The sequence below is a fragment of the Schistocerca gregaria genome, chromosome 4 (genome assembly GCF_023897955.1).
Source record: "Schistocerca gregaria isolate iqSchGreg1 chromosome 4, iqSchGreg1.2, whole genome shotgun sequence".
In the NCBI taxonomy this organism is placed as follows: Eukaryota; Metazoa; Arthropoda; class Insecta; order Orthoptera; family Acrididae; genus Schistocerca; species Schistocerca gregaria.
Genome location: NC_064923.1, coordinates 555,329,823 through 555,879,189, shown reverse-complemented (window position 1 = coordinate 555,879,189; position 549,367 = coordinate 555,329,823). Strand labels below are relative to the sequence as shown.

Here is a 549,367-nt window from a genome sequence, read left to right as displayed (position 1 = left end):
CACTGCGGTCGATATTGCTCTTCTTCAGGAAGTTACCGCTACCGCTATTGCTGTTGCAAGTTATACTGCCATTTTTAATGTAAGTAGTGAAGCAATCCTGATACATGACGGCATTTCTTCGCCTACGGCCATCGTCTGTTTAATAGTCGGGGCTTCTCATATACTGCCAACTGAACACAGGTAATAAACTCTGTGCTCCGCCAAGCTCAGCCCAACGACACGAGCGTTTCCTGTTTATAAAATAAGTCTTATCGGCACCAACTGTGGTCCGTTACACATCGCTGGAGGCTACAACTGCATCCTCCATGCTAAGGATCCGTCGCTCATCGCCCATCTTCAGTAAGCGTCACGGACTGGAAACTCTGGTCACCGGTCTTCAACTCGTTGACTCTTGGGAACAGTTACACAGCCCCCATGTCGCGTTTACCTGTCTGTCCCAACCTGCAGCAACCGGTCTGGAGAGGATATAAGTCTCTTCCGTTCTGCATGGATATCACCTCAGCAGTGGCGTCTCTCTCGATACAGAATAAGGTAAAACTATCAGAGAGGAAAAGGAGAGTATGGACGGGAACTTGACCGTTGTGAAAAGAAAATTACGACATTGCTTACTGGGAACACGGAATAATAAGCATGCAGACTACATCGATAGGGGAACTTGCTACAAGATGGTTAAAAGAACACAGTGACATTCCAGTCCACAATTTTACGTAACCTTAGAGAAAATTCTTCGCACGATTCTCGGGTCACTGGCGAGCAAAATTATTTCTATATTGCGAACACAGATATTTAACAGTTAATTACACTATACGAACAAATTATCCACTCGCCACGCGGTCAAGATCACGCACAGAGTAACAAAATTCTATCTTCCAGAAAAAATTGCTTACTCGGAAATATTCATTTAACACACGAATTAGGGAACAGGGGGAAAATCACTAGAGACAAAACTGTTCGAAATAAGCGCAAGACATGTTACTTTAGCTTGGGCACCAAGTGGGTCCATATTTATGAAAACTGAATAAGGGACAAAGTACGATCACGAAGTTCAAGTAGCTGATATGTAAGTGAATCTCACACACAATAAGTAGAAAAATACGAAAATAGTTTACAGGGGAACAACAAAACCCTGATGCTTTCAAGTTTATTGATTTCCTAACTCTTATTGTAATTTAGTGTCCACTAGGAACACACATGGTTACCGACCAATGGCTGGAAAACGACTCCTCGACATAAAGACAACCTCCGACCTTTCATCAGAGCGGAAGCCGAATATGTTTAGGAGACGGACGTGGTGCCCTCCGCTGGGCAGAAAAGACATTAGAACTATTTGCTGTTTCAGCAGACGACTAGGAGGAAAGACCTATAGTTCAAGAAAACCGCTATACGACACCAAAAAGACATCAAAAACAAAATTCTAAAGATTGTTACTGCAACTTGAAAGAATAAGTAATGGAACTTCTTTGGCTTTCAAACTAAACTGTCAAGGCGGGAAATGGAAATTAATTTTACTTCATGAGAGAGGCTACTGTTTCCATCCTCCTTCAAATATCAGTGTCATTTTGATGAAGCAAATTAAGAGAAACAAGATTATGCAATCGAAATATTAAAAAATTAAATAAGTTATGAAAGGAGTGCGACACAAGCGCAAGTCTTTCACCTGTACATCGAAGAAGCAATGACAGAAGTAATAGGTTAAGGAGTGGGACTGAAATTCATGGTGAAAAGATATCACTGTAAAGATTCTCTGATGTCATTTTCATCCTCAACGAAGGTGTGGAAAAATTACAGGGGCTGTCCAACAGAATGAACAGACTAACAAAAACAGAATATGGCCTCTGATTAAACTAAAGAAAAAGGGAATACTGAGCAGCAAAAATGAGATTAGCGATAAACCAAGCATTTTAGAGGACACGAAACAGACGAAGGAATTGTGCAATCTAGGATGCACAATTACGTACGACGAACGAAAAAGGAGGATATGAGAAGTAGAACTGCACAGGTAAAGAGGACTTTCGTCACCAAAAATAGTCTGCTGACATGAAACAAAGGCGTATGTATGAGGAAGAAGTTTCTGTGGATGTTCGTTCGGAGTGCACGAATCACTACCTGTCGATAAACTGTAAGAGAAAACAATCGAAGCGACTGAGATATCATAGAAGGAGGCTGAAAATCCATTTTGCATAGGAACGTCTTCTAGCATCAGTGAAAGACGGTCTGTTAGGAGGCTGCGATACTTCAGTGTTCCGTCAATAAAACAGGGGCCTATGAGCTGATGGTTCACTATCCCACATAACACGTTTACGCTCCAAGGGCGCTATGTGCCACTTGACGAAGCCAGCAGGGATTGTCCACAGACCAACAGTGCGTGTTTCGGCGCCTGGCCATGACTTCAGCTTCATCACGAAACAAAATACTGTATATGATACACCTGGAGTATCCTGTCTTAATGCCCATATGCAGAAGTTAACACGGTTCTCACAATCGTTTCCATGAAGCTCCTGATGGAGAGAGATGTGACAGGAATGGAACCTATGCCGATGAAGATTGAGAAGGACACTTGCCTGACTCATGTTACTTCCTCGTGCGATTGCGCGAGTGGATCAACTGAGAAAGCAGCAAGAACATTAATTTCCCCCTCTCCTATCGTCATTTGTGTCCTTCTGTTACGTTGTCTAGGTGTTACACTACCACCTTCACGTAACTGATCGAAGAAGTTGGTAAATAATTGAGGAGATAGTTGACGTATAATCGCATATTTGCCACTTACACCGTACAAGAACGAACTGCATTTCCTACACGCTCCATAGACCATGAGCATGTCGAATTTTTCTGCCAAGTGGCAATGCACTAAAGTAACACACAAGCACACTGTAAGGAAACATAACAGAATCGTACCTAACAACTAGGCAGACTTAATGGCACAATACGACATCTCGTAAACGACTCACACTAGACTGCTGTAACAAAAATCACTGACATTCCCATTTAAACTACATTTACTTTTTTAATGTAAACAGGCTTTGTACCAGTTAAAAGTGTATATTTGCAGAAAAAGTAAACTTTCTAAATATTACTAAAATACGTCAATTGCGTAACAGTACGAGGCCTCACCTACCAATACATTCTATGAAAGCCGCAGATCAGCATCACTTTCCAGTTCCGCAATATTTGCGTTGCACGATTTAGGGGATTCACCCTACTATACACACGTCAAAAAAAGTGTTGCTTCACCCCGGTTCCCAGAACTCCTGAAGATAGACGTTGACTGTGGATATTGTATCAAGGACAGTCTCTTTGACTGTTGAGAGATGTCACCAAACCCCTAAAGATGTAAACATCCACACATGAGCAGCGCCTATTAGACGGAGGGGTCCCACAGCCGATCAATTCCAGTGATTCCACCAGGAAGGAGGTACACGGCTCATGCTGTCTGTAGTTCAACCGTGTCTAGACGATCACCTCCGCATTGTTACTTTATGCAGGAAGGGCTCGCAACAAGGGAAGTGTCCAGGCCTCTCAAAAAGAACTAAAGCGATTTTGTTCGGACATGGAGGAGATAGAGAGAGAGACAGGAACTGTCGTTGACATGCCTCGCTCAGGCTGCCCACGGGCTACTACTGCAGTGGATGACCGCTACGTACGGATTATGGCTCGGAGGAACCCTGACGGCAACGCCACCATGTTGAATAATGCTTTTCGTGCAGCCACAGGACGTCGTATTACTATTCAAACTGTTAGCAATAGGCTGCAAGTTGCGCAACATCACTCCCAACGTCCATAGCGGGATCCATCTTTGCTATCACGACAATATGCAGCGTGCTACAGATGGGCCCAAAAACATGCCGAATGAACCGCTCAGGATTGTCATCACGTTCTCTTCACCGATTAGTGTCGCATATGCCTTCAAGCAGACAATCGTCGGAGACCTATTTGGAGGCAACCCGGTTCCCTGCTGTTTTGGGGAGCTTCATGTGGGCCGACGTACGCCGCTGGTGGTCATGGATGGCGCCGTAACAGCTGTGCGATACGTGAATGCCATCCTCCGACCGACAGGGCAACCATGTTGGCGAGACAATCATCTTCATGGACGACAATTCGCACCCCGATGGTGCACACCTTGTGAACGGCTTCCCTCAAGATAACGACATCGCTCGACTCGAGTGGCCAGCATGTTCTCCAGACATGAACCCTATCGATCATGCCGGGGAGAGACTGAAAAAGGCTGTTTATGGACGACGTGAACCACTAACCACTGTGAAGGATCTACGCCGAATCGCCGTTAAGGAGTGGGCAATCTAGACCAACACTCCCTTGATGAACTCGTGGATAGTATGTTACGACAAATACAGGCATGCATCAATGCAAGAGGACGTGCTATTGGGCATTAGAGGTACCAGTGGACCACCACCACTGAAGGTCTCGCAGTATGGTGGTACAACATGCAATGTGTGGTTTTCATGAGCAATAAAAAGGGCGGAAATGATGTTTATGTTGAACTCTGTTCCAGTCTCCTCTACAGGTTCCGGAACTCTCGGAACAGACATACCGGGATAAACCCGTCAACAACTGTTAGTTCGCCTACAGAAAGTCTTTTTAAAATTGTGTCGACTCTGAAAGCCTTTTTTGTAGCTAGGACATTGTTTACTTAAAGCAAGTGCTCCAACTGGCGACCCTCTGACGCGACACAAGCTTGGTAACGTCAAACAGTGTTTTGACGAACTCTTTCAAAGATTCCTGGCATTGCCCTGATGTGATTGGAGGCATGGTGAATGCGATCCATTATTTTCTCTTCGTTTCTAGGTAGTTCGCGTACAGGTGGGTATTCTAGAACTTTAGACAATCCCGACAGATTGAAGTCTGAGTGCGTGAGTTCTGGCTATCACGGGGGCCATGTTGTTGTTGTGGTCTTTAGTCCTGAGACTGGTTTGATGCAGCTCTCCATGCTACTCTATCCTGTGCAAGCTTCTTCATCTCCCAGTACCTACTGCAACCTATATCCTTCTGAATCTGCTTAGAGTATTCATCTCTTGGTCTCCCTTTATGATTTTTACCCTCCACGCTGCCCTCCAGTACTAAACTGGTGATCTCTTGATGCCTCAAGTCATGTCCTACCAACCGGTCCCTTCTTCTAGACAAGTTGTGCCACAAACTTCTCTTCTCCCCAGTCCTATTCATACCACCTCATTTGTTATGTGATCTAACCATCTAATCTTCAGCATTCTTCTGTAGCACCACATTTCAAGAGCTTCTATTCTCTTCTTGTCCAAACTATTTATCGTCCATGTTTCACTTCCATACATCCATACACGGCTACACTCCATACAAATACTTTCATAAATGACTTCCTGACACCTAAATCTATACTCGATCTTCAGAAACGCTTTCCTTGCCATTGCTACTCTACATTTTATATCCTCTCTACTTCGACCAGCGTCAGTTATTTTGCTTCCCAAATAGCAAACCACCTTTACTACTTTAAGTGTGTCATTTCCTAATCTAATTCCCTCTGCATCACCCGACTTAATTCGGTTACATGCCATTATCCTCGTTTTGCTTTTGTTGATGTTCATCTTATATCCTCGTTTCAAGACACTCTCCATTCCGTTCAACTGCTCTTCCAAGTCCTTTGCTGTCTCTGACAGAATTACAATATCATCGGCGAACCTCAAAGTTTTTATTTCTTCTCCATGGATTTTACTACCTACTTCGAATTTTTCTTTTGTTTCCTTCACTGATAGCTCAATATACAGATTGAATATCATTGTGGAGAGGCTACAACCCTGTCTCACTCCCTTCCCAACCACTGCTTCCCTTTCATGTCCCTCGACCCTTATAACTGCCACCTTGTTTCTGTACAAATTGTAAATAGCCTTTCGATTCCTGTATTTTACCCCTGCCACCTTCAGAATTTGAAAGCGAGTATTCCAGTCAACATTGTCAAAAGCTTCCTCTAAGTCTACGAATGCTAGAAACGTAGGTTTGCCTTTCCTTAATCTAGCTGCTAAGATAAGTCGTAGGGTCAGTATTGCCTCACGTGTTCCGATATTTCTGCGGAATCCAAACTGATCTTCCCCGAGGTCGGCTTCTACAAGTTTTTCCATTCGCCTGTAAAAAATTCGCATTAGTATTTTGCACCCGTGACTTATTGAACTGATAGTTCGGTAATTTTCACATCTGTCAGCACCTGCTTTCTTTGGGATGGGAATTATTATATTCTTCTTGAAGTCTGAGGGTATTTCGCTTGTCTCATACATCTTGCTCACCAGGTGGTAGAGTTTTGTCAGGACTGGCTCTCCCAAGGCTGTCAGCAGTTCTAATGGAATGTTGTCTACTCCCGGGGCCTTGTTTCGACTCAGGTCTTTCAGTGCTCTGTTAAACCACGCAGTATCATATCTCCCTTCTCATCTTCATCTACATCCTCTTCCATTTCCATAATATTGTCCTCAAGTACATCGCCCTACGAGTACGTCTGCCAATTATCTAGCCATCGAAGAGTTCATCTGAATATCCGTGCACAGAACGACTGTTATATGTTGGCGCCCCATCATGCTGCAACCACATGAGTAGCCGTATGTTCAGGGGAACACCTTAGAGCAGCATGTTGGCAGGCGTTGTCGGTGGATCACAATAGCAAATATCCTTCAGCTTTCCCCACAAAAAGAAATCCGGAGACGTCAGATCCGATGAACGTGCGGACCATGGTATGGTGCTTCGCCGACCAATCCACCTGTCATGAAATATGCTATTCAATATCGCTTCAACAGCACGCGAGCTACTCGTATGTGCCGAACATCCATCATGTTGGAAGTGCATCGCCATTCTGTGGAGCAGTGAAATATCTTGTAGGAACATCGGTAGAACATTACGTAGAATATCAGCATATAATGCACCATTTAGATTGTCATCGAGAAAATGGGGTCCAATTATCCTTCCTCCCATAACGCCGCATCATACTTTAACCCGCCAAGGTAGCTGATGTTCCACTTGTCGCAGCCATCGTGGATTTTCCGTTGCCCAGTAGTGCATATTATGCCGGTTTACGTTACCGCTGTTGGTGAATGACGCTTAGTCGGTAAGTAAAACGCGTGCAAAAAATCTGTCATCGTCCCGTAATTTCTCTTGTGCCCAGTGGCAAAACTGTACACGACGTTCAAAGTCGTCGCCATTCCTGGTGCATAGAAATACGGTAAGGGTGCAATCGATGTTGATGTAGCATTCTCAACACCGACGTTTTTGAGATTCCCGATTCTCGCGCAATTTGTCTGCTACTGATGTGCGGATTAGCAGCGACAGTAGCTAAAACACCTACTTGGGCATCATCATTTGTTGCAGGTCGTGTTTGACGTTTCACACGCGGCTAACACTTCCTGTTTCCTTAAATAACGTAACTATCCGGCGAACGCTCCGGACACTTGGATGATGTCGTCCAGGATACCGAGCAGCATACATAGCAAAAGCCCGTTGGGCATTTTGATCACAAGAGCTATACATCAACACGATATCGATCTTTTCCGCGATTGGTAAACGGTTGATTTTAACACGAGTAATGTATCACGAAGCAAATACCGTCCGCACTGGAGGAATGTCACGTCGGATCACGTACTTATACGTTTGTCACTATTACAGCGCCATCTATCACAAAGCGAAAAATGGGGTGCAACTAAAACATTCATATTTCTTTACGTACTACACGAATATGTAATAAAATATGGGGGTTCCTATTTTAAAAAAATCAGTTGATATCCGTTTGACCTATGACAGCGCCATCTAGCGGGCCAACCATAGAACCATCTGATTTCCCCCTTCAAGCTAGACGAGTTTCGTTCTTTGTAGTTTTTCCGTTTGGTTCTTATTTCGTGAGGATATATTTAAAAAAAATTATCCTGTGTTCGTGCAATCTTTTATGGGGGTATTGTGTAAAAAATGAAATAATTGTGTGATGAACTTTTCGAGATTTTTGGTAACAACGTTAAGCAGCAATGTTGGAAATTGGAAATTTGTGGTAAGTTCTGTGGGGCCAAACAGCTGAGGTCATCGATCCCTAAGGTTACACACTACTTAGGCTAACTTATGCTACGGACAACACACACAGCCATGCCCGAGGGAGGACTCGAAGCTCCGACGGGGGAAGCAGTGCGAACCGTGACAAGGCGCCGAAGACCGCGCGGCTATCCCGTGCGGCAAACAGCGATTTCTCCTCGTAAAGTAGTTTAGATTTTATACATATATTTATGTACCACATACAGTAAAAAATATGTAGCCTATGTCCGTGCGAACGTTTATTAGAGTATCTTGTCAAATGCTGAAGTAAATCGGTCGGAAACTTTTCGAGAGTTTTGCTAAAAACGTTTTCCTATTTACCACATACACTTAAAAAATATGTAGCCTGTTCCCAGCCGAACGTTTATTAGAATGTGGCGTATAAATCTGAAGTAAATTGGTCAAGAATCTTTCTAGAATTTTGGTAACAGCGTTAAACAACGGGTTTTCATTATATTATAGTATAGCGGCACTATTTACCTACACCGAACTTGGTTGCCAATTTTTTGATTTCCACATTTCTGTGAAAATAAGTAGAAGTTTTCTCGAGTCACTTCCATACTGAGCAGTTCTTGCAAATGTCGGAAACTGCTGTCATTTCCTTTTTAAATAGGTAGTATTCCGATTACTTTGATTCCCTCTTTCTTCGCACCGAGCTAGGTGGCGTAGTGGATAGCACACTAGACACGCGTTCGGGACGACGACCGTTCAAATCCCTGTCTGGCCATCCAAATTTAGGTTTTCCGTAATTTCCCTACAACGCTCCAGACGACCGCATGGATGATTTCTTTGAAAAGGGCATGGCCAATTTGCTTCCCAGTCCTTTCGTAATCCGTCTCTAATAACAGAGCTGTCGAAATGACCTTGCTCTCTAATCTTCTTCACTCCTTTTGCTTTCTTCTTCTTCTTTGTGTTAGTCTTTTCTTCTCTGCGCATCCATCTCACGCAGAACCCTCAATAATCGACTGAAATATTCTTATCGTCCTCTACCCCTACCATTCATCTGAGCGTTCCTACTTCAAGTTACAAAATACCGAGCGAGGTGGCGCAGTGGTAAGGCACTGGACTCGCATTCGGGAGGACGACGGCTCAATCCCGCGTCCGGCCATCCTGATTTAGGTTTTCCGTGATTTACCTAAATCACTGCAGGCAAATGCCGGGATGGTTCCTCTGAAAGGGCACGGCCGACTTCCTTCCCCATCCTTCCGTACACCGATGAGACCGATGGCCACGCTGTCTGGTCTCCTTCCCCAAACAACCAACCAAAAGTTACAAAATCCCGTTTTGTATTTCTTTGCACATTTATTACTAACTTTTCTTGTTAGGATAGGCATTTCATTTCCTTACAACAGTTTTTATTTCCTTACAACAAAAATTCTCTAACTGTGTCTACATTTAATAACAACTGACCGTTTTGGTGACGAAAACATTCTTTCTCTGAGTCAATCGGTCTTTGCCGTCTTCCTTACTTGTGTCGTCTTGTATAACGTTCCTTCCTTTCACTTCTGAGCCTTCCTCAACTTCAAGCTGCAGAAATTTATTGATTCTCCTTGACTACTCATCATTACTTTCATTTTCGCTTTGTTGATCGGTAAGCCAACTACCATGCTAATAGGGCTCCTCCATTCAACAGTGCTTCTAACTTTTTCTCCTTTTTCCCACATCTACGTCGTCTTCAGACCGTAGCAGTGATATGTGGTCCATTTTGACTTTTGTTCCTTCTATGAAATTTTCGTTCAGCACCTCCAACGCCTCTTCGTTATACAACAACTGAACTATAATGTTATCCGGTATTACACACTTTTAGATAAAACCTACATTTGTTATATAAATTTCATGATCAACGTCATTTACATCGAAATTCCAAGAGTCACTACATCCTGTTGCATATTCCTCTACTAGCGAATGAGGTGTGGGAAGGAGGAGTGCCGATAAACCTCCATACGACCTCTGATTTTTCTCATTTTTTCTTTCTTATCACTCCGTGTGACATATGTATACAGCAGTAATACACTTTCCCACTCTTCTTGGACATCCGTTCTCCGTATTTCAACAGTAAACCTGTCCGTAATGCGTAACGCACCTATTGTAGCGTCTGCCACTGCAGTTCGTTGGGCAGCTCCGTATCGCTCTCGCTAATGAGACGTGCCGCTCTTCGTTGGACATTCTCTATCTTTTCTGATAATCCACCATGGTAAGGGTCATATACTGAATAACAAAACTCGAGAACTGTTCGAACAAATGTTTTCTAAGGAATTTGTTTCCTTAGTGAACTACCGTATCCGAAACGAAAGATGACAGAGAGAAGGCCGAAATACTGAATACGGACTTCCTAAATTGTTTCACGGCGGATGATCGTAACGCGGTCCCTCCTTTCAGTCACCGTACGAACGTCTAAATGGCTGATACTGAGATAAAAGATCGCGGAACAGAAAAATAACTACCATCGCTTAGTAGTGGAAAGGTATCAGGACCAGATGAGATACGTATAAGATTCTACAAAGATTATACGAAAGAACTTGCTCCCCCTACAGCAGTAATTTATCGTAGATCGCTCGAGCAACGAGGAGTACCTACTGACTGAAAGAGACCGCAGGTCATTCCCTCTTTAAGAAGGGCCATAGGATAGATGCACACAATTATAGACCTCTATCGTTGACTTAAATCTGTTATAGAATTATTGAACATGTTTTACGCTGAAGAATTATGACGTTCTTGGAGAAGGAAAATCTGCTCTATAAAAATCAACACGGATTCCGCAAACAGAGATCCTGCGAAACTCGGCACGCTCTGTTCCTCAATGAGATCCACAGTGCCGTAGAGAATTGCTCTGAGGTTGCCGTGTTCCTTGACTTCAGGAAAGCATTTGACACCGTCCTGTACTGCCATTTAGTGAAAAAAGCACAAGGTTGTCGAGTATTGGAGCAGATCTGTGACTAAGTTCAAGACTTCCTTGCAGACAGAACTCAACACGAAGCCCTTAACGGAACGAAAATAATTTCTGGTGTACCCCAAGGAAGTGTGATACAACCGTTACCGTTTATAAAATAAAAACATATAAAAAAATTGCATCACCTCGGTTACGAGAGTTCCGGAAACTGGACAGAAAATTGGAATGAGATCAACATAAACATCATATCCGCCCTTTTTATTGTTCATGAGAACCACACATTGCATGTTGTACCACCACACTGCGAGACCTGTACACGCCGGTTCCTCTAATACCCAGTAGCACGTCCTCTTGCAATGATGCAAGCCTTTATTTGCCGTAACATACTCTCCCCAAGTTCATCAAGGCATGGGCGATTGTCCCACTGCACAACGGCGATTCGGCGGAGACCCCTCATAGTGGTTAGTGGTTCACGTCGTCCATAAACAGCCCTTTTTAATCTATCGCAGGCATGTTCGATAGGATTCATGTCTGGGGAACATGCTGGCCACTCTAGTCGAGCGATGTCGTTATCCTGAAGCAAGTCATTAACAATGTATGCACGATGGGGGCGCAAATTGTTGTCCGTGAAGACGAATGCCTCGCCAATATGGTTGCACTATAGGTCGGAGGATGACATTCACGTATCGCACAGCCGTTACGGCGCCTTCCTTGATCACCAGCGGCGTACGTCGGCCCCGCATAAAGCCACCCCAAAACAGCAGGGAACCTCCACCTTGCTGCACTCGCTGAACAGTGTGTCTGAGGCGTTCAGCCTGACCGAGTTGCCTCCAAACACGTTTCCGACGTTTGTCTGGTTGAAGGCATATGTGACACTAATCGGTGAAGAGAACGTGATGTCAATCCTGAGCGGTCTATTCCGCATGTTCTTGGGCCCATCTTTACCGCACTGTATGGCGTCGTGGTTGCAAAGATGGACCTCGCCATGGGCGTTGGGAGTGAAGTTGCGCATCATGCAGCCTATTCCGCACAGTTTGAGTTGTAACACGACGTCCTGTGGCTGAAAAGCATCATTCAACATGGTGGCGTTGCTGTCAGGGTATTGACCGTCTGGGCATGTTTGAACTACAGACAAATTGTTGGTGGAATGAATAGAACTGATCGGCTGTCGTACCCCCTCCGTGTAATACTCGCTGCTCATGCGTGGTTGTTTACTTCTTTGGGCTGGTTTAGTGACATCTCTGAACAGTCTGTGATAGAATATCGACAGTCAACGTCTATCTTCAGAAGTTCTGAGAACCAGTGTGATGCAAATCTTTTTTTGATGCATGTATGTAAATGATCTAGTAGTTAGCGGCGGATGCTCTTTAGGGCTGTTCGCAATTTGGCAGTACTCTATAACAAAGTAGCAATGCCATAAGACAGTAACGATTTGCGGAGTCTCTGGCAGTTTGCTCTGAACTTAACTAAATGTAACGATGCGCATACTTAGGAAAAAGCAGTCCACTACCTTATAACTATACTATTGATGACAAACAGCTGGAAACAGTGTCTGCCGTAAAATATCTAGGAGTAACAATCAAGAGCGATCTTTAGTGGAATGACAATTAAAAGCAAATATTTGGATAAGCTCATCCCGGACTCAGATCCATAGGAAGAATTTCAAGGAAATGTAACTCGTCCACGAAGGAAGTGGCTTATAATGAGCTTGTTCGACCCATTCTTGAGTATTGTTCATCTATCTGGGATCCCTAACAGATAGGACTTATCGAAGAGTTAGAGAAGATCGTACGAAGAGTGGGACGTTTCGTCACAGGACCGTTAGTCGGCACGAGAACGATAGGGAGATGCTCAACAAACCCCATTGGCATACGTTACAAGAGAGGAGTTGCGTACCACGGAGAGACATACTGTTGAAATTTCGAGAGAGCACTTTCTGGGAAGAGTCGGACAACATATTACTTCCTCCTACATACGCCTCGCGTAATGACCGTGAGGAGAAAATTCGAGAAATTAGAGCCAACACAGAGGCGTACCTACAATAATTCTTCCCACTACTATTTGCGACTGGAACAGTGTTGGAGGCCTCAGTTAGTAGTACAGAAAGTACCCTCCGCCACACACCAGTAGGTGCTAGCGGAGTATGATACGGATGTAGATGTAAATTTTACGGACTATAAAACGCTATTGACTATAAAACCCACCTTAAATTTTTTAGATCGCATCTTTACCATTTTATTACTATATTGCAAATTTAGACGAAAGAAAAATTCTTAGTTTATGCAGACGACCTTTAAAATTCCTGAAAAGCGTCATCTGAACTGTCTTCTCCTTCTTTTTCTTCATCCTCCTCGTCGTCTTCACTGTCCTCGAGAGCGTTACTTATGCCGTCCTTCTTGAAAGATTTAACAATAATGTCTTCTCTCACTCTAGACAAGAAATGGTTCAAATGGCTCTGAGCACTATGGCCCTTAACTTCTGAGGTCATCAGTCCCCTAGAACGTAGAACTACTTAAACCTAACTAACCTAAGGACATCACACACACCCATGCCAAAGGCAGGACTCGAACCTGCAACAGTAGCGTCAGTCTAGACCTCGACTGTTTTATCCACTAACTAGTCTGATTGTTTGAAGCTCCCTTCGGAGTGAATACATGTTGGATTTCATCCTTCATCCGTTTGTTCTATCCTCTCTCGTATGCACTTTAAATGGTTTATATATCGAGACACCAAGGGGTTGCAGTTGTGAAGTAAGTCCTCCAGGAATAACAGGAAGCTCTTTATTTCCCTGTCTCAACTTCTCTTTCATAGAGTTTTTCACATGACTACCAAATTGATCTACCACAAAAAGAGACAACTCTGCTTCAATAAAGCACCTTTCCTTCCATCCCACACACTGTTAATCCATATTTTCATACCAGCCTCATCCATCCAACCCTTGTCATGTCGTGGACAACACCTTACGATATTTCAGAATGTTTTGGCATTTTTTTGTGCTTGAAAATGATCATTGGATTAAGTTTAGTATCGTCAGCACAACACGGAAGGACAACAGTGTGCTGCATTTTTTCATGTCCTCTTCTTGTAATAGTTACACTTTTAGCATCTTTCGTGGCAACAGTTCTTTTATTCGGCACATAAAATATCAGAGGAGTTTCGCCCATATTCGCTATTTGGCTTAGCTGCACACTGGTTTTCTTTCAACGTTGACTAATAGAACGTGGAAAGATAATATTTTCTCTTCATACTCTTGTAGTATTTTATGAGATAGCTAACGAGTTTTTGAGTTTTTTGTATTAATTCCTATGCCATTTTTATGATGTCCTTGAATCCATTTCAATACGTCGTCTTCTAGTTTTGGCCATTTTGCATTCAGTCTTCTATTTGCACATTTGGTCTTCCTCATTTTTTTCTGTTTTTCTTTGCTAGCCTGCCAATCGTCAATGGTTTTTCCTGATGCTGGAGGGCCGAAATGCCGCTCAGCTGTTTTGTTTCCAAGTTCTTCTGCGTACGCCATTATTTCAGTTTACAGCCCGCATCTGCAGCTATTTACGCCAAATACGTCACATTTGTTTACCTTTACCACTCCCTCCACCAATCATCGGTTCTCGGCAGGTCCTCCTGCATTTCACTATTGCCAACTGACGTTGCAACCACAGTACAGACAACTCCATAGTGCGCGAAACAGTTTCGCGCATCCTCAGACATAATGCACTGTATCATTTGTACAAAGTGTAAACAGTGACAGCCCTATAACACTCTCCTCGGACACTCAGTTACGTTCCTCGATTTTTCGTTGCGTTATGACCAACGTGTTGATTTCTGTCTGCAAAGAAGTCCGATATTCGGTAAGCTTGTTCACTAAATGAGAGTGCAGAACAGCACTAAATACCCTCAGGAAATCGACGAGTACGGCAGCAGGCTGGGCACTATGATTTTCATGGACAAACAGGATGAGCTGAGTAAAACATGCTCTATACCTCTTAAACAGATTTACGTTAGCGTTATAGCCCTATAATTTTGTGCCTTCTAGAAAAAGGGGAACTAGTTGCCCATTTCTCCACTTGCTTCGTAGAAAGACCTGCGATAACCTAGGACGACATGCTCCTAGAAATAGAGCACATTCTCTTACATATTGTTGTAGTATCTCTCATTCGGCCCAGATGTCTTTCAACAGTTGAGGGATTTTAATTGACTTTGTGACACACAGAATACATGTTGTTCCTGCAGAAAACATTCGCAAAATCTCAAGTAACATAATTCATATAGCCAAGATTGCATAAATACTTCTTTATTTTCGCTCCTAGTTGGCGTTGAAAACTAGTTACAGAATTTTAAATTCTGTTTGCAACCGGTTGGCTGGAAGTTTGTAACACTGTAATTAATTACGGTTGCTGAGCTAAGCCACGTTCAAGGCATTAAGATTTTTATCTACCCAAGTATCCAAGGCCGTATCTAAATATAAAGATGTAAGGAAAACGTTCATCAACACAGATAAGGTAACAGTTTCTTCTGAAGAAGACGCCCCTAGTTGGCGTTGAAGACTACCATTTCGATAGATTCACTGTCATCTTCTGGTTTTCAAAAATTATTGTTACAGAACGTTTTTATTGTGAGCTAGAACCACATACCACTTTGTTGTATTACTGGATAAAATGTAACACGTTATTCAAAGGTCTGTCAGAAATAAAACGTTTTTTATGCTCAAAAAGCACCTTGTGCACATGGTCATGTCCATATATGTGCCGACCGCAGATGATTGTTAAGTCTTAAAAACCACAATATACAGCAAGATGCACACTAGCACATCTGTTTACCACCTTAGGTGGCGTATATGATACAAAATAGATCAACAATGAATGGAAGTCGGCCTACCGTAATCAGGTGTATTAAAGTGCATTTCACTGTATATAGTGATTTTTTAGGCTTCAGAATCATCTGTCAGTGCTACATATACGGACATGGCCATGTGCATAAGGTGCTTTTTGAGTGCAAATGTTTTATTTCTGACAAACCTTCCTATATTGTGTTTCATTTTATACAGTAATATGACAACTTGTCATAACGTTCTAATTCACAGTGAACACGTTTAGTAACAAAACTCTTTGCGAGACCAGAAGATGACAGCGTAGAACGTCGAAACCGATTGTCGAAACTAAAGACAGTTTTTGTACGAGCTTTGTAAGTAGGCTGTTTAGGTTTCTATATCGCAAACGCCACGTAGCGCTCTGTATGAAAATCACTGACTGTGCTGTGTGCAGTCTGTGGCTGGTTGGCATTGTTGTAATATTCGCTATTGTAGTGTTGGGCAGTTGGATGTGAACAGCGCGTAGCGTTGCGCAGTTGGAGGTGAGCCGCCAGCAGTGATGGATGTGGGGGGAGAGATGGCGGAGTTTTGAGAGCGGATGATCTGGACGGGTGTCCATCAGAGAGAGTAAATTTGTAAGACTGGATGTCATGAACTGATATATGACTTTTGAACACTATTAAGGTAAACACATTGTTTGTTCTCTATCAAAATCTTTCATTTGCTAACTATGCCTATTAGTAGTTAGTGCCTTCAATAGTTTGGTGTGAATTGTAAGCCAAGACACTTTTAATTATTTTCCAATTCAATTCAATTCAATTTATAAAACATTGTGTACAAAACTGTAACAATTAAGCTTTTTATTCTTGTAAATATGCATTTCTGTATTTGTTTATTCAATTATGTGTACATTGTTGCCGGTGGCTAAATTGAGTACACACTCAAAGGCCAAATAAACAAAAAAACAAAAAAATCTTTTATTTAGCTAGCATTATTGGCGCTCGCTGTATTGCAGTAGTTCGAGTAACGAAAATTTTTGTGAGGTAAGTGATTCATGAAAGTTATAGGTTATTGTTAGCCAGGGCCATTCTTTTGTAGGGATTATTGAAAGTCAGATTGCGTTGCGCTAAAAATATTGTGTGTCAGTTTAGTGTTGATCAGGATAAGTAAAGAGCGAAATGTCTGAGTACGTTCAGTTCTGCTCAGCTCTTTGAAAATCAAATAACGTAAGGGGCTTATCAGCACAGTAATTCGCTAATTTTTCAAAGGGGAGGTTTCAACTTGGCTGCAGAAAGATTTTTTTATTTATTTTACTATTAAAACAGATAGCTCCTTTTAGTTTCTCAATATGATGTGGCGGTTTTTGTGTATTGTCAACATCGACAAGTGTAATGAATATGGATGATACGATACTCTATGGTATTCTGCAGTTTGACTTCACTCTTTTTTTTTTTAGCAGTTGCCTAGATTTGTTTTTGTAAATGATACTGACAATATTATACACATGTATAATGCATTATTCAAACTACAACTTCTTCCGGATAATTATTTTGTTCAAATTGCACAAGAATTCCACCTGATGTAGTGTAATGATGTTGACTGTAAGCTGTGTTCATATCACTAAAATTACATATCGTACATCAGAGCTTTTATAATTTTTGACTTCGATGGATTTAATCATTCCTAGCAAATTGATCATAAAAGGGAACCACAGAATACCACCCGCACACAACACTGACGTATGCTACCAAAAAATATTTTTCTCCGTGATTCATGCGTAGTTTAATTTTGGCCACGTACATCAGCAATGAAATCTTGTTCAACAATAAATACCATCAGCACTGTTCTTAGAAAATGCAGTCTGATTCGATTAATTTTTTCTTTTATAAATAGAGTTCAGTACCACCGGTGCACATTTATTTCTTACACATCGGAATATTGAAAGTTTGTAGTTTCAAGTAATATAAATTTGCCACTGTAATAAAAGTTAAGATGGCGGCCAACAAAAGATAGAGGATTTCTTTTTTAATTAAGATTTTCCTTTTCCCAAGAAATCATTTAAATTGATGCTACCAATAAGAAAAATGATTAAATTGTTTTTCAAATTAGTTTAACACAAACCCATGCTATTTTCAACTAGAAGTACAGACGAAGTTGCAATATAATCGCAACTGACAATGGCCGCGCTTCTTGCAGCTATGATAAAACAATTAATACAAAATTATAATTAAAACAGGAAGTGAATTTTCAATAATTAATCATAAATAGTTTTAACGTATTTGGCTCTATTTGTTGTTTCAGCAAATGAACATTAAAGTACAATAATTTTACATTAAATGATTTTCATTTAATAGACCTCAAATCGATTCGCGTCTTGTGATGTACATCAGAAGAAGGCGAAAAAAGGGTACAAAACAAAAGAAAAGAATGACATAGATTAACAAAGAATGTGAGACAAATATTGTCTCTGTTTTACAGAATTATGATCTTTTTAAGAAATAATTTCATAATTGAATGAATATTATCCACACGTTCATATTCCACTCGTAATAAAAAAAATATATATATCGTGGATGTTATAATGAGAATGAGAAAACTGTTGTGGGGATTTTTTGGGGGGTTAGGAAGATGTTACGGTTCATGGTGCTACTGGAATGACAGTCTTTCCATTCCGTCTTTTAAGCCAGGCAGCCGCGGACGTTGCTGATGGAGTGTGCAGGCAGCAGCGTGCCTTTGTCCAGCCACGGCACAGCCCGCCATCTGCGGCCGCTTCGACTGACCGCCGGCTGACATTGGGGTCAACGCTGAATGCCGCAGGCGTCAAATTCACGCCCCGCCATCCATCACGCGCGCGTTCCTGTGGTCCAGGCCGGCACCTCCACCTGCGTCCCCTGTCGCCGGCGAGCCGGGCGCCACACTGTCTCTCGGGCGGTCCTGTACGCAGTTAACTGACCAACGGGAGACACCGGACGAGGAGCGATTGTCGAAGATAATGGGAAGAGGAGGAGGAGGAGGAGGAGGAGGAGGAGGGACATACGCTTTATGCTCCTCTTCTCTTTACGGAGCTACGCCACCTGCCCTCCTCACACAATGGCTTGCCGTGACACTGACACTGACAAGTAGACGCCGCGTGGCTATGATTGAACTGAAGGTGTTCCGAGTGCTGTAGTGCGGGATATATACATCTCAGGATCTGGAACATCGTAGATATGTTCATTAACCAGTGCGCTCACGAAATCTCGTGAAAACATACTAGTTCCACTTTCTGCCACCAGCCGAAAATATGGCGCTGTAAGTGGTCACAATATGAAGTGTTTCCTGTTTTGAAGCCAGTATGCTGTTTGTCGCTTGGCGATGTGTATTGATATGATCTCTCGTTCATACGGGACCATCATCAAGCAGAATTTTTTAAAATAACTGTTCGAATATTTTACGAAATCACGATTTCGGCTTTATAGCCATTCTCAAGTGCATGCTGAAATGTTAAAATACATCTGACCAGTCCGTGACATGTCATCGTCGAAAAAATACATTTCTGTAGCTTTCTTTTGCGAAGCGACTTTTAGTGTGTAGGGCTAAGAAGGTTGAAGTTTCTTGTACGAAATTCAATGGCTGTAGAGAAGAGAGACCGTACACCACTGGTAAAATTGTTTATCAAAACGGCAGCAATAGCAGCTCGAGGTGGGGTGGTTGTGGTTGTAGTGTGCATACCCATGAGATGCAAATTAAAGTCCCCATGTTGAGAAAATGGATTGAAGCTCCAAATTCATTTTTAAAAGGTAAAGAAACAATTCGGGCAATAGATAACATCTTATGAAGTCTGAATTTAACACAGGTTCGCTCACCTTTAACTGTTGATAGTCATGCATCAAATAGACTGGTCAACCATCACACTAGAGCACATTTTAGTTAAGTGAGGCATCTAACCATTGAATGAAAATGCACACTTATAAAAGATGCAATTTATTTTTATTAATGTCCGGCACCGGTAGCTGAATGGTCCGCGTGCCGGAGTGTCAATCGTCTGGGCCCTGGTTCGAATCCCGGCTGGGTCGGGGAATTTTCTCCGCCTAGGGACCGAGTGTTGTGCTGTCCTCATCATCATCCTATCATCCTCATCGACTACAGGTCGCCGAAGTGGCGTCAGATTGAAAGACCGGCACCCGAAGGACAGTCTGCCCGACGGGGAACCCTACCCATATGATAAACTAAATAAAAAAATTCCCTTAATGAGTATTCAAATGAGAAAACCTTCAACAAGATAGCAATAAATGCATAGCTGGAGAACAGTTATGTTTAACTCCGATATTGATACCAGTTTTGAGATCAAGTGATGACTATCCTCCATGGACAAGTTAAGAGCATGTCAGGAAGTGCCAATGAAAAGTGGTCTCGGTAGACCAAACACCGTTCTTAGATGCTAAGTGCATCCTGCAAATCAAACAACTAAGTGCGGTCATCAATTAGCTAAAGGAGCATCGTCGGAAACTTAACAGATACCGCACTCTGTGAACATCTAAACATTCATGGTGGTGTCTGATTGTACTATATCGTGTCTCCCTACCACTTTCGCGCAACGACGCTCTGAGTGTGTTTTTTTAGGGAATTGACTATTTTGAAAGTGGGACCTGTTGCTGGTAAGGAGACGCCAGACCACACATGACATGTAGAATTCAGAAGAGTTCAGTGAGACTAGCGATGATATAACCAAATACTAAATGATCTCAGCGTCAGCTCCACTGCACTCCCTGTAAAAGAATCTTAATACAAACTAAATTTAGAGGAAAGGGTTCAAGGCTTTCCTATTTTTAGTTAGCTGGTAAAATAACGTCGAAAAAGCAGTTAAGTTTACCATTGGAAATTTTATTCTACTCACAAAACATCGTTTATAAATTGCACTATTGATAAAAGGAAATGTTTTAATACAGGATGGTAAAAACCAACTGCGTTCAACAAAAACGTGAACGAATATTCCCTGAATGGGTTTCCAAGTTCTACAATCGATCGAAGGTTGACCTATGCCATATCACATCTATAATCTAGGTTAAATTTAAGTTTCACAAAAGAGAAAACTATCAAAATGGTCTACAGTGACCCTCAATTATCTTTAATTACTTATCTAACTTGTCGTAAATTACAGTGGCTGATGTGGCTTCTCAATAACTATATAAAAGAAAAATCATCGCGTTTCAGATCTGTTCTTCAAGTGGCAAATGTGAACACCATGAGTTTTAATTAACGATCGACACTAATATTACGCAAAAAAGGCGTGTAACAGATGAGTCTTCTGCAGTTCTGAGTGAAGCCTTTTGCGCTCAAAAATGCGGCATCGCGTGCGTTCATTACCTTGTCGGTGTTTAGGCAGCGTCAGGGCGACAGCGGCCGGCGGAGCAGCCATCCAGCTCGACGTCTCGGAACTAACTCTTTTCTTTACTACAATTTACCGAAGTTGGTTTAAAAAAAACTATCGGGCTGTCTTTTCATCTGACCAATTAGGGTCTCAATGTTAACCTTAAGCTCTGCCTACAAAAATTCTGTCTATCCAGTGAGAAACGTGATACTTTTCGTGGTGGGGCAATGTTTTTTAAAGTTTGCAACGTAACAGAGACGCTAGAAAGTCTCACGCTAAAACCTGCAGCTGGTGTGGTCCTTTTAGCGTTATTGTGAGATCTATACTGTTCTTCTGGAGGGCTCTATCTTTTAACATGGGCTGGAGGATTGTCCTAATGTAACAGACACGCGAAAAAGTCTCACCCTAAAACTTGCGGGTGGTAGTGGCCCTTTTTTGTGTTATCGTAAGATCTATACTGCTTTTCTGGAGGGCTCTAGCTTTTAACATGGGCTGGGGGGTGGTCCTTGACGTACCTGAGACGCAAAAAAAGCCTCACGCTAAACCGTGCGGGTTGTGTAGTGGTACAGGTACTCTTGCGGCGTGGGTGTCCAGCCCCTCCTTAATCGTAGGGCCTTCTAGCTTAACATGGTTCTGCTCTCGGCTTCTGTCCTCGTTTCTCACCTCGGAACTGCGTCTGCCGCACGGTGGGAAGGTACGACATGCATTTAGGCATTCTTGTGTTAGTCTGTGGTATTCCATTTGCTCACTCGTTACTCGTATTACTTTGGTTAATTTAATGTCACGATTTATTCAGAACTATGTGACATACTACTGGATTTGCTTATCATGTCAGGGTTTTCATGGAAGGTGTTGGATTTACCTGACACCTTACATATCACCACCCTTCGAACTTAATTTTTGCACTGAATTTAGGCAATGATTGAATCGTTGTCTGAGTCAGTCAAAAATTTTCTAATTTATCTAAATTTTGTTGCGCACTGTCAGCCACATTATTCTGTTCTATGCTAGTTTGTGTTACTAATTTATATTTTTATATTGTTCCACATTATAATTAAAAATGACAAGACAAGAATATTTTTATGCTATTATTAATTTTTTAATTATTTTCTTTCTTTATTTAAGTGTGAAGTTTGTTTTTTTAAGAAGTTTGTTTTCGAAAGTGAGGAGTCTTTCACATCGATTTTCTTAGAAATATTGTTTTTTTATAAATTTAGTAATTAAGTAAAATCTATTCCTAACACATTTTCTAAATACCACGTACAAGTAAAAAATGTTTTTGTTTCTAGACACTCATTTCAACATTGTTACACTAACAAATAAGAATTATTTCCAAGAATTGCTTTGACAAAGAAATATACATACACAAGTATTATTGAGATATTATCCAAACAAATTTTACAAATGCTAAAAAAATTGCTTTGACAAAGAAATATACAAACACACGTATTGAGGTATTATCCTAATAAATGGTACAAATGTTAAAGAAAGGGAAAACATCCAACAAGATAATTTTTTATTCTTTGTTTTTACAAGGAGAAAATAAGTAAAATATAGTTGTTCTTCTATTTTTATGAGGAGAAAATAAGTGGCGTATTGTTTCTGTATATACTGTCCATTTCAGAACTAATGACTTATTTTTATCGATAGTCTATTCTTTATTTTAGTCCATAGTCAATGACTGTTATTTTGTAGTTTATTAGCTGTCTGGTGTGCTTTACTTATTTAGTTTTTCACACGTTTCTTTTGCGCAATTCCTACATCACATAATTTGATTTCACGCATTCACACAATCCTATGAATGTTCAAGCATGAGGTTGGCGAATGTTTTTGCACGAAGGTGATGGACTTGAGCGAGATGGATGTGGGCAAGCATTCGATGTACAGCTTCATACGTCGTTCCTTGTTGGCTTTGCAAGTGTGTGTTGCTGTTGTGGAGGTCCCATAATGGAATAGAGCTGTGAGTGCAGAATCTCGTGGTTTACTGGGTTTGTATGCGTGAAAGTCATCGTTATGTGTCGCTGAATGCGGTCGTTTTTCGTTGTAATACTTCGCAGACGACTAGTTTACAATAGGATAGGGATTTGAGAAGGTATGTCGTCTATTCTTCACCCATCTTCTTTCTTGGTCTCAATCTTGCGAATCTTCAACTTCTGTTCTTCCTGCTTTTTCTCTGCTTCTTACTTGCTTCTTGGTTCTTCTCTGGGCAGGATATGGAAATATTTATTGACAACTAGTCGCTTTGAAGTCCTCGTCCTAGTAACAGTTTGATAAATTGTTTGGGCGCGTCATTTTTACTTTGTGGAAGTTCTTCTTCAGTTTCGTGCATCAGCGTGCTGTTTAATAGCAGTAGTGTGACTTTTACACATATTTTTTGCCAGCGGGGGCTTGCCCAAGCGGTCTTCTCGACGGGCCGTTTTTTGCTCACTACGTTCATTCGGGGCTCGGAGACCCTTCCGGCGTTCGCCGTCCCAACGCCGTCCCGCCGCGTCTCTGCAGGGGTCTGTCACTGTGCGGCTCGGTGTTCCATCCCAGCAGGATTCCTCCTAGCGGGCAAATTTATTGCCCACTTTCGCTACAAGGGCATTCTGTTAGTTTCGCTGTCTCTTCCCTTCTCAGGACCCTCCTGCTATGTAGGAATCGTGTCTTGCTAATTACGTCCTTTTCTTTCTTGATACATCTCGCGTTGCAACTTGTGGGTCGCTGCATCTCTTCCTTGCTGGAGTTTTTACAATGGTTCTTACAAAAAGTTTTACTTATAATCATCTAACATATGTCTAGTATCTACTTGTTTTACGCCTTCTTAAAAAGCTTTACAAATTTCGGCGCCCTTTCCATGTTACAATTCTAAGATATTTGGAGTCTTAACGTCTACTCAAGAATCCTCAAATTCGTTTTTTATTTTTGTGTAGTGTCGTGGTGTATAGCATTTTAGTATTTCATGCTGTTAGACTACCTATGCTTTATCCCTTCACCTTAATCTATGGTACTATTGGTGTTATTATTGAAACTACTTTCTTTTTCCCACCTTCCTCTCTCTTCATTCTTCTTTCTCCTGACGATCTTATCTGCAACATAATCTTGAAATATTGTGCTGATTATTTACCAGTAATAAAATTAATCTTCAAGCTTTTACTGAAAGTGTTTAATACTGCCAGTCTTAAGTAAACATACCTCTACTTTATCTCGTCAAATACCCTCTAATTCTCTTTTACTGTGTTCCGAAATACCTTGAACTACTTGCAGTTTTTCGTCGATTTCTTTATGGACTTCTAACATGAGTTGAGGCGATTCCCCCTTTTGTGCATACCATTCTAATTCTTCATCCTCTTTATCTCGCGTCATTCTTAATTGTTTGTTTATAACTGGTATCTCTTCTAATTTTAGCTCTTGCTCAAAGAGAAGTGTGACATTCCCGAATGTTACGCTACCTTTCCCCGTATCTATTATCGCTCGTCTCTCATTTAAAAAATCTGCACCTATAATCAAATCTACAGATAGTTTGGTATAATCACGAAGTTGGCTTCGATCTTTTGACCTTGGCACGAAAGAGTTAACCTTGTTTGTCTCGTAACTTCCGCAGCATTGTTTCTAATAGGACCTCTTACTTTAATCTTACGTGTTTTCAGAACTGGCAATTCCTCATTGGCATTACACTGCATGAATAAATTTTCTGAGATCGCAGTCAGTTCACTTCCGCTATCAATTACAATATTGACTGGGATATGCTTTACCATGGCCTTCACAATTGGTTGAATTTGAAATGATTGGTTCTGTTCTTCTTCTTCTTGCATCAACGAATCCTCCACTGAATCATACATGAGTCTTTTTGGGAATTTCCCTTGTGAATTCGAATTTTCTGTAGGATAAGCTTCGACTGCTACTTCTCTCTCTTTTATTTCCTCTTCTCTATTTCTTCCTTCATTTACGCTTTCTTCTGCATCCTCTACTTTTTCCTCATCCTCGTCTATCTTCTCCTTCTTCGTCGCTACTTCTACATAATCGCATCTAAATGCACTAATTATCGCTTCATAACTTCCTTCATTATATACATTGGGTTCTGTGCCCACTCGTAACTTATTTTCAACTATTGTCGATTGCGCATTATCCTCATTGAATTCGCTTTCCCTGGTTTCCCTCTCAAATAGCTCTGCAATACTCATTACTTCGTTCTTTCTTCCTACATTCGTTGTGCATGCCTCTGGTAATTCATCCTCCTAGTCAGTATTCTCCCAATTAATTTCGTCCCAACACGATATTGTTATTTTCTTCTCTTCGTTTTCATCTGGTCCCTGCGGATTTGTTTCTTCCTTCTTCTCTTCTCGTGATAAGATTTTTACGTCTCTGTTCAAGGTGCTGCAATTCTGGGTCGGTGTGTTTTTCTCTTTGGCATGGGCGCTTAGCTGTCAATCCGAACGTTTATCCGGTTTTGCTGGTCTTAACTTCAAGTCTTCTATCTGTATTCACTTTTCTTGTTCAGCTTGTTGATCGTGGTTTCTCTGTTGATAATTTGTTGGTCTATTGGCTCTCCAGTACCCGTTCCGGTTGTCGTTATTCCCTCTGTAATAGTTGTTGCCGTTCCTGGGTGAATTTTAGTTATTGCCATATTCTCTTCTAAATCTATAAACGATTCTTTGTTGAAATATATTGTCGTTTCTTGGTGCGAAGTTATCACGTGGTTCGTAATTATTATTTCTTCGTACTGTGTCTTGTGGATTCCACTGCTTTTTGCTTTCGTTTTCACGTGCGCTTCGTCTTTTTCTTGCATCATCTTCCGAGAATATGAACTCTAGTTCCCTTAGAATACCTTTAAATGCTTCGACGTCATTGCCTCCGCGACCTACTAATGATTGCTGGTATTTCAATGGTAGCTTCATCGCGCATAATTTAATCAACTCTCCGTCACTGTATGGTACATCTAAGCATTGATTTTTGTTTGCCATTACTTCAAAAAATTTCACGGGACTCTTCTCTCCTGAATTTTCAAAATATGGGTTCTGTAATAATTCGTACTTCACTCTGTTCTGTGCTTCGCTGGACCAATATCGTGAGAGAAACTTCTCTCTGAAATCTTTGTACGATCGGCAAGTTGCTGCAACGTTCTGCATGGTTTCTGCGACTGTTCCTGACATGTGTGCACATATAAAGTCTAATTTGTGTGCTAGCGTCCAGTGTCCTGGTAATCCTACTCGGAATTGATCAATAAAAGTTCGTGGATGTAATGAGTTTCCTTCTCGAAAGTGTTGAAATTTTCTGACTGTGAGGAAATGATCGTTGTCGTACTTCGTCATAGTTCCATATGAAATTCGCGATTCTTCGCCACTTTTGTTTCTGATCATTTCTTCCGTCGTTCTTCCCTGTTGTGGTAGAACCATTGGATATTGTCCACTGTAACTTTCGCGTACCCACGGTGCAGGCTGTCTGATTTCACGTATGTTACTTTCCGCCTGTGATTGGAATCGCAAATGCATAATGTCTTCGTTAATTGCTTGTTTTTCCGGAGCTGTTACAGATACGGACCCGGTTGCAGACTCTGTGCTTGTTCGATCCTGTTCACTACGCTCTTCAATGGTTTGCAACAACTCTGTTCGCAATTTCTGAAATTCTCGCTTAGTTTGCGCTTCTATTTTGACTATGCGGTTATCATATCTTTTCAGCGCTGCTTTGGTGATACGTTTGTGTAACACACTGTTTTCAGCAATTTCACGCGCTGTACCTGCTGCTTGTCTAGTAATTTCGTTTATCTGTTTCTTTAGTTTCTTGACTTCTGCCTGGGTGTTGTTACGTAATGTTTTGATCTCGTCCTCAGTGTCATTACGCAATGTTTGTACGTCCGCTTGTACCTTGTCAATGTCTGTTCTCAATTGATTGTGACCTATTATTGAGTTTCCTATCACTTCTCGAGATTCTTTTGCCTCGTCTTCAATATGACTTAGGTGTAACTGAATTTTTTTGTTTTGTTCTTTAATCTCACGCATTTGTCTCGTGGTTTCCGCATTCTGAATTTTAATTTATTTCGCAATTTCTTTATTTTGCCTTGTCATGGTTTCGGTAATTTGTTGTAATAATTCTGCCAGATTGGTGGGTCCTATTGTGTTTTCGTCCGACATCCTACGCTCTGTGTTTCGCCCAAGTGTTGGTTCGCAACCGATTGCATTGAACTCTGCTGTGACACGTTTCTGCTCGCATTCCTTGTACTCTGTGGTGAGGGAGCTCTGATTACTTGTACTGTGGGTTCTACGTATTCAAGACGCAAGTTAGAATCCTCATCGACTGCCTCTCTACTTTCCTGCTCTGTCGTATGCTGACCTAGGTTTTCTGTGCCTTGGCGTACATTATCCTCGTTATGGTGCGATATCTGTCCTATTTCTCGCGATACTGCATCGTCTGTTGTACTGTCCTCTATTCTCTGTCGATTTTCATGCTGGGTCTCTACCTCAATTCGGTCAAGGTCTCTATATGCCATTGCTAATCTTTCCGAATCCCTTATTTTCTGTTTTAAAAGTACTTCATGCGCCCTACTTCACGTCAACATGCGCTCATACGATCTCACGCGTTTCATAAACTTTTTGTTCACACGACTTGACACTACCAAGACTGACAATCCATTCACTTACTTGTTGGGTCAGAACCAACTTGTCAACGATGTATCCGCCAGCTGCGCGCTTGCATTGGAGAGAAAACTTAATTCTAACAATTTTCAAAATTCATAACTTAATTATGCTATTGCCACTGCCAGAATTCTCACTTTTTCTTGAATACTATTACTATCTATCGCTGCAGCTACGGTTTTCGACTATGTATAACTTTAAGAAAAAAAAATTTTTTTTTCACTACGAAAATTTTTCAGCAGGATATTTTTCTGACCTAGTTAGGCATGTGGTCGACCTTCAATCATGGTATTTTACCATCCTGGCAGGGTCGCCATTTTGTAAACATTCATGGTGGTGTCTGATTGTACTATATCGTGTCTCCCTACCACTTTCGCGCAACGACGCTCTGAGTGTGTTTTTTTAGGGAATTGACTATTTTGAAAGTGGGACCTGTTGCTGGTAAGGAGACGCCAGACCACACATGACATGTAGAATTCAGAAGAGTTCAGTGAGACTAGCGATGATATAACCAAATACTAAATGATCTCAGCGTCAGCTCCACTGCACTCCCTGTAAAAGAATCTTAATACTAACTAATTTAGAGGAAAGGGTTCAAGGCTTTCCTATTTTTAGTTAGCTGGTAAAATAACGTCGAAAAAGCAGTTAAGTTTGCCATTGGAAATTTTATTCTACTCACAAAACATCGTTTATAAATTGCACTATTGATAAAAGGAAATGTTTTAATACAGGATGGTAAAAACCAACTGCGTTCAACAAAAATGTGAACGAATATTCCCTGAATGGGGAATGACCTATGCCATATCACATCTATAATCTAGGTTAAATTTAAGTCTCACAAAAGAGAAAACTATCAAAATGGTCTACAGTAACCCTCAATTATCTTTAATTACTTATCTAACTTGTCGTAAATTACAGTGGCTGATGTGGCTTCTCAATAACTATATAAAAGAAAAATCATCGCGTTTCAGATCTGTTCTTCAAGTGGCAAATGTGAACACCATGAGTTTTAATTAACGATCGACACTAGTATTACGCAAAAAAGGGGTGTAACAGATGAGTCTTCTGCAGTTCTGAGTGAAGCCTTATGCGCTCAAAAATGCGGCATCGCGTGCGTTCATTACCTTGTCGGTGTTTAGGCAGCGTCAGGGCGACAGCGGCCGGCGGAGCAGCCATCCAGCTCGACGTCTCGGAACTAACTCTTTTCTTTACTACAATTTACCGAAGTTGGTTTAAAAAAAACTATCGGGCTGTCTTTTCATCTGACCAATTAGGGTCTCAATGTTAACCTTAAGCTCTGCCTACAAAAATTCTGTCTATCCAGTGAGAAACGTGATACTTTTCGTGGTGGGGCAATGTTTTTTAAAGTTTGCAACGTAACAGAGACGCTAGAAAGTCTCACGCTAAAACCTGCAGCTGGTGTGGTCCTTTTAGCGTTATTGTGAGATCTATACTGTTCTTCTGGAGGGCTCTATCTTTTAACATGGGCTGGAGGATTGTCCTAATGTAACAGACACGCGAAAAAGTCTCACCCTAAAACTTGCGGGTGGTAGTGGCCCTTTTTTGTGTTATCGTAAGATCTATACTGCTTTTCTGGAGGGCTCTAGCTTTTAACATGGGCTGGGGGGTGGTCCTTGACGTACCTGAGACGCGAAAAAAGCCTCACGCTAAAACGTGCGGGTTGTGTAGTGGTACAGGTACTCTTGCGGCGTGGGTGTCCAGCCCCTCCTTAATCGTAGGGCCTTCTAGCTTAACATGGTTCTGCTCTCGGCTTCTGTCCTCGTTTCTCACCTCGGAACTGCGTCTGCCGCACGGTGGGAAGGTACGACATGCATTTAGGCATTCTTGTGTTAGTCTGTGGTATTCCATTTGCTCACTCGTTACTCGTATTACTTTGGTTAATTTAATGTCACGATTTATTCGGAGCTATGTGACATACTACTGGATTTGCTTATCATGTCAGGGTTTTCATGGAAGGTGTTGAATTTACCTGACACCTTACAAACATTATCAGAGAAAATTATTGTTGGCTAAATCTCCCCAAATAAACTTCCAAGGGAAACTCCCTATAACACCACCCCTCAGCTTTAGTGTAAGTTGGCGCATTGGACAGCTCGCCAAAAGCTGACTACAGATCAGGTTTGAAAATAGGAAGAAGGTGTACTGAACAGTGAAAAAAAGTAAAATAGAAACATTGAACGGTCCAACCTAAACCAGTGCAATATTGAGCGAAGGTGTACAGCCGTGGCGTCGTGTTGAAGTGGTTACAGTATTGGAGTGTAACTGGGACGAACCGTGTTCAAAACTCTCGTGCTTTTATTTTTATGTATTTATTTATGTATTTTTTCACAACATTATGAACTGCCGTCCGGTCATTGAAATGTTTGTTCCCTTTCTGTAGTCATGACAGTTGTCATACTTTACACTGGTCATAAATTATAAGTCACAAGGCAAGAATACGTTGCCGTCGCAAGTAAATGTGATGAATAGTGACGGCAGGTGAGATATCACATAGAAGTCTCTCATAAATGAAAACAGCAAATGAAAGGATTTGAACTATTTTACAACAAAAGAATTCAAGAGATGAACTTCCAAAACGGAACACAACTGCAAAAGCATAAGAAATATACGTTTTACAGAGCACGGAGTAACTTTGTGATTGTGAAACTGTTGCGTTCATTTGTTGCAGCTTAAATGATAAACTATTGTGTTTTCATCATTTCCTTGGGAATGATCACATTCATACGAACACCTAAGTTGGGCAAGGATGCATATTCACTCACTTACGAGCCGTACAAATTCGGTGCGTCGATAAGAGATTCCTGTCTTATGACACACGTACTACCACTAATGCTATGTATGACACACCAGACGTGTTCTCCGGTGGACGATTCGGTTGACTTGTCGCCTTCTCATCGAACGTTTCTGCTTCCTGTTCGAAAGCCACTTCCTTCCGACTGCTAACAGAGTAGTTGTGCGGAATCAACAGTCATTATGGGTCCCTTCCTTACGAGGTTGAAAACGGATATTACACTATGACACAGACACAAATTTGAATATATTGCACTTCTTGTCCTTGGAGCGTTCACTGTTTCTATTTTGCCTTTTTCCCACAGCTCAGTGAGCCGTGCTGCGGCTCGCGCTGGTGCCGTTTCTAGGTTGACATCGTTTAGTTGGTATAGTGACGGTTGTCGTCTTCTTCTTGTATTCATTGGCGCCACTCCATTTGCAAGCGTTGTCTGTCCGCTAGTGGCAGCAGTGGCAGTTATCGATATCTAATAACGATGGTACTATCTTTGGGGCGACGTTGTGGTGTTTCTGGGTGGTGTGAGTCGACAGTTGGGTTGGGGACAGACGAGCAGCCAGGTCCGCGGAGCGTGAGAACACGCCGGGACCACTGGCGGCATGTTGCACAGCAGGATGGAAGAGCTATAGTCGCGAGGAGTACAACCTCGTTGTTAACTGGACCCAGGAAGTTAAAGATGACTGGACCTTAATTCAAGTAGTGAACCCTCCATCATTGTGAGATCTCGTCATTTGCTTGTGTGTTGCTGCTCGCAGTGTCGCCGAGATGAAGAGCAGTGAGTGGAGCGTTTGGGGAAGGCAAACCTAATTATCCTTCCTCCACTTCTTATTATTAATTGTTGCATCTTATATGCTATTATTTGTGAAGTTCAACCAGTGCCATTTTTCCTGACTAGTGGCCGCTAACGCCGCAGTTATCTCCCCTGGAGCTTAGTGTATGTTACGGCAGTGTACTTTTCCTCGCCTTGCCGCTGGGTGGTGTGTTGTTTTTCCTACTCTGGTAGTAGTAGTAGTAGTAGTAGTAGTAGTAATAGTAGTAGTGGTCCTTTCTGTTTCCAGAGGCTCTAAAAACCAGAGTCTGAAAAGGTAGTGCTGACCGCCAGTTCCAGCTTGAGTGTGTTATTCCATCACTGCATTAGTCATCTGATGTTAGGTAGATTTGGCAAATGATTATTAAGCATGTGTTTAAACTGCCACTAGTCTGAGTTACCATCTCGTGAAGTGAATGCAACTCTTGGCTGCCTGTCTTACCACTTGCCAAGTTTTGAGGTACTTTCCCAGATGAATCCTTGGAGCAACGTCTGCGCCCCCCCCCCCTTCCCCTATTCCCCCACTCGTTGGTTTGGTCAGATTTGATGATTTTTCTTTTTAGTTAATAAGTGTAATATAAAATTTGAAGATGCTTAACTGGTTCTTAAAGGGTTGCTAGTCAGGCCTTCAGCTGTGAAACAGTTTTTAAATTATTACTATTGGAGCCTTTAGCCGAGAAGTTGTTTGAATTTGTTGTCATTAAGGCCTTAAGCCGTGAGTGTTACTTGTCTTAAAATTTTAATTAGAGTATTGTATTCTAGAAGTGACATTTCGATGATTGTTCTTTTATAAATATTTTAATAACTGTAATTGCAAGTTGAAGTAGGTGAACTGGTTCTTTAGATTTGCTATTCAGGCCTTCATCCATGAAACATTTTTAAATTATCACTATTGGGGCCTTCGGCCGAGAAATAATTTTGAATTTGTTCTCATTTAGATCTTCAGCCGTGGTACACTTCTTAATTTATTGTCACCTTTTATTTGTTGTTGTTTCCAAATAAAGTGTACGTAATTGAAAAAAATAACTAATCAACAGCAATTGATTACAGCCCTGTCCACAACGGTAAGCCAATCCTGCCTTCTTTGGTACCAGATCTCGCTCAGTACATCTTTCTTCTATTTTCATGCTTGATCTGTGTTCAGCTTTTGACGGACTGTCCACTGAACCCTCTAACGACAAAATCTGGGGGCGGGGGTGGTTGTAGGGGGGTGGGGGTGCTATGGGGAGTTTCCCCTGTTAGTAACGTGCGCACCGGCTGTGAGCAGCAGTCAATAGTGTACTCGACATATCTTTGCATATACTGCCCACGGGGTGCTGCAAAGCCGTCATTCTTGGAGGTAGGTGACAGAGTGTGTCTAAACTGAAGTTCTGACTCTCGCTCAAATTTTGGAAAAACTCCAAGTCATCCACCAACGAGGGTAATGACTCCTAGCGCCGTCCAATCTCTAGCCAAGTTTTGCCGAGGTTGCGACCACAGCCTCAATGAAATTTCAAAATTTCTACAGAGCGCCACCAAGAGTGAGGTGTTTCCTTATTTTGTGGGTGGGGACGAACTTAGTAGCTAACCGTCTTTCTAGAAGCCGTTCCTAAGCAGTCATTGAGATGCTGTGTCTTAAAGTTTCCATGGAAAACTTCTGACCGTCGCTTTCTTCAGGTAAAGGAGACTTGCTCCACGTAGGCATCGCGTCTTCGGATGAACGCTTTCAAGCCCCCTGGCGCTTCACCTCTCGCCGTGTTGACCTGTCCAGCCCTGGGTCAAGGGAAGCGCGAGGATGGAGGCTGCATCGGTCCTGAAGACCACTTTAAGCTACGTGTTTATGGCTTTGCCGAAGGTCGAATGCTTGCGTCCCTCTGCTGCCTCTCTCTGCTAGGCAACTGTGCTACTCGCAAACTGAAGTGGACAGCTAAAACAATTCCTAGCTTAATCGTAGAAAACATGTGGAATTACGTATTCATTTTGCAAGTAGTAATACGAATTATGAAAACAACACTTCTGTTACCAACAGAAGTTGGAAGTACTATTACAGCATACAAAATATGAATAAAATACGTAGGGTTGCGCCACATGAATAATTAAGCCACCTTACACAGCTCTGCATTGCGGGAATTTTGCCGAAATAACAGCTGCAAGTAGGCCCCACGTCAATAAATGGGTTAAAAAATATGATCAAGATATGTGAAGAAACATATGAATTAGGTGGTGCAACAGGAAGAGGGAGGCAGCCCATTCCCATGCAGTGAAGTTGCTGCAGTTACAGCGATTGTGCAGCACATGCCTTTAACTCCGCAGCCAGTGCTCGAGCAGTGTCCTGGGATTTCTCTCTCCCATGGCCAACGGTTCAAAGGATTTTGCGGAACATTTTACACCGGTGTCCCTACAAAATTCAGGAAGTGCGCCAAATGATACCACAAGATGGGCCACAACGCCATGACTTTGTCTGTCGTTTTTTGGCACATATGGATGTGGATGACTTGTGGCTGGAGAACATTCTTTGGACATCTTGCTCTGCACCATGCCATGAATGCAAAGGGCTGTAGCGTATTGAGTTCTACTACGCCACATGTTGTGCAGGAACATCCACTGCATGCAGCTCAGCTTATCTGACTGTGTGGTGTGGTTTCACAAACTCCTTCATTCTCGGTCCATTTCTCTTCGAGGAGACGCCACATCGTTGGCCTGTTAAGTGTACAATGACATCTTGTGTCAGCATGTTATGCTAGTGTTATCTGAGCGTACTCAATTCACAAATTATAAGACCAGAACCACCAGTTCCCAGTTCTGATGTCACTCGAGTGCAGACCATACTATGACGTCATTATTTCATATGGTTAAAGTCACTTACATCATCAGACACTACAGAACATATTGTCTAGAAACTGTGGAGTCTCAATAGCCACAGTGCATGATTTATCCATAATTCAAAACAGCTCTCATGGAGAGCATACAAAGTAGGCAGATACACACACATCAACACAAAGCATTCAATTTTTCGCTAACCTATCAAATTGTCAGTTTCAAATCCATTAAAAAATGTCACAGTTACAAGATGCTACTGCTGTAAGTTTAACTGTGTGTTTTATTAAACGATAGGAAGATTTTATAGGATATATAATTATTTACCAGTATATGCACATTGTAAACCTCTCCAGCTATTACTTCTTTCCTTCTCTTTGCAGCCCCAACCATGCGCATTGGCGTCAATCACTTGTCAGTTGGCCCTGATTCCTGCATAATGTGCATTTTATTCGAGCACCCAGTAAGATAAAGCATCTCCTAAATTTGTATGTTGCGACTCCAGAAGTAGTGTATCCCCATTTGGCAGAGCTGCTAGTGTTGAATCGGAAACCCCTTGGGCAGCAGATGCTTGCTTTTACTGCGATGGTTCATGCACTGCTATCCTATGGAATACATAATGTCCTGATCCAGCAGTCCTGCTAGCACTGTATGTGTGGCTGCTTGGGTTGTATAGTTTGCTGCTGATCTCATAGCTCAAAAAATAATCGGTCATAAAATACCTAATATCCTGCTCTAGTCTGGATTTGCACTTCACTGGCTAACAGCACACAAATTAAAATTGCATGCAATTCGCTGAATGGAGACAAGGGGTAACACAGGATGGGGGCGTGTCTGACGTATGGGGGCGCTCGGGGTGAAGGACGGACGTGGAGAGGGTTGCCTTGATGATAAGAAAAAGCTGATGCTGATGTCAGGATTCCAATTATGGCCGCGATGCATGTGGCTAGATGCAATGATGGTATAATTCTGGGAATAGTTTTTATAACAACAAAGTGCTGATGTTGTTGTCAGCGAAATGTAACAAGAACAATGGCCGGAGTAATGACCACAAAGAGAAGAAAGTGCTGACGCTGATGTCTGCCAAATTCTTGCTTGTATGCCCTGTGACCCACTATCCCTAGCGACCTGTAGGCAATCAGTCACAGCAAGTCCACCACGCTGCAACCATCTGCATGTGACATCAGACTGCAGAAGGAGGTCAGTGCCATTCTGTTCCCCCATCATGTCACCCCCAGTACTATCATGGTCATTTCAGGTCGATGTGCTGATTAAAAAAGGGAGGTATTTTGTATTGTTATCATGTGAGTCTGACAGTGACTCTGATGCCAAAAAAGAAATATTAGCGGTATCATAGATGATGTCTTTCGAAACCTCTGAGTGAAGCCTGCTAGGTGAGGTCACATTCATGCTCTCTGATAAACAGCCCATTTGTGTTCAGGTGCAGATCACTGACATTTACAGCAGCATATTGAATAAAACCTCTAGTAATGAGACATTCCACTGCCAGTTTAATGATCTGGCTTTCCCTTCCTGCTTACGTTCACGAGCTTGCATATTACTGCTGTGGGTTCTGTTTATGATGAAGTGACTGCACCTTGGTTTCTGATTTTATTTTCCGTTCGTGAATCTCTACGCCAATTTAACGTCCAACCACATTTGTCGGCGGTTCTGAAACATCCTCGCTACAACAAATAGTGACTTACGCATTTTCTCGCGAGCAACAGAGATCACGTGTTGGACAGTTCTGCTACTCCACCCAGATTTAATATTGTATCGTGCCCAGCTCTCTGAAGGAGAACACCTTCCTCTTCATTGTTGCCTAAAAACTCAATAAGACCTAACATGAAACGATCAATGACAGTCCATACGTAACAACGCACATGGACCACTCTAACTGACTGCTGTGCTAGTAGACAGACATACACAGACTCATGGCGGATCTTGTCTGACTTACCTGCACATTAGCAGTGCAGTCCGCCTCCGCACGTGCTTGACCTGTAACCCACCCACCCTTACCTAAAGTGCATCTGCTCTTGCATTTTATTCCATTCTGTGAATTCTGTAACTCTCCCTGTCTTCCAATACACCGAAAAACAAATACCATCTGTGTGTTGACATCAAGCAAATTACCTATGCAAGTATCGCTCCACTGCAGCATTTTGTCAGTGACCGAAAACGTTTTCACAGACCTGTCTACAGTTTTGTTGCCTATATTGGATGAAGCCCATATGCAACAGACAATCAATCACAAGAGAGGGTTTATGCATCATTCCTTCATAAACAGTTTAATACATTTATTTCTGCTGCAGCACTTCCAAACAGTGTATGACTACAGCTCTGTACAGCGCAGTACACTTTCTTTATCTACCATGATTTCGAGGTCCACGTCAAGTGCAAAACCGACATTAACACATTTCGGTCCTTGGCTCTCACATGGTGTAAACTATGCAGCTCCCACAACACATTGGCTGGTATAAATAAAATGCAGAGGCGATGTTTCTCATGAGGAATACATTGCAACATATGGAAACTGGAAGAGTTTATGGCATTGTAGAGCGTTTCCAGCTGCTATCCAAATAGGGACGGGGTTGTGGATGTCTCAATGTTTTGTTTCAAAGTGCACTGTTTCCTCATTTTGCAGTCATGTATATGATTACTGTTCCAGTGTTTACCATCGCTGGAAGGTGCTGTTCACGATGTGCAGGAGGCTATAGAAATAAAAAGAGTTACTCTTACCTTATTGGTGAAAAGAGAAAAGACATGGAGAGTATCGCAGTATATGGAAACAGGACGAGTCTGCAGCATTGAGAAACGTTTCCAAACACCTGCCTGAAAGTGATGAAATCTACATTTAACACCATGCTCCACAGAGACAAATAGCAGATATCCAGTGTTTCGCCAAGGCTATCACCATTTCAGCCAAGTGATTTCAGTCAATCACTATGTGTTAATCAACAGAGTACCAACTGACAGGCAAGATGGGAAAGACACAGTTGATATAGGACAATGTAGTGTAATGTGAATCACAATTAATAGCAGCTATTTTACCAGTTTCTGTAATTTCAAAGCCAGCCAATGACATGGTAGAATGCTTCCCAATTTCTGCATCATCGCTAAATCTCACATCCACTACGCTGCACGTACCATATACTAGATTGCGAATGCAGATAGATGGCTATGCAGTATGTCTATTCGGTCATATACATTAAAATATACCAGTTGTTCCATAATTTCGACGGCAGCCATTGCCACCATACAAAGCTTCCCAGTTTTTGCATCATCACTACGTAACCCCTCCATTGCTCTGAAAGTAGCATATATTAGATGGCGATGCAATTACATGACTATGCAGTATGTCAATTTGGCCATATTCACAGAAGTATGCCAGACAGCATCCGATGTCTATGGAGTTAGGTTACCTACAGGATACTTTGCGACATCAGATTTACCCATGGCACCCATCCAGAAGCACATGATCTCACAGATGATTGCATGTTCCGGAGAGTAGCACCTCTTGCTGGTGTATAATAGACATGAGAGCGTTGTGATGATGCAACAGACAGTTAAGAAGAAATGTATGGTTTATACATGATGGAACTCCAGCCAGATAGAGTTTGTAACATTTCATGTAAATCAAGCGTGCAGTCCACTCTGAAGCATTATTCCACTCTCTGGAGTCAGTACCAGGAAGGTACCAGCATGAGAGAAATGATGGTCGAGCATAAACAAACATTCCAATGGTTCTGCACTTAAAAATTCTCTATTGTTAAAGCCATACTGTTTCTGAAGAATTAGTCATGCAGACTGCAATGTTCTTGATACTCTAATGCAGGATATATTTTTTCCAACATCAGTCATACAACCACCCTACAACTTTCCTACCCTAATCACTACAGTGCCAAACTTTAAAATGATACAGCTTCTTCCTTATACACCATTCTAGTGCCCTAGGAGGGCATCATCAGTGTATGTCAGCCGCTTGAGCTGCTTGTAAACCAAGTGGAATGAAATCTGGAGATTGCTGTTCTGTATCTTAGAAAATTAATGTATTTTATACGTCTTTTTAAGTCGAAACCGTATGTACACTAAATGACACTTCACACGTAAGTCATGCCTATCATTAGTATTAGTAGTATTGGTTTTGATGGATGCGGCTATGTCTCACTAGGAAATAGAGCGAAGAAACACCGAGATGAATATTTTTGATAGCTGATAGATTGAGGTACCACGCACACCCTGCTACACTAAAATACACACGGAGAAGCAGCAACTTCTACCAAGGGAGTAAGTACCATGACAAATAGCATAACGAGATGTAACAATCTTATTGCTGACATGTGGAATAATCGGGTCTACTGCCGGAAATTTGCGTCGCTCTGGCACAATATTTCGGCCACGTAACTCGTTGCCTTATTCAGGTGCTACCTGAGACTGCCGTATTTGAGGATCTTGTCCATTATTTATGCCCAGAGGGCGCTGGGTGCTCTCTCTGCCGTCCGCGCCCGCCTGGCGCTGCTTGTAATATGTTGTCTTTTCCCCAGTGCTCCCTCGGACGTCTTGAAGTTATGCGTCACAATTTTGGTGTTGTTGTAGTCCATCGAGTGGCCGAGCTCCAGACAGTGTTCCGCTACGGCAGATTTGATTGCCAGTCCGAGTCTGGTGTGCCTCTGGTGTTCTTTGCACCTGGCGCCCACGGTCCTGGTTGTCTGGCCAATGTATGATTTTCCACACTAGCACGGGATGTTGTAAATGCCGGGTTTACGTAGCCCCAGGTCGTCCTTCACACTCCCTAGCATTGTCCCATTTTTAGAGGATGGCCAGAAGATACTCTTTATACCATATTTTGAAAGAATTCGGCTGATCTTTGCAGAAATAGGTCCAGTGTATGGCAGGTATGCCACCTTCTTCGCCTCCTCTCCTACAGAAGTTTTGCGTGGAGTTTTTGCTATTTATGGGGCTATAGCACTGTCGAAAATAACGAACAAACGGTTGAAGTCGTGATTTCATGACTGGTAATATGCATTCGTAGTCTCTATATGTATGTGTGTAGAGCTCTCAGCAGTCGACAGTTGCAGTTTGAATGCATACACGATGCGATCAAAAGTATCAGGACACCCCCAAAAATATACGTTTTTCAAATTAGGAGCATTCTGCTGCCACCTACTGCTAGGTACTCCATTTCAGCGACCTCAGTAGTCATTAGACATCGCGAGAGAGCAGAATGGGATACCCCATGGAACTCACGGACTTCGCCGGCCGGAGTGGCCGAGCGGTTCTAGGCCCTTCAGTCTGGAAACGCGCAACCGCTACGATCGCAGATTCGAATCCTGCCTAGGGCATGGATGTGTGTGATGTCCTTAGGTTAGTTAGGTTTAAGTAGTTCTAAGTTGTAGGGGACTGATGACCTCAACTGTTAAGTCCCATAGTGCTCAGAGCCAACCCACAGACTTCGATCATGGTCAGGTGATTGGGTGTCACTTGTGTCTTGCACCTGTACACGACATTTCCACATTCCTAAACATTCCTAGGTCCATTGTTCCCAATGTGATAGTGAAGTGGAAACGTGAATGGATATGTACAGGACAAAAGTACAGACCGACCTCGTCTGTTGTCTGACAGAAACCGCTGACAGTTGAAGAGGGTCATAATGTGTAATAGGCAGACTTCTGTCCAGACCGTACCACAGGAATTCCACACTGCATCAGGATCCACTGCAAGTATTATGTCAGTTAGGTGGGAGGTGACAAAACTTGGATTGCATGGTCGAGCGGATGCTCATAAGCCACACATTACGTCGATAAACGCCAAAAGACGCCTCGCTTGGTGTAAGGAGCATCAATATTGGACGAATGAACAGTGGAAAAATCTTGTGTGGAGTGACGAATGACGGTACAAAATGTAGCGATCCAGTGGCAGGGTATGGGTAGGGCGAATGCCCCTTGAACGTCTGTGCCAGCGTGTGTGGTGCCCACAGCAAAATTAAGAGGCGGTGGTATTAGATGTGGTCGTGTTTTTCATGGAGGGGGCTTGCACCCCTTGTTGTTTTGTGTACCAGTATCACAGCACAGGCCTACATTGTTGTTTTAAGCACCTTCTTGCTTCCCACTGTTGAAGAGTGACTCGGCTATGGCGATTGTACCTTTCAACACGATCGAGCACCTATTTATAGTGCACGGCCTGTGGCGGAGTGGTTACAGGACAATAACATCCCAGTAATGGACTGCCCAGCACAGAGTCATGACCTGAATCCTACAGAACACCTCTGCGATGTTTGGAACGCAGACTTCGTGCCAGGCCTCACCGCTCAACATCGATACCTCTCCTCAGTGCAGCTCTCAGTGAAGAATGGGCTGCCATTCCCCAAGAAGACCCCCAGAACCTGATTGAACGTATGCCTGCGAGAGTGTAAGCTGTCATCAAGGCTAAGGGTGAGCCAACCCCATACTGAATTCCAGCACTACCGATGGAGGGCGCCACGAATTGGTAAGTCATTCTCAGCCAGATGTCCAGATACTTTTTATTACAATGTGTAACTTCCTAACTGTTATCAGTAAATTACTTTGCCCAGGTTGCGCACTCTGTAGTTTGGGGAGAGGAAACTCTCACTCTCCAGGATGCTAAGTGCAGCCGACACATCGTCAACTAATGAATATCTTATTACTAGGTTAAAAAAATAGCCGAAATCTACAGTTTGTAGATTCGTGGTATTGTTGTGGGGAGGTATCAAAGTTGGAAGGTGTAAACAAAAGTAGCGAAATTCATCTGGGAAACAATAAGAATATAGACGTTTGGGAAAATACACTCCTCGAAATGGAAAAAAGAACACATTGACACCGCTGTGTCAGACCCACCATACTTGCTCCGGACACTGCGAGAGGGCTGTACAAGCAATGATCACACGCACGGCACAGCGGACACACCAGGAACCGCGGTGTTGGCCGTCGAATGCCGCTAGCTGCGCAGCATTTGTGCACCGCCGCCGTCAGTGTCAGCCAGTTTGCCGTGGCATACAGAGCTCCATCGCAATCTTTAACACTGGTAGCATGCCGCGACAGCGTGGACGTGAACAGTATGTGCAGTTGACGGACTTTGAGCGAGGGCGTATAGTGGGCATGCGGGAGGCCGGGTGGACGTACCGCCGAATTGCTCAACACGTGGGGCGTGAGGTCTCCACAGTACATCAATGTTGTCGCCAGTGGTCGGCGGAAGGTGCACATGCCCGTCGACTTGGGACCGGACCGTAGCGACGCACGGATGCACGCCAAGACCGTAGGATCCTACGCAGTGCCGTAGGGGACCGCACAACCACTTCCCAGCAAATTAGGGACACTGTTGCTCCTGGGGTATCGGCGAGGACCATTCGCAACCGTCTCCATGAAGCTGGGCTACGGTCCCGCACACCGTTAGGCCGTCTTCCGCTCACGCCCCAACATCGTGCAGCCCGCCTCCAGCGGTGTCGCGACAGGCGTGAATGGAGGGACGAATGGAGACGTGTCGTCTTCAGCGATGAGAGTCGCTTCTGCCTTGGTGCCAATGATGGTCGTATGCGTGTTTGGCGCCGTGCAGGTGAGCGCCACAATCAGGACTGCATACGACCGAGGCACACAGGGTCAACACCCGGCATCATGGTGTGGGGAGCGATCTCCTACACTGGCCGTACACGTCTGGTGATCGTCGAGGGGACACTGAATAGTGCACGGTACATCCAAACCGTCATCGAACCCATCGTTCTACCATTCCTAGACCGGCAAGGGAACTTGCTGTTCTAACAGGACAATGCACGTCCGCATGTATCCTGTCCCACCCAACGTGCTCTAGAAGGTGTAATTCAACTACCCTGGCCAGCAAGATATCCGGATCTGTCCCCCATTGAGCATGTTTGGGACTGGATGAAGCGTCGTCTCACGCGGTGTGCACGTCCAGCACGAACGCTGGTCCAACTGAGGCGCCAGGTGGAAATGGCATGGCAAGCCGTTCCACAGGACTACATCCAGCATCTCTACGATCGTCTCCATGGGAGAATAGCAGCCTGCATTGCTGCGAAAGGTGGATATACACTGTACTAGTGCCGACATTGTGCATGCTCTGTTGCCTGTGTCTATGTGCCTGTGGTTCTGTCAGTGTGATCATGTGATGTATCTGACCCCAGGAATGTGTCAATAAAGTTTCCCCTTCCTGGGACAATGAATTCACGGTGTTCTTATTTCAGATTCCAGGAATGTATACCAGAGCAGCAGCAGAAGTGAACTCTGTACACATGTCAGCTCCCTGTGAATCTATCCCTGCACGGTACAATAGGAGTCAGATGAACATGTAACAGGGTGCCAGACTTTGAGTTTCCATCAAGTTTGTTGCTACTTGAGTCTGCAGACAAGCTCACTGATGTGCTGTAGCAGTACACAGATTTGTTTCCAACTACATGTTTCCAATCTGTGCCACCCGCTGAGTTTCATCTAGGTACTAGGCGAGTGTTACTACTTTTCATCATCTGCCTATCCAAAATGCATGCTTGTAGATCACTGGGAAGAGGGTAATTCTTAGGACTTTTTAGTAGGCTGTTGTATAGGATACGCAAATATCCTCATATAAAATCAAATAACGCATGTGTATGCCGACAATATGACCATATACACAAGGAAAATATGAAAATACGAAACGAATGAGAAAAAATTGATAAAAATCGAGGAAAACCTGGTACAATTACGACAAATTGATGGTAAATACGTAACATTGAGGGAAATATGACAAAATATGTATATTCGTGGAAAAAACTTGCAAAAAATTCCTTAAATTGACTGAGATTAGAGAAAAATTACCACAAAATGCTGGGAATTGAGGTGGTTTGGCTGTACCCAGACACTCAACAGCAAGAACAGCTTAAAAATTATGCTCTGACTGCATTCACTTTCAATCCTCTCCTTCCCGTGTGAACTACGTACATGTGCGTAAGACATACTCTAACAAGGTGCCAAAAGTATTAAAGATAGAGGCCTTATTGAAGCAGACAAAACATATGAATCCCAATCCATTATTGTGCTCTAACACATGCTGTCGAATGTAGATATTACCAAATTACGTGTGGTTCTCCTAATCAATGTTACTACTTAAGCATTAAGGAGACGAATCAATACATTTATCAGACTTAAGGCATTCCCTCGAATGTTCTGTAGGAGAGTGGAACTTTTTTGCGCAAGCGTAATGCTACCAGAGCTCTGGTAATGCTACTGCAAACAGATATAAGATTGTTAAACCTCCTTTGGCTTTTGATTATGGTGCTTACTCCCTTGTAAGAAGTTGCATCTTCTTCATGTGCATTTTAGTGCAGCAAAGTGTGAGTGGTATCTCAATCTATCAGCTATCGAAAATATTCATATAGGTTTTTCCTCGCTCTATTTCCAAGTGAGTCATAGTCGCATCCGTCAAAACTGATACTACTAATACTAATGATAAGCATGACTGCGACGGCCGGGGTGGCCGGCGGTTCTAGGCGCTACAGTCTGAAACCTCGTGACCGCTACGGTCGCAGGTTCGAATCCTGCCTCGGGCATGGATGTGTGTGATGTCCTTAGGTTAGGTTAGGTTTAAGTAGTTCTAAGTTCTAGGGGACTGATGACCTCAGATGTTAAGTCCCATAGTGCTCACAGCCATTTGAACCACTTTTGAAGCATGACTGCCGCGAAAAGTGTAATTGAGGGTACATACGTTTCCGAGTTAAAGAGACATATAAAATCCATTAATTTTCTAAGATACAGAAAATCAGTCTCCAGACTTTGTTCTAGTTGGTTTACAAGAGGCTCAGGCGATAGATATAACTGGTGATAGAATACCAGAATAGTGTATAAGGAAGTAGCCGTGTCATTTTAAAATTTGTCACCGTGATGACTGGGGTAGGAAAGTTGCAGAGTGGTTGTATATCTAATGTTGGAAAAATATATCCTGCATTAGAGTAGGCGTTAATAGCGTTGCAATCTGCATGACTAATACTTCAGAAACTGTATGGCTTTAACAATATACACTCCTGGCCATTAAAATTGCTACACCAAGAAGAAATGCAGATGATAAAAGGGTCTTCATTGGACAAAATTATGATGCTAGAGCTAACATATGGTTACATTTTCACGCAATTTGGGTGCATAGATCCTGAGAAATCAGTACCCAGAACAACCACCTCTGGCCCTAATAACGGCCTTGATACGCCTTGGCATTGAGTCAGAGCGTAGATGGCGTGTACAGGTACAGTTGCCCATGCAGCTTCAACACGATACCACAGTTCATCAAGAGTAGTGACTGGCGTATAGCGACGAGCCAGTTGTTCGGCGACCATTGACCGGACGTTTTCAATTGGTGAGGGGTCTGGAGGATGTGCTGGAAAGGGCAGCAGTCGAACATTTTCTGTATCCAGAAAGACCCGTACAGGACCTGAACATACGGTCGTGCATTATCCTGCTGAAATGTAGGATTTCGCAGGGATCGAATGAAGGGTAGAGCCACGGCTCGGAACACATCTGAAATGCTAACAAGAGGTTACCGAGACGTGTAACCAATGACATCCCATACCATCACGCCGGGTGATATGGCAGTATGGCGATGACGAATACACGCTTCTAATATGCATTCACCGCGATGTCGCCAAGCACGGATGTGACCATCCAGATGCTGTAAACAGAACCTGGATTCATCCGAAAAAATGATGTTTTGCCATTCGTGCACCCAGGTTCGTCCTTGAGTACACCATCACAGGCGCTCCTGTCTGTGATGCAGCGTCAAGGGTAACCGCAGCCATGGTCTCCGAGCTGATAGTCCATGCTGCTACAAACGTCGTCGAACTGTTCGTGCATATGGTTGTTGTCTTGCAAACGTCCCCATCCGTTGACTCAGGGATCGAGACGTGGCTACACGATCCGTTACAGCCATGCGGATAAGAAGCCTGTTATCTCCACTGCTAGTGATACGAGGCCGTTGGTATCCAGCACGGCGTTCCGTATTACCTTCCTGAGCCCACCGATTCCATATTCTGCTAGCAGTCATTGGATCTCGACCAACGCGATCCAGCAGTGTCGCGATACGATAAACCGCAATCGCGATAGGCTACAATCCGACCTTTATCACAGTCGGAAACGTGATGGTACGCATTTCTCCTCCTTACACGAGGCATGACAACAACGTTTCACCAGGCAACGCCGGTCAACTGCTGTTTATGTATGAGAAATCGGTTGGAAACTTTCCTCATGTCAGCACGTTGTAGGAGTCGGCAACGGCGCCAACCTTGTGTGAATGCTCTAAAAAGCTAATCGTTTGCATATCACAGCATCTTCTTCACGTCGGTTAAATTTCGCGTCTGTAGCATGTCATCTTCGATGTGCAGCAATTTTAATGGCCAGTAGTGTAGTTTTTTAAGATGCAGAACTGTGTAACCATTGGACTGTGTGTTCATACTCTACGATCATTTCTCTCATGCTGGTACCTTCCTGTTACTGACTCCAGTTTCAAACTTCATGCGTCTGGAGCTCCTTCATGTGTATAAACCAAACGTTTCTTCTTAACCATCTGTTATATCACCGAAACACTCTCATATCATATACACCAATAAGAGGCGCTACCTTCCTCATCATGAACGCATCTGGAGAGATCTTGTGTTCTTGGACGAGTGCCATGGGTAAGACTGCTGTCACAGGGAGACTTAGTCTAGGACAGTGTGGGAGGGTATGGTCGATCTCTGACTTTATCCTACAAGTGCGAGAAAACTCTGTGATGGCCATCCACACAAGGAACGATGGCCAGTCATAATCGTAAATGGTACAATATGATAGATGCTCTGGAAGTATGTAGTTAACCTACGGGCAGCGGTATAGGATGCTGTCTGGTATACTTTGGTGCGCATGGATGAATGGATATACTGCACAGTTATCTATCTACTTCGCAATGCAGTACATGGTACTTGCAGAGTAGTGGAGGGGTTATTTAGCATTGATGCGGAAATTGTGAAGCATTCTACCATGTCACTGGCTGGCACTGAAACTGTGAAACAACTGGTAAAATTACCAAAACTGTTGAAGCTATCAACTACGGTGTGCATCACAGTACATTGCCCCATATCAACAGTGTCTTTCCTATCTTGTCTGTCCACTGGTAGGCTGTTGATTACCACAAAATGACTGAGTGAAACCGCTTCGTTGAGATGGAGATAGCCTTGGCGAAACACTGGATATCTGCTACTTGTCGCTGGGTAGCATGGTATTAAATGTAAAGGTTATCACTTTTAGGAAGGTGTTTGGAAACGTTCCTCTATACTGCAGACTTATCCAATTTTCATATGCTGCGATACCCTCCACGTATTTCCTCTTTTCACCAATAAGATAAGATTACCTCTTTTTTATTTCTACTACCTCATATGTGTTATGAACAGCACCTTCCGGCGATGGTCAGCTCTGGAACAGTAATCATGCACATATTGCAAAATGTGGAAATAATGAAAACGGAACACCGAGACATCTGCTACCCCATTGCTTCGGAAGATATTTAGACAGCTGTTGAAAACGCTCTATAATGCTGCAAAATTTTCCAGTTTCGTATGTTGCCATGTCTTCCACATTCTTGTCAATGAGAAACATCGCCTCGGTGTTTTGTTTCTACCAACCTGCGTCTTGGTGGGAGCTGCATAGTTTACACCATGTAATGTTCAGCTTTCTGTGAGAGCCAAAGGATCTAAACACGTCAATGTCGGTTTAGCAGCTGACACAGACCCTGAAGCCATGGTAAGAAAACCAACAGTATGGCAGTGTACAAAGCCGTAGTTGTACACTGACTGGGTGTGTTACAGCCGAAAAAAAAAAACAATGTATTAAACCGTTTATGAAGGAACAATAGAGGAACCCTCTCTTGTCATTTATAGTCTGTTCGACATGGTCTTCATCCAGTACCGTCAACAAAAGTTTACACAGGTCTGTGCAAGCTACTTCGACCTTTGGGCACCCGCTCCAATGGAGTGGTACTTGTATATATAATATGCTTGATATCAGCACGCAGAAGGTATTTGTTTTTTCGATATATTGGAAGAGAGAGACAGGGTAAAATCTTATAACAGGTGGTATCACAAGTAGTGGTGTGACTGGTTTAAGTTTTAAAACAGATAGTTCTCTGAAAACTACATCGATTTTGCTCATAAAACTTATAGAAATCGCCTTTACCTATTCTCATGGAATCATGACTGTTTTTGTCTGCCTCGATAGCTGAGTGGTCAGCGCGACGGACTATTATGCCAAGGGGCCCGGGTTCGATTCACAGCTAGGTCGGAGATTTTCTCCTCTCAGAGACTGGGTGTTGTGTTGTCTTTCTCATCGTTATCTCGCCCCTATCGACGCGCAAGTTGCCGAAGTGGCGTCAAATAAATAGACTTACACCAGGCGCTTAGTCTACTTGACGAGAGACCCTAGCGACACGACATTTCATTTCATTTCATGACTGTTTTTATTATTATTGTCATGACTGCATGTTTAAAAATAGATGTTACCGCAAGTCCTGTGTCATTTCATACTTCATAACCTCTCATTACAAAGTAGACATCATCTTAAATCTAGCTTGTTGTGGAACCTAGAAATTATAGGGTTTTTTCCTGGCATGTCAGTAGAGTGTGCGAAACAGCCTGATCAAATTTATTTCAAAACTAGAATGAAAGAATCTGCTGTATGATAGAAACTTTACAAACATGTCGGTAGAGGTTATTGATCAGAAATGTCAAATGTAAGCTTGCAGAAGGTAATTGGTTTTGATGTAATGGAAGAGAGAAAGATTTGGTGAATCTTATAGAAGGTTATGTTACTAGACATGCTCTCGCGTTTTGTATCAAGTGTGATATAACATCGCATTGGTAACACAGGACTTTCATAGTGCGCAAAACCCACAATGTCAAAATGTTCAAATGTGTGTGAATTCCTAAGGGACGAAACTGCTGATGTCATCGGTCCCTAGACTTACACACTACTTAAACTAACTTATGCTAAGAATAACACAGACATCCATGCCCGAGGGAGGACTTTGAACTCCGTCGGAGGGGCCGCGCAATCCGTGACATGGCGCCTCAAACCACGTGGCCCCACGAGTCCTATTGAATTAAAACTTCTTGTTGTCGAACGTAAAATGATTGTGTTTCTTCCCGAGATGTGAGCTAATGGTGTGAAAGGTTGTATTCTCTATTGTTACTTCACGTGTCTGAAATGTTTGTAATACAAATGTGCATGACAGTTTATTTCCAGGCACTGATCTGAATGCGAGAGACGTTCTCAGATCATGTAAATTTTTCCAACAAGGTGAAAAAATATTTCACATAGATGTTTTTTCTCCAGAGTTTAAGTTCTCACCTTTTCTTTACTCTGATGACGGTTTTGGAATAATGAGGACATTCCATGGTGACTGGAAGTTTTTCAGCAAAATATTGGAAGTTATTTCTCAATTTTACGCAGTGTGAACGGGCATATGGGCTGTATAGCCTGATCATTTGTAATCGGCGGTGGTGCACTTCATCGGATGTCCCAAAACAGTGAGATGCGAATTGTATCCTGCAGTTCGAAAGTAAAGACCATTTTACTCATAAACTAACAGAAAATGGACTATGCCTATTTTCATGGAAAGAGGACATTTACTATCGTTGCGACTGTGTTCTCCTTCCTAAAAGGTGAGATGCGTTAACATTAAACAATAGTGTTCTCCATCACGGAATGGCGGTCGCTTGCAGCAAGATCGTTGACGCAGGTGTGAGACCAGGGGGGCGGCGTGTAGGGTAGGGCGGAGACGCCAAATTTCCCTTTTGTGTCACCGAAGAACGCCAAATTGAGCATCTGTCCGTGTGCCCCGCCCTGGAGGCTGCTCCAACCATAGCTGGGGAAGACCTAACTCTCAGTATGGGGGACTGTAGCCGGCAGAGGTGGCAGAAGTAGTCTGCCTGTTCCCCAAGCAGTGGACGTTTGAAAAAGCGATCTGGAGGGTTCTCCGGAATTTCGTAGTTGTTTCAGTCTTTCTGATAAATACGTTTAATAGGTTGCGAGAACCGTCCCCTTCTTATCTTTTGTCTGTCTGATTTCCACAGACTAGAGACAGCATATCAATGGAACCGGAAGAATCTCTTTGTGGACCACCAGTGGCAAGAAAGAATGGCCTATATCCCTACCTATAGTGAGAACAGGTAGGGAGTGGGAGGGTGGGTAAGACTGACTCCAAGTTGGATAGTTCATGATCGCCCATCGATGAAAACACATGTTCAACTAACCCCCCCCCCCCCCCCTTGCAGTCTCTTTGGACACAGATTTTCCTCAACACATGTGCTGCATTGTGACCCATTCATAAAGAGTGTTGGCTTTTTCATTAAAATTAGGGCAGTGATGCATTTTCCAACAGTTGTGGTAGCATATATTGGCTTTAATTACCTGGGCTGTAAGATGATTGTCGATCAGTCATCTGGCGCAAACTCTGACGTCAAACAGCGATAGATATAGTTCTCGGCTGTTACTTACATTTATTGAACCCCTCTCTGTCACCAGCATCTTGGCAGTTCAATATATTTCACACCAAAAAAATAAAGATGGTACCTAACATCCCTGCCTTTTTCCCACTAGCTTGTAGATGAAGGTTAGAGTTTGAATGCATCTGTCACTAGTTTCGAGTAGTATTGTGGATTGTTTTCCTAGCAGGATAACGTCAGTTGTGCAGCATCGTCAGTTTTTGTGCTGTATTCTGATTCTTATTGTAGCGATTCTTCATGTGGCGCTATGCGTATAGTTGTGTAATTAGGACCTGTCTTTCTGATTAATTATGTAATTAGGAGCGATCTTTACTTTGGCTTCCCAACCAAAATATATAAAGTAAACTAACCTAACCTTTCTCTCCTGTACCTGGGCAGCTTCTATGTGTTTGGGAGGGGGGGGGGGAGGGGGTTCCTCTTGAGCTTACTGTCCAGAAAACGAGGGCTTGAACCAGGAAAGGACACCGCCATTTTTGATTTCCTGCCAAATCCTGGATTGGGGGGGGGGGGGGGTGCACTGGGACGGCAGCACAGCCTTGGGACAAAGAAATTCCCGCCAAAATTCGAAATTTGTGTATCAGTTTGATATCACAAGTGTCCTAGCACCGCCATTTCGCTACTACTGGTAGCAGTTGATCGAGACTTGTACTTAACCTTAACAGAATCAATAAGAAGAGCATAAGAGAATCATTAACTTCGATTGAAACTAATGATTACATTCTGAGTGACTTTTAAAGGACGCATAAAAATCCTTCCCAAAATCAAGGTGAAATTACTGTCGGTCATGTTTAAAGAGTGGATTAAACAATAACGAATTTTATCTTGAGGCGCCTCTGAAAGTGAATTAAAATCTGCTTCTCAAGTTTAAGCAACTTTCTTGGGAAACTTACACATTTAAATAAATGTATATAGTTGAAGATTGTGCGATTGCACAAAGAGGATTCGAACCTGCAACCATAGCGGTCACGCGGTTTCAGACTGTAGCGCCTAGAACCGCTCGGCCACTCCGGCCGACCTTGAAAAAAATAGTAATATTACACTGACTCACTCTGAAACGGGGAACGCTTTATCTTCTAGATCCCACCATTAACCTGGGAAAGAAGTACCAGGATTATAATATAAACAAGCAATTAGAAAGATGCATATTCCGTAGAACATGAGTCGCTGGAGGGGCTTAGGAGGCGGGCTCAACCAAGCCAAGTCCAATAACAACGACGAATGGTGTAGAAACACAGTACGCTACAGGTACAGCACGTTATACAGTAACCACTAAGGGTGAAAATCTAAGAACTTCCAAACAGTAACATTCAAATAAAGTGGCTCCTCTAGAAGGTTAGTGGCCAGCAGAGCAACTCGCACAGCCTCAATGTTGCCAGCAATTCCTCGAGACAACACATATTACGCCATCGAAACTCAGTTCCGCCCGGGCGCACCCTTGCCGAGGCCTACTCATCTTTCGATTCGCCGATACCTCCCATTTAAGACGTCAGCCAAACCAAAGAGGCCACTGCTAGCAGTATGCCTGTGAAGTAAACCCTCTTGCCAAGGACACGGACACTATGTACTCGGAACCCACGTTTCATTTACCAACACCTGCAGTGTTTGAATGCGGCTGCATTTAGAGTCTCCATTTGGCCGGCTGATCCAATCGTGCAATATCAAGATTTGCGGAGCATTCGTATGTGACAGTGGCTTGATAGTGGACTGCATGCGAGCATGAGAGCAGGCATAGCCGTTGTCAAGGTTCCAGTAGGCCACATCTGACCAACATAATGGAGGAGCGCCATATTGTTTACCTAACACATGGTAACTCCTTCACAACTTCGCCTCTCTTCCTGGAACAAGTGATGGACACCCTGCATAATTCTGTGTCATCCCGTACCATTGGCCACTGCTTTGTGCAATTAGTTTTCCACGCGTAGCTGCCGTCAACATCTACATCTACATGAGTAAACTGCTGTTCACAACTAAATGCCTGGCATGGGGCTCACCGAAACACCTTCAAGGTAATTTTCTACCGTTCCGCTCATGAACAACACGGGGAAAAACCGAATACTTGAATCTTTCCCTGTGAGCTCTGATTTCTCTTATTTGACTGCGATGATCACTTCCCCTTTGTAGCTAGGTGCCAACAAAATATAATTTGTTTATTGAAATGTCTTTAAATGAATCAGCAGCAACGAGAAATAACTTTGTTTCAATGGCTGGCACCCCAACTCACGTATCATCTCTGTGACACTTTCTTCCGCATTTTGCGATAATACAAAGCGAACCGCCCTTCTTAGAATTTTTTCGATGTCCTTCTTCAATCCTGTCTGATGCAAATCCCATATCGTGCAGCAATATCGAGAAGAGGAGGGACAAGAATAACATAGAAGTCTCTTCAGCGGATTTGTTACATCTTCTAAGTGCTCTGCCAAGAAAACGCCGTCTTCGCTTATCTTTCCTCACAACATTGTCTATGTGATCGTTGCAGAAATAATCTCTAAGTAGGTAGTTCAATACTCAGGCTTTAGAATTATGATTAATCGTTTCACCGAGATTTAGCGGATTTCTATTAGTACTCGTCTGAATGGCTTTACACTTTTCACTATTTATAGTCAGTTGCCACTTTTCAGTCCATAGAGATATCTTGTCTAAATAATTTTGTGATTGGTTTTAATCTTCTGAAGACTTTACGAGACGGACAATGACATCACCTGCAAACAGTCTAAGGGAGCTGTCCATATTGACTCATAAATCTTTTATATAGCTTAGGAACTGCGGAGGAAACGCCAGATATCACTTCCGATTTTCTCGATGACTTTCCACAATTACTGTGAACTGTGACCTATCTGACAAGAAATCACGTACACAGTCACACAACTGCGTCGACTTGTCCTGCGACCTTATGTGCTGCTTCTCATGCGACAGTGCCGTAGTGCGGTTTTACAACGTGACAGGTCTCGTCCATACATGAATTGTGTGTTTGACGACGAGCTACTTCCGTGGCCAGTAAGATCCCTGGTTCTGTCCCCAATACAACATGTTTGGCACCAGCTCTGAAATCAACCTCGTCCTAGTACTTGTATCCACTATATCAAGGACCAATTAAACATTTGTGAACCAGTCTGCCTCAAGAGAGGATACAAAGGCCTTATGTCACGGCCGGGTGGCCGGGTGGCCGGGCGGTTCTAGGCGCTACAGTCTGGAACCGCGCGATCGCTACGGTCGCAGGTTCGAATCCTGCCTCGGGCATGGATGTGTGTGATGTCCTTAGATTAGTTAGGTTTAAGTAGTTTTAAGTTCTGGGGGAATGATGGCCTCAGAAGTTAAATCACATAGTGCTAAGAGCCATTTTAACTATTTTGAACCTTATGACACCCTTTCCACCACAATCATAGCATGCATTCGGGCCAGAGAGGGTGCTTATACCACCACCTTGCTTTAAATTTATCTCCTACCCTCTCAACCTCCCCCGACGCCCTCCCCACTCCCTCCAGTGTGCTTCACTTTTCCGTCGGGCAGCGCATATGAAATGTTGATAGATATTGGAGGAGTCACTTCTATCAACGTGTAGCTCACAGTCGTTTAATCTATTCCCTAGCGTGACCTAAGCGTTTCTTCTTCCTCTTCCCTCTTTTTTCACTTCGCCAACTCAGCCAGTTCATGTCTCTCTCTCTCTCTCGCGAGATTTTACACTTTCCACACACTACACATTCAAATTTCTAGCATAACTGCCCCCCTCCCAAATCAAAGGAATCGACGCCTAGAAGTTTGCTTAAGAGTTGCAGTTGTAAACGGTTAAATTTCCTTGAACTTTGGTGAAATGTTACTGCTTACACGAAATGTCATCACAGTGCTACTGATGGCAGCATGATGACAGATTCATTCACTTCCTTCCTCTAACAGCGACTCGTTCACCCGTATCTCCCCAATCGTCTCAAATAATAACGCAGGCACAAAAGGACATCTGATTTCAAAATCTCATAAGGTTTAGCGTGTGCAACACATTTTGTAATTTGAGGCAGCAGTAAAATGCCTCTTTATACTGTACATTAAATATCAGCATAAATATTATTTGTATGTTTTCTCCTACTTAGTACTATTTAGGAAAAAGTTCGTATTGTTTCTGTAAACTTATATCAGAAACTGAGTTTTAAAATTTTTTGCTAATTTTGTAAAGAATTAGTGGCGAAATGGAAGACGCCTCAGTAATAGATATCATACGAAGTACTAAAACGTAGTTACGTGACAGTCAGCTACCGATTAACTCTACGATGTGTGGAATTTTAACGTTCCATGGAAGGTCCTTGGGTTGCATGAAAAAGACAAGAACCAAACATTTGAAATGAATTACATTAATGATATTCGAGTAAAATACTAACCGTAACTAGAAAATACTTTGTCAAGATTCAAAGTATGTTTTCTGTATTGGTGTACTTCCAGTCTACCATGATTCCGAAGCCCTTTCTATTAAACTGTAGGATGTAGTTAATGTTTCGTGTCGCAGGGGCCGTTTCCCATGAGCACCACAGCAGGAAAATATTTGGAGCCACTTCCCTTCGCCACATTTTTTGTTGCGACTGCCGGAGGACACGCAGCCGGTGAAACATGTCCCACATAAATGTGAACTGCGAGTCATAATGTGTCTCATTTCATCTCACCGTCTGGGCAGAAAATCTTCTGGGTGAAACGCAAAAACGCTACAGTATAATACACTGTATGTGTTCCCACTCTTCAGACAACACATGGTATTGTCACTGTGTTCCAAATGCGTGTACACTGATAAGAAAAAACATTATGACAACCTGCTTAATAGTTTGTTTGTTCATCATTGGAACCAAATACATCATTGATTTCGCGCATTAGGGACCCGACAGTTTGTTGGCAGGCTTTTGGAGGTATGGGGCATTAGATGTCTACTCACAGGTGATGCTATTCGCGTAAATAACGGGCCGCTGGTTTGCGTAGGCAGTGATGGCGCCCGATAACTATCTATGGGGTGATCAAAAAGTCAGTATAAATTTGAAAACTGAATAAATCACGGAATAATGTAGATAGAGAAGTACAAACTGACACACATGCTTGGAATGACGTGGAGTTTTATTAGAACCAAAAAGAAAAAAGTTCAAAAAATGTCCGACAGATGGCGTTTCATCTGATCAGAGTAGCAAAAATTAGCATAACAAAGTAAGACAAAGCAAAGATGATGTTCTTTCCAAAATGCTCAATATGTCCACAATCATTCCTCAATAATAGCTTTAGTCGATGAATAATGTTGTGAACAGCACTGTAAAGCATGTCCGGAGTTATGGTGAGGCATTGGCGTCAGATGTTGTCTTTCAGCATACCTAGACATGTCGGTCGATCACGATACACTTGCGATTTCAGGTAACCCCAAAGCCAATAATCGCACGGACTGAGGTCTGGGAACCTGGGAGGCCAAGCATGACGAAAGTGGCGGCTGAGCACACGATCATCACCAAACGACACGAGCAAGAGATCTTTCACGCGTCTAGCAATATGGGGTGGTTCTAATAAAACCCCATGTCATTCCAAGCATGTGTGTCAATTTTTATTTCTCTATCTACATTATTCCGTGGTTTATTAAGTTTTCAAATTTATACTGACTTTTTCATCAGCCGGTACATAGGGGTTCCATCGAATTCACATCAGGCGAATTTCTTAGCCAAGACGCCAACACGATTTCACCGTCATGCTCTTTAAATCACAGTAGCATTGTTCTGTCTCCGAGGCAAGACAATGTACATCGCCATCGGGAAAGACATCAAGCACGAAGGAATACAAGTGGTTCACATCTGTCAGCGTGTCTTCTATTACCATCGCAGGTCCCATGCAAGCGCAAGACAATGTCTCCCATAGTATAATACTGCTCCCAACTGCATGCGTATGTGGCGCGCTGCGCGTTTCGAGCCACCGTTCACCTCGATGACGGCGTTTGTGGCGACTCTACCTTCTATATCAAAAAATGTGATTCGTCCGAATTGCACGATTACGACTGCAGTGAGCACTAGACAATTGGAATCCGACCGTCGATCAATGGAATATGTCGTATTACGACTGCAGCGGGCACGGGACAATCGGAATTCGACCTCGATCAGTGGAACTTGTCGTACAGTAGAGGACCGGAGCACCATTCCCCCTTTCAATTATCGAACAAACGCAAGGATGGCTGACACTGTGTTTAGTGTACCTGGAATTGTAAAAAAATGGCTTACGGCCTTTCCGATAGCATATGCGGTTGGATAGACAGTTTTCTAACAGACAGGGTGCAGTATGTGGTCCTGGTGACATCAATAGAAACAAGTATAACTTCAGGTGTGCCCCAGGGCAGTGTAATAGGTCTACATCTACGTGATTACTGCTTTTTACGATTTACATAAACTGTAAGTAGGCTGTTTAGGTTATTTTATTGGTAACGCCGCCGCCACGTAGCGCTCTGTATAAAAATCACTGGCTGTGCCGTGTGCAGTCTGTGGCTGGTTTGCATTGTTGTCTGCCATTGTAGTGTTGGGCAGCGGCAGCTGGATGCTAACAGCGCGTAGCGTTGTGCAGTTGGAGGTGAGCCGCCAGCAGTGGTGGACGTGGGGAGAGAGATGGCGGAGTTTTGAAATTTGTAAGAATTGGTGTCATGAACTGATATATATATTATGACTATAAAGGTAAATACATTGTTTGTTCTCTATTAAAGTCTTTCATTTGCTGACTCTGCTTATCAGTAGTTGATGCCTTCAGTAGTTTGAATCTTTTATTTAGCTGGCAGTAGTGGCGCTCGCTGTATTGCAGTAGTTCGAGTAACCAAGATTTTTGTGAGGTAAGTGATTTGTGAAAGGTATATGTTAATGTTAGTCACGGCCATTCTTTTGTAGGGATTTTTGAAAGTCAGATTGCGTTGCGCTAAAAATATTGTGCGTCAGTTTAAGCACAGTCGTGTATAATTTTTCAAAGGGGACGTTTCAAAACGATCTGGTTGATGGTATTGATAGCGGCATTAGACTGTTTACTGATGATGCTCTAGTCTACAGGAAAATAGTATCACACTAAAATTGTGAACAAATCGATGAGGATTTGCAGAAAATAAATGCATGGTGTATTGACTGGCAGTTACAAGGAAATAGTTTACAATACGTTCGTCCAGTCTTAGCGTACTGTTGGTATGTATGGGACCCTTACCAGTTGGGTCTGATTCAAGAGATTGAGAAGGTCCAAAGAAGAGCGGCTAGATTCGTGACTGGTACATTTATCCTTCGCGAGAGCGTTATAAATCTCATAGAAAGTTTGAAGTGGGACACTCTTGCAGATAGACGGCGCGCTAAGCGGAGGGGGCTACTCACTAAATACCGAGATCCGATATTCACCGAGGATGTAGAGCATATATTGTTCACACCAACTAAGAAATCGCGCAATGATCACCATTCAAAGACAAGGGAAATTAGAGCTCGTACTGAGGCGTTCAGCCGTTTTTCCCTCGCGCGATCCGCGAGTGGAGCAGACGGGGGGAAATGTGACTTTTGCGCGTATTGTGCCCTCCGCCACACACCGCTTGGTGGCTAGCATAGTATTCATGTACATATAGATATGTAGATGTAGATGCAGTGGGCACGGGACAATCGGAATCCGGCCGTTGATCAATGGAACGTATCGGCTATTCGGATGAAATCCATGTCGTTCGGTCAACACTTAGGAGTGATCTACTGCAGAGCTCCATGTCCAACCATTTACGATGAACGACGTGATCCGAAATACTTGTAGGTCCACCAACATTGTGCTCTTTCGGCAGATACGTCACAGATCAGCATCTATCCTACTTTACAGAGGAGACAAACCTCTGAACCTCACATTCTGTGAAGTCGTGGGCGTCCAACCACTTAGCGCCTACTGGTTCTTTCACTCTCTTTCTACCTCTTTCCTTAGATGTTAACAACAGTAGCCGGAGAACATTCGACGAACTCCGCCGTTTTCGAGATACTCTTTCACAGGTTCTGCGTAATAATAACCTGCCTTTTGTCAAAGTCTGTCATCTCAATGGATCTCACCATTCGCAGTGCTTATCTTCACTAGGATGATCCCCCTTCCGTGTCTGCTCTTCTTACATATTTTTGTTATCCCGCATCACGTTCCCGCAACGCCACCAGATGGCATCCAACGTCGCCATGGGCATGGTCAAAATGTTTTTCCTCGTCAGTGTACAGTTGTTCCGGAAGAAACGTAAAAGAGTAGGAATGAAATAACACGAAAGAGGTGCATTGGTTATGCTAATGCTTAGAAGTAAAGAGTTAGTGTTCTTATTTTGTACGACCAAGAATATGGTTCAAATGGCTCTGAGCACTATGCGACTTAACATCTATGGTCATCAGTCCCCTAGAACTTAGAACTACTTAAACCGAACTAACCTAAGGACATCACACAACACCCAGTCATCACGAGGCAGAGAAAATCCCTGACCCCGCCGGGAATCGAACCCGGGAACCCGGGCGTGGGAAGCGAGAACGCTACCGCACAACCACGAGCTGCGGACGACCAAGAATAGCCTACTCAGATGGGAACCATTACGTTATTTGATGTGACATTGTTTCTTCATCTAAAAAACTTGTCTTTCCGAGGTTCACCTCAGAAAATTGGATGATACGTGGGGAGGCACCGGCGCCAGTTGCTTTCTCCGTTCGATTCACCCGGATCGATTGTTTCCCTCTGGCGTTGCTTATCCTTGCCTCGTTGGCCGGTGGTGGTGCTGGTGGGCTGGCGGACAGACTGGGTTTTGGCTGCGGAACGGCCGGTAACTGTCACTGCTCAGAGGGTGAAATTTGTTTTTGCGTGGAGTTGGCTGGATTTGACCGATGTATGTCGCTCGGAGCGCAGAAGCGGGCCTGTTATTGCAAGTTCTTGAGGCGTGACCATGGGTCTTCTATACAGGACGCTGAGCAATGTGTTATTCATTTTGGCTAGTGGAGAATTTTGCAGAATTTTATCTTACTATATTCTGGGGCTGTTAACATTGTTTCTTTTGGCTGTGGCTGTGTGTTGGTGCTTTTCTGTTGCAGCACTGCAGAGGGCACCTAGTCCATGTCTAAATCGATGTCCGGAGTACGACGCCTTGGCCGACCAGTACCAGAGGGAACGGAGGTTCTTTTGGCCGCAGGGAAAATGGCAACCCATACGGCGGCCACTGAGTTCTACGGGTTGCTGTGGGTGGGGATCTTGCATCAAGTTAAGTTTCCTCTACATTGGGACGCCAAGGCGTCTGTTCCGTTTCCTATACTGCTTATATATTTACCTTCAAAACCATAAAGGAAGGAGACTACTGTTCTGAATTATACCTTACGTGCAGCGGAAGTTGAACTTATGTACATGTTAAAGAGAAATACTTGATAGGTAGCGAAAAATGGAAATTATGTGAATTGTCCTATTGCGATTTCCCCTTTAAAAGAAACTTATTTCACCTTTAATATTCAAGTGCCCTTTTTTAAATGATACTGATTTTACCTTTTATTATTGAAGTGGTTACAGTTAGTATAGAAGTTATAAGAAGCTCTTGTTTGCAAGTAATTCGATCAGATAAGGTTTTGTGTAAGGAATTTTTTGACTTCTGTATCCTGCTCAAAAACGACTTATTTCATCTTTATTATTCAAGTTCCCTTGTTGAATGAAACTGATTTTACCTATTATTATTGAAGCGCTTACAAAAAAATGGTTCAAATGGCTCTGAGCACTATGGGACTTAACATCTATGGTCATCAGTCCTCTAGAACTTAGAACAACTTAATCCTAAGTAACCTAAGGACAACATACAACACCCAGCCATCACGAGGCAGAGAAAATCCCTGACCCCGCCGGGAATCGAACCTGGGAACCCAGCCGCGGGAAGCGAGAACGCTACCACATGACCACGAGATGCGGACTGAAGCTCTTACAGTTAGTAGGGAAGATATAAGAAGTTCTTGTTTACTCCTAATTCAATTAGAAAGGTACTGTGTAATGTGTTTTTCTAACTTGTGAATAAGAGACACTTGTACAAATTTTTTGGGTAAACACTGTGCCCTTTGTGTTAAACTGTTGATCAGTAATAAATTTGTTGTATCTTGCAAGTCATCTGTACTTATTATTTCACTTGTCACCGGTTTGCACGTAAACACCACGTTGCATTGGAGTTACAAGTAATGGACAATTCTTCGGAATGTTAGAGTTTGCCGGCAGCTGTGGTCGAGAGGTTCTAGGCGCTTCAGTCCGAAATCACGCGGCTGCTACGGTCGCAGGATCGAATCCTGCCTCGGGCATGGATGTGTGTGACGTACTCAGGCTAGTTAGGTTTACGTAGTTCTAAGTCTAGGAGACTCATGACCTCAGATATTAAGTCCCATAGTGCTTAGAGCCATTTGAACCATTTATTAGAGCTTCTGAGGCACTACGATCCAGCGCTTGCAAAACACATATGCAAGGTCAGAAACGGACAAGAAGCTGGACGCGTTTTATAAGTGCATTATCTGTCAAGTGATATTCAGAATTAATCTCTTTATAGTTGTGCGCATCATGTCAGGATTGTCATCTCGTAACAGATAGAAAATAAGAAATATTACTCAATTCTTGCTGATGCAATTCCTGATGCAAAATTTGTTGAAGAGCCAACATTCGTTTTGCGTTACATTTACTTCAAAAAAGGAAAGTGATAAACAACAAATAAAAGAATGGATTTGGAATTCGTAGACTTTAAAATAGGAGTTGCTATTGCACATTTAAGCCGATCAATATCTGTGAATCACTCAGTTGCTACCAGCGTGTGTCGCGGATAATGTTATGTTAACGTAAGTGATATGAGACGGTGTTACAAAGGACCTCAGACGTATTGTCTCTAGTGGAATCCTCGCGTAAAACATCTGTGTTTTGTCATAGCGTTTGGTGAACTATATGAATCTGAAAATTGTCATGAAGAATATACAGTTTTTTTAATGATTCAGCTTCCTTATACCCTGTTCAGTTGCATTTCACAACTATGGGAGATTCTTAAACAATGTTTTGGAAATTCTTTATATTCCACGTCTGGGACTCGTTGAAATGCTCAGTTAGACGCTGTAAAAACAACTGCAGCTCACTTGGATAAGATTGTCACAAATTTTGTCGTACGGTTTTTTTTTATATTTTGTGAGATCTTTCAAGAGTTTAATCATGGCGTGTATTTGACTAAAGTTGTTACTACCAACTGACTAGAAAATCTAATCGCTACAAGCTCGAAATGCTTAGATTACATTAGTTTTCGTTCCATAGATCCGTGTTGAGGAGATCCTCGAGGATGTGGAACATGTCACCATTTCTTTATTTTTTATTTATTTTTTTAAGCTGAAATAACAGTACTAAAGTATAAATATATACAACACATCATTTGTTTCTATTAAAAAATTCGTGAATGGAGTAGAAGGAGTTGGCCACTAGTAAGTCTTTCAGGCTCCTTTTAAACTAATCTCTATTTGTAACTAAATTTTTTTATGTTTGCTGGCAAATTATTAAAGATGAGTGTTCCTGAGTAGTGGACCCCTTTTTGAACTAAAGTAAGTGCTTTTAAGCCACATTTTTGTTCTGGTATTGTATGTATGAACTGAGCTGTTTGTTGGAAAAAGAGATATATTATTTAGGACAAATTTCATTAAGGAGTAAATATTCTGAGAGGCTGTAGTTAGTATGCCCAGTTCTTTGAAGAGGTTTCTACAAGACGTCCGTGCGTTTACTCCACAAATAATACGTATTACACGCTTTTGGACTCTGAAAACTTTTGGTGACTTGAAGAGTTACCCCAAAATATTATACCATATGACATTATGGAATGAAAGTAGGCAAAGTATGCAAGCTTTTTCGCTTTTATGTCGCCTATGTCTGCATACACTCGAACTGCAAATACACATTTGTTAAGGGGTTTCTGCAGTTCTGTGGTGTGCTCCTCCCAACTGAATTTATTATCAAGTTGTAATCCCAGGAATTTAAGACTGTCAACCTCTTCTATCTGTGCTTCTTCGTACTTTATGCATATGCTGGGTGGAAAGCTCTTACAGGTTCTGAATTGCATATAGCGAGTCTTTTCGAATGTCAGTCAGTTGGCTTTGAACCATTTATTTATATCCATGAAAATATCATTAGCAGATCTTTCTAGAACTACACTCAACATACTATTTATTGCAATACTTGTGTCATCTTCAAACAAAACGAACTCTGCTTCTGGCAGTGTAACTGATGATAGATCATTAATGTACACAAGAAAAAGCAATGGCCCTAAGATGGATCCTTGTGGGACACCACATGTAATTTCTTCCCATTCTGATGATGACTGATGACTTAATTCACTAGTCCCTTGCACTGACACCCTTTGTTTCCTGTTAGCGAGGTATGACTTGAACCATTTTGCAGCACTGCCCGTGACACCATAGAATTCTAATTTATTTAAAAGGATGTTGTGGTTTACACAATCGAATGCCTTTGACAAATCACAGAAAATACCTGCTGCTTGTAACTTGTTATTTAATGAATTAAGTATATTTTCACTATTGGTGTAAATAGCCTTTTCGATATCAGAACCCTTCAGAAATCCAAACTGTGTTCTTGATAATATGTTATTTGTGGTCAGATGGTTAAGAAGCTGCCTGTAGATTACTTTTTCTAAAATTTTTGAGAATGCTGGCAAAAGTTAAATCGGGCTGTAGTTTGATGGCATCTCTTTATCCCCTTTCTTGAATAGGGGCTTAACATCTGCATATTTCAGCCAGTCAGGAAATGTCCCAGTTATAATTGACTGGTTGCACAAGTAACTTAGAATTGTACTAAACTCACAAGAACATGCCTTAATTAACTTTGTTGATATTTCATCCTAACCACTAGAATGCTTTGTTTTTAAAGATTTTATTATGGAAGTTATTTCTTTTGGTGATGTGAGTGACATATTCATGTTCCTAAAGCTATTTGTAAAGGCTAGTTTCAGATATTCAAGAGCATTATTTACTGATCCTGACAATCCCATTCTATCAGTAATGGATATAAAGTACTTGTTAAATAGATTTGCCACACTATGCCCATCGGTTACTAATGTGTCATCTACCCTTAGTGCTATTTGCTCCTGTTCCTTTCTGGTTCTACCAGTCTCCTCTGTCACTATATCCCATATTGTTTTTATTTTGTTCCCTGACATTGCTATCTTCTTCTCGTAGTGTATTTGTTTAGATGCCTGAATTACTTTTTTTAATATTTTACAGTATTCCTTGTATTTAGCTAAATCATCAGCATTGGAGCTATTCTTGGTCGACAGATACATTTTCCTTTTTGTCTTACAGGAAATCTTTATTCCTTGTGTGATCCATGGTTTTATTATAGTCTTCTGTTTAATTTGAGTAACTTTTAGAGGAAAACAGTTTTCAAACATGGTACTGACATTGTTCATGAGTGTGTTATATTTTTCATTCATGTCATGAGCACTATAAACATCTTTCCAGTTCATATCTTTGAGCAGTTTTCTAAAACACTCAATTTTTGGTTGATTGAATACTCTCCTGTACTCAGATTTAGCAGTCTTGATAATCTGCTTACAATTTACATCTAAATCAAGGAGCTGCATGTCATGATCTGATAGTCCATTTATTACAAGTTTTATGATATGATTTCGTTCCTTTGATTAGTCTATAAAAATGTTATAATGGCTGTCCTTGAGGATATAGTGATCCTAGTTGGAAAGTTTACAGTGTGAGTTAGATTGAAAGACAACATTACTAACTGCAGTAAATGTTTACTGGTAGATTGAATTAGAAAATCTGTATTAAAGTCACCAACAATCAAAATTTCTTTGTTAAATAACCCAAAAGAGCTTCTAGATGATTTATGAATAGATTACAATTTCCTGCAGGTGCTCAGTAAATAGTTACTATTATATAGGATCTGTTATGGAACTCTACTTCTGTTGCACATGCTTCTAGATGCTGCTTTAAACAGAATTTATTAATGTCAATGTTCTTGAATTTATGGCAGTTTTTAATAAATGTGGCAACTCCTCCTCCCACCATATCTACTCTGCAGAAATAGGAAGCGAGCTTAAATCCTGAAATGTCTAACATATCTATACCAGTGGTCACTTGATGTTCAGAGAGGCAGATTATGTCAATTTCGTTAGATGAATTCATTTTATCTATACAAATGAGTAGTTCATCAACTTTATTTCTGAGTCCCGGAATGTTCTGGTGTAATAAAGATAACTGATACTGCATACTAATGCGATTATAACTGCTTTGGTGAAGATGAACTGGCAGTTTCTGATTACTTTCTGTTAAACATTGTTTAAATGGAGGTTGTATGCTAAAATCTGACTTCTGTTCATCTATTTTGTCAAACTGAGTCTGTCTGCCAATCTCCCTTAAAACTCGTTTTCTATCCCCCTTCCCTATCCTAAAAAAGGCATCCCTCTGACACCTGTGACCACTAGTATTTTACCACTTGTGACAATGTCCCCCCTTAAGTTTTCTGCAATCAAGCCAGGCAGTTTTCCCTTCTCCTTCCTATTGAGGTGAAGGCCATGCCTAGTGTAGTCCCTCCTATGAATAGCATCCACAGGAATCAAACCAATATGGGACCCTATATCCGTCCTAAGCAGCCACTCCAAGTTCACCCTCCCTACAGAAGAGTTCAAATGAGGCCGATCATGGCGTCTCAACACAGACACAAATCACACACTCGTATGCTTTGTTGCTGATGCTATCTTCACCAGGTCACTCTCTATGGAATATTCAGAGTCTCTGTCAATGCTGTTTCCTGGACCACCCACTATAACCACGGCATCCTCCTTCGTGAAATCCTTGCATAAAGAACCTATATCCTCTGTTACATGACCCAGATCTGCACTAGGCTTGAAAAAGTTTGTGACCTGGTACTCCGGACCTAGATTTTCCTGCAGTAGTTGGCCAACACCTCTACCATGGGAACTACCTAACAACAGAACTTTCTTTCTCTTTACAAATTTTACTACCTTTTTCAAGTCCTTGAAAGCTTTTTGTGCCCTTTCTACAGCTTCAGCTACATGAGGCTCATCCGATTCTGACTGAGGCAACAGGTCAAATCTATTTTCAAGATTTATCACAAAGCTGTCTGATGCTCTCCTTTGCCTGTTCCCCCTATTACCTGTTGCCACTTCCCACCTCTGTTCACCCTTCTCCCTCTTTAAACTGTCCAGATCCTCCCTTGCCTTGTCTAGGTCAGCTTGAAGAGCTGCAATTTTCCCTTCCTGTTCCAGTATTTTCCTATCTCTACTGCAGATTCTACAATACCACTGGTGAGCCTCATTTATGTCCCCATTTCCCACGCCACTACATTCGCCCCAATGAAAGAAACTGCAACACCCATTACACCATACCCCGGAACTAACGATCCTACGGCATGTCACACACTTCTCACTCATGGCAAAAACAGAAATCGTATAAACTGATTTAAGTACTGGCTAATACGTAAACAAAGGATCCTAGAAACTATTCAGGCAGATATAAATAAGTTGAAAGCTTAATGAATGAAAAACACTGGAGATTACATATATGTTTAAGTCACTATTTACTTACGATACACGCGCGTGAAATTAAGCCTAAAGTCTGTGCTATAGGCGCGAGAAGGAAATTAAACTTCTTACCCAGTTTAATCTTATTTAACACTTCACCAGCACTTCCACTAATGTAACAACACTTATATTTATACCAACTGGAAACGTTTATCTATAAGTTTAATTCACTGCTTACTTACGATTCGCTCGCGTGAAATTAAGCCTCGGATTCGAGCTACAGGCGCGAGAAGAAAAATACGCTTCTTACCCACTAATTCAACAACACTTATATTATATTTATAACACCTGTAGACGTTTAAAAGTAGCTTAATAACTACGCTTTTTATAACTATTTAGTGCAGCAAATACTCGAAGAGTCCGCGTCGGCGCAGTGTTGGCAACTGTTATTGACGTAAGACACTTTTAAAGCTTATAAAATAATTTAAAATGTCTTTGCGAAAATTAGGAAACCGTTCTCCCAGAATCTAAGGTTGTCGCCAGTGCAATTAATACCGATCCCGAATTACCGGGTCCACGTATAGAGAAGAGGAAATCATTCCAAGATGAAACCAGATATGAAGTGACAGGTGTGAAGTCAGAAGATTAATTCGAGATAAATGTTTTTATGCTACCACTGACAATCTAGTGTCAAACTTGAAAACCTGATACGAATCAGAGAAGATTATAGACGAAACATAAGAGTTTTTATAGAAATACTCAAATATGACCGAAGATTAGGTCGGTGAGGCATCTGAGTTATTAATGAATGGATACCATAAGGAGCCACAACAGATTTGTAAGAAGAAATTAAATATTTGGAACTATTAATACTTAAACTTTGAATACATTGCTTTGGAACAATTAGACCTCTTGAAAAAGATGCACGATCTTAAAATTTCAAGTTTTTTCCGAACGTATATGTAGCTGTGCGCATCGTTTACACACTTCTGTGGTTGTAGCTGAAGCAGAAAGGTGATTCATAACTCTTATTAGGGTTAAAAACTGTCTCAGATCAACTGTACATCAACAACGTTTTTCAGATTCGGGGACCTTGGCAACTGGATATAAGTTGACAAGGCAACAACACTTCGATGGTGTGATTCAAAAATTTCTTGAACGAAAGGCTCTCAAAGCGCCATTTTTAAGTTATATGTAAGTAAGTTACAGTGTGCTACCTGTTACTCGATTCGTTGCGGTTTGAAAACGAGTGCGCTGACGTCATCACGAGTACCACAGGGAAGCGTTATAGGACCAATGTTGATCTCTATACACATAAATGATTTGGCTGACAGAGTAGGCAGCAATCTGAGGTTGTTTGCTGATAATCCCGTGGTGTACGATAAAGTGTCGAAGTTGAGTGATTGTAGGAAGATACATGACGACTCAGATAAAATTTCCAATTGGTGTAATGAATGGTAGCTAGTCCTAAATGTGGAAAGATACATGTTAAAGCGGATGAGTAGGAAAATCAAACCTGTAATGTTCGGATACAGTGTTACTAGTGTCCTGTTTGACACAGTCAATTCGTTTAAATATCTAAGTATAACGTTGCAAAGTGATATGAAGTGGAAGAGCAGGTGAGAACTACGGTAGGGAAGGCGAATGGTCGACTTCGGTATTTTGGGACAATTTTAGGAAAGAATGGTAGACCTGTAAACGAGACCGCATATTGGACGCTGGTGCGACCTTTTCTTCAGTACTGCTCGTGTGCCTGGGATCCGTGCCAGATTGGATTGTAGGAACATAGATGCAACTCAGGCTGCTAGATTTGTTACCGATGGTTTCAAATAACACGTAAGTGTTACATTGATGCGAATCCCTGGAGGGAAGGTGGCGGTTTTCCTTTTTCGAGAAACACTATTGATAAAATTTAGAGAACCGGCATTTGAAGCTGGATGACGAATGATTCTATTGCCACCAACATACACTGCGCGTACGGACCACAAAGATTAGATACGAGAAATCAGGGCTCATACGGAGGCATACAGACAGTCGTTTTTCCTCGCAAATGGAACAGCACAGGAATAGACAAGTAGTGGTACAGGGTAACACTATGTAGATGTCTTTGTACTGAAATGTGTAGGCATCCCAGACAACGAGCGGAGACAGAACACTGTATATCGCAGTGTTCCTAACACCAGACGCTCGTCAGTGTACAAAACAGTATAGTAATTATCCTTTTGTTTCAATGTAAAGTGAAAGTAAATTAAACCAATGTTTAAAATAAAATTAAATTGAATGTAGCGTACACACATCTTACAATAATTCATTGCTGAGAGGCATCAGAAATCAAACTTGTGAGTTCATTAGAGGTATCAGTTTCCTCTCTTTGCCATGCACATCTCGGTCAGGCTATTATCCAGTCCTATGGCTGTGGTGGTCCTTCGTTCTTCATCAACGCAGTGACATGTCACAGTTTGTACAGTTTCCCTCTGTAATACAGGTTAACACTGCATTCATCGTGCAATCGAACTTAATGGGTTAATAGTTTATCGCTGGTACACGTGGTTACAACACCGCAAGCTCTGATTCCATTAATTCCGCTATGAACAACATTTAGTTTGCTCGAATTTTACCGGAAATATCTCGCGCAGTGTATAATGTCATTGTATACATTGCATTTGTGAACATACGTTCAGTTATTTTAATAAATACAGCAACCAGCGACTTTATTACTTATTTTTATTTAAGCTAACACGCGTTTCGGTCCTGCACCCATCTCCATTTATCGTCATACATACACTACTGCCCATTAAAATTACTACACCATGAAGATGACGTGTTACAGATGCGGAATTTACCGACAGGAAGAAGATGCTGTGATATGCAAATGATTAACTTTTCAAAGCATTCACACAAGGTTGGCGCCGGTGGCGTCACCTACAACGTGCTGACATGAGGAAAGTTTCCAACCGATTTCTCAAACACAAACAGCAGTTGACCGGCGTTGCCTGGTGAAACGTTGTTGTGATGCCTCGAGTAAGGAGGAGAATGCGTACCATCACATTTCCGACTTTGATAAAGGTCGGATTGTAGCCTATCGCGATTGCGGTTTGTCGTGTCGCGACATTGCTGCTCGCGTTGGTCGAGATCCAATGACTGTTAGCAGAATATGGAATCGGTGGGTTCAGGAAGGTAATACGGAACGCCGTGCTGGATCCCAACGGCCTCGTACCACTAGCAGTCGAGAGGACAGGCATCTTATACGCATGGCTGTAACGGGTCGTGCGGCCACGTCTCTATTCCTGAGTCAACGGATGGGGACGTTTGCAAGACAACAACCATCTGCACGAACAGTTCTACGACGTTTGCAGCAGCATGGACTATCAGCTCAGAGACCATGGCTGCGGTTACCCTTGACGCTACATCACAGACAGGAGAGCCTGCGTTGGTGTACTCAACGACGAACCTGGGTGCACGAATGACAAAACGTCATTTTTTCGGATGAATCCAGGTTCTGTTTACAGCATCTGGATGGTCGCATCCGTGTTTGGCGACATCGCGGTGAACGCATGTATTCGTCATCGCCATACTTGCGTATTCACTCGGTGTGATGCTATGGGGTGCCATTGGTTACAAGTCTCGGTCACCTCTTGCTCGCATTGACGGCACTTTGAACAGTGGACGTTACATTTCAGATGTGTTACGACCCGTGGCAGTACCCTCCATTCGATCCCTGCGAAACCCTACATTCCAGCAGAATAATGCACGACCGCATGTTCAGGTTTCTGGATACAGAAAATGCTCGACTGCTGCCTCGGCCAGCACATTCTCCAGATCTCTCATCAACTGAAAACGTCTGTTCAATGGTGGCCGAGTAACTGGCTCGTCACAATACACCAGTCACTACTCTTGATGAACTGTGGTATCCTGTTGAAGCTGCTTGGGCAGTTGTACCTGTACACGCTATCCAAGCTCTGTTTGACTCGATGCCCAGGCGTATCAAGGCCGTTATTACGGCCAGAGGTGGTTGTTCTGGGTACTGATTTCTCAGGATCTATGCACCCAAATTGCGTGAAAATGTAATCACATGTCACTTCTTGTAGAATATATTTGTCCAATGAACATCCGTTTGTTATCAGCATTTCTTTTTGGTGTAGCAATTTTAATGGCCAATAGTGTATTTGAGTCTTCAATCAGTAGATAGTTACAACACCGACAGCAAACCGGATGCTGCTGCTGTCCTTGTGCAAGATAATAATCTTGTATAGCTACTACACTTGGGGAGTTGTGTAATTACGATACGTTGCATTTCAGCTGTACTCGCTTTCTACTCTGCTTGAAGTAACCTAAAAAGCAGTAAATTGTAAATATATGGCTCGCGATATGTAGTAGCTAAACAGAATTGTTATTTTGCACTAGGACAGTGGCAGAATCGTATTTTCTGTCGATGCTGTAAATACGTACTGACTGAAGATTCAAATATGTACTACGCTAACTGAAGATGGGTGAAGCCCTAAACGCGTATTAGCTTAAATAAAAATACAAAACTAAGTGGCTGTTTGCTGTATTTACTAAAATAATATAAACCACAACCACGGAGCTCAGCATCCCGTAAAATGGATACATTGTTGTAATATGTTTATTGAATTATTGAATTTACGCTGTAGTTCATCCCTGTGAGTACTTTTTGTGTTTTTTTTAATATGCCCAAACTTTGTTAGGGTTTACAACATTTCAAACATTCCTTAAAATAACAATAAAATTGGATTGCTATATTTGGACGTGGAGCCCAACTACGTATCCTGCCCCGGTCGCAGGACGACTGGCCTGTTTCAAAGTCTTGTGCGGAAGTGCAAATTAATTCCTGGTATGTGCACCATTCAGGAGTCGTATGTGACGCGCCACGCTGTTAGTACTTGGTGTGAGGCGCCCTCTAAAGCCGTCGGCACAGGGACCGTGCAACCGAACGTTGAGCGTTGAACGTGCCACATTTCTGACGTCATAGCGTGGAAAAGCACGTTCTTTCCGAACTTGCAGGGCAATATCTGGCATGTCAGATATTCTGAGCGTGCGTGTGAGCGTTGACCAATGAGATGGCACAGCGCCACGTACGTCACATGCACGCCATCTCGCTTCAGCACAAAGTTAGGAGGCGTCATATTGGCATTCATTTCAAGCATATACGTATATATGCCGTTTCTGAGCACCAGCAAATTGAGAATCACTCGAAACCCCGTTATTAACTGTGTGATTCGTTGCAATAAAATAATGAGAAACATCTTATTCGTGGCAAAAGTATTATTGTAACTTGCGTGTTATGAGAGTATGCTATCTGAAGGCAACGACACGCTGAATCCACCAAAAACGCATTGTTCTTGGTAAAATTTGTTATAATTAAATTTCAATTAGTAACATAGCCACGATTAAAGAGTTTGGCAAGTGTCAACATTGTAGGACTGGGTAAATAACAAATGTTGTCGGTTTAGCGTTGTGAGGAGCGTTACCGATTCCTGTCAAATTGAATGAAATGACGGTGGTTTGCGTCTCGCCATGTCTAAATCATTTTCCAAACATTCGCGTGATGGGTTCTGATGCTTTATTACTAGTCTAATATAAGTACATACTATAGTATTTGATGTTATGTAATATAAGTTCACCTTTTTGTGAGGAGTGAATTTGTTCGATTGGTTTAATCTACAGGACAGCTTGCGCTACTTGTATAATTCTTTTATGTTTCGTAATTCACACGTTGCAAAGATTCGGCTACTGGGTAGGAACAGTGATCAAGTAAGAATGACCTTGGGTTTTTACTAAAATGTGGGAATGATGAAATAATGCTTATCTTATGCGGAAATGTATTGCAAATTCGTATCGTAGTGTTTGTAATATAGCTGTGGCCTTATTGATTGGACATGGTACTTTCCTTTTCGTCTTAAAACATGTACATGGATATTGAAGTTTTTATTTGTGTATATTACATATAAAACAACGTTACTCGCGTATGGACAATGGAGGAAGTGTGCGCTATAATAGAGTTAACGAGGAAATTTTACGCGCACCCGTTTAGTAAACAGTGTGGTTCAAATGGCTCTGAGCACTATGGGACTCAACTTCTTTGGTCATTAGTCCCCTAGAACTACTTAAACCTAACTAACCTAAGGACGTCACACACATCCATGCCCGAGGCAGGATTCGAACCTGAAACCGTAGCAGTCGCACGGTTCCCGACTGCGGGCCTAGAACCGCGAGACCACCGCGGCCGGCAGTAAACAGTGTGATTTACGAGCTAGAAACATCCCGCAACAGCCGCTGGAGTGCGTCGTGATCGCGTATAAAACGTTGGGGCCCACGTACCGTATGCACAAGTCGCATCGTTCCTGAGCGTTCGACAGCAGGTTGAACTCAGCACGCTCAACGTTGACGTTCGACAGCACGGTCCATGTGCCGACGGCTTAAAGATCCCACTGTGTACCGCGTCAGACGCACACAGAGTAGGTATGGTTAACTGCAACCGTTCATTGGCAAACGACTAACCGAGTAAGAGGAAGGTTGTCGGTCTCCTGAATGTACCAAATGCTAATTACGCCGTAGGCCATGTCATCGTTTTGGGAGTAACAGATCAAACTAGGAAACGATTACTCTCTTACCCGATTCAACGACGAATAAACGTGTTGCGTGAGTCGACATCACATTATGTCTTGTCAGTGCAAAACTTATAAGTACTGACTTATTGAGAGAGCTCATTCCCAGCAAACCGTTTCCACCTCTAGAAGGCGGGATCATTCTCGCTGCTTCGCACGTTTTTCTGGGCATGTAAGTCGGCACTGCTTTGGTGGAATTAACATTAGTGACGATCAAGAGCACGGACTAGCGTAAGGCCGGCCGGAAGGGCCGTTCGGTTGTAGGCGCTACAGTCTGGAACCGAGCGACCGCTACGGTCGCAGGTTCGAATCCTGCCTCGGGCATGGATGTATGTGATGTCCTTAGGTCAGTTAGGTTTAATTAGTTCTAAGTTCTAGGCGACTGATGACCTCAGAAGTTAAGTCACATAGTGCTCAGAGCCATTTGAACCATTTGACTAGCGTAAGTACGTCTTACGTTTGTCATCCGATTAAATAACATCTTCTTTCCTTAGCGCTTCATTATTCGTAAAGATTTTATTTCATACATTAACTGTTTCAATGAAGCACTAGAAATATGTGCGAAAAATAGCAACGTCAGTATTATCTTCTACTCCTCGCTTTCACGATCGCATATTCCATCGTTCGGAAATTCCCGTTACAAACTTCTAGAACTTACAGAGGTAAGTGAGTACATAATATTTTGAATAGGAATCCATGTCTGGAAATGTCATCCAACGACGCTACAGAGTGTCGAATTATAGGTTTCAGTGCCTGTAAATGTATGTACGTACAGGGTGATTCCGTGCTGATGTTACAAACTTTTAAGGATGATGGAGGATAAACGTATCAATTTCAGGTAAGGATTCCTGTACCGGAAACGAACAAGTCGGAAGTTATAAAGTAAGCCGTTCTGATACCTCTACCAGTGGAATACATGTACTGGTACTGTTGTTGCTCAGATTGTAGGGTAGGCAACTTTCGAGATGGTGGCGTGGACCACACTACAACGCTTACCTTAAAAGGTTCGACAGACGAGATGTGTTTCACGCTAGCGAAGATCAACATGCGCGCATAGCTCCTTAGGTATGCATTTTATAGCTCATGTTTACTACGATTTTTTTCTTTTTCTGGTCTACACTACCACCTCTGAAAGTTGCATACCCTAAATTCTTTACAACAATAGTACCGATACATGTGTTCCACTGTCAGAGGTAACATAATGATTTTTGCTTGTAAGTTTCGACTCGTTCGTTTCCGGGTATAGGAATCTTTACCTCAGACTGACACATTTATCCTTCTCCAACATCCTTGAAAGCTTGTAACATCATCATGGAATCACCCTGTATATACACACACCTGACATGATGAACTCTAACAATTACATTTTCTGGAAGTGCAAAACAAGGTTCATGAAATGAAAGATATTCGTGGAATAAAATCTACTTTACACTCTTATTGTCTGTTAACGTAATACCTTCAGTCGAAAAAGACAGCGCCTTTCTTGTCTACACCTCAACTCCGGTACAAAGTTTATCGGATCAAGATTCCGTACTGAAATAATTATAGAGCCCACTGTAAATGAAACATAATGATGTCTGAGTTCAAGATTTCGCATTGAAATAATTATAGAGCCAGCAATAAGTGAATGATGAAGCAATTCAGAGGCGGGCTGCTAGGTTTGTTACTGGTAAGTTTGATCATCACGCGAGTGTTACGGAAATGCTGCAGGAACTCGGGTGGGAGAGTCTGGAGGAAAGGAGGCGTTCTTTTCGTGAATCGCTACTGAGGAAATTCAGAGAACCAGCATTTGAGGCTGAATGCAGTACAATTTTACTGCCGCCAACTTATATTTCGCGGAAAGACCACAAAGATAAGATAAGAGAGATTAAGGCTCGTACAGAGGCATACAGGCAGTCATTTTTCCCTCGTTCTGTTTGGGAGTGGAACAGGGACAGAAGATATTAGCTGTGGTACGAGGTACCCTCCGCCACGCACCGTATGGTGGTTTGCGGAGTATTTATGTAGATGTAGATGTAGATGTCAGAATCTAACTGGATTACATTTGAGTGGAAACTGATGTGAAAATGATTTGCTGGCAGTTGAATTCGGTTCTGCGATATTCTAAGGACTACGTACCATCAGGACGGCCACCAGTTAGCCTAACGACTTTACAAACCAAGGATATAGCACTAACATCAGCCGTAGGAGAACGTGGTGACAGCTCACTCATGGCGGTAACGCGTACTTCAACTCCTGTAAAATGAAACACCACGTTATAGTGAGGATTACTTCAGTTTTTGGTTTATCATCCAGAGCGTTCTGCATTTTATTTTATTTATTAATTTTTTCATTATTCGCTGTCATACATTTGTTAAATATAAGCGCTCGCTAAAAGCAGCCGTTCAGATACCCCTGCCGCGGTATTTACGCGGCTTACATTTCTCTCCCCCTCACTCACTCTCTAGCGAAAGCTGATTTTGTCAGATATATGGATTTTTCCAGTTGGACTGTGGACCAATAACTTTGGCACTTTGAAACGTCGTCCCCCTCTTGTTACCTGGGTTCTATAACAAACAGCTGGTGCTACTTTTGATACGAGTTACATAAGCGTGTCATGTCGCATGCACCATGGTTTGCGAATCAGTTGCTTTTGAAACAATGTGACAGTACCTACTTTTGCCATACAAACGTATCATTTCAGAAAACAACGATTCTCTCTTCTCCATCTCCATGATAATAGTAGGGGTCTTACACTAGGAATAGTGGAACGTATTCATTGTATATATAAGCAGACACACACACGAAGAGGAGGATGGGGTAAGTGCAAGTGGCCCCGAGAACATAGTTCCAGGAAACAAAGAGAACACAGCAGAGGAAAGGAAATGCAGTACGAACCTAACTTTGGCAAATGCTGAAAGTGAACATCATTATTCATCTCCTGGCATTTTTGGGCCCTAGCCAGCAAGTCTCTCAAGGCAGATCGAAGCTGGACTGCTGGAATTGCTGCAATGTCATCTGAAATGTTCCGATGCAGTTTTTGAAGATTCTGAGGAATGATATGATACATCTTAGAAATGAGGGCTCTTTGCACAGTGACAAATCAGGTGACCAAGGTACCCAGATAGGGCCGCGACCAGACCGACCTCTGTAAGATTGTGTAAATATGCCCCAAGGTTCGGCTGGTTGTATAGGCATTTCCTCCATCAGGTTGGCCATAACAGTAGATTTTTTCACCTCAGTTATATGCAAAAATTCACTTTCCATCGTATCCTCCCGTTTGGGCCACTTTTATTAGAAATACTTCAGTTGATTGATGAAAGGAGGAAGTACAAACATGTTCCGGGAAAATCAGGAATACAGAAATACAAGTCGCTGAGGAATGAAATAAATAGGAAGTGCAGGGAAGCTAAGACGAAATGGCTGCAGGAAAAATGTGAAGACATCGAAAATGATATGATTGTCGGAAGGACAGACTCAGCATACAGGAAAGTCAAAACAACCTTTGGTGACATTAAAAGCAACGGTGGTAACATTAAGAGTGCAACGGGAATTCCACTATTAAATGCAGAGGAGAGAGCAGATAGGTGGAAAGAATACATTGAGGGTGAAGATTTGTCTGATTTGATAGAAGAAGAAACAAGAGTCGATTTAGAAGAGATAGGGGATCCAGTATTAGAATCGGAATTTAAAAGAGCTTTGGAGGACTTACGGTCAAATAAGGCAGAAGGGATAGATAACATTCCATCAGAGTTTCTAAAATCATCAGGGGAAGTGGCAACAAAACGACTATTCACGTAGGTTAGAATATATGAGTCTGGCTACATACCATCTGACTTTCGGAAAAGCATCATCCACACAATTCCGAAGACAGCAAGAGCTGACAAGTGCGAGAATTATCGCACAATCAGGTTAACAGCTCATGCATCGAAGCTGCTTACAAGAATAATATACAGAAGAATGGAAAAGAAAATTGAGAACGCGCTAGGTGACGATCAGTTTGGCTTTAGGAAAAGTAAAGGCACGAGAGAGGCAATTATGACGTTAAGACTAATAATGGAAGCAAGGCAGAAGAAAAATCAAGACACGTTCATAGGATTTGTCGACCTGGAGAAAGCGTTCGACAATATAATATGGTGCAAGCTGTTCGAGATTCTGAAAATAGTAGGGGTAAGCTATAGGGAGAGACGGGTCATATACAATATGTACAACAACCAAGAGGGAATAATAAGAGTGGACGATCAAGAACGAAGTGCTCGTATTAAGAAGGGTGTAAGACAAGGCTGTAGCCTTTCGCCCCTACTCTTCAATCTGTACATAGAGGAAGCAATGATGGAAATTAAAGAAAGGTTCACGAGTGGAATTAATATACATGGTGAAAGGATATCAATGATACGATTCGCTGATGCCATTGCTATCCTGAGTGAAAGTGAAGAAGAATTAAATGATCTGCTGAACGGAATGAACAGTCTAATGAGTACACAGTATGGTTTGAGAGTAAATCGGAGAAAGACGAAGGTTATGAGAAGTAGTAGAAATGAGAACAGCGAGAAACTTAACATCAGGATTGATGGTCACGAAAATGAAGTTAAGGAATTCTGCTACCTAGGCAGTAAAATAACCAATGACAGACGGAGCAAGGAGGACATCAAAAGCAGACTCACTATGGCAAAAAAGGCATTTCTGGCCAAGAGAAGTCTACTAATATCAAACACCGGCCTTAATTTGAGGAAGATTTTTCTGAGGACGTACGTCTGGAGTACAGCATTGTATGGTAATGAAACATGGACTGTGGGAAAACCGGAACAGAAGAGAATCGAAGCATTTGGGATGTGGTGCTATAAACGAATGTTGAAAATTAGGTGGACTGATAAGGTAAGGAATGAGGAGGTTCTACGCAGAATCGGAGAGGATAGGAATATGTGGAAAAACCTGGTAAGGAGAAGGGACAGGATGATAGGACATCTGCTAAGACATGAGGGAATTACTTCCATGGTACTAGAGGGCAAAAATTGTAGAGGAAGACAGAGATTGGAATACGTCAAGCAAATAATTGAGGACGTAGGTTGCAAGTGCTACTCTGAGATGAAGAGGTTAGCACAGGGGAGGAATTCGTGGCGGCCGCATCAAACCAGTCAGTAGACTGATGACCCAAAAAAAAAAAAAAAAACTTTTTCTATCTCTGCCCAATGCACACAAATATGTACAAAAATACTTAGATGTAGTCATGACCACCCAAGTTAGCTATTCTTTGCGAGCCACCATGCTTCCAAAAATATCTCATGTACTCTGAAAAATGCGGTAGTTTGTGCCGTTTTCCCTTTTTTCAACGGCGTTGATCATTCACAGTTTTCGTGTAATGTATATCCTAATTACTTCAATTGTCAGTTTTCTTCTTACATTGCAAATAGGTAAGGAATTCATCTGACTTGTTTTCCAGATTTAAAATTCTGTCAATAGTAAACGACGACACCTTTTACTATTGATCACTGATCAGTGTTTGTAGTTCTGTGTTCTATCATTTGCAGTTGAATATCTACAAGAATTCGTGTAGATCGTGCGCATACAGCACAATTAAAGAGATAAATTGTCTCCATTGAGGACATCACCTTCACACAGCGTCAACTCCGCAATTTGGTCGAGAGTTCTCAATAATTCAGTATTTTCCCTATCGGTTTGCAGACTAACCGCCATACATAATGATTCACGAGAAGAGTTAAATTTCAATACAGTAGTGTGCGGTAGAAATTCATAACACATTCATATATCTAAAATGAAGTCGCCTGTTTCCTTTGAGACCTATAGCTCAACAAAAAACTCTCAGCATTATATTCGCATATCTTAATGCAGTGACATCTTTTGTCAGATTTTTCTCTCATTACTACTGCTAGTCTGGAGTACCTTGATTAGTGTCGAGGTCCAGTGTGCCTGCCAGTCTGTGGATACTTTTTAAGGCGGATTTCCATCTGCCTCGGTGAATGCGGGCTGGTTCCCCTTATTCCGCCTCAGTTACACTATGTCTGATATTGCTGGGCAAACACTGTCTCCACCTGCGTGTACACCATAATTATTCTACCACGCAAACATTTGGGGTTACACTCGTCTGGTGTGTGACGTTCGCGGGGGGAGGGGGGTGTAGGTGAGGGGAGGAGGAAGATGGGGGGTGGCCACAGGGGAGGGGGGGGGGGGGGCAACCGTCGTTTCTAGGTCCCCAGTTCAATACAATACAATACCTTGAAACTTGAACATGTTCAACGTAAGTCAAACCATATATCAGTCTAATCTAGAATGAATTAAGAATTTTCTGCGCGACATTGAAAATTGCTGCATTTTGTATAGGAAAGATGATCTACTTTCGTCATCTTAACTTGTTTTCAGACCTTTTAACTTCGCGGAATTGTATCCTCCTGTCATTTGAACATAACGTATTTTTTTCTAAATTTATCTGATAAAATAATAGTTTTTCTCCACTTTTACACGAGAAACGTGACCTATTTTCCAAAGAGTTACGTCGCCCATCCTTCATTCTTTTCCCATAAGTCATATGACAGTGCTGCAGGGAGAGAAAAGAGGACCTAAATTGATTGGAATACCTGGCAATATTGCAGAGTACATCAGAACCCATGCGTAACATTTAATGACTACTTGTGGATGCACTAAAAACAGCAAAATATAATACCAGGTTAACAACCAACCAGCTGGCCGCTGTGGTCGAGCGGTTCTAGGCGCTTCAGTCCGGAACCGCGCTGCTGCTAGGGTCGCAGGTTCGAATCCTGCCTCGGGCATGGATGTGTGTGATGTCCTTAGGTTAGTTAGGTTTAAGTAGTTGTAAGTCTAGGGGACTGATGACCTCAGATGTTAAGTCGCATAGTACTTAGAGACATTTGACCACTTGATCCTCAACCGAGAAATCTGGCACAGCCGGCCATGGCACAGGAGACAGAATGGCTCATGGCTCTATATTCCTGTGGGTACCTTCCTCACTGATGTTCTTACTACACATTTCGCAACGATCCGTACCGCCAAAAGTGGCCATTTGAATCATTTTTAACAAAGAACCATAGAATTACTGTGATCATAATTTCGACTTCCAGGTCATTATCGTACCACTCTGTAATAAAATCTTACCTAATCTAAGCATACTGAACAAATATTTACCGAGCGAAGTGGCGCAGTGGCTAGCACACTGGACTAGCATTCTGGACGACCACGGTCCAAACCCGAGTCCAGCCATCGTGGTTTAGGTTTTCTGTGATTTCCATAAATCGCTTCAGGCAAGTGTCGGGATGGTTACTTTGAAAGGGCACGGCCTACTGCCTTCCCCTCCTTCCCTAATCCTATGCGACCGATGACCTCGCTGTTTGGTCCCCTCCCCCAAATCTATCAACCAACCAATGAACGTTTGTAAGTAGGCTGTTTAGGTTTTTTTATTGGTAACGCCACATAGCGCTCTGTATGAAAAATCACTGGCTGTGCTGTGTGCAGTCTGTGGCTGGTTGGCATTGTTGTAATATTCGCCATAGTAGTGTTGGGCAGCTGGATGTTAACAGCGCGTAGCGTTGCGCAGTTGGAGGTAGGTGAGCCGCCAGCAGTGGTGGACGTGGGGAGAGAGATGGTGGTTTTGAAATTTGTAAGAATGGATGTCAAGAACTGCTATATATATTATGACTATTAAGGTAAATACATTGTTTGTTCTCTATCAAAATCTTTCATTTGCTAACTATACCTATCAGTAGTTAGTGCCTTCAGTAGTTTGAATCTTTTATTTAGTTGGCAGTAGTGGCGCTCGCTGTATTGCAGTAGTTCGAGTAACGAAGATTTTTGGTGAGGTAAGTGATTTGTGAAATGTATAGCTTAATGTTAGTCAGGGCCATTCTTTTGTAGGGATTTTTGAAAGTCAGATTGCGTTGCGCTAAAAATATTGTGTGTCAGTTTAAGCACAGTCACGTATAATTTTTCAAAGGGGACGTTTGACGTTTACATTTAATATTGTTTTTAAAAATTTCCTTTTCTTATAAAGCACGCAATACGCTTAACACCTAATTTGTTTTTACATACTAAAATGCTTTAACAGCAGCCTTACTTGTGTTGCTAGAAAATGAGCTTACTATCTTGTTCTTCCAAAAATAAAAGTTTGGTAAGTAGTTACATAGAAAAGTTGTTTTAATGCAATAATTGATGTTTGGCCAAGTACCGAAAGTTAATACAGTTGAAACAATAGTAATTTTCTACGAAGTAAAAGTTTTAACAACTAATTAAAAATCGTACAAATTTGAAGCTTATACTTATCTTCGACGAAGGGTGCATATATATTACAACACGATCGTACAATTAATGCTAACCTGAATCACGGGTTGGTGTAACTTCAAGTACGACTAAGTTCGTTCGGAGACTGCACGCAGTTGTGAACTACCGCACCTGTCCGGCAGTTTCACATCGTAAAAGTAGCACTAAAGTAACTTACTGTGGCACTGCAATTTAGTACTGATTACTTGGAAAAGGAGTAATTAAAACATCACGTGCAGGCTCTCGAGTTAAAGGTTCACAAAATTTTCGGCAATTTTCGACGAAATGCGGAACATTACGTACCACTTTTTGCCAACATACGGCGACTCTGACGGGTTCGCAGCCCTCGCCGGCAGGTTAGCGCGTCTGCGAGACTGGAGACCCTCTTATCTGTAATAACGGCTGCAGTGTGAACTGGCGCAACCGGCACCAACTTGCTTGTGTCTGCCCTGGCGGGGCGGGGCTAGCCAGCTCGAACTGCTGCGTCCGCTGTTGCTGTCTCGTTGCCGCCGCAGAGTCGGGCGGAGACGCTAACTTTATTGAGGAAGTTATTGCAATAAGACACCAAACGGCAGCCAGTCTGCTTTGTTTCCCCTTTTGTAGTTTCCTCTGTACTACGAGAGGAAACGACGAACATCTGGCGTCTACTTCATATTTCTATTCTATATGGATATACAAACTTCCCCGTCTGTAAAAAGCGAGAAAAAGCGCAATGTCATCATCATCATCATCTTCAGCGATTAGATCGGCTCCCCCTCAGTATCGTTCACGCCATCTCTTCAACGGACATCCAACGTTCCTCCCACCGGTTGGGTTATACTGCACTGCCGCTTCAGTTATTCTATAACTAGACATTCACTGGACACGGCCTTTCCAGTTCAGTCAATATTTTTCAAGCATGTTTGCAATATGACTCTTCAAGCTTTCTTCAGTCTATTTGTAATAGATTAAACATTTAGTTCTTTTCTATATTGGTATTCGTGGACGGTAAATAGTTTAGACAAGAAGAGAATAGAAGCTTTCGAAATGTGGTTACTGAAGAATGCTGAAGATTAGATGGGTAGATCACATAACTAATGAGGAGGTATTGAATAGAAGTGGGGAGAAGAGAAGCTTGTGGCACAACTTGACTAGAAGAAGGGATCGGTTGGTAGGACATGTTCTGAGACATCGAGGGATCACCAATTTAGTATTGGAGGGCAGCGTGGAGGGTAAAAATCGTAGAGGGAGACCAAGAGATGAATACACTAAGCAGATTCAAAAGGATGTAGGCTGCAGTAAGTACTGGGAGATGAAGAAGCTTGCACAGGATAGAGTAGCATGAAGAGCTGCATCAAACCAGTCTCAGGACTGAAGACCAGAACAACAACAACAACATATTGGTATTCCTCTTATGGTCCCGCAATGAATATCCTGCGGACGCTACCATACAGCAGGAAAAGTAACGCCATTACTTCGTAGAATTTAATTAATGTTTCTTCCCGTATTCTATGTTTAAACTATAATAGCCCCATAGTTCTAAACCTGGCCAATTTTAGATCTCCATCATCTGACCTAGGAAATATAAAATTGCACGCGAAATATTTATACTCTTTTATTTGTTCAATTATTTGTCCATCTACAACAACTTTGGCTCCAGTCCTTAAAATGCCAACATTTTTGTTTTATTTCTTGATATCCTCATTCCGCATTTAGCAGCAATTTTACTCAATCTGTGTACTGAAATTTGAAACTTTTCTTCAGATCCTCCCATTATGATCTTATCAGCAGATTGCCTCATCATAAATTTAAAGTTATCTCTTCTTAATGCGTCATTTAAGAAAGCGGACACGGCTCGGGCCGCTGGGCAAGCCGTGGCTTGTTTGTAACCGCATGACGCCGCACAATGACCAGACCACGTGGTCCAACCGCCGCGTGGCTGGGAATTCCATAGTGACACTATGTCGGTGAAGGAGACACGCCGGGAGTGCCAAAGATGGCGCACTTTGTGAAACCATAATAGCAAACATTTCACAGTGCGCATAGAAATTAATAGTAGCCAGATGAATCATGACACCTCAAAAAGAAGCATGTACATTACTATTATTTGGCCGGTTGAGGTGGCCGAGCGCTTCTAGGTGCTACAGTCTGGAACTGCGCGACCGCTACGGTCGCAGGTTCGAATCCTGCCTCGGGCATGGCTGTGTGTGATGTCCGTAGGTTAGTTATGTTGAAGTAGTTCTAAGTTCTAGGGGACTGATGGTCTCAGCAGTTGAGTCTCATAGTGCTCAGAGCCATTTTTTGAACTATTGTTTGCACGACGATTCTGATGGTGTAATCAGATTTTCAATATCTTTATTAGTTTAAAGTTTAATATCTGACTGTAAATTAGACAAGTAACACCCAGCAACGAATTTCCAAAATGTAAACTCTTCATCCGATTTCGTCGATCGACGTGTCTAAGGAAGCTATTAGTGTAAACCTAAGTTGGTATAAATTACAGGCATGTAACTCGAATAGTACATGAGATATGGGAGGTCAAAGTTGCCGATTACTGTCGATCGCTTCGGGCCATAAGTACTCCACAGTTACACGAAAAAACGGTAGCAGCATGCTTATAAATATATTCATTCATCTATACCTTTGTTTACATCCCATATATGCTATTCACGAAGAAATTGGTTAAATGTTCACTGTGTTTTAGAAAGCACAGAGACATTAGGCTACTGGCCTACCTCTTGTTCTATTCCTTTGATATATGTTTATGTAATTTGTTTATGTACCCAATAATGTGTGTTAGAGCCTGTTTATGGTCCAGCCGTAAGAATATTTAATTAATTTCAAGTTGTTGTTGTTGTTGTTGTTGTCTTCAGTCCTGAGACTGGTTTGATGCAGCTCTCCATGCTACTCTATCCTGTGCAAGCTGCTTCATCTCCCAGTACCTACTGCAACCTACATCCTTCTGAATCTGCTTAGTGTACTCATCTCTCGGTCTCCCTCTACGATTTTTACCCTCCACGCTGCCCTCCAATGCTAAATTTGTGATCCCTTGATGCCTCAAAACATGTCCTACCAACCGATCCCTTCTTCTAGTCAAGTTGTGCCACAAACTTCTCTTCTCCCCAATCCTATTCAATACCTCCTCATTAGTTACGTGATCTATCCACCTTATCTTCAGTATTCTTCTGTAGCACCACATTTCGAAAGCTTCTATTCTCTTCTTGTCCAAACTAGTAATCGTCCATGTTTCACCTCCATACATGGCTACACTCCAAACAAATACTTTCAGAAACGACTTCCTGATACATAAATCTATATTCGATGTTAACAAATTTCTATTCTTCAGAAACGCTTTCCTTGCCATTGCCAGTCTACATTTTATATCCTCTCTACTTCGACCATCATCAGTTATTTTACTTCCTAAATAGCAAAACTGCTTTAGTACTTTAAGTGTCTCATTTCCTAATCTAATTCCCTCAGCATCACCCGATTTAATTTGACTACATTCCATTATCCTCGTTTTGCTTTTGTTAATGTTCATCTTATATCCTCCTTTCAAGACACTGTCCATTCCGTTCAACTGCTCTTCCAAGTCCTTTGCCGTCTCTGACAGAATTACAATGTCATCGGCGAACCTCAAAGTTTTTACTTCGTCTCCATGAATTTTAATACCTACTCCAGATTTTTCTTTTGTTTTAAATGTAAATCCAGTATTTAGAAAGTTCAAAATGGTTCCAATGGCTCTGAGCACTATGGGATTTAACTTCTGAGGTCATCAGTCCCCCAGTAACTTAGAGCTACTTAAACCTAACTAGCCTAAGGACATCACACACATCCACGCCCGAGGCAGGATTCGAACCTGCGACCGTAGGAGTCACGCGGTTCCGGACTGAAGCGCCTAGAACCGCTCGGCCACCGCGGCCGGCGCATTTAGAAAGTGTTTCATTATGTTTGTGAATGTGCGTTCGCTTGAAGATACGGCGGTAGCGCTCTAACCAATCACAGCGCTCGTGAATGGGGAGACTGGACGGAAGAGGGAGGAGAGCATGGTTTCCGGAGAGGACACGGGAGTGCGGGACAGTACGGCTCAGAACACGGGAAGTGGTGGACGCGAGGGCGCGACGGACGCGGAGTCGTCGGAGGGAGACTTGGAGTGCGGAGCGGTTTTCGCATGGTCGCCAGGGATAGAAATACCACGGAGTGCCGACCTGTGCTCTTGTGTGACTTCCGTGGCTTCTGCAGTGAAGTCGTAGTGTGCTTTTAGAAGTGAATATCTCAGGAGCTATGTTGTTGTTCATGACTAACTACGTGCAGTAGGTATCAATTTTTTCCCTGTTATTTAACTTATGTTTTATTTAATTGCTGGACTATCGACACCAATAACTTTTTTGCAGAAATATACCGCATTCTCAATAGCACTTCTGCTATCACACTCATCATTTAAAGTCGTTAAGATAGTACCTGCTGATTTTATTTAATTGTATTCTTTCATTTATAAATTTATATGTTACATTCATAATTCGCAATTGCCGAGTGATAGAAACTTTCGACCATTCAGTTCATGTGTGTATTCTTATTGCACACTGTAGACTCAACAGTATTTGGCCTGTAATGCGGCAACTACGTATCCCAGCCCCTAGACAACGAAACCAGCCAAAACTTTTAATATTTCACCGCTCAGTCGGAGGGTGCGTAGTTATTTTGAAAGCCCGCACGCTATTTCTGTTAACCTTTCGTTTATAATTTTAGCATATGGTTTATAGGAGGAATATAATACACTTATTCCACGGTATTTTGCGAATTGTGATTAATTGTCTTTATTGTAAACAGGGCAAAGCTACATTCCATTCGTCTGGTATATGTCCGCTCAGACAGCAAACATTCATAAAATTCAAGAGTCTATGTTTTAATTGATTAGATGCATTTTTAATCAGATCCATGTTTATATCTTAGTGCCAGGAATCTTTTAATTCTTGTGCCTTTTATCACATGTTGTAGATCTTCCACTGCTATCAGGTGTACAGAGTCAATGATGTTGGTACTTACTTCTGGTTCTTCTTCATTACCAGTCCACAGACATTAGAAGTATTTATCCATTTTTTCAGGTATTACATTCAATTGTTAAGTCTCTCGTTGTTGTTTATTCAAGTGCTTCAAGATCTTGTATGCTTTGTTTTGTCTTTCATGAATATCATGTTCTACTTCACTCGTATTGGCTCCAACTTCCCCGTTCAATTTTTCATATTTCTTCCTTTACTAAGGCTGTAATTCACATTATTATGGGATAACAAAGTTTTTAGATACGCTTTACTTTCCTCTTTTATTAACTTGCTAATACGGTCATTCCAAATTGGTAACCCTCAATGCTAATTCTTCAGAGGCTGCGGACATTATCATTGCTTTAATAGTATTCCAACCTCTATTAAAATTGTGTAATACCATTAAAGAAATTATAACGCAAGCATTAGGAATGAGCAAAAAGAAATATTCTAAAAGGGGATCAACGATTTGGAATGATTGTATAAGCAAGTTAATAAAAGACAATGTTTTGTTGTTATTTGACAGTGTCAAACAGGGAGACAAGGGATCTGTTGCGCTAAAATGTATGGATTAAAAATCCTACGTCAAGATAGCAAAAATACCTGTATTGATAACTAGTTTCAACTCACTGACGAGCCATCAAGAATACAGAAAATTCCTTAAAAGTAGTGAACAATAACAAGATACATTTAGTATTGGGCTTCCCAATGTGAAATTATCATTTAGTTCAGTATGTATCAACCACCATCCACTACACGTCGTCGTTATTTGTTGAGGTGAATCAATTTTATTAAAGGGAAGGATCGTCTATGCATGTACCTACTGGAAAATATTACATAATGACTAAAATAAAGACATACAAAATTATGTTGGGTAAGTGATATCAGATTGTTATCTTACCTGAAGTAAAAGGTTGCCATTGTTTAGAAACAATTTTTACCAGTTTTTCTATATATACTGATAAGCCAAAACATTTTGACCATTGCCCACCGCGACGTTGGATGCCTCATGGTGGCGTGCGGGCACGTGACGTGGTAGCAAAGGTACGTAAGCGGAGTAGACTCGTAGGGTGGATCACCCTAGCGAAGATGTGAGCTCCAAACGAGGAAATCCACTAAGATAAGCGACTTTCACAAAGGGGCGATTATTTTTAGCAGAGCCTGTGGACAAGTGTCTCGAGAATGTTTACGTGCTTCTGTCGTGCAACGGAAAGAGACAGTACAGTGAAATCACCACCAGGCACTAATTGGTTGGACGTCCACGACTCTTCACAGAACCTAGTGTTAGGACACTTGTTTGTTCTGCTCTGTAAAGTAGGATAGATGGTGATCTGTGGCATATCTGCCGAACGAACACTATACTGGTGCACACACGTTTCGTGCGCCACCGTTCATTGCACATTGTTGCGCATTTAGCTCCTCAGCAGACCACACCTACATGTTCACATGTTGACCCAGCGGCATCGTCAGTTACCATTGCAGTGGGCACAGGACCATCGGGATTCGAACTTCGATCAATGGAAGCATGTCGGCTAATCGGGTTAATCACAGTTTTGCTGAACTAGATAGACGGTCGTCTCCACAAAAGCCGTCCCCGAGGTGAATGGCTGCTCGAAACGTGCAGCGTGCCACGGACGCAGGCTTATGGGAGCAGCATTACGATATGGGAGGTAATCTCCCGCGCTTGAATGGCACCTGTGGTAATAATCGAAGTCACGCTGACAGCTTTGAACCACCTGCATTCTTATGCCTTCCGCGATGAAGATGTCATCTTCCAGCAGTATACTTGTACTTGTCTCGGAGCCAAAATCATGCTACAGTGGTTCGAGGAGCATTATAGTGAACTCACGTTGACGTCTCGGCAATCAAATTCGCCTGATGTAAATCCTATGGGACCCATCTTGCTCGCTATCGGGGGCCATCACCACGTACACAAATCAGCGGACCTTTATTTATGCGAATTACATGACCTGCATAGACATCTAATGCCACATACCTCCTCACACCTAGCAACAAACCGTCGGATCCACGATATGCAAGTGATGTATTTCGTTCCAAAGACGGACAAACAAGCTATCAAGCAGGTGAATATAATGTTTTAGCTCATCAGTGTAGATCCAGTGTTGATATTGCCACACTTGTGTGACAGTACAAAGTGACTGATAGCGGTAACAATTACTTTGTCTATATGCGGATGTAAACAAGATGTATCATTCGCAAGTGACTGCACTCGGCTGTCAGAGAACTGACCATCACTCCACGAAAACACTCTCTGCCAGGTCCCGATATCAACCGATTATTTTCATCAAGTCATAAATGTATAATAAGACAAAGAATGGCAAATAACGAAACTTCTAGTAAGAAACTTCCTGGCAGATTAAAACAGTGTGCCGGACCGAGACTCGGACTCGGGATCTTTGTCTTTCACGAGCAAGTACTCTACCAGTTGAGCTACCAAAGCACGACTCACGACCTGTCCTCACAGCTCTACTTCCGCCAGTATCTCGTCTCCTACCTTCCACACTTTACAGAAGATCCCCTGCGAACCTAGCAGAACTAGCACACGTGAAAGAAAGGATGTTGCGGAGACATGGCTTAGCCACAGCCTGGGGGATGTTTCCAGAATGAGATTTTCACTCTGTAGCGTCCTGCTAGGTTCGCAGGAGAGCTTCTGTAAAGTTTGGAAGGTAGGAGACGAGGTACTGACGGAAGTAGAGCTGAGAGGAGGGTCGTGAGTTGTGCTTGGGTAGCTCAGTTGGTACAGCAATTGCCCGCGAAAGGCAAAGGTCCCGAGTTCGAATCTCGGTTCGGCACACAGTTTTAATCTGCCAGGAAGTTTCATATCAGCGCACACTCCGCTGCAGAGTGAAAATCTCATTCTGGAAACTTCTAGTAGAATTACATTACATAAGATGCAGGAAGCTACGTTCAAATTCACTAGGTCTATAGTAAACACATACCGAACGTTAGGTGTTCGTTAAGTAGTACAAGACCAGGAAATACTGAAGGAGAAGAAATGTAACACAAAGTTCCCATTCAAAAAGAATAATATTTTTGGATGCAGAAAAGTATGAATATCATCAACGATCAACAAACATATAGCTAAGACGATGTAATACCTCGCTATTGGCGTGCAAATTCCAGCCTTCATCGCCGACGAGCAGTAGTCACCATGGGTGCATTGACCATGCGCCTGCTGCAGAGGCCCATTTGCAGCATCATCCACTGGTGACGTCCAGGTGCCAAATATAACCAGCACTGTATGTGGCTATGGTTGTAAATTGAATAACATCTAAAGGCGTTCTGTGTTACATCATATCAGGTTACAAAAATCGAAATTCATGAATATATTCATAGTACCTTTTGCCTAAGTATTTTCTACAGAATATAGCACCCTGATAGCGGAAACGATACATGTCAAGACACAAGCTAACTGATTACTAATAAGCACAAAATTCCGTACTTTGCAATACATATTCGTGAAGTCAGTCATATCCGAAGACCAGAATCCAGAAGATGTAGAAAAATACACAGAGTCCAGTCACATTAATGTGATCACCACCGATATCCGATGTTGTCGTCGTTGTCGTAATGCGGAGACGGGACGATTTGTCTTACATCGGAAAGGGCATGTTCATTGGCTTTCTGGCCAAAAGTAGAAGCATTTCCGAAACGGCTACGTTTCTAAATTGTTCCCATTCCCCGTGGTTAAGTGTACCGTTCATGTCAAAGCGACTCCATCCGAAACTGGCACCGAGGCAACTGTGGTGCTACTGCAGAACATAAACCACAGGGGTGAGCAATGGCTGCAGGGTATATGCGGGCTAATAGACCCCGCAATTGTTGAGCAACTGACCTCCCTAATGAACCAAGAGGCTACCAACATTGTATCCTCAATTACCGTTCAGCAAACGTTGCTGCATATGGACCTCCGCAGCGGGGGCCTGATTAATGTATCCATACTGAAGGCTATTCATCGGCGCCGAAGGCCAGAATTTATACTGCAGTACCGCAGATCGATGACAACTGAATGCCGATAGCTGGCCTTTACAGACGAATCAGGTTTTATGCGCCATTGGACATATGGCCGTTGGCATACATAGTATAAGGCGTGAAACGTCTGAAAGCAGGCACCCCACAACAGTCGTCGGAAGCCTCTAGGCCGGAGACGCTAGAGTTATGGTCTAGAGACAACTACACGTCTATCGATACCTAAATGCAGTGTGTTTTCCTCTGCTCGATGGCAACGCGTCTCTCAGCTTGCAATGTAAATGCGTTGTTCTAAGAGTACCACGATGAGTTCACCGTACTCTTCTGACCATCAAACTTCCTGGATAAAAACCCAATCGAGAATCTGTGAGGCCACCTCAATACAGCTGTTCATGCTATGGATCCTCAACCGTGAAACCTACCGCAGCTGGCCACGGCAATATAGCCGGCATGGCTGCTCGCCTCTGTCGGTACCTTTCAGAACCTCACTGATTCTCGTCCTGCTGCACGTCTAGCACCGATCCGCGCCCCAAAATGTCGTTATTCAGTTGTTTTTTTTCTTTGTTGACAAGTGGTAACTTTAATGCGACTGGACAGTGTATAATCCAAATGTAGCTTAAGGTGTAGGTGTTACATACATAATGGCATGTCAAGTAAGCTAATATTAATAAGTGCTTCTCGCATATAAAGCACTTAACGTGTTAGATACCTTACTCGATGCTCCATTGCGTATGTAGCGCCTCGATCTTGGCCTAACTTGGATTGCATTTGTTCTGTGTACCTTGCATCTCCCGGATCTTTGTCGTCGAATCATTTGACGTGTATTAGGCAATCTGTATCTTTACACATACGATCGTATGTATAGCGCTTACAAATTCATAAAATGTATGATCTATAAAAATAACTAGCCATTTATATGTGATTAAAGACAAACGGACATACAGAACACTGTACAGAAATCGTGCATTACCATTTACACTTCGTTACATGTGGACTGGTATTTGATGTGCTGGGGGTATCAAAAACAGTGATCCGATTTTTAAAAAATCGTAACTATTATGTTATTTGAGATACCTGCGTGGACAACGTACTGTTTGGAAGAGCAAACGCTCGAGTTTGTCATGGTTTCCACTAGGTAACAGAAGTGCGCGCCCGTTTCAGTTCTAGTAAAAATGACGTCGGGACAACACAAAGCTTTTTGTGGTCTACGTTTTGCGCGGTGCGGTTAAGTAATAATTGTTCAGCGTGACTTTCGCACTAGATATGGTGTTGATCTTCCTACAGCATAGAGCATTAGACGATGGAATGAACAATTCCGAGAATGCATTATTGTACAGTGCTGTACGATACTCTCTGACCAGAAAAATAGTGTGTTTGCGCTACGTGTTAACAACTGTACTACATTTAGAAGCAATTTTATAATACGTGGTGAGAAGTGATGTCATTATTGCAAGGGCAGAAGTGACATAAAATTTATAAAATTATGAAAATTTATGGAAAAGATGTATAAATTGAGGGAAAATGTGGGGACATTGAGGGAGTACTTGCATGTCTTCTGCTTGATGCAGAACAGTTCTTCTACATGGGAATGAGTATGTGACAGCAAGAGAAATACGAGAAAAAGTTGACATGTAAGTATTGGGAACCAGGGAAACAGCCATTTATCGTCGATAGCGATAAGACGGCTGCAATAGAATAATTAATTTGGATGACCACCAAATGTAGAGTAATAAATTTATTTGTGCTGGATGACAAGCCCAGTTGTGACCCTAAAGTTATCGACAACCACCTTATAGATTTTTATAAAGTGTCCTTAGCTAAGGAGCGTTGTATTACCAGCTGGGGGACTGTATTATACAATTACAGAATGGATCATTTGTTAGACACTGTGCAGGACTGTTTACATGTTTTAAACCCTCACAAACAGTATTTACAATGTGCTTCACTGTACTCTCTACCAATCACAGCCATGCGGTGTCAGCTACTAAGCACCTTACAGAACAATTGCTGCATTTTTTAACAACTTTCTACAGTATGCCTATTGAGGTAATAGTGACAGATGCAAGTTGATTGCTGTCTTTGATGGTTTCCTGGAAAACAGAATCATCTGCCTTTAAAGTGAACTGATCGGTTGAGAGGGGTTGTGACGAGGTATTATACACTCCTGGAAATTGAAATAAGAACACCGTGAATTCATTGTCCCAGGAAGGGGAAACTTTATTGACACATTCCTAAGGTCAGATACATCACATGATCACACTACAGAACCACAGGTACATAGACACAGGCAACAGAGCATGCACAATGTCGGCACTAGTACAGTGTATATCCACCTTTCGCAGCAATGCATGCTGCTATTCTCCCATGGAGACGATCGTAGAGATGCTGGATGTAGTCCTGTGGAACGGCTTGCCATGCCATTTCCACCTGGCGCCTCAGTTGGACCAGCGTTCGTGCTGGACGTGCAGACCGCGTGAGACGACGCTTCATCCAGTCCCAAACATGCTCAATGGGGGACAGATCCGGAGATCTTGCTGGCCAGGGTAGTTGACTTACACCTTCTAGAGCACGTTGGGTGGCACGAGATACATGCGGACGTGCATTGTCCTGTTGGAAAAGCAAGTTCCCTTGCCGGTCTAGGAATGGTAGAACGATGGGTTCGATGACGGTTTAGATGTACCGTGCACTATTCAATGTCTCCTCGACGATCACCAAAGGTGTACGGCCAGTGTAGGAGATCGCTCCCCACACCATGATGCCGGGTGTTGGCCCTGTGTGCCTCGGTCGTATGCAGTCCTGATTGTGGCGCTCACCTGCACGGCGCCAAACACGCATACGACCATCATTGGCACCAAGGCAGAAGCGACTCTCATCGCTGAAGACGACACGTCTCCATTCGTCCCTCCATTCACGCCTGTCGCGACACCACTGGAGGCGGGCTGCACGATGTTGGGGCGTGAGCGGAAGACGGCCTAACGGTGTGCGGGACCGTAGCCCAGCTTCATGGAGACGGTTGCGAATGGTCCTCGCCGATACCCCAGGAGCAACAGTGTCCCTAATTTGCTGGGAAGTGGCGGTGCGGTCCCCTACGGCACTGCGTAGGATCCTACGGTCTTGGCGTGCATCCGTGCGTCGCTGCGGTCCGGTCCCAGGTCGACGGGCACGTGCACCTTCCGCCGACCACTGGCGACAACATCGATGCACTGTGGAGACCTCACGCCCCACGTGTTGAGCAATTCGGCGGTACGTCCACCCGGCCTCCCGCATGCCCACTATACGCCCTCGCTCAAAGTCCGGCAACTGCACATACGGTTCACGTCCACGCTGTCGCGGCATGCTACCAGTGTTAAAGACTGCGATGGAGCTCCGTATGCCACGGCAAACTGGCTGACACTGCACTGACGTCGGCGGTGCACAAATGCTGCGCAGCTAGCGCCATTCGACGGCCAACACCGCGGTTCCTGGTGTGTCCGCTGTGCCGTGCGTGTGATCATTGCTTGTACAGCCCTCTCGCAGTGTCCGGAGCAAGTATGGTGGGTCTGACACACCGGTGTCAATGTGTTCTTTTTTCCATTTCCAGGAGTGTATAATGGTAGACTGATGATGCATTCTAGAGGGAGGAAGATATTGCTACAGGTCATTTGTTGTTGTTGTTGTTGTGGTCTTCAGTCCTGAGACTGGTTTGATGCAGCTCTCCATGCTACTCTATCTTGTGCAAGCTTCTTCATCTCCCAGTACCTACTGCAACCTACATCCTTCTGAATCTGCTTAGGTCATTTATCATGCGTTTAAACATTTTTTCCGTTGTTAGGAGCGCGTCAGTTGTGTGGTGTAGCTCATGAGCGACTTGTATACAATTGCATGTTACAAGTGTGAGTTAGAGCGCCATCTACCTGCAGTTGTTAACAGCAAACCTCCCCATACAATAGTCAGCAGAGGACTTCCAATGCTTATGTGATGAATCATGTCCATCGATGGGAAACCTATTGCAACACCACCCTCTACACGAAAGAAGGTGTGTGCAAAATACCCCATTTCTCTGCCACATCTTGCTCATAAATCGATTCTCCAATTTCATAACTGCAGCGTTTCTAAGTTAGTGACAGGTGTTTGTGAGGTACTGCGAACCCTCTGCATACATTTGCTTAACAGTTGGTCCTTTTTTAGGAGTTCTTGTAGCATAGTGTGTAATTTTACACATCAAACACCACTGCTATGCATTTGTATGTTGCTTTGTAAGAGGCATTTTCCGTTGCTGACGATCTCTCATAGGACTGATGTGAGAACATCACAATTACTGAACCGTAGTTGGATGTGAGCATGGGTACTGTACATCTCCAGAAAGTTATATTGTGCTTGTGTCATACGGAATTTGTGTATTTCCTTGCCATGAACAGAGATGGTTTAAAAGTTTGTCACTATATTGAGTGGGATAGAAAACTTCAGGGGTGGATACATGTCAGCTGCTGGCCACATATGTCCTGCATTACACTATTACAACCATTGCATTGTGCAAGATTTATATTTCAGAAACAACATGTCTTTAACATTATAGCATGGTTAAGTGCAGAACTCTGTAGCCTTAGGAGTGCTTGTATTTATGTTCTATAATCATTTCTCTCTTGCCAATACCTTCTTGGTACTGTCCCCAGACTCCATAACAGTGCTTTAGAATTGATAGCACAGTCGATTTATGTAAAATGCTTCAGACTCTGTCCATCTGGAATTGCATCATGCATAGTTCAACATTTCTTTTTAGCCATCTGTTATATCATCACTGCACTCCAGTATCTGCTACACAACGCTTAGCGGTGCTAACCTCCTCGACATGTGTATATCTGGAGAGGTCTTACGCATGTGGTGTTGTAAGTAAGACTGGTGTGGAACAGGCTTTACCGAACAGTAGTTATGGACTCAGCTTGCTCTGTTCCTTCACTAGATGTGGAATGTATCAGGTATAGTACTCTCCTTCTTGAGGTCAGCTGTAAATTAAATTGGCAACAGTTTTCAGGGAGGGTTGGTCAAAGGCAATGCAGGGAGATCATTCAATCTACAACTTTATCCTATGAATGTTAGAATAATTTGTGACTTCCATGCATGGAAGGAAAACATAATCGTAAATTATGCACTTATGATCGAAGTGCTAGAAGTACATACATAATCTAACTGTGTCGATACAGGACATTGTCTGGTATACTTTGTTGCATATCTCCATGAATTAATCATGAATGGATGTACTGCACAGTCATATACCCACATTTGCAGTCTAGTACATGGTACATGCAAAGTAGTGTAGGGGTGGTTTAGCAATGACACAGAAACTGGAAAGCTTGCTGTCATGTCACTGGTTAGTGTTGAAATTACAGAAAAACTGGTAAAATAGCTAAAATTGATTGAACCGTCAAGTATAGTGCTTATTACAGTACATTGCCCCATATCGACGGTGTCTTTTCCATCTAATCCATCCAAAGGTATACTGTTGATTACCACATAATGATTGACTAACACCACTTGTCTGAGCTGGAGAGATTATTGGTGGGAGCAACACCTTCTGGGGATGGCCAGCACCAAAACAATTATTGTGTGCATGGTTGCAGTATGAGGAATGAATGCTCTTGGTCTTTTCAAAACGGAACATCGAGACATCTGTACCTTGTCAGTGTGGAAGATGAGATTAAATGAAAAGGTCTTCAGCTTTGGACAGCTGTTTGGAAATTCTCCACTATGCCACAAACTCTTCCAGTTTCCACACGTTGTGGTGCCATCCACATTTTTGTCAATACAAAATTCCACCTCTGTCTTTTATTTCAACCATCCTGTGTGTAGTGGGAGCAGCATAATTTACACCACGTGAAATACAGCTTTCTGTGAGAGCCAATGTATCAAAACATGTTAATGTTAGTATAACACCTAGCACAAACCTTGAAGATGTGCTGGAGAAACAAAATGTGTTGTGATGTGTATAGCTGGTGTCATACACTGCTTGGATGTGTTACAGCAGAAAACTAATGTATCAAACTGCTTATGGTACAACAACATGGCGACCCTCTCTTGCGCTTGATAATCTGTGGGACAAGGTTCTCCTACAGTAAAGGTGACATAACTTTACACTGGTCTGTGAAAGCGACTTCAATCAGTGGATACCTGCTTCAGTGGACCAATATCTGTATATTTAATACGATGGCTATGTATGCTTAATCTCAGCACATAGATGGTATTTGTTTTCGATATATCAGAAGAGAGAGATGCAGTAATATATTATTGAGTATCAGGAGACATTAGAGCAGTTATTATAGTTTATAGTTCATAGTTTTTGTCTGTTGGATGGCACGGGAAATATCCAGTAGTAGCATGAGGGAGCTGCAATTACCAGCTTAATATCGAGTTCCTTAGCTGAATCAGTTTCTAAATTCGGTGAGAAGGGTGATTTTACTACCATCTTAGACCAGTGGCAAAGTACACCCACTCTATTGGTCTGTTAATACGTATCCCACAGTCACCATCTAGCTTCATTGACGCAGTATTTGTATGGAAGACGACTACACTCGGAAGCAATACCACACCTTGATTTATAAAGCACATATACTTTTTAACATGGATCTCGTTAGCGATACATTTGTGGGCCTGTGGAACCAATACTGCTTTTTATCCAGGGTGATAGTAATGTAGTCATAGCGAACGTACTTTTAATAGAGGGTCGCTTATAAGACGATTACGTATCTCTTCCTGAGACACACTGGTACCACTCACAAGAAAAGCAAATGAAACAAATCATTCCATCGCGAAATTTAGATCAATATTGTTTGGGGCCATCAGTATACAGTTATTTGTGAAGTGTTATACACTGGCGTCCAAAATTAAAGAAACATACAGAGATTTTGCAAGGCTGAATTTAGTTTGCTACAAATAGTATAATCAGATGAAAGGTGGCTACACTGAGTTACAGCGCCAGAGATAGCGCCAAAGATTATTATTCCGCCGCCTCCACTGATGTAGCGGTAGTTCAGAAGATGTCGAGGGCAGTTGTTGTTCTGTTGGGCGAGAGAGTAGATGCTGTTCGGTTGGTGTAATGTATAGATGGAAAATGTTGCAATTATCACAGTGTATTTTTCGTCAGTATATACTGTATTGAGATAAAAAAAAAAGTATTACAGATTTCTTTAATGACAATGTCTCTTGGTCACAGGTACAGTCAACAAAGCATCTGGCTCGTGTTCATGTATTAGACTTGTAATTCTGGTGTCTATGTTCAATTATAGTATTCCTGGTTTTTAAATTAGTTCATTGTAAATGGTGTTTAAAATATCTTGTCATATTGAGCAAGAACCGAGCCAGATACATGTACGTTGAGTCACACTACCACACAGAGAACAGTTACACTTGTGCTTTGTTGTTTCGTAGTTTTTATAGTTGCAGTGTACTTAATTAATCAATTGTGTTAATGGAAACTACTTGTCATTCTTTATTTTTATTTTATGCAGTCAGATTGCGTGCTAATACTAGTCAGGGCCAACCGGTTACGAGACTTCGTAACCGGTCACACAGCTACTAAAATTATTGCATCTTATTCTTTTAATTAAGCCCCCATGCACGTGGCGACCGCTGCTTCGGATCGTCCCTTGGAATTCTTTTGACAGTAAAAATAGCAGACAGTAGTATTGTTGTAGTAATTTGTAGTTTAGTAGTTGTAGTCTATATTGCACGTATAGATTTTGTAATTGAACATTTGTAGTTGTCTTGCCATTCTCCTGATGGTATTTTTGTAGAATTTAATTTTTGATGAGTCGTATTCGGGTTTGACAATTTTGTGTATTTGTGAAGGTTTTAATTGTTCGTTAATCGTGTTTTTGTCGGGGAGAATTTCGTATGGACGGTATTGCTGGTGATAAAGTGTTATATTGTGTGTAATTTGCGTATAGTGACGAGTTTTGTATGTTTTATAAATGATTACGCGATCGATGAAAAAGGCAAAAATGATGGATAGTCAGAATAACGAAATTGTTAACATGGTGAACTCGCCAACACAGGAGAACCAGTTCAATATTTTTCACAATCTAAAAATTCACAGAATACGAGATTAACGACAGAAGATTCTGGAATAGTATCGAACACAGATAGCTTTACAGCTACGACGAAGGTAGTTAGTTTCACGGAAAATTTCGGGAATTTCGTACCAGTTAATATGGAGCAGTTGATAAGTGCAATATTAAATTTGGGATCACAAATAGGAACAATTAAAACTGATATGGGAACAATGGAAACACGGTTAGACTCACGAATACGGACATATTTTAAAAACATGAAAGATGAATTAAATAAAGAAATAAAGAATGCTCACAATAATAGATTAACTTCAATAGAAATTAGACAAAAGGAACAGGATAAAAACAGGAAGAAAGAGATCGCGTGATAGTACAGAAATTTTCAGAGTTAAATGTACAATGAGCACACGATAAGGAAGAAACATTTGAAAGAATCGAGGAAATCGTATCAAATGACAGAATAAATAACCTAGCACAACAATATGAACAGTTAACAACTAAATGTGTCAATACTGAAACCCGAGTCGCGACACATACGGAAGACGTAAATAAACAGAAAGAACAACTAGATGACTTATCGGAAAGAGTTGAGGAGATTTTAGATAAACTGACAAGTCTTAGTTTAAATGGGGATAGAGATTCAGGTGATACAGCTCCATTCCCGTTTGCAGAAACAGAAAGGTACCATAATATAAATAAACATGTTGAAAATTAGGGAAAATTTAATGAACTCTTTAAAAGGGAATTTGAGCTGTTGCGGAAGCAAGTTAAACAAATTGGAAGCGAAATCGTAGGTAAAGACAGTAGAAGAAATTTAGAATCACCGATAGCAGCGGGTTTTGAACAAAATAATTTATTTCATTTACGAGAAGAAACAAGAGAGCGCCAGGCGTGAGAACTTGACAATAATTGACATTCGGACTGAGACAGACGCGGCAGGCATTTGTCGCCACGAAGCGTAAACTTTTACTATATACACTTTTTAACTGTTCGGAAATTTAAGATCTTTCGCAATTCTAACAATGACATACACCCATGTTCATGGTTAGATCAATTTATGTACGCACTTCCGCCAAACTGGGATTTATGTGTGGCTATTTAGGTCCTCAGGGGATTCACTACACTAAGTGAATATGTGCCGTAGCGTGCACAGGGCCCCGAGCTGTAGTGTTGCTATTTCCCTTTTAGTTTTCTGCACTGCTGCCTACTCTTTTACTATTCTTTGTATCTATCAATACAACTCTTAAACTATCAATCTGTCTAGAAAAGGAGTCAGTACAGAATAACCAGATATGACTATTTTACCCAAAAATGACAGTTTTCAGGATATTGATGAACAACGAACAGGCGACGCGCATACGCGCACTTATTAGAGGTTGTAATAATTTAAATTATTTTTATCATGCATTTCTATCGGCATTTTTGTCCGAAAACACGCAGGACAGAGTCAAACATAGTTTACTATGCACCGTAATTTTAAACAGTCTGAGTTCCGCACACCGGCAGAATACTTCGAAGACATGATTCGAAAGAATCAATTCCCTTCCAACCCTTATAGCCCGACTGAATTAATTCGCATTTGTTTAACTAAGCTGCCACAATCGGTAAGACACATTGCTTTAGCCGGAAGATGTAGAGACGACATTGAAACTTTTAAGATTTTGCTGCAAGAACTCGAGTGTGACAACGACGGCGGAACTTCTTGTAATTTTTTCAGTAACGGTACCAACTCAGTTCCGAAGCACGACTCACACAGTTTTAATCTGCCAGGAAGTTTCATATCAGCGCACACTCCGCTGCAGAGTGAAAATCTCATTCTGGAAACATCCCCCAGGCTGTGGCTAAGCCATGTCTCCGCTATATCCTTTCTTTCAGGAGTGCTAGTTATGCAAGGTTCGCAGGAGACCTTCTGTAAAGTTTGGAAGGTAGGAGACGAGATACTGGCAGATGTAAAGCTGTGAGTACCGGCCGTGAGTCGTGCTTGCCTGAAGATATAGTCGACGCGTTCCAGTTGGACTTTGTGCAGTACTCGTTATTTATCAAATTTATTTCGAGTGACACTTATGAGAAATTCGTTGAGGAGCATGTTGGTGTGAGACCATTCCGTCATAATGATGGCAGTATTAGTAATGTCCAAATCGTGCCTTCGGGATACGGAGTAAGAACCGTCAGGGTATTTAATGTGCCACCTGAGTGCCCTAATGATCGGATTGCACGTTCTCTGTCACTGTATGGCTCTGTTTTGTCAGTTACAAATGAAAAATAGTCGAGTGCCTATCGTTACCAAGTTAACAGCGGGGTGCGAAGTGTACGTGTAGACTTGAAAAAGCATATACCTTCGTATGTTGCCATTGGCGGCTATCGTGCACAGGTAACTTACATTGGACAACCCCCTACCTGTTCGATCTGCCATTCAACAGAACATCTGCGGATGAACTGTACACGTCGACGTCCATTTCAACTTCCACGGGAACGTCCTACAGACGATAGTGAAAAGCTTGTGCCACTATTGAGTGAGGTGGTCACGGGGACTGTACCACCACCCCGGCAATTGTGTGTGCATTCAAACTGTTATTCGCGCTTACACCTATTATCAGTGATGGGTGCCACTTGGAAATGTTTAATTTCTGCTGATGAACTGTATAATTATTGTTCGTAAATATTATGGATTGTTACATGCACCTGTTCAACATTGCTGGTTGCCACTTTTGGAACTGCTCAACCACTGATGAGATGTCACTTGTTGGTGTTTGCACCTGCTCGCCATAACTGGGTGCCACTGTTGGAACTGGTGCTACTGAAATGATGTCACTTGTTGCTGTCTGCACCTGTTCAACATAGCTGGGTGCCACTGTTGGAACTGTCAACTACTCTGAGGAGTGCTACTTGTTTATTGAAAAGATTTTATGTGAATATTTGTATAAACTGATTTATTGTGTACATACTGTTTATGAAATGTTATGAGACTCTTACCTGCACCTATTCGTCATTGCTGGTGCCATTGATTGAAATGTTTAACTACTCTGAGAAATGATACTTGCGTAAACTATAATGTAAAATCACCTGTATGCAAGCATTTGTATTCCTTACTGTATTTTTATTTATTAGGTATTGAAGGGTCAGTGCAAAGCCAAAATTTATTTAGTTATGTGATACTTACTTATTAATATCATCTTTCATTTTTCTCTGTGTTTTTTGAACGAATTTGGTGGTATTTTCACCACCAATGCTTGCAAAAATATCACCAAATTCTAGCCTGTGGAGGAGAGGCATATGGAAGGTAGCTACACTGAGTCACAGCGCCAGAGATTGGGTCAAAGATTATTATTCCGCCGCCTCCACTGATGTAGTAGTAGTTCAGAGGATGTCGAGGGCAGTTGTTGTTCTGTTGGGCGAGAGAGTAGATGCTGTTCGGTTGGTGTAATGTATAGATGGAAAATGTTGCAATTATCACAGTGTATTTTTCGTCAGTATATACTGTATTGAGATAAAAAAAAAAGTATTACAGATTTCTTTAATGACAATGTCTCTTGGTCACAGGTACAGTCAACAAAGCATCTGGCTCGTGTTCATGTATTAGACTTGTAATTCTGGTGTCTATGTTCAATTATAGTATTCCTGGTTTTTAAATTAGTTCATTGTAAATGGTGTTTAAAATATCTTGTCATATTGAGCAAGAACCGAGCCAGATACATGTACGTTGAGTCACACTACCACACAGAGAACAGTTACACTTGTGCTTTGTTGTTTCGTAGTTTTTATAGTTACAGGGTACTTAATTAATCAATTGTGTTAATGGAACTTCCTTGTCATTCTTTATTTTTATTTTATGCAGTCAGATTGCGTGCTAATACTAGTCAGGGCCAACCGCAATGCGTGTAGTATCTTCCGTTTCCCGGAAAACATCAACAACACGTACTCTGTGAGGTCGAGCATTAAGCCCCCACGCACAGGTGATAGTAAAGTAGAAACAATATACAGAATAAATAATATAAGCAACTGCAACATGTATAACACTAGATAAAAATGTTCTCCGTTTTCTCCATCTTAACGGATTTACATACACATTCTGACAACTGGTTAATGTGCTCAGTATGGTGTCTGACTACCTCTGACAGCAATACGGGCCTGAAAACAATGGGGCACGCTGGAATGACGCCATAAATCTCATGTTGAGGCAATAACGCCCATACTGCCTGCAGTACTGCTTGCAAGTGTTGGAGAGTGGTTGGTGGATGCTGACGTGATGCAACCCGTGTGCCTAGTGCATCTCAGTTGTGCTCTATGGGGTTCATATCGGGAGAGCAAGCAGGCAACGCAATTCGTGTAATATCTTCCGTTTCCCAGAAAACATCAACAACACGTACTCTGTGAGGTCGAGCATTATCGTCCAGCAATACAAAGTCTGGTCCCAACGCATCTCACAACAACCGTACATAATGTCCCAATATCTGACAGCAGTTAAACCTTGCCAGTTTAACCATGCAGTTTCATGAAGAAGTATTCAAGCAGTCAACATAACTCCTGATCTCACCATCAGGGATCATCCTCGATACCATTCTCTTTCCGCAGTGGTTGGGTATTGAAATAGTGTCCCACGTTCCCTCCAGATGCGAAACCATCGAGAATCACTCTCCAGACCAAATCAGGACTCATCTGAGAAGAGAACATTGGCCCACTGGCATGTTGACAACTCCACTCTAGACGTTCCCTTCTGTGAAGATGCGTCAGAGGTACACCTACAGCAGGTCTCCAACAATTCCACTCTAGACGTTTCCTTCTGTGAAGATGCCTCAGAGATACACATACAGCAGGTCTGCAACAATACAAACCAATCTGCTGAAGTCTTCTGCACACTGTTTGCCTCGCTACAACATGTCGAGTGCTGCGAGATGGGATGTCAGTCGCCGTACAGTACAAAGGCAGTACCACCGTGCCCTTACAGCCAAATAATGGTCCTCTCTTTCTGATGTTGCACTTGGCGAACCCTGTCCTGGTCTTGAGGATACAGTTTAGATCTCTATAAACTGTCTGCGCATCCGAAAAACAATAGAGCGATTCACATTAAGCCATCGGTCCACATCTGCTTGCGATTGTCCTACTTCCATTCTTCTCTTGGCAATCCACCACAGAGAGCTTGGTATGCATCTTCTCTGGGCCATAGTGCACCGATTGTGATTGTGTAAACAGCGATTGTGGATGTGGAACTGCCCAGAAAACACTATCCCATTTGTCAGGTGCCCTGATGTCATCGTCGGCTTGGTTGTCCATTGACCATAATGCCATCTTCCATGCAGAACAGGGCCATACGGATATCCGTTGACACTTTGTATGATTATATTGTGAATTAGATACAGGCTGAGGAAATAGTGGTTTGTTGCTTTAATTTTGGCAGAGGATGTGTTAGATTCAATGTGTTCGGCAGTCTTATAAAGTTTGTATTGGGGTGTAAAGTTACCGTGGTCATCGTTCCGAGATGTGCAAAGAAAATGATCACACCCAGTCTTAAGAGAGGTATGGATTTGACATGGGAAACTGCGATTTCAAAGCACCAATACCCATAAGGAGGATAAAAGATTTTATTTTAAAATTATGTCCATTCATAAGAAGGATATACAGATAGGTATTGGTATTCCCAAGGCCATAGAAATGAGGAGGAGCCATTTCTGATACTTCACTTAGTCTTGAATGTAATCAGATTCATTGTACAATCGTAATATTTAATTTTGATTACAGTGATAAATATGTGGCTGGTTTCCTCGAACGAAACCATTTGGCATGCAGTGGGTGTGGCGGAGTCAGTTGGTGGCTAGAACGAATTGACATTTCTGGCTTAAAGCTTTCGTAAGCAGTGGACGCAAGGTTCCGGCCGGCCAGCTAGTAGATTCTTGGTTACGGCAGCGGTGTCAAGTCCCAGTGGCGGCCCTCGCTATGCTCGCTGGATAACTGAGTCAATCTTCTGATCGATTTGATGTGGCTCGCCACGAATTCCTCTCTTGTGCCAACCTCTTCACCTTAGGGTCTGTTGTTTGTTGGATGTATTCCATTCTCTGTCTTCCTCTACAGTTTTCATCCTCTACAGCTTCCTGTTATACCATGGAATTCATCTCCTAATGTCTTAACAGATGTCCCTTCCCCTTATCAATGTTACAAAAATACTCCTTTCCCCTACGATTCTGTGCACAACCTCCTCATTTCTTACCTCATCATCCCACCTAATTTTCATCATTCATCTGTAGTACAACATCCCAAATGCTTGGATTTTGTTCTGTTCCAGTTCTTCCACAGTGCATGTTTCACTACAGTACAATGTCTTATTCCAGACATATATTCTCAGAAATTTATTCCTCAAATTAAGGCCTATGTTTGATATTAGTAGACTTCTCTTGGACATGAATGGCCTGTTTCGCATTGCTAGTCTGCTTTTGATGTCCTCCTTGCTCTGTCTGTCATCAGTTATTTTACTGCGTAGTTCACAGACTTCCTTAACTTCGTCTACTTCATGACCATCTATCCTGATGTTAAGTTCCTCGCTGTTCTCATTTCTTCTGCTTCTCATTACTTTCGTCATTCTTCGATTTACTCTCAATCCAAATTCTGTTCTCATTAGATAGTTCATTCCATTCAGCAGATAATATATTTCTTCTTCACTTCCACTAAGGATAGCAATGTCATCAGCGAATTGTATCGCTGATATCTTTTCACCTTGAATTTTAATTCCATTCCTGAACCTTTCTTTTATTTCCATTATTTCTTCTTTGATGTACAGATTGAACAGCAGGGGTGAAAGACTACATCCCTGTCTTACACCATTTTTAATCCGAGCACTACGTTCTTGGTAAATCGCTCTTAACTATTCCCTCCTGGCTCTTGTATATATTGTCTCTCCCTCTAGCTTACCCCTACTCTTCTCAGAATTTCGAACATCTTGCACTATTTGACATTGTCGAACGCTTTTTCCAGGTCGACAAAGCCTATGAACTTGTCTTGATTTTTCTTTAGTCTTGCTTCCATTATCAACCGCAACGTCAGATTTGCCTCTCTCGTGGCTTTACCTTTTCTAAAGCCAAACTGATCGGTATCTAGCACACCCTCAGTTTTCTTTTCCATCCTTCTGTAAATTGTTCTTGTCAGCAACATGGATGCATGAGCCGATAAGCTGATTGTGCGCTAAATCTCGCACCTGTAAACTCGTGTAGTCTTCGGAATTGTGTGGATGATAATATGTGAAAGTCAGATCGTACATCGCCAGACTCATACATCCTACACAGCAACGTGAATAGTCGTTTTGTTGCCATTTCCCCCAATGATTTTAGAAATTATGATGGAATGTTATATATCCCTCCTGCCTTATTTTATCTTAAGTCCTCCAAAGCTGTTTTAGATTCTAATACAGGATGCCGTATTTCTTCTAAATCGACTCCTGTTCCTTCTTCTAGCACAGCGGACAAATCTTCCTCTTCATAAAGGCTTTCAATGTATTCTTTCCATCTATTCGTTCTCTACTCTGCATCTAACAATGGAAACCCCGTAGCAGTCTTAATGTTACCACTATAACACCCCAAATATAGAACCCCTAATGACATCCCCTTTGACAGCAAAAGATATAAAAAGTAGTTATCCTGACCTTGACGGTAGCTACTGGCAACAAAATAATAACACTATTGAAAGTTTGACCAACAGAAATACAAGGGAACTAACAACATCTATTACACGGAAAGAACTAAATGAAAGACTATCAGATGATCGCTTAATCTACGAAGCACGAAACTCTAAATAAAGAATTCAAAATATATACTTTACGTAGGTTAAAACCCAGACGAGATAAAGTGATCAGAGATAACATTCATCCACGAAAAGAGTTGTAGCCGCATCGAGCTGTAAGTTCGCTGTGACTACAATGAAAAACTTCAGTGGAGATGTTAATTCGCTCTCTCGTAGACGTCGCGATAGAAGCACGCTTATTGACCGATATTAGATTGTTTCAGAACGATCTGGAAATTTAAATTTTTGCAAGTACCGTCTAGACGTATTAGTCAAAATTCTGACGAAAGGTGATAGAACATTTACCATTTAGCCACACGACGGAACAGATACTCTTTTCGAGGGAAAAGTAATTCGTGTGATACTTAATCAGTTCTGGGACTTAGTCGTCGTGATCTGTGATTGTCAGGAACATTGAAGGACACAGCAATATACCACACACCGTCATAAACTCTACAAATAGACTTGAGTAGAAAACATACACACGCAATCATGAAGAATTCACAGGTACGCCGTGTTGTCGGAAGCTGTAGTCAATGTCAGAATTGCTGATGTAAATCCTAGCTTCAATTCCCTGAATGACAAATGGTCTGAGCACTATGGGACCTAACTGCTGAGGTCATCAGTCCCCTAGACCTTAGAACTACTTAAACCTAACTAACCTAAGGACGTCCCACACATCCATGCCCGAGGTAGGATTCGAACCTGCGACTGTAGTGGTCGCGCGGTTCCAGACTGTAGCGCCTAGAACCGCTCGGCCACCACGGCCGGCCCCTGAATGACAGAACGGTGTACTGTCCACTGTAGTGGTTAGATAATTCAGAAGTTCAATAAACTGAGTTATAAATTTAATACTACGTGTCGTCTACATCATTTAATTGAACTTTTTTGTGTAATTGTGAATAATTATTTTTTTGATGTAACGCAGAAGCTAAAGGTGACTAAGTGGCATTATTAATAGTGAACAGTAATTGAACATTGTTTTACGACGCTTTCTGTACGTTAATTAGAGAATACATTATCTCTGGATTTACGACGTAGGAAATGTTGAATTCGCACCGCAGCGATGCATTAACGACGCTATAATACTTCGCAAATCAACATCCTCGCAATACTATAATGTGGCATCGGCTTGAGTGGTCGAACTTATAATTCGAGACATCATATTATCTACGTTTGAACATTCATTTGCAAACCGGGCATAAAAACTACTGTTATCAAGTTTTGCTCCAGCTTATAAGCCCATCGCGAACATGAGAAGGATATTTGGTTTATTGTTTCAGATAAAGGAAGTGGTGCAGTCGCTGTGTGTAGCAGTAAAGAAGACAGACATTCTTCCAACAGGACCGCTTATGTATTTTGGCATACTGTTCCATCTATACGCGGATATCTGTTAAAGGGAGATAGTATCTGAAACAAACAAAACAAGGCGAGGAGTTTGTTTTAACAGTTGCAGATCGGAGTCGTCGCGCCTGACGGACGTCGACCTGTGTCAACCAGACTTGAACATCCATTTTCATCGAGCCGTCACACACACACACACACACTCGCCACAATACCCTCTAAATCGACTCCTGATCCATCTTCTAGCATATCGGACAAATCTTCCACTTCACAGAGGATTTCAATGTATCCTTTCTACCTGTTCGTTCTCTCCTTTGCATTTAACAGTGGAATTTAACAGTGGAAATCCCGTTGCACTCTTGATGTTACCATCCTTGCTTTTAATATCAGCAAAGGTTGTTTTGGCATTCCTATATGCTGAGTCTGTTCTTCTGACAATCATTTCTTGTTCGATTTCTTCAGATTTTTCATGCCGCCATTTTGTCTTACCTTGCCTGCACTTCTTACTTATTTCATTCCTCAGCGACTTGTATTTCTGTATTTCTGAATTTCCCGGAACATTTTTGTACTTCCTCATTTCATTGATCAACTGAAGTATTTCTTATGTTACTCATGGTTTCTTCGCAGTTACCTTCTTCGTGTCTATGTTTTTCTTTCTAACTTCTGTGATGAGCCTTTTTTGAGATCCTCTTCAGGTGTACTGCCTTCAGAGCTATTCCTAATTGCTGTATTGTGAGCCTGAGAGAACTGCAAACGTATCTCGTCATTCCCTAGTACTTCTGCATCCCATTTCTTTGCGTGTTCATTCTGCCCGGCTACTGTCTTAAACTTCAGCGTACTCTTTATAACTACTATGTTGTGATCTAAGTGTATATCAGCTCCTGGGTACGACTAACTGAAATCTTCCCGTATCCCCTGGCCTTTTCCACGTATATCTCCTCCTCTTGTGATTATTAAAACATGCATATTATTACATCAGCTATTACTAGCTGAAATTTAGTCTGTCTCCTCTCTCATTCCTTGTCCCAAGTCCACATTCTCCTGTAAGCTTTTCTTCTACTCCTTCCCCTACAACTGCATTCCAGTCCCTCATGACTATTAGGTTTCAATCTACATTTACGTACTGTAATACCCCTTCAGTATCCTCATATACTTTCCCTGTCTCTTCCTCTTCAGCTTGCGACGCGGCATATATACCTGAACTATCGTGTTCGGTGTTGGTTTGCTGTCGATTCTGGTAAGAACAACCCTATCACTGAACTGTTCACAATACCACACTCTCTGCCCTAACTTTCTATTCATGACGAATCCTACTCCTGTTATATCATTTTCTGCTCTATTAATGTTACTCTACACTCATGTGACCTGGAATCCTTGTTTGCTTTCCATTTCACTTCTCTGACCCTTACTACACTCCTGGAAATTGAAATAACAACACCGTGAATTCATTGTCCCAGGAAGGGGAAACTTTATTGACACATTCCTGGGGTCAGATACATCACATGATCACACTGACAGAACCACAGGCACATAGACACAGGCAACAGAGCATGCACAATGTCGCCACTAGTACAGTGTATATCCACCTTTCGCAGCAATGCAGGCTGCTATTCTCCCATGAAGACGATCGTAGAGATGCTGGATGTAGTCCTGTGGAACGGCTTGCCATGCCATTTCCACCTGGCGCCTCAGTTGGACCAACGTTCGTGTTGGACGGGCAGACCGCGTGAGACGACGCTTCATCCAGTCCCAAACATGCTCAATGGGGGACAGATCCGGAGATCTTGCTGGCCAGGGTAGTTGACTTACACCTTCTACAGCACGTTGGGTGGCACGAGATACATGTGGACGTGAATTGTCCTGATGGAACAGCAAGTTCCCTTGCCGGTCTAGGAATGGTAGAACAATGGGTTCGATGATGGTTTGGATGTACCGTGCACTATTCAGTGTCCCCTCGACGATCACCAGAGGTGTACGGCCAGTGTAGGAGATCGCTCCCCACACCATGATGCCGGGTGTTGGCCCTGTGTGCCTCGGTCGTATGCAGTCCTGATTGTGGCGCTCACCTGCACGGCGCCAAACACGCATACGACCATCATTGGCACCAAGGCAGAAGCGACTCTCATCGCTGAAGACGACACGTCTCCATTCGTCCCTCCATTCACGCCTGTCGCGACACCACTGGAGGCGGGCTGCACGATGTTGGGGCGTGAGCGGAAGACGGCCTAACAGTGTGCGGGACCGTAGCCCAGCTTCATGGAGACGGTTGCGAATGATCCTCGCCGATACCCCAGGAGCAACAGTGTCCCTAATTTGCTGGGAAGTGGCGGTGCGGTCCCCTACGGCACTGCGTAGGATCCTACGGTCTTGGCGTGCATCCGTGCGTCGCTGCGGTCCGGTCCCAGGTCGACGGGCACGTGCACCTTCCGCCGACTACTGGCGACAACATCGATGTACTGTGGAGACCTCACGCCCCACGTGTTGAGCAAATCGGCGGTACGTCCACCCGGCATCCCGCATGCCCACTATACGCCCTCGCTCAAAGTCCGTCAACTGCACATACGGTTCACGTCCACGCTATCGCGGCATGCTACCAGTGTTAAAGACTGCGATGGAGCTCCGTATGCCACGGCAAACTGGCTGACACTGACGGCGGCGGTGCACAAATGCTGCGCAGCTAGCGCCATTCGACGGCCAACACCGCGGTTCCTGGTGTGTCCGCTGTGCCGTGCGTGTGATCATTGCTTGTACAGCTCTCTCGCAGTGTCCGGAGCAAGTATGGTGGGTCTGACACACCGGTGTCAATGTGTTCTTTTTTCCATTTCCAGGAGTGTATATCTAGGTTTACCCTTTGAATTTTCCTTTTCAGATTTTCTACTTTCCCTAACACGTTCAAGCTTCTGACATTCCACGCCGTAACTCATAGAACGCTATCCTTTCGTTGAGTATACAATCTTTTTCTCATGGTCACCTCCCCCTTGGCAGTCCCCTCCCAGAGGTCCGAGTGAAGGACTTTTACGGAATCTTTTGCAAATGGAGAGATTATCACGACACTTTTTCAATTACAGGCCAAATGTCCTGTGGATACACGTTACATGTCATAATGCAGTGGTTTCCATTGCCTTCTGCATCCTCACAGTATTGATTATTGCTGATTCTTCGGCCTGCAGGGGCAGTTTCCTACCCGTACAAGAAAGAGACGTGAACCTCTGTCCAAAAAAAAATTGTTCAAATGGCTCAGAGCACTATGGGACTGGACATCTGAGGTCATCAGTCCCCTAGAACTTAGAACTACTTAATCCTAACTAACCTAAGGACACCACACACATCCATGCCCGAGAGAGGATTCGAACCGGCGACCGTAGCTGTCGCGCGGTTCCAGACTGAAGCGCCTAGAACCGCTCGGCGAACCTCTGTCCACTCCTCCGCCCTCTTAGACAAGGCCGTCGGCAGAATGAGGGTGACTTCTTACAAATGGTTCAAATGGCTCTGAGCACTATGGGACAACATCTACGGTCATCAGTGCCCCAGAACTTAGAACTTCTTAAACCTAACTACCCTAAAGTCATCACACAACACCCTGTCAGCACGAGGCAGAGAAAATCCCTGACCCCGCCGGGAATCGAACCCGGGAACCCGTGCGTGGGAAGCGAGAACGCTACCGCACGACCACGAGCTGCGGACTGACTTCTTACACCGGAGGTCTGATTATTAATCAACATTTAAACAATGGCGGGATTCGAAACCATAGCGAGGACATTTCGATTACTAATCAAAGGTGCTACTCCTAGACGACAGGTGCAATTCAGTATTGTTCACTGATGTGAGTGCTGGAGGTAGTGATAGCATCTGAATCCCTCCCCCTCCAATCATCCTGGACACGCTACACAGCCGGACAGTCCTCTCTGGCAGGCCGAGTCTGGCTGCAGACCTGGCACGATTTCTAAGATGCATGTCTCACAGTGGCAACTAGCGGTGCGCAATCTCTGGCTTGGGGAACTTTTTGGGGACAACAGGACATGAGCACGTGTTTGTGCCAGTGTTTCAGTGATTTCCAACACATAGCCATGATTACTGCTTCCACTACTACAACTATGAATTAGATCACAGTTTAAGTGTCTAATGTTTAATGCTTCCTTACACAACAGTGGAGTCTATCCTGCAGTGGTTGTTGTTGTTGTTGTTGTTGTTGTTGTTGTTGTGTCGTCTATCCTATCACACAGCAGACCCTTCCTCATCCTTCTAAATTCAGTGGAAAGAACCACTTTAGGAATTCTGTAGTGCTTTATAAACCTAACTGCAATTTCAAATTCCCGATTGATCAATTTATTGTTTCCATAATAGCATTGAGAGGGGACATCTCTGCAGCCCCTCCAAGAAATTGTTTAAGGACATATCATGCAAAGGAACTGAAATTTGAAATTTTTCAGGTATCTCCAACGTAATGGACTTCCTACCAACTGACCTAACCGTGCCAGTATCCACGACTAGGAGGCAAGGGAAAACAAAATCCGGAAGGAGGAAGAGTAGAGTTTGGAAACTGGGCAGTTCAAGATCGAATCCCACCAAATGTACCAGTTCTAGTATTCACGAAAAGGACGCAGGAAAAAGTTGGCCACGCACAAAGGGTATCCATTTCATTAATTAGTCAATCTGTTTCATAGAGTGAAAGAATATTTCCAAGACAACTACAGCTGGGGGGGAGGGGGGGGGGGGGGGTTACCAGGTATCCACTACTTTTTTCAGGACAAAGTTGGAGTCAGTGAGGCTCATGACTACTTCTTCTTGAATGTTTTTGTTCCTTTTGCTACAGATTTCCATAGCTGTGGAAGTGTGAGGACAAAGCGATATTCTGACTACCAACACAAGCTTTGTGCATGAGCAGTGAGGGTGGGGAGAGGGGGATGAAAGGGTTGAGGGGATAGGGGGACATCTTGGTCTTTACATGTTTACATATGTCAGTTCATAAACAGGAAGCATCCACTTGTTAGAGGCAGAAGTAGAGACAGAGGGAACAGCATATGTTGTGATAGGAATTTCTCAGGTGTTAATAAAAAAGGATGCCACCACCTGAAACTTTTGTTCATAGCAGTAGCACAGCCACCGACAGCGTTTGCAGGGCCTGCACATGCAGGAATACGCAAGGCGGGTGCACCAGCTGTGGCCCAACAGACTGCGTCTGCTTCTCGATCAAAAGATTTTTAACAGTGTAATTATTTGTGCTGAGTTATGTTGACAATATTCCTTGCACGTTCCGAACAGCAATTGTTTAAATAGTCCATACTGCCTTGTGACCCTCAAAATGTTTAAATAAACAGTGTTCCATACACTGCAGTCAATTTCCCAACAAACCCTTAAAATAATTGACTTAACTGTATTCCAAACACTGCTTTGTATCCCACAAATTGTTTAAAGAAACAATATTCCACACATTGCCTCATCTGCCAGAAATTGTTTAAAAAATATTCCACACACTACAATCGATTCCCCACCACGTAACCAATCATCTGAGTCTTTTTCCCGTCAATTTAAAGGTGGGGGAGGGAGGGGGAAATGCAGAGTGAGTAGGAGTTGAACGATTAATTAATTGACCAATTATATTAATTAGTCATCAGATTTATATGGTGGAAGTGGGCTATTTGAATAACTCAGGCCTGACAGCGTACTTGCATTGTTGAGGGGAGGGGAGAGGGGCGGAGGAGTAATAGGGGGAGGAAGAGGGGTGGGGAGTTTTCTCGAAAGGATGGATTATCCTCAAGGGGTCACAAATCACTTAGCAGAACAATAGGTTAAGGGGGTAGGGGATAACAAATCAAACAAGTTTGCCCCAGAACGTATGCAACCCACACTAACCAAATGCGCTGGCGCAGGTGTTAACACTTACTGGCGTAAAATAACCAACGATGAGAAACTAGTCCTATATTACAATATACTGTAGCCACTACTGTTACCTCACGCAAAATTCTAATTTCCCACACAAATCATTGACACTTTTGGTCCCACAAGGTGAGATCAAAATTATCACATATCCGCATCAATATCTTTCAAACAAGCTGATAAGAACCGCACAGGATTCTCATAAACAACTGTAGCGTTTGAGTCAAACATTCCTAACCCCAGTTCGGATTTATCTTAGTCCAGCTACCAACCAACAATTAACTGTCTTTCGCATGGGAACCAAGAACAATTTACATGAACAAACACAGCATGCTAATTCGCTCATTTAACAATAGTATTTTTTTGTGGCTGTCGCTGTAGTCTTGCCGTAGATGTTACCTCTGTTGCAAGCCGCAACTCTGCAGTCGCTGACGTTGACCGGATTCTGGTCCTCAGATATTATCAGGCGACAGTCTCTGCAACATTTTACAAAAATAATACAAGAACAGTGTCTAAAAACTCATTACACCCTCGTTTCTTTCCATAACAGCAAATTTTGATAATAAAATGAGGCTATACCTGCTACAAACGCCGATGTAACACAAGTTTTGGCGCATTACAAATTCCTCAACGATTTCCAAAATGGAATGTCCCATGCATGTAGCTCCGTCTACCATTCCACATTGAAAGTCTGTTAATTCCTGTTGTGGGGCCAAAATCACGTTGTAAACCTTCTCACATTAGACACGCGAGTGCAACTAATAGCTCCATCAGTGAACTGCCCTTTAATATCCGGTGTTGCCATACTACCGCCAAACATACATGAGCATATCGTTATACCATAACTTTTGTCACTTCAGGGGATGTATTTACCTTAGCAGCAGTTTCTTGCGTCCTATAAAAGAGATGTGTTAAGTTCTGATCTAAACGGATTATTACTAGATACATGTTATACAGGGTGATTTTGCTAAATGGGGACAAACAGCAGGAAATGACTCCTGAAAAGACAGGAAGCAAAAGAAGGTCAAATGGAATTACGGCCGAAAATGGGGGTGGTGTCTGTGCTACAGGGTATTTATTGGTTCATCATGCCTGTAGATAACTTTTCCAAAGTGTCTCCCACAGCCAGTAAGCATGTGCAATCACGACGCAACATTCAGATGTGCCATCTTCCAACTAAGTGACGTGACAGGCAACGTGAATGCGTTGTTCTGGTGTCTGCACGTCCGTGATGGGCTCCACATACATTACTTTTACGTGCTCCCACTGGTAGAAATCTAAAGAGTGACAGGGTGAGCCATGTGATTATACAACTTCGTCCAGTCCATCACCTGGGCTAGATGTAGTGATGCCTCTGCACAAAAATGCAAAAGTGAGCTGTAGCGTCATTATATGGTAGCTAAACTACCCATCACGCCACCAAAGGCACAACTTTCAGCAGCGCAGAAGGGGGGTGGCAGGGTCACCTCAGAAAGTGCAGATAAGCGTCATATGTGAGGTGTTGTAGAGGGATGACTGGTTCTATGAGGCAATCGCCAATCTGCGTCCACATATTGAGACTGAACTATTGGTGATGGTTTGCTGCCTCCATACCATAAGGATTTCCTGTAGCCCATCCCTCGTAAGGATAGCCTCATCTGTGAATAGGATGGATGACAGAAATCCCAGCATTCTGGCGGCCTGTGCGATGAACTAACAACAAACCTGTCACCACCAGAGGCAAGTGCATGGGTAAATAAGCCTGCATGACCTGTAAGTGATATGGATAGTGGCAGTTGTTGTGGAGAATGTTCCATATAGTTGCCTAGTTTACTCCACGCTGCAGGGCACTTCCCTGATCTTGATACTACAGCGTTCAACACCTGTTCCTCCAAGGCCTGTGCAATTACTGGGCACAGTCGCCATTCATGGATATCCACTGCCGTAAATGAACCTGTCTGTCACGAACGATTAAACACCGTTGCAAACAGATTACGGTGCGATTGTTGTCCTTAGGGATAGTTTTCGGAGTCATTTTCCCTACCTCCGACCCATTTCGATTTGACTGTCTGTATGTAAACACCTCATTGCTATACCAGGACATCGCCTCTCAGCACTGTACTACACAACAGATGTCCACACTATAGTGAGGAGATAGAACACTAGCGGGGCCGTCACGAGATTAGACTCCTCAAGGTCACATACGCTCCCTTCATTCCACCAGCATTAAGCGTTCCGATTCGCCTGCCTCATAGCTTTGTTGCCACGTGTTCACTTGACAGAGCAGTAGCTCAGCGCCATGTGAATGTTTTGTGTTAACGTTTGATATCGTGTGCTCACATGTGATTTCAGTCCTCTGCGCAACTAAGCATTGATGTGTGTTTCGTAGTGAATGGAATGCAGGAACAAGGGCGTACTTATCGTCCTACTTCATCGGTATACAGAAACGGTAAAATGACATTCGAAGACGAACTAAAATTGTCGTATCGTACGTCCTCAAGAATTCTTTTTTCTTTCTTATCTGGCAAACAGTGAAGAAAATAACATAAATTTTTCGCAATTTCACAGAATGACAACGGAACTTTGTGGTATTTTCGAATCGACTGTACTCAGTATTAACAGTGCAGAAACATCGGAAGAAGCTCTAAATGTGAGCACATGTTTCGATTCCCCAAGAAAAGATATACACTAAAGAGCCAACTGGTACACCTGCCTATCGTGTAGGGCCCCATGAGCATGCAGAAGTGCTGCAACAAGACTTGGCATGGACTCGACAAATGTCTGAAGTAGCGCTGGAGGGGACTGACACCATGAATCCTGCAGGGCTGTCCATATAAATCCCCAAGGGTACGAGTGGAGGGGGGGGGGGGGGGGTTGAGGTGGAGATCTCTTCCTAACAGCACGTTGCAAGGCATCCCAGATATGCTCAATAATGGTCATGTCAGGAGGGGAGTTTGGAGGCCAGTGGAATTGTTCCTGGGACCACTCTGTGGCACTGGTTGTGTCATTGTCCTGCTGGAATTACCCAAGTCCATCGGAATGGATGCAGGCGATCAGACAGGATGCTTATGTACGTGTCACCTGTCAAAGTAGTATCTAGACGTATCAGGGGTCCCATATCACACAACTGCACACGCCCCACACCATTACAGAGCATCCACCAGTTCGAACAGTCCTCTGCTAACATGCAGAGTCCCCGGATTTATGAGGTTGTCTCCATACCTGCACACGTCCATCCACTCGATATAATTTGAAACCAGACAGGAAACAGGTTTCCGGTCATCAACAGTCCAATGTCAGTGTTGTTGGGCACAGGCGAGGTGTAAAGGTTTGTGTCGTATAGTCATCAAGGATACACGAGTAGGTCTTCGGGTCCGAAAGCCCATGCCGATAATGTTTCGTCGAATTGTTCGCGCGTTGTCACTTGTTGATGACCCAGCATTGAATTCTGCAATAATTTGCTGAAGGGTTGCATTTCTGTCACGTTGAACGATTCTCTTCAGCCGTTGGCCCAGTTCTTGTAAGATCTTTTTTCGGCCACAGCGATGTCGGAGACTTGATGTTTTGCCGGATTCCTGGTATTCGCGGTACGCTCTTGAAATGGTCGTACGGAAAAACCCCCACTTCATCGCTATCTCGGGGATGCCGTGCCCCATCGCTTTCTGGATGTAGGGAATATTCTAGGTCGTATTAAGGAACTAAAATTCTGTCGCCAGCTTACAAGTAATTGTGTGCTGCCGCACGCGGAGTCTCTCGTAAATAAAAATTGTTCATACAATCACAATACAATACTGATGTCTCAGATGTTACCAGAATTAATTTCACAGTTTTCTTAACAACTTTCTCGCCGGAAGCTTCTACAAGATCCAACAGAACGTAAATTCATCAGCGACGTCATTTTTCGTTACACAGGAGGAACTATTTCGCACCTGTTATGGTATTTTATTTTTTATCTCGGAATACTTTTATGTTTTCACGACAAAATCTGTATCACGTGCAACTATGAAGTTTGAGAATGTGTGTATGTTATTTTCACTCCAAATATGTCAGTGGTTCTGTTTTCTACCCAAGCTGAAATATAAAAAGATATTTTGCTTCAAAATTTCTTGTAATGTTAACTTATTTTGTAGCAGCTGTAAGAAGTTTCTTTCGCAAGATACTCCATCATATTCTAGGCTAAAAGTAAAGATTTCTAATATCTTTTTCAGAATTTTTAAGAACACTTGAAATTATCGCTAACTGTCAACGTGTGAGATCACTTTCAAGTGCCTATTTTCAAGATGGCCGCTATGGTATAGAAAGAGCATTCCACTTGCCTGGTGTGTTCTTTCAGTTATTGAAACCTACGCTGTCAAACATCTTTTACCTCTGATGTTGCACCGCTTGTGTTATTCCAAAGTAAGATGCAATGTAGCTTGAGATACGCATACGAGTTCAAAGGAAAAGGCATTACGCCAACTACAGTCGTTATGAAATGCAGTAAGTGTATTCGCAACTACGAGTATGGACAACCATCAGTTGTAGAATGGTATGACGAAAATGAAAATTATAGGACTCGAAAACGGATTTCCTGCTTATCGCGAAGTCGCCTTACCATTTGGCTATCCGTGCACGACTCACGGCCAGACCCAAACTTCCATATCTAATCAACGCTGTGCCTACAACCTGTACTCGTACATCTGTGATGTACACTCATCCTCATAAATTAAGGATAATTGTAGAATATGGTGCCACACAACGTCGCCACGGTATTGGCGATAAGTTGGAAAGACCGTACCGAAACACATGTGCTACAAAATGCCACTGTTACCTGCGCATGTACCCCGACGTCAATATGGGACATGATCACCATTGACATGTACACAGGCAGCACAATGGGTTGGCATACTCTGGATCAGGTGGTCGAGCAGCTGCTGGGGTATAGCCTCCCATTCTTGCACCAGTGACTGTCGGAGCTCCTGGAGTGTCCTAGGGCTGTGAAGACGTGCAGCGATACGTCGACCGAGAGCATCCCAGACGTGATCGATGGGGTTTAGGTCTGGAGAACAGGCAGGCCACTCCATTTGCCTGATATCTTCTGTTTCAAGGTACTCCTCCACGTTGGCAGCTCGGTGGGGTCGTGCGTTATCACCCATCAGGAGGAAGTTGGGGCCCACTGTACCCCTGAAAAGGCGGACATACTGGTGCAAAATGACGTCCCGATACACCTGACCTGTTACAATTCCTCTGTCAAAGACGTGCAAGGGTGTACGTGCACCAATCACAATCCCACCCCACACCACGACCTCCATCATACAGGTTCCTTTCAATGACATTAAGGGGTTGGTATCTGGTTCCTGGTTCTTGCCAGATGAAAACCCGGCGAGAATCACTGTTCAGACTATACCTGGACTCGTCTGTGAACATAATCTGAGACCTCCGTTCCAATGACCATGTACTGTGGTCTTGATACCAGACTTGACGGGCTCTTCTGTGACCAGGGGTCAGTGTAATGCACCTTGCAGGTCTCTGGGCGAATAAACTATGTGTGTTCAGTCGTCTGTAGGCTATGTGTCCGGAGACAACTGTTCCAGTGGCTGCAGTAAGGTCCCGAGAAAGACTACCTGCAGTACTCCGTGGCCGTCTGCGGGCACTGATGCTGAGATATCGGTCTTTTTGTGGTGTTGTACACTGTGGACGTCCCGTACTGTAGCGCCTGGACACGTTTCCTGTCTGCTTTCCATAATCTTGAGACCACACTTTGTGGCACACGGAGGTCTCGTGCTAAGGCCTGCTGTGTTTGACCAGCCTCCTGTCGCCCTAATATTCTACCCCTCATAACGTCATCAATATGTGTTCTTAGAGCCATTTTCAACGCACAGTCACCAATAGCACGTCTGAAAACGTCTGCACACTTATTCGCCGCACCGTACTCTGACATGCACCAACACAGCTCTGCGTATGTGGACTGCTGCAAGCGCCACCGTGCGACGACCGCAGGTCTAAAGCACCACTTGGTCATACCCCGAGGTGACTTAAACCCGCGAACCGCCCACCATACCGTTGTTTCACCATATATCAGCATTATCCTTAATTTATGAGCATGACTGTATATTCCCGAAGATATGAGATATTTTACTTGAAAGTAGCTTGCCAGTGTCGGCGGATAAGTATGATGTTCCAAAGGTACACTGCATCTTATTTCGGAGTAACACAGGTACTGCAGCATCATATTTACCAGACACCACCGAGAAAGCGACTTTCAAGTAAAATGTTTCCCAGTTAGTGTGGCTTCAGCGGCCGCCCGGAGAGGACGCACCGTATTTCCGTCTGCAGAGCGCGTGAACTTGTATTTGTTTACATTCGTAACTTAGCCTGCGCGCGGGCAGAAATACGTTCAGAAATGCGACACTAGGTTTCAACTTCTGTGCAGAATATGCTCAACCGAAAGCTTTTAATGAGGAACGTTTCCGCCATGACAAGGCGAAGATCCCACCATCGGAACTTCTGGGTATCCATCTCTCGAATCTCAGTAACGCCGTTTACGTATCGAACGCGACCAAACAGGGTCTCTGCTTCCGTCACGCTGACGCTAACCTCGGCTTAGTCAAGGTCGAAAGTGTGGGATTAGGCATTATAACTATTCTCCTGCTCAAACTGCCATTCGAGGTACGTACAGAGGACATCATAGCGGCTTTCGGGCCATACGGTGCTGTACATGACCATTAGGCAGAACGCTGGGCACACTCTGCACATGTCTTGTTCTTAATGGGGAGCGTCAGATCACACTTGATATGCACAGCCATGATCCGTCTTATCTGACCATCAGCGGATGTCGAGCTGTGCTCATGTACGATGGACAACGGCGTACTTTTTCTGGGTGTGGAACAGGGAACAGTGGGCCACATCAGATTTGTATGTCTGCAGCGAAGGATGTTACAACTACCATCTGGAGGAGTGTTACCTCCCTCGTCGTCTACGACGCTCCCTATCGCACATGCGACTGCGCGTAGGTCGCCACCGGCCTCCCGGAAGCTCTCGGAATCACATGAACAACTGATGGACAGTTTTCCGACCCTTTCTGAGCCGATTGTGGACGAGGTGATTGCCGATGTGACTTTAGCCAAGATTCCAGTTCTGGTCGTTGCTCCGGCTCCACCCGCAACCGTCGCTTACGTCGGCTCTGCCGGCCGGTGTGGCCAAGCGGTTCTAGGCGCTTCAGTCTGGAACTGCGCTGCTCCTACGGTCACAGGTTCGAATCGTGCTTTGGGCATGGATGTGTGTGATGTCCTTAGGTTTAAGTAGTTCTAGGGGACTGATGACCTCAGATGTTAAGTCCCATAGTGCTCAGAGCCATTTGAACCATGTCGACTCTCAGGTTGTACCGACGGTGGCCTTTATGCCTGATCGGCGACGAGACTCCCACCCCCCCCACCCCACCCCCTAGTCTTCGGACACGGAAGGACGACAGTGTAAACAGTGCTCTGCTATTTCTCTGCCTCGTGATGACTGGGTGTTGTGTGCTGTCCTTAGGTTAGTTAGGTTTAAGTAGTTCTAAGTTCTAGGGGACTGATGACCATAGATGTTGAGTCCCATAGTGCTCAGAGCCATTTAGCCAGCCAATGCTCTCCTAAACGACGCTAAAGGAAGCACCGTACGACGTCTGAATGGGACTCTTCTTTCTGTCCAGAGATACATTACTTGTTGAGCATTTGTTTCTGGATGGGAGACCGAGGACGACGGCGTCGTCAGTGAGTGTGAAGAATGGCGGCCCTCAGTGGTTCTCGCATCGACAAAACGGAATGTTCCCGCCTCCCTCCGAAGAAGGAACGATAGCCGATTTGGCTGAGTTGGCAGGCGTTGCACATATGGATACTACGGCGGCGGAGTCACCGTCGATTTTGGAGGAACAGCAGATCCCGTGCAGGTCTCGGCCGTTAGGGAAGGCGACCTGCAGCCCCCCAACCCAGTGGGGCGCAGCTCCACACATACCATATAGCTACACAGAATGTCAATGGCGTTCCCGCGCCCGTCAAGATGCATCTCCTGAAAGAAATATTATGGACTTCAGAACTAGACATTGCAGTGCTACAGGAAGAGCATTTAGCAGCGCTACCATGGGTACAAGGATAAGCCTCTCATGGCGTTCACCTTTGTCGTGGAGTGGCGGTTTATGTTCAAAAATGTATGTGAAATCTTATGGGACTTAATTGCTAAGGTCACCAGTCCCTTAGCTTACACACTACTTAACCTAAATTATCCTAAGGACAAACACACACATCCATGCCCGAGGGAGGACTCGAACCTCCGAGGTTTATGCACATGAAGACGTTTAAGATTCACTCCACGCACACGTCATTGATATCTGTCACCTTCTGGTACAGGGACTTTCGCACTTGTGACATTTTTGCACCTTATCCTCTCAAGGATCGTTTCCTGCAGTTTGTTCCTATATATTTACTGTTATTTTTATTAAAGTCATAGAAATTTGTAATGTGCTAAAAGTGAGGATAACAGCAAATTAAATTTAAAATGTGTAGGTGGAGGGCAACGAGCAACAAATCGTGAAATTCGGCACTTTCTATCATGTTCCTACACTGTCTGTCACATTAACATGGCTATCTGTTAAAAGCCTGAATAGCCACCTTTTGCAGCACGGATCGTTGCGAAATGTGCAGGAAGAACATCAGTGAGGAAGGTACCCACAGGAATATAGAGCCATGAGCCATTCCGTCTCCTGTGCCGTGGCCGGCTGTGCCAGGTTTCTCGGTTGAGGATCCATGACGCGAACAGCCCGGTCGAGGTTGTCCCAAAGATTCTCGGTTGGCTTTAAATGCAGCGAGTACACTGCGAGCTGTGTGACTCGTTGCATTGTCCTGCTGGTAGATGCCATCATACCGATAAAAAATGAACTGCATGTGGGGGTGGACATGGTCCCCAAGGACAGATGTATACTTATGGCGATCCAATGTGCCTTCCAGAATAACGAGATCACCCAGGCAGTACCACGAAAACATTCCCCAGACTATGACGCTCCCTCTTCCAGCCTGGACCCTTCTGACGATTATTGTACGGTATTTGCCTTCAGTCCGACGGAGCATAAAAGGTGTTTCCTCTGAAAAGGCCACTTGTCACCACTCAGTGGACGTTCTTTACGACAAGTCGGTGCAAATTCCAGCATTCGTCGACGATGAACGATGCATGGATGCATGAACCAGGAGCCTGCTACGGAGGGCCCATACGCAGCAATGTTGGTGCCTCTTGGTTCATCTAGGCCATCATCTGCCCAACAGTTGCTTGTCTATTTGCTTGTGCACATCTCCGCATATTGTTCACCCCTGCCACCTATGGCCGGAGGTGCACCAGCTACTTCGACGCTGGTTTTGGATAGAGATATTTTGCCATCCATGGTAGCTTTAACCATCGATGCAAGCGAACTGCTTACAGACCTAGCCGTTTCGGAAACCCTTCCACCCTTGGTCCAAAAGCCAATGATCATGCCCTCTTAGACGTCAGATAAATCGCTCCGTTTCCGCAATACGACACTATCTGCTCCGTTTCCCGCGTCCCCTCGACAAGCTTTATATACCCTCCACTTTAGTGCAACCATCTGCCGTCTTTTTAATTGTTATTGCACTTTGAAGTCGATATAGACGGTGGTCGCACTAATGTAACTAGATCGTGTGTTATCCTTTGCTTTAAACTCGTCTCTTCTCTTTAACATCTGCCCTGTTTCATTGGAAACTTTTTTTTTCTTTTGTTTCCTTTCCACGTCCAACGTCTTTCACCTTTTGCGTAATCACCAATGTTAAATAATTCTACTCTTTCGTATGTGTATAATGCACGAGAAATGCTGCAATTCTTGAGCAGTTTGATACAGAATACTTCCCTATTCTGTAACAAACTCTCGCGATCATTTCTGACTTCCTGTCTGATGCATCTGTTTCATGCTAGTATTGTATCTATTTTTAGTCTGCATCTTCCGAGCTTAAGATCACTTGAAACTGTTAAATGATTAAGGACTGCCCAAATCTTTTCTTTGCTGTTGTATAAAGCATAATCTGCTTCCTTTCAGTTCGATGCCCGTCGATAGGAAAGCATTTCTGAGAGAAAAAAATGAAAACCATTTAAGTTCGCTAAATCTCGCGATTACCGTACGTTCCTAAAACACCAGAGAGCACGAATTAGGGCGCATTTCACGGGCTAACTTCGACCTACAGGCCGCAATTCTTAGTGAAAGATAATTTCTGGTAAATGCCTAGTCTCAGAAGCGAGGAGCTTTTCAATTCTATATTTCATGTACCTGCACTTTAATTACCTAAACATGTAATCATGAGGTTCAGAAATGTTCAATTACATAAGCGGCTCTTAAAGAAACTAAGCATTTCAGTTACACAATTCACAATTTGTTCGATTGTTTTATTTGTTTTACTATTGTTTAATTTGTTTTTATTTCAAGAAGTTATTCATCGCAAAATGGACGTATTACACACCACACATTGTCTGATCGAAAATCTGGTTTTCTTTTGCTGTGCATAATAGATTCTTTTGCTGTGAGTAATACAAATTGTCGAGAAAAAAACACGATCTGAATATATTTGTCGGTCTATATCTGGTTGAATACGAACTGGTGTTGCCGATGCAGAACTACCCAGAGCTCCAAGAATATAAGGATTGATCAAGCATAATATAATTAATAATGATATTATTAATACAAACGTAACTGAGTCCTAAAATATAAAACAAGAATTTTTGAGTTTGTTGTAAACTAAAAACAGCATATCGATGGTATATTTTTGAAGACCATTTGTTGGGACTTAGAGTTTTCATTTAGGACAAAGTTGCTTTCACTATTTGAAAGTGGCATGTTGGTACAACTGTTAGTAGCAACATAGTGGTGTTTCAGTGGAGCGACTTTGTGTGGCTGCTAACTAGCCTGTTTTGTTCGTTTGCGATGGTAATATGTTGTCATAAGCCTCAAAACAAGTGGAAACGATAATACGACGCATATTAAATTCTGAGACTGTTAAACGAGGGCGACGAACTCCCAAGCAAATTTTGTAATTTTTAAAGCTTCGCCTTCGACAACATCAATGTCAATTTCGCGAATACAACAGTTTGATTACCGCGAATTTCCGCACACTGCAGAGTTTTGTGTTGAGTGCCGGCTTTCGCATCCCGCACACACGGCGGTCCGAGATTCGATTATCGACTGAGGTATCAATTATCGGCGTTAATCCAACGTCGCCAGAACAATTGCAGAGGTAGCAGCTCGATTAATAGCGAAACGAGATTATGTGCGTACGAGATCCCGTGGGATGAACACACGTTACGCACTGAAAGCCATCTGCTCTGAATGGTCGGGACGGCCTAATCACTCAGTAGCAATTTGTCTTCGCCGTCTCTGTCTCTACCCTTGTATGCTGATACGTTCCGTGGCGCTCATGCTATACACATATCATACTTCCTGCTCCGTATATAATACCACAATATTCTGGAAGGAGAGAGGATAATGCAACTAACATGTAAATTGACGATGCACATTCCGGCTTCCGTGTTAAAGGGAGTAGTACATGACTCTGCCATTGCAGCAGCGAGCGAAATCCCGGTGAGGGGGCGGAGGGGCGGGGGGGGGGGGGGGGGGAGGGACGGAGGGAGGGAGGAGAGGGGAGGGTAGGATTTTCCCCCCCACCACCACCACCAATGATTTTATCACATTAATTTCCCTCCTCTAAAATATCCTGGGAGCGGGGGCGGTTAATTGTAACGAGACAAATAGCAAAACATACGCTACTACCATATCTCCATTTCAAGAATAAATTTTCGTTAGATATCTAATAATAATGCACCGTACTTTATTAGTATCAATAAATTTTTTTAAATATCAGCAACCATCGTATGGAGCTAGTGAATTCGCTCTGTTAATCTTATACAGATGGCAGCTGAGATTATACATTTGACAACTGCGCATTGTGGGGCGTAAAAATTGTAAATGATTGCTGTCGATCTATTTATTGAAACAAAGGAACGAACACTGAAAACTGACGCAATGAAACTAACAAAAAATGGATTAACTACCCAGTTCTTTAAACGTGATAATGTTAATACTCACATTAATATAAATAGAGTCGGTGATCGCACAAAATTTAGTAAGTGGAAATGTGAGGGAAAACATAAATTAAATACCTAGAAGTGATGACGCAATCACAGAGTTGGAGTATTTATCTTTTAATGAAGAGAGAGACAAAATCTTAAGCCACAATGATGCTGAACCTACATCATCGAAAAGTGATAGTGCGATAGAAAATAACTTTGCAATGTCTTGGCAGAAAAATCAAAATTGGTTAATGTTTACTACTAGTAATGAAAAAGACGGACTATAGTTCTGTTACTTCGCGTGTTGTAGCTGGTTTCCTCCAATCAGAGCGCTCATCATCGTGCTAAAACCGTTCGCCATGCCAAACTACCACAACAGTTAGTTTACTTCTAATTCCTTGTCCGGCTTTCTTTCCTGATATTCTTTGATCGCGAATCCTGGGTCTGGCCCTTCTGCTTTGTATTTCATCAATCATGATAACCTTATCTAAAAAAAAAAAAAAATACATAGACCGACGCAAACAAAATACAGTACAAATGTTTGATACACAGCACTAACCAAACACTACCGGATCCTTCCGGAGAAGATACGATTCGGTATGACATATACAGCTATTACAATCACAGAATCTGGCTTACATTACATAAGCTTCACACGATAGAGCGTGAAGCCGAATTTTTGAAAGCTGCAATTAATCGTTGCGACTGTGTCACCAAGATCAATAATAAACAACATATTGCAATGTATTAGTGTAGGGCAATGCGGAGCATTTAAATGCGCATCAGGAACATCTTGGAACTATTTTTTTCTGTTTCCTATGTTAAATAATAGGGTTTTCTGTTATTCTTTGCACACTGTATAGCTAAAAACAAGTGACGGATGGAAGGTGGTAGGTTCGGATAGTTTCAGGTAATCAATGACAGCTTTTACCGCTTAAACTGAAAGTTCTCTGTCTCGAGTTTGCTCAGAAAGGTTAACCTTAAACACCGTAAACAGACTATCGTTTTTTTAGTTCCGCCGCAAATTGTTGATCTCCCTATTCAGTAGGTGGCAGAATATGTGGCAACACTGTAGCGGTAAGTGACAGACGTCAGCTAGCAATTTTAAATGGACTATAGTGACGTTGTGCAGTGGTTGCGTTAAACATCCTTTTACGTATCCCGGTGAACTTTGATTTTATATACAGTTTGATTGAATGTAAAATAATGTTATTCATTTGCTTGGTAGTAATAAAATCATGGATTGAACTTTATGATCTTTGGCTGTAATACAGTTTATATTGCATAGGACTTTAAGTAAACCAAATGTTGATTATCGTTGCAAACACAAAAGATAAAATGCAGTTCTCACTACTGGTTTCTGTAGTTGAAAAATTTTGTGCACTCTGATCTATTATGTGGGGATACGCACAACACTAAAAGATTTCCTGCTGTGAATGTATAGTCGTTAATTTGCAAAACTATTTTCTCATAACTATGATCTGATTTGTTGGAAATGACACTGTATCATTACAGTAACTGATTACGAAATTAAACATGTCTTTCTCTACTTTAGTCTCTGAAATGCACTGAAATTTACTCTTATTACACGCACAGAAGTATGCAATGCTTTCCAGACATAAACGCTGCAGTGGATTTTTTAAATATTTGAACACTATTGATTGCCACGGCTAACAAATGAGCATGAAACTAAAAATGAAATGATTTTAATATCATTAGCTTGACCAGATTTCCACACAGCAGTCTTTGATCTCACACAAGTAAAGTTTTAACTCTCCGATTTGCGTAAATTATTTACGTCACTAATATTGCACTAGCAATTACCCTTGTCCATCTGAAAATGACATACTAAAACCTGCAATTTCCTCTGTGGTCTCCGGGAGACTGAAAGAAATAATTTTACTATACAATTACCTGCCCGCTTAATTGCGGAAAAACTGCTTTCATTCAATTATAGTTTGAATTTGCCGCGGCAGCGGCTTCCGCGATCGTGGCGCAGCACTTCGTCACAAGAAATGCTAAATTCGCAGAAAAGGGCTAAAAATGTGGGATGAAATACTGGTCAAGCGAGCTACAAATTATGACAAGTACTTTAACAGTTTCTATATTCAGAATTAAAATAAAATTCAAAGAACATACCTTTTTTATACATGCTGTCTTTCTCTATCAAAAAACAAATGAAAGCGAACTGGCTCTTAGAACATTCACGGCTACGAGAATGTCTAAGCCTCCACCATTTATAAGCAATTAAATGTGTTAATATATATCTTTGTTATATTTTTAATTATCATTGTCTGCGTCGGTTTCTACATGCATCAACCACCGACGTTATTTGCAAAATTGACATACACGATATTATACAAATATAAAATTGCAAAATTATTATTTATTTTATACAGAAGCCACATAATCGATAACTGTTAAACAGAAATGAAATATAAGAACACAGATAAATGTTTTTCGCATATATCACACAGATTTTACAAATGTATGGCCCGGAGACGTCACAATGCTCACGAAGTGTGAGACGGTGCAGCAAGGAAGAATGAGAAAAAGGACCTTGACGCCGTATATAAAGACGAAAAATTGTTATTCATTCGGACTGTGAGCTGCAGGAAAAATATGCAAAATCAGACACTAGGAACATGTACAGTACTAAATGCTCGTGAGCATGTTATGGTCAGTTTATGTGGTCGCAAAAAGAAAGTGGAGTTCTCGAGACTATGCTGAACTTATACGGCTACAAACTGCGAATGATGCAGGTATGGGAACACATCTCCATTCGGATAAGACCGCAGCAGCAATGGCTAATTTTATTGTGAAACAATTACGTTTAAAATTAGTTAACTTTTTAAAATTGAGTGACTTTTTGCCACTTCTGTGAATGAGACAACCGATGTGTTTTCTGAGAAACACTTGATTTTTTATGTCAAGTATGTGAACTAACAAAATAACACATGCTGCTATTTCTACAAGTTAATGCCACTGGAAAATAATGACGCAACTTCCCTCGAAGAAGAAAATTACTCAAGCCCTCTCAGAAGACGGCACTGGTGTGGAAATACTCAAAGAAAAGCTTGTAGCGTTTGGTTCATATGGAGCGGCAGAAAAGAAGGTGTTGCAGCAAGAATTAGTACACCTGATTAGTATACACCGTACAGCTCACAGGATGGCCCTTGTTTCAGAACAGGTCTTTAATGATATAAATGCTGTTCGTAACTTTTATGTTTGTTAGAGGTACGCTACAAAATTCTCAGTAAACTATGTACAGCTGCAAAACTTAAAAACACATCACCGGCTACAGGCATCATGCATTGTCTGAAAGTTAAAAAGGTGTTTCATATTCGTTGGATTTCTAGTGAGAAGGATGCTTTTGGTAGCATTCAAAGATTTTCGTTGTTATCGTGTAGTTCCTAAGCTTAGAATCTGAAAGCTGTGCATTATTAAGAAGAGATAGTTGTAAATTGGCAAGGCTTTCTAATAAGCTTTCACTGAGGAAAAAATGTTCTGTTAATGTGTTGCTTATTAGCTATACCATGTGTTCTGTCTCTAAATACTACAACAAAGCAAAAATAGTGTGCTTCTTACAGTGAAATAGAAAATAAAATTAATTCAACCACACAATATCTTAAAAAATATGTTACTAATGATCTCTATTTGAGTCTTTGCAAAGAAAATTACTTAATATACTGTGACTTCGACCTGAAGAGGAAGAGGAAAATGGAGAGTTGACAAAATGAGACGACACGTAATTCAAGGTTTAATAAATGATCTTGAAAGAATATTTCCGTCGACTGAAGTGATAAAGTCTTTCTCAGTTTTTGAAGAAAATAAAATTACCGGTAACAGTGGATTGTGCGGCTATTCTGATATATGTACAGCAACTGAGTTGCTTGGTTTGGATGGTGACTCAGCTTTATCACAAAGGAGAGGGTAGAAGCGAGGTTCTCTAACCTTAAACGCTTCGCCTATTGTGGAAAAATTAATATAGAAAATCCGTTCAGCGCTTCTGTCAACTGCCGAGTGTGAGCAACGTTTCAGTGCTGCTTAAATTTAACCTAATGTGTCGTCATTGAATTTGTGGGTTACCTTTACCGTCGCAGTCAGATGAGTCACCTCCGTACATCATTAGGCAGATCAGTGTTACTCGCTGAAGGAAAGGAGAAAGAAACAGAAGAGGTAACATCTCCAAATTTTAGGTAAAGTAAGACATGTTTTAATATAAACATTTCTTTTAAATTAACAGCATTTTCATTGCATACATTTGAAAAAAATGTATTATAATGTCCCAAACCACATTATACGCAATAATGTATAGGTAAAAATCCCCATCCCCCCCCTCACACACACACACACACACACACACACACACACACCCTGCCGCAAACTGTTTCTCAACCAGCATTGCAGTAAATACTTCACTGAATGATTTCTCTTTGATGTTTCTGAATTCCATTTAGGAACTGCTACAGTATTTAGATGGTAGCTTGGAATAGGAACCCCTGCCCAGATAAATACTCTTTTTGAGATGCAGAACCACATCCACAAAATAGAATTTCTTTCTTTGATATCAGCTGGATGAAACACAAATAATAAACTGGTCTGATACTGGTAATTAGCTGTTATTTTTAGCTGTTCGTGCCGTCCCCCAGCCTGCTCCATGTCTTTCACGTGAGGGCCATTCCATGTCAAATCAACACAGAAAAGACCATTTTCTACCTAACCTTCTCAGATGTTCCTGAAATTTGACACAGGTGTACTGTTGGTATAGACTCAGAAAAATATGAAATTTTACTGAGATATGTCAACTCGTTTCTGAATTACTTGTTGTTGCTGTGGCCTTCAGTCCAGAGACTGGTTTGATGCAGCTTTCCATGCTACTATAACCTGCGCCTGAATTACATAGCTTTATCACAAATGGGACCAAAACCAGGGAATGGCAGCCTTTTGAATTGCTGTAGAAGCTTTCCTAACCGAGCTACAGACCTGGGATGCATACCATTTTCCAGCATTTTTCACGCCCTTTCGTATGGTCTACAATAATACATAGCTTATACAAGAAAATTCTTTTCAGGACAAAATTTAAAATTTTAATTTGATTTTCTTCAAAAAGTACATATTTAAAAATTTCCAAATTTATTCCATGAGTAGCTACTACTGTTGTAAATCACAGGCCAAAATTTAAATTTGGGATGATAATTTCTTCCTTTGTAAAACAAATGAAGACTCAAGCTCTGTTTCCAATAATTCGCCTGTGTACTCACGTTAATTATACTAATATTGAAGTTTTCGTAAACACAGTAAAACTAATTATTAAGTAACAGAATCTGTTTGTCATGTTAAGTCTGAAAAGGCTTCACTCGTTTGGTACACATCACTTTCAAGTTAAACATTAGTTCTGCCAGTAGGAATATTGAGATTTACTTTCACCAGAAAATCCATTACTGATACCCACAGAATATCAACATTTCTTGCAAGATCTAATTGACCTAGCGGGAGGAAGAAAAGCTTTTTTTATTTCATCATGTTCTTCACTTTTCTGTAAGATACAAACGACCCATCAGTTTGCTTGATAGACGACAGTGGTGTAGCCTGATATGTCTGCTAATTTTAGTTTATGGAGTGATTTGACATTTCCTTTTGCAAACTTCTAAATCCAGAAAAACAATTTCCACCTATATTTTGGACCTAGTTTTCTGAGTGAATGCGTGGTGCTGACGCGTTCCTTTGATAGTCAACGCCTTTTCAAAGTGATTTTTCAAGAAACATTCTGATTCAAAATAGCCTTCTTGAGCTGAATATATAAAGTCTATATTGGTAATATTTCCTGCTGCCCACTCAAAAAGTTGCACTAGAGTTGTATTTGCTTTTCGTAGGGTCTTTGCAAACTGGCGCGAGCTGCCAGTCTCTTTACAGATCCTGCAACACCGTTACGAACCCCTTCTGTTTTCATCATTGAAATATATAACAAAGTGCTCTGGCAAAAACTGCCACGCTGCCTCTTCTGCAGCAAATTGTTCTCTTTGGTTCAACATGACTTCATTGCCAAGCAGCTTCCACTTTAAAATCTTCCTCATGGAAAGAGATTTTTTAGAAGTTGTTTTGGATTTTGTATGGAGCATCAGACCCAAGCGGAATACAGAATAACTTTTTTGGAAGGTTTTGAAATTTTGCTTTATTTTTTGAAACGTGTATACAGCAACTCCCCCCCCCCCCCCCCCCCATGAACCATGGTGGGGAGGCTTGCGTGCCTCAGCGATACAGATAGCCGTACCGTAGGTACAACCACAACGGAGGGGTATCTGTTGAGAGGCCAGACAAACGTGTGGTTCCTGAAGAGGGGCAGCAGCCTTTTCAGTAGTTGCAAGGGCAACAGTCTGGATGATTGACTGATCTGGCCTCGTAACAATAACCAAAACGGCCTTGCTGTGCTGGTACTGCGAACGGCTGAAAGCAAGGGGAAACTACGGCCGTAATTTTTCCCGAGGGTATGCAGCTTTACTGTATGATTAAATGATGATGGTGTCCTCTTGGGTAAAATATTCCGGAGGTAAAATAGTCCCCCATTCGGAACTCCGGGCGGGGAGAACTCAAGAGGATGTAGTTATCAGGAGAAAGAAAACTGGCGTTCTATGAATCGGAGCGTGGAATGTCAGATCCCTTAATCGGCAGGTATGTTTGAAAATTTAAAAAGGGAAATGGATAGGTTCAAGTTAGATACAGTGGGAATTAGTGAAGTTCGGTGTCAGGTGGAACTAGACTTTTTGTCAGGTGACTACGGGGTTATAAACACAAAATCAAATAGGGGTAATGCAGGAGTAGGTTTAATAATGAACACGAAAATAGGAATGCGGGTAAGTTACTACAAACAGCATAGTGAACGCACTCTTGTGGCCAAGATAGATACGAAGCCCACACCTACTACATTAGTACAAGTTTATATGCCAACTAGCTCTGCAGATGACGAAGAAATTGAAGAAATGTATGATGAAATAAAAGAAATTATTCAGATGGTGAAGGGAGACGAAAATTTAATAGTCATGGGTGAATGGAATTCGAGTGTAGGAAAAGGGAGAGAAGGAAACGTAGTAGGTGAATATGGATTGGGGCTAAGAAATGAAAGAGGAAGCCGCCTGGTAGAATTTTGCACAGAACACAACTTAATCATAGCTAACACTTGGTTTCAGAAACATGAATGGAGATTATATACATGGAAGAACCCTGGAGATACTAAAAGGTATCAGACAGTTTATGCAATGGAAAGACAGAGATTTAGGAGCCAGGTTTTAAGTTGTAAGACATTTCCAGGGGCAGATGTGGACTCTGACCACAATCTGTTGGTTATGAACTGTAGATTAAAACTGAAGAAACTGCAAAAAGGTGGGAATTTAAGGAGATGGGACCTGGATAAACAAAAAGAACCAAAGGTTGCACATAGTTTCAGGGAGAGCATAAGGGAACAACTGACAAAAATGGGGGAAAGAAATACAGAAGAAGAATGGGTAGCTTTGAGGAATGAAGTAGTGAAGGCAGCAGAGGATCAAGTAGGTAAAAAGATGAGGGCTAGTAGAAATCCTTGGGTAACAGAAGAAATATTAAATTTAATTGATGAAAGGAGAAAATATAAAAATGCAGTAAATGAAGCAGGCAAAAAGGAATAGAAACGTCTCAAAAATGAGATCGACAGGAACTGCAAAATGGCTAAACAGAGATGGCTAGAGGACAAATGTAAGGATGTAGAGGCTTATCTCACTAGGGGTAAGATAGATACTGCCTACAGGAAAATTAAAGAGACCTTTAAAGAAAAGAGAACCACTTGTACGAATATCAAGAGCTCAGATGGAAACCCAGTTCTAAGCAAAGAAGGGAAAGCCGAAAGGTGGAAGGAGTATATAGAGGGTCTATACAAGAGCGATGTACTTGAGGACAATATTATGGAAATAAAAGAGGATGTAGATGAAGATGAAATGGGAGATACGATACTGCGTGAAGAGTTTGACCGGGCACTGAACGACCTGAGTCGAAACAAGGCCCCGGAGTAGACAACATTCCATTGGAACTACTGACGGCGATTGGGAGAGCCAGTCCTGACATAACTGTACCATCTGGTGAGCACGATGCATGAAACAGGCGAAATACCCTCAGACTTCAGGAAGAATATAATAATTCCAATCGCAAAGAAAGCAGGTGTTGACAGATGTGAAAATTACCGAACTATCAGTTTAATAAGCCACAGCTGAAAAATAGTAACACGAATTCTTTACAGACGAATGAAAAAACTAGTAGAAGCCGACCTCGGGGAAGATCAGTTTGGATTCCGTAGAAATACTGGACCATGTGAGGCAATACTGACCTTACGACTTACAGAAAGCTTTTGACAATGTTGACTGGAATACTCTCTTTCAAATTCTAAAGGTGGCAGGGGTGAAATGCAGGGAGCGAAGGGCTATTTACGGTTTGTACAGAAACCAGATTGCAGTTATTAGAGTCGAGGGACATGAAAGGGCGGCAGTGGTTGGGAAGGGAGTGAGACAGGGTTGTAGCCTCTCCCCGATGTTATTCAATCTGTATATTGAGCAAGCAGTGAAGAAAACAATAGAAAAATTCGGAGTAGGTATTAAAATCCATGGAGAAGAAATAAAAACTTTGAGGTTCGCCGATGACATCGTAATTCTGTCAGAGACAGCAAAGGACTTGGAAGAGCAGTTGAACGGAATGGATAGTGTCTTGAAAGCAGGATATAAGATGAACATCAACAAAAGCAAAACGAGGATAATGGAACGTAGTCAAATTAAGTCGGGTGATGCTGAGGGAATTAGATTAGGAAATGAGACACTTAAAGTAGTAAAGGAGGTTTGCTATTTGGGGTGCAAAATAAATGATGATGGTCGAAGTAGAGAGGATATAAAATTTAGACTGGCAATGGCAAGGAAAGCGTTTCTGAAGAAGAGAAATTTGTTAACATCGAGTATAGATTTAAGTGTCAGGAAGTCATTTCTGAAAGTATTTGTATGGAGTGTAGCCATGTATGGAAGTGAAACATGGACGATAAATAGTTTGGACAAGAATACAATAGAGGTTTTGAAATGTGGTGCTACAGAAGAATGCTGAAGATTAGATGGGTAGATCACATAACTAATGAGGAAGTATTGAATAGGATTGGGGAGAAGAGAAGTTTGTGGCACAACTTGACCAGAAGAAGGGATCGGTTGGTTGGAAATTTTCTGAGGATCAAGGGATCACCAATTTAGTATTGGAGGGCAGCGTGGAGGGTAAAAATCGTAGAGGGAGACTAAGAGATGAATACACTAAGCAGATTCAGAAGGATGTAGGTTGCAGTAGGTACTGGGAGATGAAGCAGCTTGCACAGGATAGGGTAGCATGGAGAGCTGCATCAAACCAGTCTCAGGACTGAAGACAACAACAACAACAACAACAACAACAACATACAGCAACTGTTTCTTATCTAGTTGATCAGTAACAATTACGTAACTAAAATATTCACTTTATTGTCGTCATTGAAATATATATCATAGGGATGGATTATGACCTGAGTCCTGAGCTTCATCTTCTTCAACTACCGTAATTTTTAGAGAAATCACAAGTGACAACGAATTAGGATTCTTTCAGATTTTCTTTTGTGCAATTAAAAAAAAAACATCCCTGCTGCTTGACAATGGAGTCATGCCGAACCAAAGGGGACAACTTGCTGCAGAATAAGTCAATGAACTATTGTGAATCTTTCTTCAAAGTGAATAGATCACAACGATTAACTGAAACCCTCTAGTGAAATTATGTTTTTTCAGTTGAATTTTCAGCAAAAGGTTCTTAAAAAATTTTACTCGTCTCTGTTCCAGCTGGAGAGTAAACACATTTCCTCATGCTGCAATCGATGGACGATGAGATCCAAAGCACACTGGCGAGACATTGTTTGTAATTTTGTATTTTATTTTTTGTTACTGTTTTCAGTCTAGTATTTTTTGTCATTAGGTTTACGTTTTGGTGATTTGCGCACAGACAAATAGTGTGCGTGTCACTTTGACCAGCTAACATACAATGTTTATGTCTCTATTCAGCAAATTTAGAGAAACCTATTTCTATGCTGGATACTCGTCTTTAAAATTTTTTATGTTGCTTTAAGGTTACACAATATGAGTCTTTCCGAAATCTTTGGTTTACTTCCGTCTGATTCAGGAACTGTCACACAGTCTTTAATACTTGGCATTGTCATACTAACTACATCATTTTAAAAAATGAATGTGCAACTCCCACTGCCTCTATTGGCAATTTTTCTCCGTGTTTTAAATTTAGACCTTCCAAAAAGCCTTTTTCTTTAAGACTTCTTTTTGACTGTCTGGTCATGAAGTTCTGCTCATTAAATTCAAGCAACATCTTTCTAATGCTCCAATTTTCTGGTAAACATGGTAGAAGCATTAGCCTTTTCGTCCTAATCGCCCAAATGGAAAACTTTTCTTCAGATTTTTTTACAGCTTCCTATTTCTCAATGTTACTATCGCTTTCTGATGACTAACTTTCAACGAAAGCAGAGAAAACTTTACGTTTCATAGCAGTGGAGATTTTTCTTACTTTCGATTTGTAATACTTCGTGTACTCCATTTTCATCTTAGAAATGGGAGACTCGCCCAGCTGTTCAGTAGCGTGACTGCACAACCTATGAAGAAGCTATAAATTCTGTATCACTGTGCAATAATGTTTCTTAGTGAGAGCGATCATGTTCACCATTTTTGTCACTTAGGGACTGCGCATTTTTTAACATAGTGTCACAGATTTTAGAACCACTGGCTATTTGCATATACGATTCAGGCATCCATGATATCACTTTTGTGAGCTTTCCGCTGTCTCTAACAAAGTGATATGTTTTCTGTAACGGATTGCAACGCTATATTCTCAATGTAATTGTTTCCATCTTGAGGGGTGATGTGTCACTTTCCATTTTGAGGGAAAAACTCAGACGCACTTAACGTTAAAGCAGAAAATCAGATGTTAAAAATTAGCCAAAAACTTTTACGTTTTCATGATTGATTTTAAGTCACTTTATAGCTTCCAATAACATCTTTTTTTACTGAAGTACTAAATGCTTGGCCTAAGCAGTGAGTAATTTTTAATACCATTTCACAAGTAAGTAACTTGTTACACACAACCAACTCAGAATACATCCAGTGAGGAAATGCTACATGCTCTATGACAGTGCATATTGTTGTAACAATTAACATGAGTACACAGTCGAATTATTGGAAATAGAGTATCTGTTTCATTTTTTATTAATGAATTAATTATCATACTAAACTTGTTTTGACCCGTGATTTACAACAATACTAGCTCTTCATGGAATAAGTTTGGAAATTCTAAAATACGTACTTTATGAGAAAAGAAATTGAAATTTTAAATTTTGTTTTGAAAAGACCTTTCTTATTTTCTTATATTAATCTATGTGTTATTGTACACCATACGTAATGGCTTGAACAATGCTATATAAAACGGCATTTATCCAAGATTGTAGCTGAATTACGAATGCTTCTACAGCAGTTCTAAATACAGCCATTCCCTGTTTTGATCCCATTTATGATAACTTTACAGCTCTGTCACTAAAAACAAGTTGACATATCTCAGTAAAAGTTCATATTTCTCTAAGTCTGTACCAACACTACGCCTGTGCCAAAATTCAAGAAAATCTGAGATGGTGAGATATAGAGCTTGTGTTGATTTGATGTGGAATAACCCGTGCGTGTTAAGGGTGGTATGTGACTGTTTTAGCATAGGTGACTGTTGATTCTGTATGGAGTGTAATGTGATGTTAGTTTATTGTGTACTGTTACGATGGAGAAGACAGAATGTGAAACCCGCTACCAGCACACTGCACAGAGGGGCCCGCCTATTTCAGCACCTATGGCTGTCGGAAGGTTCACCATCAACAGTGTTGCATGCCCTCTCTCCTTGTCCATCGTCATTTTTAAAAGTCCTTGAAGCAAGAATTAAAAAATATTAATGAAAAGCTGAAGGTAGAGCAACATCTTGGCCATGCATTTACTCAAGACGAGATTAATAGAGTAAAATCGGATGAATGGGGACAATGGATGAACAAGAACAATTTTACAATATTGATTCTCCAGAAGAAATGAACTGCATATAATAATGATACTACCATCTCCAGTTGAATGTCTGTACTCAATGTATCAACAATCGTCTAACAGAATACCAGTCTAGTGTCTTCTTCTGAATTTCTTACAACAAATACCAGTCGTTAAAGGCAAGAGGAACAGAAACTTTTTCTTCTAATATTTTGTTTCTTAAATTTAGTATAATTAGTTAACCGTTAATTTGATTGTATATTTATTTATGGTAAATTTTAAATCGGCGGTGTGGAATGAGGTTATGGTACTTCTATTCATGCATAGCGATTTTTCAGTGTTGCCAACCTGCGTATACTAAAAACACACCTGTTTGGGTAAATAGGGACACTAAATGAAGGCTGAAGAGGGACAAACACATTTTGCTGATTTATTTTTTACTATTCCCTCGGAGATTAGCGACGATAAAGGTGGTTGACTTGAAGGTGAATGCGCAAAGCTATTACTTCATTCCGCCAAGCGAGGACCATATGTCACGGCCTAGAACTATTTGGTAGGTCCCGTTCATGTCATCACTATCCTCTACAAATTGGTAATGACGATTAGTTGAAGAAGAAATGTGGACAAATTACGTTTACAGTCGGACAGGGAAAGCAATTAATACAAAGGATGTTTAGCCTGTCTTCTTGCGTGTTCGGACTGGATTCTGACGTATGGCAGCTGCTTTTTTCTTCGTAGAACAAAATGAAATGGACCATAAGTTTTCGAAACAACATCAAATGGCAGGAATTAACTGGATTATTGCTTTTCGTAAGTGCAGTCCTCAAATCACAGTTAGGAGGACTGCAAGTTTCTTAATAAACTTAATAAACTTTGAGTAATATTTTATATTTTTGGATGAAGCAACGGAAGAAGTAAATTTGTTTGATAAGCCATAAATGATTTATAATTGTAATGAATGAGGTAGTCAAATTAATAATAAACTAAACAAGAATATATTTGCAGCGAAAGGTTGCAAAGCTGTTTATTCGCAGACGTAGCGATGGGTGACCGCAGACTTGAGTTGAGAGAGGTGAACTTGTTACAAATCTTGATTCCACATATGTTGTGGGAAATTTCATTCCACAAATGACAATATTTAAAGGCAAAAGAGTTTATCCTATATTTTCTGACGGTTTTTCTAATGGCTCATTGGTAACAATGACAACACTGAGGTTGGATAAACTAAGGTGCCTTTTTGAAGTGGTTGCGCCATTTTTATAGTTCCTGTAAGATGTCTCTTACTTCTTGATGGACACACTTCCCATAAAAGTTTACAGACAGTGGAGTTTTGCGAGGCAAATCACGTACGTATGATTTGTTTGCCTAGTCATACAACACATCGACTTCAGCTATTTTTCAAACCACTGAAGTCGTATTATGACAAAAAGTGTAATGCTTTCTTGAGAAACATCCAGGGAGGAAGGACTAGTAACAAGTACTATTTTGGAAAGATATTCAAAGCAGACTGTTTGAAAGCAGTTACAGCAGCTATTGCTGAGAGCGGATTCAGATCAACTGGGGTTTGTCCTTACAAACGCAAATATTCTCTCTGAGCATTATTTTCTTCCTTGTAATTTTTCCTTCCTGTGTAATTTAATGTAAGGGTAAGACTTAGTACATAAGTGTATAAAATGTTATGGACCCAGTACAATAAGTAAAAGAAAAAGAAATTCTGGTTGTAATGTTTTGTGTGTTATATATTTAAGAAATGGCCTGTAAACGAGTGAACTGACTAGCTGGAACATTACTTGAAGAATGTCATCTCTTTTTAAGTATAATATTATTTCAAAACAATTATGTTGCGCGAATGTACGCTCTTTTGTCAAAGGAATATTTCAAGTTGTCTAACAAAAATGTAACGCAACGTGTATGAACTATGAATTCACAATAACAATATCAGGGAAATGAGCCTGTGGCTGGTACGAAATGGAGGAAATTAAGTTTTCGTTGTTTGTTGTTGTTGTGGTCTTCAGTCCTGAGACTGGTTTGATGCAGCTCTCCATGCTACTCTATCTTGTGCACGCTTCTTCATCTCCCAATACCTACTGCAACCTACATCCTTCTGAATCTGCTTAGGGTAGTCATCTCTTGGTCTCCGTCTACGATTTTTACCCTCCACGCTGCCCTCCAATACTACATTGGTGCTCCCTTGATGCCTCAGAACATGTCCTACCAACCAATCCCTTCTACTAGTCAAGTTGTGCCACAAACTTCTCTTCTCCCCAATCCTATTCAGTACTTCCTCATTAGTTATGTGATCTACCCACCTAATCTTCAGCATTCTTCTGTAGCACCACATTTCGAAAGCTTCTATTCTCTTCTTGTCCAAACTATTTATCGTCCATGTTTCACTTCAATAAATGGCTACACTCCATACAAATACTTTCAGAAATGACTTCCTGACTCTTAAATCTGTACTCGATGTTAACAAATTTCTCTTCTTCAGAAACGCTTTCCTTGCCACTGCCAGTCTACATTTTATATCCTCTCTACTTCGACCATCATCAGTTATTTTGCTCCCCAAATAGCAAAACTCCTTTACTACTTTAAGTGTCTCATTTCCTAATCTAATTCCCTCAGCATCACCCGACTTAATTTCACTACGTTCCATTACCCTCGTTTTGCTTTTGTTGATGTTCATCTTATATCCTCCTTTCAAGACACTATCCATTCCGTTCAACTGCTCTTCCAAGTCCTTTGCTGTCTCTGACAGAATTACGATGTCATCGGCGAACCTCAACATTTTTATTTCTTCTCCATGCATTTTAATACCTACTCCGAATTTTTCTTTTGTTTCCTTTACTGCTTGCTCAATATACAGATTGAATAACATCGGGGAGAGGCTACAACCCTGTCTCACTCCATTCCCAACCACTGCCGCCCTTTCACGTCCCTCGACTCTAATAACTGCCATCTGGTTTCTGTTCAAACCGTAAATAGCCCTTCGCTCCCTGTATTTCACCCCTGCCACCTTCAGAATTTGAAAGAGAGCATTCCAGTCAACATTGTCAAAAGCCTTCACCAAGTCCACAAATACCAGAAACGTAGGTTTGCCCTTCCTTATTCTAGCTTCTAAGGTAAGTCGTAGGGACAGTATTGCCTCACGTGTTCCAACATTTCTACGGAATCCAAACTTATCTTCCCCGAGGCCGGCTTCTACTAGTTTTTCCATTCGTCTGTAAAGAATTCGCGTTAGTATTTTGCAGCTGTGACTTATTAAACTGATAGTTCGGTAATTTTCACATCTGTCAACACCATTTCCATAATATTGCGCCTCAAGTACATCGCCCTTGTATAGACCCTCTATATACTCCTTCCACCTTTCTGCTTTCCCTTCTTTGCTTAGAACTGGGTTTCCATTTGAGCTCTTGATGCTCATACAAGTGGTTCTCTTATCTCCAAAGGTGTCTTTAACTTTCCTGTAGGCAGTATCTATCTTACCCCTAGTGAGATAAGCCTCTACATCCTTACATTTGTCCTCTGGCCATCCCTGCTTAGCCATCTTTCACTTCCTGTCGATCTCATTTTTGAGACGTCTGTATTCCTTTTTGCCTGCTTCATTTACTGCATTTTTATATTTTCTCCTTTCATCAATTTAATTAAATTTTTCTTCTGTTACCCAAGGATTTCTAATAGCCCTCGTCTTTTTACCTACTTGATCCCCTGCTGCCTTCACTACTTCATCCCTCAAAGCTACCCATCCTTCTTCCACCGTATTTCTTTCCCCCATTCCTGTCAATTGCTCCCTTATGATCTCCCTGAAACTCTGTACAACCTCTGGTTCTTTTAGTTTATCCAGGTCCCATCTCCTTAAATTCCCGCCTTTTTGCAGTTTCTTTGGTTTTAATCTACAGGTCATAACCAATAGATTGTGGTCAGAGTACACATCTGCTCCTGGAAATGTCTTACACTTTAAAACCTGGTTCCTAAATCACTGTGTTACCATTATATAATATATCTGAAACCTGTCAGTATCTCCAAGCTACTTCCATGTATACAGCCTTCTTCTAAGATTCTTGAACCAAGTGTTAGCTATGATTAAGTTGTGCTCTGTGCAAAATTCTACCAGGCGGCTTCCTCTTTCATTTCTTTGTCCCACTCCATATTCACCTACTACGTTTCCTTCTCTCCCTTTTCCTACTACCGAATTCCAGTTACCCATGACTATTACATTTTCGTCACCCTTCGCTATCTGAATAATTTATTTTATTTGATTATACATTTCTTCAATTTCTTCGTCATCTGCAGAGCTAGTTGGCATATAAACTTGTACTAATGTAGTAGGTGTGGGCTTCGTATCTATCTTGGCCACAAGAGTGCGTTCACTATGCTGTTTGTAGTAACTTACCCGCATTCCTATTTTCGTGTTCATTATTAAACCTACTCCTGCATTACCCCTATTTGATTTTGTGTTTATAACCCCGTAGTCACCTGACAAAAAGTCTAGTTCCTCCTGACACCGAACTTCACTAATTCCCACTGTATCTAACTTGAACCTATCCATTTCCCTTTTTAAATTTTCAAACATACCTGCCGATTAAGGGATCTGACATTCCACGCTCCGATTCATAGAACGCCAGTTTTCTTTCTCCTGATAACTACATCCTCTTGAGTTCTCCCCGCCCGGAGTTCCGAATGGGGGACTATTTTACCTCCGGAATATTTTACCCAAGAGGACACCATCATCATTTAATCATACAGTAAAGCTGCATACCCTCGGGAAAAATTACGGCCGTAGTTTCCCCTTGCTTTCAGCCGTTCGCAGTACCAGCACAGCAAGGCCGTTTTGGTTATTGTTACGAGGCCAGATCAGTCAATCATCCAGACTGTTGCCCTTGCAACTACTGAAAAGGCTGCTGCCCCTCTTCAGGAACCACACGTTTGTCTGGTCTCTCAACAGATACCCCTCCGTTGTGGTTGCACCTACGGTACGACTGTCTGTATCGCTGAGGCACGCAAGCCTCCCCACGAACGGCAAGGTCCATGGTTCATGGGGGGAGGTATGTTTTCGTATGTTTCGAGAAAACAGCGAGGACTGAAGCTGCTCTCAGAAATCTAATACTCACATCTTGTCTTCTCTCCATCAAACTGAGAAGACGTATTTTGTGCGTCTCTGTAGTAGATATAGATTTCATTTGTAATTAAGTATTTTATACACGGGTCATAGCCTTGCTTTCCTTTTATAAGTAAACTTTATCTTCGCAATTATTCACTTGTGAGTGAATTATGGTTTCTGTCATATTTGTTTCTGAAAAGCTAGCTGGAAACGCGAGCTCAGCAGATGATGGTTAAGAGATGCAATGTGCCGAATGCAATTCGCGTTCAGCTTATTGACTTCATTCTGCTATAAGCAGGGCGCGTCCCTGATATTACTTGCGAATCAGCTAATAGTGACTTGCGATGATTTTGTACAAGTGCACACTACGTATGATCTGGCCATTGTCTCCGAACTGTTAATCTGATTCTCTCGCTTCTGTTAGATGCAGACACAGAACTGACGGTGGCGGTAAATTACTACGGCTCGTAAATGGCAAAAACTTCAGGAGCCAATTTTATTATCAAATCATTGCATTCTTTTTAATATGCGTGTCAGATGCAGTAGGAAGAATATAAGCCAGCATCAAAAATGACCATTACTCCACTGCTCAATAAGAGAGAAATTTAATCTATTTGTCAACTTGATTTTTTACAAAGTTCGTTAATTTATTCAACGTGTCATAATTCACATTTAACTGTAATATGACGTGAACTCATTAATTTGTGAGTAAAAGACAGAGGTCGGTACACCGTATCTCGAGAAATTGGCATAAATTAACATAACTAAAGTCAATAAGGAGCAAATGCAGTAAGACTGAGTTAATGAAAGATGCAATATCTCTAAAATAATAATCAATAACGTGAAAGAAGGAATTTTTACAAGTACTTAGGAAGTCACTTTTATGTTTATTTTCATATATATGTAATTTAACAAATCTACAAATAAGATGGGCTACGAGTGTCTCTGTGGGCTTGTAGATTCAAAGACAATACCGAATAGGGCAAGCACGTTTGTGCTACCACGGATGTTTTTTTTTTACGTTGTATGTTGTGCATTTATACACAATGGTCAATCCTGCGATAGTAGATATTTCATACCTGTGGGCGCGAACAAGGATGTGTTTCCAGAATGAGATTTTCACTCTGCAGCGGAGTGTGCGCTGATATGAAACTTCCTGGCAGATTAAAACTGTGTGCCCGACCGAGACTCGAACTCGGGACCTTTGCCTTTCGCGGGCAAGTGCTCTACCAACTGAGCTACCGAAGCACGACTCACGCCCGGTACTCACAGCTTTACTTCTGCCAGTATCCGTCTCCTACCTTCCAAACTTTACAGAAGCTCTTCTGGCAAACATGCAGAACTAGCACTCCTGAAAGAAAGGACACTGTGGAGACATGGCTTAGCCACAGCCTAGGGGATGTTCCCAGAATAAGATTTTCACTCTGCGCCGGAGTGTGCGCTGATATGAAACTTCCTGGCAGATTAAAACTGTGTGCCCGACCGAGACTCGAACTCGGGACCTTTGCCTTTCGCGGGCAAGTGCTCTACCACCTGAGCTACCGAAGCAAGACTCACGGCCAGTGCTCACAGCTTTACTTCTGCCAGTATCCGTCTCCTACCTTCCAAACTTTACAGAAGCTCTTCTGGCAAACATGCAGAACTAGCACTCCTGAAAGAAAGGATACTGTGGAGACATGGCTTAGCCACAGGCTGGGGGATGTTTCTAGAATGAGATTTTCACTCTGCAGCGGAGTGTGCGCTGATATGAAACTTCCTGGCAGATTAAAACTGTGTGCCCGACCGAGACTCGGTCCTTTGCCTTTCGCGGGCAAGTGCTCTACCAGAGTGAAAATCTCATTCTGGAAACATCCCCCAGGCTGTGGCTAAGCCATGTCTCCACAGTATCCTTTCTTTCAGGAGTGCTAGTTCTGCATGTTTGCCAGAAGAGCTTCTGTAAAGTGTGGAAGGTAGGAGACGGATACTGGCAGAAGTAAAGCTGTGAGTAACGGGCGTAAGTCTTGCTTCGGTAGCTCAGCTGGTAGAGCACTTGCCCGCGAAAGGCAAAGGTCCCGAGTTCGAGTCTCGGTCGGGCATACAGTTTTAATCTGCCAGGAAGTTTCAAGGATGTGTTGATAGAATCATAATGAAATTGTGTACAGGTGCAACTTAAACAAATATTAAAAATGAAAAGGAATATGAAAATCGTGCCCTAGGTAATAGACGACAGTCAAAGAAACGACAAAGTTATATTAAACATTTAATGTAAATATTACTGTCAAAACTATTATGTATAATGTGTATCAGAAAATTTTTAAGTTACTGTTAATGAAAATAATATTCTGATTCGTTGGGGATAAAAATACATAGGGATCGGTAACATAAAAACGGATAGAACACGAAGAAACGTGTGTCACAGTGGACTTCCTATTGTAAATAAAAGGATTTCTGTTAACTAAAAAAGGACAGCAGTTCACGTTCTATGAGTAACACTTGTGGGGCACTGTATGTACAATGGCATGGTGCGATAATCAAACTCATAAAATGCTGTGGTAACAGAGATTTCAGCAAATTCGGTTCAATAATGAGCGCGCAAATGACAGGCCAAAGTTGGCGGAAGTTCGTGCGTCCGTAAGAAGAGCAATGCGTGAAGCATGCAAATGCCACGCCCTAGCAAAAGATCTTGCCGAGAACCTGAGAAAATTCTGGTCCTGCGTAAAATCACTAAGCGGTTCGAAAGTTCCTATCAAGTCACTCGTCGGGCAGTATGGGGTGGCAATAGAAGACAACAAAAGGAGAAGCGGAAGTCTTAAATTTCACATTTAAGACATCATTCACGCAGGAGGATCGATCGTACAAATATATCGTGGTTTGTCTGTCGTACAGGCTCCCGCATCGAGGACATAGAAATTTGCATCCGTGGCGTAGAGAAGCAACTGAAAGCCCTGAAACAAATAAGTCACAAGATCCAGATGGAATCCCAGATACCTGTTACAGAGAGTACTGAATGGAATTGGCCCCTTGGCAGTGGTCCACAAGCCCACGACGGCTGCCGCAGTCCACTTCAGCCCTCCGCCGCCCCACACCGAACCCAGGGGTTATTGTGCGGCCCTCGGTGGACCCCCCGCCCCCAGGGAACGTCTCATACTAGACGAGTGTAACCCCTCTGTTTGCGTGGTGGAAAAATGTTCAAATGTGTGTGAAATCTTATGGGACTTAACTGCTAAGGTCATCAGTCCCTAAGCTTAAAAACTACTTAACCTAAATTATCCTAAGTACAATCACACACACCCATGTGCGAGGGAGGATTCGAACCTCCGCCGGGACCAGCCGCACAGTCCATGACTGCAGCGTCTGAGACCGCTCGGCTAATCCCGTGCGGTTTGCGTGGTAGAGTAATGGTGGTGTACGCGTACATGGAGAACTTGTTTGCGCAGCAATCACCGACACAGTGTAGCTGAGGCGGAATAAGGGGAACCAGCCCGCATTCGCCGTGGCAGATGGAAAACCGCCTAAAAAGCATCCACAGCCTGGCCGGCTCACTGGACCTCGACCTAAGTCCGCCGGGCGGATTCGTGCCGGGGACCACGCGCTCCTTCCCACTCCGGAAAGCCAAGTGGCCTCGTACTTAGACTGCGTTTGTCTCGAATCTCTCGCGTAGTGAAAAGTCCCAAAGGAATGGAGAAAATGGGTGGTGACATCTGTATACAAGAGAGGTAAAAGAACTGACCCGCATAATTACAGATCAATCTCCTGAACATCGGTTTGCTCCAGAATTCTTGAACACATTCCGAGTTCGGATATAATGAATTTCCTGGAGCAGAGAAGCTTCTGTCCACAAATTAGTACCGATTTTGAAAGCTCGTGTGAAAATCAGTTTGCCCTTCTATCACATGATATCCTACAAACCATGGACGAAGAGCAACAGGCAGATTCCGAATTGTTAGATTTTCCCAGATACTGTATATAAGTGGTTCGAAGCCTTTTTATGTTATAGAACCCAGTACGTGCTCCTCGATGGCGAGTGTTCATCACAGACGAGGGTTTCGTGGGGAATAGGACAGCTTTTATTATCTGTACAAGGTGTTCGGAAATTCCTGTTACAAACTAAGAGCACTTATAGAGGGATGTGAGTACATAATATTTTGAATAGGAGTCCACGTCCGGAACCGTACTGTTTCCATTCTACGATGGTTTCAGTTCAGATGTGTAATGCGTCCACGTCTGCTAAGGGAAAGAGAAAAGTCTCAGAGTTTCTTGTCCTGGTATGTAGTAGGGTAGACAGGATAACGTGTGCTACTTCGGACGGTCACCTGACGTCAGTTAACGTCTGCCTTGTTTAATTTACGAGACACCTGTAGAGACGAATGAAGATCTGCAGGCATGAGATCTCGACCCTGCACTAGAAATTGAACAGTCACTAAATGAGATGGAGAGTGTGTACCAGAACATGATTCGTATGTATAATTTCTGTAACAACGTTAGTGGTCGCCACATCGGGCTGCTGTTGTAATGCATCAGTGTTGTTGTGTACGTACAATATATTGGGTTCTTATTTGTTTTGAAACAATGTTAACACGTAGTGTTCATTGTTAATACAAATAAATGTGCTTATGTGATGTTTCATTATGTTTCCTTTCGAACTGTTGCCTAATAACTGTACTGCAACACGCTTAATTCAATTCCTCAAGCAGAAGTGGATGAGTTAAACATGTGAACTGAAACCGTCGTAGAATGGAAACAGTAATTTCTGAAAATGGGCTCCTATTCAAATTAATATGTACCCACTCCCCTCAACTTAATAACGGTAACTTCCGACCACCTTGTATACGTAAATGACCTGATGGACAGGGTAAGCAGCAATTTACGGCTGTTTGCTGATGATGCTCAGGTGCAAGGTGTGACTAAAGGAATATACAAAATTTCTAGTCGGTGTGATGAATGACAGCTTGTTCTGAATCTAGAAAAATATACGTTAAAGTGGATGGATAGGAAAAACAGTCTTGTAACGTTCGAATACAGCATTAGCAGGGTGTAGCTTGATACAGTCACCTCGATTAACTATCTAGGCGCAATGTTACAAAGCAACATGAAATAAAATGAGCGTTTCACTTTACCAGTAGTGAAGGCGAACGCCCGACCTCGTTTTATTGGGAGAAATTTGGGGAAATGTACCTTATCCATAAAGGAGAAGGCGTATAGAACGCTAGTGCAACCCATTCGTGAGTAGTATTCGAGTGTTTGGGATCCCCACCAGGTCGGATTACAATAACTCAGAGGTGAGTTGCTACATTTGTTACCGGTAAGTTCGATCAGCATGCAAGTATTACGTAAATGCTTCGTGAACTCAAATGGTAATTCCTGGATGGAAAATAGTGCTCTTTCTGCAAGGCCCTACTGCGCAAATTTGGAGAACTGACACTTGAGGCCAACCGCAGAACGATTTTACTTCCGCCAGCGTACATTCCGCTTCATGACCAAGAGGATCCGTTAGGGAAATTAGGTCTCGTACGGAGGCTTTTAGAAAGTCGTTTCCCCTCGCTTTATTTGCGAGTGCAACAGGAGAGGAAATGTCTAGTAGTGATACAAGGCACCCTTCCCCATGCAGCGTACGATGGTTTGCGAAGTATGTACGTTGATGTAGAACAGTGACTGAGAAGTTAGTGACAAATTCTACAGCAGATGGACTCTCAAGTAAAATAATGTACTTCCACAATCACGATGACAGACGCTGTGAGCAAAAGCACTCACGAGTGGCAACGCAGTGCGGTTGTGAGTGCATCCGCCGACCTCGACATTACAGTTTATGGCGAGAGTCAATAATACGCACCGTGTGGCAAACACATTTTACTATAAAAACTCCTGGGCAAGTATCTCGGAATCTGCTTCCCACCAAATTATGAACTGCCGTCATGGTATTGCAACCATCTCCATCAAAGCCAATAACATTTTCCAATGAAATCTTTTGCTGTTGGCAATGTTTTTACTAGACCATTGCAGAGTTTCTCTCCAGTGGAAGATTTCTCAATATGTAGATGTGCAACATCATAAACTTTATATAACACTCAAAAATTACGAGACGTGTTTTTTTAAGTAAGTATCGTTTTGAAATTAAAAAAGACGTGCTAAGATATCTCAATAATTTTATTTTTACATGAAAACCTGTACCTTAATCTACTTTTCTACATAACTTCCGTCAATACTGAGGCACTTGTCATAACGTTGTAGCAGTTTTTGAATACGCTCCTCATAGAAGTCTGCCGCCTGACTTGTTAACCACTGCATCACCACTGGTTTGACTTCGTCATCGTCTTGAAGACGCTGACCGCCCAGGTGTTTCTTCAAGTGCAGGAACAGATGGTAATCACTGGGCACAAGATCGGGGCTGTACGGAGGATGATCTAGAGTTTGCCATCGAAAATATGTGATGAGATCTTTGGTCTGATTTGCCACTTTCGGACGGGCATTGTCTTGCAGCAAAACGATGTCCTTGCTCAACTTCCATGGACTGTTTTTTAGATTCTGGTGTGACGTAGGCCACCCATGCTTCATCGCCCATAAAAATTTAGCTTAAGAAATCATCACCGTCGATGTGGTACCGCTCAAGGAAAGTCAATGCACTGTCTAAACGTTTAGTTTTGTGCACATGTGCACATGTGGCTGCGGCAAAGTGTATATAGGCGAAACGCGAAGTACTGTTAAGGAGCGCATTGAGGAACACGAACGGCGCGTGCGGCTAAAAGAAAGTGCAAAATCGGCAGTAGCGGAACATCATGAGAACTACAGCTCTGACACCGATTTTAATAACATACGTGTACTGGCTAAGGAAATAAACATTTATAGAAGAAAGGTCCAAGAAGCGGTTGAAATTTCCAAGGATGCATTTAATTTCAATAGAGAGGACGGCTATAGGCTTCCGGCATCGTGGCTCCCCGCCATCAAGGAAGTGAATACGCGGCCGTAGTGTGCGAGCGACATGAACAACGCGCTGCAAGTCACCTCGGCGGACAATTATATTTGGGGTAAACATTCCCCCTCTCTTTGCTCTGTCCGTTTCGAATCTACCCGATGATGACGACCAACCAATAGCAGTAGCAGGAGTGTCAACCAATAACCCTTCTCCAGCGTAAGTGTGGAATAGTGCCTTTCTATCCAATGACGATGGGCCGCCAATGGTATCCACAGGAGATCAGCCAACAACGCCCCTTCTTCTGCATCAGAGCGGGAATATTAGCCTATGACTATGGCCCACCAATGGTAGCCATATGTATTTTAACCAATAGTATCACTTTTCCAGCACGAACGCGAGAAAACTCCCCCTTATATGAGGACGCGACACTCGTCTCTGACAATGTTCTAGCAGTAGAGGACATCAGAAGATCCTGAGAAAGATCCCATTAGAGGAGTCTAAACGTCGATCATTTTAGTAGAAATATGACACGGCCTAATAACCCAGAAGATTTTAACTGCAAAATGTTTGTGTTTTTGATAAAAACTTAGGCCTTAGGAAAAATTACCATATGTTTGCGTACGGTATTCGCTTTTGCCCCGTACCTCGTGGAAACGAAGAAATTCTCGCATCCTTACGAGAATTCTCGCAGAAATCGAAACCCTTTGTGGCAGAGTGGCAATAGCGACGGCCTGATCGCAGCGATTCCCACCTCGCCGATGTCACAACATCCTAGCCTACCTGCCGTCCATCGCCTACGAGTCCCTTTAGCCTTCCGTCGTACAGATGTGATGATTTTACTTTCTTTCATAAAAGATACTCGTGTATGTTCAGACTGAAATATAAACTTTTAATAGCACGAAGTAATGAACACAAAAATCCAGCCGGCCGCTGTGGCCGAGCGGTTCTAAGCACTTCAGTCCAGAACCACGCTGCTGCTACGGTGGCAGGTTCGAATTCTGCCTCCTGCACGGATGTGTGTGATGTCCTTAGGTTAGTTAGGTTTAAGTAGTTCTAAGTTCTAGGGGACTGATGACCTCAAATGTTAAGTCCCATAGTGCTCAGAGCCATTTTGAACAAAAATTACTACAGATAAACCTTAAATTCTAAAACTATTTATAGATACCAAGAAAACCAACGCAACAGTTAATTTTTGTTACCCTGCAAATAAAAAACTAACATTATTCAGTGTCTTTTTACGAGCTGAGCACTCATTTCATGTTGTTTTCCACATTACATGTATTTGGTATTGAAAAGCTTTTAATCAAAAAAATACCGAAAATGAGAAGCCTGTAGGTTCACATTGGAGTTTTAAGGTTTGTTTTTCCTTGCTCCCTCCTCCACGTGGATGAGCAAACCAAAATATCTGTTTGTATTGTAACATTATGTGATTGCCCTACCATTTTAAATCATTCACTAACCGAGCAGTCGCTCGGTAACAGCTACAGTTAACATATAACGTTGCGAGAATGTAAAAAACGAACGTTCTGTGATGTGTTTATCGTGGAAGCGCCGTCAGAGATACTGTGAGCTATTGATTTTGAAAGACTGCGCGAAAGGCGGTCAAAAGAAGAACATTTTTTAGACATTCTTTTGATGTACGAGATATTCTCGATGAACAGTTACTCAGTCTTCTGTCTCTTGTAATTTGTGTCGGACACGCATGTCTTGCCGCCGCATTATTATTGTTTAAAAAATATTATTTTAGTCTAATGTGAAAGTACCATACTGCATAGTAGTAGATTTATTTGAGAAGCTATATCGTGCTACGTGTATCTGGAAATGTCAAAGAATGGAAGTTCGCCGGCCGGGGTGGCCGAGCTGTTCTGGGCCCTTCAGTCTGGAACGGCGCACCGCTGCGGTCGCAGTTTCGAATCCTGCCTCGGGCATTGATGTGTGTGATGTCCTTATGTTAGTAAGGTTTAAGTAGTTCTAATTTCTAGGGGACTGATGACTTCAAATGTTAAGTCCCATAGTGCCCAGAGCCATTTGAACCATTTTTTATGTAAGTTCGTTATCTACTGATTGCCATAGATTAAAACTGAAATGGAACTTGTGTATGGACTAATTATTTAGTATAGAACCTATGTCTCACTACTTCATGACTATATATATTTGATTTTCTTTAATATTTCTGCAAAGTTTGATGGTTCACAGTCACGAATTGTTTTGTCTAAATCGGACGGAAGTTGCATACGGCGAAATATTTTCTCCGCGCCTTATTGTACTGGTAAATGCATGATAAACTTCGGTCCCTTAGGAAATTCATGTTGAGCTATCCAAAAACAATAATATTTTCCATAGTCATTTACCCTCCTCTGCAAAGCAACTTCCTACTGATCAAACGATTCAACAAGGAACAGCCGCACTCAGTCGGCGTAAAATTCCTGACCAGTAAAGGTATTCAAAACCACTACAATAACTAATTATGTCTATTGGCCTAAAATAAAATGTATATAATTACGTACTTTTCTCTGCAAATATATTTCCACCGCCGATTATAACTGTATGTTAATGCACAAAAGTAAACATATTGTTATAGACCACAGTTAAATGATTCCATACATCCTGAGCAAGTCATTGGACGCTCTTTCATCTCGCCCAAAAGTCATATTTTGTTAACTTGTAAGTAGGCGCAACGGATGAGGTGGCGCCGTCGTTAGCACGCTGGACTGGAATTCGGGAAGATGACGGTTCAAACCCGCTTCCCGCCATCCTGATTTACGTTTTGTTTAATTTCCTTAATTCGCTTCAGGCAAATGCCGGAATGGTTCCTTTGAAAGGGCACGGCCGACATTCCCATCCGTCCCTAATACGATGGAACGGATGAGACGTCGCTGTTTGGTCACCTCCCAACAAATTAGCGAACCAACCTAACTACACTGCTGGCCATGAAAATTGCGGCACCACGAAGATGACGTGCTACAGACGCGAATTTTAACCGACAGGAAGAAGAAACTGTGATATGCAAATGATTAGCTTTTCAGAGCATTCACACAAGGTTGGCGACGGTGGCGACACCTACAACGTGCTGACATGAGGAAAGTTTCCAACCGATTACCGACTTTGATAAAGGTCGGATTGTAGCCTATCGCGATTGCGGTTTACCGTATTGCGACATTCTACTCTCGTTGGTCGAGATCCAATGACTGTTAGCAGAATATGGAATCAGTGGGTTCAGGAGGATAATACCGAACGCCGTTCTGGATCCCAACGGCCTCGTATCACTAGCAGTCGAGATGACAGGCATCTTAACCGCATGGCTGCAACGGATCGTGCAGCCACGACTCGATCCCTGAGTCAACAGATGGGGACGTTTGCAAGACAACAAGCATCTGCACGAACAGTTCGACGACGTTTGCAGCAGCATGGACTATCAATTCGGAGACCATGGCTGCGGTTACTCTTGACGTTGCATCACAGACTGGAGCGCCTACGATAGTGTACTCAACGTCGAACCTGGGTGCACGAATGGCAAAACGTCATTTTTTTCGGATGAATCCAGGTTCTGTTTACAGCATCATGATGGTCGCATCCGTGTTTGGCGACATCGCGGTGAACGCACATTGGAAGCGTGTATTCGTCATCGCCATACTAGCGCTTCATCCGGCGTGATGGTATGGGGTGCCATTGGTTACACGTCTCGATTACCTCTTGTTCGTATTGATGGCACTTCGAACAGTTGACGTTACATTTCAGACCCGTGGATCTACCTTTCATGCGATCCCTGCGAAACCCCACATTTCAGCAGGATAATGCACGACCCCATGTTGCAAATCCTGTACGGGCCGTTCTGGATACAGTAAATGACCGACTGCTGCCCTGGCCAGCACGTTCTCCAGATCTCTCACCAATTGGAAACGTCTGGTCAATGGTAGCCGAGCATCTGGCTCGTCACAATACGCCAGTCACTACTCTTGATGAACTGTGGTATCGTGTTGAAGCTGCATTGGCAACTGTACCTGTACACGCCATCCAAGCTCTGTTTGATTCAATGCCCAGGCGTATCAAGGCCGTTATTACGGCCATAGTTGGTTGTTGCGGGTACTGATTACTCAGGATCTATGCACCCAAATTGCGTTAAAATGTAATCACATATCAGTTCTAGTACAATATATTTGTCCAATGAATACCCGTTTATCATCTGCATTTCTTCTTGGTGTAGCAATTTTAATGGCCAGTAGTGTATGATATACTGTCTCAAAGAAGTTGGCTATTCAGGAGATGTAGTCACTACAGGCGATGTGCGATATGCGTATCGTTTATATTTCAAAATATGTAAACCAATGGACGAATCGAATGTTCGCTTCTTGCACATCCGTGTTGCCGAGAGACTAAAGCCCAAATAAAACTCAGGAAACGTGTGCTTCGAAATTTGTAGGTATTCCGACTCTCGGAACTCTGTGGCACACGTGTGCTACCGGGATTTCGCATTTAAAAGGGGTTTATAATTAACTCCTCGTAAAGTTAAGCTTTGCCGCCACCCACGTTCTCTACAGTGCGAGCCCGTTTTTATCCCAATGAAACCTTTCGTGCGCGTCAAATGCACCAGCGTCACCCGCTTTTAATCTGTCATCTGCCAGCACTTAATTACTGCTTGTAAACTCTTTATTAGCATCCAGGATTAATCAGTCTCTCTAGAGAGCACTGTTCTGTTATTTCACAACCCACGCGGTCTATTAATTTTAATAAACGTTGTAATTAACCGATAAAAATTCAAATCAAATTTGATTTGAAGTAACGAGGCCTAAAACGTTCCATTATTAGCTTATTAAAAAAGTCTTGTTATTTGCAACTGCATGAGAAGATAAGTTCGTTTAAATCATTCGTACTTCGAGATATCAAGAGAAACAGAATTTTATGATCAATGAAGCAGCTAAGACTTCACCTGACACAAACTGCTACGTAGAAAGCAACGGAACATCTCCACTGAAAAATGAACACAACTGTTTTGTTTTCACAGTCTTTAAAATTAATACCCAGGGAAGTTTCTTGCATACTGATGTTTCTTACTATTCGTTGGCCGATCTTTGTTTAAAAGAGATACATTTTGAGCTGTACATTAATCTTACGTAGAATAAGTTTCTATGCTCAAAGATTAAATTAATGTCAGATACACCTAACAATCTATACATTCAGAAAAATATGGGAAATTGACTTAAAGAGATGAAATTATAAAGATACTGCGAGAAAATGCTAGTGAAATTTAGAACAGAAGTGTTGACATCCCCAGACGTAAATCTGAATAGAAGCTTCAGATAGATGTGTGATGTGACCCGCTTGTGACAATAACGTTTAGAAATACATCAGCTGTTAATGATCTACATCTACATCTACGAGATTACTCTGCTATTCACAATAAAGTGCCTGGCAGAGGGTTCAGTGAACCACCTTTATGCTGTGATTCTTAAGTTTCTCCCGGCGTATTTGTTGCTCGAACAGTCCAGAGAGCGGCCCGCGGGAGCAGGGGATTTAAATCGGCGGCCCGCCCTCAAGAGCTCAGTTCGTCAGCGCACCTGACGATGGCGACATGTCTGATCGCCGAAATATTGTGCCCGTTGGACACTATGAACCGGCAGTATACCCGTTGACTGCTCGAGCACCGTTAAGCTGTGTCTCTATCGTTCCACTCTCAAACAGCGCGCGGGAGAAACGAGCACTTAAATTTCTCTGTGCGAGCCGTGATTTCGCTTATTTTATCGTGATCATTCTCCGTATGTAGACGGGTGCCAACAGAACGTTGTCGCAATCGGTGGAGAAAACTAGTGATTGAAATTTCATGAGAAGATCCATGGCAACGAAAAACGCCTTAGTTTTAATGATTCCCACTCCAATTCGCGTATCATGTCTGTGGCACTGTCTCCCCTATTTCGTGATAATACAAAACGAGCTGCCCTTCTTTGAACTTTTTCGATGTCATCCTTCAGTCCCACCTGGTGCGGATGCCATACAGCACAGCAACATTCCAGAGTAGGGCGGACAAGCGTGATGTAAGCAGTCTCTTTAGTAGACCTGTTGCACCTTCTAAGTGTTCTGCCAATGAATCGCAGTCTTTGGTTTGCTCTACCCACAACGTTGTCTATATGATCGTTCCAATTTAGGTTATTTGTAATTGTAATCCGAAAGTATTTAGTTGAATTTACAGCCTTCAGATTAGCGGATTTCTCTTAGAACATATGAATAACTTCACATTTTTCTTTATTCAGGGTCAATTGTCATTTTTCGCACCATACAGATATCCAAATCACTTTGCAATTCGTTTTGGTCACCTGATGACTTTACAAGACGGTAAATGACAGCATCATCTGCAAACAGTGTAAGAGAGCTACTTAGATTGTCTCCTATATCGTTAATATAGATCAGAAATATAGAGGACCTATAGCACTTCCTTGGGGAGTGCCGGAAATTGCTTCTGTCTTACTCGATGACTTTCCGTCTATTGCTACGAAGTGCGACCTTTCTGACAGGACATCACGAATCTAGCCGCACAACTGAGGCGATACCGCAACATTTCTATTAATTTGCCTGGTTGGTCTGGAACTTCAGAGTTTTCTTTTTAATATTATAGACGGACAGGTATTTTAGTCATTATTTCCATAAGTTGCGCAAACAACGATAAAGAAAAGAAAGGAAGTACGGAATTAGTGACGAAGCATTATCGACTGGTTACCAATTAATATGTACCATTATTTTGTAAATAAATATTAGACAGTACGTAGTCCTCGAAGTTAATAAACTTCAGTCTTGAAAATCTTTGATGCGACCATGGGCTGTGTCTCAATGATTAAGATACGTATTGATATTCAAGAAGAGCAGATGAAAGTGATTAAGTTTACCGTAGTTTCACAAAGTTAGTTGATGCACATGTCGGGTCGATTAGGCAGCAATGTGAAATACAGATAGGTCTTTCTCCACTCACTTGCGAGATCGATACACTTCGAAATGGGGTTTACTCGTTCAGTCCTCGCCCCATTCGACTGACAATACCAAACAACAGAGAAGTAGTGCGTCGCAACATACTTCTTGTGTAAACACACAGAAAAATTATAATACAACTGGAATGTAATGTCTCTTAGACTTTTGTTTAAATCATGAGCTCCAATCATTGGCTCCATAAATATGACTCGAATGAAGTACAGAATTCAGCGGCAGCCATATTAAAGAAACCATTCCCATATTTTCTCAATGTAATACAGGGTAACCACGTAAAACCTAAATCAGAGTTAGCCTCTTAACCACTGCGCCACATATGCAACATTTGTTACACATATCTGTCTGTGTAAGCAGCACAAGTACCGTAAGTTCTCAGGCATGTTATGCTAGGCTGTAGTTTCAAGCACTAATTAAATAAATTTCTTCCACTCAGTACTTTAATTTCGAACAACCACTAGCAAAAGCTTCTGTAAAGTTTGGAAGGTAGGAGACGAGGTACTGGCAGAATTAAAGCTGTGAGGACGGGGCGTGAGTTGTGCTTGGGTAGCTCAGTTGGTAGAGCACTTGCCCGTGAAAGGCAAAGGTCCCAAATTTGAATCTCGGTCCGGCACACAGTTTTAATCTGCCAGAAAGTTTCGCTAGCAAAAGAATTGACCATGGGACATATACAACCGTATGCAGCTAATAGTCTGCTTTTATATTATTCACCGTCAGATATGTTAGCGTATGATCGACTGTGAGCTATATATTTGAAAAATGTGACATTACGGCCTTGAGCTGCTGATAAAGTTCTTTATTTATCAACCAGTTTAACTCATCTAACCATCATCAGGTCCATAAAAGTATTCACAGTACCACATTAGGCGAAATATAAAATCACTATCGTCAGATGTAAGACCTTAAACTACACACTGTTGTCAGGTCCATCTATAAAAACTGTGCTAGGTTGTCTACTCACTCGAGTGACAACTGTATACGGCTTTAACGTTTGTTTTTATACATTGGTGTAAAAAAACTCGCAACACCAAAAAGTAATCAACATAACTATTGAAATTTCTCGAATTCCTCTGTCTAGGTAATATATTTATGTGATTAACAGTGCAAGATCACAGGTTTAATGCAAGTGCGGGGTAAGCCTTCGCAAATGTGAAATGCTGATCCATTAATAACCGGTTTAACCACCAGAATGTTGAATGCAAGCGTGCAAACGTGCACGCATTATGCTGTAAAGGTGCCGTGTGTCAGTTTGTGGGACGAACAGCACTTGGTCGCCCAATTCCTGGATGGTTAATGCTGGTTGCTGATGACATTGAAGTTGTCGTCCTTTAATGTTCCCAATGTGCTCGATTGGAGACAGAATTGTTGATCTGTCAGGCCAAGGCAACATGTTGACATTCTGTAGATCATGTTGTCTTACAACGCGGCATGTGGATGAGCTTTATCCAGTCGGAAAACACCCCCTGGCATGTTATTCATGAATGGCAGCGTAACTGTTCTTATCAACAGACTAACGTACAAATTTGCAATCGGGTTGCATGGGATAACCACGACTGTGTTCCTGCTGTCATACGAATCCAGTTGTATGTCCAGAGGGTCTAGAACATAGAGAGCTTGGTTGCAAGTCCTCAGCTGGCCTCCTTCTAACCAATACTCGACCATTACTGCCACCGAAGCTTTCGTCAGGAAACACAACAGACCCCAGCAAGCCACGAGGGATTAGCCGAGCGGTCTTAGGCGCTGCAGTCATGGACTGTGCGGCTGGTCCCGGTGGAGGTTAGAGTCCTCCCTCGGGCATGGGTGTCTGTGTTTGTCCTTAGGTTAATTTAGATTAAATAGTGTGTAAGCTTAGGGATTGATGAACTTAGCAGTTAGGTCCCGTAAGATTTCACACACATTTTTGAGACTCCAGCATGCCCTCCAATGACCTGTCGCTTGACAAAAGTGAAGTCGAAAATGGTAGTGGTTTTGGATCAGTGGAATGCACAATACCGGACGTCTTGCTCGGAGCTGTCCTTGAAGTAACAGATTTGTAAGAATTCTTGTGTCACCATGGTGCCTACTGCTGCCCAGATTCCTGGAGCAGATGCAGTACGATGCGCCAGTCATACGTCGAACACGATTGTCTTCCCCCTCGGTAGCGCCACGTGGCCGTCCAGAGACCGATCTTCTTCCGACCGTACATCGCCGTGACAATCGCTGCCAACCATCATGTGCAGTGTCTACGTTCCTGTCAAGTCTTTCTGCAATATCGCAGAACAGCCAGCTTCTCGTAGCCCTACTACACGACCGCGTTGAAACTCAGTGAGGCGTTGATAAAGACGTCTTTGTAACCTTAAAGAAATTCTTGACGAACACCACCTCGCCACGTCCAGTCTCAAAGATAACTACGCTCACGACCATTACAGCGTTTTCTGAAGCTAACCTGATTTGCTTGCTCACAGCGGCGCTACTAGTGCCAATCTTATGCGATTGGCGTGAAATCTGCAGAGACATCCTCATTCAGATGTAGAAACATGCCTACCAACTTTAGTTTATGTCGCATAACACCTTCTTGGTGCTGCACTTATTTTCCGTCTATGTATTTCCTCTAGTAACTCTACAAATTTGTATTCGTAGTTTCTTTACACTCTGTATATACGCTAACTATAGTCAGCGAACTGATACAGGGTCTAAACCCTAGGATGCATATACAGGGCTTCCGAGGCCCTTGTATGTCTTCATTTTTCAAAAAATTCTGTAATTTTTTGTTTGTTTTCAAACTGCTTTCGAGTACTCTTTCACTAACACTGTGACATTCCTCCATCAAGTCTGAACGTGATACCTTTTTAAGTTTTTTGTATTATTCACTACGTTTACCCATACACCGTGAATGCATAGGCAGGGCTTCAGAAGCCCTCACACATTTATAAATGTTCATTAGCCTATATTGTCTTCAACATTTGTTTGGGAGCAGTTATTAATTCAACAATAACTGTAGTGGTATTTCCAGAAACAGGAGTGCCAACAGCAGCATTACCTGTAGTAGTAATAGTATAACTAAAAAATAATACACACTACTTTCACGTATTGGCGATGTCGGCGTATTATTGATCTTTTTGCTATCAAATATTTTATTATTGCATAGTATTGTTATCCTGCGCTGCTCTTGTCAGCCTCATTGTTACTGTAGTTCGTTTGTTGCTGCAAGGCCCATATTGTTAAGAGTATGACTCGTTTAGTGCTGCACAAGCTGCTGTTCGAGAGACACGCCTTTTGCTATGGCTTCGACACGAAAAGCAAGAGAGTCAGTACGTGCAAATGCAGCTAATTTTGAAAGTGTTGTGGCTCAGTGGTTTGAAGATGATAATTCTTGCGAGGAAGGAAATATTTTTGAAGACGCAGATTGTGAAGAATCAGCCAATGAACCTGCAGACGTGAATACTGAGGCAGATGACAGTCCTTCCGATAATATTACTTCATGAGAATATGAAAATGAAGAACCACCACAAAACGGTATAGAAGACCACACATACATCAGTCTGAATGGAATGATTTGAAAATTAGATCCTCCTGCAACTTTACGTACGCCTGTCCGTAGTATCGTAAAGAAGGCACCTGGTCCAGCTCGTGGTTTCCCTGGGACTATTTCATTTCCAAAGAAATACTAGAGGAAATCATCAACTGCACAAATATTGAAGGCAGAAGATTGGCTGCTTTACGTGGTAAAACGTGGAAAAACGTTTCGCTTGCTGAAATGGAGGGTTTTCTTGGTCTTGGTGTTGAGAAGCGTTGGGATGTCCCTATCAGAGAATTATTCTTGGATGAAAAGGCAAATCCTGCATATAAGGCGACCATGTCAGTAAATAGATTCGAGGATATAAGGAGATTGATTAGATTTGATGACAGGCATACCCGTGAAGCTCGATCTGCACATGACAAACTTGCAGCTGTTCGCTATGCATGGGAACTATTTCTTCTATTTCTATTCTTCTTTCAATTCTTTCTTGGAAGATCCAGCCCGTGGTTCGAAAACCTGTAAGCCTAAAGATGCCTCGGACTAATTTATTTCCAAGAAAATACTAGAGGAAATCATCAACTGCACAAATATTGAAGGCAGAAGATTGACTGCTTTACGTGGTAAAACGTGGAAAAACGTTTCGCTTGCTGAAATGGAGGGTTTTCTTGGTCTTGGTGTTGAGAAGCGTTGGGATGTCCCTATCAGAGAATTATTCTTGGATGAAAAGGCAAATCCTGCATATAAGGCCACCATGTCAGCTGTTCGCTATGCATGGGAACTATTTCTTCTGCAGCTTCACCCAGTATATGCCCTCTAAACCAGCCAAGTATGGCATAAAAATATTTTGGTTATGTGATGCTACATCTGCATATGCTTTAGACGGAATTGTTTACAAGGGAAGGAAGCCCTATGAACCTATTCAGAAAAATCTTGGAGTGAATGTGGTAAAAGATCTTTCTAAAACATTGAAGGATCATCAAAAAATATTACTGTTGACAACTTCTTTACTGGTATGCAGCTGGCAGAAGAGATGCTTCAGAAGCAAAGAAAACAAACCAGAAATTCCTAATGAGATGAAACCATCTGCCTCAAGAGCGATTCATTCCTCTTTGTTTGCATTTAGAGGTGACATTACAATGGTGAGTTATGTTCCCAAAAAGAAAAAGTCTGTAGTTCTCATTAGCACAATGCATCACGACAGAGACATTGATGAAACTCATGCAAAAAAGAAACCAGATATAATAAAGTTATATGACTCTACAAAGGGTGGAGTAGATCAAATGGACCAGAAAATTCGTTATTACACTTGCAAGAGACAAACAAGAAGATGGCCATTTGCATTATGGATGAATATGATGGACGTCGCAGCAATGAACAGTGAAATTTTATTTTCCGCCCAACATCTGACATACCACATTAGAAGAAGTGAGAAAAGGCCACTAATGGAACTTCGTATTCAGATCCCTAATCTTCCAAAGAAAATCGTTGATACCATGCAAACATGTGGTGTTCAAAAAGATGCCATATTGCCGAACCAACTACCTGTTTCAGGAAAAAGAAGAAGATGCAATTATTGTCCATATAATAAAGAAAGGAAAAGTTCTATGACATGCATTAAGTGTAAAACCAACATTTGTAAGGAACATAGTGGCGTTCGTTCTGCTTCTTGTTTGCCACATGTTGAAAACCAAGAAAAATGCAATTTTATGTGAACAATGAGTAATAACTTTTTGTCAAAAAATTGCCTATATACATAATATTGTGAATAATGAGTATATTTTAATTGAAGAAATTGGTTGTAATAAATGTAAACTGCAACTTATAAGTGTATATGTTGTATGTAAATGGATGTAACTAATAAAAAGTCACTCTTAGAATTTTTAAAAAAATAATAAAATGTTAATCAGGCCCACCAGATCCTGTTACTGTATCTTAGGAATCTTTCAGTATGACAATAAATTCGACAGAAATAAATTTAACTCCAAAGAGTGATTATATGAAGAGAGGAAAATTTTAAATTAGGGCCTTGGAGGCCCTGCATATGCATTCATGTGTGGTTTCGGCACCAGGCTGAAACTGGGACTTGTCCTGCCGCCCCCCCTCCCCCCCCCCCCCCCCCAAAGGACAAATGGAACAAAAGGAAATCTAAAATGAAATGGAAGTAAAATCTGCATTAATACCGGTACATCAATTAGTTCGTTCTATGTCCATAACCTGTGGTCTAGTGGTTAGCAACGCTACCGCTACACCCTGATGCCTTGGGTTTGATTCCCAGACAGCTGGAAAATTTTACTCCACTCAACGAATGGAAATCATGTTGGCCTCATCCTCAGTTCATCATCAGCGACATGCCAGTTCCTGAAGTGGAGTCAGGCAGAGAGATAGTGCTATGTTGCCTGACTAAATCAGTTGGTGTCTCCTGGACAATACTGCCATAGTATGCTTAGCGGGGTGCGCTCTAGTTGGGAAGTTGTGTACACACTGACTACGCGGAACTATGTACACAACACAGGTGTCTGACTTACCTCATGTCTCCTATACATGTCCACCCTGCATAAAATCGAAAAAAAACTTCCACTGTTTTGCTGCGAAAACTACAGATGACTTTATAATATCCTTGTTATTTCGAACCTTTCATTGGAGTAAAAAAAGCAAAAATTTAAACCCTGAAGAAAAATTGTCTATGTTAAGTGACTTTTTTCACTTTAATAGACAAAATTGCATGGTTTCAGAGTGCCCCTCACTTTCTATAAATAAATTGTCATGTACATGTGTATTACAAAAATTTCAGACATGTGAAATAACTTCACACAATACAGTTGGAAAGAACACAATCATTTTCCGTTCGACAACAACAAGCTATAATTCAAGAGGACGTTGTTGTTTTGTACAGTATGAAAGGTCATGTTTTACCAATGCATTTCTGTATCGCTCTGGCATTAAAGAAAGCTAGGAAACAAATCGTGAGAGCTTGTGTTGTAATAGACCCTCCTAACGTCACTTAGTAGAGATTGTTATAAAATTCCTACGATGCATCGAAAACAAATACCATCTGCATGCTGACATCTGATATTTTTGCTCCTTAACTCCCCTCTATTGACCAGCGTGTAACATTTCAGCCACCCATAGTTGAAGAAGTTGTCCAAATCCATCATTCACAGTAGCTGTAGAATCTTGCGTTGTAGTTTCATAAACAATTTGATCGTCACAGAACGGCCTTGTTCACGCAATCTGCTCACATGTCGGGAAAAACACAATCATTTCTAGATTCCACAATCATCTATAATTCATGTGGTGTCTACATTATAATGAAAGGTTACGAAATATGAAATGATACAGGACTTTCAGTAACACATATCTTTAAACACGCAATAGTGACAATAATAGTAAAGACAATCATGATTTTATGAGAATGGATACAATCGATTTCTATTAGTTTTATAAGCCTAACTGGTGTATTTTGACAACATTCTGTGTGTTCAAATTACAAACAGGCAAAGTTATTTTTGAAGTATTAAGGAGTAGAATCAATGTATTTATCAGATGTAAGTCAGCCCCTAGAGTGTTCTGTAGGAGAGTCGACTGATGTCGCATATTTCAGCCTTAACACTGAGAGGAGGGTCTACTCTAGAGATGTGTTAGGAAGAAATTGCTATATTATCCTACATATGAGCAAAACTATCTAACGTCAAACAAGGACTTCCATGTGCAAACGCAAGCTACTAGGGCTGTGGTGATGCTACTGTAAAAAGCATTAAGACCGTTACATCTCCTTTGGCTACAGATCATTGTGCTTACTCCCTCGTAAGAAGTTACTGCTTCTTTCTGTGCATTTTCCTGCAGCAGGGAATGGGTGGTAACTCAATGTGTCAACTATCGAAAATATATGTCGGTTTTTCCTCACTCTATTTCCTAGTGAGGCATAGTTGCAGCCATCAAAACCGCCACTACTAATAATAAGCACACCTGTCATGGAATGTGTGATTGAGTTACGTATATTTCCAACTTAAAAAGACTTGTAAAATCTATCCATCTCCTAAGAGACAGAACAGCAGTCTCCCGACTTTGTTCTAGTTGGTTTATCATCAGGTCTAGTGACGAATATACATTGACAATCCTTTTGGAGCGAGGAACAGCTCGGTCAGTTCCTAGGACACCAGAATAGTGTAGAAGGCAGTAGTTTTATCATTCTAAAGTTTGTCACCATAGTGATTAGGGAAGAAAACTTGCAGGGTGGTTGTGTGTCAGCTGCTAGATATATCTGTTCTGCATTAGAGTATTAAGAGTGTTGCATTCTGCACGACTAACACTTTGGAAACCATACGCCTTTAACAATATAGCATTTTTAGGTGCAGAACCGTGTAGCCATAGGAGTGTGTGTTTATGCTCTACACTTATTCTCTTGTGCAGATACCTTCTTGGTACTGACCCCAGACACTGGAATAATACTCCAGAATTGATAGTACAGCTGGTTTACATAAAATGTTTCGAGATCAATCTGTCTGGAGCTCCGTCATGTATAAACCACATGTTTCTTCTGTCCGTTATGTCAGAGCAACACTCTCATGTCTAATGTACTGCTAACCTCCTCAACTTGCAGGCTTCTGTAGAGATCTTATGCACTTGGATGGGTGCTGTGGATATGACTGGCGCGGAACATTCTTCACTGAACAGCAGTTAAAAACATAGCTCCATCTGTTCCTTCACGAAATGGAATATAGTGGGTATAATACCCTCCTACTTTTAGTCACTTGCAGATGAAACTGGCGACCATGTTGCAGGTTGGGTTGGTCAAGAACAAAGAGGGGGGTCTGCCAACCTCTGATTTTATCCACACAGGGAAAGATGGCCAGTAGTAATCTTAAGTTCTGTACTATGATCTATGTGCTAGAAACTTGTAGATAACCTAACTTTATCGGTATAGGATACTGTCTGGTACAGTTTGGTGTATATGACTGAATGGACTTACTGCACAGTCATCTATCTGCAAATCGCAATCTAGTATATAGTGTTTACAAAGTAGTGTGGGGGTGGTTTGGTGATGATACAGAAACTGGGAAGCATCCTGCTGTGTCACTGGCTGGCGTTAAAATTACAGAACAACTGGTAAAATTGCTGAAATTGATTGCAATATCAATTATGGTGCTTATTACAGTACATCATCCCATATCGACTGTGTCTTTTCCATCCCATCCATCCACTGGTACGCTGTTGATTACCACGTAATGATTGACTGACACCAGTTGTTTGAGATCAAGAGAGCCTTGGCAGAACACTGGATGTCTGCTACATGTCACTGTGGAGCATGGAATTAAATGTAGAGGTCATTACTTTAAGACAGTTGTTTGGATGAATTCCTTAATCCTGCAGACCTGGCCTGTTTCCATATGCTGTGGTGCCCTCCACATTTCTTTCACCAATAAGATAACAGTACTTTTTTTTTTATTTCCACTGTCGCACATGTGTTGTGAACAGCACCTTCTGGCGATGGTAAACGGCGCAACAGTCATCATGTACATGACTGCAAGATGAGGAAACAATGTTCTTTTAAACGGAACAGTGACCCATCTGTTATCCCATTACTGTGGAAGATAATATTGACTGTATAGGTCATAACTTCTGGATAGCTGCTTTGAAATGCTCCATAATAACACAGACCCTAAATGTTGCGATGTCTTCCACATTTTTGTCAATGAGAAGCATCGCCTCTGTGTTTTATTTCTACTATCCTGCATATAGTGGGAGCAGCATAGCTTACAAAATATGATGTTCAGCTTTCTGTGAGAACCAATGGATCAAAGTGTGTTAATGTCAGTTTAGCACCTGACACAGATCTCGAAGTCTAGGTAGAAAAACAAAATGTATGGTGGTGTACAAAGCTGTAGTCATACAATGCTTGGATGTGCTACAGTTAAAAATCAATGTATTAAACTGTCTATGAAAGAACGACACAGGAATCCTCTCTTGTTGGTTACTTTGTTGGTTTGGGGGAGGGGGGCAAACAGTGAGGTTATCAGTCCCATCAGATTATGGAAGAATTTGGAAGGAAGTCAGCTGTGCCCTTTCAGAAGCACCATCCTCGCATTTGCCTGAAGTGATTTAGGGAAATCACAGAAAACCTAAACTAGGATGGCCGGATGCAGGTTTGAACCATTGTCCTGTCAAAATCGAGTCCAATGTGCTAACCACTAAGCCACCTGGCTCAGTAACCCTCTCTAGTCATTGTTAGTCTGTGGACATGGTCTTCTTCGAGTACAGGCGACAAAACTTCACACACGCCTGTGAAAGTGACTTCGATCACTGGCCACTTGACCAAGTGGAGCAATATGTGTATATATAACATGCTCGATGTCAACATGCTGACAGTATTTGTTTTATCGATATTCTACAAGAGAAAGTTCTTTTACAAGATATTGTCTGACTGGTTAAAGTCTGGATGCACATAGTTCATAGTTTTTTCCCTACTCTGGACGTTACAAAATAGCGATGAGGAGTGGTCTTGAACATACTAAATGACGGTATAGAAACTGATCTGCACTGGTATTTCTTACGTCTGCAACGAATGTAATGCCCTCATGCATGATAATTTGTAATTTTAACATCGCTATCATCACAATGGCGTGTTTAATAATACGTGTTACTGCAAGTCCTTTATTATTTCGTATTTTATAATCTCTCATTATAATGTAGACACCTAATGAATTATAGGTCATTCAGGAACCTAGGAATGATTGTGTGATTTGCACTGAGCAGTTGTGAATGTTGTTGCTACTGGAGCAGGCAATCGGTTGATTGGGACAGAGCAGCGAGTGTGTGTTTCACCGCCATGTTGATGCTGTCCGGCATGGCGACAGCCTTTGGTGTTTGTTTATATTTTGTAGTTGTTACTGTGCCTTGGCTGTTTCCAGACGCCAATCTGGAAGACGTAGTGCTGCCGGTATCTTCGTCCTCTGCTGATATTTTCCGTTGTCGTGCCGTTGGTCGGCGGAAGGGAATTGATTAGCTTGAGTGGTCGGTGCTTCAGCCGTCCCTGGGCCGTGTTGCCATCTGATTACTTAATCTTATTCTTGGCTGCCTGTCTCACCTAACCTTACGTTAGAGTTACCTCCTCAGGCCGACCCTTATAACACTTCTGAGCACCATTGTTCTGTTGTTTTTAGATTGTAGTTTTGTGTCAAGTACTGTGCGAGGCCTTCAGCCACCTATGAATTTAGTCTGTTTTAATTTTAAAATAAGGCTTTCAGCCATTTTAAATAAAAATTTGAAAATTCACTTGTTTAAAAAACCTTTTTAAATTTTCTTCTCTATTGGAAATTATTGTTATCCAGGCCTTAAGCCACAGTTCTTCTATGTCTAACGTGTGGTCTTCAGCCGAGAATTTACATTAAAAAAATTTTTAAGTAAGGCCTTCAGCTGTGTGTATTCCTTAAAGCAATTTTAATAACTTGTGTTCAGGTTTTCAGCTACATTGTTTCTGAATCCCTTTAAGGGCATGTGTGATTCAGTGTTTTTAGAAAATAAAGCTTGTGTATTGGGTGCAACTAACAGTAACTGATCTTGGCCCCTTTCCACAGCCATAACCTGATCTGCTCTGTCCTGCGAAATCCAGATTGCAAGCAGGTACTTAAATGAATGTTTTCTTGACACTGGAAACAAGAGGGTCAGCTTCTACATATTGTGATCTCAGTTTCTGATACACAATGTATCTATGGACTAAACAGGTTAAATGTATTAGCTTGGGGTAAAGAGCTTTTAAAGGTTTGCTCTTTCTAATCGTATTGGGGTAAAGCTTGTTCAAGGTGCATTTTATTTGTGTGAGTTGCATATATTCAGTAGAAATCAGACATTCAGGGGCAAATTATTCCCCTGCACTTAACCTATTGTCATGTTTATTCATTTATGACCCTATAGGGGTTGATTTATGACACCCTATGGATAATCTGTCCTTCTGAGAGACAACTTCTTCTTAAAAATAATTAACTACAGAACCTTTTATACCTTTTGGAATGTATAAGTGTTGAAATTAAGAAAAAGGATAATTAACTAAATAATTTGATGTCAAATGCAACACTGTTATTACCTGGGTAATGAGTTAAGTGGTGTCAATATGATGTGTAGAGTACAACTGCCCCATATAATTTTCATCCATAGTAATTTGTGTAGTGTTCAAATTTTTTGTATATTGATTATCTCTATAATTGTGAGTTTAACTTAAAAAGATCCGTGAGATCGGTATAAATTTACATTGCTAGAATGCTTACTTACCCTCAGTCAGGTACATGACTGCAGACTGTTTTCAGAATTGCTCATGCAGTGTTTTCAACAACATGTTATCTTCTCATGGGTTAGATTGCGCCTCTTCACGAATTATTAGCAAATTTATTGCATCTATATTCAATATTTTTTCGAGTTCCTCTTCTGCTGGGTTGGGGTGATGCCTGGACACTCATAGGCAGCAATTCTAGCACAGTCCAAGGAGAGAAAGAGTGGCGACCCTGCCAGGATTTAAACCTGGAATCTCAGAACTATTCAAAATTAATTTTGACATGTTATGCCCCTTCCCTATCGCTGATATGAGAAACTTTTGATATTAAATTGATATGCTAATTAATTAAACTGATCAATCATAGCACCCCCTCTCCTCAGCCTATTGTTTCACTAAGTGTTTTATGATCCCCTGGGGGTTGATTTATGACTTGCAGGGGATAATCTATTCTTTTGCAAAACCCTTCTCATCTCCCCCTCCCCTCCCCCTCCTCCTTCCCCACCCCACTGGGGAAGGAACCTTTTTTTGATTGCTCCTCCCCAAGTCCGTTTTGAGCCTCTTTTCCCTCTCTTGGAAAATCTGCCAACCCATCCCTCCCGTTCCCCACTCCCCCCTCTCACTCTGTTCTGCAGACAAGGATCTCACAAGAGGAAATGCAAATTTATGTCAACTGATATATAATGTTCAGTTCAATCTGTATGTATTTTATTTAATCACTTTGTGGGGACAGGGCTCCATCACTTCCTACAATGGAATAGCTGTAAGCAGTGAGGCATGGAATGAAGTATGATCTGTAACCTGTTGTTTTGGATTGCCCGTGCATGTGTCTATCATCTGGGCATTGCCAGACACATCTGCATGTTGTCGAAGTCAGGCCACATCTGCTAGACATGCACAGCCAGCACCAGGCAGAGCACTGAGTGCTGACAGCTTCATTCACTGTGGAAGCCTGCAGGTTAATGGCACATCGTGCACCAGTGCATGCTACTAGCATTGCGTGGTGAAACTACTACAAGGCCACGCGTACATGAGCCATCCATTCTCCACATCGTGCAGAGATATCCCTGTTGGGGGGTCACAGAAAGACCACTGTCAGAGGCCGCACAGCCAACCACCATGGGGAGCCACTTGCACCAATACTCATCCAAGCATTCACATGTGTCCACCCATCTGAGGAACTTCTGTTGTTCTTACAGCCCTGAAAAAGGCATCAAGGAGCAACATTCCTTTGACTGTGAAATTCCAGACTCACTTCCTGTACGTCTCTCTCTCTGTCTCTGTCTCTCTCTCTCTCTCTCTCTCTCTCTCTCTCTCTCTCTCTCTCTCTCTCTCTCTCTTTCTCTTTCTCTCTTTCTCTTTCTCTCTCTCCTGAGTGGTTACTTCCTGTTTGTGTGAGCAATTGCATGAACCAACATATTCAAACATGCAGACACAGGTTTTCATCCCTCCTCAGAATACTGCATTCCTATTGGCTAATGCTGCATCAGTGAAGGTATGTAAGGACTACCTCCACCCTCAATCGTCCTCATTCTGCTATCATCCATGATCATGTCAGTGTGCCTGTGTCCTTGATATGGCTTCGAATTTTGGTAGTACATTCATCGACTTCTACCATGAAGGGGTCATCTAGAGCAAACAGCAGCAGCACTAGTGGCAAACGCCCTACACAAAGAGAATTACCATGTAAGTACATATTAAAATCGATAACTATAACTTTTATTTTTTTAGATTACACCACTAAGAATTTTGTTTTATTGAATAAAAGTCATTTACTGTTTCAGCATATATCCACCAAATCGTGGATCAGGTAGAAGCCAAGAGGTTGCAGTGGCGACAGCAGCAGCAATGGTATTGTAGCTATATACATTTTTCTTTGTCATTGTACTGTGTATATTCATAATATGTTGCTGAGACATATTCTTTAAAAATTTCTTTCTAAAAATCATCATAGCGCTGTGTGTATATGTAATATATTGTTGTCTGAGACATATTTATTTTTATAGATGACTCTGAGGAAGCGGACCAGGGAGGGGTAGCGGTTGTGATATCTTCCCCATCACAACTATTGTATAACTGTATATTCTAAAAGAATTTATTATTAGTATTGTGTGTGTATAGGTTTTTATTTTATTACATCAATATAATGTAGGCGATGTAGAATAGCTGTACTGATGGATCCACAGTGGTTCAGATAAGAATGATAAGATGCCACAATGATGGATGGAAGATATGGAGAGGGAGCTGCATTGGTGTGAGAAGATGCTGGAAGCGATTCTCAGTGACCTGAGGGATATATCAGAGTCACAACAATACAGGTAACTTTTATACACTTTCACACTGCTTGCATATGATTTTTGTTTTATAATGATATACTTGCAGAAGCAAGCAATGTCTAGAATGTTGCACTTTTCTTCGTTGTTCTTCTTCTAACAGCAGGTGTCTCATCACAATACACCATGGCGTGTGTACATGGGGTAGCGGAAAGACCACCAATAAGATGCAGATCTGTGAGGCATCCTCCACCATCTAAACCGCCACTTCTCACTGCACAGGAACCCTCTGCTGCCGTCACTTCCCTCACATCAGATCTGCACTGGCGTTCATGGGTCAGCCTGCCTCCAGTAATTCTCAAGGTTGTGCAGCCCCAGCCAGGCTGGTCACACTGGGGAAATGCGCCATTTCCTCTTCCCCCGAGTTCCCGCGTGAACCACAAGGTACAAAACTTCACTGCAAAGGGGGTAGCTAGGCTACCTGATAAAATCGCTTTCTCGTGCAACCTTACAGAGTATCCCATATTGGATGCAGAGTATGAGCATGAGCATGCTGTGAATGTCTGGTGGGAATCCAACATCTTCTTTTTAGAATAGTATGCACAGCTTTACGTGGACAGCATTGTGCACTTTCTCATGGATGTTATCGAGAAATACCAGAGTCTGTGCAAGACCACATATTCTCTGGATCCTGCCTTTCATTACACAGCAGCTGGGTTGTCTTGGGACACTATGCTCAAGAAAACAAACTGTAGGATTGAATTATTTACTGGTGCTGACAAGCGTCTTTTATTGAGCGAGGGATCAATGAGGAACTTCCCCGGTGTGTCCATATGCAAGCCAAGGCAAATGACCCACATATGGGTGAGACGTTCAGTTCATCCTTTGATTCGAGTTATGTCATATATTTGGATGTCAACAACCTACATAGGCACGCCGTGCAACAATCACTGCCAGTTGGCATGTTTTGACGGATAATGCAAAGGTTAGGTGGAAGAACCAAGGGTATGGCAGTTGGTTATGAGGTGGGGTATACAACAGAGGCAGAACTCGCATACGCTATTAGTTTGCATTATGCTCGCTCCGATTTGCTACTGTGTCCTGAGCAACTAGTTCCACCACCCAAAAATTAATGACAACGCTGGTAAATAAGCAGAAATACTCCACTATCGTAATTTCCAGCAGTGTCTCAGATTGGGGATGAGGTTGGTTACAATCACTAGGCTTTCTCTTTAAAGCGGTCCCCTTGGTTAAGGAGTATATTGATTTGAATACAATGTTGAGGGATTACACGACGTGTCACTTTGATATATTTTTTAAATTAATGAATAATTCCATTTTCGACCAAACCATGGAGAATTTGAGGGAACATAATGAAATCTTGATTAGAACCGAATAGTATGGGCGCTGGGGCATACGAAAATGCTTCATCAGGCCAAATTTTAAATGAGTCATAGTATTGAACAAGAACTTTGTGGCAGTGCAGATGGCGAAGGTTGTAGTAAAATTCATGAAGCCTGCCTATGTGGAGATGTGCACATTATACTTTTCCAGATTCCTCTTGTACCACTTTCATTTCGAGGTTGTAAAACCTATATTTCGCTAATAATAAGTCACTTTTTATGGATACAAATGGCTTCATCTATTAGGTGAACAATTGCAATCCATATGAAGTGCCACAGCAAAGAATTTGACATGTTTTCATACACAGCCGATAATCGATAGGGTACTGTTCCACTGAACAAGAACGTTATCAGCCTAATGAAGGATGAGGCAAATGGGTTGCCGCTTGTGGAATTTTTAGATTTGCGAACAAAAATGTATGCATGTCGCACCTAGGAAGGCGCCACCCAGAGGTGGGCTAAGCGTGTGAGTCGTGTGGCATCGAGAGCCCTCTCTATCAGTGCCTCAACAGCAACATTCACGGGGCTCTGCTGCAGCGCAGCATATGGTGCAGCAAGCTAGTAATCGATCGAGAGGACATGAGGTGTATAATGTGCTGCAGTCTGAAGTCGGCCTGTTGCCTCGTTTGTAGCGACAGGATTGAAACTCTCATGTACTCACACTATACACTTGTTGAAAGAGGGGGTGGGGGCACTGATTGAATGAGAGGAAGAGAACAAAACGGAGTGTAAATGTGCAAAATAGGACAACCCTTTTATCATAGTATGTAGTATAAGTAACTGTGTGTGTATCAGGTAAATAGTTATTTACTTATTTATACACAGTAAGTGTGTAAGGAACATGTACTGTTTACACTTGCAAATATATACCTTGTAAAAAAAAGTACCTGCACACCATGTTCGTCGACAAGAATTGTAATTGTAAAATATCTGATCACCATGTACGTTGACAAAAAAAATATTGTAATCAAAAATATATAAACTCACATTGCACTTCATGTAAATAGAATAATTTTTTTTTAGTTTCACCTTCCGCTAGTCAGCCAAGTCTGATTACCTTTTTAAATGTAGATGTATTCAGATGTATTCAGAGTCCATTAAAACTGTTGTTGTGTAACAACAACGTAAACGCTACTAACGGGACTATTGAATTTAGTTGTGTAAGAATAAAAGTATATTTACATTAGCTTTTAGCACAGATTTAGATAAATCTGGAATTTGTAAGTATTTCGACCATTGATTTCTTTTGTATTGTGTAAAAAAAGTATCTGTGCACTGAACATTGTGACCAGATTGTACATAAAGAACCAAACTGTATCTGTGAAAATTGAATAAACACAAAAATTCGCTATCATACATCTTTATTATTGTTGTTGTTATTAAAAAAACCAATCCCAATTACACACACACACACACACACACACGCACGCACGCACACACATAGGGTGGTCCATTGATCGTGACAGGGCCAAATATCTCACGAAATAAGAGTCAAACGAAAAAACTATAAAGAACGAAACTTGTCTAGCTTGAAGGGGGAAACCAGATGGCGCCATGGTTGTCCCGCTATATGGCGCTGCTATTATTCAAACGGATATCAACTGCGTTCTTTAAATAGGAACCCCCATTCGTGTAGTACGTAAAGAAATATGAATGTTTTAGTTGGACCATTTTTTTCGCTTTGTGATATATGGCACTGTAATAGTCACAAACGTATAAGTACGTAGTATCACGTAATATTCCGCCAGTGCGGACGGTATTTGCTTCGTGATACATTACCCGTGTTAAAATGGACCGTTTACCAATTGCGGAAAAGGTCGTTGTAGTGTTGATGTATGGCTATTGTGATCAAAATGCCCAACTGGAGCGTACTATGTATGCTGCTCGGTATCCTGGACGACATCATCCAATTGTCCAGACCGTTCGCCGGATAGTTGCGTTATTTAAGGAAACAGGAAGTGTTCAGCCACATGTGAAACGTCAACCACGACCTGCAACAAATGATGATGCCCAAGTAGGTGTTTAGCTGCTGTCACGGCTGATCCGCGCATCAGTAGCATACAAATTACGCGAGAATCGGGACTCTCAAAAACGTCGGTGTTGAGAACGCTACCTCGACATCGATTGCACCCGTACCACATATTTCTATGCACCAGGAATTCCGTGGCACCGACTTTGAACGTCGTGTACAGTTCTGCCACTGGACAAAAGAGAAATTACGGGATGATGACAGATTTTTTGTACGCCTTCTATTTATCGACGAAGCGTCATTCACCAACAGCGGTAACGTAAACCGGCATAATATGCACTATTGGGAAACGGGAAATCCACGATGACTGCGACAAGTGGAACATCAACGACCTTGGCGGGTTAATGTACGGTGCGGTGTTATAGGAGGAAGGATAATTGGCCCCCATTTTATCGATGGCAATCTAAATTGTGCAATGTATGCTGATTTCCTACGTAATGTTCTACCGATGTTACTACTCGTACAAGATGTTTCACTGCATGACAGAACGGCGATGTACTTCCAACATGATGGATGTCCGGCACTTAGCTCGAGTGCGGTTGAAGTGGTATTGAATAGCATATTTCATGACAGGTGGATTGGTCGTCGAAGCACCATACCATGGCCCGCACGTTCAACGGATCTGACGTCCCCGGATTTCTTTTTGTGGGGAAAGTTGAAGGATATTTGCCATCGTGATCCACCGACAACGCCTGACAACATGCGTCAGCGCATTGTCAATGCATGTGCGAACATTACGGACTACTCGCTGTTGAGAGGAAAGTCTTTATACGTATTGCCAAATGCATTGAGGTTGACGGACATCATTTTGAGCATTTATTTCATTAATGTGGTATTAACAGGTAATCACGCTGTAACAGCATGCGTTCTCAGAAATAATAAGTTCACAAAGGTAGGTGTATCACATTGGAACAACCGAAATAAAATGTTCAAACGTACCTGCGTTCTGTATTTTAATTTAAAAAGCCTACCTGTTACGGACTGTGCGTCTAAAATTGTGAGCCGTATGTTTGTGACTATTACAGCGCCATCTATCACAAAGCGAAAAAAGTGGTCCAACTAAAATATTCATATTTCTTTACATACTACACGAATATGTAATGGGTGTTTCTATTTTAAAAAACGCAGTTGATATCCCAACATCTCGGCGAGAACAAAGACATTGCCTTGTTGGGACACAAGAAGTGTTGGCGGCGACCTTCGACTAGCCAGGACTCACAGCAGCTTCGTAGCATCCTCCTATTGTCAACAAAGATAGGATGGAAGTAAGGTATAAAACACATTTCTACCGTGGAATTCACTGGGATTATTATGACGTCACTTCGATTATTCGCCCACACAGATACTACCACCTACGTTAAAGGCGAGGAGAAGATCACATGGCTGCGTCGAATTTTCAAGTTTGCGGCTGTTCTAAACCTAGAATTCTATGGATGTCCTGCTCTCTATCAACTCAAGAAGAAGATGTGTGAAAATAGTATTGTGTCTGCTGATGAAAGTGTAAAATTACTTTTAAATTGGATGAAAAATAAATGAATTTTTATTTCCCAATCTGTGTATGGTTTGTTTTCACACTACTCCCACCTTGATAGTACACAAAGTCCCCCAGATATTATGTCTATGATTTTCTTCAAGTGCTGATGATATTATTTTGCTGTATGTCTTTGGAAGCTGACATAGTCACGTACCTCCTGCTCCCATACGGCAATTTCAGCAGGCGTAATCCATGCAATCATTCTGTATAACCATTGTTATCCTCCATGGTAAACTTTATATATAAATGGTGGTCCATTGATCGTGACCGGGCCAAATATCTCACGAAATAAGCGTCAAACGAAAAAAAATACAAAGAACGAAACTTGTCTAGCTTGAATGGCTGGAAATGCTCCCAACAAAGGGTAGAAAAGTTACCGTTTTGCAGGTATCTTCTGATGGTTCAGGCGAAGGTCCAAACTGGAAAGTACGACGGATCTGTTTATCTGTATAGCCACCCTGCTTGAACACAACCTTGAGATGGTCCAATTCCGTGAAGATAGGAAGAATTCTAAAAAAATATAATATCAAAAGTATGTTTCGTCCACCAGCAAAGATTAGAGCGCTTCTTGGCTCTGTTAAGGATGACTTGAGTTTGAGGAAGCCAGGTTTGTACAAGATCCCTTGTCACTGTGGGAAGGCTTATATTGGTCAGACAATTCGGACCATTCAGGACCGATGTGTTGAGCACCAGCGGTACACGCGGTTGTTTCAGCCTGAGAAATGTGCAGTGGCGGAACACTGTCTCACCGAGGGTCATAGAATGCTGTATGACTAGACACAAATGGTTACCCCCTGCAACTCGCAATTGGGACTGTGTTTTAAAAGAATCCATAGGGATTCGTTTATCTGACAATCTTATTAATAGAGACAAGAGTTACCTTTTAAGTAAGAATTGGAACCCCGTGTTATCAGACATTAAAAAATAACGGTCGATGTTTCGATCGTCGGAATAATTGTTAATTTTTGATAGCGGTATATCGGTTTCGCCTGTTTCCACCACTGGCGGGCAGTATGTTTACTTGCGCTAGAGGGCGTTGTGGGCCTTCTGCGGCCTATATAGGGGCCGCCGCTTGCGCTGGGAAGTCAGTTCCGGCGAGATCGTGTACCAGCACTCTCACCTGAAGATGACGGCCAGTTGGACCGCTGAAATATTGTGTCAAGATGACGTTATGCTCCGGCTGCACACCCGAGAAGAATATTATCAATTATTACGCCGGGAAAGCCTTCGTAATCATATCACCATTATCTGCTGAAAAGTATTCCTCCTATCCTCATCCATTATCACCTCCTTCCATTCCTTGTGTAGCAGGCTATGGACAAAGTTCTCAGCTGTATGCTTCCAGTTAATACTCCTCTCTCAGCATCTCCTCAATTGATTTTGACAGTAACTTCTCAGGAGAGCATTACATGCTCAGACACTGCAGTAACATAGCTCCGAAATGAGCTAAAATATCCAGCAAAATGCATACTGTATCACAATATCTCATTTTGTTTACATCATAACACGAGTGCTCCATAGTGAGACCCTTCCTGACATCACAGACTAACAGATTTAGGTGTGTGAGCCAACTGGAATGCTGCTGCTACCTGATAACCCAACCCTGGAACTAGAGCCTCAGTAGCACCCCTCTGCAGCATGTAGATCCGTGCACTCACCGTTCTACCCAGTGCCAGGCTGGCTGACATACATGCGGGCGACCCAAAATGGTGGCTAATATATCGCACCTCATTCCATTCCCACATGCTTACAGTTGTTGCGTCATGGGAAGTGGGTACAGATGTGAGCTCTACTTAAGTGAGGGAGACCTGTTTCCCACGAATTGATTAAATGAATACACAAATTGAACAATATATTATTATGTCAATTGACAGTGATATGAGTTTTGTGATGTGAGATCCCCTCCAGCAGCTCAGTACACACTGTTTTTCCCATCAGTTTCCAGATGGGGGAGGCTAGTGGGGAAGTGGGGGATGGGACAGCTGGAGGATATCCCAGAGGGGGAGGGGGAAATTAATTGATCGGTTTAATAAATTAATCAACTAATTTGATATCAAAAATATACTCATATGAGCAAGTGGGGAGGGGTAGGGTTGAGAAATTCCCAGAGGAATGGGGGAGAGGGAAGGATGGGGGAGGGGTAGGTGTTTCTCAGAAGGGTGGATTATCCTCAGGGTGTCGTAAATCAACCCCCTGGATGTCATAAATCAATCAGTATAACAATAGGCTAAGGGCAGGGAGAGGAGGATAATTAGCCCCTGAAAGTATGCAAGCTGTACAAACAAAATGGTCCAGAACTGGCTTTATCCCAATATTTCTATTGTTTGAGTAATTACTCATTACAGACATACTGCAAACTCGAATAGAGGAATAATGGGGAAAGAAATCGAGCTGTCCTTAAATGAACCATCCCATCATTTGACTTAAGCCATAACTGTAGACACCACAGAAACCCTAAACTGAGTGGTCAGATGGGGTTTTGAGCTGTCATTTTTTTCGGCAGTATATATGAGGGCCATTTTATGTTTGAGGTATGATTGGTCGCGAAATTAAAACCGATGGAGCTCTGGGCACATGTGTTCTGCAGTGTCTCTAGTATAACTGTCGATTGCGTCACGTCACAGTTTCCAGTTCTGAGCGCACGGTGAACACGTGAAGTTACCTATAACAATAGTCTCTCGCCAAGTGTGAAGTGGGTGCTGATGGGTTCCGCGTGGTTTCCATACACCCCTCGTAATTTAACTGTCACTCGCGACAGCAAAGTGCGGCAATAGTGCTGGAACTTTGAATCAAAGCGTACAGACTTTTACGATGGGAAGTGTTTGATAACCTACCATACAACCCGCATTTGGCTCCCTCTGATTTTAATCTCTTTGCACACATTAAATGGTGGATATGAGGACAGCATTTTGGTACAGACAGCAAGCTACAGACCGGGGCAAAGAATTGGCGGAAAGCACAAACGGTTGCTTCTATGACGAAGGCATTGAAAAATTGATAACAGGCTACGATAAATGTCTAAGTCGAAGCGGCGACTTTGTATAAAAGTAGCTGGAAGGCGTAGCTGAATATCACAATTACAACAGTTTTGATTTTCACTTGAAAAGAGAATAGCCGTCATATTATGTGATTTGGTTTTTATGAGGTGTTCTGCAATCATGAATGGTCTTATCATGGATATAGGGAATATCCATGAAAAGCATCTATATTTATAAATCTGTCTGCACTCATTTCTATATCTGACTTGAATTGACAATTGTTAGTCCCATGTATCAGGATGTAACTCTAATCGAACCTTTTTCTCTGTTTGCCGATTTGCGCCAACAGAATTTACTGAAACACTCGTATTGCTTAGTGTGCAAAAAGGCATTAATGAGCAACACTAATTTCAGCCTAAAGAGTAGCCAAAATATACACAATAAAGCATCGTAGTTCAGTACAAGTGGCTGCTTTTTATAGCAACCTATGAAGATGAAACAGATAAAATAAATTAATCTATAGTAACGAAATTTCGGAAATACATTTTTGTGGATAGCGTATTTAAGTGATTAACTTCGCAATTAAATTCTTGTACATTAATAACCGGTGTAACCGGCAGTATGTTGAATGAAAACGTGCATGTATTGTCATACAGGTGCCGGGCGTCAGTTTGTGGGAAGGAGTTTCGTGCTAGTTGTACTTGTTCAATCAGTACAGCTACGGTTAATACTGTTCGTGGACGACTCTGGAATTGTCACATATCTGGTGACTGAGCAGGTCAAGATACCAGGCATCTTATCCGCCGAATCGTGCAGCCACGTCTCGCTGCCTGAGTTAACAAATGGGGGACGTTAGCAAGACAACAACCATCTGCACGAATAGTTCGACGACGTTTGCAGCAACATGGACTATTAGCTCTGAGACCATGGCTGCGGTTACCCTTGACGCTGCATCACAGACAGGAGCGCCTGCGATGGTGTACTCAACGACGAACCTGGGTGCACGAATGGCAAAACGTCATTTTTTCGGATGAATCCAGGTTTGGCGATATCGCGGTGTACGCACATTGGAAGCGTGTATTCGTCATCGCCATACTGGCGTATCACCCGGCGTGAAGGTATGGGGTGCCACTGGTTACACGTCTCGGTCACCTCTTGTTCGCATTGAAGGCACTTTGAACAGTGGACGTTACATTTCAGATGTGTTATGACCCATGGCTCTATCCTTCATTCGATCCCTGCGAAACCCTACGTTTCAGCAGGACAATGCACGACCGCGTGTTGCAGGGGCCTTTCTAGATACAGAAAATGTTCAACTGCTGACCTGGCCAGCAGATTCTCCAGATCTCTCGCCGACTGAAAACGTCTGTTCAATGGTGCCCGAGCAACTGGCTCGTCACTATACGCCAGTTACTACTCTTGATGAACTGTGGTATCGTGTTAAAGCTGCATGGCCAGCTGTACCTGTACACGCCATCCAAGCTCTGTTTGACTCAATGCCCAGGCGTATCAAGGCCGTTATTAGAGCCAAGGATGGTGGTTCTGGGTACTGATTTCTCAGGATCTATACACCCAAATTACGTGAAAATGTAATCACATGTTAGTTCTAGTATAATATATTTGTCCAACGACTACCCGTTTATCATCTGCGTTTCTTGTTGGTGTAGCAATTTAATGGCCATTAGTGTATATAAAGAGCGATCACAAATTTTATGTTTGAGAGCGATGCTGAGCGTAGCGATTCTCTAATGCCGGTACATAAGAACCTACATGTAGACAAGGGATTAATGTGGCATCCGAGTCTTCGACGTGCGTGCGGTAACGTTATTACGAAATGCGCTCAAACAGGGCAAAGCGCTGTTATTCTTTTGTTGGCTGTCCAAGGACAAACACTGGTAGATATCCAGCGGAGAGTGAACAATGTGTAAGGGGTAGCACATTTGTTGAAAACCACAATTGTGCTGCTGCTTCATGATAATGCACGTCCTCATATCGCAAAGGTAATGCAAAGTTCGCCAAGGTAACGCAGAAGTTACGTCAACTCAAGTGGAAGACACTCGAGCACGTGCTCTGTAGTCCTGCTCTCTCCCCATGCGATCATGAGGCATTCGGTCCCTTACTAAAGGCCTCGAGCGTTCGTCGATTCCTGTCTGATGAGGACCTACAGCAGGCAGTTAAGGACATTTTCACGCGGCAGCACACAGTTTTCACCAAACAGGTTTCTTCAACGTAGTGCGACGGTGGGATGCTTTCAATTTTTATGGCGATTCTGCCTCATTGCATGACGATTCTGGACTTGATGGCCTTCGAACAGAAAGTTTTTGATCGCACCTTATACAGGGTGGCCACAAACTGTATGAAAAACTTGTCAGGGTGTTCCACGATAGGTGAGGTGAGAAATAACGGTTGAGAAAAAATAGATACGTTGCGCTGTTTCCGAGTTAATTATCACTGAAGTTAGCCGATAGACGGTTGCGCGAAATATCATTGAAATTAGCCAACCAAGCCGTTGTGTGGGGAAATTCAAGCGGCCCGCCAGTTGCAGTTAGTACGATATTGCATTGCCTGTGTTATTCCGAATAATTACGATTTAATTTTCCTTCGGGCATGTGTTATTCCCAGTTACGATGCAATGTCCGAAGGAACATTCCGATCCAATGTCCGAGGGTACATTGCATCATAATTCGCAATAACACAGGCATTGTAATGTCGTATTTATTAGCCGACGTCGGGCAAACGATTTTCAATTAAAGTGTCTCCCCTGTACGGAAATATAAATAATGGATGTACGAGTCAGTTTGTTGACACATGGTTGACGACACATGGAACTTTGGTTCTCGCCGTGAGTAGTCCTCGGGTTGCCATTAGGCTAATAGTAAGGTGACTGCACGTGGTAAGTGAGAAATCGGGTTCGCGTCCCAGTCCGGCACAAATTTTCATTGTCGTCATTCCTTATAAGGTTGATGGATGTACCTATTCCCAAATGCAAATAATTTTCATGTATTGATACAATTAGCGTTCGATAGAGTTCCGCACTGTCGACTGATATACAAAGTAACAGCCTACGGAATATTAACCAGCTGTGTGGCTGGATTGTAGAGTTTTTAGCAAATAGAACACAGCATGTTGTTCTCAATGGAGAGACGTCTACAGACGTTGAAGTAACCTCAGGCGTACCACAGGGGAGTGTTATGGGACCATTGCTTTTCACAATATATATAAATGACCTACTAGATAGTGTCAGAAGTTCCATGCGGCTTTTCGCGGATGATGCTGTAGTATACAGAGAAGTTGCAGCATTAGAAAATTGTAGCGAAATGCAGGAAGATCTGCAGGGGATAGGCACTTGGTGCAGGGAGTGGAAACTGACCCTTAACATAGACAAATGTAATGTATTGCGAATACATAGAAAGGAGGACCCTTTATTGTATGATTACATGATAGCGGAACAAACTCTGGTAGCAGTTACTTCTGTAAAATATCTGGGAGTATGCGTACGGAACGATTTGAAGTGGAATGATCATATAAAATTAATTGCTGGTAAGGCAGGTACCAGGTTGAGATTCATTGGGAGAGTCCTTAGAAAATGTAGTCCATCAACAAGGGAGGTGGCTTACAAAACTCTCGTTCGACCTATACTTGAGTATTGCTCATCAGTGTGGGATCCGTACCAGGTCGAGTTGACAGAGGAGATAGAGAAGATCCAAAAAAGAGCGGTGCGTTTCGTCACAGGGTTATTTGGTAAGCGAAGTAGCGTTACAGAGATGTTTAGCAAACTCAAGTGGCAGACTCTTCAAGAGAGGCGCTCTGCATCGCGGTGTAGCTTGCTGTCCAGGTTTAGAGAGGGTGCGTTTCTGGATGAGGTATCGAATATATTGCGCCCCCCCTCCCTACTTATACCTCCCGAGGAGATCACGAATGTAAAATTAGAGAGATTCGAGCGCTCACGGAGGCTTTCCAGCCGTCGTTCGTCCCGCGAAACATACGCGAGTGGAACAGGAAAGGGAGGTAATGACAGTGGCACGTAAAGTGCCCTCCGCCACACACCGTTGGGTGGCTTGCGGAGTATAAATGTAGATGTAGGTGAATTGTTCTCATGGCGTACATGATAGAGCTGCAGACAGCTCAACTTTTGGCTCGTGTTCTATCCTTACTACTGACCTATGACCAATTTTTGTATCGGACTTTTGTTCGGTTTTAGTAAACCAAACTAAGAATACTTTTGGCGCCACCATCTCTGGTTGTCCGCTTGAATTTGCGGCCGCTATGGCCTGATTGGCTAACTTCAATGCCAATTAATGCGGAAGCGGTGAATCGTACAGAATTTTTTCTTAACAACTCTTTTAGAGCACAACGTACCCTTCAACACCCTTACAAGCTTTTCAGACCGTATTTGACCAACCTATATATACTCTGAAGTGCGTAAGATAACTCTTATTGTACCGCATATCAACAAACACGTAGCAGTATACAATACTTAATTACAGAGATCTTATCACTGCACTGAAGATGTTCAGAAGTAAAATCTTAATTATCATTCACATTATCTGATATTATTACTAATAAAGGGTTGTTCATAAGTACCTCTGGGGTTTCACAAAATGTCTATGTGAAAACTACAAGACGTACGTACCGGACCGGGACTCAAACTAGGGACCACCTGCTTACCAGACAGTTCCGTTAACCACTGAGCCATACGGACATAGTGTTTCTCGCAAATGTACAGATTATCTCGGCAAGTTCACCGGCCAGCTCTCTCTTCCATCTAGCACCACCTATCCGTACTCCTTGTTCTCTATGATATCTAGATCCCCACTGGAGGTCGAACGATATTGTGCATCCGCACAGAAGGTTGTAGGCTCATTGCTCATCAAAGTGAACTAATTATATGAATGCGTGCTGTCTGTTCTTTCGGAAGAGTGCGTAAGAACAGAGGCCACGCATTCAAGGAATTACACGGGTTGCGAACTCGGTTAATAACCAGCTTTCGTCCTGGATTCTCTTTGCGATATGTCCGAAAGAAATACATCGGTTGTGGACTCTGATAACAATCAGCTTTCGTCTTTGATTGTTTTGTGTTGCTTGCTGACGGTTCTCGGAATTGATTGACTCGTGATTGATATGGACCATAAGATAGCTCTTAATGAACTTGGTATTCACGGATTTTGGTAGTGTCATTGTGTCAGTATTCAACCGTGAACTAGTTGACACAATACAGTTTGAGTCTGTTCCGGCATATAGGAATGGATGGACCAAGTGGTGGCTGATTCTTTCTTGCCTCGATTCAAACATTTCACGCTACTCAAGAAGCATCATGGAGAATCCTTCAGTTGAGCTACAGCTTGCTCTGCTGGCCGGTGTGACCGTGAGGTTCTAGGCGCTTCAGTTTGGAACCGCGTGACCGCTACGGTCGCAGGTTCGAATCCTTCCTCCGGCATGGATGTGCGTGATGTCCTTAGGTTAGTTAGGTTTAAGTAGTTCTAAGTTCTAGGAGGCTGATGACCACAGATGTTAAGTCCCATAGTGCTCAGAGCCATTAGAACCATTTTTACAGCTTGCTCTGACATTCATAGACACATATCTACACTATGAAAGCATCACATGAAATAAAATGTGTTTGTAGCTTCGAGGTATTCCGTGTGACAGAAATAAAAGTGCGAGTAACGCGAATCGATGGCAAAAGGCGGAGTCGAAACGGTACGTCTGTAAAGGCAGTCGCTAGATATAATTTATGCCACTGCCATTTTCTGTGGCAAATCACGTAAAGCAAACGTAACCGAAAAGAGAGAACAAAAAGTCCGGGCGGACGAGAAAAGCAGTCCTTCCCACGATCGGACAGCAACGAGAGATTTGCAAGGGAAATGCGCTTTCAGAGGGGGCGGTGCCTTTGAAATGCAGAGTGCAGTAAACACCGCGGATGGTGGGAACGAAAGTGCCGCCTGGCTATACTGTCCCGCCTCTCTTTCAGCACTATAAATTTGTTACCTGCCCACTCGACCGTCAACGGTGGGGTCATTAGAGGCGGATTACATTATGTAAGGATCGGAAGGCCGGCGAGCCACGCCACCACTGCCTCGAAACCGATTCTTGAAACTTTGTTAACAGACCTTCTCGGGATGCGCGCCAACTACGTAGGTGCGCCGCGGTTCGAGCACCCACATAACATATTCTTATGGGTGCGCCGCACACACAAAATTTTTAGTTTGATAAAAGCAAAATAAAATAAATATTTTTCATTTAACCTGTACAAAAAGTATATTGACTGCCAATCACAATAATGTGTTTAATTTTTAATAACATTTATCGGTATTAATAAGTTTTGTTTAATACTTTAAATACAGTAAACGAATCGTCTCTTTGTTTATATTTTTTGGATTTTACTACACATTCCATTAACTTCCTGTTTCTACTTGCTACGATGAAAGTTGTGTTAATTAGTGATGGGTTATACATTTTATGTGAGGCGGGGTGGGGGGCAGGATTTTTATTTTTGCAGGGGAGCCTTTATCGCGTACATTACGCCTCTGCGTTATGGGTTCGTCGAAGTACATTTGAACCCGAGTCTGATCTCATTTCTGTTACTTATAAGTCAGCTGTGTTGTCACTGAGCTAGGGCAGTCTCAAAGTACGGTTATAGTACCAGTATATTTTACCTTATCACACCACGGACCTTTATGATACAGGCAGTGTTCATAAAAGATTATAAATGGAAGGTAATCATTTTAAAATGTTGAGACTCCGCTGAAAACATATATTACATACTGCCATTAATATGCACCCAAAGAAATTTTAGAAAGTCGGCGCCCTTGCTTGGGATAGTTTAGGTCTATCTTCAAGAGTCTTCCAGTTCTGTGCCTTCGCTATCTCTGTGACACTCTCCCACGGATCAAACAATCCTGTGACCATTCGTGGTGCCCTTCCTTCTCTGTATATGTTCAATATCCCCTGTTAGTTCTATTTGGTATGGGTCCCATACACTTGAGCAATATTCTAGAACTTATATTTGTAGACTGACTCACTTCCCCAGTATTCCACCAATTAACCGAGGCCCCACATCTCTTTTAACCACCACTGAGCCTATATGTTCATTACATTTCATATTTCTACAATTTGTTGCTCCCAGGTATTTGTATGATCTTCCAACTCCAACAATCATTCACTGATACTATAGTCATAGGATATCATGTTTTTCCGTTCTGTGAAGTGCACAATTTTACATTTCTGAACGCTGAAAGCAATTTGCCAGTCTTTGCATCACTTCTAAATCTTATCGATATCTGACTGAATATTCATGCAGCTTCTTTCAGAAAGTACTTCGTCATAGTTAACTGCATCATCCGCAAAAAATCTGAAGTTACTGTTAATATTGTCTGCTAGGTCATTAATATACAACATGAACAGCAAGTGTGTTTTCCTAATGCATACCTGAAGTTACTTCTATATCGGACGAGTACTTTCCATCCAGGAGAATATGCTGCGCCCTACCAACCAAAAAGTCCTCAATCCTGTCACAAATTTCACTTGATACCCTATATGATGGTACTTTCGACAATAAGCGTAGTTGTGTTTCTGAGTCAACGCTTTTCGAAACTCAAGAAACACTGCAGTTACCTGAGTGGATTGATCCAAAGCTTTCAGTATGTCATGCGAGAAAAGTGCGAGTTGGATTTCATATGAGCGATGTTTCCAGAATCCATCCTGATTGGCGTTGAGGAGGTCATTCTTTTAAAGATACCTCATTATGATTGAGCTCAAAATATGTTCTGAGACTCTACAACAAATCAACGTGAAGGATATTGAACGGTAGTTCTGTTGATTACTTCTACTACCCTACTTCTAGATGGGCGTGATCTTTGCTTTTTTCCAAGAACTGGAAATGGCTTTTTGTTCGATGGATCTACTATAGATTATAGTTAAAAGAATGGCTATCTCAGTCGCAAATTGAATATAGAATCTGACAGGAATTCCATCAAGCCCTGGAGCTTTGTTCAATTTTGGCATTTTCAGCTATTTCTCAACACCACTGAAATTGGTACTTGTTTAATTTACCTTTTCAGTGGTATGAATATTAAATTGAGGCAATTCTCCTAGGCTTGCTTTTGTAAAGGAACATTTGAAAACGGAGTTAAGCATTTCAACTTTTGCTTTGCTGCCCTCAATTTCAGTTCCTGTCTCATTCGTTAGAGACTGGATAACTTTGCTGCCAGTAACAGTCTTTACATACGATCACAATTTATTTCGGTTATGTGAAATATAATTTGACAATATTGTGCTACAGTAGTCATTGAAGGTATCACGCACTGTTCGACACCCACATGCATTCCATTCAGCATCTCTCTGTCCGTGGACCAATGCTTTGTTTTATACCTATTACGCAGTAATCTCTATTTCTTTAGAAGTTCCTTTACTGTGACTGTATACCATGGAGGTCTCTCGCCCCCGCTCCCCCTCCGCTCCCCTCCCCCCCCCCCCCCCCCCCATTGATTATGAAATTTTCTACTGGGTACATATCTATCCAGTGCATGGTCAACTTTCTTTTAAACTTTAGCCATAGTTCCTCTACATGCTCCTGATAGCGAGCTATGACACCACTGACTGTTTATCTATTATATATATATATATATATATATATATATATATATATATATATATATATTTCTGCTTTTTTTTTACTTGTCCTTAATAATTTGGTATCCTGTTGCCACAACCGCATCATGGTCGCTGATACCATTTTCGATGTGACATGTTCAGAGAGGTCAGGTCTATTTGTTGGCATGAGGTCCAATGTACTTCCATCATGAGTGGGTTTCCTGACCATCTGTTCTAGGTAGTTTTCAGAGAAGGCATTTATTATGATACGCAGGATGTCTTATCACACCCACCACTAACAAAACTGTAATTTCCCTAATTAATTTTTGGATTATTAAAGTCGCCACCGATAATTAAAGAAGTGAGATGAAGTTTTCTCGGTAGTGGCCGAGCGGTTCTAGGCGCTTCAGTCTGGAACCGCGTGACCGCTACGGTCGCAGGTTCGAATCCTGCCTTGGGCATGGATGTGTGTGATGTCCTTAGGTTAGTTAGGTTTAAGTAGTTCTAAGTTCTAGGGATTGATGACCACAGATGTTAAGTCCCGTAGTGCTCAGAGCCATTTGAACTATTTTTTGAGGTTTTCTCTAAGGTTTCAGTTACATCAGGAGATGAATCCGGTGGGCGATAGAAGGATCCAGTTATTAGTTTATGCCCACCTCTGATACTGAGTCTAGGCCAACAATCTCACATGCAGCTTCAATTTCTACCTAGGTAGATTTGAGTTTCTTGTCTACTGCAACAAATAGAGGACCTCCAGTTTCCATTTGCCTAGCCTTTCGATGTATATTTAAATTTTCCCCAAAAATCTCACTGCTATCAATTTCAGGTTTCAACCAGCTTTCAGTACTTCGTAGTATGTGATGTACCTCTTATTGAGTGAACTTCACCGCTTTTTCTGAGCGCTTCAAACTCTGTCCCTTTGTTGCGAATACTTTGGCAGTTTACCATTCGGATTTTAATACTCTCACCTGTGGGAGACATTTCTTTCGATCTTACACTGATACTTCGGGGTTTCTTACAGCTATCGTTATCTCATTGGATGGAAAGGCGCCTAATCTAAAAAAAAAAATCTTGTGTGCACCCCACAATCAGCTACCTGAGTAGCGACCTCTGTTGTGTAGTGCGTACCTTACCCACTGAGGGGGATCCTACAGTTCTCAACCTTGTAGCGCAAGTCCAGGAACTCTCAGCATAGCTTGATACAGGGTGTTCTCAACCTTCTTTGCCAGTCGCTTGAATGACCAAAGTATGACCTCAGAACCCAGACAAGAGACATCATTAATTCCATCGTGCCCCACAGTCTGCAGTTGGTTGCACCCTGCTCCCTCAGTGGCTGCCCAAATAACTTCTTGCACACGTTGAATGAGGCTCCCAGGCATACGCACTGAGTGCACCTGGTGTCCTTTCCTGTTCCTTCCTGACATTCCCACAAGGGGTACTATCATTTGCCGTACGTTTCAACTGCCAATGGGCCGGCCGAAGTGGCTTTGCGGTTCTAGGCGCTACAGTCTGGAACTGCGTGACCGCTACGGTCGCAGCTTCGAATCCTGCCTCAGGCATGGATGTGTGTGATGTCCTTCGGTTAGTTAGGTTGAAGTAGTTCTAAGTTCTAGGGGGCTGATGACCTCAGAAGTTAAGACCCATAGTGCTCAGAGCCATTTGAACCATTTTTGAACTGCCGGTGATTAAGAGACTGCTACCCTATCGTGTTTGCCTCCTCTTGACACTGGACAAAACAGGTGAAAGGAGTCCCATTGGCTCAGTTTTAGTTTCAGTGAAAGACACCACCTCAAATTCGTTGGTTATAGGGGGATCGGTAGAACACTCTGAGTCCTCCCTTGTTCCAATTCACCCTGCACAGGACGCCTAGCTCCATCATTGAGACACCACTCGCAGTCAAGTGCATGAGTATTAAAAGATTCTGTATTTTCTGCAGAGAAGACAGGATCCGCAGTACATTATAGTACTTCAGATGCCTCTGGTAGCGGTACCACAAGTACACGACTCTCAGGAGCTCTTCCAACTCACTGATTCACAGCAGATGTAAATCATTTGACAATAGTCACGGCGATATCCAGCTGCTTATGAACGTCAACCAACTTGTCCCGTGCTCAAGAACAGCATTCACATGGGGCTGTATTTTGGTTGGTACAATGTGTTACAAGGCAGTGAGCAAATAACTTTAAATTAAGCCCACTAACTATTCTTTAATCTGTTGAGCTAAAAGGTTGCTAATTTCTACAAGAATTGAAGCAAACACACAAAACGGGATTTCTATTGGGGCAACACAAAAACCTGTGTTAAAAATTACTAGTTTTAGAAAACATTTACAGGTTAATTACAGTTGTTAGCAAATTCTAAAACAGAGATAATTTACAATAAATGCAGATAATATATAGGACTACTCCTCTTTCATGGAAAGCTGAATGTAACACAGTATATTAGAATATCTGCTATAGAGATGGACAGAACTGTTGTTTTCAGAGGTAGGATCAGAATTGGTCAGTCACTGAAGTGAAGTAGCTCTTTCTCATAGCTCAGCGCTCACCATTCACTCGCAAAAATAAGTAAAAGGAAGGTACGTTGCGTTTTCAATTCCGGTCACTAAACTCACATTTTTATCTGATTTGGTCTTATTTTGAAACAATACATAAAGAGGAGTTATAATTTTGTGTTATGTCCCTACAAATTTTTAGGTACAAGAGTTTTTAATTTTGTCTGCTGCAAAAATTATAAATAGTGCAACAAAATCCTAAATATTATAAATAAGTAGAAGAAATTAAAAATGTAGACTGATTCTTGTTATTTTTGATACTTTTATTGAAAAAAATATAAAAATTATTACAACTGCAACTGAAGTGTATCTGCAGTTATCGCTTACAGTCAGTATTACCATATACGTTTCCATAAAGGAAAAATTAATCAATACTGTTATTTATAAATAAAATTTGACCCATTTTAGTTGATGCAATTCTTTTTCTCTTCTTAGTGCATATTCGTCCTTCTTTTGAAAATACTCATTCACTGGACACTGACATTGCTGTACTTTTAGAAACAGTTGATACAGTGCTGGCCACAGCAATTTTCTTGTTTCCCACCAGTTTATGGGATTTCTGTTTCTAGGCAAATTTTCCTCCACTAAATATTTGTCGAGTTCGATAATTGCCACACTTTCTGGCTCATGACTTGCTTGAAACTGACTAACAGTATCATTGAACTCCTCCCAGATTGAAGAAGTCTCATGTGTCAGAGTGGTATTGCAAATATTCTTCAAGTAGCAGTGCTGAAATGTTTTGTAGTCTGAAAATCCTTGCCTTTGAATTGTGGGCCCAGTAACGTTACCTGACTGATCAGGTCGTTGTTCGAAACCACTCTGATAATACTGTAAACAAATTATCAATCAATGACTCTACTTCTTGAGGATATTCTTTATTTTTATCTTCAAAAGACTTTAGCTGCCGTTCCTTTAATCTTGGCAAAATTTTCATTTTTTAAAACTAGGCTGTTTTCTCTGAGGACAGTCTTTGGTTGCCTCATCTAAAACTTTCAAAATCCTTAAAGGCTGTTGCATTATCTTCCAGTCTGTACCTTTAAGTTTAAGGCGATCCATTTTCCACCTAAAATAGCGAGGCGAGAAATTATGGGAGATTAATTTAAAGTAAATCTTTGCAACATTTCGAAGTGGAGTTCCATCTGGTTGGGACATTTTGTTTCATTTTCAGTCTAGCATTTCAGCAAGTTGGTTTCAAGCAAAGGGTCTCTCCTTAAGAAAGATAACAACTGATTTGATCTCGTCAACGGTCGTCTGTGTGGACTTCTGAACTGCGTGTTGCGCAGTGATGTTTAAAGAATGTGCAAAGCGTGGGATATGTGGAACTTTCAGAAACATGGAGTTAATTTCACATTTGACGCTTCTTCTGTTATTATGGAAGTGATATTAAAATTGATATTGTATTTGGGATAACAGACTTTACTCATCTAAAACTTCCGGGCAGATAGGCCGTGATCGATGTATAAAAATATCCCCTGTCGTTTCGTCTCCGATTACGGGAGACATCCTCCGAGATAAAGCTGCAAACTGCAAAGAGAACTCGACGAAGTTCTGATTATATAGGCAGTTCAGAGGGCGCCACTGTCCATCACGTGGCGTCGTAGCCCATCAGCCCGGAAGTTTTAAATGAAGACAATATCGGCCGTGAAAGCCTACACTGTATGATCAGACATTACTCAGTTTGAGTTGTTTCTTGCAGTGTGTCTTCGAGTAGTGAGAACTCTAAAAAGTATGACTTTAGTTCACTCTTCTCATCTACGAAACATGCAGTGAGTGCATAGAAACATTATATTTACACTCGCCCACGCATCAGACGAATGGCAGACTGCCTTTGCGGGGGTCAAATCATTCTTAATTTTATCAAACAATTCATGAAAAAAACTTGGCATTACAGAGTCTGACAATGTTTTTTGACTTGGTTAATTATAACTTGGGCGAAACCTGTCTCTTCAACTATAGAGAGTGAGAATTGCACACATGAAGGAGTGGCGTTTCATCTACAAACCCTATTTTTCCACGTAATCTCCATCCTGTTCTATGGTCTTCCTGCAGCGCGAAACAAGGTACAAATCCTTGTCTTGGTGGTGTACTCCTCATCGTCTCAAAATGTGTTCCACGAAAAAAAAATGCTTACTGGTTGTTGTAAATGAAAAGCACTTGAGGGTGAGGGCACCACTAAAAGAAATAAATCAGGACTTGGTCCATAGCCTGATGACACTGATGGGCTGGATACAGCTTGAGACTCAGTTTGCCTTTCCGGAATGATACCTTCACCCGAGGTAGAAGCAGACGTTAGAGAGGACGGTTCACGAGAAATGATTTCTCGAATTTCTGCATCGACTGATGGCGATCTTGATCGGCTTCCTCAGCCACATAGTTCCAGAGGTAATGTACGATGCTTCCATTTTAGATGTCTCTTCAGGTTTGATGATAAACCAGATGCCATGGCAATTATCTGTTGAGAGTAGCGGCATTTTCCTTTTTTGCCTTTTTGGTAAAGTGGTACCGAGCATCGCTTGTATTTCTTCTAGACGAAGGTCCTGTGAATGACATAATGTTGTGCAACACTGAAAAGTACAGTGGTAAAATTAAAATATTTACTATTAACGTAGCCATTTTAAATTGCAGAAGCATAAAGCGAGAAAACATATACATGCAGTACAGTCTATAATCAAAAGTTATAGAGTAGGGTGTAGAACGTTGTGATGTGCGAAACCTAGACCTACAATCGAAAAGCTTGTGTCATGTACGAAAATGTTTGAAACTGTTACAGAGGTTAAGAAACTTGCAAAGGCTAGCCTGATAATATGCGCGGATTTCACTGCTAAAAGATAAAAATTTTGAATAACGTGATATCCGAATTTGGGCTACACATCTTGTGAAAAAGAGATGGCAGGATAATGGTGTGAATAAAAGCTGGAAAAATGTAGTGCAAAAGAACTCTAACTTCTGTGCTTTAGGAGCTACGAACTGGTCTTGTTCTACCAGTGTGTCTGCATTGTTCGCCATCACTTTCAACTCATTTTGACGAACTCCGACATATATTTCAGAATGTCGACATCCATATCTTTCCTCTAGCGAACGTGGACACCTGGCCCAAGCCAAGCATGCTCTCCAGTTCCCTAAATATATACTCCCCTGTACTAAGACACCACAGAAACAACAGATGAGCAGGTGGAGAAGTGGCTTACAAATGCTTTAACTTGTTGGCGACCGTGCTACTTACATCAGTTACTAATGAAGACAAACAAGTCAAACATAAGTTTGTAAATATCAAATCCCTCAAGAAAACTTTCCTAATGTGCGTTCTCTACAGACCTCCGAACGTAGGTGGGATAGAATGTTTCAAAACTGACCTTTCAAAATTTGACTATACTTGGGAGCATACAAATAATGCTAGGAACACTAACATAAACATTCTGCCCCTTCACTGTGAAATTCAACTGTGTAGTTTTTTCTTCAAATGTAGCAGTATTTCAGCTTGCACCTACGCATAATGCAGCATATAGTCCGACTTCCATACATATATTTGTCACGAAATCCACAATCAAAGAAATTCGTACCTGGAATATAAGCCGACAACATAATATTTATGACTTACTCTCTAAACTATGCAAGGAATAAACTACGCCAACATACAGAGACTTTAAGTGTATGAGTGTGCCTGAACTTACAGCGCAGGCACAAGAGATAATTTGGGAGACGATTTCCATACCATTCCTGGATGTGAAAGACCAACTCCATGGATTTACTATCAAAGTAATTCTATTACGCAATAAATATGCTCCCCCAAAGACCGGAAACGTGAAGGGAAAACCTGCACCTTGGCTAACAGAAGAGCGAAAACAGTTCATGAATCTCGGAGACGTTACACATCGGGCTTACGAACGACATCCTACCATCGAAAATAAAATTGACTGCAAGTAGAAACCAAACAGTTAGTCAATCTGAGACAAACGATAACGAAGACATGCCAGTACATTAAACTAAAACGTAAAGACCAGATCATCTTTGCAAAGGCTTCTGTGATCTAGGGAAGAGTAGGCAAAGTAAAAGCTGCAGCTGATCCCATTGTCCCAACCAAGGAACTAAACTAGTACTTGACTTTAGTTATAACCTTTACTGAACCGTAAACAAAACATAGATTTGCTGATTATTGCACGGAGGTAAATGATAGCAGTGGCGAAAAATTCTTTCTTGAGCTGATAACCCTGTCGAAAAGTCTTTCAGCTCAGCATTTACTGTACAGACGCTGTCGCACTCCGTATGATCAAGCTTATTGTTCACTCACTACCGCTCATAATAACTACTGCTTCCTAGACCTTGAAGCACTCCCTGCACAACACAGCAGAAACACTCGTTCCTATCAGAATACAAGCACTAGAGATTAGACTGCTAAGAAGAGCAGCTGAGTACAAATTGTCTGTGAGAAAAATCAACAATTTCAACGAAGAGGACATTATGATCTTTTAAGAAAGTGTGATTTTAATAAATTTTGTAATTACATGTAAAACTCTGGTCTGATGTAAGAGGACTCTGTTCGGGTTGGATGAACAAATAAAAAACTAAAAATAATATACAGGTTGTCCCAAGATTAATGGTCAATATTCAGGGGCGTAACAAGAACGATCATATAAAGCAAAGTATTTCATGTGGACATACGCACTGTTCTGAATGGTTTCTGGGACAGTACATATGTAATGGACAATTTTATTTTCTTTACTGTTCAGTCCATTGTCATTGTTTACAATGTACCATAGTAGTTTGGATGAAGGCGAGATGAATAATTTGATGTGAGTAACACGTAGTCTATCAAGTCGGGAAACTACCACAAACTGGCTTACATCTCAACCCAAGCATGCTGCGCAATATTTTCTGTATTATCTCGCTCTCTTCACGCAACCTGTAAGCTGGTGAGAAAAAAATGAATAGGACCTTTCTAAAGGAAATTTAATGTAGTTTAATTTTATGCTGCAACTAGTTTTCGCTAGCGGCCGCGGATTTCGTGTTGTTCAAGAAAAACGTACAAAAGTGGCCTCCATCTCAGAAACCATATGAAATAGGGCATATATCCATATTTAGTTTTTTTCTTCAGATTATCATTCCTATCATATCTCTGAATATTGACCATTTCTCCTGAGACAACCTTTATACATGGACCATGTATACGGTGTGTACGGTATGTTAAAATAATTATATGTTATACGTACTGTTATATTTAGTATACTGTTCACCCTAAGTAATTAAAATCTTCATAAAGGCTAGCAACACACCAACAACAGCACTACAAATGCAACAGGCGTAGAAGAAGACATACCTGTAATAATTCACTTAACAAGAATACTCCACATAACAAGAAAACAGAAGAGCAACAACACAAGAAGACGACGACTAGAACAAAGCAAATCAGGATACAAAGAATAAAGAGCTGAACTCGGATGGAGAGATGTTCAGTCAAGAAAGCGAGTTGCAAGCTGTATCACTGCGCCAAGAGCACATAGAACAGAGTGACCCCTCAAGTCGCCATGTGATCTGCTCTGTGCGATCTCGTCCGCGAGAGCTAGTTACCTTGGCAGGGAGCAGTGAGCTAGCTTGCAATCTGATCCGTAAGAGTGGTGGGGAGTAGCGAGCTATCTTGCTACCTGATTCCTGAGCATGGTGGGGAGCAGTGAGCTAGTGAGATGGCCTACACTCCTATCGGTGAGAGTGGTGGTGCGCTGAGTCGCTGGGAGTGTTACGTGTATCGCTTGGCAATACGCTTCAGTCCCACGCTGGCTGAAGACTGCAGCTTTGATGATTACTGGCAAGACATTCTAAGTGCAGTGCTAAGTCAAAGGATGAGAAATAACAACTCACTCAAAAGTATGAAAACTGAACTTCTGAAAATTGAGATATTCTTTTGAACTCTAGAGTGGAACCATTATGCTGGAATTGTTTTCTGCCGTAATGTAGCACTACTCTCCCATTTGCTCCGGTAGCTGTGTGGTCAGCGTGGCGGATTCAGAAACGAAGGGGCTCAAGTTCAATTCCCAGTTGGGTCGAATGTTTTTCTTTCCACTCGGACACTGGGTAAAGTGTTGTGTTTACTTTCATATCGTCATAATTAGTATCACTATTGAGATCTATGAATGGGTACTGCAAGTCAATAAATCGAAAAAAAACGGAGCTTTCTTTATTTTCTGTTTTCATGGAGGAGAAAAGCTTTCTGTACTACTAAGGTATGCAAATCCACATGTGCACATAGTGTACACATTTTTTGTAACTTGAGAAACATTTTCTTAAGGATGTGGAGTGGGGCGCCATAGCAGCAGCCTGAAGTAGAATTTTCATCCCAATCATTACTGCCGCCAGAGATGCATTTTGAAATCCGATGAGCTACCATTCATTTTTTTCCGAATCATCCGTCATCCACTCTTTAGAAGCATCTGTCTCTTTGAATCATTTGAGGAGCAGACTGCCCATCACTAATCTGCTACAGTACTAATAACTAAATCACAAATGCCAATTTACTACAAATTGCTTCTAGATTACACAACGGACAGTGGCAGCTTCCGAAAATTCCCAAAAATGCACGTTAATTTGCGTTTACATACAATGAAATTCAGGGCAGATGTAATCTTTGGCAGAACTGTGAACCATAAACGCTGATTTGCTATGAAATAAGTTATGTACCCAAAACACTTGTACCAGTAATTAATGAAAATATAGTTTTGTAAGTGCTCAAAAATTTTCAAAAACAACTTATTTCTCACAGAACTGTACAACGAAATTAGAAAATGATTGTTTTGAATGAAGATAGGCCTACTAATCATAAATTTTTAAAAGATTACGATTATGTTTAATTTAACAGATAAAATATTAACTCCACAACTGTAAGAAATGAAAACGAACAAAATCTCAGCACATAATGGTTTCATAATACATTGGAGCAGACTGCAGAGATTTAAAAATATTGACGGTCCTTCAACATATTGATCAATGTATTGTACTGTAGAAAGGGAGTACTGCATAATAAAGGGCAGTTTCTGTAGAGAATGAAGTAAGCTCAACTCGCTCTGAACTAATTTCTGCAAAGAACTAAAATAAGTAAATCAGGAAAGGTCAGGGAGCGTGATGGAGGGCGTATATTAAAGCACCATGCATTACTTTGAGAAATAAAATTCCTGACTCTTTATGAAATGCCAGATATCTCATTGTGCACAATAGCAGAGGAAACTGAGACCACACACATTCATGGGTGTTGTTACGCCATTGAAAGTGAATCCTAATTATGCACTGGTTGGTTGGGTGACTGGAGGGGTAGGGGGCAGAGGGAACCAAACAGTGAGGTCATCAGTCCCACGATCTAAGGTACAGAAACTGAGGGAGGAACAACACCAAAAGCACGTTCCAGTCAATGTGAAGGGAAAATGGACAAAGAGGCAGAAGGAATGTCAGGGCAACAGGAAGAGTAAATAATGCAACAAGGAGGGGGACAGGGGCAGGCGGGAGCAGGGAGCGCTCCAAAGGCTCTAAATGCATTGGTGTGCTGATCCATCCCGATCCCCCCACCATATCTTGATAGCGACACAATAGGTACAGGGCTAGAGAAAGCAGATGCAAGAGAAGGGGAAACAAAGTGGCATAAAAGAGGGAGGGGGAGGGGAATACCAGGCCGGCATGGAGGCAAGGCTGAAGGCCTCCCAAACCAACGCCAATGCTAACTGCTGGACTCCAGTTCCAGAAGAAAATTCAAGTGCTTAAATCTTCGCAAAGAAAACTGAGCATAGACCCAACCATGTGAGGGTCATCTGCTAATACCTGGGACAACAAAAGATGGGACAGTGTATTTAGTGCAAGGGCGCAAATGGCGGGGGAATGCCGCAAAACGTGGATCACCTTGAGGGGCCTCACAACTACAAAGAGGGCCCGACTCATTACAAGAGGTGCCGACTCATTTCAGATCAAAAACGATGGGTCAACTTGGTATGGCTGACACAGAGATGGCAGAGGATGGAAGATTGCCACTGGGATAGGTGGAGGGAAGAACGCCACATGGTGGGAGTCTCCTTGATCTCACAAAGTTTATTAGACAGGGGTAACCCCCGCCCCAACTGTTAGCCCATGGCTGAGTAAAAAGAAATTTAACATAAAGGCGCAAATCCTCGCCCAGAGAGGTCATAGAAAAGGAAGGGGGTAGGTGCCCCCCCCCCCAGCCAGGAAGACAACTGGCAAGCTCATTTATTAACTGGGATACCCACATGGGTGGGAACCCAAAGGAAATCAGCCAAACAAGTAAAATGGTCAAGATCGGTGAGAAGGTCGTGGATGGCAAAGATGAAGGAGTGGTGGGGAAAAAACACTGGGTGATAGCCTGAAGGCAACTCATTGAGTCTGTACATAACAAAACTTGGCTGAGTGAACCTCATTGAATAATTCACGGGACCTGATAGCTGGTCATCAGTTCTGCAGCAAACACCCCATATGTGGAAGGCAAGAAGTGGTGTTCTATGCCAGCAGTAGACGCTGAGGCATATACTACTAACTAGAGGATTTAGTACCACCAGTGAAAAAACAATAGCATCCAAAACTCCTGTTAGAGTGGGCAGAATGAACAACAAAACACCATCAGAGTAATAGAGGCTTTCAGACCCTGGAAGAGATCCTTCCGAATCTTTGACCAAGGAGCTAATCATGGGTGGGGGGGATGTATGAGGGAGAATGTGGGGAACAAAACAAAGAAGAAGATGGAAACCATGACAGAGAGACGTGAAGGTGGAGCCCAACCAGTAAACCCACTTAAGGGTGGGCAGGTGACATCCCAAGGATGCAAAAAAATATAAAAGGAGAGGTTAGCATGGAAAGGGAATATAGCAATGGCATCGGAAATCAGGAGCTGAGACTGCCAAAGCAAAAGGGCGGGGGGGGGGGGGGGAGGTGATGGGGTGGAATCTCAGCATCGACCAGAAGACCACCAACAGGGCTAGTGCAAAAGGTACTCGTGGCCAAATGGATACCACGATTGTCAGCTGGGTGGAAGAGAAAGGGGCAGCTGATCCATAAACTTGACAACCATAGTCCAGATATGACAGAAATAAGATCTGATAAAGGCTTCCAGGAGGCGTAGGTAAGGAAGCAAAGGACATTTTGTTTACAGAAACACCTTCAGAAGGTGGATATGGGGCAACAAAGTAAACTTGTTGTCAACAAGGGAGACCGAAGTGGGGGGACCACAATCTGGCGCTGGGAATTGAAACAAAGCTCCGGATTGGGATGGGCCATAGTACTATGGCAGAAATGCACCACCCTGGATTTAAGAGAGAAGAACAGAAAACTATGACAGTGTCCATGTGTAAGCGTGTTGGATGGCACCCTGGGGCTGTTGTTCCTCAGAGACCACCAAATTGGGACTAGCCTGAATTCAGAAATCATCCACATACAGAGTGGCACTAAAATGTGAAGGGGAACTATCATGAAGAAATTTTGGTCTTATGTCAAAGCGGTAGGTGGATCAAAACAAAATGTCCAGACACTCCGTAACCAAAATGGTACTGAAACAGAGGATGACAGACTAAAGACCGAAATACTAAATGTCTTTTTCCAAAGCTTTTTCACAGAGGAAGACTGCACTGTAGTTCCTTCTCTAGATTGTCGCACAGATGTCACAATGGTAGATATCAAAATAGACGACAGAGGGATAGAGAAACAATTAAAATCCCTCAAAAGAGGAAAAGTCGCTGGACCTGATGGGATACCAGTTCGATTTTACACAGAGTACGCGAAGGAACTTGCCCCCCTTCGTGAAGCGGTGTACCGTAGGCCTCTAGAAGAGCGTAGCGTTCCAAAGGATTGGAAAAGGGCACAGGTCATCCCCGCTTTCAAGAAGGGACGTCGAACAGATGTGCAGAGGTGTAGACCTATATCTCTGACTTCGATTAGTTGTAGAATTTTGGAACACGTATTATGTTCGATTATAATGACTTTTCTGGAGACTAGAAATCTACTCTGTAGGAATCAGCATGGGTTTCGAAAAAGACGGTCGTGTGAAACCCAGCTCGCGCTATTCGTCCACGAGACTCAGAGAGCCATAGACACAGGTTCACAGGTAGATGCCGTGTTTCATGACTTCCGCAAGGCGTTTGATACAGTTCCCCACAGTCATTTAATGAACAGAGTAAGAGCATATGGACTATCAGATCAATTGTGTGATTGGATTAAAGAGTTCCTAAATAACAGGACACAGCATGTTCATTCTCAATGGAGAGAAGTCTTCTGAAGTAAGAGTGATTTCAGGTGTGCCGCAGGGGAGTGTCATAGGACCGTTGCTATTCACAATATAAATAAATGACCTGGTGGATGACATCGGAAGTTCACTGAGGCTTTTTGCAGATGATGCTGTCGTGTATAGAGAGGTTGTAACAATGGAAAATTGTACTGAAATGCAGGAGGATCTGCAGCGAATTGACGCATGGTGCAGGAAATCGCAATTGAATCTCAATGTAGACAAGTGTAATGTGCTGCGAATACATAGAAAGATAGTTCCCTTATCATTTAGCTATAAAATAGCTGGTCAGCAACTGGAAGCAGTTAATACCATAAATTATCTGGGAGTACGCATTAGGAGTGATTTAAAATGGAATGATCATATAAAGTTGATCGTCGGTAAAGCAGATGCCAGACTGAGATTCATTGGAAGTATCCTAAGGACATGCAATCCGAAAACAAAGGAAGTAGGTTACAGTACGCTTGTTCGCCCACTGCTTGAATACTGCTCAACAGTGTGGGATCCGTACCAGATAGGGTTGATAAAAGAGATAGAGAAGATCCAACAGAGAGCAGCGCGCTTCGTTACAGGATCATTTAGTAATCGCGAAAGCGTTACGGAGATGATACATAAACTCCAGTGGAAGACTCTGCACGAGAGACGCTCAGTAGCTCAGTACGGGGTTTAGTTAAAGTTTCGAGAATATACCTTCACCGAAGAGTCAAGCAGTATATTGCTCCCTCCTACGTATATCTCGCGAAGAGACCATGAGGATAAAATCAGAGAGATTAGAGCCCACACAGAAGCATACCGACAATCCTTCTTTCCACGAACAATACGAGACTGGAATAGAAGGGAGAACTGATAGAGGTACTCAGGGTACCCTCCGCCACACACCGTCAGGTGGCTTGAGGAGTATGGGTGTAGATGTAGATGTAGATGTAGAAGGCACGGGTCAAGATTTACAAGAAACTACTCTATAAGGAGACCCTGTCTAAATGAAAAAGCATTGTCCCACAAGGAATAACAGGCATTAAAATCCCCAGTGAGGAGGAAGGGAGGTGGAAGTTGCTGCAGGAGGGCCATTAGGTCAGCAGGTGTAGGTGGCCTGTCAGGAGGAAGAAAGAGATTGCTAACCAGGTGGACCCAGATGGCAACTGCTTCTAATATGGTGTGAGGGGGGGGGGGGGGGGGCTATGTCCTAACAACACCAATATGGGTCAACATGCAGACACCACTGGAAGCCCTCAAAGGGCTGACCCAGCTCCAACAGAAAAAATAGAACACACGAAGGGTTGGTGAGTGAGCACCAGCGAAATGAGATTTCTGGAGAATGACACTAGCTCTGGAGTAAAATGAAATAATGGATTGCAGCTCCAGGTGACAATAGTATCCATTACAGTTCCATTGAATAAGTATGGCACGGGGTTCCAAATGGGAGATGAATAGGCTGAAGTTGGTCACACTGCCAGGTCACCATCAATCCCCAACAAGGACTTAGTATACAAAAATAAGAGGTCAGACTCAGGTTGTGAGGAAGGAGTCAACACCTCTGAGGGCACAGGAGGGGCCTTGTCAGGGAGTTATGTTTCCTCCTCTTCTCTTTCATAGATCGATCAGGGCAGGGTCTGGAGACTAAGCAGATTTCAGGGAGATCTGGAATTGAGAGAGAGTGGGTGACCTTGGGGCACAAGAACTGTGGGTCTCACATTCGACTTTTGGGAGAAGGTCTCCAGTCTGGGAGGTGCCAGCGGGGAGTCACCTCGTCACACTGGGGTGCAGAAGAAGGCGAACACTTCTCTGGACACATATGGGACACAGCACCTGGAGGTGAGGGTGTGGGAACTGCAGGGGAGGAGAGAAGAGAGGCGAGGAGGGGGAAAGGATGTAACACAAGCACTGTTTGATGTAACAGGCACAGGTGAAGCCAATCATATTTCTGGTGAGTCTCAGTGTAGGGTAAATGATTAAGTGACTTACACTCTTTTCCTTTGTATAACCCAGGTAACCCGACAAGCATGGAGAGTGATGAGTGTAACAATTAACACATGTAGGCAGCAGAACACCATCGCCCTATGGAATGGGTGTCCCCATTCACTGCTTGAGGGTCCGCTGTACAGCAGGAAGACATGTGCCTGGACTGTAAACAGTGAACACACCACAAGGGTGGCAGGACATACTGCTTGACATTACACCAATAAATTACTACCTTGACCTTCTCTGTGAAGGTATCCCCTTCAAATGTCAGAATAAAAGCGCTGGAATCATGCAATGGTCCTTATGGCCTTTCTGAATACGCTGAACAACACGAATGCTCTGTAGTTCCTGACTGACCCAGAGTTCATCAGTTTCAACGATGAGGTCCCTATGAAAGATGACTCCCTGAGCTATATTGAAAGGCTGGTGAGGAGTAATGGACGCTGGGAGGGCGCCAAGGTGGTCACTGGCATGAAAAGCTGCAGATTGGGCAGCAGGAGAAGTTTCGGTCAACAGTAAAGATGATCGCATCTTACACACAGAGTCCACTTCGCCAAACATGTTCTCGATAGTTTCCACGACAAATAAGAGCTTGGTGGTGGTAAAAAAGACACTGTCAGTTCTGGTGCACCCCAACCCAGCGAGTCTAGCGCTCTTCCCAGGGCGTAGCCAGTGAAGGGAAGGCTGCAGGATCATAAGAAGCAGCATTAAAAGTTCCATTGCCAAGTAAAGGGAGAGCCGTAGAAAAACGGGCACTTTTTGAAGATTAATGAGTTTCATACTCAAAGTGTCCACCCTGATAAAACCCAGTTTCATCAGGGGCTCTCTACATGCACCCAGCCATTGCAAAGAAATTGCCAAGGGTTCTGATGCTCCAGAATGACAAGCAACGACTCCTAAGCATGTAAGGCATATGCAGGGAAGGCAACAGCTCAGGTTTCAGAAATGTGCCCCCTGTGTTGTCAGGGAGGAGGAGGAGATTATTGTTTAAAGTCCAATCGACAACGAGGTCATTAGAGATAGAGTACAAACTGGGATTAGGGAATGATTAGGAAGGAAATCGGATGTGCCCTTTCGAAGGAACCATCCCGACATTTGCCTGAAGCGATTTAGGAAAATCACGGAAAATCTAAGGATGGCCGGACGTGGGTTTGAATAGTTGTCTTGTCGAACGCGAGTCCAGTGCGGTATCACTGCACCACCTCGTTTGGTATACGTTGTCAGGGGGCTCAGCCAGAAGGGTACATTACAGCCTCACCACACGGACTGGCTACTTGCTGACTACATAGCGTTAAAGAACAACGGCGTCAAGGAAAAAATGGAAGAGGCGGTGAGGCCACACGCCAAAGCCTGTAAGTAAGGTGTTCTTCCCCAGATGGCTTACAACACCGAGAGAAAATTTAGAAGAGAAGGTCAAATTCTAAAGGGGGACGAAAAACTCCAAAAATCAAGGGTAGAAAGGAAAAAAATAGGAGAAACAAAAACTGGAAGGAATACCAGAAACCAGGAGGCTAGCCGGCCCAAGGGAAGCAAGACACCGAGAGAGAGGCAGGAGGGCGCAGAGGGTAAGGGACGAGGACAGGGAGAGAGGGGCTCGGAGAAGGAAATGCAGCCCGGAAAGAAAGAAAGAAAGAGCCGCAAATAGCTTTGTCCCCCGTGTGCGCCACATACGAAATCACGAAGATACCTTGAGCCCCCTGGAGCGATAATTATTATTAGATATTCTGTGTTATACCACGGCTAATGAAACTTCAAAACGTTCTAAAGCATTAACAGGCAGCAATGGTTTCGCTGATCAGTATGCGAAATACTTACGCAATGTATTTTGTTATTTCAGATCTCAGTGTACAGTCGCTGTCTCTAAACAATTCGTGCACGACTTTATGGCTAGTTCTGTTCCGTATAAGTCGCCTTGGTTTGCAAATACTCTTAATCTCTCCTTTGAACTACACTCCTGGAAATTGAAATAAGAACACCGTGAATTCATTGTCCCAGGAGGGGGAAACTTTATTGACGCATTCCTGGGGTCAGATACATCACATGATCACACTGACAGAACCACAGGCACATAGACACAGGCAACAGAGCATGCACAATGTCGGCACTAGTACAGTGTATATCCACCTTTCGCAGCAATGCAGGCTGCTATTCTCCCATGGAGACGATTGTAGAGATGCTGGATGTAGTCCTGTGGAACGGCTTGCCATGCCATTTCCACCTGGCGCCTCAGTTGGACCAGCGTTCGTGCTGGACGTGCAGACCGCGTGAGACGACGCTTCATCCAGTCCCAAACATGCTCAATGGGGGACAGATCCGGAGATCTTGCTGGCCAGGGTAGTTGACTTACACTTTCTAGAGCACGTTGGGTGGCACGGGATACATGCGGACGTGCATAGACCTGTTGGAACAGCAAGTTTCCTTGCCGGTCTAGGAATGGTAGAACGATGGGTTCGATGACGGTTTGGATGTACTGTGCACTATTCAGTGTCCCCTCGACGATCACCAGAGGTGTACGGCCAGTGTAGCAGATCGCTTCCCACACCATGATGCCGGGTGTTGGCCCTGTGTGCCTCGGTCGTATGCAGTCCTGATTGTGGCGCTCACCTGCACGGCTCCAAACACGCATACGACCATCATTGGCACCAAGGCAGAAGCGACTCTCATCGCTGAAGACGACACGTCTCCATTCGTCCCTCCATTCACGCCTGTCGCGACACCACTGGAGGCGGGCTGCACGATGTTGGGGCGTGAGCGGAAGACGGCCTAACGGTGTGCGGGACCGTAGCCCAGCTTCATGGAGACGGTTGCGAATGGTCCTCGCCGATACCCCAGGAGCAACAGTGTCCCTAATTTGCTGGGAAGTGGCGGTGCGGTCCCCTACGGCACTGCATAGGATCCTACGGTCTTGGCCTGCATCCGTGCGTCGCTGCGGTCCGGTCCCAGGTCGACGGGCACGTGCACCTTCCGCCGACCACTGGCGACAACATCGATGTACTGTGGAGACCCCACGCCCCACGTGTTGAGCAATTCAGCGGTACGTCCACCCGGCCTCCCGCATGCCCACTATACGCCCTCGCTCAAAGTCCGTCAACTGCACATACGGTTCACGTCCACGCTGTCGCGGCATGCTACCAGTGTTAAAGACTGCGATGGAGCTCCGTGTGCCACGGCAAACTGGCTGACACTGACGGCGGCGGTGCACAAATGCTGCGCAGCTAGCGCCATTCGACGGCCAACACCGCGGTTCCTGGTGTGTCCGCTGTGCCGTGCGTGTGATCATTGCTTGTATAGCCCTCTCGCAGTGTCCGGAGCAAGTATGGTGGGTCTGACACACCGGTGTAAATGTGTTCTTTTTTCCATTTCCAGGAGTGTAGAAATGCCGAAACGGGTAATTTCTCAGCTTTTGCTTAATAAGTTTGAGAAACGAGGCATAGTATCAATATAAAACTATCTCCAAATATACAAAGTTGTAGTAGCGTATTGGACACAGTAATTGAAGTGTACAAGCAAGGTTGTGGGTTGGATTCCAGTTCTTTTAAGGGTTATCGAAATGACATCCTGTGTTGTACACTTGAGAGTAAGATGAAGTGTGCGGACGAAGATCAACCTTTGTATGTGACAATGCACAACTCGCCATTGCTCAGTTTGTACGTGGTGATCTTCCTGTACAAGAGCATTCGGTTATCGTGTCATTCTGAAGAAACATCTGGGGGGGGGGGGGGGGGGTAAGGGTTTGCAAAGGATCTCTCCCCTTGTGAGCGCCGAAGAAAATGACGGGAAGACTCCCCCCTCCCAAAAAAACACGCGGGCAGTAATTGTGGTGCTGCTGACCCGTTTGTGTTTCCCACGTGTACGGTGAAAATGGCTGTTAACTGCATTGTGTTATTTTGTGAAACATAAAACAGGAACACCATCACAAAGGGTGAAAAATTTATAGTTCTCGACGGTCTTGAGAAGTTACCGGAAAATACATCTTCAGCTTCTGTAAAGAAACTTGCAGTTACGACATCCGAGTTTACCGGTGTTTCTGTAACAACTGTAATGAGTTGCAATGTAAAGAAACACAGAAAACAGATAAAGTGTCAACTCCAGAAAAGACAAGAAGAAACCAGTCGTACGTTTTAGGAAAATGTGACCATTTCGTTAAAAACGCTGTGTGGTCAAGGGGCACACATTTTTCTTCCAGAACGAAGCACCTACAATAAATAAGATACTTCTAACGGTAAATAATGACGTTGACTTGCCTACTTTTAGAGGAACGCCATTTCATAAACTGATAAAAGGTATTCGTTTTCAGTCCGAAAGCAGGAAACTAAATAGCGTAATTACAGGTAGAGAGGATACTGCATAGCGGAGGAAGCGTCATCTCCGGCAAATTCAACAGTTCAGATGCGAGAAATGGAAGCTTTACTACCTTGACGAAACATAGGTTTGCGCAGGACATGTAACACAAAAAGTGTGGACTGACTAAACAGTGACTGAAAAGAGACGATGTTTTGTTGCTAGTCTGTCACGGACGTTAAAAAATCCAACAGGAAAAGGAAAACGGTTAATTATAGCTCATCTAGGAAGCCACTGTGGTTTTGTGACATGTGGTTGAATTGATTTTTGAATCAAAGAAGACTGGAGATTATCAAGAAGATATTAATGGTGAAATGATCCTAAAATGGTTCAAAGATATTCTCCCAGATTAGAGCCCAACAGTGTTATAATTACGGACAATGCTACACATCACAGTGTTAAGGCTGAGAAACGTCGGAGGAAGAAAGGCTTTGTAAATCACCGTATGTCGATCTTACTGCCATTTAACCTGAATTACAAAAAAAATGGCTCTGAGCACTATGGGACTCAACTGCTGTGGTCATTAGTCCCCTAGAACTTAGAACTACTTAAACCTAACTAACCTAAGGACATCACACACATCCATGCCCGAGGCAGGATTCGAACCTGCGACCGTAGCAGTCGCACGGTTCCGGACTGCGCGCCTAGAACCGCGAGACCACCGCAGCCGGCTAACCTGAATTACAGAAACAGGTTGAAGCTTATGTTGTAGATCAGTATATTAGTGATGAAACAGCGCAGTCTTTGGGTCACATTGTCGTTAGGTTACTGCCGTACCACTGCAATTTGGAACCCTATGGAACTTATCTGGAGCCAAGTTTAAGGATATTTTGCAAGAAATAATACATTTTTTAAGCTACCGGATGTACTTAAATTAATGGACGAACCTCTGTCGCACGTCTCCCCAACACCGGTGGGATACAGAATAACACTTTGTTAATAAAATAAGAAAACAAAATGTGGCACTTGGGACGTTACACAGGTTCAGCTGTTGATCGCCTACTCATCAGTGCTGAAGTTGGTTGTTCCAGTGATGAAAGTCTTCTTCAGATTGAGATACTGTCGTTCAGGGTTACCACATGACTGAGGTGAGGAATACCTTAAGTCGCTTCAGTATTTCATTATACAACAAATCTCTGCAGTAGTATCTCAAAATTCCATACTGCTGTCACAAATAGCTCATACTGTGTTTATACGAGTATTTGTTGATATTCTTTCTCTAAGCGGAAGTATGGTTTCCCGCTAGTTCATTAAGAAGCGTATTATCGGAGTATTACTGTGTACTAATGTACCCCTTTAAAAGTTTACATGGCGTTTCGAGTTTTATCATTTGTCCGCAGTTTGTCGATTTTTATTAATTATCTGCACGTGTAATGTTTGGTGTGATATGCTTCCGAATGTTTCGTTTAATACCTTTGACTCAAATGATTTCAGTGATCCACAATTTTCAAATACCTGTCTGTGAGAAGTGTTAAAATAAAGCGATTGGGAACAGATTAAACGAACTTCATTAACATTCAGTTGAGTAGTGTCAAATAGAGACAAATAAGGTTCCACACGATTATCTGTAGTTTTTAACACACCACTGCGGTGCTGATGGACTGGTTTCCCTACGTAAATGCACTGGTCAAGTGTGGGAGAGCTGCACTGCCACATAAAAAGTGTAGGATGCGGCACTTAAATCCGGACAAATGAAACTTTTTTTAAAAGCAAATTTATTAAAACAAAATACAAATAAAAATGGAAATCCTTTTACATAGAATCAGTGGTATCTTTCAAGAGTAACATTACTCGATGTAACCCACTTCATTCGCAATAACCGCCTCCAATCTTGTCCTGAAACGATCGCACGAACTCTTTAAAATAACACTGTCCATATTCGCGAATGTTGCTCCTATAGCGCTGCGTAGAAATGCGATATTAAGGTGCCTCGTCTTATTGGTAACTCTTTCGACTACGCTCCAAAAATTATAGTTGAGGAGATTCAAATCCGGGCTACTCGGGGGGCAGCATTCCTTTGACCAGAACATGTCAACGTTATCCGAGAGCCAGTTTTGGACTAAATGGTTCATATAAGGTCCTCCTCTACCACCCAACTCATTTCTTGCTCGCTGACATTCAATACTGGTGCCAATTTAGTCAGCGATTGCCACGGGTCCTCCGAAATTAGCGCTTGAGCCTTTTCAGTGAGTGCTGCAGTTCGTGACACGCGTTTCCTCGAATGAGGTTTCCTCGTCTTGTTAGTGGAACTTTCCCCAGACTTCTCGGAAGCATTTTACTTGGCCACAATATCGTACACAGTTGATCGCGGGTCCCCGAAGAATCGGACTATTTTAGTGAGCGAACGTCCAGCGCGAAGACTTCCGATAATCGCGGCTCCTCCGTTGTATTTCGCACTTGTCCGTAACATCTCGGCCATTTTAATGTTCTGACTGTGTACTATATGCCTATGGCTTTCAAGAACGCCAATCGCGACCTCCGGCAGAACTACGATATGGCGGGAAATTCAAATTGAAATCAGTCCGCATTTAAGTGCCACACCCTGTAGGGTTTCTATCGCACCCAACTATACACAGCTGAAGCTCCATGGGAAATAAAATCCAATGCGGTAATAGTAAGCGCGGAAGAATTAGCAGCGTAATGTTTACATCCGGATTGTTCTTACTATGAACAGACTATAGTAATGGGGAATGAGTTCTCACTATGAACAGACTAAAGTGGTGGGGGATGAAGGTTCGCAACCTCAAGTGTTTGCTGTGGCTACAGTTGTGGGATTGGTTGAATACGTGACGCTCCTTCCTCGCCATCTAACGTTACTTGATCGTTGAGGCGCATGTAGGACTGTAGATATTGTGTGCCTTCTTTTTCCTTATGCTTCTTTCTTGATGTTCCTTCTACCTGACAAAGTTGGCTCGAACTGAATAGTAATCAGGAGTTAATGTTGTTGTGTAAACTACCAATTTATTTCCATTGTTGGTTCCGGCGGCAGGTGCTCGCCCTGTAGTTTGTTCCCGGAAAATTCTCTCACATTATCACTGAAAATGACATCCTATATTATTATTCTCCCTTCAAGTCTCTCAGAAGCAAAGCATACTTCGCATTTATTGACGTTTTCTGTAATGTCTGGAGCAAATATCGACTTTTGCAAAAAGTTGGAATTTTCGACACCCTATAAAAAAGGCAAACATCGGCTTTTGAAAGAGAAAAAATTCAACAGGTCATGATTGCCAATAAGCTTGATCTGTAACTATAACTTTCGAAAAAACTCTCCTCAAATATCGAGCGCTGTTTTCTAAGAGACAGTTTCAGTGTATAATTATCCTTCAGTATATAGGATATGGGAAGAAGAAAAGGACACAGAGTTTTAGCTTGGGGTATTATTGAGAAGTCAAGTAGCTTCTTTAAGTCGATAGGACCGGTCAGAAAAGCCAATGCCGATATTCACGTAATGCTTGATACCCTAACATTAAATCAGCACATTGAGGCAAAAAGATATCATCCAATGGACACTGAATTGTTAGCCAGGGTAAGCAGCCTAAATTCTTATCATTCAAACTTAATATTTCAGTTTCAGAAGTTATACAGGTTCTTGATATGACATTAGGAGATAAAAGTTTGACAAAACGTGGTATACACTGAAGAGCCAAAGAAACTTGTACACCTGTCCAATGTCGTACAGCCCCCCTCCCCCCCCCCCCCCCCCCCCCCACTCCCGAGCTGGCAGAAATCCCGCAAGACGACGTAGCATGGACTCGACAAATGTCTGGAGCGCATTGTCACCATGAGTCCTGCAAGGCTGTCTATAAATCCATAAGAGTAGGAGGGGGTGGAGATCTTTGCTGGACAGCACGTTGTTCAATAATGTTCATGTCTGGGGAGTCTGGTGGGCAGCGGATGTGTTCAAACTCAGAAGAGTGTTCCTGGAGAGACTCTGTAACAATTCAGGCTGTGTAGGGTGTCACATTGTCCTGCTGGAATTTCCCAACTCCGTCGGAATGCACAATGGACATAAATAGATGCAAGTGATCAACAGGATGCTTACTTAGTGCGTAACCAGTCAGAGTCGTATCTAGACGTATCAGGGGTCCCACATCACTCCAACTGCACACACCCCTCACCGTTACAGGGCCGCCATCAGCTTGAACAGTGCCCTGCTGACATGCAGGGTCTATGGATTTATGAGGTTGTCTCCATACTTGAACACGTCAATATGCTCGATACAGTTTGAAAGGGACTCGTCTGACCGTGCAATATGTTTCCAGTCATCAATAGTCCAATGTCGGCATTCACAGTCCCAGGCGAAGCATCTAACTTTGTGTTGTGGAGTCATCAGGGTAATCGAGTGAGCCTTTGGCTCCAAAAGCTCGTAGCAATTACGTTTCATTAAATCGTTCAAACGCTGACACTTTCAGACGGCCCAGCTTCGAAATCTGCACAAAGGTTGCACTTCTCTCACTTTGAACGATTCTCTTCCGTTGTTGTTGGTCCCGTTCTTGTAAGATCTTTTTCCGGCCGCAGTGATGTCCGAGATTTGATGTTTCACCGAGTTCCTGATATTGACAGCTCTCTTGTGAATTGGTCGTATGGGAAAATCCCCACTTCATCGCCACCTCGTGGGTACTGTGTCCCACCACACGTGTGCCGACTGTAACACCATGTTCGAACTCACTTATATCTTAATAATCTGTCATTGTAGTAGCCAGGCACTTGTTCAAACGGCTCTGAGCACCATAGGACTTAACTTATTATTTATTCACTACTAAGATTAATTATAGTTTTATTATTCAAGCAAATAAATTTATTTTTCATAAACCAAATTTATTCAGCCAGAATCATCAGTCCCCTAGGACTTAGAATTACTTAAACCTAACTAACCTAAGGGCATCACACACATACATGCCCGAGGCAGGATTCGAACCTGCGACCGTAGCGGTCGCGCGGTTCCAGACTGTAGCGCCTAAAACCGCTCGACCACTAAGGCCGGCCAGCATTTGTCTTATATAGGCATTGCCGACCGCAACGCCCTATTCTGCATGTTTAAAATTGTCTGCAATTGAATACGCCTGCCTGTACCAGTTTCTTTGGCGCTTCAGTGTGTGTTGTAGTTGGCATGGAGACCTGGAGCGAGCATCTTCACACACTTAAGCTACTGCCTGAGAAGCTCAAGGATTAAAATATTGCAATCAAACTTATTAGGTTCATTTTGTGTGTGTGTGTGTGTGTGTGTGTGTGTGTGTGTGTGTGTGTGTGTGTGGTGCGGAACAAACATTTTTAAGGCATATAATAAGTAAAGAAATTCAAAATCCCAAGACAAAGACCCAAATTTTAGTATAATGCCCCAAATAAAAAAATAAATAAGTAAAAAAATAAAATAAAAAAATAGAAGCGACATAAAGCATTTCTACTAGAGATCCTTGATATGTACAAAATCAGGTTTTGAACTGTGTCAAAATGACAAAGTTGTCAAAGAAAAATGTGGGGTAGGAATGGAGGGAAGACTGAGAGAAAGAATTTTGCCAAATTCTAAGTAACCAAAATTTTAAGTAACCTTGTGTTCTCAGACACAGGGATTTAGCTAATACATTGCGAGTAACTACAGATACATCGAGATTTGGATTAGGTACTTAGGCCTATCAGTTAGATAACTTTGGAAACCAAATGAGGTAGAGGAATATCGCATTTGAAAGGCACAGGATAAGAATGATCTAAGTCCAGTTTCAGCATATTAATATTTCAGTTTAAATCTTTTCTTGGACTTACAGTTCTGTAGCTGCTGTGTCTCACACAGCGAGATGCCTGCTCCAGATCAACAAGAGAAAGGTTTATAACGAAACAAAAGGACACTGTCAAAACAAAAACTACTTCTCACTCACATTACACACAACTGTCTCAGTCTTCTATCAAGCAGGCACCTGGAAAACGACAAAGTGAATTAAGATGACTGGATGTAGAGATTAATCCAAATAAGTTTCCCACGAGAAGGAGACAGAGTGTACTCGGCGGAAGCTGCCCAAAAATATTTCTCAGGGGCAATGTTTGAGAGGTCTGAAGTCCACTTTGGTGGCGCCTACTGGGCTCTGATGGAATGGATAGAATTAGTGGGCACATGAGTTGCTCCAGAACATTGGCAGAGAACTCCCATGAGTGGAGCTGCGCCGCTGTACACAGAGGGGTACACTTATGAATCCATTTCCACATACGTGACTCGGCAGAGGGAAGCAGATCCCTAGTGAAGAAGAACTCCGTTGGCGCAGTTACCTGAAGTCCTGGGAGGTGACACCTTGGAAGTCTGTATGTATGTATGTGATGGCTCTAGGTCTGAAAGGTTGGCGATCTTTCAGGCACACTGCTAATATTCAGCATTTCTCCCCCACAAGAAGAGACAGATAGTAGCCAGTCCTGAGGTCTATCTCGACCACCACAGTGTCAGGAAGTATCCCAGGCATGTGTTGATCCAGGGCACTCTTGTTGTATCCATGGGGGTTGATCACGGGAAGGTGCTGGATGGCCACCATCCGCTGTTAGAGGCAGAGGGGCTGCTGAATGTGTCACTTAGTCGATGCTTCCCAAAGCAGATCTGATGAATCAAATCAAAAAGTATTTGCCGAGCCCAATGGTGGGCTCCTGATGTGGGCTTGATTTAGATGTTTGCGGCAGCAGGAACCATTTGAGAGCTTGAAGTCCACCTTTTCCTATTCCAACAGTCACGTTCTACCACCAGAATCCAACAGGGGCCGCTTTAGGAGTACCCATACGTCATTGTGAACAGAGAAACGATGGCAGCAATCCCATAAGGTTGGCTCTATTGGCTGTTGTGGCTGGAGAAGGGAGAGGAATGAACACTGTGGCCGCCCATTGAGTCATTCAGCTGGACTAGCCCCTCTTGTGAGGTTGTCCGATAAGAGTCCAAAAAGATGGAGAGTGTGTTGTCCAGTAAGTGGTGAGGCCAGAGTTTCGACAGTTAAATGTTGAGATGGAACACTGCCAGATCACTAGAAGTGGATGGAACAGCACCTTGTTGACGACAGCGATTACAATGGAATCACAGAAGAATGTGAACTCAGTGGACGTAAATTGATGCACAGAGTCCATGACGATTGTTTTGGGAATACCTTCAATCATATAGATTCTTGTCAAGGCTTGGATCGTCTGCATAGAGGACCTAGAAAACATCCAGGAGGTGCAGGGAAAACCAGATCCAGTGTCGACCACAATAAACAACGAATAACCCCAAAAAGGGCCCACGAAATCCAGATGGAGCCATGACGATGGTGTCACTGCCTCCAGTCGTGGGAAACACTGACACACTAGGACTACATGTTCGCTTTGGCAGGATATGCAGCATGTCACCATTGCAGCAATGACCAGTATACATGTTGACGTGCCAGGCATTTTGTTAGAACGACACCCCAATGACCACAGTGATGCAGCTGTAGGATCTGGTATTAGGAGGAGGAGGACAGAATGACCACACGAGTTCAGACATTTTCGTCCTGGTGCAGCAGAAAACTACTGAAGGCAGAGAATACATGGCTGCAATGCCAGTATCTGAACTTTTGTGTTGAGCAACTTCCAGCAATCCATTGCCTGTGCCTTCCAGGCCAGAAACTTGCGAGGAATCAGGTCTTATGCCAAATGCTAAGCCACTAGTCTGGAATCTACAGGGAGTGAGGCAATGGGTTCTTCATCACCTGCGTCCAGGTGGCAGCATATTTCCAAATCAGTGTCAAAGGAGGATTCCTGACCCATCAGCAATCTTGAAAGAAAGTCACCATTGGTATGGTGAGTCGCCGAACAATACTGGTAAGACCTGAAAGTAACGGGAAGGCAGTATTCGGTTACGATTGTAATCGGTTACTATTGGTTGCCTTTTACAATTACACACAATTTATTTTAAACTAGTAATTCCAGACTCAACAATAAATAAAATACCACATGTTATTAAGGAAGGAATAAACAACTGTGTAAATAATAGTATTTTAAGTGAGCTACAATTTAGCAGATCACCATTCAATACAGATACAACAGTTAATGTTTTAAAAACAAGCCACTGTGATCTGGGCAGAAGGCCTTACACGCCAGGAATGGCAAAAATTAAGAATTGCTTAAAACTCGCTGCAACTTACAAATTACAGGTATTGAAATATTAAAAGTAAGTCACCACAAAAACAGCAGAAGACATCAGATGCCAGGAATGGCAGTAAGGAGGGTTTTAAGGCTTACTGGTCAAATACAAATATCAAATTAGAATTTTAAGACAAATGACCACAATAATGGCTGAAGGCCTTACACGCCAGGAACAGCAGTAGTATAAAAAAATTTAGAAACCTGCTGAAAAACAGCAAATACAGTAGCAAAGGTTAATAAAAAAAATAAAAAATAAAAAAATAAAAAAAACAAGCAACTGATCACTAAACGGGTGAAATAAGGTGGTGGTAAACTTTGTAACACAATCCTTAACATCCACTGGACACTACACTGCTACATTTATTCCAGAAGGCGACCAGAACTATTAACTAGGCATATATAACCTTTAACGTAGGCATTAGAAAGTATTGAAATAAATAACATAATAATAAAACACAGGGACCAGTACATAAGTTCCTTAAAGGGTACTGAGGCAGATTATACACGCAGAAGGCGTGGACTGAAGGAGCGTTACACTGAACTACTGTACATCAGACCTCCTTCCAGAACACACGTCTTACAAGTACCAAGGGGTCACAGTCGGTGCTCCAGGAATTTTACCTCTGAGAAGTTTGGGCAACAAACACTTTCGCGAGCGAAGAGATAGGCAGACAAGAGTTGCATTCACTCCACAAGATGGTAACTCAGACTAGTGGCAGTCTAACGAATGACTAATAATAATCTTGACAGATTAAAACTGTGTGCCCGACCGAGACTCGAACTCGGGACCTTTGCCTTTCGCGGGCAACTGCTCTACCAACTGAGCTACAGAAGCACGACTCACGTCCGGTACTCACAGCTTTACTTCTGCCAGTATCCGTCTCCTACCTTCCAAACTTTAGAGAAGCTCTTCTGCGAACCTTGCGGAACTAGCACTCCTGAAAGAAAGGATACTGCGGAGACATGGCTTAGCCACAGCCTGGGGGATGTTTCCAGAATGAGATTTTCACTCTGCAGCGGAGTGTTTGGAGTGTTTGGAAGGTAGGAGACGGATACTGGCAGAAGTAAAGCTGTGAGTACCGGACGTGAGTCGTGATTCGGTAGCTCAGTTGGTAGAGCACTTGCCCGCGAAAGGCAAAGGTCCCGAGTTCGAATCTCGGTCGGGCACACAGTTTTAATCTGCCAGGAAGTTTCATATCAGCGCACACTCCGCTGCAGAGTGAAAATCTCATTCTGAATAATAATCTTGCTTAAGCTACCTGACGTCCGATAAACCAAATGCAACGATGGAACAATACGCCAATGCTGTAACTGGCAGTCTGCACTATATCCCCAGAATACTGTGTTAAGAGCGCTCGGAACGAGAAAGCAGTCACCAACCGGCCTAAAATCAAGAAAGCAGTCAAAACGCAGACACGCCAAACGGTCGCACTCCACTCGCTGCTCTTCGCCTCGGCGACACTACAAGCAACAACACGAACCCAAGTCACTGGAGAATCGCGAGATATCACAATGGTGGAGGTTTCTCTAATGGAATTAAAATGCATTCATCTTAAAGCTTTCTGGATCCGGTTTACGACGAGGTCGTGCACCCTCGTGACCACAGCCCTTCCATCCAGCAGTCCATGTGTGCCACCAGTGGTCCCGGCGTGTTCTGGCACCACGCGGACCTGGCTGCTCCCCAACCGAACTGGCCCACTCACAAGACCCAGAAAAACAATGACGTCGCCCCAAAGATAGTGCAATAGTTACTACACACCGATAACCGAGGCTGCTGCCACTAGCGAACAGGCAATGCTTGCCAAACCGTGTGGCGCCAGTCAACACGAGAAGAAGACAAACAACATTAACCATGCCAACTAAACCATACCGTCTGGCCTCCAACATAGGGCAGAAACCTACAAAGCGGGTCGCAGCACAGCTCAACTGGATATTGCTGGAGTAACTGACAAGAAACAAAGCCCATCATTGAAGGTAGGGAGCTGATTTTTTGGGAATGTTCGCATCAGATCGAAATAAGGGCAGCAATGGTATTTGATCCGTCAACAGGGTCAAATGGCGACCACACACAGTCATGGAATTATGAAACCAACAAGTATCCCTGTCGACTATGTGAGAGACTACAACTCCTAATCGATAGTCAGATGGGTGTGCTACGTCAGGCACAGGGAATGAGGGATTGTAAACCATCAGACACGTGGGCCAAAGCAATGCCTGCTCAAAGCCCAAAGGCACGGCCACATGCATTGTCCCAGTTCCATGCCACAGTCAAGTATAAGAGACAGTGCGCCAGTTCCTCGACTACTGCAGCATTGGGGATGGAGTTAAAATAGTAATTAACCTGGCCTAATACAAGCTGAAGTTGTTTCACGTTCTTCAGAGGTGGCAAATCTTGTACAGCTTGGACATAAACTGTGGCATTGCTCGAATACCCATGGTGCTGAATATATGCCCCAAATATAGCACTTGAGAAAAGAAAAACAGGCACTTCTCCAAGCTGCAACGAAGGTTTGCCGCTTGCAGGACGGAAAAAATGGTGTCCATGTTATCAGTAAGGTGTTGGGCAGACTGCCCTGCAAATATTATCTCATCTAGGTAGTTAGCTGCACGCAGGCCTTCTCACGTACAGTGTTCCAAATATCTCTGAATATCACTGGGGCACTCACAGTCGATTGTAGTTTTGATCGCTAGCAATTCCTGCAGCTTGGTAGCCAAAGGAAGCTATATATGTGGGTCCTTAAGATCAATTTCCATTAAGATTTTATCCTCAGTCAGCCGAGTAAGAATCTCGTCCAACTTCAGGATAGGGTAAGCATCAACGATGGACTGTGCATTAATGATGTTCTCCAAATTACCACTTATACGGAGGAAGCAAACCCACTTTGTCGACCAGCATAATGGTCGTTGCTCACTAACTATTGGAAACAGACGTCAAGATGCCAGTGCCCTGCACACTTCAGCTCTGCTCGCAATATATCCATAATAAAGAATGGAATGTTCCCTGAATTGAAAAAACAGGGCATGGGTGAAGGTAGGAGGGTTACATACGCTTCAAATCCCGCAGTGCCTTAGCAGATGAGTCAACAACAACGAAACGTCGAGTTAAGTGCGTGTAAGTAAGAATTGTCAGTGCATGGCTGGATGCCATTGACTGCATTATGCATTTCTAGCTCCAAAGTCTCGACGAGATCAAATCCCAATAAGTCTGCCGCCCATTACATATTGATGACAATGAGGCGCATCCTGCATGTTGTGGCACTATGTTGGATGAAGTCCGTGAACTAGCCTTTGGCCACCACTATGTCGTCGTTCTCATCAGAATCGACAGCAAACTAACTTCGACTACAATAGCTGAGGCATACATGCCGACATGGCAAGCCGAATATGAAGAGATAGAAAACTTATAAGAGGATATTGAACTGGTAATTCAGTACCAAATAAGTGAGGAAAATCTAATTGTTAAGAGGAACTGGAATGCGGTTATAGAGGAAGGGGTGAAAGAAAAAGTTACAGAAGAATACCGGCTAGGAATAAAAGAGAAGAAAGACGAATTGAGTTGTGCAGCAAATTTCAGCTAGTAATAGCGATAATCTGTTCAAGAATCACAGGAGGAGGAAGAGCTATGGTCGGAAAAGGCCGGCAGATACAGGAAAATTACATGATAGTCAGGCAGAGATTCCAAATCAAATACTGAATTGTAAGGAGCATCCAAAAGCAGATACAGGACCAGATCACAATTTAGTATTGATGAAAAGTAGGGTGGAGTTTAAAAGACTAGTCAGGAAGAATCTATGCACAAACAAGTCACATACAGAAGTACAGGGTGGCGCAGGGAAACGGGAAATTTCGAAATAAAATCATTTCCATGAATAAATTCATAAAGCTAGTAATTTACTAACGAAAGTGAATGTATTCAGTATGCCATTATTCAGTATGTCTTTATAATCAAAATGCCCAAAAGTGTCTCTTTACTTTTTTAAAGATGACATCGGAAAGATGTGCTCCCGTTCGGTGTTCACAGTCTAACAGCCTGTTATGAAAACTCTGGAATGCGCGGTGTAGCAAATCTTGGGGAATGGGAGTGATTTCGTTTTCAATGTTCTTCAGTTCATGGATTGTTGCAGGACGTGTACGGTACACCTTGCCTTTAAGATATTCCCACAGGAAGAAGTTGCACACACTAAGATCAGGGGATCTCACAGGCCATGCAACGTCACCGTTTTTTTTTTTTTTTTTTTTCATCAGTCTACTGACTGGTTTGATGCGGCCCGCCACGAATTCCTCCCCTGTGCTAACCTCTTCATCTCAGAGTAGCACTAGCAACCTACGTCCTCAATTATTTGCTTTACGTATTCCAATCGTCTTCCTCTACAGTTTTTGCCCTCTACAGCTCCCTCTAGTACCATGGAAGTCATTCCCTCGTGTCTTAGCAGATGGGCTATCATCCTGTCCCTTCTCCTCATCAGTGTATTCCACATAGTCCTTTCCTCTCCGATTCTGCGTAGAACCTCCTCATTCCTTACCTTAACAGTCCACCTAATTTTCAACATTCGTCTATAGCACCACATCTCAAATGCTTCGATTCTCTTCTGTTCCGGTTTTCCCACAGTCCATGTTTCACTACCATAGAATGATGTACTTCAGACGTACATCCTCAGAAATTTCTTCCTCAAATTAAGGCCGGTTTTTGGTATTAGTAGACTTCTCTTGGCCAGAAATGCCTTTTTTGCCATAGCGAGTCTGCTTTTGATGTCCTCCTTGCTCCATCCGTCATTGGTTATTTTACTGCCTAGGTGGCAGAATTCCTTAACTTCATTGACTTCCTGACCATCAATCCTGATGTTACGTTTCTCGCTGTTCTCATTTCTACTACTTCTCATTACCTTCGTCTTTCTCCGATTTACTCTCAAACCATACTGTGTACTCATTAGACTGTTCATTCCATTCAGCAGATCATGTAATTCTTCTTCACTTTCACTCAGGATAGCAATGTCATCAGCGAATCGTGTCATTGATATACTTTCACCTTGTATTTTAATTCCACTCCTGAACCTTTCTTTTATTTCCATCATTGCTTCCTCGATGTACAGATTGAAGAGTAGGGGCGAAGGCTACAGCCTTGTCTTACTCCCTTCTTAATACGAGCACTTCATTGTTGATCGTCCACTCTTATTAATTCCCTCTTGGTTGTTGTAGATATTGTATATGACCCGTCTCTCCCTATAGCTTACCCCTACTTTTTTTCAGAATCTCGAACAGCTTGCACCATTTTATATTGTCGAATGCTTTTTCCAGATCGACAAATCCTATGAACGCATCTTGATTTTTCTTCAGCCTTGCTTCCATTATTAGTCGTAACGTCATAATTGCCTCTCTCGTGCCTTTACTTTTCCTAAAGCCAAACTGATCGTCACCTAGCGCATTCTCAATTTTCTTTTCCATTCTTTTGTATATTATTCTTGTAAGCAGCTTCGATGCATGAGCTGTTAAGCTGATTGTGCGATAATTCTCGCACTTGTCAGCTCTTTCCGTCTTCGGAATTGTGTGGATGATGCTTTTCCGAAAGTCAGATGGTGTGTCGCCAGACTCATATATTCTACACACCAACGTGAACAGTCGTTTTGTTGCCACTTCCCCTAATGATTTTAGAAATTCTGATGGAATGTTATCTATCCCTTCTGCCTTATTTGACTGTAAGTCCTCCAAAGCTCTTTTAAATTCCGATTCTAATACTGGATCCCCTATCTCTTCTAAATCGACTCCTGTTTCTTCTTCTATCACATCAGACAAATCTTCACCCTCATAGAGGCTTTCAATGTATTCTTTCCACCTATCTGCTCTCTCCTCTGCATTTAACAGTGGAATTCCCGTTGCACTCTTAATGTTACCACGGTTTCTTTTAATGTCACCAAAGGTTGTTTTGACTTTCCTGTATGCTGAGTCTGTGCTTCCGACAATCATATCTTTTTCGATGTCTTCACATTTTTCCTGCAGCCATTTCGTCTTAGCTTCCCTGCGCTTCCTATTTATTTCATTCCTCAGCGACTTGCATTTCTGTATTCCTGATTTTTCTGGAACATGTTTGTACTTCCTCCTTTCATCAATCAACTGAAGTATTTCTTCTGTTACCCATGGTTTCTTCGCAGCTACCTTCTTTGTACCTATGTTTTCCTTCCCAACTTCTGTGATGGCCCTTTTTAGAGATGTCCATTCCTCTTCAACTGTGCTGCCTACTGTGCTATTCCTTATTGCTGTATCTATAGCGTTAGAGAACTTCAAACGTGTCTTGTCATTCCTTAGAACTTCCGTATCCCACTTCTTTGCGTATTGATTCTTCCTGACTAATATCTTGAACTTCAGCCTACTCTTCATCACTACTATATTGTGATCTGAGTCTATATCTGCTCCTGGGTATGCCTTACAATCCAGTATCTGATTTCGGAATCTCTGACTGACCATGATGTAACCTAATTGAAATCTTCCTGTATCTCCCGGCCTTTTCCAAGTATACCTCCTCCTCTTGTGATTCTTGAACAGGGTATTCGCTATTACTAGCTGAAACTTGTTACAGAACTCAATTAGTCTTTGTTGTGGTTGGCTGGAGAGCCAACCCTGTGTTATTAAAGGAGGCCGAAATGCACGCGTTTCAGCTCACACAGGCTGGCGTGAGGTCTGGAACATGAGAAGGGAATTAGAATTGAGAAAGATTCACAATATCAATAGTACGGATACTGGCGCCTTGCTGGGTCGTAGCAAATAACGTAGCTGAAGGCTATGCTAACTATCGTCTCGGCAAATGAGAGAGTAGAAGTCAGTGAACCATCACTAGCAAAGTCGGCTGTACAACTGGGCGAGTGCTAGGAAGTCTCTCTAGACCTGCCTTGTGGCGACGCTCGGTCTACAATCACTGATAGTGGCGACACGCGGGTCCGACGTATACTACCGGACCGCGGCCGATTTAAAGGCTACCACCTAGCAAGTGTGGTGTCTGGCGGTGACACCACAGTCTTTCTCGTCTTTCATTCCTTGTCCCAAGCCCGTACTCTCCTGTAACCTTTTCTTCTACTCCTTCCCGTACAACTGCATTCCAGTCGCCCATGACTATTAGATTTTCGTCCCCCTTTACATACTGCATTACCCTTTCAATATCCTCATATACTTTCTCTATCTGTTCATCTTCAGCTTGCGACGTCGGCATGTATACCTGAACTATCGTTGTCGGTGTTGGTCTGCTGTCGATTCTGATTAGAACAACCTGGTCACTGAACTGTTCACAGTAACACACCCTCTGCCCTACCTTCCTATTCATAACGAATCCTACACCTGTTATACCATTTTCTGCTGCTGTTGATATTACCCGATACTCATCTGACCAGAAATCCTTGTCTTCCTTCCACTTCACTTCACTGACCCCTACTATATCTAGATTTCCCTTTTCAGATTTTCTAGTTTCCCTACCACGTTCAAGCTTCTGACATTCCACGTCCCGATTCGTAGAACATTATCCTTTCGTTGATTATTCAATCTATTTCTCATGGTAACCTCCCCCTTGGCATTCCCCTTCAGGAGATCCGAATGGGGGACTATTCCGGAATCTTTTGCCAATGGAGAGATCATCATGACACTTCTTCAACTACAGGCCACATGTCCTGTGTATACACGTTACGTGTCTTAAATGCAGTGGTTTCCATTGCCTTCTGCATCCTCATGTCGTTGATCATTGCTGATTCTTCCGCCTTTAGGGGAATTTCGCACCCCTAGGACGAGAGAGTGCCCTGAACCTCTATCCGCTCCTCCGCCCTCTTTGACAAGGCCGTTGGTAGAATGAAGCTGACTTCTTATGCCGGAAGTCTTCGCCCGCCAATGCTGATTATTTATCAAAATTTAGGCAGTGGCGGGGATCGAACCCGGGATCAAAGACGTTTTGATTATGTATCAAAGACGCTACCCCTAGACCACGGGTACATACCGTTATGTGAAATAATGTGCTTTCCAAACAATTGACGAGCTGCTGCCATCGATTGTCGAGCAGTGTGTGACGTGGCTCCGACCTGCTGAAAACACATTTTTCGACGTTAAGATTAAGCTCGTACAGTCTCGGTGTAAATAATGTTTGAAGCATTTCAACATATCGAGCGAATGTTACTGTCACTGTACTACCATCCTCACATTCAAAAAAATAAGGGCCGATAACACCATGACATGATACAGCACACCATATTGTGACCTTGGCGCTGTGTAGTGGTCGCTGGTGAAACTCACAAGGATTGCCCTGTGCCCAATAACGAAAATTCTGTTTGTTCACAAATCCGTTCATGTGGAAATGGGGTTCGTCTGATATCCATAAGTTACAAAGGAAATTCGCGTCCTCGTTGATTTTAGCCAATATCTGGCTACTGAACTCCATACGTGACGCTGGGTCTCGTTCATGTAAGTGTTGCACAATCTGCAACTTATAGGGATGGACGTCTAATTCGTGCAGTATTCTTTGTAAGCTTCGTTGCTTAATCCCTAGTGAAGATGCATGCTGTCGAACAGAGAGGCGAGGACTTCTCTCGACTGCAGCTCTAGCAGCTGCAATGTTCTCTAGGTAAGTACCGTTGGAATGCCACCTGGAGATTTCTTTTTCAAGGCAGATCCTGTTTCTTCAAAATTATGCACCCACATTGTAATCGCATGCGCAGATGGGACACGTCCATGACGTCCAAGCTGGTAATACTGTCGAAATGTTCTCTGCGTAGCAGTCGCACTATCACCATTTTTGTAAAACATTCTCACAGCTACTGCACGTTCCGCACCAGTCCAATTCTCCATTATTACTAAATGGCAATGCGTTCACATCAATTGTGCAAAGTTTCGAACATCTGCCGGCGCTACAGTGCTGCCAACTGAAACGTTCAAAATTTCCCGTTCCCCTGCGCCACCCTACACTGAGGAACGAACGATACACTTGGAGCTCTCTGAGGCTATAGATACGGACGTAAGGAATAGCACAGTAGGCAGATCAGCACAAGAAGAATGGACAGCTCTTGAAAGGGCAATCACAGAAGTTGGAAAGAAAAACAAAGGTACGAAGAAAGTACCGGCGAAGAAACTGTGGATAACAGAAGAAATACTTCAGTAGATCGATGAAAGAAGAAAGTACAAAAATGTTCATGGAAATCCAGGAATACAGAAATGTGAATTTTTGAAGAATGAAATAACTAGGAAATGCTGGGTAGCTAACATGAAATGGCTCCATGAAAAATGTGAAGAAATCGAAAAAGAAATATTTGTCAGAAGGTCTCACTCAGCATATAGGAAAGCCGAAACAACATTCGATGAAATTAAACGAAAGGGTGTCAACATTATGAGTGCTGTGGGAAAACTATTGCTAAATGCAGAAGAAAGCAAATAAGTGGAAAAAGTATATAAGGCCTCTATGAGGGGAAGACTTGTCTGATGAAGTGACACAAGGTGAATAGCAGTCAATGTAAAAGACATACAGGATCCAGTATTAGAATCAGAATCTAAAAGAGCTTTGGAAGACCCAAGACCAAATGCGGCACAAGGGATAGATAACATTTCATCGGAATTTCTGAGATCATTCGGGGGGAAAGTGCCAACAAAATGACTATTCCCTTTGGTGTGTAGAATGTATGATTGGCGATTTACCATCTGAATTTTGGGAAAACATCGTCCACACTGTTCCCAAGACTGCAAGAGCCGTGAAGTGCGAGAATTATCACACGATCAGCTTAACAGCTCATGCATCCAAGTTGCTGACGAGAATAATAATCAGAAGAAAGGAAAAGAAAACTGAGAAAGCGTTAGATGACTATCAGTTCGACCTCAGGAAAGATAAAGGCAACAGAGTGGCAGTTCTGATGTTGCGTCTGATGATACAAGCAAGAATGAGGAAAAATCGAGATATGTTAATAGCATTTGTAGACTTGGAAAAAGTGTTTGATAATTTCGGATGGTGCAAGATGTTCGAAATTGTGAGAAAAATTGTGGTAAGCTATAGGAAAATACAGGTAATATACAATACGAAAAGGGCCAAGATGGAAAAACAAGGGATTACAATTCAAGGTGGAAGGATATCACTGATAATTTTCGCTGACGACACTGCTGTTCTCAATTACAGGATGTGCTAAACGGAGGAGACCAACTGTTGAGCATGGCGGAGCGGATGGGGAATGCCAGTTACTGGGAGAGGGAAACTCTGTGGAGTGTAGGAGCTGCTGGTGTTGCAAGCGGTGAGGGGAGGGGAGGGGAGGGGAGGGGAGATGGGGGGGCCAAGACATGGCATGGATCACACAGGGATACTGACGCACAAAGGGACTGCTTGAACGCCCAGACACTCGGAAGACAAGAGTTGTATGTGGGGTCTCTCAACTTCAGTAAGTCCGTACGAAACCCCTCAGTGTGGCACACTCCAAGATCATGTACTGAATTAGCAAAATGGGATACAACTGCTGACAGCTATAATTTGTGCACTGACAACGGCATTTCCAAGAGACCTCCCAATACAATTACTCCTATTGCTTATTGCAGCTTAAGACTTCGTACTACCCTACCGCAATGTCCAACTGGGATGAAAGTATTCCTGAAAGCAAAATTTCAGTTCCCCATATGGCAGGGTATGTGATTTAAGTTTATGTTTTAATTGTTGAAGAAGAACATCACTGCTCCAATGTAGATAAAGAGGAATGCCCGATGATGTGCAAAACCAGAGATACCATATGACAGAAAGTGCTGCTTGAGGCAGCCACATAGTTTCCTGAAAGTTGCACTTTCCTCTCAAAGACCAGAAAAGATGGGAGCCTTTTGCCATAGCCTTTAGCAAAGGAGTCCATTCGAGAAGGGCACTGCAATCTATTAGAGGATGCTGATGTAATATCAGCCATCCACCATGTTTACCTGCCCTTCCATGACGTGCTGCATATCTCGCAGGAATAGCAACATTTGTTGTGTCATATTGCAGACCGCGTATTAGGTTATAGGGATGCAAGAATATCCAACCTATCAGTAAACCTGGTAAAAGTACAGGACAGAAAAACACACACTTGACTCCTAGGTACAAAGGAAACCTCCTCACCACTGACATATCTCAAATGTTTGGAAATCTAAGAGACACCATGTTCCAGATCAACAAGAAAATGATTCATTATCAAAACAACAGGATACTGACGAAACAAAATCTCCTTCTCACAAAAAGCAATATGAAATCTCTGTCTTCTATCAGGTATGACCCTGGCAAACAACAAAGTGAATGAAGATGATGGGACTTCGAGACTAATCCAATGAAGTTTCCCACAGGAAGGAAGCAGAGTGTACTCGGTGGAAGTTTGCTGAAGATACTACTTGGGAGTGATGTTGGAGAGCTCTGAAGTCCAGCTACAGTGGCTTCTATAGGGTTTTGACTGGAGCGACAGGATTAGGCAGCATGAGTTGGCCCAGATCATCAGCACATGCAAGAATCATATACATGCTTAGGTCTTATTCAGGTCAGAACATGAACCATAAGAATAGCAAGGTTTTACAGGGCCATGTCATCATAATTGTAACAAAATATATGACCCATTGAACAGACATCATCACTACCTTTTTTGGCAACATATTCGGTATAAAGTAAAAATATACTCTCTGCATTTGATAAACAGTGGACTTTGAAAGCATACATAGTTACTGTTTATAGTATACAGCATTAGTTGTAATATTAGCCAAAGACAAATTCTTGCCAAAATTCATACATATGGCTTTCTTTCCCATGCTTTTTCGGCTTTGCTTCTTGGCTTTTTTCTTCCTATCATAAAATGTGTTCGCTTGTAATTTGTGAAAATCATTTAAAGTTTGAAGATTCTTCAACTCAGTCTCAATATCTCATATTTATGCTAGTCCATTTCACTTTGACTGCACATTTGTCATAAGTACTTCATGTATCCATATGGGGATACCCAATGGAAATACTGAAGTCCGTATTAAATGCGTGTCTTTATGTTTCATAAGACGCCTTAACTGTTGTGTAAGCCTCTTTGAATAAACTGAAAATTTTACCTGTACATAATTCCTGTGATTTCCATTGTTTTCTGCATCCTCATATAGTTGATCATTGCTGGTTCTTTCATCCTTAGGGGCAATTTACCCACCCCAAGAACAAGAGAGTGCCCTGAACTTCTGTCCACTCCTCCGCCCTCTATGACAAGGCCGTTCGCCGAATGAGGCTGACTTCTTATGATGGAAGTCATTGGCTGCCTATGGTAATGATTTTTATTCAGATTTTAAGCAGTGATGGGGTTTGAACCCAGGACCAAGAATGTTTTTATTACAAAGCACAGATGTTACTGCTACGCCACAAGAACTCCTCTTACTTTTTTATATACAGAGCATGCCATAAATGCCTTACGACAAACTAATACTTCTTTCACTCCATTTGTTCTCGAACTTTGTACTTGTAGGTTGTATTGTTAAATCTAGCTTAACATTCATTTTTCCTATGCCTCCGATGCTGTATTGGATGTACAGAAACAAGAGATCATAAATAAGTGTTCTACAAATCTACAGATTTCAATAAAGTGAATCCTTTTAATATCTTTTAAAATACATTGTGAAAATATTGTAACCTACAACGGCAGTTTTCTCCCATCTCATGATACATCAAAATAATCTTTTTGTTTACTTCAGACAAGCGGCAATGCTTTTTTTGGTTTCTTTCTTAGTTGGTGACCACCTTCCATACTTTCACTACAGGTATCACTCAACGGCTCATCTCCCTTATCAGTATTTCCACAAAACCGCAGAAACTTTAGTGCACTACATAGAAACCCACATACAAAAGCTTAAGGTACTAATATACATAATTATAACAATGTTTGACAACCACTGTTTGTCAGGGCTGCAATCTATATCATTATTTACTTTAAAGACCAGCCTTTAATGGACTAAGTCCTTTTCCCCTATTTCACATGGACTGAGCTCTTTCTTTTCCTGTACAGCTTCTTTCCAAAGCTCGTTCACAGAGTAACTGAGCTTGTTCTTTCCTACTTGCTACAGAAGGAAATATTGGGTCTATTCCATACTTTATATACCAGCAAAAATTCAAAAATTGTGAAAAAGTAGAAGAAGACGAGGACCTAACTCTTTCTTTTGCTGGATCCTTCATCTGTGAGTCGCTTGCTTACTGCTTGTTAACAAAGTTATTCTCTAACAGAAATGGAAACATTACTGGTGGTTTGTACTTTTAAGTAATTTACTAGTAGGGCACAAGACAGTGGTACAGTCAATCTCTCCAATTCTTAATGCAGAGCAGATTGTTGAACAACTGATTGAAAAGGTGGATACTCTTTCTATCAGAGTGCACATTAAGTGTGAGATGAAAAAGATTTCTGATGTGCTGTTGAGCAAGAGTTTATTTTCTGAAAAAAGCACCATATGACCGAGATGTGATGGAAATGACAAAAATCAAGAAGAAACAAGATAAAAAAGTTTGACTGAAAAGAATTATTGGTGAAATGGAAAAAGATACAAAATAAATTAATAAATAAAGGAGAGAATGACGTCAGGTGACGGAATGGAGAATTTTGGTGACTTTGCATCCCAACTCCCTATACTATGCCTTCAGTTAAGGTACACATACAAGATATAGTCACTATGGAAAATAAAATAGAATACCATCAGACATTATACACATACTACTTGACAGTTCCAGGAGGAATCTGGGATCTTAGTGTGATAGATTTTTTGGATCCCTTCCTCGTAGGCAGGGAAAAGTGCAATATCTCTCTATATATTAAAGGAGATGTCCTGACCAACTGACTGACATCACCCAGCCCAAACACTAAGGATAGAAATTTGAAATTTGGAGAGGGTGTTTATCTTATACTGCAAGCATCGTTTAAGAAGGGATTTTTCAAAATTACGTCTCTAAGGAGGTGAAATAATGCACGAAAATTTTTAAGACAATATTTTGCTATATTAAAACATTTTTAAAGCTAAATCTATGAAAAGGAGTACCTTATTTGCTTCTGTCTTTGAAATAAGGACATATGTGTCAAGGGATGAAAGTTTCTATGGAAATTTCACCACAAAAATTCAAAAGGCAGGATTAACGAAAACCTTGATTCCAGCTAACAGAATTTGTTTTCGGTCAGAAAGACCACTCTCCTACGGCATTAATTATCATGGAAAGTTTAGAAAGCATTGTAATTTGTGAACAACAAAAATTTGACTAAAGAAAAACAAAAAACTCTTTGCAGGCCATACAGTCTATGCGAGCTAAGCAGCATTCACTAAACTAGTATATTCATAATTTCAGAGATGTGATACGAATGAGTTATGCATTACGTTTAGTGAAAGCTGCTAGAAAGGCAGTACTATAAGTTCGCAAAAACAATTATTCTGGGAGAGTGGGTAAATCCAAGAGCCTATCATCAGACAACAGACCACAATTTACACCCAAAATATGTGACAGTCTCTCAGCAAACAAGTTGTGAAACATTATTCATTTCACAGTTTTGCCTACAGGGCATCCCGTAAAAAATTGTTTTAGGATAATTAATGATGTTGATCTGCATCTTCTGTGAAAAAAGATATACCCAATGACTGTAGTATGTTCATGAATTTAAATGACCCTATAAAAGAACAGGACTGTCACAAATGGTAGCCATATGGGAAAGTATTGAGCGAGAGCTAAATTCTGAAAAGGGGAGAATGGTCAGACATTAGTGAGACTAAAGAGGATAATTGGACATTGATTGTCACCAGGAACATGTAGAAGGGGCAGAAAATTATCACGAGATATGCTACACTATCTGGTCAAAAATATCTGGACAACCCTATGTAATGCCGAATTGACCACTAAACATCACAAGAGCTGGACTCACCAATATAAAAGGAGGTGGGAAATATTGTGTTGTCGGTAGAGAAGCACTAACAGCAGAATGGGTCAGTTAGGATGGCTTAGTGACTTCGAACATGGACTAGTCATTGAATGTCGTAAGTATGAGATCCATCAGGGACATTTCAACCCCTCTAAAGCTGCCCCAACCTACTGCTGGTGACATGGCTGTAAAGTGGAAACATGAAGGAACAACCATAGCTAAAGCAAAAGCAGGCAGATGTCATGTACTGACATGACAAATAATGTCATGGATGGCACAAGTAAAGAATCACAAGAAATATGTGAAAGGAATCACTCATGGGTTCCAAAGCGCTACTAACAGTCCAGTTAGCACAATGACTGTGCATAGAGAATTAAAAGGAATGGGGCATAATGGTTGAGAAACACGCCATAAGCCACACATTTCTGTAGTGAATGTTAAGCATTGACTGAGAAGTCTAAAATGCACTGCACAGTGCAGGCAGTAAATGAGTGATTTGGAGTGATAAATCACACTATATTCTGCAACAATCCAATGGAAGGGTTTGGATTTGGCGGATCCCTGGAGAACATTACCTGCTGTCATGTGAAGTGCCTACAGTGAAGTACAGAGGAGGTGGTATTGTGGTAAGAGGGTGTTTGTCATGATTGGGAGTGGTCCCCTTGATGCACTTAAGAAAACATTAAATGCAAAATGATGTGAAAACATTTTACAGCATTGCGTTCTGCATACAGAGGAACAGTTTGGAGATGAGGGTTATGTGTGTCAGCATGACAATGCAGCCTATCAGAAAGCAGTGTGTGTGTGTGTGTGTGTGTGTGTGTGTGTGTGTGTGTGTGTGTGTGTGTGTGTGTTCAGTGGATGAGTTAAGCAGCTACACATCACTCCAGACCTCAGTGTCCAACATCACTATCTTCTCTGGCTTTGGCTCTTGAGGAAGACTGAGCTGCCATTCCTCCATGGACATTCAGACAGATCACTGAAAGTGCCACTAGCGGTGTTCAAGCCACCATAAAGGTGGAAGGTGAACACTCCCCATATTAATATCCATAATATGGTGTCCAGATATTTTTGATGGGATAGTCTCTAATACGAAAACCAAAATACCAGGATATCAGAAGAGGAGTTATTAATAGTGCACAGGAAAATTTACAAGACAGGAAGGTAGATATAATAGTTTTCAGCTTATATCAATAGCCATTTGAGACAAAAGAATAATGACAGCGTTTTTTTTTAAAAAAAAAAGTTAAGGGTACTCCGACATTGGATATAATGCAGCAAAAATTACTAATAACTGAAGCATGGGATACCACCCGTATGCTTTTAGCCATTGTGTCATCACTTTCATCATCCACTGATGTCGAACTTCCTGGCTTTACACTCGCACACAAATTATTGACAGTTTTTGGGTTTTTAGATGCAGGAGAACAAGTAAAATAGTTTGATAGTTTTCTGCTCATCTCTCACCTCCAACTTAAATTACAAGTTGCAACAAAAGACATGACACACTGTAAAACTTCGCACAACCAACAAGAACGGAACAGCAATCGCAAACGAGTAAAGAACAACAAAACAAAGATGGCAATGAATCGCGAAGGATCATGTTAGTGGGACTGTAGAGACATCTATCACCCACTATTAGCGGGCGAGGTCACTACATTCTTGTCGAACTCGCTGCCAGCGATTCAGTTGTCGAGAACGGTTGCCGCAGCTTCGAAATGCTTGAAACAGTCAATGACATTGTTTTTTCCCACCAAAAACTGCACTGAATCACATAAAAAATGTACGTCTGTGAAATAAATCTTTGGCACTCTTCCAAGTTCTCAACATCGTAAAAAAATTACTTTGTCGATGAAAAAGATCCCTGAGCGTTCCCCCAGAAAAACTGCACTGATGACAGAAAGAATGGATGAAGAAGTAGTATTATAGACAAACTCTTAGCAACAGCTTTTCTTTTATTTGTAGAGGTAATAGGTTTTTGTTGCATGTAAGTCCTTAGTTTTAAGTACTGTATTTCTTTTTTATTGTTTGCATTTGGATGACCTATAATTAATGCAGAGAGCTGGGCTGATCACAAAGTATAGAGAGCAGTTAAAGAGAGACTGAGAGAACCAGAATCTATTTTTATTCCAAGGGTTATGGAGATTGTAGGAAAGGCAGAAGCAGGTCTGTAGAATACCACAGAAGAATTATGTTGTGGCTGAGTAACATCTGCAGATAAAAAGAAAAGGAAAGGGAGCACTGAATCTAAATGGACAGCAGTTCTTCATGAAAGCATAATGGATAGTATTTGGGCAGCCTAAGCAAAGTAGTGCACAGGTGAATGTGAGATACTGGTCAGTCATTATTGGTACAGTGAATAACAGGAGAGGCAACATACAAGGATTCGAGAAAGGAATGTATAAGTAATAGATACCAGTATAGATTATTCCATGAGGACCTAAGGATAGAGGACAAATAGGGACTGGAGGAGACAGCTGAGAAGGTGTAGTGACATGATTATTATTTAATATTAAAAAGTTAATTAATACAGTAGGTTTGATTATATGTATGATAAAGGGTTGGGTTCGGTTGGGTTACTTTGAGGGAGGAGACCAGACAACCCTGTCATCGGTCTCATCGGATTAGGGAAGGACGGGGAAGGAAGTCAGCCACGTCCTTTCAAAGGAACCATCCTGGCATTTGCCTGGAGCAGTTTAGGGAAATCATGGAAAACCTAAATCAGGATGGCCAGACGCGGGATTGAATCATTATCCTCCCGAATGCGAGTCCAGTGTGCTAACCACTGCGGCACCATGCTCGGTATATGATAAAGGGGATGGGAGAAGCCATAAAGAGGAGAAATGAAAATACAGAGAGTATAGTTTGTGTGGTAGCTATTTTGTGTTATGGTGGATCAAGATCACATTGTTAAAACCTGGAGTACTTCCACCTTACATTCATACTCCATAAGCCACCATATGGTGTGTGGCAGTTGGTAGCCCGTAACAATGTTAGTCATTCCCTTTACTGTTCCCCTTGCAAATGGAATGAGCTTCCATACAACTCCTTGTTTCTCTTATCTTGTCTATGTGATAGCAGTAGGATCATTCTGTAGTCTATTGTGAATGTCAGTTCCTTAAACTCTCTTTATAGTCTTGAAATGTATTCACAAATATGGTACCACAACAGCTATACAATTCATTGGGAACATTGAAAATTTGTATTGGACAGGGACTCAAACCCAAGTTTCCCACTTGTCGTGATTGAGGACACCAACTATTTCGGCTATTCGAGCATGCTTCCAGGACTGACCCAAATCGCCTCATGTCCTAGTGTCTGCTCTTCATAGTAATCGCACAGATATGTGACTTCTGCACAGAGAGACATTTATTTTGCTTGTCAGGTTGCCTTGGTTTTGACACGAAATACCAATTTAATCCCTCCTTATATGGGAATCACATACTTGGGCAAGAACTATGGGAAGTAGGCACTAGGACATATGGAAAGCAACCACCCACAACAAGTAAGAAATCTGGGTTTGAGTAGTGGTCTGGCACAAATTTTCACATGTTCCCAGTAAACTGAACAGCTGTTGTGATACAATATTCATAAAATTGCAAACACATTTCGTGATTTAATACTGCTATTGATCGCTGTCAGTGTTTCACTGAACTATACAGACACTGTCAAATACAGAGAGTACAGTAATGTCTGTAAATAGTGTTTTGTGGAAAGAATATCTTGTTCCCTCTATGGATTCGCATTTGAGTTCATGGAGCATTTCTGTAATATTCATGTGCTGATCAAACCCACCAGACACAAATCTAGCGGCACACCTCTGAGTTGCCGGGATGTCTTCCTTTAACTTGGTCTTCTTCAAGCAGCAGCAGATGACTGGCACCTGGCATTACCATAACTACAATGAACTTTACAATGAAGAAATTCCCCACTGGGTGTGATTTGAATTCGGCTAGAGACTGGACATTATCTGCGTAGTGAACATGTTGTGTATCTATAAACTTTTATGTCATTGTCGAATGTTTTATTAAATTCCCTTATTAAGTATTAAATTGCACCTACCACTTTGGATCACCTAGTCCACATCAGGCAGGGCAATGTGTGTAAGGGGTCACATGCAAGGGTGTATATTCAATGTGTGCTATCCGTCCTATGCACACCCTCTCACATTTTGTCCATTTTATGAATACTTCTATTTCTGATATCTTTGGAAAATATTTAGGAGAGGGACAAGGAACAACAGAGTGCTCTGTACTGGTTGTGAGTATGTTAACTGCATCATATGGCAGAAAATGAGCGAAGACACTTATTTTATGTGCTGTAGGCAACAGCCCTCATGTCATCTGACTTGGGGTTAGAGGGAAACAGAGAACCCCTGCAAAGCAGGTAAGCTGAGTCTTATGGAGAGGGATGCGTTCGCTGGTGAGAAAGTGTGGGCAGAGACGGTAAAGATGGAAGAGTACACATGCTTCCAGTTTTCTGGAGTGACTCGATGGAGTGTAGTGAAAGTCCTGCACAACTAGCTCGGACCAGCTTCCACATGTGGATGTTGCGTATTCTAGAAATATTCATTAAGATGGTTTTGGTTTTTGTTTTTAACTGTATATATTTGTGATGATCTAAAATACATTGCAGTGTTTGTTACAAAAAATGTGATAATTTCAGTGTTTTTGGTCCAGTTCATAACTGATAATGGAAGTAAATGTAAGTGTGGAACACCTGCTAAAAAAACATTTTCATGTGATCTGTTCAAGAAAAACAGTAAAAATTTAGAAAAGGTAAGCCGAAGCCACCATTGTCTAATCTAGTATCAGAGCATAAGGGCAACAACAACAAAAAATGCTACACTAGACATTTTTCTGTTTTGTACTATGTAAGTGTTGACTGATTGACAGGTTGTTCCAATTTAAACAAACTTTTCTGTTGGCCATGTTTGCTGTTTTGCAGAGAAAAATTGGAATGGAATAAACATAGCTTTTCAGATTTAAATCACTTATCAGTCAGGCAACAAAGACACCTGAAATCATGATGATGATAATGATGATGATGATCGGTTTGTGGGGCACTCAACTGCGTGGTCATCAGTGCCTGTACAAAGTCCCGATTATACAGTCCAATTTTTCAATTCTAACGAATCATGATGGTGGTGATAAAATGATGAGGACAACACAAACACCCAGTCCCTGGGCAGAGAAAATCCCTAACCCGGCCGAGAATCGAACCTGGGACCCCGTGATCCAGAGGCAGCAGCATTAGCCACCAGACCACGAGCTGCGGACAGTCTGATATCATAAAATCACATTCAGTCATTTTTGCATTTAAAAATGTTTGGGAAGTACAGAGTTGAATTCTTATCAACTGAGCAGCACCAAAGTAATATTAACCAGCAAAACAAACAAATTCAAAGGAACAGGCAAATTTTGGAAAGACTCATTAATGCAGTGTGTTATTTTGCTAAAAAAGAACTCTCACTTCGAAGGTATAATGAGTGAGATGCTTTTATCAAAAAAAAGGAAATTACATGGAATTACTAAACGTTTTGAAAAACATATGAACCTATATTGGAGGCACACTTGAGCAAACCTACATTATTTTGAGGAGCTTCCACAACTATGGAAAATGACATTATTAAAGCTATTTCTGAGGTAGTCAAAGAATCCCTGGCACAAGAAAATAAAATCAGCAGACTTTGTAGCCTAATGTTTGACAAGCTTCTGTCATATCATGTAAATTGCAACTGTCAACAGTTTTGAGTCATATTCTTGCAGGTAATGCGAATGAAAGATTCGTTGGTTTTGCTTATGTCAGTGCAGACAGAACAGCTAATGGTTTGTTTGCTCATGTTGAATTCATAATTGATGAATATTCTGTCACAGAGAAGTTAGTTGGCCTGACATATGAAGGAGCACCAGCAGTGAGAGTTCATATTAATGTCAAGCAGAGTAAGATTTTGTCTAAATATCTGGAAGCTATCTTCACTCACTGGTGATTTTCCAAACTCTGAGTGGTCTCCATTCATTTTTCTTTCCAGCTTCTACAAGAACTCGCTAATTACAGGAATTTGTTCAAAGACATTCACACAGTTAAATAACACTGTATAGAACTATTACAATTCTTTGAGTGTTTCTGTATAACAGTGATAATTGGTACAGCAATGGAGTGGTGAAGTCTCCGGGTTTTTTGGCTTTTCTGAACAATTTTCAATGAATTTTCTTGCTGAAAACATTTTATGAGCTGGAATGACATTTTCACTCTGCAGCGGAGTGTGCGCTGATATGAAACTTCCTGGCAGATTAAAACTGTGTGCCTGACCGAGACTCGAACTTGGGACCTTTGCCTTTCGCGGGCAAGTGCTCTATCATCTGAGCTACCGAAGCACGACTCACCCCCGGTACTCACAGCTTTACTTCTGCCAGTACATAAGGCAAAGGTCCCGAGTTCGAGTCTCGGTCGGGCACACAGTTTTAATGTGCCAGGAAGTTTCATTTTATGAGCTGTTCAGTTACATAGATGTCTTGTATAACATACTGCAAAGCAGAAACTATGATGATGAGTATTGGAGCAGGAAGATTAAGGAGATTTCAGAACAGCTTTAATTTGACAGGGAAAACAGTTCTGATATTTTGTGGGAAATGTCTGTGACTCAAAACTGTGATAAAGATTGTAAACAGTGAGTGAAGAGACTGTGTTCAGTCCAGATGTACAGAAATGGACATTTATCATTGTCTATATTTTGAAATAGTTGATTACACTCTTGAGAGATATGAGAAAGAAAGATACTTTTTTTTTAAGCTGGAATTTTTTCACCTGGTTTACTCTCGGAACTATGAAAATTACAAACTAAAATTTCCTGACCATCTTTAACGTAAATTGTGCCCAATTTATGGACTTCTTTTTGGTTATGTTGCTTTGAAAAATGAACTCATTATACATTTCACCCAAGGTTTCTTCGAAGAATGTGTATGAGGTAGTTTCATTAATGAATGAGTATGGCCTGATTTCAGGGTTCAGTGAAGTGCATTAATTATAAACTTTGAGACTGATAATTCCATGTACTACATCATCAGTGGAATGATCTATCCTGACTATAGCAAGAATCAACACATATCTAAGAAGCACACAGCCACAGGGAAGATTAAGTGATGTTAAGTCTACTTTCCACAGAGAAGCACACCCTTATCATTCTGAAGAGCAACCTCCTGTTTTACGACAATATCATACAGAAATTCTTGTGCTTGTTCCAGGAAAGAAGAATTGAACTGCTGTACGACTGACTCTTTTGTAAATAAATCCGCCCATTAGTACCTTCTTTGTGTCACGAACCCGCTCTACTGTTCAGGAAAAGTTATCTCCATAAGGACACCATTACGGCGTGGCTAATGGCTGCATAATACTTTAGTAGAGCTGGCCATGATGTCTCCTTTGTTGATGCTGCTGAGTCTGCATTGTCCGTGTGGCTTCTCGTTGTCTAGGCAATGATTCCTTTGCTGCTCTGGGTCCAAGAAGAGGTGCGGATTTTTTAATTATTACTGGACTATCAAAAAATGACGCAGTACTCCACGGTTTCTTTGTATCAAAAACACATTTATTGCCAAAACTATATACACAACTACACTCTACAGTGGCTAACACTCAAGTGCCCGTAAACCCGTTGTAGACCAAAGATCCCGGTTGTAAGCTACAAAGAACATACAATTCCAATATCGATTATTGATCGCAACACCTAACTTAGTATTATCTTAAGCAAAAGCTTTTTTAACATGATTTTAGTGTGTAATAAAATAAAATGATGTCTGTTTGTCAGTTCCATTACAGTAGCCCCTCAAGAATTTTTTAAGTATGAAAATGCGAACAAAATTCTGACATCAGAATAATGGAACTGCCAAGAATATGATTTTAAATAAATTAAAAATTTTAATAGGATTGTTTCCTTTTAATTATGTTAACACGGAAATTGTTATACTAAGTAAAGGAAAACATACAATTTTTAACCTAAGAATAAACGAAATACAAAAGAGGATTCACAATTTTCACTTAGAAGGGTCCATAATGTTGCAGCACTTCACATGAAACCATTGAAAGACTAACTTTTAACTGCAGGCTTGTTTTCTTTTCTTTTGTTGCCCACTTTTTACACTACTCACAGTCTGTCCCACATTGACCATCTACACATAGGTGACTTCCGTTAAAGGTCTGATTTCTGCACGTCCTGCAGTGTGTCTTTCCTAAGCTTAGCTGTTTGTATCACTTCATTGACTATAATGCCATGTTATCTAAAAAAAATCACATACAGAGATCACCTTTTGGTTACATAATGTTTATATGTAAGTACATGGTTAGGATGCATAGTTAACTTTCTGGTAATGTTTATCTAGTGGGAGAAGTTTACAGAATCTGTCTGAGTAACACTACAAAGTTATGAACTGGTCCAACACAGATCCTTTAAATACTAATAAATTCAATAAACATGGAATACAAATGCATCAACATATTGGGTGTAAAATGTCTTATTACAGTTTTACTATGTTTTACTGTAACCCCTCTTATTTTCACCCCAATGACTGGCATTTCAATGTAATCTTTCTCACACTTCAGATTTTTGCTTAGAATTTCAGATACTCCTGACACCTGACTCCCTGTGTCTATAAGACACTTGCCTTCCCAGGTACCAACTTTTGCTCTAATGAACGGACTACCTATGTCATCACCTTTTTGAGGCTGAACGTATTCATACAATAACTCATTTTGAATTTCACTGAAACAATGACTTTCTGACTTACAAGTACCTATATTACTGTCACCTTTATTATCTACGGTCATAACATTAACATACACATCATTAGCACTGTCACTTGCATTGATAATTTCATTAATCCAAATATTTTCACCCATATAATATTGTTCACCACTAAGGTATTTATCCTTCAGTTGTTCAACTATAATATGTTTAGTGTTTTTCCACCAATCAGGATATATAATTTGAGACATATTAAGAATCATATTTCTAAAATTGCTATCAATTTTAATTGCATCACTATTTAGCCACATATATTATAAAGAAATAATTCACCTTTGTTCATTGCAAATGGTAGCCTACTTGCACAGTCAGTTTTACTGTTCAGGGAATCTTTATCAACTGCCCAGGTTCCTTCGTGAGATGTTGGATTACAGAGCCTATTGGTTGTGACACTGGCATTACCACCACTTAAACTGTTAATAACTTCCTCGGGTACATCTACAACATGCATATCAGTTTCTCCCACAACACCTAATGCCTCCATTTCCTCTTTTAAGCAAACAAAATATTTTTCAACATCATCATGTATCATTAAATCTTCATTTTCCCAAATACTATAATCATCAACCTCTCTCTCCTAAAAACTTAAAATGTTGCTTTCACACACAAGTGTTTTTAATTCTTTGCTCGTTAAATCAGTTTCAACCATTTGCTCACCTGGTTCCTTCATCAGTGCATAAATTCCTAAATCATTTAAACCGTTAACCTGCTGGTCCTCTGACAAACTACAAGCTTCTGCCCATTCATAAAATTCAACTAAGTCAATTACTTTCTCTGGGTCTTTATTGCAACTAATGTGTTCGTTCTTAACAGGTACTGTGTTTAGAGGGTAGTACACAGTCATAAGATAACTACTCATTACTTGAGATGTATCTCTTGGTGCAACGTAGTCAGTGTTATTGGTCCATCTATTATCTATGCTTTTCGCCCCTACCTTGTGGACCGACAATGGAGCGCATGCTAGTTTTTTTACTTCATGACTTCTCATAGCATTCTGACTCCCAGCGTCCCTATGTTCACGCCAATTCCTGTTTTCAGACTCCCTGTAATTACTTCTGTTCCAATAGTTCCAATAGTTGAATGGAAATTATAGTTTTCCCTTGAATGGAAATTATCATTAATATTGTGACTATTTTGTTCCCTATGATGAAAACTATGGTTGTTGGGCCTACTGTTTTCCCTCTGGTTAAAATTAGTGTTTCCCCAACCATGATCCCCACCTCTTTGTGTGTGATTGAAATAGTTTTTTGGTTTCCCCACTTTGTCTATAATCCTGTCAAGTTTGTCCACGTAGTTTAGAAATTGTTCAATGTTGTCATCTAGTCCATACACTAGGTCCCATTTCACATCTGTTGGCAACCTTCTCTTTAAAGCATCTATCTGTGTGATCTCATCAAAGGGTTTACTCAAATGTACAAGTTTCTTCAGTTGATTCTTACAAAACTGTTTCATAGTCCCCTGTGTTTCTCTGTAATTTGGTCCATTCAGGAACTCGCTCTTTATCCTGGCTTGTTCAGGTTCAGACCAGAACCGTTTTAAGAACTCAATTTCAAATTCGGCATAAGACATGTCCATAGAAAAATTTTGATTGGCCCATGACAAAGATTCCCCCTCCAAAAATTTTTTAACAAACTTAATTTTGAAACTTTTACTCATATTGGGCAAAAAATTGTCTCTACAACTCTGCAGAAAGTCAACAGGATGCAAACTACACTCATTAGAAAAGTTTTTAACTGGAATATTGGATAATGAAGTACATGTGTTCATAGAAAAATTTCTGTTAGCTACATCATTGCTAAATATTTCAAACTTCTGGTTTAACTCTGATACTGTACTTTTTAATTCATTAACATCTGTCTTAGTTTCAATCTCGTGGAGTTTTACTGTGTTACTGACTGTTTCCACTTTATCATCCACAACGTTTAGTTTAGCTACTTTCAAGATCTACTGCCATACCTTTTACATTTACACAAATGGTATCTATTCGACTATTAAAATTACCAAAACACTTTGCATTTTTCTCTCTGACTGTGACCAGTTCATTTTTTACAGACTGAATTTTGTTACTCAGACTAGATTTTACGTATCCCACTTTAGATTCTACTGCCAAAATCTTTGTTTCTGCTTTGCTCAGTTTCTTGTCTATCTTTGATATATCGTTGCAAAGTTTATTACCCCAAAGTAAGACATTATCAAATTTTTTGTTCATAGCTCCTTCTAGACGCGACACTTTCTGATTTATAACCCGAAAACGGTCCGCGACCGTCCAATTCATGTTTTGGAATTGATCTTCATTAGCTTGTAAGCGGGCTGCAACAGTTTGATTTAAAGCTAACGATTGTTCCATCATTTGTAACAGTGATTTAATGTCCGACGTCTCACGTTCAGATGAATTAAGACTTTGATCCGCTTCTTTGACCGACTCATCTTCCGTTTTTATCGGCATGTCTATGACCCCAAAGACTAACAAATTTTCACAATCCTGCTTGGATTCACTTTCCTCCTTCACAATGGTCATTTGCGTGAAATTTCACACACAAAATAATAAAAGGAATAAACAGCACTACACAAATGTACTTATCTTTTCAGTCTGGGTCCTCACTCGTGTGGTCAGTCCACTTTACTGCTTTGTTTCGTCTCCCTTGACTTCCATGTATTGCACTTCTTCGTACCACGTGGTCATTAGACTTCTGCACAACAGATTTCGTCAATCCAGTACATATAAATGTCTTAATCCCGGACGAGCCCCCAGTTGTCACGAACCCGCTCTACTGTTCAGGAAAAGTTATCTCCATAAGGACACCGTTACGGTGTATAATAAAATAAAATTATGTCTATTTGTCAGTTCCATTACATTTGCAAAATTAATTCTGTAGTTGCAAACTGATGCCAAAACTGAAAAAAATGTCATTTCTCTGGAGAGTGTTTCAAAGATAAAAGTTACTATCCTACATATGCCCAGCTTCCTCATTAGTGGCATTATTAATTTCAGTCACTGTTGGTGACCCTCCCCGCAATGTATATCAGTGTGATTGCTCACTACTCTGGAGACCAAGTTCTATTCCCGATATCTCCAACAATTTTGAAAGGTACAAGCATGGTTGCCCAAATGCTACCAAGATTAGAAAGGCCTAAGATTGCAGTTTTTTCACTATTTGTCTGCAGTTTCAAGAAAAGTGACTCTCCTTGGCTGGCAAACACTCGGAAAACCATCGTTAAACTCTCACAAACTCCAGAAACTACTACTACACTGTTTAAAAGTGTGTAATTAATTTTTTAAAAGCTATGTGTCTCTTAACATAAATCACAAATGTATTTGTACCTAATTTTTATTTCCCATTATATTTTTACAAAGTTGTAAATATTATCAAATGCTTAAATCCTATATTTGTAAATGTTATTGCAACAAACTACAACTGTCAGTGCCTAACCACTAACTTTACAAGTAGATCTTATTCTCTAACTTTGTTTTTTGTAAAAACAATTTCCAAAATGGCGTTATTTGCTAAAAGAATTTACCATTCAGTAGTCTTGTTAACTAAATGTACTGAAAATGTTTTTTCAGTTCAAAAAACTTATTTCTAAAAAAATTATAAAAGGGTAATAACATAGTCAGAGTAAGAGATTACAGAAAAAAGTGCTGGTGGCTCACACAAAATATTCTTCTAGTCTTTTTACCAACATTACTTCTAATGCTCAAAGTAGCAAGCATATTAACAATAACAAATCAAAATTAAAATTAATAACGTGTAATATAGTTGTGGAGGCCACAGCAGTTGTACTGGAGATAACAATTGAGGTGCAAGGTGCACTGGGGCCAGTACAACTGAATACGGCACTGTCGGAGTTTCTTCCTTCGAAGGCACTATATCATAGGAGAACATGTTCATGGTAGCCAAAGAGGTCGACCTGGATCAGGTAGCTGTTTTTGAAATGCTTATTAAAAACTATAAGATTCATAAAAAAAGACTTGTCCAAAACTTCATTTGTTATGAGAGTCAATTTTCTAGTCTGTTCCACTTATGAGAGTTGATCGCAGAGCGAAGTTTGTACTTCTGCTTGACATTTTGTACCACAGCAGATGACCATCGCAAAACACATTTTGTCTGTACTACTGCAACTACTACCCTCTTTCTCAGCCCCCCACCCCACTCAATTTGGGATCAAGAGAACAGCACGCCCATCAGATTTGTTAAAAAGACTTCACTGGTCACATGATACAACTCGACTGTAACTTCTGTACGGCCTGTTATGGGGGCATGACCACCCTTGCTGTGCAACATGGCTGCAGCACAAGGACATTGTCACTATTTGTGTAAATATGCATTTATGGACTCTAAATGAGGACAACAGTTTGTAAACTAAGCAACCACCTTTAAGTCCTTGTTTACACCTTTATCTATCGCTCAAAGCAAACACTACACACTGGATGGTTATGTTTACTCATCCTATGGTTTCTATTCAGTACAAAATATTTTCGTATGATATAAAGGTACAGTAAAGTTAGGCAACAGCCTTAGATAAATTTCTGTCAGTTCACATTAAGATAATTGTTCTGAATGCTGCTACTTACACTTCTATCTGCCAACATTTAGCTGACAAGTAACACAGCCTGTCTGCTCACAAATAATTTAAATGTTAACTCTGATTGTTGTGTTTCAGAATGTATAAATTTGCGCAGGAGTGTGTTCACAAGAGAAATTTAAATAAAGTGAGTGATAAAAATCGTTAAAAAAGGGAACAGAATATACTGTATACTTGTTAAGCAACTTTCACCTTCCATTACAGTGGAATTTACAAAATTCAACATTCCAATGCTGACTGTTCACAGTACCATGATTATTTAATAAAACACCAAAGTCAAATGATCAGAGTGCTGTCAGGCATTAAAATACGAATTTTTACATGTCTGCAACAGTCTTTTATCTCAGAATTTAGTAAAAATTTATTTGTCTGCATTACAAACACAATCTCACTACAGCACAGATCACACAACCTGTATCCTAGGTATTTTCACAACATCCTGGTGCAATATCTTTTTGTAGTCTGCAGCTGAAGTTTGGAGACTTTCCATACTTGAGAGAAAATATGACTCATCAAACCCATCAACTTGAAGGTAATGATGTGTATGAGCCTGTAAGGTAACACTTCATTCATCATATGAGAATATTAAGAAAATTTATATAATAATCACAGAAAAAACATACTGAATAGATAAATATACACACAGAGTGAATGAAACATGACATATGACATGACACCATTACAGTAAATGGTATACAATTAACTAATCATAAACCAAATAGCAATTACTCTGATAGAATACAGTCTTACTTCTTGTAGAACATTAAAACTCAAATTGTAAAATGTTCTGTTCTCAGTAACATCTCAGAGAATAGTTGGTTGCTGGGTATAGGTCCCAACTGACAGATTGGAGGACAGTCAAATGCATCAGTACACATACTTTCAAAAGCACTTAAAAAAGCTGATTGATAATAGTAATTCTTTTATATCAGAGCAGTAGCTGTGTCTGCTCCACTAACTCTTCAATCTTCATACTTTTATCAGTTTTTACATTAAGAGAAATAAGATCATCAAAGTAGTGTCATCTTAATGTTTAAAGGTCAATGAGCTCTGATAGCAGCCACAGCTCACTGGGGCATGAGCCAGAGAATAGCTTTCACAGATGTCTATACCCAACCCACTCATACTGAAACCACTAGTACATGTTGGTCAGAATACAGTGTCTATGTGATGCACGACTGGCCAATAAAGGTCACAAGTTGCAGATCTTCCAGTATAAAAGGAGGTGGGAAGTATTGTGTTGTTAACACTAGAACACAAACGTTCTTCAATTATCTAATGTTACAAACATTCATAATTTTTATGACATGACAAAATGTAAGCAAAATTTGGTAATACATTTTATTATTTATTAATTATCACTAATAAACAATACAGGCCACAGTCTATAATGAAAGAAACAATAGTTTTTGACAACAATAAGAACATTTATTTCGAACAATTAGTGTATAATTGAGCTCAATGCTCTTTGCAAAAGCCTTACGACATACAGCACAAAACGTTGTTGTCATTCTTCTCTTTTTCGATGGACATATGTAGCAGATAGTTCTCCTCAGGGCAGATGATATTCCAGCATTTCCACCAATGTCCTCACGATGGTGTTCAATTCCAAGGACAGACTGAATAGCAAGGCGGAGGTCATTTGATACTCCTGGTGTGTGTAGCCTGCTTTGCACCCATGGTGAGAGTAGCTCTTCACTCAATCGTATTACAAAGTTTTTCCTCTTTAGGACATTCTCCTTCTCACAGGTGGTGTTGTGAACGTGACTTACCTGCACCTGATGTTCAAAATTCCGTAAAAGACACACAAAGGCCAGCATTTAGTCTTCCAACTTCAAGAAATGTTGCAAGACATCTGGGCTAATGAATCAACACCACCTTTTGTGTCATAGCAATTAACCACCTTAGGTTTCTTAGTTACTTCATCTATTTCAGCTTGGTCGTGCGTCATTGTTACAGAAGGACTATTTTATTTGCCTTAGATTTATGAGAGACAAGAGTCATTTCCTTGTAAAAGATGAACATAGATGTTCCTATCTCTCTCTTCTTGGTTATAAGTAATTCTGGAGGTATTTCTTGCTTATTGTGTCTCAAAGTACCAATGAGTTTCTCCTTAAGCAGATCATCGGCTAACTTGATAGATGTGAACCAGTTATCAACTGTAACATTTCAGTGAGATCCTCTCATTGTTTTTGAGAGCTCCTTCACTTAGTATTCTCAGACCTTCAGTACCTGTGCTTAGCCGGGATATGGGGAAGCATAAACCATATATTTCGTTCCTGCATCACACGCCATGACAATTTTAATCCCCTATTTTGCAGGCTTGTTGGCTATGAACATATGAAATGGACATCTACCACAAAATGCAAGGAGTTGTGCACCCACTGTAATGAATGAGCCTGGTTTGTAATAGATACAGTATTTGATAACAAATTCATCCCATAATTCCTTTACCATCAAACCTCAGACAAGAAATTAAAAACTCAAATCACTTGAAACTCATGGCTGCTTTTTATCTAAGGCTACATGAATTACTGTCAAATAATTCACAAGTTGATAAATGGTTATTCTTCAAACCTGATGTCAATATCAGGATACCACTTAAAGTTTTTAATTCTTCAGTGGAAGTTGTACTCTGAGTGTTCTTTAGATTTTGGTATTTTCCTCATTACCTCTTTATTCATGTGATTTACTATTAATTGTAACATGTCATCTGTGACGACAAAAAAAATATTTCTAACAGTGTAGCAGCATTTCTAGCACCACTAATAGGGGACTGAATATGATGGATAATATTTTTTTGAGGTGTAGGCACTGTCTTGGTTTTAGGAGCTGAAGATGACCAGCGACGTCCATCCTTACCCTGCAGAGAGATCTTTTGAGTCCAAATGATGTAGTCCTTGCCACCGAAAGATGAAGAAACAATCCTGGATCGTTTTCTTGATCGGAACAGAGTATCGCTCCATTTTTTGCTAGAATTTGGAAGGTCTACACCAATGACTGTAATTTGGCAATCTTCACTCTCACCATCTGTAAGGTCAATATCATCCTCTTCAATGTTATTGGGTTCATCTTCACTTGTCAGGTCAAAAATGTTGCTGTCATTCTCCTCTTGCTCCAGCTCATTAAGTAATTTCTGTATTTTATCTACAAGATTTGTGCCATTTGCCTTTATTAAATCTGGGATCTGAAATGAAATATGAGATAGTAATACGCTGAGTTTATAAATGCTCATATTATCATCTCAGGGAACAAATTTTGGATCACGTATAAAAGTAATCATAAAACCATATTGTGAGCATTACTGACGTTATAAGATGTAACGAAGCTACAAACATTTGTAAAAATGACGACTTTCAGAAAAGCTGCCACTGTTTTCTAAGCAGTGCATGGAGTTTCTTCTTGGCAGTCATAAGCACATCTGAAGCTAGAAAGGTACTTATGAGACGGAAGCGCTTGTGACCTTCCCGCACTTTTCAAGCGACAATGAAAAACTGGCAGTCATAATAATTATGAAAGTTTGTGTTCTAGAGTTAATGCAGAAGCAGGAACAGAAAAATCTGGTTGGTCAGGAGAGCTCAGCGACATTGAATGTGGACTATTTACTGAAAGTCACACAAGTATGAGATCAATCAGGGATATTTCAATCCATCTAAACCTGACGAAGTCTACTGTTGGTTATGTGACTGTGAAGTGAAAATACGAAGTAGTGACCACAGCTAAACTAAGATGTGACAGGAAACATTGACCACTGCAGAGGGTGGATCTAAAAAAGAAAAAAAAATCACAAGAAATCTGTGGAAGGACCAAGTTCCAATGTGCTACCAACAGTCCAGTTATCACTACTGTTAGTTAGTTAGTTGGTTGCATGTTCCACTGATCAGTTGCATGGTACAGTAGCTGTTATGTTGTGGAACATGTCAAGTGCACAAGAAATGCACATATGAAACAAGATTCAGAGTTAAATATTAATATTTATATTATTTACACCATTCCCTTAAGTGGCACAAAAGGCACAGTATATAGTATATATTTGTAGATTTATTTATTCCTATTTAAGAATTCATCTATGGAAGAGAAGGAGTTAACAAGGAGACATGATTTCAATCTATTTTTTAAGCTATTACTGCTGTCTGTCAGACATTTTATTTCAAACAAATTTTTATAGCAGCAAATTTTACTCCTTTCTAAGCCAAAGATAGGTTCAGTAAAGGATAGTGTAAGTCTTTCCTTTTTCTGATATTATAATCATGAATGTCACTGTTGTTTTTAAATTGGCCCATGTTGCTGAGAAAAAATTTCATTGGTGAGTAAATGTACTGTGAGGCTGTTGTAAGACTTCCCAATCTTTTAAAAAGATGCCTACCAGATGTGCAACTATGAACCCCACACGTTATTCTAACCACTTTCTTTTGAGCAGTGAATACTTTTTGTCTAAATGTTGAGTTACCCCAATATATTATTCCATATGACATCAGAGAGTGAAAGTATGCAAAGTATATTAGCTTACTAATTTCTATATCCTCAAAATTGGAAATTAACTTTTTGCAGCTTAAAATTGGATGTACTGTGTTTTTTCAAAGTTTAGAGAAAGCCCCTTGCAGAAAACCAATTAATGACTTTTTCAACGACCTTACTTGCATAATTTTCAATTGGAGTTTCTTTTACTGCATTAATAATGAAGCTTGTATCATCAGCAAACATCGTCAGTTCAGGTTCCTGTCTAAGGTAGGAAGGGAGATCGATCACATATATCAAGAACAGAAGGGGACCCATGATTGAACCCTGCGAAACACCTAATGTAATTTCACCCCAGTCAGATGAAGTGGGAAACTTATTTAAATCACTTGACCCACAGAAGGAAACTTTTTGCTTCGTGTTCTGTAAGTATGACTTAAACCATTCATATGCTATTCCATTTATACCATAGAATTGGAATTTCTGTAACATAATTCCATGGTTCACACAATAAAATGCTTTGGATAAGTCACAGAAAATTCCTATTGGTGACATTTACTATTTAAAGACTCTATTATGTAGACAGTGAAATTGTATATTGCTTTATTAGTGGAACAGCATTTTTGAAACTGTGATTTACAAAGTATCCCAGTATTATTTAGATGGCTAACCACTCTTGAGTACATTACTTTCTCGAAGATTTTTGAAAATTCTGTAAGCAAGGATACTGGCCAATAATTATTGACAGTTGTGGTGTCTCCCTTTTGGAAGAGAGGCCTGAAAATGGCATATTTTAACCTGTCAGGGAAAATACCTCCAGTTAGTGATGCATTACATATGTGACTCAGAAGATCAGCTGTAATTGCTCCATGTCATTTTAATATCTTATTAGATATGTCATCTGCTCCAACACAGCATTTATTTTTCAAAGATTTAATAATTTTACTTATTTCACAAGAGGTTGTTAGGTGAAATGTAATCTGTCAAAATTTTTTCAAAACAGAGTCTTAAGAAATGGTTGTTAAATACATTAGCTACTTGTGTACTGTTGGTTAGGATGGTCTCATTCTCTTTAATAGTAATACTACCTACCCCAGTGGTTACTTTTCCTGTCTCTTCTAACAACATTCCATACTGATTTTATTTTATTGACGGAATTGTTAATTACTTCTCTAACATACATATTTCTTGATTTCCTTACAAGTGCTGTGATCCTCAAGAGAAGACACAGAAGTAGTAATTTTACCTGCTGACAAGGGAAATGGTACTGTTCTTCTGACTCCAAAACCTTACTTTGGCAAGATGACGGGTTTACTGGAGGACTCTGTTGTCTCCAGAGGATCAAACTGATGCAGTATAATGGAAGGCATCTGCCCTCCTCAGGTCCAACCAGTTTCCTGAATATCTTAAAAAGAGCTTAGGAGTACAAGTGCAAGCTCCACCATGTCTTTATGGGCTCTCTAAGATAAGTACGGAATGAGTTCCGCTTGGCCCTATTGTGAGCAATGTAGAAGCCCCAACACGTTACCTGGCAAAATATCTGACTTCTTTACTGAGGAAAATGTGAACATCACATTCAAGAACTGAGAAGATTTTATGTAGTAACTGAAGATTTTGCATCTCAAACCAGCTGACACATTAGTGAGTTTTGATGTGGTCTCTTTGTTCACACAAGTACCTCTAGTGGATTACAACTTATTGGAGCAAAGTTGGAGGAGAACATCTTACATCTATTCAAACTTGTGCTCACCTCAACTTACTTTTTATTTAATGAACAATATTTTGAGTAAACTGGCAGAGTTGCTATGGGCATCCCCTTGTCTTCCATAGTTGCTAACCTTTTTATGAAGGCTTTGAGTAAAAAGCACTTCAGTCAGCAGTACTGACACCTAAATGTTTCTGGAGATGTGTCGGTGACACCTTTGTAGTATGGCCACACGGGGCAACAACACTTCAGCATATCTTTAATGTATTAGTTCCCTCCAGCCAAGCATTTGCTTCATCATGAAAGTGGAGAAAAATGGAGACCTCCCATTCTTAGATGTCTTCATCTCCAGAGAATAAGACTGTTCCTTGAGTCACAGTGTGTTTTGTAAACCAATTCACACTGACCTATGTATATGAGCTATGAGCTGCCATCACCCATCCCAATGCAGTGACATATTATGGACTCTCATTTATAGGGCTAGAATTATCTAAGATGCAGGGCAGTTATCAGCAGAGCTTAGCCATCTTTGTTCTGTCTTTATACAAAACAGGTACTCAGACAAACAGGTTCATATTGTATGTCAGCGTGTATGCAATAAACCTCAAGAACAGCCAGAAGAAATAGAGAACTCCACGGGGATGGTTTTTCTACTCTATGTTGCTGATGTGTCTTTTGAGATTGGCAGGCTGTTCAAGAAACATGAAATAAAATATGCACTCCACCCTCCAGTGTGAGTTTATAAGATGCTGGGTTCTGTTAAAGAAAACCTAGGTCTATGGAGACCAGGGATATACATAATCTCGTGCCAGTGAGGCAAATCATACAATGGCAATACATGTCACACTTTTACAGATAAAGGCGCCAGATTCGGTCAGCCAGAAAAGTTTGCTATTGCTTAACACTGCCTTGGCACACATAGCAGGAACTAAGGAGAGACAAATATCCTTTCATTTCCTACCACCTACTTCGACTCTGTCATTAAAGAAATAGTTGAAATACATACAAGCAACAGCCTGATTAATAGACACATGGGACTTAAGCTCAGCAAGGCATGGGAATAAGCATGCGTTACTAAGGCATCGACAGCCACAAAGGAGCAAATACCAGTCAACAAAGACAGGAAAGCGGAGTCCGCACACTTAAACTGGGCACTAACACTCTGGCTGCATGCGCAGGGCAGCAATTTGTGCCTGCACTTTTCTAACATCGCGCATATGAAGATGCTAGCCTGTTTCTCAGACAGCGTGCACTGGATCTCGCCGTGCTCTATGATTCGTCTATGATGTCTGTGCTTTTCTGGCGAGTCAGCATATTTATTGGCAAGCCACTGTAACAAAATGTCAGTAAGCATCTGAAGATGATGAGCAGCTGTCTTGTTCAAATATTGTTCAGCTTCCACAACATTATCCAATGTGTTGCCTATGAACCAATGGATTAGGTAAAAACTTTGGCTGAGACTGTCTCTGGATTTAGCTAGCTTTCAATACACATAACTATATCTGTTTCAGTGCATTCTATGAGCACTTGAGCTTTGGTCCTTTCCCTACACAACTATGATAATTTGTAACTATAATACCTACGTTTTCTATGTCTACCATTGTCTCATGTTTGACCTGCTCTTTTTGAGTCTGTATCACTGTTAGAACTTTTCCAAGACCATTTAACCTTTATAAAATAAAATAATATGTGCCTAGTCCGCAGCACACAGCTCTTGCTACCACAACAGCCAATGGTTTTGTTCTGTTGGTGCAGGACTGAAATGCTGCTCCATGTTCTTTTGCGTATGTTATTACTTTCCATTTGCAGCCCATATGATATGAATACTTTTCTTTTTTTCATTACAAAACTAGCTACTAACAGAAATGTTGTACTGTTACCGACAACATAAATCATTTTCAATTCAAATTCACTGGCACTGCAGACTGCAATGACACCTAATGGCCCACACAGTGTTCTGGGTTTATGATGGCAGAGCAGGAGGGAGGCATTGTTAGCAAGCTTGTGAATCCCACTACTTATGTTCATCACATGAGGGCACTACAGCTGTCAGCTGAATCTGATGTTGCCAGAGAGCGAGAGGTTTCCCACGGCATCAAATATATGACAATTTTTAAGACTGGCCGGAATTTTAAATCAAATATTCGGCATGTGTATACTAATTTCGAGTGTAAGTTGCACCTCAATTTTGGAGGCAATTTTTCGAAGAAAAAAGTGTGTCTCATACTCCATAAAATACAGCATAAATTTTTCCCCACACATGAATTAGCAGTTCTCATGTAAATAAGTCATAAACGCAACGGATGAACTGCCTGAACTTTCATTTACAAAAAATATATAGATAAAATCTTGACCCACATTACCACAATACATTATGTAAATCACTGTCAAGTTACATAAAAATGTTACTGCATTGCTTTATATTCCAAATCAAATATGTCTTTCTTGTAAATAACCAACTAGTCATTACTTAGAAAACAAGTTCCCCATTTCCACCCACATATTTTAAGACCATTTAAACTGAACTATGTAAACCGCAACTCACTAGTTTTTTAATTCTACTGTCTGTATGTTTCACCTAACCTTTTGGGACAACATATTTAATATCTAAAACACAATAAAGAAATTTCTGACCCACAGCCTACACTGCATAACTTTACGACAGTTCTGTTATGAAACTAAATAAGGATAAAGTTACCTTTCGGCTATAGAGTTTTTTAAACTGTGTTAATACGTTCTCAAAAAGATCAGTCATTGATGACGTGTTATAAAGTCCCAAAACTGATGAAGGGCAATAAGCTGGAGGGACAGAACAAAGACCAGTTTTAATTGCATCCTCACTCCATGGGGCAACTTTAATCTTCTTCTGATACCTGTGAACATTTATAAAGAACATGGTGTTAGAACATTATTGAGCATTTTCCTCAAATAATTATTTGCTAAAAGCACATAATGTCAATAATTTCTCCTGGAAAGCAATTGCACAAACTGGTATCACGGCATTAACAACTCTAGTCCTAAGCTTCCTTGTGAAAGGAAAAGCGAATTATATCTGCTTTCAAGAACAAGTAAAGATCCTGCAGTAGATGCACACTACAAAAACTACTCAAAATTACTAAGAAAAATTCTTAAAAATCAAGGAACATGCATGTTTTGTTCGAAATCAGTGATTCCGGCGGCTGACTTAAGGCTACATTAAATGTACTGAAACGAGAGACAGGGCAACCAGCCAAAGAACAGGATAATATCACCACAATGTAAGGGTTGTAAATGATGCGACACAGGTAGCAAATGTGTTTCATTGTCATTTTTTAAATATAGTAGAAAATTCAAGGACAAACAGTTCAAGATAACCACAACAGTATATTGAAAAAGCAACTCTCATAAAATTCAATCATATGATTATAACACCAACTTCTCCCTCTAAATTAAGAAAATAAATACTCCCTCAGAAATATAAGCTCATATGGATTTGATGGTGTTTCCAACAGAGTGCTAGCGATTCATTCCCATAAAATAAGCCCTGTATTATCTGCAAATAAATAAGGCTCACTTACTTGACGCATTTTTTCAGAGAGATTTAAATGTTCCATTGTTAAACCTCATATATGAGAAAGGTGATCGAAGAAATGTCGATAAATACTTAAACCCAGAACGAGATTTTCACTCTGCAGCAGAGTGTGCACTGATATGAAACTTCCTCATAGATTAAAACTGTGTGCCAGACCGAGATTCGAACTCGGAACCTTGCCTTTCGCAGGCAAGTGCTCTACCAACTGAGCTACCCAAGCACAACTCACGACCCGTCCTCACAGCTCCAATTCTGCCTGTATCTTGTCTCCTACCTTCCGCACTTCACAGAAGCTCTTCTGCTAACCTAGCACAACTAGCACTCCTGGAAGAAAGGATATAGCGCAGACATGGCTTAGCCACAGCCATCCCCATTCTTTCTAAAGTCCTTTTGAACAGGGCAGAGCCGCAATTGGACCTGCAAATCGGGGAATACCAGGGAGGTTTTAGAAAGGTAGATCATGTACGGAACAAACACTAAACCTCAAAAACATTATGGAATGCCAAAAATCAAGGGCAAAGACATACGTAAACTCTTTCATTGATTTCAAAAAAGCATATTATTTGATTGATAAAGAATCTCTATTATCAGTCCCGGAAGAAATGGGTTCAGATTAGAAAACAACTAATATTATAAAAGCGACCCTTACAAATATATTTTCGAAAGTTAAATTTATGGGCAAACTATCATAACCCTTTGAAATGACAACGGGAGTGCGACAGGGGGATGGGCTCTGATTGTAGCTGTTCAATTGTGTGCTTGAGAAAGTAGTCAGAGAATGGAACACAAATATTAAGAGTGGTATAAGACTGGGTTCCAAAAAGAAGAACCTTAAAGTAAATTGCATTGCTTTTGCAGATGATATGGCCCTGTTTGCTGAAACAATGCAAGAAGCATGGGAGCAAATCCTTCATCTAAAGAAACAAGCAGCTAAAATAGGTCTTCACACCTCCTTTGAAAAAATTAAGATATTGACAAACATCGAGCACTTATGTAAATACCTGAAAGTTCAAGAACAGAAGACTGAAATAGTAAAAAAATTCAAATATCTCAGAGAATTGATTAATTGGAATGCTGGAGAAAGCAAAGCAATGGAATCCAGAAAAAATAAACTTGAATTGGCCTTCCAACTAACAAAAAATACATACAACAAAAAATCCCTTTCATGGGGGTTCAAAATTACACATTACAAGACAGTGATTAAGCCAGAAGCACTGTATGCAGCAGAAACACTTAACATGAATTTCAAAGGCCAAATGGAGAAACTTGAGCTAAAGGAAAGAAAAATTTTAAGAAAAATCATTGGGACAAAATTTCAAGACAATAAGATTATATACATTAAAAATGAAACACTCTACAAGAAAACTGAAAAACCTTCAGATCCTATGCAGAAAAGGAGAATAATTTTTATGGTCATCTTCTCAGAATGAATTCCAACAGATTAACTAAACAAATCTTTGACTTCTTCCATAATCGAAAAACAAAGCCCAACTGGTTTACAGAAACTGAGAAAGATCTAGTAGAATTAAAGATTTCAGAAAATTCACTTATTAATCGAACAGCTACATTAATTACTAAAGATGAAAACATAAGGTTCCAAGACAAATCCACACAAAAGTCCAAACCCTTCATCTCAGAAGAAGAGAGGAGAAGAAGATCAGAAAGAATGAAGAAATACTGGGCCCTAAGAAAAGAACACCGCACAAAAAAATGATTGATCCAGCGTACCCCAAAGAGGGTGAAATGAAAGAAGAAGAAGAAAATAGCACTGATTGGTATTTTCTATGACCTACCTAAGGTAGGGGTTCGCAAACTATTCCTCTGGTGTAACACTTTGAGACTTATGGTGATTTGATGGAAACCCCCTCCCCCCCCCCCCCCCCCCTTTTTAATTTTAATAAAATTAAAAATTTGGAAAAATGAGAAAAACTTGTTTTAGCCAGTGATTACTGCAAATATAATCACAAACAGTAATATAGAAGTCATATTTTAAAAAATAAGAAAAAATAATTATTTATTTCAAATGCATTTAGCCATTATTTTACTTTTTCCCTTAACATCTACCAATAAAGTTGAAAGAAGTTTTTGGTGGCTCCCATGATTTTGGCTCCTCAAATTACTCATACAAATCATCTTGATATTTCTTGATGTCAGGTATACTAGTAGAACATTGAATTCTAATATCAGGTACACCATCAAGCCTGTTCCTGAACTTTTTCTTTGTTGCGGCATAATAAGAAAATCTTGCTTTGCATAAATATGTAGAGTTAAATAGAAGTAAAACAATAGCAGATTTTTTTTTATATAAATTCAAATATTCTTCTGATAAATTAGGCCAGAAATTACATAATGGCTGATATTTGTGCTTTTGATTTGAATCAGAGTAACTTATTAAGCACTTAGTTTTTCATAGTCTCTGGCGCTTGAACCTGCTGGTTTAGCTGTTACAGAAAATGGATTTTGAGCCCAAAAATTATCCTTAATCTACAGAAAATACTGCAGCCAAGTTTTTTCCAAGAAAGGTAAGAGCTGTATAAGTAGCTTAGAAGCTTCTCAATCTATTTTAAAATTGTTTTCAGTCAAACTTTCATGTAAAATGAACTGAAGAAATCCAACTTCAATTTTCTATCAAAAAATGCACCCTTTATGTGAATGCAGGCTTTCCCAGTGTGTACTGCTAATGAAATCTTCTCAGGCTTTCATCTCGGTGGCTGTATTGAAATTCCACAATGTTTTGATGAGTGTCATTCTCATCATCTTCTGGTGAAGTTTTGATTATGCTCAGGCACCCCTTCTATAATGCTGACTGGCAGCTGTCTCCCCATCCCTTCCCCTGGTGCGGGGGGCCAGTGGTGGGGATGCACCCAGCCACAGGCTGTCATTGGACTGGAAGCCCTCATCCCTGTTGATAAGATTGCCTCAACCGATGCTTTGATGGCATGCACCCCAAAAGCCAAGCTCGGCACAACATGTTTTTTCGAATTCAAATGTATGTCCTTCATTGAGGCTGTGTTCTGCCACTGTTGATTTGTCTTTATGACCCAGACGCATGGAGCTGATGTGTTACCAGCAGTGCTGTGACATGCAGTGCTGTGCTTTCCCAGTCTACTGGTGGCCACATTCACAAGGGATACTATATATAACACAAATTTGTAGTTGTTTTTTCCAGCTCATTTGCCGTCAGTGAAGTACAAACACAGTGCACTAATTTCAGACAACACAGAAAATTCAAGAGACTGCCAGGAGCTCAGGTTAAGATTTAGAGTGTCAATGATACCAATACAATTGTCAACTTGGTGAAGAAAGAATTGGGTGCCATTATAACCTCAGCGATCTCCAAAGGGCTGAATTTCGCTCCTGTTCCAAATACAATACTGAAACAGGATAATATTAGTGGTGTTGAGGAAGCCATCTGTGGTCTGCCAGTGGAAAAGGTGGAGTAAATCAGGCAGGAAACATGCAGAATAATTGAAAAATCTTAACTTACAAAACCAGATGTGATGACAGAACAACAAAAAACACTAAGACTACTAACAGAAGATGAAAATACCATAGTTCTTCCTGCTGACAAATGCAATGCCACAGTTTGACAGTGTGCTGATGACAACTACCAGAAAATAAGCAATCTGCTGCAGGAACCGCCCTACATGAAGTTGGAAAAAAAAAAAAAAAAAACAGCAGCTTTGCTTCATGAGACACAAGATCTGTAGCAACTCTACCCAAAGGCTTCAGTGCCCCCACATTTGTATGGACTGACTAAGATCCACAAGGAAGTGGTCCCACTGCATCCAACAGTTAACATTGCTAATGCACCCACATATAGAGTGGCCAAGTTTCTAGCCTCACTCCTGAAACCTATACTGGGACGCTGCAGTCACCACATGAAGAACATGGCTGAATTTGTGATCTCAGTGAAGGAGATCTGGCTGCAGAAGTACGATCTGCTGGTGAGTTTCGACGTAACATCTCTTTTCACACAATACTATTCAGCCCCAAACAGTGAAACTATTTACACATCTATTCATCAAAACGTACTTCAAATGTTGTGGGGAATTAATGAGCAAGTTGGTGGAGTAGCCATGGGCTTGGCACTTGCACCTGGGATTGCTAATCTCTATATGGAGCATTTTGAGGAGTTGGCACTAAAAATTGCACAGCTCAAACATAAACAAGTCTTCCATTACGTGGATGACATCTTTGTTGTGTGGGAACATGACAGAGAGCCCTTAACAGCATTCATCAAGACACAAAGTGCCCGATGGAGCTAGAACACAATGGATGTCTTTCTTTTTTGGATGAGACATGCCGTCTACAGAAAGAAGACATATCCAGATCCATACCTCCATGCATCAAGCTGTCACCATCCAGCACAGCAGTACACCCTTTCAACAATGCCAGTTCACAGGGCAAAGACAGAATCTCGAATGAACTGCAACACCTCAGGGATGTGTTTCACCAAAATGGAGACAGTGAAGTGCAGATCAGACAAACATTAAAGAAAACAAATGACACTGCAATCCACAAAAAAATGGAAGAGAAAAAGGAATATAAACTCATCTTTATCCTCTACAGTGGGTCTCCCTCACACAAAATTGCAAGAATCCTGGGGGAAAAAAAACATCAAGGCCATTTTTCGACCACCAAAAAAAATGAAAGATTTGCTTCATTCGGTGAAGGCCAAATTACAACTACAAATACCTGGTATATATAGCATCCCTTGTGAGTGTGGTCACACGTAGACTGGGCCAACAAAGTGCTGCCACGAACACATTAGATGCATAAATCTGTGGCATAAAGACACATCAGCAGTAGCATAACACAGCCTCAATGAGGGACATACATTTGAAATTGAGAAACAAGAACGTTGTGCCAAGCTAGTGGCTTTTGAGAAAGTGTCATCAAAGAACAACTGAGATGAGAGTGCATGACAAACTCGTCAACAGGAATGAGGGCTACTAGTTACGTTCAGCATGGAATCCTGCACCAGTAGCTATACACTGAGACTGTACGCAGTAGCTGATGCTCTGCAAGTCTAGGCAAGACTGAAGACATAAGTCTAAATTACAGTCTGTGCCTATGCACCCCTTCCCTAACCACCAGCACACGTGCCGGGGCAAGCGGTAAGGAAACACAGACTCCGCTCAGCTGTATAGATGGGATGCCCAGGTTTCATCGACACTCTGCCAGAAGATGATGTGAATGATACTCACTGAAATGTCACAGAATATGAACAGAGAGACCCTGATGGAAGTTTGAGAAGACTTCAACAAATGCAATTTTGTCTCTTGCGTCAAAAGTTGTAGCACTCATTTCTTACTATGACAAGTTAATTTAACTGCACTCTGTAAAAGTGTCTGCCAGATGTGCATAAAAATTAAATAACATTTTGTACTGAATTGTTTTCCACATTAAAGAAGACCAGTAATTCATTACACAGTTCATAAGGCCTCGATAGTGCTTTTCCCCTGGACAGCCATCTCACTCCTGTGTGTAGTAACACTGTGTTGTGTTCACAACCTATTTTGTCACACAAAATTATAAACATTCCACACTGCAGTGGTTGAGATTTTACATAGTTTAACATTTGAAAAAGGGAAATGGATAAGTTAAAGTTAGATATAGTGGGAATTAGTGAAGTTCAGTGGCAGGAAGAACAAGACTTTTGGTCAGGTGAATACAGGGTTATAAATACAAAATCAAATAGGGGTAATGCAGGAGCAGGTTTAATAATGAATAAAAAATAGGAGTGTGGGTAAGCTACTACAAACAGCATAGTGTTCGCATTATTGTGGCCAAGATAGACACGAAGCCCATGCCCACTACAGTAGTACAAGTTTGTATGCCAACTAGCTCTGCAGATGAAGAAGAAATTGATGAAATTTATGATGAGATAAAAAATTATTCAGGTAGTGAAGGGAGACGAAAATTTAATAGTCATGGGTGACTGGAATTCGAGAGTAGGAAAAGGGAGCGAAGGAAACATAGCGGGTGAATATGGATTGGGGCTAAGAAATCAAAGAGGATGCCGCCTGGTAGAATTTTGAACAGAGCACAACTTAATCATAGCTAACACTTGGTTCAAGAATCATGAAAGAAGGTTGTATACAAGGAAGAATCCTGGAGATACTAGAAGGTATCAGATAGATTGTATAATGGTAAGACAGAGATTTAGGAACCAGGTTTTACATTGTAACACATTTCCAGGGGCAGATGTGGACTCTGACCACAATCTATTGGTTATGAACTGTAGATTAAAACTGAAGAAACTGAAAAACGTGGGAATTTAAGGAGATGGGACCTGGATAAACTGACTAAACCAGAGGTTGCACAGAGTTTCAGGAAGAGCATAAGGGAACAATTGACAGGAATGGGGAAATGTTATAATGTCAAGTTGAACACATATATTTCAAAACGACACAACACATATAAGTCACTGAGCAAGTTGACAAAGCAAGACAAGTGAACACGGTAACATTCGAATGAGCACTCAGCCAAAGTCTAGCGGCCACTGGCTGGCTGGCTGGCCGGCCGCTTAGGTGGCGCGGCTGCTGCAAGGCTGGCAGACAGCGCCGCATGTAGAGGACACGCGTAATTGTGCGGCGGCACTTTGAATGATCGGCGAGTCACAACACTCTTCCCCTCTTTGAAATTTTTGCACTGGTCTTGATGGAGGTGACCTATAGATTGCGAACGTCCATAGGCATTGTTTGACTGGCCGTAAAGTCTCGAGGAGGAGGCTTCCCGTAGGTACGGAAGTGTCCATGATGATAACAGGTCGAGATGACAGGAGATGTAGGGGTCGAATCTGCTGGGGCCCCATGCACCAATCTGCCTGTTGCGGCAAGTCTAGTTGATATAACAGAAGACATAGGCGATGTATCGGCGTCCATAGGAGAACGAGGTCAGTAGATTGGCCCCGACAGATGATGGTCATCCAGTTCCTGCATAAGCACGTCTCCTGGTGGCGTCCATTCTTGTACTGGCACCGAGATGATGGTGAGAGGACTGCGTTGTGAATAATGAGAGATGCTACGATCCCGAGCGTCAGGTAGAGTCGAAAGTGGTGTAGCGGCATTTGGAACAGGTGTTTCCAGCACATGAGGCTGAAGCTGGTCCGAATGACGCACTGCAACACCTGTGTCCGTCTGGATTTCATACAGGCATCGGCCACGGTGGCGTAAGATGCGGCCCGGACTCCATTTTCACCGCCTGCCATATCCCCGTACCCAGACAGGGTCGTCGGTGGTGAAACAGCCAAGCAAAGGCAACCTCATCTGTGAGGTGGAAGGCCGCAGAAGGTGAAGTAGCATGCGGGGCTGTCGGCCATGTAAGAGCTCAGCTGGGCTGTGGTCACCAATGGGGGTGAAACAGCAAGAAGCCAGTAATTGGAGAAGCACATCATCAGCAGCAGAATAAGTCAGGAGTTCCCGCATCTGAGCCTTAAAAGTCGTTCAGCCTCACCGTTTGATTGTGGATGGAACGGAGAGGCAGTGACATGCATAATGCCGTTACGAGCACAAAAATCCGCAAATTTGGAAAAGGCAAATTGTGGACCATTATCAGTAACAAGAGTAGAGGGAAGGCCTTCCAAAGAAAAAATGCGGGCAAGAGCACTTGTGGTTGCCGCGGTGGTAGGCGACATGCAACGGACAATGAAAGGAAAGTTTGGGTAGGCGTCAATTACGAGGAGCCAGTAAGAACCCAAAAAAGGTCCCAACGAAGTGAGCATGAATGCACTCCCAGGGCATCTCAAGCAAAGGCCACAGTGACAAAGGTGACTTCTGAGTGGTGGCCTGTTACGCACAAGGGCCGCAGGCAGTGACCATGTGTGCTATTTCAGAGTCAATGCCAGGCCAGTACACATAACAGTGCGCCAGAGATTTTGTGAGAGAGACACCCCAGTGCCCTTGGTGAAGGAGGCACAAGACCGAAGCACGCAAAGACGCAGGTACCACAACACGCGGTGAAACATTGTCGGTGGAAAGGAGGATAACACCATCCCTAGCTGTGAGGCGGTAGCGTAAAGTGTAGTAGTTCTTGGCGGACGGACAACCTGGCCAACCCTTCTGAATAACCGGGAGAGGGTAGGATCAGAACCCGTAGGAGCTGCCAGCCGGTCCCCGGTGATGGGGAATCCATCCACAACCCGCTGTTCGGCAACATCCAGGTGGAAACACAAAAGTTCATCCCTATCGAATGCCAGATCCAGACCCATGGGAAGGCGAGACAGTGCATCTGCATTTGCATGTTGAGCTGTCGGCTGGAAATTAATCTCATAATTGAAACGAGACAAGTAAAGAGCCCAACGCTGGAGGCGGTGTGCAGCCTTGTCGGGAAGTGACGATGATGGATGAAACAGGGAAACAAGTGGTTTGTGATCCATAAAAAGATGAAATTTGGATCCATAGAGAAAAACATCAAACTTATGAAGAGCATAAATAATGGCCAAGGCTTCTTTTTCAATTTGAAAATACCTTTGTTGGGCATCCGTGAGCGTTTTGGGGGCATAAGCAATGGGTTGTTCAGAGCCGTCAGAAAAACGGTGCGCAAGGACTGCACCGACCCCGTATTGAGAGGCGTCCGTGCCAAGAACAAGATGTTGGCCAGGTCGATAAGTAGCCAGGCACGGGGCATGTTTCAGCATAGTCTTCAATTTCTGGAAAGCTGCATCTAATGACGCGGACCAGTGAAAAGGCACGTTTTTATGCAACAGGCGATGCAACGGCTGAGCCACCGAAGCAGAAGGGGGTAAAAACTTGTGATATTATGCTATTGTATGCTATTTTAACCAAGAAAGCCTGCAGTTTCTTAACAGATGTAGGGCGAGAAAGGGCATCGATCGCAGTGACAGTTTGCTAAAGCAGCCAAATACCATCCCGAGAGAGTTGAAACCCCAAGTACGTGATAGACGCCTCAAAAAATTTTGATTTCTGAAGATTACACTTAAGACCAGCAGTCTGTAAGACATGAAAAAGTGTGCAGAGATTTTGAAGATGTTCTTCAGTGGTGGAGACAGTGACAACAATGTCGTCCATGTAATTTATACACCCAGGGACAGGAAGCAATAACTGTTCCAAGAATCACTGAAAGAGAACAGGGGCACTGGCAACCCCAGATGGCAATCGTTGGTATTGATAGAGGCCGAAAGGCGTGTTGAGGACCAGAAACTACTGGGAAGCAGCATCGAGAGGAAGTTGATGATAAGCTTCTGACAGGTCAATTTTAGAAAAATACTGGCCTCCCGCAAGTTTAGTGAACAATTCTTCAGGTCGGGGCATAGGGTAAGTGTCGATGAGGCATTGCGCATTTACAGTGGCTTTAAAATCGCCACAGAGACGAACAGCTCCATTGGGCTTAGCAATGACAATGACAGGAGAGGACCTCTCACAGGAAGTGACAGGAAGCAAGACCCCTGAAGTAGTGAACCAATCCAGCTCCTGATCACAAAGGGCCACAGGAATGGGCCGAGCCCGAAAAAACTTAGGCCAAGCAGTGGGTTTGAGCGTGATATGAGCTTCAAAGTCGTTTGCACGGCCTAACCCAGGAGAAAAAAGGGACGAAAATGTCGTTGACGAGGAATCCAATTGAGCATAAGGAATATCATCAGAGACAATATTGACAGACTCATCTATGGAGAACCCAAAACCGCGAAAGGCATCAAAACCAAAAAGATTCTCTGCGTTACTCTGGTCGACCAAAAATATGGGAACAGTGTGAACGATGGATTTGTAAGATACGTCAGCATTAAATTATCCCAAGAGAGAAATCTTCTGTTTATTGTACGTCCGCAATTGCCGAGTGACAGGTGATAAGAGGAAAACCCAACTGAAGATACATCTGAGAATTAATTATAGTGGCAGCAGAACCAGTATCCATCTGCATGCGAACATCCTGACCAAGCATTTGGACAGTGAGCAATAACTTCCCTGAAACGGAAGAAGTGCAATTGACAGACAACACAGAAGCAGAATCAGCGTCACGTTCATGGACATCATGTATGCGGTTGGATTTGCGAACGGCAGACACATGACCCTTCTTTTTGCAATTGTGACACACAGCCCAACGTTGGGGACAGTCCTCGCGTGAATGTTTCGTAAAACACCGCGGACATGAAGGAAGTTGCAGGGTGTTTTGCTGCAGTGTCTTAGAGGGTTGTTTACGGTTAGGCCGAGGCTGCGCGTGGGAGCGTACTGCGACCACCTCGGCTGGTGGGGATGCACCGCACGCGTCATCAACAGCGCACAGAGGTTGTATTTCCCCGAAGTCACCCCATGCCTCTATTTGCGCCCCAGCGGCGCAAGAAATTTCAAAAGACTCCGCGATGGATAGGACTTCATCTAGAGTCGGATTTGCTAACTGTAGGGCACGTTGCCGAACTTCTTTGTCGGGCACCGACCAGATAATGGCATCCCGTACCATGCAATCAGCATAGGATTCTTTGTGAGCGTCAGTAACAAATTGACACTTTTGACTGAGGCCGTGAAAATCAGCAGCCCAAGCGTGATAGGATTGATGCGGTTGTTTTTGACAATGATAAAAGGCAACACGAGAGGCTACCACATGCATTTGCTTTTGAAAATAGACAGACAGAAGTGAGCACATTTCGCCAAAGGTCAAAGATGCAGGATCTTTCAAAGGAGCCAATTGTGACAACAACCGATACATTTGAGGTGAAATCCATGAAAGGAACAGAGACTTACATGTTTGTTCATCCATGACATGAAATGCCAAGAAATGCTGTTGAAGACATTTTTCGTAATCAGACCAATCTTCCGCCGTCTCGTCATGAGGAGGAAAAGGAGGTATACACAACAATGAGAAACACCCCGTATTTCATGCCACGACGAAATCGCGAATTGCCGATGTTAGAAGCGTTTGCTGTTCAATGCGACCTTGCAATAGTTGCTCGACAGTAGCCATGGAAACCTGTGGGTCAACGATGAAAAGGAAAAATCCACTACCTCGTCGCCAATTGTTATAACGTCACGTTGAACACACATATTTCAAAACGACTTTGAATGATTAGTGAGTCACAACAGGGAAAGAAGTACAGTAGAAGAAGAATGGGTAGCACTGAGGGATCAAGTAGTGAAGGCAGCAGAGCATCAAGTAGGTAAAAAGACGAGGGCTAGTAGAAATCCTTGGGTAACAGAAGAAATACTGAATTTAATTAATGAAAGGAGAAAATATAAAAATGCAGTAACTGAAGCAGGCAAAAAGGAATACAAATGTCTCAAAACTGAAATTGACAGGAAGTGCAAAACTGCTAAGCAGGGATGGCCAGAGGAAAAATGTAAGGATGTAGAGGCTTATCTCACTAGGGGTAAGATTGATATTGCCTACAAGAAAATTAACGAGACCTTTGGAGAAAGGAGAACCACTTGCATGAATATCAAGAGCTTTGATGGAAACCTAGCTGTAAGCAAAGAACGGAAAGCAGAAAGGTGGAAGGAGTATATAGAGGGCCTATACAAAGGAGAATTACTTGAGGACAATATTATGGAAATGGAAGAGGATGTGGATGAAGATGAAATGGGAGATATAATACTGCGTGAAGAGTTTGACAGAGCACTGAAAGACCTGAGTCGAAACAAGGCCCCAGGAGTAGACAACATTTCATTAGAACTACTGACAGCCTTGGGAGAGCCAGTCCTGACAAAACTCTGCCATCTGGTGAGCAAGATGTATGAGACAAGCGAAATAACCTCAGACTTCAAGAAGAATATTATAATTACAATCCCAAAGAAAGCAGGTGTTGACAGATGTGAAAATTACCAGAGCATCAGTTTAATAAGTCACAGCTGCAAAATACTAACACGAATTCTTTACAGATGAATGGAAAAACTGGTAGAAGCCGACCTTGGGGAAGACCAGTTGGACCTGGAAGAGCAGCTGAACTGAATGGACAGTGTCTTGAAAGGCCCATATAAGATTAACATCAACAAAAGCAAAATGAAGATAATAGAATGTAGTCTAATTAAATCAGGTGATGCTGCAGTAATTAGTTTAGGAAATGAGATGCTTAAAATAGTAGAAGAGTTTTGCGCCTTGGGGAGCAGAATAACTGATGATGGTCGATGTCAGTTGGTCAGTCAGTGTGCTCCCTGCCGCCGTTGGATAAGCAGCTGCAGCAGCAAGTCGGATACTCCTAGCTCACTCATTTGTTACATAGTTTAATTCTTAATTTCTTTGTGTGTTTTCGGTACTTGCATTGTTTAATTCATAAATTTCAGGCGTATTATAGTACTTGAGAGTTGTAGCATCGCGTTTTTAGTACCTGAATAGTGTAAAATCGCGTAGTCTCCTTCCGCCGCCAAGCAGTGTGTCAGCAGTGCGCAAATAGCAGCATTACTGCATTTACTAGGCACTCTTGTATTTTAATAACCGTTTAAATTTTGTGTCGAGTTGTTTGTGCTCTCTGTAGATTAATTCAGACGTTCTATGCACAACAGTTTTTAGCATGGATAGGGACTCCAACTGCTGTGTTTGGATGCAGGCTAAGTTGGTATCCCTTCGTTCCCAGCTTCAGGCAGTGTTGGCTTCGGTCACACAGCTTGAGGTTGTTGCCAATGGGCATCACTGTGGGGGTCCGGATGGGGGTTTATCGGGGACGCCCAGCTCGTCCCACGCATCCCCCGATCGGACTACGACTGTGGCTACCCGGGATACTGCCCACATTGAGGCTGATCCCTCACCTATGGTAGAGTGGGAGGTCGTCTCCAGGTGTGGCAGGGGGCGAAAGACATTCCGGAGGGCTGAACGGAGGGCCTCTCCAGTTTGTCTGACGAACCGGTTTCAGGCTCTGTTTCCGGCTGATACTGATGTTCGGCCGGAGATGTCTGCTTGTCCTGTTCCAGAGATTGCTCCTCAGTCTGCAAGATCCGGGCAGTCGCAGAGGGTGGGCTTACTGGTAGTTGGGAGCTCCAATGTCAGGCGCGTAATGGGGCCCCTTAGGGATATGGCAGCAAGAGAGGGGAAGAAAACCAATGCGCACTTCGTGTGCATACCGGGGGAAGTCATTCCAGATGTGGAAAGGGTCTTTCCGGTTGCCATGAAGGGTACAGGGTGCACCCATCTCCAGGTGGTCGCTCATGTCGGCACCAATGATGTGTGTCGCTATGGATCGGAGGAAATCCTCTCTGGCTTCCTGCAGCTATCTGATTTGGTGAAGACTGCCAGTCTCGCTAGCGGGATGAAAGCAGAGCTCACTATCTGCAGCATCGTCGACAGGACTGACTGCGGACCTTTGGTACAGAGCCGAGTGGAGGGTCTGAATCAGAGGCTGAGACGGTTCTGCGACCGTGTGGGCTGCAGATTCCTCGACTTGCGCCATAGGGTAGTGGGGTTTCGGGTTCCGCTGGATAGGTCAGGAGTCCACTACACGCAGCAAGCGGCTACACGGGTAGCAGGGACTGTGTGGCGTGGACTGGGCGGTTTTTTAGGTTAGATGGCCTCGGGCAAGTACAGAAAGGGCAACAGCCTCAAAGGGTGTGGGGCAAAGTCAGGAAATGCGGGGACCAAGCAGCAATCGGTATTGTAATTGTAAACTGTCGAAGCTGCATTGGTAAAGTACCAGGACTTCAAGCGCTGATAGAAAGCACCGAAGCTGAAATTGTTGTAGGTACAGAAAGCTGGCTGAAGCCAGAGAGAAATTCAGCAGAAATTTTTACAAAGGCACAGACGGTGTTTAGAAAGGATAGATTGCATGCAACCGGTGGTGGCGTGTTTGTCGCTGTTAGTAGTAGATTATCCTGTAGTGAAGTAGAAGTGGATAGTTCCTGTGAAATATTATGGGTGGAGGTTACACTCAACAACCGAGCTAGGTTAACATTTGGCTCCTTTTACCGACCTCCCGACTCAGCAGCATTAGTGGCAGAACAGCTGCGAGAAAATTTGGATTACATTTCACATAAATTTTCTCAGCATATTATAGTCTTAGGTGGAGATTTCAATTTACGAGATATAGACTGGGTACTCAGATGTTTAGGACGGGTGGTAGGGACAGAGCATCGAGTGACATTATACTGAGTGTACTATCCGAAAATTACCTCGAGCAATTACACAGAGAACCGACTCGTGGAGATAACATCTTGGACCTACTGATAACAAACAGACCTGAACTTTTCGACTCTGTAAGTGCAAAACAGGGAATCAGTGATCATAAGGCCGTTGCAGCATCCCTGAATATGGAAGTTAATAGGAATATAAAAAAAGGGAGGAAAGTTTATCTGTTTAGCAAGGGTAATAGAAGGCAGATTTCAGACTACCTAACAGATCAAAACGAAAATTTTGACAATGTTGAGTGTTTATGGAAAAAGTTTAAGGCTATTGTAAAATGCGTTTTAGACAGGTACGTGCCGAGTAAAACTGTGAGGGACGGGAAAAACCCACCGCGGTTCAACAACAAAGTTAGGAAACTACTGCGGAAGCAAAGAGAGCTTCACTCCAAGTTTAAACGCAGCCAAAACCTCTCAAGCCAAAACCTAGCAGACAAACAGAACCTAAACAATGTCAAAGTTAGCGTAAGGAGGGCTATGTGTGAAGTGTTCAGTGAATTCGAAAGTAAAATTCTATGTACCGACTTGACAGAAAATCCTAGGAAGTTCTGGTCTTACGTTAAATCAGTAAGTGGCTCGAAACAGCATACCCAGACACTCCGGAATGATTATGGCTTTGAAACAGAGGATGACAGGCGTGAAGCTGAAATACTAAACACCTTTTTCCAAAGCTGTTTCACAGAGGAAGACCGCACTGCAGTTCCTTCTCTAAATCCTCGCACAAACGAAAAAATGGCTGACATAGAAATAAGTGTCCAAGGAATAGAAAAGCAACTGAAATCACTCAACAGAGGAAAGTCCATTCTACACAAAGTACGCGAAAGAACTTGCCCCCCTTCTAACAGCTGTGTACCGCAAGTCTCTAGAGGAACGAAAGGTTCCAAATGATTGGAAAAGAGCACAGGTAGTCACAGTCGTCAAGAAGGGTCGTCGAGCAGATGCGCAAAACTATAGACCTATATTTCTGACGTCGATCTGTTGTAGAATTTTAGAACATGTTTTTTGCTCGAGTATCATGTCTTTTTGGAAACCCAGAATCTACTCTGTAGGAATCAACATGGATTCCGGAAACAGCCATCGTGTGAGACCCAACTCGCTTTATTTGTTCATGAGACCCAGAAATTATTAGATACAGGCTCCCAGGTAGATGCTATTTTCCTGGACTTCCGGAAGGTGTTCGATACAGTTCCGCACTGTCGCCTGATAAACAAAGTAAGAGCCTACAGAATATCAGACCAGCTGTGTGGCTGGATTGAAGAGTTTTTAGCAAACAGAACACAGCATGTTGTTATCAATGGAGAGACGTCTACAGACGATAAAGTAACCTTTGGCGTGCCACAGGGGAGTGTTATGGGACCATTGCTTTTCACAATATATATAAATGACCTAGTAGATAGTGTCGGAAGTTCCATGCGGCTTTTCGCGGTTGATACTGTAGTACACAGAGAAGTTGCAGCATTAGAAAATTGTAGTGAAATGCAGGAAGATCTGCAGCGGATAGGCACTTGGTGTAGGGAGTGGCAACTGACCCTTAACATAGACAAATGTAATGTATTGCGAATACATAGAAAGAAGGATCCTTTATTGTATGATTATATGATAGCGGAACAAACACTGATAGCAGTTACTTCTGTTAAATATCTGGGAGTATACGTGCGGAACAATTTGAAATGGAATGATCATATAAAATTAATTGTTGGTAAGGCGGGTACCAGGTTGAGATTCATTGGGAGAGTCCTTAGAAAATGTAGTCCATCAACAAAGGAGGTGGCTTACAAAACACTCGTTCGACCTATACTTGAGTATTGCTCATCTGTGTGGGATCCGTACCAGATTGGGTTGACGGAGGAGATAGAGAAGATCCAAAGAAGAGTGGCGCATTTCGTCATAGGGTTATTTGGTAACCGTGATAGTGTTTACGGAGATGTTTAGAAAACTCAAGTGACAGACTCTGCAAGAGAGCCGCTCTGAATCGCAGTGTAGCTTGCACACCAGGTTTCGAAAGGGTGCGTTTCTGGATGAGGTATCGAATATACTGCTTCCCCCTACTTATACCTCCCGTGGAGATAACGAATGTAAAATTAGAGAGATTAGAGCGCGCACGGAGGGTTTCAGACAGTCATTCTTCCCGCGAACCATACACGACTGGAACAGAAAAGGGAGGTAATGACAGTGGCACATAAAGTGCCCTCCGCCACACACCGTTGGGTGGCTTTCGGAGTATGAATGTAGATGTAGATGTAGTAGAGAGGATATAAAATGTAGATTGGCAATAGTAAGAAAAGCATTTCTGAAGAAGAGAAATTTGTTAACATCAAGTATAGATTTAAGTGTCAGGAAGTCATTTCTGAAAGTATTTGTATGGAGTGTAGCCATGTGTGGAAGTGAAACATGGACGATAAATAGTTTTGACAAGAAGAGAATAGAAGCTTTCGAAATGTGGTGCTACAGAAGAATGCTGAAGATTAGATGGGTAGATCACACATTTAATGAGGAGGTACTGAGTAGAATTGGGGAGAAGAGGAGTTTGTGGCACAACTTGACAAAAAGAAGGGACCGGTTAGTAGGACATGTTCTGAGGCATCAAGGCATCACCAATTTAGCATTGGAGAGCAGTGTGGAGGGCAAAAATCGTAGAGCGAGACCAAGAGATGAATACACTAAGCAGATTCAGAAGGATGTAGGTTGCAGTAAGTACTGGGAGATGAAGAAGATTGCACAGGATAGGGTAGCATGGAGAGCTGCATCAAACCAGTCTCAGGACTGAAGACGACAACCACATCATTTTGACTGCATTAACCATTACATATTTTTAATCAGAAGGCATTTTCTCACAAAGGCTTGCTCAAGCAAGATAGTGAGTACTGGTGGCTCCTGTAGCTACATGCAGTATACATGATAAAACTTCCTTGGTTTTTCCTACTACGGTTGTTGAACCATCTGTGCAAATATCAATAATCTTCTCCCAACCATTCTCACATTTTATAATGTAGTCATTAATATAACTGCATATATCTTCTCTTGTAGTTTTTCCATGTACATATCCACTCATGGGGAACTGTTATTCAATACTTTTATCAGATGTGTAATGAACAAATACTAGTAGTACAGCTACTCTTGCAACATATGTGGGTTCATCCATTTGCAGTGTGTCCTCTTTACAAGGCCCAGTTGGTAAATTAGCTCCTTCTCTATGACAGCAGAAACAACTTTGATGCATTGTGAAAACATATTATTAGATATCCATACGGCATCTATTCTTTTTTGATAGCCTGTTAGTTAATAACATGAGTCACTGTCTTGCACACAAATTAATAAGTTTTCTTCAATTGAATGAGCTTCACCTTTAAACACAATATGACAACTTGCACAGTATGTGCTTCAGTTAGATTCTCTTTTTCAGTTTTTGTAAAAGTAATTATTTGATGTTTAGACTTTTCTATTGTGTCATGCTGTCTTATAGAAAAGTGAACTTTTCCCCCTTTGTAATCAGCATGCATTATTTCTTACAGAGTTTGGGTGGTATCAAAGAACTGGTTGCACATTTTGATTGACACAAAACACACACTGCAACAAGAGCAGCTGACTCTCCAGTACACATGAGCCCAAATTTTCAGTAGCTTTCCTTGTACATCCATTTAGGTCTATTTGTACAGGACATATGTTCTTTCATATTATCTTTTGAAGAAATCCCAGTTTGTGCATCCTTTTCTTCTACAGTAGTAGATGTATCAGTTGAGTTACTATGCCTTCCTTCCCTCAAAGTTCCTCTCTTTAACCATGAATCTATGGACACGTTTTAGCAACTTACAAATTCTATAAAAAGAGAAACAATTTTGTTCAAATATAATATTAATGCTTTAAATAGCATATTTACAAAAGTACATAGAACTCTAACTTGTCAATGCTAAGTTTAAGTGTGGCCTCTAGGGAGATCAGGAAGAGGAGAGAGAATGTGGCCATTGCAAGGTGTATGGACGTGAGACAGGAACATTGCCATGTTTGTCTTTCAGTGGTGACCATTTAGGCACACACTCACCTCATAACTGCTGCATAAATTACAAATGGAAATAAAAAATTTCGTCAAAGCCCATCACAGAGACACTGAAGTTCTAACACATTATTTACATTCATGTCTCTACTGACACATACAAAACAACTTCGTCAGGATAGTGCCTCATGTGTTAGATTGCTGAGATTGGCGGCAGGCGGACACATAACACAGTGGATGCAAAGTGTACTGACACGCTAGGTTTGAATCTGGAATGTCGCAAAGAGCAAGCCAATGTGAAAACCCATTTAAAAACCTGTTTTCATACTATGTCCGCATGTATGCTTTACGCACTTTTGAATGTGTGACATTTTGAACTCTCTCTCTCTCTCTCTCTCTCTCTCTCTCTCTCTCTCTCTCTCTCTCTCTCTCTCTCTCTCTCTTCCCCATGAACAATAGAGGTAAAACTGTCCCACTTAGTGTGTTCAATATAGTGCACAGAAATAACCTTGGCCTCACACTGCTAGTACACTTCTATTACATATGGACATGTACCATTAGGTTTCAAGGAGTGTGTTTGCTGTTTCTTTGCCAACCTTGCTCTTTCTTTTTTGACTGTTCACTAATTAGGACTGCCTGACAATCAGTTGTACAGTGCATACTATTCTTATTGTTACCTCTATTATGTGCCTCCTCAGCAACAGTGATCATTAAACTACACTATGCTTAATTAACAACAGAGTACACATTTTACAACATTGGCTGATCATTGTTGTATGTAATGTAGCTGGTTGTGTAGTAACATTTGTTCTGTAGTGAGCCCACCTCTGTCATGTAAATCTCAAAGTGTTGTATGTATGTACAGTGTATTCAGAATATGTAACTATGTGTTTCTTAATGTTTTAATTTATACATTACAATGAGTGGTGGGGGTAAGAAAATTTGTCCCACTGAGTATGAAACTGCAGGCTTTGAAAAGACTAGACAAAGGAGAAACATTGAAAAACTTGCTGCTGGGAATGGAGTCAGTAAACTGACAGTTGGAGATTGGCATACGAACAGAGACGAAATTGGGAATTTTTCATCAAACAAGTATTCTACTTCGTCATTTGAACCGGAGTCAATGAAGACCTCTCATTATGAGAAAACGAGTCTGTTTGGTTAACTCAACAAAGACAAAAAGGAAATCCAATTTCAGGGCCCATTCTCCAAGAAAAAGCAGTACTTTTTAGAAATGAGTTAAGGAATGTGAGGGCAATTTTACTGCAAGTTCAGCATGGTTGGATAGGTGGAAGAAGCGATACATTGTTAAGTCAGTTTGAAATTTGCAGTGAAAAACTTTCTGCGGATTCTCAAACTGTTACACAATTTTGTGAGAAATTAACAAAAGTTATACTATGAGAAAATCTTACTCCTCATCAACTGTATAACTGTGACGACACAGGGCTAAACTATAAAATGCTCCCATCTAAAACTCTAGCCTCAAAAGGAGGAAAGGCTGCCCTGGGCTACAAAAAACAAAGTGATGTTAATAATTCTTGCAGCACTGAATGCAAGGGAAGACCATAAACTGAAGCTGCTGGTAAGTGCAAAGTCTGCTAAACTTAGAGCTTTAAAAAATATCACTGCTTCTGTACTGCCTGTTACATACGAGGTCTGATCAAAAAATTCCAAAACTTTGTCCACAAAATTTTTGTACGCTTACCTTTTACTTGTTGTGCATATTTTGAAATACTCTCCTCCACAATTGATACACCGCTCCCAATTCCATTGCGACTTTCGGAAGCAGTCTTGGTACAACTCTTACCGGATTGCATGAAGTGCCAGCTGTGAATTGTTTTTTATCTTATCTACCATGGCAAATCTTTGCCCTTTCAATGGGTTTTTCCGACTTTCGGTGTAAAAAAAGAAATCTGCCAGGGCCACGTTTGGACAGTAGAGAGGGTGAGGCAGCACAGTGCTTTCGTTTTTTGTGCAATAGTCATGCACTAGTTGGGATAAATGTGCAGGTGCATTATTGTGACGAAAGAGCCATGATTTGTCTCACCACATTTAATGCCGCTTCCTTCTCACATGTCACAACACATCGCGATAGTACCACTGATTACCATTTTGTCACTATAGCATGAACTCATGATGAATTAGTCCTTCAAAGTCAAAGAGAACTATCAGCATGGCTTTGACGTTTAACCTGATCTGATGAGCTTTTTTGGCCTTGGAGAAGCTTTCCCAACCCATTGTGAAAAATTGAACCCTGGACTCAACATCATAACCATAGACCCACGTCTCATCACCAGTTATGATTCTCTTAAGGAACAGCTCTTTCTCATCTGTGCGATCCAAAGGCTCTTCGTAGACTCCAAAGAAAAGGCCTTTCTGGTCCTGACTCATGAGACATAGGATGAACTTGGTGACAACAAGATGCATTCCAAGATGCTGTGTCAGGAGTTCATGATATGATCCACCTGTAATGTCACATTCTTCTGCGATCTCTCAGACAGTCAGTCCTAGATTAGCACACTCAATTTCATTGATCTTCCTGACATGAGCATCGTTGGTAGATGTTGAAGGGAATCCTGAACAACGGTCATCTTTAACTTCCATCCTGCCATTTTTAAACTGTGTGAACCATTTGTAACAAGGCATATGGCTTAAGCACTCATCACGATAGGCTTCCTGCATCATTTGATGAGTCTCTGCACAGATTACATTGAGTTTCACACAAAATTTAAAGCGGACGCATTGCTGCTCTAACTTTGCCACCTCGAAATTCGCAAACTGTATGACACAACGTTCTACTCAGTACACCACTGAACAATAACTAATAGCCATACAACGATGAATCTTCCAGCTCATCATCATCAGACTGCAAAAGAAGGTCCCTATGGAAAATAATACCCTGGACCAGCGAGCAGGTAACTTTCTTGACTGCTCTACTGAGGCTTTCTTGATTGGAAAGACTCCCCCCATCAGCTCTCGTACAAACTAGGAGCTGGGGCGAATAAGTGTCACTGCCATCCTGAGCCTTACACTCCCCCCACGGTGCGGCCAGGGAGGGGAGCGTTTTGGGATCGTATTTCTGAATGTTGAATTGAGCCCGAGAACGCTTAGAGACTGCTGGCAGCTGGCCACCAGCGAGTGATGGTGTACCACGCTTCATTGCGGGTCATCCACCCTGATGCCACACACTCCGACCAAGGGCCTTCCCCACGGGCGCCACCTAGCTGCAGCAAGGGCCACCTGGCAAGATTGCCTGAAGTCCCGATGCCCCACAGTGATAGGCATCTACTCCTTGGCACACGTGGGGAATCAATAGCACAGGTATCAGCAGAGCGATCCCTGTGTTGTCAGGGGGCTACAACCAACAGGGTACATTGTGGCCCCACCACAACGGACTGGCTACTGTGCTGGATATTAGGTGCAAGGAAGTCCATGATCGTCGTGTCCACAAAAAGCAACACTGCACAGTGCATGGTGGAAATCACACCCAGGAACGTATCCTTGCCCAAGAGATGGAGAACGAGTGGGACAGCAATGCGACGATGAGAAAGCTGGCCAAAGGTTACAATGCACGATGGACACAATGCACTATGTAAGGTGCCCTTCCCCAATTGGCACACTCATCGGAAGAATTTGGAAAAATGGAGGTCAAACCCAAGAGGGGACCTTCATATATAGGCCAAAATGTTTGAGACTCCTTTTAGTCACCTCTTACGACAGGCAGGAATACCACAGGCCTATTCTAACCCCCGAACCCGCAGGGGGGCAACAGAAGGTGAAGGAACCATCAAAGAATTTCTAAAAACAAAAAAACCTAAAATAAAAGATTTAGTTCACTGGATTGCTGATTCATGGCACAGACTAAAAACGTTTGGAATCCGATTTTACAGAATGAAACGGATATCTACAGTACAGGCAAAGATGACATACCATTGGCAGAGCTGATGAAAAAGCTTGCTGGATGTGAATGTGCACATACGAGTGATGTTTCAGAATGGATGATGAAAGGTGAACAGTTTGAAGTAACTGCTCTTGCAATTGTTGAAATGGTTAGTGAGCCAACTGAAGACAGTGACAACAAGGAATTGTCTGAAGAAATTGTACCAGCGATCATTCACACCGAGAGTTTGGCAGCACTAGATGTGGCATTGTGTTAAATTGAGCAGCACGCAGAAGCTACTCCAACTGATAACACGTTTCTTAGAAGATGAGGCAACATTTCTGACAAAAAAATGATGTTCCATTTTAAAACAAAAGACTATGGACAGTTTCTTTAAAATGTAGCTTATGTTTTTGCAACATGTAAAGGTGTTCCCCACTTACATACACATTACCCAGGAATGTACCATATTCCTTATTTATTTATTTGATCATAATTGTACTCATTAAATCTTTAATCATGATTTACCTGTTGATTTAGTGATATTTCTATGTTATCTGAGTTTTCTGTAATTCGAGGTAGCCTCAGCCCCAATCAGCTCAAATTACCAGGGCTCTATTGTATACATATATAAAATTTCTTCAACATGAATCAAGTCAGTGGAGAATCAAAATATTGATCAGCTGATCGACTTTTTCGTTCTCCACTGACTTGTTTCACCTTGAAGAATTTATTTGGCTGTGGTCAACATCAGAACTTCAGAAATGGCAAATGATAAAATTTTATGTATAAATGTGCTCTTTACTAAGGCCGTAGGAAAAGGGAGACAGGAAACATAGTAGGCGAATATGGACTGGGGCAAAGAAATGAAAGAGGAAGCCGCCTGGTAGAATTTTGCACAGAGCACAACTTAATCATAGCTAACACTTGGTTCAAGAATCATAAAAGAAGGCTGTATACATGGACGAAGCCTGGCGATACTAAAAGGTATCAGATAGATTATATAATGGTAAGACAAGATATTTAGGAACCAGGTTTTAAATTGTAAGACATTTCCAGGGGCAGATGTGGACTCTGACCACAATCTATTGGTTATGACCTGTAGATTAAAACAGAAGAAACTGCAAAAAGGTGGGAATTTAAGGAGATGGGACATAGATAAACTAAAAGAACCAGAGGTTGTACAGAGTTTCAGGGAGAGCATAAGGGAACAATTGACAGGAATGGGGGAAAGAAATACGGTAGAAGAAGAATGGGTAGCTCTGAGGGATGAAGTAGTGAAGGCAGCAGAACATCAAGTAGGTAAAAAGACGAGGGCTAGTAGAAATCCTTGGGTAACAGAAGAAATATTGAATTTAATTGATGATAGGATAAATATAAAAATGCATTAACTGAAGCAGGCAAAAAGGAATACAAACGTCTCAAAAATGAGATCGACAGGAAGTGCAAAATGGCTAAGCAGGGATGGCTAGAGGGCAAATGTCAGGATGTAGAGGCTTATCTCACTAGGGGTAAGATAGATATTGCCTACAGGAAAATTAATGAGACCTTTGGAGATAAGAGAACCACTTGTATGAACATCAAGAGCTCAGATGGAAACCCAGTTCTAAGCAAAGAACGGAAAGCAGAAAGGTGGAAGGAGTATATAGAGGGTCTATACAAGGGCGAAGTACTTGAGGACAATATTATGGAAATGGAAGAGGATGTAGATGAAGATGAAATGGGAGATATAATATTGCGTGAAGAGTTTGACAGAGTACTGAAAGACCTGAGTCGAAACAAGGCCCCCGGAGTAGACAACATTCCATTGAAACTACTGACAACCTTGGGAAAGCCATTCCTGACAAAATTCTACCATCTGGTGAGCAAGATGTACGAGACAGGCGAAATACCATCAGTCTTCAAGAAGAATATAATTACAATCCCAAAGAAAGCAGGTGTTGACAGATGTGAAAATTACCGAACTATCAGTTTAATAAATCACAGCTGCAAAATACTAACGCGAATTCTTTACAGACGAATGGAAAAACTAGTAGAAGCCGACCTCGGGGAAGATCAGTTTGGATTCCGTAGAAATGTTGGAACACGTGAGGCAATACTGACCCTACGACTTATCTTAAAAGCTAGATTAAGGAAGGGCAAACCTACTTTTCTAGAATTTGTAGACTTAGAGAAAGCTTTTGACAATGTTGACTAGAATACTCTCTTTCAAATTCTAAAGGTGGCAGGAGTAAAATACAGGGAGCGAAAGGCTATTTACAATTTTTACAGAAACCAGATGGCAGTTATAAGAGTCGAGGGACATGAAAGGGAAGCAGTGGTTGGGAAGGGAGTGAGACAGGGTTGTAGTCTCTCCCCGATGTTATTCAATCTGTATATTGAGTAAGCAGTAAAGGAAACAAAAGAAAAATTTGGAGTAGGTGTTAAAATCCACGGAGAAGAAAGAAAAACTTTGAGGTTCGCCGATGACATCGTAATTGTGTCAGAGACAGCAAAGGACTTGGAAGAGAAGTTGACAGAATGGATGGTGTCTTGAATGGAGGATATAAGTTGAACATCAACAAAAGCAAAATGAGAATAATGGAATGTAGTCAAATTAAGTCGGGTGATGCTGAGGGAATTAGATTAGGAAATGACACACTTAAAGTAGTAAAGGAGTTTTGCTATTTGGGGAGCAAAATAACTGATGATGGTCGAAGTATAAAGGATATAAAATTTAGACTGGCAATGGCAAGGAAAGCGTTTCTGAAGAAGAGAAATTTGTTAACATCGAGTATAGATTTAAGTGTCAGGAAGACATTTCTGAAAGTATTTGTATGGAGTGTAGCCATGTATGGAAGTGAAATATGGATGATAAATAGTTTGGGCAAGAAGAGAATAGAAGCTGTAGAAATGTGGTGCTACAGAAGAATGCTGAAGATTAGGTGGGTAGATCACATAAATAATGAGGAAGTATTGAATAGGATTGGGGAGAAGAGAAGTTTGTGGCACAACTTGACTAGAAGAAGGGATCGGTTGGTAGGACATGTTCTGAGGCATCAAGAGATCACCAATTTAGGATTTGAGGGCAGCGTGGAGGGTAAAAATCGTAGAGGGAAACCAAGAGTTGACTACACTAAGCAGATTCAGAAGGATGTAGGTTGCAGTAGGTACTGGGAGATGAAGAAACTTGCACAGGATAGAGTAGCATGGAGAGCTGCATCAAACCAGTCTCAGGACTGAAGACCACAACAACAACAACAACAACAACAACAACAACAACTAAGGCATACTCAAATTAATAACCTGTTCAGCAGGTTGCACATGAAATATTGGTAAAGTATTTCGTGCTTCATTTTTTTCTGGTTTTCAATTAACCGTAATTCACATCTGTTTACAAAGTACAAAAGTTTAGATTTATGGATGTAAATTTCAGAACATGAAATGTATTCACAGTTGCGAATTCAAACAACCTTCAGCTGTACGAGGAAATGACGACAATGAAACTTTGTGTTGGACCAGGACTCATACTAGGATTGCTCACTTCACACAAGCAGTTGCCTTAATTGCTTTGTCTATCCATGCACAACCCATTGCCATACCCAAACTTCCATATGTCGTCATTCCTGTATCAACTTGTACTCATACACACACTATATAATTCACATAGAGGGGAAGACACTTTTATTGAAAGTTGTTGCCTGGTATCAGAAGATAAATACGATATTGTAGTGCCTGTTTTTTTAAGAATTCAATGTTCCTTCGGAGATGCATACATGTCTGAAGGAGCAGTCACGGCAGCAAAAACAGCCACTATTCAAGCATACATATTGAAATTAACTTTGCATCATACTTCTGAACAACACAGGCACTGCAATATTGTATTTATCTGCCAACACCAGGAGAGCAGCTTTCAATTAAAATGTCTCCCCTGTACGGGAATATACTTGATGAATGTACAAATGTGGGTTGTAGAAACATGGCTGACACCATATGGAAGTCTGGATCTGGCCTTGAGTCATGCTCAGATAGCCTAAAAGTAAGCTGACCACTTGTGATAAGCAGGAAATTCAGGTTCGAGTCCCAGTCTGGAACAAATTGTTGACATTCCATTATACAGCCGATGGTTGTTCATATTCACAAATGTGAATACATTTCATATTTTTCATTTTTTCTTTCGAGTATTCTGGTTATTTTCAGTCGCGAGTATTCTGGTTATTTTCAGTCCCCCACCCCCAACAACCCTTTTGGGTGCATTTCTGTTCCATCATCCAAGGCATGTGATTCTACACTTCCTGTTGCACAGGAACTTCATAGGGTATGTAGTTCAGCCGGGGGCACCATGGGATCTACAGCAGCACTCATGGAACTATGGAATCTATTAATCCTCAATGTGAAATGAAGCAAGGCAAGTTGATGCAGTGCACATCAGAACTTTCAACTTTAATCATGTTCTTAAAGTTAACGCCACTACACCGCAATATCACTCCTGTTTATATTTGCCAACTTCCTTAGGTGAATGCTAGTCTCCTTCCAGCCACTGTAACTCAGTCCCCAAGTCAGTTTTAACATATTTCTCAACTTTTGTAACACACTTTCTTCATACAAAATACTTTCTGCTGGTAGTGATCCACTGGCCTTAAATGATTTCATAAAGACCTCTCAAAATCACAAAAAGCTGTTACATCAATAATTTTTATTATTTTTTACTAGTTTCAGTTTTAAAACTGTCATTATATCAACAAAAATTATCAACATAACATGGAATGGTGGCATTAAAAGTACAGGTAGAACAAACACAATAAGGCACCATTGTTTTAAAATATGTTTTTCTGACATTCCAGAGTATTTGCACTATTACAATGGGTACTCTTAACTTGTTCATCTGATACCAACAAACTGAACTATATTGTAAAAACCATTATCCTTGGTAACAGTGAACGCCTCTGTTCTGCCTGTACTTTTGATGTCAATGAACTATTCTTCCATGTTACATTGCTAATATTTTTGTCAATCTTATGGTTTAAAATTAAAAGAAGTTGAAAATAACAAACAATTGTTGTAAGAGTTTTTGATGGTTCTAAGATGTCTTTACTTAAAGAAATAATTTACCATAAGAGTTGACTATATAGTTATGAAGAGCTTCAAAGACTGATCTATATAATCCTGCATATTTTTTTCTGTATTCCTATTGGCAGTTACAATCTTTTTACTTCTGATTTCCCCCTTGCTTTACTTATGTAATATTTTTTACTTTCTTACTGTTCCTTGACATCCCCACTTATTTCAACTCAATTAAGTTACACCAACTGCATTTATATGCTATGAGACTGGGAGAAGGGACTTGACTTACACCACAAATTATTCTCATTCACATAGGGAGGCAAGCAACAGAAATTAAGCCAATGCTATTTTTTTTCTAATTCACCAATGAAACAATGCTGAAAACTGATGAGTGAAATACAATCAGGAAAAGAGCAAAAGTAGCCTTTAATCATATTAATAGCCCATTGAATCATATACAGAAACTTGACTGAAGTGGTTTGGACCTTTAGTGAGAAGGGAGGGCAGGAGGAAAGCCACAGGGTTGGAGTGGAGTGTAGTGGGACAGGAGCTTGTGGAGATTGAGACCAGAGGAACTGTGGGATCGAAGGATGTGTTGAAGTGACAATTTCCAACTACACCACAAAGTAAAAATTGTCGGAGAGGGAGAGGGGGATCCAGTAGGGTGTCTCCAAATGACAAGGTAAGCCTCTGAAATCAAGCAAGTTGTGCTGAAGTACATGCACTGTCACTGCAAGTTCTATTCTTGGCCATGGCAGTGACACTTCAATTGAGTGCACAGCTGGTTCATAGTCACGTTTAAATAAAAGTCTCAGTAAAAGTTACAATAGAGCTAGTATAAGACATGAGTGCTTTCACAGGTGGCCCTTCCTAGGATGATGTAAACCTCTGACAGGAGAGGATTAGAATGTAATGAATGGGTGCATAGGACAAGTCTGGGACCTGGGTCCCGTGCAGGGTCATGCGGCAAGAGGTTGGTAATACAGGTGGGATATGGATGGACTAGGATAATTTACATATTAGGTGAGCAGTAGAAAACTACTTTGTGATAGGTTGAAATGATTATGTGGTGCATATTCTTCACTTCATGTCACAAAGAAAGACAATCGAAGACCAGAGGATTGGGTAAGCTGTTTTAATTGGATATGGTATTGGTTAATAAGGGAATCTTCCTTTGTAGTTGGTTTGTAAGGTTGGTTGAAGAAATAGGAGCATGTGTGGATATGGCTCAGGGGTTGATTTGTGGACTAGGTTTGGAGTGTAGTGCATGTCTCCAGAGGCCTTGGTAACACCGTCAGTTTATTGGGTAAGGTATTGCTTATCTCAGTGGAAGTGCCATCCACTGGTGGGTGTAGTGTAGAACAGACAACAACAAAATGGAGGTACTGTTTTCTCTGAATCTCTGTGTTCCCCTGTTCTATCCTGTCCACAGATATACTCCTCTCATTGTTCATCGTGTATCACACACAGCTCCATGTGCCCTCATCTGTGAGACGTTGTTGGTGCTAGATTTCAAATGCATTTCTTTGCTGCCTCTTATCCTAGCCATCATCCTGCCTTCGCTTAACCCTTCCCTTGTCGTACCTTTCTCCTAATTTCTCTCACTTAATACCCTCAACACACTTTGTCACCCAAGTCAAGCTGCAGCACAATGTCAATGTACCCGTATGCATATTTTTGTTACAAGTTCAACTTTGTTTATTTGTCTGTGTATAACTGAAAAACTTCAACTATAAGGTGTGAAATTAATTTTACTTTTCTTTAAGATGCATGGGAATAGAAATAAACAAAGAAAGGAACTGAAATATTAATCAACTGAGAGTAATAGCACAGACTGATATTCTGGGAATGACAAAGATAACCTGGAGAATGTGCTCTTCCTGTAACATTAGCTTTTCTAAAAAATATTTATGTACCTGTCAATATTTGAGCGCATTTCAACAAGAGACACATCTCCTCTGGCAACAAAAAGGGATGCCATAGTAACTCCTGACACAGGATCAACGTTAATTAATTGGTTGTCCCTTGACCAAACAGCAGGAAAAAGTTCTTCTTTCCTGAAAACAAACATTCACATACAAATCTGCAATGGTAGATACACTGGAAACTATGGAGAAAAAAGCACTAGTCATTATGAGATATAAGAAAATGTTCATGGTAACAAAGTAAGAGCAAATATGAAATGCCATATTATTTCAAAGAAACAGCATTGGTGAACAGGTAAGACCTTGACGTAAATGAGATACAGAATGAGTGGATGAAATGAGAGGATGATGGAGCTGTAAATCTGGAAAATTTCATGGAAATTTTGTTAATAGATAAGGCTGTTGATAAGCTTCATTCTCCATTTTTGTGATAATTTTGTTTGAACTTCCTGCTCTTTCAATCATCCCCAAATTAGTAGTATCAAGAGGACACTACAGCTGGAAGGTGAAGTACGACTGGAAATGTGATTTCTTAGATGGCTGATTATCACGAGGTGCTCGGCTGAGAGAGGAGGCAAGAGTGCTGGAGACTGGTAAGACGTTCTGTGTATGAGATGATATAGACAGACAGACAGGGTGAGAGAGAGAGATAGAGAAGTGTAAATAACAATCATTAATAATTTGGAGTGGAATTACCTCAACAGTGCCCCCAGGGGACTAATAGCACTGGAAATATAATGCAGTCCCGGGAATGGCACCATATTAGTTGGAATGTCACCCATATCTACATTGAGAGTCCCAGGAAATCTAGCTCCACTGCAAAAAATGTACTTTGATTATACATAGTCAATTACTTCAAAAATGTGCATTTCTCCAGCAATATGGAGTTCGGTACATAATCAAACATGACATAATCAGTTAAATGATAAAAAAAGTACACACTATTAGAATTAATTCTAAACTTTTGAAATGAAGAGTTCATCCTCATAATAAGTGCCACAGAATAAGGTGTGCAATGTCTTTAAAGGATTCCTAGGAGAGTTACCCAAACTATGAGGTAATGACAACACACAATGGGAATATGAAATGAATGTTAATAGTAAATGCAAAAACTTTAGATTTTTTAGTAAATGTGCCCATATTGCTCTTCCATATTTCCTAGTCATCTACCCTTCCCAGCAGTTTTCCCCCAAGAGGACATTGTCTCCGTCTATTCTGGTTTGTCCTAGTAACAAACAACATACTTCTTCAATTGCTCACTGAACAAACATTTATTTTTGAGTGGTTTTCACATTAACCCTTGTGAGATGACAGGACTTCAAAGTCCCATTGCATAAAAAAGAAATTTTTTTTGTCGTCTAAGGCTTCCTTTGGTATATTGTCAATGGTCAATGCATCGAAGAACTTCCATGGACTTGTTATGTGGGGCACCAAAGCAGTTTGAATTTCAGGGCACACAGTTGTGACCATGGATTACACATTTATTAAAAAGTATAACACATCCAAAGTATGTCTGTATATCATATCAACATAAATAAAATGTTATGAAATTGTTTTAAGGCAACATTTATAGTGCAAAAGGAAAACAAGATTAAGACAACTGTTGTCACTTGGCATTATGTTGCTCAAATCATTATTTTTTCCTTATTTAAGTAGTAGTAGTAGTAGTAGCTATCTTCTGTGCTTATTATAAATTGAAGCCCCCCACCATGGTTTTTGTCTGTGTGTTCAGTTTATTCTCAGGTACTAATGTAGAAATTTTGATACCGTTTTCACCAACAGGTATATTGTTCATGAGTAAAGTCTATGTATATCACTACATATTATAAACAAATTATCCAGCTGTAGATACTTATTGCTACCCATGTGAAGCCTAGGTGGGTTGCTATTTCTTATTTATTTCTGAACTCTATTGCGGATCTGAGTAAAATATTCAAATACAAAAAGAATTAATTCTGCAAATGATATTTAAAATGAAGAAAAAGGATCATTATGTAATAACGCTACTAATTTTTTTTTTTTTTTGCTTAATTGTCTAAAATTTTATTTGTAATACCATACCTTGTTAAATTGAGAAGCATATGAACAATGATATGATTCATATCCTGAAATGGTTTGGATCTGACAATTCGACGAACCACTTCCTCATCTCGACTTCTGCGCATGCGGCTGCATATATCAATCAGTGCCTTCACATTCAAAAAGCATAATTTTAAACAAACATTGTTTCCACAAGTACTGAAATAAACTACACGTACAGCATCTCACAAAGTTCTTTCACTGCCTCTTAGTTAGTCCCCATTTCAAACTATAAATATTTAATGCCTGTTTTTCCTTTTACCTTATCTCTTCTTTAGGCAATATGCTATCACGTGTGACGCATTAATTGATTTTGTAGTAAGAATTACCAGCAGCTAGGATTGCATTTTCTCTGTTATCTCCATCTGTTCAGTTACATTTTTCAGATCAAGAAAACTCAGTTAGTTTGTTGCTTTGTCCACTGTAGCTTTCAGATTCACAGTTAATGCGCTCATTAAACAATTGCTACGAACCCAGTGTGTTGCAGACTAGTGTGGAGAAGGTCACAGTTTGCTAAAAGTCTGATTATAGTTCACTAGCTTCAGATTAATGTTTTGAGTTGAAACAGTTATGATGTAATTGGGGGCAACATTCAGAGCACTGTATATCTCTCAGATTACACACATTTTAATTGGGTGGAATCTGATACTGCTCTAAAAGAATCATGTCATACCTGTCTCATTAAGTGGCAAATAATAAGCAAAGGGTGGATGTGGATACTGATGATTTCACAAATGTTACATCCACTACACTGATGCCAGAAGTGACTCAAGGGACTTTACTACCACGTTATCAGTCCCTCTGCCCTCGTGAAGTCTGTGAAAGACGGTACAAATAAGGTGTCTCTTGATCTTACTATTTTTCTAGTCTTGAATAGTATCTTTCACATTTTGCTTTCACAAGTTGGGTTATGAGAAGCAAATACACCCATTAATAGTGGCAAAAGTTGTTAGATCTAAAAGGAAAGGGGATGGGGACTGCCAGTTTGAAGTTGGATGCCCCTTGGTGCAGTGCATTACCTGTGGTAAGAAGCATTTCCCCACCACATTCGCTCCACTGACATAAATACTCATAAAACAGTATTATATGTAAAATGGAAAGGAACTAGACACGTAGATTCAGGGAGTAAATGTAGTAGGACACATTAGTTGGGGACTGCAGCATAGCTGAGAGCCTATAGAAGTTAAGGTACCAGCAAATGGTACCACCTCCATGCTCACTCTCCGGTTATTCTGAGTTTGTATTTTTCTAATTATTGTTAATGGTCTGCTGTTAATGTTGATGTCTGTGGCTAGCAACTAACTTCATGCTTTCATGCTGCAGCTTTTCTGCAGTTTTCAGTGAGGAAATTCTCATAAATGCAATAACTAAACAAAAGCAATATTTTTTTGCTGGCAGACTTACTTTAATACAAGCTGCTTGTGAAAAGCATTCTCTGTGCTGACTGTGTTGTATTCTATAAATGGAATGGATCAAACAAACATTAAGAGTTCGTGTTTGATTTGATTTTACATTTTGCTTCATTTCAGCATATCAGGGAGGAAACGACCAATACTGGATGAAAGAGCATGAGTAGTTTTGCCTGAGGCAACAAATCAGGACTGCAAAAGCCATTTTATTTTCCTGCAGTTGCACTACTGTGCAAAAATAAAAAGTAAGAGTAAGTGAGAAAGCACATTTACCAACTTAACATGTGGTGGTTCCATGTTACAGAGAGGAGAATCGTGAGAGATATGCCAAGCTGCACTTTGAGTATTAACATTTTGTTGCCCTTCCTTTGTAGGAATACTACTTTACGTAAGACAATGACCTGACGAAAGAATGTAGATGCATATCCAACACTGCAACTCACTGAGTATACTTGTTGTTATTAGTGAAGTGTATTTGAGAAAACAAGTCACTCTCTCATGCTACCATTTCTGCACAGTTTTCAGTATTATCAATGGTTCACCAATGAACAGTTTGTTACTGACTGACATAATACACTCCTGGAAATGGAAAAAAGAACACATTGACACCGGTGTGTCAGACCCACCATACTTGCTCCGGACACTGCGAGAGGGCTGTACAAGCAATGATCACACGCACGGCACAGCGGACACAACAGGAACCGCGGTGTTGGCCGTCGAATGGCACTAGCTGCGCAGCATTTGTGCACCGCCGCCGTCAGTATCAGCCAGTTTGCCGTGGCATACGGAGCTCCATCGCAGTCTTTAACACTGGTTAGCATGCCGCGACAGCGTGGACATGAACAGTATGTGCAGTTGACGGACTTTGAGCAAGGGCGTATAGTGGGCATGCGGGAGGCCGGGTGGACGTACCGCCGAATTGTTCAACACGTGGGGCGTGAGGTCTCCACAGTACATCGATGTTGTCGCCAGTGGTCGGCGGAAAGTGCACGTGCCCGTCGACCTGGGACCGGACCGCAGGGACGCACGGATGCACGCCAAGACCGTAGGATCCTATGCAGTGCCGTAGGGGACCGCACCGCCATTTCCCAGAAAATTAGGGACACTGTTGCTCCTGGGGTATCGGCGAGGACCATTCGCAACCATCTCCATGAAGCTGGGCTACGGTCCCGCACACCGTTAGGCCGTCTTCCGCTCACGCCCCAACATCGTGCAGCCAGCCTCCAGTGGTGTCGCAACGGGCGTGAATGGAGGGACGAATGGAGACGTGTCGTCTTCAGCTATGAGAGTCGCTTCTGCCTTGGTGCCAATGATGGTCGTATGCGTGTTTGGCGCCGTGCAGGTGAGCGCCACAATCAGGACTGCATACGACCGAGGCACACAGGGCCAACACCCGGCATCATGGTGTGGGGAGCGATCTGCTACACTGGCCGTACACCTCTGGTGATCGTCGAGGGGACACTGAATAGTGCACGGTACATCCAAACTGTCATCGAACCCATCGTTCTACCATTCCTAGACCGGCAAGGGAACTTGCTGTTCCAACAGGACAATGCACGTCCGCATGTATCCCGTGCCACCCAACATGCTCTAGAAGGTGTAAGTCAACTACCCTGGCCAGCAAGACCTCCGGATCTGTCCCCCATTGAGCATGTTTGGGACTGGATGAAGCGTCATCTCACGCGGTCTGCACGTCCAGCACGAACGCTGGTCCAGGTGAGGTGCCAGGTGGAAATGGCATGGCAAGCCGTTCCACAGGAATACATCCAGCATCTGTACGATCGTCTCCATGGGAGAATAGCAGCCTGCATTGCTGCGAAAGGTGGATATACACTGTACTAGTGCCGACATTGTGCATGCTCTGTTGCCTGTGTCTATGTGCCTGTGGTTCTGTCAGTGTGATCATGTGATGTATCTGACCCCAGGAATGTGTCAATAAAGTTTCCCCTTCCTGGGACAATGAATTCACGGTGTTCTTATTTCAATTTCCAGGAGTGTGTCTATATATATATATATTACTTTGAGCAATATTAATGACTCTTGTATAAGTATTATTAAGAAATGAAATGAATAAACAGTAACTGCAAGAGACAAGTGAATAACACATCAATTATTTCAGAGTATTGAGGAGACCGCAATAGGTGTGGAATGCAATGAAAATGATGACATGTTCTCATACATATAGCACTGGCAATTCACTAGCCATGTAGTTGTACGGAGAATTGGAATGAGACATTCATCACTGACATTTTGTTTCTATTCTAATATTTATCGCAGCAAAATAGTGCTTGCAGAATTCGCCTACATACAAATTTTTGTACAAACAATAGTTTACGCCGACACCTTTAAACAGGCAACAACAGTTTGCATAATCAATTCCATGTTAAATATTGTAACATGTATGTTGTATAATACTGTGTCAATTTTCTGTTTCCAGTAATCACAAGAATTATCTGCCACTCCCCTCCTCCACCCCCCTTTCAGTACCACAGAGTTCACCCAATCCAATACAGAGGGAGCCATATATTTCAACAAACAAAAAGCATGAGACAAACAAAAAGATGAACTGGGCACCTCAACACTGTCCACTTTGATAGGCATTTGAGAGGCAACTGAAGGCAACAAAGATGATGACAAGTTGCACCAATATGTTGCTGCAGAGTAGAGTACTAAAAGATGACAAACCCTGCAATTAAAAAGAAACAAAAGTCAATGTGATGAAGGCCATCACAAATGACATTCAGAAACATATTAACAAATGATTTTAAAATAAAAGTAGCTTTTTTATATTATTAATGTTCAAAATTGTACTTCTTTACTGCTTTCCATTGCCACAGAACACCACCTGTAGAACTGAAATATTTGCAAAACTTCTCTCGCACTTCTCTAGCACACAACGCCATGCAATTTCCACTCTGCTGACGTGTGCTTAGAAGAGATTTCTCCACATAACAAGTATCATTGTTTATGGTGTCCAAGTGAAGTGTCCTCTACATCAGCACTTGTGAGGTACATGCTTTCAGATTTTTCAGTTAAGTAATTTTGTCTGTATAATTAATTCCACTTTCTCAACAGGCAGTCACATATTACTCAGGAGAATTTTATAGCAGCTGGCCTGAATATCATATGTTTTCAGCTAGCACCCCCCCCCCCCCCCCCCCCCCATACACACACGCACCACACACATATACCCTTTGACAGTATGTTGTTTGAAAATATGTTTCGGATTCTGGTGCTGGCAGTCTCTGTTGGGCTTCATGATGTATGGTTTCAGGTGAAAAGCATCATAGACAAGTATCAAATGTGGAAATGTTATGTTATTACAAGGAAGTGAATTTTTGCTGAGGTAAATAAATGTCATGTACCTTCCGTCAATATTCTCAAGTAGTGTGCTGATCTCACATTTGACATATATCCCATCATCACTTGTCCATTGCACCCAACGTCAGTTAATAAGAAATGGTATCTAGTAACCACAACAACTGGTAATACAATGCTGTGGAGTTTTTTGTAATTAGAATACACCAAGCCAGCAGTTTGTGGGGGGGAAAATGCTATTTGTTTCCTATCTATTGGATCTGAAAATAAGTTGAGAAGATTATTAAATAATAGCGCATACATTTTTGGAGATGAAGGTAGAAAACAGCCTCAAACTCAGTCTGCTCAACTATTTCACTGAAAGTAATATTTTTACTTATTTCCATATTTTCTCCACATTACATAATTTAATTTTATGGCTTATCAATGCAGTTTGGCAACTGCCACAGCTCATAAAGTTATTTTGCCACTTTGTTCTTTTCAGCTTCTGTTGGTATGTCTAACATTTTATATCAAAGTAATGTCTCAACGACACATTTACATATTTGACACTCAAAAATATACTGTTGGAAAAAAATTGCAACACCAAGAGGGAGCTGTGTGACAAAAATGAAAATTGGTTGGCACATTCCTACATCTAAAACATGACGTCTATTCAAATTTCATGTCAGATGCATAAGAGTGGCACTAGCAGAACCACTATGAGGATGCAAATCAGATTTGTTTTAGTTACATGGTGTAACAGTTGTGAGTATTAGTTATCCTCGAGATTGGTCGCAGTGAGCTGATTTAGTCAAAAAAATCTTTAAGGCATCCAAGACACAATTTTCAACACCCCACTGAGTTTGAACGAGGTCATGTAATAAGGCTATGAGAAGCTGGATGTTCCTTCTGCAATACTGCAGAAAGGTTTGGCAGGAATGAACCACTGTATGTGATTGCTTGCAGTGGTGGTCACAGAAATGTAAGGTCGCGAGAAGACCTTATCAACATCTCATTGAGATTGAACAGGATTGTGTAATAGCGCTACGAGAAGCTGGATGTTTCTTCTGTGATGTTGGAGAAAGGTTTGGCAGGAACAAACCTCTGTACATGATTGCTGGCAGCAGTGGTCATGGAAATGTACGGTTGCAAGAAGACCGAGCTCTGGATGGCCATGTGTCACTACCATCAGCATACGGCTTTGGTGCATCACACTGCAAATGGAGCAGCAGCTGGCACCACAGTGACACAACAAACTGTTACAAAACGGTTGCCTCAAGGACAGCTCTGAGCCAGATGCCTTGTAGCATGCATTCCACTGACCCCAAACCGCCACCATTTGCAACTTCTGTGTTGTCAAGAGAGAACTAATTAATCATCTTGGTATTGAAGCTCTTTTTTTCTCCGTGTTTGCTTTAACAATATATATGTTTTTGGATAGGGTCCGCCTTTAGCAAAACACAGTTTTGTTTTATAACCCAAACATGTTTCACTGCAGTTGCAGCATCCTCAGTGGGCTTTTATTTTCCATCTGTTAAAGATAAAGAAACGTTCTTTGTTGTTTTGTATACATGTAGCTATTAGTTTTTAAAAATGTAATCATAGATATTTGAAAAAAACACATAAATTATGAAAATCCATACCTTTTTACCACATGGTGTGGTTTTTCTGACGTCTTGTGTTTCTACAATGACCGACAGTTTGTCATCTGCAACCACTTATACCTTAAAGTACATAAATTGTTTTTAGCCAAAATTACGATTTGAAGAACTATGTTATTATTATGCCTGAAATTATTTAATTCTATGTGTGTGTGTGTGTGTGTGTGTGTGTGTGTGTGTGAGAGTGTGTGTGTGTGTGTGTGTGTGTGTGTGTGTGTGTGTGTGTGTGTGTGTGAGTGTGTGTGTGTGTGTGTGTGTGTGTGTGTGTGTGTGTGTGTGTCTATTTACATGGTGTTTCACTTACTCTTTTTTCGTCTTCATCACTGTCAAACACTGAATATTGAGTTGCCACTGCCACTGTCACTGTCACTCACAGTTTCACTGTTTATCAGCTATAAAAACAAAACATGGCTGGCAGTGGAACAGCTGGAGGTGTAAAAACAAGATGGCTGACAGTGGAACAGTTGAAGGTGTTCCTGGCGGCTGTTTTGAACCTTTCAGAGCTGACAGATTTTTTTTGTTTTTGTTTTTGTGTGTGTGTGTGTGTACGTGTATGTAAAAGGGGAAACAGAGAGAGAAAGAGAGGGAGAGAGAAAGTGAGGGAGAGAGAGGTTTTAGGTTTCAGGATCTTTTCTTTTTTTTTTTCCTTCTTTTTTTCTGGTGTGTGGGGGAGGGGGTTTAAGATCTCTATAGTTTGGTTTTGTCTGTTAGTTCTTTGAGGGCAGAGAACAGAGTGCCATTGCAGAGAGCTGTGTATTCATTTATTATTTGTTTGCCTTCTACTATGGCTTTTTGTATCTGGTAATTTTCTTCGATTATCAGTTTTTGTGAGGGGCTGTTGCTGCATTTGAGAATTTTCAAATCCGTGTTGATGTTTGTGGGGCTATGTTTCTTGTCCATGAGGTGTTCAGCAAATGTGGAATGACAGCTGTTACTTTTTAATGCTCTTTTGTGTTCTGTATATCTGGTATTAAAGTTTCTGGTTGTCTGTCCTATATAAACTGCTGTGCAATCCTGGCATGTTAATTGGTAAATACCAGATGTGTTGTGTTTGTCTGTGCTTGTGTTGGTTGTCCTTAGTTTTTTCTGTGTTGAGTTGTCTGTCCTGTAGGCTATTTTTATCCCTTGTTTTTTGAGTATGTTGCCTATTCTGTGTACTTTTTTGTTGTTATAGGTGAGAGTGAACCATCTGTTTTTCATTGTGGGTGTTTCCTGTTCATGTGTGTTCATTGGTGGGTTCTGTGTGTTTGTAGGTTGAGGCTTTTGTTTTTGATTTTGTGTGTTGGGTGTCCTTTTTAGTTTTGCTTTAATTTTGTGGTTTAGTTTATCTATAGTGTTTGTGTCATATCCATTCTCCACTGCTATTTGTCTGATTGTCTGCAATTCATTCTTGTAGTTGTTATCAATGAGTGGGGTTTTGTTTAGTCTGTGTAGCATATATCGGAAGCTGGCTAGTTTGTGTGTAATCGGATGATTAGAGTCTTTGTGAATGGTTGTGCTAGTGGTGGTCGCTTTCCTGAATATGGAGAATTGGTGTTGGTTGTTGTGTCTGTATATTGTGAGGTCAAGGAAGTTTAGCCTTTTGTCGTGTTCTGTTTCTATGGTGAATTTTATTTTTGGGTGTACTTTGTTTATATCGCTGTGGAGTTGTTGGATGCGACTTGGTGTTTCATCTATAAGGCATATGATGTCATCTACATAACGGTACCAATATATTATCCGGTATTGTTTGGGTCTAACTATTGTTTCGAATATTTTATTTTCAATGTGATTGAGAAAGATGTTGGCTAGGACTCCACTGACTGGTGACCCCATTGGAAGCCCATCTTCTTGTGAGTAAAACTGATTGTCAAAGGAGAAGTAGTTTTGTTGTGTGATAAGTTTTAGGATGCTAGCTATTTCTTTTATGTGGGGTTCGGGAATTTTGGCTTGTTCTTCTAATTGTTGTCTGATGATGTTGATGGTTTCAGTGGTGGGGATATTGGTGTACATGGATGTGATGTCAAATGATGTGAGTGTGGCTGTTGTGGGTATGTTGATGTCTTTGATTTGCTGTACCAGCTCTTCGGTGTTGCGTATGCTTCTGTTATTTGTGTATATGTAATGTTTCTGTATGTATGTGTGAATTTCTCTGGCTAAGTGGTATGTGGGTGCACTTCTGAAATTGACTACGGGGCGTATAGGAATGCCATCCTTGTGGAGCTTTAGTAGGCTGTTCAGTGTGGGTGCTTGGGGGTTCTTTTGTTTCAACCATTTTGCTTTCTGATTTGTGAATATGTGTGAGATATTTTTTAGGAGTGTTATTGTGTTTCTCTGGTATCTTTGTGTTGGGTCACTGGTTAGCTTTGTTATGTTGTTGTCTTCCAAGAATTTTAAGGTTTTTTGCTTGTATTCATCCTGTTTTATTATTATCATGGTGCTGCCCTTGTCTGATCTTGTGATGATTGCCTCATTGTTTTTAAGTTTGTCCTTTATTTTTCCAGAGGTTTTTTCTTCTTCAGTTTTTGTTCCTGTCAATATGTTGTTTTTGTTTTCTTTTATTATGTATCTTATTTCTTCTGTGATTAATTCTCTTGTCAGACCTGCATTGAAGTTTTGGTTATTGTTTCTTTCTTGTTGTTTTATGATGTACTCACTTTCTGTGATAAGATTCTCCACTGTCTTGTGTGTGATGTGTGTGTTGACATTGTATTTTGGGCCTTTTTCTAGAAAACTTATTTCTTGGTTGGTTAGTGGTATGTCAGTAAGGTTTACCAGACGTTTGTAGTAGTAGTAGTAGTAGTAGTAGTTTTATTCATCCGTAGATCTCTTTTTACAAGGATATAGGACATGTCAAAGTATTTACAAGCTTAGATCAATTTACAATAAGCTAATTCGTATACACATATATTTACAGACTTCTAGTTAGAGACAATCATTAGATTTTACTCCTGGTATACAATAATTTATTTACAAATAACTCATTAAATAATGTAATGCCACACTATTCACTCATATTTCACTATCAGTCACTGCACACACTATACACACATTGTTTCATAACACTTCACTCACTACACACACACACACACACACACACACACACACACACACAGGTGATCCTTGGGCCATTTTCTGTACTGCAAGTTCCCATTTGCTATCCTGAAAAACTGAGTCAGCATCCCTTCATAATGAGTGAGATGTTGAGCTCAGAAAGAGGAAGAGGTGTTAGTATTGTGCTATGCATAGCTTGAGGGGAGAGTGTCTCTAGAAAGGAAAAAAGAAGAAAAATAATAAAGTGAAGGTGTTATGTGGAATATTGGATGTTTTATAATCATCATTGTTATTATTATTTGTTTGTATAATCTTTTTTTTATCAAACCCCTACTCTGCTTTATCTAAGTAATCCTTCAATGTATAAAATGTATTGCATAACAGGTACTTTTTAGCTGCCTTCTTAAATAAGTGTATTTTTGAAATTTCTTTAATCTCTTTTGGTAATTTATTGTACAGTTTTATTCCTTGGTAGAAAATGCTGTTTTGAGTTTTATGTTTATTTTTTTCTTGGTAAATGTAAGTTGAGTCTATCTCTTGTTGCATGGTCATGGACAGAGCTGTTTGTGCAGTAATTGCCAATGTTACTTTTGATGTGTACAACTGACTGGTAAATGTGTTCACATGGATCAGTTAAAATTCCCAGTGTTTTGAACAGATCTTTACAATGAGCTCGACTACTATTTCTGGTTATTATTCTTATGGCTCTTTTCTGGAGTTTGAAAATTGTGTTCATATTTTGTGGATCTGTTCCCCAAAAAAGAATGCCATAGCGTTTGTACCATTTGTACCATTTTGTGGAATGTGTGGTTTGCTTGCTTTCTATTTTTATGTGCAAAAGCTTTGTTCTGTTTTAAAAGAGTGTTTAGTTTTTGTTGTTGTTTATTCCATTTTGATTTTATTTGTGTTTCTGTGTTTTGTTTGACTGTATTCATGATATCGTTGAATATTTCAGAGACTTTAATGTGGTTTCCTAGTTCCAGGTGAATTTTGAATAGTTCAACATTGAGTTCTTGCTTTTTTGTATGTAGGTTTCTAATTTCTTGCTTCAGCCACTCAATTTCAGCTTTATGTTTGGCATGACGAGCTGCAGGTGACATACTGTTTACATTTACATGTATATAGTTAGGTATTACATTATATGAAAGACAAAGTCTATTGAATTTTATATTTAAAATAGTTTGATGTAACTTTGCTGTATTGTTCCGGAATTTGTTGTAGAGCTTGCTCGGAAATGCCTGGCAAGGCGTCGAAATAATCATCTTGGTATTGCAGCTCTTTTTTTTCTCCGTGTTTGCTTTAACAATATATATGTTTTTGGATAGGGTCCGCCTTTAGCAAAACACAGTTTTGTTTTATAACCCAAACATGTTTCACTGCAGTTGCAGCATCCTCAGTGGGCTTTTATTTTCCATCTGTTAAAGATAAAGAAACGTTCTTTGTTGTTTTGTATACATGTAGCTATTAGTTTTTAAAAATGTAATCATAGATATTTGAAAAAAACACATAAATTATGAAAATCCATACTTTTTTACCACATGGTGTGGTTTTTCTGACGTCTTGTGTTTCTACAATGACCGACAGTTTGTCATCTGCAACCACTTATACCTTAAAGTACATAAATTGTTTTTAGCCAAAATTACGATTTGAAGAACTATGTTATTATTATGCCTGAAATTATTTAATTCTATGTGTGTGTGTGTGTGTGTGTGTGTGTGTGTGTGTGTGTGTGTGTGTGTGTGAGTGTGTGAGTGTGTGTGTGTGTGTGTGTGTGTGTGTGTGTGTGTGTGTGTGTCTATTTACATGGTGTTTCACTTACTCTTTTTTCGTCTTCATCACTGTCAAACACTGAATATTGAGTTGCCACTGCCACTGTCACTGTCACTCACTGTTTCACTGTTTATCAGCTATAAAAACAAAACATGGCTGGCAGTGGAACAGCTGGAGGTGTAAAAACAAGATGGCTGACAGTGGAACAGTTGAAGGTGTTCCTGGCGGCTGTTTTGAACCTTTCAGAGGTGACAGATTTTTTGTGTGTGTGTGTGTGTGTGTGTGTGTGTACGTATGTGTAAAAGGGGAAACAGAGAGAGAAAGAGAGGGAGAAAGAAAGGGAGGGAGAGAGAGATTTTAGGTTTCAGGATCTTTTCTTTTTTTTTTTCCTTCTTTTTTTCTGGTGTGTGGGGGAGGGGGTTTAAGATCTCTATAGTTTGGTTTTGTCTGTTAGTTCTTTGAGGGCAGAGAACAGAGTGCCGTTGCAGAGAGCTGTGTATTCATTTATTATTTGTTTGCCTTCTACTATGGCTTTTTGTATCTGGTAATTTTCTTCGATTATCAGTTTTTGTGAGGGGCTGTTGCTGCATTTGAGAATTTTCAAATCCGTGTTGATGTTTGTGGGGCTATGTTTCTTGTCCATGAGGTGTTCAGCAAATGTGGAATGACAGCTGTTACTTTTTAATGCTCTTTTGTGTTCTGTATATCTGGTATTAAAGTTTCTGGTTTGGGTTATAAAACAAAACTGTGTTTTGCTACAGGCGGACCCTATCCAAAAACATATATAGAGAACTAATTGGAGGACACGATGGAGGTCTGTTGTGTTTTCTGATAAAGGTGGTTCTGTCTTGGTGCCACTGACAACTGTATGCTGGTGAAGAGGGCCAGTTGAGGGCCTGCAAATGATCTGTCTGTGTGCTAAACACACTGGACCAACACCTGGAGTTGTGTGTCTGGGGTAGGATTTTGTATGAAAGCAGGCACACTCTTGTGGTTATCACATGCACCCTGACCACATATTTGTATGTCAATCTGGTTACTTGACCTGTTGTGCTGCCATTCATGAGCAGCATTTCAGGAGTGTTTTCCAACAGCATAACATTTCCCACATACCACTGTAGTAACCCAACATGCTCTGCAGAGTGTTGACATGTTGTGTTATCCTGCTCGATCACCAGATCTGTCTCCAATCGAGCACATTTGGGAGACCATCAGATGCCAACTCCAGCACCATCCACAACCACCATTAGCTGTCCTTGTATTCATGGCACTCCACCCCACAAACTGACATACGGCACCTGTACAGCACCTGTGACCAATACATAAGCTGTGCAATCAACATTTGGGCAGTTACACCAGTTATAAAAATATTAGCATTTTAAATTTGCAATGGCTTATCCTGCACATACATTAACCTGTGGTCTTTCAATGTCAATCACTTGGATATGTTAATTAGACAAAGCCATTCCTGAAATTTCATTACTCTACATTAATTATGTTTTGGTGTTGAAATTTTCTTTAGTCCACCTTTAAGTATTAGTCCTCTGCAGTGTTGTGAATTTTAGTGCAGACACCCACAATAACTTTCAAAATGTTGTGCTTTGATATTCTATTGCTGAAGACCAGACTCTTAAAACATTTACCAGTTGCCAGGAAACATAATGTGACAACCAGACTGCAACACAACTGGGCACGCGTTTTATCAATAATACGAGGGAGTAGGGTAACAAAATGTATAAAAAATGTGCATATGTACACATTAGATGCATTGTGTAACATGGATTTTAGATTTATCGGACGCTCTTTTAAAAAATGTTGTGTGTTCTGTTAGCATTTCAGGTACAGGTACATGCAATTAAGAGTTTATTTGTACGTCAGTTCAGACGGTATATTCTTTGACTATATGAAGTAAAGTCAATGGAGCAGAATTGGGGGAGGGGGGGGGTGGTAGAGGTTCCTCTTTGCAAGTAATATTCTGATATTCAGGTGCAAGTTTGGTGTGACCAATACATAAGCAGCATAGAATGACTGCTGCTTTGCAGAGGACCAGGAGTGAAGTTCAACACTCTTTAGTAGTATATTGTAATGATTCGGTGTTTGTTGGTATGTGCGCTAAATTGCCATTGTGTGTCCCACACCCTCAAGATATGGTGTCTGGGATGTGACCGAATGTCACTGTCTAGGGCTCTCAGTTGTAATGTTTCTGTTATAGCAAGAACAAACACACTTTTTGGAACATATTACTCTACAGAGCAATACGTAACATACAGGTTGTGTGTACCACTGAACACATTGACTGGAAAACGGTAATTTAGGGCACAGAATAGGCCAAGCAGTTGTTTGTGATTGCTTAAATAATACTTTTTCTTTAGCAGATCACAAGAGGGTAACTGGGGGTCAACCAAGATAGCCTCTATATGTGGAACTGTGAACTGAATGGAGGTGCAATCTCTGAAACTGCGCACATCTTGGGCGAAGGTACATCACTCCTCCCTTCTAGGAGGGAGGAAAACCACATCCACACACAAAAACTATGAGCACAGAAAAATGTAGGGCACAGAAAAAATTCAGGGTACTGAAAAAAAGCACTCTGGTACCGCAGCTGTTGAATCACATGGGCAAGCACTGGCAAGTAGAAGTGGAAGTGATGAGGGGGCAGTTTGGCACATCGTACCCCCTCTAATGAGAGGCCACATGGCAGGACTGTGAATGGTGTCTCCATAGCAATGTCTTTGTCAAGGATAGTGGTCAGCACCAGAGGCATCAGCAGGGCCACAAGAGATAACAACCGCACCGGCCTCAGCAATGTCGGAGGCGGTGGACACTGAGTCAGATGCAGCAGGTGAAGGAGGGCCCACAGTTGGTGTGCATATAGCAGCTCTACTGAGTTCTTGTTCCCTACCAGAGTGAAATGGTACAAACGCAAAGAACAGTCTAAGGCAGCTTCAAGGGACCTGTTCAAACCAGGTGTTCAGCCTCACCATTGGATTGAGGATGACACGCCTCACAAAAAGATGCAAATTCTTGAGAAACAAGCCTGGGGGGCATTACTGGTAACCGTAGTGTACAGAAGAGCCTTAACTGCAAAAGTGTTAGAAACAGCCAAAATATTGGCTGCCATGGATGTGGATAGACAATGCACCATGTACAGACTCTTGGAATAGGTGTGCACTACAACGAGCCAATACTGATTTAGGAAGGGCCCCAGTAAAATCAGCACACAGTCACTCCCATGGGCACTGGCACGTCAGCCCGGGGAAAGCGAAGCCCACGGGGCCACCTGTTCCTGAACACAAGTGAGTGCAAGTGGTAATAAGCTGTGTAATTCCCCATCTATGCCCGGCCAATACACATGCTGGCAGGCCATAGTTGTGGTACGAAACATCCCCCAATGAGTGACACACGAAATCCAAAGTATGTTATGGTCTAAAGAAGTGGGAATCACTACCCATAGAGCACTGTCCACCAGAACTAACAAAAGAGTCCCAGCAAATACAAAATTGTGTCCTGGAGTGAGAAGTAGTTACGCAAGAGATCCGAGGCACAACCTGGGGTTTTTTCCAGCCAATCGTACAGCACAAACAAGAGAAACCAATTAAGTACAGGGTCCATGGCAACAGCCGATGCTATCATGGCACTAGTGATGGCAAAACCATTTATTGCATTCTGGTTCTCAGTATCTAAATAGAAACAAAGCAGCTTGTCCTGATTGAATACCAGGTGTAGATCAATCAAAAGGTGAGACAATGCATCGGTGTTGGTATTTTGCACCGTAGGACGGTAATGGATTTGAGAATAATAACAGGAGAAGAAGAGAGCATTGCCTTGTCCAGCACAGAAGTTAAAGGATTATAAAGAGCAAACAACGGCTTGTGATCTGTGATTAAATGTAACTTAGAACCATAAGAGAAGATGTGAAATTTCTTAAGGGCAAAACAATAATTAAAGCCTCCACTTCAATCACAGAGAATATCGCTGCTGAGTGCAAAGCTTACATTTTGTCACAAACTGGGGACCATAAAAAGAGGTAAATTTTTAAACAACGTGCGTACAGTAAAAACTTATGGTGGTTCACAAGTTTACCTAGAAATGCAGGCAGTTCCTTAATAGAGGTCAGCCGCGATAAAGGCGCAAATGCATCAGCATGGTGATGCAATGGCTTGACCCCTGTATGAGAAACATCAAACCTAGGTACTCAGTTGATGGATGAAAAAATTGAGATTTGGCACGATTGCACTTGGCACCCGCAGACTGCAAAACAGAAAACAACAGTCAGAGATTTCTAAGGTGGTCTTCAGTGGAAGAACCCGAAACATTGATATCATTGAGATAATTAATGTAGCTAGACACAGAGGCCATCAGAAATTCTAAAAAAAAAAATGGAAAAATTGCAGGCGCACTAGTGACACCAAAAGTAAGTGTTGATATTGGTATAGGCTGAAACATGAATTAACAACAAGAAGGCATCTAGTGGCCTCATCCAAGGGGAGCTGGAGGTACACTTTCTACAAATCAATCTTGGAAATGTAGTGGCCACCTGACAATTTTGGGAGCAACTTGTCAGGTCACGACAAAGGGTATATATCTATAAAGGAATGTGCATTAATCATGACACTGAAGTCAGCGCAGAGGCGAAGCTTACCCGTCGGCTTCTTAATGACGACCAGTGGCATAGCGCATTCACTGGAAAAATAGGCTGAATGACATCAATCATCATCAAACTGGTAGAACAACTGAGCCCCAAGGAAAACAGTCATGAAATCTCAGGCCACAGGGCTCCCATTGCTGATACAGAATTTGATCAGACACTAAATTTACCTCATGGCAGTTGAGAAACTGTAAGCAGTAAATGTATCTAACCTGAAAAGGTCTGTGCTGTGGGAATGATCCACAACAAGGAAGGTGAGAGGTCAAACAACAGATTTGTATGAAACAGGAGCAGAGAACTTATCTAGGATCAGAATCTGCTGTTTATTGTAACTAACCAACTTAAATAAAACCTATGCGAGGGGAGAGGACCGCAAGTCCAGGTATGTTCTTGTGTTTACTAAAACCACTGCAGCTCACAAGACCACTTCCAATTTTAAGTGGTTTATTAAACACACGTGTGTTAAGAAATATTTTGTTCAGGGAGACAGTCATTGCAGAAATAAAGTTGATGTCCATTGGTACTACTGTGTCCGCCACATTTGGAGAAGAGTTACATACTGATGCCATGTGGCCTTAATTTCGACACTTGTGGCAAGCAGCCGAAAGCTAGGGGCATGCAACATGCTCGCTGGACGAAGCAGTATGGGCGAGGACGCAAGGGGGGCATATCATCTGTTGTTGCTGTGGCCATAACCAATGCTCCTCATGCAATGTTAAGTCGAAGGTTGTACTGCTGCAACAGCTTCCCAATCATCCTCAACACTTGCAGCGTGCCTAACAGGGTTGACTGAGCAACTTCCAATACCTCTCCCCATGCAGCAAGCTAACTGCCTGCTGCCCACGACACTTCAAAGGACTGTGCTACATTAAGCACATCCTTAAGCGCTAGATTCTTGGATTGAAGTGCTTTTTTGTGACTTTCCCATCCGAACCTAGATGAATAATAACATCATGCACCATATGATCAGTGTAGGATTTGTGATGGGTACTAGTGACAGCTTAACCAGTGTAATTCAGCAGCCCAGGCTTTGTAAGATTGGTATGGGCATTTCTGACAGCAATAAAATGCTACGTGCATTGTATTGACGTGCATTCAGTGACAGTAACAGGTACAGAGAAGCTTGTTTCATTTCATCAAATGATAAGCTGTCCAGTTCTTGTAAAGGTACAAGTCTACACAACAACCGATATATTTGTGGCAAAAGATACAAGTAAAAGAAAGCCCTACACAACTTTGCACTGTCCTGGAACTTCTGGCATAACTAAGTCTTGCAGGAGTCCCAATCTTCCGCCGATTCATCGTATGCCAAAGAGGGTGACGGTCACACCATTGGGAACATAACCTACCACGAACATGCAAATACCACTCGATTGAGGGCCGTGGCAAGAGACTGCTGTTGTTTTGTGAAAGCTCGCTGCTTGGCAATGATATGTTGGAGTGTTTCTTGCATTGAGATGTTTGTCAGGTGACTTAGGATTGACACTAACAAGTGGAGAAAACATAACCCTCACTCAATGCAAAGTTTGTTACAGTAAGAACAAACACAATTAATGGAACTTGGTACTTTATACAGCAACACATAAGATGAAGATTTGCAACGTTAGACAAGATAAACAAAAATTTGCAGACGGCACTTCGTGCGATCCAGCAAGAGGCATACCAAGACTGTTTCCAAAAGTGGAAACTGTGTTGGGAGATGACCATCACTTGTGAAAGATACTATTTTCGAAGTAGACAATGCATGAAAGGTAAGCATAGAAAAATTTTGTGGACCAAGTTCTACTATTGTCTGAACACAGACCTCATATACATTTTTAATCCCTTGGACAATCACGATATGCATAGTTAAATATCCAGTGGTAAGTGATGGGATCTTAGTACACTTGGTGCCGGGGCACAAGTCCACACACATTACTGGGCTGGGGAGACACCATGTGGGAATCCAAGATATGGTTATTTGCATATAAGCAGGTCGAGAGTAAGGGGAAGAGGGTGGGGGAGGTGGGGGGATGGTGGGGAGTAGGGGCAGGAGTCCTCTACACAGGTTCTGAAACTGAACCTAAGCTAGTCCACCTGTTCAGAGGCAGCTCATCAGCAGCCAGATTCTGTCATTTTGGAACAGCATTGGATAACAAGGTTGTTCAGGCTGCTGATTGGTAGTGACTGCATAGTTCATCTGGTGGAGCTGGCATCATTCTCTAAAAGATGTGATGCCTCTTTTGCAAAGGAGGCTATTGACTGGGCTTGTACTGAAAGCTCCAGCACCTAATCTTACAAGGTCCAATAAGACTATTGCAGATGGTGTTGTTGAGCGATGAGCAACACATAAAAGTTTACAAGAGACAAAAATTACACTTTTATAAAACCTTAATAAAACCTCTCAATCCATTCCCCAAGAGGTTTTTGCGAAGAAACACAGAGTGTTTAGTTTCCTCATACAGTTATTCCTGAGTTGTCGTACAGATGGTGTCCACATTAGTTTACTATCAAATACTAATGTTAACAAGTAGAACTGATCAACTACTTCTAGAAGCTGGTCTCCTAAGTAAACCTGCGGCCAGGAACGTAGACTGAAGTTTGCAAAAATGCACTACACAAGATTCCTTTGGGGAAAAACAGTAGCTTGCTTTTGAGCTCAATCTTGTGCCTCTCGTGTAGCATTCTGAAAGTGCCATTAAACAGCATGGACTAATGTCACGCTGTAATACATGCAGAAGTCACGTACACATAATGGCAATGAGACTCACAGACCCCACAGTAGACATGATATCATTGACTGCAATAGCAAAGATCATATCATTGACTGCAATAGCAAAGAAGTTTGCATGTACCACTGACTTCTGTGGGACTCCATTCTCATGCATTTATCTAAAGATCAGGCCAACTCAAACACAGAACAGTCTATGTCATAAAAGGTTTCGCATAAAAACGGGAAAAAAACCACTACACCTGTTGTTGTTGTTGTTGTTGTGATCTTCAGTCCTGAGACTGGTTTGATGCAGCTCTCCACGCTACTCTATCCTGTGCAAGCTTCTTCATCTCCCAGTACCTACTGCAACTTTTGTAATCAGTCTACTGACTGGTTTGATGCGGCCTACCACGAATTCCTTTCCTGTGCTAACCTCTTCATCTCAGAGTAGCACTTGCAACCTACATCCTTCTGAATGTGCTGAGTGTATTCATCACTTGGTCTCCCTCTACGATTTTTACCCTCCACACTGCCCTCCAACACTAAACTGGTGATCCCTTGATGCCTCAGAACATGTCCTACCAACCGATCCCTTCTTCTAGTCAAGTTGTGCCACAAATTTCTCTTCGCCCCAATCCTATTCAATACTGCCTCATTAGTTATGTGATCTACCCATCTAATCTTCAGCATTCTTCTGTAGCACCACATTTCTACAGCTTCTATTCTCTTCTTGTCCAAACTATTTATCACCCATGTTTCACTTCCATAGATGGCTACACTCCAAACAAATACTTTCAAAAATGACTTCCTGACACTTAAACCTATACTCGATGTTAACAAATTTCTCTTCTTCAGAAACGCTTTCCTTGCCATTGCCAGTCTACATTTTATATCCTCCCTACTCCGACCATCATCAGTTATTTTGCTCCCTAAATAGCAAAACTCCTTTACTACTTTAAGTGTCTCATTTCCTAATCTAATTCCCTCACCATCACCCGACTTCATTCAACTACATTCCATTATCCTTGTTTTGCTTTTGGTGATGTTAATCTTATATCCTCATTTCAAAACACTATCCATTCTGTTCAACTGCTCTTCCAAGCCTTTGCTGTCTCTGACAGAATTACAATGTCATCGGCGAACCTTAAAGTTTTTATTTCTTCTCCATGGATTTTAATACCTACTCCAAATTTTTCTTTTCTTTCCTTTACTGCTTGCTCAATATACAGATTGAACAACATCGGGGAGAGGCTACAACCCTGTCTCACTCCCTCCCCAACCACTGCTTCCCTTTCATGTCCCTCGACTCTTATAACTGCCATCTGGTTTCTGTACAAATTGTAAATACCCTTTCGCTCCCTGTATTTTATCTCTGCCACCTTCAGAATTTGAAAGAGAGTATTCCAGTCAACATTGTCAAACGCTTTCTCTAAGTCTACAAATGTTAGGAACGTAGGTTTGCCTTTCCTTAATCTAGCTTCTAAGATAAGTCGTAGGGTCAGTATTGTGCTCCCTGTATTTTATCTCTGCCACCTTCAGAATTTGAAAGAGAGTATTCCAGTCAACATTGTCAAACGCTTTCTCTACGTCTACAAATGTTAGGAACGTAGGTTTGCCTTTCCTTAATCTAGCTTCTAAGATAAGTCGTAGGGTCAGTATTGCCTCACGTGTTCCAGTATTTCTACAGAATCCAAACTGATCTTTCCCAGGGTCGGCTTCTACTAGTTTTTCCATTCGTCTCTAAAGAATTCGTGTTAGTATTTTGCAGCCATGACTTATTAAACTGATAGTTCGGTAACTTTCACATCTGTCAACACCTGCTCTCTTTGGGATTGGAATTATTATATTCTTCTTGAAGTCTGAGGGTATTTCGCCTGTCTCATATATCTTGCTCACCAGATGGTAGAGTTTTGTCAGGTCTGGCTCTCCCAAGGCCGTCAGTAGTTCTAATGGAATGTTGTCTACTCTGGGGGCCTTGTTTCGCCTCAGGTCTTTCAGTGCTCTGTCAAACTCTTCATGCAGTATCGTATCTCCCATTTCATCTTCATCTACATCCTATTCCTTTTCCATAATGTTGTCCTCAAGTACATCGCCCTTGTATAGACCCTCTATATACTCCTTCCACTTTTCTGCTTTCCGTCTGAGCTCTTGATATTCATACAAGTGGCTCTCTTTTCTCCAAGGGTCTCTTCAATTTTCGTGTAGGCAGTATCTATCTTACCCGTAGTGAGACAAGCCTCTACATCCTGACATTTGTCCTCTAGCCATCCCTGCTTAGCCATTTTGCACTTCCTGTCAATCTCAGTTTTGAGACGTTTGTATTCCTTTTTGCCTGCTTCAGTTACTGCATTTTTATATTTTCTCCTTTCACCAATTAAATTCAATATTTCTTCTGTTACCCAAGGATTTCTACTAGCCCTCGTCTTTTTACCTACTTCATCCTCTGCTGCCTACACTACTTCATCCCTCAGAACTACCCATTCTTCTTCTACTGTATTTCTTTCCCCCATTCCTGTCAATTGTTCCCTTATGCTCTCCCTGAAACTCTGTACAACCTCTGGTTTAGTCAGTTTATCCAGGTCCCATCTCCTTAATTTCCCACCTTTTTGCAGTTTCTTCAGTTTTAATCTACAGGTCATAACCAATAGATTGTGGTCAGAGTCCACATCTGCCCCTGGAAATGTCTTACAATTTAAAACCTGGTTCCTAAATCTCTGTCTTACGATTGTATAATCTATCCGATACCTTCTAGTATCTCCAGGATTCTTCCATGTATACAACCTTCTTTTATGATTCTTGAACCAAGTGTTAGCTATGATTAGGTTGTGCTCTGTGCAAAATTCTACCAGGTGGCTTCCTCTTTCGTTTCTTACCCGCAATCCATATTCACCTACTACGTTTCCTTCTCTGCCTTTTCCTACTGACGAATTTCAGTCACCCATGACTGTTAAATTTTCGTCTCCCTTCACTATCTAAATAATTTCTTTTATTTCATCATACATTTCTTCAATTTCTTCGCTCTGAGTAATTTAAATGTAATTAACTTGGCCACAGAGGGACGGCATTTATAGTGTTGTAGCACTCTTCACTGTTCTCCAGTTGCCTCAGCTATTTCATCGCACAATCGCCACAAAGATTTCCTATGGTGGTCCTGACAAAAAAGGTAATGTTGCTTCCGTGGCAGTTAAAATCACAGAAGCAGCATTCTGCACCAACTCACTATTTTCTTTCTCCTGGTAGATTTGAATCTGCACTTTGGAGACATAGGCTGTGCTTTTAGCTATTCTAAGAGACCAGTGTTGCAATAATTTGTCAGTGCTTCAATACAGTAGGGATAGCATGATCAAGAGATGTCACTATTGCACAGGTCTCCATGGACATTCCACAACATTACGGTGGTAAGGCTTGGGGTGCATACTGAAAGACAGAGTAGGTAACACAGGCAGCACTAAAATGCATTGGTATGTTTATGTTTAATAAGCAAAGTTCCAATTCCAAGAGAAGTCTTCCCAACAGTTATCCCTCACTGGTCTTAGCATCATTGGCCCACACAGGATTATAACTTACTTTTTGACAGTCTTTTTGTTGTGCCAACCTGTGACGTAGCATCTTCACTATATGGTGAGTAACTACCCTTTTCGTATTATTTTGTATTTCTGTTTCTCTGACATGATGTTCCATATCCTTGTGGATCCCCTCACTATAGGGCTACAGAACAAACAGTATATTGTAACTAATCTAACACTCCACAGAATATTTATTCAATTTTGAAGCCTGTAGCAACAGATTCTTTATGATTACATACACAAAACAATCTAATTAATATGGCTGATGGTTGTCAGAGGGAGAGAGAGAGAGGGGGGGGGGGGGAGAATAAGTGTCAACGTACCTTATTTCCAACTGGAAAGACACAGTCGGCATGATCTGTCAATTGTTGTGTGGCTAGAGCAGCATTATAAGGAGCTGTTATAACATCATCATTGCCAGCAGGATAAACACATGTCACCAACCTGGAATGTTGTATGAGAAGCATGTCTGTAAAGTAGTTCAATGTAATTTTAAATCTCAAGTAAATTCGATGACAGGACAGAGAAAGAATTGCAAACATAACTGAAACCCCAACTTAAAATACAAAAAGATTCTAAACTATATTCCATAAAAGAAAACTTTGTTCCTTACTATTAAGCAGAAGTGGAAGGCTATAGGCAAGAGCAGCACCAATACAAATAAATTATCTATCTCCAGTTTTCAGAATTAATATTGTCTTCATCATGAGCTGAAGGAAAAATTAGAAGAAAGAAAATTTTTAAAATCTGAAAAAGAAAAAAATATCCTTTAGAAGAATGTCCAGAGAGACATACAGTGTCCTTCGAAGGAATGAAATAATGTCAAAATACACAATTTAAGATGTTCAGAAGCAAAATGTAGAGAGTGCACCAGAACCTTCACCCCCCCCCCCCCCCTACTTCCTTCGTATGGCAGATATTCAAAATTCCTTTTCGTCATAATTTATGTTTACCTAGGGAGTATATTTATGACAGTCCTTGAAATATCCAGCTTTTCTTTTATAAATTATAAAGATAAATAATTTGGATTTGCCGAGCTTTGCATTTGGATCTACACAGTTTTGCTTATGTAGAAATGAATTGTGCATATATTATCATAACATAACAGTAAAAAGACACTTTACTACAAGTACAACGGAGAAAAGAAAAATATTTCATGACAACCGACTGTGATTATGGCGTATATGACATTAACCAAAAATTTGAAAGGAATGAAGCTGTCACAATCTTACAAGTCTAATCCTGCCCAGTCTAAATTACACTGGAACTCACTATCCTTTGGGTGAATTTTAAAGTCAAAGTCCTCCTCACCACAGATTATACTCATGAACAAAGCATGATTGTCATTTTCTTCCCAATTCTGCCTGAAAATAACTTTTGGGCAGCAAATCAATGTCCCTCACTTTTGCTTTCTCTAATGCTCTTCCAATTCAGATGGCATTTGGTCCCATGGACAAATTATTAATTGACTTATGTGAGTTTAGTAAACTGCTAAAAATGCAAATGGTCACGAAAGCTTCAGTGACTTTTAGTAAATGCAAGAACGTGCATTGATCTAACAGATCTGTTGCTTGCCCTCCCACCTGCCTTGTTGTGGGCCATTCCCATACTGCAGACTTGTTCAGGTTAGATGCATTTATTGCTTTCCGTTTCTCCATTGCCAATTAGGTAAATTTAGTGTCAGATCGAATTCTGGATCAGCAGCAGGAGTACCTCTGGTCTGTGTTTTCGTCACTGTTTCCCCCTGGACTCAGCTGTTCTACCATTTACCAGGCCTACTTAGCATGAGAAAGTCCACCTGCCCTCATTTTTTCCGGGCATGGCAGATGCCTGTTGCATTGCGCAACTCACAAGGGAATGGTCAGACTTGTCATGCCGAAACATGTACTGATTTTTTTTAGCATTGTTGTTTAGCTGTATCAACAGTCCATATGCAAAATTGTAGCTGCTGACATGAATTGGAAGTAAGATAAAAAAAAAATCAACATGGCTGTGTTTCCTGCTTGCCGCTTGCAATGATGGCTGGCCACCCCTGGAAATTGCGAGTCGCAAGCGTTGTACGTATGTTCGGGAGGAGTGGCCGTCTTATCGCGGCATTCACTAAAGAGGAATACCGCTGCACGGTTTTGGTGGAAAGGGGAAACGAATATTAGTTTCTGTGGCATGCACGTTCTTTTAATTTCTGGTGTGTATTTCGAAACATTCCGTCCTGAAACTGGTTGGAGATGTGGAAGATGTTCTACACATGTTCATCTATACTCCGCAAGCCACTTTACGGTGAACATTCAATCTCCCCTCACAGGTGATGGCGAACCCTGTAAATATTTTGCTGCTTGTCATGGAGATATACCACAGACGCCAAATGAAGCACTCAACAGAAAACATGCGTGAAGGCTATGTGTTGAGCGACATGGTTGTTAAACTTCTAGATGAGCATGTGTATGGCGCAGACATGTGGCTAGTAACAACTGAAACACTCGATATTGCAGACTGTGAATCTACAGATGGCAAAGACACCGACGAAAGTTGCACTCATGAAGACTCTTCGAGTGATAGTGCCATGTACCATCATTTATTATCTCCTAAAGTAACACCAGCAACTACCATTACCTTATCAGACAAAGAAAAAGCGGTGACATATTGGTTGAACAAAAGTGGTACGAAACGCCTACGAGTCAGTACTGTTCAAAATAAGTATCGCTTTGTCCGTTCTGAACGTGAATTGTACCGATGGAAAAAGGAAGTCGCTGGAAGATGTAAGAGTCACCTGGAAATTGCGACGGGGATAAATGCGCGACTTTTTGAGCTATTTATCGATGCCAGACAAAAGTCATTTAGTGTCAGCGATACAATTTTGCTTGGTTGAGCGTTAGAGATTGCCAACACGATAGGCACTAAAGAATTTACAGCTTCTCAAAGTTGGATTAGTCGCTTCAAAAGATCACATAAAATTGTGACAAGAAAAATAACAAAATTTGTATTGAGAAACAGGTCGGAAAATGAAGTGACACAAATCGAAATGGTAGAAGCTTTTCTTACGAATGCAAAAAATAAGATCGCTAGTTTTAGTGAATCGTATGTGTACAATGCAGATCTGTCAGGTTTTCAAAAAGAAATGCGTACGAAAAGTACATGTCATTCAAAGGGGAAAAACATATTGAGGCGATTGCGCAGTCCACGACTGCACTCACCCATTCTTACACTACAATGCCCATAATTAGTCTGGATGGTTCATTGCTGCCTGAACCAGATATGTGTCTTCAAGAACCAATGGTCATTTCGGACCACATGTCAAAAGAACAATGGTCCACGCAAACAACCTTGTGGTAGACCCATCAAAGTCTGGAAAAATGGGAAATGAAAACGTTACACTTTTCATGCGTCATGCTTTTCTTCCATTCTGCAGGAACAAATCTCTTCTCCTTCTAGATTCGTGGTCAGGTCATAAAAGGTCTGATTCATTAAAAGCTGTATTTAGAGCCCACCCTGTCAAAGAAGTAAAGATGCTTCAGATTCCACCCGGCACGACGAACGTAAATCAACCTTAGACAGAGAATTTTTCCGTCATTGGAAGGCATTTTACAGAAAACTAACAGAGAAAATTACTGTGTGCAGATCACTGCAATTTCCTGTCTATCACTGTGACAATATTCTCAAGCTGCAATCAGTAGTACATTGTCAATTTTCCTCCACACGGGTTCAGAATTTGATTAAATATGTGTGGCACTCCTCGAAATATACTGATACTAGGCCTGATTCATTCCTAACGCCAGCCCAGTTTTGTCTGCGGACATCTAACAACGTCTGTGATTCGCAGGGCTGTCATATGTCGTCTTTGCTTGTATGTTCTTGGTGTACAAAAAACCTATGTTTTGAACATTGTATCAATATTTCGCATTTTTTCGGTAATTACAAGAAATCAAATTTAGACGTGTTCTAAACCACATATTTATTTGTGTCTATTTCATAGATATTTGGAAAGAATGTTGTAGATAACATATCAGTCATATTTGTCAACGAATGTTTAATTATCGTACAATCGCTTTCATTGGGGGAATCAGCTCTCTCACTGCTGTGGCAACAGAGCGGCGCATAGCTAACGCCACCTTGTCCCCCTAGATGGCATTGGTATAACGTAGCGAGAGAGGTCAGGGTTGTCCAAGAGGCAGTTATAAGCGCGGAAACCATGCGACAATAATGCCTTACTTCATAAAATTGTTTACAGACTTCCAGGTCATGTCAGCAGCTAAAATTCTGCATACAGACTTCTTGCAATATTAACTCACAGTGGTAAAAAAAGCAACACAGGTTTCGACATGACAAGTCTGATCATTCCCTTGTCAGTCAAGGCTAATTAGAAGGTTTTAGAAATCTCTGATTGTTGTTTTCCGTTTTGCAGTCTGCAGGTCTCAAGTGCAATCTTGCCAAATCTCAATTTTCTCATCCATCAACTGCATACCTAGGTTTGATGTTTCTTGCACAGGGGCCAGGCCATTGCATCATCATGCTGATGCAGTTGCAGCTTTGCTGTGGCCAACCTCTATTAAGGGACTGCATACATTTCTAGGTAAAGTTGCGAACTACCTTAAGTTTTCACCGGATGCATCCACTGTTGCTCAGCCCCTCTGCATGTACTTTATTTAAAAATTTGCCTCTTTTCTGGTCTTCAGGTTGTGACCAATTACAAGCTTTCCTTAAATCAAAGATTCTATCTGTCCCATTCTCTGACCACTTTTCAGTCAGGTCAGCACCTCGTGTTGGCTACAAATGCCTCTCAGCATGGTCTTAGCATGGGTTAGCACACACATATGCAGACGGGTCTCAACGAACCACTGCTTACGATTCCAAGACTAACTATCACTCAGCAATGATGTTCTCAAAATAGAAAGGCATTAACAAGTGTGGTCATCCTCAAGTCTCCTTGTATGGCTCTAATTTCCGTTTAATCATGGATTACAAACTGTTGGTTGCTGTTTTTAATCCTTTGGCTTTCGTGACGGACAAGGCAGCACATCATTTGCAGCAGTGGGCTCTCTTCCTCTCCAGTTATCATTACCAGAACAATTACTGGCCAACTGCGCAACACGCCAATGCCAATGTCTTATGTAGCCTACCAACTAGGCCAGACTTGGCGTTCGATCAGGACACATTGTTTTGTTTCTATTTAGACACTGAGAACCAGAATGCAGTTGATGGTTTTCCATCACTAATGCCCTGATAGTATTGACCATTGCCGCCAATCCTAGTTGTGCCTTCTCTTTTAAGCAGCACAGTTGACCGGAAAATCATTTAGGGTGTGCCTCAGATCCCTTACATAATTACTTCTCCCTCCAGCCCACCCTTTCTGTGTTTGATGAAGTTCTTTTGTTAGCTACGGAGGACACTGCTCCCCGGATTGTGATTTCCACTTCCTCATGTTGTAATGTACTGTGGCTTCTGCATGTCAGTCATAGGGGGCCCTCTTGCCCCACACCGATGGCCCGCCAGCATGTTTGTGATAAGAGCCTGGCGTAACTCGTACATGGACGCCAACCAGAAACCCTTCTCCATCTCCATCATTTCCTGTGTCCACTGGCATCAATGGCTCCATGACAGTTATGGCCAGATGCGCCTGTCTAGACTTGTAATTTCAGCCCCTGCTGAACAGGGTTCCTGCCATCATCAAGTGTCGCTGGAACTGGCACTGGCACTGTCCGCACTCCTGACAGGGAGGCATTGCATCACTTAGATCAGCTGCAGCCGCACACAGTGGGGTCTGTTCCAGAGGGCACATTGCTCCATCCGCCCTCAACGATGACCGTTCCTGTGTTGCAGATGGTCCAATCCACACCGCAGCATGGCCATCGGATGGTAGAGCGCTGCCTTGGGACCCTGCTTCTGGCTGCAGTCACCAGCGCAGCCCCCAATGCACCTGGTGCCGCAGCCACTGCCACCTCCATTACTGGGTCCTGTGCAGCCATCATCTCTGACTGGCCTGTGATGCGCTGACTGCTGACCTTGACGGGAACGTGTTATAGAAACACCGTCCCCGGTCCTGCTCTAAGGCCTGTCACGAAGGGGGAGGGGGGAGGGGGGGGGGCAGTGTGCCTAACTGCCCCTTCATCACTCCCACCCCTACTTGCTGGTCTCTGCTCCCCCCCCCCCCCCCCCACACCACACGCTCTGTTTTTATATATCTATGTGTTTTTTCCCATTCTCAAGAAGAGAGGAGTGGTGTACCTTCATTCATGATGCACGCCATTTCAGAGATCCTGCATCCATACCGTTCACAGGCCCGCTTATAGAGGCCACCTGGATAGGTCTCCTGGCATGCTCTAGTGAGCCACCAAGTAAACAGTATTATTTACGCAATCGAAAATGAGTGCTCGTCTATTCCTTATACTGTATTACTGTTGTCCATTCAATACGTTCAGTGCTACGCACAACCTGTAGCTTACATGTTGCTCTAAAAAGTACTTTGGTCCATAAATTGTGTTTATTCTTGCTATAACAAGAACCTTTTCTATTCAACCAAAAATTCTGGTTACAGTAATGGCCACCATCATTATGTCTGCCAACTGGTATCAATCACTTGTGGTGGAACAGAGGAAGGCTCTGCGAATGGCCAACTACGAATCCACAGAAGACATGTCCAGCTCCCATCTGGAACTCTCTGCCAGGCAGGCACAGCAGGGGCTACCAACATAGACGGCAGTATAGACAACTGAGAACCAGAAGAATGCAGACAAAGTCAAGTCTCATCTGGCACTCCTTGCTGAGCAGTCCGTGCTTCGACTTCTACCCGTCACCATGGAGATTACAAAGGACTATTAAGGATTTCTGCAGCACTTCAGACAATGGACGACTGCTGTCTTCACTGTGGGGGTTACAGGAGTCAACAGGGTGAGAGTCCAACTTTCAAATGACGGAGACCTCTAGAGGATCACAAGCAAGACAGCACAGCTCTCCCCTCCTTTCTACATCTAAGCTGTGGTCCCAGACAATTTCATCAAGGTGGTCTTCAAGAGTTTTCCAAACTGTACAGTTCATGACTTCCAAAAATATCCCCTGGAGGGCAATGGATTTGGTGTGCGCAGCACAATGACATGCATCAAATCCACCCAGGTGCAGAGAGTATCATCTTCATTCCTGGTGATTGCCAAGAACAATCCAGAAAACAAGCAGCTCACTTCAGAGAGTGCCCAACACTCAGGTTACCATCAGAAGTCTACATAATAAGAAAGGCTCACCCCAGAACTTCCTCTGTAAAGGGGTGGGATAGATGGCACGCTACTGTACCTTTCCTGAGGCATGCATACACATATTCCATCATTAATATCCGTAACTATGGAGGAAATAACAAAGCATTCTGCACATTTTATACAACAAAAAACAAGATAAATGTTCTACATGCACTCACAAGCAAGCCAAATCAAGAAAAACAGATAGATAACAGGCAGCTTGCTACTGTTTTTTGTTTTACAGTAGTGTGAAGTCTGAAGAACTTGACGAAACAGCCACACACGGACCCACAATTAACATTTACAAAGTAATACCTTGGGAAAGCAGCATTATTTAGGCAAAATATATAACTTGTACAAAGTGTTTCTTGCATCTTCAAAGCTTCTTAGACAATGGCACTTGCTAAGGATACACTAAGTTCTGTTACTTTGTCATGCAATGGATTCACTTAGTTTCGCTTTGCAACCACAAGTGGATTCGAGTTTTGCACCTGTAGCCTACTTTGCAGGTTTGTTTTAAGGCAGACACAAACTGTTTTGCTTGTGTTTTAAGGACCTAATCAATAGATGATGGCACAGAGAACAAAATGGTGGCAGATATTCATTTTCAAAAAAAAGTGTATTTACTACATTTTGCTTCTGGACACCTCATTTATCAGCTTTTGCCTTACACCACTTTTCATACATAATACGGCAATTCTAGTTTCAGTAAAGGCAAGGACGTTATTTTGTTATACGATAACGTAGACCAGTTTCACTCATACAGCAAATAACAGACTACCTGAAAGACAGTGGTTCACACTTCAGTTCTGTTCTAACACATAATTGTAATCTGCCCTGACATTTTACCCAACATACTGTGAACAGTAAAGTGGAGAATCTCATTCTGGTATCAACAAAAAGAACATGTCTAAGCTCATGTAAACCAGATGCTTTCCCCAATGGGCACTATCACCAGGGTATCCATGCAGTTAAAAAGAAAGTTGGAGGGAAGGTTAAGGTGTAATATGCCATCAGCATCAATGTCATTAAAAACGGCACAGTAACTCATTTCATCAAAGAAGGAGTAAGAAATTAGACATGGGTTTCTTAGAGGAACAAGATTGGCATTTGCAGACAGTAATTTACAAAAATCATGAAAAATCTAAATCACACTTAATATTTGTGAATCTGAACCTCACTAGTTTGAGATTCAACTCCAGCTACGTAACCACCGTGTCATCCTATTTCATAAAAATTGTTAGGTAAATTCGTAAATCTACTGCATCATTGTATGGCTTCAGCTGTGCATTAGCACATGATTCATTCACTGACCTATTTTAGAACAGATTTAAATATGGCTATCAACATCAGTTCTCTCTCGACAAAATACTCTCTTAGCATAAGCAATATTGTTTCTTCATATTTCCATACTGATTCCAACAATGTGTAGTAGATAATTTAGGCAGCTCAGTATAGCAGCTACTTTTTAGTCAACGTTTTGTTTCAACATCTTATTCAAGTTCAAGATATTTTCTGTCTTGTAAAAGTTGATTAGTAGTAGTTTCAGATGCGCACAACAAAAAGATTGTCACAAATAAATAAAGCTCTCGGCCATTAAGGCCTTTGTCAACACACACAAACACAAACACACACACACACACACACACACACACACACACACACACACACACCATTTTACCTGTGATCCATGCACAACCTTTACATAGCCGAAAATGGACAACACGGACATAAATTTAAAACCTTATGATATTTTAATGGCGATGACACTATAGTAATCTTTTTGAGAGCTAATCAAAACAATAAAATGATACTCTAGATTTATTTAGGCTCCTTAAATCCTTCAGCAGGCAGATTCTGCCACCTAGCAGATGAAACTGCATGCTGGACCAAGACTCAAGGCTAGAAACCTTGCCTTCCATAAGCAATTTTCTTATACAAAGAACTATCCATGTGTAAATTGTGACCCATCCTCACAACTTCTCTTTTTCCAACATCTCTCCCCTACGTTCAAACCTTTACATAAGCTCTCCTGCAAATATTGTTGTACTGACACTGCTTGAATGAATCTTTCATTTCAGAAACAATCCCCCACCTTGTGACTAGACCATCTTTCCACAATATCCTTTCTTCTAGCAGTGCTCATACAGCAATGTCTACAGGAGGGCTTGAGATGCGGCAGTGTGTATTAGCTCCACTTGCTACAATTTCACTGATCTTCTTCTTCTTCTTCTTCTTCTTCTTCTATCTCTATCTATCTATCTACACATAATTCATATATCATGAATATTTGAAATTGTTGAATTCTTATACATACTGTATTTCACAAAACTTTATTACTCAATTGTAAGTTTTCAGACCACTCATGACAACAACATAGTTATAACACTGTCTACAAAATGCCTCTCAGAAGATCTGAAAACCACACTGGCTGTAAATGGTACCAAAAAAATTATTTTGGTGACCAAAACAAGTGTGCCAGCATTAAACAATAAAATTCGTTTCAAGGAAACATATTCCTTGATGAGCTACTCTACATTTACATTTCACTAAAACCATATGCCCTTCAAAATTTGAACCGAATAATAATTATTTATTTTAGGACAGACTTATATTAATTGAAAGCCTCTCTACTATGTAACAAACAACTTACGTTTTCCAAGAATTGTGTATTTAAAAAGTCATACTTATTCAAAATTATAATATGCCATAATGCTTGAATTTCAAACATGATCCTCTCAAAATTTCGCTATTATAGTATTGTAGCCCTGGTTTTTCAGAAAGTGAAAATGAGTAGCTTGCCTACAATAACATGTTAGTTTTAAAATACTCCAATTAGACAATTTAACTTTCCAGAAATTTTTTGGCAGGGTATGGAATTCTCAATTCACATTACAACTTGCATTTCATAAAGTAGTAAATATCATTTTTCCATTTTTGGATTGTACAGTTTACAGTTAACTTCATTGCCTACTGCATTTTGTATATTTTACTTTTGCTGTCAGATAAAAGGCATGAAGCAGTGTTTCAAGAAAAATTGTAAATCTCAGAAACGAGAGCATTACTTAAAAACAGTGGAAAGCACAAGACGAAAACAATACACCAATATCACTCCTTCAACGTTCTCCTAAATACGATAAAATTGATGAAGTATCATATCAACAAATATACAAGTGGCCATAAGTTCCTAAGCAGTAATCAGAATGGCTTTCATACTAGGGATGGTGGTTATCGCTGAAACAACCGGTTTTTCGTTATATCACATTTTTTTTCCATGCCAATTTAATCTACTGTTAAAATGCAGAAAATAGCTGTTTCTGTAATGACCGGTTCTTGATTCCTATTATTTCCTGTAGTAAATTTAGAAACTGAACATAGCTTGAAAATGTTTGATTCACTCAGTATCAATCTACATAAAATCAAAACACTAAATTGAATAGGCAAATAACCCACCGTTTGCTGCTTTTCTCAGAAGGTGATAAGTGGTTGAATACTACTGATTCTAATTTTTTGAACCTCTGCTAATAAATCATGTTATACTCATAGATCATACCACTATTTGGGCATTGCAAATAGTCAGTCAATGCTAAAGGGTGAAAACTGAGGTCAAAGCACTCCGTTTTTCCTGTTAATTTATCTGTTTTCAAGGCTAGAAGCATATGAACACACATTATGTAGATACAGGCAGCAGGTCAGCTACTTTCTGTTTTAATTGTATATTAAGAATGAACAGTTAAGTTTTTAATTTATTACAGTCACTATAATTTCTTTCCTCCTTTGCTACTAATCTTTTAAATTTTTATCTTTTAAAGCAAATGAAGCATTGTACTTCACTGCTAGGGTTGGTGCCTTTCTGCGATACAATGGATGTCCTGTGATGACAGCAAGAAACTATCACATAGACCAGATAGAGGAGAAACTTGCACACTGCACATATGTGCATACCGTAAGCCATGATACATGGCAACATGGATATTATTGTCTCAGCTTTGCTGAGACCAGTTCTTATGCCACAGGTTTGTTGCTTGTTTCTGTTAGCACTGCTATTAAATACCACCGATTGCTTTCCCCATTTTTTAATATTTTGCACTTAATAATGCACTATTTCAAACCATTATGCAAATTTTACAAATAAAATTTACTCGCTATTATAAAAAAAAAAATTAGAAACATAAAATTTTCAGCACTGCTGGCATGGCTAGCTGATATTTCATTTCTCACTCAGTTATTAGTAAAAAATAAAAATAAAACACCTGTTATAACCACGATCAAACAAACACCAAATAATATTGGTTATTCAGAACTAAAATACCAGAATTATTTTTAATGAGTTGTTTGTTCCCACCCCCATTCCACACTGGTAAACGCAGAAATAGCAGTAATGTGTTGCATTCAACAAATACACAGAAATCCGGAAGAAAAAAAGACTAGAGAAGTGAGAGTTAATTTAGAACTCCCCAAAGCATCTGAAATTGTCAGTCATCGCACCCTTTCAGAAAAATTGGAAGCACTAGGTATTCGAGAGTTTGGCAAAAACTGGATTGAATCATACATATAAAACTGAACACAGATGTAGGTCTGATGTCAGCTTATTTCAATCACAAAATCAATTTATAACAACGAAAATAATCAATTACACTGTGCAACAATGTAAATCACATGAAAATAGCCAATTCCTATCAATTGTAGTGAAGGCAGCAGAGGATCAAGTAGGTAAAAAGACGAGGTCTACTAGAAATCCTTGGGTGACAGAAGAAATATTTAATTTAATTGATGAAAGGAGAAAATATAAAAATGCAGTAAATGAAACAGGCAAAAAGGAATACAAACGTCTCAAAAATGAGATCAACAGGAAGTGTAAAATGGCTAAGCAAGGATGGCTAGAGGACAAATGTAAGGATGTAAGGGCGATGTACTTGAGGACAACATTATGGAAAAGGAAGAGGATGTAGATGAAGATGAAATGGGAGATATGATACTGCACGAAGAGTTTGGCATGGCACTGAAAGACCTGAGTTGAAACAAGGCCCCGGGAGTAGACAACATTCCATCAGAACTACTGACATCCTTGGGAGAGCCAGTCCTGACAAAACTCTACCATCTGGTGAGCAAAATATATGAGACAGGCGAAATACCCTCAGACTTCAAGAAGAATATAATAATTACAATCCCAAAGAAAGCAGGTGTTGACAGATGTGAAAATTACCGAACTATCAGTTTAATAAGTCACGGCTGCAAAATACTAACACGAATTCTTTACAGACGAATGGAAAAACTGGTAGAAGCCAACCTCGGGAAAGATCAGTTTGGATTCCGTAGAAACATGGGAACACGTGAGGCAATACAGACCCTACGACTTATTTTAGAAGCTAAATTAAGAAAAGGCAAACTTACGTTCCTAGCATTTGTAGACTTACAGAAAGCTTTTGACAATGTTGACTGGAATACTCTCTTTCAAATTCTGAAGGTGGCAGGGATGAAATACAGGGAGTGAAGGGCTATTTACAATTTGTACAGAAACCAGATGGCAGTTATAAGTGTCGAGGGACATGAAAGGAAAGCAGGGGTTGGGAAGAGAGTGAAACAGGGTTGTAGCCTCTCCCCGATGTTATTCAATCTGTATATTGAGCAAGCAGTGAAGGAAACAAGAAAAGTTTGTAGTAGGTATTAAAATTCATGGAGAAGAAATAAAAACTTTGAGGTTCACCGATGACATTGTAATTCTGTCAGAGACAGCAAAGGACTTGGAACAGCAGTTGAATGGAATGGACAATGTCAAGAAAAGAGGATATAAGATGAACATCAACAAAAGCAAAACGAGAGTAATGGAATGTAGTCGAATTAAGTCGGGTGATGCTGAGGGAATTAGATTAGGAAATGAGACACTTAGAGTAGCAAAGGAGTTTTGCTATTTGGGGAGCAAAATAACTGATGATGGTCGTAATAGAGAGGATATAAAATGTAGACTGGCAATGGCAAGGAAAATGTTTCTGAAGAAGAGAAATTTGTTAACATCGAGCAAAGATTTAAGTGTCAGGAAGTCGTTTCTGAAAGTATTTGTATGGAGTGTAGCCATCTATGGATGTGAAACATGGACAATAAATAGTTTGGACAAGAAGAGAATAGAAGCTTTCGAAATGTGGTGCTACAAAAGAATGCTGAAGACTAGATGGGTAGATCACATAACTAATGAGGAGGTACTGAATAGGATTGGGGAGAAGAGGAGTTTGTGGCACAACTTGACTAGAAGAAGGGATTGATTGGTAGGACATGTTCTGAGGCATCAAGGGATCACCAATTTAGTATTGGAGGGCAGCGTGGAGGGTAAAAATCATAGAGGGAGACCAAGAGATGAATACACTAAGCAGATTCAGAAGGATGTAGGCTGCAGTACATATTGGGAGATGAAGAAGCTTGTACAGGATAGAGTAGCATGGAAAGCTGCATCAAACCAGTCTCAGGACTGAAGACCACAACAACAACAACAACAACAACAACAAATGTGCTGATCGCAAATATCACAAATACAATTCAAAATTAGCTCTAGTTTTCATTTTTCACTGTTTTATTACAGTTGGATGATTATATATGGATTTTTATGTTAAGTTTAAAATCAAATACCATACTGGTTTGCCAAAGTCATAATGACTTGTAACAATGGAATATATTATTGTCCCTGGTGTTACCTGCGTGCAATATTTTGGATATAAACATTACTAGAAGCCATCAAGTATAATGACTCTCAATGGCAGATTTGCGGTGACTTGAAAGTGGTTGCACTGCTATTAGGTATGCAGTTAAAGTATACTAAATATTGCTCCTTTCTCTGTGAATGGGCGAGTGGAGCTCATACATCTCATTATAGTAAACACAAATGGCCCACCAGAAAATCTCTTCTACCAGGTATAAAGAACATTAAGAGTGAACCTCTAGTAGACCCTAATAAGATTCAGCTCCCACACTTGCGCATCAAGTTGGATCTCATGAAAACTTTGTCAAGAGAATGAACAAAGATGGTCATGTGTTTAAGTACTTAAGGTAAAAATTCACTTACTTAAGTGATGCCAAAGTAAAGGAGGGCACCTTTGTAGGCCCACAGATTCGAGAGCTTTTTAGACTATACTTTTGATGGAATCATACAAGCTGACGAGAAGCATGCATGGGAATATTTTAAGACAGTCTGTTTACAGTTCTTAGGGAACAAACGAGAAATAAATTATAAGGAAATTCTAGATAACATGTTGTCTTCTTATGAAAAACTTGGTTGCAACATGTCATCGAAAATGCATTTCTTACATAGTCATCTTGACTTCTTTCCCAAAGATTGTGGTGCAGTAAGTGATGAACATGGGGAGCGATTTCATCAAGAAATTGCCACATTTGAGAGGAGATATGCCGGAAAGTTGAGCCCTACTACTTTAGCAGATTACTGCTGAACTGTCATAAGGGATGTTCCCAAGTATGTGTATAAACGTTAAGCCAAGCGAAAATAGTCATGTTCTGAATTTATCTTTGAACAGAATATGTAATTGCATATACTGTACATATAAAGACATTTAACAGTTGTAATCCCTTATATACATTTGTGACCAGTTAATTTACATATTTTCTTTTGTGCTTTACATAGTTCTGTTACAAAGTAGACTTACAAAGTATTTTCATTCATGTTTTTTTAATATTTTACTTTTGTACTTCCAGAATGGCACTGAAATTTATCCTAATATAATTCAAGAACTTATTCACTTAAAATTTGTTATGCTGAATCTTGGAACATGAATGCATATTTAGTTAGTGAGTTATTTATACAAAAATGTAGATTACTTTAAAAAAAAAAAACTAGAGCTAAATATTTATGAACATGATGATTTTGTATCATTTTATACTGAAATAAACATGACTAACTCAAAATCATGCAATTTAGACACTTTCACTTCAAATTTGTTGTTCATCATTATTGACACTATAATGCATATAATGTAAATAGATAGATAAAAAAATCTACTCACCAAGCGGTGGTAGGGGAACACACACACAAAGGGATTTAACTTTTACAAGCTTTCGGAGCCAGTGGCTCCTTCTTCTTGCAGAAGAGCTGAAGGAAGAGAGGTGAAGGGAAAGGACTGGAGGGGTTTAGGGAAAAGGGTACAGTTCAGAAAAGTCACCCAGAACCCTGGGTCAGGGGAGTCATACCGGACGGGATGAAAAGGATAGACTCGGTGCTGACAGAGTCTGTCAGAACTTGTGGCAACCTTGTCTAACAGATCCTCAGTTCTTTTCCATTCATTCTGTATATTATTCTTGTCAGCAACTTGAATGCATGAGCTGTTAAGCTGACTGTGCGATAATTATCACACCTGTCAGCTCTTGAAGTCTTCAGAACTATGTGGATGACATTTTTCTAAAAGTCAGATGGTACATCAGCCGACTTACACACTCTACACACTACTGTCAATAGTCATTTTGTTGTCATTTCCCCCAATGGTTTTAGAAATTCTGATGGAATGTTATCTATCCCTTCTCCCTTATTTGAGCTTAAGTCTCTCACATTCTGATTCTAATACTGTATACCTATCTCTTCTATATCAATTCCTGTTTCTTCTTTACACTGAAGCACTGAAGAAACTGGTATAGGCACGCGTATTCAAATACTGAGACACGTAAACAGGCACAATACGGCACGGCGGTTGGCAATGCCTATGTAAGACAACAAGTGTCTGGCAGAATTGTTAGATTGGTCAATGCTGCTGCATAAGCAGGTTATCAGGATTTAAGAGTGTGAACATGGTGTTATAGTCGGCACAAGAGCGATGGAACACAGCATCTCTGAGGTAGCGATGAAGTGGAGATTTTACCATACGACCATTTCACAAGTGCACCACAGGTATCAGGAATCTGGTAGAATATCAAATCTCTGACAACGCTGTAGCCGGAAAAAGATCCTGCAAGAATGGGACCAATGATGACTGAAGAGAATCATTCAAAATGACAGAAGTGCAAACCTTCTGCAAATTCCTGCAGATTTCAATGCTGGGCCATCAACAAGTGTCAGCACAAGAACCATTCAATGAATCATCATTGATATGGGATTTCAGAGTCAAAGGCCCACTCTGTACCCTTGATGACTGCACAATACAAAGCTTTACGCCTTCCCTGGGATCATCAACACTGGCATTGGACTGTTGATGATGGGAAACACAGTGCCTGGTCGGACAAGCCTTGTTTCAAATTGTTTTGAGCAGATGGACATGTAGGGGTATGGAGACAACCTTATGAATCTATGGACCCTGTATGTCGCCAGGGGACTGTTCAAGCTGATAGAGGCTTTGCAGTTGGGGAGTGTGCAGTTGGAGTGATAGGGGACCCCTGATACTTCTGAATACGACTCTGACAGGTGATATGTATGTAAGGATCCTGTCTGATCACCCGCATCCATTCAAATCCATTGTGCATTCCGACAGACTAGGGCAGTTCCAGCAGGACAATGCAACACCCCACACATCAGAATTGCTACAGAGTGGTTCCAGGAACACTCTTCTGAGTTTAAACCTTTCCACTGCCCATCAAACTCCTCAGACAAGAACATTATCGACCATATCTCGGATGCCTTGCAACATGCTGTTCAGAAGAGACCTCCACCCCCAAGAGACCTCCACCCCCTCATACTCTTGTCATTTCCCTCCAGCACTACCTCAGACATTAGTCGAGTCCATGCCACATCCTACTGCAGCATTTCTGCATGCTAGCATGGGCCCTATACGATATTAGGCAGGTGTACCAGTTTCTTTGCCTCTTCAGTGTATGACATTATCAGAGACCTCTTTCCCCTCACAGCAGGTGTCAATGTACTCCCTCCACCTATCTGAGCACTCCACTGGATTTAACATGGAAATTCCTGTTGCACTCTTAATGTTACCAACCTTGCTTTTAATTTCAACAAGGGTTTTCTAACTTTCCTATATGCTGAGTCAGTCCTTCCAACAATCATTACTTTTTCTATTTCTTCACATGTTTCGTGAAGTCATTTCATCTTAGCTTCCCTGCACTTCCTATTTGTTTCATTCGTCAGCTGCTTGTATTTCTGTGTTCCTGAATTTCCCTGAACATTTTTGTACTTCCTTCTTTCATTAATCAACTGAAGTATTTCTTCTGATACCCATGGTTTCTTTGCACTTGCCTTCCTTGTACCTATGTTTTTCTTCCCAACTTCTGTAATTGCCTTTTTTAGAGATATCCATTCCTCTTCAACTGCACTGCCTACTGAGCTATTCCTTACTGTGGCACCTATAGCTTTAGAGAACCTCAAGCATATCTCATCATTCCTTAGTACCTCCATATCCCACTTCTTTGCGTAACTGATTCTTACTGATTAATCTCTCGAACTTCAGCCTACTCTTCATCGCTACAGCATTGTGATCTCAGTCTGTATCTGCTCCTGAATATGCTTTACAATCCAGCACCTGATTTTAGAATCTCTATTTGACCCTGATGTAATGTAACTGAAATCTTCCTGTATCTCCAAGTCCCCAGTCTTTTCCAAGTATACCTGCTCCCATTGTGATTCTTGAACTGAGTATTTGCTATTACTAGCTGAAATTTATTACACAACTCAATTAGTCTTTCTCCTCTCTGATTTCTAGTATCAAGTCCATATTCTCATGTAACCCTTTCTTCTACTTCTTCCTCTACATCCGCATTCCAGTCGCCTCTGACTATTTTACTTTCATCCCCCTTTATGTACCGCATTACCGATTCAGTATCATCATATACTTTCTCTATCTCTTCATTTTCAACTTGCGACAGCAGCATGTATACCTGTACTATAGTTGTTGGTGTTGTTTTGCTGCCGATTCTGGTGAGAACAACCCTATCACTGAACTGTTCACAATAATACCCTCTCTGCCCTACCTTCCTATTCCTATTCATAACAAATCCTACTCCTGTTATGCCATTTTCCACTGCTGTTGATATTACCCTCTACTCATCTGATGAGAAATCCTTGTCTTCTTTCCATTTCACTTCACTGACCACTGCTTTATCTCGATTGAGCTTTTGCATTTCCCTTTTCAGATTTTCTATCTACCCTATCACATTCAAGCTTCTGACATTCCATGCTCATACTTGTAGAACATTATCCTTTCGTTGGTTATTCAATCTTTTTGTCATGGTCACCTCCCCCTCAGCAGTCTCCTCCCAGAGATCGAAATGGGGGACTATTCTGGAATCTTTTGGCAATGGAGAGATCATCATTGCACTTTTTCAATTCCAGGCCACATGTCCTGTGAATGGTTTCCATCAGTTTCTGCACCCCTGTGCCATTGATCATTGCTGTTTCTTCTGCTTTTAGGGGTAGTTTCCCACACCAAAGGCAAGAGAGTGCCCTGAACCTCTATCCACACCTCCGCCCTCTTTGACAAGGCCATTGGCAGAATGAGGGTTACTTCTTGTGCTGGAAGTCTTCGGCCACTAATACTGATTATTATTATAAATTTAAGAAGTGGCGGGGTTCGAACTTGGAACCAAGGACATTTTGATTACTAGTCAAAGATGCTACCCCTATACCACAGGTGCTCTTACCAACTTAAATCTGGACTCATTTGACCAGGCCACGGTTTTCCAGTCATTTCTGGTCCGATCAATATGGTCACAAGCTCAGGAGGTGCACTGGAGGTGGTTTCATGCTGTTAGGAAAGGCACTTATGTTCGTCATCTGCTGTCACAGCCCATTAATGCCAAATTTCACTGCACTATCCAAACAGATACATTCCCTGTATGTCCCACACAGATTTTTTTTTGTTATTTCATGCAGTGTTGCTGTCTGTTTGCACTGACAACTCTACGCAAATGCCACATCTCTCAGTCATTAAGTGAAGGCCATCAGCCACTATGTTGTCTGTGATGAGAGGTAATGCCTGAAATTTGGTATTTTTTGGTACACTCTTGATACTGTGGATCTCAAAATATTGAATTCCCTAATGATTTCGGAAATGGAATGCCCCATGCATCTAGCTCCAGCTAGCATTCCAAATACAAAGTCTTTAATTCCTGCCGTGCAGCCAAAATGACAGACCTTTTCACATGAATCATCTGAGTACAAATGGCACCTCTGCCAATGCACTGCCCTTTGATACCTTGTGTACATGATATTACCATCAAATGTATATGTGCATATCGCTATGCATTGACTTTTGTCACCTCAGTGTACGTTGGCTACCAGCATTTTTCATTGTAGTCCATGGAAAGTTCCTTACTGCTGTGGTATTCTGCCAGCTGTAAAATTTGAATGCATTATCAACATGCACAAGTAAGTTATATTGCCTATCCAAAGGAACAGAGGCACAGAGGATCTTTAAGACAACTGCTTTATGGGGGCATCAAATCATCATTGATGCAACCAAGAAGAATTGCCACCTCCAACACAGGGTGAAAGATCATTTCAATCTAGTAATTTGTGAGGATATGCTTTATCTTTGAGGACACAATTTCTACAGACAACAGCAGCAAGGCTCAAAACCTTGTAGGTCATACTTTGTGATGGAAAAATACACGGATGTTTATCTCATGAAATCTGTATCTCAAAAACAGCATTGGATGTTGGATGATACTTTCAAATAATATTTGTAGAAGTAGTTTCAAGTTAACACTGTGTCACATTTCAAATATTTTTTTTTTTTTTTTACAGTTGGTTGTAGTGTGAACGGGATGCCTAATTAACATGGAATAGCTCTGCTTGCTCTGATAACACTGCTAATATAAATACTATTTTTCCCTGTTCTTATTTCTCTTAAATACTAGATACAAACACTACATATACACAAAGTATCGAAATTCCTTGTTAATCTCTGATTTTATGAGCGTTATTGTTAACAGTATATAAGGGGCAGTAAAATGAAAACAAGAAGGATGAAAAAAAAGTAAGCAAGCTTTCTATTATATCAAAAGTAATCACCGTAACTGTCAATACATTTATCCCACTAAGAGAGAAGACAATCAATGCGTTCATGGGAAAATATTTGCGGTTGCCTATGGAGCTACGATTATACCCAGATATGCACCTCTTTGTCTGAAATAAATCAGTGGCCACGATCTTCACAGTTCCAAAAATTTTGAAATTGCGTGGGGAGAGATGGGACTTTATGGAGGATATGGAAGGACTTCCCCACAAAACTTCTGGAATGTAGTAAAAAAAACCTTGGCACCAAGTGAGTGGGCATTATCTTGCAACAAAATGATTATGTCTTTCAACATTCTTGGGCATTTGGAGTTGAATCTGTGTTTCAGTTTTTGCAAAGAGTCCACTTGTTTCAAAATAGCACACTTTAAGAGATTGAGGATTTACAAAATTGATGAGCGCTTTCATGGCCACTTGTGATCTTCAGCCAACATTTGTTTAATGATATGTTTTTTTACCTCTTGTCAACACAAGTGGCAGACATTCTCAAAGATTCACGCACCATTGCTGTTGGCAGACAGGATATCAGCCTGGGGCCAGTGATTATATACACTATTGATGTTAATGTCCATGAGAGCAGGGTATTTCCATGGTCATTATCATTGTAGCTCGACACACCCAGATAGCCGCATGTATTACTATGCCACTTCCAAATTCGAGGAGGTGCATCTGCACCAGATCAAATCCACCCAGCAGATTAACAATGAGGATCAGGATACCAGTCAGACTGGACATGGTTTTTAGGTCGTTTCCCACATCCATCTAGGTGAATAACAGGCTGCTATCCATGTCCTCCCCTCAGTTAAATTTGCAAACATCTAGAAAATGCTTGCATGCTTTCACATGGGTTAACACTAGACATTGACAGATGAGGTAAACAAATTCCATTCCAAGGTGGGAAGTGGTGTGTCAGGAAAGGCATCCAGGATAATGGTCAGGAGGAAGTATGTAACTCATCCAATGTTAAAAGCAATGATCATTCATTACAGTACGAGAATCCAGGATCAAGATGATCTGATTCTGGATTCCTGTGCTTCAACAAAAAACTGTGTATGGTTTTTGAGACAGACAGAGTCAGAATGACAGTTTTGTATATTTGCACTAATTTTTAAGAGAATATAAAAGTATTATGAAAATACATAATTTGGAGTGTTCTGTTGGAAAACAGAAGCCAAAAGAGATAAGCGCAACACTGTATTAACATGTTCCTATATGTGGACCAAGTAGTACATTATAAGTTGATTTCAGCCTTTAATATTAATAATTGTTACAGGCCAGATTTCTTAAGTAATTACATATTCTTTTCCTTTTCCCTTATTCACATGAAAAATGCAAACATTCATGAATTATGTTGTCTGCATTGATTACTTTATTTTATCATTGCATATTTTTACATATTTCACTACAATTTCACGATTTTATATATTTTAACTTTATGCTGCATAAAACTGCCCTTTTTTCATATTTCCCACACATCAGTAGCTCATTCCCTTAGAAAAATAACTGAACCCAAAGTTACATAGAAGATAAAGACAGGAAATAAATTATCTCAAAAAATCAAGGTCTAGTGTGATAAAACATGGTTAACCACACTATGCGTTGGATTATGAAGGATGTTCTTCCATTTAATTTCTCAAGTTTCTGAATTTTAGTTCTCAAAAACAAAGCAGATTCAGTAGCAATACTGTGTGTAACATTACATTAGTCATTATTGTGTTCGTAGTATATGGCTTCGAGTGCTGTCAAGATTTGCAGTGGGAAAAACAAAAGACGAGCAGCCTGATGTTTTCCAATAGTATTGACTTCTACAGATTCAGAACTATGCCAAATAATATGAGTACTTTTTCAAAGTTCCCAACTGTGTGTATTCACAGTGCCTTCTGTTGCACCAAAATTATAATCTAAATTAAAATCTTGGTTTACAATGGATGAAGCTTTCACTATTAACGGAGAGAGTGTTCTATGTCCAGCCTGCAATAAGTAGATCAGGTGCTCTATGAAATCCCAACTTCAGTAAAATGTGCATGTGACGTGCACACAACAGTGCAATCATCAAAGAAGCAAATGTCATTCACTCAGACACTAGAGACTCCCATGATATAAACTTGAAGTGGCTGAATATGACACGTATCTACAGAAGTATTCGGGTGACAGATCCCTAGTGAATCAACATAAAAATCTATTAGGTTTTTGCTATCAGTAAGCTCTTTAAAGTGTGTGGCGCTACATAATTAACCAACACAAATGGATAGCCATCGACGAAACAGACATATGTGGATGGTTCACTGGCAATATCATTGGGCAACCGAGGCAGAAAAATGTTCAAAGCAATTTTTTATTTCCTGCAAATGGCTGAAACACACTTCTTTCAACATTAGCTCATTTTGTGAATGACAGTCCCAAAGTGCTGTGACCTGAGGGAATTCAAGATGAAATCATTTTTGTTATGTATTCAGATGCTACAGCCTGCATTCAGGAGAAGGAAACTTTCCTAAGCTTATGCAGTCTGAATTTAATCCACTTCACCTGTCTGGCCAATGCTCTATAAAGTATCATCAAAGAAGTACACAGCAGCTAAGCACGAGCAAATAAAATAGTTTCAAAGACAAAGAAAGCGTTACTCAAAATCCACCACTGTATGTCACTCTGCAGAGAACTGTTCCCGAACCTAGCATTGCCATCTGAAGCTCTCCTAATGAGGTGGAGTACATGTTTTCACTTAAGCTAAAATCAAAACAACAACTTTATCTTCCTTGCCAGCAGCATTAGACAGTTAAAATCCATTGGTTTGCTGTTGCATTTAGATTTTGTTGAGAATGTCAACTGCATGCAGACTGATATTAGAGGTGGTATGGGGCAGAGGGTAGTGAATATGTTTGACACTTTTGGCAAGAAATCCACACTACTTGACTTTTGTTAATATTTGCAAAATATGTTTGACACTTTTGGCAAGAAATCCACACTACTTGACTTTTGTTAATATCTGCAACATCCTCAGTGGGGCAGAAGAAGACGCTCCCGTGGACATCTCTTCAGAAATATTTCATTTCCTAACATTTGCACCATCAATACATAATAATACAGGGTATCCCAAAAAGAATAACTCGAGTTTAAATAGAATTATTTATTAGGAACAAGGGCTTAACACCCACAAATAGCATACTAAATTACTCAGAAAAGACAGAAGTTCATAAAAATTCATCATAAATGTTCAATATGTCCTCCAATGGCTGCACAGATGACATCTAGCCAATAGCCAAATCCATCCCAAACTGAGTGTAATGTGTCTTCTGTCACTGAAGCTACAGCAGCTGATGTTCCAGTTTTTAGTTTATCAATGTCACGAGGTAAGTGAGGAATGTAAACACATTGTTTAACATATCCCCACAGGAAGAAATCACATGGTGTTAAGTCAGGGGATCAAGGAGGCCAGGACTGTAAAGCCCGGTCTCATGGTCCTGTATGCCCTATCTAACATTGAGGCACATTGGCATTGAGGAAAATGCACACGTTGTTGTGCCAGTGCAGTGGCGTTCCATCTTGCTGATAGATGAAATGGTCAGAGCCAAGTTGTGGGAATAACCAGTTCCATAGCATTGCAAGATATGATTGTCCTGTTACGGTTTCTTCCTCAAAAAGTAGGGTCCATAAACCTAACTTTGGGAAACAGCACAAAAACCATTCACTTTTGGTGAATCACATTTGTGTCCAATTTTTTCATGAGGATTTTCGAGCCCCCATATATGCACATTATGACGGTGAACCTTACTGCTAATATGGAAAGTTGCTTCATCGCTGAAAATCAACTGTAACATAAAAGTGTCATCTTCCATGTCCTCTAGAACAGCACTGCTAAAGTCCACTCGCTTCACTTTGTCAGTATCTCGAAGAGCTTTTACCAGTTGTAATCGGTATGGTTTGAGGGCTAAACGATGCCCTAACACACACCACACTGTCATGCGTGGTAACTCAAGTTCTTGGCTAGCACGGCGCGTGCACTTGCAGGGACTCTGCTCAAATGCTCATCAGATTTGTTCCACTGTTTGTTCAGGACGTGTGGCCGGCCAGGACTTTTGCCTTTACAGAGGCACCCTGTTTCTTCAAACTGGTTATACCACCATCAAATGTTCTTCGGTGATGGTGGGGTGGTTTAGCATGAAATCGAATAGGAAATGCCCGCTGAACTGCGATCACTGATTGAGTATGACTAAATTCAATAACACAACAAGCCTTCCATTGCGTGAATGCCATATTGCGTGAGCCTGGCTGCACGCTACAGGTCAACGCTCGTAGCAACATCTAGCAGATTTTTTCTGAAACTCTAGACCATGCCAATTACATATAGTGTTACCTAGTGACATTTGTCTCAATATTATTGCAAGTTAAAATTGGGTCGTTCTTTTTGGTACACCCTGTATAAGGAGATCATTTTCCTCCTACAAAAATGTTCTTTCTGATCAATGACATTCTATGATCACAGAGATCTGTAGAAGTACCCGATTGTTCAAAATTAAATGTAAGGTGGTGTACCCTAGTAATTTCAGTGAAGGTGGACTATTTTGTAAATAGATGTGACCAAAAATAATTTTCTTCTGTTAGTGCAGTACAGACTTGAAAAATCAAAAAATAAGCAATGTAAAATGTAACTTCTTAATGCACTTTTTTTTTTCTTTCTGGGTTCTGCATATTAAGACAATATAACAAGCTGTGGTGTAATTCAGAAATTGAATTCAGTATGTATTATTGTTAGCAAAACATTTTTGTGGTATTACTTATTTTCTTACTTATTTTACTCATTTTCATTACATAAATATGTACATATTTTGCATATTACAAAAAACATACATGCTTACAAAAACATACATGCTCTAATAAATTTTCGGTAAGGGGAAAACTCCATTACATATTAGATTAAATGCAACCAAAGAGGTGTCACCCGCTCAGCTTTGGACTTGGATTTTCTCAAACTGTGGTTAAGTGCACTTATCTCCCTTGGTTTCTAGCCACCTCCAAGGAAACTGAGAGAGAAGTGTCAAAAGAGAGTCAATACAACATTAATACCCCAAACCATTAGGGAAGGCAATGTGTATGGTGGAGATGGGATACATTAATGCATGGAAAGTTCTGGTTGAGAATTAAAAAAATTAATAAAAAATTATAACAGCAAAATCAATTACTGAAAAAACTATTTAATTGGATAGATAAAAAAACTACTCACCAAGTGGTGGCAGAACACACACATAAAAGATGGTTGTAATTGGCAAGCTTTCAGAGCCAGTGGCTCCTCCTTCAGGCATAAGGCTTGAAGAGGAAGGAGTATGCTTATCTTTGCCTTTAAATATGTCTGCTTGTGTCTGTGTATGTATGGATGGATATGTGTGTGTGTATGTGCGCGAGTATATACCTATCCTTTCCCCCTAAGGTAAGTCTTTCCGCTCCCGGGATTGGAATGACTCCTTACCCTCTCCCTTAAAACCCACATCCTTTCATCTTTCCTTTTCCTTCCCTCTTTCCTGACGATGCAGCCGCTGGTTGTGAAAGCTCGAAATTCTGTGTGTGTGTTTGTGTGTTTTATTCATTGTGCCTATCTACCGGCGCTTTCCCGCTTGGTAAGTCTTGGAATCTTTGTTTTGACAACCAACACCAGTTCTCCTTATTCAGATAAGTAACCACCACCAGCACAGCCATTCACAAACATTCCAATCATCTGACTACACACAAACTAGCCGGTTTCCAACATATGCTACACAGACTGAACAAAACTCCACTCATTGAAAGCAACTGTAACACTGAATTACAGACAATCAAACAAATAGCTGTAGAGAAGAGATATGACACAAACACTACAGATAAACTGAACCACAAAATTAAAACAAAATTTAAAAAAAGACACCCAACACACAAAAGCCTTCTCACTAACTTACAAACACACAAATGAACACACATGAACAAGAAATCCACAACAATAAACAAGTGGTTCACTCTCACCTAAAACAACAAAGTAGCCAACAGAATAGGCAACATATTCAAAAAACAAGGGCTTAAAATAGCCTACAGGACAGACAACTCAATTCAGAGGAAAATAAGGACAACTAACACAAGCACAGACAAACACAAAACATCTGGTATTTACCAACTAACATGTCAGAACTGCAAATCAGTTTATATAGGACAGACAAGCAGAAACTTTAATACCAGAAACACAGAAGAGCATTAAAAAGCAATAGCTGTCATTCCACAGTTACTGAACACCTTATGGAAACTGCCCAACAGACATCAACACTGATTTGAAATTTTTCAAATGCAGCAATAGCCCCCTACAAAAACTAATAATTGAAGAAAATTATCAAATACAAAAAGCCAGAGTTGAAGGAAAGCAAGTAATAAATGAATACACAGCTCCCTGCAATGGAAGTCTGTTCTCTGCCCTCAAAGAATTATTAGATAATACCAACCTATAGAACTACACCCCCTCCCCCACACACACATTGAAAAAATAAATAAATATAATAATAATGAGAAAACCTCAAACCAATTATCTATCTCTCTCTCTCTCTCTCTCTCTCTCTCTCTCTCTCTCTCTCTCTCTCTCTCACACACGCACACACGCGCACACACACACACACACACACACACACACACACACACACACACACACACACACAACCTTTCACATGAATTATTAATCACAGGCATAGTGATAACAGTTTAGAAATCGTAATTTTCGCATAAATGTTTTGTCTACATTAAGTTATATAGGTGTAGGTGACAAGCTGCAAAGGAAAACTGTCACTGTAAAAATATGATACAGCAAGAAAACCACACCATATGGTAAGAAGGTACGAATACAGAATTTTATGTGCTCTCCACAAACCTGTAATTACAATTTAGAAACTAATATTTGTATGTATTTAAACAGTAAAGAACATTCCTTATGTTAAATAGCCATAATAATAAAATACCCACTAATGATGCTGCAACTGCAGTGAAACATGTCTGGTACAAAAAACAAAATTGTGTTTTGCTAAAGATGGACCCCACTCAAAAACATATGTTATTACAAAGAACTCTATTCTCACCTCCTACATCTGTCAGGCATCAGTTTCAAAGGAGATGTTCACCCCACCCATTCCTTGGTGTCACATTGTCCTGTGGAAGAACACATCTGCTACAAATTACTTGACTTGCCTTTCCATTTACGTGGAAATTCTGTCCCCTGAACTGTACTGCTTCATTCATATGTAAAGACACTGCCATTCGCAGCAGTCAGTGGTTTTTAGCTCCTAAAGGCAATGGTGATGACAACTGTTGAAAGCCAATAATTGTAATTCAGGTGATGGAGCTTTAAAACCAAGAACAGTTTAGTCAGCCACACCTTCTTGAAGACCCTTAGGACTTGTTACTGGTGTTGTTCTGATATATACCCATAGTTCTGTGATTAGGTATTGTTGCAGTAGCAGATAAGCAAACTCCTTCCTCTTCAAGCCTTATGCCTGAAGAAGGAGCGACTGGCCCTTTGCCTTTAAATATGTCTGCTTGTGTCTGTGTATGTATGGATGGATATGTGTCTGTGTATGTGCGCGAGTATATACCTATCCTTTCCCCCTAAGGTAAGTCTTTCCGCTCCCGGGATTGGAATGACTCCTTACCCTCTCCCTTAAAACCCATGGACACAGGCAGACAGTGTTTGTTGGTAATGAGGATCACCCTGTGGCTAAACATGCCTTGGTGCACGGCCAGCACATCTTGGCACAGTGTTACACCGTCCGAGTTATCTGGATACTTCCCACCAACATCAACCTATCCGAACTCCGGAGATGGGAACTCGCTCTTCAGTATATCCTCTCTTCTCGATATCCGCCAGGCCTCAACCTCCGCTAATTTCAAGTTGCCGCCGCTCATACATCACCTGTCTTTCAACAACTTCTTTGTCTCTGTACTTCCGCCTCGACTGACATCTCTGCCCTTACTCTTTGCCTTTAAATATGTCTGCTTGTGTCTGTGTATGTGCGGATGGATGTGTGTGTGTGTGTGTGTGTGTGTGTGTGTGTGTGTGTGTGTGTGTGTGTGTGTGTGTGTGTGTGTGTGTGCGCGTGTGTGTGTGTGTGCGCGCGCGAGTGTACACCTGTCCTTTTTTTCCCCCCTAAGGTAAGTCTTTCCGCTCCCGGGATTGGAATGACTCCTTACCCTCTCCCTTAAAACCCACATCCTTTTGTCTTTCCCTCTCCTTCCTGAAGAAGCAACCATCGGTTGCGAAAGCTAGTAATTCTGTGTGTGTGTGTGTTTGTGTGTTTTGTTCATTGTGCCTGTCTGCCGGCGCTTTCCCGCTTGGTAAGTCTTGTAGAAAGAAACTTGGTAAGTCTTGGAATATTTATTTTTAATATATTTTTCCCATGTGGAAAATAGAAAGAAACTTCCACATGGGAAAAATATATTAAAAACAAAGATTCCAAGACTTACCAAGCGGGAAAGCACCGGTAGATAGGCACAATAAATAAAACACACAAACTCACACACAGAATTTCTAGCTTTCGCAACCGACAGTTGCTTCTTCAGGAAAGAGGGAAGGTTAGGGAAAGACGAAAGGATGTGGGTTTTAAGGGAGAGGGTAAGGAGTCATTCCAATCCCGGGAGCGGAAAGACTTACCTTAGGGGGGAAAAAAGGACAGGTGTACACTCGCACACACACACATATCCATCCGCACATACATGGAACTTGGGCTGCTGAGCTTCACGGCCTCAGTCGTAAGTGTCAATTTATTACTGATGTTCACAAAGAATCCTACGCAGATTCCATGGTATGGGATGCTATTATCCGGTCGGCGCCCAACCAAGAAGTAAGGCAACGTGCCCTTCAGTTGGCAAATCCGACTCTAGATGAAGTCCTCTCCATTGCGCAGTACATTGAAATTTCTCGCACCGCTGGAGCGCAAATAGAGGCGTGGGTGACGTCAGGGACAAACAACCTCTGTGCGCTGTTGACAACGTGTGCGGCGTGTCCCCGCCAGCAGACGTGGCTGCAGTATGCTCCCACGCGCAGCCTCGGCCAAACCATAAACAACCCTCTCAGAAACTGCAGCAAAACCCCCAGCAACTTCCTTCATGTCCATGGTGTTTTACGAAACATTCACGCAAAGATTGTCCCCAACGTTGGGCTGAGTGTCACAATTGCAAAAAGAAGGGTCATGTGTCTTCCGTTTGCAAATCCGACTGCATACAAGATGTTCATGACCGTGACGCTGATTCTGTGTTGTCGGTCAATTGCACTTCTTCCCATTCAGGGAAGTTATTCTTCACAGTCCAAATCCTTGGTCGGAATGTTCGCATGCAGGTGGATACTGGTTCTGCTGCCACTACCATTACTTCTCCACTCCTATCACCTGTCACTCGGCCATTACGGACGTACAATAAACGAACTCTTGGGACAATTTAATGCTGACGTATCTTACAAATCCGTCGTTCGCACTGCCCCAGCAGATTTTACCCCTACATCTCCTGTCATCTCAACCCATTATAATCAGGGACACTTCCGTCCATACGGGAAGCCTCCTCCTCAAGACTTTACGGCCAGTCATACAACACCTATGGACATTAGCAATCTACAGGCAACCTCCATCAAGATCAGTGCAAAAATTTGAAAAGGGGGAAAAGTGCTGTGACTTGCCGATCAATCAAAGTGCCGCTGCGCAATTACGTGCGTCCTCTACATGCGGTGCTGTCTGCCAGCAATGCAGCAGCTGCGCCACCTAAGCGGCCAGCCAGCCAGCGGCCACCCGACTTGGACTCAGTTCTCACTTGAATGTTATCATGATCACAAGTCTTGCTTTGTCAACTTGCTCAGTGACTTACATGTGTTGTGTCGTTTTGAAATATGTGTGTTCAACTTGACGTTGTAACAGTATCCACTGTGGCAAGGCCGTGGCCTAGGAAGGTATGAATGCAAAATTTTATGTGCTCTTCAAAAACCTGTAATTACAATTTAGAAACTAATATTTGCATGTATTTAAAAAGTAAAGAACATTCCTTATGTTTAACAGCCATAAACATAAAAAACCACTGATGATGCTGCAACTGCAGTGAAACATGTCTGGTACAAAAAATAAAATTTTGTTTTGCTAAAGGTGGACCCCACTCAAAAACACGTTATTGTTAAAGCAACCAAAGACAAAAGAGCTTCAACATCAAGATGATTAGTGTTCTTTGTGTTTACTTAGTGTCCAAAGCCCATCCGATGTTCCACAAAACTTGTAATTCTAGACTCTGCTGCAATTACTGTGTTTTGGTTTAATTTTGAATGCTTCATTAATAACCAAACTTCAATAAGTTTAATATTTTGCAACAGTGGTCATTCTCTAAGCAGTTTTCCACCACAATCTATTTGGTTCACTTCATTTTACACAGCACACGTTTGGCACAGTGCTGAGAAAAAGAGCAAAAGGTTTCTCTCACTTAAACACTGAGATGTTGACAAGGAATACTGCACACACCTGACGCTTGAAACCCCATGTAACGAAATATCAGAATGAGTCAGAACACCAGTCTTCGCCAATACCTCTGGAGAACATATCCCATCTTGCAAGTCACTACTTCACAATGTGGAGGAAATGCTGCTAGTTCGGTTTCTTACATTGACATACAATGCATCTGTCCCCAACTGCACACGAAAGCATTCACAACTTCTTATCTGCTGTAGCTGTCACTGCTGAGTGTGACTTAACTGGAGCCATCTTAGCACTATTTACTAATGTGTTCATGTCAGCAGTAAGTGGCTTTAACTTCTGAAGATTATGACATTGAGAGCTTTGACAGTTCTTGAATTGTAACTCAATTGACACACCATGATAACTGAATGGTTTTTACTCAACACAGGTTACATTTATCACGGTTGCCACAAGTATCCTCAAGTGAAATTCCCTGATATTTCCCTGATTTCCAGACAAGTTTTAGCATTTTTCCCTGACAAATTTTGAGATCTCAAGGGTAAGTACAGACATTAAGTTGACAATCCATCTTTGCAGCTACGGTACACGAAAAATAGTGCCAAACAAAGAAAAATCTAAATAAAACTTTCAAGCAGACTGTGTTTCCTAATGTGAGTAAAACTCTTAAGAACCAACATCAACATTTTTTGTAACAAACTGTTTTTAGAGGGAGAAAGCAAGCCAAACAGTACATGTGTTTCATTAAGACCACAGATGTTATTGTATTTCAATAAAACAAAACACATTTTGTGACAAAAATAAGCATTTCCTTGGTGTCACAAGACAGATTTAAAATACCTTCACTGATTTCAGAAATAACCTCAGAAAAACATAGGGCTCTTGAAAGTTATGTATAAGGTGGGGAAGAGCTGTGTAACCCAACAATATAGGTAACTGCCAATAAAATGTTGGCTCTACTATGTTCATTACTGTTGGTTATCACAAACTATGTAACATCTATTATTTTACAGCTATTATGTGATTTTTCTTTTGAGAAATATTTGGGTACAAAACTTACAAACTGCCAGCAACAGCCATATTTTTTTTTCTTCTGATTGCACATACTTTCTAATATATAAATTACTTTCAAAGTGCCAAAATGTGCTAGAATAAATAAAATGTCTATAAAATGCCACACCTTGCAAGGTACTTGAGGTGAGACAGTCGCAATTTTTGAAATCCAATGCCTGTGGCCTCTGACCTGCTCAGGAGTACTAGAGTCCTGGGTCCATGGATAAACCACAAAAATCTGTTGTATTATGCCACATACAAACAGACGCGGCCAGCGGGCAGGTCGGTGAGACCACATCTGATGGGCAGGACATGCACGTTAGTGGGAAAGGAAGGGCTTCAGACTGGCAGGCCTGACCTCTTAGAGATACCTGATCAATCCATGAAATGGATAACTTGGGCAAATACTCTGAGGATCAATAATAATGAGGATAGGTAGCAAATCACCATAAAGATGACCTCTGAGCCGCAGACAGGCACATAGAAAGACAATCGAGGATAGGTAGCAACTCACCATAAAGATGACCTCTGAGCCGCAGACAGGCACATAGAAAAGACAATCGCATTCTCACAACTAAATTTTCGGCCATAGCCTTTGGCAGAAAACGAAAATTCACATAATCACTCAGACACAACTTACGCACACATGACCGCCATCTACAGCCACAGTGTCTACAGTCTCTGAGAATCAGATCCAAACAAACCACTCCTCGTGCCTCCCTGCCTCTCATCCGCAGCTGCTACGCTAACAGTGACAAGTGGTGGCAGCATCAACTGCAAGCTGAGGGGAATGGTAGGAAGGTGAGAAGCAGTAATAATGAGTGAATAGGGAAGCAACGCACATGCTCAGCTGCTCCCAACCACCGACAATGCATGATGTCTCAGTAAAGAAATCATTTCATCTACTGAGACAAAAATGAGATTTTTTTCAGTGTTTTTTTTTTCCCCAGATTTCCCTGACACGTTAGGAATTCCTTGATATTCCCTGATTTCCAGAGCCTGTGACAACCCTTTTCATTACTTGATTCTTTCATTTATTAATTATTCACCCAGTTGCATACATGTCATCCTGAAGAAGAAACTTCATGGATGTGAAACTAGTAATGTATACATTAACCACAAGATGTATCTGTCAGGAACTGCATCAATAATTAAAAACTATTACTTTTTTCAGTTGTTGTAATCTATTCTCACCAACTCAGAAAGAATCTGGCATAGTGAGATTAACAGGGAAGCTGCTAATTGAAAAATACCATAATTTGTGACAGTTAGCTAATCTTGGACTGTCAGGTTAATGCTCAGTGCAACAGATATTCTGATATTTCCTACACCATAGAGAAAAAAAAAGAAAGCAGTTCTATCCCTTTGGAAGAAATACATAAAATTGCTATGTCAACTTGAAGCTGCCAGATTTAGTAAAGACAATTGCTCAACCAATGCTACTGAGAAAGGCGTACAAACCACAAAATAAGTTTTGGCAGTCTTGAGAAAAGCAGGCAAACTGAAAAGTTACTGAGTGTGGAACTCGCTGTCAAGTGGCTGTTTCAAGACAGTGTATGACATGATGGGTCAATACGACAGAAACTGAGAGAGCTGCGAGTTATTTCAGTTGTCACAAAAGTAAAACAAGAATGATACCCAGATCAGAATTACCAAGTGACTGACAGTGAAGCACATCTGAGCAAGGAAGGGGGCGATGTTGTTGGTTCGTCAGGGCATGTGTGCGCAGTATGGCGCAGCAGCGACACCTGTGCCATTCCTTACTGCTCTATCTTCTCATGCTGCCTTTTAATGAAGCTTAACAAATGCATTCCTGCGTATAAAATGATACCTGGTTCCTATTATTTGTATATCTCTTATAAGCAACAAGTAACACACTGTAATGCCACTTAGTTCAGAATCACTTTCTTCCTTTGCACAACTGTTATCTGAGCTCTCGTCCATGGACGAGTCACTGGAATTGTCCAAGGATATAATTAAATTTTCAGTCTTACTCTCCACATTCAATTCACTTTTCATTGCTTCTTTAACAACCATTTCTGTGTGGCGCACAACATTACTCCACTTCTCGGCGTCATTTGTGTCACTGCTTCCTCTAACGGTCTTTGAATTTCTGTCACAGCAAAGCTTTTGTTACTTGTTGCCACTTTATGTTTAATCTGTGCCCAAACCATTTTGATGATGTTGAAGTGGCAGCGGTATGGTGGAAACTTAAGAACCCCGTGCCCACGTTCTTTAGCTACTTCGTCCACAACATGCTGTTCAAACTGTGGCTTTTTTTCGGAGCTGTGCCTTACATAAAGGTCCTGAATTTTCACATTAGGGCATTTCAATCATTCAACAGTGGCAGCTTCCTTCATTGCCATCTTTAATAACTGAACAGTAGGGAGGACCGATTTAGGTTTTCCAATAGTTGCCACTTCAACATTGTTTTCTGACAGACTAACTGGCCTTCATCCAGGTTGTGCCTTCAAATGGCACATTAATGATATTTCTCAAAAATCAACAACGCCGTGCTACACTGTCACCTTTCTCCTTTATAATTTTCTGTCCATTAATTTTTTTTTTTTTTTTTTTACAGAAAACCGAGGGCTCTGACAACTGTTGACAAAGACATCTTGCTGCCACTGAATAACTCTGTCTCACGAAGAGTGACACACAGCTTTTTTACAGTTGAATGTTCTTTTCTTAATACCCATATTCATGGCGATGAACTGCAACTTGTTGAAAAGGGTCAAAGTTTCTTATACGTGGTTCTGTTCTTTTCTTTTCTTTTTACTGGGTGTCTGCAGTTTGGATGAACCAAGCTCTTCCCCTTCTGGACAGTATTTCTCCTTACAAATTTAACGACAGTATTTTTGTGTGTCTTCAAAGCGTCTACAGTTCTTTCGACTCCCTTCATCACAGGCAATAGAGTTACGCCATTGCCTCTCTCCTTCTTGAAATATTTTCACATCAAGCAGACAAACTCATATGTGTGACTAAGCAAAACATGGGCAGCTTGCTGAATTTTCCATTTAGCAACCAAACTTGATTGTACACTTCCACAGCAAGCTTCATACATTCTGTAGCGCAATATAAATTCCCCACACAGAGAAATGAAGCACATAGCAAAACAGACCACAACTGTTTACATTACCGCTCACGAGCGTCATCTGCAATGAGCTGCAGTAGTTGTTACTGCAGTAGCAGAGAGACCTGACAATGGTGAACAGAACAGGAGGTGCAGCCAAATGTGCTCTCAAACTGGCTGTTGCTATGGTAACAGCCATGTAAACAGCTAGATGTCAATCACTTTTATTCTGATCTGGATATAATAAAGTTACCTAACAAACACTGCCACTGAGTAAAAGAATGTTTAAAGATACACACTGTAGATGAAATATTACATTATCTCAAGTCAATGAAATATGTATATCTATTTTTGTTCTTTACAGATTAATTACTTTCAAATTCATCAAGCTATCAAAACAAATAAAATGTCCACTGACAGCTCTTGACTAGCACTGTCGAAAGAAAACACTATAATTTTTAACAAGCAAGTACAAGTTGAACAGCGAGTTCGAATATTTATTCTGATGATTAAAAAACTCACTTCAGTAATTTAATATGCACAGCAGTAGTATGGAATATGAAAGAGCAATCTGCAAATAAATATAAATGAAGTGTCCAGGAAAAATACCATCATCACCATATAAAACCTATTATAGCTCTAATCCTGTTGGGTGTGTAACACTATTGTTGGTAATAAGTTTTAATATTATTTATATCTGCTGAAGCGTCCGCACATAATGGATGAGAGGCAATATGTAGGATTTACTGTCAATCATATGTCAGAGGAAGCAGTGCATAAGCATGAATTGTGTGTTTGATTTAGATATGCTGTTTTAGTAATAAATGCACAATAATTTTTATGTTTTCCAATGGCAGACTGATGGCTACACAAGCCTTGGTCAGTTTGTTGTATGTGGTGGTTGAGATAAGACTCGTGCAGATGTTAAGTACATCACACGTTCCTAAAAAGAGTTTAAAATTTTTTGTGCAATAGGTCTAGGAACTTGAATTTTTTTATTTACTCGTGAGGTTAGTAATGTTTTCTACAGCACATTTTGCAGATTTAACTCTGAACTGCAGTTTGGTGTTCAGAGATTTCTTATATGACTTTACAGATTCACAATACTTCAAAATAGATTTGTAATGATTTTCATGGAGATCCAATGAACAAAACTTTAAATTATTTTGATAAAGTATAATACTTGAAACCCAGATGCTCAACTGTCGAAGAAAGAGGAAGCATATCAATCCGTCATTGCACTTACAGTGTTTCGAAACATGTTGAAAAGGCACTAACAGATAGCCATAGCTGCTACCCAATGTAACTTGTAGTCTTTCTCATATTTGAACATTTCAAAGAGAATACAGTTCACATTTCTGTGAAACATTTATGACTTTTCCATTAACTGAACCCAAAATTCCTTCAATTGTAATTTGTTAATAAATTTTTCTTATCTAATATGATGACAAAAATTTCATAAACCAGGTATGAAATATTTAGTTATAGTACAGTGCACAGTACCTGTGTACATCTGGAAAAATGTCTGATAATAATGGCAGCAAAGAAGATCCCAGTCCAGAGCCTGTGCCTCCTCCAACTGAGAAAAGCAGCAAGAAACCATGTAACTGATCACAAGATTCTGCCGACTTACGAAGCAAGTTTTCTATCTTGCTTGCGTATCTTCGACCATGAGACAAGTTTCCTTCAGCCCTGAAAGGAAAGAAAAATGTAGAAATCTGTGTTGCATATAATCTCTCAAGAAAATTGAAGGACCAGTCAGGACAAGGTTGTTAAACTTAGTAAACAATTTATTCTATTCTAATCTAGAAGTCATGCTGTAAGGTTATGACTCTTAAAATGTTCAACGCAATATATTTATCAATATTCATCTGGTCAGACAGATGATAACACCCACTCAACTTCCTTCCAGATTTGTTGCAACATCTGTTGGATACATTGTACTGTCATTTAGAACATTCTTTCTCGAAGAACCAAATGGAACTGTTGAGACATTGTAATGATAGTGATTGAGTAGAGTGACTGGTAGACCATCGGAATTTACAGCTAATTCGAAGAATCAACGCATGACACAAATTTAATTTTCTTATTCTATCATACGAAAAATGACAGAAAACACTAATTCAAGTATAACTGGTAGTACATGGATATTACATTGCAGCTGCATGTGTGCATTACTGTAACGAGACCTCCTGCTGTGGAAGATATCGTCGAAGGACCTTCAACTGTTTTATATTCCCTGGAAACATTGAGACACGTATAGTCACAGTTCATACAACAACGATGTGTCACATAAATAGCGGGATGCAGAGAGAAGTAGGTTTAAAATTTTTTCTGCAGCCTGTCTTTGCATATGGCTATCTAACTGCTATCTTCATCAAGTCAGTGTCACTGGTAATGTGATGACAGAAGAGCAGCACAATGTTTAACAGGTTTACTTTGTTGTTGAACGAGTCACATAAAGATGGTTAATGTATCAAACAATGGAAAATTCAGGATGAAATGTAACAATATTATGAAAAGGAAATTTGCTACTCGCCGTATGACTACTTTCGGCAAAGACCTCGTTGGCCAAAAGCTGATTTGTGACAGTTTTCTTGTTGTGCCTATCTGCGACTCAGCATTTCCACTATATGGTGAGTAGCAACTTTCCTTTTCAAAAGATGGTTAAAGTGTTCTAGTCAGGCACTGTCCAACATTCAGTCCACATTACATGAAGAACTATTTTTAAATTAGAAGTACAGGTGGTGACTTCTACAAATGTGTTTCTTACTATAGGTATATTGTACAAACATAATCAATAAAATTAGGAATATTATAGGACTTGCAGAGTAAAAATGTAGCTGTAAGCATAATGAAAACATGAAGGAGACGTGTGTTCAGTATCCCATCATCATCAGTGTTATTAGAGAGGGAGTACAAACCCAGGTTACACAAGAAGAAGGAGAATAAGATGGCCCTGTCCTTTTGGACCCACTCAGAACCAGGAAAATCAGTAATTTTCAACCACTCACATCCACACACTGCATGTCACTGTGAAGTGCATGGCAGGGCTTCTTCCCATTACAATCACATATGGACTGTGGGAAAAATTACTGCTTAAATGCCTCTGTGCACCTGTAATTAAACTAAAACAATCTTGACCTTCCAGTCCCTTTGAGAGCCATACGTATGGGTTGTAATATATTCCTCAATTCATCACTTAAAGCTGATTCTTGGAACTTTGTGAGCAGGCCTTCTCGCGATAGTTCACATATGTATTCAAGTGCCTGCCAGTTCTGTATCTTCACTGACTCCATGACTTTCTCTCTTGGGTCAAACACACCTGTGACCTGTGATTTGTGGCTTTCCCGGAATATATGCTGTTGACTGTTCTTGGGTGTACTGATGGATACAACTGTCAAAAGTCCATGATGTTTCAGCAGACAACTGTTCCACCACCACCATGTAGCTGATGGAATAAATGTATGCTACATGCAAGGGTGTATTTATATCTGCTGGTCAAGAGACAGGTCTCACCGGTCCTGCACGGTGCTCAGTGGTGGGATCCATGCAGCAAGAACGATAGTAGACAGAGTCTCAATTGCATTCCACCTGCCATATTTGTTACATCTTGCATCCAGGTGTCACATTCTGCTTTGACGGAGCTTAGTATTGGGTCCCATGCCATGTTCAGTTGGAAGCCAGTGTCTCTGTTGATTAAATTATCCATCAACTGAATTTCAATAGCTTCTTCGAACATGCAATCCCAAAATTTATTATGGGTAGCCAGAATTTTTGTTTGCTGGTAACTCATTTTATTACTGTTTTCAATGCTGTGTTCTGTACTGAAGATTGATGTACAGAACGTGAGTGCCATGCCCACTTACTACAGACTAACAACTCTCCTATAGCAGAAAATGGCACTTAAAACGGACATTAAATGAATTACCAGCAAACGGAAGTCCTGGCCACAACTGATATATTTTAGGGCTACGTTTTATCCGACAGATAATTTCATCAACAGGGACTCTGGCTTCAAAGTGAGCATGGCACAGGAGCAAATACTAAGATTCATCAAAGCAAAACGTGATACGTAGATGCAAGGTGCAACATGGACGGCAGGTGAAAGCCAAATGAGGCTCTCCCCTCCACTATCACAGCTGCACACACCCTTACTACCACAGGGCCTGAACTCTGGACAGGCAGGTTAAATACTGCAAGCCCACAGCGGCCACTTCACTCCATCAGCAGCATCTAATGACAGTGGGACGATAGTCCACCAAAATATCATGGACTTATGACAATCAGATCTGGCAATACTCCTGAAAACCAAGGATGCAAACCTGTGAATGTCTGTGCTGCCATTAAAATAACTGTATACCTAGTAATGTGATATACAGTTAGAATAATAGGACAGTGTGTTACAGAATAGACACTTCTCAGCAGAAAGCAGTTAGAATAATTAAAGAGATCAGCACAAACATTTATGAGAACAGTTCACAACAGATGAGAAAGGATGAAATTTATAATGAACCAAATGCTCACATAAAATTTAATCTATTACATGACAAATTCATACCATTACTTGAAAATAGCTTTCCACATAAGCTAATCAGAAAGGACATTAAACAGCTATTGTGAGGGGGGGGGGGGGACAAAAGAAAACATGGATCACTAGAGGAATTAAAGTGTCTTGTGAAAAGAAAAGGGAACTGCATCTGTTCGCAACAACAAGTAAAAATTCTGCAGTAGTTGCTGAACGTGTAAATCTTTCTACTTGCTTTAGTTGCCTTTTATAGGCTACTTTGGTAGTCATTCTTGCTACAACTGCCTCATAGTCACTGAAACCAATTTCAAATGTGGAATCATCAAAGAGGGCAGGTCTATTTGTTGCTATTAGATCCAATTTAATTCCATCATAAGTGGACTTTTGAAGCATTTGGTGTAGGCAGTTTGAAGAGACATCATCCCCAGCAATGTTTCACAAGACATCTCCTTAAGCCCACCACGAACAAAACTGTAATTTTTCTAATTGATTATTGGACGATTACAGTCTCCTCTGACAGTGACAGTGTGATTAGGGAATTGCACACTAGTGAACTTTGGCTTTCTTTAATGTTTTCGGTTACATCGGAGGTGAGTCTAGTGGTCAATAGGTTAGAAGTTTATGCCTACCCTTGACATTCAGTCTTCCCACACAGTCTCATTTGCAGTTTCAATATCTACCTTGATGGATATGAGTTTCTTGTCTACTGTCACAAATACACTGTCTCCATTAACCATTAGCCTATCCTTTTGGTATACACTTAATTTTTTTGCAAACTCTCACTGCTGTCAATTTCAGGTTTTAAGAAGCTTCCTTTAATTTGTATTTTGTGAGCTCCAATGTTTTCAAACACTGATACTTTGTTGTCACACTGGTACTTTGTTGTCAATGCTTCTGGAATTAATAGCTAAGATTTTAATAGTACTCTTATCTGTAGGGGGCATTTCTCTTGATCTTATACTGACACTTTGTAATGTAGCAGAATGGAATAGTACATGTTGAAAAGGTCAATGCCAAGCATTTTGGAGACTGGAATAATATTTATGTGACATTATATACTCACAAAACTTTCAATTGCATTGTCCTGCATGTGCCATATTTATGAACACTGATAATGTGTGCTGAAATTTTGTGCAAATTTAACTAACCTCTGAGATTATTATTTTTGAGAAGAGGATACAGAAAATCAGTAGTAGTAATAATACCTGAACTCAATGTAAAGAGACTGAAATCATGTTAGTATCAAAAGTCATGGTGCAATTACAAAGCAATTAAGGAATGTAGTCAATCACTTGTTTGCAATACATATTTCATGCAATTTTTATGTAAAACCAGATTTCTTTCAACATAATAATTACTTAAAACTTGTTATCACTATCTGCCAAACTTAAGTCTGTAATCAGTCTCATGAAAGCACTGAGATTTCAATTGTAAGTTTAATTATTACTATGTAAAGAATGCTTTTGTAACTGCTGGATGTTTGACAACTGCATGTCTTGAACCATTGTTGTAACCAGTACACCTGTGTCAGTTTTATCAGTGATGTGATGAAATAAACATATTTTACAAGTACTTCTGAGCATTTGAGACAACATTATTTGTTGCTGAACACAATGCAAAGTGCCTGTCAGTCCATAACAACTGAGCCCATATGATATTTTAAAATGTATTACAACTTAGTTACACACCCAACACCTATTTGACAATCAGCAAGTTAAGAATTTGAAACGTAAAAGAATTTGAGATCTAACCATGACAGCTGCTTACATTTTAACTTCCAGGTCCCCTGTAATTATCAATATCTGGACTGGAAGCACAGTCGCATAATCTAAAATGCCATTTCTCCAAAAATTACTTGTTCCAGTGTCTGCCACAATTTGCAGATAGTTACAGCCCATTCCATCGATGGATGTCAGAACAGCCTCTTCCACATGTTTAATGAGGACCCCAGGCGCACATAATCAGTGCAGCTGGTGTTCCTTCCCAACACTTGCTCTCACTTCCCTGAGGGGTGCCATTTCCCACCAACTTATAAATTTCAAATACCGAACAGAGACCACTGCAACTATGTTCACTACGCAACATACCATATTTACTTGAATCTAAGCTGCACTTTTTTCGGTTTTTGTAATCCAAAAAACCGCCTGCGGCTTAGAATCGAGTGCAAAGTAAGCGGAAGTTCTGAAAAATGTTGATAGGTGCCATCATAACTAACTTCTGCTGTCGAACATATGTAGCGCTACAGGCATGCTTTGCAGGCACAAAGATAAATATTGGTACCAAACCTCTGCGTAAGTAAATAAATTTAAAAAAAAAGGTATTAGACGAGCTTTTTTCTCCGCCCCGAGTTTCGGCCACTGCATTTTCATATATTATCCAACGAAGTAAATAGGAATTCGGAATTGTTCATCTTCGAATGTAGCAGCTTTTCAAAATTCGTAGCAACAAAAATAAATTTCTTTACATAAAAAAAAAAACAATTCACAAGGCTTTAGGATTGTTGCACGAGTTGATACGCTGGGGCTCCTTAAGATTTCACGTAGCGGCACCTATTGCTTCATTTAATTTTGTGAAGTGAATGAACCATAACGAAGCGCTTTCATTATAGTGTCAAATCCAAGAGGGGCATTATTTCTTTTGCAGAACAAAGTTCTAATTGTGCTGCTGGTCTGCGATACGGGATTGATGTGAGTGTAGTGACCTATTACTGACAATCGATCCCTACAAGTGTACAGTACTTCATAAACATTCCGTCAAGTGTTAATTTACGTACAGTGATATAGATATTCTTTGACTTAGCTTTAGTTAGTTATTCCGTGCTGCTCATGTCTACACAAATCATTCATATGTGTAGGGTTACGTTATTGCTAAATATATGTGGGAATAAAGGAACTGTTTTCTCCAACACCCACATTTGGTGACACCCGACGAACTACGTAACATCCGCGTCGGCTTCAGCGTTTAACGAAGTTCCGCAACGTTCACGTTTGTAACTTCCGCGCCAGCCGCGTCGCGCTCGTTTCAGCACGATAATAACGGATTCGCCAGTCTCCACCATTCTGGTTACATAATCCTCTATTGTGGTTTGCCCAGTTAGAGAGCCAGTTCGTCCTCGCACAAATATCGACGGACGAAACTAAGTACAGCTATGTGGTTGCAGCACTTACAGAAGATCTAGCAGCAGAAGTACAAGATATCCTAGCCGCACCACCGGATACCGATCGTTATGCATCCATTAAAAACGCATTAATAACGCGTTTGTCACAATCAGAGGCAAAACGGCTAGAGAAGCTACTGCGCACTAAAGAACTCGGAGATCGCACTCCATCACAACTCTTACATGGTTGTGTCGCTTGCCGTCAGATACTTAAAAAATTCTCACGGTATGTGCAGGCGATTTAAACGCACTGGCACAAACGACCGACAGGTTAATTGAAATGTATCCCACATCAAGTGTCTCAACATTAACACCACAACAAGAAAATTCGCCCACAGTGACGTTAGTCTCCCTACAATCACAACTGGCAGAGTTGACCGCACAGGTAGCTGCATTACAAACAACGCACAACCGCCAATGGCCACGCCGCCGACGGTCACGAAGTCGCAATCGATCACCATCACTATAGAACTTATGCTGGTACCAGAAGACATTTGGTAATGATGCACGAAAGTGTACGCTACCTGCAAGTGGAAACATGAAGCAGACACCGTAGCAGCGATAACTTCCAGTGCAAACACTCGCCGACTTTTTGTGACAGACCGCGAAACAAAACTACAGTTTCTCGTCGATACAGACGCAGAAGTGTCCGTATATCCAGCAAACCGCCTATCACGCCGGAGCTGCGACGACTGTTATCTATACGCCGCCAATGACTCCAAAATTAGAACATACGGCCGAGTAACATTATTCCTTAATTTGGGGCTACGCCGTGTGTTTGAATGGCAATTTACAGTGGCAGATATATCACAGCCTATTATCGGAGCAGATTTTTTGTCCTTCTACGACTTACTGTCAGATCTGCGACGTCAGCAACTAATAGATCTGACTACTAGTCTGCACACAAGAGGAAAAGTCCGTTGTATCACACCACTAGAGGTACGCACAGTCACAGGCGACACACCATATATACGATTACTGAAAGGATACCCCGAGATCGCACAAGCAATCGCCTACTCTCCCACCAGTCAAGCAAACCGTCCACCACATTTTGACCACGCCAGGGCCGCCAACTCACGCTCGGCCTAGACGTTTAACGGCCGAAAAGCTAAAAGTGGTAAGGCAGGAATTTCGCAGCATGCTGTCACAAGGTATCTGCAGAGTTTCTAGTAGCAGTTGGGCATCCCCAATTCACATCGTGCCTAAAAAGAAGAATGGATGGCGCCCCTGCGGTGACTATCGCCAACTCAATGCAAGGACCATTCCAGACCGGTTCCCAGTTCCACATATAGAAGACTTTTCTGCAAATGTTCACGGTAAGACTATATTTTCTACCATTGATCTAGTTAGAGCTTACTATCAGATCCCTATACCTGCAGAAGACATTCCTAAAACAGCGGTGACAACAACATTCGATCTATTTGAATTCACCCGAATGCCATTCGGACTATGTAATGCCGCCCAGACCTTCCAACGTTTTATGGATGAGGTTACAAGAGATATAGATTTTTGCTATGTGTATATAGATGATTTATTGGTGATGTCTGCATCGGAAGAGGAGCACTTACAGCATTTGGCACAAGTGTTTGAGCGCCTACGCACACATGGATTAATCCTGCCAAGTGTGTTTTTGGTGAGAAAGAGGTCCACTTTCTAGGATATTTGGTGAATGCACAGGGTATTCGACCGCCACATAGTAATGTAGAGGCCATAAATAAATACCCCCGCCCTGTCACAGTCTGAGAATTACGACGATTCATTGGAGTAGTGAATTTCTACCAACGCTTCATTCGCAATCATGCACTGATAACCTAAACCTAACCACTGTGTGCATTGGACTATCGAGCGGACACCACGTTTCAAGCTATAAAAAAAGCTTTAGCAGAGGCCGTACAATTAGCACACCCGGTCGCGCATGCTCCACTTGCTCTTATGGTTGATGCTTCGTCCACTGCCATTGGTGCCGTACTTCAGCAACAAATTGATCAGTTAAGGCAGCCCATTGCATTTTATAGTCATAAGTTGTCACCATCTCAGCAAGATTGGGCAACATATGACCGTGTGCTGTTCGCCGCTTATGCGGCAGTAAAAAATTCAGACACGCATTAGAAGGGCGACAGATCACGATTTACACAGATCATTAGCCGCTTACCTATGCCTTTAAGGTAAAGCCAGAGAAAGCATCGCACAGGCAGCTGCGACACTTAGATTATATCAGCCAGTTCACGACCAGCATTGTGTATGTGGAAGGGAAGCTAAATGTTCCAGCTGATGCACTTTCTCGCATAGAAGCAGTGTCCACAAGTAGCGGATGACATTGCACAGGTGGAAGCAATGACAAAGGCCATTGATTACGACGCCCTCGCGCATGCGCAACAATGTGATAGTGAGTTGCGTGATCTATTGCAAAAAGAGAAAGGATTGAAGCTACAGCCCGTGACATTTCCTGCAGCAAGCATTGAGTTGTACTGTGACGTAGCAAGAGGAAAGATACGTCCATTTGTGCCACAGCAATTCAGAACACATGCAATTGCATCAGTGCACAATCTGCCACACCCAGGAGTAAGAGCCACACTCAGATTGGTCAAACGAAAATTTGTATGGCCATGTATGCACACAGACAGTAAAGTATTTGTGAATCAATGCTTGGCGTGTCAGAGGAATAAAATCACACAGCACGTCAGGGCACCATTAGGCACATTTCTTCCACCAAATCAGCGTTTTGACCATGTGCATGTTGACATCATCGGCCCACTCTCGGCATCGGAAGGCTGCAGTTATTGCCTCACGGTGATTGACAGATTTACTAGGTGGCCTGAGGCATTTCCAATAAAGGACATCATTGCAGAAACTATAGCTCAAACATTTTTTCGTGGTTGGATTGCCCGGTTTGGAGTTCCACTGAGAATTACAACTGATCAAGGACTACAATTTGAAGCCTACGTTTTCAAAGCATTGGCTACGTTATTACGTACGAAACGCATACGCACCACGGCATACCACCCCGCATCAAATGGCATGGTTGAGCGTCTTCATCGACAGTTAAAGGCAGCACTGAGATGTCACGCAACACCGAACGGGACAGAGACACTATGTATCATACTTTTGGGTCTACGAACGTCATTCAAAAGTGATCTGAAAGCAACAGTAGCAGAACTGGTGTGTGGACAAACATTACGCCTACCTGGAGAATTTCTGCACAGCATGGCAGATGATACAATCACAGCTTCAGAATTCGCGACAAGATTAAGAGAGCATATACGTCAATTGAGACCAACAACGCCTAGAAACCAGCTTGGAAGACATTCGTTCGTTTTTGCGGAGCTAGACAAGTGCACGCATGTATTCTTACGCAATGATACTGTGCGTAAACCACTGCAGCCACCATATGACGGACCATATCTAGTAGTCAGTAGGGATACCAATACTTTCCGCATAATGATTAACGGCACACCCACCATAGTTGCAGTGGACCGTATCAAGCCTGCATTTCTGGACGCAACAGACACCACCACTGAACACAAACCAGTGAAGACAGGAGAAGCTACAAGATGTGTTCCTGTACCCCACGAACACCACAACGCTCAGCGAACACCAGTCACTGCAACACCAAGACCGACGTCGAGGACTACTACACCACTCCCTGACACAACCACTGACACACGTGACGCACCGCCCGGTTTCAAGAAAGAAGTAGTTACAAGAACCGGACGGCGTGTGAAATTTAATCTGCGGTATCGTTAGCATTAAAGGGGGGAGTCATGTAGTGACCTATTTCTGGCAATCGATCCCTACAAGTGTACAGTACTTCATAAACATTCCGCGAAGTGTTAATTTACGTGCAGTGATATAGATATTCTTTGACTTAACTTTAGTTAGTTATTCCGTGCTGCTCATGCCTACACAATTCATTCATGTGTGTAGTGTTAAGTTATTGCTAAATATATGTGGGAATAAAGGAATTGTTCTCTCCAACACGCACATGAGCAACTTCAGGCGATCGCGACTGCAGAGAGAGAAATTATTTGAATGTTCAAGTAGGAGGAAAGCATTTAGTGCGTCAAAGTGTGGCCGATATCATGTACTATAAGTGATTTTAAAACGAATTTGTTAAGGAACAATGTCAGAAATTCCTGCCTGTGAACGTTGAAATTTTAAAAATTAAGGCGAATGGAACTGCTAGAGAGCAAAGAATCGAAAATTTTAAGGCTAGTTGCAGCTGGATTGATCTGTTTATGAAGCGCTGGGGTTTTTCACTTCGGAGGCGAACAGAAGCACAGAAGCTGCCGAAAAATTATGAAGAGAAACTCGTAGAATTTCAGCGCCTCACAATTAGACAGCGCACAGAAAAGCAATACTTTCTTGATCAGATTGGAAATGCTGACCAACTCCCGTATATTTTGAAATGCCGTCAAATTATACGGTTGACGCCATAGGAAAGAAAAACGTAAGTGTTCTTACATCAGGGGGTGAAAAACATCGGATGTCGCTCATGCTTGGTTGCACAGCAGATGGACATAAATTACCCCAATTCATAGTTTTCAAGCGAAAGACTTTACCGAAATCAGAAGTGTTTCCAAAAACTGTAATTGTACAAGCAAACGAAACTGGGTGGTTTTCGGAGGGCATGGTGCTGGAATGGATTAGGCGTGTGTGGAATCGTCGTCCTGGCGCAATACTTGGTTTGTGCAGTCTGCTGGTATTAGATGCGTACGCAGGCCATATACCACCTGCAGTAAAACGAAAATTAAAGGAAAGCAAAACGGACTTAGCGGTAATTCCAGGCGGGATGACGTCAATTGTGCAAACACTTGACGTCTGTTGAATAAACCATTGAAGGACAAGCTTAAACGTTTGTACACAGACTGGCTTTCGACAGACAACTGACACCAACAGGGCATGTAGAACGCACAAGTTTGTCACAAGTATGCCAATGGAGTATGATGCATGGAAGTGTGTTCGAAATCAGACTGTGCAACAAGCATTTTAAAAATGTTCGATATCCAATGCACTACATGGTACGGACGACGATGCTCTGTATGAAGAAATACGCAACAAATAATAGAGTGATACTGATTCAGAATCATGACTGATGTTTTAAAATTTTCGTATAAGATGTATTACAAATCTAATAAAATTTTGTTTTAAATTTCAGCGTTTAATTTCTAAGTTATTTTCATTCTTATTTTATAAGTGTTGTTACTCTGCATTGCACAGGATAGAAAAGTGTGGAGAGCTGCAGCAAACCAGTCTACGATCTGAAGACAACACACACTGCATTTGAAGTCATCACTAAAAATCTACTACGAAAATCCGACTAGCAAAACTAACTGGGATGTATGTCAATATGGCCAACTCTTTACGTTCTGAATTTTTTCCTACCTGTGACAAGAGGTGGTTGCTAACAGGAACTTTTATGAATCGTGAATCACTTGCAGTATTCTCTTCACCATAAGAATAATACGAATGTAAACATTACGCCATGTATTCTTTCGTGTTTGCTGCTATCTCATTTAAACCCTGTCTGCCTAATAAACTACGAAACTAGTGAGGAAACAGCAAACGCCGAAGAATATATATATCACGTCATGTTTATATTCATATTATTCTTATACTGAATAGTGATACAGTCAGAAATGAAGCACGGCACCTGACTAGATTTTTAAATCTAAGATGACTCTAATTTTTGTGCAGAATGTCTGCAAAGATTTTCAAACAGTGAAAAATTTTCGCAAAGGACGGTCCACATGCAACGATCTGTCTGCGCAGTTTACATGCAATAGATCGATGTAGAGGCTTATCTCACTAGGGGTAAGACAGATACTGCCGACAGGAAAATTAAAGAGACCTTTGGAGATAAGAGAACCACTTGTATGAATATCAAGCGCTCAGATGGAAACCCAGTTCAAAGCAAAGAAGGGAAAGCAGAAAGGTGGAAGGAGTATATAGAGGGTCTGTACAAGGGCGATGCACTTGAGGACAATAATATGGAAATGGAAGAGGATGTAGATGAAGATGAAATGGGAGATATGATATTGCGTGAAGAGTTTGACAGAGCAGTGAAAGACCTGAGGCGAAACAAGGCCCCCGGAGTAGACAACATTCCATTAGAACTACTGACAGCCTTGGGAGAGCCAGTCCTGACAAAACTCTACCATCTGGTGAGCAAGATGTATGAAACAGGCGAAATACCCTCAGACTTCAAGAAGAATATAATAATTCCAATCCCAAAGAAAGCAGGTGTTGACAGATGTGAAAATTACCGAACAGTCAGTTTAATAAGCCACAGCTGCAACATACTAACAGCTGCAAAATAATAACACGAATTCTTTACAGACGAATAGAAAAACTAGTAGAAGCCGACCTCTGGGAAGATCAGTTTGGATTCTGTAGAAATACTGGAACACGAGAGGCAATACTGACCCTACAACTTATCTTAGAAGAAAGATTAAAGAAAGGCAAACCTACGATTCTAGCATTTGTAGACTGGAACACTCTCTTTCAAATTCTAAAGGTGGCAGGGGTAAAATACAGGGAGCGAAAGGCTATCTACAATTTGTACAGAAACCAGATGGCAGTTATAAGAGTCGATGGACATGAAAGGGAGGCAGTGGTCGGGAAGGGAGTAAGACAGGGTTGTAGGTATTAAAATTCATGGAGAAGAAATAAAAACTCTGAGGTTTGCCAATGACATTGTAATTCTGTCAGAGACAGCAAAGGACTTGGAACAGCAGTTGAATGGAATGGACAGTGTCTTGAAAGAAGGACATAAGATGAACATCAACAAAAGCAAAACGAGGATAATGGAATGTAGTCTAATTAAGTCGGGTGATGCTGAGGGAATTAGATTAGGAAATGAGACACTTAAAGTAGTAGAGGAGTTTTGCTATTTGGGGAGCAAAATAACTGATGATGGTCGAAGTAGAGAGGATATAAAATGTAGACTGGCAATGGCAAGGAAAGCGTTTCTGAAGAAGAGAAATTTGTTAACATCGAGTACAGATTTTAAGTGTCAGGAAGTCATTTCTGAAAGTATTTGTATGGAGTGTAGCCATGTATGGAAGGGAAATATGGACGATAAATAGTTTGTACAAGAAGAGAATAGAAGCTTTAGAAATGTGGTGCTACAGAAGAATGCTGAAGATTAGATGGGTAGATCACATAACTAATAAGGAAGTATTGAATAGGATTGGAGAGAAGTTTGTGGCACAACTTGTCCAGAAGAAGGTATCGGTTGGTAGGACATGTTCTGAGGCATCAAGGGATCACCAATTTAGTACTGGAGGGCAGCGTGGAGGGTAAAAATCGTAGAGGGAGACCAAGAGATGAATACACTAAGCAGATTCAGAAGGATGTAGGTTGCAGTAGGTACTGGGAGATGAAGAAGCTTGCACAGGATAGAGTAGCATGGAGAGCTGCATCAAACCAGTCTCAGGACTGAAGGCCGCAACAACAAACAACAAGATCGTTGCAAATGTGTTGTGTTCACATGACACAAACTCCAATCTACTACTCGCCTGCCATCTGTCGGTGTAGAAAAGAAATATCAGTGGCAAGCGACTACGCTCGCCGAAAACGTCAGAAGTTTAATTAATTTATTTTGAAATTTAGGAATTGAAGAAATTCTGTTGTGGTCTGTGTTCGCAACTTGTGTTGCAAAAAACATTCAGACAAAACGCAGGAAACAGAGAGAGCGGTCAAAATGGTATACATAGTGGCTGCTAAAGTGAAAGCATTTTTCGCACATACATTTACTGCGAGTTGCAGGGCCACTCTAACGACTGGCGTAATTATTTACAGCTGGATGTCGAAACTTATAATTGTCTCTTAACGCTCGTAACCTCTCATACTAAACGAAATAATACCTGAATGAGAAGAGCAATTTGTCTCCACAAACGGCTGACGGTGACATTAACCCATTGTCCCTTTTTTGGGACGCATATATTTTACTTATTTCTATGTAAGCAATGGAGCTTTTAGCCTTTATTGTTGCTCCTGTAGGTTCAACTAACTGCCATAATGCCTGTAAATGTAAAGTAAATAACTTTTTTCTAAGTGCTTCACGTCAGGAAAATTATAAACTTACTGGTTTTTTGTTCTCGCGCTTTGCAGCATTGTATGTCTGCTGGTAGTTCCTGGACGACAATGAGCTGTGATTTAGTTGTCGGGGCGTGTTTGTTATGAACATATGAATGTCTGTGTAAGGTTAAGTATACTTAAGATTTTTTCAAGTAAGTGCAATATTGATATATTTTATGCGTCCCAATAATGGGACAATGGCATGTTACACTATCATTTATTGTTGATGTGCCCTATTCTTGTATACACGTATTATACAGAGAAGAATTGCATTTTACGTTCTTTATATCTGTTTTTTTTTTCATATTCTATTCGAATTTTACGATTCCAACAGAATAAAAACATGCTGCGTGGACTAACACTTGAAGAAATTGTAGAAGAACTAGAGAACATCAATAGAGTGACGACGAAGATGCTGACGTAGAATTGGCGATTATTCCACCCTATGCAGGTGTAATAACAGATGAAGAAGACATTGACGAAAATGTACTGAACAATGAGTCTGTTGTACAAGATGTAGCCGGTACTTTAAAGCTCATAACCAGCCGAGATGAAGCTAATGCTACAGTTGTATCTCCAGAAGCCAAAAGAAGAAAGCATTAGGACAGGAAGCAGAAAGTGGTACGTTATCTACAAAAAAATATAAATGTAAGTGGTATAAATGTCAACCAACGTACACAAACACTAGTGAATCAGGGACGAGCAATGAAAATTATGTTGCAGAATGTTTAGCAAATAAGACAGTGCGCCAGGTGTTTGAGGATTTTTTTCCCCTGAGAAACTAATAGATATTATTATTGAACAAAGCAAATCTATGCTTCCAACTTAACAAAATAAATTTTTTGCTAACCAAAGAAGAACTAAAATCATTTATTGGCATACTACTTCTGAGTGGTTATCATAGGCTTCCCCATGAGAATATGTACTGGGAACAGGCTCCCGATGTCGGTGTTCCTTTAGTCTTCAACTCCATGTCAAGAAATAGGTTTTGGCAAATAGAGAGATTCATTCATCTCAATGACAACTCCAAATAGACAGAAACGACAAGAGGTACAAATTGAGGTTGCACTTTGAAATGCTGAAAAAGGAATTTGGTAAATTTGGTGTATTTCATTCAGAACTCTCAATTGATTTAATGATGGTACGATATTATGGCAAACATTCAGCTAAAATGTTTCTGAGGGAAAAGCCTATCAAATTTGGTATCTTACAAGTTCCAATGGCTTTCTTTATAATTTTTCGCCATACTGTGGCAAGACTGACAACAAACAGCAGCCTTTAGGTGCAAGGGTAATAAATGAACTAACCAGCATGATTCCAGAATCATAGAGTATCCGAATGATTTAACTTTTCTTTGACAACTTTTTCACCAGTGTTGACACACTGATCACACTCAGAAAGAGTAAAATGAAAGTTACAGGAACAATAAGAGAGATTCGAACTAATGCAAGTCCTTTGAATGACTCAAAAAGAATGGCAAACGAAAAGGAACTAGGATTCTATGACTACATGTTTGACAAAGAGAACCAAGTTCCAGTTGCTAAATGGAGTGACAACACACCAGTATGTGTAGCGACAAATTAACAGTACTACTACTCCTCTGAGATACTCATGGGCAAATAAAAAGGAAATATCTGTTACAATGCCACATCTCATTGAAGAATACAGTGCCCATATGGGTGGCGTAGATTTACTGGACAAACAGATATCACTTTATAGGACGAGGATAAGGTCAAAGAAATGGTGGTGGCTGCTATTCACACAGATGATAAATATCTGCATAGTGAACACATGGTGTGCATACCAAATTGCTAAATTTAATGCGAAGCTCTCACTTTTGGATGTCCAAAGGAGAATAGTGATGTTTTACCTATCAAAGAAAACAGGATTAGTAGCAAAAACCAGAGGACTGCAAGGAAGCAAATTGATGGGAGGACGGGTGAGCACAGATGTACGACTAGATCCAGGAAATCATTTCATTGTGCCAAGTAAAACACAGAAGAGATGTGCTTACTGCAAGAAAAAAAAACAACCAAAATTTGTGATAGGTGCAATGTTAGTGTACACGACAAGTGTTTTTCTTCAGTTCATACTGAATAGACATTCAATAATATTAAAACATGCTTTATTTATTGTTTGTGTTGTTTCTTACAATATTATGCATGGAGAATAAGATTGTGAATTTGGATAGCGCATTTGGCTAATGTCCCAAAACTGGGACAGTATGTAGTTTTTGTTCTAATAAACTGAAAATTTTCAAAACAACTTTTTCTTTTATTCAATTAATCACTCAATGTAACGTATTTACGTATAAAAGTTTGCAAAAAATGATCTGACAGAGTTTTGGCCAGTAATGGGTTAAGATTCCTGGCAACAGGAAGGAGCTATAAGGGCTTTAAATTTTCAGCTGCAATTTCTAAACAAGCATTACAGAAATTATACTCAACACAAGTGAAGCTATTTACGCTGTCCTGAAAGACAAGTTCATGAAGGCAAGTCAAGTACATTAATTCTGTCAAGTTACAAATAATATTTTTGCTGATGAAGAATCATAATATTTTTGCTGTTTTAGACGTGTTTGAATCACAAAATACCACAAACTTGGCTGGTATATTTCATCCACTCCAACACCAGATCTTTGAGATTTTTGAACTTTTGGTAATTATTTACAGTAAACAGTCCACAACGATTTTTATTATTACCATTTCTCAGTTCGCCGGTGCGTCAACTTCTCGAATTTTTCAACTAATGCATTGTATGCAGCTGTCTTTTTGTTCCTGTCACTGTACTCTTTACTTTTAATCTTCCACAAACATGGGTCATTTCTATAAAGTTCAATGAATTCACTGATAAACTGTCTAGAACACTGACGAGCGTCAGTCATTTTAATGCTCCGTGCGCACAAAGACAAACACTAGACTGAACAAGCAGCTGTTTCGCGCCACATTTACTCCAACTTGTCTGCGCATATGTGGTTTGAACCCACAGATTTGAGATGATTCGCTCAAATCTCCAACTCGAACTTTCAGGTTTGCACACACCTCATGTCAGTGCAAATTTACTGTCCACACGCAACGATCTGTCCACGCAGATGTGATGTGCACAGACAATTGCGCAGACAGATCATTGCTTGCGGACGGGCCTTAAACTCTCATTCAGAACATCTATTATAAGCAGTCTATTATTTGGTACTTGTTGATCATTATCAAAGAAAGCAGCAATGTAACAACAAATAGCAGTATATCGCCATTGTTTCGCTAATGGGGCTATTCGACCCCCCACCCCCTATCTCTATCTCTCTCTCTCTCTCTCTCTCTCTCTCTCTCTCTCTCTCTCTCTCTCTCTCCAAGCGGCGGTAGTGCACAAAAGCAAACCATGCTAGCGGCGTAAACACTCATTATCTGAATGCGATAAACAATGCATGACACAATGTATTTTCAGCTTATAGTGACGTCAACATGTAAAGTAACAGGGGATAATATGGAACTCTTAAAAGTAATTTAAATTTAAAGCACAGCAGCAGAGATAATATGCTGGACAAAATAGACCAGAAAATACTTGTTTTGTGTTTTGATCGGCATTGTAGTTTCGTTGCATAGTGTTTTGGTTTTCTATTAATTGCAACGAATTATATAAGTGTGGTGATAATTTGTAAAATTATGTAATGCATTTAGATATAACTATTTAAATATTATAAAATATTGTAAACGAATTGTGGCCATGTTGTTGTTGCGGTCTTCAATCCTGAGACTGGTTTGATGCAGCTCTCCATGCTACTCTATCCTGTGCAGCAATTCATCTCCCAGTACCTTCTGCAACCTACATCCTTCTGAATCTGCTTAGTGTATTCATCTCTTGGTCTCCCTCTACCATTTTTACCCTCCACACTGCCCTCCAATACTAAATTGGTGATCCCTCAATGTCTCAGAACATGTACTAGCAACCTATCCTATCTTCCGGTCAAGTTGTGCCACAAACTTCTCTTCTCCCCAATCCTATTCAATACTTCCTCATTAGTTATGTGATCTACCCATCTAATCTTCAGCATTCTTCTGTAGCACCACATTTCGAAAGCTTCTATTCTCTTCTTCTCCAAACTATTTATCGTCCATGTTTCCCTTCCATACATGGCTACACTCCATACAAATACTTTCAGAAATGACCTCCTGACACTTAAATCTATACTCGATGTTAACAAATTTCTCTTCTTCAGAAACGCTTTCCTTGCCATTGCCAGTGTACATTTTATATCCTCTCTACTTCGACCATCATCAGTTATTTTGCTCCCCAAATAGCAAAACTCCTTTACTACTTTAAGAGTCTCATATCCTCATCTAATTCCCTCAGCATCACCTGACTTAATTCGACTACATTCCATTATCCTCGTTTTGCTTTTGTTGATGTTCATCTTATGTCCTCCTTTCAAGACACTGTCCATTCCGTTCAGCTGCTCTTCCAAGTCCTTTGCTGTCTCTGACACAATTACAATGTCATCGGCGAACCTCAAAGTTTTTATTTCTTCTCCGTGGATTTTAATACCTACTCCAAATTTTTCTTTTGTTTCCTTTACTGCTTGCTCAATATAAAGATTGAATAACATCGGAGAGAGGCTGCAACCCTGTCTTACTCCCTTCCCAACCACTGCTTCCCTTTCATGTCCCTCGACTCTTATAACTGCCATCTGGTCTCTGTACAAATTGTAAATAGCCCTTCGCTCCCTGTATTTCATTCCTGCCACTTTCGGAATTTGAAAGAGAGTATTCCAGTCAACATTGTCAAAAGCTTTCTCTAAGTCTACAAATGCTAGGAACGTAGGTTTGCCTTTTCTTAATCTAGCTTCTAAAATAAGTCATAGGGTCAGTATTGCCTCACGTGTTCCCATGTTGCTACAGAATCCAAACTGATCTTGCCCGAGGTTGGCTTCTACCAGTTTTCTCATTCATCTGTAAAGAATTCGTGTTAGTATTTTGCAGCCGTGACTTATTAAACTGATTGTTCGGTAATTTTCACATCTATCAACACCTGCTTTCTTTGGGATTGGAATTATTATATTCTTCTTGAAGTCTGAGGGTATTTCGCCTGTGTCATACATCTTGCTCACCAGATGATAGAGTTTTGTCAGGACTGGCTCTCCCAAAGCTGTCAGTAGTTCTAATGGAATGTTGTCTACTCCGGGGGCCTTGTTTCGCCTCAGGTCTTTCACTGCTCTATCAAACTCTTCACGCAATATCATATCTCCCATTTCATCTTCATCTACATCCTCTTCCATTTCCATATTATTGTGCTCAAGTGCATCGCCCTTGTATAGACCCTCTATATACTCCTTCCACCTTTCTGCTTTCCCTTCTTTGCTTAGAACTGGGTTTCCATCTGAGCGCTTGATATTCATACAAGTGGCTCTCTTTTCTCCAAAGGTCTCTTTAATTTTCCTGTAGGCAGTATCTATCTTGCCCCTAGTGATATAAGCCTTCTACATCCTTACATTTGTCATCCAGCCATCCCTGCTTAGCCATTTTGCACTTCCTGTCGATCTCATTTTTGAGACGTTTGTATTCCTTTTTGCCTGCTTCATTTACTACATTTTTATATTTTCTCCTTTCATAAATTAAATTCAATATTTCTTCTGTTACCCAAGGATTTCTACTAGCCCTCGTCTTTTTACCTACTTGATCCTCTGCTGCCTTCACTACTTCATCCCTCAAAGCTACCCATTCTTCTTCTACTGCATTTCTTTCCCCTGTTTCTGTCAATTGTTCCCTTATGCTCTCCCTGAAACTCTGTACAACCTCTGGTTCTTTCAGTTTATCCAGGTCCCAACTCCTTAATTTCTCACATTTTTGCAGCTTCTTCAGTTTTAATCTACTGTTGATAACCAATAGATTGTGGTCAGAGTCCACATCTGCCCCTGGAGATGTCTTACAATTTAAAACCTGTTCCTAAATCTCTGTCTTATCATTATATAATCTATCTGATACCTTTTAGTATCTCCAGGGTTCTTCCATGTACACAACCTTCTTTCAAGATTCTTAAACCAAGTGTTAGCTATGATTAAGTTGTGCTCTGTGCAAAATTCTACCAGGCGGCATCCTCTTTCATTTCTTAGCCCCAATCCATATTCACCTACTATGTTTCCTTCTCTCCCTTTTCCTACACTCGAATTCCAGTCACCCATGACTATTAAATTTTCGTCTTCCTTCATTATCTGAATAATTTCTTTTATTTCATCATACATTTCTTCAATTTCTTCATCATCTGCAGAGCTAGTTGGCATACAAACTTGTACTACTGTAGTAGGTGTCGGCTTCGTATCTATCTTGGCCACAATAATGCGTTCACTATACTGTTTGTAGTAGCTTACCCGCATTCCTATTTTCCTATTCATTATTAAACCGACTCCTGTATTACCCCTATTTGATTTTGTGTTTATAACCCTGTAGTCACCTGACCAGTAGTCTTGTTCCTCCTGCCACCGAACTTCACTCATTCCCACTATATCTAACTTTAACCTATCCATTTCCCTTTTAAATTTTCTAACCTACCTGCCCGATTAAGGGATCTGACATTCCACGCTCCGATCCGTAGAACGGCAGTTTTCTTTCTCCTGTTAACGACATCATCTTGAGTAGTCCCCGCCAGGAGATCCGAATGGGGGACTATTTTACCTCCGGAATATTTTATCCAAGAGGACGCCATCATCATTTAATCATACAGTAAAGCTGCTTGCCCTCACGAAAAATTACGGCCGTAGTTTCCCCTTGCTTTCAGCCATTTGCAGTACCAGCACAGCAAAGCCGTTTTGGTTATTGTTACAAGGCCAGATCAGTCAATCATCCAGACTGTTGCCCTTGCAACTACTGAAAAGGCTGCTGCCCCTCTTCAGGAACCACATGTTTGTCTGGCCTCTCAACAGATACCCCTCCATTGGGGTTGCACCTACGGTGTGGCTATCTGTATCACTGAGGCACGCAAGCCTCCCCACCAATGGCAAGGTCCATGGTTCATGGGGAAGGGGAGGGGGGGGGGCATGTTTAGCGATTATTTTGACTACTGTGGTGCCATGTGACCCAATGCAGGGCTGCGGATATGAGCGGGAAAATCGGGGTCTTTTGGTCATTGGCCGTTGTGGTGGCGAGTTGGGAGGCAAAGTGCCGCGAGTGCAAGCATGGACACCAGTGTATGCGAAGGAACAAAGTAAAAGTGTGTGGGTGCGAGACAAACAGTGTACGAATTGCACCGATTATTATTTGTGAACTTAAAAATGCATGGCCACCACGTTAAAGAGTTTATTATGAATAAATAAGTTTCAATCTGAACGTGTATAGTTCAGTTCACTGCTGTTAAAAAGCCAGCCAATATCTGACTCAATAATAGGGGTGCAAATGCAACCGTTTACTGCCAACCCCCTTTGCAGATGAGCCAAGTGAAAAATAGGTAGTAAACGAGCCCGAGTTCTGTTGCAATTGGGGGCTCGTCTGGGATAGGGCTTTCTTCCATATTCCATAGTATTTCGGAATCGAATGTCCATCTGATGTTAGGCTTTTGAACAGTCAGTGTGGGGGCTCTGAGCTAAATCAGCGCATTAGCAGTACCGGAGTGTTTGTGCTGGACAAGATACGCGCTGCCCCGTGGTTACGCCAATGTAAGGTCATCACGATTGTGAAGCAGTCAGTTACACAGTATGATGAGTCGACCACGTGTTGCCGCAGGTAAAACCGCCGTGTCCACGTGTTGCCGTGGGTAAAACAGTCGTCCATGCCGCGACACGTGCTGCCGCGAGAAAAAACCGTCGTCCGTGCCACGTCCATGTGTTGCTACGGGTAAAGCATTAAACGCTGTATCCACACGCTGCCGACGATCAACGCCGTCGTCTGTGCCACTGACCAACACGACTACATGCTGCCAGGGGCCTACGCAACGTGTTCTCGCTCCTGATTGAATTTGCTGTGTGTCCACGTCACCGATTACGATTTATTGCATAGCTGTCCTGCGTGGTTCGCTGCAGACGCCGCGTCACACGAGGATATAAAAGATAAGTACAGCCAGCAGCTACATTGCAAAATTGTGTCCTTTCATTAGCCATGGCCGATGAGATGCGTGAATCTCAAAGTGAAGACGAATCAGTGGATGTTAGGAGTACCTGTAGTAGCCCTAGCTTGCCAAAAGAAATAGGCTGGATACCAGGAAGTGACCTCAGTACTTTTTTTGTAAAACTTACTAGTAAATTAGAAGAAAGACTCAAAAATAGGGAATATAAAAACTGCAATAGTTGGAGAAATGGATTCGAAAATATGGGATATGGAATTAAGTCTTATGGATAAAATAAAGACATTGAGTGAAAAATTTGATCAGCTAGATCTCAAATTCACTCAAATTACAGGTAAAGTCGAAAACACAGTTAAAATTGTTGAGGGAATTATTGAGAGAGTTGATGAGGTTGAAAGAGGCCTAGTAGCCAAGGTGGACACTGTGCAAAGTAATCTTGTGGGGGAGATTCAGGTACAGGAACAGAAATGCACATTATTTCAAAGACAAACAGAGGCAGACATTGAATCCATTAAGATAGGAGTGCTGGATTGCCATAAGGGAATTACTGACAATAAGAAGGAATTAGAAGGGGAAATAAATGTCTTGAGGGAAACAGTTAATACTGTGGCAGCAGGGAATGGAAATTTATTGTTGGGATATCCTCTGGGGCATGGATTTCGGTCAAAACCTTTTAATGGGGAGAATAAATACCATGCAGTTGACTTTCTAGCTGCGTGTAAGGATAACTTTGTGACAGGGATGAGTGAGCAGGCAAAAATTAAATATGTTAAGAGGCAGTTGGAAGAGGGAGCTCAAACATGGGCGAACCAAAATGATGATAAATTTTGAGATTTTAAAACTTTCGAAAACCTGTTCTTGAACAAACACTGGGGCCAAGCAAAACAATTAAGATTGCAAAACGATTTTTTGAATGGATCTAGTTACAAGAGTGGAAAGGAAAGTATGAGAGAGTTCTGTGTTAGAGAACTGAATAAATTAAATCATCTGCATAGGCCACTGGGCGTATTAACAGAAATATCTACACTAAAGAGAAGATTACCAGAGCATTTGCAATGGGATTTGATTCACAGTGCAACAGATTCAGTGGAAGACTTTCTTAATTTTGTGGATAATATGGACAGGGCATTGTGTTACAGACCTAAATACATGGAACATAGGGAGAGTGGAAGGTATCATGAAAGGGGAAACAGTATTAATTATGAATACAGTAATAACCATAACAGGTGGAGAGAAGACCGAAGTGATCAGAATAATCAGGATAGAGATTGGAGAAGCAAGCCACAAAGGTATAACAGAAATTTTGGAGGGAGAAGAGACAATTTTGATCATATGAGGAGTGATAGAGAAGGTATGAGAGCAGGAATGTCAGATGCAAATGGACAGGGTAGGCAATCAAAAAACTAATTGATGTCTCACTTAAGGTCCGCAGGGCGGCTGGTAATTATGTGAACAGGGCCAGACAAGGACATGATGGGATGAGTAATAAAGTCAGCAAGAAAAATAGGGAAATTGGGATATGTCATATGGATGCTGTCTTAGGAAATGAAAATCTATGGGGGGGGGGGGGGGGTGTTAACAATTATAGAAATACAGATAAAAGGTATAAGAGGAAAAAAGGGAACAAGGCTAATATCAGCAATGAACAGTGTGAGTTTTACATTGATGATATGTTTAAAAGGGAAGAGAAATTACAAGCAGAGGAGGAAAATGTTGGTTTATGTGCATCAAAATTCATTGAAAGATCAGAGACAGAGGTAGTTTCATCAGAAGGGGGAACGGAAGTGGATATGGAATTAGGGGGAAATGTTCACAGTATTAATGGGTGTGATGAATGGGTAGAGATGTCTATTGGAAACAGTATGGAGAATTGTGGAAAAGGTGAGGAGAGGGTTATTCAGTCTGATGTAAAGGCTAATATGAGTGGTGTATTTGACAATGTGGAAAATGCTGGTAAATTACCTACTGATAAGGTTACTGTGCTTGTGGGTGCAGGTGCTAACTGTGGTAGTGATAATGACTTCAGTGTGGATGTTCACAGCTGAGCTCTTTGCCCTCTACCAGGCTGTTCTTTACGTCTGCCGCCACCGACATTCTACTTATGTCATCTGCTCTGATTCTCTGAGCGCCATCCAGAGCCTCAGTGATCCGTATCTGGTTCACCCTTTCGTGCACCGGATCCAACGCTCTCTTCAGCAGCTGGTGGACGACGGGTCTCCAGTTAGCTTTATGTGGGTTCCTGGCCATGTTGGTATCCCTGGGAACGAAGCTGCAGATGCCGCGGCCAAGGCTGCGGTCCTCCAGCCTCGGACGGCTTCTTGTTGTGTCCCTTCATCATATTGTAGCACGGTCATTTGTCGGCGCATTTTATTGTTGTGGCATGCCGATTGGGCTGCACTTACGGACAACAAGCTTCGGGCCTTGAAACCTCTTCACGCAGCTTGGACGTCCTCCTCACATCCTTCTCGGCGGGAGGAGGTCGGTTTGGCTCGGCTACAAATTGGACACTGCCGGTTCAGCCATCGCCATCTGCTGACGGCAGCGCCAGCGCCGTTCTGTCCATGTGGGCAATTGCTGACTGTCCGCCACATTTTAACGTCCTGTCCGGATTTTACTACACTGCGTCTTGATCTTGGCCTGCCATGTACTCTGGATGCCATTTTAGCGGATGACCCAGGAGCTGCTGCTCGCGTTCTTCGTTTATCAACTTGACACACCTGTCTAAGGACGTTTGATTATGCTGTAGTTTTTTAATCCTATGCCTGTTAATACGTCTTTTATAGTGTTGTCCCTTTTAGTTGCTGTTTTAACCTTGTGCCTCGCGGTACATTCCTAAATTAGTCAGGGCGCTAATGATCATTGTAGTTGCGTGCCCTAAAATCACAAAAAAATAAAAAAAAATAAAATAAAAAATTGGAAATGTGTAATGATATGGAGAATGTTGCTGTAGGTTGCCCAGAAGATAAAATTGAAACCTATGTTTTCTTAACTGATGATGCAAGTCTGAAAGATGTTAATTGTGGATGGTTAGGAAAGGAGGAGGCTGATGATAATTTGAGTGATTGGGTGTCCTATGCAAAATTACATAAAGTTTTGATGCCTGAAGGATGGGGTAAAATAAAATTTAAAATTGCCAGAAAATTGGAAGAATTAAGTGAAGAAGAGAATGTTGAGTTTGCTATTAAGGATCTGTTTGAAGGGGATACTGATGTATGTTTTGGAGAAAGACCTAAAGATATTTGCATTATGCAAGAGGAAAGCAGGAGTGAAGTAGAAAGAGATTTATTACAGGAATCAGGGCTGAACAGAGTAGAAATAGAGGTGATACAGCCAATAATTGATATCAATGTGTGAGGATTTACAGATATAGCATTATTAGACTGTGGCTCAAGTTTATCTGCAACCTCTGAATCTTTCTGGCAGCAAATTAAAGGTTTAGGATTAACAGAATTACCAGTTACAGGAGTCAAAATTAAGACAGCAACTGGGACATGTAGCAAGCCCATCAGCAGGGAAGTATTACTGGACTTTAATAGTAATGAGTATTGTTTTGTTATTAGTTGCTTTGTGGTGAAGGATTTGGCATTGAATGTAATTTTGGGAATGGACTTCTTGTACAAGTATGACTGTAGCATTTTTGTAAAGGACAGAGTGGTAGAATTTGATGCTGGTGGAAATAGACGAAGAATAAAATTTAAAGGGGAATTAAAAGGAGGTGAGACAATTACTCATTTACAAAGGATAGAAGAGGTAGGTGATGCACTGAACAGCAGATACATGACAAAGTAAATGTAATGGGATATTTAAATGAGGAACAAAAGGTGCAGCTTACAGGTTTATTGTGTAAGCATAAGCATGTGTTCTCTGACAGACCTGGAAAAGTCGTAGATTTCAGTTATGTTTTGAGGGTACTGCCACACGAAGTGATAAGGGCCAAATCTTATCCTATAGCAATAGCTAATCGAGAGGCTGTAAGGGCAAGAATACAGATAATGTTGAAGTGGGGCATACTGGAAATGGAAAGGAGTGAGTATTGTAATCCAATAGTAGTGGTGAAAAAGAGGGTGGTTCAATAAGAATAGTATTGGATGCAAGAAAGTTAATAAAATAATAGTCAAAGAAAATTATCAGCCAGAGAACATGGATGAGCTGTTGCAAAAATTTTATAATGTTAAAATTCTGTCAAGTGTTGATTTGATTTCAGGGTTCTGGCAGGTGCAATTGGCTGAAGAGAGCAAAAAATACACTGCTTTCTTATTTGAGGTCAGGACTTATATGTTTACAGTTGTGCCATTTGGTTTATCAATATCTGTAGCAGTTTTTGTAAGGGCTTTAAGTCATGTGTTGGGTGATGAACTAATGAGAAAATTGACAGTGTACATAGATGACATTTTGATTACGAGTAGCAATTGGCAAGAGCACTGTCAGCTGTTGGAGGATGTATTCAAGGCTATATCTAAAAGGGGGGGGGGGGGGGGGGATGACCCTTAAGTTAAGTAAGTGTGAATTTTTTCAAACAACATTACTATTTCTCGGTCATCAGTTAACTCCTGATGGCATTCTGCCCAGTCTATTGTTGACTGCAAGGTGCCAACGAACAGGAAACAATTGAAATCGTTTATAGGACTATGTTCATTCTATAGGAAGTACATAAGTGATTATAGCCTGAATTCACCTAACGTATGTAGACTATTAAAGAAAAGTGTAACCTGGTGCTGGACAGCTGAGTGTGACCAGGAATTTAAAGCCATCAAGAATAGATTAAAAAACAGCAAAATTTTTTTATATCCAGATTTCTCCTTGCCTTTCTGTATTGGGGCAGACAGCTCGGATTATGGGATAGGGGCAATGCTATTTCAGGAGAGGGTAGTAGATGGGAAGACAGAGCACAGGGCAATCGCTTTTGCAAGCAGAATGCTGTCCAAACATGAATTAATGTATGGTATCTCAGAGAAGGAACTTTTAGCCATAGTTTTTGGATTTCAGAAGTTCAGGATATATGTGGAAGGTAGGAAAGTGATTGTTTACACAGACCATAAGGCTCTGAGTTATTTGCAAGAATGTAACCTCTTAAATAATAGACTCATGAGATGGGCCATGTTTTTGCACCAGTTTAACTATGAGATAAGATATATTAAGGGCACAGACAACAATGTGGATGCCTTATCATGATTACCTCACATGGGAGAAGAACATGAAGCAAATGGAGACGAGAAAGCAACTACAGATATTGTATATGAAAGGAGTGGGCGGAGAGAAGGAAATCAGATCCATCTGTAAGGACATGAGGAGACTTCAGAATGGGGACCAAACCTTGAAGTTTATCAAAACAAACTTTGGAAGTAAAGAACATGAAAAAATAGTCAAATATTATAGAATTTATAAGGGTATTTTATTTAGAAGAAGAAATTTGGACAAAGAGGAGTGGAAGGTATGTTTTCCAGATGAGCATGTGGAAAAATTAATCAATTACATCCACCTTAGCCATGGGCATTATGGGGCTCAGAAATGTTTGAAAATACTGCAGGACTATGTTAGTTTTAACAACATGTCCAGGAAAAGAGACAGTAAGTTTCTTGTGACAAATGCCAATAAGTGAAGTACAAGGAGAGATGCAGAATATTGTTCCTAAAAGAAATGGGAACTGCTGGCTATTGATTTATTTGGGAGGCTGCCAACAGGTAGAGGGGGTGTAAAGTATGTTCTTTTAGCTGTTGATGTATTCTCAAAGTTTGTAAGGCTGTATCCACTGAAAAAGGCCACTAGCCAGAATACAATTAACAAGCTAGAGACAGATTATTTTGTGAATATTATAAAACCAGAGAATGTTCTGTCTGATAATGGAGCACAATTTGCATCTAGTGTGAGGGGGAAGTTTATGCAAAGATCTGGGATAAAGCACATAAGGATTTCAGTGTATCACCCTGCGGGAAACCCGGCTGAGAGGTATATGAGAGAGCTGGGTAGGCTTTGTAGGACATATTGCAGTAAAAAGCATAGTACCTGGGCAGAATATATAACTGTGTTTGAGGATCTTATGAACACAGTGAAGAGTTGTGTGACAGGATTCTCACCCTATGAGCTCATGAAAGATATCAAGCCAGACAATCTAATAGCAGAACACAGATTTTCCTCCATCTCAAGACTTGACAAGTCAAGAGAAGATGCAGATGGCCAGACAGCAAATGTTAAAGAAAGGACATGAGAGGCAGAGGAGACATGGAGAAAGGTATAAGACAACCAAGCTCAAGGAGGGAGATAAGGTGCTGGTGAGGAACAAGAAAAAATCCGGTGACATTGAAGGCGAAATCAAAAAGTTATTTAAATTATACCATGGACTCTTTGAGATAACGGGTTGTCCACACCCTAATGCATATAGGTTGGTATATCCAGTGTCCAAAAAGCCATTTGGACTGAGAAATGTAATGGAGTTGAAAAAATATGTGGTAAAAGAATAAAGGTTAAGGAAGTGAGATTCCCATGTACGCTATTGTCGAGTTAAAAAAAAAAAAAAATATTGGGGGCTATGTATACGTGTATTTATAATTGGAGTATTATTTGTGTTACTGTGTATGTTGCGATGCCATTGTTGGTGGTCAACAAAATTCATTACACTGTATGTATTTGCAATAAGGGAATCTGTTGTCCAATGGATTTGCACAACTGGTGTGGGTGAGTTAGAAGCCTTGTTGAAAGTCATACGGGAACCGAAACCTACTGTACATATAATCTATTTCTGTATAAATGTGTGGAGAATATAGGAGGAAGGAAATCTGCAAATTGTTTATTTTAAAAAAAATAGTTGAAATTTTATTAAAATTTCTAATGTATCTGTGGCACATGGAGTTGATACTGGTGCGTGGTGGTAGGATTGTTGCTGGGACAGTCATGTAGGGCAATAACTAAATATGCAAATTGTAGAGGCATATGGGAAATAATTAACTTGCTTATTGTAAGATGTTCATGAGGGAAGTGAGGGAAAGAACACTGATGGCTAAGTGGATTCTTGTAAAAGTTTATGACCTTGGTGAGTTTGTTTGCCATTTATGATTGAATCTAGATAGCCATGGAAATGTCATAAAACAATGCGTTTCAAGATATTGTCAAATATTATGTGAAAATTTATATAGGAATTCATTAAAAAAAGAGTGTATTTATGTACTGTGATATAGCTGTATGGATGGTATATATATGATGTAAATAAAATAGAAAGAAACTTCCACATGGGAAAAATATATTAAAAACAAAGATTCCAAGACTTACCAAGCGGGAAAGCGCCGGCAGACAGGCACAATGAACAAAACACACAAACACACACACAGAATTACTAGCTTTCGCAACCGATGGTTGCTTCTTCAGGAAAGAGGGAAGGAGAGGGAAAGACGAAGGGATGTGAGTTTTAAGGGAGAGGGTAAGGAGTCATTCCAATCCCGGGAGCGGAAAGACTTCCCTTAGGGGGAAAAAGGACAGGTGTACACTCGCACACACACACATATCCATCCGCACATACACAGAAACAAGCAGACATCAATGTCTGCTTGTGTCTGTGTATGTGCGGATGGATATGTGTGTGTGTGCGCGAACGTATACCTGTCCTTTTTTCCCCCTAAGGGAAGTCTTTCCGCTCCCGGGATTGGAATGACTCCTTACCTTCTCCCTTAAAACCCACATCCTTTCGTCTTTTCCTCTCCTTCCCTCTTTTCTGAAGAAGCAACCATCGGTTGCGAAAGCTAGTAATTCTGTGTGTGTGTTTGTGTGTTTTGTTCATTCTGCCTGTCTGCCGGCGCTTTCCCGCTTTGTTTTTAATATATATTAAAAACAAAGATTCCAAGACTTACCAAGTGGGAAAGTGCTGGTAGACAGGCACAATAAAATAACACACAAACACACACACAAAATTTCTAGCTTTCGCAACCAGTGGTTGCTTCTTCAGGAAAGAGGGAAGGAGAGGGAAAGACGAAAGGATGTGGGTTTTAAGGGAGAGGGCAAGGAGTCATAGCTTCGTCAGGAAAGAGGGAAGGAAAAGGAAAGATGAAAGGATGTGGGTTTTAAGGGAGAGGGTAAGGAGTCATTCCAATCCCAGGAGCGGAAAGACTTACCTTAGGGGAAAAAAGGATAGGTATATACTCACGCCCACACACACACACACACACACATGTCCATCCATACATACATATACAGACACAAGCAGACATATTTAAAGGCAAAGAGTTTGGACAGAGATGTCAGTCGAGGCGGAAGTGCAGAGGTAAAGATGATGTTGAATGACAGGTGAGGCATGAGTGGCGGCAACTTGAAATTAGCGGAGATTGAGGCCTGGTGGATAATGAGAAGAGAGGATATATTGAAGGGCAAGTTCCCATCTCCGGAGTTCGGATAGGTTGGTGTTGGTGGGAAGTATCCAGATAACCCAGACGATGTAACACTGTGCCAAGATGTGCTGGCCATGCACCAAGGCATGTTTAGCCACAGCGTGATCCTCATTACCAACAAACACTGTCTGCCTGTGTCCATTCATGCGAATGGACCGTTTGTTGCTGGTCATTCCCACATAGAAAGCGTCACAGTGTAGGCAGGTCACTCGGTAAATCACGTGGGTGCTTTCACACGTGGCACTGCCTTTGATCGTGTACACCTTCCGGGTTACAGGACTGAAGTAGGTAGTGGTGGTGGTGGTGGGAGGGTGCATAGGACAGGTTTTACACCGGGGGCGGTTACACGGGTAGGAGCCAGAGGGTAGGGAAGGTGGTTTGGGGATTTCATAGGGATGAAACAAGAGGTTACGAAGGTTAGGTGGACGGTGGAAAGACACTCTTGGTGGAGTGGGGAGGATTTCATTTCGGGGCAGGATTTTAGGAAGTCGTATCCCTGCTGGAGAGCCACATTCAGAGTCTGATCCAGTCCCGGGAAGTATCCTGTCACAAGTGGGGCACTTTTGGGGTTCTTCTGTGAGAGGTTCTGGGTTTGTGGGGATGAGGAAGTGGCTCTGATTATTTGCTTCTGTACCAGGTCGGGAGGGTAGTTGCGGGATGCGAAAGCTTTTTTCAGGTGGTTGGTGTAATGGTTCAGGGATTCAGGACTGGAGCAGATTCGTTTGCCATGAAGGCCTAGGCTGTAGGGAAGGGACCGTTTGATATGGAATGGGTGGCAGCTGTCGTAATGGAGGTACTGTTGCTTGTTGGTGGGTTCGATGTGGACGGATGTGGGAAGCTGGCCATTGGACAGATGGAGGTCAACGTCAAGGAAAGTGGCATGGGATTTGGAGTAGGACCAGGTGAATCTGATGGAACCAAAGAAGCTGAGGTTGGAGAGGAAATTCTGGAGTTGTTCTTCACTGTGAGTCCAGATCATGAAGATGTTATCAATAAATCTGTACCAAACTTTGGGTTGGCAGGCTTGGGTAACCAAGAAGGCTTCCTCTAAGCGACCCATAAATAGGTTGGCATACGAGGGGGCCATCCTGGTACCCATGGCTGTTCCCTTTAATTGTTGGTATGTCTGGCCTTCAAAAGTGAAGAAGTTGTGGGTCAGGATGAAGCTGGCTAAGGTGATGAGAAAAGAGGTTTTAGGTAGGGTGACAGGTGATCGGCGTGAAAGGAAGTGCTCCATTGCAGCGAGGCCCTGGACGTGCGGGATATTTGTGTATAGAGAAGTGGCATCAACGGTTACAAGGATGGTTTCCGGGGGTAACAGACTGGGTAAGGATTCCAGGCGTTCGAGAAAGTGGTTGGTGTCCTTGATGAAGGATGGGAGACTTCATGTAATGGGTTGAAGGTGTTGATCTCCGTAGGCAGAGATACGTTCTGTGAGGGCTTGGTAACCAGCTACAATGGGGCGGCCGGGATGTTTGTGTTTGTGAATTTTAGGAAGTAGGTAGAAGGTAGGAGTGCGAGGTGTCAGTGGGGTCAGGAGTTTGATGGAGTCAGGTGAAAGGTTTTGTAGGGAGCCTAAGGTTCTGAGGATTTCTTGAAGTTCCGCCTATACATCAGAAATGGGATTACCTTGGCAAACTTTGTATGTAGAGGTGTCTGAAAGCTGACGCAGTCCCTCAGCCACATACTCCCGACGATCAAGTACCACGGTCGTGGAACCCTTGTCAGCCGGAAGAATGATGATGGATCGGTCAGCTTTCAGATCACGGATAGCCTGGGCTTCGGCTGTGGTGATGTTGGAAGTAGGATTAAGGTTTTTCAAGAAAGATTGAGGGGCAAGGCTGGAAGTGAGTAATTCCTGGAAGGTTTGGAGAGGGTGATTTTGAGGAAGAGGAGGTGGGTCCCGCTGTGATGGAGGATGGAACTGTTCCAGGCAGGGTTCAATTTGGATAGTGTCTTGGGGAGTTGGATCATTAGGAGTGGGATCAGGATTATTTTTCTTCGTGGCAAAGTGATATTTCCAGCAGAGACTACGAGTGTAGGACTGTAAATCTTTGACAAGGGCAGTTTGGTTGAATCTGGGAGTGGGGCTGAAGGTGAGGCCTTTGGATAGGACAGAGGTTTCGGATTGGGAGAGAGGTTTGGAGGAAAGGTTAACTTCTGAATTGGGGTGTTGTGGTTCCAGATTGTGTTGACTAGAATTTTGAGGTGTTGGGGGGAGTGGAGCTGGAAGTGGGAGATTGAGTAGATGGGAGAGACTGGGTCTGTGTGCAATGAGAGGAGGTTGAGGTTTGTTGGAAAGGTTGTGGAGGGTGAGTGAGTTGCATTTCCGGGGGTGAGAAACCAGGAGATTGGATAGTTTTTTAAGGTGGAGGGTGGCATGCTGTTCTAATTTGCGGTTGGCCTGTAGGAGGATGCTATGAACAGCCGGTGTGGATGTGGGAGAGGAAAGATTGAGGACTTTGATTTAGGATAGGAGTTGACGGGTGTGTTCATTGGGCGAGTCCTTGTATAGGTGAAGGATTAGGCGGGTGAGGGCTATGGATTGTGCAGTTTGGAACTGGTATAAGGACTGATGGAAAGAAGGATTGCAGCCAGAGATGGGAACTTTATGTGTGAGGCCTTTGGGGGTAATGCCAAATGTCAGACAAGCCTGAGTAAATAAAATATGGGAGCGTAATCTGGCTAGGGTGAAGGCATGGTTGCAGAGGGAATGTAAATAAAATTTAATGGGGTGATTATAAACAAACTTCCACATGGGAAAAATATATTAAAAACAAAGATTCCAAGACTTACCAAGCGGGAAAGCGCCGGTAGACAGGCACAATAAAATAACACACAAACACACACACAAAATTACGAGCTTTAGCAACCGGCAGTTGCTTCGTCAGGAAAGAGGGAAGGAAAAGGAAAGATTAAAAGATGTGGGTTTTAAGGGAGAGGGTAAGGAGTCATTCCAATCCCAGGAGCGGAAAGACTTACCTTAGGGAGAAAAAAGGATAGGTATATACTCGCACGCACGCACACACACACACACACACACACACACACACACACACACACACACACACACACAAGCAGACATATTTAAAGGCCTTTAAATATTTCCCAGACATATTTAAAGGAATTTAAATATGTCTGCTTGTGTCTGTATATGTATGGATGGATATGTGTGTGTGTGTGCGAGTATATACCTATCCTTTTTTCCCCCTAAGGTAAGTCTTTCCGCTCCCGGGATTGGAATGACTCCTTACCCTCTCCCTTAAAACCCACATCCTTTAATCTTTCCTTTTCCTTCCCTCCTTCCTGACGAAGCAACCGCCGGTTGCGAAAGCTCATAATTTTGTGTGTGTGTTTGTGTGTTATTTTATTGTGCCTGTCTACCGGCGCTTTCCCACTTGGTAAGTCTTGGAATCTTAGAATCTGCATCTGGGAATAAATTCTCTTGGAGCAGGTGGTAGAAGTGTCAGAGCTCCTGATCTGGTAACATTTAAAGGGTGAAATAGAATATATTTAACTATGCCATGTTTGTGTTTGATTTGTGTGCATGTTTGCCATTTGTACAAACTTCAATAAGCACTAATCAGTGAAAACAGGATGTTCCAGGGAGGATTTGGATAGCCTGATTCCTGGGAAATGTGGGTCTGCATGTCTAGGCAAGATTTATGAGGATTTAATTAAATTTTGATAGGATGGCTTGGCTAATGGGAGGAAGCACAGTGCTGCTGGCTGACAAATTTGGAAAGACTGTATTCCAATGCATAAACCTGTGAACACAAGGATCTGGTTACAACAACTTCGTGCAACTAACAGAAACAACTGTGTAAAAGGTGGAAGTGTTAATGTGCAGTGAATGTGCAACCTACATATAGACTAACATGGGCATTTATATAATGTAAGTTTCTTTGCATTTTGCCTGCCCAATCAGACTCAATAGGAGACTATCTAATTGTATATTTGAATTGAATACATTGTTGGATTATGTTTGTATGTTTTCTGATGACAGTACTTACACTGATTAACTCACCACTATAACATGTTTTGGTGCCATTATAGTTATAATTAAAATGTTTAATATATAAAGTAATATGGGTTCACTCCATTTGGTGCTACTTCATGTTGCCATTACTAAGCGAATGCCTCCATGAAGTGGGGGTATGTAAGGTAATAGGGGATAATATGTAACTCTTTCAAGTAATTTAAAATTTAAAGCACAGCAGCAGAGATAATATGCTGGGCAAAATAGACCGGAAAATACTTGTTTTGTGTTTTGATGGGCATTGTAGTTCCGTTGCATAGTGTTTTGGTTTTCTTTTAATTGCAACAAATTATATAAGTGTGGTGATAATTTGTAAAATTATATAATGCCTTTAGATTTAAGTATTTAATTATTATAAAATATTGTAAACGAATTGTGGGCATGTTTAGCGATTATTTTGACTACTGTGGTGACATGTGACCCAACGCAGGGCTGTGGATATGAGCGGGAAAATCAGGGTCTTTTGGTCGTTGTGGTGGCGAGTTGGGAGGCAAAGTGCCGTGAGTGCAAGCATGGACGCCAGTGTATGCGAAGGAACAAAGTAAAAGTGTGTGGGTGTGAGACAAACAGTGTACGAATTGCACTGATTATTATTTGTGAACTTAAAAATGCATGGCCACAACGTTAAAGTGTTTATTATGAATAAATAAGTTTCAATCTGAACAAGTATAGTTCAATTCACTGCTGTTCAAAAGCCAGCCAATATCTGACTCAATAATAGGGGCGCAAATGCAACCGTTTACTGCCAACCTCCTTTGCAGATGAGCCAAGTGATAAATAGGTAGTAAACGAGCCCGAGTTCTGTTGCAAACACCTTTATCAAAGAGAATGGCACTTATCGGATCAAAGCAAAATAAGCAATCGATTCAAACCAGGCGAAGCACATGAAAAAGGAAGGGTATCCACAAACACGGATGGAGCGCCTGATGCATAGCAATGGCTACCTGGTAAATCGTAACTGCTAGGCTTACAACTCGAACGAAACTACTGTAGCTGTGTCTTCATCCATTCGACCTAAATTGTGTCACACGTTACAATGAACCAACTTTGTTTCTCTCCCCTTGAATTTCGAGTCTCAAATTTCAGGTGCGGCTCATATTTGGGAAACATTTTTTTTCCCCCCCTTGATTTCGAGTCTCATTTTTCAGGTGCGGCTTAGATTCGAGTAAATACGGTACTCATCCTTCAAGGATGTCATAAAAAGCAAGACCATTTTATTCATCTAAGAACCTGCATTGGAGGCTATGATTTCAATCTCAGTAAAATGTTACATACAATTATTCATTGTCTAAGGTACAGTTGAAATTGTTACCCTAAACACAGAATAAGTGCCTGCAATGAGCAGACTGAGGAAATAAGAAACCAACCACTGCTTTCTTATTGAATTCTGGGCAAGTAAGGTGGCAGTAAGTCAGTAGTAGCACTGGGAATCAATGGGAATGGAAATGAAATGCACAAATGCCTGTGTTGTTCCCAATACAACAGTAGTCCATATCACCTGCATTCTTGGGTCACTGCTGAAGTATTGTGCGAGACATTTGCACTGAGCAGCCACATGATTAGAAACTTAATGTTTACTCATTTGTTTTCCATTATATGTCACACAGCTGTTGCTGTCTCTCTCTCCTCCCTCCCATGTGACTTCTATGCGCGTATCTCCTGAGATTCATTTTGCTTTGTTTCCTACTTGCAGAGAGATTGACTGTGAATTGTATTGTAGACATGTGGATTAAAACACAATTGAAATTTTGTAGTTGACCTTTAGTCACTGGTAAAGAAAGAGAGAGAGAGAGAGAGAGAGAGAGAGAGAGAGAGAGAGAGAGAGAGAGAGAGAGAGAGAGAGAGAGAGAGAGAGAGAGAGGGAGGGGGGGGGGGGGGGAGAGAGAGAGAGAGAGAGAGAGAGAGAGAGAGAGAGAGAGAGAGAGAGAGAGAGAGAGAGTGTGTGTGTGTGTGTGTGTGTGTGTGTGTGTGTGTGTGTGTGTGTGTGGGCACATGCATATGGGCATGCGTGCATGCAAGTGAAAGAAATACAGTGCTTGCTATTAGGACAAAATCACTTACCAATTATTTCCCGAGCCAGGATAATTTGTCAGTAAGCAGGCATTATCAAATATATTGCGCAATGGCCCAGTTCTATAATTAGCTACGACACTGTCTTCCATGTCAATGCATAAAGCCTGGAAATAAATTTGGCTGTAATACACTTTGTTTCCAGCTTACCGAAATACGTTAGCTGGAAAATGGTCACTAACACAGATGTCATGTGCAAATACTTGGAACTTACCCTTGCTTTTACCTTTCCTCTCTCCAAATCAGCCACAGTTTTGTACGTGGTTTCTGTTGAAGATTTGGGTATGGAGAAGAAACTGTGGAGTGATTTTGATAGTTCCATTTGCTTAGATTTCTGTAGCTTCTGTGTGGAAATTTTCTGATTTTTCCAATGGATACCATGTTCCTGAAGAACAAGTGGCCAGAATTCGTTTCCTATCTGATTACCACATTGGCCAACTGAAAAAAGATATAAGGGACCATGCAACACATTGATTATAAATTGTATATACATTTGCAATGTTGACAAAATAGCATTTACGTTATTTCTAAATGTTTCTTTAAATATGAGGGTGACTGGCCGTTCACACTTCAGTTACAATCTTGTTTGTCTTACCTGTATCACTTTATGCACAATTCCTCAACCTGTGACATATTTATGTACATTTGACAACTTTTAAGCACTGGGTAATTTTACGGTAAACAGACATTTTCTGTTCACTCCAAAGGAGGGGAAAACTTAGCCATCCAATTTCTGATATATGATGGTGCTAGTGGAACCAGATTCCACTGAAAATTATGTATACAACATAGGGGCAGTGTTTCATCTTGGTGGTGAATAGTTCATCAATGGGTTCAAATTTTGTCATAAAAGCACTAAAAATGGAGGAAATAGGTACACCTAGTCTCAAGCACTATTCTTACCAACTAAAAAGTATAACACATATTTACATGTGCTACCTGAAGATGAAGTGAGGAAGTGGATTGTTTGATTGGTTGGGTGGAGAAGGGACCAAACTACGCAGTCATCAGTGAAACTGACTAATGACAGGGACATGAAGGAAGAAGCACAGGAGATAAGAGAACCGCTCAAGACGTAACAGACCCCATACGGAAAGGAATGGAAAAGCTCAGTTGAAGCCAATCCATTCGGGGCGAAGGAGGCAACAAGAGGGCCTGCCATCCCCTCCACCCACCAATAAGGTGGAAGGTCCCTCCATTAAATAAAGCAATAAAAACCCCCATCACGAATAAAATGTAAAATGAGATCTGCTGCTGAGGTAGTGTCAGCCAACACCAGGGGTAGCGAGTCTGGAAAGCCAAAAGTCCATCACAGGGCGACTAAGTTGGGGCAGTCCAATGAGATGTGAGCTACAGTCAACATCGATCCAAAACAACAGAGAGGGGGCGGGGGAGGGGGGGGGGATCCTCACGACAGAGGAGATAACCGTGAGTCAGCCAAGTATGCCTGATGCAGAGGCGGCATAGGACAACAGAGGCCTTGCGAGAGGCCTGTAAGGAGGACCACGATGCAGTTGTAGAACCCTTAATCACCCTGAGGTTGTTCGGCAAAGAGTGTGCCATTCTGCATCCCAAAGGCCCAAAACCTGATGACATAATGCCAAGTGAAGGTCTATTTCTGGAATGTCAATAGCAAGAGACGGTCTGGTAGTAGCTAATCGAGCCAGTCAGTCGGCAAGTTCATTGCCAGGAATCCCAACATGACCCAGGGTCCAAATGAAAACCACCAAGCATCCACGTTGGGCAAGGAGAGAAAGGGAGTCCTGGAAAGCGATAACCAAGGGTGGCGAGGGAAGCACTGGCCAATAGCGTGCAAGCTGCTCAATGAGTCACTACAGATATTGAAGGATAGTCCTGAGCACGAGCGGATATGGTCCAGGCACGCAAGATGGCTACCAATTCTGCAATAAAAACACTACAGCCATCTGGCAAGAAACAAAGTTCCATGCATCGCGCAGAGGTGTAAGCAAAACAAGTGCGGCCAGAAACCATGGAGCCATCAGTATAGATCACTTCTCAATGCTGAAAGGAATGGAGGAGACAGTAGAACTGGTGGTGAAGAGTCATCGGAGGGACAGAATCCTTTGAAGCGACTGAAAGATCAAGACAGAGCTATGGCTGAGAGATGCACCATGGAGGAGTACATGTGTTAGCAGCGAAAAGAGGCGGTAAAGGGAATTTCTGGAGCTCAGAAAAGAGCGACTGAATGCAGACAGCCATGGTACGCCCACAATTGTGGTCGCCACTGCAGCAGGTTGATCTCCGCGTCTAGATAAAGACCATGCTTTGGGGTGCAGCAAATGTGGAGCGCATAAGATATCAGCTGTTGTTGGTGCAAAACTTGCAGTGGTGGAATACCCGCCTCTGCGAGAAGGCTAATCACAGAGCTAGTCCAGATAGCACCAGTTGCAAGTTGGACCCCACAGTGGTGGATGGGGTCTAGTATCTGCAACATCGAAGGTGACGCAGAACCATGGGCAGGACTTCCATAGTCTAAACGAGATTGGACCAGCACTTGATACAATTGCAGGAGAACAGAGCGGTCTGCACCCCAGGTGGTATTGCACAGACACCTAAGAACATTGAGATGGGACCAGCACGTCCTCTTCAGCTGGTGAAGATGAGAGAGCCATGTCAACCGGGCATCAAAGACAAAACCGAAGAAGCGATGTGTGTCCACTACCTCGAGGGGCTGGCCATCGAGGAACAGGTCCAGATGGGGATGGACTGTACGGCAACGGCAGAAATGCATGACACACGACTTGGCCACTGAAAACTGAAAGCAATGGGAGAGAGCCCATGAGAGCAGATTGCCCCCTGTAGACAGCGTTCTGCAGTGCCCATTACGGAAGAAGCGACATAGATACAATCGTCAGCATACAAAGAGGGGGACACTGTCGGCCAACAGCTGTCACCAGACCATTAATGGCTATGACAAAGAGAGGGACGCTCAGCACGGAACCCCATTTCCTTGCTGATGGGGAGTGCTGTAGGAGGAGCCAACTTGGATCCGGAAAGAGTGACAAGAAAGCAAGTTACGCATAAAAACGGGCAGAGTGCCACATTCATGAAGAGTGGTGAGGATGTGGTGGCACCAGGTGGTGTCATAGGCCTTATGCAGATCAAAGAAGACCACAAGGAGGTGTTGCCGATGGGCAAAAGCTGATCAGATAGCAGACTCCAGGTGGACCAAGTTATCCAACATAGAGCGGCCACAGCGAAAACCACTTTGAGTCAATGACAAAAGGCCGCGGGATTCGAGGATCCAAAACAGCCGCCAACTCACCATGCATTCAAGGATCTTGCGGAGGGTGTTGGTAAGGTTAATTGGATGGTAGCTATCCAACTGAAGAGGTGGCTTCCTTGGCTTCAACACCGGAACAATGCTTTCCTGTCACTGGGTAGGAAACAATCCCTACTCCACAGACAGTTGAAGAGGGTCAGTATACGATGGAGGCCAGCCACCGATAAGTGTTGGAACATTTGGTTATGTATCTGATCCGGTCCAGGGGCCATGTCGGGACAAAGGGTGAGGGTACTGGCGAATACCCACTCGCTGAATGGGACATTATAGGGCTCCGAGCAGCGAGAAACAAAAGATAGTCAGTCGTTCTGAGCACTCTTTCAGGAGAAGGAACATGTGTGGATACTGGGCCAATGCCGAAGCTTGAGCAAAGTGTTGAGAGAAATTTTCTGCTACGAAGTCCGGATTGGTAAGGACAACACAATGCACAGAAATTCCTGCAACACCAGTGGGAGGAGGGTGTTAAAAATTCGCCTGAGTTTCGCCCAGATTTCTGAAGAGGGGGTGTGTGGTCCTACGGCAGCTACATATCGTTCCCAGCAAATCCATTCTGAAATCTGATTAGGTAGCTGTCCCAGGCGCGGGTCGTTTAAAGGCCAGAAGAAGAGCAGTAGAAGGGTGCCGCTTGAAGTGTTGAAGAGCATGGCGGCAGTCTGTTATGGCTGCAGCAATTTCCGGAGTCCACCAATGGACCATCTTCCAACAGGGGGAACCTGAGGAAGAAGGGATTGCTGAAACAGCTGCTGAAAGGATGGTAGCAGTCAAAAAGTCTGTGTAGATTCATCAACATTGTCGTGTAGCAGTATAGGGGGGATGGGAGCAGACGAGAAGACACCCCAATCAGCCTTAGATATATGGCCCACCTGGGAGGGTGACGGAGCGAAAGACGCTGAACGAAGGTCGAAACAATCAGATAATGGTCGCTGCCACATAAGTCATGGTGGACACCCCACTGAATGGAGAGAAGAAGGCCAGGACTGCAGATGGAGAGGTCAATGGTAGAGAAAGTGCCGTGTGCCACACTGAAGTGTGTGGGAGCACCTGTGTTTAGTAAACAGAGGTCAAACCCTGCCAGAATAGCTTCAACTGTCCTGCCCAGGGCAGTAGTTGTATGACTACCCAAAGAGGGTTGTGGGGATTAAAGTCCCCTAGTGGCAGGAAGGGAGAAGGAAGTTGAAGAAGTGTGGTTAGAGCAAGGGATGTGGGCGGGCCTGTCAGGTGGGAGGTAGAGATTACATATTGTGACTGGAGTGGCCAGATGGACCCCGACAGCAATGGCTTCCAGAGTGGTATGGAGGGGAACCGATTTACTAACAATGTCCTTGCGGACCAAGGTGCAAACACCACCAGAATACCACAAGGCGCCAATTTGGTTCCACAAGAAAGTGTGGAACCCACGAAGGGCAGGTGAGTAAGAATTGACAAAATGGGTCTCCTGTGGCGCAATACAAGCAGCAGAGTAGAAGGAAAGAAGGGGCTGCAGCTCTGGAAGGTAACGCAAATATACATTACAATTCCACTGCAGGATTCTCAAGCCGGAGTCCAAATGAGAAGCAAATGGATCTGAGTTGGTTACGCCGCCGAGTCGCCATCTGTTACCAATAAGGATATGGTAATATCCATATAGGTGGGGTCAGACTATGTTGATTCAATGGCTGGAGGAGGGGAATGCTGCACCTCACGGGGTACCAGAGGGGCCTTGCCCTTGTTCTTGCGTTTCTGCTTCTTCTCTTGGGAAGAAAGAGAAGGGCAGACTTCAGCAAGGGCGGGCATGCAATTACACCAGGCAATCTCGGCAGCCACTGGCAGCGGATCACGCTGCCAATCTGGAGCAGCATATCGCCTTTCAGGGTGGTGCCAGGAAGAGGAGTCCCGGCAGGGAGCTCCAGTACTGGGGGCCGCCGAAGAAGGGGAGCACTTCTCTGGCGGAGGAGCAGCATCCGAATGGGTGGGTATGGGTACAGACGGGGAGGGGGAGCAGCACCAAGAGGGGTGAGTATGGGTACTGATGGGGAGGGGGAGGGGGAGGGAGAGTGGGTGAGTGAGGAAGATGCTGAAGGCATGGGGCGAATGGGGTGAGGCTAGGAAGAGGAGGGGGAATGGACGTAACTGAAGCAAAAGTAGAAGTCATAGACACAGGATGGAGCTGGTCATACTTTTGATGAGCCGATCTAAGGTTTTGTACTCTTGAATCCTTTCTATCACAAACACCGGGCACGCAGGCGAACATGGAGAATGCTGTCCATGACAATTTATACACACTGGCGGGGGAGCACAGGCACTCCCCTCTGGTGCAGTGGGAAAACATGTGTCCAAACTGTAAGCATTTAAAGCACCTCATCAGTGGTGGAATAGAAGATTCTACATCACACCGATACACCATTACCTTGACCTTCTGTGGGAGGACATTCCCCTCAAGGGCCAGGATAAAGGCAGCCGTAGCAGTGCAATTGTTTGGAGGGGGGGGGGGGGGGTGAGGAAGTGGACCCAACCACACTGTATACAGCAACCAAATGGGTACTGAATGCATACCGCATACCCAGAAGTGAGACATTTTAATTATGCTGGCACAGCAAACAACCTGGTGTAATAGGAAAAGTTTGCAAAGACCTACGGTCCTATCTTGATGAACCCATGCTCACTGCAATTTTAACTGAGAGGTCATTGGGACCAACTGCTGCAGTGCCCCATGTTCAATAATGTGGGATAAACAGTTTTCCCTAAAACACTTTAGCCCGCATCAGCATAGTACTCTGTCATTATATCTGCAACAGATCACTGCTTAACCTGCTTTACACAGCAGACAAGCATCTGACCTGCACATTCTGAGTCATGGACATCCAACAACTTGTTGCCAACTCACGGTTTCGCTATTGATCAACCATTTTTCATAGATGTCCACAACAGTAGCAGGCAAACAATTAACCAGCTCTGCCATTTCCGAGATACTTATTCCCAGGCACTGTGCCATAACAACTTGCCCTTTGTCAAAGTTGCTGATGTCATTGGATTTCCCCATTTGCAACCCGTACTTTCACTAGAATGATTTTCCATTTTTCTCTGTTCTGTTATATGCTTTACTCACCATACAACATGTCCACAACACCACCTGGCTGCATTCAGTCTCGTAGTGGGTAAAAATAGTGATATTTTCGCTCATTAGTGTATATAAACTAACCTAGAGGTAATTACCGTACTTTGTTGCTAGTACACTTTACCAAATCATCCAGTTCACTTGATGTGTTCCACATCCTTGAAGAGTCTCCATCACGTTGAGATTTACAGAACACAGTGTGTGTGAATGAACTGTGTGTATTAGAACTATAGCCAAAATGTTTCCCTGAGATGGGGAATTTTTGTATACTCTTCAAATGTCTGTATTAACCTTGAAAGTAAATGGAAAAATACTTAGTTATGAAGAAGATTAATGGTAAGTACAGTTTGACTCTGAATAACTGGAGACTTTATGTGTATCAACTAAATCAGCAAGTGAAAATTTGTTCCCAGGCCATGAATCAAACTCTGGTATCCTGCTCATTAGGCAGGTGTGTTAGCCATTTAGCCACCTAGGCACAGGCTCACACAACTGCTTAGATTATCCTTGCACGCCTGCCTCGTTGATTCAAATTCTCACTACAGTCTTGGTCTACTTTTAAATTCCCCTTTCCACATGAATAGGATTGTTCCAGTCTGGGTGACAGGCTGGATCCCCCATTTATGTTCGTTACTGAGGTGCTATTCCAGAACATGAGAATGTTTGGATCGAGAATAGAGGTGTGCCAGGGTAATCTATACCGCTGTGTGAACCACTGTGCCAAGGTGGTTTCATGGCTAACACACCTGCCTAGTAAGCAGGAGACCCAGGTTCGATTCTCAGCCTTGGTACAAATTTTCCCTCACAGCTTCAGTCTATATACATAAAATCATATTTGTACAAGACCTGTAAAGTCTCTGAAATTGTACCACTTCATTTGTCACTGGTGACTAGTGACAAAATGCCATCTGCTACTCAAGATCTGTGACAGTGCAATCTTATTAATTTTGGATGCGTTTCCTGTGAAGTAAGTAAGAATCTAGTGCTGCCCTGTACAGCTTTTTTCAGACAGAGACCATGCTTGCTCACATACAAATAAAGATCAATTATAGGCATGTGATTCTCATTATGGCTGAGCAGCCATAGCGTACGGATCTCCGTGCGGGCGCGTTCACAGGAGCTCAGTCCGTCAGTTCACCTGATGACGGCGACATGTTTGATCGCTGAAATATTGTGCCCGTTGGACACTATAGACCGGCAGTACACCCGTGGATATTGTGATAATTATAGGCATGACTCAATTCTTGTTGTGAAGGTAAGACTCCATCTATACAAGAGAGATGCCACTGATGTTAAAACATTTTAATTTCTCACTTGAAATTTTATGATCCACAAATTCCAAGACTTTACTACAAATTCACTACATATTTATTTTTTTATTTATTAAGTTAGGCTTCTGTGTCTATGACAAAAAGAGAATACAACATATCTTACCATATTGAGAACATTTCTTTTAAAACAATTACAGTAACAATTCACTGACCTACAAAATGATTATAATTAAAATTATATAAAAAATATAATTCATAAGATTATCTTCAATTTCCACAGCTTAATAATGCGCAAAGAATGGGCCTGTCCACAAGTCAATTCTTCAGTCGGTTGGTATTACACTGCCTGGCCAAAAAACGAAGCATCAAGAAGGGGAGAAAGAAATGTAATGAAACTTCATGGGTTAAGAGGTGTGATGTTACTGCAGTTATCACAAAACTGAGACAAATATTAGAACTCAGCAGTATGAACCCACTTATCACTATGATGTCGCACCCCATCTAGCCTGGACATGCACACTCATTCGGTTGGAAAGAGTGTCATAAAGCCATTGTATCCTCTCCTAAGGCAAGCTGGCCTACAACTGCTGTAACTGGCCCTTGATATTTAGGGTACTGGCACAGAAATGGAATTGACATCCGAGTTGGCCCCACACTTTCTATCGGGTACAGATCTGGGGCCATTACTGGCCACAGGAGCATTTCAACATCATGCAGACAGTTCAGAGAGACATGACCCAAGTGTGAGCAACTGTTGTCCTGTTGAAAAATGGCTCCACGATACTTTTGCTTGTGAGGTAACACATGAGGATGTAGGAAGTTTGTGACACACTGTTGTGCCATCAGAGTTACCTCAATCACTACTAATAGTCACAGCTGACACCTCCCTGCCCCCTCCCCACAATAATGTGCAAGGCGTAACACCACTGTACCTCTCTAAAATATTGGAAGAGTGAGTCGTCTCTCCAGCTTGTCTCCACACAACCCAACGATGGTTATCCAGAGTAGTGCAGAACAGCAATCAGTTGTTGAACACAGTGTAATGCCATTCATCAGCACTCCAATGCTTCCCAGTCACAGTATCATTCCACGCATAACGGTTTGTGTTTGTTGTTAACAGCAGCTAACGCATGCAATATAATTACTTAATCTGGCTGCTGCTCCAACCAATGGTGCAGGATGACCCAGAATGTTGCAGGGAGTCTATGACTTGTTCTCGGATGGCAAGCACAAATGTGAAGGGTTACAAAGTGCTTGGTGCACAATACTGTGATCCTCTCATGGTGGTCAAATGGAACCTTAGCAACTAGTATGCCTGCCCTCACATTTCAATGCAGTCCAATAACGGGCCATTGCCACATCTGAACTCCCCACAAATCTGGATATTGCACGATTTGACCAGCTGGCGAAATTAAGACACACAATGAAGCCCATTATAAACTCTGTCAGATGCTGATAATGCTGTCTCATATGAGTATGCAGCATCTCCATAGCTTTCACGGCAATCATTCAGCATCTGATGCTATTCATACCCCTTAACAACATAAACGCAAGTAACACTAATTGCTATATGGCGGCCATGCTTACTGACATAGGTAACTATAAGTATGTAATTTATGTACCTGCCAATGGCATTTACATGTCCGAAGTTATGGCACAAAATAGCACTGCTAACACTATGAGAATTCTAACAGTACAGTGTTGCAGGGACCAGCCACCAGATGGTGGCTCTGCTGCCATAGTGACGCAAGAGCCATCTTCCACTCTGTTACCAATCAGCCCTGTGTGACCAAGGACACATTTTAAAAGCATCATCTGCAGATGGCGCTGTTCATGACTATTTCTAGTTGTATCAACACTGTGATCTTCCTGCCATCTTGTATAAATCAGCGAGAGCTACATTATGATTTGAAACTTTACTAGAACTAGGTATGGCATACTAACGTTTGCCAATTTTTCATGCAGAAATAATCTGTCTCTCGTAACTGTACCAACATTTAAGCAGTGATACTGGCCATTAACTTGTGCCACATTCCTCGTGCTAATAATTGTAAAGTTCGACACTGAGTTTTGGAACTGTATTTCCATGTTGATGACCCCTACTAGCCACATTCTAAAGTAAATTAATTATTAGGGCACTATATATTCTATTTGTTTCAATATCCGACAGAAAATTACTAAGTTCTGCTTACAAAATTAGTCACTATTCTTCAGTAGGCACTTACTAAAATATTTTTGAGAATATTAAAAGGAGTAAATTGGTCTGCAATGAGAGGTGATTTGTTTGCCTTCTGTTTAAACTGGCACTATTACTGCATACACATGTGAATGTTAGGAAATGTGTCTCTAATCATCATATAATTATAAAATTACCTTGAAAAAGGTCCTTTCAATTCAGCAGTGATTTAAACACGGCAGTTAGCAACCACTATCATAACCAAAAGAACTACTAATCTTTAGTCAGTTAATAACTTACAAAAATCTGATTATACATTTATTAAACTATGCCTGCTTGTGATGTATCTAACTTTTGATTGTTTACTGATACGGACAACATTTTCTATCACTATTTGAAATCACTAACAAACTATAAGGTATCAGATAGATTATTTAATGGTAAGACAGAGATTTAGGAACCAGGTTTCAAATTGTAAGACATTTCCAGGGGCAGATGTGGACTCTGACCACAATCTATTGGTTATGAATTGTAGATTAAAACTGAAGAAACTGCAAAAAGGTGGGAATTTAAGGAAATGGAACCTGGATAAACTGAAAGAACCAGAAGTTGTACAGAGTTTCAGGGACAGCATAAGGGAACAACTGACAGGAATGGGGGAAAGGAATACAGTGGAAGAAGAATGGGTAGCTCTGAGGGATGAGGTAGTGAAGGCAGCAGAGGATTAAGTAGGTAAAAAGACAAGGGCTAGTAGAAATTCTTGGGTAACAGAAGAAATATTGAATTTAATTTATGAAAGGAGAAAATATAAAAACGCAATAAATGAAGCAGGCAAAGAGGAATACAAACGTCTCAAAAATGAGATTGACAGAAAGTGCAAAATAGCTAAGCAGGGATGGCTAGATGACAAATGTAAGGATGTAGAGGCTTATCTCACTAGGGGTAAGATAGATACTGCTTACAGGAAAATTAAAGAGACCTTTGGAGAAAAAGAGAGCCACTTGTATGAATGTCAAGAGTTCAGATGGAAACCCAGGTCTAAGCAAAGAAGGGGAAGCAGAAAGGTGGAAGGAGTATATAAAGGATCTATATAAGGGCGATGTAATTGAGGACAATGTTATGGAAATTGAAGAGGATGTAGATGAAGATGAAATGGGAGATATGATACTGCGTGAAGAGTTTGACAGAGCACTGAAAGACCTGAGGCGAAACAAGGCCCCCGGAGTAGACAACATTCCATTAGAACTACTGACAGCCTTGGGAGAGCCAGTCCTGACAAAACTCTACCATCTGGTGAGCAAGATGTATGACACAGGCGAAATACCTTCAGACTTCAAGAAGAATATAATAATTCCAATCCCAAAGAAAGCATGTGTTGACAGATGTGAAAATTACCGAACTATCAGTTTAATAAGTCACAGCTGCAAAATACTATTGTGAATTCTTTACAGACGAATGGAGAACTAGTAGAAGCTGACCTCGGGGAAGATCAGTTTGGATTCCACAGAAATGTTGGAACACGTGAGGCAATACTGACTCTACGACTTATCTTAGAAAATAGATTAAGGAAAGGCCTTTCTAGCATTTGTAGACTTAGAGAAAACTTTTGACAATGTTGACTGGAATACTCTCTTTCAAATTCTAAAGGTGGCAGGGGTAAAATACAGGGAACAAAAGGCTATTTACAATTTGTATAGGAATCAGATGGCAGTTATAAGAGTCGAGGGGCATGAAAGGGAAGGAGCGGTTGGGAAGGGAGTGAGACAGGGTTGTAGCCTCTCCCCGATGTTATTCAATCTGTATATTGAGCAAGCAGTAAAGGAAACAAAAGAAAAATTAAGAGTAGGTATTAAAATCCACGGAGAAGAAATAAAAACTTTGAGGTTCGCCGATGACATTGTAATTCTGTCAGAGACAGCAAAGGACTTGGAAGAGCTGTTGAACGGAATGGACAGTGTCTTGAAAGGAGGATATAAGATGAACATCAACAAAAGCAAAACGAGGATAATGGTATGTAGTCGAATTAAGTCGGGTGATGCTGAGGGAATTAGATTAGGAAATGAGACACTTAAAGTAGTAAAGGAGTTTTGCTATTTGGGGCGCAAAATAACTGACGATGGTCGAAGTAGAGAGGATATAAAATGTGGACTGGCAATGGCAAGGAAAGCGTTTCTGAAGAAGAGAAATTTGTTAACATCAAATACAGATTTAAGTGTCAGGAAGTCGTTCCTGAAAGTATTTGTATGGAGTGTAGCCATGTGTGGAAGTGGAACATGGACGATAAATAGTTTGGACAAGAAGAGAATAGAAGCTTCCGAAATGTGGTGCTACAAAAGAGTGCTGAAGATTAGATGGGTAGATCACACAACTAATGAGGAGGTATTGAATAGAATTGGGGGGAAGAGGTATTCGTGGCACAACTTGACAAGAAGAAGGGACCGGTTGGTAGGACATGTTTTGAGGCATCAAGGGATCACAAATTTAGCACTGGAGGGTAGTGTGGAGGGTAAAAATTGTAGAGGGAGATCAAGAGATGAATACACTAAGCAGATTGAGAAGGATGTAGGTTGCACTATGTATGGGGAGATGAAGAAGCTTGCACAGGATAGAGTAGCATGGAGAGCTGTATCAAACCATTCTCAGGACTGACGACAACAACAACAAACAAATTCAACAATTATCAATGTGTCAGCATGTCTGGCACTATTGTCGAGCAACAAAATTTTATTTTAATCATAATTTTGATTTCTGGTTTAATACTTTACTGCTGAAGTGTTTTATTTTCTTAATCTCTCTACCCATGATACAAAGCCTATATCACAGTTCCATCCTTTCCTTTTCAAGGGGCACAGTAAAGCTTTCAAGAGATAGCAGGAAGCTTATCTGGGACAGCAGCTATTGTTGAGGAAAATGTGTTCATGCAGTTGGTGGGTGAGCATTATTCATTTCCACTTTCAGCCTCTCATTAATGGCAGCCTCATCCCTGTGTACCGAAAGAGACATTATTCCCAATGAGTTACATAACTAGAAGTTGCACAGTGCACTAAACAATAAAAGCAAAACAAGGAAATGTATTGTACAAGAAGCCCTAACCTCAAAATGCAGAGATAATAATGACAAATGAGTGGTGACTATTTTTCAAAATGTTCAGTTTTCTATGTTGAGTTTGCTTAGCAATACAGATACTTATTATTCCTTCGTTTCACAACAAATTACAGTCAAATTTTCATTATATTGAGAATGTGCAGTTTTTAACACCACATTGCTGTATTGGGAATAACATAAGCTTTATTTCTGTTTACTATTGGTAAAATGTTTGCCTTTCTTGCAGCTAAAGGTACATGAAGTAAATTTCCTTTTCAGTTACGCTCCATGAAAGATGCATAAGTAAGGGTTGGAAAGTTGCACATGTCATGCCAAGACACGAGAAAGTAAACAGAATTAAGCCATTAAATTACAGTCCCTTATCACGGATGTCGACTTCCAGTAGGATTTGGAACATGTACTGTTGTAGTGATATAGCGATTGACAAATATGTTCGCACAACAATGAGGTTATCAGCGCCCGCTGTTTGGTCAATTTGGGGGAGGGGACCAAAAAACGAGGTCATCGGTCCCATCGGATTAGGGAAGGCTCGGGAAGGAAGTGTCAGCAGTGCCCTTTCAAAGAAACCATCCCGGCATTTGCCTGAAGTGGTTTAGGGAACTCACAGAAAAACTAAATCAGGATGGCCGGACACATGTTTGAACTGTCATCCTCCTAAATGCGAGTCCAGTGTTCTAATCTTGGTGGCAAATAAGTGATTGCAACAGTGAAGAGGAGTTTATTTTTATAAATTTCTTTGTCTTTGTTTTTCTGGTATCTTTTGAGATTGTGCAGTTGAATGTTACTGGATCTACCTCTTCATTTAACATTCCTACAGTGTTGGCCCAACTTTGAATAAAAAGACTGATGACTCCAACAGGCAATGGTAGGGTAAAACACAAGGACAGTGGCAATGTTCAGCTCCCACTCCAAGCCACAGGATCAGATTCTTTCAAGGTAGTATAATGGCAACTTCAAAAGTCTCAAAGTTATGGCTGCACAGCATGTAAGATTGCCAATGTTCTGGGCATGCAGCCTTGAACTTTGGTTCTTGCTTGTGGGGAGAATTTGGCAGCATGACATTCACAATGACACCATGCCATTCCAATGCAGCAAAACACAAACAAGGCTGGTGATGCTGTCCTTAAGAACTACTTAATTGAACACTTCACCCCTATACAAGAAAACAGATTACAGAGGTTAATTACCTACGAAGGCTTGGGTAACAAGTCATACTGTCAACTTCTGTGTAAAATTTGTTTGCCAGGAGAGCCGAATTTACTGCTGGAAAAATCCTTATGCGTGCTTTCGCTTAAGAGGCTACCAGAAAATATAAGGATAACTATGGCCAGGGACAAAGATAACCCTCTTCCAGTGTTAGCAGAAAACGCTGGGGCTATGGTGTCATGCTAAGAATTGAAATTTGACACCTCTGTTGATGGCATTATTTCAGCTGGAGGACCCAACTGAGCATTCCAGAAACAGACATGAGCAACAGCCCCAAAGCAAACATAAAGGGGACAGAACCAGCTTCTGCTTTTGAGCAGCTAGCAGAAAGCATTCTGATTCTGGCCAGGCAAGTGGCATCCCTGAAAAACAAGCAGCATGTATCAAGCACAGATTCCAGCAGCTGGCAAAGGCAAGGCAGCAAACAGTGCGATGAGAGGTTAAGGAAGGATAAGACTCCCTGGAGCTGGTTCCATCAGAGATTCACCCTCTCCTATCTCCCTCTGCTGCAGCTACCACAGTGGATCCACAGGGCTTGCTTACAAACAATACTTTCCATAGTTCACATACAGATGTACAGAAGATGTCCGCGATGGAAAGGACAGATCAACATTCTTCATTCACACCCAACTGTTCTAATTGGCAAATGTCCCTGAGTGCAATTACAGCAGCAACAGAGGAGTTCGAGCCCATTCCTGGCAGGGAGATAATGCACACCCAGTGACACTGGATTTCAGCCACACACAGATGCGAGAGTTTTAGCTTCAAAGGGTCACGATTCTAATGTCACAATCAATCAAAGAGTAATTCTGAATATGAAGGGCAATATCTGAGAGTCATATTTACAACTGTCTCAGAATATTTCCATACAACTGTTCAAAATGGATAGACAGTCAGAAGGGCTTTTTGGTTGACACAGGGTCTGATATTAGTATGTTGCTGAGAGACTTGTTTCATCCAGACATCATGGTGGCACATCTCCATTTAACACCCATGAATAATTCAACAATTACAGCATACAGCAGAAGGAATATGGTCTCAGATTTCAGTATAGAAGAACACTTAGTATGGAGCTCCTTGATAGCAAACATCACCGACCCCACCCTGGGAGCAGAATATTTGCACTATTTCGACTTCATCGTCTATGTCAAGAGGGGCAACTCAAGAAGTCAATAGTTGTGATGGCTAGTCACAACGAAGTGTGGTGCCTTAATCTCAATGAATTCCTAAGTATTTCTTTTATGTCAAAAACTAAGGCAACGGTTATTGCATAACATCGAGGCTGTGCAACGACTGCTGGGTACTAAATTCTAGACTGACTCCAGATTGATATCCTACACCACATGTTATGGACAAACAAGTCAGTGGCAGGCGCAACAATATTCTCCATTACTGAATGCACCTGCCCATACTCCCAAATTCACGTGGCACCATCTTACTTAATCAAGACAGCAATCACCACACCCCTCGGGTTATTTAAAAATTATTATATGGCATACTTATTGAAAAACTCTGTCCAAACATGGCACCATTTCATTCGCCAAGTGCTCCATGGACTCTACTACATATTCTGTTATATGGACACCATTCTAGTTTTTCGCAATCTCGACACAAACACAAAAAGTCTCTACAGTAAATAAAGTGCCTACGAGATGTGTTTTCAGCTAGGCCAGCAAGAAATTCCTCAGTTCTAAGGTGTCAGTGGAAAGTTCTCACTGCTTGCAGAATACATAACAGCCATTCAAAATGTTCCCTGGTGAAAAACATTCAAAGATCTAAGAACATTCCTCAGAATGCTAAACTACTGTCAGCGGCATTTACTTCAAACCACAACATCATTGGCAACAGTAACAAAACTGCTAAAAGGTTAACACACAGTGGGCTCAAAAAAGGCATCTTGTAATCTCGAACATATGAGAGCATTCAAGAAAGTGAAGAAAGATGCGGTGTAGGCAGTTCTGCTGGCACATCCGCAGCTTAAGATGCCTGCGGCTCTCATTGCTGACGCAAGTCAAGTGGCCACAGGGGAGGTAACACAGCAATTTGTTGAGAGTGCTTGGCAACCTTCAGCTCTCTTTTCCCAGCTATTCACAGACATGCAAAGGTCTTGGAGTATTACTGAAAAGGAGCATTATGCAGTGTATGCGGCAGTCTGACACTTCAGGGATTCAGTCAAGGGAAGAAACTTCATGATTAATACAGATCACAAGCCAATCATGGTTCTATTCAAGAAAGGAATGCCAGACAGTCCTCCAAAGTTGATTAGGGATTTGGATCACAATTCACAACATACGCACATAGGTGGCAGTAAAAACATAGTTGCCGCCTGCCTGTCAAGATGTTCTGAAAGCATGGAAATTGCCCATGTACAAGCACTTGACCTAGTGCAATGTGCCCTACAGGGGCATGAACTATCCAGTTCAAACCTGAAGTAACTGAAAACACCATCAGGACTTTAACCTTGTGGTGAGATGTTTTGCTTAGGATGATACGGGTTTTCATACTCAGCTTTTTCGGTGCAGATTTTCGGTGCAGACTGTTGCAACAAGGAATATGGACCACTACACGCCTGCTGCCAAAAAAGGTGTCTGGTCTGCAATCAATAAAGACTGTTGTAAATGGGAACAGCATTGTGATTGCTACCAGAATTGCAAAGTGGGCATGCATGTTCCACCTACAGCACGGGTTGCACACACCCGTGTTGACTGGGTGGGCTGCTATCATGCTCGGACAGCTGCTGTTATTTGGCTACCATTGTGGAATGTTTCACAAGATGGTCTGAGGCTTTCCCCATCGCTGATCTCACATCAGCGTACCTAGGGAGATGGCGCAGTGGTCAGAACACTGAACTAACATTCGGGAGGATGATGGTTCAAACCGGTGTCCAGCCATCCTGATTTAGGTTTTCCACAATTTCCCTAAATCGCTTCAGGTAAATGCCAGGATAGCTCCTTTGAAGAGCATGGCGACTTCCTTCCCCTTCCTTCCCTAAGCTGATGGGACTGATGACGTCGCTGTTTCCTCCCCTCCCCCAAATCAACCAACCAACCACCACCATTGCAACTATCAAGGATACTACTCAGTTGTTAGATTGCAAGATTTGGCACGCCCCAAACAATAACAAACGACTGAGGTCAACAGACTGAGGCCACATTATTCCAGGAGTTACTTTGCCTGAGCAACTGCATCCACATTCATACGAGTTATCACCCACCCAGCAACAGGGTGGTGGGAAGATTCCACTGCAAACTGAAGGCAGCACTGATGTGTAATGAAGTTACATGGACAGAGACTCTATTGACTGTATTGTTAGCGTTGAAGTCAGACTTCAAGAAAACCATGGAATATATACCGGCACAACTGAATTATGGTGAAGCATTATGTCTATCAGCTGAAATGATCTCTGACAAGCCGACAGGTACACCTTCAATGAGGCCGCTTTCTGAATTTGGAAGACAGTTCCCTGCAACCACGGGTCTGTGTCAGACCATGGGTCTAAGTTGCTTCGACCAACGGTTCCCAGGCCTCACAGGGACTAACTCATTTTTGTCCACAAGGACCTGTTCAGCTCATTCGACATGTGGCTTCATGACAACTCTGCTCTCCCCCACAATCATCTCCTTACATAGTCCATTCAAAGTAGTGCAACAGGGGCCACACACCTTCAAAATGTGCTGGAACAGACTGAGGAGGACCCGTTCAGATCGTTCAACATGTGGCTTCACGATGACTCTGCTCAGCCCCCACAATCACCTCCTTACATAGTACCATTCAAAGTAATGCAACAGGGGCCATACACCTTCAAAATTCACTGGAACAGATGTGAGGAGATTGTGTGAACGGCGTGGCTTAAACTGGCGCATTTCGATATGGAGGCAAAGGGGGTGATGGCCACCATCCTTACACTTCTGGGCAGTATTATTCCAGCAGTCTACACATGATTGACAGTCAAGATGGGTGACTGCAGCTCAAACATCAGGCACAGGACTCATAAGCAGGCACAGAGGAATTTATGCTGACAAGGACGTGAGCCAGATGTGTGATCAAATACCAGTTAAAAAAATGGATAAATGGATGGGGACAGGGGCTGCTGGTGTGGCAGCCTAGCTACCAACAAATAACAAGTATATCTTTTATATAATTTGCTTGTCTTTGTTAAAACAAAATTTTGGTGCTCTTTTGAGGTTGTGAAATTGAATGTTCATTTGTATGTTGGTGATTATTAAGAGTGTTCTCCACATTCATTCATGTCTACCTACTGAATCAGCCTCTCCTTTTAGCAGTCCCACACTGTATCTGAACTTATGAATTACTTCAATAAAATCGTCTACTGACATGTTGTCAGCACAGATTAAGAAAACATCATTCTTGTGAAACACAACTGGCTCTTTATTCACATAAAGTAATGAGTACTATTAATGGCATATTTCTAATTTGCATAAGACTTTTGAGGCCGTTCCTCACAAGCAGCGTGTAATTAAATTGCATGCCTATGAAGTACCATCTCAGTTGTTTGTCTGGATTCATCATTAATTGTCAGAAAGGTCACAGCTGACAGTAACTGATGGAAAGTCATCCAGTAAAACAGAAGTGATATCCGGCAGTCCCCAAAGAATTGTTCTAGTCCCTCTCTGTTCATAATCCACATAGACAATTTAGGAGATAATTTGAGAAGCTCTCCTAGACTGTTTGCAGATGACACTGTCATTAAGCATCCATTAATGTCATTAGAAGATCAAAACCAACTGCAAAATGATTTAGACAAGATATCAGTATGAGGCAAAAGGTGGCAACAGGCTCTGCACAACAGAAAGTGAGAGATTACCCACATGAGTACTAAAAGGAATTTGTTAAAACTTCAATTGCACAATAAATTCCACACATTTAAAGGCTTTCAATACTACTAAAGACTTAGGGATTACAATTATGAACAACTTAAATACAAGTGATCACATGCACAATGTTGGGGGAGGGGGCAGGTGGGAGGGGGGGGGGGGGGGGCAAAAACTCTACTTTATTGGCTAAACACTTAGGAGATAAAACAGATCAACTAAAGAGACTGCTTGCCCATTGCTTATCTATCCCATTCCAAAGCACTGCTGCGCAATATGGGAACCATGCCAGACAGGAATCACGGAGGACATTGAAAAAGAGCAAAGAACAGCAAAAGAAGGGCAGTTCATTTTATATTATCACGAAATTTGGGAGAGTGGGTGTCACCAATATCATATGTGGACTGGGGCGGCAGTTAGAAAAAAAAAGGTGTTTTTTGTTGCAATGAAATCTTTTCATGAAATTTCAATCACCAATTTTCTCCTCCATATGTGAAAATATTGTATTGATGCCCACCTACATAAAGAGAAATGATCTCTGTGATAAAACAAGAGAAATCAGTGCTCACACAGAAAGAATTATGTGTTTGTTTTTCCTGTATGCTATTTGAGAGTGGAGTGGTAAAGAAACAGTCTGAAGGTGGTTTGATGCCCACTCTACCGGGCAATTGCAGAGCAGTCAGGTGTATGTAGACATATCACTAATATGGGAGACTAAACATTAGTCAACCCCCAAGAAGGCACATTGATTTTTGTAACACGAGTGGATGCAGGGAGCACGTTTCACACAAGTAAAAAATAGTGGTCATTGTGTTACCAAGATAAACATGTATGATCAAAATTACAGTTTAATCTTACTTTAATCAAACAACAATACAATAACTTATATGAGCTAATTAAAAGTAATAAAATAAACTTTCATTGTATCATTCCGATGCTCCACACAAGTGTTACCCCACAATAATGACAGATGCGAAGCATTAGGAAGCACAGTTGCATCACATAACAGCCAACAGCTTATCTGACAGCTAACTATCTCGTAGACAACTGTCTCACTGTGGGATTGTGCCACTGGCTAGGAATCTGCTTCATTTTCTTGCATGGATAGTAAATTTTTTTCTCTCCTAACTCACTGCTTATATTGCTGCTGTTCACTTGGACATATGACAGCACAACTTAGCAGTGTGTCAGATGAAGCAATAATGAAGGAATTAGGTATGGACTCACAATTTTAAAGCAACAACAGAGTGGTACAAGCCAATGTTATTTGTGGTTGTTGCACTTTATACATAGACATGACTCCTCAAAGATTGTTGTTGTTGTTGTCTTCAGTCCTGAGAATGGTTTGACACGGGTCTCCATGCTACTCTATCCTGTGCAAGCTTCTTCATCTCCCAGTACCTACTGCAACCTACATCCTTTTGAATCTGCTTAGTGTATCCATCTCTTGGTCTCCCTCTACGATTTTTACCCTCCATACTGCCCTCCAAATAATAAATTGGTGTTCCCTTGATGCCTCAGAACATGTCCTACCAACTGATCCCTGCTTCTGGTCAAGTTGAGCCACAAACTTCTCTTCTCCCCAATCCTATCCAATACTTTCTCATTAGTTATGTGATCTACCCATCTAATCTTCAGCATTCTTCTGTAGCATCACATTTCGAAAGCTTCTATTCTCTTCTTGTCCAAACTATTTATCATCCATGTTTCCCTTCCATACATGGCTACACTCCATACAAATACTTTCAGAAATGACTTCCTGACAATTAAATCTATACTCGATGTTAACAAATTTCTCTTCTTCAGAAACTCTTTCCTTGCCATTGCCAGTCTACATTTTATATCCTCTCTACTTCGACCATCATCAGTTATTTTGCTCCCCGAATAGGAAAACTCCTTTACTACTTTAAGAGTCTCATTTCCTCATCTAATTCCCTCAGCATCACCCGACTTAATTCGACTACATTCCATTATTCTCGTTTTGCTTTTGTTGATGTTCATATTATATCCTCCTTTCAAGACACTGTCCATTCCGTTCAGCTGCTCTTCCAAGTCCTTTGCTGTCTCTGACAGAATTACAATGTCATCGGCGAACCTCAAAGTTTTTATTTCTTCTCCATGGATTTTAATATCTACTCCGAATTTTTCTTTTGTTTCCTTGACTGCTTGCTCAATATACAGATTGAATAACATCGGAGAGAGGCTGCAACCCTGTCTTACTCCCTTCCCAACCACTGTTTCCCTTTCATGTCCCTCGACTCTTATAACTGCCATCTGGTTTCTGTACAAATTGTAAATAACCTTTCGCTCCCTGTATTTTACCCCTGCCACCTTTAGAATTTGAAAGAGAGTATTCCAGTCAAAATTGTCAAAAGCTTTCTCTAAGTCTACAAATGCTAGAAATGTAGGTTTGTCTTTCCTTAATCTTTCTTCTAAGATAAGCCGTAAGGTCAGTATTGCCTCACGTGTTCCAGTATTTCTATGGAATCCAAACTGATCTTCCCCGAGGTCGGCTTCCACTAGTTTTTCCATACGTCCTTAAAGAATTCGAGTTAGTATTTTGCAGCTGTGGCTTATTAAACTGATTGTTCGGTAATTTTCACATCTGTCAACACCTGCTTTCTTTGGGATTGGAATTATTATATTCTTCATGAAGTCTGAGGCTATTTCACCTGTTTCATACATCTTGCTCACCAGATGGTACAGTTTTGTCAGGACTGGCTCTCCCAAGGCAGTCAGTAGTTCCAATGGAATGTTGTCTACTCCGGGGGCCTTGTTTCGACTCAGTTCTTTCTGTGCTCTGTCAAACTCTTCACGTAGTATCGTATCTCCCATTTCATCTTCATCTACATCATTTTCCATTTCCATATTATTGTCCTCAAGTGCATCGCCCTTGTACAGACCCTCTATATACTCCTTCCACCTTTCTGCTTTCCCTTCTTTGCTTAGACCTGGGTTTCCATCTGAACTCTTGATATTCATACAGGTGGTTCTCTTTTCTCCAAAGGTCTCTTTAATTTTCCTGTAGGCTGTATCTATCTTACCCCTAGTGAGATAAGCCTCTACATCCTTACATTTGTCCTCTAGCCATCCCTGCTTAGCCATTTTGCACTTCCTGTTGATCTCATTTTTGAGACGTTTGTATTCCTTTTTGCCTGCTTCATTGACTGCATTTTTATATTTCCTCCTTTCATCAATTAAATTCAATATTTCTTGTTACGCAAGAATTTCTACTAGCACTCGTCTTTTTACCTACTTGATCCTCTGCTGCCTTCACTACTTCATCCCTCAAAGCTACCCATTCTTCTTCTACTGTATTTCTTTCCCCTGTTTCTATCAATTGTTACCTTATGCTCTCCCTGAAAAACTGTACAACTTCTGGTTCTTTCAGTTTATCCAGGTCCCATCTCCTTAAATTCCCACCTTTTTGCAGTTTCTTCAGTTTTAATCTACAGTTCATAACCAATAGATTGTGGTCAGAGTCCACATCTGCCCCTGGAAATGTCTTACAATTTAAAACCTGGTTCCTAAATCTCTGTCTTACCATTATATAATCTATCGATTCTGAAACCAAGTGTTAGCTATGATTAAGTCGTGCTTTGTGCAAAATTCTACCAGGCGGCTTCCTCTTTCATTTCTTAGCCCCAATCCATATTCACCTACTACGTTTCCATCTCTCCCTTTTCCTACACTTGAATTCCAATCACCCATAACTATTAAATTTTCGTCTCCCATCATTATCTGAATAATTTCTTTTATTTCATCATACATTTCTTCAATTTCTTTGTCATCTGCAGAGCTAGTTGGCATATAAACTTGTACTACTGTAGTAGGTGTCGGCTTCGTATCTATCTTGTCCACAATAATGCGTTCACTATGCTGTTTGTAGTAGCTTACCCGCATTCCTATTTTCCTATTCATTATTAAACCTACTCCTGCATTACCCCTATTTGATTTTGTGTTTATAACCCTGTAGTCACCTGACCAGAAGTCTTGTTCCTCCTGCCACCGAACTTCACTAATTCCCACTATATATAACTTAACCCTATCCATTTCCCTTTTTAAATTTTCTAACCTACCTGCCTGATTAAGGGATCTGACATTCCACGCTCCGATCCGTAGAACGCCAGCTTTCTTTCTCCTGATAACGGTATCCTCTTGAGTAGTCCCCGCCCGGAGATCCAAATGGGGGACTATTTTACCTTCGGAATATTTTACCCAAGATCATCAAAATTACGGCCGTAGTTTCCCCTTGCTTTCAGCCGTTCGCAGTACCAGCACAGCAAGGCCATTTTGGTTATTGTTACAAGGCCAGATCAGTCAATCATCCAGACTTGCCCTTGCAACTACTGAAAAGGCTGCTGCCCCTCTTCAGGAACCACACGTTTGTCTGGCCTCTCAACAGATACCCCTCCGTTGTGGTTGTACCTATGGTACGGCTATCTGTATCACTGAGGCACGCAAGCCTCCCCACCAATGACAAGGTCCATGGTTCATGGGGGGGGGGGGCCTCAAAGGTTAAGTTTAGATAATTGCAAAAGACTAGAAAAGTTAGGATGACCGTATATTAAAGTGTCATGTGGTTTCAGTCCATAATAAGCCATATCAACTACAACTACCAACTACCATTCAAAATACACAGCTGCGTATAGGCCTCTTCTACACGGCTCCAGACATTACACTATTCACCCACTTACATCCAACTTGTTCTCCTATTTATCTTCTACCAGGTTAACATCATCAGATACAGCTTACGAGTGGCAAAGGTGGTTGTAGCAGCCGATTTTGCCCTAGGCATTTCCGATACAATGGAAGCTCGGTTCTGATAACAATATTTAGTCTACCACTCACTCATGCTCCTATTTATTTTCTGTTTACTTACTTCCCTGTTCACTCATTTTTTGTCTTGTTGTTGCTGTTGTTGATGTCATCTTCAGTCCAGAGACTGGTTTGAAGCAGCTCTCCGTGCCTGTGCAAGCTGCTTCATCTCCAAGTACCCACTGCAACCTACATCCTTCTGAATCTGCTTAGTGTATTCATCTCTTGGTCTCCCTCTACAATTTTTACCATCCACGCTGCCCTCCAATACTAAATTGGTGATCCCTATATACCTTAGAACACGTCCTATCAACTGATCCCTTCTTCTGGTCAAGTTGTGCCACAAATTCCTATTCTCCGCAATTCTATTCAGTACCTTCTCACTAGCTACGTAACCTATCCATCTAATTTACAGCATTCTTCTATAGCACCACATTTCGAAAGCCTCTATTCTCTTCTTGTCTAAACTATTTATCGTCCATGTTTCACTTCAATACATGGCTACACTCCATACAAATACTTTCAGAAAAACTTCCTGACACTTAAATCTATACTCGATGTTAACAAATTTCTCTTCTTCAGAAACGCTTTCCTTGCCATTGCCAGTCTACATTTTATATCCTCTCTACTTCGACTATCATCCGTTATTTTGCTCCCCAAATAGCAAAACTCTTCTACTACTTTAAGTTTCTCATTTCCTAATCTAATTCCCTCAGCATCACCTGATTTAATTCAACTACATTCCATTATCCTCATTTTGCTTTTGTTGATGTTCATCTTATATCCTCCTTTCAAGACACTGTCCATTCCGTTCAACTTCTCTTCCAGGTCCTTAGTTTTCTCTGAGAGAACTTCAATGTAATCGGCAAACCTCAACATTTTTATTTCTCCTCCGTCGACTTTAATACCTACTCCGAATTTTTCTTTGTTTCCTTTACTGCTTGCTCAATATACAGATTGAATAACATTGGAGATGGGCTACAATCCCGTCTCACTCACTCCCCAACCACTGCTTCCCTTTCATGCCCCTCTACTCTTATAAATGCCATCTGGCTTCTGTACAAAATGTACATAGCCTTTCGTTCCCTGTATTTTACCCCTGCCACCTTCAGAATTTGAAAGAGTATTCCAGTCAACATTGTCAAAAGCTTTCTCTAAGTCTACAAATGCTAGAAACACATGTTTGCCTTTACTCAATTTATCTTCTACGATAAGTCGTAGGGTCAGTATTGCCTCCACTTGTTCCAAAATTTCTAGGGAATCCAAGCTGGTATTCCCCAAGGTCAGCTTCTACCAGTTTTTCCATTCATCTGTATATAATTCATGGTAGTATTTTGTAGCTGTGACTTATTAAACTGATAGTTCGATAATTTGCACACCTGTCAATGCCTGCTTTCTTTGGAATTGTAATTATTATCTTCTTCTCGAAGTCTGAGGGTATTTCGCCTGTCTCATACATCTTGCTCATTAGATGGTAGAGCTTTGTTACACTTGGCTCTCCCAAGGCTGTCAGTAGTTCTAATGGAATGTTGTGTACTCCCATGGCCTTCTTTCAACTCTTCATGCAGTTTCATATCTCCTATTTCATCTTCATTTACATTCTCTTCCATTTCTATAATATCATTCTCAAGAACATCACCCTTTTATAGTCCCTCTATATACTCCTTCCACCTTTCTGCTTTCCCTTCTTTGCTCAGAACTAGTTCTCCATCCGAGCTCTTGACAATCATATAAGTGGCTCTCTTTTTTCCAAAGGTCTCGTTAATTTTCTGTAAGCAGTACCTACCTTACCCCTAGTGATATATGCCTCTACATCTTCACATTTGTCCTCTGGACTAATACTTCATCTGTTATTTCTTTCATGTACACTGGCACAGCATTGTAAAGTTTTATTTCAAAATAACTTACATGCTTTTGGGTTTGTGTTATCCTTATTCTTTCTACATGTAATTTTTTACTATTGCAAGTATTATAATTGTGGCAGTCCTCATTGGAATGTAAATTGTTTAGGTGTGCTCTTGTATGTAAGACACTTTTAAATATATACAGTGATGGTAGTGTGAGCATTTGTAAGTTTTTGAAGAGCAGCCTACAATGAGTTCTTGGAGAATCGTGTGTTGTAATTCGAATCCCTCTTTTCTGTAGTTTGAAAGTATCTATTAAGGGTAAGTTAGTTTCACCCCAGGATACTGTACCATTAGACACAATAGACTGACCAACGTAAGCAAAATACACTAAACTAGCACACACTATGCTGCACACTCTAGACATTACCTCTATTGTGAAACATGCCAAATTGAGACTGTGGGATAAAAATTTGATATGGTCTTTTCACCGTATGTTTTGATCAATGTGCATGATCAGAAACTTTGTGGATTGTGCATTCTCTTTGTCACTCAGTTTTAACTGGAGGTCATTTCCTTGGGTTGCTTTGCCATACTGTATATAATTTGTTTTACTTAAGTGTTAACTCATTTGCATTAAACCACTGTTGTATATATTTCAGGACAATGTCAGTACTGATGGATAGTGATTTTTATCATAATTTTAATTATTCTTATGTCATCTGTGAACAACATAATTTTGGTAGAAATATTTGGATTCTCTGTGTCATTTGTATACAGCAAGATAAGGGTCCAAGAACACTGCTGCAGGATGCCTATTTCCACTTTCTTTGCATCTGAAACCAACTTGATTTTCTGGTTATTATGATCTGAGACGATTTCTATGCCTGAGTTCTGTCTTGAAGGTAAGATTCAAACTATTTCCACACAACCTCTCTTACTCCTATTACCCCCATCTCGTTTAACAAGTTTTGGTGATTTACTGTATCAAAGCCTTTCGACAGACCTAAGTTAATTCCCACTACACATTTGTTATTGTCAAAATTCCTAACAATCTTTTCAGTATAGGCATGGATGGCTGATTCTATGCTGGGGCCTGAATGGAAGCCACGCTGGTTGCAGTTCAGAAGTTTGTATGCATCTAAGTAATTTTTGAGTCTGAGTTTCATTAATGTCTCTAAAATTTTGTAAAATGATGGGAGAAGTGAAATTGATCTGCAATTTTCTATCTTATATGGATCTCCTTTTTTAAACAGCACTCAACTTGAAGATTTTCTACCTCCGTGGAAACACACCTGCACTGAATGACACATTGGCAATGTGTACCATGGGCTTTATATAATTTTTTGGGCAACTTTTTAAAGCAGTGACACAACACTTCATCCTCACTAGCAGACATTACTGAGTTTAGACTCTTCATCACCTTTAATATTTCATTTTCAGTTGCATGAGTTAACGTCATACTGCTGTCTACTTTTGAAATTTCTCACGTTTGGTAAATTTTTTGCTTAATCACACGGGTACTTAAAAACCATTGTTAAAGTAATCTGCCGATTTCATTTTTTAATTCAATATTTTCAGTATTTTTGAGTGCTATTTCCTGATCCACAAGGCTCTTACCTGTTTCCCTTCTCACTAGTCCCTATTTCCCAAGCAGTTCTTGAGTTTATTACATGTTTTTTAAACTTAGTGGCAGTACAACTTTTCAATTTAGAGTTAAGCATTTTCATTGGCCCGGAGGAATTTCTAATACCAAGCGTAATCTAGGAATTAGTATGGAAATGCTCATACAAGTCCATTTGACAAGTTTTTTAGGACAACACATTTCAAATTTTAAAATAAAGAGGGAAGAGAAAACATTACATGCAGCATTTGTGCTTTGTTTATAGCAATACTTCTGCCCATGATTGATTAACCAGTGTATTCACAAAATAACTGCAACTGTTTGAGGAGAAAGTTCTTTTGTATATTTGATGTGAAGTATTTTCAGTCACTGGGGCTGTGAGAATTTTAAGGATTAGTGCACTGTGATCGGATATTACTAGCTCAACATTAATTACATCTGTATCTATGGCTCCTATATTTGTGAAGAAATTATCTATGAGGCTTGTTGCCAGAGACTGCAGTCATGTGTGTGCGAGTAGCATTTGTGTGAGGCTTTCTGAAGAGTTTGTTACTCTTCAGGACTAGTTATATGTGAATACAAGTTGAAGCTCTGCAGAACATTCAGGAACTGATCTTTAGATGCGGTTTCGGTTAACAAGTTGACATTAAAGTCTCTACTCATAATTATTGCTATTTTTTATCATATAATATGTTGTGCAATGCCTCTAATTTATTTCTAAAAATTTCAGGATCACCACACGGTGATCCGTACACTGACGTTAATATTAAATTATTCTTTTGTTTTTTTAGCTGTATTGCTGCAACCTCAAAATGTTTTTCTTCGCTCACAGATTCTGCTGCAAGACAAGTTTTTAACTTTTACTCCATGCTTTACATAAATACAAACTTCACCATGTCTTGTTTCCTTCCTGCAATAATGACTGGCTAAATTATATTGGGAAATAGGCCTACTAAGGTTTACTAGTTCATTACTCTTGCACAAATATTTTTGAACACAAATACCGTCTATACTAACTTCACTGGTTCCCGCCTTAAGTTCTAATACTTCATTTTTAATACACTGAATATCAAGGCTCCTTATTTTTAAATTATTAAAAATAACTTGAGAGGAGTTCATACTTATGCTATCCAATGTTACCAGCTGTTCCTTGTTGAGGCTGGGTACCAAAAATCCATAAGAATTACACTTTCCTACCCCTTGTATCTCTTACCCTTGGAGGTGCTGTCATTCTTGATGTTGCATCTGATGTTGTAGCTAATGTTTCCATGGGTGATGGAATTGTTTCTTAATCTGATGTTTCAATGGATGCTGGGGATGCTGCCAGTTTTGACGTTGAATCCATTAATGCAGCTAATGTTTTGGTGGATGCTGGAATTTTTTTGCAGAAGCTGTACTTTGAAAGAAAGCTTGCACTGTAGATGCCACTGGAGTTTCAAAATATGTGTGTGCTGCAGGTGAAGCAGGTAACTGTCACTCTGTTGGTGTTGATTTGGCTACTGCTGTCTGTGTGGCAGTTTTAGCACTGGTCTTGGCTCTGTTCTTCTGATTACTGGCTAGTCACCGATGCTAAACTTGCTGTTGAAACTGATAAGTCTGCAGATGGAGATGGTTCAGCTCTTATTGATGATTTTGACACCACTGGTGAGTTGTCTGTTGTACTGGGAGACATTTCAGATGTAGATACAAATTGTTTTACTTCATTTAATGCACATGATTCATTTATTATTACAAATGATTGAGGGACATCAGCTCTTTCTGATTCCACTGATGCTCATATTGCAGTAAGTTCTTTATGAGACTGTATAACAGTGTGTTGCACTACTTTTAGAGTATTTGATAGCATTCAATATTTCAGCACTGATGGCTTCTTGCCCTTTCAAGTTTATGTGAAGATCATGTTGTGTAAAACGCTCTCTGCAATCACTATTTATTCTTAAATATGTTGCATTAGAATAACCTCTACATATCTTGGCAAAAAGCCTGTAGGCACTAATAATCTCAGTATTCGCGCACAAGTTTTCCGTGAGATCATACCTATGAGGAATACTGAGAATGAAAAATTTAACTTCATGCATTTTGCAGATTACTTCCTTTAACATTTTCATAGCATGTCTAGTTTCATTGTGGTATATGCAGTCGACATCTCTAATTATCACACATGTGGTACCACTTGCCTGAGATTTTTTTACAGCTGTTTAAAACTTCACATAGTGGAGTTCCTGGTTTGATTATGCCTGGTACCTTGAATCCTGTTTTATTAGTACTCATAATTTCAGCTATTTCTCTGTGCTATTTTCAAGGAAACTAAACTTATTACTTAGTTCTATAGGAAGTTCTGCAGCTTTTGTTACAGGTCATGCACTGTTTCTTTAGTCTGACATGGAGAAATGTTGGCTAGACTTTGAAGAATTACTCCCTATTCTTACTAAATTTTCAAAATGTATTTCATGACAAAATCAGGTTCTTTCCTGAGTTTATTCTCTAAATTAACTCGCAAATCTGCACTGTACATTTCAATGACACTGTCTCAACCGTTACAGTACAGTATAGTTGCTTTATAGTTGTCTCATAATATTTCAAGTCACCCGTTAACTCAATTGGTGCAATGTTTGTTATCTTGCGCTTACAAAAACCAGACAGAGATCTGTTGCATTCAGTTAATCATGAACAAGTCACTCGAGAGCTTTGGGTGAAGTTGATAAAATTATGATTGGCCTGTAAACACAAGACAGTTATGGCTGAGTCAGACTAGGCTCCTTTCCCACTGAATGGAATGCGTCCCATTCACAAATGGAAAATTAAATATGTTTGTGAAGGCATACATCACAGGCTGAGTCAGACTAAGCTCCTTTCCCACTGAATGGAATGTGTCCCATTCACAAACAGAAAATTAAATATGTTTGTTAATGCACACATCACAGCAGTCACAAAAAATATCATTGTTACTTCCAGCACAACCTTAATAGCTTGCAATAATGTGCTCAACTGTAAATTCAGACTATATAGGCTATAGGTATAACAATGTACTACAGTATTGTTGCCCTCCCTGTCCACCTACCGTTTCATTTCAGCACACTAAAGAAATAACTGGGAAGCCTCAGTATAAGACTTTATGGTCCACCCACACAGCTAAGCATGCTAATGCATCCAGGTGAATCTGCTTGGATCAAATCCATCATACAGATTAAGGATGAGGATTGGTGAGCCCCAAAAAGCCAAGAAGAGGTTTTTTGGTGATTCGCACATCCAATGAGATGAATACAGGTAGGGTTCCCACATTCTGCCCCAGATACACACATGCAAACATTCAGAAAATGTTCTCACACTTGCACATGTAATTTACTCTAAACACAAACAGATAGGATACACAGATTCCATCCTGGGGAGAGTGGTGGCGTCAGGAAGTGCAGTCAGCTGCTGTCACAAACACTGCCAAAATTGATATAACAAATGGTGACCCTGAAGAAGAAAAGATCATTTGAAGATATTGTATCAGAGAGCTTGTTCTAATATTCAGTGCATGCTGCCTAATGCGTAAGGAGTGAAAAGAAAAATAAAGAAGTTCAGATAACTGTACCACCATTTTCTTGCCTGTATGGAATTACACTTTGCCAAGATCAGTTATTTTCTGTGATCACAGACTGGAAAAAAAATTAACTCCATTATCACGTTGCACACTTGCTAAGTGGCTGTTATGTCATTCTTTGACAAAGGAGTTACATGATATGGAATGACAGGGCCTCTGCTACAACCATCACTTTCCCGGAATGATATATAGGATACCATATTCTTAGAAACTGCACTGTCCCTGCAGACAGTACTGAAATAGATTGAGTTGTACTTTATGCACACACACACTGAAATACTAGTTTAACAGGGAAGTCCTAAATGCATGTAGACTTCACACATCTAATTACAATACTAACTGATCCACTGTGTTTTACTTGATTGCTTCCATGAGAGGTGAGTTAAGTAAAAAATACATACCACATAGGGTCAATGATGTTGTACCTAATATTTAACAATATGCTCCACAGAAAATATGAATAAATAAATCACGTTTTTTCAAAAACTTTTGTTGTTTTCAAACAATGTGAAAGGGAAAAAATTATACGTGCTTTGACCGCTACTCAATAAACCAACTCGACAACCAATTAAAAGAAATTTATTATTTGTTAATTGTCAACAAATTCATAAGGTATCTCAATTTTGCACAAACAAACACATATCCCCTCTAATTAACAGCAACGAAAATATCTTCGCATACCTTGAACGATGATGAATTCGCTCATTACTTGCTGCAAGTTTGACAACACATACACTTCATTTCGGAAAACACTTTCACTAATTTCTTTATTGGTAGATAGTGCAGGATTCTTAGATAACGCACGTATTACAGCGAAGATGTAATTCAAAAGTAGTTACGATGCATTACAGTAAAAATAACCTCCAAAAGTCAGTAAACAAAACACGGAACACAAAACAGTTCCAAATTTCAATTTCCGCGCTTTGTTGTTGTTGCTCAAAGATTGCTAATATTAGTGGCAAAATATCAGAGACTCGACATACTTCGAAACCATGTCATCAATCTTTTCATAAGTATGCAACAGGGTAAATATTTAAAAATATATGCTAGCAGAGATGCACGATCATTGAACCACTCAAATTACGGATGTCACACTAAATTTGACGATAGAACAAACATTTACAAATACTTGACAATCTTTGAAAATATTATCAAAGTTCTTAGATGCGAGCTAGTTTCACACACACACGGTGGTCATCTTCGACCATGGATACCAATGGTCGAAGGTGGCTATCTTCGACCATAGATACTAGTAGACTGGCCTTGCTGTGCAGAAACTATAGGGCTGGTGTGGCTCCAACATAAACCACGTGACTGCTGGCAAAACGTGGCGGGATTTCAAATCAGCAGTCTGCCATCCTATGTTTGTATCGTATTTTCCCCACATTTCTCAATTGACTGCCAAACGCTTTCAACAAAAATTACTTTTTATTTGCCAAAAATTATGCCAGAACTACATTTGACCTGGATTTGTTCACAGTACCATTTATAAAATCTAACAAATACGTCGAACGCCACTCTGGTGCGCAGCAGGACGAAATTACCATAAACCATCAATTAAATTAAAATTTCGTTAAAATTCTTTTAAACAGTAAGAGTGGGCCCGTATCAAAACTTTAAACATTGGATTCGCCGCGTTTTGAGCTCTAGTCACTTATAAAAGAAAATGGGATATGAGAATCATGTCAACTATAGGTCCCAAAATTTTCAGTATCAATTTTAGGTGTACTTCAAAGGTTCATTTCCCGATATTTTTACAAAAGTTGAAACTATCAGTTTAAAAAAATGATATTTTAGATAAAAGGTGAGTCTTTCAAGTTTCAGAAAATAATTTTGGAGCCTACATTTATGTAATAATATTAGAAGGTAGAAAATATTCTCTTAATGTGTCAACTATAGGTGCTCTTACCTTATTATAATCTCACTTGAATATACAAATCCTTGCTACCTGTGGGCTATTAAGTGCCTCAAAATCAATAATGCATATACCATAGTGAATATTGTGCACCGTAGTAAAAGATGTCAATTATGACTCAAGAAACACCTATAAAATTTCAACTGAAACAGTCGTTACGGCTCTCAATTTAACCAGGGCAGGCCATAAATTAAAAGTTCCAAGAGACTATGCAATGATTTTAATTTTTTAAAAGGTATTTCTTCACAATTGATGAAAACAATCTCAAGGAAAACTCTTTTCAAGGTTAAAACACTGTTGTCAACTTCTGTCTTAAGATAGTCATTCTGTGGGGAAAGAAACTGCAAAATAACAGTGACAGTTTATAATTTTTTTAAGAAAACTATCTAAAGGACACTTTTCACTCCTAATATTGCAAAACTGTACTGACCCTCATCCAGATTAAGAGCTATTTTCCTGGGCACAAACAGGTTAGAGCTCATCTGACAAAACAAAAACATTTGGCAGTCTCTCAGTACAATAAGAATAGGGGCTCTTATTTTAGAAAAATAATGCTTGTACAGTGATCTGATTTTGTTCTGACACTGCGTGGGATCACGAGGAAACTTTTCCTTGCCTCTGCATAATAATCATGTGGGCATAAATAAAATAAAACTACCCTTTAATTATCATTGCAGTTTGTGAACAATTTGAATAGCTTACTACAAATGCAGCAGAAGACAATTAGTCAACCTAGAGCTTAAAAACTCACTTTTTTAACAGAAATTTTAGGCTTACCTTAGGAGTAACCTTTACAGACAAGAAAAGTTGTTCTTACACTGAAAAGTGAGGTACGTTTTCTGCAGAGTTCATAAACTGCCAATGCCATGCACAATGTCACATTTTCATGATGTTTTGTATGAAATTTTGGAAACTGTTGCATATGAATGAAATATATATACCTTTACTTGCTTCACTCAAACAGCATTCAAAATTTCTTACTGCAAGCTTATGCGACACATCCTTAGTACCTGGTGTCTGTAGTGGATGCATATTGCCAGAGGTGAACACTATCCATTGCAGTAACAATTGAGGTAACAAATACTTTTGTGCTTGAAACTCCAATGATATTTACAAATGTGCTCTGTTAACACCATGCACAATCTCACATTTTCACTAAGTTCCTTAGCAAATTTTGAAAGCTGGTGCATATGAATGAAATATATGTACCTGTACATGCTTCACTCAGAGCCTAATGAATTTTGTATTACAATCTCATCTGACAAATCCTTACTCCCTGGTGGCTATTACATATCTATAGCAGACAATTTACCGAAGTGAACACAATCCATTGCATCAACTACAGTTGACTAAGAATCAAGGAACTGGTTTACACTTTTACGGGAAACAACTTTTGGGAGCTTGAGTTTCCATAGATAACATAAAAAGAAATACATGTGGATTCTTTCAAGCGTTTTTTTTCTCTTTTTAAATTTATTAAACTTTTTTCTCAGTTGCTGCAAGTATTCAAAGAAAACTAACATCTCTTGGGAAACATAGATATTCAGAAAAAATTAACTCAATACTTTATTTCACAACATTATTTTATTTGTAACTACGAAGGCTTTCCCGGCGTGATAATTGATAATATTCTTCTCGGGTATGCAGCCGGATCATAACATCTTCATAACTCAATATTTACGCCATCTTCAGGTAAGAGTGCTGGTGCACGATCTCGCTGGAACTGACTTCCCAGCGCAAGCGACGGCCCCTATATAGGCCGCAGAAGACCCACAACGCGTGCGCGAGACGGTGCCGTAACTGCCCTCTAGCGCAGTAGACATAACCCGCCACCAGTGATGGAAACAGGCGAAATCGAGATATCGCTGTCGAAAATTAAAAAAAAATTAGAGGGTGTTTAAAAAAAGATTTCATTCTGCACGTTGAAAGACAGGCCCCTAGCTTGTCTACCATTGCAGTGTTTATGTGAGCACCATCAAAAGTAACAGAAATTACTTCAACTCCAGTATAATATGTAAATTTCAACGCCTCCTTAAGTAGGTTTGATTTTTCAACAGCACCCAGGCCATTGACTAAAAAGTAGCCAATTGGAATTTTCCATGAACCATTAACAGCAGTCAACATCAATGTTAATGCCTCATTTGCAACAGGCAGATTGTCATTGTCGAGATCTGTACCATAATCTATGTAAGCAATAAACTTATTTCCACAAAATTCAACATGCTCCCTTATGGCAATCTCATCAAATGACATGACACAAATAAATTTCTTACCTTTGCTAATGAGTTCTTGACTCTTTATTCTAAGCGCTATTGCTGCTTCTTCACTGAAACCAGGATACCCATCAACAACACCGTACCATTTTCATAATGTTCGTGGATGCGGCAGTGATGTTTTAAAATTTTTCCTTACATAGCTATATGCCTTGCTACTGTAAAAATTTAGTGTTAGAGCAAAGGTCCAAAGAGCTGCTGGATACATATTTCCTTCTTTACCTTTACTGACACGTTGGAGCAACTCCGAAGTACCAGGTGGCAGCATCTGATAGCAAAAAGCCACATCATTTATGCATAAGTCATACATTTTGAAAATGACAGTCATTGTAAATATACTTGCCTTTAGTAAATTAGCCAGGGTTCATTTATAACACGATTATTTTCAAGATTATTTATCAAAGATTTCAAGGCCAAAAATTTCTTCTTCATCCCACGAGATGACCGCTGCAAATCCTTTAACTTTCTGGCTTTGATGCTAATCTGCCGTCTTGCCACATCTATCACTTTTTCTGCTGTGCCAGGAGTACACAAATCGCTATTCGAAAAGTCCCCAATATACCTGAAACTTTTGTTTTTCGAGGTGTTCGTTTCCATATCGCATAACGTCACTGTAAACAAAACAAAAATTCATGTTTTGAGGTATAATTTGTGGGCGAAGCATGTCCGAAATGGCACTTAACGAAACGTGCTACAGTTCTATTCTAATGCAATATTTTACTAACTCGCAGTTGTTACACACATTCTATTAACATTCAGACTTACAGGCATTGGAAGCACAGACTTCAGAAGACGAGGCATCATCTAACGAACGCCTTCTAGTGTGTGATTTACGGAGCTTAGTCCTCTTCGATTTCATATGCTCCGGAAAATCGAAAAGTGTCGGGATAGCATCACTTCTTAGCCAATTCCCTCCAGTCTTAGCCCTATAAAAACATCAGGTTTAAAAATGACAGACATTGTAAATACAAATTATAAATATACATTGTAAATAAAAACTAACCTATCAAAACATTTCTCCTCGAAGTGCTTCGAGCAAAGGCACGTATGTGCAGATGGCTTCAGGGCCTATATCCAAAGCTGCCTTCGGTTTTCATCCTTAGGGAACCTATGAGTAGGAGCGAGAAACAGTTATACTTACTTCTGTAACCGAATTATCACAGATACTTTCCAAAATGTTGTATGAGTCTCACTTTACAGGCACTACTTTCAACACTTTAATTTACGTGAAACTCTATTTCATGTGTAAAAAACATAGAAAAGTCACTTCAGCAGATTTCAATAAATGCACCTGCACTATCATAGAAACACTTACACGTGAAATGTAATGCCATTTCCTCTGACAAAACGCTGAGTACAACCATAAGCGCAACACGAAACAACCATGTTTTGCCAACATTCACGTGACTTCAGCCCAGAGATGTTGGAGCCACGAAAATGACGTCAGGACCAGTCTATTATATTTATGGTCGAAGGTGGTCATACAACCATATGTTGTTGTTGTTGTGGTTTTCAGTCCTGAGACTGGTTTGATGCAGCTCTCCATGCTACTCTATCCTGTGCAAGCTTCTTCATCTCACAGTACCTACTGCAACCTACATCCTTCTGAATCTGCTTAGTGTATTCATCTCTTGGTCTCCCTCTACGATTTTTACCCTCCACGCTGCCCTCCAATACTAAATTGGTGATCCCTCGATGTCTGAGAACATGTCCTGCCAACCGATCCCTTCGTCTGGTCAAGTTGTGCCACAAGCTCCATATACCACAGTCTAATATATACAGTCGCGACACTCACTGCTGTGAAAGTTGTTACCATTTGACAGTTCAAGTGACACTAGCGCCCGTAGCGGCCAGAAAGCTCGCCTTCCTTTGCCGGCAGATGCGGCGTAAAAATGTATGTTTTTAATTCGTTTTGTACGTAATTTACAAAATATTTAGTATATTTTTGCGTCACAAGTGTTAGGAGAACAGCGAGAGACATAAATGATCGTGAAATATAAGTAAACAGAGCACAAACTATTGAATGACGTGACATATGCTGCAAATATTCTTGAAGAAATACTTAAGGAGTAGCATACAATCGCACTTATTCCACTGTAAGTAAGAGAATACACACTGTATATCCCACATATCAAGTTTATGGATGCTCTTCCTTGTGTAAAAATGAAGCAACACATCACTTTTTATTACGTTCTGCTTTGCAGAAAGCCTGCTTCCAAAAATATAATTTATATCTTACTCTTTGTGCTATCAGGTTATCTCAATAAAAAGCATGACTGTTTTAAAACTTTATTATATCCCATTGATACATTAACCAAAAATAAAATCAAACGAATATCAGTCCAAACCAATCTCTGTGAGGTTTTTGACAACTTCAAAAAATACGTGTGTCAGATGGGTGGTTCCTAATGGTACTTTGAAGAAATAAGATACTAATGGCTGTTTAAAATTTGAGAAGGTGCCGTTAATCATTATAACTAAAGCAGTATTGGTAACCACAGATGTACGTGTAAAACTCATGTCTTCAAATCCAATAGCACAATCCCTAGAGCTGTCATATATCAAAATTTCCATTAGTGACATCTCATCCATAGACAAATTAACAATTACATCAGCTTCTGGTAACTGCTGCACTTTCTGCTTTAAAAGATGAAATATATTATTATTTATCTCACAGTTTAATTGTATATGTTTGACATACCTTTGTAAGGTACGTACTAATGGAAGGCAGTGTGATAAAAAACTGTATGCTTGAGTACTACAATACAACAAATTAAGTGCAAATAATTTTGTTTCATCTTTCCATCTCGCACCACGTTTTCCATTCAATGGTATACTGATTTGGCTTATCAATAAATCGAGAGCATCTTTTTTCAAGTACTTGGAACCAATACTTTTTAAAATGACCTTGTCCTTTTGTACTTGTGTCCTGTGACGTTGTGGTTGCAGTTTATTTGTACGATGGGCACTTTCCTTGTCACATAGTAATTTTGTACGAAGTCTAATGATTTGCACGTTTTTACACTTCACACGATTTTCCAACACGCGAATAATTTCATGTAATCTAAGCATTTCATCTTCAAAAGATGTCTGTGTTGCAGATTCCGTTGGTAGGGATTTTATATATGCCTCTCGTGTAGGAACACTTGTGGTAGCTGTTTCTTCTGTGTCAGGAGACAGTTTTATTGTTTTTTGCAGTAACACTTTCACGTTTGTATGGCAATTTTCTCTTCATCGTTACTAGTTGTGGCTTATTTGGCACGTCAAATAACGTAGGACGTGCATTCCATACTAATCTCTTCTTTTCCGCGCTCATGAACATTATTGACTTGAAATATAACGCACAAAACTTCACGTTAGTGTGCAAATAAAGGACATCTTTTTGCAGCAGGTCCTTTCTTCTACTATTTATTAACCATTTTTTGCTCCTAAAACAGAAAAACAAGTTCAGTATTTCAATACAGTTTAGGAAAAAGTCGTAAATAAATAGCGCTCTAATGTGATGTTTCATACCTCTCAGGGTCCTTAGGAAACCTGAAGAATGACAAATGTGGTGTCTTCTTCCTATTATTATTGCAATTGATTGCGCTACATACGCTGCCTTTCGTAAAAACCATGTTAAAAATGAATATAAACGGTACTGCTTACATTTACTAAATACCGTATTCAGCAGCGTAGCTTCTCCGCCGCTTGGGGCGCTGTTGTCGCGGTGAACAACAAAAATCAGCGAGAGTGTCGCGACTGTATATATTAGACTGTGCATATACACAAAACGAGTGCAACCTCTGTCCAGATAAGATCCTTGAAGATGGCGCTCTTCATGAAATTCGTAAACGAACCGATGTGGAAAATTACTTATATTTTATTAATTATTGTTGTCTGTCAGCCAATTTTATCAGAAACTTACACATTACCATTCAAAGGTAAGTAGAATGGGAAGCTGCGAATAATAATATCACTTTTTGTTTCATATTTGGAACAAAGTCTCAACAGTGATTGTGAAAATATCAGTAAAGCACAACTGCTGGATTTAAATATCGAATTATGGTTTCACTTAGTGCATGACATGTATCCGGACGACAACGTGACCTGCGATTGCTCATATGAACGACATTTTGAGATTTATTGTTACCCTGGAAAACCGAAGCATGTTCTCCACACCTTCGAAACAGTGACGGTAAGTTGTCGAAACTACTACTCGCGTTGACCTTTTTATGTTAACGTTCTCTAGTGTATGTCTACTACCATCGTTAAGGAAAGGTTGATTATTGCTGTGCAATGAGTTGGTACTTGTTTAGTCATACTATTAAAATACTCGTTGACACTGTCACGTAGGCCTAGGATAACATCAGAGATACGCATTGAGTCGAAGTATATAGTAACAGGAAGTGGTTGTTACAAGATAGTGGTGTACAGCATATTAGCAATAAATGATACTGAGCTATTTGACATCTATCGTTGGACAGGGACGTCTTGTACACTACCGTTTTGGTTTGTAGTCAAAGGCACCCATGTAGCTCCTACTCCCAGAGAGTTGGCAGTATCTCAAGTACTTAAACCTTGTTCTTCGCGTATAATAAAAATATTCATATACGCAAAACATTACGGAGGACATTTCCGGAGAGCCTGAAATATGTTGTCAGACCACTTTACAAGAAATGTAGTGAGATAGATATTTATAATTACCTAGCAGTCTCATCACTTACGTCCTTATTGAAGGTACTAGAAGAAAATTTGTATAAGAGAACCATACTAAGTTGCCCTCAGAATGAGATACTTGGCCATTCTGAGCTTATATTTTTAAAAAGGGTAGCCAACAATACATGCGTTTTTCGACCCACGAATTGGATTACACAAAACGGAAATGAGAGAACATTGTTTCTGGAGATTTTAAAAAGTATTTGATCATGCAATTCACAGTATTCTCCCAGAGGCTCAATTATTATGGTGTCAGAGATTTTCCTGGTTTTTAAATAAACAGCATCTTCAGAAAAGGAAATGACCACTACAGGCTTATTGCAAGGATCAGTATTGGGTCCCCTCTTTTTAATGTAAATGATATTCCTTCATGTATCTGAGAAGTGAGTAGCTAATTTTTACATTGTGAATATCATCACATTCAAGCTAGAAAAATGTCAAAATACTACTGACTTCAACTATGTTCATTCACTAATGTTTTGTCATATTATTCTGGGGTAAATCATCATTGATGTAAAGAAAGTTTTTGCAGCACAGAAGTGACTAAAAAGACTATGTTTGAGGTCCATTCTAGAACCTCTTGTAAATAGATCTTGAAAACAGTTGGGTATATTGACAACAGCCTCAGAGTTCCTTTACTCCCATATGGAATTAGTCAACAGTCAGTTACAGTTTGCAAATAAGAGTAAAGTTTTGGCGTCTGTTCTTACATAGAAGTGTGTGTGTGTGTGTGTGTGTGTGTGTGTGTGTGTGTGTGTGTGTGTGTGTGTGTGTGTGTGTGTGTGTGTGTGTGTGTGTGTGTGTGTGTGTCCCATAAACCATGGACCTTGCCGTTGGTGGGGAGGCTTGCATCCCTCAGCAATACAGATGGCCGTACTGTAGGTGCAACCACAACAGAAGGGTACCTGAAAATGGCCTTGCTGTGCTGGTACTGCGAACGGCTGAAAGCAAGGGGGAACTACAGCCGTAATTTTTCCCGAGGGCATGCAGCTTTACTGTATGGCTAAATGATGATGGCGTCCTCTTGAGTAAAATATTCCGGAGGTAAAATAGTCCCCCATTTGGATCTCCATGCGGGGACTACTCAGGACATTGTTATCAGGAGAAAGAAAACTGGCGTTATACGGATAGGAGCATGGAATGCCTGATCCCTTAATCGGGCAGCTAGGTTAGAAAATTTAAAAAGGGAAATGCATAGGTTAAAAATAAATACAGTGGGAAAATTACTGACGTTCGGTGGCAGGAGGAACAAAACTTCTGGTGAGGTGAATACTGGATTATAGGTACAAAATCAAGTAGGGCTAATGCAGTAGGTTTAATAATGAATAGGAAAATACGAATGCGGGTAAGCTGCTAAAAATAGCATAGTGAATGCATTATTGTGGCTAAGATGGATATGAAGCCCACACCTACCACAGTAGTACAAATTTATATGCCAATTAGCTCACAGATGACAAAGAGATCGATGAAATGTATGATATAAAAGAAATTATTAAGATAGTGAAGGGAGATGAATAATTAAGTCGTGGGTGAATGGAACTTGATAGTAGGAAAAGAAAGAGGAAGCAAACATAGTATGTGAATATGGAATAGGATTAAGGAGTGAAAGAAGCTGCCTGGTAGAATTTTGCATAGAGTATAACTTAATCACAGCTAACACTTGGTTCAAGAATCATAAAAGAAGGTTGTATACATGGAAGAAGCCTGGAGATACTGGAAGGTCTCAGATTATATAATGGTAAGACCGAGATTCAGGAACCAGTTTTTAAATTGTAAGACATTTCCAGGGGCAGATGTGGACTCTGACCGCAATATTTTGGTTATGAACTGTACATTAAAACTGAAGAAACTGCAAAATGATGGGAATTTGAGGAGATTGGACCTGGATAAACTGAAAGAACCAGAGGTTGTAAAGAGCTTCAGGGAGAGCATTAGGGAACGATTGACAGGAATGGGGTAAAGAAATACAGAAGAACAAGAATGGGTAGCTTTGAGAGATGAAATAGTGAATGTAGCAGGGGATCAAGTAGGTAAAAAGATGAGGGCTAATAGAAGTTCTTGGGTAACAAAAGAGATATAGAATTTAATTGATGACAGGAGAAAATATAAAAATGCAGTAAATGAAACGGGCAAAAAGGAATATAAACACCTCAAAAATGAGATCGACAGGAATTGCAGGGATGGGTAGAGGACAAATGTAACTACATAGAGGTGCGTATCACTAGGGGTAAGATAGATACTGCCTACAGCAAAATTAGAGACCTTTGGAGAAAAGATAACCACTTGCGTGAATATCAAGAGATCAGATGGAAATCCAGTTCTAAGCAAAAAAAAGGGAAAGCACAAAGGTGGAAGGAGTACATAGAGGGTCTATACAAGGGTGATGTTCTTGAGAATGTAGATGAAGATGAAATAGGAGGTATGATACTGCATGAAGAGTCTGTCAGAGCACTGAAAGACCTATGTCGAAACAAGGCCACGGGAGTAGACAACATTCCATTAGAACTACTGACAGCCTTGGGAGAATCAGTCCTGGCAAAACTCTACCATCTGGTGAGCGAATTGTATGAGACAGGCGAAATACCCTCAGACTTCAAGAAGAATATAATAATTCCAATCCCAAAGAAAGCAGGTGTTGACAGATGTGAAAATTACCGAACTATCAGTTTAATAAGACATGGCTGCAATGAATTCTATACAGAAGAATGGAAAAACTGGTAGAAGCCGACCTTGGGGAAGACTAGTTGGGATTCCATAGAAATGTTGGAACAAGTGAGGCAATACTGACCCTACAACTTACCTTAAAAGATAGATTAAGGAAAGGCAAATATGCATTTCTAGCATTTGTAGAACTCGAGAAAGCTTTTGACGCTGTTGACTGGAATGCTCTCTTTCAAATTCTGAAGGTGGCAGGGGTAAAATACAGGGAGCAAAAAGCTATTTACAATTTGTACAGAAATCAGATGGCAGTTATAAAAGTCGAGGGACATGAAAGGGAAGCAGTGGTTGGGGAGGGAGTGAGACAGGGTTGTAGCCTCTCCCCGATGTTGTTCAATCTGTATATTGAGCAAGCAGTAAAGGAAACAAAAGAAAAATTCAGAATAGGGATTAAAATCCATGGAGAAGAAATAAATCTTTGAGGTTCGCCAGTGACATTGTAATTCTGTCAGAGAAAACAAAGGACCTGGAAGAGCACCTGAACTGAATGGACAGTGTCTTGAAAGGCCCATATAAGATTAACATCAACAAAATCAAAATGAAGATAATGGAATGTAGTCGAATTAAATCGGGTGATGCTGCGGTAATTAATTTAGGAAATGAGATGCTTAAAGTAGTAAAGGAGTTTTACTATTTGGGGAGCAAAATAACTGATGATGGTTGAAGTAGAGATGATATTAAATGTAGATTGGCAATGGCAAGGAAAGAAATTTGTTAATGTCGAGTATAAATTTAAGTGTCAGGAAGTCGTTCCTGAAAGTATTTGTATGGAGTGTAGCCATGTATTGAAGTGAAACATGGATCTTAAATAGTTTGGACAAGAAGAGAATAGAAGCTTTTGAAATGTTGTGCTACAGAAGAATGCTGAAGATTAGATGGGTAGGTCATATAACTAATGAGGAGGTACTGAATAGAATTGAAGAGAAGAGAAATTGATGGCACAGCTTGACCAGAAGAAGGGTTCATTTGGTAGGGCGTATTCTGACTCAAGGGATCACCAATTTAGTATTGGAGGGCAGTGTGGAGGGTAAAAATCATAGAGGGAGGCGAAGAAATGAATACACTAAACAGATTCAGAAGGGTGTAGGTTGCAGTGGGTACTGGGAGATGAAGCAGCTTGCACAGGATAGAGTAGCATGGAGAGCTGCATCAAACCAGGTTCTGAACTGAAGATGATGGCGACAACAACAACAACACATATAGAAACGTATGTATATTGTACATCTCCTAATCTACTGGGTCAGTTTCAACCAAAGTTGGTAGATGAAGATGGTTCTTACCCCCAAGATGCTTCTTTCCAGATGGTATCAAAGAGGTGAGGTGGGGCTAAAAAAAAGAAGCATAATCACTGTGCACAGATAATCAGACAATATTCATCCAGTATTTTAGAATGAAAGCACTTAGCAACCTTGCAGCAAACCTTAAGCATAATTTCAAAACTTTTTGTCACATACATGCTCAATGTGAGATATATAACACATTAATTCATTTGCAAAGTAATCAAACATTTGAATTTTTTTACACAAGGGAGTTAGTTTCTTTAAAGGGGGCAGACGGGCTTATGTCTCATAGGGGTAGGAATGAAAAGACGGTTACATTGAAGCTTAACTCAGGAATATGTTGGGCAATTTGAGCCTAGCTTGTTAGCTACATGACTTATTATTTGTAGAAATATACTGCGGCTGTAAGATGCCCTACTAGCATTAGGGTGGTGTGGATGAGAAGGGGTGACAAAAAATGTTCAGAAATGACCTTTTGGTATTTATTTCTTGTATTGTGACTGACTTGGAATGCTATTAAAACGAAGAGGAGTAATTTCCCTTTGTGCTGTCAGGGAGTCAACCAGTGTTCGTTGGTGGGTGCGTGCGTGCGTGTATGCATGCATGCATGCATGCACAGAGTTTGTCACATTTGCGTATGTTAAACATCTCTTCATAAGGCTATGGATCTGTTCGTGAAACGTCAAACATATTTCTTACTGTCTGGAAAAATCAAACGGTGGAAAATCCAGATAAAATTATCAGAATTTATGAAAGGGATAGGCCCTAGATTGCTATTCGCCATAGAGGTGACATGTTGAGTTGAAGACAGGCACAATGAAAAGGCAGTTACGCACTGAGCTTTCGGCCAGATCCTGCTTCAGAAAAGAAAGGAAAATGTGTGCGCACACGTACACACTTTCACACCAGCAGGCACACCTCACACACACATGGTACTATTTCTGACTGGAGGTCATAGAAGAACATCCAGTTTACACATGCATCATTCAGCCATACTATGCCACAGAAAGGAGTGAGGTATTCAGCTTTAAAGTTTTTGACCATGTAATAAGTGATGTAAATAATTTAATAGTAGAATTACTTCCAAACTAGCTGACATCATAAATGTTTGACAACTCCTCCTAATCCATAGATTACTGTTTGGACAAAGAAAAAAAATTTTAAAAGTCTCATTGACGGTTTCTTATTTGTTTTATATGCCTATCGACCACTCAGTGCTTCAACATTATAATACAGAAGTGTGCGATTCCACCAATCTGCTTTGACCCATAACATCGCCAGTATGGTGGAAACGACCATTCCCTACGGGTCCAATATGGTGCCTATGACATCATTACGTAAACATGACAACAAAGACAAGTATAGACTGAAAAACCGATACACATCTTCCTCCAAAAATATAATCAAACTTACGGGACAAGCATGGGAAATTGGGGGTTTTGGGTTGGAGACAAACTAAATTTAAACACAGACCACCATACCAAATGACACAAAACAACGAAATAAATTGACAACACACAATTCCCAAATTCCACTACACACAATATCCCCAGAATTTGTCACTTCGCTTCACCTATATAGCTCAACCGCAATTGTCGATACCACATTATAAACCTCCAAAAATTACACCAGCACCACAGCTATTGGTACCACAAAACCAACACCTAGACAAGCAAAATTGGAATTGAACACATCCCTTGACCTATGTTGCTCAGCAGCACCTCACAATACCAAAACACCTCACAATACCAAAACACCCATAGCTACAACCATGCATTGGTATCTGACACTTCCCTACACCTATATAGGTTAGCAGCAGCTCACGATACCAAAACACTCATAGCTATGGCTGCACGTTGGAATCGGACACTTCCCTTCAACAGCAACTCAAGATACCAAAACACTGATACCACCAACCAAACAACACAGAAGTACCCCACGTACCATCATAACAGGCAAAAAATACACTGAAAAGCACGACTACTTAGCACAAAAAAGTTCTGGCGCTGCACTCTAGGTCAGTCAACAAATACAAACCAAAAAAATAAACAAATCTCAATCGCACACTACAACCCAACAACAACTTCAAAACAAAATAGACCCTCCACAATATAATCACAAACCAACCACCACCTCTTACCCACCTACCTCCACAAACATTATCAATTACAACCCCACCCCCACCCCAACAAGCCACGGCCACCGACCCTCACAACACATCCTTAACCAACCACCTTTGGCATATACATTTTTCCAATTGCCCTTAAAAAAACCCTAAAAACGCAGTAGCCCTCAGGGATGCTCTTCCGCCAACAGTATTCATCTAAATGAGACCGAAGGTTAGAAGAGTGACTCTTCCCCATCCCAGTAGCTGACTTAACCGCCCCCAAAACCCCTCTATCGTATTTGTACAAGCCCCAGTCTCATACTTTTTGAATTCCAAACCATGGTTAACTACTAAATGCTGATACCCCCTCATGCCCGACCCTCTGTAAGATGAGAAAGCATCTGAAGCTACTGTACTGCCCTCTTCAATAAACTCCCCAGTTAATCTCACCAATTCCGTTTTCGTCCGCCCCTCCAAAACTCTAAAAATGCACTCTGAAAAACCACCCCCAGCTACAACGGCCCCCCACTCCCATAAGCCAACCAGAGACTTACCCCACCCATGCTACTTCTTCTCAAACTGTGACTTGTCAACCACCAACCCAGGCCCGCTCAATTTACCCTTGTACTTACTATACTCAGAACACACTTCCCTACAAAACGAAAACCCGTCAAGAACTGTCCTCTCACTCTCACCAGTCTCACGTGCACAAAAACTGTGAGAGGATCTATAACAAAAATAATACGTCAACAACACAATCTCTGCCATGCCCAACCTAGACCTCTTGAACCAGGTACCACGCCTTATGGAGCGTCATAGGTTGTCCCTACAGCACTGCCACGTGTAGCCATCCCTGATCCGAGATGCCGAAACTTTTGCCAACTGTATTTCCTGCCGACGCACGCTGCCCCTAACCACTTCTGCCAGCAGCTCATACAATTGCAAAACTTTTATAAGTGACAGCGCATTGCCTCCCATTTCCGCATGCAAACAAGCGCTGCTGAATTTATCTGTCATATCCAGCACTACAAAAACTTAGACACAACAAAAACTAAATTGTTGACTCCCTGAAACCAATTCCTGTCGCAGCAGAGTCAAACCCAATAGATTGCAGGACAAACAGCAATGCCAAAATGAACCCAATACACCACACAACACGCAAACGACAAACACACCACCAGGAGGCACCACAGACTGCAGCAAAACGACACTATAAACTAAACTCTGCTCCTTTGTGACATCACACACCTCACCACAACTCTCTTACGCCACGGGTCAAAGCCGACGGGCGGGTCTGACGCCACCATTGACCCTGAGTTGTTACTTTCACTCCTCCGTTAAATAAATGAAGAATAGCTGACACACACATAAACAACTGAAGAAACTCACATTCAACCACTAGCTTTTATAAGTTTTTAAGCTTTTCTAGCTGTGTGTGTGTGAAATGGAACTGGGTTTCCTGAAAATTGCCAAGGCAGAAATGACATGTTGAAATCTTTGTCCATCAATTGCAGTTTCTTTATTGCCGAACTTATTAAATGAACATCCAAAGGCAAGCACACCACACATTACGGAAGACACAGTATTCACATCTAACAGACATTAGTTTTAAGAAATAAAGCTATCGAGATCAGACAAGTTGTCAGGCTGATAGTAAGTGGTGATTCATTTGGCTGTAATTGTGTTGTTAGTACAGTATCAGTAATCTGTCTTTTTAATCATCCAGAAGGTCAAGATATATTGCTTGATCGACCTAAACATGCCACAGTGATGCTTCAGTCTTTTCAAAGGTGCCTCAGAAAGTGGCACGGATAATATACTAACCCCCATGCTCCATGACTTAGGAAATTCATCCCCCTCATACAGCCTGATAAATGTTTGCTGTTATCCATTGCATCATCTAGAAATTTTATTGTTTGGATAATAATATTGTATTTGATCAACTTAAATATTATGAGATTAATGGCATTTTTCTCGAAGATATGGAGTCCTATCTTCTGTATCTACTTCAGTTCTCACCAAGCCAACATAGAATGTGTGGCAGATATTACATAATGAGCTCTTGTTGTGACCACCAATACAATGTGGTATATTGCAGGCAAAGTTTCTCAGTTTACTAAGTTGGCTACACAACTACTGAGTGACAGAACTGAATCAGTCGCCATATTTATTACAAGTGCAGTAAATACTATTCTAACTCTTCTGAAGAGAGTAAATGTAAAACACACAAGTTCACTCATCCCTTGGCCATGAGACTGTGAACAAAGTAGGTTACTCATCCCAGAATCTAAATCTATTTGGAGGGCACTGGCTTGCCAGGTCTCATCCAAGAAGCAGACATTTGTAAACCATGTGGAGATCTCTCACTTGTAGACCTCACAGACACTCGCAAGACTTTTTCAAACACACACTCAGCTCATGCAGTAAAATAATGGCCTACAGTAACTAATCAGCAAATGATTGCTTACACCTTTTATTAACACACTGAAATTTGGAATAGTGTGTAATCTCTGCTACTCACCAGTTCACTCACTTTTCTTACTACAATTCAGAAATTTGTGTTGCAGCAGCCACATGAATTTGAGTCTTAATAATCAGCCAACTTCTCTTTCATCTTAAGTACGTTAATTCACTAGGGTCTACTTCAGGGTTAAGTTTATGTATTAGTGTATTGACATCTACACCAGTATAGACAAATAAAAACACTTTCTGCTGCGTGTCATCTTTGATTCTGTTTGCACTGAATGCCTTCCAGCCTGGCAATGTAGTTCAGCCACAGCTGCAAATTAGTTTCAAAACATGGGAACAGAGGTGGCAGCAACCATGTAGCATGTGCTATTTCAGTGTCTGGACTGGAGAATTTCGTTAACAAAAGCTCCTGAGTCTTTGCACATTTTGTAACAAGATAAGCACTTGCGTTAGACATCCACCAATGAAATTGCCAAACTGAAACGTAACAAGTTACTGTTACAACAGATGAAGATAGCAGAATTACTCCACTGAAATTGTTGAAAAATTGCACTGAATTATGTAGCCACAAGTTGATTTTATCACTTGTTTCCAATAATCCTTGTCACAATCTGTGCTGCGACCATTTTCACTGTGTGCTGCATTGTGTGCGTAATTTGTCTGTTTTCAATGTGGCTACACAGTTACTGAGTGACAACTGAATTGGTCTCACCGCATTTGTTTCGAGTTAGACTTAAAGTTCTAAACAAAGTACTCTACTCACCCCAGAATCTTAGTCGGTACAAGAGACACTGACTTACAGAACATTATCCAAGAAGTGGGCACTTGTAGGCCTTGGTATGGCTCTGTGACATTCTTTTTACACCCAAGGCAACTCGAACAGTTGTCATGCGGTTGTGGGACCCTCTAAACACACAGTGAATTGAAACACACTGTCACACACTTGTTCAGCATACTTGACTGGCTTTCTAGAGTAGTGTGGCCACATTGGCGCCCTGTGTCAAGAGTTGATGCCATCAGTGAACCTGACTGTAACTACGCATATGATGATGCTACACTGTTTACATCTGCCAAATAGGCAACCTTGCACACGACTGTACCACGATAGGTCTTAATTTTCATTGAATACACAAGTGTTAAATATAGGTTTGAGGCTGAAGGTAAGGCCTTTCGGAGAGATGGTGGGTTCTGCCAGGACCAAGGTTAGACAATAGATTGACAGTAGTATTGGGAGTCAGAAGAGTGTATGGGAATAGTATTTTTCATTGGTTATGAAGATATTTTAGTGGATTAGATCGCCACAGCGAAGTTTGACTGCTGTGAGGGGTTAATATTGAGGGAATTTTACAGGAGTGGTGGGTTATTTGGGAGAGGGGATGGTATTTACAGGCAGGGGTAGGATAATAATAGGTTCGATGGTTTCTGCAGATGGTGTTTAGTATAGTGTTTCGGATTTGGGGAGTGAGGAGCTTTATCCTTGTGAAGGAAGGTAGGAAACTGCAAAAATATTGGAAGTATTTGGCAAAATGATAGACTTCATGTAGGTCTGTGCTTGAATAGTGTAAAGGACATGAAAAGTGAGGGTTAGGTATTGATGGAATTTTTCAAATTTGAGTCTTTATAGAACAATGTGTGGTAGATAAAGAGGGAGAGTTTTGTGTAAGCAAATATTACACATAAAAAGTTACAAGTAGGCTTTCAGTAAGAGTATGACAGGGTAAAATATGTCAAAGGCAGAGTTCTCTGAACTGATGGAGGTAGAATAAATAAGGATTTATAGTGGGCTGTTCATAGAAAAACCTAGTAATACGAAGGTGGAAAATTAGGAAAAAATGTAAAGGTTTAAGAGGAGAATCCAGTATCAGGGTCTTGCGACAGTCCCCACCCTCCTTACGAGCGTGACCTGTTAGCATCACATTATGACAGTCCCAAAAAACACTCATCACTTTGCCCGATGAAGATTGGGTATTCACCTTTTTCAGCTGTAGGTTCTGCTTCTTGCTTTACACCTTTATCAACTCTAGGTCATAGTGATACACCCAGAACTCATCCATTGAGAAATTACATGGATTGGCTTGACTCAGGTGCACAGTGCCACTGCTGCCTTGGCTCAGCAGCCTTTCTGAATGGTTATGACCACTCACGGAACCACAAGCAGTGACCTTTGTTATGCTCAAAATGGTGTTCTGTGTGTTGAATACTGATCTATGGTTGATCTTCATTTCCTCCACTATCACCCCTTATGTGATACACCCACTTTCCTTGAGATTCCCTGGTTTTCATATAGATGGACTGCCACTTCATCAAAGAGATTTGGCTAACTACACTGGAAGTGTCTGTGACACACAACACATCTTGTGTGATATAATGGTGCATTATTTCCAGACATTAACTCCATATGAATTGTTGCTGTGTTGTTACCCTCCAAACACAAAAACCAATTACCATGCAATACTCCACATTGTCAGTGGACTTCCCCATTTTCTTTTGGCTCCTTTAGTGATGTGCTATGGTACTGTGGCATAGGGCTTTCAGTGTGTAGCAGGACTTTGGATATGTACTGTGAACAAACAAATAAAAATAATTGTTACCGTATTTCTTAAAGACTAAAATAAAAACTTTACTACTACTTGTGTGGAAATAATATGCATTGAAATAATTGTAGATTTGTCTGTTATGCAATGTTGCTTTATAAATTTACCTTGCAGTTTTAATTATTTATAGAAAAATGCATTTCAGATTTTCTTCTTCCAACCAAACACAGACTTAACCCCTCAGGGGCTCAACATTCGTTTGCTGAGTACGGGCGTGGCCCCCCTGCGGGTTCGGGGGGTAAGAATAGGCCCGCGGTATTCCTGCCTGTCGTAAGAGGTGACTAAAAGGAGTCTCAACCTTTTTGGCTTTATATGATGGTCCCCTCTCGGGTTTGACATCCATCTTTCTAAATTGTTCCGAAGAGAGAGCCACTTGGGGAAGGGCGCCTTACATGGTGCACTGTATCTGTCGTGCATTGAGACCTTTAGCCGGCTTTCTCGTCGTTGCAATGGTGTCCTGCTCGTTTTCCATCTCTTGGGCGAGGATACGTCCCTGGGTGCGATTACCACGCTGCACTGTGCAGTGTTCCTTTTCGCTGCGACGACGACCTTATACATTTTTGCACCTAAGATCCAGCAGGGTAGCCAGTCCGTTGTGGTGGGGCCGCCATGTACCCTGTTGGTTGTAGCCCCCTGACAACATGGGGATCGCTCTACTGATGCCTGCACCATTTACTCCCCATGTATGCCAAGGAGTAGATGCCCATCTCCCTGGGGCATCAGGACTCCCGGCACTGGCCATCCTGCCAGGTGGCTCTTGCTGTGGCTGGGTGGTGCCCATGGGGAGGGCCCTTGGTCGGAGTGGGTGGCATCAGGGCGGATGTCCCGCAATGAAGTGTGGTACATCATCTCTTGCTGGTGGCCAGCCACCAGCAGTCTCTAAGCGTTCAAGGGCTCATTTTAAAGCTAACATTTATGACCCCAAATGGTTCCCATCCCTGGCCACACCATGGGAGGAACGAAAGGCAATGAATGATACTGACATGTATTCGCCCAGGTATCTCGTCTGTACCAGAGCTGATGGGGAATCCTTTGTATCCATGAAGCCTCAGTTCTTTGTAGAGCATTTGGAGGACAAGTTTAGGGAGGTGGAGGGCTTGTCTAAAATGCGCTCTGGGTCAGTTTTGATAAAAACAGCATCCTCCGCCCAGTCATGCAGGTTGCTTGCTTGTTACAAGTCGGGGGATGTTAACGTTACCATCACACCACATAAGAGTTTAAATATGGTCTAGGGTGTTATTTTCCATAGCGACCTACTTCTGCAGTCTGATGACGAGCTGCGCACCAACTTAGAGCGTAGAAGTGTTCATTTCGTGTGGCGCGTTCGGCGGGGTCCGAGGGACAATCAGGTTGCTACCGGTGCCTTCATCTTGGCCTTCGAGGGTGATACATTACCGGAGAAGGTCAAGGTGATGGTCTACTGTTGTGACGTCAAGCCCTATATCCCTCCCCCGATGCGGTGGTTTAAGTGCTGGAAGTTCGGCCATATGTCTTCCCGCTGTACTTCCAGCCTCGCATGTCGAGATTGCGGACGCCCATCTCATCCCGATACTCCATGTGCTCCGCCTCACATCTGTGTCAACTGTGGAGAGCCTCATTCACCTTGCTCGCCAGACTGCAGGATCTTACAGAAAGAATGCAAAATCATGGAATATAAGACCCTGGACCGACTGACTTACACTGAGGCTAAGCGGAAATTTGAACGGCTACATCCCGTGCGCATGTCATCATCTTATGCCTCCACTGTCACTCCTACTCCAGCTCCTTTAGCTGCACCACATACAGTCAGCTCTCAGCGTCAGAGGACCTCACCTGCCCCCTTGACAACGGGGGGCCCCTGCTCTTGCTGTTGCTCCCACACCATCTATCTCTGGAGCAGCACCCACTAAACCACCGGGGACACCAGTCCCCACTTCTAAGCCGGAGAAGCGTAAGTCTTCTTTGGCTTCTCTCGCTCGGAAGGGATCCCTTGGGTCACTCCCTTCCCAGGTTCCTACCAGCAGCGGCACAGCAGACACCAACCAGTGGCTGAAGAAGCCACAGGCTGCTGGTCATCGAGCTTCGCAATCATCTTCGGTTCCAGAGACTGACACCAATCAGCCCACTCAACGACGGCAACCGAAGGAACAGCGAGAGAAAATTACATTGAAGCCACGTAAGACCAAGGCACCTGCGATGGCTCCTACTCCACCATTACCTACAAGCTCTGCACCTGAGGATGAGGTGGAGATTCTTGCGTCCGCTGAGGACCTCGATCTCGCTGGTCCCTCAGACGCAATGGATACCATTTGCATGGGTGCTCCATCGGAGGCAGCAGGTGACCCAGTGGCGTAATCTGCCTTCCCAGTCCCATCATGCCTTTCGCAGCCATGAACAACACCATCCTCCAGTGGAACTGCAGCAGTTTCTTCCACCATCTAGCTGAGCTCCGCAAACTTATCAGCCTTCACCCTTTCCTCTGCATTGCTCTGCAGGAAACTTGGTTTCCGGCAATGCGAACCCCCGCCCTCCATGGCTATAGGGGTTATTATAAGAACCGGGCAGCTTATGAAAGGGTGTCTGGTGGCGTCTGCATCTATGTCCTGAACTCTCTTCACAGCGAGTCTGTCCCTCTCCAAACACCTTTAGAGGCTGTCGCTGTTCGGGTGTGGATGCCACAGGCTGTTACCGTCTGCAGTCTTTACCTTCCACCGGATGGTGAGGTCACGCAGCATGTCCTGGATGCTCTGATAGCCCAATTGCCGCCACCTTTCTTGTTACTGGGCGACTTTAACGCCCATAACCATCTGTTGGGTGCGTCAGTGGCAACAGGTCGAGGCGCCGTCATTGAGCATTTATTGGCGCAGCTCAATCTCTCGATATTAAATGATGGTGCCTTCACACACTTCAGTGTGGTGCATGGAGCATACTCTACCATTGACCTCTCGATCTGTAGCCCTAGCCTCTTACCGTCTGTCCAATGGAGAGTGCATGATGACCTGTGTGGTAGTGACCACTTTCCGATCTTTCTGTCACTGCCACAGCATCAATCTTCTGGCCGCCCTAGCAGATGGGCTCTGAATAAGGCTGACAGGGACTTGTTCTCCTCCACTGCCTCTATTGAGCCTCTCTCTAATGATGACATTGATGCAGTGGTTCAATCGGTCACCACCGGCATCGTTACTGCCACCGAATCTGCCATTCCCCGTTCTTCTGGGTCCCCTCGGTGGCAGACTGTGCCTTGGTGGTCGCCTGAGATTGCTGAAGCGATTAAAGCTCGCCGGCGGGCACTCCAGCGTCACAAGCGACATCCATCAATTGAACACCTTATCGCCTGATTCAAACGGCTGCGTGCGCGAGCCCGCCGCATTGTCCGCCAACGCAATCAGGAGTGCTGCGAATGATATGTGTCCACCATTGGCCTCCATGTCACTCCATCGCAGGTCTGGGCCAAGATTCGCTGGCTCTATGGCTATCAGACCCCTGTCAGTGTCCCTGCGCTCTCACTGAATGGAGCCGTTTGTACTGACTCAGACGTCATTGCAAACCGCTTGGCAGAGCACTTCGCCCTGAATTCCGCTTCTGCCAACTACCCCTTAAGCTTCCGCTCCATTAAAGAGCGGATAGAACGTCGGAGTCTTTCTTTTCGCACCCACCATCCTGAATTGTACAATGTTCCATTCAGTGAGTGGGAATTTTGCAGTGCCCTCGCCGCTTGTCCTCCTGGGCCAGATAGCATCCACTCTCAGATGCTGAAACGCCTTTCAGTGGACTGCCAGCGACGCCTCCTCGACCTTTACAACCGCATTTGGCTCGAGGGTGAGTTTCCGTCGCAATGGCGGGAAAGTCCTGTTGACCCCATTCTGAAACCAGGGAAGAACCCTTTGGAGGTGGACAGCTACCGTCCCATTAGCCTCACCAACGTTGTTTGCAAGTTGCTTGAACGGATGGTGAGCCGGCGCTTGAATTTGGTACTGGAGTCTCGAGGCCTTCTGGCTCCGTCTCAGGGTAGGTTCTGTAAAGGCCGCTCCGCCGCAGACAATCTGGTGAGCCTGGAGTAGGCCATCCGTACTGCCTTTGCCCGCCATCAGCATCTGGTTGCTGTCTTTTTCGACATGCAGAAGGCGTATGATACGCCATGGCGTCATCACATCCTTTCTATGCTTCATGGATGGGGTCTTCAGGGCCCTCTGCCGATCTATATCCGCAATTTTCTGTCGTATCGTACCTTCTGCATGCATGTCGCGGCCTCATGTAGTTCCTCCCAAGTCCAGGAGAACGGTGTGCCACAGGGTTCTGTTCTAAGTGTCTGTCTGTTTTTAATAGCCATTAACGGGCTCGCTGCGGCCATGGGGAAATTCTGTCTCCGCTTCCCTGTATGCTGACGACTTCTGCCTTTACTACAGCTCTATTGGCATTGCAGCTGCTGAACGTCAGCTACAGGGCGCAGTCTTGGGCTGTAGCGCATGGTTTTCAGTTTTCGGCAGCCAAGACCTGCGTTATGCATTTCTGCCGGTGACGCACTGTTCACCCTGAGCCGCGGCTTTATCTCGATGGTGAGCTTTTTACAGTGGTGGAGTCACATAGGTTTTTGGGGGTGGTTTTTGATGCCCGGTTGACTTGGCTGCCTCATATTCGGCAGCTTAAACAGGCGTGTTGGCGGCATCTAAATGATCTGCGATGCCTGAGCCACACCAGGTGGGGCACCGACCGATCTACTCTCCTACGGCTTTACCAGGCGTTAATCCAGTCCCGTCTGGACTATGGGAGTCTGGCTTATGGCTCAGCATCCCCATCTGCGTTACGGCTGCTGGATCCAATCCTTCGCAGCGGGATACGCCTTGCCACTGGTGCCTTCCAGAGAAGCCCTGTGGACAGCAATCGCCGTACGTGTCAAACAGCTTGTCTACGGGCTTGGGTGTTTCCCTGTTCCACCTCCTGTCCGGGCACCTCTGCGTACACCCCCGTGGTGTGTGCCTCGCCCTTGCCTTCGGCTCGACTTGGCACAGGACCCGAAGGACTCAGTCCCTCCGGAGGCCTTCCGACGCCGCTTTTATTCCATCCTGGCCACGTATCAGGGCTCTGGCGTTGTCTACACTGACAGTTCAATGGTTGCTAGTCGTGTCGGTTATGCACTAACTCTAGGGGACCATTCTGAACAACGTTCGTTGCCGGCTGGCTGCAGTGTTTACACTGCTGAGCTGGTCGCCATCTTTCATGCCCTAGAGTATAGCCGCTCCTGCTCAGGTGAGTCCTTCATTATCTGTAGCAATTCCCTGAGCGGTTTACGAGCTCTCGACCAGTGTTTCCCTAGTTCTCGTCTGGTGATAGCTATCCAGGAGTCCCTGCATACTCTTGCGTGTTATGGCCGTTCTGTGGTCTTCGTGTGGACCCCAGGCCATGTTGGGATACCCGGCAATGAGAATGTTGACCGCCTGGCGAAAGAGGCCACCAGTACACAATCTCTGGACATTGGCCTCCTGGAGACAGATTTGTGCGCCTTCCTACGCAGCAAAATTCTGGACCTTTGGGCCACTGAATGGTGCGCCCTGCCTTCACGAAACAAACTTCGGGCCATCAAGGAGGATACCGGGGTGTGGCGCTCCTCCTTACGGGCCTCTTGCAAGGAGTCTGTTGTCCTCTGCCGGCTGCGCATTGGGCACACATGGCTGACGCACGGCCACCTATTGCGACGTGAGGACCCACCTTTATGTCGCTGCGGCTCCGTTTTGACAGTGGTCCACATTTTATTGAACTGTCCACTTTTAGCTGTGCTCAGGCAGTCGTTCGCACTGCCTGACACGCTCCCTGCGCTTTCAGCATGCTATGGCTGACTTAGTTTTACGTTTTATTCGGTCAGGGTTTTTTTTATCGTTTAATCTGAGTGTTTCTGTTTCATTTTATTGTATTGTTGATTCTGGCCTTTGGCCTACGATTTTAAACTGAGTTTTTAATGTGTTGTCGGTGGTTGGCTTTTCCTTTTTTATCCCTATGGTTGGCCAACCACCGCCACACTCTGTGTGGTTTTACTTTGTTTTGTCTGTTCTTTGTCTGAGTATTTCTTGTCCTGTGTCATCTGCCATCTTTCCTGTTGTTCATTTTTCTTCTCTTTAGGAGGTGTTAGTTTTTTTTTTTTCCTTGGTACAAGGGACCGATGACCGTAGTAGTCTGGTCCCTTTAATCCAACCAACCAACCAAGTACGGGCGTGGCGCCCCCGGGGTTCCTGAGCACCGTGCGGTGCGGCGGTGGAATGTTGTGTTTCGTAGAACAGGAGTATTGGCTTCACCCCATGGACTGTGAGGAAGGTACCCACATAAAAAAAAAAAAAAAAAAAAACCTCAACCTCAATGTGTGCTACCCACTGAGGAGGTGAAAAGCTGTTGAGGTTAAACAGTCTTTAGCGAGCAACCTCTGGGGCACCTGCCGCAGCCCAGTTGAATCAGGCTTGCTCAGGCATGCAGGGCTCTGCCTGGGTCAACGGTTGTTTCCCTAGCGTCTCGTTGGATCCTTATGGAACTGTCTCATGAAACTACCACTCCTCAAAGAGAGCTCGGTTGGTCAGTCCTCCCGAAAAGAAGTCTACGAGTAATAGTAACGGGGCATTAGTGTGCCATAACACTTTCATTGTAATCAAGCGAAATGGGGGAAGTTTTGAGAAGATATCCCCATTCTATATTACCGAGGCATTGGAAGGTACAGCTGGGTCTCTGAAAAGTGTCAAACGACTACGTAATGGAACGCTTTTCGTGGAAACTGCTAATTCCACCCAAATATCTAAGCTTCTAGGATGTAAGGTCTTAGGTGACTACCCAATCAAGGCTGAATTGCATAACACTCTTAACTATAGTAAGGGCGTGGTTACCTGCTCCAATATAATGGAGATGGACCCTGCGGAGTTGCGTGAAGAGTGGAAGAATGTGGGCGTCAAAAAGGTGCAGAATTATACGAGGAGAATCAATGGAAAATTGGAAAAATCGGCAATGTTTATTCTAACATTTAGTTCTACCTAATTACCGGAATATATCCTTGCCAGCTATATCTGCCTTAAGGTTCACCCATTTGTTCCTAGCCCCATGCACTGCTATAAATGTCAAATATTTGGCCATACCAATATGGGATGTAACAGGAAGGCTACATGTGGCAATTGTGGAGGCTCTGCTCATGAGACGGGGACTTCTTCTACACTCCCTCCTAAATGTGTTAACTGCTCTGGGGATCACCCAGTGTGGGGTTTACAACGAGGAAAAAAAAATTCAAGAGTTGAAAGTATAGAGACGCATAACCTATGGTGAAGTTAGAAAGGCTTACAAAGCCATGTAACCACCGGTTTTTGCAACTTCTTTTGCATCAGCCCTTAGAACACCAATGGCTAAATGTGAGGCCTTCACACAAACTCGGACCACAGATTAAAGTATTAGCATATGCACTTGTTGCTGTACCTGAGGGGGAAATGCTCCACTTGCAACTGATGTCGCTTGGAAGCCGTCAGCAGTAGACTTACCACCTAAGCCACACATCACTCCCAACCTTCAGAAGCCACCTAAGCCGTCCCAGCGACCCAGATAGCCTTCTCCTCCTGTCAGTAAAGAAAAAGTTCTTCTTAAAGTAGTTCCAAGTCAAAGAAAGCGGTAGGTAAGCCTTCTGATCGATAAGCACTCTCCCTTTCTGATGGCGACTATGCTCTTTAAGATACGGACTTCAAATCTGAAGAACTAGAGAATGCGGAAACAGCTAACGTTCCCCCTGATATCTCCGGTAAATTTCCGCCTACGAGGGAGGAAGGAAAGAACCATCATTGCTAACCAATGGCTTCAGTAGAGACTTCTGTGTTGCAGTGGAATTTGAATGGATATCACTCACATTTGGAAGAATTGCAGCTGCTGGTCCAGGATAAACCATTCTGCATCTGCTTACAAGAAACGCATATTTAAGTCACAGGCACACCTACATTACGGGGCTACCACATATACAGGAAAGATGATACTGCTGTATGCGGGGCTAAAGGTGGAGTGGCTATTTTTCTTGATAACAGATAGCACTCCTCTGCTGTCCCTCTTGCCTCGGCCATCCAAGCAATTGCTGTGAAAGTTTTCTCACCATTTACTATCACAATCTGTTCTTTGTATCGGCCCCCCCCCCCCCCCCCTCCCAATGACACTTCGGATGCGGACGCACTGGCAGACTTCTTCCAGGCACTTCCGCACCCATTCCTTCTTGTGAGGGACTTCAATCCCCACAATGTGTTGTGGGGCTCTGCTTCAGGGGTAGACTGATCGAGTGACTCGTCCATTCTGATGGGTCAGATGACTGACTTTTCCACAGCTACAGGGTCTTTTTCAGCTATTGGTCTTTGCTTTTGTTCCTCAGCTATTGCAGATTCAATTCAGTGGGAAGTGGCTCTAGATTTACTTTCTAGTGACCACTCCCCAGTGTGGATTCGTCTGCAGCCTAGGACAGTGACCAACAGGAGACCATGCAGGTGGATGATACAAAGGGCAAATTTGTTACAGTACAGTCAATAGGCTAATTTTGAACAAAAGGATTGTGCACAAGAGTCGGCAGCCCATATCACTCGTGAGATCCAAAGGGATGCCACAGAGTCCATCCCCAGGTCTAGTAACCACCTCTGATGACGGCCTGTACCGTGGTGGAATGACAACTGTTGATTGGTAATCAGGGCCAGACGGTCAGCTCGTTGGAACTTCAAATGGTGTCCAACTAAAGGAAGTCTTCATGTCTTCAGGACTGTGAGAGCACATGCAAGGCAAGTGATCAAAGAAAGGAAGAGGGCTTCCTGGAGGGGAATTAACAACTTCCATTAATCGGTCCACTTCCGTTGCGCACATTTGGGAATCAATAAGACAGATTTCAGGCAAGGGTAATAAACATCCCCTTACGGCCTTGTCACATAATGGGGTCTTGGTGGAAATGTCAGAAGAGATGGCTCACGTTTTAGCTGAACACTTCTTTACTGTTACTAAGTCATCCAGACAAGCTCCTGTTGTTCGGGTAACCTGTCGGACTGCAGAGATGAGGAAGCTGAATTTTTTCTCGCTTAATGAAGTAGTCTACAACCTCCCATTCTCCATGTGGGAACTGGAAACAGCTTTCTCTGCAGCCAAAGACACTGCTCCAGGACCTGATGAGATCCATTATGCCATGCTTCGTCATCTGTGCCCTGAAGCAAAAGGTCAGCTCCTCTCTTGTTTCAATCAGATTTGGTTTGATGAACAGTACCCCATGAGTTGGAAGGAGGCAATCTTAATTCCATTCTGGAAACCAGGTAAAGACCGGAGCGCCCCGAACAGTTATCGGAGTGTCGCTCTTACTAGTTGTATGGGTAAGACTCTTGAACGCATGGTCAACTGCTGCCTCGTTTGGTTTCAGACACTACCATTCCACTCTTGACAACTTGATACTACTGGAGATGGCTATACACAGGAGTCCTTCTTACACCGAAACCATTTAGTTTGTGTGTTTTTCGACCTCGAAAAAGCATGACACTACTTGGAGGTACAATATCCTTCGCCAACTTCATGAATCGGAACTATGTGAACGCCTGCCACTTCTGATCCAATCCTTCCTCGAGGACAGGCGTTTTCGTTATCACATTGGCGATGCCATATCTGATTGCTATGTTCAGGAGAATGCTGTGCCCCAGGGCAGTGTCTTCAGTGTTACATTGTTTGCCATCGCTATCAATGGCATTTCCTCTGAAGTCAGGAGCCCTGTCAAATGCTCTTTGTTTGTGGATGACTTTGCAATCTTCTGCTCTTCCTCTGGTCTTATGACAATGACAAGGCAGCTACTGCTCAGCATTAGGAGGCTGGAAACCTGGGCGCAGACAACTGGTTTTCAGTTCTCACCTGAGAAGACTGTGTGTGTCAATTTTAATCATGCTCTTCGGAGTTTTAACCAACTATAGCTTACAATGGGGGGGGACGTATTTTACTTTTTCAAGACACAGTGCGCTTTTTGGGTCTATTATTGGACTCAAAATTGACATGGCTCCCACACCTGAAAGACCTACAAACAAAGGGTGTCCGCTTGTTGAACATTTTGAAATGCCTTGGTGGAAAAACAAGGGGAACTGACAGGCCCTGCGTCCGACAGTTTCATAAGGTATTTGTTCGATCACGCTTAGACTATGGCAGCATGGTCTATGGACCGGCCCATCCTTCCTACCTCAGGATGTTAGATGCTGTCCCCCATGCGGGCATTTGTATATCAACTGGAGCCTTTCAGACCAGCCCAATTCAGAGTCTGTGTGCAGAGGCTGGTGAACCACCACTCTGGATTCGGCGACGTATCCTTTCGGCTTGAGAGGCACTGAAAATCTCAGCGTCACCTCAGTCGGCATTTAGTTCAGTGATCCAACCCGCCTTTGAACGACTATTCAGGAATTGGCCCCACGTGACTCAGCCATTTGGTATACGTGCTACGGCCTGCCTCAAGGATCTGGATCTCTTGGGTATGAAAATACACACCCAGGGATGGAACGCACTGCTGCCTTGGTTTCTTCGGAGGCACAAAGTGATTTTAAGCTTGACGCAGTACCCGAAAAATTGTACTCCAGATACGGTTTTTACAACTTTGTTTTCATCTATTTTAAGTACGTACCATCGTTCTATCCTTATTTATACAGATGGATCCCAGCAGGGGAATGCTCTTGGTTGTTCTGTAGTTTTCCCTGATAGGATTTTTAAAGTGCATCTTCCAGAACAATTTACAAATTATGATGCGGAGTTATATGGCATTCTAATGGCACTGTAGAGGGTTCACAGACATCACCGTAAGAGTTTTCTTGTCTGTTCCAACTCTCATAGTGCACTGCAACCACTTCACCAATTGTATCTGATAGACCCGCTGATTCAGCTGATCCATGACTGCTTACAGTGGCTCAAACGCCATGGCAAGGAGGTGATAAGTGATCTTTTGCTGGGTATCTGGCCATGTTGGGATACAGGGTAATGACATGGCTGATAAAGCTGCCAAGGAAGCATGTTGGGATGGTGCTGTACGTCAATGTCCCATCCCGTTGCATGCCATTATCTCATTTTCTGACAGATGCATCATGCGTCAGTGGGAGACTGAATGGTTGCAGGTGTCGGACAACAAACTGCAGTCACTCAAACCGACCACAAAAGCTTGACTTCGTGTCAGCCTCACCGCTGGAATGAGGTTTTGCTTACCAAACTGCACATCAGGCATAGCCCTTTCACACATAGCTTCCTCCTCCGGGGGGAGGATCCACCTTTCTGTGAAGTTTGTGGCGTGCCTCTTTCAGTTCAGCATATTGTGGTTACATGTGTCCTGTATACTGATAATCGGACAGCCCTTGGTCTCGCAGATACCGATACCAGTGTTAACAGAATGGTGAAATTTTGTGAACTATCAGGCTTCATCCCTAAACTGGTGGGACTTTAGTACGGTAGGCTTTAGTACATTATAAACTGCTCTGCATGTGGGACAGCCTTCGTCCCCACCCATGAGATTTCCTGTTGTTTTTTCGTCAGAACACTGATGACCGTGTTGTTGAGTGCCTCCTCAACCCAACTAATCATCATCATCAAACACAGGCTTTAGGCTATGCTATAGATCAGTCTGTCTTCACAAATAAGATTTCGTGAGGGGAACCTTTTGCTCTGTATCTGTTATTTATAGTTACATAGCAGGGAGCTTTTTCATCACTGGTATAAAGTAATAGTGACTTGAAATTATTATAAAATAGTATCTTTCTTACATAAATGAAAGTAAAATTATATTTTTTTTTTCCTCTAGATGCCCATCAGTGCTATGTGGCATGTGCCTATAAATATTTGTAACCAGTTTATTGCGTTTAGTAGATAAGTTGTGTGAATTGCAATTTTATAGGAACCTCTTTTTTCTGAAATTGTTCTAAAATGTGTTACAGTTGAAAATAAATGTGGATCCTAGTAATTATGATGTCTATTTGGGACACACGCCAGAAGAAGTTGCAGAGCAGCTGGAATTGCAGCAGTCTTCGTGGAGCTTCAATCTGCTTTCTTCTAAGTCTAATATACACCATCTTGATCCTTTCAACCGCACATGTGTTGGTGTGTACAATATGAAGAGGGGAAAATATACTGTGGAGCTCCTCCATCTGCGTAAGTGCTATTTTTTTTCATCAGCTGCAACAAGAATGAAACGTGTGATATAGAAGGTAACTGCAAGGAGAAAAAAGCCACAGTGCTTTAGACAGTATTATTTCAGGACAAGAAGCTTACTAGACCCTTTAACTGCTGTTCAAACTCTCAGTATGCATGAATTGTGTTTCTGTAGAATTAACAAATCCTGCATGTTGCTTGTATATTTTCTCTCTCCTAAGAGCCGTGAGGCACATTTTCTCTGGCCTTTCACCGGATGCAATTTTGATTTTGCATTATCTGGCTGAAGTCAGCCCAAACAAATAGCTCTCACCCCATCTTTTATGCAACGCCCAGTGTCCATGGAAATTATCAGTTTGTTAACCATTACAAACAAAATTATGTTTAAAGCAGATTTTATGTGCTCATTACATAAAGAGGTCCCAGATTAGTCATGTTTGATATTTGTTTTAGTTTTATGTACTAACAGGGACAGAAGAACTCAAAGAATATGAGTCTTCCAGCATGACAGCACTGCCTTGGCTCGCACTGAGTGCTACTGCCAAGCATGCATTGCTACTGAGTTGCAGCTAGATTGCTGTTTATTCTTCATGTTTCACTATCTCTTTTGATTCATATTGATAAATCAAATATCAGGCTAGAATCAAACAATGGAAAATCCAGGATGGAATGTAACAAAATTAGAGAAGGAAAGTTGCTACTCACCATATAGTGGAGATGCTGAGTCGTGATAGGCACAACAAAAGATTCACACAATTATAGCTTTTGGCCATTAAGGCCTTTGTCAGCAACGCACACGCACACACACACGCACACGCACGCAACCTGCGTGTTTTCAGTTATTTGAGACTGCAGGTGTGTGTGTGTGTGTGTGTGTGTGTGTGTGTGTGTGTGTGTGTGTTGCTGATGAAGGCCTTAATGGACAAAAGCTATAAATATCAGGCTAGGCTATTTTGGAAGCACTTTATAAAATGGGCGCACAAAATTTTTATTGTAATTAGAAACACTTTCCATTGGCAGTTGGCATCACATAAGACATGATGAGCAATAATGGTTTGGGCTGACTCCATCTAAACAGTGCAGAAACAAAATTGCAAATATCTGCCAAAACACCAGAGAAAATGGCTCGTAGAAAAGAGACTGTGTGTGTGTGTGTGTGTGTGTGTGTGTGTGTGTGTGTGTGTGTGAGAGAGAGTTCATACCCACCATGATCATTTGTTTGCTCTGAACACGCTGTCACTGCCAGCCTCTTTTCCCGTGTAGCCATCTACAATGATAGGAGACACCTCATACTGTGTGCACTTTAGGTGAATTTGACATTTGTGCTGAAATATCGAGTATGTATCAACTATAATAGCTGGTTTCATTTACCAAGATATCATCTTTTAAGAGTACTGTATATTATAAACGTCTATACGTTTCTTCAAATAACTTATTCACTTTCTTCACATTTCTTCCCGTAGTGTCTTAAAAGTGAGACAACTCCTATAGAAAATGGGCGAGTCATGTCTCAAGCTGGCATCTCCACTCGTACAGTTTACTCCATCATGAGGTAAATAGTCTTGTACTGGATATGTTCCAACATAATTGCAAGTTTTACTCACAGCCTCACGTAAAGGATAGGTAATTTCATTTACAAGCAAGGATATGGTTGAACAGGAGTGTAACTAACCACTGCAGCCTGGAATGTTCAACACACAGGCACAAAAGGAAAGGAACTAAATAAGATTATCAGAGTGTACAAGGTAAATACTGTGGTGGTAGCAAATATTCAAATGACTATCGGCTACTGGAGGTTTAGAACACTGCCATATTGTAGGTAGGAGTAGGTAAGAAGAAATGAGCACAGTGTGTGGTGGTTACATCACTAGATGAGAAATATATTAGAGAAACATATTAGAACATGTACATCAATCAGTTGCCAATGGCCTTGCTGCAGTGGTAATACCAGTTCCCATCAGATCGCCGAAGTTAAGCACTGTCAGGCTTGGCCAGCATTTGGATCGGTCACCGTCCAGGTCTGCCTAGTGCTGTTGACAAGTGGGGTGCACTCAGCCCTTGTGAGGGCAAATGAGGAGCTACTTGATTGAGAAGTAGCGGGACTAGTCATGAAAACTGATAACGGCCGGGAGAATGGTGTGCTGACCACATGCCTCTCCATACCCACATTCGGTGACAAGTAAGAGCTGAGGATACCACGGTGCAGGTTGGTACCATTGGGCTTTCAAGGTCTGTTCGGATGGTGTTTGTTTTACATCACTTCAGTTAAGGAATGGCATCGTAATTAAAGTTTGATAGGGAACAAGACAGAAACAGCCTTGACGCTAAGAAGTGGTGTGGCAGTTTGGTTTGAAATTAAAGATGAGCTAGACAGAGTTGTTGTCTTTTTAGTAACACTGTTTACCATACATATCAAAAACTTGATAATGAAGATTTTAGGTTTCCAAGAAGGAAGTAGTAAGCACATGTTGTCAGATTGACTGCATCACATTTGCTGATGACATGGTGCTACTTACAGATAAGTCACTCTTTGGATAATACCTACATAGGCACCCATACTTTGCAAACCACTATGAAGTGCAAGGCAGAGCCCACATACAGTTGTATAAGGTATTAATACTTTTTCCCGTTCCATACACACGTGGAATTTGAGAAGAATGGCTGCTTAAATGCCTCTGGGCGTGCTGTAATTAATCTAATCCTGTCCTCATGTCTACTTTTGCATCATACTCTGGAAGCCACCTAATGGTGTATGGCAGAGGGTACTTTTTGTACCACTAACTTAGCCCTCCAACCCTGTTCCACTAGCAAATAACATATGAGGAGAATTATTGTCAGTAAGCCTTGGTATTGGCTGTAATTTCTTGAATTTTCTCCTCGTGGTCATTACGCAAGACATATGTGGGGGAAGTAATATATTGTCTGACTCTTCCTGGAAAGTACTCTCTCAAAATTTCAAAAGTAAATCTCTCTGCAATGCAAAATGTATCTTGTGACATCTGCCAATGGCATTTGTTGAGTATCTCCATAATGCTCTTGCACCCACGAAATGATCCCGTGACGAAACATGCCACCCTTCCTTGGATCTTCTATATCTCTATCAGTCCTACCTGGTAGGGATTCCAGGTAGATGAACAATACTCAAGAATTAATCGAACAAATGTTGTGTAAGCCACTTTCATTGTGAATGAGTTACACTTTGTTGACATTCATCGTATGAATCTGTCTGACATTTGCTTTTGCTACTGTTTGTTTATGTGGTCATTAAACTTCAGGTAGATCTGGATAGTTACTCATAGGTGTTTTGGTAGATAGTGTTTCCAGTGATTTCTCATGAATAGTGTTGCTGTACAGTAGTGAATTTCATTTCCTATGTATACACAATGTGACGTTTATTTACGTTCAGGGTCAACTGCCACAGCCTGCACCATTCATCGGTTCTCTGGAGATCATTCTGCAAATCGTTACTATTTTCTGGTGTCGCTGCTTTGTTATAAGCAACTGATTCCAACAAGAATGATATGTACATGGTTGTAGTGTATTCCTGTAGTCATCATTTAAAGCCGGTTCTTTGCATTTTGAAAGTAGGCTTTCTCAAATGTAAACTATCTTTGAGTCTGGTGGTTAAGGTCTTTCAACAGATCTGACACACTCCTGCAGGCACAAGCAAACCTGTGACTATTTGTGTTGTTTTCCTCTGTACATGTTCAATATACCCCATATAGTCTGGTTTGGTACAGATCCCACACACTTGAGCAATATTCTAGGATGTCACAGAGAGATTTCTAAGCAATCTCCGTTTGTAGACTGATTGCATTGCCGTAGTATTTTACCAGTAAACTGAAGTGTTACCCGCTTTTCCCATGACTGAGCTTATGTAATCATTCCATTCCATGTCACTACAAAGTGTTACACCCAAGTATTTATGTGAATTGATCATTTACAGTGGTTAGTTATTGACATTATAGTCATAGGAGGCTAAGTATTTTCATTTTACGAAGCACAAAGTTGTACATTTTTGAACATTTAAAGCAAGTTGCCAATCTTTGCACCACTTTGAAATCTTAAGATCTGACTGAACATTTGTGCAGCTCCCTTCGGATTGTACTTCACTACAGATAACTGCATCATCAGCAAACTTTCTGATGTGACTATTAATATTGTTCACAAGGTCATTAATATACAACATGAACAGCAAGGTACCCAACACACTTCCTTAGGGCACACCCAAAGTGACATCTACATCTGTCAATGACTTTCCAGCCAGAATAACTTTCTGCATTCTCCCTATCAAAAAATCGTCGGTACCATCACAAATTTTGATTGGTACCCCATATGACAATACTTTTGATAATGGATGTAGGTGTGGTAAAAAGTCAAATACTGTTCAGAAATCGAGAAATACTGCATCTACCTGAGTGCCGTGATCAATGTTTTTCCAATAAGTCATGGGAGAGTAGTGTGGGTTGCATTTAACATTGTTGATGGTTGGTGTGGAGGAGGTTGTTCTGTTAACAATACCTCATTATGTTTCATCTCAGAATAGGTACTAAGATTCTACAACAATAGGTGTCAATAACTGAGGCATTACATAAGCAAAAGAGAAGATAACACACAGAAAACTAAGGCGAGGAGAATACATTGTAAAAGACATATTAAAGTGAAAACCATATGTGAAATTTGACAGTAAAGATATTTTGGAGTGCTCTGATAACTCGAAGAGTGAAAAAGAAATAAGATCAAGAATTGCAATGGCAAATGAAGTGTCCCATAAAAAGAAATGCTTATTATGTAGCAAATGGGCATTGGATTTAAGGAGAAGGTTGATTAAATTCTTTGTCATGTTTTTTCTGTATGGCTGTGAATGCTGCACTTCGAAGAAGAGGTGAGTCAGGATTGAAGCATTAGAGATGTGGATATGGAGGAGAATGGCAAAAATAAAATGGATGTGTAAAGTGAAGAACTGTGCCTTATTGCAGAGAATAAAGGAACAAAAAACCCTTCTAAACCTGATCGAGAAAAGGAAAGCAGACTGAGTAGATTAGATTAGATTAGATTAGATTAATACTTGTTCCATAGATCATGAATACGACACTTCGTAATGATGTGGAAATGATGTGGAATGTGTCAGGTTAATGAAAGATGTCTGTACAAGATATTACATTACACAAAATATTGCATGACACTAATGCTTAAGTTAGTTTTTTTCCCTCCCTTAATTTATATCTAAAAATTCAGCCAATGAGTAGAAGGAGTTGTCATCTAGAAATTCTTTTAATTTGTTTTTAAATGTTGATTGACTATCTGTCAGGCTTTTGATGCTGTTTGATAGGTGACCAAAGACTTTTGTGGCAGTATAATTTACCCCCTTCTGTGCCAAAGTCAGATTTAACCCTGCATAGTGAAGATCATCCTTTCTCCTGGTGTTATAGCTATGCACACTGCTATTACTTTTGAACTGGGTTGGATTATTAACAACAAATTTCATAAGTGAATATATATACTGTGAGGTTACTGAGAGGATTCCTAGATCCTTAAATAGATGTCTGCAAGATGACCGTGGGTGGGCTAAAGCAATTACTCTGATTACATGTTTTTGAGCAGTGAATACTTTTCTACTCAACGATGAATTACCCCAGAATATGATACCATACGAAAGCAGTGAATGAAAGTAGGCATAGTAAGCTAATTTATTGAGAATCTTATCACCAAAATTTGCAATAACCCTAATAGCATACGTAGCCAAACTCAGACGTTTCAGCAGACCATCAATGTGTTGCTTCCAGTTTAACCTCTCATCAATGGACACACCTACAAATTTTGAAAATTCTACCTTAGCTACAGACTTCTGTTCAAAGTCTATATTTATTACTGGAGTTGTGCCATTTACTGTACGGAACTGTATATACTGTGTTTTATCAAAATTTAAAGAGAGTCCGTTTGCTGAGAACCACTTAATAATTTTGTGAAAAACATCATTTACAATTACATCACTTAGTTCTTGGTTTTTGGATGTTATTACTATAATAGTATCATCAGCAAAAAGAACTAACTATGCATCTTCATCAATATGGAATGGTAAGTCATTAATGTATATCAAGAACAGTAAAGGACCTAAGACCGAAGCCTGTGGGACCCCGTGCTTGATAGCCCCCCAGTTTGAGGAATCGGCTGTTTTATTAACATTACATGAACCACTTATTTCAACTTTCTGCATTCTTCCACTTACGTATGAATTAAACCATTTGTGCACTGCCCCCCTCAAACCATAATGATTTAGCTTATCTAAAAGAATTCCATGATTTACACAGTCAAAGGCCTTTGAGAGATTACAAAAAATACAAATGGGTGATGTCCGGTTATTCAGAGCATTAAATATTTGATCAGTGAAAGCGTATATGGCATTTTCTGTTGAAAAGCCTTTCTGAAAACCAAACTGACATTTTGTTAGTACTTTATTTTTACATATATGGGAGGCTACTATTGAATACATTACTTTCTCAAAAATTTTTGATAGAGCTGTCAGAAGAGAGATTGGGCGATAGTTGTTGACATCCGACGTATCCCCCTTTTTATTCAATGGTTTTACCATGGCATATTTCAGTCTATCGGGGAAAACACCCTGCTCCAAAGAGGTATTACATACGTGGCTGGGAATCCTACTTATCTGTGGGGAACAAGCTTTAAGTATCTTGCTGGAAATGCCATCAATTCCGTAAGAGCTTTTACTTTTCAGTGAGTTTATTATTTTACTGATTTCAGAGGGAGAGGTTTGTGGAAATACAGTTGTTTCAAACTGCACAGGTATGGCATCTTCTATTAGAAGCCTTGCCTCTTCTAGTGAAGATCTAGATCCTACTTTCTCCACAACATTTAAAAAATGATTATTGAAAATATTTCCAATTTCAGATTGTTTGTTAGTACACTTGTCATTCAGTTTTATGGCACTAAAGTCTTCCTGTGCACCTGGTTGCCCTGTTTCCCTTTCAATAATATTCCAAATTGCTTTAATTTTATTATCAGAGTTACTGATCTCAGACATGATACACATGCTTCTGGACTTTTTAATAACTTTTGTTAGTACCGCACAATAGTTTTTATAATATTGAACAATTTCGGGGTCAGTACTCCCTCTTGCTGTTAGATACAGTTCTCTTTTACGGTTGCAAGATATTCTTATTCCTTTAGTTAGCCAAGGTTTTTTATATGTTTTCTTGGAATTATGTTTCACTGTTTTCTTGGGAAAACAATTTTCAAATACCCTTAAAAATGTATCGTGAAATAAGTTATATTTCAAGTTTGCATCGGGTTCCATATACACTTCATCCCAGTCTAGCTCCTTTAGTCTTTCCCTAAAGTTTGCAGTATTTATATTGTTAATTGAATGCACTGCTTTGAAATTCTGATTTGATATACTGCATGGAGCTATGCCATGTACTGTAACTAGCTGTGCACCATGATCTGAAAGACCATTCTCAACAGGATAAGCATTTATGTCCTTAAACTTATCTTGGTCTATAAAAAAGTTATCTATCAATGTCCTGCTGTTCTTTGTTATCCGAGTAGGAAAATCAATGACGGAGCTCAAATTGAAAGAACTGAGTAATACTACAAGGTCATTCTTCCTATCACACTCTTTCAGGGAATCAACATTGAAATCCCAACAAATGATAATTTGCTTCCCCCTGTCTGACAGATAGTACAACAAAGCATCCAAGTTTTCTAGAAATAGCTGGAAATTCCCTGAGGGGGACCTATACACTGTTACAATTATGAAAGTGCCATCATTTAGTTTTAGTTCAGTGGCACATGCTTCCATATGTTGCTCTACACAAAATTTTTTAGTTTCTAAATGTTTTGCGCTGTGGAAGCTTTTGACATATATGGCAACTCCTCCTCTCATCATATTATCTCTACTTACATGTGCAGCTAATTTGTACCCATTGATGCTAACCTTTTGCATATCAGTGACAATGTGATGCTCAGACAGGCATAGTAAATCTATTACATTCTCAGTTTCTATATCTTCTAAACAAAGCAGAAGCTCATCAATTTTATTCTTCAATCCGCCAATATTTTGATGAAATATACTAACATTTTTCATTTTACTTTTGTGAGTATCTTGAACTTTTTTAACATCTTTAGTACTTTCCTGGCTGAGTTTCCCACTGGACACTGATCTTACACTAAAAAAGAGTTACCACCATGAGATGTAGTTCCTCCCCCCTTTAAATTTCCTGCTATCAGCCCAGCCAGGTTACCCTTCCCCTTCTTGTTGAGGTGTAGGCCATGTCTAGTGTAGTCCCACCTACAGAGTGAATCAACAAGAACCACGCCAATGTGTGACCCCGCATCAGATCCAAGTAGCCGTTCCAACTCCAAATTAACTCTCCTGACAGAAGAGCTCAAATGAGGCCGGTCGTGGCGCTCAAGAACCGACACAAACCCAACACTGGTATGACTCGATGCTGATGCAATATTTGCCAGGTCACACTCTATGCTGTACCCCGGATCTCTGTCAATACTGTTGCCCGGCCCACCCACAATAACCACGGTATCTTCCTTAGTAAAGCCTCTACATAGTGAACCTAAATCCTCTGTAACCTGCCCCAGTACAGCATTAGGTTTGAAAAAACTTGTGACCTGGTATTCTGACCCTAATTCATCCTGCAAAAGTTGGCCCACACCCCTAGCATGCGAACTGCCTAGCAACAAGACTTTCTTTCTCTTTGCTCACTTCCCTACCTTCTTATTCAATTTGCTGCTGAAAGCTTGTTGAGCCCTGTCTACATCTACTTCTGTGAGAGGCTCATCAGTTTCCGACTGAGGCAACAGGTCAAACCTATTGTGTACATTAATAAAAAAGCTGCCAGAAGAATTTCTTGGCCTGTTCCTTATGCCTGTTGCCACTTCCCACCCGTGTTTACTCTTCTCCCCCCCTTAACCCTTCTCCCCCCTTAACCTGCACAGTTCTCGTCTAGCCTCATCTAATTCAGCCTGAAGGGCAGAAATTTTCCCCTCCTGTTCCAAAATCTTTCTATCTCTACTGCATAGCCTACAGAACCACTGATGAGTCTCACTCATTTTCCCAATTCCCACGCCACTACAATCTCCCCAATGAAAAAAGTTACTACATCCATCACACCAGACCCCGGAGCTAACAATTCTACGGCACGTCAGGCACTTTACACTCATGGTACAAATCGATTTTAGTGACAGAAAGACAATTAAGTTACCGGAAAACAATGAAAATACGTGTACAAAAAATTAGGCCTACTCGCGACAATGTAAACAATGGTTCAGAAGTTTCTTACTGGAAATTACTTAAGAGATGAGGATACTCTACAGATATAAAGGGGCAGCAAACGTATTTGGCACACTAAACTATAAGTAAATGCACTTAAAATTGCGGTATGAAGTTTAATCTGAAAGCTCAAAAGTTCGGTCTGGCCGCGATATGTAAACAAAACGAACTTTGCTTGATTACTGTGAAAATACGCGAGTAAGACAAAAACTTTTAATGGTACGCTTGAAGGACACTATAATTAACGTAATAAATTAGTTTAAAGTGTTAGAAACAGTTTATTACTACTAAAATTACTTATCTTGTACGGGAGCTGTGACTCAAACATCCGTATAGCAGGTGCAGGGCTACCAACTTGAGTGGGGCAAATATTGCAAGGAAAATAAATTCTAATGGCTATCTGTCATTAACTAGAGGGACAGAAGAAAATAGCAAGGAAGAGACAAAAATTCAAGATGAGGTGAAAAGAGAAGATACTATGCTTAAGAAACAGTCGTGGTGTCAGAAACCTGCCAATAAGCAGAAGGTGGTGGTGGTGGTGGTGGTGGTGGTGGTGGTATTATTATCTTAGTTACAGGCACATATGCATCAGCTGAAGGTAAAAGGAAGACACTGACACATCCTATGAAGAACACTAGAAATAATATATCAAAATAAAATAATATGGATCATGTAATGATAGTGGTGACAAAAATGCTAGAATTGACAGGGAACCTATTGGAAGTCTACTCTCTATTTAACCCACATACTTTTCAACCCGCTTACCGTAATCAAGCATTGATCTCTCCACAGTTTTCTCCCTTCGTAGACCCCGTGCATGCATGCAGCAAGCAAGCATGCCGCCCCTCCCTTCCCTCCACACACACACACACACACACACACACACACACACACACACACACACACACACACACACACACACACACAGAGAGACAGAGAGAGAGAGAGAGAGAGAGAGAGAGAGAGCAACATCTTTCTAATCCAGGTAACAAATGTGGGGTTAGTGAAAAATCCAACAAGTGACATTAAATGAATGGAAAATTTGTCTTCAGAAAACACATGTTAAAAGAAGAAATATCTCTATGAATGCTGTCTGTTTGTCTACAACCAATACTGACTGAAGAGGGTGATAAAAGGGAATTAAAGAACACCAAGGAGCCATTGAAGTAACACGCTACAATAGAAAAATAGTGCTTCAAAATTTTGAAATGGTCAGGCAAAAGGAATCTCTGAAGAGAGACAAGCTTGAGCCATACAGAAGTTTCTTGCTACAACATACTGTTGCTGTTATAAACAGGAAAAATTGTTATATCAACTACTGGTGACGTACATGATTGTGGTACTGATACCTGCCCTTACAAATGTATAGAGTAATGAGATTTTACATTAAAAATTACGTGTTAGGTTTAGGATACCACACTATTATAGAATTCCTCCACTCGTGAACACAACTGTTGATTAATAGGTACTGTAGATACCTCTTGAAGGACCTGTAAAGTAGCTCTATTACTGCCAGTGGTAGTTTCTTCTGCAGCTTTATGGCTGTATGTTTAATGTTATTCTAGCACTCGCTTAGTCCAATATCCTAAATCTGTATAACTGTGTTAACCCAACAATAGGATGATGCCCTCACCTCCTTAAAAAGAGCTCTTTGAGAAATTTTTATTTTGAAGTATTCTAATCGATTTTACAAACTATTTTACCGATAAGAAGTACCTTAAGGTCTGCCAAAAACAGTTAACACTATCAGTTGTAAATAGTCATGATGTTTTCTTACAAGGATACCACCAGCATTTGGATTTCTTGTAACTTTTTATCTTTACAGTATGTGAAGTAAAAGTAGTGAAGTGCTCCACTCAAATACGGAACAGGCAAAGCAGTTTGATGCAATTCTCAATCATTCTTGAGAAAATTATGTGCGAAATTTTACAAGCTTATTTAATTCCCTAAATCAAGTTCAAAGGGCCATGTGACTCTGTAGTAGAATGTTTGCCTGCAAGATTGGTAATCTGGGTTCAGTTTCAGGCTGATGCAAATTTTTAAACAAAGGTGAGTGTTTCATGAGCATTTCCTAAAAGAAAAATGATTCCAGCAGTGCTTGAGACTGGTAACAGCCATTTTGAGTCTCATTATGGTTAAAAATTTCCTCCTCCTTCCCTACTTCCTGTTCACTTCAAATACTTATTTAAATAAAAAATTCATCAGTTATATGCTAATTATCAACTATATCATTTTTATGAAAAAAAGCATTTCTTTATTTCTATTACATATTGTGCACAAAACTTCATTTGTAATTGCAAATACAAATTCGTAAGTACCAGTAGTTAATAAAATATTGTTAGCAAAGATTTTTAAAATTAAAAAAAGTTACATACAATTTTTTTCGTATTTGTGTATTTTATGCTTCATTTAAAAGTTTACTGTGGGATGTTTTCCAACACATGCCACACAGCCTGTTGAAAGAAGTCAACCTTAGTTCCTGGCAGATTAAAACTGTGTGCCGAACCGAGACTCGAACTCAGGACCTTTGCCTTCCGCGGGCAAGTGCTCTACCAACTGAGCTACCCAAGCAAAGGTCCCGATTTAGTCTCGGTCTGGCACATACTTTTAATCTGCCAGGAAGTTTCAAGATGTTGTGATACAATATCAAATCGTTTGTTCAGACCAAGGAGCAGAATGCAGGCAAAAGAATGTCTGTAAAAACATTTCAGAATATCTGTAACCAGAAATTCCCCATCTTTGATGATGGGTTGATTAGATCTAAATCCATATAGCACAGAGGAGAGTGGCTCCTGTTCTCAAAGTAGCTGCATGGTTGCTCTTTCATGCAGCAGTCTATATCTTAGACGTGGAATGAGAGATATTGGCCATAACAGTGAGTTCTATTTTTTATCTCACTTATAATTTGGGGCAACACTTCTTAATTCCAAGACGATAGGGAATCCTCCAGCTTGAAACATGCAGTTTCTAAGATAAGCCTGAGGAGACATTATGACATCAATGATGTGTTTTATGGTGTAATTTGAGAAATCATTGATATCTTCATTGTGCAGGTTATCTAATTTAGATACAATTCAGTACCCAGTATAGCAGCTGACCTGAGTCCATTTGAAAGTAATGTGCCTCAAATCAGATGTGTGTACAAATTGTCCAAAGTACCTTCAGAATTGATTTCGTCCCTCTCTGAGGTAGCTGATTTCCCACATTTTTCACAGCATATAAAAAACGTTATTTGACATCTCAGGTTAAACTAGTCACTTATGTGGTTGTATTTTTACTGCAATTGAGTATACTGCGTACCAGGACACAATTTATTACAAGTAAAATAATGATATAAACAAAGACAACAAATCAAATATCAGCTAATGAAACGTCTCAACAGAGCAAAAGAAACTATAGTTAAACTAATGGTATATCTGAAGAATGTCCATGTACCAGAAATGGTTAGGATACAAGAAAGGCTTGGAAACAGTTTCGAAGCTGGAAAATTCTCTAGTAACTGATCCCACTGAGGCAAGTTAGAAACCCTTTTTTTTTATAAAATCAGGACCTGGAGGGGGTAAAGTATAAAGGCACATGTGTCAAGTCTGCAGAAAGTCTGTGTCACGGGCTCATGATGAGGCTATTAAGCTTAACTCCAGATCATGTGCATCCTTTCTTCACCATGCCACTAGGACGAGATGGGTGGCAGACCTGTCGTCCCAGCTGCCTCCTACCACTGGAAAACATCCCCAGTACTCATTTGATAGCAGGCTGAGTGCACCTGGGTCTGTCCTGGGGGGGGGGGAGGGGGGGGGGGGAGATTTGAATGAGGAAAAATCCATACCCCTATCCCTTTAAGTCTGCCCGTATCACTTTATAGTTTTTTATTGTGTTGGTCCATTTGGCATGTTTCAGCTCTTGCCATTTTCATACACTGTAATTAAAAACAAAAACTATATTCTGAACTAAGAACTTGAAATAGAGTTTAGTGTTTATATATAGTAAAACGAGGTGTCAAAAAATGCACGGACAGAATTCACAACTAAAATACTCTCCCTTAAATTACGCACTGTGATTTCATAATACTACGATTACTGAGAACATGCAATACTTCAAATCTGAGTACCAAATCAGAACAACAGTGTGACTGGCCCTGACGAAGAATTTACTCGTACTAGTTACCCACTGTGGGCTGCACTATGTATGTAAAGCTGGACAACTTCTGTTGTGCAGCGGTAATTGTGCTATCAGGGGACTGTGAATGGTTATGATTTAAAATCAAAGGTCAGCTTCAGCAAACTGAATAGCATTATTTTCATGTACAATAAGAGGCAAAAAGATTGACCAGCCTGAACAATTTAGTCCAAGAACAGAGATTTGCACATGCTAAAGTTCAGAAATGCCAGTGTTTACAACTCTGGCAGACTGTGCAGTTTCAGATTCATGTTTACATCATCAAATAGGAGCAGTATAATAGTTAGGATGCAGTATATGTCAACATTCAGTGCAATTTACCATCGTATCACTTCTTTTGATAATCATTATTTAAGCACGTAGAAACGGTTGAAATATAAGAACTCAACATCAGTAGAATTACTATGATGATGAGTTTTTAACATAATGTTTCAATGGCTGAATGGATTGGCTGACAGTTCATAAACATAAAGGCCAAACATTCGAATATAATCTCTGTAGTTTTCAGCCAAGAGAAACGATCAGCTGATTGGTGTATTATTCTAAACCCTTAGGCACAGTTGTGTAACAAGGGGAAGTGCCTCCCTGTATCTGTTGTTCCCAGTTTAATATACATTCTTCAGTGATGGTAGGTCTATTCGGCAGTTACACTGCAAAGAAGGGGTCGGTAGTTCCTTGATAGCATGTCAGCTTACTGTACTGTTAACTGTAGTGTGTGTCGAATTAAATCTCATTGCAGCCTTTTTTCTTAATCACATCACAGATGTTTTGTGCTTTTTTCTTTACTTTTTCATATTCTCATCAGTAAATAACTAATTACGGTTTGTGAATTTGACGTCTAAAAAAAACTTTCCTGGAAGGTAGTATTTATCTGTTCTCCCATAACAATAAAAATAATCGTCCTTGGGTTGTGATATTCATCTGAACTCCCATAAAAATACAAATAATATAACAGCAAGTAAATTTATATTTTGAAATTAACATTGTTGGCCTAATAACTATGTAGGCCTAATACAGAAAAATAAAATTAAGAGTAGGCTACGTGTAACTTCAGCATATTGTCCACATGCCATTGGCATCAAAAACAGCTTGGATTCTTTGAGGCATAGAATTGACGATTCTATACAAAAAGTCATCATCCATTGTAGTTCTCTCCCATGAAGAATGAACAAAATCCTACCGGGCATTCTCAGTTAATGGAGGAGGGTCTGGACAATTGTTGCACAGTCTTCTTAATTTGAGCCCATAGGCACTCTAATGCATTGATCAGGTGACTGGAGGCCAAGAAAGGCACTGAATAATAATTCCCTCCATTGAAAACAGCTCTGAATCGTAATGTTAGTGTGTGATAAATGATTATCATGTTTGTAAAAACAATATCCTTCAGGGTACCTGAGTTAGCCTTCATGGATGATTACATTTCCAAGGAAACGTTCATAGTGTGCTGAATTGAACTTGAGTTGGATACATTCTAAAGTACCTGCACCCTTATAAGACATCCAGCCGCAACATTTCACACTTTTGCGTCCACTTCTAGCGTGTGTGGCCACAAAGCAGGACCTCTGCTCATGGATTCAGTTGTGCACTTGTCAGAGAAAATGATTGTCCTCCAGTTGACATCTTTCCAATAATTCACAATTGCTGGTCTATCCATGACATGTCGTCTTTGATATGAACATGACAGCTCTTTAATTTTCTGAGAGCAGTTCTCGATTACCTGGGAAATGTGAAGCTCTATTTAGTTCCTGGACAAGACAGAAAGGAGCATTCTAGGCTGCTGTGACCAATTCTTTATCTTATCTCCATTTAGAGAAGCATGGTGTTCCAGGTATTGGACTCTAGCGACCACACCTTTATCTTTAAATCGTCTAATCCATCTCCTTCCTGTGAAAACACCATCATCATAATGATCTCTTGGTTCTGATGCACCAACACCATTCCCAGAGAGAGCAGTTATTCCCTCATGAACATTCATGTCAGCCATTTTGAAGCAGACTTGTGACGTGTGCCAATCAGCTGATACTTTGCTCTTAGCTGGAAACTATAGACACACCAGGTAGTCTTCAAAGTAAATACAAATAAATACATCCATTTTCAATATTTTTTCTATGACCATTTGTCTGTCTGTTTAAAGATTAGACTATTATAAAATGGAACTCGTTCAAAGAATGTGGAACCTAGAAAAGCTTGCAACTGCATTATTTGTAGCTATTTTAAATTTAAAATATTACCTGCATAGGTCAAAATAAAAAAAAAGACAATTCACTCCTTTACATTCGTAAACTGTCAGCCTATCCACTCAATGGATGAAACAAAAGTGGAAAGTTAAGTCATTGTAGTAATTCTAGTGATGTGAAGTTCTTATATTTCAACCGTTTCCACGTGCCCAAATAATGATTTTCAAGAGAAATGATACAAAGAGTTCAACTGCAATGAATCTCGACATATTCTGCATCCTAACTATTATATTGCTTCTATTTGATGATGTAAACACAAAGCTGAAGCTCCACAGACCACTAGAGTTGTGAACATTGGGATTCTGAACTTGGACATACACAAATCTCTATGGCAATATTTTTGCCTCTCATTGTACATCAGACAATTTAAGCAGCACTTGCTACTTGCCAGCATAGTGCAGCACCTAAAGGTGTGAGCTGCCTGACTGCAACCCGTAAACAATGTTAGCCTTACGTCAAATACGTTGAGCTTCCACAACCACTTACTTGGTAGCATTATGGTCATGTCAGTCTGCCATAACTATAAAAATCCCTCCAGTAGTACCTGAGAGTAGCCTTCACATACAGATAGAAAAAATGGTGGGAGCCTGTTGTTCATTATAGGTCAGCCAGTTTTCACCAAATATTTCTAAATTATATACACAAACCTTCCTTGTGAATCATTGTTACCCAGTAATGAAAACATTCTCATAAGCCCTACAGTAGTACTTGAGATTATCTCTCATTTATAGGCAGAAAAATGTGGTGGGGGCTTAAGTTTATAACATGTATAGTAGTAGAATATATGTATAGATTCTGTTAATTATTTTGTATGGTGTAGTGTCCTGATGCAAGACTTTCTATTACACATCACTTAGGTGACTTGTCTCCCTAGCCAAAGCACTTTTCATTTATGGCTAATCACCACATAAATGGTAGTTGATAGCTAGGAATCCATACCATGTTTTGCTTCTAGTGAATGCCCACATTACTGAGAGGTTAAAAAAACTGGTCAAAACATTTCAATCACCTGTCAGCACTACACACTTCATAGGGACTTCATTTAGAATATTCAATCACATTCCCATTCCGATAATAAGACAGTTACAAGTTTCTGTTGTGTATTTGACTGATTGTTCACGTAGAGGGTCACTTATGAATATCCACAACACTGACTTGCCTTTACCTAGGATGGTTCCATTGTATCGGGTCATCTAATGGGCTTCGTATTCAGATGTAAACAGGAAATTAGAATTGGAAAAATATGCTATAGTTGTAGCTCTGCACCGGGAAAGCTGTTTTAGTAAGACGTAGTAACAAAAGTTGATGTAGCACAATCTCCAATGGCCTATACATTGCAGCGGGTCAAGCAAACTGCTGCCAGTGCAAGTGTTTCGCAATCTGGAAGACCACAAGTAGCATCATACAGGGAAGATCAGTTCATATATGTAACAAGTCAACATCATCTTATTGCATCTGAAATTCATGTGGAAGTAAATACACTCCTGGAATTGGAAAAAAGAACACATTGACACTGGTGTGTCAGACCCACCATACTTGCTCCGGACACTGCGAGAGGGCTGTACAAGCAATGATCACATGCACGGCACAGCGGACACACCATGAACCGCGGTGTTGGCCGTCGAATGGCGCTAGCTGCGCAGCATTTGTGCACCGCCACCATCAGTGTCAGCCAGTTTGCCGTGGCATACGGAGCTCCGTCGCAGTCTTTAACACTGGTAGCATGCCGCGACAGCGTGGACGTGAACCGTATGTGCAGTTGACGGACTTTGAGCGAGGGCGTATAGTGGGCATGCGGGAGGCTGGGTGGACGTACCGCCAAATTGCTCAACACGTGGGGCGTGAGGTCTCCACAGTACATCAGTGTTGTCGCCAATGGTCGGCGGAAGGTGCACGTGCCCGTCGACCTGGGACCGGACCGCAGCGGCGCACGGATGCACGCCAAGACCGTAGGATCCTACGCAGTGCCGTAGGGGGCCGCACCGCCACTTCCCAGCAAATTAGGGACACTGTTGCTCCTGGGGTATCAGCGAGGACCATTCGCAACCGTCTCCATGAAGCTGGGCTACGGTCCCGCACACCGTTAGGCCATCTTCCGCTCACGCCCCAACATAGTGCAGCCCGCCTCCAGTGGTGTCGCGACAGGCGTGAATGGAGGGACGAATGGAGACGTGTCGTCTTCAGCGATGAGAGTCTCTTCTGCCTTGGTGCCAATGATGGTCGTATGCGTGTTTGGCGCCTTGCAGGTGAGCGCCACAATCAGGACTGCATACGACCGAGGTACACAGGGCCAACACCCGGCATCATGGTGTGGGGAGCGATCTCCTACACTGGCCGTACACCTCTGGTGATCGTCGAGGGGACACTGAATAGTGCACGGTACATCCAAACCGTCATCGAACCCATTGTTCTACCATTCCTAGACCGGCAAGGGAACTTGCTGTTCCAACAGGACAATGCACGTCCGCATGTATCCCGTGCCACCCAACGTGCTCTAGAAGGTGTAAGTCAACTACCCTGGCGAGCAAGATCTCTGGATCTGTCCCCCATTGAGCATGTTTGGGACTGGATGAAGCGTCGTCTCACGCGGTCTGCACGTCCAGCACGAACGCTGGTCCAAGTGAGGCGCCAGGTGGAAATGGCATGGCAAGCCGTTCCACAGGACTACATCCAGCACCTCTACGATCGTCTCCATGGGAGAATAGCAGCCTGCATTTGCTGCGAAAGGTGGATATACACTGTACTAGTGCTGACATTGTGCATGCTCTGTTGCCTGTGTCTGTGCCTGTGGTTCTGTCAGTGTGATCATGTGATGTATCTGACCCCAGGAATGTGTCAATAAAGTTTCCCCTTCCTGGGACAATGAATTCACGGTGTTCTAATTTCAATTTCCAGGAGTGTACTACGCAAGCAGCTCCAATCTCGTGTCTCAGCTGTGCAGGGCTGTTTTTATGAACCACACTTAAAGGGCTGTATAATGGCCAAAATACCTTTATTACGCAAACAAAATAAGGTGAACAGATTGCACTGGGTGCAGCAACATTAAAACTGAACCATGCAGTATTGGTCCAAGGTGTTATTCAGTTGAATCTAAGTTTGAAATATTTGGAAGCCATTGTGCTTGTTTGTTGACTTAGTGGAGAACATATGACAAGCCAGTGTGTGACACCAATGGTGGAGTGCAGTGGAAGGTCTCTCATGGTGTGTGGAAGTTTTGAGAATGCCAAGAGTTTGTGCAGCTATTCTGAGGGCAAAGTATGGATCTTTGATGAGGCTAAAATGTACACCATATAGTATTGTCCATAATGAGTGAGAAAATATTTATTTTGATTATCTGTTTAGTTTGTACAGTGTGTTTGCACATTGAAAGAAAGACTATAGCTTTTTTTTTTTGGATGATGGAAAACTTTTGACCGGTAGTCTAAGTCAAGTCAGTGGAAAAATCCCTGCTCTAACAAGGATTTGATCCAGAGACCTTTCAGTTTTCAGGTACACACAGACCACCAGGTCCGTGTTAGGTTTTGCTCAAGCTTTGTTGCTGTGTAGAGTTGTGGTAGTTGTACCACTAGGTGGCAGCAGGGGACTTTTTCATAACAGTTCAACCAGTTTCCTTGATATATTTCTGAATTACGTGCATCAACCTTCCTCATGAATCAGTCTATCTGTAAGTCAGAATCAAAATTCGTCCAGTAGTTCCTGAGATGATTAAGTCATATGTACAAACAGAAGCAAGCAGCGGACTTCAGTGTATATACATACAAGACATTTATTTGCAACCCAGGCCGCTTCTCATTTGGAGCATTAAGACTTGAACCTTATTTGCCAGTTATTGTTTTACCGTTCATTAAGTATTCAGTAAGAATAATCCACTTTTGCAATCCCAGAAAACACTGGCCAAAACTATTCTGACAAATAAAATTAACTTTGCCTCTTGTTGCAGTTTTACCATTTTCCAGGTTTTAATTTGTTTCATTTATGTCACTAAGTTTCAGACTTACATCTCACCTACAGTAACAGAGTAGTACATAAAATCAGTTGGATTCTTTCTTAAATGAGCCAAGTATTGCTGAGAGAATTAGTTTTCACCTTTGCTTTTGGTCAGATATCCAACAATGGAGGCATCCATCTCGCGTAAAGCTTTCTCATGTTACTGTAGTAAGTCTTATGGGAGTCTTCTGAAGTCAAGTTTTCACAGACCCTTAATTGTTGGTCTTTCAGTACCTCACTGTGCTCTTTCTCAATATTGTTACCTGCCATTGAGGTTGTGGGATATTCGTGTGAACAATCTTCTGAACAAATATTTGAAATGAGCCATCCATTTCTTGACTGTTAAAACAATGGAGCACATTCCTCATAAGCCGTTAACAATTTTGTAAGAAATTACATTGATAAGACACTAAAAAAATAACTGCACAGTATTGCGTAACTATTTTAAAAGGTATGTGAACAATACTATTCCAGTTATCAAATTGATATATAGATGTGAAACAATATAACAGAAAAAATATCTGAAAGCCACCTTAGAGAATGTTTCACATAGTGCTTCTCTCTCTCTCTCTCTCTCTCTCTCTCTCTCTCTCTCTCTCTCTCTCTCTCTCTCTCTCTGTGCTGTGCGCCCTTTGGCATGGTTGTGTTACAGCTTTTTTTTTGGGCATGTGCAACTGTAAAACATAAATTCCTCTGTGATAACATAAGTTGTAGTGACACTTCAGACTATTAGAAAGACAAATAAAGCAGATACTTCTTTTCTACTACTGTATTTCAAATTACACTTTAAAGAATTTCTTGATCCATTTTCATGTAACATCATGTTATTACTGGTGATTAAGCTGTGGCAGATCAAAACCAGGTGCATCTGCTTTGTCTTGTACTCAGAATAATATAGTACAAGACATACCATCACTTGTTGTTGTTGTTGTTTCTCCATTAAGGAGAGCACTAAAACGCAATTTTCAAGGCTTGTTCTTTCTCTCTTCCTTTTTTCTTCCCAAAAGCCTCTCTGACAGTCACTATGTGTCTTCTGTCCACTTGTTTCCTGTTTGGGCATTTGCTGAAATTTCTGTTTTCTGATCTTTTCCCCTCTGCATTTTTCCCTGTCTGTCATGTCTCCTGTGAAGGTGTTCAGTTTCTTGACTTTCACTATATTAGTTTCCTTTACCAGTTGACTTTCACTATATTAGTTTCCTTTACCAGTTGACTTTCACTATATTAGTTGTCACCATGTTAAAAAATTTTCTTGGTCAGTCTACTTTTGTTCATACCATGTATGTGTCCATAGGACTTTGCCCTTCTTTTCCTGATGTTGCTGATAATCATCTCTGTCTATTTGTACAGCTCTTTTGTCAATCTCTTTATCCAGATCCCCTCTTTCTGAAGATCTGCCGTAGATCTTTCTCAGTATTTTCCCCTTTTGTTTTTCCATCTTCTTAATTTTCACTCTTCCTTTGAGTACTGTTGTTTCTGAGGCACACAAGGCCTCTCATAAGACTACTGGCACTGATGGAAGTACTTCTTTTGTTGTAATGGTTCCATGGTAGTTTGTTTACTTTTTGTAGTTTTGTGGTCATTTCTTCATTGGATGTTGCGTTCAGTCCTGTTTTTTGTATATCATCTCCCAGGTATTTGAAACTATCTACTTGTGTTATCTTTGCATCAATGTATTGCATTTGTTCATGTGACATGTGTAGTCGTGTTGCAGGTGAAATTTCATGTAGTGTATCTAGAACTTCCTTGGATTCTTTTCTGTTATTTGTTATGATGGCTAGATCATCGGCAAAGGCTAGACATTTTATGTTGATGGTTTTATCCTTATCTCTCCATCTTTACCCCTTTGATTCCTTTGTCCCGCATCCTGATTATTTTCTCCAAAACCAAGTTAAATAGAATGGGTGAGATGCCATCTTCCTGTCTCACTCCTGTCTTGATTTTTAAATAGTTCTGAGATTTCTCCCATAAACTTCATTTTGGATATTGTGTTTGTTAATGGGTCCTGGATTAGAATTCTGGAGTTGTTGTCCACCTTCATTTTTTCCAGTGTGATGAAGTGTGTTTATCTATCTATGGAGTCGTAAGCTTTCTTGAAGTCAACAAAAGTTGGAAATTTGGAATCGAGGTTGGGTTCTGGATTATCAGACTGTAGGATCTGCACCGGTTTATCACAGTTTAGTAGTGTGTCAAAATATTGCACTGATATGTCACAGTTCCTTTTTGGGTTTGTCTCCAACGTTCCTTCTTGCCTTTTGAAGCATAAACTTGGTGGTTGGTACCTTGTCGTATTTTCTCAGAATGGTCTGTAAAAATTTCATGTGTTATTTTTGTTGAAGTCTCTTCTATCTCTTTCAATCTGTTATTTTCATAACCTCTTTTTTTCACTATGGATTTATTTTTGAAGTAGTCTTCTGCATCTTATTCAATTCTTTGCATTTCTCGGATGTTCTTTGATAAGTTTTTTTCCAGGCTTGTTTTCTGTCTTCTATGGCTTGGTCACAACATGTTCAACCATATGTGTTTCCTTTTTCTTGGTGGTTGCCCCAGTTTTATCAGTTCTTCAACTTTTTCTGACAGATCTGACCAGTTGTTACTATTGATTATCTTATTCTTTTCTGTCATTTCTTTCTTGTTTAATTCTAGATACTCCGTTTCTGCTCAGAAATTTGTTGGTTATCTTGATTTGTCTACTGGGTATAAATTTCACTTTAATTTCGAACAGATGGTGATCGGATTCAAAAAAATCCTTTCCTTGCCCTTACATCCATAATTTCTCTCATGTTTTTCATGGATATCGCAATGTAGTCTATCTGAAATTCTTGTAGAGTTTATCAGGTTCTCTCCATTTTTGTTTGTCAGCGTAGGGGCCGTATGTTTCCCTGTTGTGAGTTTGAATTTTCTTTCCCAGCCTAATTGGGCATTAAAGTCTCCTAGTAAAACTTTTCATGTGCTTCATGGGGACCTTTTTGGTGGTTTCTTCCAGATCTTCCCAGAAATCTTCTGTCATTTATGGGGGACATGTGCATTGGTTAGTGTACAAGGTGTGTTCAAAAAGTAAGGTGACTTTATATTTTTGTGAAAAAAACATTTATTTATTCATCAATATTCATGTTTTCCGCTTCAGAGTAATCCCCCCCAGATACAACACACTTATGCCAATGCTTCTTCCAATCCTCGAAGCATTTCTCATAAGCACTTTTTGGTACAGCCTTGAGAACTTCCGCCAATGCAGTTTTTATTTCCTCAATCATTGAAAATCTTCGTCCTGTCATAGGTCTCTTCAGTTTTGGGAACAAGAAAAAGTTTCAGGGTGCCAAGTCCGGTGAATATGGTGGCTGAGGCACGATTGTCGTGCTGGTTTTTGGCCAAAAAAATCTCCCACAAGCAACGATGAATGATCAGGAGTAGTGTTATGATGCAAAAACCATGAATTGTTTTTCGACAATGATGGACATTGTTTGCATATTGCTCCTCACAAACGGCGCATAACCTCAAGGTAAAACTCCTTATTGACCATACGACCTTGAGGCAAAACTTCATGATGCACTACGCCACAGTAATTGGAAAAAAAGAGAGAGCAAAATTTTGACAGTTGATCAGACTTGGCATGCTTTTTTTCAGTCTTGGCTGTTCGGTATGCTTCCATTGTTACAATTGGGCTTTGGTTTTGATGTCATAGCCGTAAACACATTTTTTGGCACTAGTTATGACCGTTTTGAGCAAATGAGGATCATCATTGACACCATTCAAGAGGTCCTGAGCGATGTTCATGTGGTGGTTCTTCTGATCAGAATTGCAAAGTTTTGGAACAAACTTTGCTGACACACATCTCGTGCCCAAAACATCCGAAAAAATTGCACAACACAAGCCGACCAATATGCCAACATCCTCAGCAACTTCTCTTCTGGTAATTCGATGATTTTCCAAAACAGTTTTCTTCACAGCTTCAACATTATCATCTGTTGTTGTGCTGGGACATCCACAGTGCGGTTCATCATTGGCATCTTCTCGGCCATCTTGGAAGAGTTTGTACTACTTGTAAACAATTTTTTTACCTAGAGCAGACTCACCATATGCCACTGTCAACATTTCAAATGTTTTAGAGCACTTAATTCCACTTTTCACACAAAATTTGATGCAAATTCATTGCTTCATCGCCAAGCACACACAAACACATATAACCTTTCTGTATGTCAAAAACAAATGAAGTATGCTGTACACTTGAAACTATGAACATATGTTCACAACATGTGTACCAACATAACAAAAAAAGGATCGCTAATCGAACGTATATTGCCCACACAATTTGAAAAGTCGCCATACTTTTCCAAGAGCCCTCATATAGGCTTTGTTTACAGACCGTATTGTGAGCATTGATATTTTTTTCAGGCTTTGAAGTGAAAACTATTAGTGTCCAGTATTGATTTCTGTGCTGAGATTTCTCCCTTGAATAGTTACGGCTTGTTTCCCCTTGTATATCCTGTAGTTTTCAGTCAGATTGGCTCTCATCTGACAGTTGTGTTCCCTGTATTGCCAGATTTCTGATACTGAATTTATGCATTATGCTTGTTGTATTTGCTTGATTTCAGTAGTGTGGTCGTGTTGAGTGTTTCCATGTAAAATATTCTGTTTTGAGGAGGGTTTTTGAGAACTTCTGATTCTTCTCTTCATGACATGCCTGACGCCTTGGAATGCAGTTATTTGGTTTAGTACCTGGTGTTTTGGATTGGGGCCCAGGGTATTTGATTGTTTCGCATTGTTCTGTCATGATATTGGTTTGTGTTGAGGTTTTGGTGGTGAAATCCCAAAGGATTTCATGTAATTTCAACTGGAATTTAGAGTTCCAGAAGACTGAATCACAGCGAAGTTCATAGAGCCAACATATGCTGACCAGAGTATCAGTGGATAGCTCACACGTGTCTGGATTTTGAGGTTTCACCAGTACTGCTAGGCAGGGGTCCTCACAGGGAGTCAGATGGACCAAGGTGCTTTTTTTTTTATAAGATTGTTACTCCTCCTTCCCCTCATCACTTGCAAGATGAGCCTCCAGTTTTGGGACCAACAATGATGGAGTTATTGTTACTATTGTTGTTGTTGTTGTTGAGCTTTACAAGTGAGTCAGGCTCCAACTTCAGTTAGTAACATCGGGAGAGTAACAAGGCATATAGAAGGCTTTTTCTGTATGCTCTTGTAGTTTCCTTAAATTCCTTAATTTTTTAGTATTTAAGAGTTACAGTCATGAATTTTAGTGACTGTAAAATGTAGATTCACACAATCTGTAGTGTAGTTGCTATTTGTTTGTTTTGAATGACCAGCACTGCAGCTCAGTAAGGCGCCAGCCTCTGTTGGTTACACACCAGGAGAGTAGTAATAGTAATACTAGGATGAATAGAATGCGTCCATGGTGTATGAATGAGTGGGAGAAGTTGGCCACAGTTGACAAATAGCATCAGAGATGTGGAGATGGACCTGCCAGCCATTGTTGAGGGTGCAGGGTGCAGTCATCTACAAGTTGTGGCTCTCATTTGCACCAGTTATGTCTGTCACTTGGGTTCTGATGCCATATGTAGTTTGTATAGGTGGCTGGCAGAAGTGGTGGTGTTTGCTCGCCTTGCCCATGGGGTGCAAGCAGAGCCCACAGTTTGCACTATTGTGTACAGAGTTGATAAGTCTTTGTCTGGAGCCCAGTGGAGGGTCCCAACAATAGCCTCAGTCTGTTCTGTGATGCTCTCAGATGCAGATTTCTGGATCTACATTATGGGATGGAGAATTGTAGTGCTCCCATAGCTCTTTCCACCCTGAGAGAAAATTTCTTAGATCATTATCTCATATGTACCAATTTCCATACAAAATGACATGTAGAATCAGGTAAAAACACTGAAAAAATTCGCTTGATGATAGTTTGTTCAAGAAGTCACTAACATTACTGTGCTACTCGAAATTCAGTAGTGTAAAATGCAGCTAGCATTAGCACATACAATAAGTTAAACATTCTCAGTCTAAAATGTTGCAGAAATTCCCCTAAACTAGTGAAATGTAGGAAAACGGATTGATTGCTTTTGCAAAATGCATACAGTGCCAATGTAAGCCCTTATGGTGAGGGATGCTATTGGGTAAACCACAAATCACACCTGGTGCATGTACAGGGCACTATGACTGTGTGACCTTTGTGAATGACATCCTGTAACCTGTAGCCATACCCCTTTTGAACAACACCCCAGGTGCTATTTTTCAGCAAGACAATGCACGACCTCATGTTGCTGCATGAACACGTGCATTGTTGGTGTCACAGGATGGCAGTTTTTATCTGTGATGGTTGGCAAATGCTGCATCCGTTGTTTCACCCTATCCCACATGTTTTCACTTGGCGACAAGTCTTTGTCGCCAATCAAAAATGTGTAGGATAGGGTGGAACGATGGGTGTAGCGCTGTGACCCAATGCCAACCACCACAGATAAACTTAGGAACCAGGTGAATGCAGTGTGGATGGCTATACCACAGGACACCATTTTGAGCCTTATATATGTCAATTCCATCACACCTTGAAGCTATCAGTGCCTATGGTGGACTCTGTGCCTTCTAGGCAAAAGGACACATGCCAAACTTAAATGACTGAAATGCCAATCATTTCTGCAGAACATACTAGTGTACATGTCCTGTGAATATGAATGTCCTATCCCTCGTTGTTGGACATATTTTAGACCTTGCAGCTACAAACAGACCTGACTTATCAACAGTGTCTGTATAGAGACCAGCAATAATGGTCATGTCATTATGACAACAATGGCTACTAAAGTTGATAAACTCATCAAGAAGGCTAGGACAGTATTTTTGATAGAAAGAGGAGATAAGCAGTTGTTGGCATCCCACTTAGACAGTGAATGAACAGCATTTAGTTCCATGTGATAGACACAGAGGAACTGTGGGCAAAATTCAATCTGATTGTCACACTGTAGAGTAGTACATGCCAAGTAAGAGGGTTAATGACAGACAATACCTACTGTAGTTTAATAACAAATATAGGAAAATACTGAGGAAGCATTTTGAACTTTCGGCTCAAAAAAAGGTAGGGCAAATGATTACAGGCAACCTTTAGTAGAAATCCATCTATCTGTAAAAAGATGTGTGCCCGAAGCACACAACTACTTCCACCGTCTTACGTTAGCAAAAGTTCTTGCCAAGCAATTGAGAAAATTTTGTACCTGAGTAAAATTGTTAAGGGGGTCAAAGACTTCTATCCGGTCACGTGTTGACCAATCTAGTGTGGCAGAAGAAGAGTGCAGAAGGTAAGTTGAAGTTTTAAATTTCACATTCAAGAAGTCACTCAACGCAGGAGCATTGTATAAACAAGCTCTCATTTAAACCTCGCACAGTCTCCTGTATTGACAACATTGAAATAGGCTTGCATAGTGTGAGAAACAATTGATAATTGAAAACAAATAAGTCACCATGTCCAGACGAAATTCCAGTTTGATTCTGCTATGATCCTGTATGTAATATTCGGATATATTCCACAGCACCAGGCCTCTGACGTGCTACACTTCAAATATTTCATCAGTGGCATCTGCACAGGCAGGCCGCTACATGCCACCTTTGACAGGCTACATGATTTGTGTGCATGGGATAGTGTCCGCTGCACCATCTAATGAAGCCCTCTTGTTTATTGGCCTACTATTACAGACACTCATCATCTGCTTGTAACAGTACCTGGATTGTTTCTATGCTTGTGTCTATGTTCTCAACTGTTCTTCACTCATATGTGGAAGAAAAACAAACTTTGGTTCATTGTGGCCATGCTATTGTTTGTGTTTTTTAGTACGATTCGGCTTCGACATAGAGCACTCCATGGCGTTAGCCTGCATTTATTAGTGCAAAGACTGAATACCTAACTTCCAAATCCATCAAAAATAAATTTAAAAATATATTTCTTCAAAACAAGCAGGTAAAAATTCGCTTGATGCCCTTCTGAGAGACAATCTCCACTCCTTCCAAATTAACAATGTACGTATAGACTGTATGTGGCTTGAATTTAAAGAAATAATATTGACATAAATTAACATATTTATACCAAATGAATTAACAAACAATGGAGTTGATCCCCCATGGTACACACAACTGGTCAGAATACTGTGGCAGAAACAGTGGAAAAAGTGTGACAACTTCAAAAGAATGCAGAACCCCCAAGGTTGGCAGTCTTTTACAAAAGCTCTAAATTTAGTGCCAACTGAAATGCAAGATGCTTATGATAGTTTCCACAATGAAATGAAACTTTGTCGCCGGCTGGGGTGGTCGAGCGATCCTGGGCGCTACAGTCTGGAACCATGCGACCGCTATGGTCACAGGCTCAAATCCTGCCTCAGGCATGGATGTGTGTGATGTCCTTAGGTTAGTTAGGTTTAAGTAGTTCTAAGGTCTAGGGGACTGATGACCTCAGAAGTTAAGTCCCATAGTGCTCAGAGCCATTTTTGAAACTTTGTCTTGAAACCTGGCAGAAAATACAGAGAGATTCTGGTTGTACATAAAGTATGCTAGTGGCAAGACATAAAGACATAATTAATGACTTTTCTACATAATACTACAGCAGAGTTGCTATACACAACCTTCCAAAATTTCTTCACCAAGGACACCAAAGTAAATATTCCAGAATTTGAACCAAAGACAGTTGCCAACATGAGCAACTTAAAAGTAGACATTCTTGGAGTAGTGAAGCATCTTAAATCACTTAATAAAAGCAAATTTCCAGTCCAGATTGCATACCAATTAGGTTCCTTTCAGAATATACTGATGCAGTAGCTCCTTGCTCAACATACATATACAATTCGCTTGATGAAAGATCTGTACCCAAAGACTGGAAGGTTAAACAGGTCACACCAATACTCAAGTAAGGCAATAGGAGTAATCCTCTAAATTACAGGCATACATCATTAATGTTGATATCCGGCAGGATTTTAGAATGTTAAGAATTAACTCGAAGAGAACAATCTGTTGACATGTAGTCAACACGGATTTATTAAAAAAAGGCATTTTTGTGAAGTACAACTAGCTCTTCACTCACACATAGTGTCGAGTGGTATCAACAAAGCATTTCAGATTGATTCTTTATTCTAAGATGTTCAGAAAGCTTTTGACACCATACCTCACAAACAGTTTGTAATAAAGTTGAATGCTTATGTAATATCTCTATTATGTTACTGGATTCATGATTAGCTTTCAGAGAGGTCACAGTTTGTAGTAATTGATGGAAAGTCATAGAGTAAAACAGAAGTGATTTCTGGAATTCCCCAAGTTAGTGTTGTAGGCCCCCTGTTGTTCCTTAGGTATATAAATGATTTAGGAGACAATCTGAGCAGACATCTTAGGGTGTTTGCAGATGATGCTGTCATTTATCATCTAGTAAAGTCATCAGAATCAATTCCAAAACAATTTAGATATTTGTACAGTGAAAAAATTGGCAGTTGACCCTAGATAATGAGAAGTGCGAGGTCATGTACGCGAGTGCTAAAGTTACACAGTAAATCAATCAAATCTAAAGTCTGTAAATTCAACTAAATACCTGTGAGTTAAAATTATGAATAACTTAAGTTGGAAAGAGCACACAGAAAATGTTTTGGAGAAGGCGAACCAAAGAAAGAATTTTATTGACAGAACGCCTAGAAGATGCAGCAGATCTACCGAAGAGACTGCCTACACTGCTAGTCCATCCTCTTTCAGAGTACTACAGTGCAGTGTCAGATCCTTGCCAGATAGGATTAACATAGTACTTCAAGAAAGTTCAAAGAAGGGCACCACATTTTGCATTATCTAGAAATAGGGGAGAGTGTTGTGAACATGATACTGGACTTCGGGTGGACATCATTAAAATAAAGGCGTTTTTTGCTGCACCAGAATCCTCTCACGAAATTTTAGTCACCAACATTCCACCAAATGTAAAAATATTTTGTTGATGCTGACATACATAGGGAGAAATAATCCACATAATAAAATAAGGGAGATCAGAGCATGCATGGAAAGATAAAGCTGGGTGCCCTTCCCCTCCACCCCCCACCCCCACCCCACCCCCCACCTGCTCACTGTTAGTATGTAGAATAACAGAGTGTTATTGTGGAGGTGGTTCAGTGAACCCTCCTACCAGGCACTTAAGTGTGATTTGCAGATTAGAACAATAGCGGAGGTTGTGATGTTTGTGAGGGTAAAATAACAGATCCCCAACATTACAGACCAGGACCCTTAACATTGGTTTTCTGCAGAATTCTTGAACATGTTCAGAGTTTGAATATAATAAATTTTCTTTAGGCGGAAAAGCTTCTGTCCATAAATCAGTACGAATTTAGAAAGCATTTCTCGTGTGAAATTCAGCTTGGCCATTCCTCATTTTATCCTGTGAACCATGGGTGTAGTGCATCTGGCACATTCCATATTCTTACTTTTCAAAGAAACATTGACTTTATGCCCCACTGCTTACTGTTAACGAAGGTCTATGTATTCAGATTAGGTTCCAAGATATGCGAGAGGCTTGAAGACTTCTTAAATTATAGAATCCAGTACTATATTATACAGACTGTAAGTCACACTTTTTTCTTTTTAAAAATTGTCTCCAAAATTCAGGAGCTTCTTGTTTTCAAAATTAGTATAAAAATCTCGAGTGTCTGATTTAAAATTCCCATCAGTCTTAAAAATGGTCTTATTTTCAATGCTGTGGGAAACCTATCTCTGTCTACTAACATTGGATTCAACTGACGGCAGCAGTGCACCGACGCGACGAACTTGAGTTGCAGTGATTCACTAGTTTGCTAACACCGCCTCCCTCCTGCCCCACCATCACAAACCCAGAACACTGTCTGGCCTATGATGTGCCATTGCCGTCTGTGGTGCCAGTGAACTCGAAAGTGATTTTTGTTATTGGTAACAGTACAATATTTGTGTTAGTAGCTTGTTTCGTAATGGAAAAAATACGATATTCATATGATGCAGGCTATAAATTGAAGAGAAAAAAAAAGCATGTGCAGAACAACATGGAAACAGAGCAGCTGAACAGCATTTAGGTCCTCCACCAACAGAAAAAACCATTCACAATTGGTAGACTAGTAAAGAACAGCTGAAAAAAATGAGGAAGACTAAATGTGCAAATAGAGGACTGAATGCAAAACAGCCAAAACTAGATCGTGACATATTGAAGTTGATTCAAGAACACCATCAAAATAGCATATGAATTAATACAAAAATTATTCAAATACATGTTCGGAAGCTAGTGCTACAGTGAAATGTATCAAGATTTTAAGGGTGGAGTTAGTTTGTGCTACAGGTTTATGGACTGTGAATGCAGCACCAAAATATCTCAAGGGCCACAGAGTAAGAGGAGAAAATATTATCTTTCCGTCACTGTATATTCAACATGGAGTGAAAACTAGTGGGGAATTAACCTAAATAACGAATATGGACAAAACTCCTCTGACATGATGTGCCAAGTAACAGAACTGTTACCATGAAAGGTGCTAAAACTGTAATTGTAAAAACAAGTAGACATGACATGTTGTGCTGATGGTACTAAACTTAATCCAATGATCATTTTCAAGTGCAAAACAATGCCAAAACCGTCTGAAATACCTCCAGGTGTTGATCACGTACAAGTCAAGGGTTGGACGGATGAGGCTGGTATGAAATTATGGATTAACAGTGTGGGGGGAGAGAAGGAAAGATGCTTTATTGAAGAAGAGTTCTCTTGTTTTAGATCAGTTTATTAGTTATTTGAAAAATTCTGCGAAAGAGAAATTGAAGCAGGGAAGTGCAGAGCCCGCTGTTATTCTGGGAGGATTTACATCACAATTGCAACCTCTTGATGTCTCCATAAACAAACCATAAAGTGTTTAAGAGAGGAGGGGAACAAACGGATGATGAACAAACACAAGTTAAAATGACCTACAATCAAACAAGTGTGTCAGTGGATAAAATAGTCATGTCTAGAGTAAGAGAAGACATTACTGATAAATCTTTTAAGGAGTGCAGCATAAGTAATGCTACTGATGGTAATGAAGACCATCTTATATATGAAGAGAGCAATGGCGACGAAGAGGACGAAGGAGAAAGTTCAGATGACAATTTTCAGGAATTTAGAAGATCAGTTTCGTTTTATAAACTAAGATTTTTTTAGTCTGGGTTTGCAATTTAATAATAAAATTGTAAAAATTTTATCAAAAAATGCTTAAAAATTAAGGTGTGTCTTACAGTCCATAAAATATGGTACATTGTCCATGATGGTGAAGTTCATCAGAGACAAGGGTATCATCAAGTATGCCCCAGGGAAGTATGACTGGACTGCTCTTACTTTCTGTCTACGTAAATGATCTGACAGACAAAATGAGCAGCAGTCTGTGGCTGTTTGCTGATAACACTTTATATGGGAAGGTGTTCTCACTGGGTGACTGTAGGAGGATACAAGATGACAGACAAAATTTCCTGTTGGTGTGATGAATGGCAGCTTTCTCTAAATGTAAGAAAATATAGTTAATGCAGACAAGTAAGAAAAACCGTTCAATAATGTTTGGTTGCAGCATTAACAGTGTGCTGCTTGACACAGTAACATCAGTTGAATGTCTTGACATAAGTTGCTCAGCGACATGAAATGGAACAAGCACATAAGGACGGCAGTGGGGAAGGCAAATCGTTGACTTTGGTCTGTTACAAGAATTTTAGGAAAGTGCAGCTTTTCTATACAGGTGATCACATATAGAAACAACATGCAAGTATTACGGAGATGCTTTGTGAACTCAAATGGGAGTCTCTGGAAGAAAGATGACTTTCATTCTGTGAAACACTATTGAGAAAATTTAGAGAAGTGCCATTTTAAGCTGACTGCAGGAAAATTGCACTGCTACCACACACATTTCTTGTAAGGACCACAAAGATAAGAGAATGTAGGACTGGGGTTTACGAGGGGCGTTTGAAAAGTCTGCAAAGTCCAAGACATGGCACCACCAGCACATATCGATGTCATGTTCAATAAGTAGCATCTTTGAAAAGAACGCACACCAAGTTTCAGCCATATTGGTGTTTTTTTTCGTTTGACAGTTGTGTGAATCAAGGAAATAGTGATTGTCAAAAAATGGACGAAAAAGAATTTCGTGTAGTGATTAAACATTACTTTATGAAAGGCAAAGCACCCCATGAGACTAAAGAGAAGATTTATAAACATTACGGTGACTCTGCACCTTCGATTAGAACAGTTTATAAGTGGTTTCAAAATTTTTGGAGTGGCCATTTGGGCTCAAGTGATGCTAAATGTTCTGGATGCCCTGTGGAGGTTAAGACTCCAGAAACCATTGATAAAATCCATGATATGGTGATGCATGACAGAAGAGGTTATGAACAGGTACATAATATTTTGCATAAACATTTGGACATGAGAAAGCTATCCACAAGATGGGTTCTGCGATTGCTCACGCTTGACCAAAAACCCAATCATGTAAAGTGTTGCAAGGATGGGTTGCAGCTACTCAGGGCGAATCCGCAGGACTTCAAGCATCATTTTGTCACTGTAGATAAAACATGGATACATTACTATACTCCTGAGACCAAAGAACAATCTAAACAATGGGTTACCAATGGAGAATCTGCACAAAAAAAAGCGAAGACCATTCCTTCGGCCAGAAAGGTTACGGGGACTGTATTTTGGGATTTGCAATAATCCTCATCATCTATCTGGAAAAGAGTAAAACTATTACAGGTGCATATTAATCATCATTATTGGACCATTTGAAAACTGAGCTGCAAGAAAAACACTGACGACTGCATCACAAAAAAGTCCTTTTCCATCACAACAATGCACCAGCACACACATCAGCAGTCGTGGTCACAAAATTGATGGAAACAGGATTCCAACTCTTTTCGCATCCCCCCCTATTCTCCAAACTTGGCTCCCTCAGACTACTGTTTGTTCCCCAATTTGAAGAAATGGCTGGCGGGACAAAGATTTTATTCAAACAAGGAGATTATTGCAATAACTTTAGCTATTTTGCAGTCTTCGACAATTCCTATTATTCGTAAGGGATCAACATATTAGAGCAGCGTTGGATGAAGTATATAAGTCTAAAAGGAGACTGTGTCGAAAAATAAAAAAGGTTTATCCCAAACACATAAGTAGTAGTTATTTTTGCATGGACTTTTCAAACGCCCCTCGTATAAACAGACTTTCCTCCTCCCTCTGTTTGTGAGTGCAAGGGGAAAGGAAATGACATGAGTAGTAGCGGTACCTTGTACCTCTGCCATGCATCATATGGTAGTTTACAGAGTTTGTATGTAGGTGTAGTTGAAGGCTCTTTGCTATAGAATGGACCTTATGAAGTCACTTTGCTGTGTTGCTAATAATCTTCTAGTCTCTACCCTGTCTTAATTTTTCCAAATCACTTTGAATGTTGTCAAAGTGTCTTTTATGTAAGCATTCGAGAAGTCAGCTTTAATGAGAAGCTCTTCTGTCACACTCTTGATCTATCTGTTGCAATCTATATGTCATTCTTTGCATAAATTCATCATTATATAGTATTCTCCAAACATTGTTATTGGTGTCTGTTATGGGTCCAGATATTTTTCTACCAAAATATTCAAATATATGTTGTACAAGTCCAGATTTCAGACTTATTGTTTAAAACTGATACATCTAATTATTTAGGTTTCCTTGAATAATCCAGTCAACAAAGGAATATTGGGGAAAAAATTCATAGTTGCAAATTTTTGTACAGTGGTAGATGGGAGTGTAATGAGTAACATATTAAAAATCCTGATCATTGTGGGTGTGAGCATACATGTGTGTGGGGGTTAAAGGTCACTTTGTTTTTCGTGACTGGGGGAAAACCTCAGGTTCTAATGAAAATATTTCCCAGTGCAGAATTAAACTACATTCAATTTTCTACTTGAGAGGTCCCCCTTTTTTCTTTTTAGTAATAGTTCCCATGTTGCACGGGATGGGACATTGCAGATTATTAAAAATAGTGTTCTTATGGTATAAAATTAATGTATATTGTCAACTGATGTACCACTGGCCTTGCCACAGTGGTAACACCGGTTCCCAACAGATCACTGAAGTAAAGCACTATCTGCCAAGTGCTGTGGCAAGCAGGGTGCACTCAGCCATTGTGAGGCAAACTGAGGAAATACTTGACTGAGAAGTAGCATCTCTGGTCTCTGGACTGAGGATGACAGGGTGGCTGGTCGGTACCATTGGGCCTTCATGGCCTCTTCAGGTGGAATTCAGTTGTTTTCCAATTAATGTGGTTTAAGAACAAATATTTAATGTTTGTACCACATCTAAGGGCAGTAGAACTATACTAGGGAATAAAATTTGTTCTGGGGTGTAACAGGGTGGAAAAGTGGAGGTAGAAGTTACAAGCCTGAGCAAAGGTAGTTCACCAGATTGTGGTCATGCACTTCGCTCCTCCGTAGTTCCGCAAAATGAAGAGTGAAAAGGCAATTCCCCTTTCTCTCAACCCCACAGTATCACAAAGAGTAACTACAGAATGTTTCACAAAATTATATCAACCTTTCTGCAGCTCATCTTATGATTTGCTTACGACTCAGTGTGCAGACTGCCAGTGGGAGGGGGGGGGGGGGGGGGGGGTGTATTTTTTACAAAGTGTGCTAATGCTACATGGTATACAGGTATGAGTTACTAACAGTACTAATGCAAGAGACACATATGGTCAGAATCTAAGTAGAACTCTGCACACACTGTTCTACAGTGCTAGAGTGAAATTGATTATTTAGTCATACTGTACTGCAGCTGTAGTTTTCTTCTGGGAAAGGCCACTTCCCCACCAATAGGGCTGCTCACTTTGCAGTTTATAGTCAGACTATGCCTCCTCAGAATTTCCTGTATGTTTTCCTCATGTGAATACACAAAAGAAATCCATTGAGTTGTGTTGATATAATGGAGTTATTTTCAGGTTATTAAAAAACTTTTGAAATACCCCGTAGCTGCTTTTGGTGGCATAGTGCAGTAGTCTGTGGAATTGCCTGCTTGCACTTCATTTAGCAGGCCTATGAAGGAGGGAAGTGCATGATCCAGTGACTTATCTTCCCTCACACTTGTAACCTCCACCCTGTGTTTCACCCTGTTACACCCACAGAACAAAATTTATCCCTCAATACAGTTATATTGCACTTGCATGTGATAAACATGTTTAGTATATCTTCTTAGCCCACTTCATTGAACAATAAAGATCAATTTTATAACCATTAGAACATTATTTATAATAATCTGTGTTTTTTCCATTCCCTGCAACACACAAACTATTAGTCAAAGAGGAAAAAATGGGACCTTTTATTGCAGACTATTAATGTATATTTTTTGCTGGCAAACATTTTTACCAGATGTTTTTGAGATATTAAAAAAAGAAGAAAAAACCTGAAAAAGTGCCCTTTAAACACACTCCCACCCCCACTCTCACACCCCACCAGTTCAGGATTTTTAGTATGGTATGTTGTTCATAACACTTCCCCCTACCACTGTACATAAATATGTGACTATAAGTTTTTCTCATTGGCCAACATTTTGTGGTCTTTTTGGGCTGGGCTAAGAAAATACATTGATTTGGAAAACTGTCAAAGGTTCTAACATTTGTTGGCCTTTTTAATCTGTGGTTCAGTTTCAGCTTTTAATCAGTTGCCAGGGGATAACAGTGCTGAGATAATTAATCAGTCTTAGCAAAAGTAATGTTATTAGTTTGAAATGCATTGTTATTCGGTAATTGTAAAGTTACAACAAAAAGCTTTTAACTGTGTTCATTTGAAGGTGGCTGCATTTATGAATTGTATTGTAAGAGAGTTTTATTAATTTTCATGTTCACGTAACAGAGAAATGTCCTTGGCATATGTGAGCATATTAGTGTTGCTCTTCAGTTATTTCTCCATGTTGAAATAATACAGACATTATGAAAATTTATTTTGGAATATCCCATGCTGTGGCTAAGCCATGTGTCTGCAGTATCCTTTCTTTCAGGAGTGCTAGTCCTGCAAGGTATGCAGGAGAACTTCTGTGAAGTTGAAAAGATAGATGTGGTACTGGCTGAAGTAAAGTGGATGCTCAATTGGTGAGAACTTCCCCACGAGAGGCAAGAGTCCCAGGTTCAAGTCCTAGTATCACATAGTTTGTAATATGCCAGGAAGTTTACTATCAGCACACTCTATCAGGGGATAAATTTACTGGTGCCTGTTCTCCAGGTGCCCTCAGATTCTTCAGGGCATTACTCGGGAAATAATCCAAGATATCAAACTCCCTTCTTCATTTGAGTTTGTAGTAGTAGTAGTAGTAGTAGTAGTAAACAATACTCTGCTTGGAAATGAGAAACTATAGCTTAGAGCACTAGTGAATTAAATGATCTGACCAAAGCAGCAGTCTTCCTGCTACATTGATCAATCAAAATATATGCCATATGCTAATTCCCTTTTTTTCGTGGCTGTCTAAAATTGGTCTTAGTAGTTTGCACCATTGTCATTGGTTGGTGAAGTTATTCATTGTATCACAGCTGATGAATCAAATTAGCTGCATCCATAAGTTTTATGTGGAGTGTGTACTCTTCTGTAAGCTCTTGGGAAGAACTGTTTGTTAGAGAAAGCAGCTAAATTTTAATTAGCAAAGGTAGCCCTAAGAATGTGAGTAGTAGTCTGATGACCAAACACTCAGTTATGTTTACTTTCCAGGTGTTGACTATTGGAGAGTGTTGTTGATTGCTGTTGCTATGCTGACCTTCATGTCTGCTCCTCAGCTAAGTGAAAATTCATTGTTTTATTACATTTGTGGAATATCACTTGGAATAACAGCCAGCTTTCTTATCTTAACCTACTTCATCAGCAGATTGTTTCCTAAGGTAAGTTCATGCAGCATGACAGTTTATTATTGTTTTTCATTGTGAATGTTACAGTCTCAGAACTTACCTGTCATCAGATAACTAGTAGAAAAATCTGTTTACATGTGATCTTATTTAATTCATTGCGTGTCCTATGTAGGTAGGTAATACACACTTTATCCACAGTCTTCCATCATACAGTACTCCTTGGTTAGTGTTAAATGACAAACACTCCAGTGATCTCATCCTGGAATGTCTGAGATCAGGTTTAATGAACCAAGATTTACAAAATGCCTTCTTAATTCTGTCACAGAGTTCTCATTTTTTTTGCTGAAACATCCAGATTGCAGAGATATGTGAGGAGGACGGTGACTACTAGTCTGAAGGAACAGGATGGATGGGTGTTTGGGCGAAACAGTGAGCAATTTTTGTGCAGCTGTCACATCATACATCTATGAAGGCAAAAGTAGATACTTAATAGGGCACATGCACTTTGCCAAACTGACAAGGTTCTTCAAATATCAGTGATTGATTATCTCACATAAATACACTCACCAAATCTGTCTAACATATTTTGCAAATGTCCAGTGTGTCCATCATCAATAAATAAATGGCCGACATCTTTGTCAAAATCCATTACCTATAATGGCCTAGTCGTCTTAATTCATAGTAACATTTCTGGAAATTTTCAAGCCACAATGGCTTCTTTCGTCAAGTGATCAGTGTCACTGACCAAAGATACTGGTTCAGTTCCCAGATTATTCATAACACTCAGAGGCCAACAAAAATTAGGTCTGACATGTACTTCAAATAGTGTCATGAATTTTCCACTGGTAATAAGCAGGCAGTATTTAACACAGTATAGAAAACAATGTTATGGTATTAGAGGAAGGTTTACATAATAAGTATTGTGAATATTATCTCATCTAAATGTCCAGAAAGGTTCACATGAAAATTCAGGAGATAGTGTCTTGGTTTAAATGTGAGAAATGAGATGCCAAACTGAAGTGTGCAAGAAAAATTTTACAGTGCTCTTAAGATTAAAGAATAAACTGTGCCATACTGGCTGGATACATAACATCGGATGAACACTTATTCAGAAAAGTCATGTTCTCAAATAAAACAAATGAAGAATAATATGAGAAAACCTTAATGAAATAATTCTTGGGCAGCGTTCCAAAACTGTCATCACATTACTACAGGAAATCCTACAACTACTTCTACCCTGAAGCTACTGTAGAATCCAAACTACAGCTTTATGGACATTCAAGGAAAATGCAATGCACAGAAAATTCCACTACTGAAATGGACGTACTTTAATTTGATTTACAAAGAGAGTATTCTTACTTTATGCTCCCCAAAGAAAGATCATTGTGACTTGGATTCCAGTTACAAGCTTGGAAGCTTGAATGATGATGTCTGTAAGCAGGTGTCAGAGTTTCTGAAACTACATTATGCCTTAAAAATGGGGTAGGTTGGATTGTACTGTTTTAGATTAACTGTAACTAATGTGATTTGAGTTTATAACAAAAATACTGCCGGACAGAAATTAAGAAAAATTATGTGGTCATTATCCTCCTTATGCAATGTGAATCCCTTTGTTCACATGTGTGAACGCCGTATTGCAAATCAAAGTAAATTACATGAAATTATTAGTTATGTCTTCTTGTGCAGAAAAATTGAAGTAAAATTTCAACTTTAATAATTTTAGAACATAATTAATTGTAGCTAATTTCAAATACTTAACAGGAAATTGGGACTGCCAGACTTCCTATTGGGGTGCCTTTCTGAGAATCTATTACACCATTGGAACCAGAACAGTCAAAGTAAGAATCGGAGTACTAAATTATAGTGAAATTTAAGCTAATCGATGAGCTTACAAAAGTCATGAAATACCACCTAATATTGTGTTGGACCTCCTTTTGAACAGAGTAGTTCAGAACTCAACATGCCATTGACTCAAATCATAGGAAGTCCCCTGCAGAAATATTGAGCGCTGCTGCCTCTATAGCCATCCATAATTGTGGAAGTATTGTAAGTGCAGGATTTTTGTGCACAAACTGATATGTCAATTATGTCCCATAAATGTTAAATGAGATTCATGTCAAGCAGTCTAGGCAGCCATATGATTTGTTCAAATTGTCCAGAATGGTCTTCAAACCAATCATTAGCAATTGTGGCCTGGTGACAGTGTCCATTGTCATCCATAAAAATTGCACTGCTGTTTGGAAACACAGTGTCCATGAATGGCTGGAGACGGTCTCCAAGTAGCTGTACATAACTGTTTCCAGTCTGTGATCGTTTCAGTTAGACCACTCAACACAGTCTATTCCACGTGAACACAGTCTACGCCATTATGGAACCACCACCAATTTGCACAGTACCTTGTTGACAATTTGGGATCTGTGCCACACTCGGACCCTCCCATCAGCTATTACCAACTGAAATCAGGACTCATCTGACCAGGCCATGATTTTCCAGTCACATAGGGTCCAACCGACACGGTCACAAGCCCAGGAAAGTGCAGTTGTTGTGCTGTTCGTAAAGGCATCTGTCGTCTGCTGCCATTACCCACTACTTTCAAATTTTGTCACACACTCGTAACAGATACCTTCATCTTGTTTCCCACATTGATCTCTGCAGTTATTTCACACACAGTTCCTTGTCTGTTAGCATTGACAATTCTACACAACTGCCGCTGCTTTCAGTCTTGAAGTGAAGGCTATCAGACACTGCATTGTTCGTGGTCAGACCGAAATTTGATATTCTCGGCACACACTTTACATTGTAGATATTGGAATAATGCATTCCCTAATAGTTTTCAAAATGAGATGTCCTGAATGTCTAGCTCCAACTAGCATCCCACATTCAAAGTCTGTTAATTTCTGTTCTGCGGCCATAATCACATCAGAAACTTTTTCACATGAATCAGCTAATGACTGCTCTGCCAATGTGCTTCCATAGTGTACCTTGTGTACATGACACTACCACCATCTGCTGAAGATTGGTTAGAAAAATAAGATTGCCAGTGACTTATTAGGTATGTTCTATCTGAAGTGAAATGCCCATACCTTTCTCATACTTACAAATGGTCTTAGTGGTCAAGTTCATAGAGACCTGCAGTTCAGTGTGGAGTATTCACACACACAAAATTTCTAGCTTTCGCAACCAACGGTTGCTTCTTCAGGAAAGAGGGAAGGAGAGGGAAAGACGAAAGGATGTGGGTTTGAAGGGAGAGGGTAAGGAGTCATTCCAATCCCGGGAGGGGAAAGACTTACCTTAGGGGGGAAAAAGGATAGGTATACACACACACACACCCACACACCCATCCATACATATACAGACACAAGCAGACTTTCCTTTTTTCCCCCTACGGTAAGTCTTTCCGCTCCCTGGATTGGAATGACTCCTTACCCTCTCCCTTAAAACCCACATCCTTTCGTCTTTCCCTCTCCTTCCCTCTTTCCTGAAGAAGCAACCGTTGGTTGCGAAAGCTAGAAATTTTGTGTGTGTGTTTGTGTGTTATTTTATTGTGCCTGTCTACCAGCGCTTTCCCACTTGGTAAGTCTTGGAATCTTTATACATATAACGAAATCCCACACCCAATTATTCTGTCTGTATGTTACGGCTGATATCAGGAACCACTGTGGGAACTTAGATACGGTTTTCACATATAGACTGAGTTACAAGGAAGGTTTGAATACTCACTACATATTATAAACAAGTCATCCAGCCATAGATTCTTTGAACTACTTGTGCAAAGTTGGGGCTGATCACTATTGTGACTATAAATACAGTATTCCTACCACAGAAGTTGTAAGATCTCAATAACAACATTGTTATTATTTCTGATACAGTTACTGTAATGTTTTCCTGTTTTTTTGGTTTCTGACTAAGCAACACTAGTTCCAGTGTTTTCTTTAAGTTTTGGAACACTTTTATGTTTCTATATAAAAGAATTTCTTGTATATCACTTTCACAGTATGAATACTTTCAAGTAATCATAGTTATTTTTGTGAGTGCTGCAGTATGTTTCCTAGGAAAATGATGAGATGTGTTGGCACTCGCTGTAAACAGTTACTAAATGTGAAACAATTCAATGCTTATGCAATGATAATTTTTAATTTTCAGAGACCTTTAATGTATGGTTTTTTAATTGGTGGATCGACTGTAGCATTGTACATCGTTCAGACCATTTGGGGAAATCTCCAGCTTATTCTGCAGCAGTACCAGAAGTATGTGTTGTTGTATATTGGATGTACTGGACTGATCAGCTTCATCGTGTGCTATAGGTTAGGTCCAGTGAGTGACCCACGCAGCAAAAATCTCATCAAATGGGCTTTGCAGGTAATTTTATTGAAGTTAAAACTGCTCCACATATACAGTTACATCAGCTGTAAGTTCTTGAATGACATACGTACACATACTCTTCGTATAGCTTAAGTAATGCTAGCTTGAAAATACTCTGATGTTGACGGTGTTCTTGCGCGTGTTGTAATGAGGAACGGTGATTTGGTATACCTGAATACATACAAATAAATTAGTGAGTGACCACCTCTTAACTGGCACAGCTGTCAGATATGGTTCTTGATGAAGTGTATATTAGTACTTCCATAGAGACAGGAGATTCATGTTCACTATATGTTTTCTATTCTTAATAATATTACCGTGCATAAGCTTCTGAGTTGGTAGCAGACAACACTGATTAGGTAAATAAGTTTGTTGTTCATTACTGCTGGTTTTAAAATAGTCCCTAGCTACTGCCCAGAACAAAAAAGTCGGTGATGTGAGTTAATAGCAGATGATACTTGTGTATAAATAAGATGCAGCCGAATGCAGGACTTTTGAAAGGTTGACAAGTCACAGTTCAGAAGTGATATAATTCTGGGTATTCTTGCGTTGCTGTGCGGAGAGTATAAAACAAGCGGACAAGATGTCTAAGAAAATAATAGTGAAGGTGGGGTAGGGTGTGAACACAAGCAGACATCTAGTAGAATAGCCATGGTGATTTCTAGTGGATTGTGAGATGCTCAGTTGTTTTATTGTTATATCCTCCAACATCTGCATGTTTTAGGATTCTGAAACATTCTGCAAGATACTTGGGAAGTTTTGTCTCCATCAATCCGTGGTTTTGACAATTGGTAATAGCATTGATCTGGTCTAATAAACCATCCTCCTTACAAGGCACTGTTCTTGGCAACTGGTGTTTTGTCTTGCACTGTTTTGGGGACAAATCTTGGTTTGAGTCCACATTTTGTTGTGCTGCTGACTTAGCCAGTTGTGGGCAGAACACCCTCTTTTTCAGAGCAGTGCAGTAATTCAACAACAGATGGTGGCTCCAATTCAGTGTTTGGAAGATCTTTCCTTCAAAGTTCATGTTTATAACTCATCCTTACCTTGATATTTGTTACTTTCATAGAAATCTGTGAAAGTCTGCTGTGGTTTAGAACTATCGTGAACAAAAAACTTAGCATCTCTTGAAATGTGAATACTACACTCATTTTCCACTCACACTTTATAGGCTGTAAAACAGTGAGAATAGCCTATGGAAATGCCTTGTTTCCATTAGGACTAATGTTTCCCTGCTCATTGACTTGGCCAGCATGTCAGCCTTATGATCAAATGTGTTGAGAGGCTGAGTGAGGTATGTTGAAGGATTACATTAACATTGCTCATAAATGGCAGAAGCAGCATTACTAGTTGTCTTTCGTGGCCTTTCACAGGATTACAATGTAGGAGCATGTTATGAAGCAGTTTGAAGACACACAAGTATGGTTTATCAAATGAGGCAGTAGAATGGTTACATAAGAATAAAGATGATTGGAATGAATTTAATTTGCCTTCATTATTACAGCATCTCAGGATTGAGAATCTTTTTCACATTTCCGACTTTCACCTACCTTGAGTGACACTAATGATAATAAGGAAGATAACAGTGTTGCCCCTCCACTCAGTGGACAATTTTCACAGGCAGGGAAACTACAGAAGTAACCAGGACAGCACAGCCAGGACTGATGTATACTGTGTAACATGCTTCACAAGTGCGCTGCTGCCACCAACTCGGCAGCAAACTGTTAAACTTTTGTGGCATGCAACCACTGTCTATACACCACAGAACCTGTAAAAAAATTTAACAACCATAATTCAGTCACGGTAAAACAACAATGAGCTTCACTGACTTCATTCTTAGCCCATTCATTCCGTTCCTTCTTCAAAAAGCATTCATGCTCTTTCTCTTTTTATTACAGAAGTTACACTTGTGCAGCAGTTCTGCTTCATTTATTTTTGGTTTGATTTTTGTTCAGATTTGTCATTTTCATTCACAGCACCTTTTGACATGTTCATGAATGGTTTACAACTTCAACAAACACTGTGGTCCAAGCATTTTCATCATATTCTGAATCCCTGTGTTCTTAAAGTATTTTTGTTCTCATGTCTCAGCAAGAGATAAATTGCCGTGAGACTCGATGGATTATCATAATTGTCTGGAAGACTGCAAAGTAACATCATTGGCAATAGATTATGATTAATTTTCAAATCCATTACTTGTAATTTGTCCACAGGGTCAATTCAGCAAGACACTGCATCACATCATTGCCAACTGGCATTTTGTCTATTGTGAGACTCATAAGCAACATAGCTTTGTTAGTTGGTGCTTTCAGATGCATGAAGAAATTCCAATTTAAGCCGTGGCTGACAAAATGTGGTGCATATCATGACTTGTTTTCAGCTCAGATCGTTCGATGAGTAAAATAGCCTATTCTTACTTACACTGTTAGTTGTATTTTATGTACAGTTTCCATAGCAGTGAGCAAATTGCCTACACACAGCAAAAGGTTTAAAAACAGGAGAGGATGCATTTACGAATGTTTCTTTGACTTAAGCATTGCACTAACTTTTATGAGGACAGCGGTGATTACTAGCCAAGATCCAGCCTGGAGAAAGCTCACATTTACATGTGAATCCTGTAATAACCCAGCTCCATATTAGGGCTAGATTCAGCAGTCTTCGTTCTACAATGTTGCACCTGCTCATGCAAGAAAATTTCACTTCTCACACCGGATGGCAGTTTAATTCTACACCTCAAACCGGGAAAAGTTTATACTATACTAGAATATGGTTTTCATAATTGCAAAGTTATTTTTTGAATAAAATTACTGGTTTCATCTATGCAGTAGTCATCTTCACAATCTGTAATAAAAGTAAAAGAAAGTACATTACTAGCCTCTACATCAAGAGATTAAACACCAATAACAGTGTTGCAACAAAAACACGATATACATCTCATTCCACTGCAGTGCAACAAGTCATGAGACATAAAAATGAGTCAAAACTATCAAGCGTGCTTCAACCAGTTGCAAATAAGATGCAAAGCGATCATAGAGATCATTGGTGCATTCATAACGTACAAATAAATATATGAAGTAATTAAAAGGATGTTCATTTTAAAGTACGGATCTTTAAAATATATTTAGTTGTATATAAGAAAGCAACAGTCTTAAAAATGTTTAACCATATGAAAAAAGCATTCATCTCCTGACAGTTTAAAGCTGGTCAGAATGTAACAGAATTTCAAAAAATAAAAATTGATTATAGAAATTAATATACCACTAAATACATTTTGATGGCTCTATAATTAGTCTTATAAAGGAATAAGAGGAAATAAAATTGAAGAATGTGCACAGTTTTGAGCATGGCTGGCTTTCAGTAATTGTATATAAGTTTCAACACAGAAATGATACAGTCAACTTGTTGCAAAAAAATTTTTTTTAATACATTGACCTAGGTTTCGACACCTCTAAGCATATCTTCATCAGAATGAAATTTTAACAATCATAAATTTACATTGCAAGGAGGCAGTAGTCAAAGATGCAAGCAGACATGCTCAAGTAAAATATTAAAATGTTCCAGCCTTTTATATGTATACATTGCAACAAACATCATTAGAGGTGTGAAACCAAAGGTGTGTATTAACAAATTATTTGCATCTGGTTGGCTGTATTATTTCTCCATTGAAATTAAAAGAATGATTCATTACACTAAATAAGACAGGATGATTTATTGTGGGAAGGTAGAGAAGTGCAGCAGTTGGTTGTCACTAGAAGGTGCATGTTACTTGTGGTTCCATGTTGCTTTCTCTTGGCTACAGTTCTTCATCCCTCCTAGGGGCTCACGGTTCTTTCGGGGGTACGTGCATGGCGAGCTATTGCAGCCTTCCTTCTTTCCGGGGCTGCATTTCCTTTCCCCTCCCCTGCCCTCCCCTCCCCTGCCCTCCCCTCCCCTCCCCTGCCCTCCCCTCCCCTGCCCTCCCCTCCCCTCCCCTGCCCTCCCCTCCCCTCCCCTGCCCTCCCCTCCCCTGCCCTCCCCTCCCCTGCCCTCCCCTCCCCTCCTTTCCTGTCCTTGCTCCTTTCCCTTCACCCTCTCCTCTCCCTCACTTGGTGTCCTTCCTTATGTTGCTTTTGCAATTTGGTTTTGTTGCATAATCTCGTCATCCTTTTGGCATTCCCTGGTCCTCCTCTGGGGTTTGACTTCCATTACTAAATTTCTATTCCATAGTGTGAGCCATTTGGGGAAGAGCACCTTACCTAGTGTCTCCAATGTGTGCCCTCATATTTCATTCCACCTTTTCTTTCAAATCATTATCTGATGCTAGGATGCATAGCCAGCACGGTAGCCAGCCTGTGTGGTGGGGTCGCTATGTACACTTTTGGTTGAGCCCCCTAAACACACAGAAATCACACTTTTGATACAAGAGCTGTGACCACTTCATGTAAGCCTAGGACTGGTTGCTTGTCATCCTGGAACATCGGAACGCCCGGCAATGGCCGCCGTGCCAGACAGCCCTTGCTGTAGCTGGGTGGCACCCGTGAGGAGAGCCCCTGATCGGAGTGGGTGGTATCAGGGCGGACGCTATGCAAATGAAATGAATATGGGTCCAGAATTCCGGCAGTTCTTCTGCAGCCACCTCTCTGTATGGAACTGATTCTTTCAGTGCTGCTTCTCCTGCCCCTTCAGTCTTCACTTCCATGGCTACCCTCTGGCAGGATGGTCAGGCCCATGGCCTAGGGGCAAAATCTTTATTTTTTGTGGAACAGGTTGAAGACAAGTTTGGCGAAGTGGACACTCTGAGCAAGATACGGTTGGGTTGGTTGTTGATCAAAACTGCTTCAGCTACCCAGTCTGTGGCCCTTCGTGCCTGCAACCATCTTGGCACAATTCCTGTGTTCATTACCCCCCACCAGTCTCTAAATATGGTTCAAGGTGCGATTTTTCATGGGGACTTCATCCTTTAACTGGTGAGGAATTTCGGGACAATCTCGGACAGCAGTGTGTTCACTTCGTTTGGCGTGTTCAGAAGGGTCCAAAGGGCAGTCACATTGACACTGGTGCCTTTATCCTGGCCTTTGAAGGGGATACCCTCCCTGAGAAAGTAAAGATTATGATTTATCGATGTGACATGAAACCGTACATCCCACCTCCTATGAGGTGTTTTAAGTGCTTGCGTTTTGGACACAAGTCTTCCCGCTGTTCGCAGGCCCCTCTCTGTGGTGACTCCCTCTCTGTGGTGACTGGATGTCCACTCCATGAGGTAGTTCCTGTGTTCCCCCTCCTATGTGTGTTAATTGTCATGACAGTCATTCTCCACGTACACCACATTCCCCAGTATATAAGAAGGAAAAGAAGATACAGGAGTATAAGTCCCTTGATTGTTTAACCTACACTGTGGCTCATAAGTAGTATGCACACACGTCTTCACCCTGTGTTCATGACGTTTAGTTATGCTTTAGTTAAATCTTCACATCTTCCTCCCCCTTTCTTACCCCAGTCCCGAACCCGTCTCCTCCCCCCCTCCCCTTCCCTCCCCCTCCCCTCCCATCCCCCTCCCCTCCCCCTCCCCTCCCCCCTCCCCTCCCACACCTACTCCTCTGGGCACTGCTCCCCCTCCCCAGCCGGAGAAGTGTCCCACTTCTTCAGGGTCTGCCAGTCAAGGGTGGCCCTCCCGGGATACCCCTTCCCGGCACCTTCCAGGTCAAATGTCTGCTGCCACGCGGGAACCACAAGAACCACAGTCTGTGGGCCCCCAGGTCGCCCGATCTCTTTCTGTTCCCGATCTTGCTGCAGCTGGCTCCTTTACGCCACACAGCCCTCCTTGATCTCAAACCGAAAAGAAGAAGAAGAAAGGAGCCTCTGGTGTCACCAGAGGTTCTATCCCCGGCTTCGCTACCTGATTTTGACCTGTTGTTCATGGATGTCGCCCTCTCCTTGTCAGTGACAGGTGGTGACCCGGCAGCATGACTGGCTTTAGCCTGTTCAACCCCCCATTAGAATCATTGTTCTGTGGTTATGCAGTGACGATAAACCATAAAATAACCAAATAAGCAGCATCAGTCGCAAAATCATGTTTTCTTTATTTACTTTTGCAAATCAATTTCAACTGATTAACAGCCATCATCAGTGCTACAAATACAAGAATAAAAATAAAAATAAAAAGAATAACAGTGACCAAATGAATAAAAGTACATAAAGCAACGTAAAACCATTTAAATATATACAGACGCATCAAACCATTTAAAATACACATACAGATTTACCTTTCAACTGATATGTGCCCTGAGTATAAACACTGTCTTAAGAAGAGGTCAAACATAAAATGATACATCGAGAATTAACTATGACAACGAGAAACCATAAGGGGGACCGCAAAGAAAACCCGCCTCTATGTGAAAAAATACAGCTAAAATAAAAATGAGAAGAAGAAACGACATACAAAGTGAGGTAAAATGTAATGACAAAATAGTGAAATATTTATGAAAAATGGATATATTGACAAAGATTTTGTCAACCACATCGTACAGTTATATACGCCAAAAAGCGATTGTACGAATTAGTAAAAAGGAACAAACATAGGTGAGAAGCATACCTTAGAAAAAATTTTCTAATATTATGTATCATATTATCGAAGAGCAAAAGTTAATCATAATGCCACAACGTAAAAAGGTGTCGGCATCCATCTAGCGTACAGTTAATGATATTCAGGAAGACCAAATATTTTTTCGGCAGATGGCGCCACATTGCTGAATGCAAATGTAAAGTAAACTAAGTTGAGATAAGAAAATTACGGACACGAAAAAAACAAACGCATTAAAGAATCAAGACCGAATGCAGAAATAAAGTGCTGGCTTACTTTGTACATGGGAATATTAACACAGGCTCGATAGGATGAATTGAGAACTCGTAGGGGCTTTTACGATGTGCTCGTATATCATGAGACATAAATCCACGCCATATGTCTGTTGGTGCAGCCGACAAAGCGGCAAAAGCCCAATTAAAGGGTGTGAATGCAAACTTAGTCATAATAACATAATTCATATCACAATCTATTTATCCCTCCCCCCCTTTTTTTTTTCACTGTTCCCTCCTCCAGCCCTGTCTCTTCTTTCCTTGTCCTGTCATTTCCATTCCCATCAAGCAATTGCTCGGCGAAGAGCTCCCAAAAATGAATTCCCCTCACATTCACCTGCTCATTGAGAAGGCACACGCTAGCTCATCTATGATGACAAAAGATCTCCAAATCCTCTAGCAAATAAAGATAATTTCCCTTCTCTGCTCTATGTAATGACCTCACATGCATCTCAATTCGAGGAAGTTCATATCCACTATTTATAATGTGGGCTGCAAAATTCGACCTATCAGCCGTGTCCTTTCTGTCAACGGCGACATGTTCAGCAAATCTAGGTTCAATTTTTCCTCCAGTCTGACCTACATAACATGCTTTACAGCATGGACAAAATATTTTGAAAGCCCCCGACTGGTGTAAAACTTTTACTTTATCTACACCATGATCTAAAATTTGTCCCACTTATTCTTAGTTGAAAAAGCAATCTTAACCTTGAGTTTCCTAAAAATAGCTGCAACTTTAAGATTAACTACCCCATAGTATGGTAAAGAAATATATTTCATTGCTTCCTTTTTCCCTACAATTAGTCCATTTGCTCCCATGTCTTTATATTTATTGGCATATTTTTCATAAATTTTTTGAACAATGGGTAGTGGATAATCATTAGATTTCCCAATAAATCTCAGTGGAGGGATAGTATCGTGGTTCCTGTCCTTAAGCCTGGTAAGAGCCCCCTGTTTGTTGAGAGCCATCGGCCAATTAGTCTGACAAACGTTTGCAAGTTACTTGAACGGATGGTAGCCTGTCGGCTCAATTGGTTCCTCGAATCTCGAGATCTATTGTCCCCTTTCCAGTGTTGCTTCCAAGAGGGATGGTCTCCGATCGATCATTTACTTCACTTGGAATCCGAAGTTCAGCAGGGTTTTTCCCAGCGCCGCCATGTGGTTGCGGTATTTTTCGACCTTCGCAAGGCCGATGACACGGCTTGGTGCCATCACATCTTTTTTACACTTCATCAGTGGGATCTCCGGGGCCCACTCCTGATGATTATTATTATTATATATGTATATATTTTCTTTCCCCTGTCAGTTCCTGTTCCAGTGGTCGTTCAGGGTTTGGGTTGGTACTGTTTTTAGCTCTCCACGGACTCAGGAGAATGGCATCCCACAGGGTTCTGTATTGAGTGTACTTCTTTTCCTCATTGCTATCGATAGACTTGTGGCCTCTGTCGGTCCTTTGGTCGCCCCTGCTCTGTATGTGGATGATTTCTGTATTTGGGTTAGTTCCTCTTTGATAGCCTCTTGTCGCGTCCCAAGCGTGGGTTTTGCGAGGGATTGAGCGACACGGTTCGTAAACGGGAATTAGCCGGTTGACCTAATTGAGAGGGAGACTTTTGATCTGGCTAAGATGTTAAATTCCCTGGTGTGAAGGTACAAGGCTAGGATGTTGGTAGAAGTAAACTCGTATGGACGTTATAAAAGTTCTAATTTATTCATAAAGAATACAGATCACCCTAACTGCGTAGTGATTGTACCTACAGAATAGCCAAGCCCATTACAGAGACGGTGACTGACATCCACCGTTCTGGCTGCCTGATAGAACTTTCCAGCACTTTGCTGCCCACACTAGCAGCCTACGTCAGAGTCCCGCGGTCGCTGCCTAAACGCTCATCGGCGACTATCTCCAACTGTCTGCCTGCAGCCCGCCCTCAGCCCAAGTCGGCTGCTACTCACGCTGACTACCGTCGCTGCCTAAACCCGAGAGAGAGAGAGAGATCCCCGGAGCGGCGTGCCTCCGAGTTTTGTTAGCTCTTCCCCTTCGACCCCGCCAGCGCTTGGCATGACATAGCGTCGAGTGCAACTTTTCCTTATTAGGGATTGTTTTAGTATTAACTTCAGTACTTTTCTTCAGAAGCTGGGTGGAGGGGTAGAGGGGCCTCTCCCTATATGGTCACGCACTGCGTCCTGAGCCCTCCATTGGCTCCTCATGACGTAGTGCGGTCCCCACCTAGGGCCCTCTTTCTTTCTCTCTCCGCTCCCAGACTTCTCCCTCTAGCCAAGAGTGTTGATACTGCAAGTTATTGTTTATTAAGGGACCTGCCCAGAGCGCCCTGTTTATCTTAGTAGCTGAGTCTGCTTCCTTGCTTATCACGCGCAGCTGCCTGGCCGCTTGGACCGCCGCCTCGGCTATTTGGCTGCGTCGTTATCTTTTGTGACCCCTCTGACACGCCTGGCGTCCCCTGTTAACTCTATCTCCCCGTATGATTTCTGGTGTATCGTCTGAGAACAACTGCATTTAGACTTGGCTTTTCTGCGGTTACAACACCTCCCCCGCCAGGGAAATTGGCGTTACTCCTCAGAGTAGCGTCAATTGTGACTCTTTTATTATTTTTTTCCATTACATGCTTTACAGATTTGTTTATTACATTAGCATCTGATATGTTATATTTTTCATTTTCTTTTAGTAAAGTCAAATTCATTAAACACACAATAATACAATTACATTATACATGCCTAACATTCAGTTATGTCAAAAGCATTTGCATTAAAATCAAAAGACACTTTCATTGATACATAAATTCACATTTCAATTAGAATTACATTTCAAATACAGTTACATTTTAATTACACATTTCAAATACAGTTACATTTCAATTACATATTTCAAATTCAGTTACATTTCAATAACACATTTCAAATACAGTTATTTAACGTCTGTTTCTGAAAGCGACCGTATCACCTTGGTCTTTTCCACATCTTTCATAAATTACTATCTCTTCAGTTTCTTTATTACTGTGTCTTCTAGCTGAACTAGTCTCTGGGTATTGGTTCACTATGGTATTTCTTATACATACTTTTCCACAACAATCACTGTCTTCAAAATATTTCCATATACTTTTAAAACAGTCTTTACAACATTTACAGTTTTTACAACAGCATGTTGTTATGATTAGAATAACTATTGATATGGCTACATACGTAGTTATGGAGTAATGTGTGAAGTACCTGGAGTACTTCATTTCCTCCTCTTGTCTCTCTACCATCTTCTGGACATCATCCAGTCTTTTTCCTGCGACTTTAAAGTCGTCTAACTGTGTTATTACCTGGTCCAATGGCAAATCTAATGCTAACGTTGAGACATTCCTTTTTTCCTTGTTTACCACGCAACAATCGAATTCTAGATTGATCTGCGGAACTATGTCTTCGTCACATTACTCTGAATCACTCTATCTGTTTGTATGAACACTCTAGTGCCATACCCCTCACATTTACTGTAAAAACTAATTTTTCCTACCCCTTTTATTACTAGGTCCTTTGGTGGTTCCCTTCCACACAATACTGTTAAGCCTTCTTCCTTCGGTGCTACATATAGCCATTCCTTACTGTTTAAATGAGTCCAAAGGCTCTGATTCAGTGCGACTATTTTTCGCACACAATCTTCCGGAATTTCTCTTACCGGTTGCAACAATTTGGCTTCGCACTCGAATGTTGACAGCAAGGCGAATGCTTGTTTGCACAGTCTCCTATTTTTACTTAGCTCCTTGCATTTTAGTTCCTCCGCAGAAAGTTTCGCGTACTGCCTTTTGGATTCATCTATTAGTAAGAATTCTTTCTCTGGCTGTATGTACACATATTTACCTTTCATGTTTGGAATTTCTTTTGGTAGTGGGAGTACTCTATACAAATTGAAATTGTTATTATTTATTAATGGAATATTAATTACATATCCTAGTATGCTACCCGAGATGAAAACATCTAAATCAATTATTCTTAACAATAGATAACCTGAGGACTCCGTAAGAGGAACAGGAAACTTTACATCTTTTAGTTCTTCCCGTATTAAACTTAGGTATTTTACAATTTGGACTGGATTAATTATATGAGGCTGTAGTATTCCCTTCTGAGCATTTACAATGGCATTTATCATTTGTTCGTATTCCTCTTCGATCTGACCAAACACTGCCGATAGTTGTAGTACTTGCTCTGTTACTGTGGCGAAGGACGCTACACGTTTAAACCCTATATCGGTTTCCTTCACGTATTCCTTCATGAATCGTTCTAGTCTTTGCATACCTGTCTTCAGAACGTGCTCATTGGACTCTAGTGTATATACCGTCCTGTTTACTCCCGCCAATGTGGCTCTTACCACTGCCACCTGTTCCTTTGTTAGCCTCAACAACCCTTCTGAGTTTTTCTCCATAGCGTCTATTCTTTCCTTATAGTATGCTGCATCTGCTTCGTCCAACGACCCGAACAGTATTTTACTTACCTGCCCGACGAAGTTGAATACTCCTCTCTTCCTTCTGGTCTCGTGTTTCGTTAGCTGCTGTACTAAAAGTTGCAATCCTGTGATTTTTTTCCACATGATGGGTTACTTGTTGGTCTAGTACCCTGCATTCTATTAATCCTACATTTAATTGTGTTAGTGTTTCTCGGCACCTTTGTACCGCTGCCCTACCATACCTCTCTGCATTCTGAAACCTTTCTGTTATTATATCTAGATTTACGTATGTGACTATTCTCCATGTGGTACTGTATATTTCTACCTGTCCTGTATTATCGTAATATAGTCCTGATGAACTCGGAAATGGCGTCACTTGGTACTCATTTGTTGCATGCTCTGATGCAGTGATGTAGTATGCTGTTATCACTATGACGAATTTCACGACCTGCCACTTGAGTGCCATACCTGAATTTTAAAAGAATTGTTTCAGCCTGTTGGCATGTACTTTTGTTTCCTTATTTCTTTTAACTTTTATTACTACGTTAGGACCTTCCACTTTTACTACTTCAAATGGACCTCTCCATTGTGAATCTAGTTTCAGAGATCTACCCCGTCTCACCGACTCATCGTGCAGTAATACTTTATCTCCTACCTTGAAGTTTTTTGGATTTTGTTTCATGTCATACTGTTCCTTACTGATTTTCTTACTTCTTATAATCGAGTCTCTGGCCACTCTGTGGGCTTCCTGCATTCTCGCTCTTAGTTTATTTACATACATTTCATAATTGTAACTTACCTGCTGTGTTTCTTGCTGCAGTACTCCTGGTATGTTAACCTTTCTTCCGTATAGTAATTCAAATGGTGTGTATCCTGTGCTGCTGTGTGGTGTAGTGTTGAACACAAAAATTGCATACGGTACCCATTTGTCCCAAGAACTTTGATCTCCTGTTACAAAGTGTCTGAGATACTCTACAATAGTTCTATGACTTCTTTCTAGTGCACCATTTGATTCAGGGTGGTACGCTGTAGTATTTATACGCTTTACCTTCAACAATTTACATACACTTTTAAATACATCACTCAGAAAGTTAGACCCTTGATCTGTTAATAATAGTGATGGAATTCCATACCTTAATACTACGTTTTCCACAAATGCCTCAGCTACTGTTTCGGCATCGTGTTTGTCAATTGGGATTGCTAAGGTAAATTTACTCAGATCGTCTTGGAATGTTAACATGTACCTTTTTCCTGTATTAGATACATCTAGTGGACCCACTATATCCATCGCACACTTTCCGAATACTGTTTCTGCTGTGTCTGTAATTTCTAAGGGCATCCTAGTTTTCATTTGCGTGTTTTTATTCTTTTGACACGATGGGCATTTCCTAATGTAATTTTCAATGTCACGCTTCATTCCGCGCCACTGCTTGTATGCTTTAATTCTTTCGAGTGTCCTGTGCATTCCTTGGTGACCTCCCAAGGGATTGTCATGCATTTCCTTTAGTATATTTTCTTTTTCTTCGGGACTAATTTCCTCACCACTATCCGTTTCCTGTTCTATTTCACTCGACACTTGTGCTTGCCGCACGTTTACGGAACTTTCTTCCCCATTTGCTTTTGCTGCCGAGATCTCTGTCTCCACCTTCTGCTTCGCATCTATCTCTTCCTTCCCTTCATGCCTTATTCTACTCAGCGCATCCGCATTACTATTTAACTTTCCTGGCTTGTATATTACTTCATAATCATACTCCTCGAGTTTCAGTCTCCACTTCAGGAGTCTCGAACTCGGATCTTTGACACTAAATATCCACGTTAGTGGCTTATGGTCTGTCACTACAGTGAACTTTCTGCCATATACATATGGTCTGAACTGTTTTACTGCGTAAACTATAGCCAACAACTCTTTTTCCGTTGTGCTATAATTTAGTTCGGCTTTGTTCAATGCTCTGGATGCATATGTGATGGGCAAATCTTCGCCAATCTTCTTACCTTGCGATAACACTGCACCCAAGGCTGCGTTACTCGCATCCGTTGTAATGATGAACGGTTTCGTAAAGTCAGGGTACTGAAGTAATGGAGGGTTTATTAATTTCTCTTTTAGTTCTTCGAACGCATTGTTCTGACGTTCGCTCCATCGGTACTCCACTCCCTTTTTTAAGAGCTCATGGAGAGGTTTCGCAATCTTGCTGAAGTTAGCAATGAAACGGCGGTAGTAACCTATCAATCCGAGAAACCCTTTTAGTTCCTTAGTTGTCTTTGGCTGTGGGAAGAACTTCACCTTCTCCACCTTCGCCATATCTGGTGATATTCCTTTGTCAGTGATGCAATGACCTAGGAAGATTACTTCCTTCCTCAGGAATTCACACTTGTCTGGTTGCAGCTTCAAATTGTGCTCTCGCAACCTGTCAAATATTTCCCGGAGCTTTTCGTTATACTCCTGCAGGTTTTTCCCATAGCATACTATGTCGTCTAGATATACAAAGCATTTCACTCCTTGTAAACCTGCCAAGACTGTATTCATCAGTCTCTGAAAACATCCTGGGGCTCCCTTCAGTCCCATCGGCATTCGTTTGTATTCGTAATGCTGATAGTTTGAGCTAAATGCCGTTTTCTCTCTGTCCTTCTCGTCCGTCAATATTTGATGGTACCCGCTTGCGAGGTCAAGCGTCGAGAAGTACTTAGCTTGCCCTAACTGATCCAGTTTTCCCGAGGACATGCAGCTTTACTGTATGATTAAATGATGATGGCATCCTCTTGGGTAAAATATTCCGGAGGTAAAATAGTCCCCCATTCGGATCTCCGGGCGGGGACTACTCAGGAGGATGTCGTTATCAGGAGGAAGAAAACTGGCGTTCTTCGGATCGGAGCGTGGAATGTCAGATCCCTTAATCGGGCAGGTAGGTTAGAAAATTTAAAAAGGGAAATGGATAGGTTAAAGTTAGATATAGTGGGAATTAGTGAAGTTCGGTGGCAGGAGGAACAAGACTTCTGGTCAGGTGACTACAGGGTTATAAACACAAAATCAAATAGGGGTAATGCAGGAGTAGGTTTAATAATGAATAGGAAAATAGGAATGCGGGTAAGCTACTACAAACAGCATAGTGAACGCATTATTGTGGCCAAGATAGATACAAAGCCCACACCTACTACAGTAGTACAAGTTTATATGCCAACTAGCTCTGCAGATGATGAAGAAATTGAAGAAATGTACGATGAAATAAAAGAAATTATTCAGATAGTGAAGGGAGACGAAAATTTAATAGTAATGGGTGACTGGAATTCGAGTGTAGGAAAAGGGAGAGAAGGAAACATAGTAGGTGAATATGGATTGGGGCTAAGAAATGAAAGAGGAAGCCGCCTAGTAGAATTTTGCACAGAGCACAACTTAATCATAGCTAACACTTGGTTTAAGAATCATGAAAGAAGGTTGTATACGTGGATGAACCCTGGAGATACTAAAAGATATCAGATAGATTATATAATGGTAAAACAGAGATTTAGGAACCAGGTTTTAAGTTGTAAGACATTTCCAGGGGCAGATGTGGACTCTGACCACAATCTATTGGTTATGACCTGTAGATTAAAACTGAAGAAACTGCAAAAATGTGGGAAATTAAGGAGATGGGACCTGGATAAACTGAAAGAACCAGAGGTTGTACAGAGTTTCAGAGAGAGCATAAGGGAACAATTGACAGGAATAGGGGAAAGAAATACAGTAGAAGAAGAATGGGTAGCTCTGAGGGATGTAGTAGTGAAGGCAGCACAGGATAAAGTAGGTACAAAGACGAGGGCTGCTAGAAATCCTTGGGTAACAGAAGAAATATTGAATTTAATTGATGAAAGGAGAAAATATAAAAATGCAGTAAATGAAGCAGGCAAAAAGGAATACAAACGTCTCAAAAATGAGATCGACAGGAAGTGCAAAATGGCTAAACAGGGATGGCTAGAGGACAAATGTAAGGATGTAGAAGCTTATCTCACTAGGGGTAAGATAGATACTGCCTACAGGAAAATTAAAGAGACCTTTGGAGAGAAGAGAACCACGTGTATGAATATCAAGAGCTCAGATGGCAGCCCAGTTCTAAGCAAAGAAGGGAAGGCAGAAAGGTGGAAGGAGTATATAGAAGGTTTATACAAGGGCGATGTACTTGAGGACAATATTATGGAAATAGAAGAGGATGTAGATGAAGACGAAATGGGAGATACGATACTGCGTGAAGAGTTTGACAGAGCACTGAAAGACCTGAGTCGAAACAAGGCCCCCGGAGTAGACAACATTCCATTAGAACTACTGACTGCCTTGGGAGAGCCAGTCATGACAAAACTCTACCAGCTGGTGAGCAAGATGTATGAGACAGGCGAAATACCCTCAGACTTCAAGAAGAATATAATAATACCAATCCCAAAGAAAGCAGGTGCTGACAGATGTGAAAATTACCGAACTATCAGTTTAATAAGCCATGGCTGCAAAATACTAACGCGAATTCTTTACAGACGAATGGAAAAACTGGTAGATGCAGACCTCGGGGAGGATCAGTTTGGATTCCGTCGAAATGTTGGAACACGTGAGGCAATACTGACCTTACGACTTATCTTAGAAGAAAGATTAAGAAAAGGCAAACCTACGTTTCTAGCATTTGTAGACTTAGAGAAAGCTTTTGACAATGTTGACTGGAATACTCTTTTTCAAATTCTAAAGGTGGCAGGGGTAAAATACAGGGAGCGAAAGGCTATTTATAATTTGTACAGAAACCAGAAGGCAGTAATAAGAGTCGAGGGGCATGAAAGGGAAGCAGTGGTTGGGAAAGGAGTGAGACAGGGTTGTAGCCTCTCCCCGATGTTATTCAATCTGTATATTGAGCAAGCAGTAAAGGAAACAAAAGAAAAATTTGGAGTAGGTATTAAAATTCATGGAGACGAAGTAAAAACTTTGAGGTTCGCCGATGACATTGTAATTCTGTCAGAGACGGCAAAGGACTTGGAAGAGCAGTTGAACGGAATGGACAGTGTCTTGAAAGGAGGATATAAGATGAACATTAACAAAAGCAAAACGAGGATAATGGAATGTAGTCAAATTAAATCGGGTGATGCTGAGGGAATTAGATTAGGAAATGAGACACTTAAAGTAGTAAAGGAGTTTTGCTATTTAGGAAGTAAAGTAACTGATGATGGTCGAAGTAGAGAGGATATAAAATGTAGACTGGCAATGGCAAGGAAAGCGTTTCTGAAGAAGAGAAATTTTTTAACATCGAATATAGATTTATGTATCAGGAAGTCGTTTCTGAAAGTATTTGTTTGGAGTGTAGCCATGTATGGAAGTGAAACATGGATGATAACTAGTTTGGACAAGAAGAGAATAGAAGCTTTCGAAATGTGGTGCTACAGAAGAATACTGAAGATAAGGTGGATAGATCACGTAACTAATGAGGAGGTATTGAATAGGATTGGGGAGAAGAGAAGTTTGTGGCACAACTTGACTAGAAGAAGGGATCGGTTGGTAGGACATGTTTTGAGGCATCAAGGGATCACAAATTTAGCATTGGAGGGCAGCGTGGAGGGTAAAAATCGTAGAGGGAGACCGAGAGATGAGTACACTAAGCAGATTCAGAAGGATGTAGGTTGCAGTAGGTACTGGGAGATGAAGCGGCTTGCACAGGATAGAGTAGCATGGAGAGCTGCATCAAACCAGTCTCAGGACTGAAGACAACAACAACAACAACTGATCCAGTATCTCGGAGATATTCGGTAGTGGAAATGCATCGCCTACAGTGATATCATTTAATCGTCTGTAGTCCACTACGATTCTCCATTTCTGTTTGCCACTAGCGTCTAGCTTCTTTGGAACTAACAGTAACGGTGCCTTCCAAGCGCTCTTACTCTCGACAATTATGTCATCTCTTAGCATCTGCTCTATTTGCTCCCTTAGCACTTCCTTTTGCGCTTCCGGGATCCTGTACGGTCTAGCGTTTACTACCTTTCCCGCGTGTTCCGGTGCAATCGGTATTCTGTGCTTCACTGCCGAAGTATAGGACAGGTTGTCCCCTGGTAGATGAAATACATCTCCGTATTCCGCGCAAACCTCTGCTAGAGCGCTTTTCTCTTCAGTGTTCAAATGATCCATTCTTAATTGCCTTCGCAACACACTAGTACGACTTTCTGTCTTTCCTATGACATTAGTACAACATTTTACTTCGCTTATTTTCCCTACTTTTTCTAATTCTTCCGTCATTAACCTGACGTTTCCTAACTGCACTCTGTCTTCTGACAAGTTTAATGCACTTACTATGCATTTCCCATTTCGCACTTTTACTAACGCTTCAGGTACATGTACCCCTTGTGCAATCTCCTGCCTAGGAATAATCATTTCCTTTTCGATTCCCCTTTTTACATTTCCTTCCACCTTTAATAACATTATTTTTTCCTCTCGGGGCCCTATTTCCCCGCCTACTTCTGAATCTTGTTCGTTCTCATGTCCCTTTGGCTCTTCCTCTACTACTAAGGGTATATCTCGTCCTTTAAGTCTCACTATTTTACCTGCATAGTCTAACTTAACTCTATGCTCTGTCAAGAAATTTCTGCCTATCAGTCCGTCGTACGGAATATCTAATCCTCTCCCATACACGTGAAATTTTTGCCCTACTTGCTCAGAACCGTCCACACTTAAGTGTACCTGTACCGTACCTATTGTGCTGACGGCCTCGCTGGTTACACCTTTTAGCCGAAGCCTTTCCGCTTCATTAATTGCAAGTGTACTATTTATCGGAATACTCGTTCTCTTGAGCAGACACAACTGTGCTCCAGTGTCTATTAGCAACTTCAAATATCTTTTTAATTCTATGCAGTATAAAACCAAAACGTCATTTTCTGTTGCACAGTCGATTACCCTAACTGAGGGTTTACCTATCGCAACAAGGCCCGACTGTGCGGCCTTGCCGCCTCTTAGTTTCCCTGCACCACTTTACCGGTTTTGCTCGATACTGGCACCCTGCCTTTTCTCCATGCGTGCCAGGGCCCTGCGTGACAATCTTTCGCGTAATGTCCCGGCCGCTTACACTTGAAACAAGCAACGTCTTTTACCCTCGTACACGGAACTCCACAGTTCCCTGGTAGATTACATTGTGAGCACCTCCACTCTCGTAACCCTCCATCAGCTTCCCTATGATTTCCTCTAAAGTCTCTTGTATCTATCGGCTGAATTTTTCTTAATCTTACCCGGCATTCCGCGTCTGTATGTCCTGGCTTGTCGCACCCGTAACAAAAATTCGTAAACTCTTTGCCCGTCATTATCCGTACTCTTCCCTCTGGCCTATTCTTTCTACACTTGCTTGCCATGTACCCTCTCAATCCACAATTGAATCTTTTCAAATCTCTAATATCTCTGGTATTCTTCACCGTTTCCTTTCCCCGGTTGAAAGTTACTCTTGGGGCTAGTCCCCGCTCTTTCATTGACAGTATTGCACTTTCTTCTTGCAATGCTAGTTCCACGGCCGCTGCTAGCGTGATTTCATCGCCTCTACTTCTTACTATCGTCTGTATTCTATCATTGCTTAACCCTTGTATAAAGCATGCTCTTCCTAGTGAATCAACCAGTTCTATTGCGCCCTTTAAGTTCTCCCTAGCCGTAACTCTGCTTACTGCTTCCCTGAAATCCCTTTGCATTTCATCTATTCGGCTTGCCCATGTCGCAATTGGCTCTCCTTGTCCCTGTCTCGATTGAAATATCTTGCACGCGTAGTAGTCAATGGTACGCTTACTCGCATAATTTTCCTCTAGAACATGTTTTACTTCCTGCCATGTCCCCGTGCGTTCCCTTACTTGCAGCCTCGATCTGGCCTCTCCGGTTATTTTGGCTTTAACAAACTTCAGTAACGTTTCGTGTTCCTCCGGTTTCACAAGTTCAAATGCAGCGTCTACATTTTCAATAAACTCCCTAAGATCTCTCTTATTTCCTTCGAACACTTTTGGAACTATACACAAGGCTTCTTTCACTGATATCTTACCGCTACTGGAGGATGACGAAACTTCGTTAGTTTGGGCCATCTTACCAACTTAACTATGTTAGCACTTTACAATACAAGATACAAAATTCTTAATATAATTTTATATGTACCGCTTCTCTTGTGATGCGCCGTCTGTTCCGCTGATCCGCGTTGTGCCGCGCTGCTCCGCGCTGTCTCTGTGCTCTCTATGCCCGCGCTGCCGCGATGCGTCGGCCGCCGCTCTGCTGGGCTGTGCCGACCCCGTCGCTCGCCTCGGCTGCTGCTGCTACGGCTGCTGCCGCTGCTCGGCCCGGACCCCGGTCTCGAACACTGGCTGCTTAGGCACCTATGTGCCTCGTCGCTCCGCGTCGTGCTGCCGCTATCCTGCGTTGCCCTGCACCCGCGAGGACTACTTCTCTGGACTCTGTCGTAGTGGGGCTACTAATGCTGAAAGTTGCGAGTCGCCACAACTTCCTGCTAATTGCCACAGTCGCTGTAGCAAAATCTACTGGCTCCTAACTCCTTTTTGCCTATATGCCTTTGTGGTACCCCACACCTGGCACCAAAACTTTTATTTATGTCGCGTCCCAAGCGTGGGTTTTGCGAGGGATTGAGCGACACGGTTCGTAAACGGGAATTAGCCGGTTGACCTAATTGAGAGGGAGACTTTTGATCTGGCTAAGATGTTAAATTCCCTGGTGTGAAGGTACAAGGCTAGGATGTTGGTAGAAGTAAACTCGTATGGACGTTATAAAAGTTCTAATTTATTCATAAAGAATACAGATCACCCTAACTGCGTAGTGATTGTACCTACAGAATAGCCAAGCCCATTACAGAGACGGTGACTGACATCCACCGTTCTGGCTGCCTGATAGAACTTTCCAGCACTTTGCTGCCCACACTAGCAGCCTACGTCAGAGTCCCGCGGTCGCTGCCTAAACGCTCATCGGCGACTATCTCCAACTGTCTGCCTGCAGCCCGCCCTCAGCCCAAGTCGGCTGCTACTCACGCTGACTACCGTCGCTGCCTAAACCCGAGAGAGAGAGAGATCCCCGGAGCGGCGTGCCTCCGAGTTTTGTTAGCTCTTCCCCTTCGACCCCGCCAGCGCTTGGCATGACGTAGCGTCGAGTGCAACTTTTCCTTATTAGGGGTTGTTTTAGTATTAACTTCAGTACTTTTCTTCAGAAGCTGGGTGGAGGGGTAGAGGGGCCTCTCCCTATATGGTCACGCACTGCGTCCTGAGCCCTTCATTGGCTCCTCATGACGTAGTGCGGTCCCCACCTAGGGCCCTCTTTCTTTCTCTCTCCGCTCCCAGACTTCTCCCTCTAGCCAAGAGTGTTGATACTGCAAGTTATTGTTTATTAAGGGACCTGCCCAGAGCGCCCTGTTTATCTTAATAGCTGAGTCTGCTTCCTTGCTTATCACGCGCAGCTGCCTGGCCGCTTGGACCGCCGCCTCGGCTATTTGGCTGCGTCGTTATCTTTTGTGACCCCTCTGACACGCCTGGCGTCCCCTGTTAACTCTATCTCCCCGTATGATTTCTGGTGTATCGTCTGAGAACAACTGCATTTAGACTTGGCTTTTCTGCGGTTACAACACTCTGCAGAGCAGCAGCTCCAGGGAGCTATACAGCGTGCCTCTGCATGGACCCTCTCGCACAGATTTCAGTTCTCCCCTTTAAAATCACGGGTGGTCCACTTTTGTCACCATACTACGATCCACCCCAAATCGGAGCTCTATCTCGATGCACAACGATTACCTGTGGTCCCACAGTTTATTTTCCTGGGACTTCTTTTCGACAACAAACTCACTTGGCTGCCACATATCAGACTCCTGAAGGTAGGATGTTTCCGTAAAGTCAGTGGCCTTCACTTCCTTGCCCACACCTCTTGGGGTGTGACCACACCATCCTTCTCTGCTTTTATCGTGCTTTAGTGCTGTCTTGCTTGGATTATGGTTGTCAAGTTTATGATTTGGCTGCTCCTTTCACACTGCACCATCGTGGTATCCGTTTGGCCACTGGTGCCGTCCGTACTAGCCCTGTTGATAGTCTCATGGTTGAAGGTGGGATCCCTCCCTTTCTGTTCAGTGGTCCCAGCTTCTGCTTTCTTATGTAATCGCTGTCTGTTCCTCTCCCACTCATCCTTCCTAGTCTATCCTGTTCCCAGACCCTGGACGTCACTCACCTGATTCCTGCCCTCAGTTGGGTTTACCGGTTGGTCTCCGCCTTGCGCCTCTCTGCCGTGATTTTTCCGCTTCCTCCTTTGTCCTGTCTTCCACCCCCACCCCCCCTCCCGGTTAGTTCCTTGGCCCCGAATTTGGATGGATCTCCGCTTAGGTCCAAAAGAATCCATCCGCCTCTCCCGAAAGGACTCAACCGCACTTAGTTGTCTCCGCATCGGCCATACCAGGCTGACCCACGGTTTTCTTTTGAGTAATGAGCCCAGCCAACTTTGTGGTTGTGGAGCCTTCCAGTCAGTAGCCCACATTTTGGTGGAGTGCCCCCTTCTTTTGGCTCTGCATACTAAGTACAGACTTCACCGCACTTTACCTTTAATGTTGGCTGACGATTCCCAGATAGTCGAACTGGTTCTCAGTTTCCTCTGGGAAAGTGGTTTATATTCTCAGTTTTCTGGTTTTTAATCTCTCTCTGATGTTGGGTCAGGATGATGAGGGTTGGGGTATCTCCCACTGTAAGCTGTGTTTGGAGATTACTGACTCCCCTCACTGGCCAAGATCCTCTTTTCTTCCCCCTTCACTCTGTTTTTATCACTTTTTAGAATTGGTTAGTATCCTTTTCCCATACGCATTTTTATATTCTAGTGGTTGAATGCGTTTAGAGGGTGGTCTTGCCTCTACTGCTTTAGAGGTGGGATACTTCCCACCTCTAGCATAGCCTTGGGGTCGCTCTCTTGCTGACTTCCCTCATTTTGTTTTTACTATTGACGACACGACTGCACTTTTACATTTTTCAGCCTTTTCCCTTTTATCAATCTGACTTTTCTGAGATGTCAAACTGCCTGAATGGACCTCATTTGAAACAAGGGACTGATGACCTTGCTGTTTGGTCCTTCAACCAACCAACCAACAGTTCTTGATGTGCTATTGAAGATAGTGGATGTTCCTGTAAGGACGAACACACTGCCCTGTGAGCCGTGTATCCACAAAGCTCTGTAGACGATGCCAGCACTGTTGTTCTCTGCGAAGCATTCAACAGTGCACAAAAATATTTCTTACTAGGAACTCAGATGTCAGGAAATAAGTTCCCGAAAGATTTTTAAAGATCAGTTTGACTGAAGACATTTGCTTTTTAAGAACATGATCGGAATGCTCTCTTATTACCAAACATTTCAAGTACTCTAAAATGTTGAGGTGCCTACTTTTGGAAACAGTGTGCGAAATATTCAAATTGATTGATGTATGTGTGGTTTTTTTCCCCTTATGATGTCGTTGTCTTCTGTCCGAAGACAGGTTTGATGCAGCTCTCCTTGCTACTCTAACCTGTGCAAGCATCTACATCTCTGAATAATACAACAACCTACATCTTTCTGAATCTGTTTACTGTATTCACCTCTTAGACTCCCTCTGATTTTTACCTCCCCACTTTCCTCCAATACTAAATTGGTGCTAACTTTGTCTCAATGTGTGCTATCAACCACACTCTCCTTTTAGTCAAGTTGTGCCACAGATTTCTTGCTTCCCCCATTCTATTCATTACCTCCTCATTAGTTAAGTGATTGACCCATCTAATCTTAAGAGTCTTCTGCGACACCACATTTTAAAGTTTTTCCCCTACCAATGCTACCATGGTTTTGGAGATCTAATCATTTCCTGTGTAATTTATGTAGTGCACCAAAAATATCAAAATGTAATTTTAATTATTTAATTGGATAGGAGTATGTTAATGAAGCTTCTTGGCAGATTAAAACTGTGTGCCGGATTGAGACTCGAACTCAGGACCTTTGCCTTTCGCAGGCAAGTGCTCTACGAACTGAGCTACCCAAGCACGACTCACGACCCATCCTCACAGTTTCAATTCTGCCAGTACTTCACCTCCTACCTTCCAAACTGCAGAGAAGCTCTTCTGCTAACCTTGCAGAACTAGCATTCCTAGAAGGATACTGCGGAGATGTGACTTACCACAGCCTGGAGGATGTCTCTAGAATGAGATTTTCACTCTGCGATGGAGTTTGTCTCGGTCTGGCACACAGTTTTAATCTGCCAGGAAGTTTCATATCAGTGTACACTCCACTGCAGAGTGAAAGTCTCATTATCTTAGTGAAGGTCTACACCAGCTGTCTGACACCTCTACATACTGCGTCTGCCATCAAGATCCCATCCCTGTGGTTCAAACCGACCTGCAGTCCCTCCTTAAAACCTCAGGCCCGTCACAAGGACTAACTCCTCAATCTATAGAACTTCTCACCCCGCCTAAACCACGCACCCCCAGCTTTTACCTTCTTCCTAAGATACACAGACCCAGTCATCCTAACTGTCCTGTAGTTGCTGGCTTCAAAGTACCCACTGAACATACATCTGCCTTAGTTGATCAACACCTGCAATCCATTGTACAAAAAAATCCCATCCTACATCAAAGATATCAACCATTTCCTAGCTTGTATGAAATCCGCACCTGTACCACTCCCACCACACACCTTGCTTGTCATCATTGATGCCACCTTCCTCTATACCAACATCCTCCATGTACATGGTCTGTCTGCTTCTGAACGTTTCCTCAGTTAGTTCCCACCTGATTCCAAACCTATGACATCCTTCTTGTTCGTCTTAATCAACATTATACTTACCAACTACTACTTCACCTTTGAGGGGCAGACATACAAGCAGATCAGGGGTGGTATGGCTATGGGAACCAAGATGGCACCTTCCTATGCCAACCATTTCATGGGTCACTTGGAAGGGATTTTCCTGAGATCCATAAGTCTTCAGCCCCTGGTTGGTTTAGATACATTGATGAAATCTTTACCATATGGACTCATGGTGAGACTGACCTGCTAAAATTCCTGTAATCTCTGAATATCCTCCCCCAATTAAATTTCACGTGATCATGCTCTGAATCCCATGCCACTCTCCTTTATGTTGATCTTGTCCTTGCCGAAGGCCAGCTACACACTTCTGTCCACATTAAACGTATCAACAAACAACCGTATGTACATTTTGACAATTGCCATCCTTTCCGTGTCGGACATTCCCTCCCATACAGCCTTGGCATCCGAGGCAAATGTATTTGTTAGGATGCAGACTATTCACAGTAATACACCACCATTCTCACTTCGGCATTCACCGCACGTAATTACCCCACCACCTTAGTTAAAAAGCGAGATTTCTCGGGCCATCACATCCAATCCTGGTACTGCTTGCTCATACCTCCACAAAATGGCTTCAGAGCACACCATTGGTGACTCAGTATTATTCTGCTCTGGAATGTGTCAATCAGCTACTTCGACAGGGTGATGATTTCCTCAAATCCTGCCCTGAAATGAGATCCATTCTGTCTGAAATATTGCCCACCACACCTAGAATGGCTTTCCATTGTCCTCCCAATGTCCACAATGTTCTTGTCAGACCCTATGCTGCTTCTGCACTCATCTCCCTACCCTATAGCTCCTACCCCTGTGATGGTCCCCACTGCAAGACTTGCCCTATTAACCATCCTACCACCACTTATAATAGCCCTGTAACAGGCAAAACATATACTGTGAAAGGGAGAGCCACCCGCCAAAAGATGAGTCATATACCAGCTATTATGTAAATTGGCATGATTACCACCAAATTATCAGTTAGGACGAATGGTTATAGGCAGAGGGTATATACTGGCAACTCGCAATATCGTGTTGCAGAGCATGCTCTACAATGACATTCGTGACCTCAGCACCTCTTTCGCCACACACGCCATCTGGATTCTTCCCCCAGACTCCAGTTTCTCAGAACTCTGCAGGTGGGAACTAGCACTATAACATGTCCTTGTTTCTCGCCACCTGTTGTTATTGTTGTTATGGTGATCTTCAGTCCTGAGTCCTGATACTGGTTTGATGCAGCTCTCCATGCTACTTTATCCTGTGCAAGCTACTTCATCTCCCAGTACTTACTGCAGCCTACATCCTTCTGAATCTGCTTAGTGTATACATCTTTTGGTCTCCCTTTACGATCTTTACCCTCCACGCTGCCCTCCAATGCTAGATTTGTGATCCCTTGATGCCTCATAACATGCCCTACCAACCGGTCTTTTCATCTTGTCAAGTTGTGCCACAAACTCCACTTCTCCCCAATTCTATTCAATACCTCCTCATTAGTTATGTGACCTACCCATCTAATCTTCAGCATTCTTCTGCAGCACCACATTTCAAAAGCTTCTATTCTCTTCTTATCCAAACTATTTATTGTCCATGTTTCACTTCAATACATGGCTACACTCCATACAAATACTTTCAGAAACGACTTCCTGACTCTTAAATCTATACTTGATGTTAACAAATCCCTCTTCTTCAGAAACACTTTCCTTGCCATTGCCAGTCTACGTTTTATATCCTCTCTACTTCGACCATCATCAGTTATTTTGCTCCCCAAATAGCAAAACTCCTTTACTACTTTAAGTGTCTCATTTCCTAATCTAATTCCCTCAGAATCATCCGACTTAATTCGACTACATTCCATTATCCTCGTTTTGCTTTTGTTGGTGTTAATCTTATATGGGCATATGTCCATTCAGTTCAGGTGCTCTTCCAGGTCCTTTGTTTTCTCTGACAGAATTACAATGTCATCGGTGAACCTCAAAGTTTTTATTTCTTCTCCATGGATTTTAATTCCTATTTTGAATTTTTCTTTATTTTCCTTTACTGTTTGCTCAATATACAGATTGAATAACATTGGGGATAAGCTACAACCCTGTCTCATTCTCTTCCCAACCACTGCTTCTTTTTCATGCCCCTCGTCTATTATAACTGCCATCTGGTATCTGTACAAATTGTAAACAGCCTTTCGCTCCCTGTATTTTACCCCTGCCACCTTCATAATTTGAAAGAAAGTATTGCAGTCAACATTGCCAAAAGCTTTCTCTAAGTCTACAAATGCTAGAAATGTAGGTTTGCCTTTCCTTAATCTTCTAAGATAAGGCGTAAGGTCAGTATTGCCTCACGTGTTCCAACATTTCCTCGGAATCCAAACTGATCTTCCCCGAGGTCAGCTTCTACCAGTTTTTCCATTCATCTGTAAAGAATTTGCGTTAGTATTTTGCAGCTCTGACTTATTAAACTGATAGTTCGGTAATTTTCACATCTGTCAACACCTGCTTCCTTTGGGATTGGAATTATTATATTCTTCTTGAAGTCTGAGGGTATTTCGCCTGTGTCATACATCTTGCTCACCAGATGGTAGAGTTTTGTCAGGACTGGCTCTCCCAAGGCTGTCAGCAGTTCTAACGGAATGTTGTCTATTCCTGGGGCCTTGTTTCGACTTAGGTCTTTCAATGCTCTGTAAAACTCTCCACGCAGTATCATATCGCGCATTTCATCTTCATCTACATCCTCTTCCACTTCCTCAAGAACATCGCTCCTGTATAGATGCTCTATATACTCCTTCCACCTTTCTGCTTTCCCTTCTTTGGAGAAAAGAAAACCACTTGCGTGAATATCAAGAGCTCATATGGAAACCCAGTTCTAAGCAAAGGTCTCTTTAATTTTCCTCTAGGCAGCACCTATCTTACTCCTAGTGATATATGCCTCTACATCCTTAAATTTGTCCTCTAGCCATCCCTACTTAGCCATTTTGCACTTCCTGTTGATCTCATTTTTGAGACATTTGTATTCCTTTTTGCCTGCTTCATTTACTGCATTTTTGTATTTCCTCCTTTCATCAATTAAATTCAGTATCTGTTCTGTTACTCAAGGATTTCTACTAGCTCTCATCTTTTTACCTAATTGATCCTCTGCTGCCTTCACTATTTCATTCCTCAAAGCTACCCATTCTTCTTCTACTGTATTTCTTTACCACATTCCTGTCAATTGTTCCCTTATGCTCTCCCTGAAACTCTGTACAACCTCTGGTTTAGTCGGTTTATTCAGGTCCCATCTCCTTAAATTCCCACCTTTTTGCAGTTTCTTCAGTTTTAATATACAGTTGATAACCAATAGTTTGTGGTCAGAGTCCACATCTGCCCCTGGAAATGTCTTGCAATTTAAAACCTGGTTCCTAAATCTCTGTCTTACCATTATATAATCTATCTGAAACCTTCTAGTATCTCCAGGGTTCTTCCATGTATACAACCTATTTTTATGATTCTTGAACTAAGTGTTAGCTATGAGTAAGTTATGCTCCGTGCAAAATTCTACCAGGTGGCTTCCTCTTGCATTTCTTAGCCCCAATCCATATTCACCTACTACATTTCCTTCTCTTCCTTTTCCTATTGTCGAATTCCAGTCACCCGTGACTATTAAATTTTCGTCTCCCTTCCTACCTGAATAATTTCTTTTATCTCATCATACATTTCATCAATCTTTGTCATCTGTGAGCTAATTGGCATATACATTCGTACCACTGTGGTAGTGTGGGCTTCATATCAATCTTGGCCACAATAATGCGTTCGCTATGCTGTTTGTAGCAGCTTACCCGCATTCGTATTTTCCTATTCATTATTAAACCTACTCCTGCATAACCCCTACTTGATTTTGTACTTATAACCCTGTATTCACCTCACCAGAAGTCTTGTTCCTCCTGCCACCGAACTTCACTAATTCCCACTATATCTAACTTAAACCTATCCATTTCCCCTTTTTAAATTTTCTAACCTAACTGCTCGATTAAGGGATCTGACATTCCACGTTCAGATCCGTAGAACACCAGTTTTCTTTCTCCTGATAACGACGTCCCCTTGAGTAGAAACTACAGAGAGATTTGTGTTGATTTCTAACCAATCTACTGATTGTTTTCAGTTATTTACTGCAAGTTAGTGATACTATTTTAAGATTTAAACACCAGTCATATCAGACCACCATATATACCATAAGGAGAGGCAATTAGACATCTTGACAAACAGCTCCATCTCCAGCCTATGTGCTTCTACTTGCTATTTGATAGCATTTTCTCATGGTGCCCAGTTATAAAGGTTCTCGCCTCTTCCGGACTTGCTGATGTTCCACACAATTGCTTTGTTCTGCCTTGGAACAGATTTCCATTAATAAACCTCTCCTAAAGTAATTTAGTATGCTGCTACAGGGTTGTCACAAGTTCTGGAAATCAGGGAATTTCAAATGTGTTGGGGAAATCAGGGAAGTATCAGGTAAATTTGAAAAACACTGGAAAAATCTAGTTTTTGGCTCAGTAGATGAAATGGTTTGTTTACCGAGATGTTGTGCGTTTTCGCTGGCTGGGTGCTGCTGAGTACATGCACCAGTTCCCTACTCCCTCATTTTTAGTGGTCAGCTACAGTGTTGGTTTACACGACTCTTCGCTGCCTTACACACTTCTTTCAAGAGGCCTACTTTCTTCTGAGATCGTTTGGGAAATCAGTGAAATCTGTCATGTGGCTCCAAGGAAATGCATATTTTTGTCACCAAATGTGTTTTTTTTTATTAAAATAAAATAACAACAGTTGCTCTAATGACACACATACCATTTGGCTTGCTTTCTCCATCTAAAAACAGTTCATTACAAAAGGTGATGTTAAGTACTTAAGTGAAACTTCCTGGCAGATTAAAACTGTGTGCCCGACCGAGACTCGAACTCGGGACCTTTGCCTTTCGCGGGCAAGTGCTCTACCAACTGAGCTACCGAAGCACGACTCGCGTCCGGTACTCACAGCTTTACTTCTGCCAGTATCCGTCTCCTACTTAACATTTTTGCTCACTCTGGGGAGACATCCAGAAATCCTTACATTTTTTGTCAACTTGTGTCTTTACTTAACTCTAGATCTCAAAGTTTGTCTGGGAAAAATTCTAAAACTTGTCTTGAAATCAGGGAAATATCAGGATTTCACTTAGGGAAATGTATGCCAACCCTGTGTGAACCTAGTGACTGAACAGCCCCAAAATACTTTCAATTTTCTGAGGTACTCTTCAATACATTTACTTAAAATGTTTTATGATCCTTTTAAATGAGCATTTTAGTAATGTGGCAGTTTTCTCAGGTTGATTTAATTACATGATTGGATATAAGCTGCAGGAAACAATCCCTGAGTGGATAATGAGCAATAAAGGTTTATGGACATGTGCCAGAAATGCTCCAACAGAGTTATGTCCACTCGAAGATGGAGAAAAAACATCAATGACAGTGTAGGTTTCATGATCAAAAGCACACATGAGAACACGCTAGACATGTAAAAATGTTCTGTCTTTTGTACTAGTGTTTCAGCGGTTCATTGGTGTGACAGCAGCTAACCATCAGTACTGGTTCAGCCTCAATGTGCACTTACGATAGATGTTCTTAAGACGTCTCCGTACTGGTGGAAGATAGCTGGAGTGTCGTCTTGTGGTAGTCAAATTACCCTTCTTACCACTGAAGGAACATCTTACACCAGGGTAGGCAGTGTTACCTGCAGGAGGTGCAGATATGACTAAGCTGTGGGGCATTGTGGAAGAATGAAAGGTCCCAAGAGGTGGTCGCCAATAGTCACTGCCCACACATTGAGGTTGAACTGGTATTGATGGTTCACTGTTACCTTACCACAAATGCTAGTACAGACAGAATATTCCCACTTTCCTGGTGTATTCTTATGTTTGCTTTCAGTCATTGAAACCTAAGCTGTGAACTATCTTTTCTCTCCACCTTCCAGCAGATGTACCTCCCTTGAAACAAGTTTCCATACAGTCAGACTCTCTCTCTCTCTCTCTCTCTCTCTCTCTCTCTCTCTCTCTCTCTCTCTCTCTCTCTCTTCCCCTAATTACAGTGTTCAGGAGATTTAAACACATGAGACTACAAGTAAATAAATTAGATGTTCAGTTAAGGGCTCAAAGATAGTATTGCTCTGCATACTGTCTCTGCACTGTTGAGATTTAGAATTAAGTTCATAGGTGGAAACAAAAGTAACTGAGATTGAGTAACAAATATCTGCAGCTGATATAGTAAGCTGTCATACCTCAGTTCAAAAACTTGGGTGAAAGGGGCTGGGTGGACACCCATTTTTGACATTTGGGTTTCTTCTCCAGCCAACAAGGCCATTGTGAAAAATAGATGCCAGGTGCACGCCCCCCCCCCCCCCCCCCCCCCCACACACACACACAAGCCCAGCAGTCTCTGGCAGCGGAAGCCAGACTATGAGCAGCAGTAGGACATGATGAGAGAGGCAACTGGGTGGGGTGGATGGGGGATGGTGAAAAGTGCTGCTGGGGAGCATGCAGGGACAAGGTGGAATGAGCTAGGTGCAGTCAGCTGGATAGTTGGAGGTGGGGGGGGGGGGGGGGGGGGGGGTGGTAAAGTAAAGAAGTAAAAAGACTGGGTGCATTGGTAGAATAGAGGGCTGTGTAGTGCTGGAATGGAAACAGGAAAGGACAATGACTAATGAAGTTTGAGGCCAGGAAGGTTACAGGAACACATGATATCTTGCAGGAAGAGTTCCCATCTGTGCAATTCAGAAAAGCTGGTGTTGGTGGTAAAAATCCATATGATACAGGCTCTGAAACATTCATTGAAATGAAGAACGTCGTGTTGGGTGGTCTGCTCAGCAACAGGGTGGTCCAGTTGTTTCTTAGTCACAGTTTGTCAGTGGCCATTCATGTGGTTAGACAGCTTGTTGGTTGCCATGCCCACATAGAATGCAGCAAAGTGGTTGCAGCTTAGCTTGTAGATTACGTGATTGGTTTCACAGGTGGCCCTGCCTTTGATGAGATAGGTGATGTTCGTGACAAGACTGGAATAGGTGACGGTGAGAGAATGGGACAAGTTTTGTATCCAGGTCTGTTACAGGGATATGAGCCATTAGGTAAGGGGTTGTGTCAGATCCTTCCCACCAACACCAGCTTTTCTGAATTGCGCAGGCTGCAACTGTCTCTGCAATATATCCTATGTTCCCATAACCCTCTTGGCCCCTACCTTTGTTAGTCATTGTCCTCACCCATCTAGCCCCTTCCCTGTTCCCATTCCAGCAGTATACAGCCTTCTATTCAACCAATGCACCCGTCTTTTTACTTATCTCCTTTTCCGCTAGCTGCTCCCCGTCTCCCTCGTCCTCCATCTTAACTACCCAACTGCACCTAGCTGCCCTACCCTCCCTCCATCTTGTCCCTGCACGCTCCCCAGTAGCACTTCATTGTCCCCCTCCCCTACCATGCTATCGCTCCCCCTCCCCACCCCAGCCTTTTCCTTACTGCCACCCAATTGCTTCTCCTATCATGCGCTGCTGCTGCTCGTAATCTGACTTTAGCTGCTCTCCTGTGGTCATGTGTGTGCAAATGGCATTTCAATTTTTGACGAAGGCCTTGTTGACCGAAAGCTTATTTTGTGACAGTCTTTTTGTTGTGCCTATCTGCGACTCATCATCTCCGCTATGTGGTGATAAGTAACCATCCTTTTCATGATGTTGTTATAAAATACAATGGACTTTTTTTTTTAACCAGTTGCCATCCCCTGCAGAATTTCCTTAGATTTCACTAAATGTATGTTCTGCTCCCAATATTATTACTGGAGATCTCTCTGCATGTTATCAAGCAAGGTGCTCAACCACCTTTCTCTGTCAAGTTGTCATATCTACACAGTACGGTAAAGACATTCTGTTGGATGTGGGTGTCAGGTTTGTGACTCTGTTTGTCTTTTTAGTCATTTTATTACATTGAGTAAAAATGTCCTTTGGTTTATTTCAGAACCTAATGGTCTAAGAAACACCAGGCATCATTTCCACATCTAGATGTTTTTTGTGATTATACAGACTTTATTACATGTGCTTACTTCACTGGAATGTCACTATAAAAATGCTTTTAAGGATTTCCTCAAAGGCTGAGAGAAAGTGGTTAGCTCACAGTTTCACTGTTTAATCTACAGTCTTTGCAGACTACCATACAAGAAAACCAACTCCAATAACTGTTCACCATTCAATATTATTATCTGTAATGTTAAAACTTCATGCGACACTATAATAAATACACAAACTAGATAGTGTTTAATCTATGATAGATGATGTTTGCCATACATAACTTTTTTGAGATCACAGAGCAACCTTTCGTAATCATATTCGATATTATTACGTAAATGTAGAAAAATGAATTTCTGGGAAATAAACTTCTTCAGTTTTCATAAACATTTGCATGCCCCGTCAGCACTTACAAATTTACCTGCAGATCATAAGATAAGTTCCTAAATATGAATCCCTTCCTTCCATGTAAAGTTCACGCACGTGTTAGTTTTTGTGCTCAGCGCGCACGCACACACACACACACACACACACACACACACACACACACACACACACACACACCTTCCAGTGCCTCCAAATCTATCACTTGTATTTGCTAGTATGCCCTTTGCAATGTTCGAACGTGGTGATATTATTCTTATTAATAATAAATATGGTAATGGAAAGTCCTGGTGTAATGTGAATAATATAAGAAGTAAATATAGCAGCTCAGTACTCAAGTAAGGCAGTGGTTTGTTTAAAGGCATTTAAGGCTGGAAACTGAGCTACCTTTCAGATAAATCCTTTTTCAACGGTCAGCTTGTACAGTATACAACGACGCAGGAAAAGTGGATCGGGATGTACGTTCTGATTTACTGTAAAGCAATCATCCCTAGTTCAGGATCTTGACTAATGCAGATTTATGTATCATTTAAAGCTTCTGTTCTCATGTTGTCTGCTTCAGTGATAACTGTAATTTGACTTCTTTCATTTGGCATCTACTGCTTCCAAAAATTTTCACTGAAAAGGACTAATCTCACATCTGCATTACAAAGTACAGTAGGTTAAGCTAAAGAAGGGATGCTATGAGAGTGTGTGTGTGTGTGTGTGTGTGTGTGTGTGTGTGTGTGTGTGTGTGTGTGTGTGTGTAGGGGGAGGGGCCGCACGCACATATTTTTGTTATTGGTAGAGTAGTCTTTTATACTTCTGGAATGTTACAGGAGGATGCATTTTAAGGATTTTTTAATTTTTTTTTACAAAGAACAAGCATTTACACTTTGGTACTGCAGTATACTGTGAAATGAAATGCTGAAGTCTAAAACATTTTCAGAATTTTCCACTTGTATACTGTAGCTGCCTCCCTCTTTTTTTAAATTAATTTATTTAGAATATTTATTTGCCTGGCCTTGAGAACTGGTAGTTTATAGGTTTCAAAACTTCCTACTAACTATACTCTTCTTAAATTTCAGGGCATGGGACTCTGGTTGATTTACTCAAGTACCTGTTATCAGGAAGCTGCTGTTGCTTTAATGCTGACTGTTATAATGTGTTACAACTTCCCAAGTGTTTGGATATCAAAACTTCAAGCTGCATGGTGAGAGTAAATGACTGTAATAATCCAGATAGACATAGGAAAATAATATTTGATCAGTACTTAATATTTATATTGCAAAAAGCAAACATCCAAGAAACTATTTCATTATGTACTGCAATGCAGTGCATGTGGCAAATTACGATCAGAATATAAAATGGTGCAATATATATTCATTAACATAACAACTGACCTCTTGAAATAAATTTGGTGAAGAACATTTAATAAGATGTATTATTATAGCTTAGCTTGCTGGTGTGTATGATGCAGCACTAATCTGATACATTGTGGTTTTCAGTTATTGCGTTAGATGGTTATCTGTTCCTATTGCACCAAACACCACTGTGACAACTGATTTCTTTGTATTCTGAATGTCATGAATTTTCCAAAAAATGTACTGTTGATTCCAGATTGTTACTGACTCATTCAAATTTGGCTTTGTAGCTATTTGAGAGTTCGGGTGGGAGCCATAACTCGTACAGCAAGAGCATAATCTGAAATTCATGATTCCATTTTTCTTGGAATTTGAAAGAAATTGTCATTTAACTGTGGTCTTTAAAAACTCAGAAAGGAACATACTTTTTCCATTTGAAGGCATGTCGGCACACAGAAATTACATTCATTGGGTGCATGGGAAAGACTGATTACCAAGCATATGGCTGGCCCTCTCTGAGGCTCAGCTGAGAATAATCCTTTTCTGCATGCATGTATGCTTCTTAACTTTTGCCTTACCTTCTGTCAGTCATAACACAAACCACAGACATCAATAAGGTACACCACAGAAAAGTGTGTGTATTAGCAATGACACTCTCATAATCTTTAAGAAATGAGAAAGGTATCTGGAAGTGTATTGGCATACAGATTAAGTCAAAGTGCAAACAGAAACTGTAGAACAGTTACTTTCTTAGAAGAGAGGGGAGTCATAAGCTGTAATCAAATTTTTGTTAATCATTCAAGCTTGTGTGATGTGAAAAAAAAGCTTAGGATTTAATTAATGAATGATGCAAAGGTTTTCCTGTCGATGAAGTATGTGACACCCCAGAGAAGCCTAATAATGTAGACTAGTTCTTGTATGTTTGTGGATAAACATTGTTCACAGAGGTGACGTGAGTCGCATTGTTCTGTTATGTTGTTTCTCTTATTTTGTTCATAAGAATTTGTAACTCTGATGGTGGGAAATAACTTGTGAAAAATGTAACAGTTTTTCGTGCAAATTTTGGGGTTCTGCCCCCATTTAACTGAACTAGTAACATAATTATTGCGGTCTATCTATGACTTTTAGAACAGACTTGTATGAGCACTGTTTTGTGTACAACTTAGCGACGTGCGATTGTGTGGATCTAGTGCCTGCAATGTGGATTCATCTTTTAATGATGGTTAGAAGCAGCAGAACAATGCAAAGAGAGATTTTATAACTGATGGAACAATAGCTATGACCAAACAGGGTATAATATGAACCATAGAGTTGGAACTCGCAGTGACAGGTTTACATAGACATTAATTTTGAGATTTTTGTGATATTTTGGAATGTTGTAAAGACTGAAACAAGTTCACACTTCTTGAAATGCCAATGTTAGCAGAAATCTGAAAAGCAGATAAAAATAACCTTTGCATCGGTTAAAGCTATAAAATCTTTCCATACTGGTAAGTTACTTTTGAAAATCGTTTCAGATAACAGAAAAAATCAGATGTATCTGAGAAGAGAATTTTCTGGCTTTACTTCCCAGTCAAAAGCTGAGGAACATAAGCCAAATTGTCAATTTTTTTCTTAGAGTCCTTCCCTGAAGAAGAATTGTGAGCAGGTTAAAATATATTGTTTATAGATAATGGGACAAAAAATGAAATGACCACTGGAAATTGTTATTTATCCAATATAGAAAGCCTTGTGTTTAAATTGACGTTGACAAAGAATGTGAAGATGAAGGCAGTAGTGGTGGCTCTGGCGGGAGTAGTTAAATAAATGCAATCCAAATTGGCCACAATAAAAGATTGAGCTCACTGGTGATGAAGACCAAAAAAAAAGTTTGATTCAGAAATAGACAATAAAAGCGAAACACAATTGATTCGACAGAAAAAAGTGCTAATCCACAATTTATTAATGCTTAGTATGATCATATTAGCTATTGTGTTTTCGAATGCATCACACACTATTAACGAATAGTTCTGTATGTACTGTAGGTGCTGTTTGCAGCTATTACAAATAGACTGTCCCACATTGATCATCAGGGCCACTGAGTACTGAACCTCCCTGCCATGTCAATGGTTAGTCCCTTGTGTAGGTGAAATTAGGACAGAAGTGTGATTTTGAAGAGAAAGAAAGAAAGCTAAGCTTATGATAGTGGATAATGACCAACAGCAGGATTTAGATGGTGATAACTTTTGTGTTAAATGGTGTTGGCCATATAACTGGAAATGGAAAGACTGTAGAAGACGTTAAAAATAAGATTGTACTATGGAAAGATGATGTTCAACAACTAAAACTATCCTTTGTAATGATGCCACAAATGTAACGAGAAAAATCATTTGTAAAAATAACACCTGGACAGCGATTGTTCATCAGAGGCAAGAGCATAATTAGGAGTGTCTCAGGGAAGTGCAATATTGTTATCTGTATACATAAATGATCTGACAGATAGGTTGAGCCACAGAGTGGGAGAGTGTTGTTTTTTAGTGTCTCTAGGAGGATACACGATGACTTTGGCAGAATTTATATTAGTGTAATGAATGGCAGCTTGCTCTAAATGTAGAAAAATGTAAGCAAGTGCAGATGAGTAGCAAAAACAAACCTGTAATGTTTGAAAATAGTATCAGTGGTATGCTGTTCAACAAAGTCCCATCAACTAAATACCTAGGCACAGCATTGCTATGCGATATGAAATGGAATGAGCACTTAAGGATGATAGTAGGGAAGGTGTTCATTCAACTTCAGTTCATTGCAACAGTTTTAAGAAAGTGTAGCCCATCTATAAAGGAGACCGTGTATAGAACACTAGGGTGACCCATTCTTGAATATTGCTCAAGTGTTTGGAATTCCCACTACATCAAGTTAAAAGAAGACATTGAAGCATTTCAGAGGCATGCTGCTAGACCGGTCAATACGGGAATGCTTCGGGAAATCAAATAAGAATCCCTGAGGGAAAATGTTGGTCTTTTTCGTGAAACACTATTTAGGAAATTCAGAGAACTGAAATATGGAGCTGACTGCTGGGTGATTCTACTGCTGCCAATGTGCATTTTGAATAAGAGTCGAAAAGAGATGTGAAAAATTAGGGCTCATTCAGAACTATGTAGACAGAAGTATTGCTGCAGGAAAGGGAATGCCTAGCAGTGTACGAAATAACCTCTGCTATGCACCATATGGTGGCTTGTAGGTAGAGAGAGAGAGAGAGAGAAAGAGAGAGAGAGAGAGAGAGAGAGAGAGAGAGAGAGAGAGGTAGGTAGGTAGGTAGATAACATAGTGTATGGAAAAGAACCATCTCATCCTCTTTTTGCATGCAGATTATAGTCCCTTGTGTTGTGTGTTCAAGATATTTACCCTGTCTTCGCAACACAAATTTGATATAAATGATGGAGACAGTCCAGAATTAACATGATCAATACTAAACTGTGTAGAAACTGCACTCAAGCTTTGTGCACAAATCTTCTTTAACAATGAGCCCAGGTTCAAGTACTGAGCTACAGTGCTTAACAACTTATGTACCTACAGTATCTACTTTATCTGTAGAACGAATGGTTGTGTTCTTTCATAGTATTGTTTGTAGTCCATGTAAAATTTTTCATAATCATATCGCTATTACTTTTTTGTGCTTCACTATACAGTACAAAGAAGTGGTCTGTGAAGCTCTTGTTCTTTTGTCCCCTGTGCTGTGAAATTTCCCTGAATTGCCAAATTTTGTCTTATAACACGAAGAAACAGTTTATCATATTGTACACTTTTCAAAAAAATTGATTGGTGTTCCACATGTATTAGCGTTTTACCGTAAGTGAAATACTAATTTTTTAATTAATTAGTTTTTCCACAAGACAGTTCCAAATGTGCCTTATTATTTTGTATTTGTTCTTGCAGACGTTTCCTTCACTTGACTATCAGGTCTCTCTAAGCAGCTTTTCCATGTGCTATATTTACAGTTTAAAAATTGTCCACTAGAATGCTTGCAAGAGATCATTTGTGTTCAGAAAGGATAGATTAAATAAAGTAGGTGGTGGTGTATTTGTGTCTGTCTGGTAATAGTTTATCTTGTAGTGAAGCTGAAATAGATAGGTCCTGCAAATTACTATGGGTAAAGGTTATACTCAACAGCCATACCAGAATAATGATTGACTCCTCCTACCGAACCCATTGAATTACAGAACCGTATCGCTGACCTCAATTTGCAGTAGGATTTTGGAGCATATACTGTACTCAATCATTATGAATCACCTTGAAGAAAATGACTTATTGATACATAACAACATGGATTCAGAAAATATTGTTCTTGTGCAACACAGCTAGCACTATATTCCCATGAAGTAATGAGTGCTGTCGACAAGGGATCTTAGATTGATTCGATATTCCTAGATTTCCAGAAGGCTTTTGATACCTTTCCTCACAAGTGACTATTAATCAAGTAGCGTGCATATGGAGTATCGTCTCAGTTGTGTGACTGGATTTGTGATTTCCTTTCGGAGAGGTCACAGTTCATAGTGATAGACGATAAATCATCGAGTAGAACAGAAGTGATATTTGGCATTTTGGATGGTAGTGTCATAGGCTCTCTGCTGTTCCTGATTTACATACATGATGTAGGCGATAATCTGAACAACCCCCTTAGATTATTTGCAGATGGTGCTGTAATTTACAGTCTAGTAAAATAATCAGACAAGCAGTTCCAGTTACAAAATTATCTGCAGAGAATTTCTGTATGGTGCAAAAAGTGGCAATTGGCACTAAACAAAGAAAAGTGTGAGGTCATCCACATGGATACTAAAAGAAATCTGATAAATTTTGGGTATACGATAAATCGCACAAATCTAAGGGCTGTCAATTCGACTAAATACATAGGAATTACAATTACGAGCAACTTAAATTGGAAAGACCACATAGATAATAGAGCTTTATTGGCAGAACACTTAGAAGATACGACAAACCCACTAAAGAGACAGCCTATGTTACACTTCTCCATCCTCTGCCGAAGTATTGCTGCGCAGTGTGAGATCCTTACCAGGTAGGATTGACAGAGGACTCTGAAAAAGTGCAAAACAAAAGGGGCAGCTCGTTTAGTGTTATCGCACAATAGCGGTGAGTATCACTGATATGATACGCGAGTTCGGTGGCAGTCACTGAAACAAAAGCAGTTTTCTTTGCCGTGAGATTTATGTACGAAATTTTAATCGCCAACTTTCTCTTCCGAATGCGAAAATATTTTGTTGACACCCACCTATGTAGGGAGAAATGATCATCATAATAAAATAAGAGAAATCAGTGCTCAAACGGAAAGATTTAGGTGTTCCTTTTTCCCATGGGCCATTAGAGAGTGGAATGATATAGTAGTAGTATGAAAATGGTTCGATGAACCTTCTGCCAGGCATTTAAGTGTGAACTGCAGAGGAACCATGTAGATGTAGATACAAAGGTGGGAGACTAAGTTTAATTTGTTTCTTTCAAGATACTGAGGCATAAAGTTTTCAGTCAGCAGAAGAACTCTACTTGGTCATTCGTGACATGGTAAGAAGCGAGAAGCTGTACTGCTGGTTCATAAGGAGACCTTATGGACTGATCTTCTTAAGTCTTCTACGTCCTTCTAAGATTTGAAGCTCAGTTCTCAGACATCAGGTTCTTAAAACAGTAAAACTATTTAGAAATGAATCAAATATTTTTAAGTATTATATCAATTTCATATAAGTACAGACTAAAAGTACATAGTGTTGCTATTAGTGAGAATAGGACCATCAGTGCCAAGCACCAAGTGCAGACAACTTTGTTAAAACATTCTAGATGTTTTATATTTAACAGCTTCTGTAAATCTTAATAAATCAGTTTTTTGCAAGCATGTTTGAGTAGTCTGTCAAAACTGCTTTAGGAAAGGTAATGCTCATGCACTGACCTTCAGATTTTATGAGAATGAAGAGAATTGAGGAAGACCAGTTTGTAAGGTCCTCTTGTCAGTGTAAAATAGGCAAGGTCTTGTGATAATTGGACTTAACTGGCGAAACCTCGCCAAAAAAGAGTCATAAATTGTACCGTTGCCCCAGTTGCTAAACTTGTTTTATTTGTGCTAGGCCTCCATGTTGTCCCTCTTTTTTTCTGCTCTTGTGTAGCCCTTTTTTTTCTTTCTTCAAAATCAGCTAGTGATATTAAAATATTTCTCTCTTTTGTCATTAAAAAACACTCTTTCGCATTAGTTTGAAGTGACTAATGCTTATCAGATGATGTCAGTGCTCGTCACACATTGCATTTTTATCCAAGACCATTCACATTTCTAGTTACAAAATCTTTTTCAACCTCATTTGTTTAAGTTTGGATTAATTGCCTCTTCTGTTCACTCTAGTATTGACTGTGTTTTTAATATATCATCAGTAAATATTAACAACAAAATGTAAATAAGTAAAATGTACCAAATGTTATTTTCTAGATATATCAACTTCGGCAGTACAAGTTTTATTTCACCCCCTCTTACCACTGATCTCCCACTTCACACCCCTGTCCTTTACATGATGTACAGCTTTTTTAAATTGTTTATCTACAAATTGTGGCCTCTGTGTGCTCTGACAATGTTGATGTAGTAGTATATGAATGGTGAGTTACCTTTTGTGCTGTGCCATAACACATTCTACAAAGAAAAATTATCAGTCAGGCCACCTGCTTGCTGCCTGACATCAGTATTTCTCCCCAAGGCTCTCAAACATGTTCCTTTCATCAAAGATATGACTGACAACAGTGACTTGTTGATTAGTGACTTAGCTTCATTTACATTAAAGATGTATATCTAACCGGAACTAAAGCCTGATACGCTCCCTGCATCTCAGCTATTACAGCTCATCTCGGGTACTTCTGATCTTTACAACTGATTCCTGTAATTTTGTCAAACCCTGAGAAATTGGAATCCTTGTACAGAAAGGTACTCCAGAGAGTAAGCTATCTTGAAGCCGAGGATGCTCCCTTTAAGTACATATAACACTGGTCTCTATACTTACTTATCAGTGACAGCTGACAGTCTTTTTTGTTCTGGAACAGTGCAAAAATTGTCTGCAGCCAAGGTATGTTGCAGCTCAACGCCCCCCTCAAAATTGGAGATTGCATACTGAAAATGAAATCTTTGCAATTGACACTCATCACACAGCAATTTAATGTTGTCTATGGAAAAGAGCTTGGCCCTTCCAGTGTATGGTTATTTTAACCAAAATACTATAGCTTTTACATATACATATTGTTGTTAAAGAAACAATACCATATATCTGACTTTCACAATTTCCAGATTTTTGTCAGTTTGCATAACTTCTGTTACTGCAGGGATGGCAAATAACTTGATAAAATTATGTAAATCCAGTGCAACTGCAGAAGAGTGAAATATTGCCTAACTGGAGCACCAGATGATGAGTGAAATGCAGGAAGATCAGCAGAGGATCAGTGATGGACACAATAGGTGACATCCATCAGGCACTCTTAAAAACAAATGTTCCCTTTATTACATTACTTTCATGTTCATGTAAGGAACAGTTTCTTTCTCACTATAAAGATTGTCCTCTGAAACACTGTCCTTAAACATCAACTGAAACCCTGACTGCATTCCAATATGATAAGAAACATGAGATATGAATCAAGCAATAAAAATGTCCTGTGGCTGCTTGCGCTTTTGTGTTTATATCTCATGTCAACATGGAGTGAGTTATGCAGTATTGTTTCTTTGATGACAACATATACTTAACAAGCAACTCTGAAATAAAGAGGAGTGTGGACAGACTGTATGTTAATATCGCTTAGTGAAAACTACAGTTATGTGGCAGAGCTATCCAGGCATCATGTCTTTCAGGAGTACTAGCCCAGAAGAATTTCTGTGAAGCTTGGAAGGTAGGGAAGAGATACTGGTAAAATTGAGGCTGTCAAGGCAAGCTGTGAACACAATCAACTACTGCATTGCCCACAAAAGACATCTGTTTGTGTTTGTGTCCTTGGCTGTAGAGTTCCAGTCCAAGAGCAGCAGCTCTCAGTTTGTATAGAGTTTAATTTAGTGGTAGTCTTATGTACTCCTGAGTAGAAGCAAATAGTAGCAGTTTACCTGTTTTGTAGTTGTTAGAGTTGAGTTTTCTGTTCATTTTTGTGAATGTAGTTAAATTTGTAGTATAATTTAGTGCTGCAGTTGTCACTAGTGTCACTTTATTTACTTGATTCTGTGACCTATTTTGCATTTGCTGTTCTTAAAGCATGCTGTGAACTGGTTTTGGTGAAAGGCTCAATGTTTTCTAGTAGGTTGCATTTGTATATTTAATAAGTTTGGCAGTGCAAATCCTCATCTAAAAGACAACAGGGCTCATTTTCATCATCATTTTCTTCTTCTTCCTCGTTGCTTCATTTGAATTTTAGTAGTAGGTTCTGTACATGCTATATGCAGACACAGGAGAAGCTGGCTGCAGTTCATGAACAGCTGAAGATACTGCTGGCCACAGTCAGCTGTCTGCAACCTGCTGCCTCAGGATGTATTAGTGATGGAGAAGTGATGCATTGCACGGTACACATAAGATGACGCTCGCTTTGCCCAAAGGCTCTGCTGCCGAGGCACTTTCCAATGTGCATGGCCTGGGGGAACCATACTCACTGCAGAGTGAGTGGCAAGTTGTATCACATTCGTTTCACTCTCCCCTCTCCCATTCACCCTGCACGTCAACAAATGGTCACTACTTGAGCAGGGTCCAAGTAGGCACACAGAGGACTGGTATGCTAGTTATCAAGAGCTCCAGTGTTATTAGGGCACATTATGGAGCCCACTACTGAAATACCTTCCAGGGCTGGAAGTGAGTCCAGTGTGTGCTCAGTATGTATGCCTGGGGAGAGGAGGGCTTCAAAGACTTGGTGAAGGTCTACCTCTCAGTGGCTGTGGACTGTCCTGGGGACAGTGATAAAGTTGCAGCTCATGTCGGCACTAGTGACACCTGTCATTTGGGTCTGACACCATCCACAGTTCATACAAGTGAGCTGGTCTCATTCGTGCTGTATAAGCGGAGCTCACAATTTGCAGTATCATACCCAGAATTGATCGAGGTTCTTTGGTTTGAAGCTGGGTGGAGGGTGGAGGGTCCCAATCAAGAGGCTACATTGATTCAGTGACTGTTTTGGCTGCTGGACGTGCATTTTGGAGTGGAGAATTGTAGGATACCCCTTCATAGATCAAAGACACTTCAAATGTCAGAATTCTAGCAGTAAAATGACAAAGCATTAGTAACAAAGTCCTGAAAAGTTATTGAACAGAGAGCTGGAGTGAACCCAAAAGAGAAAGCTCTGAACTATTTAACGAGGCCTGGAACATAGATTGAAGAGACAGATTACTTGCATTGAAACAGGGAGTATTTATTCAAAGGAACAAAAATACTGGGTATATTGATCAAAATTGAGTCTGGCTGTGAAGTTATCTGGACACAAGTAATTAGCTTAGACCAACTCAAGTTAGAATCATTCAGAGTAAGTCTGCAATAAGTAGTGCAGAAGTACCCTGATCATGTAGTGTTAGTTGGAGGCAACTATAACCTATCGAGTATAGACTACGATGTTCATTGCAGTTGGTATGGACAAACATTTGTGTGAAGCAGTTTTGAACACTGTTTTTCAAAAATTCTCTTGAGCATCTTGTTTGACAACGCACACACATTGGAAATATTTTAGACTTTGTGGCTGTAAAAAGGCCTGATCTTGTCAACAGTTTCAATATAGATGCAGGGACTGGCAATCATGATGTTGTTATAGTGATGATGGTAATGAAAGTTCTTAAGTGTTCAAGAAGACGAGAGTGTTTTTATGCTGGAAGGAGAAGCTGAGCAGTTCTTAGCATCATACTTTGGCAATGCACGGGCACCATGTAGTTCCAGTATGGTGCTATGAGCAATATATTGTGTAGCACGATGTTATTGTTTCCACAGTTTTGTTCATCCCTTTGTGTGCAGCTCTATTAAACTAAATCTTGTTGAAGATTCAGCACAATAGAACAAACAAACCCTTTTAGGTGTGCCATCTGACTGAAAACAATGTAAGAAATACTCAGGAGTTTTTCTCAAAGAAAAGCTGTACAAAATCCTATTCCTTGATCACCTAGTCCTCTCCCAGTATTGCCTTCATCTATAACTTACAGCTGTTCCTTTAATAATGCTGAAATTGATAGAACTTAGTTTTCTTGGGGAATTTTGTCATTTATAACTGTATCTGTCAAGAGGCTAAAGTTAAAAAAAAATTCTCTCTCTCTCTCTCTCTCTCTCTCTCTCTCTCTCTCTCTCTCTCTCTCTCTCAAAGGCAAACCTACGTTTCTAGCATTTGTAGACTTAGAGGAAGCTTTTGACAATGTTTACTGGAATAATCTCTTTCAAATTCTAAAGGTGGCATGGACAAAATACAGGGAGCGAAAGGCTATTTACTATTTGTACAGAAACCAGATGGCAGTTACAAGAGTCGAGGGACATGAAAGGAAAGCAGTGGTTGGGAAGGGAGTAAGATAGAGTTGTAGCCTCTCCCCGATGTTATTCAATCTGTATATTGAGCAAGCAGTAAAGGAAACAAAAGAAAAATTCGGATTAGGTATTACAATCCAGGGAGAAGAAATACACACTTTAAGGTTCACCGATGACATTGTAATTCTGTCAGAGACGGCAAAGGACTTGGAAGAGCAGTTAAATGGAATGGACAGTGTCTTGAAAGGAGGGTATAAGATGAACATCAACAAAAGCAACACGAGTATAATGGAATGTAGTCGAATTACGTAGGGTGATGCTGAGGGAATTAGATTAGGAAATGAGACACTTAAAGTAGTAAAGGAGTTTTGCTATTTGGGGAGCAAAATAACTGATGATGGTCAAAGTAGAGAGGATATAAAATGTAGACTGGAAATGGCAAGGAAAGAGTGTCTGAAGAAGAGGAATTTGTTAACATCAAGTATACATTTAAGTGTCGGGAAGTCATTTCTGTAAGTATTTGTATGGAGTGTAGCCATGTATGGAAATGAAACATGGACAATAAATAGTTTGGAGAAGAAGAGAATAGAAGCTTTAGAAATGTGGTGCTACAGAAGAATGCTGAAGATTAGATGGGTAGATCACATAACTAATGAGGAAGTATTGAATAGGATTGGGGAGAAGAGAAGTTTGTGGCACAACTTGACAAGAAGAAAAGACCGGTTGGTAGGACATGTTCTGAGGCATCAAGGGATCACAAATCTAGCATTGGAGGGCAGCGTGGAGGGTAAACATCGTAAAGGGAGACCAAGATATGAATACACTAAGCAGATTCAGAAGGATGTAGGTTGCAGTAGGTACTGTGTGATGAAGAGGCTTGCACAGGATAGAGTAGCATGGAGAGCTGCATTAAACCAGTCTCAGGACTGAAGACCACTACAATATATATATATATATAAAACAAAGATTCCAAGACTTACCAAGCGGGAAAGCGCCGGCAGACAGGCACATGAACAAAACACACAAACACACACACACACAGAATTACGAGCTTTCGCAACTGGCAGTTGCTTCGTCAGGAAAGAGGGAAGGAGAGGGAAAAATGAAAGGATGTGGGTTTTAAGGGAGAGGGTAAGGAGTCATTCCAATCCCGGGAGCGGAAAGACTTCCCTTAGGGGAAAAAAAGGACAGGTGTACACTCGCGCGCGCGCGCACACACACACACACACACACACACACACACACACACACACACACACACACACACACACACACATATATCCATCCGCACATACACAGACACAAGCAGACATATTTAAAGGCAAAGAGTTAAGGGCAGAGATGTCAGTCGAGGCGGAAGTACAGAGGCAAAGAAGTTGTTGAAAGACAGGTGAGGTATGAGCGGCGGCAACTTGGTAACCAGCTACAATGGGGCGGCCAGGATATTTGGGTTTGTGAATTTTAGGAAGTAGGTAGAAGGTAGGAGTGCGAGGTGACGGTGGGGTGAGGAGTTTGATGGAGTCAGGTGAAAGGTTTTGTAGGGGGCCTAAGGTTCTGAGGATTCCTTGAAGCTCCGCCTGGACATCAGGAATGGGATTACTTCGGCAAAGTTTGTATGTAGAGTTGTCTGAAAGCTGACGCAGTCCCTCAGCCACGTACTCCCGACGATCAAGTACCACAGTCGTGGAACCCTTGTCAGCCGGAAGAATGATGATGGATCGGTCAGCTTTCAGATCACGGATAGCCTGGGATTCGGCTGTGGTGATGTTGGGAGTAGGATTAAGGTTTTTCAAGAAAGATTGAGAGGCAAGGCTGGAAGTGAGAAATTCCTGGAAGGTTTGGAGAGGGTGATTTTGAGGAAGAGGAGGTGGGTCCCGCTGTGATGGAGGACAGAACTGTTGCAGGCAGGGTTCAATTTGGATAGTGTCTTGGGGAGTTGGATCATTAGGAGTGGGATCAGGATTATTTTTCTTCGTGGCAAAGTGATATTTCCAGCAGAGACTACGAGTGTAGGACTGTAAATCTTTGACAAGGGCAGTTTGGTTGAACCTGGGAGTGGGGCTGAAGGTGAGGCCTTTGGATAGGACAGAGGTTTCGGATTGGGAGAGGAGTTTGGAGGAAAGGTTAACTACTGAATTGGGGTGTTGTGGTTCCAGATTGTGTTGACTAGAATTTTGAGGTGTTGGGGGGAGTGGAGCTGGAAGTGGGAGATTGAGTAGATGGGAGAGACTGGGTCTGTGTGCTGACTCCATCAAACTCCTCACCCCACCGTCACCTCGCACTCCTACCTTCTACCTACTTCCTAAAATTCACAAACCCAAATATCCTGGCCGCCCCATTGTAGCTGGTTACCAAGCCCCCACAGAACGTATCTCTGCCTACGTAGATCAACACCTTCAACCCATTACATGCAGCCTCCCATCCTTCATCAAAGACACCAACCACTTTCTCGAACGCCTGGAATCCGTACCCAGTCTGTTACCCCCAGAAACCATCCTGGTAACCATTGATGCCACTTCCCTATACACAAATATCCCGCACGTCCAGGGCCTCGCTGCAATGGAGCACTTCCTTTCACGCCGATCACCTGCCACCCTACCTAAAACCTCTTTCCTCGTCACCTTAGCCAGCTTCATCCTGACCCACAACTTCTTCACTTTTGAAGGCCAGACATACCAACAATTAAAGGGAACAGCCATGGGTACCAGGATGGCCCCCTCGTATGCCAACCTATTTATGGGTCGCTTAGAGGAAGCCTTCTTGGTTACCCAAGCCTGCCAACCCAAAGTTTGGTACAGATTTATTGATGACATCTTCATGATCTGGACTCACAGTGAAGAACAACTCCAGAATTTCCTCTCCAACCTCAACTCCTTTGGTTCCATCAGATTCACCTGGTCCTACTCCAAATCCCATGCCACTTTCCTAGATGTTCACCTCCATCTGTCCAATGGCCAGCTGCACACATCCGTCCACATCAAACCCACCAACAAGCAACAGTACCTCCATTATGACAGCTGCCACCCATTCCATATCAAACGGTCCCTTCCCTACAGCCTAGGCCTTTGTGGCAAACGAATCTGCTCCAGTCCTGAATCCCTCGACCATTACACCAACAACCTGAAAACAGCTTTCGCATCCCGCAACTACCCTCCCAACCTGGTACAGAAGCAGATAACCAGAGCCACTTCCTCATCCCCTCAAACCCAGAACCTCTCACAGAAGAACCCCAAAAGTGCCCCACTTGTAACAGAATACTTCCCGGGACTGGATCAGACCTTGAATGTGGCTCTCCAGCAGGGATACGACTTCCTAAAATCCTGCCCCGAAATGAGATCCATCCTTCATGAAATCCTCCCCACTCCACCAAGAGTGTCTTTCCGCCGTCCACCTAACCTTCGTAACCTCTTGGTTCATCCCTATGAAATCCTCAAACCACCTCCCCTACCCTCTGGCTCCTACCCTTGCAACCGCGTGTAAAACCTGTCCTATGCACCCTCCCACCACCACCTACTCCAGTCCTGTAACCCGGAAGGTGTACACGATCAAAGGGAGAGCCACATGTGAAAGCACCCACGTGATTTACCAACTGACCTGCCTGCACTGTGATGCTTTCTATGTGGGAATGACCAGCAACAAACTGTCCATTCGCATGAATGGACACAGGCAGACAGTGTTTGTTGGTAATGAGGATCACCCTGTGGCTAAACATGCCTTGATGCACGGCCAGCACATCTTGGCACAGTGTTACACCGTCAGAGTTATCTGGATACTTCCCACCAACACCAACCTATCCGAACTCCGGAGATGGGAACTCGCCCTTCAGTATATCCTCTCTTCTCGATATCCGCCAGGCCTCAACCTCCGCTAATTTCAAGTTGCCGCCGCTCATACCTCACCTGTCTTTCAACAACTTCTTTGCCTCTGTACTTCCGCCTCGACTGACATCTCTGCCCTTAACTCTTTGCCTTTAAATATGTCTGCTTGTGTCTGTGTATGTGCGGATGGATATGTGTGTGTGTGTGCGAGTGTACACCTGTCCTTTTTTTCCCCTAAGGGAAGTCTTTCCGCTCCCGGGATTGGAATGACTCCTTACCCTCTCCCTTAAAACCCACATCCTTTCATTTTTCCCTCTCCTTCCCTCTTTCCTGACGAAGCAACTGCCAGTTGCGAAAGCTCGTAATTCTGTGTGTGTGTTTGTGTGTTTTGTTCATGTGCCTGTCTGCCGGCGCTTTCCCGCTTGGTAAGTCTTGGAATCTTTGTTTTTAATATATTTTTCCCATGTGGAAGTTTCTCTCTGTTTTATATATATATCCTACTCCCCCTCTTGTCCACAACTTTCATGTGGTATTTTCAGTGTTTTTGTTGTGCCCTTTCCATGGTTTCAAGTATTATACATAATTAAATTGATGACAGAACACTCTGACTACCACCTTACTCTCTTCTCTTCATATAAAATGAATAAAATTACTTATAACAAGGGTGAGGTCATGAGGATTTCAGCTATTCGACACTACACTCAAATTAAGTGCCAATCAACTATTCAGTGCTGATTCTTTTGCATGAGATAAAAGCACTTAATGTTACTCCACAAATTACATTTATCTCATTATTTCTCATTTGTATAATTGCATTTAAAGAATTTAAATAAGGAGCGAAATGTACATGTTTACATTTAAGTAGGTGTGAGGTATCTCATTGCACAGAGACAGAATGACTGGCCAGTACACATCTGTGAAAGTTGAATTCCAGTAATATCAGTAGAAACATTTTAAAGTGAACAGCTGTTCCTGCTTTCAGAACTATTAGCATATCCATCACGGAGGAAAGAGGGATAGGTTGGTGAAGATTAGAAAGGAGCAGCAGATCACTCAGATTCCATGATGAGACACACACATGTTGTGAGGAAGAGGGTTTTCCCCTAAGCTCTGTTACACACTAACAGAGGAGTTCCCAGTAACCAGTATTCCCACACCTTGCACTGGTGAAGACCTCTCAGAAACATGAGTCCTGGTCCCAACAGACAAGACTTTTGTACTGGCTCAGGTTTAATCTTAGCAGTGGGTAGCACCTTGGACAAGTTGCTAAGGTGTAAGTGGATAGTTGAGCATTCAGTATCAAAGTTCACCTTCAACTCAGATAGTTGCAACTCAGTCACTGGTCATCCCTCCCCCTGGCTCTCCTCCTTCCTGTAACAGAACTGCTCTCATAGGTTATTCTTATGTATCTCCTCCATTTGCAATTCTCAGGTGCCTAAAAATATCCCCACCCTGTAATCCTTCTATTCCTACTAACCCCCCTCCCCATCCCACTCACCCCCCCCCCCTTGTTACAAACATGCTATCTTCTCCTCTCCCCCCTCTCCGCCCCTCTACCCCCCTCTCCGCCCCTCTACCCCCCTCTCCGCCCCTCTACCCCCCCTCTCCGCCCCTCTACCCCCCTCTCCGCCCCTCTACCCCCACTCTCTCCCCCCACTCTCACCCCCCCACTCTCTCACCCCCCCCACTCTCTCCCCCCCCCCCCACTCTCTCACCCCCTACTCTCTCCCCCCCTACTCTCTCCCCCCCTACTCTCTCCACCCCTACTCTCTCCCCCCCTACTCTCTCCCCCCCTACTCTCTCCCCCCCTACTCTCCCCCCCCCCTACTCTCTCCCCCCCCCTACTCTCTCCCCCCCCCTACTCTCTCCCCCCCCCTACTCTCGCCCCCCCTACTCTCTGCCCCCCCTACTCTCTGCCCCCCCCTACTCTCTGCACCCCCCTACCACACTCTGCCCCCCCCTACCACACTCTGCCCCCCCTACCACACTCTGCCCCCCCTACCACACTCTGCCCCCCCCTACCACACTCTGCCCCCCCCTACCACACTCTGCCCCCCCCTACCACACTCTGCCCCCCCCCCCTACCACACTCTGCCCCCCCTACCACACTCTGCCCCCCCTACCACACTCTGCCCCCCCCTACCACACTCTGCCCCCCCCTACCACACTCTGCCCCCCCCCTACCACACTCTGCCCCCCCCTACCACACTCTGCCCCCCCCTACCACACTCTGCCCCCCCCTACCACACTCTGCCCCCCCCCTACCACACTCTGCCCCCCCCTACCACACTCTGCCCCCCCCCCTACCACACTCTGCCCCCCCCCCTACCACACTCTGCCCCCCCCCCTACCACACTCTGCCCCCCCCCCCTACCACACTCTGCCCCCCCCCCCTACCACACTCTGCCCCCCCTACCACACTCTGCCCCCCCTACCACACTCTGCCCCCCCCTACCACACTCTGCCCCCCCCTACCACACTCTGCCCCCCCCTACCACACTCTGCCCCCCCCTACCACACTCTGCCCCCCCCCTACCACACTCTGCCCCCCCCTACCACACTCTGCCCCCCCTACCACACTCTGCCCCCCCCTACCACACTCTGCCCCCCCTACCACACTCTGCCCCCCCCTACCACACTCTGCCCCCCCCTACCACACTCTGCCCCCCCCTACCACACTCTGCCCCCCCCTACCACACTCTGCCCCCCCCTACCACACTCTGCCCCCCCTACCACACTCTGCCCCCCCCTACCACACTCTGCCCCCCCCTACCACTCTCTGCCCCCCCCTACCACTCTCTGCCCCCCCTACCACTCTCTGCCCCCCCCCCCTACCACTCTCTGCCCCCCCCCTACCACTCTCTGCCCCCCCCTACCACTCTCTGCCCCCCCCCCCCCCTACCACTCTCTGCCCCCCCCCCTACCACTCTCTGCCCCCCCCCCTACCACTCTCTGCCCCCCCCTACCACTCTCTGCCCCCCCTCTTTGTCATTGTCGTGTTCCACCCCATATGTTTCTTCCATGTGCATCTTCCTAACTTTTTCAAAGTACTACTACTTTTGTGCATATCCTAATCTTGTTCATGCACACTCAATTGCTTGCTGTCCCACCTCTAATGAAATAATTGTGTGTGTTACTTGGGTCATTAAAATCATACAGTTTCTGATAACATTATTTAAATTTTGTCTTTTCCAAAAACACATTAGTGATATTCGTCTTCTGGAAATGTTCCTCTGTGTGTGATTCAAAATGACTGCATGCGTTAAGACTTCACCCCTCGTAAAAATTTCATGTTTTTAGGAAACGAAGATTCCCACCAAAGTTAAAATTATTGTCAGAGGAGGAATACTATGAACAGGGTGTTCGTGAAACAAAGAAAGCTCTTGAGGAACTCAGAGGATACTGCTCCAGTCCGGAGTGTGATACGTGGAAGACAGTTCTCAAACTGAAAAATCCAGTGAGGTAAAAAAACAGATGCAGTAATTATTATTTCCATTGTCCCAGTTAGAGCAAAACTATAAGAGTACTGATAAATAAATGGAAAAAGTTAGTCCTGAACCATTTCATTGTAACAGTTCACTTTGTGGAATCCAGTGTACAGGGAAAATGGAACATCGGTTTCAAATCAGTGCCATATAATTACAGTTCATGTATTTTTCTGTCAAGATATGTGAAAATAAACATGATCACTAATAGACTAATTAATAGCCCAAACATCATTTATGAGAGAAATTACACACACACACACACACACACACACACACACACACAATGCTAATGAAATACACACATTTCATACACAGCACTAACCAAACACTACTGGATACATTCTCACAAGATGCAATTAGATGTCATATTTGCAGTTGCCCTATTCACAGGGCTCAGCTTACATTAGATAAGCTTCACACAACTTTGCACGAAGCTAAAGTCTTAAAGGCTGCAATTCATTGTAAATGTGCCACAATAGCCACAAATATAACTACTTTATGCAGTGTTGTGGTGTAGCACAGTGTTTAACTCCTTTACCTGATGTGTGGAAGGATGTAGGCTTGAATCTCGTCAAATGTTGTCTTTTTTAAAAAACCTAAGCAAAAGAGTTGGATTATTATTTTATTCAGTTAATTGGTTGAAATGCAACTTTTCTAATGTCTAATTCTCTGTTATGTCAATTTTTCATTGTACTGACTTTCTGCATTTGGAATCTGATTATGTTGTCTTGCAATCTGCAGACTAGCTTCAGCAACGACTGCTCATCAGTTCATAACGCAGCAGCTTGTGTGGACAGTGTGAGAATAGTTTCACATAACCAGTGATAATAAGGAAGTTTGTTACATTCAAGGCTACAGAATGCCTTGTCTGCCACAATTCAGTCATTGGTAGCTTACAGTCAATAGGCTTCCATTTCCAACATACTCACAGTATCCAGTTTCAACATTGTTCCTCATTACACATTAACAGTATTTGTGAAGTGACCCGCCATGTTTGTATGTCACCTATAACCGAGCGGTAGCCAGTAGCCAATATGGCAACACTGTAGCAGTAAGTGCAGACATTTACATTACCTGTCAAGTAATTTTAATCGGACTATAGTTTAATTGCAGGCAACAGAGAAAAATTTGAATGACGCGAATAACTGTTTCGTACATCAGATTGAATTAGAAACAGTTTCCCTTTCCTTTGCAGGCTGCGTCTCCATTGTACTAATCTGTCCAGTCAAAGGAAATACTTTGAAGGTTCATATAGTCTGTTTCGTGTTGTCTCTGTACTTCTCTCAGTTCTTTTTATTGCTGTTATGATGGTGCAACAAGTTGGTTACATTGCATTTATTTGTTCCTAACAAATTTATGGCTGTTCAGCCTCCCGCCCTTACGCTTCATCAAATCTTAGAAAATATGACAAGGTACTGACTATTACAGGGAGCAAAGAAAAGACCAATTATTGCCGGTCTATTATTTGAAAAAAAATACAATCTTGTAATAAACATATCCTTTATTCAGAACTAAAAGTAATGCTTGGTGTTGTCATCATTGTACCAGTCTGCCTCTTAGGATAGTTCTGGATATTTTATTAAACTTTTCATGTTGTCCTAGCTCTTTTGTTTTCATAAGTAGAATGTCAGAAAGAATTGCAGGAACTGCTCTTTTTGTGTAGTAGAAATGAGTGCCATGACTTGTACAATTTATATTTGGAGATGCTAAAAATTTGAAATAATTTCTGTAGACAACACAACGCCCTTGCTTGTAGTTATAATAGAGTTCATATTTCATAGTGGGGGAAGATACAGAAACTATGGAAGCGGGAAGTCCAGGTAAAGGAAACCACCTTGACTATTAAAATTATTTATTATTCTTTAAACAGTGGAAAGTCAATGTTCGAATATCAGAAATGAAGGAAAAGATATATGGCTACTTAGAGTAAAGATAAAATGTGAAGTTACAGGAAGACACAATAAAGACACTTAAACATAAGTTTTTGGCCACAGCCGGTCATATGAAATAGAAGCAGCAATCTGGAGGGAGTGGAGTGGGAACAGGAGGGGATAGCAGTCTTTTTTTTTTGGGGGGGGGGGGGGTGCTGTCTGGCAGTGTATGCAGTGTCTAGATTGCCAACAGGTGCAGCTTCAGGAGGTTGTGGGGCAGGGAGTTGGAGAAAATGGAGCAAACAAGGAGAGAAGCATGGAAAGATGGGCGAGTGAGTTGGCAGAGGGCAGCAAACAAAAAGGGTGGGAGATGAGAATGGGGAGAGGGTGATAAGACAGTGTGTGGAGACCGTTGGATGGAAGTTGTGGGGACAGTATGTTACTGTAGGTTGAGGAAAGGATAATTATGGGAACGGAGAATGCTTTGCAAGGATAACTCTCATCTGTGCAGTTCAGAAAAGCTGGTGGTGGAAGGGGGATCCAGATAATGACTTGGGTAATGAAGCAGCCACTGAAATAGAGTATGTTATGTTCAGCTGCACATTGTCCCACAGGCTTGTCTACTTTGCGCTTGGTCACAGTTTAGTGCTGGCTGTTCATCCTGGTGGACATCTGCTTGGTAGTCATATCAATATAAAAAGCTGTGCAATTATTGCAGCAGAGGTGGTATATGACATGGCTGCTCTCACAGGAGGCTTGGCACCTAATGCAGTAGGATACACCAGGAAGTGCCTGGTGTGTGGATTGGGCACGTCTTGCACCTGGGTCGTCTGCAGGGATATGATCCTTGTGCAAGGGTTTAGTATTGGCATAAGTATGGACTAGAATGTTGTGCAGATTGGGTGGGCAACAGACCACCACTTGAGGAGGGGTTGGAAGGCTCTCGTGTAGGATGTCCCTCACTTCAGGTAATCGAAGCTCAGATATGGTTAAGTTGTTCCAATTTGAGGTGGTACTGGGTGACAAAAGGGGCACTCCTTTGTGGCTGGTTTTTGGGAGTGATGGGAGGATGGGGGGTGTGAGGGAAAATGGCATGGGAGATCTCTTTGCAAACTAGGTCTGGGGATAATGTCTGTCTGTGTAGGTCTCAGTAAGACACTCAGCACACATCGTCTCCAGTTACAACAACTCCCTTACCCAGTGCGGTGAGGTTCTCATCAGGGCCTTCACAGACAGGCACTATCCCGCAGATCTACTTTGCAAACAGATCTCCTGTGCTGCTTCCCACATCCAACCAATCCTACCAACACCCCCCAAGAACCAGCCACAAAGGTGTCCCCCCCCCCCCCCCCTCCCTTTCCACATAGGTGTTCCCCCTTTGTCACCCAGTTCCACTCCAGACTGGAACAGCTGAACCTCTTGCTTTGTCAGGTCTTTGATTAGCTGTAATAAGGAACACTACCCAAGATCCTTCTACCCCTCCTAAAAGAAGTTTTTTGTCACCCACCCAACCTCATCATCATCTTAGTCCATCACTACTCCACTCCCAATCTCAGACCCTTGCCACAAGGTTCATATCTCTGTGGAAGACTGAAGTTAAAGATCTGCCTTCCACCCATCCAGCACTTCCTATTCCAGTCCTGTCACAGGTTTGTCTTACCCCATCAGGAGCTGGTCCACCTGTGAAAGCAGCCGTGGCATTTACCAGCTCTGCTGCAAGCATTGCACAACTTTCTATATTGGTACGACTACCAACCAGCTGTCCACAAGGATGAATGGCCACTGCCAAACTGTGAGCAAGAGTAATTTAGACCACCCTAAAGTAGACCACACTGTGGCACAACTGCAGCTGAACATAACTTGCTTGATTTCAGTGGCTCCTTCATTTTTCAAGTCATCTGCATCTTCCCCTCCACCATCAGCTTTTCTTAACTGTGCAGGTGGGAGTTATCTTCGCAACAAATTCTCTGCTCCCATTATTATACTGGCCTCAACCTATGGTAACATACTGTCCCCAAACACTCCACCCAACCATTTCTAAACCCTCTGCTCTATCACCTACCCATTCTCATCTCCCACCCTCTTTGTTTGCCACCCTCTGCCAACTCACCCACCAATTTTTCCCCTGCTCCTCTCCCTCTTCTGTTTTCCCCACCTTCCTGCTCGACATGACACTGCCTATTGGCAGTCTCTCTCTGCACACTCTGCCGGACAGTGCTCCTCTCTCTCTCTCTCCCCACCCATTAACTGCTGTACCCTCCCCTTCCCCTCTCTCTCAAGATTGCTGCTTCCATTCTGGTTCGAGCTGCCTTAGTTGTCGGTCGTGTGTGTGAGATGTGCTTGCTTGTGTGACTGAATGTTGTGTTTGTGTCTCTTTTTTCTGATAAGGCTGTGGCCGATAGCTTATTTCTAAGTGTCTTTTAATTGTGCCTGTCTATAACTTAAGGTGTTATCTTTATTACTCCATACAAATGTAATCAGCCAGTTCCAGCCCACATGCCAATTTTCGTAAATTTTTGTCTTATTGAATCATATTTAATATTGCACGTCATTTGCAAGTGGTCATACTTATTAAAATAAATATTTTTTGGTGTGACTGGCTTACAAACTATTCATTCTTGCTCACTTCATTCTGGCAAAAGCAGTTGAAAATGGCCTTGCATGCTGAAATTGTCGGGTTTTATTTGTAAAATGTAAGAAAGACGATGTTTAGGAGGCTGGTTTCCTTGACCAGGTTTTCCTTCATCAATATGAAGATGATTTCAGCATGTACAAAAACTGAATATTTATTTATGTTCTTTTTAATCAGAATTTTTTAACTTCGCATTTACCCATCATAACTGCTGGTTTCATTAGTTTGTGGCGGAGTAGTGTATCTTAATAATAGGATGTGTGGCTTCTTTACAGTTCATTATGTATGATTTTCGGTGTTTGTGAACTGTTTTTGGTATAAGTTTGATCAGTGGCTAGGGAGGACACTCTTGTTTTCTCCAGCAGCTATAGAATGTCAGAGTTAAATAATTATCTGCTGTTGTTTAAAACATTGTCTATTAAAGTTGTCAGTAGTAAATGGTGTATGTTTACTCTAGTTCTCTGTGTTGTAGTTTGTTCTTTCTGTTCCTTATGTAGTTGTAGTAACACATTTAGGTCATTACAAGCTGCTGAGTACTAAGAGGCATGTGATTCTCTCTTCCAGATTTGCAGAATTCATGAAAGGAGACTCACATTTAAGTGATGATGAAATGGTTCAGTATGAAGTAGAATCCAGACATTCTACTGCCGACTATGACTACTCTGATGAAGAGGAAGAAGACTGACATTTGCTCTAAAGGGCAGCAAATATGTATTGGTTACTAATGTAATTACTCAGGAGAAATTGATGACTGTGCCAAAAAACTTAATTGTTTTTATTCTTGGCAATGGACATTGTACCGTTGTAGTAATTATAATCTCTGTGAGATGTGTGGTTTTAGAACATCAGATTTTGAATTTTGAATATTGATTAGTGTCTTTATGATTCAGAATGATTTTAATAAAATTTATATGATGAAATATGATGCTACATTATATCTTTATCATTTTCCACTTTAAAGTAACTGGTGGGTGAGAAACAAGAAGTTGATTAGACCCGTAGTTGAGAGGGAGAGAAACACTGTCTCAATAAATCAGAGATATTATTTACATAAGGATTCTGAAGTAAGAATGACCAGCAACAACTGAGATTAAAATTGTAAAGTTCATTTAACAGACTACTGGTAACAGTCATGTCAGAGGAAGTATTTAAAAGATGGTTATAAAGCATTATGAGAATATTCTTTTGTCTCCTTTACAACCATTTACATGTTTAACCCTTTCATGACCTGCAGGATATCTCTCTCCAATATCTCTTAATCATGCATCATGACCATTGGGCAATACAACCCGAAATCTACAATGTGGTGTCATCTACTGCTTGAAATTGTTAGACTTGTTCCTGTCAAACAGCTTTATTCTGCTGAAAGTTGTTTGATGCATTGTATATGTTTGATCACTCGTGTAAAGGGTCTTGCCTACTTTTCAACATTTAATAAGCAAGGTAAAGATATTATTATTTAATAGTAAATATTTCTTGGGCTTTCAGTATGGTTTCATTACAGATTCAACACTTTGGGTTTATCTCTTTCAGTGTGTGATACTATATTACCTGTCTCAGTAGTTTCATAAATAATAATAATTATTCATCGCGCAGCATGGTGTACCAGCGCAATTGCAGACTTTATTTCTGTCTTCTGTTTAGAAATGTCTTGCCTGAAAGAGGAAGAACTTTTCAAATATTAGTTTTCACTTACAATAATGAAGAATTTTTGTAGAAAGAAGGTAGTTATGGAGCTGTAAATGAACACTCTCTTTTTGATGTATCCGATCATTCGACATCTCTTATGGTGTTGACTGAGCCATGCAGGGATTGTCACTGCAACAGTTGTCAATGTTTGAATGGAGACGGCAGAAAATAAAGTTATTGTGTGTGCAGAAAAAGATAATGGGGCCGAACTTATCAGTGAAACTGAAAGTGAAGTTACTGTGCATGCAAAACAAGAAAATGGGGCCAAACATGCCAATGAATCTGAAACTGATTGGAGCGATGATTTAACTTATTTTGAAAACTTATCAGCATCTCCTGACGCAAGTGCCAATATCGATTTTGATTTTGGACAGCTTGATAAATATGAAAATTAGTTCTAAAGCAGTACCAAGAGGTGAAATTGCCTATGACTGACTACACAAATTGCGGCCAATATGTACACTCTGATAAATGTGCAAAAGAAGTATACAATCTGTCATGTATCATGGCTGTTGTCAAGAGTATGGCCCAATTCAAAGGCCGTTCTTCAATAAACCAGTGTTTGCCAATGAAGCTGACAAAATGAGGCTACAAAATTTGGTGTTTTGCTCATTCAAAAAACAAGTTTCATAAATGACATTGAGTTGTACAGTGGCAATGAGGACACATCAGTAGTTGTTCAGTTCGGGTAAAAATGTTGCTCTCCAGCTTACTCAATCATACACGCAGTCTCACCAACTGTGTTCGATAACTTCACCTCGTACAATTGGATGAAGGCACTGACTGAAAGAGGACATAATGGAGTTGGAATAGTGAGGAAGAATAGGAACTTACTTCCAGATATAGTCAATAAACAAGACAAACTAAAATGGGATAGTTTATGTTCAAAACAGAGAGATTTGTGCCCGCAATAAACTTGCAAGACAACAAGGCTGTGACAATACCGAGTACTTACCATAGACCAAAAAATTTAACTTTTGTCAAAAGGAAATACAAAGGTGGTATTTCATCATAGGTCCTCTGCCCTGTAGCAGTTGCAGGGTGTATTATTTAAGGGATTGTAGACTGTATTGATTATATTAGTGAGAAATATGCAATTGGAAGGCGATCTGCAGAGTTGTGGCATTGGGAGTGGTGACATTGCCTTTTCTTTTTCATAATTGAGCTGGTAATTGTTAAGTTTTATAATGTGTAATTGTAAAAATGGAGGACGACTTAACCAGTTATCTTTTCGTCTTTGGCTCATCAGACAACTAACACTAGGTCGTGAAATCAAATGAAGAGGAAGACCAAACTTTCTAACAAGAAACAAGTGGGGTGTGAATAATGTAACAGATGAAGTTTGCCTTCAAACTGTTAGCTATTTCCAAGCAATAGGCTCAAGGAAATGGTTTAGATTCTGCAGCACAAAGGAGGAAGCAAGAATCAACATGACATGCATACATTGCCCTTGATTGCTTGGAAAAAGTAAAGGTTCTTGTCATCGCCATCATCAAACATAATTGACAATACAGCCCTTGTATTTGAATAAACTTGTCATAAAATTTATTTTGTTTGTTTGTTTGTGTGTGTGTGTGTGTGTGTGTGTGTGTGTGTGTGTGTGTGTGTGTGTGTGTGTGTGTGTGTGTAAAAATTTCTGCTGAAATTAAATGTTCTCCCTTATGCTTACGAAAAACTCCCACTCCAATGGAACATAAGTCCCACATAAAATATTTTAAAAAAATACATAAGTCATAAACTTTCCATACATTCCACTTGAGAAGCTATTCCTTATACAAAACAAAAATGTAAAAAAATTGAGCAAAAATTAGTTTGATCATAAAAGGGTTTATTTATGTTACTATACAAGTGACATTGCTCAGTGCACACAAAAAATATTTGACTGGCTCCTTGTATTATTTGTGTCCTTTTTCCCATTTGACATCTTCGTTAACCCATATGCCAGTGAATTTGGTAGTGCTTGGATTCACCAAGTGTTTTCTGTTAAACAGTTTTATAACAGTTGTGTAGTTGTGTGAAAAGTTGTTTCGTTTATGCAAACAGAATTTAATATTCTATTGGTGTGTGTGTGTGTGTGTGTGTGTGTGTGTGTGTGTGTGTGTGTGTGTGTGTGTGTGTGTGTGTGTGTTTTAGAGGGTGCTATCGTATCTACAAACTGTAATCACAGAATAGGCTCTAACATGCATCATTTCTGATTGTTGTTGATGCACACCAGTGTTTCCAGGTGTATAACATGTATACAGCCTTCTTGCACAATTCATAAATCTAATCTTCGCTATGATTAAATTATGCTCTGTGCAAAATTTTTACAGGCAGCTTCCTCTTTGCCTTTTTAAATTTTTTTAATCTACCTGCCCAATTAAAAAAGCTAACATTCAACGCTCAGTGGAATGCCAGTTTTGTTTCTCCTGATGGCATCCTCCTGTGTAATCCGTGCTTGAAGACCCAAATGGGGGCTGTCGTACATCCAGAATATTTTAGTCGAGAGGATGTTGTCGTCATTTAATCATACAATAGAGCTACATGCTCTCTGTAGAAATTATGGATGTAGTTTCCCCCTTGCTGTCAGCCATTCGCAATACCAGCACAGCAAGGTCATTTTGGTTTATGTTAAAAATCAAATCATCCAGATCACCCCGTGACTACTGAAAAGGCTGCTGCCCCTCTTAAATGTCTATGACGTACCATACACCAATGTTTCCTACAGTGTAGGAAGTTTTCTAGGGCATATACAAACAAATTATGTACAAATCAGCAGAATTTCCCCCTGAGGTGTCAGGGGCTGGAATAATCTGCGTCCTTTTCTTGCCTGTCATTATTATGTGATTAATAGGAGTCTCTCTCTATTGGGTCAAGTTTTTTCCTTAGTCTTGTGGCTGTTCAGATTTTGGGTATTTGCTATTTCACTTTTGTAGAAGCTGTTTCCCCTCACCTTTTTTTTTTCCTTGCTGTGGTGCATTAACTCTCTACTGTGCATTGTTATCTTATGCGCCTACCAATCAAGTGGATCTACCTCTGCACCAAAAATCCAGTGTCGTAGCCAGTCCATCATGATGGCTTTGTCATGTAGTCTCTGTTGTAGCCCTCTGACAGTGCAGGGATCACACTGCTGATGCCCGAGTTGTAACCTGCGTGTGTCAGGCAAGGTGTAGGTTCCTGTCCACTTTGGGGTACCAGAATTCCGGGCAACAGCTAGTGTGCCAGGTGGCCTTTGTCATGACGGGGTGGTGTCCATAGGGAGATCCTCCAATCAGAGTAATTTGCATCCAGGGCAGATGATCCCCAAGGAATCAGGTAAAAATTAATGGTGGTCGTATCAATGTGCCCTCCCATCAGTCAGGAACAGTGGTTTTAATGCAGAGGTTTACAATCCTACAGCATTTCTGTCATTGACCATGCATCAAGGCGGAAGCCTGGCAGTCAGAAATGAAAGTGGACAGTCGGCTGGATTCTTGGTTTGTTTCTGCACTGACAGTGGCTCTTTCACTACAATGAAAATATTGAAGAACAGTTTGTAGAGGTTGTGGCAATAGAGAAGATGAAAAATGGCCCTTCGCTGATCAAAACATCACACACCAACCAATCATGGCCACTTCAGGCCTGTGTCAAGTAAGGAGACATACCAGTAACCATTCGTCCTCATAACAAGCTCAACAGAAATCTTCCATCGGGACCTAGCCCTACAAACTGATGAAGTACTGTGTACTAACCTGGTTTGGCTTGGAGCTTGTTCTGTTCACTGCATCCAGAAGGGACCTAAGGATAAATGAGTGGGCACTCCAGCTTTTATCCTAGCCTCCGACAACAAATTTTTATCTGAGAAGGTTAAGGTCATTGTTTGTAGGTGTGATGTGAGGCCTTACTTTCCTCCTCCAATGAGATGTTTTAAGTGCCAAAGACAGACCAGCAGCCACAGGCTGCCAGCCAAAGAAAATACAGTCCTCTTCATTCCCAGAAGATAAAATGCGGAAATCTTCACAGAAATCAAAGCCTCATTAGGATAAGACGGATAATCTGAAAGATAAACTACGTTCTGAAGCTTTGGCTGTTCCACTCTCCAGCCCTGCAGCGGTCAAGCCTATGCATGGAATCAGGTGGACCACTACCTGGTAGCAAAGTAATTGCACTCAGCTTTTCCATTTGCCACTTTGTCAGATCTGACTTCAACACTCCTTCAACTGGATTGCAATGGCTAATATTGCCATTTGAATGTGAAACGTGGCAATGTGCTATGCACGAATGACTACACTTCAGATAAGCAATAGTTTTAAGAACTTCATGTGATACCTAAGAATGTGAGGTGGCTTCAGAAAGCAACCTGGTTGTTGCAAGGGCAATAAAACCAAAGTTCAGGCCTCTTTATTTAAGTGATCGCCAATTAGAATGCAGCGGGATGGCAGACAGACGGACAGCCAGAGTGGTGGTAGCATGCTGAAGGGTTACGATAAGAGCTGAGTCGGGCATGGTAGTCCAGCATGGTGACTTGCAAGAATGTGAAGGTGGAAGGACACACAAAATCCAGGGGTAGCTTAGAAATAAGACACAGCATCCACAGGCAGACACCTCTTGGTGATGAAGGAGGTGGAGTGGTCCAACCAGAGGCTGCCGAAGGGCAAAAAAGTTGTTCATTTGAAAAAACTTTAAATTAGAGCAGAGGGCCAGAGTAAAATTTGCAGAAGAGTATAAATCAAAAAGGTATTTGCACCAAAAGCAACAGGGAAAGTAAAAGGTAAAATGTGTGTGTTATAAGGGCAGAGATGGTGGCTGACGTCACAAGCGGCTTAGTGGGGGAGGAGGAGTGCACAGCTCGTCATTATTGAGGACCAGCAGTTAGACCAGAGAACAGTACAGATGGCCATCAGTCGCGCTCCCGCAAGATTACCAGCTAAGCTTTGCTTTTTGGCGAAATCTGTATAAGACCATGACAAAGTAATGTTCACGTAGGTAGTGAATTTATTTTGACTGTGATTGAACGTTTATCTTAATATGTGACAATTACCGAGGTATTGATGTAAATAGTTAATTGAGCAAAGCTTAGTGCTTGCAACAACACAACAGTCATTGAACATGGTAAATCAGCTGCTGTGCTCACTGCTGTTGCAATTCTGCTTTTGTTTTCTGCCAATGATCATGCGAATTTTTGTGTGGGGTATCAAGTGTAAGTAAAGACTGAGTTACATGGCAGCTGAGGGAATGATATTAAAACGATCACAGTGGGGATTAGCCTGATTGAGACAACAATCAAAGACAATCGGTATCTGACAGTGTTTTTAAACTCACTTAGAGGGGTGTATCGGTCTGACCATTAACTGGTTGGATTCTGGCGTGCAAACTACGATTTTGCAACTTGTTTGTAATAAATTGTATCAAAGGATTTTGAGGCCAACATGTCTCTAAAATATAATTGCTTTTGTCAGAGCTGCATTGCATTATTTAGTAGCACCAGAATTCGTCTCCAAAACCTTAGTTCTACGTATTTACAAAGTCTAGAATCAATTGGGTGCTGAATAACATATGAAAGGCTGAACTGCAGGTGAGAGTACAGATCAAGAAAGTGCGGAGGCTGACTATGCTGCCACCGCGCACAGGTAAGTCACAAAGAGGATCTGCCACACACACACACCCCTGTAAATCTTCCACTTACTGTGCCAGACAGTGGTCCAGTACTTTATAAGTTAGGGTTTGTCATTCCGCAGAGGGGATGTTACAAAGTGGTACATCGGCCTAGGAAATGTTACAAACAAACTTGTCATTAATTGGCTCCTTACTGCATTATTGGCATAGTGCACCCGGAAAGACAGTTAACGGCCACACACCTCCTTGCTCTGAAAAACTACAAAATCTACAGTACCAATCAGGGCATCCAGTGGGGTCTGTACCCTTGTAAGGTGTGGTATTTTCAGTGAGCAGATGCCCCTTACAACTTCACGAGAGGCTGTGGCCATTAGTGTCTACCTGTTAGTTCGGTTGACAATATGCAATGTTTGTGTACCCCTAGACGGACCTTTCCATAATCAATAGTTAGTTGCACAGCTCCCTCCCCCCTCCTCTTATTGGGGGACTTGAATGCCCACAGTCCTCTGTGAGGTGGTGACACTATGTCCCACAGAGACTGAGTACCAGATCACCTCCTTCGAGTGTTGGAAATCCACCTACTCAGTATTGGAGTTGCAGGCCACTTAAGTGTGGCCCAAGGAATGTTTTCAACTATTGATCTCGCACTTTGCAGCCTGATTCAGTGGTGATCTGTGTGACAGCCACCATTGTCCTATCGTTCTCCCCCTCTCCACTCACAGACTTCTGGAACATGTTCCACATTGGTCACTTCAGAAAGCTGATTGGCAGACGTTCTCCTCTATAGCTTCTATTGCAGCCAGTTGTATGACAGATATCAACTAGTTGATACAGGACACTACTGGTATTATTATTCATGCTGCAGCAGCAACGTACTGTACTCCTCTGACTCATCCCAATGACTGCTGCTGCCATGGTGGTCTGAAGATATAGCCACAGCTATTGGGGAACACTGTAGGGCATTTCAACGGTCCAAGTGCCATTCCTATAAGGATAATTAAATAGCACTCAAGGGACTCTGGGCAAAGGTGTGGTTTCTGATAAGCATTAGGAAGCAGGAGTGGTGGGAGCAATATGTCTCATCTATGCAATCCCACACCTAATCATCCCTAGTATGGACTAAACTCCACTGTGTTTGTGGCCATCCACCACCAAAGGCAGATCGTGTCCTTATCAGTGGTACCACTTGCACATATCCGGCTGTAGTTGCCGAACATTTGCGGCACACTTCGCTGAAGGATCAGCTTGCAGTATTTACCATCCTTATTTCCTGACCCAGAAACACTTATTGAGTGCTGTCTGCTATCTCTCCATGCACATGGCTCTCTATTATATAATGCCCCTTTAGGTGAATGGGAGCTTCACAGCACTTTTACAGTGTGCCAAGATACAGCTCCTGGACATGACAAAATTCACAACCAAATGGTCAAACATCTTCATGCTGACAGCATGAAACATATCCTCCGGCTTTTTAATCATATTTGGTGGGGATGGAGAATTTCTCTCTTAATGACGGAAGGGTATTACTATTCCTGTCTTGAAACTGTAAAAGGACCCACATATTTTAACTGCCAGACTATGTCTATAACAAATGGCCTGTGTAAACTATTTGGAAGAATGATCAACAGTCTTCTTTGTTGGTGCCTTAAAACTGGAGAGCACACATCACTATTCCAAGGTGGCTTTCAGGCTTTCTGGTTCATTTGGAATCTGCAGTGCACAATGCTTTCGCACATTGCCAATATTTGATTGCTGTGTCCTTTTGACCTACAGAAGGCACACAGTACCACCTGGCGATACCACATCCTATCTACACTGCAGGAGTGGGGTTCCTGAAGTGGTTGACCCATATTTAATCAGCATTTCCTCTCTACAATTTTTTCAGATCCAGATCGTTTCATCTGTCAGTAACCATTATGTTCAAGAAACTTGAGTCCCTCAGCGATCATTTCTGAGGGTGACGCTGGTTGCTATTGCCATAAATGGTACTGTAAAAGCATTGAGCCACACAGTCTCTCTGTCACACTGTATGTGGATGATCTTTGCCTGTACTGTCCCTGTGAATCACTGTGCACCGCTGAGTGCCAACTTGGGTGCCTTTTTGCAGAGTCCATGAATGGGCCCTGAAACAGAGGTATCAATTTTCTCCTGCAAAATCATGAGTTTTGCATTTTTGCTGATTCCAGACTGTGCACCCACACCAAAAAATTTGCCTTGGTGACCAGTTACATGAAGTCATTGAAACTTTTCAATTCTTAGGTATCTTATTTGACAACAAGCTAACTTGGCTGCCACATGTCCATGGGCCCAAGCAACTTGCATCAAGAAACTAAGTGCTCTGTTTTCTTAGTCACTCCTCATGAGGTGCGGACCACACAGTTCTGATTTTATCCCATTTGGACTATGGGCACGTTGCCTAAGGATCAGCAGCACTGTCCACACTTAACTTGCTTGACCCTGTTAATAGCACTGGCATGGCAAAAGGGCTTCCACATGAGCTCTGTTGACAGCTTTCTGGCAGAAGCTAGCGCCCAACTAGTGCAGGTTAGATGACCACCCATGTCACTCAACTTTGTTCCACAACCAACAGTTCATACTGTTTGTGCATTGCCCAAAACTGGGTTGACCAGCTGGGATCTGACTCTTATATTCTACTGAAAGACCTTCAACGGCCTCCATTAATCTGTTTTCCTAGAGCTCCCTCTCGACATCCCCCTCCCCCCCTCCCCATGGTCTGTACCCTGTCCTGTGATATGGATGGACATTTTTTGTGGCCCCAAGAAAGATGCTTATCGTATCCTCCTCCGACACTTTTCTTTGAATCCTCCATAATTATTCTAATTTGGTATGCATCTACACTTAAATCAAAAGTCAACAACAGGGTCAGTGCCTGCAGTGTAGAGCAGGTTGCCATCTCTCAGACTCAGGCCACCACGAACTTTCTGATCTGTAGCGATTCCATAAGTTGCTTAAGAGGGATAACCGTGTACTATCACAATCATCTTCTGTTGCCAACATCCAGGACCTACTGGTTGACCTCTACAGCTCTGGATACTGAGCTACATAGCCATTGCAGGAAATGATCTCGCCGACCAGCTAGCTAAAGACACAACTCGATAGTAGAGTACTTCCCAGTCCCATCAACTGAACAGAGCAGCCACAGCTTGCGCTGTATACAACCACACATTGTCATGCAAAATAATGGCTGGGTTGCGCAGAAAGTGTCGCCGCTCTTTTCGCAAAGCTGGCCACAGGTGATGCTCCATAAACAAACAGCAATAATGTGCATTGACAGTCTGCTGTGGAGTAACATAATGCCTTAGGATAACACCATCACAGTCGTAAATGAGAATCACCATAACTTTAGACCGTTCCATTTGCACTATCAACAGCAGGAGTTGTGTAGGAATGGACGAGTATATTGTGTAGGTTTGGTGGACTGCAGAATACTGCTGTGGGAGGGGTGCAAAGGATAATGGACAGGACATTTCTCATTTCAGGGCACGGCGAGAGGTAGTCGAAAGACTGCTGGAGGGGAATGCTCTTATGTGGCCAGACATTGAGACTTTGGGAGATGGTGGAAGACTGGAAGTATAAGACATTGGAGACCTATTTTTGTACCAGGTTGGGAGGATAATTACCATTACCCTCTGGGAAGGCTTCAGCAAGACCCTCGGTTTGTTTCGAGAGGGACTGCTTGTCATTGCAGGTGTGGGGAACACGGGTGGATAGGCTGTATGAAAAGGACTTCTTGGTATGGAACAAGTGGCAGCTGTGGAAGTGGAGTGGAGGTATTGCTGGTGGTTAGTAGGTTTGATATGGACAGAGGTACTGATGTAATCATCTTTGAGGCAGAGGTCAGGGTTGAGTAGGGTCAGGTTAAGCAAATGGGAGAGAAGTTCATTTTCTGAAGAAACGTGGAAAGGTGTCCTCACCATCGATCCACATCACAAAGATGTCATCAGTCGATCTGAACCAGCTGAGGGGTTGAGGATTTTGGGTGTTCAGGAAGATTTCCTCTAGATGACCCATGAATAGGTAGGCATAGGATGGTGCCGT

The 549,367-nt window shown here is 41.5% G+C and overlaps 2 protein-coding genes, 1 long non-coding RNA gene and 2 other non-coding genes across 9 annotated transcripts; 1 reads left to right on the top strand and 4 right to left on the bottom strand.

Annotated features, from left to right (window-relative positions):
* Positions 1 to 142,474: 142,474 nt before the first annotated feature.
* Positions 142,475 to 142,549, bottom strand: Trnas-cga (transfer RNA serine (anticodon CGA)). Its single transcript has one exon. It is a non-coding gene; the product is annotated as a tRNA-Ser (tRNA).
* A 97,387-nt stretch (positions 142,550 to 239,936) lies between these two features.
* On the bottom strand, positions 239,937 to 409,114 carry LOC126266775 (tubulin epsilon chain-like). 4 transcript variants are annotated; one of them, XM_049971311.1, is made up of 10 exons: positions 408,562 to 409,114; positions 377,232 to 377,455; positions 377,009 to 377,124; positions 340,233 to 340,421; positions 304,319 to 304,439; positions 281,899 to 282,026; positions 280,534 to 280,653; positions 279,829 to 279,969; positions 250,069 to 250,243; positions 239,937 to 241,757 (listed from the first exon to the last, which is right to left on the bottom strand). In XM_049971311.1, the coding sequence occupies exons 1-10, from the start codon at positions 408,584 to 408,586 to the stop codon at positions 241,611 to 241,613; spliced, it is 1,386 nt and encodes a 461-aa protein (XP_049827268.1). In that variant the 5' UTR covers positions 408,587 to 409,114; the 3' UTR covers positions 239,937 to 241,610. The 4 variants fall into 4 exon arrangements, with proteins under 4 accessions (XP_049827268.1, XP_049827269.1, XP_049827267.1 ...); XM_049971309.1 differs by lacking the exon at positions 239,937 to 241,757 and adding an exon at positions 242,261 to 244,394; XM_049971312.1 differs by lacking the exon at positions 279,829 to 279,969.
* A 3,487-nt stretch (positions 409,115 to 412,601) lies between these two features.
* Positions 412,602 to 413,123, bottom strand: LOC126266777 (uncharacterized). Its single transcript, XR_007548920.1, has 3 exons — positions 413,072 to 413,123; positions 412,834 to 412,994; positions 412,602 to 412,679 (listed from the first exon to the last, which is right to left on the bottom strand). It is a non-coding gene; the product is annotated as an uncharacterized LOC126266777 (long non-coding RNA).
* Positions 413,124 to 415,818: 2,695 nt separating this feature from the next.
* On the top strand, positions 415,819 to 538,965 carry LOC126266776 (nuclear envelope integral membrane protein 1a). 2 transcript variants are annotated; one of them, XM_049971313.1, is made up of 8 exons: positions 415,819 to 415,991; positions 416,127 to 416,245; positions 439,829 to 440,042; positions 477,435 to 477,601; positions 481,712 to 481,927; positions 515,486 to 515,610; positions 533,355 to 533,516; positions 538,610 to 538,965. In XM_049971313.1, the coding sequence occupies exons 1-8, from the start codon at positions 415,877 to 415,879 to the stop codon at positions 538,728 to 538,730; spliced, it is 1,239 nt and encodes a 412-aa protein (XP_049827270.1). In that variant the 5' UTR covers positions 415,819 to 415,876; the 3' UTR covers positions 538,731 to 538,965. The 2 variants fall into 2 exon arrangements, with proteins under 2 accessions (XP_049827270.1, XP_049827271.1); XM_049971314.1 differs by lacking the exon at positions 481,712 to 481,927 and having other exon boundaries at positions 415,820 to 415,991.
* Positions 510,897 to 510,971, bottom strand: Trnas-cga (transfer RNA serine (anticodon CGA)). The gene has a single exon. It is a non-coding gene; the product is annotated as a tRNA-Ser (tRNA).
* Positions 538,966 to 549,367: the final 10,402 nt, after the last annotated feature.

Excerpts from the sequence above, each read along its gene's own strand:
- LOC126266775 (XM_049971309.1), bottom strand. The coding sequence starts at position 408,586 with ATGAGCGAATTCATCATCGTTCAAG. Across the intron at positions 304,440-340,232 it reads ATTTTTCCAGATGTACACAG|GTTGGTGACATGTGTTTATC; the intron begins GTACTGTGCACT and ends ACAACATTCCAG. Across the intron at positions 282,027-304,318 it reads TCTTTCCAGTTGGAAATAAG|GCACTGATTGATATATGCAG; the intron begins GTACGTTGACAC and ends TTGAATGTGAAG.
- LOC126266776 (XM_049971313.1), top strand. The coding sequence starts at position 415,877 with ATGGCGCTCTTCATGAAATTCGTAAACGAACCGATGTGGAAAATTACT. Across the intron at positions 440,043-477,434 it reads TGTGGAGCTCCTCCATCTGC|GTGTTGACTATTGGAGAGTG; the intron begins GTAAGTGCTATT and ends TTTACTTTCCAG. Across the intron at positions 481,928-515,485 it reads TCATCAAATGGGCTTTGCAG|GGCATGGGACTCTGGTTGAT; the intron begins GTAATTTTATTG and ends CTTAAATTTCAG.